This window comes from Lontra canadensis, unplaced genomic scaffold, assembly GCF_010015895.1.
Source record: "Lontra canadensis isolate GAN:19392208 unplaced genomic scaffold, GSC_riverotter_1.0 scaffold13, whole genome shotgun sequence".
NCBI lineage: Eukaryota > Metazoa > Chordata > Mammalia > Carnivora > Mustelidae > Lontra > Lontra canadensis.
Genome location: NW_022631007.1, coordinates 7,519,059 through 8,076,017, shown reverse-complemented (window position 1 = coordinate 8,076,017; position 556,959 = coordinate 7,519,059). Strand labels below are relative to the sequence as shown.

Below are 556,959 nucleotides of genomic sequence, written 5' to 3'. Positions count from 1 at the left end.
TCAGAAACTGTGTCCAGGGGTCACACAGCTCAAAAGGTGTAGTCCAGATTTGAATTTCTCAACTGCAAAAGCCGTGTTCTTCTCACCAGGAAATCCTCGTTTCGTTGATCCAAAACTATTTTCATGGTAACCTCCAGGGGCATCTGAGGGCTCAGTTGGTTAAATGACTGACACTTGGTTTCAGTTTAGGTCATGGTCTCAGGGTCCTGGGATTGAGCCCCACATTGGGCTCCATGCTCAGCGGAGTGGTGGTGGGGGTTCTGCCTGGGATTTTCTCCCTGCCCCCCTCAAATAAATAAATTTTGGGGGGAAAAAAGAGTAACCTTTATGTTCTTTTTTTTTTTTTAAGATTTTATTTATTTATTTGACAGAGGGAGAGATGATAAGTAAGCAGAGAGGCAAGCAGAGAGAGAGAGGGAAGCAGGCTCCCCACTGAGCAGAGAGCCAGATGCGGGGCTCAATCCCAGGACCCTGAGATCATGACCTGAGCTGAAGGCAGAGGCTTAACCCAGTGAACCACCCAGGCACCCCAAACTTCCATATTCTTGAGAAGCAAACAGTGGCTGGTATTTCCTACTCCAGAGAACAACTTTAAGTAATTAGAAAACTTGGGAAATATCTCCTTATTATTATTTGAATTGTTCTGCTCAGTTAGAAACCATGTTTGGCCCAATGGCTGTACTTTGAACAAACATTTCCAGAAGACTTTTGATGTGTGAGATTGTGTGTTAGACTCAGTGACAAAAATGAATCCCTGCCTCCTGCCCCCCTAACTGCCAGGCTAACAAACAGATGTGCACATCAGAGGCACCTCAGTGTCTTCCAAAGACATGCCTTCCACAGAACGCATAGTGTGTGCTTACTGACTGGCATTGTTCTAGCTTGTAGTAATGTGTGTAATCTCTACAACACGAGGTAGATATCACCATCCCCACTTTACATATGAGAAATCTGAGGTACTGAAGAGGTCGGTAACTTGCCATAGTTTACAAGCTTGTAAATAGCAGGAAGAATTTGGACCTTACTGATTCCAGAGCCCTGCCCTTGACCGTCAGGGCACCCTGCTTTGTCAGGGCTGTGACTGAGAGGAAGCGTAGATGAAGGAGGGAGAGAAGCTGGAGAGGGTCTGGAAGCTTCGGGGAGGAAACGGTCAATGACTGAGTGAGTGACGTTCTCTCAGAGCAGTCGACTGCCTCCCTAAGGGCTACACGTATCTTCCCTCAGCAGACTTTAAGGCTTAACCTCCTGAACTTAAGTTCTCACGTTTCGGTATTAACAATGTAAGCGCAAAAAACAGGAACAAAGCAAGTGCTAAGTATCACCTCACAGAAATACTTTTAAGTCCTGTTGAATTTCATGCATGATGCCATGTTGTCTAGATGTCATGGAGTTCTTCTGAAGAGATATTAAAAACAAATCAAATCACCTGGGTGGATGACAATGCAAATCTGTGGTTTCTTATGCTAAACCAAGGTTCACCTTGAGTTTGATTCTTAGAAAAAGCAAGGGGTCTATCTGCTTTATAAATCTTCACTCCCCAAAGGCTATTTTATTCACCATTTTAAAGCACTCATTAAAGTGAATTTCCAGTTCATCAGCTGCTACAGGGTAATAGGCTCATGACAGGGGGGCATGAAGCAGATGTTTGCTTAGCAACTACGTTTATCAAAATTCCACCAATCTTATCTTATGCCCAAGATTTCTGCCTGAGGAGAAATTCCCTGACTCCTTTCTACTGAAAAAGATTCCAGGAGAAACCTACTGGCTTGCGGTACTGGGGAGTAAATTTTCCTCAGTGACCCTGCCACTCCAGCTCAGATGAAACTTAAGCCCTTTACTGCAGTGTTTTCAGGTAACCATTAGTTTTCTCTTTAAACCAAAAGATCCAAAGACAAGACTCAAGTCCCTGTATTTTGACCTGTGATATGTGTATTTACTGTCATACGATTTTCTTATTGTCATTTTTAAGACCATAGGACAAATGGAGCTTGGGGAAGAGAACACAAGTTTTATGAAAAGAAACCATCAATCTTTGGACTTCCTTTTTTCTTTTTTCTCCAATAGTTTAACCATTTTAACCATCCATGAATTGTTGCCGGACGTCACCAAGCAATTCCTGGGTTTTCCCCACAGTAAACCTCTGCTGCTTTGGATTTTTCTCAATGATGAAACCATCAGAACCATTTGTCGTACCTTATTTAGCAGGACCAGATAAAAATATAAGCCTCAGTGTGGTAAGTTTACTAACATGCTTATCTTAGATTTATGTCTTGTTAGAACCAATGTCTAAAGCCTTGGGTGGGAGCAAAGTATCAACACTTCTTACAATCTCAAAGACGAACAAATGGGCCTTCATGATTTCTGTGTATTTGTCATTTAAAATATAAAACTCTTTGCTACCTCACAAATGGGGTGAGTTCAAAACAACCTTTGAGCTGCATAAAAACAATACTCCTGGATGTCATTGCTTATTATTATGAATCTAAAATAAAACAGCCATACCTAGATATAAGCATAAACCTTAGAGGATAGTATAAGATTTATAGGGGAAAAATTGGGAAAAAGCATATGAAAAAATCCTCTGAAGATTTTTTTTCCTCTTTATGTGTAAATATGAAGGCTATTGTTGGCTTTTAGGCAGGTCATAGGATCTAATCCTAAGGAGCTTATGAGTCAGTGTTTCTCAAACCATGGTCCGTCGACCCACGCAAGAGCATCACCTGGGTAACTTGTTAGAAATGTTCATTTTCAGGCCCCACCCCGGATCTACTGAGTCTAAATGTCTGGTTTTTAATAGACCTTCCAGGTAAAATTTAAGAACCTTCCCTTTAATCACTGAACAATAACAAGATCAGACAAAGCACTGTATCGATTCAATTTCCTTAGGGAAAAAATGTCGCACCCATTTTTATGGGTTGGTTATAATTATATCTCCCTTGGCCTCCCTTTCCTGAAAAACATCCTCATGTCCTTACTGGACACCAAGGAAAGTCTTCCCTCTAAACCCATCCACCATCTTCCTTCCCAGTTAAAAAGGTACATGCCAATCTTGAATGCCAGTAAGTGCAGATAGGTTTGTCTGGGAGATACCCCTGGACTGGATTTAGAGTCCAGAGACGGTCCCTAGAAACAGATCTGGAACATAGCTTTTCCCGGGTTAGTGACTACCTCTGTCGGGAAGAGCCAGAATGAAGTTCTATCAAACTATAAGAACACTTAGGTAGAAGGTGACCTGAGAACTCAAGGAGTCAGGGCACAGTTTACGTCAAAACACATTCTCGGGCTCAGTAAGTTGGCAGGTTTACATCAGTGATCTGGGACCCTGGGATCTGAGAAGGATTTAAGGGGTTCTACCCCAACCTTTTTTACATCATCTCCAACCCACTATAGATTCAGCTTATAGAAGCTAAAATAATTATGTTCTATTGATGGGCTCAGATGATTTGCTGATACCACCGACTCCTTCCTCGAAAACTGTGGCCAAAGCTGACTTAAAAAAGAAAGATAATAACTGGTTTCTCGTGGCTCCTCCACAGCAGCCCAAAAGAGTAAGGCCAAGAATGCGGAAAAACAGAAGACAGACTAGCATTCCTTCTGATATTCGGTCTTGAACTGGTCATTTGTCCTATGTGTTCCTGATGACCCAGATGATCTCTTGATGGTCTGCACATACTGATGTGGATCAAAGGCAAATATGGTTAGGTTCTGCCAGTACTGAAACATTCTTTTTAACCTTATTGAAGAAGAGTCAACTATTTTAAAAGGAGAGGCAACAGCACGTGAGCAGGCCGATACTGCCCTAGGGAAAGCTGGTAAGCCTAACATAAGCATTATGGCCTCTTTCCCAGCCTCAGTGGCTTATGCAGATGATACTCCATTTTAAAATGTAAGAAGCAGGTAACTAAGAACAATGACTGCTCTTTCTTTATACTGGAGGGAAGAACCCACATGTTAGGAATATCCATGATTTGGGCCATTTGTTTTCCTTGAATTTCCATTTTCCATGACTTTCCACTGTATTGTCAGAAACTCATGTGAAGTATCAAATTGACGTGGGCCAAGCAATGTGTCCTAGGATGGATACATGTCCTTTGAATAATATATTTTATGTCAGAGATCTATGGTGTGTTTTACTTCCAGTGCTTTTGTCCTTATGCCCCTCCCCCACTTAACCTTACAGATCACAAATGAGATCTTCCCAATATGGACATACTCTTACCTGGTGCTGCTGCTCCCCGTGTTCGTCCTGACCGATTACGTCCGCTACAAGCCAGTCATCATCCTGCAAGGAGTCAGCTTCATCATCACCTGGCTGTTTCTCGTATTTGGCCAAGGATTAAGAGCCATGCAGGTGCTAGAGTTCTTCTATGGGATGGTCTCTGCCACCGAGGTGGCGTACTATGCCTACATTTACAGCGTGGTCAGCCCTGAGCACTACCAGAAAGTGAGCGGCTACTGCAGAAGCATCACGCTGGTGGCCTACACAGCGGCCTCGGTGCTGGCCCAGCTCCTGGTATCCCTGGCCAGCCTCTCGTACTTTTGCCTCAATGTCATATCCTTGGCCTCCGTCTCTGTGGCCTTTCTTTTCTCACTTCTCCTACCAATGCCTAAGAAGAGCATGTTTTTTCATGCAAAACCCAGCACAGGGGCTTCTCCAAAACCAAGAGGAAGAGATGCTTTCTTAGAGGAACCTCAAAAGGGTCACAAACCAGTCTACCAAGAAATATTCACCTTTTCAAAGAATCTGGATGATGGTTCGTTAAGCACTCCAAAGCCGGAAAACGCAACTTTGATGGTTTTTGTGCAGTGGTTCCAAGATCTGAAGGAGTGCTACTCCTCAGAGCAACTTTTTTACTGGTCCCTGTGGTGGGCCTTCTCCACAGCAGGTTTTAATCAGGTTTTGAACTATGTTCAAATCCTGTGGGATTATAAGGCACCATCCCAGAGTTCTACAATCTATAATGGAGCAGTAGAAGCCCTTGCAACCTTTGGAGGTCAGCATACCAGACTTTATCTTTTCAGAGCAGTTATTGTTCTTAGTGCAAGAAATATAGTCTTCCAAATCATAGTCTTAGATTCATTGTACTGACTTCAATACTAAAAACCAAATACTCTGAAAAAAAAAAAAAAAAGAGCTTTAACACAAAATTTAAAAGAGGCAATGAATATAAGGGAAGATTGATGAAGTTATCCATGGAAAATAAAGTTTTGCCTACCCCCTAGAAACAGGGACTGCAAATTTCTGTCCCACTGGCCAAACCTGGTTTGACCATAAAGAGTTGAATGGTTTAGGGTTAAGCTACCAAATCACTTTCCTCTCTAATTGCTCTCTAATTCTAATTGATAAACTGTGGTTTGCAAACTATTAATAGAGGTGGGCAAACAATGGCCCAAGACCCATGAGAGCTAATAATGTTTACATTTTTCATGCGTTGTAAGGGAAAAAATAATATATGCCAAGGTTTGTAAAAATAATAAATCAACCAAATAAAAACAAAGAAGACTATGTAGTCTGAAAGCCTAAAATATTTACTCTTTGGCCCTTTATAGAATACAGATTTTGAAATCAATGTAGTGGATTTCTGACCAGCATTTTTAAATCAAAGAACAGAATAGAAAATTTAGAATAGAATAGAATACAGAGCACAGCAGCTTATAGGGATAAGGTCTGTTTTGTGAAAACTGTTTACATACAAATATGTATGTACTGGTGGACATATAAAACATATTTCTTTTTTTCAGGCTATGGTTAAAGAAGTTTGAAAGCTACTGTTCTATGAGCTACTTTATCATTTAAAGGTTCCTTTTGAGACAACTTAAATAATTTATTTATATCTTTCCTTAACTCTACATGCAGAGATTTGCCAAAACTTGTTGCCTTCTGATTAAGATTATTTTCCCTACTCAGCTTTCCCCATTCCCTATTATATCCAGATTTTTTCTGAAATAATAGTGAATCAAAACAGGATTCTTATAATCTTACATCCCATTTCTTCTCCACAGCTAGCTTATTGTATTACCTTGTATACTGTTCTCTCTGGTCCTTTCTACACAATATACTTTCATTATTTTGACATTAGTAAGAAGCAGTAAGAATTGTGTCTCTCCACAGTAGTTCTTAACAAATAGCAATCTTTGAGTGTGGAGAAAATGGCAGCGGGAGACAACGAGTGCTAGGAAAGGAGAAAGGCAGGGTGTGACATGTTGGGAGAGGGGGGACCTCCAAGAGGCTATGTGTGTTCCTGAATATTTATTCCTTCTCCTGGAGCTGACTGGTTAAGTGTTTGCTTCAACCTTATTTACCTATTGATGGATTTCTGATACTGAATTTTGTGCAGCAGGAAAGAGGCAGTGAGACTGAGTGACCCTGAGAAGATCTCTGGGAGAATGAGGGTTTCCAGCTTCTGCTACAGGATTCCCCCTCAACCCCATCCTGGGCTTTTGACTTCCGAAAACTTCCCTCCTGGCTGAGAAGCTACCGTGGTTTGGGGGTTCTTAGATTCTTGTCCATGGACTCTTCTTTTTCCCAGAACATATTTTGTGAAGTTTAAAATCCTTTTCCAAAGAAAATGAGGTGAAGAGGAGGGAAGATGGGTTGACACAGGGTTAATCCTCTAGAGTTTGAAGGGTAGAGCCCAGAGCTGTCTTTGAAGTGAGCCCAACAACGCACATGGTTTTTCCTGATATTACAAAGCTTTCACATCAAATAAGACTTTGAAGATATTATTTTTGAAGTTGGGGTGTTCCACACCCATATATTTATTGAACATTTCAGGGTCCATTGTTGAGATAATATTCTTCTCACTTCCTTTTCTAAAAATTCCATTTTGACTCCTAGAAACCTGTTCTAGGATTTGTTTACCTTAAACTCTTTTCCTCTCTAAGGACTTGCTCCTTGGGAGAAGGGAGAAAACAATCTTCTTCTCTTTAGATAATGTACCCTTACTGAAGGCATGTGTAGGAAAGGTAAAATGGGCATAAAATTCATTCTTTAAAAGCTCCCCAAACACAATTTTTCTTTAGTCTCTTTGTGATTGTGAGGACCCTAATTAGTGTCAAATTTTTAGGCAGAACCAGGTGAAGTAGACTGTTTTGCTGACCTAATGCCTTATGTAAATTAAGCCATGTCTTTAAGAAAGAAAGCTAAGGGTAGCAAGAAACCTGACAACTGATTACTTCATTCACAGAACGATGTAGGAACATATTATACATACATCCATATAATACATATCATCACATGAATATGTCCCGGGGGTATGTCTTGTGACTACATGTAGGGCTTGGTTCAGAGTTTCTCATCCTCAGCAATACTGACATTTTGGGCAGGGAAATTCTTTGTCCTGGGGGACTGTCCTGTGCTTTGTAAGATGTTCCATAACATCATCGGTCCCAACCCACTAGATCCCCTTAACATACCACCACCAGCACCACCCCACACCCTTGACAAGTCATGACAACCAAAATTGTCTTCAAATATTGCCATGTCTCCCCTGAAGGACAAAAACACGTTTGTGAGAACCGCTAGGTTACGATTAGTTTAAATTTGAGTTAAGGGCAGCATTTCTACAATTCTGTCACACACTATTAAAATGAAAAGTTGATACATCTCATTTCTCCAGTAGGCTATATTATTTTCAAGAGCAAGGATCCAATGTTTACCACCATATTTTCTCACAGAGAAGCTCAAAAACATTTGATGAGTGAGTAGGTGAATGAATGAGTCAACAAAGAGGGGAATGATTAAACCAACAAATGGGGGAAGTGTATAAGAGAGAATTCTTAAAAATAAGATAGGTATGTTTTAAGGATTTGAGGTAATTTTTAAATCGATGTTATAAAGAAGATAGAGAAAACAGGGATAAGGACAGAGAGAAAGAGAATCCCTTGTTGCTAGAACATCTGTTATGTGGCACAGAGGAGGACATGGTAGCAAGGGCTGGCATTCAGTCTGAAGAACCTGGTGCCTCACTTGGTCACCAAGTGTTCACAACGGACTGTTCCTTCCACGGTGCTTTGTCTTGACTGAACTTGAGTCAGGCTCGTCTCCTTATAACAGACCCCTTACATTCTGCTTGCCCCAATTCTGAGTAAACACAACACGAGGTGGAATGTGCCCCAGCCCCCATCATCTTCTGAAGATGGACCGCAGCAGGACACTTTCCTGTCAGTCTCCATTGATCGTTTCCCCTTCCTTGTCCAGCTTCCTCTCCAAAGATCCCATTTATGGCTGCTTGCCCTACAATGAAGGATTACATTATAAAAGTAAACCCTTTTTCTGTTTGATTTTAAGATGCTTGCAGATTTCAGCAATCACAGTGTCCTTCCTATTGAAATTCTTTCTTCTAAATAAAGCCTCCCCCTATCAAAGTCTGGATTTGTTTTTGTTTGACACCAGGTTTCTGAACCCAAATTTTATCTTCTGCGAAGGGAAGAAAAAAGGAAAAAATGGCCTCTCTGGGGCCATTCCAGTCTGTGATTTACGGAGACCCAAATTCAGTTGGTCTATTTCAAACTTTAAGAGAAAAAGATATGCACACTTCCCAGAGGTGGATCAAGTGATTGTCATTCAATCAAAGTTCATGATTGGTCAACATTTTTTTTACTATAGCCTGGAAATGCTTCAGTGCCCATCCAGTGTGAATTTTAACAAAACATCACCCTACTTTGTATGTGTGGAATGACAAGATGTAATATATATTGATTCCTTCCTTTCCAGGGGCTCTGGCAGCCTTCACAGCAGGCTGTGTGAAAGTCAACTGGGATCTCCTGGGAGAGATGGCCCTGGCAATGTTCTCAGCAGTGGATGCAGGTTCTCTACTTCTCATGCATTACACAAATAATATTTGGGTGTGCTACGCTGGTTTCGTGATATTCAAGTCAAGTTACATGTTTCTCATAACGATAGCAGCGTAAGTATTTATCATTTCTTTATCTAAATCTCAAGCAACAGAACAGGTTTCTTTATCTATTCTTCTAGTTCTTCTGAATAGCATTTGCAATGTTATATTTAATGCTTAATATATTAATATATTAATGCTTAATATAAGAAACAACAACAATATTCCTATTTTAACAGACTTTCTCCTGGAACTTGATTAATCAGGCAAAAAAATTCAAAGTTCTCATAATTAATAAATAGCAATATGCTCTGAGGTTTTGATTGTTTATATTTTTTATTGTATTTATTTAACAGAATAATTTTATCGATTTTTTTCATTTATAGCCCTCTTTTTTTTTTAATTTGGTAAAAACATGTAACATGAGGGGCGCCTGGGTGGCTCAGTGGGTTAAAGCCTCTGCCTTCGGCTCAGGTCATGATCCCAGGGTCCTGGGATTGAGCCCCACATCAGGCTCTCTGCTCAGTGGCGAGCCTGCTTCCCCTTCTCTCTTTGCCTGCCTCTCTACATACTTGTGATTTCTCTCTCTGTCAAATAAATAAAGAAAATCTTTAAAAAAATAAAATTAAAAAAAAAACACGTAACATGAGTTCTATCTCTCTTTGCAGACTTTTAAGTGCACACTGCAGGATTGTTATCTGTAGGTACAATACTGTACATCAGACTGCTAGAACCTATTTATGATACATAACTGAAAGATATGTATTTATACACATTAAGTAGCAACTTAATTTTCCTCTTCACGCAGCCCCTAGAAACTACCATTCTATTCTTCCTTCTATGAATTTGATTATTTTAGACAACTCATATCAATGGAATCATGCAACATATGTCCTTCTATGACTGAAACATTTCATGTAGCTTAGTGTTCCCAATATGCATCCATGTTGTCCCATATTGCAGGATTTCCCTTTTTTTTTTAAAGGCTAAATTATAGTCAGTTGTACGTTTACACCACATTTTCTTTATTCATTAATCCATCTACAGACATTTAGGTTGTTTCCACATCTTGGTTGTTATGAATAACAGTATAATGAACATGGGAGTGCTCTCATTTCTTCTAGGTCCTGATTTCAATTATTTTCGATAAATACTCAGAAGTGGGAATTTCTGGATTGTATGGTAGTTCTATTTTTAACTTGTTGAGGGACCTCCGTACTGTTTTCCATAATGGCTGTACCATTTTGTATTCCCACCAACAGTGTACCATAGTTCTAATTTCTCTAATTTGATTTTGTTTTATTTATTGAGATGTGATTGTATCTAATTTTGACTCAGTTTAGTTTTCACCCCCTACCTGCTTGAATAATCATAGCACATCTGTTTCTTTTTGAAACAATTTATCAAGTAGTCTCAGAGCAGCTGTAGAACTGAAGCTGTTCTATAAAACTACATATAAAAATAAGAAATGTTAAATCATACAGTAGTTTAAACATAGGGAATATTTGATCTCGATTAATTAGAATAGAAAGAAAATGAGCTAAGGAAGTGATGAATGTTGCCTAGAGAATACCTTAAAAAGGACTAGGTAGGTATTGCTCATCATTTCCTGTGTGGCAGTATGTTTGATTTTAATTAGGAAGTTGATCAAAGACAAAGCAAACATCTAAAAATGTTTTCCTTGACCTAACATCAGCTGTATAATCTTGGACATGCTATTTGGCCTTAAATTTTTCTTAGACACCTATGGAACACAAAAAACTATATCAATATATGCATTATGAAGTCCCAGAAGAAGTGAACATAAAGGAGAAAAAAAGTGTTGTGATAATGGTGAGAAAGTTCCCAGATTTGATCAAAAGCATTAATCATATATTCAAAAAATGCATGAACATTCATTTAAAACATTAATTTGTACATTCAAGAGGCTCACCCATGAACTCCATGTAACTTACAATTGAGTTTATATCTACCAGCTTGTTGTTTACTATTTGTCCCACTTATTCATTTGCATTTATTCCTCTTTTGAAGTTAATTGAGTTTTCTTTTTTAATTCCATTTTTCTTGTTTTTCTTGGCTAAGGCTTTATGTTTTTAGTGGGATTAGATTTTTAACTCATCAGTTTTTGTTAAATTAATACTATACCACTTTGTGTGTAAATACTTTACAGCAACAATTCCACTTATTCCCTGTGCCTTGTACTATTTTAGAGATTTTACTCCAGTTTCTGTTATAAACCCTACAATACATTATTAGTCTATTTACTTCAAACAGGAAAAAAATTTTTTTAATTAGGACCAAAAAAATAATCTTTTATATTTACTCATAGATTTACAATTCCTAATTCTTCTCATTTCTTTCTGTAGATCCATGTTTCCATCTGCTATTGATTCCCCAAGCCTGAAAACTTATTTTATTTTTTTTAAAGATTTTATTTATTTAGTTAGTTAGTTGAGAGAGAGAAAGAGAATGAGAGAGAGGGAGCATGAGAGGGGAGAGGTCAGAGGGAGAAACAGACTCCCTGCTGAGCAGGGAGCCTGATGTGGGACTCGATCCTGGGACTCCAGGATCATGACCTGAGCTGAAGGCAGTTGCTTAACCAACTGAGCCACCCAGGCACCCTGAAAACTTGTTTTAACATTTCTTTTAGTACAAGCCACCTGGTGACAATTTTGTTCAAATTTTATTTATTTGAAAATACATTTTATGTCATTTTAAAGTCTATTTTTGCTGATTAGAATTCTAACTTGATAGTGTTTTTTCCCCCATTCAACACTTTAAGGATTTATTATTATTCCATTGTCTTCCAGCTTGCCTTAAGGAGTTTGTTGTCATTTTGGCTGTTTCTAAGATTTTCTATTTTTATTTGATTTTCAGCAGCTTTACTATATTTACATTTTCTTTATGGAATAGTATGATTTTTGGCTTGCCCTGTTATTTTCTTATTGTTATTTTAGTCTTACCTGACCATCAACATCTTAACAAGGAGATCTCTATCTTCCCCCACTTTTATTTTAGAAATTATTTGAAAGGTTTCATTTTCTCTCAGCAGTCTAACTCTTGATTAGGAAAAGGAACTTAAGTCAAATCTAAATTAGTTTGATTTAATGCTCAATTGCTATATTTAGGAAGATGGAGACCTTGAAAATTAGTAAAAAAAAAATTTTTTTCAGAGTTATTTTTACTGTTGTTGACCACAGCTTTCACATAGTGAAAAAGTAAAAAGTATATTATTCTTGAATATTTCAGAACAGGTTGGTTCACAGCCATCTGCATATTTATTGCATACTGTGAAGCTAGTCAATTTGCTCTACTAAAGAAACAAATAGGAAAATTTGAAAAAAAATTATAAGATTAACTGTCAGAATATGAGATAGTTTAGGAAAAAACAACCCAAATGTTTTGGTGTTCTGAGAAATTCTCAGAATGATTTATTATAGACATGAGGAAGGGTTAAACTATAGGAATAGTGAGAATGCTAAGATTCTGAGAGGCCATGAAGATGGAACTCATATTTTGATTGTCAGGGTTTTCCCAGACAGTATGTTCAGAGCATTCTACATAAAGCTCAATGATCATCTTTCATCTAATTTGTCAATTCAGTCAGATGACTGATAAGCTTAGTGAAAAGGGGTATTATTTTAGATATAATTAACTTTGGTTACATTAATTAAATTATCTAATTACTGGGCAGGACTCAACAAATAGTATCTTAGTGTTAGGATACACACTCACAGGGGGGTGGGGAAGAGAACTTGTCCTCAAATATCCACAAAATTTGGTGCTAAATAAAATTATCACTCCCATGTCCAACTTCAGAATACTAATAGAATATCATTTTCTCTGTAGGTGAATCCAGTCTCTGTAACCTCACTTACATCTTTTTACTACTCTAACTTCTAAGAAACTTTTAAAATAAATTTAGCATGTGTAGGATAAGTGTATTTCTAATGTAAAGGATTAGAGTTCAGATTTGGAAGAAATTCTAAGGTGATTGACCATCCATGGTTTCAACCATCATGTGATACAAGAAGTTCATATAAAAAAAATCTGATTATTCTACAAAAGAAGATATTTACTCCATATTTCTGTTTCATGACAAAAGTGATAAATTTAATTAATATTAGTCAAAGCTCTTATCTGGGTCCAGTTAAGTATTCCCTGTTGGAGTGAAAGTAGAATCATGCTCGTGCACTGGTATGCCCATGAAGTCCCTGCTTCATAATGAACATTTGGTTAGCATTTCTGGAAAACAACAACAACAATAACAATAAGCAAGGGGTACCTGGGTGACTCTGTCTGTTAGGCATCTGCTTTCAGCTCAGGTCATGATTCTGGGGTCCTGGAATCAAGTCCTATGTCAGGCTCCCTGCTCATCGGAGAATCCACTTCTCTCTCCCTCTCCTTCTGTCCCTTTTCCTGCTCATGTTCTCTCTCTCTCAAATAAATAAAATCTTAAAAAAAAAAAACTATGAACAAATACAATAATATAACATTAAAAAAAAACTTTAGGCTATTGAATTTTTTTATGGGCAAAAAACAATGTTTTTGTTTGCTTTATAAATTGTTCCTGACTTTCCTTTAACATATAGGGTAAATGGGTAAATTCAATCCCATAATGCCATAATATATGGAACATAAATGATCAAATAAAATTTGAAAGTGGTTCTATCTTTAAATTACAGAATATCTTACAGGATTATCTGTATTTAGTGTTAATTGCCTAACAGAACATGAATACAATTCAGTTCCCAAGAATTTATTAGCCCCGAGCAGTGTACTCAGCATGGTAGATTTATGCCTATGTAAAATGACCCAGCAGGAGCTTTTAAAAAGGTTTTAGATAGTATGATTCCTTGTCATTTCAGTTACCTGGGACAATAATTTTTGGGTTTAGTCTGAAAAAGCTTAGCATTCAATTCCATGCTGAGCCTGATGTCATCATTATGCCTCTATCTGAATCTACCACATATAAAGGTCTTATCCAAAACAAAGTAATCACTGATACTTTGTTTAAGCATCTGTACAGATTAAATCAAGATTCCAACCTGGAATAATCTGTATACTAAAAGGGAATCTGCCATTTGATTTAATCTAGGTTTCAAGAGCATCTATCTAGTATAGCATTTTTTTCCCCCAAAGGAAAATTTGTTAGCTGAGCAAAAAAGTCCTGAAATTATAAGGCTCACCTGGACCACATGTTATATTCACTTTGTGGGATCTAGGATAATTTATGGGTTTTGTTATGTTGGTAATGTTTTGCACTGAAATAGTACATTTTCATTGAATCACATAATTTTAAAATGTTTATATTTGTTTTTTAATGTGAGGATTTGGGGAGAGGATGTAAAAATTCTTTAAAATTTTCCATTTGTTTTCATTTTTTAAATAAATTCAGGTTATAAATATTTTAGCTTAATTAGATGGAAGAATTTGAATGCATATATGTCAGTCTTACCTGACTAAATTCAAAAACCCAATCATTTATTTAAAATGAACTAAAAGTCAGACTGAACCAACTGTGAGAGCAAATAATTTGTGAGTTTTCCAGAGAAAAATTCATCTATTAGACTCTGAAACTGCTAATGTAGACAGTCAATGATCCAGAAGAGAATCCAAATAAGTAAAAACTCATCAAATAGACTTGTGATTTACTCATTGATATATCAAGGTTAAAGAGTGGCTGTTAAACCATATCCATGTCCAATAATGTTCAGTGTTCCTTAGTTGCAGAACATTTGGAATATTTGGCTTAATTTTAGAGAAGGTTAATTAGTTTTAAATTCTTATACTATATCACATCACATGGAATGTTAAAAATATAACACCTCACTATTCCATTTACCCTTCTTTCCTTTTTCTCTGCTAGAAGAACTTTTCAGCAAGAACTTCAGCAGAAGCCTGGGCTGCCTGAGGGGAGACAAATCTTGGAAACAACACAACTCCCTGCTCTGTATTCAAAAGCCTACATATGTGGGCACCTGGGTGACTCGGTGGGTTAAGCATCTGCCTTCTGCTCAGGTCATGATCCCAGGGTCCTGGGATGGAGCCCCACATCAAGCCCTGAATAGGGCTCCCTAGTCAGTGAGGAGTCTGCTTCTCCTTCTTGCTCTGCCTCTTCCCACTGTCACTTGTGTGCTCTCTCTGCTTTCTCTCTCTCCCAAATGAATAAAAAAAATTTTTTTAACAAAATAAAAGCCCACATATGTGTACTTTCAAAACTCTTTCCATTTGTACACTTTTAGATTTCAGGTTGCTGTTAATCTCAGTGTGGAACGCTATGCCCTGGTGTTCGGAATCAACACCTTCATTGCCCTGGTGATCCAGACTGTCATGACTGTAGCTGTGGTTGACAACCAGGGACTGGGGCTTCCGGTCAGCATCCAGGTAAGGGCATGCCTCTGTGCCCTCACTGACACAGAGGTGTACTTTGAAAACTATACACACACATACATATGTTTATATTATTACACATAGTAATTGGACTTGCTGAGATATAATTTTCATAAAATAAATTGACATATAAAAAATGTATTTACAGTTCTGTTAATTTGGGCAAACACACAGCTGTGTAGCCACCACCACATGAAAATAAAGAACCACCCCTTCAGCCAGACAATGCCCACCCCACCTTGCTGTCAGCTGCCTCTCTCCATGCTACCTCTCCAATCAATTGATGGGTTTTCAATCCCTATCGTTTTGTCATTTTAGGACATTCCATAAATGGAATCATAGAGAGATAGCCTTTTATTTCTGGCTTGTTTTCATTTAGCATGGTGTCTTCACTGAAATAATTTTATACTGAGAGGTATAAATACGATGTAGTTAAGATACATCCTATTTCTTAGGAAACTTTTTCATTAAACAGGTGACCTTTTCACTGAGCAGGTAAAAGAATGAAAGCATTACCTAAAATAGACCCATAAAGTCATTCCAGTTTAAGAGGTTCTCATTACCCAGAGCTAAATGTTTTTCTTGCCCTGGTTAAAATTCAATCTTATGAATGCTTAGTTCACAGATTTCATAAGCCTACTCAGTCTCATGGACAAAATGGTAGATCTTACATGTCTCTACACATCCCTAATGCAAATGTTTAGAATATTGAGTCATCTTCTTTAAAAACAAAAAGAGAAAAAGAAATCATTTCAGGATACACAATTGAATGAGTAATATTTAAGAAATCTCTTTTAATCTCAAACTAGTTTAACAGATACCTTCATTAAATAAATATTAAAACTAAGATTACTATAGACTTGGGTCTTTTTGAGGACATAAAGAGATCAGTTGTTACTTTCTAAAATAAAATTTAAATTCCTGTTTTATCATCCAGCTTTTCAGCTTTTTAGAAATCATAGGGTATGTGATGTGATCAAGAGAGCACAAGCCTGAAATCAACAAAGTATGGATATAAATCTTGATGTTTATGAGTGATTTCTTAAGAACTTTTAATTCTATTATAAAACTAGAAAGAATAGTGTCATGATATCCCAGGCATCAATCACTCAAATTTATGGCCAATCTTATTTCATCTGTACCTGCCACACACTTCCTCATTCTTCCCCTAGAGATATAATTTTTTTAAAGATTTTATTTATTACCTGAGAGAGCATGAGAGAGCACAGAGGGAGAGGGAAAAGCAGACTCCCCACTGGGCAAGGAGCCTGATATGGGATTTGATCCCAGGACCCTGGGACCATGACCTGAGCTGAAGGCAGACACTTAACCAACAGAGCCACCTGGGTGCCCCCTGTAATTTCTTTTTTTAATGTCTGTTTTCTCTTCAGTAGAATGGAAAATATAATACCTACTTCATGAGTTCTTACACAGATTAGATGCCTGCCTTTAAAATATACCATTCCCAGGCTATAGTGTACTCAATACATAGATGTGTCTCTCTCCTTTCTTAATAAAAAGAAACAAGAGATACTCACATGAGTCAATTCTGTTGACTTACCTTTTCTGAGGATGCACTTACCTTTTCTGAGGACTTCTGCAGGAATATCCTCCAGATATCTCCTTTATTTTTCCACAAATCTATTGAGTCTTAATCTGAAATTAATGAATTCCTAAAACTGAAGGAGGCAACCCAGAACTTAAGAAAATTGCCTGTCAGTCTGTCCATCCTCCTCCTTGCACTATTTTGTGTAACCTGATTTAAGTGACAACTTTGTGGGAAAATCAATAAATTTTGACCTTTCGGGGGAGCTCACATGGACATCCAAAGCCGGGGGTGAAAATTAAGTTTGGCAGAAAAAGTCACACTTCATTTTTGTTTCCCCTGATAAGCCAAGATTTCCAAATCCTTTTATCTTCTCAACCAAGGGAAATCTAGATTCAGGGAACTCCTCTAAAATCTTTCTTTGTATTTCTATCTTGTCTTATCATCTCTGCCACTATCCTCAATGCTACAACAACTTTCTTTGAGATTCTTTCATGTAAGTTAGGTAAAGTAAAACTCAACTCCTAAATAAAGTACTAGTTTCCCCAGGTGCCAGAGCAGGGTAAGCACAAAATATACAGTCCAAAGGCATAAGGGAAGACAACCCCTATTTCTATCAAATATCCCCCAGACAAAAAAGTGTTACTGCAGATTTCTGGGTTTGAAAAGCAGCCCTCTTAAAATTGATTTTGGGTAGAAATCTAATAAAATACACTTGGATTAACTTCAGAAAACCAAGAATAAAGGGTTATATTGATTAGTAACTCCCAAGTCTCAATCATAAATGTCCATTTATCATTGGTTATGCACTTAATGATCTCCCATGAGCTTCTTAATATAATTTCAAGTGCCATTATAAAAGATTGGAATCTAAAAAATAGAAACTACAACCTAAGTCAGCATTTTCATAGGACATAGAGATTCAGTGGAAAGAAATCTGCATTGAGGCATCCTGAACTAATTCCTCCATTTCCTCATTATTTCTCAGCCTGTTATCCCAACATAGGCTTTTATAGATTTCTCAATTTAAAAGGACCATAGAGATCTTAGAAAAAGGTTCCATGTATATCTTTGAATATTACTGAAAGGCTAGGGGGAAAATGCCCATGAGAGCAGCTAAAAGAATCTTTTTACCTCGTCTAGAAAAAGCTAAGGAGTAATTTAGCTAGTTATGTAAGAAGCAGTAACTTTAGAATATAGCTTTACTGAAGGCATAAGAACATACTGTGGTACACTGATGATATAAAATAATTTTCTGGGGGAATTTTGTTTTAAAAAATAGATGAAATTCATAGGTGTAAATATGAGGGACTTTTAGAGGGAGTGGGTGAATAATCACACAAATCCAAAAAGGTCAACTTTTTAAAAAATAATCCTTTTGAGGGGCACCTGAGTGGTTCAGTCAGTTAAGTGTCTGACTCTTGGTTTCAGCTCAGGTCATGATCTCATGGTCTTGAGATGGAGCCTGGCATCAGGCTCTACACTCAGCAGATAGTCTTCTGGAAATTATACCCTTCACCCTCTCTCTCTGCTCCTCCCCCTGTATGCTTGCTCTCCACCTCCCCAAATAAGTAAACAAATAAAATCTTTAAAAAATAATCCCTTTGTTAGGTTTCACATGAAAACACACAATTACTCACAGGTTGGTTACCTGTTACTATATCCCTCCATTCCTCTCACTCCCCACCCAGTTCCACCCTTCAGTTTGCAGAGATGCCCTTTGGAATGGAGAACACACTGGTAATCATCAATTTTTTTTAATATTTTATTTATTTGACAGAGAGAAATCACAACTAGGCAGAGAGGCAGAGAGAGAGAGAGGAGGAAGCAGGCTCCCTGCGGAGCAGAGAGCCCGTTGAGGGGCTCGATCCCAGGACCCTGGGACCATGACCTGAGCCGAAGGCAGAGGCTTTAACCCGCTGAGCCACCTAGGTGCCCCAATCATCAATTTTTTATTGATTGAGAGAGTTGACATTCATTTAACTCCCATTCATGAATCTCATTATTTTCACCAGCCTCCTCCCTGGATGATCTTGAAGCTTAACATGAAAAGCAACTCTTGATCCTGTCATGGGGGAAAAATATTGTTTCCTCTCACCCAATTTGGTTCTCAGCTGCGTCTCTGTAACAAAAACAAATTAACAAAAGCATACAAATGTATTTGATTTAAGTTTTGTGTAACACAGGAACCTTCGTAAGGAAGTGAAGACCCCAAGTAATAGTTGAGCCTGAATGTTTTTATGCTAGATTTGATAAAGGGTGGAAAGTTATGAAAAAAAAATATGATAGGACAAAAAGGATATGAACCAAGAATAGTAAATTGGGGGAACTTCACACTGCCTGTTCATTCAGATTCCTCTCTGTGTCCTTTTATCTTTGGAGATAAGGATGTTCCTTTCCTCCGGGTATAGACACTCGGTTCTTACGACCTGCTCCAAAGGAAGGCGGAAAGTCCTTCCTGCACCTGCCGTGCCTCAGACTCCTTCAGTTAAAAAATATTCACTATGCCAAAGTGTCATATTTGGGAGTAACTTGTCCTGAATCCCATCACCAGCAAGTTGGGGAAGCACACAAGAAAAAGAAAAGGGGAAGGCCACTGGTACAAAGTGACCCTTCGATGACATGGACACCACAGCTGCTGCTCTGCTCTATCTGCCATGTGCTCATGGAGAAATGAGAAATGATCCTCCCCAGCTCTCTTGGCAGGAAGCCACTGCACTCAGCCACTCGGGGACCAGATGGACCCCTGATTACACACTCCATTAGATTATCTAGCTAGGATAACTGGTACTTTTGGCTGCCTTAAATTAAATAAAAATTAGGATCATGAAAATGGAGTTTTAGTTTTAACCCCAAAGGGCTTAATAAGGGAAGGGGCACTCTAAACAGAAAGATTATCTCACAAAAAGTAGAACAGTGACGCTATTATTTTGAGTGCATGGAATGGGGATTCCTTTAGATTCTGGGAAGCCTCCCATATCAATTCTGAGATTTTTTTGATGTATTTAAAGCATGGACTATTGGCCAGTCCAGAGAGTCAGATGAATGTTTTCAGGCCGCATTCATTAACTCAAAACATGTGAGATGTGTGGTCTGTTGGATTTGGGTTTCACTATTTCATAAACCATTTTTGAATCTTAAAGAGTAACTGAAAGTGAGCCCAGATTTTCATTATCAAACAAAATAACTGCCTATACAGATTTTCAATGAGTTTGAGTCCTGATCTTTAGACATTGTCTTGTTTTCTTACTTTTCTGTTCTAGTGGAAATGGTCTGAAGGCAAATACCTTGAGAGGAGTGGGGTTGAGGGATTGTGTTTGAAGAAGGAAAAGAAGGGTGGTGTCCACGTTGTTTGAAGTTTAAAGTAAACAAGTGTTGTTGTTTTTTTAAATATTAAATTAAGAAAGACTTACTTTCATTAAGAGCTATAGAATTTAAGAAATACTAAAATAAGAAAGGCTTATTTCCATTAAAGCAACAATAAACTGGATATCAGAAAAAGTCCTTTACACTACAAAACACCTAGAACTCCTGCATATAAATTTAAGATTTTTTTTTTAAATAAATGGCTGAATTGGTAAGAAATAAGAACACTCTGCAGAGGTCAAAGCAGGAACAAGAAACCAGATAGATAAGGAAGCACTGAATCTCTCATGTGCTTGAGCATCTGCTGATTCTCCCAGCGACCTGGAATTTTGGTTTTAGTGGCAACCCCAAAAGCTGTATCCTCCGTGAGTGGTGAAGCAGAAACAAAACATGAAATTATGGGGGAAATGCCAACATAGAAGATGAATCTGGGTGGTATCAGAGGAATTTACTCTGGAAATTTGCTTTCATAAGCCAGCACTCACATAATTCTAGGGCCCAGTTTCTACAGGCTAAACATTTTTTTTCTTTTCCTAAAGCTGAGTATTTAGTTTGAAATGGCCCTGGTTGATAATGGCCCCCAGGTGCCTGTATGTATCAAAACAAATGTTCTCTGGAAAGACTGTCCCTCAATACAGAAATTAAAAAAAAAAAAATTGCCACAGATAAAATGCCACCAAATATGAGATTATTTTTTAAAAAGTCCAAAATCGGGACGCCTGGGTGGCTCAGTTGGTTGGATGACTGCCTTCGGCTCAGGTCATGATCCTGGAGTCCCGGGATCGAGTCCCACATCTGGCTCCCAGCTCCATGGGGAGTCTGCTTCTCCCTCTGACCTTCTCCTCGCTCATGCTCTCTCTCACTGTCTCTCTCTCAAATAAATAAATAAAGTCTTAAAAAATAAAAATAAAAATAAAAAGTCCAAAATCGTGCCTGGATATAAAGTAGCATGAGCCAGCCAAGTGAAATAATAAAAAGCAGAATCAGACTGACAAAGATTTGAGACAGAAGAATTGCCAGCATTAGAATATAAAGATGTTTGACAGGCTTGTACACAAAGGAAAATAATAACATGAGAATGGAATGAGGTACTTCATGAATGCTTGTGAATATTTGGGAAAAATAGAACTCATGAGATTAGAAACTTAAATATGTTAAGAGCAAGTTAGACACATAATAGGAAAAATTACTGAATGGGGAAAAAAATCACCAAGAATACAGCAAAGAAAGAGGGAAGTGGAAAAATTAACACATGTGGAGATGAAACTGAGAAAGTTTAACAAATATCTATCTGGAATTCCTTGAAGAGATAATAAAAGCAGTAAAGAGATGCCAAAAAGGAAATATTCACTGAGAATTTTCCAGAAGTATTCTCAGAATTAAGAAAAAAGCCCCCAAAATCTCAAAAAGAGTAAGTAAAAAGAAATTCATTTCTAAGCACACTATGGTTAAATGCAGAAAACCAAAGAAAAAGAAATCTTAAAATTAGAGAAACAGAAATCAGCTATAGGTGGCCGAGAGTGGACCTGTCAGTAGCTTACAGTAGAAGCCAGCAAAGCAAGGGCTTCAAGTGTTACAGAGAATAATGGCCAGCCCAGAATCATAGACAAAGAGAAACTCTGTTGTAAGAATAAGAGTAAAACAAAGACATTTTCAGACAAACAGAAATAGAATCAGTGTGTTATCACCAACAAACCTTTACAAAAACAATTTCTAAAGTAAGCATTTGAGGAAGAAGGAAAATTATCCCAAAAGGAAGCTATTCCCAAAAGAAGGAATGTGAAAAAAGAACTAAACATGTGAGTAAATCTAAACAAACACTAATCATTAATACTTAGGGGCATCTGGGTGGCTCAGTCAGTTAAGCATCCAACTCTTGATTTTAGCTCAAGACATGATCTCAGGGTCCTGGGATGGCGCCCCCTGTTGCACTCTGCAGTCAGCTTGGAGTCTGCTTGAGATTCTCTCTCCCTCCCTTTCCCTCTGCCCCTCCCCATCCTCTCTAAAATAAATAAATAAATAAATAAATAAATAAAATCTTTAAAAGTAAAAAATAAAACAATAATACTTATATTTTATATCTTGAGGAGTTTTTTAAAAAGATGCCCAAAGTACTGGCCAACAATAGTATCTATCAGTAGAGGATGTTCAAAACTCCCGATTTTTGTGCTCTTCTGGAGGAGGGGAGGAATTATTGATTAGAAACTGCTAGGGTGACACACTAAGCAGAGAACAGGTTGGGAGTCCATCTGGTAGGGAGGCGGATTTCATCACCAGCATTGTTTAAATTGCTGCAGCATGACGATAATGAGATGCAACAGACTTTTAATCAGTTTTATTATAGTTTTAAAATTCTCTGCACAGAGTTCTCCCCACTTACTGCCCATACCCAAGGCAGACAACTCCCACCACCATCACCTTTATACATTACTGATTTGTTTATTTAAGAGTCAATATTTCAAGTGTAACCATGAAAAAAATTAGAAGTAGATTATGCAATTTTTATACAGAAGAGAGGAATTAAATAGTATGTGGAAAAAAAGTCACATGAAAGAGCTCAAGAAAGGAGGGGAAAATTAAGGAGCATGAAAAATCGAAAAAATATGGTGGCAAAAAACACAAATATGCTAGTTGTCACTAAAATAACAAATTAACTCATAGATTGGACAGCCAATTTACAGGAAATAGGGGAAGCAAAAGAACTCATTACATGACACCCAGAATAATCACCAAAAAACCCAACATCTGGGAAATTAGTTTTTCAACAAATAAAATTTTTTAAAAAGATCAATAGCGTCTTAAGAAATTCAGTAATCAATCACAATGTGTGGATCTTATTTGACTACTGATTCATACCCAGAAACTAAAAATATTATGAGACAAGCAGGGAAACTTGAATACTGACTAGAAGACATTAAACAATTGCTAATATTTTAGGTGTATTAATGATTCATGGTGACGCTTTTGTGCGTCCCTCTTTTTAAAGACACAAGCTGAAATATTTATTACATTATATGATACTGGATTCAAATTAATCTGCGAGGGGAAAGGGGAAGTGACTGGGGAATTGTAGAAACAAGAGTGACTATGAGCTGGTGATTGATGAAAACAGGTCATGGATTCATGGGCATTTGGATACTGTCCACTTTTGTGAATGTTTATAATTTTCCAAAAATAAAAATCAAGCAATTCAAAGCTGAACAACCCAGGAAAAAAAATAAAAATGTATCTTCAGGTTAGATTCTTAAAGGATTACAACTATAGTCTATTTACAGAAGACACATTTAATATTACAAAGACATGTGAAGTTTGGAGGGGGGAAGGAAGGAAAACTCATACCATGCAAACAAAAATTTTAAAAGCAAATACAGTCTAATTTTTTAAAAGATAAAACATAATTAAGGCCTCTTGATCTGTATAGCTAAGAAGAATCATTAAAAATGATTAAACATTTCATCGATTCATTAGAAACATATACAAGTTCTAAACTTCTGTTCATCTATTAGTATCATTTCCATATTTTGAATAGATATGCTGTCTTCTTTCTTTTTATTTTTATTTTTTTGGATAGAATACTGTCAAGCATGTTATATTCTAAGAAAAAAATAAACTCCCAATTTCATACACTAAATGTGAATATGAAAAAAGAAGGCAAGCAAGAAGGAAGACTATACTCTATATAGATGGAGAGTTTCAGAAGCACAGTTAACACTGATTGAATTCTACTACATGGGTATTGTTCTATATATCTTATAGGTAATAACTCATTTAATCCTCACAAAAAATGTGTAAATATTGTTATTATTCTAATTTCATAGTTGAGAAAATGGAGGCAGAGAGAGAATCCATGATCTATTTAAGATCTCCCAGCTAGTAATAAAGCATCACTATTTACCTTCAGTGTTGAATACCCATTTTAATGTCATTCATTAATTTATTTTTCTTTTGTAGTTTTTAATTTATGGGAGTTATTTTTCTATTATTGCTGGAATTTTCCTGATGAGAAGCATTTACATAATCTGTTCAGCCAAATGCGGAAAGGAAAAATGTAGGTCTACTGCTACTGGTCAGAATCCAAGTGAACCGGAGAACTCCATGTCTGGTATGAACACAGTAACACAGTTTTAGCCTGGTCCCTCCTAACATGGACTCAAAGGGTGGACAACTCTGAAAATATATGGTCTATACTACGTGACATTTTAATTTTTTGTCCTAGATTAAGATACCATAAAAGACAGGATTATCATCAACCTTATCAACACCACATCAAAGTCTCTGCTATGGGCTGGTGAACTGGATACAACCAAAAACTGTAGTCAGCCAAGTGGAAACCAGCCATCTTTATGGACTTGATGAGCAACTAGGACCCTAAATACGGTTTTAATACTTTCGAGTCCACCCCAAAAGAACATGGAAATCAGACAAATGGGACCATGCAAGAACAGAAACATGAAATATCACAGAGTGAATGATGTATACTGGCTTTTTGTGCCCAACTTCATAAAAATGTGATTTGTTTTGGTTTGAATAGTAGATAAAAAAAGTTTCTCATGCAGGCCTGATGCATAATAAATGATCAACATGTGATAACCATTATGATTATACTCCTACTATATACTATGAAAAAAGTTAGAATGGGGGAAATCATTTAATTCCTATAAGATTAGGCCAAAAAAATAAGGAAAAAAATTTTTTTAAAGATTTTATTTATTTATTTGACAGAGATCACAAGTAGGCAGAGAGGCAGGCAGAGAGAGAGGAAGGGAAGAAAAATATATTTTTCAATATATATCTCAGCAGGAAGCCTGACTCGTGGCTTGATCCCAGGACTCTGGAATCATGACCCAAGCCGAAGGCAGAGGCTTTTACCCACTGAGCCACCCAGGCGCCTCAAGGAAAAAAATTTTTATTAAACTTTACAATGACCTTACATGAAAAGATTGAATATTGCAATGATTTCAATTCTTTTCAAACTAATGGATAAGTTTGTTGTAATTTGTGACAGTCAGTCTTATGTGTCATCCTGACTAGGTTCTCAAGTTCCTTATTTATTCAAACAAGTACTAATCGAAGTGTTGCTGTGATATATTTTGTAGATGTGAACAAAATTCATAATCCATTGACTTTAAGTAAGGGAGATTACTCTAGATAACCTGGATGGGCCCAATTCCATCAGTTGAAAGGCCTTAAGAGCAGAACTGAGCCTTCCCAGAGGAAGGAGAAGTTCCATCTGAGGACATGCCTGAGAATTCTAGCCTACCTGTCCTGATGACCTGCCCTGTGAATTTTGGACTTAGCCTCCCCAGCTCCCCCAATCAAGTAAGCCAACTCCTTTAAATAAATTTTTCAATATATATCTCCACTGGTTGTTTCTCAGGCTAAATTCTGATTGATACAGATTTTGGTACCAGGAGTGGTTGTAGAGGACAGATTTTTAAGAAAGACTTTTCTGTATAGCTTCTGGGTTTTCTGGAACTTGTTTTCTGATCTAGTTAGATTTAATGCCACTATGAATCTGTTTCTGATCATAAAAAAGGCACTAGTAGTCATGGCATGATGTGGTTTTAGACACATAAGTGTCACCATTGGATACTCCTAATCAAATACTATATTAGTTTCCTAATGTTCTTATAACAAATGACCACAAATTGAGTCACTTTAAACAACAGAAGCTTCTTTTCTCACAGTTCTGGAGGCTAGAAGTCTGAAATCAAGGTGTTGGTGGGCCCATACTTTCTCTCTGAAAATATCTAGGAAAGGATCCTTCCTTGACTCTTCCTAGCTTAGAGCAGCTGCTGGCAATTCTTAACATCCCTTGGCTTGTAGACACATCACTCCAATCTGTTCCTCTGTTATCACATGATGTTTCCCCTATGTGTCCTTTTCTCTATGTCCAAAGTCTCCTCTTAGTATAAGGAGGCCAACCATATTGGATTTAGGTCAACCCTAATTAAGTCACATTTATAGGTTCCAGATGAACAGAAATTTGGGGGTGGGGAGGTCAACATTCAGCAGTACCTATAGAAGGTGAGGTTCTGAATTGTCATGTATTTGTCAACTTAGACTATTTTAGTTAAACTAAAGAGAAAAATGGGATTGGGTGGTTACTCCTGGCAGCACTGGAGAAAATAAGGGAGAAAAAAGGATAGGCTCAGGGCTTCAAATTCCCAGCTTGAGTGCTTGCATTAATGACCTGAAAGCTCTAATATATTCCCTGAAATAAGCCATTGTCTCCTGCAGCCACAGAGTGGAGATTTCTGATAATCAAACCAAGAGTCTCATTCTGAAATTGGCTGCTTTACAGTGCAAATTGAATTCCTGACCTTGCAGGGTGTCTTCTGATAAAGTGAGGACATTCACTGGGAATGAATGGAATCCTGAAAACTGGAATGGGGACACATGGTCAGATCTCAGTAAAGCTGGGGATATCTAAGCCCTAGATCAGCCAAGTCTTTGCCATTAGAAGCTGTCCTTCCACCCCTGCCTAATGAGGTAGTCCTGTAATGGCATCCACTGAGGTAGCAAGACATTGTTGAGTCTCCTCAGACCCACCCCCCCCAGCACCCCTCTTTGTCTCTAAACCCATAAATAGTCTCAAGTTTCAGCAGGCCCCAAAAGGGAAAGTACAAAATGTGTGAGATGCATTATGCTCCAAAAGAGCTACATGATTCTCCCAGTATTTATAAACAGAAATCTAGATAATATGTATGGGAATGGATCTTAAGGATGTGGGATCATGGTAGAAGGAACATAAAGTTGGATCAAGCAGAATTTGTTGATATGGGCTGCCAGTTTGGTTGGTTAGCTGAAACATGAAGTCACAGGTGGAACACACTAAATCAGCTGAAATGCCAGAACTGCCTTGGTATGCTCTAGAAGAAGGTGTTCAAAAGCTTAGTGAAATTATGATGTTAGAGTGGATTTATCATGTGGATTTGTTCACCCAACTTGGGAGGATCCAGAAGACACACCTTCTATCATAACTGTGCGGATACATTCAGGGGAATAGCCCAGCATGCTAGAAGAACTCTGTGGTTGCTTTGCTCTATAGATCAACAATTTAAGTGGGAGCTGTTATCAATGAACTGGGATACTTATATACAATGGAGATCAAAGGATCCTAGGGAGACAGGGGCTACATGGAGACACTTAGTTGCTAAAGACAAGATGGGTATGGTTATCATAATGGACAATGGAGCCAAAGCAGTGGTCAGAATAGTCTAACTCACGGAGAATTGTGGTGTTGGCTAGTTGGTAATCCATAGAAAAGAAAAAGATGAACTGTTTGCTGAATTCTTACTCGATCTGTTTGAGCCAAAGGATTCTAAATAATTTTAAGAAATTCAATATTCAGTAGCAGTCATAATGGAAAATGCTACCACAGCTTCATGATAATTTGGATCTCAATATTTTTAGTAGAGTAAAAGTTGCCTGAAATTTAATCCATCCAAATGTATCTGGAATATAAGTCCAACATGAATAAGTTTGATGGTAGTAGAAAGATATCCTTGGGCATAAGAAGTAGCCCTATTGGGAAAGTCTTCAAAACCTTTTTCCCAGATTAGATTTCATGTCAAGACAGACTACTTCAGTTTCTATTCTGGGACTCTGTTTCTCTCTGTTGTGTGCTAAGCGAACACCTGATATCCATCTTGAAATTCACAAATTTTCTCTTTGATAGTGTCTTATTTTGTTGTTTTTTTATTTCAACTCATTTTTTTTTGTTCCCAGGATTTTGATAGCAACCCATTCTTATTTTGTTTTTACCTGTATTTTCACAATAAATCCTTCATTTTTAAATGGAAGTCATTCTCTTATTTATTGTTTTAAGGATCCAAAAAATATTGTTTGAAAGACATTGTTAGTTCTATAAAGTCAGTTTCATCCAAAATTAATTCATGTTCCAAGTTTGCTGCCCTTTCCTAACATTTGATGTTTTCAAATGTGTTAGTTATTTAGTATTCTATAACAAATCACCCCAACACTTGTGGCTTAAAACACCACACATTTATTATCTCATAGTTTCTGGGTCAGAAATCTGGGTACACCTTAGTTGAGTCTTCTACTTCAAGGTCTTCCATAGGCTAAGTGTTGATTGGACTGTGGTCATCTCAAGGAGGCAGGGCATTGAATGGGGCACGATGCATTTCAAAGTTCATGTAATTGTTGGCAGGATTCAATTCCTCGTGGCCACTGAGCAGAAGGCTTCAATTTCTTGCTTAGCTGTTGACTGGAGACTGTGCTCAGTTCCTGGTCATGTGGGCCTCTCCAGTATGTCAGCTTGCTTCATCAAAGTGTGCAAGCCAAGAAATCAAGGATCGGCTTAAAGAGGGAAGTCACAGATTTTTGTAACCTAATCAAGAATGTGGCATCCTGTCACTTTTGTGGTATTCTCTTCATTAGTCCCTAAATCCAGCACGTACTCCAAGGACGATGATTGATTTCACAAGGGTATGAACACCAGGACGCAGGGATCACTGGGAACCATGTTAGAGCTTCCTACTACAAAGAGTTTTTGAAACTTTGCCAACTTCCCTTAAGTGAGAAGTGCTTTGTTTCTATTTTCACTTCTCTCACTCTCTCTTCTTACCTCAACCCTCACCTTGGCTTTTATCTGTCTAGAAGTTTTGCTGTTATATTCTCCTGCCCTACATTCAAGCCTCACCCCATAGTGTAATGGGATATTGTAGGTTATTCTCAAGCCTCTGGATGATTTAAGTCAATTTGTGATCTTGGGACTATATCCATATGTCTCTGGTAGACACCAGTTTATAGGCCAAAAACCTAGGCAGCAAAGAGTCATAGGATTTTTTCAAGACAGAAGGGGACCCACCCTCACACTACATCTCAAGTGAGCCTAGCTATATCATCCCCTCTCTGTGTGGAATATCTGATCTCTGTGCTCATATTCCTACTCTCCACATGTCTGTAGCCCACTTCCAGACCCAGATCCCAGCAAGGACATGGCTGCAGCCTTGCATTCTGCATTTCTGTTCTGTGTTTGGTCCACAGAGATACAGATCTTGTTTTTGAGCCCAGGGATGTGGTTAATTTATTTCATTTGAACATGTTATCCAGCAGAGCTTCCTCCCTTTTTGGACAAATGCATCAAATGTGTGAAAATACTGAACCATCATGATCCAAAATCTCCTTGGCCTACAGTCTCTACTGCTAATAAAATAGCAGAATCTCAACAGCTGAAAAAAAAAAATCTGTAGAAAATAATTAGAGGAAAGAAAAGGACAAGGAAGGGGGAGGAGAGAAAAGAAAAGAACTGGAAAAGAAAGAGAAAGGAAGGAAAAAGAAAGACGTTATCCTCTTGTGGACAAAATTGAAGCAGTGGAAGAAAAGATGTCCCCCCTCAAAAAAGCATTGGAAACCCCCTTTCCCCAGGGGTTCTTTTCATGTATTACTTTTGCTGAAGGCAGTTGAGAAGACAGAGGCACTGGAAGAATTTATGGCAACTGAATGCATTTTAAAAATTTAGAAACGTTTCAGAAGTCTGTTATCATCAAATGTTTACTACCTACTGAAACAGTTGAAAGAAGAAAACTGCATACACCAAAAAACAGAAAGAGGAGAAGGAAAAGATTGAATATGTCCACAAAAGAGACCCCAGGGAAAGCCCAAATGGTCTCAGGCCCACTATTAAATTCTGTATTTGGGTCCTGATGGGAATGCCCATGTAAGGTTTAATGCCTGCTGAAGGGCCACATCCTTATATTAGTACATGAGGACTGTGTCTCCCCGGGGAGTTGGCACACCGAGCTGTAAGGGAGAGAGGAGGCTGGCAGGAAAGTGAAGTTTCACTGAGAGGAGAGGGTGGTCCCCAAGGACCTGGCTGGGGCTTTGAACCTGCTACAGGTGCAAGGGTTTTAAAAACTTGGTGCAAAGGTAAATTCTCAAGTTTCAGAACAAACCAGGATTCCATGCACTCAAACACAAGAAAGACAAAAAGAACACTTTTTATGGACTTCTAGTGTTTATTTTATTAGGAAAATTTAGAGAGTATTATGTAATGACTAGGAAGGAGAAAAGGTAAGGTGGGGGAGGACTATGCATGATGACAGAAAAAAGTGGTCAAAGACAAACCTGCAAGGCACTGGATATTTCCATCAAACCAAGTATTCGGAATCATGATTTCATTAGTAATTTGCATAATTACTCTGGTGCTCCACTGCATCAGTATTTCTTCCATTAGATGATTTCTCTGAGTTCAGGGACTCTTCTGATGGAAGGACTTAAGGCACCAAAGACAGGAAGAGGGTATTTTCAGGACCATCAGGTGGCAGAAGAGCAACAGGAAGGCAGAAGTCTTACCAATTGAATGGGTGCTGGTGGCACCTATGCACCAGCCAACTAGCAGCAGCATTGCTTCTTGCAACAGCACTTCTGCTGGCAACAGCACTTCTGCTGGCAACAGCCCTTCCCGCCGCCACAGCCACATGAGCCACAACCACACGAGCCACAGCCACAGGAACTGCAGCCACAGGAGCGGCGGCAGCAGCAGACCACAGGGACAGTGCAGCAGCACCCACAGCAGCCGGTGCAGCAGGGACAGCAGTTGACCCGGTAGCATCTGCAGGTGGTACAGCTGCCACCACAGCCACCACCACAGCCACCGCAGCCACCGCAGCCACCACCACAGCCACCACAGCCACCGCAGCCACTGCTACAGCCACCGCAGCCACCACAACTTCCACAGCCACAGCACCCCATGGTGTCAGGAGAGTAAGGACTCAGGAGAGGTGAGGATGGAGACTCAGGAGGTGAGGGAGGTCTGATGCCGCCTTCTGCTGGAGGAGCCCCTTATGTACCATCTTGAGGAGGAAGGTGATGGAGTGAGTGACCCAGGACACATGACCCAGCACTTCCTCATTGCTGCCAACGCAGTTTCCACAAGAAGCTCATCCAGGGCTATTCCTTGTTTACGTTCTTATGGGTGATATTTGACCCAGTACATTTTCTAATTTTAGCTTTTCTTCTTAAAGTCATTTTAGAGGCAAAGAGACGCTAACCTTCTGGAGTTGTCTTCATTTCCAGAGAAAAACAGATGAACCGTTGAGCTATTTTTTAAATTTGTTTAAAGATTTTATTTGAGAGAGTGAGAGAGAGCATGAGAGAGGGAAATGTCAGAGGGAGAAGTAGACTCCCCATGGAGCTGGGAGCCCGATGCGGGACTTGGTTCCAGGACTCTGGGATCATGACCTGAACTGAAAGCAGATACTTAACCAACTGAGCCACCCAGGCGCCCAAAGCTTTGAGATTTAGAACAAAGAAAGCACTTAATTATTGCTTGCTCCTTTTCTGCCTCTCCTCAATGGGTTTCTCTCCATATCATCAGCAGAAACCACCCCCCGCTCTAATAGAAACTTCAGAGAGGTAGAGTCTATATGAATAACCAAATTGAACAAGCCACTTCTTTCCAATGGTTTTCACATCTATCACTCTCATGAATCTTACACCTCGTTAAATGGGCCATATTGGTTCTTGTGATGTTACATGTTCACAGCTATATTTCCAAAGAGATGTGGACTGTTTTTAAACTAAATGACCTTCTTTTCTTCCTCAACCTTGTAAGCTGTCTATTGAAAATCTTGACCTGATGTTCCTGTCTCTCCTGCTACACTCTCTCCCTTCGTGCTCACATCCACACCCAGGGCTTTAGTTCCCATGTGCATTTCCCAGATTCCTTCCTCCAATTTCGAATCTCCTCCATGTTCCAGATCCACCTGCCATGTCCCAGGCCCCAGACTCAAGGCATAATCTCCCCAACCCAATCACCAACCTCACCAAAAAAAGCTATATTCCTCCGCTGTGTCTTCTCCATCAAGCTGACAATCCATTAAAAATCTCTGAATCCCTTGTTTCTCTTAGCCCCATATCTGGTCTTCCACTGAATTCTGTGATTGTGCCTCCTTAAAAGCTCTCAAACCTATTCCTCTATCTCTTACCCCACTGTTCCCCCCACCCTAGCCCATCTCAGCTGGGTGGTTGAAATGCATGCCTTGGTCCACAAACCTCAAAAATAGTTTGAGATCATGAACAACAATGCCAACATGCCTCTGGGACCTTACAACATTTCCTCTCACTCAGATTCCTGAAGAACAATCTCACCAGATTGGGAAAATAGGCTCTGGGCAGCAAGCCACTTATAAATCATAGTTTGGGTAATCTGTTGGCCACCAACGATGTCCATGAAGGTCTGCAGAACTCCCTGAGAGGCCAGAGGGCTCCTCCAACAGCGCACGTGATGAGGAGCCCACTGGTGCTCTTGTTTTTCTTGTCTATGTTTCTATCACCTCCTTGCTAGTCGCTAGCCCTCCAATCCCACCCAGGACCACAGCTGCACACTTCACCATATTTCACACTCATTTTCTCACCACACTGGGCCCCTCCTTGCATCTCTGGCCTCTGTACCTGCACCCCTCAGAGTTCCCACCCTTCTTTCTAAATCTCCAAGCTTAGACTCCTTAGTGAAGACATCAACTGATCTTATCTACTCAAAAACAAAAATTAAAAAAATTAATTCCTTGTCCATTTACATCATTAAAATGACTCTTAAGAAGATTTATTTCTGTTTTAAGATAGTCCTTGGGACCTGGGTGTGAGAAAGAACACTGGTATGCTTCACAGGAAGAGGAAAGGGGTAGAAGCTTCCAGCTCCAAAAAGTTTCACCGGTCAACGAATGCAACGATAGTACCTGGCCTTTCACATCCCCAGCTCCCAGGATTACTTCCTATTACAAGCTCTTTGAGGTCAGGGACCATGCCAGCCCCTGGGAGCTCACAGATCACCTGACCCAGGGTGTGGTCTGCAAGCCCCACAGACACAGGTGTGGTGGGAAGATGAGATTCATCTATTCGTCTATTCCTGTTAGCTTCGCTACGTCCGGGGTCCCAGAATGCCTGCCTAGAGCTGTCTGGGCTTTTTCGAAGTTAAACTGGAATAAAGGTTTTATTGAAACAATAAACGAAACATGTGATGAAGACAAAGATATCTAAAAGGGAAGCAAATAAGAGATGATGTGATTCTTCCCTGTAAATAGAGCCAAATAGCGACCAGGAAGTGGTCATGTGTCTTCCTGCTTTCCCCCCAGTGCTGGTATATAAGGGCTCCACCAGCAGAAGGCGGCATCAGACCTCTCTCACCTCCTGAGTTTTGCTCCTCTCTACTCCCTCCTGAGTCCTCTCTCCTGACACCATGGGGTGCTGTGGCTGTGGAAGTTGTGGCGGCTGCGGTGGCTGCAGCAGTGGCTGCGGCGGCTGCGGTGGCTGTAGCGGCGGCTGCGGCGGCTGCGGTGGCGGCTGCGGTGGCGGCTGTGGCAGCTGCACCACCTGCAGGTGCTACCGCGTGGGCTGCTGCTCCGCCTGCTGCCCCTGCTGCTGCGGCTGCTGCGGGGGCTGCTGCAGTACCCCCGTGGTCTGCTGCTGCCGCCGCTCCTGTGGCTCGTGTGGCTGTGGCTCGTGTGGCTGTGGCTCATGTGGCTGCGGCGGTGGGAAGGGCTGTTGCCAGCAGAAGTGCTGTTGCCAGCAGAAGTGCTGTTGCAAGAAGCAATGCTGCTGCTAGGTGGCCGGCCGGCCTCTGGGGAAGTGCTGCAGGTAACCATGCTGTAGGTAAGACTTCCCCCTCCCTTTCTGTCAGCTCCTTTCTGATTTTTAAGTCACAAGCGTGACCTGAGCCTGGTCACCAACCCACAGGAATCCCACATTCTGTGGTTTCTATCATCCTGTTTGCATTTAATAAACACCAGCCAAAGTCATAAATGGGCAGCCTCCTCTGTCCATTCACTTTCAAATATTGCCCTTGACAAAAATGAATCAAGATAGCTGATGTTTTGTGTTCTTTGAAATGCCATTAACTTTGTGTTTATTTATGTCCTATTTTTACCATTGCATTGCCATCTCTGTAAATGCAAAACAACTCTTTTCTTAATAAATTATACAAAATCAGCCTCAAAGACCTTTGTAGTTGTTGTTGTTGTTGTTGTTTGTTTGTTTGTTTGCCAGTCTCTAAACTATCTATCCCTTGGGAACAATGCATTTCAATCTCAACATGAGACAGGTAATGTATAGATGAACATGACAATGAATTAAAAGCAAGAGAAGTTGTTTGCGATGGATATAGATGGGTTAGTAAATGGTTAATCCATTGTGGGTCTATCAAGAAGCAAAGAACTCAGCAGGCACATCCTTTATCTTGGCAGCGGAAGGTCATAAACTAAACTCTTCCCAAATCTCTCTTCTGATAGTCTTAGCAACAGCAGTCTGAGTGCGTGAATATTCACACAGATCCTGAGTAGTCATTTGATCACTTAAGAGCATTGTCACTTTTGAGGCTTATCATTTATGATGCTCACTTTTTTCTACTCCTAGGGTCTTTTTCTACTGCATGTTGATCCTGACTGTCATGGCCTCATAGCTGAGAATTACTCCAACAGGCAACATAAATGGAAGCCCTGAGTCTCTGACATCTCTTTGCCCATTAGCTCTATAGTCCATGAGTGCTTTTCATTCAGCCACCACCACACTAAGCATCCATACCCTCCCAAGCAGCTCTCCCAGAAGTTCTTCTGGAGCCATGGTAGGGGCCATGGAAGTCTGTCTGTCAGCCACTACGAACTACAAAATAGGCTTTCAGATGTAGCGTCAGAAGATGAGCATTAGGTTCAAAATAAGCAAACTGGGAAACTTTCATACCACCCCCTCAGCATTGTCTGAAGGAGTCCACACCATACACACAATAAAATGTGTTCCTGAACACCCTTTCTATTAATTTCCCATAGTGATCCCTGGCTCTTTTCTGTGGTTTCCAGATTCTTGATCCATCATGGTTGGTTTAGCAGTGAGCTGAGAGAGAAAGGAGGCAGGGGTCTCCCAGCTGGGTCTGGTGGTGAAGCTGGGGTGGAGGGAAGACAAGTGCCTGTGGTTTGTCTTCAGAAGGACATTCTTGCTCCAACACCACAAATCCACATGGAGTCAGCCGAGCCTGACAAACCAGATGCTTACATAGGCTGAATTGATCAAATGCAATGAAATCACCAAACAATATATGAATTGAGTAGCCATGTCAAGTAAAATCTCCAAAGAGAGCCCCTGAAAAGATAGTCTTCCTTTCCCCCTTGAAATTCAGAAGATAAGCTTTGAGGAGAGGGTCTGAGATGAGCTTCCTCAAATTCTAAGTTGACACACAGAAAGAAAGAAACGTGCTGCTGTTGCAACCACAATGTGGCACATGTACACAGTGTGGTTCCTGGTTTTCCTTGACACACTTAGCTCTCTCTTCTTCCTCCTGAGCGTGGTCCACACTAATTCCCAGTACATGAAGCTATCGCAGAATCCACAAGGAAATCACACAGGATCCATGTATGGGGAACTCTGGTGACAGGGGCTGGAAAGCATGGGAAGACACACAACCTGCATTTCACCTCAGTTCTTGAATGTTCCTCTCTGTAATCTAATTGCAAAATATGGGTCTTCATTTAGGTGATCTGAATAATTGGGAAAGGTATAGGCAGGACCTATAAGGGTTTGAAAACAAAGGCAGAAATATATCAGATTGAATAATGAAAATATTTGCTGAACTCAGTTGAACTACAGAAATATTTTCCTTAAATTGTGATCCATCTTTTTGTTGTCAGTACTGGGTCCACCTGAGAAACGTGTGCCTTGTGGCAAAAGATGAGGAAAATTAATGCAGAGACAACAATTGCTGACCTTCACATTGCAGGGACAATGACCTCTACCACTTTCTGGCTCTGGTCCAAAGTAGACCAAAAGTGGCAGAGAGAACATACACTGAAGAGTTCGCAAGAAAGCCATGAGATACAGTGCTTTGAAGCCACTCTGAGTGTTTTTGAGAACTATCTCTCCACCTCTGATGGAAACAGCTGCAGCAAGCATCACACTTGGCCTTGGATTACGATTCCTTGTACACAACCCACCCCACCCAAAGACACCCTAAGGCAGGGTGTCTTTGAAATACTCTATCTTTGAACTGGCTTCAACACCTTAGACTTACCTTTATATCTAGGAGTTTCTCTAAAAGAAAGAAGTAGATTCTTCTGAAATATTTAAATCCTTTTAAGTACTACTCATGATCTGAATCATAAAATGTCATTTGTATTTCAGTTTGTATCTTCCAAGTGAATGATGGCTATAGGGGATTAACTCAACTCTAGTTTGCTCCAGGTGTAAAGGAAAGAGATCTTGCTCATAAAACTGTTTTCCTATCAGGAATAGACTACCACAGTCTGGCAAAAGGACACACATTCAATGACCAGTCAGATCCCCTCTAAGCTCATGAGTCTATAAAAAATGGAAATACAACTTAAAAACACACATCACTGGGTGCATGGGTGGCTCAGTAGGTTAAGCAACTGCCTTTGCGTCAAGTCATGATCCTGGAGTCCGGGGATCGAATCCCACATCCGGCTCCCAGCTCCACGGGGAATCTGCTTCTCCCTCTGACCTTCTCCCCTCTCATGCTCTTTCTCAACTGTCTCTCTCTCAAATAAATAAATAAAATCTTTTAAAAATTTTTATTTAAAACACACATCACAGTTTGAGTTATTAAGTAAGATCTGAGGGACGCCTGGGTGGCTCAGTCAGTTAAACATCTGACTGTTGATTTTGGCTCAGGTCATGATCTCAGGGTCATGAGATCAAGCCCTGTGCCATGCTCATCATGGAGTCTGCTTGAGATTCTCTCACTTCCTCTGCCTCTGTCTCTCCCCCCTTAAAAAAAAAAAAAGGAAAAAATTAGATTTGTAGTAAAGTCAAAAGAAGGCTTGAGCCTCAGCAAGACCCCAACTGAGATTAAATTAATATAAATAGAAGAGAATGAAGATAAGTCTCATGTCCACCAATGCCGACTCACTTAGCACAACCTGCTGGCATTGCCTTTTGTAGTTAGAGAGATAGAAAGCTAAACTAACAATACCAAAAGTCTAAATGGGCACTGCTGGCTGAGTTTATAGGGGGAAAAATGAAAGGGGCTGCTCAGGAGGGGTGGAACTCTGCCCTTGACACAAAGAGTAAATGGCCACAATAGATCAGAATCTAAAGCAAATGAAGCCATCCATATTTTGGTAGCAGATATATTTTTGAAAATGGGTTTGAATTGGTTCTTTGTGAATAATACAGGATTTTTTTTAATGAATTAGGGACACATTTCTTAATGAATTAGGGACACTTCTTTCTTTCTTTCTTTCTTTTGTTTTGGAGGGGGGACACTTGTTTCTCTGTAACTGTCATTTCAAAATAGAATTCAGAATATAGATACATCATTCTTTCAAGTGTCCCATTGATGTTCATAGCTGGAATGCACGGACAGTAGTGGCAAGAAAACTATTCTCATCTTCTAAGGGATTACTCATCTTCTAAGGGATGTTTAAGTGAGATTAAGATGTTCTAGGGGGTGGGATAAGGTAAAATCAAAATAAAGGCAAAGAGAAACATTTAGTGATTAAAGTTTTTATTTTACTAGAAAATTTTAAAAAGTGTTATTGACAAATAGAAATACAAAATAAAAAAGGAGTAGACATAAAAGCACATACATGGGAAGGAAATAATCACATACATCTAAGAATAATAACGTGATCCTATCTGATGGAACTCCATGATGTCAGCTCTTCTTTTGGAGTTTTCATGTCCTTGTTTTTGCTATGTCCTATTTAATTGGAAACTTTTCAGTGAGGAAAATTGGAAACACCCAAAGCAGGAAAAAGAGGAACCTAAATCCAGGAGCAAAGTCAGCCCAAGAGGGTAAGTCTCAGACTACCAGAGGACAACAGGTAGGACCGATGAATGAAGTGGAAGATATTCCCATTATCTCTTGTGCAGGGACAGGGGCCAGATGGCCCCCCTAGCAGCAGCATTGCTTCTTGCAACAGCACTTCTGCTGGCAACAACACTTCTGCTGGCAGCAGCCCTTCCCACCGCCGCAGCCACACGAGCCACAGCCACACGAGCCACAGCCACATGAGCCACAGGAGCGGCGGCAGCAGCAGACCACAGGGGTACTGCAGCAGCCCCCGCAGCAGCCGCAGCAGCAGGGGCAGCAGGCGGAGCAGCAGCCCACACGGTAGCACCTGCAGGTGGTGCAGCTGCCACAGCCGCCACCACAGCCACCACAGCCACCACCGCAGCCACCACAGCCACCACCGCAGCCACCACAGCCGCCACCACAGCTGCCGCAGCCACTGCTGCAGCCACCACAGCCACCACAACTTCCACAGCCACAGCACCCCATGGTGTCAGGAGAGTAAGGACTCAGGAGAGGTGAGAAGGGAGACTCAGGAGGTGAGGGAGGTCTGATGCCACCTTCTGCTGGGGGAGCCCCTTATATACCAACACTGTGGGGAGAATATTGACCCAGGACTCAAGGCCACTTCCCTGTTGTTGATGCAAATATCCATGGCTGACTCTCAGATGGCCTTTTACGCACTTCCTTAATGGATCCTCTGACTTGTAAACTTGCTAAATTTATCTTTTACTTGTCTTTTTAAGGTCATTTTAAAAATAGGACAGGAAGTAACTATGAAATACAGTTTTTGGTTTGTTTTCTTTTGTCGGGCGGGGTTGGAGGGTTTTGGGTAGACATCTGAATGGGTCAGAATTTCCCTTGGGTACTTTTACATTTCTTGGTCATTATTAGTCCAGGACAAGATATTTTCATTCCTATACCACTTATAACCATTTACTAAATGGTGAAGCATCCCTTTAGGCAGAAGAAAACATTTTGAGAATCAAAGGGAAAGGTGATCCCAGGTCACGTTGTTTCATTATCTCAAGGCAGAGTTCCTTGGGTGTTTCTTCATCCTGTAACATCAGTTAGAAGGAGACTCTGATTCAGAGGAGAAGGGATCCAGTATTATCAGGGGTTATGACAGAGTGACCTTAGCATTCTGCCAGAAGATAGAAGCACATCCTGAGCACAACATTCCCAAGCCATGTGCCAAACTCAAGGAGCCTTCTGCTATCATCAGCCTGTTTAAAAAGAAAGACAAACCTAGGACACCTGGTGGCTCAGTCAGTTAAGCATCTGCCTTCGACTCAGGTCATGATCCTGAGATTGTGGGACTGAGCCCCACATCAGGCTCCCTGCTCAGCAGGGAGTCTACTTCTTCCTTCTTCCTCTCCCTCTGCCCCTTCCCCCCACCCCTGTTTGTGCTCTCACTCTTTCTTGCTCTCAAATAAATAAAATCTTTAAAAAAGAAAAAGAAAGACAAACCTAAAGGTATATTTCCAACAGTTGCTCAATCCCTAGTGGTCATGGACCAGTCCGCCATGGAATGCTTACTTGAAATGGTTGCTTCTAATTAGCCATTCCTATTCAGATCACTCTTTCCTGTTAAGGGTAAATAGTGAAGGCAATCACTGCAGTCTGCAGGTCAGGTTCTACCGACTGTTGTAGAATATGAAAGTGGTCTTAACAGCCATCCTAGGACAGTCCAAGTGGCACACAGATGAGGCAAGCCCAGGTGTCCTGTCAGACCCCTGCATGACCCTGAGTTGAAGGAGTTTGGAGTAATGTTATAGTCCAGGTCTTTAACACAGGGCTCTCTTCTGGGTACTTTTTAAATATTTTTAAAATTTATTTATTCATGAGAGAGAGAGACAGACAGACAGAGAGAAGGGGGCAAAGACAGAGGGAGAAGCAGGCTCCCTGAACAGCCCAATGTGGGACATGATCTCAGGACCCCAGGATCACGACCCAAGCTGAAGGCAGATGCTTAACCAACTGAGCCACCCAGACACCCTTCTGGTTACTTTTTAGTTAATGTTAAAGAAGTCTAAAAATTTAACCAAAGAAGTAAAGCCCTGTACTATGAAAAACATAAAACTTCGGTGAAAGAAATTGAAGATGAGGCAAGCAAAGGGAAAGATAGTCCATGCTCATGAATTGGAAGAGCCAACATTGTTAAAATGTCCATACTACCCAAAGCAATCAACAGATTCAATGCAATCCATATCAAAATACCAACAGCATTTTCACAGAACTAGAATAATCCTTAAATTTCTACAGAACCACAAAAGACTGAATAGCCAAAGCCATCTTGGAAAAAAAAAAAAAAAGAGCAAAACTTGATGTATCACAATCCCAGATTTCAAGGTATACTACAAAGCTATAATAATCAAAACAGTATGGTACTGGCACAAAACAAACACAAGGATCAATAAAACAGAATAGAGAATCCAGAAATAAACCCATGCTTTTATGGCCAGTTAGTCTATAATAAAAGAGGCAAAAATATACAATTGGAAAAAGACATTATCTTTAACAGTGTTTGGAAAACTGGACAGTAACATGCTAAGAAATGAAATTGGACCACTTTCTATACCATACACAAAAGTAAACTCAAAATGAATTAAAGACTTAAATGTCAGACCTGAAACCATAAAAGTCCTAGAAAAAAAAAAATAGGCACTAATCTCTTTGATATCAGCCTTAGAAATATTTTTCCAGATACTTCAATTTTGGCAAAGGAAACAAAAGGAAAATTAAACTATTGGGACTATAGTAAAATAAAATCTTTCACACAGCAAAAGAAACCATTGACAAAACAAAAAGACAAACTACTGAATAGGAAAAGGTATTTCCAAATGATGTATCCAATAAGGGGTTAATATCCAAAATATATAAAGAACTTATACAACTCAACACCTAAAAAAGGAAATAATCTGGTTAGAAAATGGGCAGAGAACAGGAATAGACAATTTTCCAAAGAAGAGATACAGATGGCCAATAGACACATGCAAAGATGTTCAACATCACTCATCATCAGATAAATGCAAATAAAACTACCGTGAGATACCACCTCATACCTGGAAGAATGGCTAAAATAAAAAACACAAGAAACAATAAGTGTTGACAAGGATGTGGAGAAAAAGGAATCCTCATGCACTGTTGATGGGAACGCCAAGCTGACCCAGCCACTGTGGAAAACAGTATGGACACTACTTAAAAAATTAAGAATTGCCATATGAATCAGTAAGTCCACTACAGGGTATTTACCCAAGTAGTTACAAAAACACTAATTTAAAAAGAAATGTGTACTCCTATGTTTACTGCAGTGTTATTTATGATAGCCAAGATATGGAAGCAGCCCAAGTGCCCATCTAGAATGGATAGAGAAGATGTGGTATATACATGTGATAGAATATTACTCAGTCATAAAAAAGAATGAAATCTTGCCAATTGCAACAACATGGCTGGATCTAGGGGGGGATAATGCTAAGTGAAATAAGTCAATCAAAGAAAGACAAATACCATATGATTTCCCTCATATGTGGAATTGAAGGAACAAAGCAAACAAAAAAAAGAGACAGACCAAAAAAAAAAAAAACAAGACTGATATAGAAACTATAAAAAACAAACTGCTGGTTACTAGAGGGGAGGGGGGTGGGGGATGGGGGAAATAGATGATGGGAGTTAAGAGTACAGTCATCGTCATGAGTACTGAGTACTCAATATAGGATTGTTGAATCACTGTACTGTACACATGAACCTAATATAACATTGTATGTTAATTATAGTTGGATTAAAAAAAAAGTTTTAAAGATGACTTCTTTGTGAAGGCAACTGTCTTACTTTTCAGAGCAGAAAGATAATGGAGGGGCACCTGGGTGGATCAGTAGGTTAAGCGCCTGCCGTTAGCTCAGGCCATGACCCCAGAGTCCCAGGATCAAGTCCCACATCAGGCTCCCTGCTCAGTGGGGTGTCTGCTTCTCCCTCTGCCTCTGTTCCTCCCCCCAACTCATTCTCTCTCTTTCTCTCTCATTCATTCTCTCTCAAATAAATAAAATCTTTAAAAAGAGAGCCAGAAAAAGAAAGATAATGGAGTAGTTTGGCACTGTACAGACCTTTAAATCATCCCCACATCTACCTGAATTCATTCGCCACAGTTCTCTCTCTGCCTGCCTTTCCACCTACTTGTGATCTCTTTCTCTGTCAAATAAACAAACAAAAATCCTTAAATCATAAAAGCAAATTTAGAAAAATTGAAAAATAACTATCCTGGGAAATATACAATGAGGAAGCACTGCTTCCATGCCTTCAGCTCCTACATGTTTCTCCCCAATTCTCTAACCTTCAAGATGCCTCTGTTCTCATTTAAAAGGGCTTGTAAGCTTCTACCTTAAAGCACATTAATATTTTCTATCATATCAACTTGGAAGGGGAGCAGCATTTGCAATTAACTTAGTAGTTATCGAATTATCCTTGTCTTGGTGGGGGTAACTCTGAGGACACTGTGAGGGCACCATGAGATGAATCCAGACTCTCAATCTGGTGAGAAATGCATGCAGGAAAGAAGGAAAAAAAAAAAGGAGTTCCAAAACACGGCACCAGAACCAGAAAAACCCAATCAATGGACTTTCTTAGAGGTATGAGAAAGAAGTTGTTGATTCTGGGTTTATGTGGGAGAAGGGGAATTGGGAGAACTCTGACAGGGACCATCTATTGCAGGAAAGGCTTATTTTCCAGAGAAGGGCTTCAGTAAGGATTGGAGAGGGGAACAGGTGAGCGGTGATCCAGGCAGCACCCCCATGGGCCTGCAGCTGGTACTTATGGGATGGGACCCAGGGGAAGGCCTGGGAACATAGGTAGAGTTAAGGGTAGAAATCCCTGGGCACAGGTAGCCCCGATTTTTGAAAGTTCATGTTAGGCTACTTTGCTATTACAAAGACCTACGTTAGCACCTGTTTTTCTGATGGAAAGAAATCTGAAGAGGCTTTTCACTTTTATGATTAAAACTGAAATTATAGAACTGTTCCAGAGGCAGGGAGAGCAGCCCCACCCAGCTCCTTTCTGGGGAAGCACCCTCAGCATCCCACCATCAAGCCCCCAGAGCTTTGAACTATGTCCTCGAGCATTTGTGCTTTATCCGCATTGATTGTGTGCATCTGTTGGCAATATGTGTCTTAAGGTTGCAGAAAAGCCTAAAAGAGGTGCTTTGGGAGTCTGGGAATCCTCAAAAATTTTTCCAGATAAATTAATGATAATTGCTCCTTCTTCAGTTTTATGTCTCTTTGGTTTATGAAAGTGTTCATAGGAACACTCTATGTATCACAATCTGGCCAGAAAGCAAGGGGAAGCTGGTCCAGAAGCACTGGAGGTGTGGGGTCCATGGGACCCAAGATTCATTTTTCTGGAAGGTGACCGACCATAGAACCAGGACTTAGGAAGGTGAGACCCCGAAAGCTGGGACCAGTTAAAAGGCTTTTGCAACAGTGTTGGCCAGATAACCTCAGTGGTCTAGTGACGGGGACAGAGAGGGAAGGAACAAGTGGTAAGCGGGGCACAGAACATTCCCCAGGGAACTCCATCAGAGTAAAGAAGACAGTTTCACATTAGCAGTAACAAACAGTGTTTTACTAGATCAGCTACTTAGTCCCTTAGTAAGTGGTCAGTAATTATTGTTGAATGTGTCGATCAATTAACTGATTAACTGAATTCTGCTCATCATTGGGTGCCATGTAGCTCCATCCTCTCACCCTCTTCAGAGTCCTCCTGCCCCAACAACCATGATCCTGGGGGGTCCTCGAGAGGTTTCAGTGTGCTCAGGAATGTAGCACACTCAGTGGTCCTGTGGAGCATCCTTTTCTCCCCTGGCCAGTCCCCCAGGACTGGCGGTGATACAACTCTGAGCCCTTGCAAGCAGGAAAAGCCATCACGGTACATGGTGGCTGCCACTGGCTGCAGGCACTGCCTAAGGGTTGCAGATCCTAAGCCAAAGCCACACCATGATGGAGCCAACACTGTCACCAGACACTGCCCTGTGCTGTGGCTGCTACCAGTGCCGACCTTCCCGGCCATATCTGCGCTAGTGTCATCCTGCCCTGATGTCGCTCTAATGCCACGGAGAGAATGTCCTCCCCTACCTGATACCATGCTCCAGACTCTCCATGTCTGTCTGGGAACATTTCTCCTTGACTTTTTTCCACATGCCTCAGGCCCAAGACCAATTGCTCTTGGTCCCCAACATGAACCTCTCAAAAGACCTCTAGTAACTGGGTCATCGTCATAGAACTGAACACCATTGCCTGACTCTTTTCCCTTCAAATGACCCTACTTGCTTTTGTTTTCATTAAGATGCCCCTCAGTCTTCATCTCAAGTAACCCTGGACAGTCTCACTTCACCATTCTGGAGATCTAACCAGACATGGCAGAATCCCAGACCAGTCGAGCTGAAGTTCATATGGAACAGTCACTACCTAAGTGTACGAGGCATCATGGAAGCAGAATTGATAGATACTTGTGATTATCTATATGCTTTTCCAACTACTTTTTCTAGTTGAGTAAGCTAGACAACTTTACCCCTTCCCCCTACATACTTGCTACTGCCCCCTGTCTTTGTACCAATGTTCCCTGCAATGATGCCTTCCATTGTAAAAGAGTGTGGGAATCCCAAAGACTAAACGAGACTCCCACAGATACCAACCATCTGCTGGGTTCTTTGCTTCACTTGAAGTTTTACCAAGATTTTGAAAAAATCACATTGGACAATGATCAGATCTCTTTCAAACGGTGACTGCATTCGGATTAACTGAATGCATATTGGATGGTCAGCTCATCTCCGTCCCATTGAGATAGAAAACAATTCCAACTCCTACAACCAGGTCATTAGAAGCCTTATAGCATTCAAATGTGTGACCCATTAGTCTGTAACACAAATTCCTACCTAAAGCATGGTTCAAATGGATAAGCATGCCAGTTAAAAATAACCAGGTGTGGCTGCTCTAAATAGAGGATACTATGCAGCGCATCTATCAATTAACTTCCTACTTATAGTTCTACTTGGAATGATAAACACTTCAGCAAAGCGAACCACATTAACAAATATTTGTTGAACCCATTTCACGTGCCGGCCACATGGGCAATGGAAAGAAATGTACTTCTAATTAACTCCAACTGATCAGAGATAGGAGAAAATATAAATATAATAAATTCAGGGGGGAAAAGCTTTAAAATAATAGTCCAACAAAATAAGAGTTGACTCCAAGTGTGGGATATTTAAGTTCCAAGTGAATATTAAGATTTGCAAGAGTTCAAGGAGGGGCTAATTAACTCCAATTATGTAGCGAAGATAGGAAAGCTTATGAAGCAGGTAGGACTCAAGCTGGGTCTTGAATGGGAAACCAGATGGGAACAGGTAGACAGGAGGAAGGAATGGGGGCTGGAGCATGCAGTCTGGGATCATCCTGCTTCCTCCCTTCACCTCCAGGGGTATGATCAGATCCTTCTTTATCTGTTTCCTGATGAAAAGAATAATACCTCTAGGAGAGGGTTATTGTAGAATGTAAATGTAATAATACCTATAAACACTTAAGACAGAGCTTGGGACCTACTCAATAAAAGCCATTGTTAGAATTAGGATGGCTTTCCTATTTATTTACAAGTTCTTGGGATTACTGATAACTAGTCACAGTCTGAGAATAACAATTTGAATAGGAATATTATTCCATATAGAAAATCTATGTTTATATCTGCATAGAAATAACAGTGGTGGGGAATATTTGGTTCCACATAATGCTTCTTCCTAGGGCCAGACCTCATATAGGGTGAATGAAGCACTTACCTGGGGTGAAAATTTAAGGTGGCACCAAAAATTTAAGGTAGCACCAAAAACCAAGTCATCAAGATGTTTTTAATACAATATTTTCAAAAATTAAAATTGGTGCAAAAGTCCATGATGATAACAGTATCAAAATTTTACTGAAAGACAGGGTTAGATGATGTACTTGTGTGACTCAGCTTCCCCTAGTCCAACCCTCCTTCTTACTTTACAAGCGTTTGACAGTTTAGTGATGCCTAGGTATTTAAATGGTCCAAAAGTCCACAAACACAAACATGGCCCCACCCACTGCCTGTTAAAGACTGTGGCAGGAGGGAAGATACATGGTTAGCATGAATGCAGAATCCCTAAGGTCCCATTTCCCAGGGGGCAGATTTTCAATTACAGTCATGGCAAGAGGGAGGCCTCCACTGTGAATCATGTGACAGGTTCTGGAAGGCCACAAAGATAAGCAAACCTCGCTCTCACCTTCACTCCTTCTCTACAGCAGTGTCTGGGAGCAGAGAAAGTCAGCAGGGTGTCCAGCAGACTGGATTCGATCTTGGCTCCACTATGCAGAGTCTGAGAGATGTCCCCTAACAACCTCAATTTCCCAAACAGTGGGGATGATTTTCATACCTTCCTTCTAAACTATTGTGAGGATCAATCAGGAGGAGACTTGCTGGCAGTATTAGCTGCTACCATCAATATCGCTGACTTGGTGGGTGACCCCATGATCCGTGATCCATTTCCCCAGCTCTCCCACCTCTCCCAGGTAGCTCGCCTGGGACTCTTGAATTCTCCTAAAGTCCATTTGCTTCTCCATTTGACATTTAAAATTTCTCAAAATTCAAGCCCCCTTCATCAGCGCCCAGACCACTACCACAGCTTCTTATCTGTTTTTCTGGCTCTGAACTTGTCTCCCTGTACCCATTCTCCTCATGCTGCCAGACTGGTACTTTCCCTGAAGTATGTCACTTCCCGACTAAAATCCTTCAAGGAATCTTTCACAGTATGGAACACAACGTCCACACACTTGCATGAGGTCTTCCCTGGCCTGGACTTTGCTCATTTCTTGGCCCCATCTCCTCATGTGACACCCACACCCTCAAGTCAGCAGCTACACCCAACTCAGACTCTCCACACTGGTCGTACTTCCTCTCATCTCTGACCTTTGCACACGTTGTTGCCTCACCTGAAATAGATCCCATCCCTGCCACGTCCCCTGACACACCCTCTTCCCAACAATTGCCTTAACTCTTCTTAACTTGGTCTTAAGTGTCACTTCCTCCATGAGCTTTCTATGACCCTGGCACCGCCACCACCTCCCCCACAAAAAAAAAAAAAAAACACCTAGATTAGGTCTTTGTGCATTTCCATAATACCTCAGGCTGCTCTCAGCCACAGCACTTACCACATTACAGAGTATTTCTCATTTACTTGTTTGTCTCCCTCCTCAGCATGTAAGCACCCCAGGGCCAGGAGCCATTGCTTAGCATAGTCCAGCCCCAGCATCTGGCACAGTGAGATGCACAGTGCGTGAGCATCATTCTGGAGCCTGAATACACAGATACATCAGTGCGACAGAACAGGAAAAAATTATATCTATAGATAGATTTATTAAAAATTACATGTATAATTATAAAAATTGTGTATGTAATTTTATGAAGAAGAAAGTCCCCCTGGCGATTCACAGACCTGTACCCCTGGGGAAAAAATATATTATATGTTTATAAAAAATAAAATTTTAAAAATAAATAAATAAATAAATAAATAATGAACAACAAAAAAAAAAGTCCCTATCTCTCTATCTAACTATCTAGCATCATCTCTTATTTATACGTAACAATAATAAGATATAGAATACATTATCTGATACTAAAGAAACAAAGAAGCATTATGGGAGCTCAGAGAGAAATAAGTTCCTAGTCTAGAGGTGGGGAGGTTTAGTGGGAAAGATGGGGCCTAAGCTGAACCCATGCCACCTCTAAATGACCTTAGGGGGGTGTTCAAGAAGCACAAGAAATAGGACTTAAAAAAAAAAAAGCTAAAGTCCTCCATCCCCAGCCCCATTATCTCCTCGGTAAGCATGGTAAATGGATAACTCCCACACCATTTGTCAAGGAACCCAGAACAAATACACCAACTTCAAGACCATTTCTGAAGACTAAAAGACCCCTCTTCCTTCCAGCGTTAAGCATTGGTAGACAGTTACATCCTACCAGTAAAGAGTTAAATAGCTGTCACCTGGGTAAGCAGAGAATGTGCCCTCGTGTGGCCTAGAAATTCCTCTGATGGCTGAGAAGGAATTTGCTGGAACATAGCTCTTACCTAGGAAGCAGTGTTCAAGGACCACCTGGCAGTATAAAGAACAGACAGATATCATCACATGTATGCATAAACATGGGAAGACCAAAAGGGGGAGAAATAAATGAATGAGGAAACTGGTTGAAACTTGGAGAATCGTGTTGGTATAGGAAAAGGATTGTCATGTTTGGTGTCAGAAAAACCTGGGATTCAATCGGGATTGATTAGCTGCATTTCTTTCAGTGAATTTCTTAACTGCCTCAACCTCAGTCACTTCAGCAATGAAATGGGTCTAATACAACTCATCTTGAAGACTTGTAGTGAACTATAGATGGGGGGGTGGTGTCCGAGAGAACTCAACACCCATTCTTTCTTTTCTGCATGGACACCAGAGCAGCATGCAAGCCGAAGGAGAGAACCCCTTGGCTGCCCTGCTGCTGAAGCTGGTCTGGCCACAAGGGTTGACCCTGATGTCATAATGTGTGGCTCCCCTCCCCCTCCCGTAGCTGAGCAGAATCTTCCCATGCACTCAGCAGCTGGGCAACGGTACATCTTCCCTCCCCAAGGGCCTGCCCCTAGAGTTTGCTATACAATATCAGCAGAAGCAGAGAGAAAAGACACAGTTGTTGGAGGCACGGCCAAGGATGCTAGCAAGGAAAGAACCTTCTGGAACCCTCCACGGAGCTCGAGCTCCCTGCCGGGACCAATGCTTCTCAGTCTCCTGGGAAACCACCCAGCATTGCAGGATAGTTTACCTGCCTTCTTTCTTCCTTTGGGGCTTTTCTTTTTTTCTTTTCTTTTCTTTCTTTTTTTTTTTTCTTAAATAAGTTTGAAGAAACAGAGTCACACCACCACCAATGCCCACCATCTTTACCCCACCCTGGAACATTCTCCTTTGAGTGTGAGTGCAGAGACCCCTCAGGGCAGCAGTGAATGGGCCTGTGTGTATGTCTGCTAAGTGGCTATGGATGCAGGGTCCAGCCCCCAGGCCGGCTGCAGGGCGATGGGGCCTCGGGAGCGCCAGAGCTGGATTCACTGTGTGGGCTTGAGTAGCCCACGGTGCAATTCATAGAACGTGGACAAAAGGAGAGATGTCATCGTGCATCAGGTCAGTTTATTCGGAAATTTAAAACAGCAGATGTGGACAAAGCAACAGAAAAGACAGCGCACAGGCAGAAAACTCCCAAATAGCCAGAAGCCAGGCCTGAATATTTATAAAAGAAAGGCCATTACAAACAAATAAACTCCTAGGGTTCCCAGTAAACTCTGGCTTTGCCCAGCTGTCTTCTCATGGGCTCTTTGGCTGCATCTGTTTCATACTGTGCAATTGGGGCAAATGTGTGCCAGATGTGGGCAGAGGGAGATCTCAGAAGGACAAGCATCAGGCCCAGGAAGCAGGAGGGGGGAAGCCGGTGGCAGAGAGGCCAAGGGAAAGGAGTAGGTGGATGAGGCAAAGCCGGCTTACCCGTAGGGTGGAGGGACCTGCAGCTCCTGGGAGGGGTGGAGCCGCCAGCCCCTTAGCAGCAGCATTGCTTCTTGCAACAGCACTTCTGCTGGCAACAGCCCTTCTGCTGGCAACAGCCCTTCCCACCGCCGCAGCCACACGAGCCACAGCCACATGAGCCACAGCCACAGGAACTGCAGCCACAGGAGCGGCGGCAGCAGCAGACCACGGGGGTACTGCAGCAGCCCCCACAGCAGCCGCAGCAGCAGGGGCAGCAGGCGGAGCAGCAGCCCACGCGGTAGCACCTGCAGGTGGTGCAGCTGCCACAGCCGCCACCACAGCCACCACAGCCGCCGCCGCAGCCGCCACCGCAGCCGCCGCAGCCACTGCTGCAGCCACCACAGCCGCCGCAGCCACCACAACTTCCACAGCCACAGCACCCCATGGTGTCAGGAGAGTAAGGACTCAGGAGAGGCGAGGAGGGAGACTCAGGAGTTGAGGAAGGTCTGATGCCGCCTTCTGCTGGGGGAGCCCCTTATATACCAACTGTGGGGGTGAGAGGGAAGACACCTGAGCACTTCCCTGTGGTTGATTTGAGCTCCTCTAGGAAAACTTCAGGCTCTTCCTGTTTATTTCCTGACACCTTTAGTCTCATTAAGTCACCTGCTTTTGGTTTAGCTAAATTTATCTCTGTTTCACCCAACAGGAATATTTAGCAAAGAACCTATCCCCGTTTTCAAATATAGCTGGTCTTGGAATCCATGAGCTGGGGAGAGCATCTGCCCACCGCATCTGCCCACTGACATTTTGCTTGCTCACCAGTATTTGCCCCAGGGGAATTATTATTTCCCTTGACATCTCTCTGAAGAAAATTCTGAGGGGTCCTTTCAGTAGGGGAAAGAATACAGAGAACTTTAAATAAAGGAGGTAACTTGCAACATCCACCACGTTTCCTACCAGTGGTCAGCATGGCACAAAGAGGCCACATCCCTCTAGACAGCAGACATGGGTCCTTCTTCTTCCCGGGACACACGCTCTGGCTGCAAATGGTGAACTCACTCAGCAAAGGCTAAAACCATCCTCCCTGGAGAAGCCCACAGTCTCCAGATCCGGCTTCAGGACCTTCACACTCTCGAATGTCTGCCTTGTCATTAGTTCTGCTTGAGTCACATGTGTAGCTTTGGTCTTAGTCACAGAGCAGGCGACCAGGTGGCCACTCGGTGAGTTTCACGGGCCCTGGGAAGGTCCTCTGTCCCCAGAGATGCCCTCATCTGCTGGCTGCCTTCTGAGCGTTAGCATGAATTTTAAAATAACACCATAAGCCCATTACTTGCTCACATAAATAGCACTTTTTTGGGAAAAAATAACTACATTTTCCCAAAAATTTAGTGAACGCAGTGACATTGTTTTATACTTTTGCAAACTGCTTTAATGTCTAACTTAATCAAAGATGACCAGCTTCTCACTATCTACCTTCCACATTAACTATTGGACTGTGTTGTTTTGGTTGAAGCGCATAAAGCAAACCCAGCCTCACACTGATGCCCAGTTGGAAAAGGATGATCTTACCAGCCTCGGGGCCCCCGTGGGTCTTGGAACCACACACTGAAGCTACGAAAAGAGAGATTTGGAAAATGGGGGTCCCTGAGGAAAGAAACTGCTTAAAAATGTACCGAACTATTAACTTTCACCTCATCAAGTATAATAAATCTCTACTCATGGTTAGTATATGGCATAATGATGGCTCAATGCCATTTAATGAAATTTTAATGCTTATACATATAAGCACTAAAATAGATATTAAAATTATTATAAATTATATATATATGATTATTAAATATATATAAACCTTATTTATGCTGCTATATTTTCCAGGGGCGTATATTTTGTTCCTACTCCATAATCCTTGGCTGACTGCCTTTGTCTTTAAACTGAAGTCCAGACTCACCAGTAACAATCTGGCTTCAACAGGCTTTGCAGCCTCATCTGTCTGGGGCTCTAGGATAACTCAAGGCTGCACGAGGAGGGAAACCTTGGCAATTAACAGCCCTATGACTAGCAGTTAATCTTTATGGTACAGGTACTGTGTGTTGCACAGTGTAAGGAGCATTTAGAAATAAGACCAAAGACCTTAACGATGAAACAGGCAAGATTTAGCAAAGAACACACACAAGAAGGAAGAAGAAGGTCAACGAGCAAAATTCTCTGGGATGAAGGTGACAACACAGGACACGCCCTAGATTTCTCCTGTGACCCAGATCTTTCGCTGCTCTCCACAGCAGCCATATAATCATTATGTGAACTTTTATATCCTCTTTTACCTCCCTCATGACTGTGCCTTTAGCAGAAAATGCCCTCTTCCACCCTTGAAATTCTTGTTTTTTTAAAAAACACAGTTCAAATGTTAGCTTTTCCCAATCATTTCAGTTGAAATTAATCTTTCTTTTTTCTATCGTACGGTTTGGCCTGGATTTTCATTACATGATAATAAAGGAAGGAGGGATGACGGGCAAGGAAAACAGGCGCAAATGGTGTTGAGTAGGAGGACAATGGTAGGTGAGAAGGGGCTGAGAGCTGGAAGCACCACCGTCAACGGTGTCCAGTGAACTAGCTGGACCCTCCGCCCTGTCCTCCTCTGCACTCACCGCTCTGCTCTCACCAGCTGGGCTCCCCTTCCTCTGCCAATGATACTTCCAATCTCATCCCCTTTCTGCAGATGCCGGATACCTACTCCAGCCCCTTCACTCAAGAAGGGTTTTTTCTACCACAGACTCTATAACCGCCATATCTGTGCACTCTCTCCTTCTTGCCTTGAGTTACAACCAAGGTGATGAACCACCCACTCCTCCCACCACAGGCCAGCCCCTCCATCTGTGCTCTGAAGACCACCCCTCTGGCCTTTTAAATCTCCTTTCTCATGCACCTCTTACCTCAACAGGTTTTTGCTGAGCACCTACTAAGTAAGTGTCCATCCCATGAAAGGCACTACAGACACAGCAATGAATTCCCTCTGCTTTCTGGACCCTTCTCAGCAGCACTGAAACCTTCAGGATGGCCTCTCTCTCACCCTCAAACAAGAAAGCACCTCCAGAAGGCCCAGTCTGCCTCCTGCTACTACTTCTTGTCTCCCCTGCCCTTGATAGCCACACTTACAGAAAGCATGGTCCCCAAACTAGCTCCTTATAGATGACAGGCATGAGAACAGTGACATTAGAAAACAAGAATTGACCTTTCACACCGTATACCTATATCAAATCATCCTGTGGTAAACTTAAATATCTTACAGTTTTATTTGTCAATTTTACCTCAGTAAACTGGGGGGAAAAATCAAATGAAATAGGGATTCAGTGGGAATGAAGAATGTGGGAAAGGACAGTCAGCAAAATATGCATAAGATTATATACAATAAAATGCATCAGGAATCTTTTACCATAGAGTAAAATATGTAGAAACAAAATATTACCCATAATTTCACTATTTGAACATAATTATTGATAACTTAATAACACACATGCATACTTACTGCAATTTTTGCTTTTTCTGATCATGAAAGCTATATATGTTCATCATAAAAAATTTGAAAAATGCACAGAAATACCAAGAAAATAAGGATTACCCACAATCACATGTTACTGAAATAAATACTGTTCACTATCATTTTCTTCCAGAGTTCTGGAAGTATACACATATGCATTATTCAAAAGCATACTCTATGGGGATGATAGTGTGTATCTTGGGTGTTATTTGTATTTTTTGTTTACTATAATAAATAAAAATCTTCGCCAAAAATCTAGAAGTTCTCCACTCCTCCCTAGACAAGCATTTCACTGGAACTACTCTAGTTCAAGTCCCAGATGGCCTCCATGTGCTTCACTCCAAAGTGTGCTCGTCAGGCAATCTACAAGATAATTTCTCAGCACTGAGCTGTTGGCAAATCTCTCTTTCTTGACACACTCTTATCTCTTGGCTTTGATGAGACAAGATCCTGTTTCTCTCCTACTGAGCTTGCCATCTCCCCTCAGTCTACTTTGCAAAAAATGGCTATTTGGGAGGCTCGAGACTTGGTGTACAGTCTTGCCTTGTGTTGTCTCTTTAAGAAAAATTCACTTCCTTTTTGCTTCTTGACTCCTTTGTGGAATACTGTAGATTTTATTACACAGATCGACCTTCTTTCAAAATCTGATTTTTCTGAAGAGGACTTTCAGTCTGAAATGTTTTCAATAATATTTTCCCAAATGTGGGATTGTCTTTTTGTCATTTTCCTGGGAAGGTGGGGGGATATCATCAGGTCTTCTGAGAAGGATCTGGATAATTAGGGAGCTATAACTCTTCATCCACTGGAGTCTAGAACCAACAATGACCAATAGAACTTTTGGCAATGGAGGAAATATTCTATTCTGAGCTAGCCAATATGGTAGCCACTTATCACATGGGGCTATTGAGTGTTTAAAATATGACTAATGAGGATCAAGAACAAAAACTCTTTACTTACTTAATTTTGATTAATCTAAATTTCAGTGGCCATACATGGTGAGCTCAAACTATATTGAAGAGCAGAGCTCTGGACTGACAACACCTCAAATGAAAGGACCGCACCTCCTCCCTCTTTCAATCGGTTCACCGAGAGTTCAATAACTGTCTCTGAGATTCCAGACGCTGTGTAGCAGTCAGGGAAGTAAGGTGAATGAGAGATGAAACTGGCCCTCAAGGAACATACACAGTCCATCAAAAAGAGACAGACGTAAATCATAATGATGAAATATGAAAAGTTCTATCACAGAAGGCCAAGTGGAAAACATACAGAAGATCAGTTCATTAAATTCCCAACACCTAGCATAATTCCTGATATATAATAAAGCCAGTTATGTGATAACACTTGTTTTAAAAATGCAAATTTGTTCCAAGGAGGACATTATGCTAAGTGAAAGAAGCCAGACATAGAAAGACAAATACTGCATGTTCCCACTTATGGATGGTATCTAAAAAAGCCAAACTCACAGAAGGAGGGAACAGAAAGGCTGCAGGTGTTGACGGGAGGGGTCATGGGGAGGAGGTCGGTCAAAGGGCACCAGTTTTTCAGTGAGATGAGTAAGGTATGGGGATCCCATGTATAACATGGTGACTATCGTTCATAATACTGTATGTATCCTTGAAATTTGCTTCAAAGGGTTAGTCCTAAATTTCTCACCACAAAAAGGAAAAAAAAAATGGTACCTCAGTAAGGTGATGGATGTGTTAACTTGATTATGGTAATTATTTTACAATGTATACATATATCAAATCATCACACTGTACACCTTAAATATATACAATTTTCATGTGTCAATTATACCTTCATAGGGATAGAAAAATTGTTATTCCAAGGAGATTGCTGTATTAGGGAACAATTAGAGCAGAATGCTAATTCTGTGTTTCTTATGTGGGACTTTGTCAATAAGAAACACCAAATAGAAAGAGAGAACTATAGCCCTATGGATTTTACTGCTTAATTTTGTACAGTGCTATGATTTGCTGGAACACACACATTGCGTTACAGCAGAACCGACTATAAATAGAGAAAAAACTCTTTGCAATGAGCATAGTTGCCACCCTGATTCTAAACATCATTCTCCAATAAAAGGAACCAGACTTTTTGGAAGAAAGGTTGATTCCAGGTCTGGGGCTGGGGAAGGATGAAATGGGCCATGAACCCCTTGTGTCAGAATATAAGTCAGTACTCAAAAAATGATAAAGATATTTTTTGAAGGTATAGGAACCAGCTTGAAGGTGTGGCAACTGGGAAAATGTAGGACAACTAGAGCGTCAAAACAATGACAATAATAGATGGTAACTCAGTGAGTAGGATTGTTCTTTCCATTAGTGCACACTGATGTGAGTGAGTAAACGGGATAATGCATATCCGGGTCTTGACCAGAAGTGGCCAAATCGCTCTGCACAATGGTCATAGTGACGCACATTCCCATCCAACACCGTCTGAGCCTTCCAACATTCTCACCAATATTTGGTATTATCAGACTTGAACTTTTTTTTTTTAAGATTTTATTTATTTGACAGAGAGAGACACAGCAAGAGAAGGAACACAGCAGGGGAGCAGCAGAGGGTGAGGGAGAAGCAGGCTTCCTGATGAGCAGGGAACCTGATGCGGGGCTCAATCCCAGGACCCCGGGATCACCATCCGAGTCAAAGACAGATGCTTAACGACTGAGGCGTCCCCAGACTTGAACATTTTGATACGCAGGTGGATATAAAACATACCACAGTGTGGTCTTAATTTCTAGCTTTCTGATCATTAGTGGCATTGAGCTGCTTCTTGTACGTAGAGTGGTGTCTTCTGTGACCCCCCAGTTAATATCCTTCACGCATTTTCTACTGTTTTCCTTTCTAAAATTGATTTTCTCCTTAGCCTGTGGCTGGTTTTAACTTTTGTTTTCAGCATCATTGTGTAAAACGTTTTCTTCCCTTTCACGTATTTTGTCTTTCACTAATGTATTCCTTTTATGTCTGAAGAAATACTTTACGAATTTGAAGTCATAGAGCTAATTTTCCACATCTCCCTAAAATGTCAAATTCTGCTTGTCACTTTTTGATCTTAACATCATCCAGAACTTATTTTAATGTGTAGGATGACAAAGGACCCTCATATTATTTGTTTTGAGAGAGGCAGCCTGTTATTTCAGTACCAACACTGAACGGCCACGATCTGCTCCTGATATTTATAGTGTGTCTTCCATAAACCAAATTCCACAATTTATGTGTTTTTATCTCTGTGCTCTCAGTTCCCAACCACTAGTCTCTGTCTCTCTCAGCAACAGACTAGCGCACTGTTTTAACAATTGTAGCTTTAGAATTAGTTCCAATATATGATGGGTGAACTTTTCTCCTCAGTCTGCTTTAAAAAATGTTTTCGGATGCCTGGGTGGCTCAGTCAGTTAAATGGATGGCTTTTGATTTTGGCTCAGGTCATGACCTCAGGATCCAGGCATCAAGTCCTGCCTTGAGCTCTGGGCTCAGCAGGGAGTCTGCTTGAGGATTCTCTCCTGCCATCTCCCTCTCCCTTCCCCCCGTTCACATGTGTGTTTTCTCTCTCTCTCTCTGTCTCTCTCTCAAATAAATACATAAATAAATCTTTTTTGAAAATATCTTACATTCTTGTTTTATCAAACATATTTTTGGGGAAGCTGTCCGGTTTTTATAAAAAGTGAACAATGAACGCATGAAGAGAGATCAATATTTTAAAAATCTCTTAGGGTTTTTCATAGAATAGCAATGAATTTATTAATTGCTTTAGGAAGGACTGATATCTGCATTAACCAGTGTTCTCCATAGACACAGAATCCATAGGATATAGAGTTACAGATACAGACATACAGATTTCCCACAGGAATTGGCTCACATGATATGGAGGCTGAGAGTGTTATGACCTGCCATCTGCAAACTGGAGAATCACGAGAGCCAATGATGTAATTCCCCCCCGCATCTGAAGATCTGAGCGGCAGAAACTCTGATGTCTGCAGGCAGAAGATAGCTGTCCCAGCTCAAGCAAAAACAGCAAATTGGCACTTTCTCCACCTTCCGAACCATTCTGTTCGGATCCATCAGTGCCCACACACACTGATGAGCACCATCCTCTTCATTCAAGCTACTGATTCAAATGCTAATTTCTCCTGGAAACATTCTCAGAGACACAAAAAAAGATGTCTTACCAGATATCTGGGCCAGCCTTAGCCCAGCCAAGGGGACACGTGAAACACAACCACAACATCGTTTCAATATTGAGAATTCCCATCTATAAACCTGGTACATGTCTCCATTTATTTCCTCTCTCATGTCCTTCCATACAATTTAATAATTTTCTTTCTAAAGATCTTGTAAGTCACTAGGTTTACACACTGGTATAATTTTGTTGTTATTTTCAATTTTTTTTAATTAATGTTTGATATATAAGAAATTTCTTTATTACAGAAAATTGATTTTTTTTCCCATTTTTCCCCCTCCTGGACTTCTTATTACTTCTGCTATGTTAATGCCAACTCCCCAAATGGAAACACAACTATACAGCCCTTCCCAGATTTATTTGACCATAACATCCATTTGAATAGAGACTCTACACACCAAAAATCATTGCCTTTTTAAGAGTGATTAGATAAGATAACGTACAGAAAGTGCATATAATTAGAGTAAGATAAAAGATAAGATAAAAAAGCCAGTCTGGATCTCTCCTCTGGGAGGCAAATCCACTGAAGAAGAGGGAAAGCTGTCTCCACAGTCTTGATCATCTAATATTAATCAGAACTGCACTCTTGGGCAAACATATTGGGGGAAAAGCAGCGTGTTATTAGCTCTTTCAGTCAGTTCTGATTCCACTTTTGAAATAAAAGTGAACTCATCTGAAATCGAAAGAAAATTAAGTCGTGTGTACTCATGAGGAAGTTAACAGGAAATAAACATCCATCTCAGAAATGGGTCAAAACAACCAGAGATTGAATACATAACATGTGCAAAACCCCTACATCCAGGATTTAAGGCACCCTGGCAGAGGCAAATACCAGACCTCCCCATTCCCTGAGTCTCCCTCCTCACCCCTCCTTAGTCCTCTTTCCTGATATGATGGGGTGCTGTGGCTGCAGAAGTTGTGGTGGCTGCGGTTGCTGCAGTGGAGAGTGTGGTGGTGGCTGTAGTACCCTCGTGATCTGCTGCTGCTACCACCCCTGTGGCTGCGGCTCCCGTGGCTGTGGCTCCCGTGGCTTCGGCTGTAGGAAGGGCTACTGCAAGAAGCAGTGCCCTGCTAGGCAGACCGCCAGCCTCTGGTAGAGTGTGCCCAGATGGCGCTGGCCTGTTGGTGTGACTTTCCTCCAACACTCTCCATTTCTCTTCCCGCGACCTAGCAGTCAGTCCCGGGCCCTCAAGAGGTGGAAGCTGACAACCTCGTCTCTGTCACATCACAAATCGATCATTTCAGAAAGACCCTGCAATTGATAAGAACGATAAGAACTCTGAAAACAAGAGACATCCCAGCTCCTGGAGTCAATTTACATGCTGAACAAACTAAAAATGGAATCAAAGCTACTAACTTATTTTTTGTTTTTCTGAAACTCTTTCCCACAACTTTGGTGCCTGCATTTCCATGGTGCCCACACGTTCCGGGCCATTTCTACTCTGTTCTTATGCCCGGTAGGTCTGTGCTGCTGAAAACCAAATGCACAAGTGGAATAATGTACCACACACGGATGGCTGAGATCTCTTTTTTTATTTTTATTTGTTGTCTTGCTATGAAAGGACATTTGTGTTCCATAAATTCATGCAAGCTAAATAAAGAAACCCTTGTTGGGGAGAACGGTCCCCTATTGTGGGAGTCTTGTCCTTTTTGATCATAGTTGCCCTGGGAGGCTTTACCGGCTGTGACCCAGGCCTGTGCAAGCTCTGGAGGGCTGAAGAAGCAGGGCCATGGAGGAAGGATGCTAACCCTAAGTTTTGCCTGAAGACCCATTTTCAAAAGAAAGGAATAGATAGGTTTTCTTCTGTCATGTTTTCTGCCAATTCACACGGACAGACAGACCCTCAAAAGAATTGGATTTCCATGTCAGTCTCCAAATCCAGGCAAGCAGCCCAGCCCCTGGGCATTGATGAACCCCTTTCATGGCTGAAATTTCAATGTTCATCTTTAATCCCTGCCACGAACTGTGTAGACATCTTCTCTATTAATCTTTTGTTTGAATACTCTCCTGCCTTGTTGGCGGCACTCAAGATGGTGACAGACTCCATTTCTGGTCCTTGAAAGTTGGCTTTGCACTATACCGTACGAGGCACGTGATTCAGATGACATGTGATCCGGGGGGCAGGGGGCGGGGCTGTGACCTGAAAGCCTATGAGAAGAGGCTCTTCTCACCGTCCCTTGGTTAGCCCAGTGCCTGATAAAGCGCGCTCTTTCCTCTGCCTCCAGAGTCGGAGGTGGATGGGTGGACCACAGCTATGCTCAGGCTTGTGCAGTAAAGATTTTACTTCTCTCTGCTCAGGTCCCTTGGAATGCTCGTTCCATCAGGAAGCTCAGAACGGATATATGCCTTATCAGAGAAGGTCTTCCATTTTGCTTTGAGGTTTGGTGTCCTCCACGTGACTGCAAAGCCAGACCATTATGTCAAGATGCAATGAAGTGTTTAGAAAGCAAACATGATGTCTCTATTGTGCAACCTCCTTTCTCGAGGATGTACCTGTCTGTATCAAAGTAATTCTGGGGGGAAAAAATCCCTACGGAGTATTCCTGAACATAAACTTTTTCTCTTTTTTCTTTATTAAAAAAGAAAAATGCATGTCGCCATTCCCTTTTCCAGGAAGAATCTTTCTCTCCCTGTTCACAGTCACAGACAGGTATAGACCAGCCTTATTTACACAACTTCAATTCGAGTCTCACTGTCTGGAACACTCAGTTCTTTGAAATCAATGGGATTGCTATTATTCTTCCCCAAAAGGCCCACATGTCACCTTGGGTTGAAGGAACATGAACCTAGTTTATGCTGTCGTTGCTCCACTAGAACAGCAGGTTTTCCCCCAAATCACCTGACCACCCCCCAAAACGGACATTCTTAAGACAAATGTAATATGTCTACCAATCTGCCTTAAATCTTTGCATTTCAAATATCAGTGGGAAGAATGTGGCCTTTGACACAAAATGCTTATCACAGAGAGTGATTTGGGAAGAGGTCATGACCAGGTCAGGCAAGCAGGCATTTAACTGTTACACAGAAATGGCTCTGTGCTGGGTTGGGTCAAGATGGACTGACAGCAGGATTATATACAGGTGGTATCAAAGTTTGCTGCATCCACTTAGGCCTACCCGTGGATTTCAGTCCTAGTCTCCTCGTTTTTACTCTGACATCTTTCTTTCTTTTTTTATACTTTATTTATTTATTTGAGAGAGAGAGAGAGCACGCACGAGCAGGGAAAGGGGAGGGGGAGAGGGAGAGGGAGAAACAGACCCCCCCACAGAGCAGGGAGCCTGATATGGGGGCTCCATCCCAGGACCCTGGGATCATGACCTGAACCAAAGGCAGACACTTAACCAACTAAGCCACCCAGGCGTCCCACTCTGGCATCTTTCTTAGACACGGTGAAAATATTTTACTTTTGCATTTGCCAGTTTCTGAGGGAGATTCTTTGCCTCATTTTCATGAGAACAAACAAAATGTGCAAAGCAGACCTAAGATGTTGACCAAGGATTTCCGCCCCCAAACGATTTCTGTACATTCATGAGCAAGAGGATGAAGACTTTTGAAATCTCTGTGTGACATGAGGATAAGGACCACAATGACTCTTGGCCAAACCAAACCACCCACAAATATACATACCTACCACGAGTGCCTGATTCTTAAGTCCCAGAAAGAGTCTCCTCATGTGTAACTAAGGGAACACAAGCCAACCATAGAAAGAAAACATCTATACAACTGAAGAATTTAATTGAGAAATTGGGAAGGCTTAATCTATACCACCTTTGTGGTATGTCCTATATTTTTAGAAACTTAGTCATTTACCTATAGACAGGAGAACTTCCAAACAATTCGGGACAAAAAACGGCCTGTGGTCTATTTTCTTTAGAAGGAATCCAGGTATGGAAAACTCATGCTCTCTTTGGTTGATTCCCAATGCACTATCATATCACCCTGGAACTTAATATCTTCTCTATCGACAATGGAAATCTACTCTACTTTTTGCCCACTAGAGACCCAAGGGTAACATCTAGAAATCTGCTCATTCATAGTCTTTATAGACCTGAGGACAGCCTTCAGTCCTTTCCTTGACAAATCTAACAACCCCAATATTTTAGCCTTTGGTGGAGTTAAGAATGAACTATATTCAATCTAAGAGTTGGGTCCTGACTGTGGCAGCGTCAGCATCAGAAGGAAACTTGTTAGAAATGCACATTTCAGAGAGTCTGGGGCTGGGCCCTGGAATCTGTGTTCTAACAAGTCCTCAGGTGATTCTGAGCCATGTTCAAATTTGAGACCTTTTTGACTATGTCAGTCTCGAGAAAGAGGCTTGTTTCCATTTGGAGTTGGAGTGTCCTCCTGTCATAATAAGCATCTTATTTACTATTTCCATCCCACTATTCCACTGAAGATATTTTAAAAATAGAGAAGATTTAAAAAAATTGTTTTAATTTAAAAATTAAAATAGAGAAGATAACTTTTTACTAATTTTCATTATTTGGTCACCTTTTGTATGCTTACTTTGCCTTCAGGATTTTCTTTCCATAACTTTTCTTAGACCCATGAGTTGATGAAGTCTACTATTTTGAAAGCAGTATCTTTTCTTGCTAAGATTGTATCACCTGTTAAATTTACACAAATATAACCCAAAACGCAGGGTTCCCTAATAATTACCTGGTGCTTCTAGGCTCACATCTCAATAGATACATTTCAAAACACATATAATTTTCCTATCAGTAGATAATAACTTAGAACACATTTACTCAACTCTAATGCTCAGTTTGGGGTTGGGAAGTGTGCTCTCCCTAACAACACCAAGTGCTGAACATTCTTTTCATGATCTCTGTCAAATACACAATAAGAAATAGAATAACTGTTCTTGACTTCACAATTGCTAGTCAGAATAATCTGGGAGCATTTGCCCTTTCCTCAGTGACCAGAGCTGCCAACCTTCAAATTACTTATTTTGATACTGGTTCTTAGACTAATAGGTGAAGAAAATAGAAGCATGTCATTACAGCAGGTACACTGAGTACTTCCCAACAAAATATAAAAATCAAAGAGAGTAAATATAGCTTGTATGAACATTCTTTCAGGCCACCTGCCTAATTCTAAATAGATGTAAAGAGCCAAAAACAGCTAATGCAAAGAGAAGTGTGATCGCCTGAACAACAAAATCCCTTTCCCTAGAAACAATGCTCCCCTCTTCGTTGACACACACAGACTCACAGTGACTCCCAACCAAACATGGAGGTAGAGTGGTCTAATTCTTACCCAGATGATGATTCCAGAAAACCAGGATTGAAACCGTGTTTGGAAATTGCAATTCCAGGACTCGTGATTCTCTTGGTGATTTATATTTGCTACAAGGTACAATCTTTTACCTGAGAATGGGTGGGGGGAAAAAAGTAGAGCAAAAATAAAGTACATACTAACAACAACGAGAAAACCCCATATGGAAACGATTTAAAACAATACCATTTAAAGTCGCTCCAAAGAGAATGATACTTAGGTATAAATCTAACGAAACATGCACAGAACCTATATTCTTGTAAGTCACGAAATGCAGATGGAAGAAATTAAAGTCCTAAATAAATAGAGAGATTATATCATGTTTGTGGGATTTGAAGATTCAACGTAGTGAAGATGCCAATCTCCCCCCCACCTCCAAATTGATCTGCAGGTTTGATCAAATTCCCAAATCCCAGCCAGGTGTTTTGTAGAAACAGATAAGCTTATTTGAAAGGGTGTATGAAAAGGTGCAGGACCTATAATAGCTAAAGCAATTTTGATAAAGATAAGTGAAAGTAATCGCTCTTATGTCCAGGATTATTATACAGATACAGTAATCAAGACAGTGTGGAATGGGAAGAGGCACCCACTTACAGATCCCTGCGTCAAGACTCAGGGATCCAGGAGAGGACTGACACTGACATGCCCAGTTGACTTTTGAGGAAGGAGCAAAAGCAATTCAGAATAGTCTTTCAACAGAAGCTGCTGGAGCAACTGGACATCCATAGCTAGAAAAGAAAGAAAGAAAGAAAGAAAGAGAGAAAGAAAGAAAGAAAGAAAGAAAGAAAGAAAGAAAGAAAGAAGAAAATAAATCTCAACCTGAACTTTATACCTTATACAAAAATTAACTCAAAGTCAATCATGGGTTTAAAGGTAAAATATAAAACTATGACATTAAAAATAAAAAAGTAGGACAACATTTTTAGGACCTAGAGCAAGATGAAGAGGTTTTTTTTTTAAGATTTTATTTATTTGACAGACAGAGATCACAAGTAGGCAGACAGGCAGGCAGAGAGAGGAGGAAGCAGGCTCCCTGCTGAGCAGAGAGCCGGATTCAGGGCTTGATCCCAGGACCCTGGGATCATGACCTGAGCTGAAGGCAGAGGCTTAACCCACTAAGCCACCCAGGTGCCCCTTGTGCTCTCTTTCTGTCAAATAAATAAAATCTTACAAAAAAAAAAAAAAAAGAATGCATAAAGAACTCTCAACACTTGATGGTAAAAGAAAACAACCAATTAGAAAACGAGCAAGAGACATGAGCTTACTTTTTTAAATGAAGAGGATATACAGATGGCAAGTCAGCACATGGAAGGGTGTTCAACATCCTCAGCCATGGGGGAAATGAAAACTAAAACTGCAAGTAGCTACAGCTACACACCTACCAAAATGGCTAAAATACAAAATAGTGACAACACCCTAAGCCGGATGAGGATGCAGAGAAACTGGATCACTCATTCTCTGTTAGCACCAACGCAAAATCGTGTAGCCATTCTGGAGACGTTCCAGCAGTTTCTTACAAAGCTAAGTTGTCAAAGAAGTCAGCACTTGTACCCTGGGATATTTATCCCAGAGAAATGAAAACTTGTGTTCAGGCAAAAATCTATATACAAATGTTCGTAGCATCTTTATTCATAATAGCCCCCCACTGGAGAATTTCAGCCGCCACTCCGAAAAGGAACCTGCAAAACGTGGAGGATCTCAACAGAATTATGCTGAGGGGGAAAGCCTATCGCAAAAAGGTATTTATCGGATAATTCCATTTACATAACATAATAAGAAGAGTAGGGAAACAGAACAGATGACTGGTTACTAGAGACTGAACTGAAGGAAGTGGCTGGGTGTGATGCCAGGGGTCCTTGTGATTGAACTGTTCTGCGTCTTCCCTGTGGGGGCAGTCGCACGCATCTACACACATAATAAAACTGCAGGAAAGCCGAACGCAGCCTCCAGTACTGTTTCTCAGCTGCAATATCATACTGCAGTTTGGCAAGATGTTACTCCTAGTTTAAAAAACCTGCAAAAAACACGTCGAGATTAATATGGCATCAGGGCACCAAGCCTTCGGTCCCTGTTTCTCTATGGCCACTCCCTCTGCTCACTCTCAGCCCCGAGGACAGTTGATATTGACTCTTCCAGACCCGCTGCTGTGTCTCCTAGGACGCCTGCATCCCTTTCCTCTTTCAGAAACATGCACCTCCTGTTCCAGTACCATCAACCCCTGGTAGCCGCCACCAGCCCTTTCCTGAACTCTTCGTGCAAGCTCGCCACCGTTGCTCATGCTTCACTCTCACCCTGACTAAATGCCATCTTCTACCCAGCACAGGACATTCATGGGGACAACCCCCCAGACCGGGTTCCCTTTCTGCTCTGGGTTGGTCCATCACCCCTTAGCTCCGCCCAGCAGTGCCCTGTGGTCTGCCACTGTCCCCTTCCTCAGCCTCACCGCCCACCCCCCAGCCACTCCTGCTTTCTTCACATTTCTCAAACACAGAAAGCTTGTTTCTACTAGAATACCTCTGCCTGAGCTGTCTCCTCTGCCTGGAATTTTTTCTTCAAATCTTTGCATGACGGACTCCTGCCTAACCTCCAGTTCTGAACTCAAATCCCATGCCCTCACAGTGATCTTCCTTGGTCACTGGATCTGAAGCAGCTCTTAGGTTATCTGTTGGTAAACACCCAATTTTTGCTTGTTTGTTGGCCCTTACTTATTTTTCTCTCTGCCTCCCCATAACAGTTGAACTCCGTCAGCTTATCTGCGCTCTCGGCTCTGCGTTCCTGCTGCTCATGGCAGTGCCAGGCATGTAACTCAGTAATGCCCACTGAGTAAATAGAAGGGAGCTCTGACCGTCTCTCTCCTCCCCAGTTCAGTGTCGGTTACTTCCTCCCCTGTGTGGGCACCTGTCTTTTCCACGATCTTACTGGTCCTGCAGTCACACACGTGCCTGTTTACAAGACCTTGGGGGCAGGAACTGTACATTCAGTGCTGCATTCCCAGGCCCTTTCACTGTAGAAGGCATGGGTTAATATTTGATGAATGAATGACTTCACCCTCTTTGCAGGGGTTGACACCAGGTGGTCATATCACCAACAATCCATTTACAGACATTTACAAGGCCAGTGGTGATGGATATTGAACATGTCTTATGTGGGGCATATGGGTCAGGCACAGGAGACCTGACACTTCCTTCTCGTTAAAGTACACAATTCGGCAGGGTCAGGAAGCTTCTGGCCAAAGACCTGTTTCACAAAAAACACACCAAACAAGGAGCAAAGCTGCACACCCAAAGCACAGTTGTATCATCTAGAAATATTTTGAATTGAAACACTCTTCCAAAAGGCATATCATCTAAAGCAGCAGAGAAAGGAAAGCCCCATAAAAACAATACAACAAATTTCACTCAAATTAAAATCAATGGTTTACATAAGGGATGTTCCTGTGGACTCTGGGGTCTACCAAGTCTCTAGGAGGGAACCAAAGGGGATGAGGGAAACTCACAGAATAAAGTCATCTTAAAAGCAGACGTGGCTTTTAAAAATCTGTGCTGTTATAGGATCATGTTAATACTCTTTTAAAAATGCTTTAAAACGATGCCCCAATTCATCTCAAGTTTATCGTTATTGTGGCTTTTCTTGTGTTACAAAAATGTGTAATTAGATACAAGCAAAACTGAGCTACCAAAAAAAAAAAAAAAAGAAAAAAAAGACAAGCCAAATAGGCAATAAAAAGAAAACCTCTGGAATGAGGTACCTAAAATGTCTAATCTTTGTGGCTATTGCATAACATCCTCTATCCAAGTGTCTTAACTAGTTTTCAATGGGTTGGAAACTTAACCTCGGGAAAGAAGACTTTCTCTTTGCTGCTTCCCACCCAGTCCACACCTGCTGGCCATGCTGCACCCAGCCACACCAGCCGCAGGGGCCAGTGCCATTGTTCAATTCATTCACAAGCCTCTTGATCCTGGGATACAAAGATTTGACAGCAGGACCACGACAAGAACAAAGTGATACACCTAATTCCCTGGGATCCAATGTCTTCAAAATGGCTTTTAACTATTTTTCAAGGAGGATGTTAGTGGATTTTCTTTTCCCTTTGAGTTATTCTGACAAAGAACAGAATAAAGAATTAGAAACTAAGATCCATTGAAGGGAACATAAAACAGGTGTCTGGGCAACAATGCTAACCCACCAGGAGCCAGCAGGTAAGACCAAAATCCCATCAAACGCTTCTCCATGAGAGCCATAGAATATGGGGCTGAGTATTTTTACCCAGAAATAAGCAGCTCTATAACTGTTCATAAGACTGTAGGAATACAGTGTGGGAGGCAATGCTTACCACTGGCAACTCTCTGAAACCTTGTGAACTGGAGATCAGGAGAGAGCCTGGGTGTTGTAAGGCTAATGAACTAGAATGGATTGGGCCGGGGCGTGAAAGATGGAAGATGTACACTGGGGAGCTCAAATAGGGAAATGCAGAGACAACAGAAAGAGAAAACCCTAAGGGCAAGTGACCACAATCACTCTTTTCCTGAACATGGGGACTGGTGCCTGGAAACAAGCATTGAGTGGGAATCTGGTTTTGTATCACTGGTCAGCTGTCTGCCTATCAGTGAGTCACCAGTCCTCTCTAAACAGCCATTGCTTCCCTTAGAAACATTGGCTCAGACTCTCCCGTTGATCCTGTAAGCTCTTAAATTCTTCAGTGAGTTGAGTTCAGATAATTCAGAATTGTCAGTTTTAACCGGACAGTCTTTCCCAGATACATACTTGTTTAGTGAATTACTCATTTGTCTAGAGTGTATAAAAGGAGTTATTTTTATTTGATCTGAAGATCTTATTCTTATTAATTTGATGTAAACAATTAATGTGTGAATTTATTTCAATTAAATTTCTTTTCCTGATGAGAGGTTAAGGTGGTGATGCTAGAATTTTAATTTAAATTAATAGAAGCATATAGACCCAAATTTTATTCTTAAAAATTAGGCCAGACCTAAAAAAATTTACTCTGAACAAGTAAAAACTTGAAAGAGCCATGATGATGATAATGAAGATATCGTAATAGTTAACACCTATAGAGCACACACATAATAAAATTTAATTCTGATGACAATCCTAAAAGATCAACACGATCATTTTTCAAATGAAGAAACTTTCAAGGAAATGAAATAAGCTACCAAAGGGGCAGGGCTACCAAAGGGGCAGGGCTTTCTGAGGAGTGGAGCTGGAAATACAATCCAGATTTGAGGGATTCTACAGCCCACACTCTTAGTGGGCTTGCTGCAAACACCAGCAGTCATGGGAACACTGGGTTGCTGGACAAACAAGGGTAAATGGCAGTTGAGATGAGCAGATGTCTTTGTATATTTTAGCAGTAACACTGTCCATTCTTTCTGGATAAGGAGAACCAATTTATCGAGATCTATCTGAAGGACACCTAAACCTTTTCTGGACTTGAGCAATGTCCGTGCTCTACCCCTTTAAAAGTGGCAGAGAGAAGTAAATACCAGCCTCTTTCTAAACTGGGGACAGGACCATGTCTCATCTGCACCTGGGCTGGTCCACCCCTTTTCTCACTTGTACCTTCTCTTCCTCCTCCCACAGCGTCTCAATGCACATGCAACACGGTGATGGTCGGATGCTTTCACGGAGGAAACCTCCCATCTCGTTTCTTCATGAATGCGATCCTGGTGTCCTGTATGAGATCTTGGAATGATCATCAACAGAGTGGTGGAGTACAACCCCGCAGGACTAGATTGCTCATACCACATCACTTGAGCAACTGGATAATATTTAGTGAGTGGCTGCTGGCTAAAGCGGCTCTGGGAGGGAAGCAGCCACATCATCACCGGGAAACGAGTCATAGGGACCCAATTTTATCACCCCTGGGAGATGAGTCAAAGGAATTCAATTTAGGATAATGTATGTATTTAGTTCACTTGTTTAATTACTCAAAGGGGCAGGGGGAACAGTGCCTCTAGGCACTGATTTGCCGCTATGGATTCAGAGGAAGTCCTTATTTGCACAACTTACCCATATATAGGGGTTCTGTTTTTTTCAATTTTTTATTGGGATATAAGTCACCTACCATAAAATACACCTTTTGAAAAGTCAATTGTTTTTAGTATATTCATAAAATTCATTATTTTATGTCAGAACATTTTTATCACACCAAAGAGAAACTCCACCCATCAGTGGTCATTTCCTATTCCCATTCCTCCCTTCTCCCAGCCCCGCTAACCCTAGTCGACTCTCTGTCTCTATGGATTTGCCTGTTCCGAACACTTCATCTAAATGAATCATAGGAGCGCCTGGATGTCGGTGGTTTAAAGCCTCTGCCTTCAGCTCAGGTCATGATCCCGGGGTCCTGGGATCAAGCCCCGCATCAAGCTCTCTGCTCAGCAGGGAGCCTGCCTCCCTTTCTCTCTCTCTCTGTCGGTCAAATAAATAAATAAAATCTTTAAAAATAAATAAGTAAATCATAAATAGGTGGCCTTTTGTATCTGCCTTATTTCATGTAGCATGATGTTTCCAAAGATCCATCCATTTAACAGCACAGATCAGTACTTCATTCCTTCCTATGGCTGAAAAATATTCCACTGTCTGGTTATTCCATGTTTTATTTATCCGTTTCTCAGTTGATGGACATTTGGGCAGGGCCTACTTTTTGGCTTCTATGAATAATGCTGCTACGAACATTCATCTACAAGTTTTTGTGTAGACAGGTTTTCGGTTCTCTTGGGTATATACCGAGCAGTGGAATTGCTGGGTCATACGGTAACCATGCCAAACTTTCCTGAGGAACTGTTAAACTGTCTTCCAAAGCTACTGCATCATTTTAAATTCCCGCCAGCAGTGTGTGAGGGCTCTGCTTTCTCCACCTCCTTGATAACACTTGCTGCTGTTCATCTTTTATTATCAGAGCCAGCCCAGTAAATGTGAAGTGGCGTCTCACTGTGGGTTTAATTTGTATATCCCTGATGACTGATGACGTTGAACATTTTTTCCAAGAGCTTATTGGCCATTTGTATATATTCACTGGAGAAACGTCGGCTCAGATCTTTTGCCCATTTTTTAGCTGGGTTGTCTTTTTTTTTTTTTTTAAGATTTTATTTATTTATTTGACAGAGAAAGAGATCACAAGTAGGCAGAGAGGCAGGCAGAGAGAGGAGGAAGCAGGCTCCCTGCTGAGCAGAGAGCCCGATGCGGGGCTCGATCCCAGGACCCTGAGATCATGACCTGAGCCGAAGGCAGAGGATTTAACCCACTGAGCCACCCAGGTGTCCCTGGGTTGTCTTTCTTACTGTTGAGTTTTAAAGAGTTGCTCCAGTTTAAAGTACAAAAAGGAATGTGGCACACATTATGTTATACCAAGCTGGAAATGCAAGTTTAGAATTCATATGTAAGCTTATTTTTGTTCTTTCAAGCTCAATAAATTTTTTTAAAAATAAATTGATACTTAGGGAACTCAGTTCTAGCCATAGTTATAAAAAGAAAGGCTCTATGAACTCTTCAATATAAGTGCCAAATATACTTAAATTTTATTACAGGAAACTAAGTAATTTCTCAATGGACATGATATCCAGTCACCTGTTCAGCTCTTCACATGTAAACTGGCCACATACCTTTTTCCAATGATAAGCAATTGAAAAAATTCAGTTATATCAGCCTGAACAAAGCAGGTTATATACATATATTGAAGCATGTCATTAAATATTGGGAAAACAAGATTTTAAAGACCTAAATTGTATTCCAAAAGAGATATGCAATAATTTACTAAACATTCCAGTTTGCATTAGTAAAAATATTTTAATAAATATCCTTATACATAAATCTGTGTGTACATATGTTGTTACCTTTAGAAAGAGTTCCAGGAATAGGCTTCCTGGGATTGATCTATACACGAGTCTTGCTTATTACCAAACGGCCTCCCAAGACATTTTACTAAGTTTACACTCTGACATCAGGTTGTGAATGTTCATTTTGCTTGATCTTTACTGAAGGGGAATTTTAAAGTAGTCTTTAGTATTATTATAAGCAGAAGTTGGTATCTCACTGTCTAAATTGTATTTAAACTGCTAGAGAAGCTATTTTTTCAAGTCTTTTTGCTGGTTCTAGTTCCTTTTGTGGGGGGGGGGGGTATTTGCCTATTCACATCCTTGGTATGTTTCTTAATTGTTTAGTAAAGGAACATTTTTCCTACTTGGAATATATTCATCCTCCAATATCCATTCTAGAGATTAACTTATGGAACTGCAGTTGAGCAAAGATTCTGAAAGTTGGTTCCTAGTTAGAGAACACGAACAACCTCCAGGTTCACTGGGGCAGTGGGCGGTGTAGCCTGCTGGCCCTGCTTTGTAAGTCACGTGTCACTTGCACACAGTGCAGCTGGCCCATTTCCATAGCGCTGCTTTTGTTCTGCTGAGAAAGTACCACACGGCCTGCAAAGTCTAAATATGTATTATCTGGTCATTTTAAGGGTGCAGACCCCTAACCTACAGAACTAGTAAAGAAATTTATGGCCTGACTAAAAAATTATCCTCATCATTAAAAATCACTTTATATACTGCTGATGGAAGAGTACATTTCAATTATTAGAATGTAAAAGTAGATAGAATATTTCCATAATTGTATGCCCGAAAAACCTCAATTATAATTGGGGAACTCAACATCAACATGTGGATATTGGTGATCTCGGGGTAATGAGGTTATTCTTGGGAGGGGGGGGGCTCTTTTAAAGTTTTCTTCAATGAACAGATTTTACTTTTGTAAAAATGCAAATAACAGATCTATGAAGTAACTGCTTTTACCTGTTCAAAGGTAAGTGGTTGGGGTACAAGAAAATAAATGTGAAATCATTTCTTCGAAATCATCATGGCAACCACTCCCCTTCTCAGCCAGCCCCTAGGCCAGCAGGGGAGGGGCCCTCCTCCTTTCCGTCACTGCTCTTCTGTGCCAACTGCTCCAGTGTGCACTGCCACAGTTCAGCGGTCACTATCAAGAAACACCTCCGGCGTCCTTAGCTGCTTCAGTACTGTCATCTGCAGAACCTCCTTTGCTTGCCTTCAGTGAGCTGTGACCTTGAAGCCCATTTCCTTTGAACTCCCCTCTTCCGCATCACCCTCTGAAGAGAAAGGCTTACCTCTTCCAGGCACACCCTCCTTTTACAGCCTCACCTAATGCCTTTATGTGTTAGCATTGGCATATGTCTTTATTAATATGACTTTACTAATTCTTTTTTCAACAAATAAAATACCTTCTGCACTGACTCCTGATTCCTAAGAAACATTTAAAACGGAGTCAAAGGGAACTGAATCCATATGTGCTTTTACATAATGTCTTTTGGTTTTTCTTAATCTACCTTAAGATTCTCTAAGGCAATTTTAGCAAAAAAAATTTGTAAGATTTAAAAAACTAGATGCAAAACTTATTTCTCTAACACAGGACCAAAAGCGGTGCATCTCGATCTCTTCAATGTGTACAAATCACCCGAGATTTACTAAAATGCAGACACTGACTTATTACCAGGGGATGAGATTCTGCATGGTTAACACACTCCCAGGCAACATCCAGGCCACAGAGCCCCAGGCCACACTCTCGAGTAGCGAATAACCATGATCGTCTTTAATGCAACAGCTGCAATACAGATGTAGAGAAATCCAAATTATTACTACTTTGCAAAGATAAGTATTTGCAACAAGTATTTCTACACACACACATATACATTATCCTTTCGCCTAATGCTCCAATGCCCTGGGGAAAAATTGGCCCAAGTGTTTCTAACAGCTGCTTTTCTGTCATTATGCAGCACCCACAACACAAACTCTTCATTCTGCTTCCCTCCGCTTCTGCTCATCCTTACCACGGTCTTAAATCCTACTCTTTCAAGGCTACCACTGCTTTGTCAAGTCTACATCAGGCAGGGTTGAGATTTTCCCACTCTCCAGAGCTCCCTTTCCCTGCCCTTGATTTGCACCAACGCATCCATCAGTCTTCCCCCACCCCCGCCCCCCAGGTCTAGGGGGTCCGTTCCTTCAGGTGACAGTAAAGTGGTTCTGAGCACCTGCTTCGAGTGAGAGCTGCAATCAGAGGTCAATGCTAGCACCCACTTTACCTGAGCAATTAAATCACCATCTCTAAGCCTGTCTTGCCTGGTAAAATACAAGTCATTCCTACATAAAAGGTTGTGAGGATTATTGGAAATAATATTTAAAAATTATTTAGCAAAGTAGCACCAAAATGACACTAAATGGGAGCTAATATTATGACAAGGACATAAAGCATTTAATTTCTTTTACATGGTTAGTTCTCAAACATCACTTAAAAAGTCAAAATGGTGTTATGTATTTTAAAATGTTAGGCATTTTAAAGGTATTATTAATATCATTAATTAATAACATTTTAATTAAATATCTTAACACTTAAGATACTATTTCTAAATAGGAGAAACTCAAAATATTGGAAGTTTCTGAGTGGCCCGGGACTTGCAAGTTTCTCTGTTCTGAAATACCCAGTTTATTTAGGATGCTGGGTATCTTTATCTGGAAGACGTGGCAATTCCTCACTTCTCTCTTTGAGAGAGCTACCCAAATATGTATAGTAACTGAAAATAAGGCTTGAGGGGAACCGTACTGTTCCAAAATCATAACTAATGTAGTCTATAAATACACACTATCCTTCTGTGATAATTTCATGGAAATGTAGTCTGAAATGTTATTTATAACCATAAAAATTTTAATATTTAAAGTTCTTCTAGGATTACAGAGAATTTTTTCAAAATCTTGAACATTATTGCAGAAGCACATACGGCAGAGATGACACTTGAAGACAGAATGATCAAGAAACTTGTAGAACTGGTAAAAACTCAAGGACCATCAAATTCCATGCACAAAATAAATAATATAAAAAAAAAACCACCTACAACCAAACCCCATAGTGAAACTGATAGATCCTGCAAAAGAGCCACTTTACTAGTTCTTTACTAGTTCTGTAGATCTGCACTCTTTTCTTAAAATAACCAGATAGTACATCCTGCAAAATAGCCATTTCTGCATGTAGCAAATTCAGGGAAGAGAGAAAAGATGAGTTCATGGGCCTGCATAATGGCCAGTTCAACTACTGGATCTGAAAAAGCAATCTTTTTTTTTTTTTTTTCTTTTTTAAGAGATTTTATTTATTTGAGAGAGAGCGCATGAGCAGGCAGGAGGGGGAGAGAAGTAGGCTCCCCGCTGAGCAGGGAGCCAGATACAGGCTGGATCCCAGAGTCCTGGGATCATGACCTGAGCCAAAGGCAGGCACTTAACCACATGAGCTGCACAGGCACCCTAGAAATAATCCGTTCCAGATTGAAAAAGAAAAAAAATTATGAAACTAGAAGGAATCTCAGGAGTTTTCTAGATTTGAAATCCCATTACAGATGAGGTTATTTATCCTAAATGACATCATTAGCATTAGAAACGTTCTCCTTTGTATGTGTAATCCCCAAATGCAGAATGTGAATAAAGATATAAATTTAGGTGACCTAATTAATATTTTTACATTAACTTTCAAAACAATCCACAAATATTTTTACATTAACTTTAAAAACAATCCACAAATAAGAAAATGCAACTAACTAGGAAATCATGGGAAAAATCAACTTCAGTAATCAAAGAAAGGACAATAAAATGAGGCATTATTTCATATCCCTTAAATTAGCAATCATTAAAAAGAATTCCCTCTGGCAACTGGATATAAGGTAAAAATGGGCCACATGCCTTTTAGGTATTTGTAAAAATTAAATCAACCCCTTTAAATAGCAATTTAGTTGAGAGGATAAAATGTTAATCCTTATACACCATTGTGTGATTTTTTAAGAATTTATTCCAAGACCTAACACAAATGAAAGGTATACACAGCAAAATACTCAATTAACGTTAAATTATGAATAATAAGTAACAAAGAGATACACTGTTCACTCAACAATTCTAAGAAAATCTGATGACAAACCCTAAGTGTATAAAGGGGTAGGTAAAAATTCTGATGCTGAAAAATTAGAAGCAATCTCAATGTTCACCATAAGGAGGCAAACACCACGTAACAAAACATCCTCAGCAGAGAATGTAGATCTACGTTTGAAACTGAAAGAAACCCATGGTATATTGAAAAAAAGGTTACAAAATAGTGAGCACAGCATGATTCCACTCTGGAAGAGGTCTTTATATTTACTTATACATGGGACAGAATCCAGAAGTACTTACAATATATCTACACAAGAGTATAGTTTTTTTTTAAAGAAACTAATTTTCTCAATTTTCAGATTCTTTACAATAATATTATTTTTCAAGCAGAAACAATAGTAAATGCATTTCCAGTTTGGAAGAACATAGTCATGTGGGGAAAGTATCTTAAAAATTAACTGGTTATGATCACAATGCAAGATCTGCTATGGGAAAGGAGCAAATACGAAGGGGAAAAACAGCCAGAACTAGATCATTTAGGATAAGGAGGCTGTTTTTTTACTTCCATTAATATTTACTTCCATAATATTTGTGAAATAGGTTGTTTTTTCAAAAACAAAACAAAACAAAGCCCACTCTTACTGGAACTACTGGAACTAGAAGTTTCAAAGTATGAATGTAGAAGAGGATGAATTTTAAAGTCAGACAGAATTCTACTCCTGCCACTTACTAAATAACTATAATCTTGGCCAAATATAAATATCTAAATGTCAACTTTTCTGTCACAAATACTGCCTGGAAACAGTTGTTGTGACTATTAAGTAATAGCAATTCCATGAGATACAGGTCACAAAACTGGTAATTAACAAATACTAAACTCTAAACTGTATGAATTCCAAAGGCTAATCACTATCTAATTTAAACACGTATTCTAATGGCTGAGGGGAATCCTACTTCACCATTTGGAAGAGGTGTCATTTTGAAGTTGAGGAACTGAAAGGATCGAAATTACAGGCCAGTTAACAGCAGAATTTAAGATTTGAACGCAGGCAATTTGACTGTTTTCTTTTTCCAGAGTCCCAATCAAGTTCAGTAAAAATTGTTAGCATACCCTTTAACGTGGGGAAAGAAAAGGAAAAAAATAATTTTAATCTTTTCTCATTAAATGAGACTAAAATAATTTTCCTATAAAATGAGACTAAAATAGTTTTCCCCCAGGAGAAGGGAGGTGATACTGGTGGTCATGGTAGAAATAAGTATTCTAAAGAAAGTACATTTTCTTCTGGGTTCTGGTGATGGTTATTAATGGAAATAAACAGAAATGTACAGAATAATCAGGATGGATACAAATAATAGTGACAGCTACCACAAAGACTGGGGAGTAAAGAACCATGCAGGTAGTTCACGATTTACCTGTTAAATTTCTATAGGTAATAAGAATGTGTAAAACCCAATTACAATAAATCTATCTTAAAAACAAGCCCGATCAACATGTATCTCAAGGAAAAAAAGGCATCTTTTAGGGACCAGGAAAAAAAAAATCATTAATGGAAACAGTAAAAATACGTGCTTTTAAAAAATGTTTTGTAATACAAAAAAGACAAAAATTGAGAAACTTTACTAAGGTATAATTAATGGAATAGAAAAGATTAAGTTGGAAGTAGATGCATGAGCTGTTTTACAAAAAATACTGTTATGTGACAATTAAAGAGGCTATTCTCAAATGGTACACAAATTGAGGAGTCTTTATTTTGAAAAAAAATTCTTCCAACAATATTTTACAATGAACAAAAACTCAACCAAATTTATCTACTATACTAAAAGGTTTTAAGAGATAAATACTGAAATCAGCCAGCAGGTTTTCGTCCCAATTCCTAAAACCACCTCCTGCATTAAGACTGGTCTTCATAAATGTTGGCATGTTAAACATATCTTCCAAGACCTGTCTTGCTAGCTAAAAAGCTCTCCTCCTTTCTTTCAGATTTCTCAGTAAGTCCTCTCTCCCTACACTTAGCCTGAAGGTGCTACAGTACTTTCACTATCAGCTAGTAGGGCTGACATTGGTCCTCCTAAAGAAACTTCAGGAAGCACATACTGTCTTGACTAAGACAGGTAATAGTAAATGCACATTAAGAAATTCTCTAGTCTTGGGGCGCCTGGGTGGCTCAGTGGGTTAAGCCTCTGCCTTCGGCTCAGGTCATGATCTCAGGGTCCTGGGATCGAGCCCCGCATCGGGCTCTCTGCTCAGCAGTGAGCCTGCTTCCTCCTCTCTCTGCCTGCCTCTCTGCCTACTTGTGATCGCTCCCTCTCTCTCGGTCAAATAAATAAATAAAATTAAAAAAAAAAAAAAAAAAGACATTCTCTAGTCTTTTGAGGAGTAAGAATCAGAACTTTAAGTTATTATCCAAGTCTTTTCTAAGGCAAAGAGAACTAATTTTGAAGACTAAAATACATGGTTGTGCCAATATAGTTTACTGTAGTAAATCTATACCTTTTCTTTTTAAATATAAGGCATATTCTAAATGTTGATAAGGAAAGGTGCAACACCAACAAGCAGTAATAGAAAATCACCCCAAAGAGCACTTTTAGAAACTTCCAGAGTCATGGGTAGGGACAGTGGAAAAATTAAAGTGCAAAATGGGTATGAACTTGCACAACCTTTCAATGACTGACTGAAAATCTTCAAAGTTTAATTAAAAAGCATAGAATTTTTCAAATATCTTCAGATAGTCAATTTGAAGGATTCCCCTGCCTCCTTCACTGGAAGAATTTCCTAAATGGAAGCGTAAGAAAATAAACAGCTGGTGAGCCTCAAAATTGAGTGAGGTCTGTCTGATTGAGTTTCCAGTCAGGCAGGGTCAAGACTTATCTTCATATATGTGTAAGGATGTTCTCAATCTTAATAATGGTTTTAGTAGAAAAATCTATACAAATACTCTTCAAAAGGGACACCATATAATGAAATCCTGTAGCCATTAAAATAATGAGAGCTGGATGTGCTAATATTTTATAAAGATAACCAATTAAATAAAAAGAACCAAGTTACAAAACTGTACATTTAAAATAAGGGATGAAAGGAAGAGGAGTATATATGGATACAGAGACATACGAAATAAACGATAACATTTCTAAAAGACTATACAAGAATACAAGAAACTATATATACACCCCTCGGGTGTGGGAATGAAGTCACAGGAAGGAGACAAGATTTAATTTTTCACTTTATACCCTTTATGTATCACATAATTTAAAAAAATCGTAAGCATGTATTATTTTATAACATATAAAAAAAGTTAAGAGTCTTTAAAAAACCTGATTGTACCTACAGCATTCTAGGAAACACTGTATAACGTCAGTTTACAATCCTTTGCTGCCTTTTATTTAATGGTCATTTAGTCAAAATTAGAAGGCTACTTGGGTGCATGCTTCCTCTCTCTCTCCACTCAAGATTAAGGGAAAATATTGAGAATTTAGAGTTTAAATCTTAACTCGCAATGATTAAACTGTGGCTTGGATGACACCTAGTCAAGATTCCAGAGAACCAATGACAAAATAAACTTAAATGAGAATTTTAATCACTAATTTAAATATTTTATCCAAGATCACTTTTCATTTTTACAAGAGCCTGAGTCACAACATTTCTCTTTTCATTAAACTCCACAGTCCTCTGAGTTGGACAAGCACAGATTTCAAAAATACATTTAAATACATGTTGAATTCTTATGCTGGACCACAACAGAAGCAGAATACATAGATGTCACAAGTTTGAAAAGAAACACACTCTTAGCAAAAATCTTCACTGGAAAATAATATCATAAATTCAAATCCTTCAGGACTCCAAAATCAGAACAAGAAGGCTGCATAAGAACTCCCTTACCTAGACCTGGGATTTGCCAACTTCAAGGTCTTAAAAATATATTTCAATGTTTGAGGCTAAGAAAATTAGGAGTAGGAGGCCAGTGGCCGTCTTAAGCATGCTTGCTTTAAAACTATGCAAAATCCAAGTTTGTGAAACACTGTGCTGGTCAAACAAAAAACTGAAGACAGAATTCAGAGTACATGTTATGACTGTAAAAGCCTTACCATTAGCACAATAACTGGACTTTTTAACACCTGGGTTCACAATACTTGAGTCTTTCCAGATTAAGTATCTCCATATTCCATCCACTTATAAAAGCAAATTAGTGTCCAAATGCTTGCTGAATTAACAACATAAAACAAAAGGCTCTTCAAATATTGGATACCATCACCAATAAATTTAATGAACGAGCCATGGAACTGGGAGTGTTGTGCTGCAGTTGGCCTGCACAGGCTTGGGAGCCTGGTGCACATCTCTTTCTAATTCCAAGTTTAATGACATCAGATTGATAGGTGACATCAGCCATTGTGAGAGTATATACACCACAAATATCAGTAAACAGTACAAAACAGGGCACTTTTTCATGAGAGAAAAAGTCTCATCAGCATAACACTAAGAACTACATCTTGGTCATTATACTCACTTGTTCAAATATACAATGCAAGCTTTTAATTAATGACATTACAATGTTCTAAAATATACAAGGAAAAATTTAGCTAATGAGAATGAATTTCATATAACAGGCTAACTTAACACAAATTTTAATAACAGCATCCTTAGAAAGTAAATTTTAAAATCACCTAGAACACAAACATATCAATAAAAGATGGAATGTTTCTCAAAAATAGGCATCATTTTAATACTTCAGATATTTCTTTAGTAAAATAAGCTCCACTAATTATCCCATTAATTAACTTGAAAAGTTTAAATAAAAACCTAGTGAATAAACTGTACTGATTTCATCAATTATGAATGGAACTCAAATAACTAAGTTTTATTAGGTACACAGGATACAGAAATTAGAATTTTCAAAGACTTTTTTAAAGGGCTACTTACACATAAATGTGACAGCCCTTTAATCCAACATGAAATACTTGCTCCCTAGAGCAAAAGCTCTGTCACTAGCTTAACTTCTCTGTGCCTTGCCTTCTCTCATCCTTAAAGTATGCATCCACTTTAAGGATTATATAATACATGAAAAGCACTTAGCAAGTTTCTCATACATTTAAAGGGCTTAATAAACCCACACCCCGTAATACTACCACATTACTTTGAAGTCATTACTTTTTTTAAAAAAACGTATCTTCACAATGGTCTCTCAGAGATTTTCTGAGGCAAGTCTGACACTGTCGGTGGAGACCAAAGATGAGGTGAGTCATTCTAACACAAACTCAGTGAAGGAGAACAAACACATGGACGAAGAAGGCCCAAGAAGCAAAGCACAAGGATGGCCTGGGGATGGAAACGGAGTATTAGCTCAGAAAAGCCTATTTTACAATATGCCAACAACGGCAGCAACAAAGCCAGAGTCTGTGGTAACTAATTATTGTGAACTATCTTTTAAAGTCACTTCAAAAGAATTCTGAAACATTTTGTTTAAATGAGAAGCAACAGCAACTGCTCTCTTTATAGATGAACAAGGTATAAAAAGCCACTGGTAGAAAAACCATAGCAAACCTCTTTCTAAAAATGCAGCAAACACATTCCTTTAATTTTAATAGCAGACTTCCTGGAGGGTAATGATTTCTGTTACAGGAATCCACTTTTCATTAAAAAAATTCTTTAATTATAGCTAAAATTATTAGCTGTAAACAGAGATAAACTATTCACTTTGAACTTTTCAAAAAATACAAAGCATTTTTTCATTTTTAAAATAGCTATTTGATAGCTATTAAACAATGACACAATTTCAAAGTCGTTGGAATAGTAATGATTCCAAAATAAACATCAATAACCATGAGTCAGAAATTGTAATACCCTTGAAGGATATATTCACCAATGTCATCATCATTAAAACAATTTTAAATAAAAATAGGAGAAAGTCTAGAAAACAATATTAAAAATATTTGCAGTTTCAACTCAACTTTCCACTTTTCCCACCAAGCAAAGAAAACCACTGGCAAGTTCAAGGAGCAGTATAAACATACTACATATTTTTTTTAACATAGCCTACAACCACACACTGTTATTCTGGAAAATAGAAATTTAAAGTGTAGCACAATGGTTTTCAAAGTGTGGTCTGAGGACCTCTGAAAGTCCTCAAAAGCCAAGTGTCACAACAATTTTCATACTACTACTAAGATGTTACAGATCTGTCTCCTGAGTTCACAAGTGCATGGTGGAGTTTCCCAGGGCCCACATGCCATATGACGGAAAAAATCACTGCGATGCCAAGGGAGCATGAGAAACTCGCTTCTTCTCAAACCAGGTGCTACAGAGATGTGCAAAACATAAAATAATGTTCTTCTCATTAATTAACTGCTTTTGGAAGACAACTATAGTTTTTATTTAAAAATGGCATCTATGGGGGCACTTGGATGGCTCAGTGGGTTAAAGCCTCTGCCTTTAGCTCAGATCATGGTCCCAAGGTCCTCGGATGGAGCCCTGCGTCGGGCTCTCTGCTCAGCAGGGAGCCTGCTTCCCTTTCTCTCTCTGCCTGCCTCTCTGCCTGCTTGTGATCTCTGTCAAATAAATAAATAAAATTTTTAAAAAATGTTTAAAAATGGAATTTATGTTAACATGCAATGGGTTTATTATTGTTATGTTTAAATGAATGAACACGGTTTTTTAAGTATCTTAGTTATTAATTTCTAATACAGTAATTTCTGGTAGATACAAACTACATAAACAAAAGCTCTCTGGGCATCTTCAGTAATCTGAAAGAGAGTGAGTGCTGCCACACAAAAGCAATCAGTTAGTCTTCTCTTCATTTTCCCAACTTTCAGGAACTGTTCCAAACATGGTGTGTGCTGGGGGCTAGGGCAATGCACAGGTAAAGCACGGACAGGCATCTTCAAATTTACAAAAGGAATTACTTGCCTAATCTCTATTGTCACAAAAAATATGCCTTTCAATATATCAACAATGTTTGCCACCCTAAAAGAAAATTTTCCTTCCAGAGCAAAGACAGGAGAGAAGATCTGATTCTACTATTAAGCCAGGAAAATTTGAAGGTTTTCAGCCTTGTCCTCCTCTTTCTTCAATAGTCAACACAACTTTGATGGGTTTATATAAAACCAAAACCAAATCTGAATATGAAAGTCTAAAAGAATTGATTTAAATCCACATTAAAGCTGGATCACTTTTTAAACCAAGGATTTCTATTTTATCAGCACTCATTTAAAGTCTCTAAGAGTTCTCATTTACTTAAAAACTTCAAGATGGTACCAGAAAAAAAAAAGTCTTTAAAATCATTTTAATAACAACTGTTTAATTCACTTATTTCTTAGATGGAAAGCCTGGGAGGTTATTTAGGTAATGGCCTACAATCATATAGTGTAACTTTGTACATATGAAGTGATTGGGACCCAATACAATCTAAAACATAGAAATTCAAAGACATTTCTTAAGTAGTCCCTCCATGAAAAAAGGGCTGGAGAGAGACCCCCAAACTGTAGGTATTTCAAGTTATACCCACACACAGCTAAGACCTCTGTAGCATTTTCAATATTAAGAGAAGAGGCATAACATTCAAAAAGGGGCAGAGATTTCCGTCTTCTTGCTCATCAAAATAGTTCAGACAAACTACACACTGAGCTAGAGATGCAATGGACAGCAATGCTTTACCAAGTCTGAAACACTACACAGACTTCAAGATTGTGTAACAGCTCATGTAGTCACCACTGGAAAAGGTATTCAACACAAATAAAATGTTTGAAGAAACTAATGTTCACTTCTTTTAATACCAAAGCTTTAAAAAAAAAAATGTTTAAACATGGTAAGATAAAACTTTCCAAACACGTATTACATATTTGTATATGTAACTTTACCTTTTCTTGATGACACAGAGTCAAAGTACCAGACTATTATCAGAATATGATGTCATACAGTGATGTCCTCTAGGCTGGCCTGGCTGTCCTTAAACTAAATGGTCGACAGGTTTTCATGGTTTGTCTATCTCCTTCCAAACTGTCATTTCTGAACTGCTAATAATACACTAGGGCTGGGAAATCAAATAATCAAAATGTCACGTAAAAACAAACATATAGAGACTTTGTGACTTATGTGTGTTGCTCAAAAGCATTTAAAAAGAATTATTCCAAGTTTCTCAGTTGTGTTCTGTATTGATAAAGACTGCTAGATTACGTCTTAATGAATGAGGCATTATTGTACATAAATATTTAAACAAGTTCATCTATTAACAAAAAGATATAACTAAACATTAGTATCGTTGCCTTTTTAAACAAAGTATTCTATAACTTTAAGGTAACACTGGGTTCCAGTTTGTTTTCCCCCCAGAAATGAACATAAATAAATGTCCTATTTTAATAATATCAGTTTGTCCAAACAAAGGAAAAAAAAAAAACTGAGGTGCAATCATGTCACAGTTAATGCATGTCTGCTTCCAATACATTCAAAGACAGTATTTTTGTTTAAAAATCAATAGTTAAAATAGGACTTCTGCAGTCTGAGAATTCAAGATACTTAAAAAAATTTGTAAATACACATACATGCAAATTCTTTATATACAAATTTTCACAAAATTAAGAAGTTGCAAAGAAATTAGAAGGATTACGGTGAATCTGACAAGCTACATTTAAATGCTTTACCACTGACATATTCCTGAATATAGCAGTCATAGTAGTTTTAATAAATTTTCTACATGGCCTTTTTTATAAAATTTTCTCTTTTAGACATAAAAGTTAGTCACTAGAAGTCTTCTGAAATTCTAATTTAAGAATTCAAGATGTTCTCAATTCACTACTCATATTTTAAGGCCACTTTGGTAAAGGCATTGCAGCAAGAACACAAAAACAATAGCATATTTTCTAATATTTATTTTTTTCACCTGCAAACTGTAGCAAAACATGATCAGCTTTATTATGCAGACAGGTATCCCTCTACATTTTTAAAGAATTTAGGTATGTATAAATAGAAGAGCTCTTTAGAAAGGAAAAATTCAAGAATGAATAAAACCTTCCAATTTTGACTTTGTAACTTTCCAGTAGCAATGGTTAAAATGATTTTAGGTCATTCATTCCAAGATATATGACAGCACCTTAAAAGTGGCTGATCTATTTCCCCAGTAACATTTCTCACATAACAATGTGTTAAAGTTACAAATACTGATATGCACAAATAGCTAATTTCTAAGAAAAATATGTACAGTACTGCAGCATAATGAATGTGGTATCTGCAATAACTTAATATTAGCCAATTTTTAATATACATGATACTGCTACCTTTTTCTGCCAATTCACAGGTTAAAAGTTGTTACTGGAGCCCTCTGTTTTGCACATATTACCTGGTGTTTAATACACAATGCAGGCTTTTTAAAGACTTCTCCTGTGTTTAAAGCTAAGATCAGTGAAACAAGACAACAGTGCAAGAGGCGGAGAGATGTAATGTGACCACATAAAAGTTCGTTCCAGTAAAGTGTCTATATAAGGCTATAAGAAAGGATTGGTTGATGAGCTTCCTGTTGGAAATTGTCCTGTTGGTGCACCAGTCTAAAGGAAAACATAAGACAAAATAAAGACACAAGTAAGGGTGGTATACGTGTGAAACTATGAAAAGATTTAACTTTGATTAATTAAATGAGATAATATTTAGATTAGAAATTATTTTATAGTTATTGGCAATCATATTTATTCATTATTGTTATTAGCAACATGATATAATAAAACTATTAGGTGTCAGAAGCTCTGTTATGGCCTTTAATATCCATTATTCCACATAATTCTTATAACAGAATCTAAGAAAGGACTTGGCCCTTAAGAAAACACATTTATGATTCAAACCAAATCTGAGCCCAAGCCCTTTTCACACAGTTCACTAAATCTACAGCTTTTCATAAAGCATTACTTATACAAGAAAATAGGTAAGTTTCATGCTATAAAATAGCTTATTTACTGTCAGTGCTTTGATTTGCAACTGAGTAATGTGTGTGTGTGTGTCTTTTTTAAGTCAAAAAAGGATCATGCATGATAGCTGCATCAATCTGCAAATTCTTTTACTATCACATCAATAGAATAGTCACATCTTGCTTTTCCTAATTTGAAGATAACACACAAATTATAAAGTGCTTAAAATTGCATCTCACTTACCATAAAAGGATTACTAGATACTCCAGCAGCTGCAACTTGACCAAAAGGGGTTACCACTGGCTTTGTTTGTCCGAATGCTGCAAAACTTGCACCTTGTTAAAACAGAACCACCAATTAAAACCCCTACCTTTCAGAGACAATCTGATGCTCATAAAGACTCATAAAAAGTTTCAGAGAAATTCCTACTAGAGCAACAATAATAAAATATCAATGTTTAACTGTTGAGTCTTTCAAATACCAGAGACAAACTTCCTGTAGCACATGTAACAGTCCATACAGCTTCTCAGAAATGGTTTCTTCTCATGTGTCTCAGCTATGTAAGCTGCTGACATGTGAAGAACGGAATTAATAGATGACCTGTGACTATCTGAGACTAGATGTGAGCAAAACACAATGGATTCATGTGAACAGCACAGTATTTGTTAGGAAATATTTTATCATTATGGTTCTGCCATGGACCTTATTTCCAAATTTTTATCTAACCAGAGACACTAAATATAGATACGCAATTTGAATTTAAGAATAATCTTCAAATCTATGGACTTTCAAACTTCAGCAAATAAGCTTCATAGATAAAAAAAAAAAATCCCTGGCTTCTAGAACAAGTAAACTCTAACCACAATACAGTTACCCACTTGGAAAATTAAGTCTATGTCTCCCACATACATAGATTATACAAAAGAGCAGATCCACAAGTTTTCTGATGCAAAACAAAAACACTCAAGGTCTACAAAGTTTTCTTTCTTTCTTTTTTAAAACATTTTATTTATTTCTCTGACAGACAGAGATTACAAGCAGGCCGAGAGGCAGGCAGAGAGAGAGGAGGAAGCAGGCTCCCTGCTGAGCAGAGAGCCCAATGCTGGGCTTGATCCCAGGACCCGGGGATCAAGACCTGAGCCAAAGGCAAAGGCTTTAACCCACAGAACCACCCAGGTGCCCTACAAAGTTTTCTTTTAAAATCAACAGACATATTAGAACAAACAAGAGAAATTAATAAGAAAGAGACTGGGGCAGTGGGGAGGGAGCACCTGGGTTGCTCAGCCAGTTAAGATCCGGCTCTTGGTTTCGGCTCTGGTTGTGATCTCATGGGTCTGAAACCGAGCACCTTCTCCAGCTCCACTCTTAGAGGAGAGTCCACTTGAAGATTCTCTCCCTCTGTCCCTCCCCCAATTCACACACAGGCTCTGTCTCTCTCTCTCTTTCTCTAAAATAAACAAATCTTTAAAAAAAAGAAAAAAGATAAAAGAAAAGACACTGGAGATTCTAAGAAGGGGTACACTTTACAAAGTCTCTGATTTCTCCTAAATCTATAACCTGGTCACAAAAACTTACCAGATCATTCAGTTCTCTAAGGCCCAAACCAACGAAGGTATCTATATTCCTGTAGTAAATGTTTAGCAGACAGTGCCACAGCATTCTTTGGACAAGTCTTTCTGTCCAAACATAAAAGATTATAATACATAAAGGATATCTGAAGTGGACTTATAGCTAGCCAAGTGAAAGATCTTACCATTGGGCTGTTGAGAAAAAGCTGTCTGTTGAGGAAAAGCTGCTTGGGCTGGGAAGGCAGGCTGCTGGAAGCTGCCGCTGAAGCTGGTGGGAAGACTATAGGGAGCAGGAGTTCCGAAGCCCGCGGGCATGCTCATGGAGGCGGTGCCAAAGGTTGCAGCTGACAGGAAAAAGCAAGGGCCGATAACTAATACACAAAAGAGCAGGTTTTGTTCTTCATACCACACACTACAGAATGATTTCACTTAAAAAACATTAACTTGTACACTAAAGGCACCTTAAATTCCAAAACGCTGACAAAATTAGTAATAAGTTTTAGCACTATACAGTTTAACACAATCTATAAAATGTTGTTCTCCTGAAACCCATGACCAGAATGACACTAATAAAGCTATCATTTGAAATCGTAAGAAAATTTCTCAAAGTAATTAAAAGTCAGTCAACTTTTTAATTAATTTTTTAATTAAACAGCAGTCAACTTTTTTAAAGCCCATCATGCAAGTCACATGTGTACTAATATACATTTGTTTTTAGTTTTATTTTGCTACATACAGTAAAATCGCCAAAAATTGAATTTTATCCACTGAATTGTCTGCTATAACATAGTATGTTCCTAATAAAAACAACTTTAAAACTTCTAAAAAATAGTTCACTGAAAATAACAAGACTTACAGGAGAAACAGAGTTAGAAGGAGGCCTCTCAAAAACTATACAGCTTTGTAAACAGAGCCCAAAAGGGGCTGGAGGGGAATGGCTTTCCCTAATAAAACCACTAACACAATTAAAAGAACATGTGAGGTTCTTAATACATCAATTCCAAAAGAAATATATGGACCACCATATCTTATTTGAAAGATAAGTAGACTGCTTTGGATAAAGGGTTTAAAGTTAGGACTGCTAAGTTGTAGAAATGCATAAAGACTGCATAAAATGCATACAGATTGAAAAGGGAGTGAAATAAGCATTCTTAGAAAAGATGGACATAGGGTGAATGAGCGTAGTAATCTAGACTGCACTGAAATCAGTGTATTAACAATCGCTACACATGTGGTAAGCTGCCATCACTCGCCCACTTATGAATTACTTATAACCTAATGTGCATTACAGAAACACATGTAGTCGGGGCACATGGGTGGCTCAGTAGGTTAGGTGTCTGACTCCTGATTTTGGCTCATGTCATGATCTCAGGGTTAAGAGGACTGAGCCCCATATTGGGCTTTCGGCTCTACGCAGGGCCTAAGATTGTCTCTCTACCACTCCCCTGCCTCTCTCTCTCTCTCTCTCTCAAAAAAAAATTGAAAAGGAACACATGTAGTAGCAAAACAGTGTATTACTTACTGCTAGTGAAGATTAAAAACAGAAGCTTCTGAATGTATGTTCCAGAAAAAGTCTTGGTAAAGTAAGAGCCAATAGTGGCACTTTTAACACTAGCAATTAAAATAGTGAAATACTGTTGGCATGATGCTATCAAAAACACGATAATTCACTGATTTTGATTTATAATTTTTTTTTTAATTTACCAACTTGATCTCTGATTTAAGGCACAGGAATTAATACTGAACATGTTACACAGATTATATTTTATTTTAAAAAAACCTTGGAAGTCATGTTATAGATACTCCCCAAAAAAATCCTCATAATCCTATTGTTTATAACTATGCAATTTTTCTCAATGAACCTAATCAGAATGTCAAATTTTTTTGAAATTACAGTTGATGAGAAACAAGGAGAAACAAGCCACTAGAAAGCAAGTGAATTAAAGAATAATAAGCACACTGCAAAGGAAACAGAAGGGTTTCATAACAGACAACAATGCATTGACAAAACTTTGACAAATCACTTTTTAAGAAAGCACTAAAAAGCGAAACTTGTATACAGTTAAGCAAAACCAAACCCCATGGAATAATGTGGTAAATGGTTTTTGGTGTATAAAAAATGTGTCAAAAGTGCTATGAATTCAAACTCAAGAAAAATAATCAAAAAAGCTATTAACATTCTAATGTGACCATGGAGGTAAGCGATAATGCTTTTCAGCATTAAAACACAAATCACCACAATTTTTATGTAATTTTAAATATAATGTAACCCCAATGCCACACATCCATGCCCACTCCATTGTAAAACATGGAAAAAACTTAATTCCACATGCAGGGATCCAGAACACTAGCAGAAGCTTCCACAAGCAGGTAGACAGATTGCCACACAAATCCAGGTATCAGTTGTGGCCACCTACCAAAATGAGCGTGAGGGAACACTTGAGAATGCATTGCTCCAGAAAGGCCTTATGGAAAGCCATAAAGAGACCAATGTCAATTAACTTAAGGATAACTATTGTCAAAAAAAAAGGTAAATTTGTTTCATTAGAAAGTACTAAAATTAGAATATACTGTTACAAAGTGGGTAGCATAAGAATATATAATAAAAACATATCCATAAAGTCCTTTAATTTCAACATTCATGACACTAATATTTAAGCTGTTTGAAATAAAGGGAAAATTAGCATAATAAATACCAGAGAAAGAAATACCAAATGAAAAAACCATTTATGAAACCCATTTTTAATTAAACACTAACATTTTTTTCATGTCAAGATACAACTATGGCCATAAAAAGACTTTGTAGGCCTCATGAGTTACACCCTATGCTATTCACAGGATTATCTAAAATGACCTAGAATCTAACTTTCACATCTAAAAAGTCAAATCTTGTGGACAGCACCTGAAGGATGTTTAATTATTTTATTTACAGTTCTGTACACTACCTAGAAATTCATAAAGATAACTCAAGTAAACTAAGTATGATGAGTGGGAAATTACTTAGTGTAAATCATTAGAAAGGTGAGCACAACTTTCAGCTTACAATGTAATGGCTGAAAAGAGAAGAGAAGAGAAAAATCCATCTTGTGTAAATCTTATCAGGCATAAATGAGGTCAGAGAGGTTACACATAAATACATGTGAAGAACAGAAACCAAATAGGTTTTTAAGTACTAGAAATTTTCTGTTGGCTTTAACCATCTGGAGTGGAAATGCTTCTAAAATATACATCCATGCATTTTAAATTCGTGTACTTAACCAATTAAATGTGGGAAAACAGAACTAGTAAGAGATTAGAGTAGTTAAGAGTCTTGATTCTGTCATTTTCTAACTACAGAATGTTATTTAACTTCCACAAGCTTCTGTTTCCTCATTTGCAAACAGGAGGCAGAGGGAGGGATAACAGTACCTACCTGAAAAAGCTGCCATGAAGATAAATTTAACAACAAATTTTTAAAAAGTACTGTAAATACTCAAAGATTTATTTTCCTTGCTAATAACTTTAAAAGATGGATACTTAAGAGATACATCAGTACTATGTTCTGAATTCAACAAGAGGGTAACTGGGAAGGAAGGATATCATAATAAATAAATTAGGTCACTCTATGTTTATCTCCTTTCTTAAAATCCCTAAGTCTCTTGAGAAGTCCTGCACTAATAGTAACGGATTAAACTGTATGCACCAACGTTTCCCATATATGTTTGGGCATAGAATCCTTTTCCACAGAGTATTTGATAACATCTCAAGAGACATGCTCTACAAAATACACTTTGGTACAAACTGACCTTCAGTCAACAGTGACTGTGACCCAATATTAACTGCCGTAACCTCAGTCTGCAATAATGATGCCCTCGTAAGTTCTAGTCCTGCTGCTATAAAACTTTCAGACTTAACAGCTTTTTAAGATATAATCTACATTATCACACTATTTGTCCACTTAAAGTGTAGAATTCAACGCTTTATAGTATCTTCCCAGGGTTGTAAAACCACCATCACAATGGAACTGTAGCACATTTTCATCACCCCCGCCCCAAGAAATTCCCTATCAGCTGTCACCCTCCCTCTCACCTCCCCTCCTTTCCAGGTCTACAGATGTGCCCATTCTGGACATACCACTTACAAATGGAATCACAGGCTATACGTTACTCAATGACTAGCTTCCTTTAGGCCAATGTTTTCAAGGTTCATCCATGTTATAGCATGTGTCAGGACTTCATTACTGCTTATCACCAACCAAATTTCCATTGTGATTATAACATATTTGGTTTATCCATTCATCAGCTGATGGCATTTTGGGCTGTTTCCAGTTTTTGGCTATTATGAATAATGCTGCTATGAACATCTATGTACCAGTTTCTATGTGGATGTACATTTTCATTTCTCTTAGGTATTTTTAACGAGTGGAATCAGTGGAACCAGCAGAAACAGTGCTGGTTTAAAAGGGTTCTAAACTATTACAACTATTACAACTATTAGATTAGTCATTAATCAATTTTGAAAGTTTAAGGCAAACCCATCAAATCAGTCTCCACCTAGGTAATAAAATAAGGATGCTGGCCTAGATGCTACTATGATTCTTTCAGCTCTACATTTCTGTTAAGTATATCTCGCTGGGGGGGGGGGTTAAAAATATCCTTTAAATTGTTCACGCATTCATTAAAATGAAGTTAGGGAAATACAGACTATTCGTTCCATAGGAAAGGAGAAATTTAAGAATTATAAGAGAATTTCATAATAATTAAAAATTGTATTAACTGTTAGATTTAAGGTCTTAAAACTCTATAAAAAATGCTATTATAGAATCCTAAAATGAAAAAGGTCTTAGGCGATCTTGGTTAATATCCTAATGAAGGTTTCTATGTAATACAGTAAAAGAAAATTAAAGCCCCAAAGCTTTATAAATAAAGAAGAAAAGTGATCATTAAAATACATATTTCAAGAAACATTAAAAAAAAAAATTTGTAAAATGTTTTAAATTTTCAAAGAACTACTATGCAATACCCTCTTTCAAAGGCTACCTCATATTTAACAAAATATTTAAAAGCAAGAAAAAATATGTCCTAAAGAACTAATATTAATTTTGACATGGGAAATTTCTAAGCATAGTGTATTTTATCAAAACACTATTTATATTACAACTTCAACAGAAAAATTGTTAACATTTGCTTTTAATAGTTTATAAAAACTTAACAAAGCCCCAATCAAAAGACACAGGGGTATCAGAATGGATAAAGAAACAAAACCCATCAATATGCTGCCTACAAGAAACTCATTTTAGACCCAAAGACACCTCCAGATTAAAATGAGGGGGTGGAAAACAATGTACCATGCTAATGGACATCAGAAGAAAGCTGGGGTGGCAATCCTTATAACAGATCAATTAGATTTTAAGCCAAAAACTATAAGAGATGAGGAAGGACACTCTATCATACTCAAAGGGTCTGTCCAACAAGAAGACCTAACAATTTTAAATATCTATGCCCCTAACATGAGAGCAGCCAACTATATAAACCAATTAATAACAAAATCAAAGAAATACATTGACAATAATACAATAATAGTAGGGGACTTTAATACTCCCCTCACTGAAATGGACAGATCATCCAAGCAAAAGATCAACAAGGAAATAAAGGCCTTAAATGACACACTGGACCAGATGGACATCACAGATATATTCAGAACATTCCATCCCAAAGCAACAGAATATACATTCTTCTCTAGTGCACATGGAACATTCTCCAGAATAGATCACATCCTGGGACATAAATCAGGTCTCAACCGGTATCAAAAGATTGGGATCATTCCCTGCATATTTTCAGACCACAATGCTCTGAAGCTAAAACTCAACCACAAGAGGAAATTTGGAAAGAACCCAAATACACGGAGACTAAATAGCATCCTTCTAAAGAATGAATGGGAAATTAAAGAATTGAAAAAATTCATGGAAACAAATGATAATGAAAATACAACAGTTCAAAATCTGTGGGACACAACAAAGGCAGTCCTGAGAGGAAAATATATAGTGGTACAAGCCTTTCACAAGAAACAAGAAAGATCTCAAATACACAACCTAACCCTACACTTAAAGGAGCTGGAGAAAGAACAACAAAGAAAGCCTAAACCCAGCAGGAGAAGAGAAATCATAAAGATCAGAGCAGAAATCAATGAAATAGAAACCAAAAAAACAATAGAACAAATCAACGAAACTAGGACCTGGTTCTTTGAAAGAATTAATAAGATTGACAAACCCCTGGCCAGACTTATCAAAAAGAAAAGAGAAAGGACTCAAATAAATAAAATCATGAATGAAAGAGGAGAGATCACAACCAACACCAAAGAAATACAAACAATTATAAGAACATACTATGAGCAACTCTACGCCAACAAATTCGACAATCTGGAAGAAATGGATACATTTCTAGAGACATATAAACTACCACAACTGAACCAGGAAGAAATAGAAAACCTGAACAGACCCATAACCAGTAAGGAGATTGAAACAGTCATCAAAAATCTCCAAACAAACAAAAGTCCAGGGCCAGACGGCTTCCCAGGGGAATTCTACCAAACATTTAAGGGAGAATTAATTCCTATTCTCCTGAAACTGTTCCAAAAAACAGAAATGGAAGGAAAACTTCCAAACTCATTTTATGAGGCCAGCATCACCTTGATCCCAAAACCAGACAAGAATCCCACCAAAAAAGAGAATTACAGACCAATATCCTTGATGAACACAGATGCAAAAATTCTCACCAAAATACTAGCCAATAGGATTCAACAGTACATTAAAAGGATTATTCACCATGACCAAGTGGGATTTATTCCAGGGCTGCAAGATTGGTTCAACATCCACAAATCAATCTATGTGATACAATACATTAATAAAAGAAAGAATAAGAACCATATGATACTCTCAGTAGATGCTGAAAAAGCATTTGACAAAGTGCAGCATCCCTTCCTGATTAAAACTCTTCAAAGTGTAGGGATAGAGAACACATACCTCAATATTATCAAAGCCATCTATGAAAAACCCACCGCAAATATCATTCTCAATGGAGAAAAACTGAAAGCTCTTCCCTAAGGTCAGGAACATGGCAAGGATGTCCGTTATCACCACTGCTGGTCAACATAGTACTAGAAGTCCTAGCCTCAGCAATCAGACAACAAAAAGAAATTAAAGGCATCCAAATCGGCAAAGAAGAAGTCAAACTATCACTCTTTGCAGAAGATATGATACTGTATGTGGAAAACCCAAAAGGCTCCACTCCAAAACTGCTAGAACTTGTACAGGAATTCAATAAAGTGTCGGGATATAAAGTCAATGCACAGAAATCAGTTGCATTTCTTTACACTAACAACAAGACAGAAGGAAGAGAAATTAAGGAGTCAGTCCCATTTACAACTGCACCTAAAACCATAAGATACCTAGGAATAAACCTAACCAAAGAGGCTAAGAATCTATACTCAGAAAACTATAAAGTACTCATGAAAGAAATTGAGGAAGACACAAAGAAATGGGAAAATGTTCCATGCTCCTGGATTGGAAGAACAAATATTGTGAAAATGTCTATTCTACCTAAAGCAATCTACACATTTAATGCAATCCCTATCAAAATCCCATCCAGTTTTTTCAAAGAAATAGAACAAACAATCCTAAAATTTATATGGAACCAGAAAAGACTTTGAATAGCCAAAGGAATATTGAAAAAGAAAGCCAAAGTTGGGGGCATCACAATTCCAGACTTCAAGCTCTATTACAAAGCTGTCATCATCAAGACAGCATGGTACTGGCACAAAAACAGACACATAGATCAATGGAACAGAATAGAGAGCCCAGAAACAGACCCTCAACTCTATGGTCAATTAATTTTTGACAAAGCAGGAAGGAATGTCCAATGGAAAAAAGGCTCTTCAACAAATGGTGCTGGGAAAATTGGACAGCCACATGAAGAAAAATGAAATTGGACCATTTCCTTACACCACACACGAAAATAGACTCAAAATGGATGAAGGACCTCAATGTGAGAAAGGAATCCATCAACATCCTTGAGGAGAACAAAGGCAGCAACTTCTTCGACCTCAGCCGCAGCAACATCTTCCTAGGAACATCGCCAAAGACAACAGAAGCAAGGGCAAAAATGAACTATTGGGACTTCATCAAGATCAAAAGCTTTTGCACAGCAAAGGAAACAGTTCACAAAACCAAAAGACAACTGACAGAATGGGAGAAGATATTTGCAAACGACATATCAGATAAAGGGCTAGTGTCCAAAATCTATAAAGAGCTTAGCAAACTCAACACCCAAAGAACAAATAATCTAATCAAGAAATGGGCAGAGGACATGAACAGACATTTCTGCAAAGAAGACATCCAGATGGCCAACAGACACATGAAAAAATGCTCCACATCATTCGGCATCAGGGAAATACAAATCAAAACCACAATGAGATATCACCTCACACCAGTCAGAATGGCTAAAATTAACAAGTCAAGAAATGACAGATGCTGGCGAGGATATGGAGAGAGGGGAACCCTCCTACACTGTTGGTGGGAATGCCAGCTGGTGCAACCACTCTGGAAAACTGTGTGGAGGTTCCTCAAAAAACTGAAAATAGAGCTACCCGATGACCCAGCGATTGCACTACTGGGTATATATCCTAAAGATACAAACGTGGTGCTCCGAAGGGATACGTGCACCGGAATGTTTATAGCAGCAATGTCCACAATAGCCAAACTATGGAAAGAACCTAGATGTCTATCAACAGATGAATGGATAAAGAAGATGTGGTATATATACACAATGGAATACTATGCAGCCATCAGAAGAAATGAAATCTTGCCATTTGCGACGACGTGGATGGAACTAGAGGGTATTATGCTTAGCGAAATAAGTCAATCAGAGAAAGACAACTATCATATAATCTCCCTGATATGAAGAAGTAGAGATGCAATGTGGGGGGGTTGGGGGGGTAGGAAAAGAAAAAAATGAAAGAAGGTGGGATTGGGAGGGAGACAAACCACAAAAGTCTCAATCTCAAAAAATAGACTGAGGGTTGCTGGGGGGAGGGGGGACGGGAAAGGGTGGTGGGGATATGGACATTGGGGAGGGTTATGTGCTATGATGAGTGCTGTGAAATGTGTAAACCTGGCGATTCACAGACCTGTACCCCTGGGGATAAAAATACATTATATGTTTATTAAAAATAAATAAATAAATTTAATAAAAAAAAAAAAAGAAAAAAAACAACAAAGGTGATCAATGTCATAAATCAAAGCGGTTTATAATGGAAAACATTTTTTACCTTGAAATAAAAATTTGGGGACATAATTTCCTTTCAATAACCTGTGCTTAGCCTAATACTAAAGATCACCTTATAACATCTGAACATACATCATACCTTTTATATTCATGTACATCCTACATAGATCCTTAACTTTAAAGGACTTTCATACTCTACATTAAATAGAAGTTAAAAGAAGTTAAGAAAGCCCTTAACTCTAATGACAGACCAATTTGGAGGTAGAATCATGAAAGGAAAATAATCGAAAGATTTACCAACCATATAGGATAATGCAAAGACTAAACACAGTGATTTGTAATTCTCACAAAAACTCTCCAGTAGGAGAATATTGTTCACATTCTATAGAAAAGGGTAACATTAAGGCTCAGAAAAGTTAGATCAATATAAGCTTAGTCAAGGTACAATCTGGGTTTCCAACCTTCAGTTGTCAAATGGTGTTACAATAGCTATAAAAATTGTGACACTACCTTGCAAACAATTTTAAACACTCAACAAATGTTAGTACATCTTCCTAACATCTTTACTCTACTCATTATGAAATATATAAAAAGATATCTTAAGATCATCTAACATGTAAATATGAAGTCAGGATATGAACACAAGTCTGGCTGTACCCAAAACATATTCACTTAACTTTTCTAAGCCTCACTTTCCTCAGGTGTCAACACGTATTTGATGAGAGTTAAGAGGACTAAATAAGACAATGTACAGAACCCTTTGTGCCCAGAGAAATCATATATATTCATTCCACCAAATCAAAATAATATGCTAATAAATAGAAACGTTCCATGTATTTTAACTGATGAATATTTCTGTCTGAAACAAATTAAATCACTGATTAAGTATAACTGAATTAAAACAAAAACAATTTAAAGAATTATGTGAAATTAAAAAACTTATTAAACATCTATTATGTGAGATACCAACAAATCATGACTGAAGAAACTCCTACTACCACAATTCCTAATCTTGCCTATGACACAGATTTGCTAATAATTACCAATTCTTAAGGCACAAATTATGTTACAAACACCTTATTCTTTCAAGATTTCACATCAATATATGCTATATGCTTTAAGATTTAGTTCTAAAATTATTGGGACACGTGCACAAGAACAAAGTTGGCCAACTTTAAACCTAATGGGTTTCATGCTATACCATGTACACTTGCCGACACCCCAAGATACTGGCAAATAGTTCTGGTGTTCAGGGTGACAGGACAAAAATCAAAGAAGTGCAATATAAAAGCTATGTGGCTGGCATGTAACATGAACCAAAAAGAAAAAAGGGAAGGAATAAAGAGGATTAAAAAATTATCAAGAGAGAATATTCAAATATTATACCCCAAATCAAATCAGGTTTGCACAACCTAAAAAATGTGAAATGCTCTAAAAGACAGAAGCACTAGAAGACCTAATTGCTAAGGACTCATGTAATAAAGCTAATATGTTCCTCACCAACTCATGAAGAGCAAAACACAAAACAAAAAAAACTTCTCACAAATTTTTCCTATTAAGCTAGAGTGAGTAATAACCAGTAATTCCAAAACCAGACCACCAAATGAGTCAGAATTACTGTATTCAAAAGTCCCATCTCAGTCACAAAATGGCATGGCTGGAAGAAGTCACATCTCCATGCTTGGGCCTGCCTCACCTGAAGAATGAAAGCTGTGACTGATCCATGGGGGCTGCTAGAGAACTGCTAGGGTCCCTCTCAAATATTAAAGTCCAGGATTTTTTAAATTTTTAGCTAGTGTACTCTTTACGGACAAACTCTTCCATCCACTTCAGTAAGAAAGAAGAACTTTATTTTCTGATGTTCTTCTCATGGCGTCTTTGCAATAAATACCTTTTCCAAAGTTTTCCGTTCTATAATCTATACTTATTTCTTACCTGTTGCTCCTCTGGCATTGGTCTGAAATGGATTTGTAGAAGATGCCACAGAAGGACCAGCAGCAGCAACAAATGGATTTGTAGAAGGCGTAGCTTTAAGAAATTACAAAAATACACTATAAAATCCTAATATATTTGTATTCAATTATCAAAAATATTTGTTCATACACTAATGAGGACAGAAAACTAGAGCTTTTGGGGGCGCCTGGGTGGCTCAGTGGGTTAAAGCCTTTGCCTTCAGCTCAGGTCATGATCCCAGGGTCCTGGGATCGAGCCCCGAGTTGTGCTCTCTGCTCAGCAGGGAGCCTGCTTCCTCCTCTCTCTCTGCCTGCTTCTCTGTCTACTTGTGATCTTTGTCTGTCAAATAAATAAATAAAATCTTAAAAAGAAAGAAAGAAAACTAGAGCTTTTTGATAAATTGTTGCTTTCATAGTCTTCCAATACACCTAAGAAAATGCAATATTATATATATATGTATATATAAGCTTTATATGTTTTATAAAAATCAATCTATCTATATATCCCAGATCTATCTATATATCCCAGAAACACATACCTCCAAATTAATCTATCTATATATCTATATATCCCAGATCTATCTATATATCCCAGATCTATCTATCTATATATCCCAGAAACACATACCTCCAAATGGAGCAGGCACACTTGAAGAAGCAGGCTGTGTCTGTGCAGAAGCACCCACTGGCACTGTTCCAAAAACATTGCTGAAAACAAACACAGAAGGAGTTCTTTTTATTTTTTAAAGCAAAGGTAATCAGTCTAAAGGGTGGCCATAAAATGTGGAAACAGGTAATACTGAGAATACCATATATCATAGCAGTTCTTAAACTTTACGTCTCAGGACTCATTTACATTCTGAAAAGTTACTGAGAATTCCAAAGAGTCTTTGTGTAAATGTGCTGTATATTAACAATATGTAAAGAAATTAAAACAGAAAATTTTAAAAATTTCTTTCTTTTAAAATTAACCTTAAAGCTATTACATGCTCATGTAACTAGCATTTTTATGATAGAGCATTATATTTTCTAAAACCGAAAGAACTTAGGAAAAATCAAAAATTTACATTAATATCACGACTCATTTTATTAGAAAAGTAATGTGAAGCTGTCAAGCTCATGGCAGATTCAAAAATTTTCTAAAATTCTAGTATTTGCTTGGACGTGTAAATTTTATCAGTTATTTTCCTTAAAGTGACAGGTTTAAATATTCATTTTTAAGAAACTTTCTGCCAAATATCCAAATCTGAATAACGATAGTATATCATTCTTACTTTTAAGGAAAACCAGTGTTCCATAAAACAATGGATGTAGTCATTATTATGTGTGGCTGGTTCATTCCACAACTCAAACAACCACACAAGCTGACTTTCCTCAAGTTACCCACGATACTTCAACATGCAGCAGCAATTACTTGATAAATACCTTGCTTGAACACATAGAAAGTTAAGAGGACATTATTTAAGGGTCAGGATTTAATAAAATTAGATTTTCTTAGAAGATTTATTTTAGGCAGGGCACAAAAGAGGGGGAGAGAATCTCAAGCCAGCTCCCTGCCGAGGTTGGAGCCCAATGTGGGGCTTGATCCCACAACCCATGAGATCATGACCCAATATGAAACCAGGAGTCAGACGTTTAACCAACTGAGCCACCCAGGTACCCTAGTAAAATTAACTGTTTTGTCAAGAATATTTGTAAGAATATATAAATAAGTCACAGGGTAGTAATGTACAGCACAGTGACCAGTCAATATTATAGTGCATACTTGAAAGTTATAAAGAGAGTAAATCCTAAAAGTTAGCTATGTATAGGGACAGATAGTAACTACATTTACATGATCATTTCACAATGCACACAAACATCAAATTATTATGCTGTACACCCGAAACCAATATTACATACCAATTACACCTCATGAAAATAATTAAAAAGAATATTCATAAGAAAAACTAAATCAAGACTATCCGCAAGTAAAACTGAGTATGTGGTGGTAAGAACTATAATGACGATTAGATGACTACTAGTACAGTTTGGTATCATGGTCTTAATTTGTGCTAAAGTGTTGGCAAGTTTTTACTTGTCACTGCTTCTGCACCATCAACATAAATGTCAATACTGAAAACACAAATAACCTGTGAGAACTATTATGACTGTAGTTTTAATTTCAAAGACCCCTTTGAAAGGGTCTCATGTACCCTAAATGTTCCATGGACCACACAGTGTGAACCACTAATATACTGTAATACAGTATCAATAAACCATTTGTTATGTATACCTATGTTTCCAGACTTTATGGTTACTTTGCTATAGGTCACTATTTCTTATGTCTAACACAAACATCCTAATGAAACAGGATATATACAAATACTCTAAACTTTACTTTCTGGATTCAGTTTTCCCGCTTTATAGAAAATTAATTACTGGAGAATCCAAGTAGTTAGTGTTACAATCTTCCCATTTCTCTCTAGAAAAGGTGCTGAAGGGAAAGAAAAAGCTACTTGGGTAACAGAAGAAAGAAAAGACAATCTGCAGGATGGAAAACAAAGAGATGGATAAAGCACTGTGTGGTAAGTCACCTGTACTTCTGCATCTGTTTTCTTTCAGAAATGTAAGTTACAAGTAGAAGAGTTTTTAAAGCTTTATTGCTGTTAAAATGCGTTAAGACTTCCTGCTGCCAAAAATACCCTCACATCAGATATATTTGAACACAGTTAATGGTATGTCTATGTGTTAATACTAGTAGGATACCAATGAGATACAGAATTGGATCTTGGGTTCTCTTGCAAACATTTCTAAAAATATTTATTTATAACTAAAGCTACAACATGTTACTTTCAGTGTTTAGTCTTCATGACTAAAAACTGTACCTTAAAAGTATATAATTTTCTAAATGGATTCTCTGCTCAGTATAATTAAATCTGTATATAACTCCTCACTCTGAGATGTGTACATACCCTCAACTATAACTTTTGTGTTCAAGAAAGAAAAGTAACAAAACCTTTGATTAAATAAAAAGATAAAATGACAATTACTCAAGGATATTTGAATTAGCAAATTAAACTCAGTTTCTGCAAATTATAAAAATATTCAAGAATTTAAAAAATATGTCACCAGTCATTATTTAACATTATTATTCAGAGTCGGAAAAAAAGATAACAACACGAAGCCGGAACACTGACTGAGACAAGGTACCTGCTAGCATTACTTGTGGAAGTATATGCATTACTGGAAGTGGCTGCAGAGCTGAAAACGCTGTCTAGTTCTGCCAGGGCTGCATATTTGTCTGAGGATGCACTTGACTGAGTGGGAACTGAAACCACAGAACCAACAGGAGCTTTACCTGTGGTCCCAAAGCCACTCCCCTGATCACCACCTATAAATGAACAAAAACAAATTACACTGAAATTTTAAGTTATGCTTACAATTTATCAACCACATTTGCCATGAAACACGTGTAAATTTAAAGCTGATTTAAAGCTAAGCAAATAAATGGATAGAACTTCATAGTTTTATCTAATAAACTACCTAGAAACCACTGGACAAGATTAATTGCTACACATACCACTGTGGTAGAGAAAAAATACTGTTTCTGTAACAAAAATGAACACTGTAACAATAACATGTCTAGCTTATGTATAAAGAACAAATTCTCAAAGTGCTACATTAACATCTCCAAAACAGGTGATTCTCATTCAAGTGAATATTCAAATTTATAAAATGCTAGACTCAATGTGAACAACTCATTAATAATATCATTTTCCCAGGGTCGTCCATGAAAAAATTAGAGACAGTAATAAAAGGAAACATTTACAATAGCACTTACCATGCGCCAGGCACTGTTCTAAGCGACTGAGATACAATAACACATAAAAAGTTCAATGCTATTACTACCCTCATTCTGGAGATGAGAAAGCATGGTCAGAGATAGATCAGGATGCAGACTCCAGTCCAAAAGCAGACCTCTGCTGTGCTCTACCACACTATGCATTTTGAGAGGCAAAATACTGGCTATAAGATCAAAACCAGCTATAAGTATATACTGTAAAAATAATGGGTTGTTGTTTTTTTTATACCAAAATATTAACAGCAAAAATAGTCCAAAATAAATATATTACAAAAACCACCACATAACCCTCCAGTCAGCATTACTAATAGGATTTGTTGATCCTCCATGGCCTTCTAACAGTGAAGCATGCTTTCTAAGACAAAATTAAATTTTGTCATTTAATTTCTTTTAAAATTAGAAGCTTACAAATAGTTTCTAGGACTTCCAAAAGGCCTATTATTGGATTATGGTAAATACTCATGAACTTCTAGTACAGACAAAATTTCTTCACAACTATGAAAAGCATAGTGACCTTAAATTATAATAAATACAACCAAATGTAGAGGACTGTTTAATATACAAATTTGTATTTATTTTGTTTAAAGCTTAATACCTTGCCCAGCACTGAAGATATTGTCTAAATTAGCAAGTGCTGCATATTTGTCCGTAGTCTGTAGACCAGCTTTGTTCGTTGAAACTTTACTAACAGCTGATGCTGTTTGATGACTCTGGGAAGTATTGAAGGTTCCAAAATCAGCACTGGAGGATTTGGGGAAGTTATCAAAATGAGCAAAATTAGCATTTACTGATCCAGCACTTCCACCTGTAACAGAATAAACAAAACACTTAAAATTTCTAGACTTCTCCCAAAATCCTTTGATAGATTATGTGATTTCTTCCTTAATTAAGTGTTCTACAAGCAATCTTATTGGCAAATGGCATTTACTTTAATCATCTATGTATGACTTTTCATAATTTGGGAAACTACGTTTTCAAAGGCCATGGAAACATGTAGGGTAGCAAGTTACTGTGTATAAATTATCTACACTGAAGTGAAGACTATAATTCATAGAAGAGTAACTCCATGCTACTGGGTTTTAAACTCAGTTACTTTATAGACTATTCAGTTATCTATGTACTATCTCTTTTTACTAGTTCTCCCTGAACAGTCTCCATAAGCAAGACGCAAAGTATCTTATACTATAAGTTCTTATAGCTCCAGTAGAGACATGGTTGAAACAAATCCCAGGGTACAGATTTAAAATGTTTAAGATGTACTATTTTGATCCACAATTTCTTAAAATGTGGTCTTTGAGCTTTAGGCTTATTTTACTTGAAGAGCTAATATTTAATTCCACATAATAATTTAATGTACATATAATATCATGGTTGTCCTCAGTAAAATCATGCCCTATTATATAGTTCAAAGAATAAAAATTACAGTATACAATGCATAATCTAAATACCATACCAATTTTTTAATTTATAGATCACAATTCACCTAATGGTCATTACTGTATATAGCCTGCTAAGAATTTAAAGACTGTTCTGTCCTCTAGAGACTTCTCTAAAGTACTATGAAAAGATTAAAGCCAGACTATTTCATTCTATGCTTTTGATGCTACACTGTTGGTATTAGTTCTTTACACCTACATATTAGTTTCAGCAATCAAAATAGTATATACAGTTAAATATTAAATGATAGCAAAGCACAATTACAGATATTCTAAAAAACAGAAAGATACAGTTCTATTGAAAAAAGAGAACACACTTTTCCATCAAGTAGTATTACAGACATTGTAAAATTTACACTGATAAAATATCTTTCAGGAATTAAACTCGAGTTGTTTTCAATCAAAACTAAGTAATGTGTGTTGATATTTAACACTGTGATCTGTTACAAGTAGCTGGTGAACAAAGTACATAATACTAAGCTTTCAAAATTTGATGAAATTTACTTCAAATTATTAAAAACTCAAAAAGTCAACTCTTTTTTTTATATACTATTGTGTTCTCTAAGTCCGAGTTTAGTAATAGTGAAAAGAGAATATAAGTGAGAATTTCAGAATGATTATCATTAAAAGATGAGTAACATTCTATAATTGAAAAAAATCCATGAAACAACATAAAACATACAAATTAGTAAAAGATGCCTACTTGACAACAGAACTTACTGTTGGAAGCCTGGAGAGGAAAAGCTGAAGTAAATTCACCAAAACTGCAGCTAGATGAAAGCATTCTAAATGCTGGACAGCCAGAAATTATGTAAATGATGGAATTTAAAGGGGAAAAAAAAAAGAAAAATGAAAGAAAAAGCTTTAAGACAATACACAGAGTTAAAAGTTGAAAGAAAAATAATCAGCCAAAAATCTAAAGGAGGGTTCAATGAGATTCTGAAAACAATACATTTTATGAGAGAGTACTCGATGTTTAAAGACCAATTCCTGCACAGAAAACTATTTCCAGTCTGATTAGAGTGACTGTTCAATGGTCTCCTTTTGACTACTAGTATTTATCTTCTCAAGCTTGCTGCCCTGAAAATTGCTTATATTTTTCTATCTATGGAAGCAAACCATTAGCTTCCTTTATTCAGAGCCTAAATCAATGTGGCCTGAGATTCTAACAAATTTTTATCTCTGTACTGCTCCTGTGCATAAAGAAATTTAAGGGAGATTCATATGCAGGAAAAGGAAAAGAGTAGACACTGAATTAGACAACACACCAGATAATTTAAAACAAAACAAAACAAACAAACAAAATGAACATGGAAAAAAATGAAGATTTCAGGTTTCCCCAGAGCTTTGTAAGGATTATAGAATTTAAGTTCAGAATAATTCTTCAAACTATATCTAGAGAGTTTTGTGTTTTAAAGTAAACATTGAAGCATAATGCCAGAGAAGGTCTACCTGTAGTTTGGGGCTGAAAAGGAGAGTGACTCGCTGTGGGGAAACCTCCAAAATTACTCGAACCACTAGACTGTCCAAATGCATCAAAGTTTGCAAAATCTGCATTTGCAGAATTCTGAGCTGTAAATGGTAAGGAACAATATATGTTAATGAATATGAAAATTATAAGTGAAAAATATGACGAATGAAATTTTGTGAAGTTTCTGTCTCACAACTCACTTTAAAGAGAATTCATTTAGAAATCAAATCTTAAATCCCACCAGGGTTTACTGAACCCACTTTCAAGCAATTCATTAAAAAGTATCCCAAAATTTCCCCACTTTGTATTAACAATAAATGTGTACACAATACACTTTGAATAACCTCAAGAATAGTACAATAAAAGTGATTCTATTAAAGGAAACTCTAAAAGCATTAAATATATGAATTACAGTAATGTAAACACAGATGTAAGATTATAGATTACACTCTGGGAAATTCAGATTTAAAATGGTAGTAAGTGACTCATCAGCTATGTGAATCTAAAATAATGATACAAAGAAGGTTAAATTCCTTTAATATTCTTTTGGGTTTTTCTCTAAGCTTACAACTATTTTACACCATGGCATATAAAAATAAAAAAACTGAATGTATAACAGGGACACGATTGCCAAACAAATCAAAGATATTCACATTCTGTTAAAAGCCTGCCATTCTTCACATATATTAAAATTTGAGAATTGATGAAAATAGTAAAATTTATAACATTAGTGTACCTCAGACTCAGTGAAAAAGACCCAACTGGTATCTTCCCACAGGTCATCAACAAAAAAAGAGCAAATTTTTAGGCTTCTCTAAACTAAAAATATGTAGCTAAGTAAAATAACACAAAAGTTTTTTTTTAAAGGCTAAAATGGATGTTGAATAAGATTTTTATAGAGAATATAATGAGAAGTGGCTGGTATGCAGGAAAGGGAATGTTAAGTGGGAAGAATGAAAAGCATGCCCAAAAGATAAAGGTTAAATGCCATCAACATAGTAAAAGTCAGCCACTTTAAATCCTTTGCAGGCAGTATCACTTCAAGGAAGTTCCTGTAGAAAAAATCTTGTAAATGAGTATAGCTATATCTAACAGTTAAACAACATGTGTTTTATAATAATGAAAAAAATCAAAAACTCAAATGGCCAGTAATGCAGGATCACTTAAATATACTACAGAACACTGTAGAAATATAAGGCAGCCATTTAAAAAAAAAAAATCACATAGAATATGTAGTTCTATTAAAAAATGCTTATCACAAAGTAAGTAAGATAAATAGGTTAAATAAATTCCAAATACATTTTCATTTGCCAATTTTGCCATGGTATCACATGCACGGAAAATCTGTATTTTCATTACCCAAAGTAGTGAATTTCCAGATTGGTTATCATTTTCTCCTTTGTTTGCTTGAGTTTACTAACCTTTTGCAATAAAATTGTATTCTAACTTACACAAACCCCAAAAGTTACTAAATAAGAAATTTTCTACTAACAAAGTAAAACATTATCCTAGGAAGATAATCAGGAAAACTTACAGCATTTTATGTAATTACTCTTTTGTGTCTATCTGAAAGGGTATGACTGCAGCAGGGGGAAATGCACCTAAAGTAGACCTCTTTTTACTAGACACCAGAGCCACTTCCCTTCCTATGTCCTCACATCTAGCACGTCTGACAGGTGGAAGTACTATGCTATATATACATATCACTACTCACACTCTGTTCTTGAAAAATCTTTTTTAAACACATTTGTCCTAGCTCTCAAACATTACACAGTGGTATCTAAATTAAAAGGCTGCTTATTACATAACAAAATAAATTTTGCATTTTCTGGATACTGTGAAATCTTTTTGTTATTATTTCTACTTCACATAATAAAATTCAATTTCTTTACAGGCTGATATTTTACTTTCCCAAAAATAAATACAATGAAAGATAAACTAATAAGTTATAAATAAAAGATCAATGTATTGAAAAATATTTTGGAAGAAATATGTACACAAGTTTAAATCATAAATATAAGTTTAAACCCAGTTACCACTTAGTATAACCAAATAAGCTTGTGAAAAGGGAATATAAAATAATCAGAGAATTCCATCTTAATATAAAAACTGTACAGCCTTTGGGCATCTCGGTGGCTCAGTGGGTTAAGCCTCTCCCTTCAGCTCAGGTCATGATCTCAGAGTCCTGGGATCAAGCCCCAATTCGGGCTCTCTGCTCAGCAGGGAGCCTTGCTTGCTTCTCCCTCTCTCTCTCTCTGCCGGCCTCTCTGACTACTTGTGATCTCTGTCAAATAAATAAATAAAATCTTAAAAAAAAAAATGGTATAGCCTTGGACAAGTCCCTCAACTGCTCAAGCTCTACCAGTTTTTTCACTAGCAAAACAATAGGATTCAGTAAATGGCCTGTACTTGCAAATCCAGCAGTATGACTACAAATTCAGCATATGATTCTATAATTTATAAGACAACAGGAATTAATTTTTAATAACTTTGGAATACTAGGCCCAGAAGAGGAAAGTTCTACTAACAGACAAAAGAAGTCAAATATTTAACTTATAAATAATACAACTATCAACCAAAAGAAGAAAAGAATATGGTACAGGAAATTCTCAAATTTAGAGTAGGTTATATTTCAAAAGACAAGTTCTAAGTTTTTTGAACAACCTAGTTGTACATTTGAGAGTAAATGAAATGGATCTATACCTTGGAGAAAAAGGAATTAGGTCCCTAAGCTGGTTCATCACTTATAACCTCCAATATATGTGAGTATGTAGTCTACAATAATATATATTCTACAGTTAACTTATATTTAGACCATTATAGGGAAAATATACATTTAACACGTTTGAAACATCATCAGGAAACAAATCAGTTCAACATAATCCAATTTGTTAGTCACGTCTACTTTATCACATTTATAAACACTGGTGTTTTCCAACCAGAGCACCAAACACATTAATCAAATACCTATTCATTAGAGCAAAGCGGGACTTTGTAATGCTTCTTTCAGTTTCTATATGGAGACATTGAATCTACTCAGTGTCTTCAACAACTGGTTATAGTAACTTTTAAAATTGTTAAGTAGCATAGAATGAAATTTTAAAAACCACAATTTTGGAAAATAAACACTAATAAATTCAATAATACAAAATTTACTATCTGGAACCTCAAGCAATCTCTATACAAAGAGAGAATGTGACAAAACAGGAAATATGCTTTTTAAGTATAATCTTATCTCAAAGACCACAAAGAAGTAATCTCAGTTTAAGAATTTAAGGCACTAAAGTTAATGAGCCTGAACCTTGTTGAAAACTGTCTCTCATCTCCAGTGAAAGAGGGGTACTCAGGAGAAAGGAAGATAAACAGAGACCAGAGTAGAAACGGACTGCCTTCATCAAATTCAGCTGAATTTGTTTCACCTACACATTTAAATTTTTCAACCTCAACACCTGAAAGAGAACATTTCACATTAAATAAGTAACTTTCTTGCTTCTCCTAAAAGAAAATCAGTGTATCTAGTAATCCTGAGCCTGTGAATCCATGTGGCAACAGGGGATTAGAACATCCCCCTTTGCACGTGGTTCCTTCATTGTATTACTCACTCGTGTTAACTGGGTGGCAAGTCAATGAAGTTTAACACCCCTAGTACAAGGTTTGACAAAAATCAATGACAGTTTATAGTTCATAAGTTTGTCGTATGTTTATTACCAAGCAAAATAACTATTAAATTCTGTAAGTTAATTACGTTTCTAACTGCACAAATACTTCTGTAGAAGTTGACTTTTCCTGAACACAGCAATAACCACACCACTGACAAACATCCTCACATACCATGTCAACCAGAATGTTCGGATGAAGATGTCTGGCTTTTAAGCCATTAAACTATCTGCAAACATAACAGGTTTCCCTATAAAATAATGCTAACTAGATTGGCATATTTAAATAATTATCATTTGCTGTTAAAAGTTCCATTTGTCATATCAATCTGTACAGGAGAAAATTTTCACCTTAAAAAGTTTTTAAAGAGGTGCCTGGGTAACTCAGTTGGTTGAGTGTCCAACTCAGCTTTTGGCTCAGGTCATTATCCCTTGGGAGAGTCTGCTTGAGGATCCTCACCCTCCTCTCCCTCCACCCGCTGCACACCTGCTCACTTGCACATCTCTCTCTCAAATAAACATATCTTAAAACTTTTTTTAAAAAACACAAAAATTTCGGGGCGCCTGGGTGGCTCAGTGGGTTAAAGCCTCTGCCTTCAGCTCAGTCATGATCCCAGGGTCCTTGGATCGAGCCCCGCATAGGTCTCTCTGCTCCGCAGGGAGTCTGCTTCCTCCTCACTCTCTGCCTGCTTCTCTGCCTACTTGTGATCTCTGTCAAATAAATAAAATCTTAAAAAAGAAAAAAAAAAATTTCAGGGTGACAACTCAGTTATCAATGATTTGACATTTGTGGACCATGTGGTCCATACATGGAAAAGTAAAGATTCAGGGTTCTTGTAAAGGCTAGGGGAAAAGACAGAATGGAAAAAGAGGAAATAAATTATTAATTTTCTTAGCTTCCTCTTGTAGTATGTGTATATATTTTATTCTCCTGGGATCAAATGGAGTTTTAAAAAAAAAAAAAAAAAAAAAGGTGATTTGAGGGTATATTTGTAAATAAGAACTCCAGGCTAAAAAACTACTCCTCTTAGGCAACCTGACCTAATTGACGTGGTTATTAAACTATATCCTCACAGACTCCTCTTTCCTACCGTTTCTACCACATGCGGAAAAGAGACAAAATAGTTAAGATCTATCTTATATTAGTCTGATAAAATTACACATTTCATTTCTTTTCTTTTTTTTAACATATTCTACAATTAAATAATAGCTATTATTTTCAAAGAGCATTTTAAAGGAGTTATTGATGCTATGAGTGGAATCATGGTACAAAGCAGCTTGTGGAGCTGCACTGGCCTACATAACTATTTCTGGCTACCTATTTGTGGCTAACAAGGCTACCTGGAAGAATATAGCATTAATTCCCTGAATGGTGAATATTCACAAATTGCATTTAAAGACAAAAACACAAGGGAAACATGAAATAAACTGAAAATTTACAAAAGAAATTGGTAGTTACTTATCAGTCACACCAAATTGTATTTAAGTATAAAATCGAAATAAATGCAAACTATTCATGAATTACAGAAGGTTTCACTCTATATTCTTAGATTCTTTAACTCCTTTTGCCAGCATTCAAAAGCAACAGGTGGCAACAGAGAGCTGGGGGCTCACCTACCACAGCCCCAACATCTTAAGCTTCCTGATTTCTTACCCTTCTCAGTATAAACTTTGCTGAGAAAGATATCCTCTTCATCCTAGGATCCCTTTTTAAAACAAACATACATAAATTACACCATAATTTCCTTCTGTAGCAGGCCCTTAGAAAATACTTTCATTAATACTTACTTTTTCTCATTAATATTTAAAACAAAAACTCTTAATGCTGGCTAGAAAGAAATGTGGCTGAAGAGCAGCTTTTCCATAATTTTTTGAACTACCTTAAACAGTACATTTTGGGTGTGTGTATGTGTATATATATATAAAACATATATATACGTGTGTGTGTGTGTTATACTTCATACCATTATTATCCAACTATATAAGCCCGGTCGTCAAATTAAAAAGAAGGGATGGCATCACAATCTCACAGGTGAATAAAAGAAGGTAAAGTAAGTTCTAAAATACAAGTAGGAAATCAATTCTGTTAAGTGCTAGTTTCTGCTATGCTAACAAAATAGTGAAAATCCAAGTTTTGGAAAGATAGTCTTGAATTTTTCTTGATTATTTAATTGAAGTTATGAAAATCAGTGACAACGAAACAGTAAAAAACATGAGCTAAGGGCACCTGGGTGGCTCAGTGGGTTAAGCCTCTGCCTTCGGCTCAGGTCATGATCTCAGGGTCCTGGGATCGAGCCCCGCATCTGGCTCTCTGCTCCGCAGGGAGCCTGCTTCCTCCTCTCTTTCTCTCTCTCTCTCTGCCTACTTGTGATCTCTGTCTGCAAACAGGTAAACTTTCTATGACATACACAAAGCTTACTGGCAAATAAATGAATAAAATCTTTAAAAAAAAATGAGCTAATACACTAAACATACATGCAAAAATATAAAGCAAAGTTTCAAATAATCAAATAAAACGGCTACAAAATGACTAAATCAATTCTTAATTTTAGTGTTCCACATTCGGTTTGTTGCTTACTCAACCACTCACAAATGCAAACAGGTAAACTTTCTATGACATACACAAAGCTTACTGGCAATCAAAAGATTATTTCATGCATATCTCTGATATAAATACAATGTAGGCTTTCAGACCATTTACATCAGAACTTATTTTTTTAAGAAATGTAGAAGGAAGCATTAAGAAACAACTCTAAAGACTCATTCTGAATCCAAAGCCTATTTCTTTTCACTACAATATGCCATTCATTGTCCATTACAGTTATTTACTATTACAATTAGAAAGGCACAAATAACTACATCTATACTTTAATAATCAACTTTTAAATATTACCTAGGTAACTGCAATGTTTACATATTCATTTACAAAACAAAACTCCATAATTTCTAATTTCCAGTGAAGTTCATTTAACTCTTTGTAACAAACATGTTAAGTCTGGGAATAAAAAAGAAGTTGTATCTTCTAGAGCCAACCTGAAGATATTGCTACTCTAAAAACAGGATAATATGAACATCAATAAAGACAATAATGACAACAGATCTGAGATGCAGCAAATATTAAATCTATGAATCCATAATGATATGAAACAAAAAACAGATCATCATTAAAATATGGTGGGGCTTCAACCATTCTGATATATGACTGGTCAGAATTAATTATATATTAACTTTCCTATACAAATTATACCACTGGGTAACCAAAGATTTTTAAAGAAATATTTCAGCTTATAAATGAAATAATGATAAATTTAGAATATCAACATTTTGCATAATGGACCCAGGGACAGAGCATCAACAGCTCACCTTACAAAACAGAAATAATCATTAGTATGTGCCTCTTAAACCGTAAATACCAAGTTTGCACCCCTCCAAAAATATAACCTGTAATGGATCATATATTTAGAACCAATTATCAATTTAGAGAGAATACATAGAGAAGAACCTGTCAAGGGAACCCACAGTGGTGCAATCAACAAATTCAGAGTAAAATCAACTAAATAGTCTGCAGGACAAATAACCTGATTTCTTCAACAAATAACAGAGGAGAAAAATGAGATGGAGGAAGAACCCACAGGCTATGTGATACATGTCACAACTACAGTGTGTAAACCTTATCTGAATAACCTCTGTGTGTGTGTGTTTGTGTGTGTGTGTGTGTGTGTGTGTCTCTGAACTGGAATAGAAAATCTGAACACTGACTAATGAATAATAATAAGTATTATTATTACTAGTTAGGAAGTGGTAACACTACTGTGGTTATGTTTAACAAAGTTCTTCTGTTTTACAGATATATATAAAATATTTAGGGATAAACCAATATGTCTAAAATTGCTTCAAAATAATGTAAGAAAAGGAAATGAATAGAATGACAAATGAAATCAGATTAGGCATAAGCAATGAGCACACAAGGGTTATAAATATCTGCTTTTGAATATTCGCAATTTTCGCAAAAAAATTATTATTAAATAAAAATATTAAAAGGGTGGGGCACCTGAGTGGCTCAGTGGGTTAAAACCTCTGCTTTCAGCTCAGGTCATGATCCCAGGGTCCTGGGATCGAGCCCTGCATCAGGCTCTCTGGGCAGCGGGGAGCCTGCTTCCCCTTCTCTCTCTCTCTGCCTGCCTCTCTGCCTACTTGTGATCTCTGTCTGTCAAATAAATAAATAAAATCTTTAAAAATATATATATATTAAAAGGGTAAAAAAATACATTAAAAAGTCTTTTCCCATTTTTCTCTGGAAAGAGGTCATGTCACTATCTGTCTGACATTAGGTATAATCTCTTCTGTGATTAAAAAAGCACCACGGCTGGGGCGCCTGGGTGGCTTAGTTGGTTAAGCCACTGCCTTCAGCTCAGATCATGATTCCGGAGTCCTGGGATGAAGTCCCATGTCCGGCTTCCCCTGCTCTGCAGGGAGCCTGCTTCTCCCTCTCCCTCTGCCTGCCACTCCCCCTGCTTGTGCATGCTTTCTCTCTCTCTGTCAAATAAATAAATAAAATCTTTGGGGGAAGAAAAAAGCATAATGGCTACATATTATACCTCAATAGCTATGAGGCCCACCCCCTCAATGTAACACATTTACTGATATTTAAGTTTTAAAAAGAATAGATGTTTCTCGGTGCTATATACATGTGTCTGGCAAAAAACTGTTGGAGAAAAAACACATACCTGCATGACTGTTGAAATGTGCAAAGTTAGCAAAATTGGCTGTAGCTGTTGACTGAGGTGCTGGAGCAGCAAAGATGTCCGAGCCAAGATCACTTAAAAGGTCAAACTGCTTCTTTTCCTGCTGCTGCACTTGAGAGCGACCTACAACTGGGGACTATAAACCACATATTAACTATAAAGAGCTTCTGGTCAGTTCAGGTACATTTTTATAACACTATTTCCAATTCACCACGTTTAAAACACAGTTTTAAAGATTACATAATCTTTTACTTGTAGTCTTGAATAATTTTGATATTTTCAACATCTATTCCCAAATTCTCTCTCAATTCTAAGTGCAAAGTCAAAGGCAAAGACATACTGTATTATAACAGTTGTTACACCTTCTAACACAAGACAGACTTACTGCTAAGAGCACAGTGATGAGGCTTTCACAAAATACATCCTTTACATGATGGGAAGAGTACAATTATTTTTTACTCCAACCTCTTGTGAAAACTGTAATTTTATCCAGATGCCCAAGTATGCATTATTAAAAACAGTAGGCTTTAATTCAAATAGTACTACACCTCAGAACCACTCTTGCGTAGGACAGACGTTGTAAGCCAGACAGGAACGAATCTGTCATAGCTGAATCAATTCTAATAAAGTGCAGAAACACAAACTTTACCAAGTTATGAAAAGACTTCGGTCTGTTTAGTTTTTTAAAATAAAGTATATAGGGGCGCCTGGGTGGCTCAGTGGGTTAAAGCCTCTGCCTTCGGCTCAGGTCATGATCCCAGGGTCCTGGGATTGAGCCCCGCATCAGGCTCTCTGCTCTGCAGGGAGCCAGCTTCCCTTCCTCTCTCTCTGCCTGCTTCTCTGCCTACTTGTAATCTCTGTCAAATAAATAAATAAAATCTTAAATAAAATAAAATAAAATAAGGCATATAAAGCAAAGCCACCTGTGTTTCAATGATAAACATACTTCATCATCAGGCAGGGAGAAAATTCTACTGCTTAAGAAATTCCTTCTTGTGAAAGTCCACTGCAGAGACTATTCTGCTCTAACAATGATGGTCACCATACACACGTTTTACTAAATGTATGTTATATGACAGCTAGCTATTAACAACATTCCTGTAATCTTTACAAACCTGTGGAGCATTCAAAGAAACTCTAATTTGCAATAGCAAAAGGGAACAAAAATATGCACTTTTCAACCACTTAACCAAGGTTCTTTTAACTTATTATAAACCTTTTGGATAGAATGCTATTGGCATATAAGTTTATGCTACTATGTTAAAGAATTCTCAGATTCATGATACTCACTAACCTCCTTAAGTAGAAGCCTCTACAAAGACTTAAGACTACTCACCTGACTGGGTGTGCCCTTATTTAAGTGCAGTGCTGGTGCTGAATCTCCTAAAAGAGACTTCAGTGGTTTGACCTCAGGTGTGCTGCTTGTGCTACTGGCAGAGGACCCTGAAATAGATGCATGAACTGATGCCACCACTTTGGCTTGTTCTGGAGGGACATACCTAAAACATATGAAAAATTAAGTAGGTAGTTAACTTAAAAAATGTAGGGAATACTATGCTTAAAAATGACAGACTTAATTATCATTTTTTATGAGACTACTTCAACATTAATCTTATTTCAAAACCCTCTTAGAATTGATAGCTCCAGACTGTATTTAATTGAAATACTCAGAAAGGGTAATAAAGACTAACTACAAATCTTGTTTCAATTATTTACTTATAATTTTTCTAAGAAAATAAATAAAATACTGTTTTTTTAAAAAAAAGAGAACCTACAGTTAATCTTCATGATGAACAGTTAAAACTCTTAATTTTTAAAAAACTAAACTATCAAAAGATCATAAATAACATTTGAGAAAAGAGCAGAAGAATGGGAAAATATTTGTTATATTACAGTTAACAGTCTAAAATATAAAAGTCTATTACATATCTAGGAGAATAACAACGTAATTTTTAAATAAGCAGAAACTATTCACAAATGAAGACAAAGAAATGAAAAACACTTTTAAAACTCATAAAAATGCAAATTAAAATATCATTCACATTTGCTCCAAGCATAAATTTTATGAATTTTGTTATTTCCTATTAAAATATATAGATAAGTATGCTCTGTGTCCCAGAAATACAACTTCCAGAAACGTTTCCTTCGGAATTAATGGATAAGTAACACAAATACACGTGCATGCATGTTATCAGCTCTTTTTATAATTTCAAAAAACTGGCCACATATCAAACATTCATCAGGAGAAAAATACTTAAAGGGGTTAACATCTGTATAATAAAATGCTACATAGCTACTCTTGTTCTAACATGGAAAGATGTCCCTAAGACTTCACAGGTCTTTCAGGTTTGTTCTCAGTCATGTAAATACAAGATTTACAGGAGGAAGAGCATAAAGACAGGAAAAAGAGGCAGTAAGAACATAATGCCCACACATTGCCAATGCTAATCTCCAGGGCTGGGATCATGTGAGAACTATAGTTCTACTTCTGTCCCACCCTACCATACCCCCAATATTCTCCCCATCCATACCCCCAATATTACTTGGGGGACACGGGAAAACACAGTGGTTAAGAGCATCTATATGTTCTAGAGACAGAGTTCTAATCCCAGCTCTACCACTCAACAGCTATGAAACCTAGGGCAAACTACTTCACCCTTTGTGCCTCCAATTTTTCATCTATAAAATGGAGATATAGTTGCTAGGAGGTTTAACTGAGTTAACATTTGTAAATACTTAGAACAGTTTCTGGTACAGGTTTATTAGCTATATAATTGTTAGCTCTTACCAAATTATATAACAATGACAAACAATACAACTGCTTTCCCAATAAATGAGACAGATGTGATATGAAAATGGAAACAGGAAGTTATGCTTTTCTGTAATTTGGTGTATTCACTGATATCAATTTTTGAGTACAGTCAAATCTCATCAAAGGATACAACCAGATAATACCTATTTGGTTCAAAACACTCACCTGACTAAAAATAAAGCAACCAGGCTTGTGTAGCATAGGAAGTGAGTTTGAAAACTGGTCAATTTCAAAACCCCTTCAGATTTAAGACAATAACCTCAAGGTGTTAAGTACAGTGAGGATTTTTAGAGAGACTGCATTTGGCTAGTGCTTATGTCATGTTAAAAACCCACTGCACTGCTCTCTCATTACATTGTCCCAGGGATGCAGAAGTGTGAGTTTAAAATGCACAGGGCCTAGCCCATCTAGGGTACAGGTGCCCATCTTTTAACTGTGTATTTGTTTTATTCTTGTCATTACCACCCTGTTTCTCAGGACAGAAAAAGTAACATGAATTACAATTATTTGAGGTTAACAGTTATTTGGGTTAGGTCTGAATTAATAATTTTATTATTATCATCATAAAACGCAAGAAGGGAATCAATGGTTTTAAATCTATTAACTCTTACTAATGCACACTTTTCTTTTGCTGCTTAAAGATAAACCATCTGAAATCCCATCTAAGTTCTATTCAAACTAACTTTCTGAGTTGGTAAAACTGTTGGGAAAAAATCAAAATTAGGCTTATAGCTATGCAAGGAGAAAGGTCTAACTATAGGATAACAAGGTCTTGGAAATTAAGAGCTAAAATGATAGAAGGATAATTATACACTTCATTTTAAGAATCATTCATGCCACCATGTTTTTACTATTACTCCACTCTCAAAGATTTTCTTCTTTCTTGATCTAAAATTCTACTAGTATAGGGGTGCCTGGGTGGCTCAGTTGGTTAAACATCTGCCTTTGGCTCAGGTCATGATCCCAGAGTCCCAAGATCAAGTTCCAGATCAGATTCCCTGCTTGCTGTACAATCTGCTTCTCTCTCTGCTCCTCACCCCATCTCATGCTCTCTCACTCCCTCTCTCAAGTAAATAAATAGAATCTTTAAAATTGTACTGGTATGTTTTTATCTCCATTCATACTGAACATATCTAGTGCTGCTGAATATAGCCCTGGCTATGGCTAATCTTGCCTTGCAAAAAGTAGTCTCCTCTAGAGAATAATAAGAATTCAAAGTTCGCAGAGCACACAAATCAAAGCCACTTCTTTCTACTGTGCTCACTGAATAAAAGTAGAGATATGCCACCTATGAACCATAGCAAGTACTCCCTTAGGATCCCCTGGGTTAAAATACAGCTCCTCAGGGAAACAAGAAACCATTTACTTCCTCCTTATCTATTCCCCCTAGTTGTGACTCTCTCATTAATCTTCTTAACTCCCCAAGAAAGAAATATATACCAATGAATAAAGAGTCTTAGTAAACTGAATTGTGTTAATATAGCTAAAAATGATGATTCCGGAGTAGGTGAATACTAGTTTTATAGACATATTTCCTGCTCTGCTTTTTAAAGGGCTTTACCAGCCACATGTTCAACCTGTTCTAGTTTCTTTTTAAAAATTAACATCTGATGGATTTAGTCAGGGGAGCATAAAGGCTCCCTTCTTAACCAGGTAGTAAGATGATTTCTTGGGTGAGAAGTGAGGATATTTTGAGCAAAGACTTAACTGCAAAATGCAATTAAGTGGATGGATTACTACACAAGAGCTTTAGCATAGTGCTTAGTATATAAAAGATGCTAAATACTTGCTAAATGAATGACGAATGATGATTTTAAGAAAGAGGCTGTATAAAACTAGAATGTCTTGAGAAGCTAATAGGACTACAGAATGATTAGAAGGAAGGATCCCTAACTTTCCAAAAAATGGTAGGAGGCCTGGGAATAAGCAACAAGCTGCTGTCTGGCAGAGGTGACATAAGTAGAAGTCAAGGCTTTTAGAAACCAAATCCAATAAAATGCCAGAATATAATAAGGATCAATCTACCTGCATACCTATTTCCTCATTTCCTATCTACCTGAATTTCCTTCCTTTGTTTTCAGATTAATCTTACCCATAATTAATGTGAATTTGGGAGCCTTTGCTCTAAATACAAACTATTCACTCACCATCTTTTCTTTTCATACTTTTCTTGTAGGAACTCTTTCACTTTTTGTGGATCCCTGAAGTCTGGAATTGCTGAAGATCTATCATCAAATAATCCTAGCCAAATCTGTTTACAGACCTTTGGAAAGAATTAAAAAAACAAAAGTGTTAAATTCAACATCTTAACTTAATGAAATTTTAAGGGAAAATTAGGATTCTTTCAGAAAGCTAACCTACTTAATACCACTGCTTTCAATGAGAATATTTATCACAAAGAAAAATGAAGCAACGAATGAAGTAAATTTATTTTAATATATTCCAATATGCAATAAAATCTTAGCAACGGTATAAAAATTTAACACCTCACAGGGCAACAACTAATGAAATGGGATTTGAGGGGATCTGGGACTTTTTGGTCTTGAAACGACCATAAACTGTAAACCCTGAGCAAAGTTGTTACTTTTATAAACCTCTGTTCCTTCACCCCATAAAACAGAGGAATTAGATCAGCAACAATTTCATGGATCTTTGACAGATTTAAAAATCAACCAAAAAAGGGGTGCCCAGCTGGTTTCAGTCAGTAGAGCATGTGACTCTTATTTTAAAAAAAGATTTATCTATTTATTTGAGAGAGAAAAAGAGCGCATGCATATGCTTGAACAGCGGCAGGGAGTGGGGGCGCATAGGGAGAGGAAGAAAGAGTCTTAAGCAGATTCAGCATTGAGCATGGAGCCTGACATGAGGCTCAATCCCACGACCTGAGATCACAACCACAGCCAAAACCAAGAGTCAGACACTTAACCAACTATGCCACCCAGATGCCTCTAGATCATGTGACTCATGATCTCAGGGTCGTAAGTTCAAGCCCCATGTTGGATGCAGAGATTAATTAAAAAAAAAAAAAAATTAACAACAACAACAACAAAAAAACCAAATATAAAGTACTAGAATCATAAATAATTAAAGTACAATAACAATAACAAAAATACGAGGCAGATACAACTCTAGCTTTATAATTACCTCCTATGCTTTCTTACCCCTAATGGCTAAAAAGTAAGAATCTAAGATATTTGACTTTTTAGAAAAACTACAGAAATGAAATGATGCAGAACTCATATACAATACAAAAAGAGAAGTATAAAGAATAAACTGATAAGGAGGACTTCAAAATTTACAACTACTGCTCTTTCATAAAACTTAAAAGAAAAAATGAAAAGGAAAGCCACCAACTGATAAAAAGTGTTGGCAAAATGTGTTAAGAACCTAAAAGAACATGAATCCAAAATACATTTAAAAATTCTTAAAACTCAATTATAAAAAACTTGTAAGAGTGGGCAGAGAAGTTGAACAGACACTTCATAGAAGACACACATATCACTAATAAGCAGCCCCAAATCACTAGTCATGCAGAAAATTAAAACACCAAGACTCCACAGACACCCATAGATACCACTAGATGGCTAAAAATAAAGATTAACCATATCATGTGTTGTTGGTAACAAAGTGGAACAACTGGAACTCTCAAAAATGTTAAAATGGTACAACCACTTTGGAAGACTGTTGACAGTTTCTTAAAAGTTAAATATATACCTACCTACCAGATGACCCAGCCATCCCACTTCTAGGTATTTACCCAACAAATATAAAAAACACATGTCCACACTCAGATATGCATACAATGTTCACAGTTGTTTTACAGTTCTACTCCAAAGTGGAAACAACCCAAAATGTTCATCAACAAGTAGAACAGATCAATTTTGGAATACCCAAGTAGGATACTATTTAGTAATTAAAAGAAGTAAATTATTCATACAGGCCAACCACATGAATCAACCTCAAGAAAATTATGCTGACTGAGAAGCCAGACGTCCCTCTCTAAAGTACAAACTTTATGATTCCATTCATTTCTATTTCAGAAAATATAAACTTTTCAATAGTAACAGAAAGCAGATCAGCAGATACATTACAAATGGGCACAAAAAAACTCTTCAGGATAATGAAAATGTATGTTGTCTTGTCACTATAGGGATAGCTTCACATATATCAAAATTGATCAAAACTGTATAGTTTAAACACGCACAAGTTATTGTAATTAATTATTCTTCAGTAAAACTAAAAGGAACTTGTCCACAAGTTCCCAAAATTACATTATTTTAAAAATAACCAATTATGACACTGTGAAGGGAACACAGTATCTAGCTTCAAAGAGCCCAACAAAGATTTGAGGAATTGGAATGAAATTGGAATGAAACCCCTCAATCCTACCCTATTCCCTGAAGTGAGTAAGGGAGAAAGAAAAGAAAAAGGACACACCCTTTTCCTCTATCTGTACCCCAAGCATGTTTCAAGACAAAGTTTCTTGTGGTTCCCTCCTACTCCAGGCTCAATACAGATACTATACCATCATTAAGGCAGTCTAGCTGACACATGTTAAGTTCTAGCCTAAGACACAGTATCATTATAAAAATTTTTCAGTGGCAAAGCCCAAGAAGTGCAGACCCCCAGAAATGGTGATGCAACTTACTGCCAGAAATAGTATCAAACCTGTAGAGGGTCAGTTTCTCCAAAAACTATTTAACTACTTAAAAGGAACCACATGGGACTCTCCTTAGAAACCTGGCTAATGATTCTCCAAAAATGTAATTTTGAAAGATGCTGTAGCTTTACAATTACATATATAAAGGGGGACTGGAAGTTTCTAATTCTTCTACCTTAAAAATTCCCAGATGAGAAAAAAAGAGACATGGCAATCATTTGCCCAAAGCCAAAGAATTATTAACTGTAACTGATACAATTAGTTCAGGACACTTTACAACATTTAGTCTTTACATTCCAAAAATCCCCATTAACTACTATATACAATTTTTAAAACTACAAACAGTGAATAAATAACAAATACACAAATAAATAAAAAGAAGATGAGCTGAAGAAAGATCATTAAGTTACTGTCTTGGCACTTGTCATGGTAATATAAAGATGAAGTACTTGATAGTAAACTTTATAGATATCTGGCATCAGCAGCCTGATCGGCCCTGCTACTCACAATTCTGTACTAACCGCTATGGTCCTGCTCCTACTCTTTGACTGGAAAAATCATTAAAACTAGCTGCTTTGGTCCACTACAAATTCACGGTATCTCACTATCAAAGCCCCTTAATGTTAGTCAGTTCTTATTTCTGACTGTTAGCCCAGAATAACTATTTTCTATATTGCTCAAAATCCTAACCGTAACTGCCACTCTTATCATTTAACTTTGGACCTTCATACCTAAGTGAAGTTGCTCTCAAAATGTATTCCCTAGGGGGACCTGGGTGGCTCACTAGGTTAAGCATCCCCATCTCTTGGTTTTGGGCTCAGGTCTCCTCAGGGACCTGGGATTAGAGCTCCAAGTCAGGCTCTGCGCTCAGCAGGGAGTCTGCTTCTGGGTTCTATCTCTCCCTCTCTCACTGCCCCTCCCCCAGCTCATGTCCTCTGTCTCTAAAAAGAAATAGATGAGTCTTAAAAAAAAAAAAAAAAAAGAACAAAACATAACACAACACAACACTCTCTAACTCCCTGGACCAGCAGCATCAATATCACCTAAGAACTTGTAAATGTAAACTTTCAGGACCCAATCAAGAACTAAGAAATCAGGACCTCAAGAGGTGGTGCCCAGCCACGTATCTCAGCAAGCCCTTTGGGTAACTAGGGAATAGGCCGAGGTTTGAAAACCAATGCTTTACTAAAATCTAGGCCAGCAAATGGAAACTTCCTTTCCATATATATACACTACATATAGTTTTCAGTATTTCTTAAAATTATGTAGTCTCAGCCTATTATTGGGCAAGATTCATTTGAGAGAAAGTGTTCCAGGGACACATCTGGGAAACTGTCAGTCTCTAAATCTTTAAGACCCATTCACATTTTAGCTCCTGAAAAGCTGGCTTCTGTTACAATCATTCTACTAAAACTGCTCTTTCAGGTTTATAGATTTTTTGATAGAAACGTATAAAGTTCTCTTTTTTTGTTTTGTTAGTAAAATAATAAATACTATCAACTGAAAAGGGACAGTTTTTTAAAGTTAAAGGAGAATGGGAGAGTGAATTACTAACACAGCAAGCAGTACTGAGGTGTGTGGTCATGAGTACTAAAATGAAACCAGTCATCAAAGTTGTGTGTTTCCCTCCAGCCTCATCTGGCTATCTAGGTAGAAAGTAGTCAAGTATTGGCTTTAACCAAGGTAAAATACAACAAAAATTAAAGAGGAATGGTTATAACAGACTAAGGAATCTAAAGTGAGAAAAACAAAGATATGGTGAGGATGATGGACAACAAAGAAGTTTAGCCTCAGGTTGTACCAAAGTTTCTGGGAGTTAGAAATTAGAGGGAATGAGCTGGGAAGAAAAAAGTGGAGGTGCTCAGAGAACAGGATGCTTGAAACTGAACTCTGAGAGGTGATTCAATTACTGATAAATAAAAAATCTAAAATAAGATGCAGGATTATTAGAGGTTAAGAAGTCAAGGAATTAGGAGGCCAGATTATCCATGCAGACACTAAGATTGGCAGAAATGATTAACACTAGTAGAAAAGACACTAAGTAAAAAGCTAAAATCTATAATGAATGAGGGGCCTCGAAGGTATATAACTGCAACAAGAAGCCACAGCAGTTGATAAACTATTTGCATGAGAAACATGCAGCTAGGGGACCAGAAACGCCACTGGGGAGCAAGAATGATCAGAAAAGTCACCATCATCAAGAGCTGCACGCATGACATAATTAGTTTTGATAATCTCTTTGAGGGAGGTGGATAATCAGCTCCAATTATAGAATAATGGGATGGATGGGTAGTTCAGAGCCTAGACTAGGGAACCAGACAGCCTGAATTTGAATTCCAACTCTGTTTAGTAATAGCAGCTGCTTTACAGGGATGGTGGAAGGGTTAAATAAGTTAATAGGTGTTTTCCACTCCACAACAGGTATATATAGTGAACTTTAATTAGTATTAGTTATTACTACTTTCAGAGGTGGGTTATGGTACAATAAAGTGAGCAAGGCTAGAAAGCAGAGGTCTCCTCAAGAACACAGGAACTATGAGTCTCCCTTCTTTCCTGCTACAGACAGAACCAAAGTCTTCCTGATAAAATAATCTCCCTCCCCCAAACTTCTATAGCACTTTGTACCTCTCACATGAGATTCATTACTGCCTCATATTTAAATTACTGCACATGTCTCATGTACTTCTGAATTCCCAATGCTTAAAAAAATGGGTTGTGCCATAGTGTGTTCAATAAACACACCGATAATGCTCAAAACCACACATCATTTATTTTATAATAAAATTACATATCAGTCAACACAATAAACCCATGAAATTGCCAGAATATTTTTTCCTTATTCTAGTGCTAATCCACTTTCGAATTGCAATCATAATAGCCACTGACAGAACCTAAAATATTCTAAAGCATATTTATTAGTCAAGCTTGCCATAGAAAACAGGTGGCATACTCAACTTGGGAAATTTGAAAAAAGTTTAATAGACTATTTACAAAGCACAGAGGCCATAAGGAAATCATGAGTACAGTACCCCACATTAGTAACAGCAGGGCCCAACCCTACCCACTGGCAGCGAAGGGAGGAAGAGAATAAGAGGTCAGTAACCTTAAAAGAAAGAGGGCTACTTGATGGGAGACTGACCTTCAATGGAAGGATGCAGAAAGGATATAAGAAATCCCACAGGGAAGAATGTAAATATTTTACCCTCTCCCTCTTTCCTTTCTTTCTCTGAGCCGCTGACACCAACAACTACCCAAATGGAAGCCAGGAATCAAGAAAGCCCATTTGTGCATCCAGATAAACCAGCTGCCTGAAGCAACAGGGTAAAGACCAGAGCTGGAAGGGCAGATTTGGAAGCTCTCCAGCACAGCACCCAAACCGTGGTAATAAATACATGCAGTGCAAGCAATTTAACAAACTCAATTACGGACACCAGAGATAGGAAACATCCATACCAATTCTCAACTACTCCTATAAAAAAGGAAGAGTAAGAAAACACTGCTGCATCAGGCTTGAGAAGGGTAGAGGGTACAGCTTTATTACAGTCTCATGAGACCGCAAAAGAGAGCAGAAAATTTGTGTGAGAGGGAATTTACCTTTATAACCCTTATCTTCACAAAAAGGATACAAAGAATAAAGACTGTGACAAGACTCTGTTTGTACCTCTACATAAGAAGATAAAAAATAAGGAAAGGACAGAAAGATGCTCTGGAATTAAAGAATCTTTTTTTCATTAATCCAATCTATATATATCCAACTACTGTTTTTTTTTTTTTGTCTTTTCACTCCACAGTGAAGAGATGGGAGGATTATTGACTCCATGTAAGATATAATTACAGCATCTGATAATATTGCCCATAAAATACAGAAACAAATAATGAGATTTAAGAACTGAAAAGGTTATGAACAAGTAACTAATACCTACTCTAGCATGCAGAAAAACTGAGCAAAAATAAATATTAACAGAAAATCCCATTAAAAACCCTCAAGAGAGATACATGTATCATCAATACATTATTTTGCCTCCAAAAGGAGAAAAATCATTTTTTGCCTTATTTTCCCCTTAAAAATCCAAAATGAGAAAAATAGTTCAAAAACATGTCATGACTCAAGTAAATACTGGAAAAATAAGTACATTATTAACATTTCCTATACCCATCCAACCTACATTAGCATGATTATGCTAATACTTCTAGACTGGTAGGTATTTCTCTGTGATAGCCTATGTAAAGGATATGTATTAGTTAATAATACTTAGAGAAACAAAGACACTATTCATAGGAGTTATGCAAGAGAAACAAATAGTTCTCTGTGTATATACCTTTTTAGGACTATATGGCATATTCCAACTTAAAATCTGGTTTTAAAAAAACATGCCAGAATTAGAACATATACAACTGATTCATTGAAGAGGAACTCACAAACTTTATGTGCAGATAACTAAGAGACAGCCTCTGTGAACCAGACACATAAATGTATATGTGAGGAAGTAAGACCTGTATCAAATCCAATTTATTTAATCTTAGGTTGCTTTTTTTTTTTTTAATTTAAGCACAAACTACGTAATAGTGGCTTCCTTTATATAAAAATCATATTCTTCAACAATTTAGGCTCCAAAGGAGCCAACCCCTGATTACCTCTACAGTCTCCTCTTCTATCATCACTCTTTCTAGCCATGTAGGCCTCCTCACAAAGTCTTCCCTGAACATCCAATCCAAAGGGGGCAAAAACCCCCACACCAAACCTCATATAGGCAATACTACAACATATTATTTACTTTCACCCCTTTATCTCACAGCTAATAAATGTAAAGTTCATGAGGCAGGAACCTTCTTTCTACCACTATTTGTATTCTCAGTGTCTGACACATAGCAGACATGAAATAAATAACCTAGTGCATGAGTAAAAGCAACTTCCTATCAGCCACTGAAATATATGTGATGCAGAAATCTGTTTGCCCTTCGTTCCACTTAAAATATACATGCTGACCTAGAACATTAGCTTAACAACTTACTCATGCAGAAGTAATAAATTCACTGATCCAAATTCTCACATTCTATATAGACCAGAGGTTAGCAAATTAGACCTCACAGGCTAAATCTGGCCTATGGTCTGTGTTAGCAGCTACAGTTTCATTGGAACATAGCCACATGCACTTGTTTATCTACTGTCTATGCTGCTTTGTTGGGTAGCTACAACAGAGACTGTATGGTCCACAAAAATCTCATATGTACTGTCTGACCCTTTACAGAAAAGGTCTGCCAACCCCTGACTTACCTACAAGTATGGATTTTACTAGGATACCATCCCAGCATCCAAAAATAAAAATGATTTAAATAGGATAATAACTAAAAGCCTATTTTAGAGGCAGGTATCATACTGTGCATGGGGAATAACAGAGATGAAACTAAAATGACCCCTTTCCAAGAATGAGGACTATATAAGGGCAAATTTATTCCCTAGAGAATAAAGGAGAGAAAGTATCAGAGTAAGTTTCATGTAAGGATTAACAGGTATTTAACACTTGTTTTCCAAGTAACTGATGAGTACAAAGAGAAAAGATAAAAGCAGCAAATATTTAGAACACTAGAGAGAAATTAAATGCAGTGGAAACCACAGTAAAACTTACTTGCAAATATCCATGGTCTGTGAAGGAGATCAGGAGCTTTAACTCAGAAAACTACCGTGGCCACTTAGTAAAAGGCAGTATATAATACACAGTGCATTCCCAGGCTTTTAATTTTCATTTAAAGTCTCTAATGTCAGATAGTATTCCAGATAAGTTTCAAAAAACAAAAACCCAGCCACAATAGTTCAGATAAAACAAGTTCACAGGACGCATACAGCAACACTTCAAGAAAACAAAGACTTCTGGGAACCTAGCCTGCAAAGAGAAAAGCCATCTGGGACCTAGGTAGTCTGAGTATCTGTTTCTAAAACCCCTCCTCAAAACCATCCCATCAAACAGTTTATCACCTCTGATTCTCACAGTATGTCTATAAAATTACTCTCTTATCTTCGTACATGATTTTTTTTTCCTGTTTACTTGTTAAGACTGCACATGGCCCAAGTACCTACTGTCTCCAGTTTAAGTGATTCATCAGTTGAATCCAGCCTCGGTGAACCTCAATTCAATTTCTTAAAAGAGGGAGGATCTGATTAGTCATTGGCCCCCAGGGTTAGCTGTCCATTCCTGGTCCAACAAACTGTGTGTTTTGTGTCCTTATTTTGTGGTTTTCCCAAGACAGCAAGGGAGACTTCCCTCTTTCTTCCATCAGCAAGGAACATGAGCATGGTAAGGACTCCTCAACTCAAAATACATGTTGATTCATGAATGTGCTTTGCAAATTACAGAAAGCTTTATAAATGTAAAATTTACTATTTTAGTGAAGTCACATTAGTGTAGAGAAAGATTATCATCTGCCCTAACTTCTCAAACTAAGATGACATATGTACATTATCCTGTATGGGTAACAAAACAATTGGGTCTAATAATTTTTGTATGATAAATCTTTAAAAAGCTTCCTGGTTTTAGCTAATTAAATTTATCAATATTTTCTCTGTGATTTTTCCACTGCTTTTAGTATGTAAAGTCCTCACAAATTTAAATGTTAAACAGATAGCTGTATTTTCTATTAAGTTTTATGGTAATCGCTTATGGATTTTTTAATTGTCTACCCCCAAGCATATACAACTTTAAATACTACAATTTAGTCTGTTTTTTTAGCCATAAAATAATTTGTTTTACAGAAAAGCTGCAAGTGCAGAACAGAACTCCTACATACCCTTTACCCAAAGTCTCTAATGTTAACATTTACTTTACCATTCTCTCTTGAGATAGACAAAATTTTTTCTGAACCATTTAGATATGGACTTCTCTTCCTAAATGTATCTTCTAAAAATAGGGACATTCTTTTATATGACAAATATAGCAAAATTATCAAAATAAGGAAATAAATATTTTGGGTTTTTATTATCTAATCCACAGACTAGTCAATTATCTTAATAATGTCCTTTATTGCAAAAGGAAAAGGATCACTCGGTACAGAATCCATAACCGTCTTGTTGCCTTTAATCTGGAACAGTTTCTCGGTGAACAGTTCCTTCATGCGTCTTTGCCTTCATGACCCTGACATCTTTGAAGAGCACAGGCCAGTTATTTTGTAGTATGTTCCTTTATATTGGTTTACTCAAAACAAAATTTTTGTCATGCATGTAAGTTATGTTGTAAACTCCTCAGTGCATATCAGGAGCACTGATGTCAACTTAATCCCATTCCTGGGTGATGTTAAGTGACATAAACCAGGTTTCTCCAAAATAAAGTCACATTTTTCCTTTTGGGATTAAAAAAATCTTGTAGGGAGATACTCTGAGACATTTTCTATATTTTTATTGTTTTGGGGCTTTTAAATTGTAACTTTAAGTACTTCTGGGGACACCTGGGTGGGTAAGTCGGTTAAGCACCTGCCTTGAGCTCTCATCATGATCCCAACATCCTGGGATCAAATTCCACATCAGGCTCCTTGCTCAGGAGGGGACCTCCTTCTCCCTCTGCCTGCTTCTGCCTGCTGCTCCCCCTCCTTGTGCTTTATTTCTCTCTGACAAATAAATAAATAAAATATAAAAAATTTTTCAAATTAAAAATACTTCTGAAATATATTTTGATATACTCTGTCAATTTAACATTCTGACTTTCCCTTTACTGAATAAACAATTCTTTCCATACTGAACCGCTGAAATTCATTTATTTTATGATAACTTCATACACCTAATACATAGAGAAATTATAGCATATCTCAGAATCTACTCTACAGATCGGTGCCTAGTCTAGTTTCAGACTACTGTAGTTGCCACACGTTTATATTACAAATTATTGCCTATAAACACAGATACATTTAGTATCTAAGTACAGGCAATCTTATTTCCTCTTCGGTTTACAATTTCTTCCTAGTTAATTTTACTTCTTCATTTTTTTGGATGAACTTTAGAATCACCATCTAAAAAGGAGAACAAAATTCACACTAGTGTTTTGGTTCCAATCATTCTACACTAATTTGTGAACCTCTTAAAGCACAGCATTCTCATTCCTAAAGACAGTTATGAATCTTATATGCCAGACTGCCAAGAAGGAAAATTAACCAAGGTTTTGGTTTCTCTCTCTCCACAGAGAAAGTTTTCAATTTTTACATTTTCCAGAATATAACTAGAATAGACAAGGTACTGAGCAAGGGAGGAGAATGGGCAAGTTAACATAATCATATTTCTTTTAGAACTGAATATTAAGAACCAGTTTTATTTACTTGCCATGATATGAAATAAGAACTGTTTGTGGATTACCGATGGTTTAAGCATAGCATTAAATACCAGCGAACCAACTCTAACAAGAACACTACTCATTCAATGTTTAACTCAATCTAAGGCTCAACGATAATAATTGATTTGTACTGACACTGCTATTGTCTGGTTGTCCTGGTGACTAAAGGCATGCATTTGCCAGACAGCTGACTGAGGCTGGGAATGTAGCCTTTGGCTGAGGAACAGAGAGACTAACTGCCCCAAATGCAAAACAAGCCCCTGAAGTAAACCTGTTCTCTACCATATTCTATGTAAATGAGTGATCAGAAGAAGAAACATTTAGTTTTCTTTAAACATATGCAAATACAAGGGTGACTCATCGGTTAATAAAAAAGAAAAAAAAAAGGAGGAATATTCGGGCAAAGCTCTTCTAAGCAGACTTGAGGTTTGCAGAAGAGCTGAGTTTTAGGTAGGTTTCCAAAAGAGATTATTTCCATGTCCAAAGGGGACAATTTGAGCATTAATAGGAATAACTACAACAGACTAAATACATCAAGTAATGTCATAATGATATTTAAAAAAACACACCTAGTTGGTCACTGTTGAAGATGCTATGGAACTAACTCATTTTGAAAACAGTTAAATATTGAGAACCACAAATAGCTCTATATGCACTATACATGATATGTATGAGAAGTAGTTTGATATACTTAAAAAGAATAATAAAAACATTCCATATTAATTGTAAATGACTTTTATTTATGAAAACAGCTGTATTTTCTAAAACTAAAAATCATTAGTGAAAAAAAGTGGCACTGTTCTACATCTTTGCAAATTTCATTAATACCTGACTGAACACTAGACAGCTTATTTCTCATCTGCTTCTGCATCTTTATGTTATATAGCATCTGGAAAACTCTCCTATATACTCATGAGAATGAAAATAAACATAGCAAATCAAGTATTTATTATCAACAATTTTTGACTTTATAGAATCCCTGAAAAGATCTTAAGAATGATCAACAGGTCCCTAGACTGCACTTGGAAAATCGCTAAATTAGAAATCACCACCTTAAGCCCAAATTAATGGATCTAGGAATAGAGAACTGCAGTAACAGCTGCTAACATACCACCCACCACCACACTAACATACCACCTGAGGGCCTATGAAACATCGCATCTTCCCCTTCTCCAAATTAAACATGAACCTTAAGAAGCTACTAGATCCAACTACCAATTTACAGGTAACCATGAGGACAGAGAACACTGACACTACAACATGGACAGAATCAGCAAAAGCGAGACATTGGAAACTACTGAACAAATAACTGGGCTGGGGAAAGAGAGAAGCAAGAGGGAGAGGAGAAAGGGAGGGGAGAAGGAAGAAGAGAGAGGGAGAGAGAATAGGAGTAAATATTGCTGGAGGAGAACCTTATAGAAAAAAGAAAAGATTTAAAAGGCAAGCAAAAACAGTTTCCACTTCCAGTAATGTCAGAATAGCTTATATTAGCCCCCAACTCTCCAGCAGAGGACAACTATAAACTCTGTGCAAACAGTAACTACCAGAAGACACTAGAGAGCAACTATCAGAAGACACTAAAGAGCAACCATAGCAAACAGAAACTGGAGAGGAAACTAGGTATTTTCTTTTTGTTTTGTTTTTTAAAAAATCATCACTAGAAAGTAGGACCCAGTCAGTGTCAACCAGAGCTGTGTAAAATTTGAACAGAAATTCACAATTCTTAAAAAGGAGATTCCTGCAACCACAGTAATTGGGGGGGGGAGGGCAAATCCAGGGAGGGAGAGAATCATAGACTGAGTCACAAAACCTGCAGAACAACTCTGCCCAGATCTCTGGCTCACCCTTAACCTAGGCATGTATGGTGCCACTCCAAGCAATTAGAGACTAAAAGAACTAAAGCAGAGATTTTAACTGGTATCCTCATGAGAAGCAGAGTTTGCTAAAGTAAAAAGTGAACAAAAGAGGGGTGCCTGGGTGGTTCAGTGGGTTAAAGCCTCTGCCTTTGGCTCAGGTCATGATCCCAGGGTCTTGGGATTGAACCCCACATCAGGCTCTCTGCTCCGCAGAGACCCTGCTCCCTCCTCTCTCTTTCTGCCTGCCTCTCTGCCTATTTGTGATCTCTGTCAAATAAATAAATAAAATCTTAAAAAAAAAAAAAAGTGAACAAAAGAAACAAAACCAATACCTTTAAGGGACAAAACAGAATCCACAGGATCTACAACCTACCATTTCCAATATTCTGAATATAATCCAAAATCACTAGATATACAAAGAAATAGAAAGGTGTGACCTACAACCAAAAGAAAAGCAATCAGTAGGGACAGATCTGATATGACGAGGACTTTTGAATTAGCAGACAATGATTTGAAGCTGATGGTATCCCCATACACAAGAGTTTACAATGAATAAAACTATGAAATCTCAGCAGAGAAATATAAACTATAAAAAAGAACCAAATGTGAGAATGCAAGCTGGTGCAGCCACTCTGGAAAACAGTATGAATGATCCTTAAAAAGTTGAAAATAGAGCTACCCTATGACCCAGGAATTGCACTACTGGGTATTTACCCTAAAGATACAAATGTAGTGATCCAAAGGGGCACTTGCACCTGAATGTTTATAGCAGCAATGTCCACAATAGCCAAACTATGGGAAAAACCTAGATGTCCATCAACAGATGAATGGATAAAGAAGATGTGGTATGTGTGCATGCGTGTGTGTATATATATATACACACACACACACACATATATACACACATATATGTGTGTATATATATATACACACACACGCACACATACACACAATGGAATACTATGCAGCCATCAAAAGAACAAAATCTTGCCATTTGCGACAACATGGATGGAACTGGAGGGTATCATGCTGGGCAAAATAAGTCAATCAGAGAAGGATAATTATCATATGATCTCTCTGATATGAGGAATTTGAGAGGCAGGATGGGGAGTTGTGGGGGGTAGGGAAGGAAAAAATGAAACAAGATGGGATCAGGAAGGGAGATAAACCATAAAGAGACTCAATCTCATGAAACAAACTGAGGGTTGCTGGGGGGTGGGGGGATAGGGAGAGGGTGCCTGAGTTATGTACCTTGGGGAGGGTATGTGCTATGGTGAGTGCTGTAAAATGTGTAGGCTTGATGATTCACAGACCTGTACCCTGGGGCAAATAATACATTATATGTTCACTTAAAAAAAAAAAAAAAGAACCAAATGTAAATTCTAGAAATGAAAAGTATCAAATTAATTCTAAATAAAAAACTACAGTAAGAAGAACCAAATGTAAATTCTAGAAATGAAAAGTATCAAATTAATTCTAAATAAAAAACTACAGTATGGAGATAACGGAAGAGTCAGGTGGGGAAAAACAGAAATTATTCATTCTGGTGACTGGAGTGAAAAAAGTAGCTAAGTAAACATAAATTAATAGAAATCTAAAGAATCAAAGATTGAGAAAAAAAATTAACAGAGCTTCAGGGACTTGTAGGACAATATCAGAATGTTAACATATATGCAGGTGAAGTCTCAATTTCAACATAATTTTGAGGGCACCTGGGTGGCTCAGATGGTTAAGCATCTGCCCTCGGCTTAGGTCATGATCTCCAGGTCCTGGGATCAAGCCCCGGGTCGGGCTCCCTGCTCAGCAGAGAGTCTGCTTCTCTCTCTCCCACTGCCTCACCCCTCCGCTCATGCTCTCTCTCTCTAATGAATAATTAAAATCTTTAAAAATAAATAAAATAATCTCGAAGACAAAGCTCAGCAAACACCATGAGTATAAACACAAACATATATACACTTGCAAAGCATGCATAGGTACATCATAGTCATACTTTAGAAAACAAAGATTAAGAGCTTTAAAATGGCCTATCACTACAAAGCAACAATATAAATATCATATAATATACTCTTTTCAAAGAAGAGTATTACCAAAGATAAAAAGAGGTACTGTGTAATGACACAATGACACCTTTATCAAGACGACATAGTAATAAATGTCAGCCCCTAACAACAGTTTCAAAATAAATGAAGCAAACAATAAAACAGGGGGAAATATGCAGATCCACAATCATTTGTTAACTGCTCTATCAGTAACTGATAAATCACCTAGACAAAATCCGTAAAGCAGACCTACGAGAACTGAACAACATTATTAACCACAAATCTATAAATGACATTTACAAAATACTATACCCAACAACTTCAGAAACAGACTCTTTTCAAATGCACATCACATAGTCACCAATACAGACTATGTGCTGGACCATAAAACAGGTCTCAAAAAATAAGAAAGCGTTGAGAGAACATACAGAGAATGTTCACTGACAAAAACAGAAGTAAATTAGAAGCTGATTAGAGTAAGAGACCTACAAAAATGCCAAATATGTGGAAATTAAGCAATCACTTTTATATAATCCATGGATCAAAGAAGAAATCACAGGAAAACTGAAAATATTTTGAACTGAATGACAAAACACAACGAAATTTGTTCAAAGCAGATAAAGCAGAGGAGAGATATTTATTGTTTTAAAATACTGGGAAAGTGAGCTTTCAAATCAATGATTTTAGGCTCTACCTTAAGCAAAGAAAGAGCAAATAAACAGAACAAATAGAAGGAAAAAAATAATAAAGAGTTATAGAATCTGTACACTTTTAAAAGGGGCTCTCATTAATGTCAATAAATATGACAACTTACATGAAACAGGCAAATTCCCTGAAAAATAGAAATCATCAAAACTGATACAAGAAACAGATAATCTGAATAACCACAGTGGTCATTTTCATTCTCTGCCCCAGTGACACTCAGATCCCAGCATTCTTCCTGTCCTAGAGACCCCAGTCATCTCAACTTGAGCAGCGGCCAAAGACGATGAGAGTCACCCACTCCCATGTTAAGATCCCAACACTTGGTACAGAAGGTGCCAACAGGGGGAAGGGGAACGGGGACGGTAGGGGGGCAGCCTGGGCTTGGTCCCTATGTCAAACAACAGCAGATCGCTAGGTGGGACATAAAAACAGGTAATTGGCCAAATTTGGGTGGAGGTGCGGGGGACACAGTATGCCAACTCCTGATCTAGACATGTAGATTATTCTTCAAAGAAAGGGAAACTGGACTTGCACTAGCTGACCTCAAGATTGATTGATGTGTCACTGGTGTAAGGACCAATGAACAAATGAATGAAACCGAACACAGAACCCTGAAACATAATCATTCTTACATGGTTATTTCATGTTTGACAAAGATTTCAAGGCAATCCATTGAGAAAAGTGTTTTTGACAAATGGAGCTAGAACAACTGTATATATTCATAGAAAAATATGAACCTCTAGCAGCAATGTCCACAACAGTCAAACTGTGGAAAGAGCCAAGGTGCCCCTCAACAGACGAATGAATAATGAAGATGTGGTCCATATATACAACAGAATATTACTCAGCCATGAGAAAGGATGAATACCCAACTTTTATGTCAGCATGGATGGAACTGAAGGAGATTACGCTAAGTGAAATAAGTCAAAAAAAGAAAGTCAATCATCATATGGTTTCACTTATTTGTGGAACATAAATAGCATGGAGGACATCAGGAAAAGGAAGGGAAAAATGAAGGGGGGGGAATCAGAAGGGGAGACAAACTGAGAGAGGCTATAGGCTCTGGGAAACAAACTAAGGGTTTCGGGGGGGGGCGTTTAGCCCGTGATGGTATTAAGGAGGGCACATATTGCATGGAGCACTGGGTATTATAAGCAAACAATGAATCATGGAACACTACATCAAAAACTAATGATATAATGTATGGTGACTAACAACAACAAAAAAATGAACCTCAACCTCTAGCACACCATATACTAAAATTAATTTGAGATTGATCATAGATCTAAATGTAAGAGTCAAAGTTTTCAAAGCCTCTAAAATAAAATGAGATTATTATGATTTAGAAGGCAGAGATTTCTTAAGATAGAGCTGAGAAAGCAGTAACTATAAAACTAGAAACAGATAAAATTCATCAAGAAGACAAACTTTTGCTTGTCAAAAGACCCCAATAAGAAAATAAATGAGAAAGCCATAGACTGAAAGAAAATACTAATCACAGATCTTACAAAGAATGAACAAATTCTTATCTATTCATATAATAGAAGAGTACTAGGTAATTAAAAAAAAAAGGAACTATATGTATCCACATCCATAACTTTCAAAGTAACAAAAGAAAGCACACTTAATTATTTTATTTATATGAATACAAATAAAAATTAAAATATTGGCTGCCTCTGGAGGGGATTAAATATGAAGGAATGACAGGGAATTTCTTGGGAAGATGGTCATGTTCTTTATTTCTGCAGGGGCCTGGGTTGTCAAACTGGATGTACTTATTAAAACTCTTTCCCAAGGTAAGATTTTTATAATGTAAATTTTACCTCAAATAATTTTTAACAAATACTGAATTTCAATTAATGATATCCTAAAGATTTAAGTGGTGATGTGAACCAATGTTTGCAGCATACTTTGGAATATAAGAAAAATGTTAAGATGGATTGACTAATGCACAGATACATACATATGTGCTAAAGCAAACAAAGCACAGTATTTACTGTACCTGCATAATTTTTCCGCTTTTAGGTATATTTGAATTCTTCATAATAAAATGTTAGGAGACAGAGGGGCAGAAGACAGGCAAATCTGGTCACTGTGCTGCGGCTTTGAGCAGCCTCTGCTAAGATGAGATCTTGCCAAGACCAACCATGAGAAGGGGCTCTGAGAGACATCGCAGCATGTAGCTCAACCTGGGAAGCAGAGCTGCTGCTCCATCACAGCATTCTCACTACTGGGAGACCCCACTCACCTTCAGTAAGATCTAGAGGATCAAGCTGCAACAAGTTCTGCAACAGAAGATGACTGATCACAATCATCCCATCCTAGCAAAGATCCTAGAGTTACAGGCCAGTAGGAGACTGTCCTTGGGGAATCGGTGGAGCCCACAGTCCAACAGAAGACTAACAAGACACAATCTAAAACTCTATGAAGTTCTTGCTGGGCATGGCTTTTGCTTATTCCTTCCCAAAGCTGACCTTGCCTGTGCAGAATGGCTTGACTTTCATGAAACAGATGAAGAAGTCTTCAAATGTCATCACCAATTCCTCAAAAATCTATGGGCCCAGAGCCTGTTTCAACTTTCTTCTTACCAGTTCATAAAGTACCCCACAACCAGATGGCACCCTGTGTTGCCAAGATGAATGCCAGTTGCTATCACAGAAGCCAAACAGACTTCCTGCTCTGTAGTTAAGAATTAAACATCAATCATGAGGAAGCTGTACAACAGCTGACGCTGGAGCAGTGGAGGAAACATGGATGAGGGACTATGCCTTAGAGGTGTGCCACAGGGTACCTGTGCCGTAGGTTTGACTGCAAGGCCTAAAGTAATCTGAGCTGTTATGTTTCCCAGGGACATAAGATGGCAGGGCCCCCAGGTTACAGGGTATCCAGCCCCACTGGTCTGAGGCCCTCGCTCTCAGAAGAAAAACTGGCTTGTTCCCTGAGTCCAAGGGATACAGGGCCCAAGAAGCTGCCTGGTCAGACTGTGATCATCTAGTCTCTGATCCTTTATCAGCAGTACAGTTTCAAAACCTGTATTAACCACTCATAGCATGTGGACATTACTTGTATTTTGATTTATACAAACTCTTACAAGAAGGAAAAAATGAAATTTATGAAAGAAATTTGAATACGTGCTAGATAACTAGATTATTATTAATTTTTATGGATGTGAAAATGGTATATATTGTGATTATATGTATTTTTTAAAGTCCTTGTGTTTTAGAGATAACATCGCTGGAGAGTTTATAGATGAAATTATAGGTCTCAGGTTTGTTTCAAAATAATAAAGAAGGAGCAAGACCATGAGTTGGTAGAAGTTTGTTATATCATTCTGTCTACTTGCATAGATATATGAACATCTCCATAATAAAAAGTTTTAAAAGGAACAAAAAAGACTAATAATTTCTATTTTTAATTAAATCCAAGTAAGTTTTTAAAAAGATAACACACTAATAACAAGAAACAAACAAAAAGCTGAGATAAAAAGAAGCTAAAATGGCTGAGGCCAATAAACTAGAAGGAAATAAATCATGTGAACTTGGATACCAGTGCAAAAAAAATTAAACAAATGCTCAGAACAGTAGTTACAACCTAACATCTAGGTCTTTCTTCAATACTCTGGGTTTTCAGTCACCACTGGAAAAGAGCATGTTACAATATATACAAAACAAAGGTACAAAACAGGTACTTCTCACAGATTATAAAGGAAAACGAAGCTCAGGAAAAGCAGTTTGCCCAAAGTGACAAGATTCATTTTATTAGTGATGCTGAAACCAGACCACAGATTATTCTGAGTCCTAGTCAGGTGTCTTTAGTTGCTATACTGGTTGTCTCAAATGGTGGTCCCTAGCCCTCAGCTTCAGAATCACAGTGGGGTTCTGGCAAAAAATGCAAATAGTCCTTTCCCTCATCCAGGATGATAATCTCTGGAGAGTAACACCCAGGATTTTTCATATAAATATTAAAAATATATAAATAAATAAATATCAAATAAATATTTAAAAAATTTACTAAGAGTAATTCCAATGAAACTCACATGGATCTTAAGTTTCAAACTCCCTTGGGTATATAGTCTTGTACCTTTTCACTGCTGTGTGTATAATGAAAAGGTATATAAGATTATGCCACAGAAATGTCTCTTATGTTTCAAAGGTAGTAAAACCAACACAGAAGAACTATAAGAGCAATAAAAATTTTGTGTAGGGGTACCTGGGGGGCTTAATCAGTTAAGTGACCAGTTCTTGATTACCACTCAGGTCATGACCTCAGGGTCCTGGGATCAAGCCACATGTGGGACTCTCTGCTCAGTGGGGTGTCTGCCTGAGATTCTCTCCTTCGCCCTCTCTCTGCCTCTCCCTCCCACTCACTCATGCACTCTTTCTCTGGCTCTCTCTCAAATACATAAATCTAAAAAAAAAAATCTGTGCAGTATCTTATAGTGAATACTATACAGACACACACACACGTGTGTGTATATATATGTGTATGCATATATATATATATATATACACACACACAAAATATATATATATATATAAATTTTTAAAGTATGAGTGGGGGTTTTATATTCCCTTTCAGCCACAATATTCTTGGAAGACCTGATAGGAGAGTAAAAATTTGACAGGACTTAAAAAAAGATTCACAATAAATAAAACAGCATAGGCAAAATGGCAAGAAAACGAATACAGACAGCAAATATGGAAAACAAAACAGAGATCACTACAGTTAAAACATTTCTGCTCGGAATGAAGCAAGATTAACTAGGAAGGTTATAAAAGGATTTACACTGAGAAAACTTTGGAATGTCACAGACCAGGAGTCTTAAGCCCACCACCTACCTGTAGATCAAACTGGGCCACTGGCCTGCTCTTGCACTGCCCCTGATCTAACAATGTTTTTAAAATGTTTAAAGGATTTTTTTTTTTAATGCTTTTTTCAAACAAGGATATGAAACAGTAACTATGTAGATGGCCCACAAAGCCTACAATATTTACTGGTCCCTTACAGAAATAGTTTGCAAACTTCTGCTAAAAGCAACACAGTAAGTGTAGATACTAGAATAACCAGTCTGTAACTCAGCTCTGCACTCAGTAATGACACTGAATATGTTGTTACTAAAATAAGAGCCAACTTTTGCTATTATTATTTAAGCTCACCATAAAGGTTAAAATATCCTCAGAGTTTAAATACATAAAACAAATATTAATGTATATGACACTTTTGAATTCTATGAAAACTAAAAAAATCTTTCCAATAATAAAACCGGAGCGCCTGGGTGGCTCAGTGGGTCTAATAATAAAACCACTCAGTGCAGGGAGAAAAATATTGATAATCCTTCCCCTATAATTTCTATTATCTCAGATTTTGACTCAATAAACATCTGAATATCTACATTATTTGGCAAAAACTACACTAAAAGTTTTCATAGGTTGCCTGACTTCAAAATATTTTAGGGGTGGCTGTGTGACTCGGTTGGTTAAGCATCTGCCTTTGGTTCAGGTCATGGTCCTGGGGTCTTGGGACTGAGCCCCGCATCGGGCTCCTTGCTCAGTGGGGAGCCTGCTTCTCCTTTGCCATTCTCCCTGCTTGTGTGCTCGCACGCTCTCCCTCTCTCTCTCAAACAAATAAAATCTTTAAAAAAAAAAAAAAATGAATACAATACTTTGAAGCTACATGATATTTCTATAAGCTGATTCACAAGTCATTCAAAAACTCACTGTCTTTGCTCTGATAATGTCCTAAACAATCTTCCTAATATTGGCTATCTACTTTTCAGAGTCCACAATTCTGTACAAAGAACCACCATCACGTACTATAGACAGGATGGGATTATTTAGGAAATAACCGCTAGTGTGCTGTTTAACCTCATAACAGACTAGGTATATATAAAATATAAAATGATACCTGGATATTCCAACAAAACTATCAGAACATGTGAATTTAGAATCTTAAATTTTTTTTAGAAACTAGTATTTTTTTGTGGTAGTGCTTGCCTGTGGTTATAAATGGCTCCAATCTCTCCCAAAGATACAATTTAATTGCCCAAAAGCTCTGAATAGCTTGTCTCATAAAGTAAGGCCTATTTAATCATAAGTATAATTTCCTGAAAAATACTATGTCTCTGCACTCTCAAAGCACCTGCAACTCCCAACTGAACCCCCCCCCCTTTTTTAAAGATTTTATTTGTTTGTCTGACAGAGAGACAGAGAGAGAGGGAACACAAGCAGGGAGAGTGGAAGAGGGAGAAGCAGGCTTCCCGCCAAGCAGGGAGCCTGACATGGGACTCGATCCCAGGACTCTGGGATCATGACCTGAGCTGACGGCAGACACTAAACGACTGAGCCACCCAGGCACCCTGAAGCCCTTTCTTACTCTTTAACCAAAATGGAATTGACAGAAATGATCTTTCTTATCTCTCTACCCCCATTAAACTCTAAGTGTTACATAAGGGCAAAATCATACCTGCTTTTGCTTATCCCTGTATCTCTGGTACCCAAGGGGATAGTCCCTGGTATACAGTAGGTGATTAATGAATTTCTGCTTCAAAAATGAAAAATGAATCCATCATAATCGTTAACAGAGAAGAACACCTTACTTTATGGGTTTATTGTTTTAGAAGGATTTTTTTTAAAAAGCAGTAGTTTGTTTTGCGGGTTACTTTAATAATCCAGCATAAAAATAACCCAATACTGTCAACAACACATGATTTTCTCTGTGTAGACTGTATGCCTGTGGAGCATCAGTAATAACTCTTTTATTCTCAGGCCTAAAACATAATTATGAAGAGTTCATTTGCTACCAGAAAAGAAAAACTGATGCTTCAAAATAAAATTACAAATACAGTTTCTTTTTATTGAATTATGTATAGCTCTGATCACCAGCCCTCCTTCCATTAACTTTAATAATCAGAAGTTAACCCAGTAGGGCGCCTGGGTGGCTCAGTGGGTTATGATCTCAGGGTTCTGGGATCAAGTCCCACATCAGGCTCTCTGCTCCACAGGGAGCCTGCTTCCTCCTCTCTCTCTCTGCCTGCCGCTCTGCCTACTTGTGATCTCTCTGTCAAATAAATAAATAAAAATCTGTTTAAAAAAAAAAAAAGAAGAAGAAGAAGAAGAAGACGAAGTTAACCCAATAGTGAAATTCCTTCAACTAGAGGACCATAGATTACCTAAAGATTTTTTTTCAAAGTTAACATCATGATATAAAAGAAAGTACTGCAAGATAAATATATGGATTTTTTTTTTGTAAAATATTTTACTTTGGAAAAAAAAAGTTAAAACAATTTCCTCAAATAATAAATAAAAAGTGCTTCACCACAAAATATTTTACTAACATCTGGCATACTATGGTCTATAATGTAATAATGTACATATCTGCTCGACTGAACTCACTGTAGGAGTCGGAGGATATTAAAGTAATATTCAAGTATTTTGTAAACTACATATATAGAAACTAATGATGCATTTTTATAAATATTAAGCATGTCCTTGGTACATGCTTATAAATAGTAATAACTTAATTTGCTTACCACAGCTTACAGACCAATACAGATGTACTTTATTAATGACTCAAATACCATAAGTGGCACTGCCATCAGTTTTGAGATTTTCCAAAAACAATGAACAATTCGTAATACAGTACTGAAGGAAAACTGCAATCTTCCCTAGATATACACATGTGCTAGGCCACTGCGCTGATGGTGACTTAAACGGCTTCCCTGTATCCATGTCCTTTGCCCTGTAACTTGGCAGTGCCCTCCTACTCTTTTTCCTGAATTTGGCAGCATGATTTTCTTTGGCAGGTTGTTCACAACTGTAATGCAAACATTAAAACAGATTAAAGTTAAACACACAAATGACTGCACAGGTTTTCCTACATATAAATGTCTGGAGGAACGTTCAAAGCATGTGGAACATAGGTTAATTCATCACTCTGTGAGTCATCCAACAACCACTGTGCTTACCTGCTTAAGCCTGCAATACCGGAATCATGAATCAAATATGGCCCTCAGGACACTAAACCCCCTGGACAGAGCAGAAGAACCCACACTGCTGTCAGTCAGTTTACTGTTAACCGGCGAAGCACTCCTCTTCAGGCATGACCCATTCATGCATAAGATGTATAACAGTAGTGTCTTTTTTTTTTTTATTTAAAGATTTTATTTATTTATTTGACAGACAGAGATCACAAGTAGGCAGAGAGGCAGGCAGAGAGAGAAGAGGAAGCAGGCTCCCTGCGGAGCAGACAGCCCAATGTGGGGCTCAATCCCAGGACCCTGAGATCATGACCTGAGATCTGACCTAAGGCAGAGGCTTACTAACCCACTGAGCCACCCAGGTGCCCCAACAGTAGTGTCTTTTTAAACCAAAATGTAAGTGATTAAGTATGGCCCTTTCCAAACTACTGACAGATGACACAAAGAATACGGCAACATGTTTTGGAATGAAAAATTAAGATTTGTATACTTTTCTCTGTGCATGTTATACTTATGATTTAAATATTTATTAAATAAGGTAAACTGATAATGAAGCATCTGCATTTAAAGTCTATGAAGTTTTTAAGTTGTTAACCATTCTGCATTTCCTATCAATCCTCACCTTCTATGCATCTCTTAAGTTTTTAAAAACACAGATACTGTTACTATTGTTAAGAATTAAATATACCCAGCCCAATACTTTGGTTTTAAGATGTTCTTAGGGACACGAAGTATGTGTGTCTTCCTTAACAAACATTTAAAAAGTTGGTATATTTTCTAATAGTATGAACTATCATAAATTTCCCCTCTTCTTTGCACTGTGTTTGATCTGCCTTCAGTATGTTTTCCTGCCACAGGGTACTTGCTAGTCAGAAGACCATGTGACTTTTGATCTCGGGGTCTTGAGTTCAAGTCCCACGCTGGATGAAGAGATTACTTACAAACAAACTAACTTAAAAACAAATGAACCAAACCAGTATCTTCCTGCCAGCTTAGGTCCTAACTGTTTTACCTCTATGAGATCTTCCAATCCTGTCCTTTTCACCAACAAGTTGAGCCTCTTTCCATATTCATACTTCTGAAACTTTTTACTGTTACCATTAATTACCTAACACATACTATCACTGTTACATTATCTGTCTCCCCAACTAGATTTTAAGCTGTCAGCTAAGCCTATGAGAAATGCCTATAAATGCATCCGCAGTACCTAGCATAGCAAGTGCCTTGGTGAGTGTTTAAGTGGCCTACCAATTTGCACAACTCTTTTTAGGATTAATATTCATGAACCCATTCCAGTCATCTCTAAGTTTACATTCTGTTTCTGTTTTGATATGAGTTGCCCAAAATCAAGGATTTCTTTGTATATATTCTAAATTTATTTTGCTATCAATCTTAATGACTGCCATATTTGACAACATGGTTGAACCCTGAGGACAAAAGGCTAACTGAAATAAACCACTCACAGCAGGACAAAAACTGTCTGATTCCACTTACATGAGGTATCTGAAACAGTCAAACTCATAGAAGCAGAAAGTAGAATGGCAAATGGCAAGGGCTCAGAAGGGGGAATGGGGAGTTGCTAGTCAGTGGGTACAAACTTCACTTATGCAAGATGAGGAAGTTCTAAAGACTTAATGTACAACACTATCCCTCTAAGAATACTGTATTGATACTTGTAACTTTTTTAAGAAAGGAGATCTTATGTTAAGCGTTCTTACCAAAATTAAAGGTTCTTTCAATCTTAGTATGTGGAGACCAGTCTTCACCCAAACTTAGCTACTTCCTTGACAGGTACAGATGTTTTCACTTTCTTCTCCAATGGACCGTTACTTTTTTAGTTCTACAACTCTGAATTTATCTGAATAAATACTCTGAATTTAGATTTTTAATCTAAGAACAGAATAATATTTTTCTTTTTTTTTTTTAAGATTTTATTTATTTGACAGAGAGAGAGAGATCACAAGTAGGCAGAGAGGCAGGCAGGGAGACAGGGGGAGGCAGGCTCCCTGCTGAGCAGAGAGCCTGCTGTCGGGCTTGATCCCAGGACCCTGAGACCATGACCTGAGCTAAAGGCAGAGGCTTAACCCACTGAGCCACCCAGGTGCCCCCAGAATAATATTTATTTCTAACTCCACATTTTGATGTCCAAAATTTTGCACTCTAGGCCAACATTCTAAGAGTGCAACTAAAAGTTTACACTACTGGTCTAATCTCAAACTTTATATATAAATAGTTCAAACTGTATTTCAATTGGTAAATATATTATTCTATACTTACAGCCATTACAAATCTTCTGCCCTTTCCTCTAGCTTTAGATTTTCCCACATCAGTCTGGAAGTTGATTATGCAAAATAATTTTTTATCAGCAAAATAGTGTGTTCACTTCTCTATATCATGTATTAAAAAATATTTCATAGTTTTTAATTTATACTTCACTGTTTTAGAACCAAAATGACATGTGCATAACAAGAAGACAAGCAAGTTTAAGATACTATCAAAATGTTAAGGAAGAAAGAGAGGCAAATTATAAGATGTTTATATATAACATCTCAGGGTGAAAAAAATTAAAACTAATAAAATCTTAAAACAACTTTCTATCAAAAATATGCAGGCAGAATAGTTTAAAGTAATACTCCTTCCTATTAAATAAGGAATAATGGTTATTATTAATCAATTAGGATGACTGCCTCAATCTTATCCCAAAATGTCCACTTTTCTTGTCAATTTTATAGTTTTTTCAATTATTAGATCACCATTTTTACAACAGCATGGTAAAAACATAAAACCAAAAACAAGAAAGCAAACAATCAGAATGCAATTACTGGAAACCCATTAAAGCAGAGTTGGAAGGAAAAAGCTCCTCTCCAAATTCTTACTGGGTTCCCCCTTAATGATGGGCTGCCGCCAGCACCGCCAGCCCCCTTTCCTCCCAGCACCTGCTCAACAGAAAGTTTGGCATATTATAAAAAGGCATGAGGGGACCTCAAGTAAAAGCTGATCACACAATGGCCTAAGAGAAGTTTACTACAGTACCACAAAGTTATTTCTCTTTCTCTTTAGATACATGTTTCACCTCAGGATAAAGGCATTTATTAGATATTTAGTAGATATTAATTCTAAGTACATTATTAAATGAGTAATTCTAAAATATCTAAATATAGAATACAAAGATAACTTTTTAAACAGTGAAATTCACCATTCTAAGCAACTTATTAAATCTTATTAAAATGACTGCCAACAAAAAAGTTAAAAATTGTAAAAACACTTACTTCATTTCCGTGTTTTTGCAGAAATTCAATTTCTTGTTGTGTGAATGTTGTCATGGAGATAGATTTTACCCTGTGTGGTGGATTTAACCCTCTCCTAAAAGATAAAATATTTACAAATTTATTACTATGTATCTTAAAAATTACACATCAGTGTAAAACATTTTTAACAGCACATTTAAACATTTAAAGTGAACAGTGTTCACTTACAAACTAAAAGTATTAAAAAATTATTTTAAACTATTAATTCCCATAACAGATATTTCAAGGTAAGTTAGGTTCACACTAAATAATGCATTTAAATATAAATTCAAGTACCATCTAGTTAGAAATACATGGCACCTGTAACACATGAGCTTCTAGGAAATAAAATATTGCTTTACTGTGTTTGTAATGGAAGAAGATTATGTAAGAACTCTATGGTAAAGAATTCAAAAAGTAATTAACCATTTAAATATTTTCACATTTCCTAAGAAAATGACAATATTTTGTTAAGTTTGGAGCTATACACATATTAGCCATTACCTTTAAGCTTCGGCTGATTTGAAAACTGAAAACCCAAGAAAACTGGAAATTATTAACCCATAAGAATGAAGTCTCACCTCTCCTTCAATTCAAATAAAAATTTGTAATAAAGGACATTTTCAATCACCTCAGAAAGTAGTAAGTGCTCAAGAAGAAACTTAAAAGACATGAGGGAACTCAAGAAATACCTGGATACATGATTAAATGCCTCTTAAGTTCTTTTACAGTCTTGAAGCCTTTCTGTATAGATGGCCTTAAGAAAACTTTATCTCTATGTTTCTTGATGATGTTTACAGTGCACATAAAAAACTCATAGAAAAGCACTCAGAGAAGAGTAAAAACTATTTACATTTTATCCAACTATAACATACGTTATATATTATGTCCAACTATATATATATTTTGTCCAACTATAACATAGAGTATATATAATACTCTACCACCTACAAAAATAAGGGTTAAATAATCTATGCAAAGTAACAAGTAATCTATGCAAAGTTTCATAAAATTATGTTTAAGTCATGTCCTCTGCCAAAGGCCTCATTTGTAATCCAAGTTCTAGAACAGATTATTAATACTTTTACATAATTTGTCATAGTCATCATGCTAATTGAGAGATTTAACAACAATGTAAAATAATAAATGAACCAAAGGTCTTCCAAAAATAACCTGAAAACATTTTTGAATAAATATGGTGTATAATAATCCTAGAAATTCACAATGTTGTAATTCAACAACAAGAGAAATTCAGAACAGAAGGTCCTCAATTATCATATCCCACTCCTCTCTCTCTGACAGAACTGTCAGAGATAGATGGTACATCTTTTGAATCATGATTTGAATGAGGGCAAAGCACTTTATCTGTTTCATATTTTGAAGAAGGAAAATGTTAAGCTGGGTTTTGTTGGTGTTTTGTTTTAAACTTTAAACTAACTCATTACTTCTAACTCTTGATTAAGTTACAAGATACAGAAACAAAGATTGCACAGTAGAAAAAACTGAGTACAGCAATTTCATCCTTGTAAAACAAACTTCGCTATGAAAAAAACTACGGAATGAATTATTTTCAAGTAAATCTGCAATCATAAATTAAGGCTTCAGAAATATCTCCAAGGGGGCACCTGGGTGGCTCAGCTGGTTAAGCATCTGACTCAGGGTTTCAGCTCTAGCCAAGATTTCAGGGTTGTGAGATCAAGCCCCACCCCACGCCACGCCCCTACCCTGGGCTCCACACTCAGTGGGGAATATGCTTGAGATTCTTTCCCCTCTCCCACGTTTCTCTCTCTGTGAAATAAAATAGATAAATCTTTAAAAAATAATAAAAATAAAAAATAAAAGTATCTTCCAAATTTCCAAAAGTGAAAATGTAGGAAAGCCATTATTCATTTAAAGCAGTAGGCTTCTTTTTCCAATTCATCTGTATTATGAGAACAAGACTAGATTCACCATTTTCAGGGAAGCTTATTAATTTATGATGTGTAATTACATCCTACCTTGTTCCAAAATAACTTAAGAAGGAATTAACTTATTGTTCTCTTAAATTTTACTACTCCTCCATCTAACTTAGCAACTTTGTCTCTCCTTATTTCCTAATACGTCCTTCTTCATTCCAGCCAACCGTTTACTTTTCCACCTCTCTTACAGTATCCTTTTTAAAAAAGGAAAAGGCAAAGGAATAATTTTCTAATGAGAAAATGTTGAGCACTATTACAATGGTTTATGTTTTGGATAAGAAATTTTAGAGCACAGAATTATGCCCCTATATTTCTCAGAACATTAAATGAGGAAACCTCTGATTTTTAGTTATATTATACAGATATCCTCTCATAAGAGCAGTACAGTATATAGCTTATTCACTTACAAATATCATGGCCCTATGGTATCACAAGGCCTACTTATGCATAAAGAAGGCATTCATATTACTTAAATATGTGACAAAATTTTGAACTTACAAAACAAATACAACCAGAATGAACTCATAACCAAACTATGAAAAGACATTTTTTTTTCCACTAAACAAGAACATTTACTACAGGACTTCTTTAAGTGAGCTGACTCCGTACATTTAAAATAGGACTCAATTTACACAACTGCAAGACACAATTTTGCCAGGCCACAATAATTATACAAATTATGTAACTCCAAGGAAATTTTACATTTGTTCATGTTGCCTTCTCTAATCACCCTTTTATATCCCATTTACCCAGACAGATTAACCATACTCTCAATGCAAGCATATACCCCGATTTTTCCCCTTTTAGTCTCCAAAAGCTTTATAAAGATATTACATGCTTATAAAATAATTCTGTTAAAAAGTTGTTAAGTCCAAAGTGAAAGCTGATAATCTCCTACACTACCGTAGGATAAATTCACCAATCTGTATCAAGACAAGAACCTCATTCACACCTTTTGACCTAGTAGTACCCTTTAACAAACTATTCTAAAACAGGAATCTGAAATACAGCTATCTCCAAGATGTTCATCAAACAGGATTTATAACAGGAAAACATCAGGAACACCTCAGTATCAAAGAGGAAGTGATTAAATGACAATAAAATTGTAAACATTATGCATACTTATGGTTATATTTTAATTTTTAGGATGAAAATCATATAGTATTCTCAGAACTATATAAAAAATATCTGCAAAGAAAACAAACTAAATATCCCCAAATGTTAGCAGTTCTTGAATATAAATGATAGGGATAGGATGATTTTTTTTTCTATTTATAATTTTCTATTCTCTCCAAGTTTTCCACAATGAATATGCATTATTCTATAAGAGGAAAAAGAAACAGCAAGAAATAACAGACAGTCCAACTGACTAGTAGCAGTAGTCAAAGATTTTGGACTTTCAAGTCCTGGCTATATGGATGTGAATGTCTGTGCTGAAGAATTAGAGAAAGAAAATATGGGAAGGGGAGAACAATTTTCCTTTCTAAGGCTTTCCTTCATTTTTTCTTAAAAAACTGGAAAGCCTTTCTTCCCAAATATATCTACCAGCATCTACACCTTATCTTCACTTTGTTTCTCTCAATCAGGGGTTTCTCAATTTGGGCACTACTGACATTTGGGCCAGGTAACTGTTTATTGCGAAGGAGCTGCTCTGTGCATTGTAGGATGTAAAGCTGCATCCCCAACCTCTACGCACTAAATACCAGTAGCATCCTCAACCAGTAGAGGCAAGAAAAAAATGTTTCCAGATGCTGCCAAATCTCCCCCAGGCAGCAAAATCCCTCTAGTTGAGAATCACTACTCTAAGTAAGCCAAATGTTAATTGCAAAGCTAAAGAAATTACTGGAATTCCTTTGGATCTTTATTGAATATAAACCCTCCCTAGGTTTAATCATCTACAAAACACTCTACACATTCACCCCATATACAATAAAAAAGTTGGAATTTTTCCATAATTCATTATTTTCAGAAGAACAGAAAATAGAAATGTACATTTTTTCTATGAAATGATAACAAAATAAATAATACAAGCTTAAAATTTGTATTGTATATATTAAATTTAAATTAGAAAATACTGTGTCCACAAAACAAACAAACAAACATGGAACTGTCTTATGTCAAGCATGCTTACTACAAATTCATAGGCAAAATGTAAGTTAATAAGGCAGAACAAAATTAGTATTTATAAAGTACTTATTTAATCTCATCCAATTTCTACTTTCAATTGTATGGCAGACCAGATATTCTGAAAAGTTTCCTCTGCTAAAATATGAGAGATACTCTGTAAGTTACAAACCAAAATGAACAAAAAATCCTGTTAACATATTGTTGAGCTACCTACAAAGTAAAGGAAATCTCTAAGGATCCCCACCCAAAAGGAAAAAATAAATAAATAAATAAAAACTGAGCTAAAACCAGAAGAGTGACACATTTTATATCCAAAATTTAGTATTGTTCAGAAGGCAAATGCCAATCAACAACAGCTAAGACAAGACGACAGAGCTGAACCTGAGACAAACCTGTTAACCTAAGACCCTGGATAAGCTGCTTCAGGCTGTAGTATCCCTGGGTCCCAACAGAAGAATATGCAAATCCTCTCCAAAGGAATGTAATTTCCATTTATGCAAAAAAAAAAAAATAAATAAAATCATCACACAGCAACAAAACATGACACCAAGCTTGTCAGTAGAAACATCTTTAGAATGACCTCTCCAAAAGACTTTAGATATTGGAATGATCAAATACAAAACAGAAAATATAGTATATAGGAAACACTATAATAAATAAAATACAGCATAAAAATAAACAAGATATATGTAGTTATTAGAATAACCATGCACTTTAAAAGTCAGAACTTTTAGAAATGAAAAATTGTAAATGTGGAAATTAAAAACTCAACAAAGAAGGTAAAGAGCAGATTAGAAAATCAGTGAATTAAAAGACAGAAAAAACCATCCAGAAAGCAGCGCAGACTAAGACAAAAGGAAGAAAAAAGGATATTAGAAGGTCTAACATATCTAATCAACACTATTTAAAGATTTATTATTTTGCAAGAAAGAGAGTGAGCATTGGAAGTGAGGAAGGGGAGGATCAAGAAAATCTCCAGCAGACTCCCCACTGAGCACAGAGCCCAATGAGGGCTCAGGTTTTAGGATCCTGAGATCATGAACTGAGCCAAAACCAAAAGTCTGACACTCAACCTGTCTGAGCCACCCAGGTGGCCCTCTAATCAACACTCTTACTTTTGAGAGTGTAAATGAAAAACATGAAGAGAGGTGATATTTGAAGAGATGAGGGCTGAGATTTTTCAGGTCCAGTGAAAGGCATGCATCTACAAATACAAGAATTATAGCTTATCAAAAACAAGATAAATAAAACCCACTCTCAGAAACATTTTGTTGAAACTTCAAACAGAGAACAATCTTAAAAGCAGTCAGACAGAAAAGACCAAGAAAACAAAATTTGACTAAAAGTAGACTTCTCAATAGAAACCAAAAGATAATAAAACATTATCTTTAAGTAGTAAGAAAAAAATAACAGTTGTGAATCCAGCAAAACTATCTCTGAAAGTATAAGATCAAAATAATATTTTCAGATAAACAAAAACCAAGAGTTTACCCCAGGAGATCCTCAATGAAAAAATACAAATAATAGAAGAAGGACCCCAGGAAGGTCCTGAAATGCAAAGAGGTAAGGAAAGAAACTGGTAAACACCTTTAGGTAAAACCAAACATCATCTTGATTTTAAAATGTCCAATTTGTGAGGAAGAACAGGGACAAATTTAATGTCTCACCAACAACAGCCCTTAAGCGAGGGTACTTTGTATTTTTAAAGACCTTGTGTTATTAGGGAAAGGTTAAAATACAGATTAACTCTAGAATGTCAATATGGAGAATTAAATTTCAATGATGACCATGAAAGTACATGGAATTTACAGCTTTCAAGCCAGCAGAAAGGGAAAATCAAATCAAATCAAAACAAAAAACTGTCATTTTTTTAAATAACATTAATACAATTTCCATATGACCTAGCAATCCCACTCTTACTTACCCAGGTGAAAGGAAAACTTATGTTCACCCAAGAATCTGTATATAAATATTTGTAGCAGCTCTATTCATATGAATCAAAAACTAGAAACCCTTCAAATGGGAAATGGATAAACTCACAAGCAACAGAATACTAACTACTCAGTACGAAGGAGAAATGAACTATTGGAAAATGCAACTAACTTGGATTAATCTTAAAGATACTCTGCTGAGTGAAGGCGCCAATCTGAAAAAGTTACAGACTTAAGACAGAATTTCCGTGACATTCTCAGAAAGAAAAACTAAAGTGTTGAGAGAACTAACAGTAGTTGGCATAGGAACAGGGTTAAGAAGAGTCTTCAGGGGTGGTAGCAGCTGACTATGGCAGAAGTTACACGAATCATACACTTTAAAGACTCATATAACTGTATACCAAAAAAGTTAATACTGATGTAGGTTAACTAAAGAAACAAAACACTATCATCTTGATTCTATGTTACTATTCACAGTAACCACAATTTTCACACTAATTAAATATTTTCTCATTAGTGGACCTACCTTCTTCTCTACCTACCAAATCTGATCATTTAATTGAATGAAATCTAATCAAAACTGAATTACTTATCTAGTTATTTCAAAGGAGTATTTGTGGATGTTGGTGCCACTTCCCTTTTTTTTTTTACTAAGTCTAGTCTAGCTGTCATGTGAATTCAATGTTTATAAAACAACTTACTGTAATGACATTAGTCATAATTACTGGATGGGAGTGTTGGACAAGTAAGCCACATCATTTCTGTAGTGCCAATATAGTGACCCATTTCAGATCCTAAAATACACATTTTAAGTCTCTAGTGCAAAAAAAAAAAAAAATAATGACATATTTAGTAACAACAGTATTGATATTTTGAAAGCATGTTTGCCAGTTATTTGGTTTCAAGAAGTTCCAAAGTCACCTACTAGTAAGCCCAATATGTTTTAGCAGTATAATTAAGTCATATGCAGATCCCCAAGAGCTTTAGTTTTAACGACCACCACCCAGGTATGACTGTATGACTGTAACCAGATGGTGTGACTCATTCCATATGTCCACCAGTATGCTGATCTTAACTATGCCTCAAACAATCTTGCAAATAGCCATTTGTTCAACTCAAATAACAATGTATGTGACGTGAATAAGAAAGCTTTTCTCCTGCTGGGAGAGAAGCTGGTTAAAATATTTTAACAGACTGTGGAAATTTATGTGGTTGCTAATCCTGACATAAAGTAATAAAGTTAATTTGACATTTAGATCTATCCCAATCCTAGTTATTTAGTAAAAATATTACATATAAATGTTTAATTCAGAAAAATTATATACTTAAAAGTCTACAACAGATGGACGATGCCTTTAACAGGACATCTAGATTTTACAAACTACTGATGCCAAGGCACTATATGTACTGGACAGTCCAAAATATTAGTCTATCCAGAACCCAATTTAAAATACTGAAAACACACACACAAAACGTAAACCACATTTGTTATTTTCGTTTTCTGTTTTGTTTTTTCCCTGAAAGTCACAAAACTACACTGTAAAGTCCTCGTAACACTTAGGAGAGACATCTAAAAATTAATACTCAAGTAACAATTTAAACCTAATTAAGGTATCCCAGTTAAATGTGGCCACCACCCCCCCAAAAAAGGGGGCAACAACTCTTCGATTCTGGCCCAGGTTATGATCTCAGGGTTGTGAGACTGAGCCTGCCATCAAGCTCCATGATCTGCGCTGATTGGGAAGCCTGCTTAAGACACTCTCCCTCCACCCCTCTCTCTCCACCTACCCTACTAATGTGCTCCTATGCATGCGCTCTCTCCCTCTCTCTCTCTCTCTCTCAAAAAAAAAAAAAAAAGCAGACAAAACCCAAGAAGGTCTTCACAAACCTCTCCAAACCTCACTGAAATGAAAGCAAAGGAATGCAAAGGCATTAACCTGCAGAGACAGAGGGGCAGAGAATAAGGGAGGAGGCCAAAAGCATACTATAGGTCTCCAGTAACAAGTTGTAGAAGATAAAAAGTGAATATACCAACAATAACTGACTTTGCAGAGTAAAGAAAAGCAAAACTGAAGCTCCTTCAGAGAGAGGCCAACTAGAAGCTGATTCCCACCACAGAACCCCTGAAAGATTCACTAAAGGAATGAGAGGCAGGTTAGGGGGATTCACATAGGGTCAAAAATAAACTTCCAGTTCCCCTTTAGCCACAAGACTACCTCTACCAGGCCCTAAGCAGAAGTCTGAACAACAATTTAATCTACAGAGATTATCCAAACAGACTCCGGACTCAGTCATAACTAAGGACTGTTATTAGGTACCCTGCTAAAAACTAAGGAATTAAGTGAAACTTTACCTACTGAATGATTGATTACATGCCCCTCATCTCCTCCCTCAACTGGATCCTAGAAAAATGGCAGTCAGGCTCTTTCAGTCACCAACAAGAAAGAATATTGGAGAAAATATCTCTGAACTTAACAACAACAACAACAACAAAAAACACATGACTTCCAAACCAATGAGTCCAAAAGAATGGCTACAATATTGAACAAAGACCTAACCAAAATGTTTCCATGTACAGTTCAGAAAAGCAGGAATTTAAAAAAAGATCATATATAATCCCAAAGAGGGAAGGGGGAAATGGGGCACAAAGAATCAGTAATAAGAGCATCAGGGGGGCTGGGTGGCTCAGTCGGTTAAGGGTCTCTTAGTTTCAGCCTAAGTCATGATCCCAGAGTCCTGGGATGGAGCCCCAACTTGGGCTCTGCACTCAGCATGGGATCCACTTGAGATTCTTTCCCTCTAATAAATAAATTCTTTTTTTTTTTAAAGATTTTATTTATTTGACAGAGAGAGATCACAAGTAGACAGAGAAGCAGGCAGAGAGAGAGAGAGGGAAGCAGGCTCCCTGCTGAGCAGAGAGCCCGATGCGGGACTCGATCCTAGGACCCTGAGATCATGACCTGAGCCGAAGGCAGTGGCTTAACCCACTGAGCCACCCAGGCGCCCCGTCCCTCTAATAAATTCTTTAAAAAAAAAAATAGCATCAAACTTGTCAACATTGATACTAAGGATATGAAGATAATTAAGCACTGCCTTAAAACCTCAAGGATAAAGTATTTCCACCTTATGAACACGTACAGACTATCAATTTAAAAATGAAGTGGAATGAGACATTTATAGCCATACACCTCTCAAAATAATCTCCCAGTGACCTTCAATCAGGAGGCCAAGGGAGATGTGGGGGTCATGAAAACAGAGGGTCTAACACTGGTTAGGCATGAAAAGAATTTCCAGAATGAAGGCAGAAGAAAAGTCCCAGGATGATCACTGCATAGCAGGTCTAGAGAGCAACATTTCCAGACTAGAAGATGACAAAAGTACCCAGAAAAGATTTATCAATTTAAAACAAAAATAAATAGGTACCTTATGTATCTGATGATACTGAAAGAAGTTTTATGCCTCAGCTGGAGACTTTTTATCTGGGGATATATTAATGATACATATATGAAAAAGGAAATGATGAGAACTACACAAGTACAAACTTCCTGGGGAAAAAAGTTGTACAAGTAAGAAAATAATAGCAATATACTGTATGACTCAGCTGAGAACAATATGTATACTTGCAACAAGGCAAATACCAAATACGTGATTTAGCCAACAACTGTGATAACATTATACGGAAGAGGTAGAGACAGTAGGTAGAAAAGGAAAAGAAGTGTGAAGAGGACCAAATCCTTATCTCCCTCCTCCTACAGCAGAAGTCAATATATAGAGCCAAACTGAAAAAAATTTTTAACCAGCTGTGTGTTAGCTAGAAATACTAAGATAAACATAGAAGGAGGGCAGAGACAAAAGTTAACAGTCACTGTCTAGGGCAATCAGAAATGGAGGAAGGGAACAGGTGACTACTGTTGTTCATTTAAAGCCTTTGCCTATTTAAATTATAGGCATATGTTCTTTTGATAAAAATTAAAACTGAATTAAAAACTGAGCACAAACAAGAATGGAGATAATCAGTTCTTGCTCTTCAAAACCAAATTTGACATACACTTATAGATTATTATCTTTGATGAAAAAGTTTGAGGAACTTCTAAAATTTCTGAAGTATCAAGTCTCTTTACTAGACACCAGAGATCTTTTTGTAGCAGTACCTACTGAACACAATTGTTCCAAGTTAGAGCCACCAAGATTAACTGAGTAAGGGATAAAGCTTTGAAGACAAAAAAGAGTTTTCACATGTTCCCATATTATTAGTTCCACTGATTTTTAACTCTCCCCATCAAAGAGCTTGCACAGTCTAACAAAAAATGGGGGAAGAACAAGAATCTTTAGAATTTGACAACAACAAGAAAATTCCTCTCTTCCTTTTGTAAACATGCATGTTTCTCTGTAACTTCCATACACTTGTCTCCTATCTCCCCCTAGGGAATATATCTATTACCTCTTTCACATATAGGCCTTAAAATTACCCAAAGACAGTGACCATATGTACAGCTCCCCACACCCACTAGTCTTTTCTTCTTTAAGCTAACATTTCTGACTCCTGCAAATGTTCTTTTCATACATAGTTTTAAGATTCCTTATCATCCTGATGAAATTCCTTAGAGCATGCTATAGTTAATATACCTCTTAAAAGAAGCAACCAGAATAAAAGCAAGGTGTAATTATGACTTCCCTCCCTCTAAAACAGCATAGTACCGATCAAAGAGAGACGTCTTACTCAGGAGTCTTTGAAAGAAATATGTTCTAACTTAAAACAAAACAAAACAAAACAAAACAAAACAAAAAAACCCCTATCATTCCTCATATTCTGAACAATTTAAACAAGTTTCCCATCCTTACTGTAATAGAAGTAAATGAATTTCATTCTTAACACACCCAATCAGGGGTCTGTAGGGCAAGAGCTCTCACGTGTGGGCCTATAAAAAATGTCACAAGAAATCTGCTACTAATTGAAGTACCCAAAGTTATGAATGATTCCCCTTTTATATATATGGGTATTCCTAACCAATTATCACTCTGACTATATGAAGCGGGAAATCCATTAATGAGTTGGGGGAAAATGCAAAGGGTAACAGCTCCAGTCCTGAATATCTCCACAGGAGTTTCTCAAGAATACGAACATTATGCATGTTGTATAGAAAAGAGTGAAAATGTGATGTCACCATACCACATATGCTTAAGAGTTTTCCCAGGACAAGAAGATGTTCACAGTACCACAGAAGAGTCCCTCTTAATCAATTTGCGAGGTGAATCCATGTTTCTCCTCCCTTCTGAAAAACCTACAGCAAAGGCCTACTGCACAAGAAACATTCATAGCTAGGAGGGCATGCTCTCCTGCTCCTTCCAACTGAGTTTTATGTTTATCAAGAGTTTTTTAATATAATAACTTGGTAATACAGTTGGCACAGAATTTGGTAAATATATAGTTGAAGTGAGTATTTTATGAAATACTGACACAAGTGAGAACTGTTTCCATAAAAACGAAGTATTTTAGAGACAACTAAATTCAATTACCATGAAAAGCTGTTACTTAACTGTAAACAAGAACTGGAAAAAGACTGAAAAAAAGATCTAGAACAATCCAGCACTCAACTTACTTTAAAAAGTAACTTAGGGGCGCCTGGGTGGCTCAGTGGGTTAAGGCCTCTGCCTTCGGCTCAGGTCATGATCCCAGAGTCCTGGGATAGAGCTCCGCATCAGGCAGTCTGTTCAGCGGGGAGCCTGCTTCGCCCCCCTCTCTCTGCCTGCCTCGCCCCCCTCTCTCTGCCTGCCTCTCTGCCTGCTTGTGATATCTCTCTCTCTGTCAAATAAATTAAAATCTTTAAAAAAAAGTTAACTTAAATTCTAAACACTGTAAACACGATGTGAGTCTGGGTTGTATCAATGAGGCATAGAATCTAATCAGTGGAACCACATTCAAAGAGAAGTACTACGTGTTACGTTAAAAAAGACTGGCAAATTAACAATTATGTTAAAATAAAAAAACCCAAGTATATAAAAACATACATATATATGCATACATACATAATTTACTTTCAAATAAATCTAATCACTATCTATCCTACATGCATAGGGCGAGAGGTTTTAATTACAATTCCGATAAAGAAAATAGCAAGAGAATTCATTCATGGCAGGATAGATGGGCCAAATTCAAAACAGGTACCACCGAATTCCCATTATACTCACAATATACAACAGCAGTTTCTGAATAAAACTCAAAGAAAACACAAAGTTAAGAAAAGCTAACTTCCTTTAAAATTTTTTTAAAAAGCATAGCTATAAGGCAAAAATGCACGTACATCCATAGATTATTTGTTCTGCTTTTAAAATAAACATGAAGTTAAAATCTACTATTTAAATCCCCAAAATACAGAATTCACAAATAATTTACAATAATTCACGGGAAACATATATACCTTTGTTAGTGGTGGATCTCATTAGTTCTGGATACCTAGTTCAGGGTTCACAACAAAGCATTAAGAATGTAAGCAAATTTTACAATTTGAAGTTGGGGGGCAGGGGAGGAATCTTCATAAGATTTTTATTAGAATCACACCTGACACACAGCTAGCACTCAATAAATGTGACTGATAGTTATTATTATATTTTCCATTTCAACAAATATTGTTATATCCCCAACATATGCTCTAGTGCCAATCTGCTTAAAAATTGTCCTTCATAATGGGATCAAATAATTTTCCCACTTACACTAAATTGAAATTGTACTATATTTTCAAAATACCTCATCAAATAGAGCCACATTAGAGTACTAAAAAAAAAAAAATGAAAAAGGAATTAAAGATATAAATCACTGCCCACTATAATCTCACAAGGTCTTGAATATTATAAACAGAGCTCCAAGAAGTATTTGACTTCAATCCTCTCTAATGCTAATAAACGTATAAAACGTATAAAAACAAATTAAATGCCTTTTCATCTAACTTTAAAAATTCTTGCAATATTCACCATAAACGTCAAAATGCACACAAAATTAACAACGTGTAAGTTAATATCAAGCTCTATCTATACACCTATGAAATTCCCACTTTAAATACTCTGTCTACATAAAATAGCTGGAACTGAGACAGTGTTTCTTAAATTTATTTTTTACTTTACCTAAACCCTCTCTGAAAAACTTGTCAATCAATTTTTAAAGACGAACAATTCTTATTTACTGATTAAACTAATGTTAAATAATTTGGTCTAAGCCTCGTCTTTAAATCAACTAAATCTCTTTGGCATGAAGGCCAATGTTTTGTTGTAGGCTATCCATTCATAATTTGAAGTATTTTGGTAGCTAGAACATGAAAGACAGTGACAAATCTATCTGTTACAATACCCCCATTCTACCTCATTAATAAATAGTAAAACTGCCTCTAAATTTAAAGTTCCACAAACTGAATTCAGTTATATACTCTGAATGAGCACCAAACAAGTATATGACAGTCACCCAGAAGAAGATTCTCTGAGTCTAGTAAAATAAACAGTAAGATGCTTGTTCAATTTGTTTAAGCAAAGATACTGTTAAATTAATGATAAAAGGTATGTGACTAACCTCTAAAATTTAGAATTCATGACAGCAGATACTCTTTATTGTATACAAGCATTTTCTAGGCAATCAAGTTTTCCCAATGGTAGCTAGAAGCTTTATTCTTTGTAAATCCGCTGCTTAGCCTCATCCTCTCATATAGTATATGTTCAATAACTACTCAAATTTTACAATCTAATCCTTATACCAACCTTAAGCTATGCATCATCTTCTTAATGCAAAAGAAACTAAGGCTGAAGAGATGGATCCAGGTCAACTGACACATGGTGGCCAGGCTTAATACCTTGCCCTAAGTCTCAATGCTAGTGGCAGTGTCAGAATCTGATTTCAAAATTATTGTCTTCCAAGTATCCATATCATCAAAATAGCAAACATATAATAATTACTCAATAGTTACTCAATTCTTCTCAAATTATTTTCCTTTATTACTGCTTTTCAAGAACAGAAATCCTTAGGAGCTTCAATAGATCCCTTCAATATTTCTACAGTAGACATCTGATCGAGCATCTATTCCTTCCTTCCCAAGAATCCCAGATTTCTGACTTGAGAATTCTATTTGGAGATCTTTGTTGTTTCAATGAAGTCATTGTACTGCTTTAAGGGCAGGGCACTGCTTTAAGGTAGCTATATGACCTGAGTGAAGTGCACAACTTCTGTAAAAGTTGGGACACCAATATAAAATAAGGCAATATGCAGCCCTAGGAGCTGGAAGCAGCCATCTATGGATGAGAGAAATCTAGGCAACATCATTAAGCCACTGGAAAAAGTCTTACTTAAAACAAAGAAAAATCCAAACTCATAGATTTTTACAGGGGTTACACCTTGTTTCAATGTTTTTCCAATACTGTTCCCTACTCATGGAATATCCTTTCCCCCCTTGTTAATACCTCCCATCTACTGGGCAGCCATTCCGTACCAGGCATCAAATGAGATGTTAAACACAAGTTATCTCTAATACTGAAAACTAATCTACATCCAAAATTTACAAGGTAAACTTTATTCTCAGTATTCATGGATGAGAAAATCCAAACTCAAGGAGACTAAGTGACACTGCCAATGCCATACAGCTAATACACAAAGCCAGGATTTAAGACCAGGTTTATCCAACTCACGAGTCTTATTCTTTCAACAACATGAAGCAGTCAGTCACATGGATCTTGCCTTTAAAAGTCTTTGCTCAGGCATCACATCTTTTGTGAAGCTTCTTCTATCCATTTACATATTTCAGGGATAGCTCATTTAGAGAAAGGAAATATTACAACATACCATCACTGTTTATTTAAAATGCAGGCTCCTTAAATTTAAGAGGATCCAAGGAATACCAGTGCCTCCCACAGTGTATGACATAGGCCAGTCAAGCAATAAACATTTGTAAAATTATCCCTGAATGGAGATAGAAGTCCTATCTCCCACAGATTAAAGTCTTTAAAATAAACAACTGTCATTACACTGAGATATTGTCTTATACACAATGCTTCAGAAATGTGGGTTTTAGGAAATGTGTACATATTTCTTGATCTCATACTTTTGCTGCAGAAAATGTTGCCCTGCTAGACTTGGGAAGAACCACAGAGAAATGCCAGAAATTCAAAACAGTAACTACATACATTTTTTTCTAACCAAGTATTTCGTATGTACCAAAGGATCTTGTGTCTAGTAAACACAGGACATATTTACTATGCACATAATAAAAATCAAATATAAATTAAAACACTGGACTGTTGGCTTCATCCTAGAACCAAAGTTGCCTAACCCATGTCAGTTTATCTGTAAATGAAAAGTATGAACCAGACTATCTCCTAGATTCCACCCAGCTCTATGATTCTGCTGGAATTCAATAATATCACTGTCAACTTCTCAGAGTGCTTCCCTAACTATAATCTAAAAGTAACCTCTCAAACAAGGGCTCTGCTATCATACTATTTTAATGCAAACTCATCCCAGACATTTTTCTCATTTAATGACTTACATATTATCATCTCCCCTAGCAGAATGTAGCTCCAAAAGAACAGGGATTTTACTGTATTCATCAGCACATCTCAAGGCTTCACACAGACAGAACACAGTAGACACCGGGTACATGTTTGTTGAAGAAAAAACATTCATGGAAGACTAATAATGCCTTGTCCCAACATGAAGGGAAAAAACCAAATGGAGCACTGCTGGGCATGTCCTGCATTTCCCAAATAACGAGTTTTCTAATATATGATGTACTCCGTCTCAGTATTAATCTTACAAAGGGTTTTTTTGGGGGGGGGCAAATTAATTTCTATTAAGAAATGCTACAAATGAAAGAAACTAAGTAGATGTTTTGGTGTAATAAAGGTTTTAAGAATATTTAGTGACTACTTTAAATACAAGATCATTACTACATAAAAGCAATTTATCAGTTCCAAAAATCATCCACAAACTTTCCAACGAAAATTTCACAGTAACAAAGTAACAAAAATATTATAAAAATAAAGCTTAATGAAGCAAAGAACACAAACCATCCCAATAATTCAAGACGGTAGTCTCCATTTTTCTGAAGCAATGCTGTCTTCCCATCTCTCCCAATTTCTGTATACAGCCTTGTATTGGTACTGATAGAAGTCTTACAGACACTACCACATGTACAATGACACAGCTTCTAGTCAATGTCTTATTTCCATTAAAACTTTCCCCAAACTCAAGACTCTGTTTGGACCATAACGCTAAAACCCCACAATCTCACATCTGCTTCTCTGCCTCCCTCTATCGCAATTAAGCCTCTCGAACTTTTCCCTTGGGATTCAAATCTCTGCCATCAAGATATTTTAATCCCGCTTCTACTCCTAAGTGCCTGCTTTCTCCCAGTGGCTTAGGTGCTTTCGACCCGAGTTAAAAAAAAAAAAAAAACCAGGCTACGCATCTTTGCCTTTTCCCACCCTAGCTTCTCCCCCACCCTCTCTACGGGCGCCTTGCAGGTGCCTCACTGTAAACCTCAGCGCCACCCTGGGCCGCCCGGAGAGGCACACAAAAGACCCGCACGGCCCTCCCAGCCTACTCCGGTGTCTCCCCTACAGTCCCATCGGGTCAGTGCCCTGGAGAACAAGCGGAGGTGGGAAACGGCGCCAGCTCCGCCAGGAACAGCGATGCTCGCCCCGGGCGCCCCTTCCAGAACCCACCTTCGCCCACGTCCCACCCACGAAGGCTGCCCTGGGCCGGGATCCTCGCCCAGAGAAACCGAAAGCGCATCCTCAGCTCGGGAGCAGGGGCAGAGCGCATCCCACCCGCCGGCCTCCGCAGCCCCTCCCCGCGAGCCCGCGCCCCAACCGCCGCGCCGGCCCGAGTGGGCGCCCCCGCTGGCCTCCCGCGCCGCCTGCACCACCCCCCCGCCCTGCGGCCCGCTCCCCCGCCCCCCAACACGGGGGAAGGGCCCACGCCCGCCCGGCACTCACAGGCTGCCGGAGCAGGAGGTACAGACGAAGGAGCCGACCGTCATGTTCACGTAGGTGGGGCCGCGCTGGTCGCAGTCGAAGCACTTTCGGTTGTGCGGGAGACCGGTCATGTCCCGCAGCATCTTCAGGTGCTTCTCCTCCTGCTTCCGCTTCGCGCTGGCCGCCATGGCCGCGGCGCCGAGGGAAGAGGCCGGCAGGGCCAGGAGCGGGAGCCGGGCGGCGCTGCGCCGGGGGCCCCGCGGTCCCACGGGCCGCCCTGGCCGCGGCCGCCGCCCTCCGTCAGCGCGCGCCGCCCGCGCTGGACCTGGCCGCCTCGGCTCGACTCGACTTCGCTGGGCGCGGCGCGGACGCTGCGGAGCGCGGGCTGACGGGCCACACCAACCGGCCGGGCCGGAACAACCGCCGCCGCCACCGCCACCGCCTCCGCCTCCACCGCCGCCACCACCACCACCACCGCCGCCACCACCACCAACACCGCCACCTTCCCGACTTCTCCTGAGTGGAAAAGAGGAGGAAGGGGGACGGCAAGAGAAGGCCCGCCCTGGGCGGCCGGAAGCCAAGTGTCGGCCGGCGCCCTCTGCTGGCCAGGAGGAGTTAGTTACTGCGGCCGCGCTGAGGCCCGGATTTGGGCGGGGGCAAAGCAGCAAAGATACAAAGGTGGTGGTGAAGATAGATAGTATTTATTAGAGAGCTTATATGTGCTAAGCGCATTACCGAACTAAACTTCGTCCCCTGCTCAAAATTCTCCAAGGGCTGCCCACTTCTTTGGAGATAATTCCAGGGTTCCTCACCGTACTCTAAAAGGTGCTCCCTCATCTAACCCAACCTACGTAGCTCTGTCCCCATCCCGGTTTCTCACCACACTGGCTTTCCGTTTGTCCCCCACACATGATAAGCTCCCTTCTGACCCAGGACCCTTGCCATGCTGTTCTCTCTCTGTTAAGGTTTCTCAACCCTGACACTATTCACGTGTTGGACTTGAAAATTGTTTGGTGTGGGGGGTATTGCTTTGAGAGGTATTTCATGGCATCCCTAGCCATTATCCACTAGATGACAGAATGACCCCTCCCCACACCCTACATGTGGCAACCAAAAATCCCCACACATTGCCAAGGGTAGACTGAGATGTAGTCAATTCATTTATGCACGTCTGGCGGGCAACCTTCCTTAACCTAATCAACTCATTTAAAATTGCGACCCATCTTCCCGAAAGTAGCCCTCCCTGAAATAGCTGTGTTGGATTTCCTTCCTAGTGCTAGCTATTTGAAATCCTGCTTCTTATTTTGTGTTTACTTAGTGTTGTCTGGGATCCCCCTTTAGGCTCCAGATTTTCCTTACTACTCCTCCGCCCTCTGCCCCTCCCAGAGCTGGAAGCTCGTGCTCAGTGTTCACAGAATGAATGCATTCAGTATCTCATTTAATCCTCACAAGATCCCTTTGGGGTAGGCATTACTGTTCTTTCCATCTCACAAATCTGGAAGCTAAAGCTCTGGGGGATTAAGGAAATTTACTGGAGGATACATATGGGAAAACTGGGATTCCAACCCAGACAGTCAGACGGTAAGACCCAAATCTCTTCATCGCTCTAAGCAAACACAGCCAGCAGGATGATAGAAATCATCCCTGCCGCTCCTTTCCCAGAGGAGTGCAGGAAGACCCAGAGAGCTGAAGTTCTGAAATCACTCAGCTGGTGAATGGGAAAGTAAGATTAGAACGCACATTTCCTAATTGCCAAGACCAGCCCTCGGACATCCCTTGAAAGTAACTGGACGAAATGCCCAAGTGAGACTTTATGTTAATATAATGCTATTAATAATAGCTAAATATTACAAGAAAGTGATCAACAGATTTTGGATTGGTCAATGGATTTTTAACTTTCTATTAGGGAAATAGAGATGAGACTGTGTCCCATTGTCAATAATTATCAGCTCATGCCTAATGTGCTTTCTACCCATCCCAAACTCCCAACACCCCTCTTATTATTTTGAAGCAAATTGCAGATAGCATACCAGTCATCCGCACATACATTAGTTTGCATTGCTAAAATACATACGTTCATAAATAAATAAATAAATAAATAAGTACTTTTTAGAACTGAAACAGGATACTGTTAGCACACCTAAAAACCTAACAATAATTCCTTAAGAATCATGAAATATCTCAGCAAGAAATGAAGTTTCCCATTGATGTTTAAAAAAGATGCTTATAGTTTATTCTAATCCATACATGTAGTTGGGTAATATGTGGGTACTAAAGTCTTTGTGCTTCCATTCTATCTCTTTTTCCCTTGTAATTCCTTTTTTTGTTGTTTGCTTTTTTTTTTTTTTAAAGGAACTGGCCATTTGCCCTGTAGTTTTCCACAGCCTATGTTATTTAACACCCCTACCTTTCCTAAAAATTTGTGGGTGGGTCCAGTTCCCTTGTTTCCGGTTCAGTTCTTTTGTTGTTCTTGGCAAAATTTTATTTCTTTGTCTCCTTCCATCAGGCAACACCTAATGGGGGGGAGGGGAGGGTCCTTTCTATCTTTTTATATTAGTAGCCGTTGATGATTAATATCTAGATCGCTTAATTTATGAAGGGTCACAGAGTGGTGATACTCTAACTCTGTCATTCCTTCTCTGTTTCTCAGCTGAAATATTCCCCCTCAGCTACTCTGGCGCAGCTTTTGTTAGAAAGACAGAATAAATGTTTGATTCCTTTATTCACAAATTTTCAAAATAATATATTGGTTTCCTGTCACCTTGCAATGGTGATCAACATGTTTGTCAATGTCATGACTAACTCAAGAAATTAAACCTAGTTGATATGTTTCATATCCTTGGTGCTTACACTGTCTCATCACTGGCTGGTGGGAGGCTCTTAAAGCTGGTTCCTGAGCCTTTTTGACAAGACCCTTGACTTAAGGTCATCTGGAGCACCCTTATGGCAGGGCTCTGGGCTGCTTAGAAGACGACAGCACTGGAATGTCCAAACCTGGCCTGATCAAAACAGAGGCTTAAGGCTCACTTACCAGTCCCACTCTGGCTAAATATAATACACTCAGCAGACTTATTCATCACCAACAAATGCATTTAACCCACAGCCAATGCCTTGCTTCCCTGTTTGTGATGATCCTTTGGCATTTGTATGTTTTCTGGTTGTTCATCTTTCCATGGTTTGTCATCTGATAAATGCCAAAATCAGAAGGCATGGCCGCAGCAGCTTGTACAAACAGTTTACTGTGGGGTTGTTTTATTATCGTGTTGTTTAATGAAGCCGCAGACAGTATTTCCAGACTACCCATCTGGATAGCTGAAGTTCAGGTGAAGTCCAAAATATTTTCTACACTTAAAACTGAAAGTCCATATGACAGGCTGAATTTTGGCTTGTTTGTATTCTGTATAATATCTAAGCAGGTTGCTACTTTTAAAAACCCCAGGGGAAGTTCACAGTGTATCAGGCCAGACTATTTGTTTACTGAAATTTGCTTATCCCTCACACCAACGCGCGAGGAGGTATTATTATCCCCACTTTATATAGGAGGAAATTGAGAGTCTGAAATGCTGGCTTGCCCAAGGCCACGCTGGAAAGGAAGCAAGAAGCTGGGATTCAAACCCACATTAGGCTGGGCCGCCCCAGCTTCTGCTTCCAGTAACTGAATCTTGGCCCTGCTTATGAAGCACAAATCACCTTCAGAGATGTTAGCACTGCAGCAAGACTGATCTTTCAAAATGTTAATGTGATTCAGGCATCCCTAGTCTCCTCCCCCTGCTTAAAGCCTTTCAGTGACTTCTCATTGCTCTGAGGCTGAAAGAAAATCTGGTAGGCCCAGAAACCCTTTGAAAGTGGCCTCCTTCCTGCAGACCATGCTAGGCCTCCCCACCCTCCCCCAGCTCCCATCTCTACCACCCTGCTCCAGCCCTACTTCCTTCTTTCATTTTTATATTCTCTTTTGCCCCACCTCAGGGCCTTTGCACATGCATTGTTGGTTCCAAAAAGAGACTTCCCTCTCTTTCCCTTCTCATCCCTTAAATCCAGCTCGGTATCTGGTTTCAGAGATCCTTCTCTGTCCCTCCTAATTAAGCCAGACCCCATAATAGGTGCTCAAAGTAGCATGTACCTCTCATTTAGAGCACTTGCTGCTGTGGCTATTTACAGTGCTTTGTGATTTTTAATTTAGGGTCCCTAATCCCTGCCCCCCCTACACACACACACTGTACAGTGGACTTGACTCAGGAGGGGCCTCAGTCTACATTTGCTCACCATTACTCCTCCAACACTTAGCATGGAGCCTGGCTCTTAGAAGGGACTTAGTAAATATTGGTTGAATGAATAAATGAACACAGCAGTGAGAATAAAGCTTCCTTCAATTGTATGCAGTGGGTTCTGGGTTCTGTTTATTGTTGTTCTGCTCTTTTGGCTCCTGGAATAACTACAGCTCTGTCCAAGCTACTAGAGTTTTGTTAAAGAACTTGTAAATTCTGAAATCAAACCTCTGATGGTAGGAATCTAGAACCTGACTTGCTTAGAGGCTCCTGCCTGTCTTATCACCAAGAGTGACTCAGAGAAAATGTCCTGAACAAACCCTGGTGTTTGGAGAGGCCCCAAGGAGCCAGCGATGAAGCTGCCAACTCATCTTAGGCTACCCCACCCTCTGCGCCTGGAGGCCAGGCCCAGAAAGGAGGGACCTCTGCTCAGACAGCAGAGCTGAACAAGCGTTCACAAGAATCAGAGGATAGCTAGAAGTGACTTTGTTACCCAGAACATCGGAGTGAGGAGGGGAGGGCTCCCCATTCAAGCAGGACTCCAATTTAGACTTAACAATAATCTCTAATTGAGTTACCCATGGGGTCAAGAAGATCCACCAACAGAACAGAAAGAAGATATTGCCAGACACACACGCATCCTTGCCACCTGCCGCACACCCTGAATTCATACTTCTAATAAGTCCTGGATTTACTTTGTGAATAGTACCATTGTCTTGTTTTCTTGGTTTGATTAGGTATTAAAATGTCTCATTTGTTAAGCATAATTATTTTTAAATATGCCACAATTTTTGTGGCTCTATTTTGACATCTTTTCATGTTTTCATAAACTGGAAGCCTTGAAAATGTTGAAGGGGCATGAACATTCTCTGAGGTCAGTGCCAAGTTCCCTTTTCCTCCCCTCTCTGCCCAGCTCCAGCTTGGAGCGTTAAACTTTCAGAAGTTCCGGGTCCTCCCTCAGACACCCAGTTTCGGACTGGTGAGCCTGGGCTGTTGGGGAGGCTCAATTCTACCTTCTTAGGGTCTTCATATCTTCTTTTCCTTCAGGACCCCCTGATGCCCCAAGCTGATTTTGATTAGGAGAGGTGCTGCCAGACAAGAGTGAGAATTTACAATCTAGGAAAACTGGACTGCGGGTTTTCACTCTTTCTTGACAACTCCCCTCCCCATAGTGTGACGTTTTCCAACTTGTGGTCCTGAAATCAATGCTCATTTTTGTAGCTCGTTTAAGCAATGCAAAAGGCAAGTAATGGTGGCCCCATAGTTCCCCCAGGCCTTCAGGGTTTCACAGAATGAATAATCACAGGGTCTGTGTATAAAGCACCACGGAATAATATTCAACTCAATTTTTCCTCCTTTCTTCTGTTGATAGCGCCTTCCTTTAGCTGTGGTTTGATTATTTTTAACATTGCTTTCTGAGTCGCTTTTTAATTTGCAAGAAGCAGTGAGATAGAAAAGGAAGAGGGGAAAAAACCTACAGAAGATATGCAGTTAGTGCACACTTCCTGGAAACATCGGTGTGGTTTCTGGGTAGTCTCTGCCGAGAGCGCCAAGAAACTAGACACCTGAACAACCCGAGACCCTCAGCACCAGGCTGTCACCTGTCTTCCTTCTCCCTAAAGACACCAGGATAAGCAGAGAGGCTGCAGACCTGTTCCCCCCACCCACACACACAGCTGTCCAAGCTGTTGAAGACCTTCTTGTCTGCTGGTGTTCATTGTACCCTGTCTTTTGTGAGCTTTGTCATATTAGCCAAAATCTGTCTGCTCAGAGAGCAGGGATCATCAGGTCACAACCTGTGTCTCTAGTTTACTAGGCCCTAGAAGGGTCATGCCTGTTGGTTGACGGATCCAACCCCAGAACATTCTGGAAGAACGATTGCAACTAGACTTCAGTTATCCATGTATCAGAAAGGCATTTTCCAGATTTTAGAGAAAACCAGAAATACCTTTCATCCATCCATCATTCATTCATTCATTCATTCATTTACAAAACCTCCATTGAGCATCTACTGGCTGCCAGGCTCTGTGCCAGCCACTAGGGACTGGGCAACGAACAAGGCAGAGTCCCTACTTTCCTGGAGCTCATGCTCTCCCACAAGAGTGAGAACAAGCAATGAACACGTTAATAGAAATGGACGAAGTGGGGCTAAGCACTCTAATGGAAAGCAGAGTAATGGAAGGTAGTGTGAAAGGAGGGGATGTTCCTGGGTGGTCAGGGCAGGCCCAGAGGCGGTGACACAGGGAAAATTCTGGCACTTGCACATGTCCAAAATCTTAGGGAAAGTGGTCTGTCACAGAGACCCTGCTACCGATCAGCTTCCCCTCCTCAGATTGTGCTGGAAGCAGAAATCCTGAACTGCCCTGCCCTGGCTGCCTCTGGAGAACTGGAATCATAATCTTTGGGAGCCAAGGGAGAGAGAAAAGGTCCCTGCCTCTGCAGCAGGAAGAGTCTCAGGGTAAGAAACGCTCCATTCACGTTGTCAATGGAACGTTGTTCTTGCCCATTACTGAAGAGAGAAAGGGGACCTTCCCTTCTGGTTCAGGGGAAAGAAAGGGGCCCCTGTGGGGAGAGAAACCTGCTCTAGTTATCAGAAAAGAAACACCAGCAGGGCCTATGAGACTTACAGAAAGGGAAAATGGACCCTCCCCATCAGCCCTCCATTTGGAAGGGGTAAGATGAAGACATTTTAAAAATGAATCTCTGAAAAGATTCCTCTTCCTTGTCTAGTTCTCACCTAATGCTGGCAGATGGGTGATGATGACTCCTTATACAATGGGGGGGTGAACTGAACACAAAGTAACTCTCTTGAGCCCGACCGAATGATGTTGCCATCACACCTCAACTCCGGAAGGGAAGAAATTGCACGGAATTGCACTGTTACTATCCCAGTAATGGTGACTAGCATTTCCTGGCCCGAAGCATTAAACCCTACTCGGGGCACGTGCAACAGAGTAACCCCATTAATCCTCACACCAGCTTTGTGTGGTATCTTTCATTGTTATACCCATTCTACAGATGAAGAAACTAAGACTCCAGAGTTAAGGATCTTGCCAACGTCATACAGCCAGGAAGTGATGGAGCTGGGATCTGCAAGTTGGTGCAAGTTGGCCCTTTGACTCCGGAGCCCGTGCCTCAGCTTCCATGGTCAGCACTGGAGTCAGTCCCTGCGGGATGCTCTTGTCAATCAAGCCCCATCCGACAGGAGAGCAGGAAAAATCAGGAGGTATGTGCGCTTTCCTGCTCTCCATCTGGCTGCTGAGGGTGTGAACGGCCCAGGCTGCATTAGCCCGAGGTTTCTGCTGATGAGGATGCGGCCTTCCCCCCAGAGCTTTAGGTTGTACACTTGAAGGACCTGTTTTCTCTCAAGAAGCTATTTAGTTGAGCCAAATTACCCGAAAAGCCACACACACCGATTTCCCATGGGGAAAACATCCTGAATGTTCATTTAGGTAATTGTTGCCATACAGATCTAGTCCTCCCTGGGTGTGTGTGGGGCTCTGGAGAGCCAAGAGTGCTCTGGAGGTTGGGGAGCCCCTGGAGCAAGTTACAGGAACAAGCCCACAGTCAGTGTTATGATAAGGATAATGTACCACTATTTTATTAGTCACCATCCCAGCCCTGGGGCTACTGATGGTTCAGAAGGTTGCAGTAAGGACTGAATGAGTGATGTACCCAGCACAGTGCCCGGCATTTATGTCAGCCCTAATCATTCTTATTTCAAATATGCCTATGAATTCCCTTTCCTTCCCTCCGTGTGTGTTGCTTGTAAGGCACCAAGTCAACCACAATTGCTGCTGAGCACCAATTTGCTAGAAGCTGCTCTAAGTGAACCCACCCCCCCCCCGCCCCTGCCATCTGTGGCTACTCTTTGACCAGGGCGACGTCCCACTCTGATTGGTGGAAATCACGTGTGGTCTGAGGAATCTGCAAGAGTCTGTGCTATGCACGTACTCAGCCCATACTGGCTTTTATTGCTCGGAGTAAATGTCTGACTTTATCTTGTTCAATAGATTCTGGAGATGAAATGCTCCAAACACATCTAACCATAGAAGCCACCACTCATTGATGATTGTTCTATTTGGAGAGGAGGGAGAGCATGTGGCTCTGTGTGTTTTTAGGAAATGGTGAGAAGTTTCTTGAAACAGATCTACATCTCCTACGTGAGCCTGGCACAGGACAGGAGGGCAGCTATGAACACAGGTTCTGGGTCAGACTGTCTGCACACCAATCCTAGATTTCCCCTGGGAGCTTGAGCAAGTAACTTCACTTGTCTATGCCTTGGTTTTCTAGCCTGTAAAATGGGAACGATACTAACACCTGCTTTATAAGATAGCTATGAGGATTAAGTGATTTAATAGGTAAAAGCAAGCACTTAAAACAGTATCTGGCAAGTAGAAAGCACCCTACAGTGTTAGGGGTTTCTAGTATATTCCCTTCCCTTCCCCCTCATCTGCCTCACCCACAACTCAGCCAAGGTAAACAAGCAAATACGTGTGTGTGTGTGTGTGTGTGTGTGTGTATACACATGTACTGGCTTCCCAGAACACTCTTTTCTTTGATTGTTTCATTTGTTTTTTTAATATCCTAAGCGCTACAGGAGTACAATCTCATTAAAAAAAAAAAACAAAAAGGGGCGCCTGGATGACTCAGTGGGTTAAAGCCTCTGCCTTCAGCTCAGGTCATGATCTCAGGGTCCTGGGATCGAGCCCCGCATCAGGCTCTCTGCTCAGCGGGGAGCCTGCTTCCCTCTCTCTCTCTCTTTTCCTGCCTCTCTGCCTACTTGGGATCTCTGTCTGTCAAATAAATAAATAAAATCTTTAAACAAAACAAAACAAAACAAAACTTCAAACAATGCTGGTGTGTGGTGAGTTACATCCCATCCTCCACTCACCTGGACCCTCAGGAGGTGATCGTATTTAGAAATGGGGTCTAGGGGTGCCTGAGTGGCACAGTGGATTAAAGCCTCTGTCCTCGGCTCAGGTCATGATCTCACAGTCCTGGTATTGAGCCCCACATCGGGCTCTCTGCTTGGCGGGGAGCCTGCTTCCCCCTTTCTCTCCCTGCCTGCTTCTCTGCCTACTTGTGATCTCTGTCAAATAAATAAATAAAATCTTAAAAAAAAAAAAAAGAAAGAAAGAAAGAAACAAATGGGGTCTAAAGGGTTGTCTGCCTTTGGCTTAGGTCATGATCCCAGCGTCCTGGGATCGAGGCCCTCATCAGGCTCCTTGCTGAGCAGGGAATCTGCTTCTCCCTTTGCCTGCTGCTCCCCCTGCCTGTGCTCGCTCTCTTTCTCTCTCTGACAAGTAAATAAATAAATAAATAAAACCTTTATTAAAAAAAAAAAAAGAAATAGGGCCTATGAAGATGTAATTAGGAATCTCAAGATGAAATTATTCTGATTTAGAGTGGGCCCTAAATCCAATGACTGGTGCCCTTAGAAGATGAGAGGAGGGGTGCCTGGGTGGCTCAGGCAGTTGAGCCTCTGACTCTGGATTTCAGCTCAAGTCATGATCTCAAGGTCATGAAATCGAGCCCCGCGTTGGGCTCCACACTCAGTGTGGAGTCTCCTCCTGTCTCTCTCCCTCTGTCTGCCCCCCCTCACTCATACTCTCTCTCTCTAATATAAATAAATAAATCTTAAAGAAAAAGAAGAAGAAGAAGAAGAAAAGAGGACACACACAGAGGCACAGGGAAAGAGACTATGTGACAATGGAGGCAGAGATTGGGTGATGCTCTCATGACCTGAGCCACACCAGGGACCACCAAGAAGTGGGAGATGCAAGGATGGATTCTTTGCGAGGAACGTGGCCCTGCTGACACCTTGATTTTGAGCTCCTAGCCTCCAGAACTCTGAGAGAATAAAGCCCAGTTGTTTTCAGCCACCTAGTTTGTGAAACTAGCAGCCCTAACATTGAATACAAGTCGGTAAAACCCGTTTCCCCCAAACAACGGCCAGGATGAGGTCTGCCGCTGCCACAGCCTTGTCCGGGAAACTTTACGGACAACCTCTGATTCACAACCTTAAAAGACAAGGGAATCCTCTAGAACAATGTCTCCTTCTTTCATAACTCATGGGCTTTCAGGGTAATTTTAACATTACTTCCTCTTTCTCCTACAGGTACATTTTCGGTCCCCCTTAGTCATTTTCTACAAAGTTGATTAATATAGGTCCTTTAATATCAAGGTGGGTCCACTCTCTGTAAGAACTGGAAGTTGCTCTTTGAAGAGTGCTTGGTCCCGTCTTGCAGCTGTGAGCAGGAGACACAGTGACCCTTACAGGACAAGGGATCTCTACATGCAACGTTTCAAATTAAATGAGTGTTAGAAATCACCTCTGCCTCTGATCCTTAATGGGGTGGGGGTTACAACTCTTTTTTGAGAATCCGATAAAAGATGCCAACTCTCATCCCTGAACTACACACCAAACATGTAAGATACCATTTGAGTTCCGTCCTTGTGCAGAGGTTAAAATCCCCCTCGTTTTACAGATGAGGAACATCAGCCTCTGGAATATAAAGCAAGAAAGACCTCAAAGGGATCTGTGACAGACTCAGGAAAAGAGCCCAGGTTCTCCACGACCCCCCCACCCCCATCAGGGGGCTCTTTCCATCCCTCAGTCTGATGACCCCCGTTTGCCAGCAGAGGCAACAAAGAGGGGGAAGCGGGTGCCGAGGGAGAGGAAGCCCCAGACTAAAGGGGCCAATGGTTAGAGCAAGGAGAGAGTCCAAGGGCTATGTCTTCAACAGTGGTGGCGGCCAGGACACCACAGTTGGTTCTGAGGACCTGGTTCTCTTCCACTCTCCACCAAGGCCAAGACAAAAGAACTTTACATTAAAGCAACAAAGCCTCGGATAATGCAAGGAGAACTTATTTTAAGTAACAATCTTTGCATTTCTGAAAGAAGTTTATAGAATGTCCTCTACTGCAAACCCCTTAAAAATAGAATAGCACCTCATCTTTCTAAGACAATTTAAATGTAGATGATTATGAAGGCACAAGGACGGGTTAGTCAGGAAGGGTAAATATGTTGTCTGCGTACACCGGTCCCACTCCCTTGGCCTGAGAAAAGCATCTCTTGTCCACATGGTACCACATCTATACCAATACCAGATGTGGCCTCAGAATCGTTCCCCTCAGCACTCTAGACGTTACTCCCAGTAGGCAATGAGGTCTGCAACCTATTTGCCATCCTAGTGCTAAATGAGCTTCTGACACTGTTTCTAGTCTCTTGTGAGTAGATATCTCCCTGTGGTCCCATTTAAAGTTTCTGATGGCTTTACTTGGTTCAGCAGAGGCCTAGAGACCTCCCTTTCTAGGGCAGTGATCTCCCGCAGGATTTCTTCTGATAGCTGTGCTCCTACATTCTCTGTCCTAAGAATTCTCACTGACTTCCTGATGTTGACATGGACCATGAAGACGGTTCTTTCCAAGCGTCAGGTTCAACCTTACTATCGCGCACAGGTCTTGTATCTTGGTTTTTGATAGTCTCTTTTGTAACAGTGATCTCTCTCTCCCTTCTCTCTCTCAACTACATCCGTAATGCCCTAGTGTTAGATATTGAAAAAGGAAAAAAATAGATGACACCAGTCCAAACTACCTCACGAAATTCAAAGACAATGACTGAGTAAGGAATGGTGTGGTATTTCACATCTTGTCATTCTAAATGCAAAGAAGAGCAGCTCTGGGGCACCTGGGTGGTTCAGGCAGTTAAGTGTCCAATCCTTGATTTCAGCTCAGGTCATATCTTAGGGTCATGAGATCAAGCCCCATGCAAGGGGTTCCGCGTAGAGCCTGCTTAAAATTCTCTATTCCCTGCTACCCCTGCCCCCTTTCCCTTGGATTCTTTCTCCCAGAACAAAACAAAATAAAAATAAACCAAGAGCAGCTCTATGTATCCACTCTATAGTTTAGATACATTGACTCTAGAGCCCTGTGCTGGCCTCCTTTCTTGTTGTTTGCTTGCATCACCAAGCATTCCAGAACTACTCTGCAACTTCCAACCCTATGTTTGCCTCAGTGCCCCTTGACTTGGTGCTTTTTCTTCTGTGATATAACTGTATGCCTCTCACCCCCCTAGGGAACTACCAAGTTAGTTCAAAGGAAATGCCCCACCTGAGTGGAAGAAGCCAGATGTTAGGGACGTTGCAGCCTGTGTTGAAGAGTGTGGCCAAGTTTTCTATGCAAGACATGGAGCACAAGAGAGGGGCTGAACCGAAGGCGATATTGTGTTTTTGGTCTTCTAGTTCAAAGTCTGGTTTAAAACAGTGTAAACCAGAGGACGCCTAGGTGGTTCAGTTGGTTAAACGTCTGCCTTTGGCTCAGGTTATGATCCCGGGGTCCTGGGATCGAACGTTACATTGGGCTCCCTATTCACAGGGTAGCCTACTTCTCCCTCTCCCTCTGCCCCTCCCCACTGCTCTTTCTCTCAAATAAATAAATAAAATACTTGAAAAAAAAAATAAAACAATGTAAACCAAAGAGGTTTTCATACTTTCTGATGTGGTTTCTGTTCAAGAAATCATTTGTCTTCCTGCTTCCATGCTCACCTCCTCCACTGTCCATTTCAACCCAATGCTAGAGGGATCTTTTTAAACTTACAGATCATGTCCGGCTGCCACTCAAAAATCCTATATTGCCCATCCCCCACCCCCACCTCTCTCCCCATGTCTGCAAGGCTCCTCCTCTTCCTGTCTTCTCTCCTCCAGCCCCTCTGACTTTCTTGCCCAAATGAGAAAGACACCAGCCTCCCACCTGGGGCCCTTACTCTAACCATAGCTTCTGCATTAACCTGGATGTTCCTTGCCCAACTGCCTCACTTCTCTTCATCCTGGTCTCTCCATAGGGCCTATCCTGGTGGCCCTGTTTAACCTGTCTCCACGTATGCACACTCTAGCCCGCCATCCCCATTAGCCTACCTCCTTTTTGTCTTTATTTTTATTTTCCCAGAACACTTGAACTTCCTAGGTACTATATTATTCCTACTTATTATGTTTACTGTTTATTACCTATCTCCCTTGAGAATATAAGCTCCAGGAGGGCAGGAATCTTTTCCACTAATTTTCTTTTGCACTAATGTATTCCAAGGGCCTTGACTAGTGCTAGGCGCTTAAGAGGTTCTCAGATAATATTTGATGCATAAATGGTTGAATGAATAAATAAATGAGTGAATAAAGCCTTTGTTCTGGGATACATAATGATTAGTGGCAAAAAAAAAAAATCCCCTTTGAAGGATTTCTGAAGTAAGGAAATGGAGGGGAATATCAACATTGTAGGAAGACGAAAAACAAATAACATTCACCCTTCTCCTTGATATATTACTCACCGGTGGTATTTACCTATCTTTATAGAAACAAAACTGACAAAATTTCCAGCAGGTAGTTTTTACAGTAATTTTATTTTTACACTAAAGAAGTTCCCAGTAGATCTTTGGGTCTTTTGAGCAAAAAACAAACTATTGTTTAGATTACTCTAACAAAACATTAGGTTTCCCTTCATTGGACAGGCAGCAGAAATGCACATACAAGAAAGTGACTTAAAAGCCATAAATGTTTTGCCCAAAGAAAGATGCTTTTGTGGTTGAATGATGGAATAATTTATGCGAACTACCTTTCAGTGGCTCTAATTTTGCATGCAGAGGTGAACTCATGTGAGGAGGAGCCAAAAAGCCTTAGTGAGACACGCTCCCTGGACTGTTAATGAAATGCCAGGCCCAAGGGTACCAGTAAGGCAGTGTAATGTATGATCATGGAATAACCATCATCCCATCCAATTAACTTTTGCAGAGGAAGCAACCTTGAATCTAAATGCCAACAATATTGGGCTGTATAAAGACATCATGATTCTCTTTAAAAGAAAGCCCAGCACTTGAGGCCTCATGAAATTGTGTCCATACAACTCTGAGCCTGAAAGAGGAGAGGAGATCTTCTGCAAAATAACAATACAAACTAGATGTACTCAGAGGCTTTATGTTCAAGGGAAACGTGCATTTTTATAGCAATTCACATTTGAAGGACTGACAGGTGTTTCTTGTCTCCTTCCCTGTACTTTGCCGAAGTACATTTCAAAGTCTAGATGCCGACGTGATTGATTAAACACGAGCTCAAAACATACTATTATGCACTCATAACAAAATTTGCGAGTCTAACCTTTTAAAAAAGCATACACTATCGTCAAGACTTGATGAATGGTGACACTAGAGGAAAATCCCTGGTGTAAGTCAAGGGTCAGCAGCATTTCATGGACAGAGAAGGAAGGGACTTAACCTTGCTTTCTTAGACAAGGTGGCCTAAGAAAACCCAGGCCCTGTGTTTAAATCTGGCCTGCATTTGCAAAACCTGGAACCCTCCTTCTTGTTGCCTTCAAAGTCAAGGTATTAACAGGGCTCAATGCCAGGCCATTCTCTGTGACCTCTCAGTGGTCACAGTGCCAAGCCTTGTCCCTCCAGCCCTTGTATCCCAAAGCTTCTTCAACACACACCTCCTTCTGACCGTGCGTCTTTCTTCTCTTCACGGGCTGCTCCTCAGGAGAGGAAGACCCTGAGCTTTTCATTTACCTTCTCTGCTCCCATACTACTTCCCGTGCCCGGCTCCCCCCCATCCCTCTTACCTCCCATCTGCACCCCCGGCCCCCGCCCCGTCCTGTTCCATGCCAAGGTTATGAGTTCAAGCCCAGGAACCCCGGCAAGTCGGATCTAGTTACCACTCTGCCCCCAACCCTGTGTGGGACTTTGGATCAGCCACCTGCCCTCCCTGAGCCCTGATTTTTTCATTTGCAAAGAGCCCTCATTTTCTCATTTGCAAAGTGGATGACAGCGCTAGCCGCCAGCAGCTAGAGCCTGTTTTGGTGACTATTCAGTGAGTAAATTGCTCTGAACAATGTGAGGCACAAATTAACCCCACGGCTACAGTCTTCAAATGCAGAAATGTATTTATCCTTCAGGCCTCAGGCCAGATGCCAATCTTACCGGAAGCCTGGCCAGATTTGTTTGACCAGATGTAATGGTTCTTGGTTCTTCTTTATTAGTTTGAAGACTTGAGTACTAGCATCTTTCTTATCCCCTTGGAAAGGTAGCATTGACCAAGGAAATAGAAGTTTTTAGCGCAGGGGTTCGATACTTCATGAGTATCCTCGTATTTGTTTTTGAAAAGTAGGTATTACTACTTTCATTTTCAGTTAAGGAAACCAACACTCACAAAAGTGAAATTCACAAAGCAAACAGGACTAAACTCACATGCCTCCTCCACTTCATTTCTAGATTAATTGCCGTCCAAAGGTAAGGTCAACAGCTCGTACTCACTTTCTCTGTCCCTCATATGGAGAAGGCGTTTGGAAACACCAACTGTTGTTGATTTGACATGAATGCACAGTTCGGTTACAAGAATCTGGCGATATAAGAGTTGGCATGTATACAACATTGAACAACTTCCCAAAGCACATTCACCTGCATTATCTCGTAAAATCTTGCAACAATTCTGGAAGATATGTGTTGTTATTGTCTTAACTTTTCAAATAAGGGACTGGGAGAAGGAGAGGTTAGTTGGCTTTCCCCAAACCAAATCACCAATAGTAGCAGAGTAAGAACACCCATGAGGGCGTCCTTCCATATGCTGCCCACTAGAACACCATTATCTTTTCCCCAATACCATCTGAGATCCAACCAATGGCACAGTATCTTGAGACAGAATACATGTTATATGAATCTCAGTTACTGCAAAACAGGCAATGGCCACAAATTGCCAGAAAATCGTGAAACTGTGTTGCCAGAGTTCAGTTTTTCAAAAGGAGGAAGACAGATAATCCCCGAGCCAGGCCAAGTTAAAGAAATCTAATTCTCATTCTGTGGGAAGAAATATGCAGCTTGAATAGTTCCTTTAATCCAAATATCAGTTTATATAAAGTAACAAGCCAATGGGTGTAGGAACTCTTAAACGTTGTTCTTCCCCATCCAAAGAATTCACTTCTAGAACATTCTTTCTTGTCTTTCTGAAGGATCAGGCATGGTGTCATTTCAACCTCTCTCCTGCAATGGTACCCCTGCAAAGGGTTTGGACCAGGTGATGTAATTGTTTTTATATTTCTCAATATGAATGAGCAGGTTGGGGTGTTGTACAACAGAGAAAGAAAATGAATGGCTGTGTCTTTAGTAACAGGCCCCATTTCAAGAAGAAGTCCGTGTTTCCTGGGGAGTTTGTTCATCACAGGTCTGTAGAAAGAACGGTAGCAAAAATGCTGACACATGTTCACAAAGGGAAGGATTGCAACCTTAGTCCAGGGAGTTGAACTAGAACTCTTATTTGCCTTTCTTCATCTGATGGGATTGGAGAGGAGCTTAACTCCATTCTCTTGAACTCCAGGCAGACTATTCTACTCTAAGTAAGGTAGAATAAATATCAGACGTGGACGGGGTACATACAGGGCTGTGTATTTAACATGCTGTATACTGAACGCAGTACTCTCAGCCACATGGTATGAGAAATAGAACAAGGAACCAGAGACAGATCCTTTGCTGGAAGGGTTTTCTGTATAATAAGAAGGAAATGTAAATGACCTCAAAATGAGACAGAAAGTGAAGCGTCACAGACGTGGTGAGATAATGTGCTAAGGCAGCTCAAAGGAAGGCGTGATTTCATCGGTCTCAAAGCCTAAGGTACAGGAGCGCTCATAGAGGAGGTAAGTGGCAGTTGAGATGGGAAGGTTTTGGAGACACTCTGCCCTGGGAAGAAAGACCATCCCAGACAAAGGAAACAACCAGGACTAAGGATAGACGTGAAGTGAAATTGGTATCAATGAGCCAGTCACTTGTCTGACCCCCTCATACCTCTTCTAGCTGAAGATGTTTTCAGGAGCATCAAGCCACATGGCGGGTTCTGCCAGTTGGCCAGCCACCCACTAGAAAGCAGTTCATGGAATAATTTTAGCTTTTACAACTAAAGACCTGTCTGGGTTCATACAATAGGAGAAGTTCTTCAGGCTCTGGAGAAGATGGCAAAATCCACTCTGCTTTCTTCACAGGGCTGGCTAAGGCAGCTGCCTGATTTTCAATGTTCAATCGCATATTAGCAGTACTCGACGCTTGTGCTAACACATCCATGCCCCATGCTTGACTTTACAATCCAGATGTGTTGAATCAACTTTTCTTCTCTCTATGAACACCATCATGGAAAAAAAAGAAAAGAACACAAGGAAAACTGTATTTTTTTTTTGTTGTTTTTTGGTTCTTTTTTTTGTTCTGGCCTCTCAATTTCTGCATTTCATAATTCAGCAGAATCTAGGAGGCAGAGTGTGATATCTCTCCCAAAAAGGAAAGAAGGTGTCTTACTGCCAAACCGAATATCTAGATTTGGCTGTGAGTTTTAAGCCACCTGGTTACATATTTCAAGATTTCTCCTTTTGCGACTCTACGTTAGTGCCTTCTGTATACAAATAGATGCTGGGCCTCACTGAAATAAAAAGGCCGGCTTTTTACTTCGCCTTGAATCTCTAACATTTTCTGCCTTATGAAAAATGTACGCTGCAATGTTGTGTTTGGCCCAGGCTACTAAAAAACAAAACAAAACAAAACAAAACATAAAACTTTCTTCAGGAGAATCTGACCCCGTTCCCATTGTTTTCTCAGCATGTTTTCAGCATCAGGACATTGATTATGCTGTCATTAGCCAGAATCCTGAGACAGGAAAAGATTTATTAGGTCATCCAAGTGCATTTCTGGAGCAGACCAATGTCCCCTGGGAGAGGCGGGGACACGCCATCTTAGGCAAATGACCAAAGAAAATGGAGAGGCGTGTATAATTTTACCCTGCTACAGTTTTTAATTTTTTCAAGTTTCTGAAATAACTCCCGGAGATTCTATGAAACAGTTACACTGCTCTCTTCAGGTTAGTGGTTCTCAGCAGAAAGTGATCGTGCCCCCCCGATCCCCTCCCAGGAGACATTTGGCAATATTTGGAGACATTTTTGATTGACACAGCTTGGCGAAGGAGAGGGTTCTAGAAAGTACTACTGGGTAGAGGCCAGGGAAGCTGTCCTACGTCCCACATTGTATGAGGCAAGCCCCCTCCACCACCTCAAAGAATTACCCGACCCCAAATGTCATTACTGCCAAGGTTGAGAAACTGGTTTATGTCTTTTCCTTGCCTTTTTATTTTTCCTGTTGTCTAACTATTCACTCAGGCTCAAGGAAAACAGATTCCTTGGCTTCCTGGTTTCAAGGAGTACACATTATTCTGAAATAAACCATTTTAAACAGTTTCCTACTAATTCTGACTTCTAGTCCCAGCTGAAGCAAGTATTAAAAATCATACAGAGAAACAAAAGCACCTTTTCTAGTTATTTCAAGAGTCAGACTGTTGAATTTCATAAGACTCTAGATCAGGTAAATCACATTCAAGAGCCTTAGGGAAGAAGAAACCGTCATACTTGCCTAAATTATTAGAGCCCTGTCGTTCTTCAGAAGCTTATATTTTTGTTTCTACGTATTCTCCAGTGTACGTTTTTATAAGCAGAGTAGATCTTTAAAGTCAAAACCTGTTGGTAAGAAGCAAATATCTCAAGAGTATTCAATTGATAGCTTATCCCCTGTCCTTATCCAAATCATACCCAGCATTCATTCTCCCTTAGAAGGAAAGAAAGGAAGATAGGACATGAGCTAAGATGGAGCAGTAGCACGAGGGCAAAGTAAGGAAAGGAAAGATGAAATAGAAGGAAAAGAGAGACATAACTAAAATTTTGTGTCTGTAACTTTGGAAGGACCTTGGCTGCCCAGCGGTTCCTGGTTAGATCTTCAACTTCCAGTAAGGAAGATTTCAAAGCTACAGGTCAGGAGATGTTATAAAGGAAAAAAAAAAAAAAAGGATCAAACAATTTACCCTAGGAACAGTTACCAAAATACCAGCATCAAAAAAGTAAGCAAGCGTTACAAATACATTGGCTTAAGGTTATCACTTGTCATAATATTTTTGCTTGCTTGGAGTTTCTGCTTTGGGGATCTAAGTTGAGTTTATATTTTCAAAGACCAAAGAGTTGTTACAAATTCCAGGTTAGCTCAGATGTTTTGGAAGTGTGAGGAGCAAGCCAGATCCCCTGCAAATCCTTGTGAAATAACATGGGATTCTGTTTAACTCTTTGAGATCAGTAGCAGAGTAATGCATGCCCATGCGAAATGTTTAAAGACGTTTACTCTGTAACCCATCAAAGAGTCATTCTTTCCTTGAAATTGTGCCTTGATTATGACATTCTTCCCCATCCCCCATCCGAAACAGAATCAAGGGTGGACTTTTCTGCACTATTGGGCTAACTTGGAATTAAAATCTGTCACTTGCATTCAGTTACAATTCTTGTTACATTTCCTAATGAACTGTGTCTGATCTTTGGGCATTTCCTGGGCTATTTACGACAATAGTGCAGCTAAGGCTTTGCAGAGACTTCATGGTGATATTTATTAATTTAATTATTTTTAATTTTATTTAAATTCAATTAATTAACATACAGTGAATTATTAGTTTTAGAGGTAGAGTTCAGGGATTCATCAGTTGCATCAATCAGTGCTCATTCCATCACGTGTCCCCCTTAATGCCCATCCCCCAGTTACCCGATCCTCCCACCCACCTCCTTTCCAGCAGCCCTCAGTTTGTTTCCTACAGTAAGGCATCTCTTATGGTGATATTAATATAGGAAGCATCTTTATGAAGGGTACCATCTAGAATCTGAGTTCTGTATTGTTATTAAAATCAGTTGCCTACAATCCTTCTCTCTTGAATGAGGCTGCCCAGGATAATTCAAACACAAATTCTTACAGGGAAGATAATAACAAGATCATAATAGAACTAAGAGTCGAAAAATCCAGTCCTAACTTTGTCTGTAAACTCAGAACACACTTAATAAACTCTTTTCCTTTCTTTCTGTTTTACTTAATTTCTACGAATTGCAATAGTCATTTAAGCTCATGGTGAATGAAAAAATGCCTACCTCACAGAGTGGTGGTGAAAAAAATCTCCTTTCCCTACCTGCCCAACCTCCAGCCCCATTGCTCAGAAACAGACACTATTAATAGTTTCTCATGTGTTCTCCTAGAAATTTTCAGAGAGGAGAAGAGAGGGGAAAAAAAATGATGTTTTTCTGTGCCCCAATTCCTTCTCTCTCTCTCTCTCTCTTTTTTTAAAAATTTCCAGAGCTCACAGTACTTTACATCATCACTAAATTTTTACCAGACCAGTCCCATAAATATCTCAAGCTATTCCAAATACATGAGAGAGATAACTAGAGAAAATAATCTCTTAATATAAGAGACAGATTTTAATAGCATGGTCTCTAGCCTTTGGTGAGTTGGCTCTCTGTTATCTGCTTTTAATCTAAGTTTCCAAGTTCATTTTGAATCATGTAGCTGTTTTTTCCTTAATTACAAAAAGGGCCTCATTTAGTGAAATGCACTGGAGCTTTAAACTAACATTGATCCTGCAAACCCAAGGAGACCGTGTGGAACTAGGATGTTGACTAGCAGACACACAGACCTTGAACATCTTGTTGCTTCAAAATGGCAGGACCCTAACCATTCCCTTTAAATCCTAAAACAGGAATGCATCATGCTCCCAGCTATCTCTTCTCTTAAATTCAAATCAGTCCGGAATTTTAAACTCCTGATACTGCCCGATTAATAGAAATAAAACCGAGTAAATTTGCAGAAAGAGAAAGGCATAAATAAATGGCAGCTGAATGAGGGCTGGTAAGGAGATAGCTTCCATCTTCAGAATCCCAACCCTGTTGGCAGCAGCTGGTTTGGCAATGCCCAGTTAGCCGCCCAGATGAGGAGAGAACTTTCCTCTGAGGAGAAAACAAGATCTTTCCCTTCTCTCTGCAGACATTGCCACCAAGGATAGGAGGCCCAGAACTTCTCAGTGTTATTAGCCCACAAGTGTGACAGAGCCTGGGGACTGTAGATTTGGCCACCCTGACCACTCTACAGCTGTAGATTTGGCTACCCTGACCACCCCATACCAACTCTCTGGGCCTGGGAGCCAAGACAGCATCTCACTGTTTAAGCTGGTTAAGTTTAGCGTCTGCTACTTGACGCTGAAGGCTTTTGGAATGATACAGAGACAGAGGAGCCAGCCTCACAGGAACAAAAACAAAATTTCCACTCCACAAACCATATTTTGTCCTCTTGGGTAAAGTAACTGCTTTGAAAAGAAAAGCACACCTACAGTTCTTTCCAATACCTTATGGTTTCCTTGAATTTCTTTACTTCCCTTGTGTTTGTTTTGGCCTGTTTCATTTTGTTTTCCTTATGGAAGGAAGACTCAGACTGGGTGGGGTTTTTGGTTTTTTTTTCCTTTCCTTTTAATTGAGAACCCTAGAACCCCACTAAATGTATCATATTAACAGTACCAAGAAGAATAACAATTGTATTCAAGGCCCTGGACTCAATCCAGGGGAACGAGAGGAGGTGTGAAGACAGACGGATAGACTGTGCTAGACGTAGGATGCTCCCTTTCTGATTCTATCCCCACAGAGTCATGGAGAAATAGCAATTCCTATAATCCTAACTGACAATAGCCTTGAGTACAGGTGACATGTTACCTAAGTCTCAACACATTTTTTTTTAATATATATAAAGGACATTCCAACATTAAAAATCCAGAAAATTATGTAATAAGTACTCATGTACTATTTTTATAATTACTAACATGTTGCCATTTTTGCTTCAGATCCACTTTTCCTTTTTTTAGAAGATTTTGTTTATTTATTTGACACAGAGAGACAAGGAGAGAGGGAACACAAGCAGGGGGAAGGGGCAAAGGGAGAGGAAGAAGCAGGCTTCCTGCTCGAGCAGGGAGCCTGATGCGGGGCTCGATCCCAGGATCCTGGGATCATGACCTGAGCCAAAGGCAGATGCTTAACAAGTGAGCCACCCAGGCCCCCCTCAGATCCACTTTTCTAATGAAATTTTTTATCTTGACATATTGTAGATTCCCAGTTATAAGAAGTAAGACAAGACTTCCCTGTAAGCTTTATCCAGTTTTACCCCATAACATCTTGCAAAACTATCCTACAATATCACATCTAAGATACTGACATTGATACAGTCAAGACATGGAACATATCCATCACCCCAAGGATCCCTGATGGTGCTAACCATCTTTCCCGCTTTGACCTCTCCCTAACACCTGGGAACCACCCATCCGTTCTTCATCTCCATACTTTATTTTTTTTTAAGATTTTATTTATTTATTTGACAGAGAGAGAGAGAGAGATCACAAGTAGGCAGAGAGGCAGGCAGAGAGAGAGAGAGGGGCAAGCAGGCCCCCCGCTAAGCAGAGAGCCCAATGTGGAGCTCGATCCCACCACCCTAAGATCATGACCTGAGCCAAAGACAAAGGCTTAACCCACTGAGTCACCCAGGTGCCCCATCTCCATACTTTCTTCACATCATCAATGCCATAGAAATTGAAGCAGACAATATGTAACCTTTGGGAATTTGCTTTTTCACTCAGTTTAAATTCCTGGAGACTCATTCAAGCTGTTCCGCACCCTAGTGTGTTCTTTTCTGTTGTTGCTGAGTAGTCTTTCAGGGTACAAAGCTTGTGTGGCCCTTTATTCACTCAGGGACATCTGGATTGTTTCTAGTTTGGGGCTGTTATTAATCAACGTTATTATTATTGCTACAACAGTCACATACAGATTTTTGTGTGAATGTAAGTCTTTATTTCTTTGGGATAAAGGTCCAGAAGGGTGATCACTGGGTTGTAGTCATTGCATGTTTAATTTTTTTTAAGTATTTATTTATTTATTCGTTTATTTAGAGAGAGAGAGAGAGGGAGAGAAAGAGAGATGGAGCGAGAGCACAAGCCAGGGGAGGGGCAGAGGGAGAGAGAGTGTGAGAATCTTAAGCAGATTCTGCGCTGAATGGGGAGCCCAACATGGGTCTCAAACCCAGGACCCTGAGATCATGACCTGAGCTGAAGACAAGAGTCAGACGCTTAACCAACTGAGCCACCCAGGTGCCCCTGCATGTTTAATTTTTTAAGATAGGGCCAAACTCTTTCCCAGAAAAGCTGTCCCATGTGAGATTTCCATCAGTAGTTTGATGAGCGCTCAAGTTACTCTGCATCCTTGCCAGCATCTTGTGTTCTCAGTAATTTTTAGTTTAACTCTTCTGGTAGGTATTTCCTGGTATCTCCTCGTGGTTTTGATTTGCCTTGCCCCAGTGACTGACAATGTGGAGTATCTTTTTATATGCTTATTTGCCATCTGTATATCCTCTTCTGCGAAATGTCCCTTCCTGTCATTTGTTCACTCTCTCATTGGATTGTTGATTGTTTTACTGCTGAGTTTTGAGAGCTCTTTGTATATTCTACATACTAGTTCTTAGTCAGGTACGTGGTTTGCACAGATTTTCTCTCACTTTGTGGGTTTTCTTTTTTTCAACAGGGTCTTTGGCAGAGAAGGAATTTTTAATTTTACCAAGTCCGAGTTATTAATTTTTTTCTTTGAGTGATTGCACTTTGCCTAGTTCTAGATCCTGGAGAGTTTCTCCTCTGTTTTCTTCAAAAAGTTTTATAGCTTTACATTTTACATTAGTTCTGTGATCCACTTTGGGTTAATTTTTTAGAAGGTCTGGGACATAGGTTGGGATTCAGAGTTTTACTTGTGGATGTCCCAGTGCTCCTGCACCATTAAGGCTACATTTCCTCCTCCAGTAAAGTGTTTTGCACTCTTGTCAAACATTAATTGGGCATATTTCTGTGGGCCTACTTCTGGGTTCTTTTTTCTGTTCTACTGATCTATCAGTGTTCTTGTCCACACATACCACACAATCTTGAGTCCTGTAGCTGTATGATACGTCTTAAAGTCATGTAGGCCACTTCCTCCCTCTTTATTCTTCTTTTTCAAAATTGTTTTATCTGTTCTGCTTCCTTTCCCTTTCTGTATACCTCTTAGGATAATCTCACCTAAATCTATAAAAATTTTTGCTGGGATTTTGATAGGAATTGTGTTAAAACTGTATATAGATTTGGAAGTAATCGATATCATCATGATTTGAGTATTCAATCCATGTTCACAGTGTCTCTCAAAGAAGTAGATCTTCTTTGAATTCTTTCATCAGCATTGTGAAATTTTCTATGTATAAGTCCAACACATGTTTTGTTAGATTTACCCCTAAGTAATTCATTTTTTTATGGTAATTGTAAATACTTTTTGTATTGTATTTTTAATCTCAGTGTCCACATGGTCATTGTTAGCATACAGAAATACAATTGATTGTTGTAAGTTTATCTTGTATCCCGTGTCCTTGATAAACACACGTGTTAGTGTTGGGAGATTGATTGATTGGTTGTTTTTTTCCCTTGGGATTTTCTACATAAAAAATCATATAATCTTCGTGAGGACAAGTTTCTATATGTGGGGTTTTTTCTACTTTTATTAAGGCCAATGTAACTTTTTATTCCTTTTGAGATAGTCTCTTTGGATCATCTTGCAATGTTGTTTAGTTTCCAAGTGTTCAGAGATTTTCATGCTATATTTCCATGTTTGAGTTCTAGTTCAATTCCACTGTGGTTGGAAAACACACTGTGATTTCAATTCTTTTAAATGTTTTGAGCTCTCTTTTGTGGCCCAGGATATGATATATTTTGGTATAGGTTCCACTGGTACTTGGAAAGAATGTGTATTCTGATGTCATTAGGTGGAGGGTTCTATAAATATCAGTGAGGTCCTGTCAGTTATTGGTGTTAGATTCTATACCATTACTGATTTTCTATTTAGTTGTTCTATCAATTGTTAAGCAGAGCATTGAGGTCCCCAAATATAATTGTGGATTTCTCTGGAATATATATGAGACAGAAAGAGGCAGAAAGAAAGCCCAGAGAACTTAGCACCATTTCATTCTTGGCAACCTGAGGTCCCTAGACAGTCTGCCTTCCTCTCTTCACCTTTCAGAGTCTTACATTTGTTTTCTATATAATGTCCAGCTGTTATAGTTGTACTCAGGCTAGGGAAGTAGGGAAAATTACATAAACCCCTAACAGTAAGATTCATTGTTTTTAAGGAAATAAAATGTTATGGTTCATGTTGAACACTTCTTCGTAAATTGTACCCAATTCTATGGTCTTCTCTCCTACCCCATGTACCTATCACATTTGTGTTTATCAAGCTGTACTTCTGTGGTTAAAAATTTACTTCATATGAAAACAAATCCAAAATGGATCATAGATCTCAATGTAACATATAAATCTATAAAACTTTTTGAGGACAACATAGGTTAGTCAAAGTGTTCTTAAGTAGGATACAAATAGTAGTCACCCACTTAAGAAAAAAATGGTTAATTAGACTTCATCAACATTAAAAGTTTTTGCTCTGCAGAAGATATCTTTAAAAGAATGGAAAAAGAAAGGAAAAAGGAGAAAGTATTTGCACATTGCATCCCTGACAAAGGATTTTTATATAGACTATATGAAGAACTCTCAAAATTCAACAATAACAAAACAAACAATCCAGGTTATTTTTAGTGGGCAAAATATTTGAGCTAATACTTCACCAAAGATGATATCCTACTGGCAAATAATCACTTGACAAGATGTTCAAAGTATTAGTAATTAAAAATCTAATTAAACCACTCTGAAATATAACTATAGCTATTAAAATGACTAAAAAATAAAATGCCTGACAATGCCATGTGCTGGCAAGGATGTGGCACAACTAGAACTCTCCTACAGAAAAACTGCCTGGCAGTTTCTCATAAAGTTAAGTATGTATTTACTATATGACCCTGTAGTCCTAGTTCCGTATTATTGCCTAAGTGAAATGAAAATCCATGTTCACACAAAAACTTGTGTGCAATGTTTAACACCAATTTCACTTCTAAGTGTCAAACCTAATGGCTCTCAACTTGGAAATAGATAAACAAAACAAGGTCTGTCCATGCATTGGGAGACTACCTAATAATGAAAAAAATAGCTAGATATGAGCAATGACTTGGTTCATCTCAAGGGCATTATGTTGAGTGAAGAAAGCCAGTCTCAAAAGGTTGTATTCTCTATGATTCCATTGATAGGACATTCTGGAAAAGGCTATAATGACATCTTGTAGATCAGTGCTTGTCAGAGCTTGGACGGGCATGGGGGAGTAGAGTGAGGGTTGACTACCAGAAGCAAATTTAGGGCTGTGTGTGATGAAACTGTGATGGTAGTAACAGAACTGTCTGAATTTGTCAAAACTCACAGAACTATACACCAAAAAGAGTACATTTCATTGTAACTAAAAGGAGAGGAAAAAAAAGTTACGTGTATTGTTATACTATGCTTATTCTTTTGCAACTTTCTTATTTACTCAAAATTTAAAAATTTGCGGATCTAGCCATATCTCGGAAAATTCAATAGGTAGAATTCATTCCAAGTGGAGGGACTACTGAGAACAAAGATTGAGAAATAATATGACTGGAGGGTCATCTATGCACTTGATTCTAAAATGGAAAATGTCATTTAAATGGAGCAGGTTCCATTAAGACTGACCCTCTGGGGATCATCACTTGGACTAGAAGGTTGATAGAGGTTATCTGTCACAGCCTTTGAGTCTGACCTTCAAGGCTCTTACTCTCAAAAGATGAATTTTCCTACAGATCTCAGCTATATCAACATTAAGTAAAGAACATGGGGAGAGAAATCTCTACATTCTCTCTGAATGGTTTTCGTCCAGTCTTATCAGAATCAAATTTATGTATGCATACTGCATTGGAAAAAGTACCAGATGAGTTCCAGTCCTATTTTATCTTCCAAATAATTGGTGATGTTGGCAAGTCACTTAAATACATGGAGTTGCTTTCCTCTTCCATAAAAAGTTGCACTGTGTTAAATTATTTTAAGTCTCTTTCTGCCTATAAAAATATTATGTGATATTAATCAAACCTCTGAAGCATTCAGTTGTCCATTCAACTGCCTGTTGTGTCTCAGGAATTTTCTAGGTGTCCTAGATACACATAAGAATTAGAGTCCTCAGTTTGGTGAGGGCTGACCACACCACGAGACAACAGGTAGGTTGGTCAAGGCCTGGGGAAGTGCCAATGAGACAGCAGCTCATAGCCAATATGGGAGTCAAGGAAGGGCAAGAAGAAGGGGAATGCCAAAGAAGCGTTGAGACACATCCTTCCCCTCTCCCCAAATTCACTGCTGCTTCTGTGTTCTCCACATCTGATGTTGTTTGAGAAAGAAAGTTTCTCTCTCCTTCTACTAGTGTCAGTGGATTTAATGAGCAGGAAGCTCCCTTCTCTCAGTGAACGCTCAGATGTATATCCTCTCAAGTCCTCATTTCTTATTTAACAAAACACAAAATGAAGACCCTCTGAAAGTGGAGGGCCCAGCACTCCTATGAATGTAACGCTGTGAAAGATTTCCCAGCAATGAGTAAGCATTTCGAATCCAGGCGTTTTGTTGTTTTTAAAGAGGTAAGAGCCTCGCTTTGAGCAATATGTGTAGCATATTATCCAACACTTCTTCTAAAGAAATAGCAAAATAAGTAAATATTCTAGAACATGATTTTAGAGAATGAACATAATTCCTGCCCATTAATTACCACATGATTTGATGCTAGGAATGTTCACTAAAAAACAGTTAACCCAGAAAGTTAAATGACAAGAGAAATTATGGTGGTAAAAATCAAATGGTCCATTAATACGACCTCACATATATGTGGAAAAGCATAAAAAATTAAATATGGAATAAATACTATGTATTAGGAATGTATTTCTCAAGGATGGAACGGGATCTCCTTATATGTAGAGAATCTTGATTAATCTGAACGATTTTATTCAAATTGAAGTAGGAAATAGGACTTATTTTCAGCGCTCTTTCTTTCTTTCTTTCTTCCTTTCTTTTTGAAGTGCTTACTAAATCATGTATGCTTTCCTGATTTTCTAAGCACAAAATATCATCATGGTTGAGTTAACCCCTGAAGACTGAGGTATCAAAACTTCAGGGCTAATGACCAGGGTTCATCATCCTGCGGTAGATGCCAGGGTTCAAGATCAGTCCTAAGAACCTCAGGAAGATGCTAGAATATCCTTTGGAGAGATAAATTCCTGATGCCATCTTTAAAACATTGTTTAAATCCTCTTCCCTGCACCCTCCCCCACCCCAGGTTGTAGGGAGCAACCAATAGTCTAGCAAGGAACAACTTCCATTTTATTGACTCTGGTCAGTTGAGCTTGGAGAAGAATGCTCATGAGTATGGTTGTTTTCGGAGAAGAATGCTCATGAGTATAGTTGCTGAATCATATAGTGGACCTCAAGGAACATTCCCCCAAATTCCCCCCAAAACTGTGAAGGACAAACCTGTTACTTTACAGTGGAAAACTGTGGCATACACTGTCTGAACCAAATTACCAAAGATAACCTTGCAGCCGTGGGACTAATCAACAGCATGTGTCTCCTGCCAGGCTACTGTGAGAACCCACCATTGCTCCTGTGGTATTCCTGCCCAACGTGCATAATCTGAATCTAGTCATGAGGAAACATGAGTGGAGGGACAGTTGGCAAAATAACTGGCCTGTACTCTCCAAAAATACCAAAAATACCAATCTCATGAGGAAGAAAGCCTCAGGGAAATGTCCCAGATCACAGGAGACTGAAGAGACAAGATGTCTGAATTCAAATTTTGGATTGTTTTGCCATAAAATAAGACAACATGAGGACAATTGACAAAGTCTTAATAAGGTCTACAGGTAAGATAACATCATTTCAGTGTTAATTTCCTGATTTTGATCCTCGTCCCATGGTCACGCAGGAGAATTCATGTTTTTGGGAAACAAATATTTAGGAAATAAAAGATCATCGTGTCTGTGACTTATTCTTAGGTGAACATGAGATTACCTATTGATTGATGAAAATGTTTCATGCCCTGACTGTCATGGCGGATACAGTGGTTACACAAACATATGTATTTGTCAAATGTCATCACACTTTATTAAATATACGAATTTTATTTCTTGTAACCATACCTCAGTAGATAAAGCTGATTTTTTAAAGCGCTGTTCATTTTGATATTGTATGATATTGTTCTGTGACTTACAGTTACTCAGAAAGTAAGTCATATGAGCTACCTTTCTGGATTTAACATGTATAGTTTTATATTGATTGATTGATTGCCTAACCTGATACATGAAATTCAATAGTTTCTGAACTGTTACAAGCTCACTCTTTCCATTTTGTCTTTTTATCTCCCCTATCTTAAGTAGTTTGCAAAGTGGCACAAGGATCTCATTCAAATTTGCTTGTGTTTTAAACAGCTCCAAATATTTTCTATTTAAAAAAATCTTCTTTTTTCCCATAAAAGATCTCTCCAACATAAAACAATCCCTATAGTTTGTACTATATAAAAAAGAAAAAAAGAGGAAAAGCATTTTGGCTCCTTCAAAGGAAAGGAGAAACTAGGACTAGGGCCATTTCTGATCACTAAATAATAGGATTTCAGTTGTTCCAAATCCCATAGGAGTTTAGCCATTAACTCAGCTTAGGAAAGGAATTGCAAACCGGACTGTCTCCTGTTGTGAGGCGATTCTGATGCCTTTACATTGCGCCACCAAAGGCTTGAAGAAAGGTGAGCCGCCAGGGTCAGCAGGTACCATAGAAATTGGCTCTCAAAGCTCAGGAGTGAAAGGCTGTTAGTACAAGTGGAAGCATCGCTGACCAGCATGTGGATTTGGACCTGACCCACATTAGCAAGGCAGGATGAGGCTGTCAGTTTATCCAGATCTGAGCTTAACAGAGAATGGGCTGGAGATGTGGCAGCTTTCCTTCCTTCTGCCTCTACCAAATCAACCTGGTGTCCATGTGCACACGCCTTCCCTATGGCTCAGCTTCCTTATCTGCAAGATGAAAGATGGCACTGATTAATCTTTCCAGCTTCCTTATCTGCAAGATGAAAGATGGCACTGAGTAATCTTTCCAACTGTCTAACCCCCCATGATTCTGAATCTCAGCATCTCTGGTATGGAGCACAGTATCTCTTCTACTCCTCAACTTTGGTCATCCCTCTCCCTCTTGCTTCCGAAACTGACAAGATTATCCTATTTATTTTCTATAGTATTACATGGGACGTTCTTTGGATAAGAGGACACATTTAAATTGTTTCTATTGTGGTTTTCACTTACTGGGGGATAGAAAATATTTCCTCTCCTTCACCCCTACTAATTCCTGGGAGTATCCTTAAAACTCTCCACAGTGGGTGCAGTAACAGTGTATAGATACAGCTAATAGACACCTTATGTTTGCTTAAATAATCTCTAAGTAATTGCGTAACTTTATTTCATAGGGAGTAATGACATCTGTGTGAATGGACCTGTAGGTTCTGCTACCATCATTTACAAGTGAACAGATTCCGGATTCCAGATTTACATCCCTGAACATGGATGAGGACAATTTAAGCTTCAGCTTACAGCCTCATCCAGTTTTCCTTATGGTGAAAATGGCTGGTTTAAAGTTGGCCTAGGTTTGGAAACTGGAAAGTGCTGGAAGTCACCAGGATCTACCACCCCAAAACATGGCGTCTTTGGCATATGGATCGTTTTGAGAACCAGCAGAAGAAGGAAAGGCTTTGAAAAAAGAGCACAAGTTTCCTTTTCATAAAAGAAATTTATGTTGGGAGAGACATCTTCCCCTTGTTTGCTGGGAAGAGGAGAACTCTTAACTACCATCAGTATAGAGGCACCTTAATACATATTACCAAACTTTAGTCCTTGTTTAGCATACTTTTCCTCATTACCTTACCATAACCCGTCTCCCCTCCCAGAAGCCAAGACCCCTTTGCCTTTGTCTAGCCTACCATAGCTTATAAGCCCGAGTTCCAGCCCCACTTTTGGCTGAGTGTGCCCACGTTTACACATGATGCACAAAATTAACTTCTGTTTGCTTTCTTTTGTTAGTCTGTCTTCTGCCAGCCTAATTTATAGAATCCCAGCTGGAGAACCTAAGATAGATAGAGGAAGAGATTTATCTTCCCTACAGTGCTGTACCTGGACTAAGTTATTAGAATAAACATTCTTAACCTTAAAGAAGAGAAATGTGTCCAGACTTATGAAAGAAGCTATTTTTCATCCCCTTTGGGGTCACCCTGGGGAACTCTTTATTTGTCACATGTCTTCCTGAGAACAATAGACATGAGAGAGATGTGCATGAAAAAAAAAAGGTTCTGAGGTCAAGTACATAGAGAAATGCTAACTGTTCTGCCCCTCCTGGGAGAGTTACAGTCTACACTGGCCCATTTAAGGTTCTGCATTCATTAAAATACATTTTGCTTTATGATTAACTTTGTTTAACCTGTAGAGTTCCAAATTTAAGTGACTCAGAACCTTTTTTCCACATGAACTCTCCTCGTTCTGCAGAACACACTTCCGGAAACCCGGCACCAGGGTTCATTTTCCTGGTAAAATGTCAAGAATAATTTCTGGGCCAGTCGTTGCAACATCCCCAAGCTTCCTTGGCAGGACGGAATCTGCTTCAGGGTGTGGGACATGGTAGCAGTCACCCCTGCAGCACCATGCAGGAGTTGCAGAGGGAAAGGTTTGAGCAACCTGTTTGGGGCCTTGAATAGGAAATGGCTGTGGGGCTGAATGGGGTAGTGATAAAGGAGAAGAAGGGATTGCCACTCTTTCTTAGGACCAGCAATCCTCAGATTGCCAAACCTCAAAGTGAAAGTCAAAGCTGGTGATTCTACCTGGAAATCTGATCTGGGAGGACAGAAAAGACAATCTGTACTTTCATGATGAAGGGTTCAGATTCCAGATTCTGTCCAAATTTGGCTCAGCCCCTTGCTGGCCATCGTTTAGCGTACTTTTGGCAGGAAGCATTTTATGCCTTTATTTCTTTGTCATAAAGTAGCGATTAAGATAGTGCTGATTTCTTTAGCTTGTTGTAAGGATTAAATGAACTATTACAGTGAAGAGACTTAGCCCAGTATCTGGCATAAATTAAGTGCTTAAAATAAAGTTAGGTACGGTCTTTGTCAAGGGTAAAAATACAGTTACAAAATAAATTAATAAATACCAGCTACCAGTTCCATAAAAAGTCAGCCAACAGAGAATTGCAGACCCTGAGTAGCAAGAGGAACTTCTGTATTGGTGAGAATCTTTGACTAGGACCCAAGCTTTTTTGGCCTTAGAGTGAAGTTAGTTAGGCAAGAAAGCTACAATTTAAACAGTGCTTGAGCAAGTAGATGTAGATGATAAGAGAAAACAAACAACAACAACAAAACCCACAACATATACTTTGCTGTTTGTGTTTATATCTCTGAGTCTGTATCTAGGAATTATAAGACATTTTTAATTTTATTTTTAAAAGTTCAGTCTGCTGTTTAATGGGTATAGAGTTTCAGTCTTGCAAGAGGAAAAGTTTAGGAGGTATGGCAACGTCAATATACCTAACATTAATGAACTATGCACTTAAAATGGTTAAAAAGATAGGGTGCCAGAGTGGCTCAGTAGGTTAAGCTACTGCTCATCATCTCAGGGTCCTGGGATTAAGGCCCATGTCAGGCTCTGTGCTCAGTGGGGAGTCTGCTTGAGGATTCTCTCTCTCCCCTGACCCCTCCCCCTGCTCACACTCTCTCTCTCTCAAATAAATAAATAAATAAATAAATAAATCTTTGAAAAAATGGTTAAGAAGGCAAATTTTATGTTATGATTTTTTTTTAACCACCAATCAAAACAAAAAAGATAGAGAGAGAAAAGATTTTGATCTGTATCTTGTCTTCTCGTGGTCTGTAGTATAGGGCTTGCCTTCAGCGTTGAAAGTAAACAGCATGCTCAGTGTTCCCATTTCCATCAGTAGGGGCAGGGGATGTGAGCAGACACTGAATGGCTTTTAGAAAATCTCTTGACTCCACTCAAGATTTGGTGAGAAATTAGGGCGACTCTTGGAACGTGGGATTGGGCTGTAAGTGGGCTCTACTTTTACCCTTTTGAAAGCAGCCTATCACAATTGGGGAGTAGGTCCAAAACTGTACTCCTTTTTTTTTTTTTTTTTTGCGAAACTGTCCTTCTGTGTCCCAGCACCCCACCAACCTTGCCTACACCACAAACCCAAGTCATGGTGTGCTGGTAAATGCATCCCAACGAACTCTCCAGAAAACAAGAAAGTGTGCCTTTATTCACATATGTGTATGGAAACGTTTACTAATATAAAGAACATATGGCACAAAATTTACAAATATAATAAAATATAATAATCTTTACTGTAAACCCTTACTGAATGCTCCTGTTGATTTTTGCTGACCTCTTATAACAACAGCCATCGTACTGTGGAACAGATGGAAGAGTGTGGCTCCACCATGAATGTTGCCTAATATTTATATTTTTGTTTGCAATAGTGAATATGAGGCAAGGAAGATATATATCAGCTCTTCACTCATTCATCCATGATGTGAGTGACTGCTGAATCAGATAATAGATTTGAGTACCGGAAGTTTCAAGGTTTTATGCTACTCACAATATAATGGCTACAGACCTGAAACACTTTAATGTTTAATTTACATTATGAACAATTTCTCCATCACTTTTTAAAAGATACTATTTATTTATTAGAGAGAGAGAGAGAGAGAAAGAGAACATATGAGCAGGGGAAGGGGCAGAGGGAGAAACAGACCCCAATGGGCAGGGAGCCTGACCAGTGGGGCTTGATCCCAAGACCCTGAGATCATGACCTGAGAGGAAATCAAGAGTTGGACACTCACCTGACTGAGCCACCCAGGTGACCCTCTCTGTCACTTTCTTGTCTAGAGCAGGCATCAGCAAACTATGGTTGCTGGGCAAAAACCAAAAGGAACACCAAAATATTGGGCAGCTGCCTGCTTCTGTCAATAAAATTCTACTGGAAACCAAGTCCATTCATTTATGTTTCGTCCACAGCTTCTTTCATGCTTCAGTGACAGAGTTGAATGTTTTAACAGGGACTGTATGGCCCAGAAAGCTGCAAATATTTATCGTCTGGCCCTTTGTAGTAAAACTTTGCTGACCCTTGATCTAGAAAATCAACAAGGTAAGTAAGTCCTGGTTTGTAGCTTTTCCCCATTCCCATTACATAAATGTCTCCACTGTGGCAGATTTCAAGCAGCTAATGTGAAGTTAGGGAGATGATCAGGAGCACAACCTTATGTAGTATTTCCACACAGATATAGGCGATGCAGATAACCCCAAGACCTTAATATAAGGTAGTAAAATAATTAGCGATGACTTTTGAGAATTTATGACCTTTGTATTTAATATAATTTATTTTATTGTTCATGCATATAATTTAAATTTTAGTAATAGCTATGTATACCTACAATGGGATTGCCTCCGGGCTCTGGCATGCCAAGTTTGAAGGTCATGGGAGCTTCCCTCTTCCCTAGTGCCAGCAATACCAGTTTTCGAGTCCTATAATTCCATCCTCGAACCTCTGTAACATTTGCTCTGTTTTCTTAACATTTGTGCCTTAGCTCTGGACATCTTCGTCTTGTGGCCAGACTATTATAATCTCTCAAATTATTTCTTGACTTCCGAACATATCCCTGCAATCCGTCCTCTAGACAAAGCTTCCTAAACAACAAGGTGCATCTGCATCATCTGGGATTCTCATTAAAATGAAGATTTCCATTCAGTAGGTCTGGGAGGCCTTCGGATTCTGCATTTCTAACAGGTTCTGGGGCGGTGCTGCTGCTGCTGGTCACCTGATCACACTTGAAGTTGCAAAGCTGGGCTGCCGCTAAGTGCTCTTGCTAACACGTGACTCTGACCTTGTTACTCCCTGCTTCCCAGATTTTCACACCTTTGTGCTTTATTAATATTGCCCCCACTGCTTGAAATCACTCTGCTCCCTCTTGCCTCTTACCCGGGAAATGCCTTCTCTTGCAGAGCACTGCTGTGTGGCCGCCTCTCCTAGGACAACTCTCCCAATGCCCCTAGTAAGAAAGGAGCGTCCTCCCATCTTTGGGTCTCCGCTGCTCCGGGCCTGAGACATCCGTCTCAGGACGCTGCTGCATTTATTTGGTTATTCTTTCTCCGTCATTAAATTCTAAATGCAAATTCCCTAAGCCATATTCTGACCTTAACTCAAATATCATTTTCTCAGAGAGTTCCTCTGATGCGCCTGAGAAGCCCTGCCAACCTTGCCTGGTCACTCTCCATTATACTAGGCCTGGTTTGTTTTTTTGTTTTGTTTTGTTTTTTGTTTGTTTTGTTTGTTTGTTTGCTTTTTTGAGGGCACCAGTTACACCCTACAATTGCCTTATTTTAGTTTTTAACAGAAGCAGTTTTGTTTAATGCAATTGAGACCAGTAGTTGTTAAGCTGCTTACACATGAGGCACAAAAATTGGGGAATCATAAAAAGTGATCTTTGTGTATGTTAAATATTTTCATGAAAATTTAAATAAATGCACATTCATTTGCCTTGGTTTTAACCTAGAGACAAGGTCACCATCCTTAATAGGAGTTCGTTGATTCAAGTTCAGCATCATATTTCTTGCATAAACCATAGGCATAGAGCATCACCTCTAATTTCCAGTTTCTGTTGCTTTAATGTGGAGCATGGACATAAAGGAACTTGGAAAGCAAGACTGAAATTTTTTTCCCTTATCTTTTACAATTAGGCCTTGCCCACATCTAATTTAAAGGCATTGTTTGAAAGCAACCCACAATTATCAAATCTTCCAAAGCATGTAATTTAGTTTTTTCTTTTTTTTTTTTTTTTTAACAACAAACATTTTATTTTGGAGTAATTTTAGATTTACAGAGAACTTGTAAAAAATAGTACAGGGGGTTACTAAACACCCCTCACCCCACTTCTCTCAGTCATTAACATCTGCATTTGTCAAAACTAAGAAACTGACAATGATATATTAACTACTAATAACTCCAGGCTTTCTTTGGATTTTTCCCCCTTGTCCTGTGCCTCTTCCTGTCCCAAGAGCAAATCCCTAGTGCCGCATTGCATTTGGTTGACCCATCTTTCCCTGATTCCTGTGGTCTTTGAGAGTTTCTCCATCTTTTCTTGTTTTTCATAACCTTGACCATCCTGAGTACGGGCCAAGTATCTGCAGACTATCTCCCAATACCTGATGTTTTTTTCATGAGACTAGAGTTGCGGATTTTTGGAAAGAACAAGCAGAGACGAGATGCCCTTCAAGCATATACTATCTATCCAGGGGTACCACTGTTGATAACAACCTTCACATCATTTACTTTTTATGAAAAGAATGCTCATCCTTTGAACACTTACATTTTGCTGAGTTAGGTACTATTTCGTTGAATAAGGTAATCAGAACCATAAATATAAGAGGCACCCACAGGATCCGGAGCAAACACAATGGATCTGGATCAGTGTGGGTGTCGCCTGCTGGTAGCAGGGGGGTTAGGAACACAGTCATCTACCTGACAGGTTCTGTTTCCCTCCTCCCCATGCGTGCAGGGAGCTGGTCTGACTTACTCATCACTGAATCCCCAGCACTTTGTGCAGGGCCTGGCCCACAGCAGGAACTCATTACGTGCTTGTTGAATGAGTATAAGCACTGAGCAAACTTCAGGTGTCTTGTCAGTCAGGGTCCAGTCAGGAGATAGCTGAACGGAGAGAACTTAATGGTCAACGAAGGGCAAAGTTGTTAACTAGGTAACAGAAATGGCAGAAGATAGCAATAAATGATCATGTAAGGGGCGCCTGGGTGGCTCAGTGGGTTGAGGCCTCTGCCTTCAGCTCAGGTCATGATCTCAGGGTCCTGGGATCGAGTCCTGCATCAGGCTCTCTGCTCAGCGGGGAGCCTGCTTCCCTCTCTTTCTCTCTCTCTGCCTGCCTCTCTGCCTACTTGGGATCTCTGTCTGTCAAATAAATAAGTAAAATCTTTAAAAAAAAAAAAAACGATCATGGAAGCAGCAAGTGTAGGAAGCAGCCATCACCCCGAGGGCTTAGAAACAAAAAGAAGATGCTGAAGCTATTGAATCTTGGGTGTTCTGAGGAAAAGCCCCCCAGCACTGAGAACCAGACCCGGAGCAAAGATGGCTCCCTGGGGGCATAAGGAGAGCAGCTCTGGGAGCACAGGAAATACTGCAGACTGGATGCGGCAGCTGCCCTGGGCAGACCCCCTGCAGCTGCCGGGGTGAAGAAGCCTTGTCAGGGTGCCACTCACAGCAGCGGGAAGTGGTGGGGAAGGAGCCTGCCCTTCTTCCTCCAGCCTTGCAGTCTTTCTCCAGCATCTTCTAGGCAGAGCCTGACAGGGAGCCGTCTCCACAGCAAAAATGTGGCCAGCAATGGCAGAATCACAGAGCAGGGTGTGGAAGGCTGGGTTTGGAGCAGAGAGAAGACAGCTTCATGCCTGCATAGGTATAAATTAGGTCACAGTACTTATCAGTGCAATTTGTCCTTTCCACCCACATCTCTGCTGGGGCTCAGCTGCCATTTCTTGGCTCCTTTCCCTTCTGGTATCTTGCCGGGTGTGTGTGTGTGTGGGGGGGTCCCTAGAAGTGTCTCAGCTATAGTAAGAATGCCTTTGGTGTGCAGATTTCAACGCTATCCTTATCTCCAGGTCAGTGACCGCGGTTGTGATGATCTAGGCTGGTGGTCTTATCTTGCCCTTTTCACTAACAGTTCTTCCTCTTCTGGGCTCTTTTAAATGGGTGCATACCCAGAGTTACTTGGACCCAAGATGTAACACGTTTAAGTCAACAACTCTTCTAATTTTACACAAAATCCTTTTCCCACAAAATCCTTTTCCCCACAGGCCATTGACATACCTCCATTTTTCCGGCTGGGTCAGGTGTGGGGTCAAGGGCAGGTGACCAGATTTAACACCTGCTTTGTTTCTGAATAATAGTCACATACAGAGGAGTCTGAAGTCAAAACTTTACTATCTACCCCAATTCTAGAAGTCTATTCACACCATGAGTCTATAGACATTTATTTTGATGATAAAATAAAAGCTGATGCGGTTATAAACAGTTAAAGATGTGAATCCAAACATAATATAAAAGCTGTTTTGCACAAGTTTCATGGAGGAGATTTTTCTGCATTGAGGTTTCCAAAAATATAAGTCCAGTAGAGTTGGGACTGAAGATGCCTTCCTTTTCTGGTAAATCTGCTCAGCAAATATAGCCATTCCTCATTGCAATAAGGAATTTCAAATCAAATTAAGAGTTAGGATTATCTTTCTTGAACAAAGAAGTGGTACTGTCAGTGTATTAAGCACCGAGGTTTGCCAGTGCTTGGAATGGTAAAGGTGAGAGAAGGGACAGGCTAGGGCTTTCGAGATGGCTTCATTCATGGCCTTGCTGCTATTTCCTCAGAGCTGCCTGCTTAATGCTAGTCAATCTTTTTAACTAATTTTGGGGGTAATCTCCCATATTCCTGTAGGACAACCTGCAGCTTCCCCCTGAATTCTGATATGCAACTGACTCATTTCCCTAATTTGATTGAATCATTCTCCACTTGGGCTACAGACATTCTACAGAGCCTCTTCTTGAACATTTCAAAATTTCAGAAATAATGTCAATAGGGAGAGAATTTTTTAGGGCAGTGAAGCTGTTCTGTATGACACCATAAAGGTAGATGTGTGTCATCATATATTTATCCAAAGACGTAGGATGTACAACATCAAGAGCCAACCCTAATGTAAACGATGGGATCTGGTGGCAATGATGTGTCCGTGTAGGTTCATTGACTGTGACAGATGAACTACTTTGGTATGGAGGGGCGGGTTGATAGCCGTGAGTATGTAGGGACAGGAGTATATGGGAAATCTCTTTACCTTCTGCTCAATGTTGCTGTGAATATAAAGCTGCTCTGAAAAATAAAGTCCATTAAGAAAAAAATAAAAAATAAAGTATAATAATGTCTTTGCTGAAATCGTTATTTGGTTTAAAGGCAAGCCACCATGATGATGACTTTTTATGATGACTAAGGAACCACAGGTTTCTCTTTCAATTGGGAGTCTATTGTCCATTTCTACCCTCCCAAGCCAAATTCACCATACGTGGGAGGGAGTGGCCAGAGAGAAGGGTTGCAGTCACCAGACCTACTCGAGCCTCAGTTTTGGACCATTCAAGAACCCATGTCACCCTAAGCCTTTCTCTCTCTCTTTTTGAAGATGTATTTCTTTGAGAGAGTGCCCTTGGGGTAGGGTAGGGAGAGGGAGACGAAGATTCCTGCTCAGCAAGGAGCCACCCCAGGACCCCAGGACCGCGAGATCATGACCTGAGCCAAAGGCAGGCACTTAATTGACTGAGCCACCCAGGAGCAGCCCCACGTCACCATAAGCCTTTCAATGGCAGGGACTGAGTCTGATTTATCTGGGCTTTCCTAGCGCCTTAGTGCCTGCCACATATCATTTGCTTAATAAATGTTCACTGAGTGACTGAATAAAGAACAAGCAAGAAAAACAAATGGAGATTCAGGAGTTGGGTAGAGGCATTTGGTGGAGAAAAGATTTAAAGAAAAAAGAAAATGATGACAAAGCTTGTATTTTTAGTATCCCTTCTTCTGTTCCTTGGCAACTCCCATGTGAAGAGCGGCAGAGACTGAGTCAGGAAGCCTCACTCCAGGTTTAGAAAACATTGTCAGGGCAGCAGAAGAACCTGGTCCCATCCTTCCTGCTGGCCTCGCCCAGCCTGACTCCACGCTCGGGAACACGCAGATCAAAAGCTGACATTTCCAACACCAGCAGCTTAGAGAGCCCCACAAATTTCAGTATCTCGAAATATAGGGAAGAGAGAAATTGGTCACGGGACTGGGTGGGTCTGTTACGGCCACAGAAATACGCATACGCAGACCCTTGTTGAGGTGAGGAATTCGTAGAGCACAAGTGAGTTTGGGCCCATTTCGACCTTCAGTTTTGCCATATGATGCCCCGGGCAGGATTCATAAACTGGGGCCCTAGCAGGGAAAAATGACTGGCATAGGTGTTCTTTTGGGTTTTGTTTGTTTTTTGGTTGTGTTTTTTGTTTTTGGGGGGTGCTTTTCTTTTTTCTTTCTTTCTTTCTTTTTTTTTTTTTAATTCTAATTCATTGCCAAGAATTAGAAATTGAGAAATTTCAGATCAAATCTGGATTTCCGGCTTCTAGTGAAAAAGCAGATCTGGGAACAGCTGGCCTATGTTTCCTCATGACCACAATGTGCTGACCTAGGGGAGGGGGAGCAGCTTTCTTCACCTGACCAGCCTCTCTCTTTAACCCACCAGCCTGGCCATGTGGGCGCTGGCAGGTACACACCCTGCTTCTCTGGACACGGCCTAGCAAGGGCCTTCATGGGACTGAAGCTGATGGTGAGGGCAGACTTGTGTGATACAGTCCGGGAAGGACAATATTCTACTCAGCCATTCTGTGTAGCAGGAACCGAAGCTTCCTGGAGCCTCTCACAAGCCCCAGTAGAGAATGTCACAGTGCTGTGATTGTATTGGGTGATTTAAAGATCCAAGGATCAGGTTTTGTCAATAGGACTGATTGTTCCTCTCTTTGCTCTGGTCCATTTGGCCCATTTCAGATGGCTGGAGAATGCCTTCATTTTTATATCCTGTGTCTATCTGGGCCAAACGTCCAAACAGAGGTACGTTGCTTCCACATTTAACATTTCACCATAACTCAAATTAAGTAAAGACTGCTGCGAGAAATAGTCTTTAAAAATTGGCTGAATTACGAAATTTGCACTTATTTGAAATACCATTTCCTACTGACATTTCCCTTCTGGCTGCCTTGGCATTAACGTAAGAATTATTTATGACTCAGCATTTCCCCACAACAGCTGCCCACAGGACAGAGCATGAACTGAGGAAAAGAAAAGAATCAGGCTGACTTCACTTGAGCATCGAGCAGCGTCGGCACTCCCAGCTGAGAAGAGGCAGCAGTTCCAGGAGACAGGGTACAGGCTTCCCCGGGGGCTGAGCTGGATTCAAATCCCGACACTGGAATGTACCAGCTCCATGACCTTGAAACTATTATCTGCAACAGGGTCAGCAAACAATTTTTATAAAGGTGAAGCTCGCAAATACCTTCCGCTTTGCTCTCCAGGATAGTCCCTGTCATAATTACCCGGCTGTTAGCATCTGCGGTAGCCCAAACCCAGCTGAACACAACGTACCAGTCTCCCAGGGAGGTCATAATGAAATACTACAGACTGGTTGGCTTAAACACCACAAATTAATTTTCTCTGGGTTCTGGAAGCTAGAAGTCCAAGATTGAGAGTGGGCAGGGCTGGTTTCTTCTGAGGCCTCTCTCCTTGGCTTGTAGATGGCCCTCTTCTTGCTGCGTTCATCTCTCACCATGTCATCTGTGTCCTAATATCTTTCTGTTGGGACGTCATTCTTGTTGGATCAGGACCCATCCTAATCCATTCATTCTAACTTAATCACCTCTTTAAAGGCCCTATCTCCAAATGCAGTCATAGATTCAGGTACTAGGGTGTTAGGACTTCAACATACAGATTTTGGGAGTGACACAATTCAGCCCACAATAGCACATAAATGAATAGTCTCTCTGTGCTCGAATTAAACTTTGCAAAACAAAGCCTGTGGCCACATTTGGCCTGTGGATCCAGGTTTGCAGATGGCTGGTCTCTACTGTCCCCTCTCTGGAGTCCCTCCCTCTCCTTAACCTCCCTCACATCCTTCCACTTAAAAGCCTCCCCTTACGGTCACCAGTGGCCTTGTCTCTCTTGCCCCAAGCAGTGTCAGCTCCACACAGGTGACCTCCTGGTGAGCCTCTTTTCCCTGGACTCTGGTGAGACCACACTCCTTGGATTTCCCACTCTCTCGGCCACCCCCCTCCCCTGATTCTTTGCTGACACCTCTTCTTCCCAACCACTAATGTTCTACGGCCTCAAAGCTCAGCGGGGGCTCTCCTATCCTTCTTGCTGTGTGATTTCTTCCAAGGTGATCTCATCAACACTTCTAATATCAGTAACCCTCTAGAAGCTGAGGACTTCCAAATATATAGCTCTAGCCCATACATCTGATTCCCTCCCCCAGATTTCCACTTGTCAGTGTTTCTGTAATTTTGTGTGCTGCATCCTGGCTGTTCACTATTTGCTTTTCTTTCACTACTGTGATCTCCAGGGTCAATTTAGTTCCACCCTAAAACCATTTCCATGACTCATCTTCCTTGACCCGCCTCCCTGCCCCACAATGGAAGCCAGAACCTTCTTCTACCTGTTCCCCAGACCATATATTTCTTCTTCCTTCTTCACAGTTTCTAATCACAAATGTGCATGTTTGATTGATGTCTGTCTACTTTGGAGGATAGTAAACCCAAGAGAAGGGAGGAGCTTGTCTTTTGTTCTCTTAGTTTAGAGCCTGACACAGACTGGGGCCTCAGTCAATACACATGAGACGATTAAAGAACTTTAAGGAAAATAATGAAATTCTCTGAGATATTGAGGATTATTTGATTTCAGTTCAGAATATTTTGTGTTAGGCTCTGCTTGTTTAGTTTATGACCCTCAAGAAGGTGTTCCCTATATATTTCCATTCCTTCTATTTTTCTACCTGTGTGGAAAATGGAGGTCGTTGGAGGAATGAACATGCTGGGCTCTCTGTATTTCTTTAGTTTCTTGCATAAAAGGAAGGATAGAACCCTGGAGGCAGACAATCTCGGTTCAAATTCCAAGTTGACCCCTTACCAACTGTGTGACCCTGAGTCACTTGCTTAACTTCATTATTCCTCACTTTCTTCACCTGTAAAGTGAGGATACGAACACTTGTGTTAAATGTATGGTATATATGGACAGGGACTGACACAGTGCTGGTGTTAGTCAAGTTTCCATATTTGTTTCACAAATATTTTTTATGTGCCCACAAATGGGATCAGGCACTGGGGGTACAGCAGTAAGGGAGTCAGCCTAATCCTATGTTTGGGGGGCTCACATCCTGCTTGGGGAGACAGGTGGTAAAGACAAGGCCGGGTGAGGGTATAGATATTAATGATGAGGGGGAAAATGCAGAGCATTTTAGCTGTGGGGGTCAGAGATAGCCTTCCTGGCAAGCTGAATGGAAGTAGTTAAGAAGGAGATACCCGAGAAGGAGAGGAGAAGTGAGTTGGGGGAAATCGGAGGGGGAGATGAACCATGAGAAACTGTGGACTCTGAGAAACGAGCTGAGGGTTTTAGAGGGGAGAGGGGTGGGGGGTTGGGTGAGCCTGGTGGTGGGTATTAAGGAGGACACGTATTGCATGGAGCACTGGGTGTGGTACATAAGCAATGAATCTTGGAACACTGAAAAAATTAAATTAAGAAAAAAAAAAAAGAAGAAGAAGAAGGAGATATCCGAATAAAACAAGTATCCACAGATGTTGGTTTTTCTCCTGTTTTATTCCACCACAGAGGGAGAATTTCCCCTGCACCTGGTCTCTAGGGAGAATGTGTCACCCCTACTTATTTCTGTCTGGACAGGAGCAGTGCCAACAGAAATAGGAGGTGGGAATCAGGGGGTTCTGGGCTTTTATAGGCACAGATTGTTTCACTCAGCTGGGGGTCAAATGTCAAGGTCTTGGGCTTGTTTTCCAAACTTCATAATAGTTGATATGCAACCTAGATTAGGCACAGAGAAATGTTGCTGTGTAATGGAACTTCTGCTCTGAGAACAGTAAGTAAAAATAAAACTACAAGAAATCCCATATCTTTCAGTTGGGTCTGAGGTAGGAGTTGGCAGATTTCTTTTGCCTTTGCAAACAATAAAATTGGAAAGACTTAAAATCTTCATGCTCAGTAATTTCTTCCCAGGAGACCCCACACACTTTCTCCTGTCTGGTCAAAGGAGCAAAGAACTTTGTCACTCACAAAGAACCCGGATATATTTTGTAACACCTATAAACCCAAGTAAAAGGACTTACCCCCATCTCAAGAATCCCTCTCCAGACATATAGCTTGTAGCAATGAGGAGGTGGATCCTTGTTATATGAGAGGTAAATTTCACTGCCTGGGGTTACCAAGAATTGTCAACCTATAAATAAAATATTTTAGTCAGATAAACAGCTGAACCTCAAGCAGTTGAGAGGTTAGAGAGGGTACTGATACATTAAGATTTAAGAAGCTAAGAATTTTCAGAAACATTTGATTGCTCACCACATGACAAGTTCTTAGAGTTTCTAAGCTCCGGCAGAGCCACAGCTGGGGAGCATACACCCAAGAGCCAACCCTCTCAAAGTGCTGAAGAGGGGAATTTGAAAGTCGATATGCATCTAATTCCTGAGGCAAATTCCTTCGCAAGGAAGTCAGACTCTTCTCTCAGACATCTAAAAGTATCAAACAAAACCAGTTAAGTGTCCACGTATCTTTGAGTCCAGATCAAAGTGAAGAACTTTAATCCAAAAATAACATATCAATAAAATAAAGGTATAGATGACAGAAGTTTAGTCGTTCCCATTTCCTCTTTTTAGCCAGCATCTATGGGGGTCTCCTTTGTACAGGACACTCTTCCAGATGCTATCGAAGAAGAAAATGATGAATTTGACCAACTCTTGGGCCTGGAGAGCTTTCCCTTGGGGGTTGCACGCTATGGAGCAGAGCATAGAGAAAGACAAGTGACTGATTTCTTGTGTGTGAGTAATGGCCTTTGGCGAAAAGCGGGACAGAGTCACTGTGTTGGTCTGGCTGAGCCCAGCCTATTAATGTAGGATCATGCCACTTGAGCAGCTGCTGAGGTTCCCTTCAACTCCACACTTTGGGAACGTCACAGATGGCTCCTCTGAGACTCAGCCAATTGCCTGGATCTCCCAATATGCTCCCAATGACCAAGCGTCCCCTCTTGGAGTGCGGTCATTTGGATCCCAACTAGCTTTTTCCTAGGTTTTAATAACAAAAGACCTCATCTTAAGAACTCTATCCCTTCATTTTGAACGTTTGAGTCTCTTCTCTTCATTTCAAGGGGAAACGACTAGTAACCCTAAGTAGAGAATGATGAACTGGATCTTAAGGCACAAGAAACATGCTGCAGCCGATTCCAGAGTCCCTAAGATGTTTCCCGACTGATTTACATCAGTCACATCTGTGTTAGAGCAATGGAACAAAAACCAAACAAATTACATAGTCTAGCATCAAAGCTTTCATTGGACAGCCATTTTAATGCATTTAGTACACTTCAATGTATGCTTAATGCATGGCTATCAGAATTCATCCGAATTGAGAAATTAGAAAAAGAAGCTCTCAGAAGACAAATGAAGAATATCTGTGCTAATTTACACAGAGACTCTTTTCAGGAAGATATAAGACCTAGAAGGACTATGGCTACTTCTCTTGGGAGGAGCCAGGGGCCTGGAAAGTGGGGTGGGCATCTGGAGGCTTCTCCTGTCCTCACCTTTGAACTTTCTGGATTTTATACCCTGTGGATGCATTACCTACTCAACATGAAGTAATTTTTTTTATTACATATTAAGTAATTTTTAAATTACATATGCTTATTTATTTTTGTCATGAAGTCACTCCTTCTGACACTTTTCCCCTCAGAAATTCTCTCAAGGCCTGAGGAAAATGATGAATTGAACTTTTTCTGACAGGAAAGACAAGGTCTGAAAATTCTGCCTAACGGATAGAAGGAAGAGTCCTGGCAAAAGCCGAGGCGCTGACAGATGAAGACATGTGTGTCTGACAGAATCTGGACTTTTCACCAAAACTGAGTTAGAACAAGAAGCAAAATGTGTTTGGAATTGTATCTGCCTTCTTATTGTCAATCTAGTCAACCTATCAATGTCCTTGTTCATCATGGCATCCACTTTCCAGCCTCATTCAACTCACTGTGGAGCCTTTTTCATTTCTTCTGAACCGACACAAAAGTCAAGAGTCAGCATGGGCTTTGGCACTTGTTGCTGGCTGCGTACAGTTTTCACCACAGGATGGTTTCCTGTGCCGCGGCATGACCTGTGAAGGCCTCTGTGTCAGGAAATTGCGAGATCGAGCTATGCAACTGCAATTATTGGAAGGGATTAGCGACCGAACAGCCCACTGGGCACATGGAGGCAGGGAGGGGTGCTCTCATCAGGCTGTTTGACAGAAGGGTGCCAAGGTTTGTGGATTAGGTCACAGCCAAGAAGCTCTTTCTGTGGTGCCCTTTGAGCTTATTGGAAGGCAAGCCACATACACGACCAATGATAAGCTCCAAACTGGAACATGCTGCTCTGACCCAAAAGGAATAGCAAGGGGCTGGATCCAGAGTTTGTCATTACATCATTCACTGTAGGATTTAAAAAAAAAAAAAAAAGAAAAAAAAGTCTTTTCTGGGAAGGGTTCATGAGTGTTGCTGCCTAACGGGTGAGACGTGTGTTGTGTGGGGAGCCGGGCAGTAGTTTACGTAACAGATACCAGTCCTTCTGTTCCGTCTTTCCTCAAATCTCGATTTTTAAAATAGCTAATGGCACAGCGGCCTCCTGGAGACAGGAAAAGCTGGCAAGGAGCGAAAACGGGGTACTATGGGCAGGGATCTGAGGGAGCCACAGTGTCTCACAGAAGTGTCATATCGTGTGGGGTTTAGAGGCCTTGGAGCGGACTTCTGGCTAAAGAGGTTAGGGAAGGTTCCACGAAGAGGGGCGTGCATTGTTTCCCTTGTGGAATAAAGCCCCAAATCAGTGAAGTGCAAGCAGGCCAAGCCAGAAATCATCTCTAGGGCCAAGACCACACGCATTTCCCACATCCCCTTTCACTTGGTAAAAGGTTGTTGCAGTCACCACTTTCCACTAGGCAGTCGGAGCCACTGGGACCAGATGGTATCTCTAAAAATGTGGCCTGCAGCCACGATTGGAGAGTCAAAATGTGTGACTTGCCTTCTCTTTCAGAATAAGAATAGATAATGTACGATAGTGCTGGGGAGGCCTGGCTCGCAGAGGAAAGAAGCTGGTTGGTGGAATTTTGTGTCTGAGCTTATTCCTTTGTGTCCTCATTTATTCATCCCGCCCTCCTGTGAGAAAGGAAGCCTCAGGAGGGCCAGCGCATGGGCTGTGGGACTCAGGGCTGCCCCCGAGCCCCTTGATTTGCGTCTGGCACAGCGCAAACCTACAGTGCATTTTCCTCGAATGAATGAGGGGCTTTCTCATAATACAGTGTTTGTGATCAGTGATCAACACAGCTGCTGGTGCTCTGCAGTCTTCAAGTCTGCTCTTTCTGAATATCCCAACAGAGGACATTTTTTTAAAGACTTTATTTACTTGACAGACAGAGATCACAAGGCAGAGAGGCATGCAGAGAGAGACTGGGAAGGGAAGCAGACTCCCCGCTGAGCAGAGCACCCAATGTGGGGCTCGATCTCAGGACCCTGGGATCATGACCAGAACGGAAGGCAGAGGCTTAACCCACTGAGCCACCCAAGCGCCCCAACAGAGGACAAGTCTCAATTACAGTCCTCCTCAGCCTGGATTGCACTCCAGACTGCTTAGAGCTCAAGGACAAGAATTCCTCCCAGCTCCTGATAGTCTACCTTCACAGTCTGACTTAACATCCAGCCTCTTTGACTAGGCTTTGGGGACAATGTTGCCCTCCCAAACATATTTTATTAATCCCTTTTAGCTCCGGGAGTTAAGCCAAAAATTCCAGGAGGAGGTTGAGTCCTCTTCGCTGGTCCAGGTTGACGTTTGAGCGCACATCGCCCCCTAGTGCCCACCGCGCACTTGACAACGTCATTCTCAACATCTGCTAAAGTCCTGCAGAATGAAGTCTTCTAACCGCTCAACATTAGCATCTCCGCGTTCCTGGCAACGGAGAGCAAACATGCCAGTTCGCCGAGAATACGCCAGAATGTTGTAAAGATGGTACTAACTACCCAACCCAGAGCTTTGAAAATTAAAAAATAATAATAAAATAAAATCAGCCTTGCCGGAATCCAAAGTCAAGAGCCCATAAATAGAAGATTTCTTCGTTGTAATGGGGTTCGACATTTTCCATAAACTAAACCTTGAACTATGAAGCAGGATCATGAGGATGTATCCCCAGCTTTTTCATGTTCAAGGCTTTGCCTTTTGAATTCCCTTTCATGTCCTTTTTTGTTTTGTTCATTCACGCGCGCGCGCACGCACCCCCCCCCACAAACACACACACACACAAACACACACATACACAAACACAGATGCAGAAATAAACCCATGGGATGGGTTGCACTCTCAGTCCCCATGTAAGACTGCTTGTCTTGCTCATGTGCCTTCTCATGGACAGAGAGGGACCTTGGGTCTCTAACCCTGACGCATCCCCTCCTCTCCATCCCGTTAAGCAGGTGCAAGGTGGGTTTCTGGCACAGCCCGACAAGCAAGCACCTGAAGCTAAAAATTCTCACAGTCATTTGCCCAAGTATGGCCCTGGTTGAGACTTGTGGACCAAAACCTCTGTTCTGTTTTTTTGTTTGTTTGTTTGTTTTTGTTTTTGTGTTTTGAGAGACTAGAACAAAGACACTTTTACCATCGACATTATAAAAATCATCATCTGAACACTCAAGTATGTGTCACAGCAAATATAAATAAAGAAGAAAGCCATGCTTTGCATTGAAGGAGCATGCTTTTTATGGGTGCCCCTCATACAGGTGCAAAAGCTGCAATTAGGCTCTCTACAGGAGGTCCCATATGCTACATGAACAATGCCTCCAAAGGTGTGCAGTGCACAACATGAACATCTCTGTGAAGCAGCCCCGATAAAATATCTTATTGACAAAAGAGCATCACTGCTCAGACTATACCTTAAAACCCCATTTTGGTCACTACTCAGCAAATTTGAGAAGTCAGGCTTGGCTTTCCTTTGTCCCCTTCTGAATTTCCATTCTGGCAGTACTCTGCCTCCTCCCTGCCCCCCTTGACGCCTTCCCCACCTTTGTGCTTTGAGGTACACCCTGCTCTTATGGGGCGTAATCCCTTAGTTCGGAGGAAGAAAGCTTTTCTGGCAAGCTCAGGGGCCACGTTACCCACCAGCAGGTAAGGGAGATGTGGAGATGGCACATCTCTGATATTCCTTTAAGTGCACTTCCTATGACTGTCTTTGTTATCTCTGTGACAAGAGGCCTCTCTCATCCCAAACTCACTGACCAAAGGACACTGGCCCCTTAGCTTTGTAAATCTGACCTTTGTCTCGAGAGCCTGCAGCGGGCAGCACTAAGCCAATCTGTGAAACTGGCCTAGGGGGATCAGGACTTGCTCGGAGCTAAATTCTTCTGGTACATTTTTTCCGATCTCTCTTTAAAGTAAATTGAAGTAAAGGGCTGGGCTTTCGGGCAATCGGGGTCACAGTTTTATCCTGTAAAAGAGACAAGATTACAAACCTAACAGCATCTCAGTCATCTCGAGGCCAGTTTCTAAGGTGTAGGATGCTTAGCTGCGTTGATTAGGTAGGTAGGTTGATTAGCATTTCAAAGTGATTCCCAGAGACATTTTCCTTTTCCTGAGGCTGGAAATGGGTCTCCAGGTGGAGAACCCAAGAGAGGTCTAAATGTAACTGCCATCACTCGAGCCAGTCCTTCAGCCTGTTCTAATTGAACCCCTCACACCACCCAGAAGGTTTGCTCCACTCCCCATGCTGTTAAATTCAGGGCACCATGTCTGGCTCTCCCCATCCTGGAGCTCTTTGCAGGATCTGCCTTCTCGGAAGTGGCATGTTCTCTCCAGAAACAATCTCTTTCCTTGGCACTTTTCCTGGGTTTCTTATCACAGCTCTGCGTCTCCCTCCATAGATCCTATAAGGGCTCCCCTGACCTGGTCCTTTTCTGGGTCTCAGCCACATTCATCCCACAACCTACTTGACATCTCTGTGACACTATCACAGGTATTTCCAATCCTTTGTGAGTGACCCCTAATCTTGTGTTCACCTCAAACAACCTGGTAGCAAAACTGCTTCTCCCACACTGGGTTACTCAGAACCTGGAGCCTTTCTTGCTCATGCCCCTCCCTCATCAACCTTTAAGTCACTTCTAAGAAAATGGCAACCCACTGACTTTGTCCCATAGCAGGTCACCACGGTGGTCCTTCCAGCTCTCTGTCTGTCACAACAGCTCTCTGTCTCCCCATCTCCATCTTCATCCCTTTCCACACCATTCTCCACACTGCGACCAGGGGACTGTCCCTGCCCTACTTAGAGTGTACCCCCTGCTCTCAGGAGAGAATCCAGAATTCCACAGGTTCTGAAATTCTCTCCTCAATGCAAACCATTCCCCCTTCCTTCGGTCGAAACCCATGCACTCTAGCTTCCTGTCAGTCCATCAAAGTCTAGAAATTTCCTGCCTCAGACACTGCAAACCTGTTCTTGCCTTTCCCTGGCATGCTTTCATACCCACTGCCACGTTTGTGGCCAGCTCCAGGTCAAGACATCAGCCCTCAGTTATTTTCTCCAGGAACCCCCTTCCCTGGTCCACAAGCTAGGGTAAGATCCCTCTGCTATATGCTTCTCGTTCATAGCGCCCCTCATCACTGTAACCAAAATAAATATTTAGTTCTCTGAAACTACCACTGCCTTCCAAGGAAGGTGGAAGCCAGGAAGTCAAAGGACCTCGTGACTCTTGAACATCTTAAGGAATCTGCCTGTGAATGTTTACGGGAGAAGTAAAATGCTCTACCAAGTACAGTGGTAAGAAGTAACAACAACAACTGGATTTTTCTGAGCAAGCCCAGAAGTTTGAGCAAAGGTGGGCAGTGAGTGGGTGCTGTGGGCCCAAATGGAGTCACTGGAAGTCTTTTGGAAGAACGGAGCTACATCGACGATAAAACATTGTGTTTCCCTGGGACTCTATGAACAGATGCACCTATCTTCATGAAACACTTGTCCTTGCATAACTCAACCCCTACTGAAGGTGAGCTCATGACGAATTTCTCTTTCAAGTAACAAGGACACACATGGCAAGGGAGCGGTGGACACGATTGAGATAGAATCGCGTGAGAGAGAGTCACCACACCCAAACCCCCACCTGCATGTGTCTGCGCTCAGATTCCAGGAGGCAGCAGAGCACAAGAAGGAAGTGAGAGGACAGACGGGGATCATACAGAGGCCATGGGGTGGCGGGGGTGGGAGCGGAGTGGGGAAGGAGGCCGATAGGCACGCTCCTTATGGTCCTCCTCTTTTCTCACAATAAGGTGGCCCAAAGCTAATAAGAAAAGCCTGAAGTATCACTTTAAAAATTCCCCAAGATCAATTGTTAGCTGGTAACCCATTCAATGTTTCCAAAGATGTGCCATTAAGGAACACTTATAGCTAATCTGTGTATTCCTGGTCATATGTGAGTGGGACTAAATCCTCAGCCAGGACAGAGACCAATACAGCCAACATCTCTGTGGTGAGGCCCAGTCAGGTGTCAGTTCCTCAAGTCCTGCAGCTACCCCACTGGCCTATGCACCGTAGTTTTTAATCAGTTTTTTGGAAATTCCCCAGAACAGTAGCAAGGATTTTTTTAACTAAGAAAAAAAAATTCATTCTAGTCAATTAAGTAAAGGAAGTTAAAAGGAAGTTATGCCTTTGAATGGGGTCACGAACTTTTTTTGTCAAGGCCAGGCGGTAGATCAGTCAGGCTTTGTGGCCAACTATCCCTGCCTCATATTCTTATTTTTTCTTTCTTATTTTTACAACCCTTTTGCAATGTAAAAACCATTCTTATCTTGAGCACCATACAAAACCAGGTCAACAACAGACTTGACCATCAACTGTCATTTGCTGACCCTTACTTTAGTTAAAGAGAAAGAGTAACAAGAGTACCAGACGACACTCTCTGTGCCCTCATTGTGTGCTTTAGGAGGAGGCATCAGACACTGGGGCTGAGGTCAGGCCAAGTTTCATAACCAAGAACATGCAGTGCTCAGCATCCAACTTGGCCACCTGACTCCAGAGCTAGGTTCTTCATCTCTGTGCCACCCAGAACTTACAACCCTCCTCTCTTTGCGGGATGTGGTCCTACAGACCTGAAAGGGCGGTCCTATGGGACACTCACCACTGCCAAAGCACATGTAACGGTTTCACATGTGAGCAACCACCCAAAGGACCCTTGAGAACCGAGAGGGAAGTACTCAAAATCCATGCTCCTCTTCCAGCGGGTCCATGGGTCTTTCTCCATATCTGTAAAGCTGCTCATGTTTATTTTTAATGCCTATAGAATCCAGAGAAAACTCTCCTTCTAGATTTGGTTGGGAGTAAAGGATGGAATGTGGAGAGACAATGTTTATTCTGTTTCTATTGTGTGCCAGGCACAGTTGCAAGTGTAGGGTCTCCCCTGAGAGGTCAGGGTCTCCAGCTCTGAGCGTAGAGTCCACAGGAGTGTAGGGTCTACACTGAGTGCAGAGTCTATATGTGAGTGCAGGGTCTACCATGTTGATGAGAGAGTAGAAGGCCAGCTGAGGACAAAGCACAAGCTGACACATTCCTCAGGCTCTCCTGGCTGCCCTGAAATTAAGGGAAGGAAAAACAGATGGTTAACTCACAGAGATCACAGTCCTGCAGGCGGGGAGTCTCCATTGGTTTAGAAATGTCTTAGTGGTTCACAAGGAAAAAAGCATTCTTATGGATCTCTGGAAGTTAGGTTATTGATAGACCCATAGCCTCAATTTTCTGGAGCCCAAACATCACCCCCCCTTCCATAACGATGTGGGAAACAAAGATAGAAGGAAATGTAGATAAAATTAAATGTCCTTATAACCTGCAGCCCATTGACAAATGCTTGAGGCAGGCAGAATGTAACATTCCTCCAGGAAACTCCCAAATGTCTTAACGTTAATTCCTTACTAGAAGGATTAAAACAACCTGAGCTTGACAACAGCCAGGCCTCTAGGATCCAGAGAGTTTTTGTTATCACATCAAAGTCCTTTTGGACAACTCCCTTTTTCCTTGCCTCCCCCAACTCCCAAGTATATCATCAGTCGCCCCTCACCCTGTTGAGGCAGCTCTTTCGGCCCATGGATCCTGTCTCCGTGTTTTAATGAAATCACCTTTTGCCCCAAAGACGTCTTAACAATTCTTTCTTGGCCTCCGGCTCCGGACCTCACCAACGTTCCAAAACCTACATCACTGGGAGTTCAGGGTCTCCATCTCTGAGTGCACGGTCTGCAGCTGAGAGATGTTTGGATCACCACAACTGTTATCACGGTAGTCAAATGCAGACAATAGACAAGTGAACCAATAATGTATTTCAGGTGCTGAGAAGTGCCAGGAGAAGAAAGGCCACATGAGCGAGAGGATCCGGTAAAGTAGTTGTTAGGAACCTTGGAGAGAGCAGATCTTGATGACAACAGAGAGCATCTGAAGATGAGGGGCTAGAGCAGCAGGAGTAGCTCTGTTTGTTGGTCCTTCCCACTCCCACTCTGCCATGCAACCCCCCTCCCCGCCCGACACACACACACAGGGACTGAGAACCATGTTCTGCAGGCAGATGAGGCTGCTCTTCTTCCTCTCACACTGCAGCGGAATGTGTGGGCCTCAGCAGATGGGAGCTTTGGCATCACACATGCCCTTGAACACATGAGAGGTGTGCCCATGAGTGGTTTTCTCTGACACCCACCCATCCCCATTCTCCCGTGCTCAGCTATGGCTGCGAGGCTAAAAGTACCTGCCCCCTTCCAGGCCTTTCATTGCTGTGCATCAGAGTTTCTGAATGAAATCTTTGCCCTTTAAAACAATTGGTAGATTGGCTTCTCTTTTCGTGATTTAGTTCCAACTGCTACACACCTTGAACACACAGTCCTGAGGATGGAACATATTTATTGGAGGGAGTGTGGCAGTGCTGGGGCAGGGCAAGCATGGTGAGGGAGGGGAGGATGGGAGCCAGAGGTTATCCACAGGCAAACCAGGAAGGGCCTCATTAGGTACCCCGACAAGTCTGCATTCTGTTCTGGAAGCTCTGGGAAGGCGCTGGGAGTTTAAGGTGGGGGAAGGGAATTAAACAGGAAAGAGGAGAAATGGGCAGGACCAGACTGAAGAAACAGAAAGAAGTAAGGAAGGGTAAATAATAATAATATAATAATGATAATAAAACTTAGAATAACATGCTTTGGTGAAGAGAAAGAATGGCTAAGAGGTAATCTGGTAACTGAAACGTCCCCCAATGATAGGTCCGTGATCAAAGGAGCGAGACTGATACAAAGCAAAGGTCAAGCAAAGCTTTATTTCGTGCCAAGCATCGAGAATCAAACCGACCGTTCAGGGCTGCCTCTTACAGAGAGGGCGACCCCTCCTAGCCTCACAGACTAACTTTTATAGAGTAAAGGCCCTGTGATTGAGCCTGGCCACACACAGGTGGCCAATGAGATTGCAACACACAGAGAAAGCTGCACAGTCATGCTAGGTCACACACGGGTGGCCAATTGAATTACAGTTCACTCCATAGTAGCTATTTGAACTAGCCTATCACCTTGGTCAGAATTGGCGCCCAAAAGGCGGGGCCCACACTCCTTAGTAGCTAGGGAGACAGTATGTGCACTTTACTGATTGGATGTCTCCACCTGACCCGACTCATCCCTGCATTAGGGCTGTTATCTCCACCTGGCCTGACCCGCCCTTGTATTTACTCTGTTATCAGGGACTGGTCGACCATATTTTACTGGTTTCCCGGACTTGCTTTTAAGTAAGTTCCCCTGGGGGAGGGGGGCAGGGTCAGTTGAAGTTTTACTGCATAAACAACAAAATCACTGTTTAACTGGATGGAATCACTCTGGCTAAACTATTAGTTAACACGTCTAGGGCTCTTTGATTTCTTATTTTTGCCAGATGTTTTCCACCTGTTCTGTGGACAGAGGAGGACTGGCTTTAAGTTATAGAAGACCTCAGTTACATAAGGGAAAAAAAAAATCCTTGGCTGCAGAGAGAGGTTAAATAACATGTTTTCTTGAGAATCTATAAGGATAAGACAGACAAGTAATGATTTTTGGATGGATGAAATCTAGTATAAGATGCCTGGGTGTCTCAGTCGGTTAAGTATCTGGCTCTTGATTTCAGCTCAGGTCAGGATCTCAGGGTCATGGTCTCAGGGTTGTGGGATGGAAACCCCTGTTGGGGCTCTGTGTTCAGGGGGAATCTGCTTCTCTCCCTCTGCTCCTCCTCCTGCTCATGCTCTGTCCCTAAAACAAATAAATAAATAAATCATAAAAACAGCAAGCAAAAGAACTGAAAGACAGTGTTTGAGTGTCCCTAGCATTTGGATCCCCATGATTCTTGGTTATTTGGCCTCATGTGTATACCTGGTCCATGAAAAGTGGGACTTGATCCTAATGCTTTATGTTGCTTAATCTTTGTGCATTCAGAAAGTCTAGATATCTGGAAGGGCAGAATACACAATTGGCACATTAAGGAAACAGATAATCTGGAAATAAAGTACCTCGTATAACGTTGTCATGAGTACATTATAAGCTATATCAACAAGGATAAGAAGTTACCAGTCATTATGTATTATAAATTACTTACTGAACATGCACTAGGTCTGTGACAAGAGCCTACGTAATGGCCACATAGGCAGGGAATGACGAAGGGAACAAGGCTGCCACAGAGGCCTCTGTGACTCAGCCTTCCCGCTGACAGGCACCCGGCCAGCAGGGTCAACTTTTCAACCCCAAGCTAATCACAATGATATCTTGGGAACAGGGTAAGAAACATGACCTCCAGCACCCCTCATCTGTCAGCTCTGGGTTCAGAAGGAGACTGGCCCATGTGAATCAGGCCACCAGCCCATGCATCTGTCACCTGGAGCTGAGAGGGGTGGGGCCTGAGGAAGAGACAGTTTCTGCCCTCAAGCTGGAAGCCAGGAGAGCAAACCTAAAATTGGGTCCCCTTTTCCTGGGGCCAAACATTTCAGGAGACCCCGATAGGGGAAGGTGGACTGAGAAGCAAGCAGGGAGCAGGCCAAAGCAGAGGTGGGCAGGGGTGAGACCTCGGGGACAGGCCCCACCCTTGCTGGCTGCCCCACAGAATGGTCAGAGGCTATTTTACGTCACCCTTTGGGAGACCTTGGGCAAAGTACTTGACCTCTATGAGTCTCAATATCTCACCTTTGAAACTGGAATCCTGGAGTCTTCATTATCCAGGAGTAACTAGCCCAGGGGGCAGATAACTTGAAGTGAGTCTATAAATAGCAACTAAGGTGTCACAGTAAATAATTTAGTAACGAGTGTGATTCTAACCTTATCTTTAAAAAGGAAACTGAAAAAGAAGAAAAAACAAGCAAAGGAAAAAAGAGACAAACTGAGAAACAGACTCTTAACTCTAGAGCACAAACTGGTGGTTACCAGAGGGAAGGAGGGGAGGGGAATGGGGGAAATATCGTGGTAAGCCCTGAGGACTGTAGAGAATAGAATAGTCAAATCATTATATTGAACACCTCAAACGAATGTAACACTGCATGTTAATTATACTGGAATTGAAATAAAAATAAAAATAAATTATTGGTAGGTTAAAAAAAGAAGCTAAAAATTATGCATATAAATTACTTTGTTTTAGAGTTAATGGTTATCAATCCAACTATGTGCTAATTTCTAGAACAGCAAATGACTCAAATGTGATTACAGGGTTGTTGGCGTGTTTTCCTGACAACATTCTCCGTGCTGGAGGGCTCTGCCAGTTTTCCTGAGGGTTTCTCCTCACATTTTGCTAGGCAAAGAATTCTTTCCCCATGATGTGTCATCCAGTTGTCAATACATCCCTTTCAAGAACAGATATGGAATGAACAAATCTAATTGTTGTTTTTCACTTTAATGTCAGCTTTCTATACCTTTCTTAAAAAATTCTACAGATCATTTCCATTTCTGGTAGGATGGTAGGTCAGACACCCCGAAAAGTCTTCTCTTTATACAAAATATTTAGAATATGGGAAGAAGAGAGAGAGGTTTAAAAACTTAGTGGGTGAGGGGGAGAGCTGAAGCAGGGACCCCTGTAGAAAGCGTCACTCTCAATGAGAGCAGGGCTTGGAAAAAACTCTCAGGGGCAAAGTGACCTATGTAGGTGTCCGCCACAGTTTGGGTCGTGGGGAGATGGGAGATGTGCAGAAGCATGTTTTCATGCATGTCTTTTCTGTTGTTTCTGGACACACACACACACGCACGCACGCACGCACATACTTTTTTAAATGAGTTCACAGTGTTCTGTGACTTTTTTCCCCTCTTAAATTGTCTTAGATATTTTTCAATGTGTGTTCTATACACATATCTCATTTCTAGAAGTCTGCATGAGGGACACCTGGGTGGCTCAGTCAGTTAAGCATTTGACTTTTGGTTTCATCTCCTGTCCTGATCCCAGGGTCGTGAGATCCAGCCCTACATGGGGGTCTATGTTGAGGGCTGAGTGTGGAGTCTGCCTGAGATTTTATCTCTCCCTCTCCCTCCGCCCCTCCCTACCTGCTCAAGGGCACTCTCTTTTTTTTTTCTTTTAAAGATTGTATTTATTTATTTATTTGTCAAAGAGAGAGAGCAAGGACTCCCTCCCCGATGTGGGACTCGATCCCAGGACCCTGGGATCATGACTGGAGCCAAAGGCAGACACTCCACCGACTGAGCCGCCCAGGTGCCCTAGAAATTACTGCTTTCTAATGTACTCAATATTTATCCATTATATTTATGTTCTGCGTCTGTCCATGAGTGCGGAAGCCTTTGTGGGGCAGGGGATCTGTGTTGGGTTTGTTCACTGATTTGTCCCATTTGCTTAGAACAGAGCCTACACAACAGATTCAGTAGATTCTCGGTACGTATCTGCTGAAGGAATCGACTTAATCAGTGAACACCCTTGCACAAAACTGCAAGATCAAAGACGCCTAAAGGATGACGGTCACTGGATTAGCGACTGTATGGAAAACAACCTCCATGGGCAAGACAACTCCCTATCATTTCATTCATGATCATTTATGGCTGATCCATTAACAAATGACTGTTAGAATTGCTACTCGGAATTTTTCCTGGAAGCTTTTATTATTGCTATGCCCTAGAGAAGATGCAAAACTCCAAAAGAATCACATGTGTCTTCATACTTTCCCGTCACCCTAATCCATGTCCTTCCCTCGGATGAACAGTCCTCTTTCCTCTGGGGAAGGAATGTGGAGAGAGCAAGGGCTTGACCACTTCCTACTGTCTGGCTCTGAGTTGAGCCTATGGGCAGAGTCGAGCATTTTAGGGAGATGAATGCCAAGGTTCATATTGATGGTGGACTAAAATCGGGATCCCATTAAATTAATAATGTTTATTTTCAGTGAGTACTGTTCTCAGTGAAATGTGGAATGTGATATTAGATCGGGGAAATGACCACCTAATGGTAACATTAGACAGGAAGAATTATTTGTGAGGAAGTCACTTGAAGCTAGAGGGATGTGCACAAGCCAAACCTCTGGAGGGGACCGACTCTCACCTCCCATGCTTTTTCCTAAGACCTCAGGATCCCCTCCCAATTTCACATCCAATAACATCCCCTCCAAAGGTAACATCCCATGAACAACAGAATGAGTGACCAGATGTTCCATTTTAAAGAATGTGCTCTCTTTTCTATTATCGTTATTATCTTATCTCAGGTGATTTTCGGAAGAACAATAACCAGCCCCTACTTTTCTAAAAGAGGGTAACTCCCTATGAAAGCAAGACTTGACATGGACCTGTTCAAGGCCTACCTACCATCCTTTGACTGACGAGGAATACTGTGTTGGGGCTTCCCTCCCAGAAGACATGGTTGTGAGCATCAAAACTGATTGCCCAGTGGGAAGAGCAACTCACTGGTTACTGGACTGCTGGGACTTCTTCTTCCTGTGCCTAAACTTTCAGGGTTGCCAGTCACCCACAGGATGGATGCAAAGGCCCAAGAGTGGTTTCCAAGCCTCTCTGAAGTGTGGCCCCTTCCTTGCTAACTGACCTCCACCCCAGCTCCTCCCTGCTCCCTAGGTTCCAATCACACTCTGCCATCCCTTCGAGCTGGTGGAAGCCGTGCACTTGTGTTTGCGTGCAGGCCCAGCCCTAACACTGGCAGGGCCAAGATGTGAATAAAAATGAAAGCCTGCAGACTGCATGTATCTGTATTAAAAAGTGATAAATCACACTAGCAGATTGTTAAAATATGCTCTCTCCTTCTGCCTTGTCAAATATACCTTTATAATAGCCAAAGGAAAAAATACATGTAAATCTGCAATTTTTGGCAAAATATCAAAGTGAAATGAATTTAATCACTATTGCTTTATGGTTGGGTATTCTGTTGATGGGTCAGGCTGTTTGGATGAGTCATAAAATAGAGATACACATAATCCTAAGTTATTGTATCTTTATACCAGAATGTTTTCCCTTACCTTCATTCAGTAACTAAGTATTTATAATAACAACGATTTAACAAATGCTTTGTGGTCTATTGGTAAGAATGGTCTAAAGAATTGAAAATGAAATGTCACAGTATTTAAGCTATACAAAATTTGAATATATTTCATCAAAAGAACGAAATACAGGAATTGTAAAAGTGAAAAAATTTTGAAGTACTTTTCACATGTTCAAAAGGTAATTTTCTCAGAAAAAAAAACTGCAAAATTATCTGCAAAATTAAAAGAAAAATCAAATTATAATTAACAAATATCCACATTTTAAATAAAAATTATTTTAAATATAGGTGAAAGTGTTTTCATGTAGTGAAATTTTTTTGTCAAATATGTTAAGAGGGTAAAAGCACTCACAAGTCTACTGTTTGATGTCCATTCCTTGCCAAAGGAAAGCATCAACAGGCTATTTCAGGCCCATTATGTCTAGAAGGACACGTAAACAAATCTAAGAGGAATATGAATTGTGCAATCTTGAAAACATTGCTCAGCTACTTCCTGTAATGGTTGCCAATGCCTCGCTGACACATGAGCCCCCTGGAATGACTCATTAGAACCCAAGGAGAAGCAAGACAGTGGATGCTTGCCACTCCTGACTGGAAGGGAGACCTTATTATACAAGAATATTCTGGATTCGTGTTGAGAAAGATGGAACAAGTCAATCTGTCTTTTCTCTTGCCCAAGTGTTTCTGCCACACAAACCCTCCTTCTTTACACACTGAAGCAATCAGCCCCCACACCTCTATGACAGAAGCAGCAATCTCCTGTGTCAGGGCTGAGGACACACCACTTCTCTGGGGCCTGAGTGGGTTAGTGAGCTCACGTGGCAGAAACATAGGCTCCCAGGCTCAGCTCCGGCTCGCTGTGTGCTTTAGCTGACTTATTTTTGTGTGTTTGTGGCATGTGGGACCCTAACGTGCAGGGCCCAGAGATCCCTCCTGCTCAGATGGGAGGATGCCCCTGGTACACGGGACACTGGTGTGATGACTGAGGATTTACCGCCCTGCCTCAGACCTCCTCTGCCAAGGAGGGCCTGTCCCTGGGACCTGCCCTTACAACAGGGCTCATCGCGCGGCCCTGAAAGGCCTTGTTTGTACATGTGCTCGCACTCAGCTGCTGGAGGGCCTGTAGCTTACAAACAAGATTGACTTGTACTTCGCTCAGCTGTAATTTGAAGGTAATAGGTGATTGATTTGACCAATACAAACATGTATTGAGTATGTTTTTCCAACTATTCCTGCCCTCCTGTTTCTGTGCCCTGGAAGAAAGCCGCCATGCTCTCGGGGACGCCGCCATCCTCGCGGTTCGCACTCCCGGCCTGCAGAACCCCACTGTGGGCTTGTCTGCATCTACTCGGTCACAGTTATGAGGCTGCACCCAGCTCGAGGTGCTCCGGCAGCTCTAAGGCTTGACTCCAGGACCCAAAGTCATGGTGATTCAGAGTCTTCTTCTTGCTAACTTCTTTTTACTAATGTTAAAATGACTCTCCTCATATCTTTTAGATTATTTGAAGGAGCTGAGCACTAACCCAGGACAGCAGGAAGAATGAAAAAGGACAGGAAAGGCCTCCCCTGCCCCCAGACTTTTCTCCTTGAAGCTGGGACCCCGGGGGGTTTGGAAATGGCCTAAGTTTTTTTGTTTTTTTTTAATTTTATTTTTTATAAACATATATATTTTTTTTCCCAACCCCCCTCCCCCCAGCAACCCTCAGTTTGTTTTGTGAGATTAAGAGTCACTTATGGTTTGTCTCCCTCCCAATCCCAACTTGTTTCATTTACTCTTCTCCTACCCCATTAACCCCCCATGTTGCATCTCCTCTCCCTCATATCAGGGAGATCATATGATAGTTGTCTTTCTCTGATTGACTTATTTTGCTAAGCATGATACCGTCTAGTTCCATCCACGTTGTCGCAAATGGCAAGATTTCATTTCTTTTGATGGCTGCATAGTATTCCATTGTATATATATATACCACATCTTCTTTATCCATTCGTCTGTTGATGGACTTCTAGGTTCTTTCCATAGTTTGGCTATTGTAGACATTGCTGCTATAAACATTCGGGTGCACGTGCCCCTTTGGATCACTACGTTTGTATCTTTAGGGTAAATACCCAGCAGTGCAATTGCTGGGTCATAGGGTAGTTCTATTTTCAACATTTTGAGGAATCTCCATGCTGTTTTCCAGAGTGGTTGCACCAGCTTGCATTCCCACCAACAGTGTAGGAGGGTTCCCCTTTCTTCGCATCCTCGCCAGCATCTGTCATTTCCGGACTTGTTAATTTTAGCCATTCTGACTGGTGTGAGGTGGTATCTCATTGTGGTTTTGATTTGTATTTCCCTGATGCCGAGTGATATGGAGCACTTTTTCATGTGTCTGTTGGCCATCTGGATGTCTTCTTTGCAGAAATGTCTGTTCATGTCTTCTGCCCATTTCTTGATTGGATTATTTGTTCTTTGGGTGTTGAGTTTGCTAAGTTCTTTATAGATTCTGGACACTAGCCCTTTATCTGATATGTTGTTTGCAAATATCTTCTCCCATTCTGTCAGTTGTCTTTTGGTTTTGTGAACTGTTTCCTTTGCTGTGCAAAAGCTTTTGATCTTGATGAAGTCCCAATAGTTCATTTTTGCCCTTGCTTCCCTTGCCTTTGGCGATGTTCCTAGGAAGATGTTGCTGCGGCTGAGGTCAAAGAGGTTGCTGCCTGTGTTCTCCTCAAGGATGTTGATGGATTCCTTTCTCACATTGAGGTCCTTCATCCATTTAGAGTCTATTATCGTATGTGGTGTAAGGAAATGATCCAATTTCATTTTTCTGCATGTGGCTGTCCAATTTTCCCAACACCATTTATTGAAGAGGCTGTCTTTTTTCCATTGGACATTCTTTCCTGCTTTATCGAAAATTAGTTGACCACAGAGTTGAGGGTCTATTTCTGGGCTCTCTATTCTGTTCCATTGATCTATGTGTCTGTTTTTGTGCCAGTACCATGCTGTCTTGATGATGACAGCTTTGAAATAGAGCTTGAAGTCTGGAATTGTGATGCCACCAACTTTGGCTTTCTTTTTCAATATTCCTTTGGCTATTCGCGGTCTTTTCTGGTTCCATATAAATTTTAGGATTATTTGTTCCATTTCTTTGAAAAAAATGGATGGTACTTTGATAGGAATTGCATTAAATGTGTATATTGCTTTAGGTAGCATAGACATTTTCACAATATGTATTCTTCCAATCCAGGAGCATGGAACATTTTTCCATTTCTTTGTGTCTTCCTCAATTTCTTTCATGAGTACTTTATAGTTTTCTGTGTATAGATTCTTAGTCTCTTTGGTTAGGTTTATTCCTATGTATCTTATAGTTTTGGGTGCAATTGTAAATGGGATGGACTCTTTAATTTCTCTTTCTTCTGTCTTGTTGTTGGTGTAGAGAAATGCGACTGATTTCTGTGCATTGATTTTATATCCTGACACTTTACTGAATTCCTGTACAAGTTCTAGCAGTTTTGGAGTGGAGTCTTTTGGCTTTTCCACATATAGTATCATATCATCTGCGAAGAGTGATAGTTTGACTTCTTCTTTGCTGATTTGGATGCCTTTAATTTCTTTTTGTTGTCTGATTGCTGAGGCTAGGACTTCTAGTACTATGTTGAATAGCAGTGGTGATAACGGACATCCCTGCCGTGTTCCTGACCTTAACGGAAAAGCTTTCAATTTTTCTCCATTGAGAATGATATTTGCGATGGGTTTTTCATAGATGGCTTTGATAATATTGAGGTATGTGCCCTCTATCCCTACACTTTGAAGAGTTTTGATTAGGAAGGGATGCTGTACTTTGTCAAATGCTTTTTCAGCATCTATTGAGAGTATCATATGGTTCCTGTTCTTTCTTTTATTAATGTGTTTTATCACATTGATTGATTTGCGGATGTTGAACCAACCTTGCAGCCCTGGAATAAATCCCACTTGGTCGTGGTGAATAATCCTTTTAATGTACTGTGGAATCCTATTGGCTAGTATTTTGGTGAGAATTTTTGCATCTGTGTTCATCAAGGATATTGGTCTGTAGTTCTCTTTTTTGATGGGATCCTTGTGTGGTTTTGGGATCAAGGTGATGCTGGCCTCATAAAATGAGTTTGGAAGTTTTCCTTCCATTTCTATTTTTTGGAACAGTCTCAGGAGAATAGGAATTAGTTCCTCTTTAAATTCCCCTGGGAAGTCATCTGGCCCTGGGCTTTTGTTTGTTTGGAGATTTTTGATGACTGTTTCAATCTCCTTACTGGTTATGGGTCTGTTCAGGCTTTCTATTTCTTCCTGGTTCAGTTGTGGTAGTTTATATGTCTCTAGGAATGCATCCATTTCTTCCAGATTGTCAAATTTGTTGGCATAGAGTTGCTCATAATATGTTCTTATAATTGTCTGTATTTCTTTGGTGTTAGTTGTGATCTCTCCTCTTTCATTCATGATTTTATTTATTTGGGTCCTTTCTCTTTTCTTTTTGATAAGTCTGGCCAGGGGTTTATCAATCTTATTAATTCTTTCAAAGAACCAGCTCCTAGTTTCGTTGATTTGTCCTATTGTTTTTTTGGTTTCTATTTCGTTGATTTCTGCTCTGATCTTTATGATTTCTCTTCTCCTGCTGGGTTTAGGGTTTCTTTCTTGTTCTTTCTCCAGCTCCTTTAGGTGTAGGGTTAGGTTGTGTACCTGAGACCTTTCTTGTTTCTTGAGAAAGGCTTGTACCGCTATATATTTTCCTCTCAGGACTGCCTTTGTTGTGTCCCACAGATTTTGAACTGTTGTATTTTCATTATCATTTGTTTCCATGAATTTTTTCAATTCTTCTTTAATTTCCTGGTTGACCCATTCATTCTTTAGAAGGATGCTGTTTAGTCTCCATGTATTTGGGTTCTTTCCAAATTTCCTCTTGCGATTGAGTTCTAGCTTCAGAGCATTGTGGTCTGAAAATATGCAGGGAATGATCCCAATCTTTTGATACGGGTTGAGACCTGATTTAGAACCAAGGATGTGATCTATTCTGGAGAATGTTCCATGTGCACTAGAGAAGAATGTGTATTCTGTTGCTTTGGGATGAAATATTCTGAATATATCTGTGATGTCCATCTGGTCCAGTGTGTCATTTAAGGCCTTTATTTCCTTGTTAATCTTTTGCTTGGATGATCTGTCCATTTCAGTGAGAGGAGTGTTAAAGTCCCCTACTATTATTGTATTATTGTCGATGTGTTTCTTTGATTTTGTTATTAATTGGTTTATATAGTTGGCTGCTCCCACGTTAGGGGCATAGATATTTACAATTGTTAGATCTTCTTGTTGGACAGATCCTTTGAGTATGATATAATGTCCTTCTTCATCTCTTATTATAGTCTTTGGCTTAAAATCTAATTGATCTGTTATAAGGATTGCCACTCCTGCTTTCTTCTGATGTCCATTAGTATGGTAAATTCTTTTCCACCCCCTCACTTTAAATCTGAAGGTGTCTTCGGGTTTAAAATGAGTTTCTTGTAGGCAACATATAGATGGGTTTTGTTTTTTTTATCCATTCTGATACCCTGTGTCTTTTGATTGGGGCATTTAGCCCATTAACATTCAGGGTAACTATTGAGAGATATGAAGTTAGTGTATTGTATTGCCTGTAAGGTGACTGTTATTGTATATTGTTTCTGTTCCTTTCTGATCTACTACTTTTAGGCTCTCTCTTTGCTTAGAGGACCCCTTTCAATATTTCCTGTAGAGCTGGCTTGGTGTTTGCAAATTCTTTCAGTTTTTGTTTGTCCTGGAAGCTTTTAATCTCTCCTTCTATTTTCAATGATAGCTTAGCTGGATATAGTATTCTTGGCTGCATGTTTTTCTCGTTTAGTACTCTGAATATATCATGCCAGCTCTTTCTGGCCTGCCAGGTCTCTGTGGATAAGTCTGCTGCCAATCTAATATTTTTACCATTGTATGTTACAGACTTCTTCTCCCGGGCTGCTCTCAGGATTTTTTCTTTGTCACTAAGACTTGTAAATTTTACTATTAGGTGACAGGGTGTGGACCTATTCTTATTGATTTTGAGGGGGGTTCTCTGAACCTCCTGGATTTTGATGCTTGTTCCCTTTGCCATATTGGGGAAATTCTCTCCAATAATTCTCTCCAATATACCTTCTGCTCCCCTCTCTCTTTCTTCTTCTTCTGGAATCCCAATTATTCTAATGTTGTTTCATCTTATGGTGTCACTTATCTCTCAAATTCTGCCCTCGTGGTCCAGTAGTTGTTTGTCCCTCTTTTGCTCAGCTTCTTTATTCTCTGTCATTTGGTCTTCTATATCGCTAATTCTTTCTTCTGCCTCATTTATCCTAGCAGAGAGAGCCTCCATTTTTTATTGCACCTCATTAATAGCTTTTTTGATTTCAACTTGATTAGATTTTAGTTCTTTTATTTCTCCAGAAAGGGCTTTTATATCTCCCGAGAGGGTTTCTCTAATATCTTCCATGCCTTTTTCGAGCCCGGCTAGAACCTTGAGAATCGTCATTCTGAACTCTAGATCTGACATATTACCAATGTCTGTATTGATTAGGTCCCTAGCCTTTGGTACTGCCTCTTGTTCTTTTTTTTGTGGTGAATTTTTCCGCCTTGTCATTTTGTCCAGATAAGAGTATATGAAGGAGTATGTAAAATACTAAAAGGGTGGCAACAACCCCAGGAAAATATGCTTTAGCCAAATCAGAAGAGATACCAAATAGTGGGGGGGGGGGGGGGAAAGGGGATAAAAAGAGGTTCAGAAAGAAAAAAGAAAAGAAAAAAGAAAAACGAAACAAATAAAGAAAACCAATAATGAAAAAAATATAAAAAGGAAAAAAAATATATATATATTAGATAAACTAGTTAAAAAACGTTAAAAAAGAAAAGGGTAAAAGTTAAAAAAAATTATCAGAAGAAGAGAAAAAAAATTGAAAAAGAAAAAAAAATTAAATTAACTGCAAGGCTAAAGAATCATGGGGAGAAAGCCATGAGTTCCGTGCTTTGCTTTCTCCTCCTCCAGAATTCCGCTGCTCTCCTTGGTATTGAAACTGCACTCCTTGGTAGGTGAACTTGGTCCTGGCTGGATTTCTTGTGGATCTTCTGGGGGAGGGGCCTGTTGTAGTGATTCTCAAGTGTCTTTGCCCCAGGCGGAGTTGCACCGCCCTTACCAGGGGCCGGGCTGGGTAATCCGCTCGGGTTTGCTTTCGGGAGCTTTTGTTCCCTGAGCGCTTTCCGTAGAGTTCCGGAGGTCGGGAATGAAGATGGCGGCCTCCCAGTCTCCGGCCCAGAGGAGCCGAGAGCTCGGGGCCCCACTCCTCAGTGCGCCCTCAGAAAACAGCGCCCAATTACTCCCGTCTGCCTGGCCTCCGGCCGCGCTCCGAGCTCACCGAGCCTGCGACCGGTTCAAGGTAAGCCCGAGCTGTGAGCTCACTCCTCGGCTCCGTCTCTGTAGCCGGCTTCCCTGTTCTAATACCTGCAAGCTCTGTGACACTCAGACACCCCGATCCTTCTGTGACCCTGCGAGACCCGAGGCCACACTGGCCCCGTGTGGGCTTCACCCCAGTTAAGCATCTGGAGCGATGTCCCTCAGCGGAACAGACTTTTAAAAGTCCTGATTTTGTGCTCCGTTGCTCCGCCGCTTGCCGGGAGCCGGACCCTCCCCCCGGGGTCTGTCTTCCCGTCCCTTTGGATTCACTTCTCCGCCAGTCCTACCTTTCAGAAAGTGGTTGATTTTCTGTTTCTAGAATTGCTGTTCTTCTTCTCTTCGATCTCCCGTTGGATTTGTAGGTGTTTGCAATCTTTAGATAAGCTATCTAGCTGATCTCCCGCTACCTGAAGTAGTCTCAGCTGCTACTTCTCCGCCATCTTGACTCCTCCCTCGGAAATGGCCTAAGTTTTGATACTTCTAATCAGCAGAGACATCAGCCTCAGAATGTTTCTCTTTGTACCATCATGTGAGGGATCAGGGAGGACATTGAAAGGATGAGATGTCACAATTCGAATCAATACTTAATTCAGATCAAGATTTTGGAGTCAGACTGGCATTGGTTGGGCAGAAAATAAAGATGACAGCAAATTACTTCAGACTCTCATAGTCCTTTCGTAAATATGTCATTGGAACATAGAAATTCAGAACTCAAGTAAGCTATTTTATGAGGCCAAATTTTATTAAGGAAATAAACCAAAGGTACTTCAAAGTGTGTCCAGGGACATGGAAGTAAACAACAACAGGGGACTCATCAGGTGCTTGGATCAAGCCCAAGCCAAAGATGGTACATAAGGGGCTCCCCCAGCAGAAGGCAGATCAGACCTCCCTTGTCCCCTGAGTCTCCCTCCTCACCTCCCCTGAGTCTTCTCTCCTGACACCATGGGGTGCTGTGGCTGCAGAAGTGGCTGTGGCAGCTGTGGTGGCTGCATTGGTGGCTGTGGTGGTGGCTGTGGTGGCTGCAGCAGTACCCCCGTGGTCTGCTGCTGCTGCCACTCCTGTGGCTGCCGCCTTGTGGTGGCAGCTTCCGTGGCTCTGGCTCCCGTGGCTGTGATGGTGGGAAGGGCTGCTGCCAGCAGAAGAGCTATTGCAAGAAGCAGTGCTGCTGCTCGGTGGCTGGCCGACCTCTGGGAAAATGCTGCAGGGGACAAGCTCACTCCTGTGCTTAGATCTTCAGACATTTTGAACTTTCTTCTCTTCTGGTTCACCTAAATATCAAGCTTGTAATTTAATAGAAAGACACCTGATTAGAAGTCAGAAGTACCAAATTCAAGTTTATGGTCTGCCAGAGCAACCTGACCATGAACAAGTCACCTTAGCCTCCCTGAGTCTTACAGTCTTCCTTACTCGTCTGAGAAAGAATAAGGTTGAACTTAAAAGTTTCTGATGACCTTTATAGCTTCAGCAGCACATGAATCTATTAAGTTCTCTAAACTAAATTTACATTTTCCCCACCTCACAGATTCCCTTATTTACTTTGGCTGTGGTAGGCATTAAAATCTGTTTATATATGTGTGTGTGTATGTATAAACAACATACAAATAGACAAATAATTTTCAAACCAATATGCTCTATCAATCAAAATCCACACTGCAAAAAAAAAAAAAAATCCACACTGCAAAAAACTCTCACTTCTGAGGTGCAAAAATTCACATTAAAGAACTCAGTGGAATGAAATAATGCTTTTTAATATATTTCATTCTTTTGAAATATTTACTTTTGTGTTTGTTGAACTTCCGCACTTATATTCCTACTTATATTAATTATGTACCATACATTTCTTATAATTTCTAGTGTTCTCACATTTTCCTAAACAAATTCTTTTAATAAAACAGCAGAAGTCAAATTCAGTGATCCAAGGTTCAGTCACTAGCCTTGAAGTCGTGGAGGCTTAGTGGCAGCAACAGTGGCCATGGCTTTCTGGACCATAGTTCTAGAGGTATATGCTTGAACTCAATTATTCCAGAAGGTGCTTCTTGATATCTCTCCCTTCTGACTACAGCAGGTGCAACAGCTCCCCACGGGCCCATTCATTAGTCATGTCCTGAGAGGCATTTCTGGAAGCCAGCCTAGAATCTGCCCCTCCAAACCTCCCAATAATTTATACACATAATTTCCCAGTTATAGCTCTAAGACTTTTGGTTTTCTGCAACTGACACTGGTACATGAATGTCCCCTGACCATCATTTTGTGTCAAATTCTAGCCACCCTCCAAAACCTGGAGGAATCCTGGCTCCCTCCCCATCTTGATAGAATCCTTCCTTTTTCTGAACTCTTTCTGCTCCAGCAGGGCATGTGAGAAGTTATTTCTGTTCTTTTCTATCCCTGATTTTTGTAACAGTTGGTTTTAGCTTTTTTGGGGAATTGTTAAAAAAAGAAAAAAGAAATCCATTTCAAATACTGTAAAAGGAGCAACTGATTATAATATAGAGGCACCTGACAAAACACAAAGGCAGAACCTACAATCAACCTTCATAGGGTAGGAACCAAGAAGAAAGCTTTTGAGAAGCCAGGCAGCTGCTCTTTCTCTGTCTCCCTCTAAAACCCCATGGTCTCTCACTTCTTCCTACACATCTGCATCTTCTCTTCTACCGCTTCCTTCTTTTCTGCAGTCTGGTTTCTCTTTTTCTCCTGGCACATCTCATCAATTTATAGGACCTGTAGAGAATGCTAATTGCCCTCCCAGTACCCTCTGTCTCCTATCCCCCCACCCCATTTTAACTGGGCACAAATCACTTGAAGTAAATATTACTTAATCCCCAGACTCCCTTGCAGCCAGTGTTGTCCCATGGCTACATTCTAGCCAACGAGCAGCTCTTTAAAAGGGAGAAGGTGGGCCTTTCTCTTCCTTTATCCTTCTGAGTGGAGAATAGATATGATGGTTAGAGAACTGGCCGCCATAGTTTAAGCATGAGAATGAAGGGATCAAAGAGATGTTGGCTCCATAAGCTGGAAGGATCTCTGAGGAAGTGGAGCTCTCTTTAAGGCTCTTGAGTGCCTACCTTCAGACTTCTCGAGAGGAACTAATTTGTATCTCCCTTAAGCCATTGTTATCCTGAATTTCTTTTTACGTGCACCTAAAGGCTAATCCTAACTGATAAGCATGTCCTCCCATTTCATGCATAGCAGAGAATAACTAGTATCTTTTTAAATTCTCAACTCCTGAGAGAGATTGGAAGAGCTAAGCTTCTATATCTACTGGTATTGCTATCAGCAATGACCAGGGGAGCAATTCCGTAGTACAAATGAGATACAGAGGGTCTACTCTTGCAAGCTGTGGGGATTGTTTTTACAGAAGGAAGCACGTGGGTCAGAAAGGTTGACTCAGACCTTAAATTTGTCTGTTCTGCTCCTTCTCTTCATTTGTAAACAGATTCCCTTTTCTGCTTTATCCCTGTCTTTCCCTTCATAACACAGACTATAGTTCTACATTTTAACAGTTTTTCAGTTACTTACTTTTAGCCACAAGTGTAAAGAGTACCAAACCCAAACAGAAGTAAATTTTGTTATGGCTGCTAGCAAAGCATGCTATTTAGTTTTGGTCTTAGAGTCCTGTAGTCAGGTGGAGCCTAACAGATTCAGGTCCCTATGAGTAAACTTGTACCTAAACAGTTCTTTAATTCAGCTCCTTGTGAAGATGGGAAAGGATTTAAAATTGCAAAGTCCACATCTGAAAATAAGTAACTGCCTTTCCCATGCAGTCATCTCAGTAATAAATATATAATTTACTTATATATTATTATAATTCTAGTCATATAATTTATATAATTCAAGGGGGTGGTAGTTTTGTTGTTGTTGTTGTTGTTTTGTTTTGTTTTGTTCTAAGAAGGCTCCATGCCTGGCGCAGAGCCTGGTGTGGGGCTTGAACTTATGACTCTGAGATCAAGACTTGAACTGATATCAGGAGTCAAACGTTAACCAACTGAGCCACCCAGGTGCCCCAAGTAATCATTAATTTTTATAAAATAAATATGAAATTATTCTAGATATCTCAACCATGCAGAAGTATACAAATCATATGATGGAAGTACCCCCTTTCGCTCAGCGCCACTGTAGTGTGATCTTCCATACCGGCGTTCCTTCCATCATTATCCATGGTGTGCTATGGTGATGGGTGCAGTATTCTTTTCTTAATTTAATTTTATAATTTTTTATTTTTATTTCTGATGATTGGGGTAGTCTTAATTTGTTTGGAACTGGAAACTGGAACTGATGTTTCAGGGTTGGCCCGTGGAACCCACACAGTGTGCCCTCCTGCTTCTACAGGTTGGCATGCTCCTCTCCAAGACCATGACGCCTGAGCTTATGGATTGTATTGACCCCACTTCTGCATTCACTCATCCTTCCATTCGTCATTCCCAACAGCATCTGTTGAAACCATGCTCTGGGCTGCAAAGCCGATTACTCAGCAGCAGGAGGAAGGCATGGTAGGTATTAGAGCTGCCTAATGTTTGACTCTCTTCTGAACACATATCAGTTTGTATTTCATCACGCACTTGAACCCAAGCATAACTGAGTGACCGTTTGGCCAAGAAAGTGTGAAAAGACTTGATGTGGCTCTTCTGGACAAAAAATGTTAAGACTTACCACATCTTTTTACTCTGACTCCACAACTGTGAAAGCTGGGATAGACTTGCGCCCCTGAATCTCTTGGTAACAACGGTGAGCAGAGCCCTCTTGGTGATCTCTGATGGCCAACTAGTATGAGTGAGAACTTTGGTATTTAAAAGTCTATCCCAATGGGTGGAACTTTTCTTGAGGCACTCACAAAGTAGTAGGGAGACAACATGAAGCCCCAGACCAGAAATGTACTGTGCATAACCAAGTAAGTGCTCAAGGTTTGAAGAAAATAAGACATGATGATCTGTGCCTCCATCTTTCTCATATTCCTGTTTCATTCTGGTTTCCATACTTGAACATTGCCGGTCTTCCAGTGTTAACAGAAATTCCCACCAGCCTTAGACAGGCCACTTCTAACTGGATTTGTCTATAAGACTGGGATAATATGACTTCAGATTTTTTAAAAATTTTGTGTATGTGAGCATACAGGAAAACATACTTTATATAAAATGGATATTCTTGTTTTTAGTTTTTATAAGGCATACTAGTAAAAGGTATTAAGGAAACATATCTTAAGACCATCCTTTTTCTTTTTTGCTTTTTTTTTTTGTTTTCATCTCTTTATTTTCTTGCATAAGTGTATCTAACAGAAACTACAGATTTTTTCCCACCTTCCATCCCCTATGGAGCTGTGGAGAGTGACCTTTATCTGCATTATTACGTGGGTGACAAGGGCAAGTTTGACCATGTGTTCCTGCATCAGTTCCCATCTGATGAGATATTGAGATGTGCCAACAACAACAATTACACAAATGATGTCATGATCAGGCTTATGTACATGAAAGTGTGACGGAGATGCTGAGGACAATAATTGATGGCAGTGTGATAACCAGAGATGGTGTTCTGTGGCCTCCTCTTGATAGGCTGCACTGGTAGGAGCCTGAAATTGTTATTGGACATGAACACACTTCTTTAACAACATCAAAAATTAGCTCTCTTACTGATGTCAGTCAATCCAAGGGTCCAGAAGTCTTACATGTATTTTATCTTGCCCAGGACCTGAAGTGTTTTGTCTTCAGTCTTACTGGATTACACTTCTGGATTAAGACACTGTAGATTGAATATTGGGGTGGACATGTTGGGGGGGGGTGGGAGTAACTGTTTTTCATAACCATTATCAGGGAATTTTTGTGTATTATCAGGGAAATGTTTTTTGTGTAAACTATAAATGGTTGTCATTAATAAATATTTAATAAACTACAAAAAAAAGAAAGAAAGAAAGAAAGAAAGAAAGAAAGAAAGAAAGAAAGAAAGAAAGGGAAAGAAAGAAAGAAACCCAACTTACTTCCTCTACCAGCTCTCATAATAATGCCCTGCCCTCTTGGATGGACTCTGAACTTTCCACAGTTATTTTTCATAAGTTCTAAACTTTAACTAGAAGGCTCAGGATAAAAGGCAAGACAGTGCCACACCAGCAGCCACACTGACAGGATTTCTCATTGAACCAGGGGGTGACCATGACGTGCTGTGAGGGATGGACATCCTGCAATGGATTCAGCTTATTGGTTCTACTTATATTGGGAATAGTTCTCAATGCAATTCCTCTCATTTTCAACTTTGTGTATGAAGGCAAAGTTGTTCACAACCCCATCTCTTGCTTTGAGTGGTGGTTCCCAGGGATTATAGGAGCAGGTGTGATGATGAGTAACATTTATTTGGCTTGATTTGGGGAAAGGGATGCCTATTTTACCAAACTCCCAAACACCATCTTTCAGCTTGATGGTGGGCTATGCCTTGGCTGAGGATATCGTCAGGAGCAGTGGAATGGTATTAATGGTATTAATTCACTGGCATCAGTGAAGAATGAAAATTTAAGTAAATTTAAATAAATGGTGGTATGGACTAGGGAGCTTGGGCAACAAAATTAACAATTTGATAAAAGTTTGTTGGATTGTTATCTATCATATTTCTTCACATGTGTTATGCCATTCTTCTAAGCTTTATAGTTAGTGTTCAAGATGTTTTGAATCCTTTCCCTCAGCTTTCCTTTGCCAATACTAGTCTCAAAGTATTCACAGGAATACGGGAGTGGGAAGTGCTACCCAAGGGAGTCTGATTAATGTCAGAGAAATGAACTTTTGTTTGGATGTGTGTGTGTGTGTGTGTTTCAGGGATGATGAGTCACTGCTGCTGGTCTTATCCCCGACTTCTGTGAAAGTGCTCTTGGGTCATTATGTGTTAAGCTTTAGATAAAAATTTATCCTTTGGCTGGCACGCTGGAGTGGAGACCACTCTGGCACCAAAAGGCCATTTTAGGAAGCATTCCCCCAAAGTCGATGGTTTCTTTCCCTTTAATGTTGTGAGTAATCTATTCACCTTGCTTTAGGTAGAAGGGCTATTTCTTCAAACAACCCTGAGAGTTTTCTTCCAGGCTAAGAGGAAGTGAGCAACAGTACTCAACCATGATGCAACTGCCAACATTGTGTCTGCTTTCTGCCTTTCAGAAGCTTCCTCTACTTAAGTAGCATGAGCTTCTTTGCATCTTGCTTAGACCAGAAGCCAGGAGCAGCTGGCTAAGTCTAACCAATAATGGCAATTTCCATGAAGCCGCTAAAAGTTCATCAGTGAAAACAATCCATGTAAAATAACTCATGTCACTTTAAGTATAAATTGGTTCTAGTATGAACCCCATCTCAGTTAAAAACAATTTCTTGCTAGCAATAACAGAGCATAAGGTGGTGATGGTACATACCTACATTCTATGTGTGTTTTTGTCAGTGGGAGGAGGGAAGGAAGATGAAGAGGTGAAGACACAGAGAAGGGCCCACAGAGAGTTCTGTTGAGTGCCAGCTACGGTTCACACTTTACACTATCTCATTTCATCTAATAATCTGGCTAAGCAGATATTATTATTTGTATTTTAACAGATCAGCAAGCAGAAGGTTAGGAATGTTAACAAGGCACATAGTAGGTGTGAAACGCAATTCCAGATTTATCTGATTCAAAGGCTGTTTTCCACCAGTATTACCACCATAATCCTCAACGTCTGTCTCCTGTTGACAAAGGGGAAAGACAAAATCCATAACCTACTCCATAAATATAAGTGACCAGGAAACTGAAGCATAGGAAGGTGATATAAATCTGTGAAACAGTTCCAGAAAATCTGGACTTCCTTGTTCTATGACTACATTTACTTTATGATCCTCAATAAAGATTAATGAAGACCTAGAATCACATGAGGGATCTATTACGCAGTATTGTAGAATATCATTGAAGCAGTAAACAACTCCTTGAAAGTTCCAATAGTCATTTTATAGACTGAGCCTCAAACTCTAGACTAGGCTCACAAGCAAACTGGTAGGTGATAGAAGGGCTTAGAGTACAGGTACATTTTCATGATCCTTGACTATAAATAGAATGTAGAAGAGTATCTTTTTCAAAGGGAGTCATCCAAAATACTGAACTCTTGATATACTTGTGAACACACAGAAAAGTTAATAAGGAAGCATTCACTGCTTGTGATAACACTCTTGTCAGAGTTCTTGAAGTTTTCTAAAATTGCTATGGCATTTTAAATTTTCTTCATAAACAGGCGATTTTGCAGGAGGTAGCTGATAATAACTATGGAATTCATTATGGATTACTTCATAAAATGCACATTCATTTTATGGTTTTATGATTTAGTGAAAGGAGAGGAGAACTTTTTCATCTTTTGAAATCATGACTAAGAGATGCTATGTAATTATCTTCAATCATCATCTGTTAAGTGGAAAAATCGATACATGTTTTTTTTTTCCCCAGGCACTAAAAAGAAAGACTTGAAATGTTTCCTCCAAAAAATATAAAGGTCATTTTATTATTATATGAGATTGGTGGAAAGTCTGATCTTAATCATGCTTATTCATTGACGGTAACTTCTTACATAATGATAATTTATCAATTATTAAAGTCTTAACATAAACAAATTGTTGAATGTTAACCAAAATTAGAAGATATTTTGTATAGCAAGAATTTTCAAAATGTAGTTTTTATATTCATGATGAGCTATGGCTTTGTGTTTTACTGTCATGTTCTAGTACTTAGGAAAATCCCGAAAGTTTGCCTTCTATCAGTTTTAATGATCTAAAAGCTTTCTTGAACTTCATTTGTAAAATCATATACTACCTTACTTTAAAACTGGATAAAAGTATGGGTATGTATAAGAAAAAATGAAAAATACTTTTTTATAAAAATAAAAGTCTATCAAGATTTTTAATTTCACAAAAACTCATGCATTTAAATGTACTTAGGAATTGAAGAGAAAGAGTAGTTCATTACTCATTTTCACAGGATATTATCTGGAAAACTTATTATAATTTAGTTACATATGTACACACATACATTCATATTGTACTGTTCAGGGGTGCTGTTCAGTTGGTGGAAGGTACAACTCTTTATCTCCAGGTTGTGGTTTCGAGTCCTGCATTGGTTATAGAGATGACTTTAAAAAAAAAAATCACATTTTATTGTCCATCTTATAAAGAAACTTTGAATGGGCAAAATGGTTGAAATACAGTGAATTATCAAGTTACACATAAGAATGGAACAAAGATGTGTTAAGATGTCATGAAGTCAACTGGGTGAGGATTCGTATACCACAAGCCATTGTTACTTTATAAAACACATTTGCAAAGGAAAAGAACTATGAAAGTAAATGTTCAGCATCTCTGAAATAAATTAATCCTTCAGAAAGTTAGAGTTTAATTTATATTGATAAGGAAAATGGAATGATTTATCCATTAAAGTCATAATTTAATGTTGTTTCAACTTTAATGGACTCATTACATTTCTAAATCAGGGGTTGGGAAACTTTTTCTATAAAGAGCCAGATAGTCAGTATTTGAAGCTTCGCGATCCAGTCTCTCTCACAACTATTCAGTTGTGCCATTGATGTGTGAAAGCAGCCACGTACAATATGTAAGTGAATGGGCATGGCTGTATTCTAATAAAACTTTATTTATTAAAAAAAGATGGTGGCCCACAGTTTGCCAGTTTCTGTTCTAAATTATTTGTTCTTAAGTCCAGAAGACAGGATAGCTTGTGAGTACAACAAAAGAAGTTTAGTCCATGAATGCTGACACCTATTTGAGAGCTAAAATAATTTATTTTCCTTTTCTTCTGGGCTCTCAGCTATGCCTCAGAGTGGCTGGGCTGTCATACATACATGTGCCCCCTGAATTATAACAGTGTTGGTGTTCAGGGCAATATATAAGCAAAGCTTGAGAACAATACCGTGTTCTCCACAAGTGACATGGAGTCAGCCCATGGTTAGAGCGGGGTGAAGTCTGTCAGGGAGGCTGCCTTGTAAGGTGTAAATCTTAGACCTGTTCTAAAAGAACAAAGGTGTATGTGGGCTTGCAAAGAAGTATCAGGGAAAGAGCAGTAAGAGGAAGACAATGAGATGAGACAGGTGGTGCTGTGGAGGGGGAAGGGTAAGAATAAATAGACTGTATGGAGGAGGAGAGATCTGTCAGAATTGCCCAGTGTAGAATCGTGGTTGAGCATCTGGGCTCTGGCCCCCAAGTGCCTAGCTTTGGATCCCCAACTCATCCACTTTCATAGGCCAGTCACTCAAACTTGTTGTGTTTCAGTTTTCTCATTGGTGAACTGGGAGTAATACTAGCACCCAACTCATGGGATTGTTCTGAGGCTGGAATGAACTGAACCATGTTCAACACCCACAACAGTAGCGAGCCTGTTGTTAGAACTCAATAAAACATTAGAAAACAAGAGTGGGAGGAAAAAGAGAGAGCTGCTTTAGGGCAGTTGTGCTGAGAAAGCAGGAAAAGCTCATAGCTAAAATTTCTACAGTGGAAGGAAATGATTTACATTTCACTCTTCAATGATACAAACTTTTTTCCAGTAAGAATTTCTAGTCATAACTGCTGAGTAGATATTACTCAAAATTGAAACTTAATCCTGAGAATGTGGCATCATTTCTCAGTTTTCCTCAGTGATGTACATCTCCCTTGACATAGAAGGCACTATATGCAGTTTTCCCAAACAGCCGTGTAAAGTGAGGTCATGACCTATCATGGATACATAAGCAGAAAGGAGAATGTGGAACCAAAAATAATTCTGTGGGGGCGCCTGGGTAGCTCAGTGGGTTAAGCCTCTGCCTTCGGCTCAGGTCATGTTCTCAGGGTCCTGGGATCCAGCCCCACATTGGGCTCTCTACTCAGCAGGGAGCCTGCTTCCCTTCCTCTCTCTCTCTGCCTGCCTCTCTGTCTACTTGAGATCAAAAAATAATGCTCCGGTCATAAATTTGGTGACTGGCAAGATGGTGGTGACCCTAGGGATAGGAGGAAGTTCAGAAGTGAGAGAGGGTGGTGACAGAATTCTTAGTTCCCAACTGTCAGGCAGTTTCCTTTCTGGATGCTTGCCAGATTAATTTATACAATTTTTGGGAAATTGAATAAGTGGTCATAGATTATAGTAACTTTAAAAAAAAAGAGGAAGAAAGAAAAAAAGAAAAAAGGGAAAATTTGGATGATGTAAACAATTCTTTCAGAAACATTCCTTCCAAAATAATGAATAACTAACTCACTCTAATCCATTTAAAATCCAAGTCTCTCTAAAGATGAAAGTAAAGTAAGAATGTAGATGGAAGAGTTTGAAGCTGTTGTCCTGAAATGCCCCAGCCCTCCCCTTTGATCTTTGTGTTTGAAAATGGGGATCCCAAAGTGCACAAGATCAAGGGATATTGCCAAATTTCCCCTTTTGTTCTCGTGAGCCTTGATTTCCCACAACTGCTGGGAGGTGGAGATGACTGCTTTTCTCATCTGATGAGAAGAAATCATATTCATCTTTCCTGTTGATGTGATTTCCAGGTCATTCCAGCAACAACAATGTCCTTGGCAGCAAGAAAAAGAGCGTGCTGCAACAACAGAACTGGGGTGAGTATGGACCATCAGCCTTGAGCCAAAGCGCAGGAACATTCAGTTACTGACACAGCAGCAAAGCTTCCCGAGTCATCACTATCTGCCCAACAGTGGCAGGACCACAGTCATAGAAACATGCAATTTACAGTAATTATATGATAATATGGAAAGTGCGAAGTTTATCTTTTTTCTTTTTTTCCCCATAAGAATTAAGCTTTCGAGTCAGTCTTCAGACCTTTCCTCAATCTTCACTTTCATTAACCTAAAGGCTTTCAAAGAAAGGAGATTTGGAAGTTATACCCGGAGCTGTAATCAATTTCATAATTCTCAAATACTTGTCATTTTTGTGGTGTGTGTAAAAGACTTTGGGAAAGTGTATCCTCAATTCTATGAAAGATTGGTTTGCTACGATCAAAATAATTGTCCTTATCCAGTTAAAGGAGACAATGGTTATTTATTTTCAAACATTTACTGTGCACTCATTAAGTATAAAATTATAACTAAGTTAAAAGTAAAGGAAGTGAATATTTATTAGCCTACTGTTATTATGGTCAGAACCCTTCCAACTCTACAACCTTGCTTAGTCCTCTCAAAACCACTAAGTGGGAAATATAATGGTATCTGTTTCATTGACTGAGAAATTGATCCTCAGAGAAAGCAAATAATTTGCCAGGGTAGCACAGCTAATAAGTAGGTGAATTTTTGTCCAAATACACCAGGATCCAAAATTCACAATATTTACACTATTTATGCCCCAGTTGTTGTTATAAGCAACACTGAGGTCTCTCATTATTCTCTAAGGAGTGGTGGGCTGGATCAATAAACAAGCTGTCATAGTAAATATTCCTGGCTGATCTTGAGGTTTTATAGTGCTCAGCCTTATGAGAACATAAGAGTCACGCAGAACAATCTTAAAAATATTAATGCCTGGTGGCCCCCAGAGATTCAGTATTTTTCAAAAGCACTCTAGGTGATTCTAATATGATCCCAGGGGTGAGAGCTAGGGTTTAAAAGTGTGCATATTATATCTGTATTAATATTTATATTTTTAAAAAGTACCCTTTTCTGACATTTGATATTTATCTAGGATTATAATTACTTTGCTAATTGTTGATAGTACATCTTTGTTCCTTATAAACCATAGAAATTTAATAAATACTGGTTTTCAGTTTCTCCTCTCTGGCACTTTTCTTTTTAACTTATAATTTGCAGTTGACTTTTTATTACCTCTATATTGTACTTACATTCTTGAGAAAGATATCTTGAGCTATTTCTAAATCCCTGAACTCTAAAATATCAGAACACTTCTATAGATTTTTGTCTCAAATCATATTTCCCTTAAGAATCTTTCCCCCCTACATACCTTTAATGACAAGTCATCTTTTCAATGATCACTTAAGTTTTTTCTGTCCTTGGAGGACAGTAAGTTGAGAAGAAGCAAGACACCTTTTCATGCAGGTGTTCGGCTTAACTCTGCAGGTTTTGCTCCCCCATACCAACCTTGAAAGTCATTGGAATTTTCATGCTTCTGCAACATTACAGATTATTATGTGCCAAGAAGGTATAGGAACTCTGGAGTGCCAAGGGGTAGAGGGTGCTATGTAATACTGCTCCTGTTATGTTAATAATAGTGGTGCTGGTTATTTTAATTAAAATTTCCAGCTTATATTGAGTAGATGCAATAAAGTGTTCCTAGACACTTTTCTCACTTTGTGGCAGCCCTGGAAAGACTGGTGTTTAAGTCATATCACTTATCTTCCAAGTTGAGAAAAGCCCAAAGCATCATGAAGGCGACAAAGGCTAGATCTTGGGGTGGGTGATGGGGTCACCAAGGCTTATCTCCTGTATTAACTGTTCCAACTACTTCCCCTACTTTAACTGTGTCTTGCTCCTTCCCTTTGTCTACTTCTTGGTTTTGTTTCCAAATGCTTTGGTTTTGCTGAGTCATTTACATAAACCCCCCACTCGGGGGAATTCAGATCCCCAGGGGCACATTCTAATCCAGGCCCCTTTGTAGTGATAAGAAGTTAGAAAGAATAAATGACCAAAATATAAATAGTGCACTTCTTGGTGAGCAAATTAAGTAACTTGCACAGGCCACAGTAGTGTGGAAGAATCTGGATTTGAATTAGACTCCAAGTCCATCATTCTCTCCTTTTAGCTCAAAGAATTCTGATGTAGTGATTAAAATCTGAGCACAACCATTTCCCAGTTGTGAGATTCTGACAAGTTTGCCAACTTCCCTGAATTATATTTTTCTCATCCTTAAAGTGGGAATAATAGTATCTATCTCTTGGGGTTATTGAAAGGGTTAAATGAGATAATATATGCAACAACATGCATGAGGTACATAAAGAAGCCCCTTATTCTGCCTACTCATTAAAGCCACGTCTCCTGAACCCTCTGGAAGTGGCAGTATTATCGGACCCAAGGAAAAGGACAAGTATTCCTTTATCTCTGCATATTTTAACTCATAATTATCATTGACTAACAACTTCACTGAAACAACACAGAGCTTTTTTTTCTGAAAAGCATACACATATACCGACTTTCATTTGGGCCATAACATTCCCTATTGGCAAATTGCATGCTTTTTTTCTGCTTTCTCTGACTCTCACTCATGAAATGAAAGGTGCTTAAAGGCTTACAGTTTTTCTCCCTGACACAATATGGTTCTCCACTGGAGCAGTTCTGCCCCCCAGAGGGACATTCAGCAGTGTCCGGGACACTTTTGGCTGTCAACACTTTGGAGGGACAGCTACTGGTATCTAGTGGGGTAGAGACCAGCGATGCTGCCAAACAACCCAGAATGTACAGGAAAGGCCTCAAAACAAAATGCCCAATGTTGGCAGTATTGAGGTTGAGAAGCTGTGTGCTTAACACGATGCTATTGACTGATCTCAGCAGAATGGAGACCACTGACCTCTCGTAGCATTAGGGCCAAATCCGGATGAAAGATTTGGGAGCCAGGAGACCAGATGCCAAAATGTGGTGGTTAAGATCTAGTCCAGGTTCTGTGAAGTAGGAAGTACACAGAATGGGGAGGAGGTACCCGATGTCAGTGGTCCCTTGAAGTGGACAAGGCTCAGGGGGTAAAAAGGTGCAGATTTTCCAAAAACAGTAGCGAGCCCAACAGTCTTTTAGCAAGTCTAATCAAATGGCAGAGACTTTGTCCTCTTTGCTCTTTGATAAATGAGACCTAATCAAATGGAGATCTTAAGACCTAGGACCACAGGGGGGCCAGAGTCCAGCGGCGGTTGGTCAGAAGTCTGCGCGTGCTGCTGCGTCTCAAAACAGACCAGGGACGTGTGAGAACATACACCAATGCTTCTCCTTTGTCTTCCAGATGTTTCTGTCATCACTTCTGAATGTAATCACGGTCACTGGTGCTGTGTATTGCATGTTGGTATCTATCCTGGCTCTCTCGGAAGGTCCTCTCATTTGTAACTCTCAAGAGAACAGCACTTTCAATTGTGAATTTTCATTCAAAAATTTGACGTGAGTATTTTGATTCTCACGGATTGTCGCACATGCTGCAGCTAGCTCCATGAGAATAGTGTGGTGCTGACACGTTGTTCTTTGATGGGATGACTGGAACACAGGTTCTTAGGGATTTAGCACATGAATCCCAATTGGCACAATCTCATAGAAATGGAAGAACCACTCAGAATGGTTTGTGGGGTGGTGGTGGGCAGGAATCTTGTCTAGAAGTAGTTGACTCAGATGGTTTATCCTTGTCTTTTAAAAATCTGTGGCTGCAAGTGTGTATGTGTCTAAAGAATTTCTAGAAATATATGCCAGAAACTTTACCTTTTTTTTTTTTTTTTTGAGAATGGTTATAGAGGATGCCCTGGAGGAGTGAAGGGAGCACTGCATTTCTACACTTCCGAACTCAGTCTCTTTCTTTTTTTTTTTTTTTAATAAATTTTATTTTTTTTTAAACATATAATATATTTTTATCCCCAGGGGTACATGTCTGTGAATTGCCAGGTTTACACCTGTTTCTAAGCCCTAAGCATATGTTACTTTTATAATTAAAAACATGAATAAAAACACAATACATAAAATCTAGAGCCTTACTTATGAGCCCTAAAAGAAACAAAAGCAGTCGTGGATTCATGCAGACATACTATAAATATACGGCAGGCATGGGAATGAATCAAGTTTAACTCATATAGTGACAATATAGAGGAGTTACTTATAAGTGGTTCATTTCAGACTTGAAAGATGGTTCTATGCCTGAATCTAGGCACAGTCTGTAAAACTGGAAGAAAAGAACAATCTAATTCTCGGTTACCTATATGTTGCTCAGTTTTTGAAAATAACCAGAATTCACTTTTGTAATTACATGAAAAAAAAAATTTCCCCCTCCTTTTCTCCTGCTACCCTAAAAAAGAAAAATCCCTCAAAATTTGCATACTGCAGTTGTTGTGAATCAAAATCAAAATCAAAAATCCCCTTTCCTAGATCTGAAGTTCAAAATAGGAGATTTCAAGCACAGATGCTCTACACATTCAGCCCTTAGGAGAGAATAACTCACCAGGCACCCGGCTAAGCTCTGGAGATGAGAGCCACTCCAGCTGGGGACACAGAGCTCCAAGACTGATCCTAGGCTTGCTGCAAAATGCAGAAAGCATACTCCCTTTCCAACGTGCTGAAAATACTGTTGTCTTCCCAGGATAAATGTCAGTTGTTGGTATCCAGAAATGCAAACTCTTTAAGAACACTTAGCCTTACTTGGTAGTAAACTGAGGGAAAAACCATCTTAGGGTAGATCACGTTTGGGCTAGAAGTCTCTCATTTTCCAAACCTTGTTACAATGGGCACAAATCCCTTTAATCAGACTTTTTTTTTTTTTTTTTTTAAACATGCCTTTTGTCAGTAAAAGTTGCACAGCCCGTTTGAGAGCAGATGCAACACTGCCGTTTTGTAGGAAGAATTGAGCTCCCTGTGTGGGCAGGGAGCGCCTTACTTTACATGTCTTTAGCAAGCAGAGGAACGCCTGTATAATTAGGTTGAATCATGGGAGATTAAGAATATTCAGTTATTTCCGACACAGAAAATTTCATACGTTTCAACCCAAGAGTAGGTACTCTAGAAATGCTGGTTGAGGGAGGGGACAGATACTCAGTAAGAGTTTTGTAGAGATCAGAGTACATGGACACATGATCAGAAACTTGGGTCTTAGCTATAGTTTCTGGGCACAGTATTTCAAAGGACTTGCTGTTTTAGTATACTTGCCCTTTTCTGGGCACGATGATGCAGTCTTTTCATGGTAAGTGATATTCCTGAAAACCTCCTGTCGTTTCTTTCATTTCAGTGACATTGACCCAGACTCCTTCAATCTGCAGTGGTTCTTCAGTGAGTCTTGTGTCGCTCCTCCTGATTTTGATAATCTCACCATCAATGGCGTCACAGCCAGTGACTGGAGAAATTATACCTTGAACTTCGACTCTGAAGAAAACAAACACAGGGTGATCCATTTCTCGGTGTTTTTAGGCCTACTACTCGTGGGGATTCTGGAGCTCCTGTTTGGGCTCAGTCAGATGGCCATCGGTTTCCTTGGCTGTCTGTGTGGGGTCACTAAGCGGAGAAGTAGAATTGTTTAGTTTCATGGTAGTAAAATGGAAATATTAGCAATTTTGAATCATTTGAGAATTGCATTTAAAGGACACTCCTTGGGGTATCTGGGTGGCTCAGTCGGTTAAGAGGCTGCCTTTGGCTCAGGTCATGATCCCAGGGTCCTGGTATCAAGTCCTGCATCAGGGTCCCTGCTCAGCAGGCAGTCTGCCCCTCCCTCCAACTTGTGTTCTCTCAAATAAATAAATAAAATCTTAAAAAAAATAAAAAGACATTCTTTTAGAAGTTCAAAAATGGAACACTGTCTAGAAAGCTGTATCAGTTGCTTTAGGCCAAAAGTCATCTTTGAGGTGTTAAAAAAAAAAAATCAGCCTTTCATATACAAAGCAAAAACAATCATCAGTGGTTGACTTTGGGGAAAGGTGGAAAGAAGTTTTCAATTTGTTTTGTACCTTTTGATACTTCTGTACTATTCGAATTTTTAAATTCTATATTCTCAAGTGTGGAAGGAGAAGGGAGGGAAGGGGAAAGGAGAACGAAGATGGGGAGGGAGGGAGGAACAGGAAGGAACAGAAGTTATCCTGGAAGTGAAAATACGGAACTTTATTTCTTTACACTAAAAAATACAATACAATACAATACAATACAATACAATACAATACAATAAACAGATAGCCTGAATGGTTTTAGACCTAATTTCCAGCTTATAGACAATCTGGAGAAGAGGACATAGTCAGACAAATCCAAAAGGTGGGGCAGTAAACAGACAATAGCCCCGTTTTCAACAAGAAAATATATAGGAAAAATAAAAGGTGGGATGGGCTGAGGGAACTATTCCAGATTAAGAAAACAAAGAGACAGGATTCAATGAAATGTATTCTGTAGACTCATTTCATTGGGGGGTAACTGGGGAGACCTGTACAAGGATTGGTTTAGGGGAAAGCCTGGCTGGCTTAGTCAGAGGTATGTATGACTCTTAATCTCTGGGTCATGTGTTCAAATCCCATGTTGGACGTAGAGCCTACTTAGATAGATAGATAAATAAGGGATAGGAAGAAAGGAAGAAAGGCAGGCAGGAAGGAAGGGAGGGAGGGAGGGGGGAGATTGGTTTAGGTGATGTCAAAGAATTATTGCTAACATTTTTAGTACTGACAATGGTTTTATGGTTACACAGGAAAATGTTCTTATTTTTAAAGAAATGTATATTTCTGTTTTGGGGGAAATATCATGTTCTTAAAATACTTCAACCAAAAGCTATGGAAAAATGTTATATTTAGGTGATGGGTATATGGTAATCCATTATACTCTTCTATTTTCCTGTTTGCATTCTTCCACATTAAAAAAAATAAATGCCTACAAAAAAAAGTGCCAGTCTGGATTCAAAAGCTGCTTTCTATACATGTCAATTTTTAAAAGATAGAATTTTAAAAACATGTATTTACCATATTAAAATGTTATGACAGACAAAACTGAAAATCCAATTATCTGAATGTGATCATTCCTGCATTTTACTTCAATTATTTATGTTTACTGGGCTTAAGTTTCTAGAAATAATTTTTAATACCTATATTATAGCTGCCCCCCAAAATTAGTAACATCAGAAGCACACACAGGCATTTTTTTTTTTTTCTGAATCTATTTGCTGTATAGAGACCTTCTCCATATACTCCTATTTTATAGGCCTATTTATCCTTGAAGTCTAGCTTCAGGGTCTCTTACTTGAAAAAACTTACCCAGGGTGCAGGATTCCAACAAACTAAGCTAGCACTTAACCAGACCACTGTTATCATACCTGTCACAATGTAACATAAATGTTTGTGTGTCCACTACTACCAGAAAATTTGAGGGAGCAGGAACCATGTCCTTCTCATCCATTTATTCATCAGCTCTTTTTTTAAAAACATTTTTTAAAATTCGAGTTAATGTATAAGCGTATTATTAGTTTGAGGTAGAATTTAGTGATTCATCAATTGCATATCACATGCAGTGCTCATTACATCACATGTCCTCCTTAATGCTCATCACCCAGTTACCCCATCTCCCTGTCCCCTCCCTTCCAGCAACACTCCATTTGTTCCCTATAGTTAAGTCTCTTATCGTTTGTCTTCTGCTTTGTTTTTATTTTTCCTCCCATGTTCCTCTGTTTTGTTTCTTAAATTCCACATGAGTGAAATCATATGGTACTTGTCTTTCTCTGACTTATTTCACTTAGCATAATACCTTCTAGTTCCATTCATGTCATTGCAAATGGCGAGATTTCATCCTTCTTGATGGCTGAGTAATATTCCATTATATGTCTATACCACATCTTCTTTATCCATTGATCTGTTGATGAACATTTGAGCTCTTTCCATATTTTGGCTATTGTAAATAATATTGCTATAAACATTGGGGTGCATGTGCCCCTCTGAATCAGCATTTTTATATCCTTTGGGCAAATACCTAATAGTACAATTGCTGGGTCATAGGGTAGCTCTATTTTTAACTTTCTGAGGAATCTCCAAACTCTATTTTTCCAGAGTGGCTGTACCCACCAACAGCATAAGAGGATTCACCTTTCTCTTCATTCTTGCCAACATCTGCTGTATCCTGAGTTGCTAATTTTAGCCATTCTGACAGGTGTGAGGTGGTATCTCACCATGGTTTTGATTTGTATCTGCCTGATGATGAGTGATGTTGAGCATTTTTTCATGTGTCTGTTAGCCAATTGTATGTCTTCTTTGGAGAAATGTCTGTCCCTGTCTTCTAGTTTTTAACTGGAGTTTTTATTTTTTGGGTGTTAGGTCTGGTAAATTCTTTGTAGATTCTGGATACTAGACATTTATCCATCAGCATTTGCAAATATCTTCTCTCATTCTGTTGGTTGCCATTTAGTTTTGTTGATTGTTTCCTTTGCTGTTAAGCTTTTATCCTGATGCAGTTCCAATAGTCCATTTCCCCCTTTGTTTCCCTTGCCTCTGGTGATGTGTGAAGAAGTTACCATGGCTGAGGTCAAAGAGGTTGCTGCCTGTGTCCTCCTCTAGGATTTTGATGGATTCCTATCTCACATTTAGGTCTTTCATTCATTTTGAGTTTTTGTGTGTGGTGTAAGAAAGTGACCCAGTTTCATTATTCTGCATGCTGCTGTCCAATTTCCCAACATTTTTTGTTGAAGAGACGGTGTTTTATCCATTGGCTATTCTTTCCTGCTGTGTCGAAGATTAGCTGGCCATAGAGTTGTGGGTCTATTTCTCATTTCTTTATTCTGTTGCATTGACTTATGTGTGTTTTTGTGCCAATACCACACTGTCTTGATGATTACAGCTTTGTCATACAGCTTGAAGTCTGGAATTGTGATGCCACCAGCTTTGGTTTTCTTTTTCAACGTAATGGCTATTCGCGGTCTTTTCTGGTTCCATACAAATTTTAAAATTGTTTATTCTATCTCTGAAAAATGCTGGTATTATTTTGATAGGGATTACTTTGAACATGTAGATTGCTTTAGCATAAACATTTGAAAAATATTTGCTCTTCCAATCCAGGGGAATGAAATGTTTTTCCATTTCTTTGTGTCTTCCTCAATTTCTTTCATAAGTGTTCTATAGTTGTCAGAGTACAGAGTAGTATTCCATTGTATCTTTCTCTCTATCCATCTATCCATCCATCCATCCATCCCACATCTTCTTTTTTTTTTACATCAAAACATTGTTTATTATGTGAATTTTTTACAATACAAACAAAAAAAATACAGAAATGCAATATATGAATACAGCTAAATGCAGAATGGTGACTTTTTTTTTTTTCAAGAGGCCATGATTCCCATTTCTAGTAAAATAAATAGACGGCACATAGGTAGAAATAGGTTGGTCGTTAGCTTCACAATTTTGCCTAGAAATGATCTATAAATGCATTTCCCCCCCTGCTACTTACCATAAAGTGTAAAAAGGGAATTAAAGGAAAGTTTCCTTGTTGGTTTCTACCACATGAAAGATGCTATATTCTATTTTTAGCAGGGCCAATATATGGAAAATACCTAAATAAAATGTTATTAAAAAATGAAGCAGTAATGAGATTCTGGCTAAAGAGGGCACTAAATGAGAATAACATATATTTAAAGAATCCAAAACAAATAAACAAAAAAAGGTTGTTATAAAAAAGCTCTAGGTGCATTATAAGCATATAGGATTTTTTTTTTCCATGTGTATTTTTAAACAATGGAAGTGTCAAAAAATAGGGTCAACTGTGTTAGACTAAATTACATTATTGTATACGCTGTACTGAATGGAACCTTTGCATTATAATTATCATAGAGAAGCAGAGTTTGCATCATATTATGGCAATTTATCCTCAATGAATACCTTCCAGAGTCCTTTTATTTTGGAATATCCTGTAAACAATCAAACCACCAGAACATGATTGTACAACAGTAAAATGTTTTCTTGCATTAAATTGAAGACATCTGTTTAATAAAAAAACCAAAAACCAAAACAAAACAAAAAACAAAAAGAAAATGTAGGAAAGGTACTTAGAGCTTTTAGTTTCTAAGTACACAACACCCTAGACAATTCAAGGCATCTTAATCTCCATCAAGAACAAAAAAATAATAATTTTTGTCATGCTGTTAAATCTATCAGTAAGGATAAAACTGGTGCAAATTGGTCAAACGGATCCAACAAACACTGATGTCCAAGCTGGCATATTGGCAACTAATACGTAACTGGTGGTCAATAGAGGGTTTAAAAGATCTTCCCTTTCTTGTTGTTTTCCAAGTTTCTGGAAGAGTTCTGTTGTTCTAAAATACATTGTTGGGCTTCCCAGTTTGCTTTCTCGTCTTCAAACTGACGACGTTTTTCCTCTAATTCTTTGTGCTGTGCTTCCAAATTCTTTTTGAGCTCAGCTTATGAATCCTTCAGTTTTTTTTTTTTTTTAAGATTTTGTTTATTTATTTGACAGACAGAGATCACAAGTAGGCAGAGAGGCAGGCAGAGAGAGGAGGAAGCAGGCTCCCTGCTGAGCAGAGAGCCCGATATGGGGCTCGATCCCAGGACCCTGGGATCATGACCTGAGCCGAAGGCAGAGGCTTTAACCCACTGAGCCACCCAGGCGCCCCATGAATCCTTCAGTTTTTGAACTTTTTCTTTGACCTTCATCTCAAACACCTGCTCCACCTCCATCTCCATCTTCTTCATCTTAGCTACATGCTCCCTTCTTTCTTCCATTTGTGCAAGAGGGCTCTTGGTAAGCTTCCCTTTATTCTTGTTATTATCAACTCCATTATAAGTCACAGCTGCCAGTTTTCTGCTCCGGTAGTTCTCATAGTGGACATTATTAGTGACATCTTTCAAGTCCTGCATGTGTGTTCTTATCAACATATTTCTTAGAATTGTAAAATCACAATGTTTATTATTTTCAACTTCAGCAACACCCCAAGGATACTGCCTTCCTGACCCTTTTGCCATTAACTTCAATGATAGTATTACTACCTACCACAGAGAGAGGTAAACAGTCCTTTATCTTTTTAACAAGCTTATTTTCTTCTTTATCATCTGTCTCTGGAAATTCATATATTTTAATTTTATGTTCTTGGATTTCTTTCATTATCTGTTTTTTTAAACTGTTGGCACTCCTCTGGAGTAAGTGTGTCTGCTTTGGCAATAAGTGGAATGATATTCACTTTTTCATGCAAATGCTTCATAAACTCAATAACCAATGGTTTAAGTCCATGTCCTGAAGGAGCAATGAAATATAAACAACACTGCACCCTGTTATCAGGCAGCTGACGTCTGTTCACTTGAGATTCTGCATTTAGGTAGTCCTCAAATTTATTATCAATGTAGTCAATAACAGGTTACCAGCAATTACTATTATCCACGGCATCTCCAAATCCTGGGGTATCAACTATTGTGAGCAGCAACTGAACACCACCTTCTTTGATTAAAACTTTGGGTTGTTCCACCTGTACTGTCTTTTTTATTCTATGGGATGGACCTGGATACTCTGGAGAATACAAATCTGTGAGGAATAATGAGTTGATTCATGTTGACTTCCCGAGTCCGGATTCACCAACAACTATGAGTGAATTCAAACCCTCTCTTCACTGATTTTCTGTACACTTGATTTGGGAGATTTGCAAATCCCACATAGCCTTCAAGGTTCTTCTGTTGAGCTACCATGGTGCTGCTGTTGACGCTCCTCTCCTCAGCAGCAGCGGATCTCGCACTCCATCCCACATCTTCTTTATCCATTCATCAGTGACAGACATCTGGGCTCTTTCCATATTTTGGCTATTGTGGACTTTGCTGCTATGAACATTGGGATGCAGCTGCCCCTTCAAATCACTATTTTGTATCCTTTGGATAAATACCTAGTAGTGCAATTGCTGGGTTGTAGGGTCTATCTTTAACTTTTTGAGGAACCTCTTTCTTGCTTCCAGTCCTTAGCAAGGTGTCTCTTCTGCCTAGTCCCTAGGCTTCACTCATCTCCTCTCTGGCTAAGTCCTCTTCATCCTTCAGACTTCAACACAACCATCACGTTTTTCTGAGAGGCCTTCCCTAACCACCTAATGAAGATTTCCCTTAACTTTCTCCTTTAGCATTCTGCCATTGATAATACTCATCACAATGGCCACAGCACTTCTATTTGTGCTTTTTTCCTAAATTTTACTCTCCCCCCATAAGACCATAAGCTCCATGAGTCCAGAGATGTTTCTTTTATTCACTCCTGGTATACTCGGTGCCAAATACAGTGCCTGATACAAAGTAGGGCAATTATATTCTGTTAAATGAATTAACGAATCTTATCTTTTTTACTTAGCTTTTAGTGAGAGTCAATGCTTACTGAATGAATGCCAAACTGCTAATAGCCATAAAATTAAAACACAAGTGAAATGAACATGACTGCTCATGGACTTGACTGAACAATACAAGGGTCAGTGATGGTGCATCCAATCTTCTCATTGTCTTGGAAATGGGTGTGATGACCCTAGTTCTCCACAAGATCATGAAGAGACAGAAACTTAAGCCTCTCATGTCAGAGGGCAAAAGAGAGAATTGTTGGCAAAAGAGATTCAGCACAATTCAGCTGAAATGGCTGTTATTTCTTTGCTCTTTTAGTCTTGTGGAAATGATTGCCATAGATTAAATGCCTAAAGCCTAGGGGCCACCGGTGGTTCAGTATCTTTTGGGATGATGCCATCTCTGCTCTGGTACCTAAACTTACAAATGCATGTATGTATATAAACACACACACACACACACACACACACACACACAGTGTACATCTAGTAATTTACAAAGCTCACTGATCTTTTTTTCACTGCCACCCCCATGTTCAATCTTGTTTTGGAATCTTTACACTTTCATTTTTTTTTTTTTTTTTTTTGCTGTGTCCACCATCTGAAATGCTCCTCTCCCTATCCTTCAGCTTATATCTCAAGTTCTTCCTCCATAACAAAATCATTTTATAAATCCTCAAATTCTTTTTTTTTTTTAATACTTTATTTATTTATTTGAGAGAGAGTATGAGCGAGGAGAAGGTCAGAGAGAGAAGCAGACTCCCTGTGGAGCTGGGAGCCCGATGCGGGACTCGATCCCGGGACTCCAGGATCATGACCTGAGCTGAAAGCAGTCGCTTAACCAACAGAGCCACCCAGGCGCCCAAATCCTCAAATTCTTTAACAAGCCTTTCCCTCTCCCTTCCACCCTCCTCCATCAATATGTCAGTTCCTTAAGGTCAGGGCTTGTGGCCTACCTGCTATAACTGCTCACTCCAGAGGTCAGTGTGGTGCACACATGAATTTCTACTCATTGACACAACAACATATTGTAAGTAAACAGTGGTTACAGTAAATTAAGCCTTTTTGAACTTGGAGCCCAGACAAAGAGTTCAATTTCAATGTCAAACATAATTAAGAAGCTAGAAAACAGACATTCATAGAAGAAAGGAAGGAAAGCTCTCTTGCAAATATATTTTTCTAAAATTATCCCTCAAACTGTAAATAACCTGCTACTGTTTCAGTACGTATTCCTAGAAATAGAGAAAAAAAAAAAAAAAAACACCACCTGTAGGTAGAGTTCTGTACTTAAGTCGTAGGACACTAGCCTGTTAGGTTGACACTGTATTACTGACCCTCCCTGTAAACTCTTCTCCCACTGTTCCCTGCCCCAGGAACCTTTTTTTCATTCTCTTTTTGAAATCCTGTGTGTATGTGTGTACACGCACGCAAATGTACTTAAAGGCTCAGCTCAAATATCTGCAAGTGTTTCTTAATCATCTGGACCAGGAATGAATTTGTTCCTCTCAACTCCAAAACCACTTTCTTACAATGATGAACAACTTCCAGGCAAGGGAGGCTGGTATAACAGAGCTTGGCTTTCAAGTGACAGAGTCACTTCTATTTTTATATCTGTGACAAGGCAAAGGGACGTTTCTTTATTATCCCCTTTTGGGTGGTAAGTTGATTTCCTAGTTACCCTTTCACCAAAGGTGTAGCCTTTTGGGGTCCCAGCTTCATGCAGGAATCTCCTGTCAGAGCTAGTGTCCTGCCAAAAACGTGGGACTGTATTCTCCTGCCCTCACACAGCCGCTAAGGGAGAAAGTTCTAGGTCTCCAGAGTTTGGTAAAAATTAACAGGAGAAAACAGCTTTTGTATTTGCTTATCTCCGAGAATGCCTGTTTTATTTCATTTTTGGCCCTAGCAGAATCCTTTTCATGCCTGCCCAGCAAAAGAAATGCTAGTTTTATTCATCATTTTCATGTTTCAATTGGGAGGATCATTCAGAAATTACCTTGTAAGAAAATATATATATATATGTGTGTGTGTGTGTGTGTGTATATATATATATATATATATATATATATATATATGAAGCTAGAATTAATATAATCATATCATTAGGCTGTTATAAAAGGCAGAAGATTTTCATGGATAAAAAGAAAATATCCTCAAACTCATGTAAACTTTAGGAAGCAAAGACAGGAATCCTTCCTCCAAGTATTTTATTTTGGAAGGATAGGAGAGAAGCAAGAACAGAAACACTAAATCTACCTCTATCTAAGGAATTTCCCTCAACTGCCTTTCCTAACACTGACCACCTAGGTATTCAGATACTGAAGATATGTGGCAAATACTAACCTAACTGAAGATATGTGGCAAATACGAAACCTAACTAAAATTCTGTTTCTGAACACAAAATCGGGCCAGGGTTGGGGGTGCGGTGGATAATTCTGAGAGCTAGAGCCTCCCAGGATTTGATTTCACTGGTACACTTAAAGTTCATGAGATATAGTATCTTAGCTAAATACTACAATGCAAAAAGCATACACAACTCCAGCTGTTTTCCTCCAAAGCACCTGACAGATACCACAACTTAGAAAACCACCTGTAATGCTACCAGCGCCTGCTGCTGCGGGGATGGAAATCGGAAAGGAAACAGTAGGTTCTTGCTACCAGCCAAGTCATTAATTGCATTATTTCCTTCTGAGACAAGAAGACTCGGGTTCATTAATGGTAATATGCTATGAAATACAGCTCACACAACAATATGATGAAATAAAATTTTTCGACAAACATTGCTTTAGTTGACAGTTTATTAAATACACTACATTTGTACCTTATTCTGTAGTTTTTTAAATCATTCACACAGGGACTTAGTAAAAACATACTTTATAGAAAACCATCTGCAAAACTAAAATAAAAATAAGAACGCACATTTTACACGCATATTAGGTAAACTGCTGGAAATGTTAGGAATTACTTTAGTGAAGGTGACTGGTAAACATGAAGTGCCTTGGCTTTATCAAATCTGATACCAGACCTCGACTTCAGAAGTGTTAATGTTGAAACGTGGATGCGAAAGGGTCTATTAACAAAACTGTCCAATCTAACAGTGTTTGAGAAACCGGACAAAATAAAGTAATATTTTTCTTCTACAGATACTTTTCTAAATCCATTCCCTATGCACTCTCGCTCCCATTCAGAGAATAAATTGTGTGGGCTGATGAGGCAAAAATTCCTTTTAAAAAACAAACTAGAGCCTATTTACAAAACATGCAAAGGGAGAATTTTAAGTAGGTGTTTGTTACTGCAGATCTGCTTTAAGTGACTACAGCTGAGTGAGAGAACATACCTTGACTTCTGCAAGTATCAGTCCCTCCCCCCTCCTTTCTGGAAGAAATACATGTTCAGGGCATGGACTATAAAACGGCATACAATGCAAAGACAGAAACAAAGAAGTTTGTAAATGCTTTATATTTCCAGCTGTTGAGACACGAGTTTCGAGAGCTGAGGTTACCTCTAGCGGCGGAACCAGAGCCAGCTGTTAAGAAGCCAGAACGCTACAGTAATTGAATACATGACCATTTCTCTTTTAGCTCGCTCCTTGTTCTCCTCTTCTAGGAGCTGCAGACGTCTATTTAGTTTGATTATCTAAGTGAAAAACCGTGACAAAAGACAAAAGAGAAACTTTAATGCACAGAGCAATTAGGTTCTTAATAAAGCAGGATGACTTTCAAAAGAATTCTTATAAACAATGACCAGTTTCTTTGGGAGCAAAATAAACTCTATGTAGGAAAAACGTTACCCATGACAGCTTAAATTCACAGATAGAATCTTCTCCTTTTCCCTTCTCCAAATTTCTGAGTCAGAAAAAGTGTATTTTCCTTCCTTCCCTGATTCAATGTGGGCCAAGGAAACTGTTGCTTACTGCATGCTATTCCAATCAAAAAGACCAAGTTTAAGTACACATTTGGGCAGGCCTAGCACAGCAGAAAGGATGGGGGGCTTCTGCTCCTTTCTAGAAGCTTCTGTCACCCAGCTTCAGTTGTTCATCTTTAACCTGCTTTAATTGCCTTCTCCATCCACTCTCTGGGTGACTGGGAGCATCTCATAAACTAACCTATTAGAGCAGGCCCCGTGCTCTGCCTTTCAGACCCTTCAGAACTGAAAGGCTAATAACTCTCCAGCTGCTAGGAGTGTCACCTTGGCTGCTGGCCCTCACTGTCACAGCCCTGGGCTGAACGACTGCCTTGCCTACGCTTACGCTCCTTTACCGGGGCAGCAGCATGGATCCAACCAGATAGTGAAGAGATGAAAGGCCCAGCCCTTGTTCCAACTCTGAAGGGTCACCCCAGCTTCAGAGCTCCACAGGAGGCTGGCCACAGTGTAGTACACAGAACAGTGTAGTGTTCTGACTACACTGCAGCCCAACGTTTCCCTCTTGCCCAATCCCGCTTCCTTTCCTTCCCTTCGGACTCAGGAGCACTCCTCAGAAAACGCTCTATGTGCAAACCTTCATCCTAGAATCTGCTTTCTGGGGAGTCTAACCTGCAACACCTATGGAAAAACACATTATAAAAGCCAAAGGGATTAATAACATTATATTAGAGAGGTTGAAGGAAGAGTATTTTCATAATGCAGAATCCTTAGCATTTCAAGGACTGAGGGCTCCAAACTGGGGGTGTTGGGTGGGTGGGGCCAGGAATGGGAGTCTGTGGGCAGAACCAGACGTAGAGGTGGAGATAACCATTTTAACAACTGAAAAAGTACTTCACTTTTGATCAGTGCTGAGCAATGACTTTTCTCCCAGAGCCAATTCAGTTAAAAAAAGAAAGAAGAAAAGAAGCGTGTAAAGACTACCTTCTCCCAACCATTTGTAATGAGAAGTGCTTATTTGGTCCCATGGGATATAAAGTTCTTACACTAAGCAATCCACTTTATTGCCAATGAAAATAATTGGCATTGATCTTGAGTCATTTAAATATTTTCATCTGGGCTCATCTGAGAAGTATCAATACCAAGGCAGCTTTTGAATATTCCACTCTGATCATGGATTACATTTTGCGTCTCGGAGCCAGATGGCCCACGAGTCCCTCGTCCCTAGACTAGACTCAGTGAAGCACAACTTGTTGGGTCCTTGGCAACAGGGCAAGGACAGCTGCAGAAGCATAGCTTCCAATGTCGCCAGGGTCACAAATGTGAATTCTGCAGAATCTCCTTGGGACTCCGTTTTGTTACTGATCTCAGAAACTCATAGTTTCCCAGCTGGCTTTCTACCACTTTTAAATTCTCAAAAATGTGTGTGAGTTGTTTATAATGACTGTATCTTTGTCCTCTACTCGTTCACCTCTAAGCTAAGGATTGAGAAGATGTTAAAACTTTGAGGCTCTTATTACGCTTTCAGGAAGGCAAGGTTGTTGGTGTAATGGTGAATTCAATGACAAATGCCAAAGAAATGCCCTTCCTTCAATAGGCAAGGTATAAATCAGTATAAGAAAATATGTACAAAATTATAATACAGCATTCTTTTTTTTTTTTTTTTTTGAGAAAGATTTTATTTATTTGACAGAGGGAGAGAGCGAGAGAGATCACAAGTAGGCAGGCAGAGAGAAAGGTGAGGAAGCGGGCTCCCTGATGTAGGGCTCGATCCCAGGACCCTGATATCATGACCTGAGCTGAAGGCAGGGGCTTAACCCACTGAGCCACCCAGGCACCCCAGCATTCTTTGTTTTAATAAGTGAGACTCAAAATAAAGTATTATTTGCTTCATATTAGCCTTTTATTATATTAAATCTTTAAAATGATATTTATTCTTATGCTAAAATATTTAGTTTCTTCATCTTAGAAATACTTTATTCATTCACTCCTCCTCTACATCTACTTGGCACAGACACAATTACAACACTGAGCCCGCCTTCCTCACATATGTGCGTCTGTGTGATTCTAGAGGCTGAGGCACTCATAGTAAAAATGTGTGTATGCAACTATAGTTCCAATATAGGACTTTTCATAGAACACAAGAACTGTGTTTATAAGGACACTGTGCAAAATGGAAGCAGTGATTTCCAAAATGGAATTCTCAGAGTAACACAGGTTCTCAAAGTGACTGTTACAAATTTCAAAAGTCAAACAATTTATGACTATACCAATTTGCTAAAATGCCAAGATTCTTTGTTATTGGCCAGAATTACACCAATCCATCCTGGTAATACCATTTTATGCTGACCAAAACATGTAAATGGTGGTTTAACATATCTTTAATCAAAATGGAAAAGTCAGGGCCTCTAGGTAGCTCAGATGGTTAAGCGTCTCCCTCAGTCAGTTAACCTCAGGTCATGATCTCAGGGTCATGAGATCGGGCTCTGCATCGATCTCTGGCCTCAGCAAGGAGTCTGCTAAAGTTTCTCTCTCCCATGCCCTCCATCCCATGCTTGCTGTCACTTGCTCGCTCTCTCTCTAAAACAAATAAATAAATAAATCTTTTTTTAAATGGAAAAGTCAATTATGGCTTATTAAACAGCATGACAAATAAAATATTTCAGTTCATGGGTTCCACAGGAGAGAAAATGATAACATCTTAAAAACGTATCATTTAAAGTATCGTATGACTGTAATTTAGGATTATATCTTATCTGGTACATTAAATACCTGTCGTCTTAATGAAGCTGCATCTACAACAGTCATGTCGTCTGAAGTTCCTTCAATTGTTGTATCTATATGTGACATGCCATGCCTAGCAGATGAGAAATAAAAATACATTTTAGTATTAGAATAGAATTAAGAGTATCTGGTAAGTCATGTCATGTGTTCGGTAATATTCAAAGAACTGTTCAAAAGATTGATATTTCACAATATGAAATACTAATATATCTTACCATCTGAATGGGTACCAACAAAAGAAACCAGAGGAAAAAGCAAAAGTATTTTGAGCAATGACTTAAGAGCTGCCACTCTAGGATATAACAATGCGGAATTCTTCCACACACTCATGTCTTTATGTACTCCCGCAGGAGTCCCTGCTGAGACTCACTGGCAGGGAACACAAAGTAAATGAACTCTAGCTAAAAAAAAAAAAGATATCTTTTTTTCTTATTTCTCCTCCTCTTCTTATTGCCTTTTCTCTTGCCATTTCTACCCTTTATTTACTTGTTATTACCTATCTCGACTGTGCTCCCACAGGAGGAATTATAAAATCGCCTGAGTACATCCTGTTACTATGTTCAGATCCAGAATTGGTTCAATGATAAATCATTAAGAGTCTGTGTATAAAATAATACTGGAAAGCCACTAAGAACAACTCCAGAGAAAGCACATTAAGAAATACTTCTTTTGCAAATACAGTTACTTCTAAAAGAGCACTGCTTTTTAAATGCATGACAATAAACCTCTAAGAAACACATACACACAAATGCTGTTCTTCCCCTTTGCCTGGATTTCCACTTCTTAAGCTTATTTTAATTAACGGCTTAACCGAGATATAATTTACATACCATACAATTCACCTCACATGTTTATATTCTCAGTATTTTAATCCTGTATGGTTATTTCAGTGCAATGGCATAGTAACTTTCCTGAATGAGCAGAATATAAATAAACTGAATTAAAAAGTAATGTTTTTGTAATCCACAGAGAGTTGACACATGGATTATATATTCTAATCTTTCTAGCAAGTCTCCATTACAAAAAGCACATTACCACACAAAGGGGTATAAGGAGAATTATAGTTTCATCCAGACATGTTAAAGACAAGTATATTCAGAAAATCCTTTGGTTTCATATGCTGTTGAAACTTTAATAAAGTAGGTGAAACAGAATTTTTATAATTTTCCAGTGTGCTCCCAGCCAGTGTCGTCATCCTGAACACAGAATGTTCACTGTAGGTGTAGGTGATAACTACAGGTGCTCCAGTTTCAAGGACTGATGGTGTGCACTGACTCTAGATAACATAGAACAACCTCTAAACGTTCCTTTTATTGCGAAAGGAACTTGCTTTCCCATTTAACCGCTCCTTTCTTCACTATAAGAGTAAATATTCTGAAGACAGAGCAACTGCATCGGTGAGGTGAGCTGAGAGAGCAGATGTTGGGACTATGGGTTTATATAAATATCGGAGTTCATTATTCTTTTAAACAATAAGAATCATTAAAAGATTAGAGGAGAAAACAGGAGTTGAAGATTCCTTTTCTTTACATCTGGTCTTCAAAATAAAACTTTTCTATTTCCCTGAGATTACCTATGAGAAATAAGCTGGGGCGGGGGGGAAGCAATGGCTTCAAAGGTAAAGGGACCTAGGCTGAACATAGAGAAGGAAGTGTAAGTGACAGGGATTACTCAATTTAAATCTTGAATTAAGGTGTTAAACATCTATAAAGGAAATCTTTATTTGCAAAGAAATCTAGGGACATGGCCAAAGGCTTTATACCTATGTAACTCAAGGTACAACAACAAAAAATTACTTTAAGGTGTGTCTTAAACTAAAAGCTGTATTTATCAGAACTAAAAACTAAGAAATGTTAAGTCAGATCACAGACTTAAAAGTTCTTTCACAGAAAGAGAAAAGGATCACAAACTTAAATTCTAACTTTGGGGAAATATTCAAGGGTAAACTTACAATGGATTGAATTAATACTGTGAAAGAAACCAGTCAGCAGAGTAGTAAGGGACCACTAAGGAACTTGGTTTCAATTCCTCTAAGCTAAATTCAGTATTATTAAGAAACTGATGTTTCCCTCTTCTCTTGACAGATTCCTCTCATCATAAAAATGATGCTGACAGTTTTAAATCTCCTGCAACAGATCATACATTTCTGCTTAAAATAAGCAAAATTATCTCTGAAAAAAATGACAGTAATGGTATTTGTGAATACCAACCGAATTTCTTTTCCCCAGAAGATGGGAAATAGGGATCTGGGTACCTTAGAACCCTAAGGATTCCTATGTGTCATTCTATCTGTCCTCATGCATGACAGGAAGAAATAATTACTAAGGCTAAGAAGTATGTCTGAAAGAGCTAAAAGAGCAAAAATAAGAGGGAAAAGCTTGAATTAACAATGACAAAAACTCTTCAAACTGAATTTCTTTTTTAAACATTGAACTTCCTAGACTGTGAATGCTGATTTCCCCCAATTTAAGATGACACCTTACACAAAGGTTTCTCCATACACTGCAAATGACACTACAAACAATTAACAACTAAAAAGGAAATGGTAGACAGAACCCCGGGCAACACTTAAAATGAAGCACATATAACAAGATTTGAGATGACTTTTTCTGTGTTTCAGCATGATCGTCTATAAGCTCCTAAAACTATATTTAAATATCTCAGATGTTCCCAAGACACCATAACTGTCAAGCATTTTTCTTCATCTTGTAGTAGACAAAGGTCATGAATGACTAGGCTTGCTGTTCTCAGAGAAAAGCAGGTTGTACTCAGAGAGGAAATCTGTAGAAGTTCAAGCTACAATATAAAGGCCTACTACATGCATTATGTCCTGCAAAATACAATTTCAGTCAACTATTTACCCTGATAATTACAAAGTCTCAAAATTTACCTGACGTTGTCATGATGAGGATTAGAAGTGGCGGCAGCAGACCCACCACGCAACACAGGTCTAAGGCAGGTTTTTGCGGGAGAAGGCACAAGACAGAATCAGGAAACAGAGAAGTAATAAAATAAAAGCAAAAACAAGACAAAAAAGTGTCAAATAGGATTATATTGTATGTTGCGATACAATATAATATCTTTCAAATACTTTAAAAATCTTTGTATTACATGGCCTCCATTTTGATTTTCATAAATTTAACGTTTCACCATGGGTTAAAAAACAAAAGGAATAGATCTTGTGTGACAAGATAGCATGCACATTAAAAAAATTTTCTTTGGTGCCTATTATTTTAATTCATGAAATTCAAGACAGAGGACAACCCTGTTTAAAAGGTCTAATTTCTCTTTTCTAGTTGGAAAAAGAAAATCACTAGCTACTTTGGAAGCATGTCAACAACCGGTTAGTAGCACCTGCATGATCCTGGTTGCTCGTCTGGTAACAACAGCCCTGTCTCAAAAACTGAACATTTCAAGTAACTCCCATTTCCCATAATTCCTTCCCTCCCACCTCAATCATTTGATTTACACCGATATCTCAATGTAGCTGTGTCTCATTCAAACCTCAGCCCTTGAGAGCAAAGCTGCTAGCCTTGGTTCTGGAGCTGAGCCAGTCCCAAGCACAGGCTCTGAGGGCCACGCTAGGGCACATTACAGAAGTACAACCGAATGTGGGAGTCTCATCTTGAGACAACCAGGAGTGACATACAGGGCAGCTGGGAATGAAGACTTAAGGTGCACTGGAAAACTTTGTGGGGATTTTCAGGTTTTAGTAAATACTTTGGTTCTAGAGGACAGTTAGTTCTCTACCTAGGTAAGCAGAGTAACCTTTACACTGAATTTCATCTTTAAAAATCAGAAAACAAAAGCTCTCTGTGGTTGCTGGTCAAGTCCCCAAAAAGTAATCAGCAACATTTAACAGCCAGAGAAAGGAGGCTGAACTATAGGGTCCCTGTAAGGATTTTAAGAATTATTACCTTCTATTTTAAATGTCTCATTCTCTAAATATTGATGAGGTCTTTGCCTGCTGAAGTATCAAGGCAATACTTAATTGTGGTAAACATTTAATACCAAACGGACTAGATTTTTCTGTAAGTTGGTACAGCTGCAGAATTTCGGCTACATACAATACAAATCATTGTTTTCTGTCGAGTTAATTCATACAAGGAAATGTTAATGTTTAGCTTGTACTTTCCTAAAGGCATTATTGGTGCTTAAAGAAATTTCTGGGGCTCAGAGGATAAGAGATTCAGAGACTGTTGGGGGAGACACGTTAGACTTCTATCGTGCTGGGTAAATAAAGAACAGTGAGAAATCACACGTGCTTGAAACAGGCTTTTGAGGTGTCCCATCCTACTCATATATTCACTCCGTGGCATAGGAAAACTTACTTCACTACGGTCCTGTGTTACAGTGACAAGAGAATTGTCAACTAAATGAAGCCCCTGCTGGGTGTTACCTAAAGCTCTTCTTAAAAAATTCACACTGGTATGTTCAAATGGATCTGCCATATTCAACAATTCCACCACAGAGATTTCCCTTTTATAATGCAGAGCCAGAAAATAATACAGTTACCTTTCACAACGTATTTCATTTTGTCTTCTCACACTGGCAATTGACACATATAATATAAAAGTAAATTAGACAGGTATTTGGCAAAGTTAGAAACTTCATTCAAGTACCACTTTCTACCGCAAGTATGATTAAATACATTAAAAAAATCTTTTTTAAGTTTGATGTTTGACAATAATGTTTTGTAATTTAAGCAGCAAAAAGGGAGAGCTCCAAGGCTCTCCAAGTTCTCGCATTAACTTGTATATTAACATTTTTAGTAAATAAATGCTCTGACTTAATAAAGTATGTGTTTCTTCACTAAAAAAAAACCAGACACCACTATGGTGAATAAACAGTAATATATTTATATGCATACTTGCAAAAATGTCAATTATTAACACAATGGTTTCGTATTCTATTCGAAGCTAATATAATCTGCTTTAGAAAAACTATATAAAAATAATCAAGTTCCTTCTAAAGATAATACTTAAACATGATAAGGATGACTAATCTGTTGATATTTAAATAATGTTCTTACATGAGAATTAAGTTTCTTTTTTAAAATGTTAATATTTTGCTTTAGACAATGAGATATGGAGTTCTAGCAGATGTCAGGAGACATGGACTTCTCCTGGTCAGCCAAGGACTAAATAATATCAGCATAACAGCATTTAAATTTTTGATACATCAATTTTCCAAATGCACAGCACTGACCTGTGTAAATAAACTTTTCTAATATGTATAAAGGATTTAGCTTTGTCTCCATGTGGAGCTTGGTTTTAGATCAAGGAAGTTCCCATAAGAAGGGAAAACAAAAATACAGTACATAAACCTTTCCACAGTGTTCCCTGAAGTGTCAACTAAAAATTGTTCTTCCATCAAGCAACTGTGAATCCACATTTTTTAATGATAATAAAGCAGGCAGGACGTTTTTTTCTTTCTTCCTGCCAAACAATTCTAGCTTAATTTAACTGTACATAATGTGAGGACAGAAGACCAAAGATAGGATATTGCATTAACATAACCGCCAAGAATAATAAAATAGGAAAGAAAAAATGATATACAGAGCAAGGAACATAAAAGCACTTAAAACTTTATAAGCAATATTGTTTTAATAATCATGCAAATAGAACATTATCCAAATTTCACATTCCTACTTCTTATATCTGCAAAGTCATGCCAGACAGTTCCCTTATAGAAATAAAAACTGATATGGTACTTAAAATTCTGATTAAATCTTGCTCAACATTTAGATCATAAGAATTTAAATACAATCATGAAAAAAAAAAAAAGAAAAAAAAAGGAACCCTTTCAATAATGAAAGCATTCAGTAAGACTAATAGAATCTAACCATTTAGGCTCCAAGGTAACAACTAATGGTATGTATCCAGGAGCAAAGAATTATTAATACAATTACTTCATGAATTAAAAAAAAATCTCTTTTAAGTGAACAAGAAGAGATCATTCCTTTTCAGAGAATGGATTTTAAAGCCATCAATTCATTACAATTAAAAAATGAAGAAAACTTCATTTAGGGCTCAAAACAGGTTTTCATAATAAAAGAATACAAAGTAAATTCTACATTAGTAAGATTTCTGATTTTGTATTTCTTAACTTGAAGCAAAATTCTTTTCCATGATGGAGAAGGACTGTTTTGTGAAGTCGTAATTATTTAATCTATATCAAATTTATAAATATCTTTCTCATTTAGATATTTTCAGTGTAACAGCATTTGATATGACATAATTTGACCTCATAATCTGGTCTCTTCTAAGGACCTACTGTAATTAAAAAGTGAAAGAGGATACCTGGTGAAGAATAAAGCTATTTTAAGGTGGGAGAAGAAAACAGGCCTTTGGGAAGATCAGTTCTTAAGTGCCAGGTACTTTATATTCAGTATCGTTTGAAACCATCGGCCATGACCCTAAATTGAGGCCATCATTACCTGTATCTTAAATAAAGATGGTGGGGGGCAGGGAGGAAGAGTCTTCACAAGAATCTAGAAAACTAGGTAATATTATTATTACCCCTCTATCTCTTTTTTGAATAGATGAAGAAAATGAGGCCCAAAGAAGCTAATAAGTAATTTGTCCAAGGCCCTCATGCAGCTAGCTGTTCAGTGGGGCGGATCATGATGAATCTGACTGGCCCCCTGAATCCATGCTCTTTCTTCTGAACCGTGCTGCTTCTTATAGGATGCAAATACTCTAAGACAGTCCTCCAAACCTGTGGGGAGGGGAATGCAGATGTATACACACATGCATACATATACATGAATGCACATATACATACACGCATATATAATTTTTCCTTGCTATGAACTTTCTGTTTTAAGCTCTTTCTGGTGCAGCTTTAAGTTCTGGGGCCCAAATGGATAGCACTGCATTAACCCTGGGAAGGCTTAGAAACACCAGTCGATGGTACTGACAAGTGTTCATGAAGTACGGTAAAACCTCTGAGGGTTGTATGAGGTTCAAAAGCACTCACCAAGAAAGTTTGTTCAGAGCGAGCCATAAGACATATCAACTCCCAAGACACGAAACAAGGTTTCCTGGAAGGGCCAGCTGAACTTACTGGGTATTCTTTAAAAGTTAAGTCTTCTAAAATGACCATAAAAATTCAAACAGTGACTCATAGAGTTACGACATAAAATGTTTAGAGTTGAAATGAAACTGCCTATACCTTTCCCACACTATGCCAAAAAGCTCCCCAAATTTTATCTTTTAAAAATACTATGTAGTAAAGAATCAAGGGCAAAAAAAAAAAAAAAAAAAAAAAAAAAATCTATATCTACATCTATATCTGAAATACAGGCAAAAAAGAATTTGCATGAGCAGGTCCAAGTATACTACTCATGATTTCACTTGGGGATGTTCAAAAGTGAGAGAAGTTATCAATACTGAAAAAATATCAGTATTATCAAAAAGATAATAGCACTTGAGGTTTTCAGTACAGGCCTAGAAATCCGTAGCTAAGAGGAAAGTAAAAGAGCGTCCTGGCAGCTATACTGATACTGTCTTTTCAGATTTGCTTCATTAATCCAACCATATTAGTATCATAATTGATTCGATCAAAAGACTTACTAAAGAAAATCAATGTGCTTCAGTCCAACATCCTACACAGTCCAACAGTAGGCCTCTGCATATTCCAATGGAGTCAAGTACTTAGGAGAGGTCAACGAAACCTTCGAAAAAAAATCATCATACTTCGTGTATATAGTTATTAACTTAATACTCCCCCTGACTAAAGAGAAGCTAACAGAATCTTGTGAAATGTGAATTTTGGACAATAATTCCAAATTAAAAGAAAGCAAAGCAAGTTGTTTTAAACCACTGCATCTTGGAAAGAGATGAAGGTGCAAACACAAAAGGAAGACACCACAGTCCACTAACAAGGAGCCAAAAAAAATATGCATTACAGCTAGCAAGAGTCACTCATGGCCAATCACCTGCGATTTTCATCCAGCACATCCAAGATCTGCTGGTAAGCCCTACGGGTGGAAGACTGGATAAGCGACAAAATGCCTCGAGCAGAGGAAAGATTAGCTCCGTCTTCAGGTAACATTTGGGGAGGACAGACCCGAACCTGTTGTGGCGATGGTGTCACACTGTTTACACAGCACAGCAAATGAAGAGAAAAACACTCAAGTCAGATATTTATAAAACTTCAGCTGATCAGTTTCTCCAAACAATATTTTAAGGACTATCTTAGTTTTCTTGTCCCTTTTCCCACCCTTCCCTTTCCCCTATGAAAAGAGTCAAACCAAACAAGTTAATAAACATATTAAATTGTTTTTAAAAAACAGCTACAATGCAACATCTGTGACTATGTAGCCTTACACATCAAATTAAACAAACCGAATATGAAAAAACAACTTTGAGCAGGAAGAGAACTACAGCAAGCAGCAGTGGGTTCAACCCTGAGCTTTGGAGAAGCAGCATTCATTACTTGATGTATGTAATCCGATCCAGTCATTCAAACCCCTAACAACCAACACTGCACTGTGACTTATGGATGGTGAGAAGATTAAGACAGAGAGTTCTAGTATACAGGTGTCAGAGTTCAAACACGTGAATCAAAATGATTCCATGAAAATGCCATTGCAAATAATTCACAAAGACAATGAAGCAAGCTAAGTTTACGATGCGTAAATTAAAAATGATTTAAAGTTTCACAAAGCTGTAACAAAAGCATTTTGATAGCTTAATTATATTAAAGCATATGGTCTCTAGCTAAATGACTAAAACATAAAACTACTCCCAATTCTGTGCAGAGAGTGAAAATAGAGGCAAGAGAGTTCTTAAATTATCCAGATGGATGTTAAACAACCATTTCTAGGCTTCTTGGTGACATAATCTTAATCATTCTTTCCTGTGTAAGCTGAGAGTCACAATTTCTTTGGCTCCATTGCCAGTGCTTCATAAAAGCTGAACATATTTGAATGAAGCAATTTTACAGTTCTAACATAAACTCTGGAGCTTGATGTATTTTCAGAGAGCAGTTTAATGTTAGGGCATGATCAGTTGTGTGAGGTATTTAAGTGATACCAGGTCTTGGCCATCTGGTTTGTTACATTAAGAGGCTTTGTTGCAATAAAAGGACCATGACCCTGGGATGTGGGCTCAACACTTTTTCTCAGTGTCAGTGTAAAAACGCCTTAGGCTAAAACTCATCCTGTGTACTTCATCCAAAAGAATGAAAGTGGAACAGATAGTGAACAACTGAAGAGAGAAAAATCTTTCATTTTGACTTATGTAATCTTTTCTAACTCAACATGCATTTTGTTTGAAACCACAACATAAGTGGGATCATTTTTGAAAGGACAGCTGACATCTAATATTGTTCCCGGAGTCCCCAGAACATTAAAAACAAAATCCACAATTTTGTAACTTTGAAAGTCTTGATGATTCAAAGTAAGAAGTATTATAAATAAGAAAGCCATATTTTCCAAAGACTATTTAGAAGAAAAAAAATCTAAGCTATAACTTGGCATATTGAGAAATTAATTTATCAGGGCTAATTCACCACAGGAATTTGGCCTGTTGTTGTCAAGATAATTGCAAAATTTTGGGTGCTCATGGATGATTACCCTAAGTGTCTGTCCAGAGATTCTGTAATATATATAAGCCAATTTATCAACTGACCCAGGATACATGACCAAACCCATATTGAATCCAAGATGCATCCAAGAAGAGTAAATCTGGGATACAAAGTCTAGGTACTAGCCTTGTACTCAGCCCTCTCTTTAGGGAGCACAGGGAAAACCTGAGCTTCTTGCTCTTTGTGAGAGAGCAGACTGAATTCATGTTAGAAAAGTGTCACCAGAAGCAGGAATAAGAAGGCCAGTTCTATAACTATAAACAAACAATCTAACTTACACTCTCTTGATAGAGCTGGTAACAAACTTGGCTTTACTTAAATTGTAAAAGACTCACCAGTACAATATTCTGATATAATTGAAGTTTTTTTTTGTCTTTGCATTTTGGGGCTTAAATCAAACATCTGGCACATCAATCTGCATCAGTAAATACATTAGCTAAACACTAATATATTAAAGACTATAATAATCAATATTTAGAATTATCATCTTGGAGCAACAATGTCAATAAACTAAATCCAAATACACGACAGAAGTTTGACGGATTTTTGTCCACTAAAAATTACAGAAGGGTTATTTCCTTCGAGAGAAATAACTTTGTTAGAAACAAGTAAAAGGAACTATTTATTTAATGTTCTAAAAGTACAAGTATCTCCTATCTGTACACAGAAAATCAGGTGGCCATTTATAAATTAGTCAAGCAAAAACAGAATAACTGCAAAAAATTCTTAGGAAGGAATGCACAGAAGGTTGAGTTTGAAAACAGTCTATAAGATCTCTGCTGATTCTAAGATTCTATGCATGATGATATGAAAATTGGAATATGATAAATGAAAAAACCTACATGATCTTCAATTATAACTTAATAAGAAAAAACATTTATATAGAAGGATAAAAGATGAAATTAAGTCCTTATCAATACTAGTAAAGACATTTATTTCATCAAAGACCAAAATCAAAAGCATATTTGGGTTTCTGGTAGTTTCTCAAAAGAAGTTAAAGTTCCAAAGATTAGTAAGAACTTTAACTTACTTTTCAGTATTTATTTGATAATCCTTCATAAAGACCAAAAATAGAACAGGAACTATTTTTAAAACTGCTAACCACTTTGGGCAGTATATGTATAGATAAAATGTCCTTGACTAACATTTCCATCTATAGTTGAACCAAATGATTAAATTACAAATGACCAAAATTACCATAATTAGAAGTAATAAATACTTTATCAATTTTTTTTCTTTTTAAAGCTTTAAGTGGTCTTGCAGGTGTTTTTTTACGAATAAATTTAAGAACAACAACAAAAAAGCAAGCTCATTTTAGCAAACAGCCTGACTGGCATTAACTGTGGAAGGAAACAAGTGTTTAGGTTTTTTATCTCTGTCTACTCTGTCTACACACAACCCAGGTATACTGACTTTAGTTTTGACAAGCAAATTATTGTGAAAAGCAAAAACGTAAACATATTGCCAAGGCACTGGGATTATTAAAGCAAATGTTATAATATTAGTAATTAAATAGAAATGTACTTTGATAATAAATTGATCCAAGTAATGTTATAAAACAGCAAAATGTCTTTATCTTTCTCTTTTACAAAAGATTAGGAAATTTTGAAGAAAGTGCTCATGTTTACTGTTATCATTTCATCAGTAATAGATCTACCTCATGCTTATAAGAAATCTTACTGCATGAATGTTAAGTAAACAACACTAGCCAATGTGAGAACTAAAATTTAAATGAAAATTTATTTGGCATAACTATGTCATTATTAAAAGATCAGTCCAAAGTCAAGTACCTCTTTCCCCAAGGGTTTTCACAGGAACAATGTTTCTCAAACTGTGAGGGTATAACCTCTTTGGTGAGGCTCCAACCTCTTCCAAAAACAGTAAAAGTAAAATCATGAAAAGGGGGAGAAAAAATTTTCATGGAAACACAAATTTTGTACCATTTCTCTTGAAAACATTTAAATTTTAATTATTTATTTGACAGAGATAGAGACACACAGAGAGAGAGAGGGACAGACAGAGAGTACAAGCAGGGGGAGCTGCAGGCAGAAGGAGGGGGTGAAGCAGGCTCTCCACAGAGCAGGGAGCCTGATGTGGGGCTCAATCCCAGGACCTTGGGATCATGACCTGAGCCCAAGGCAAATGCTTAATCAACCACCCAGGTGCCCCATTTCTCTTGAAATTGTAAATACGAAACCTTAATTTTTTGCCATTATCTGAGGCAATTCCCTGGTTCCTAGAAACATATTAAGAGAAAAATCAGCTTCTGTGGCTCAAGAACTGCCGCAGCTATTGAATTCCTATACGGCACGCTAAAATAGCCCCACAAGAGGTCAGTCACTCCCACACCTTGTTCTATCACACTTACAGAAAGAATCGGTTTAAATGATCTCAAAACATTCTTCTAAGCATTTTAATCTATGGAATTAAAAAAAAAAAAACCTTAATGACAAATCACTCTTAAACCCCATTCTCCTTCTGGATGAAAATAAGGAAAGAAAAGATAGTGTGCTAAAATTGAAAAAAAGACTGGGGTTACCCGAACCTGGTTAAGTTGAATCTATAGAGAACTAATATACCAACCAAAGCAAAATAAAGAAAATAAAAAAGGATGCATGGTCCTTATGTGGAAATTATTCCATTTTACTTTACTGCTACACTCCAAATCATACGTAACTTCCTTAATTGGTCTAGCTCTTTTTTTTTTCTTAATGAAGTATATGTTGACAATTTGAGAAATCCTAAAACCCAGGTTCTGAAAAGCCAAACAGTAAGAGCATTAGGGTATTATATGATGATAATTACTTGGTGAAATGTTAGTATAACATACGCCTGCAAAATTAAAACAACTCCTAGTTGTGAAAAGCAGAGCAGATAAAACCTTACGTGTACTCCGGTGCAGAAGTCGACGCCTGGAACCTTGAAATTTTATTTCTTGGGGCAGAATCTGATCTGTGCCACCTTAAATAATAATTATGCTTCTTTTACATTCAGCTTTTATAACAGAAAGAAAAGCTAGATACAAGTCTACTGTTCAGAATTCATGTTTGTGTCAATAGTGGACAACAATCAATCCTACTAACTCTTGAAAGCAATTAGGAAAACAAAGGCCAGTGCTCCTGCTCTTCTGTCTGTATGTACTTCTACTCTTCAAGCCAAGGAATAAAATAAAATGGAAGCAGGCAAAGGTTCATGCATAATGACACATAGTTAATTTTACATTACAAAGAAGAGACTGAAGTAGGTAAAGACAAAAATGGTTTAGTAATTACATTAGTGGAAGTAAAATGTAGCTGTTTTACATCAATAATCTCTTCAATACCACATTACCAACACTGAATATATAACAGGGCTCATTATATAAAATTCCTAATGTTAACTACATGTAGATTCTTACAGATGAATTATAAATTTTAAAATTAATAATGGTAGGGGAAGAAAAAGCAAGGTTACATTATTAACAAAAAGATGGTTAAGTATCTTCCCATGACATGGTAACATACGAAACATAAAAGTATGGTTAATGTAAATATGGTAATACAAGAATTTCACCGTGAAATGTATAGTTAAATATGCACGTTATTTTTGCCACCAAAAATTAAAACATGAGCTTTTCAGTTTTATTAAACAGCTAGAAAGTGCCATTAAGGCAACTTAAACACAAAAAGAAAGAAAACAGTTAACTCTCTAATCTTCTCTGTTATGAGGAACTTAAGTTATTGGTAACTACAAAAATACCTATGAACTAATCATCAACTCTAAATTATACCTCTCTAGGCTGATTTTCAAACATAGTAAAGCTGTTTCCTTTCTCTTCAACTCAACTATCAATACTTAAAAACCAAAAGTGATGCTATCCTATAATAGTCCTGTTTTTCTCACTGGTGTGAAATTTCAAATTTATTAGAGACCTAAATAATAAGCCACATCTTCATATAACAGAAAAGTTTACTAGAAACCTTCGCTACCTTGTAAAATATTTCAAAAAGAGAATAACAAAAGCCCTTTGGTATACACTTAATCATTCTGATAGGTACTAAATATCAAGAAGCTATCCTAGCCATCAACTATGTAGCCTTCTTACCATTTGTGTAATATATCTGAAAATATTCTAGAAAAATGGATTTCATGGACCAGCTGATATCCCTGCCAACCAGGTATCTTCAGAGAAACATAATTACCATAAAAAATTTCATTTTAATGGTTGAACTTTTCAGGTACTTCCTGAAGGAGAGATATGTTCATTTTCACTCACTATCTTTCTATATAACCTTTCAGAATAACTAGAACACTTTGGGAGACGTTTCAACATTTTCCAAGAAATCAGAGCAGTTACAGTTACCCTTTGCGCCTACTACAAAGAAGAGAGAGCCTAATCCCATCAAAGCCCCTCTGCATCCCTATATTCTTCAGTCAGGTCCAGACTAGAACTTGATGTAGTTTTAACACAAATGGTATATTGTACTGTCCTGTACTTTAGTTGTATATACATTTAAGTGTTTTGCTTTTATCTAGATTTGCTCTGAGAGAAATGCTCCATCCCCTGATTCTGCTGTAGTTCCCAGAGAAGCTAACAGGATAGTTCATGATGAATGAGTTCATGAAATCTGACCCAAATGGAATGAGGAAGATATATTAATTTACATAAACATTCTAAATCATTTATTTAGAAAAGCCAAAATCACCAATGGATTTGAGACTTAAAATTCTGAAGAGATTTTAAAGGGATAGTTTATCTGTAAAAAAACATTAACTTTAAAAAAACAACAAAACATCTGCCTGATCTAAAACATCTTATAGTGGGGTAGCTTTAAGATCAGAGTATGATAATACAACCAAATGAAAATGCCGGAACAAACAGCCCTTTAAACAACATACTTGTACTTTTGGAAAATGAAATGGATCTAACAATTCAATGACTCACTCAGTAGGCAGAGAGCTAAACAATAATCCATGAAAAGTAAAACAATTCCACTTGCCTAAGCTACATGGTTTACCACGGCTCATTAGAAGCAGAGCTGGAAGGGCTAGTTCACAATCTGATGACAAACTGAGTAACTTGAAAATAAAGACACTTGCTTAAAGTGTTTTCTTTTTTTTTTTTTTTTTCAATCTACATGCTAGATAAACATTTTTGAAGGCTGCACAGAACTGAGCACTTACATTTATCAATTTCTCTTAAGTATACTTAATAAGCAATTCCCAAAATAAGTAAATCATACTTCTAGAATTCTGCCATCCACATTGAAGAGGATAATGCTACTGGAAAGTTCTCACAACATATTTTAAGGCTATAAAAATAACCACAAAAATGTAAAATTGATGTAAATGTAAAACAGATTTCAAACACTTAAAAGCAAATCATTTACTTTTTTCTCAGGTTCTTAGGCACGAAACACATACTTTTTTCTTTTTTTAATATTTGGGAGTAAAAAAAAGAATTATTTAGAAATAGATGGGAGAAAACATGGAAGAAAACTAATAAAGGAGATACACTGATCAGTGGTTCTACTCACATGGAGTCAGCTCTGACCAGCTGTCCGTTTTGGCGAACGGCATTTTCACTCATAGAGCGCTCTCTTTTTAGCCTGCCAACTGCACGGATCTGTGAGGCACAAAGAAAGAGAGAGGAATAGAAAATATTCTTAGTAGCCTAGTAGCTCCTTAGTATCAAAAGAAGCTTAATCCAAGACTATTCACAAAATTTACAAAGAACATAACCAAGATTGCTGTCAAGCAGGAGTACAAAAGACAGGTTAAAAACAACAACAAAAACCCCTACCTATTACAATGCAGATAAACCTAGGAATGCTTCTTAATCTCCTGAAAAAACTACCTCTGGTTTCTATTTAAGTATCAATCTTACTTGGTACAATTATATTTTTATTTACTGTAATTAAAGGCATATATATTATAGGAAATGGGATGTATTTGTATTACAAATAAATGTTCCAGGCTTCTGGGACTAAAGCAAATTCAAATTTGGTTGCCTATTTGAAAACTAGACCAAAAAAAAAAAAAAAGCCTTGGTACTAGCTTAAAAGTTCACACGCTCCTAACCCACATGCTCTTCTTACAGAATGTATCACTGACCTTCTCCATTAAAGGGATAGGATTTATGTTCCCTTCCTTTGAAATTGGGTGGGCTGGTGACTGCTGTAGAGGTGATGCAATGTGGCTTCTGAGACCAGGTCATACACAGCAATGAGGCTTCTGCCTTTCTTCCCTAAACTGTTCATGTTTGGAACAATGGCACCAGGATGTGAAGATTACCACGAGTCACATGGAAAGGCCATGTGTAGGTGCACCACCAGCAACTGTAGTTGAGGTCCCAGACAACAGCCAGTATCAACAGACACATGAGTAAACCATCAGCTGATTGTAACTGGGGATGTAGAGTCATCCAAAGTCATCCCTCACTTTGAGACTTCCTAGCTTAGACCAAAGTATTGTAAAACAGAAACAAGCTTTCCCCATTATGCCAGCTGCAATTCTTCACACACAGAATCCAGGTCCATGAGCAAGAAGGAATTTTGGTTTTTCCTTTTTCTTTTAAGTTACTTAAGGTGGTTTAAATACAGAGCAATAGAACAATGATAATCACTAACTTTCCTGTTTGTTTAGGGGTTTTTTGTTTTTGTTTTTAACTAGAAACAGCCATGGCAACTTCATGGTTTAAGGAAAAAAAAAAAAAGGTCAACTTTACTATAAAGGACAACTGGTATGTGAAACAAGGGACTTGAAAGTTAAGATTTTAAAAAATGCAAATCAGTGCCTAGTGATGATTTTTTAAAAACTTGAGAGTAGACAATCAGGTTACAAGCACCTTCAATGGAGAATAAATCCAGATTCTACGACAACAAAATTTAAAACCATACTATGCAGCACATAATTCCAGAGCATGGTTTAGATTTGGTTATGAGTTATGAACCATTTATCCACTTGAGCAAAAGAAAAAAAAATACTTCTAAAGACAAAAAAGGAGTCAGTCTGAAACCTACTGTAAGAGCTCTTTACAGTTAAACCAAAAATAAAAATTCCTTTAAAGCAGTATGTATGTGTATGTATGTGTATATATATATACACACACACATATATAGGTGTTAAGTTATATACAACTTAAATATATATATAACAATATATTGTTATATATGCATACATATATGCAATATATATAGGTGATATATTTATTTCTGTATCTACATCTCTACCTCTATCTCTTAATACCACTTCAATCAAGTACACTTGATTCAGAGAGCAGTACTAGTCTGTGAGAATCCCTGTGATCCCTGCATTCCATCTCCCTAGAGAACAGCTCTTCCATGCTGCAGAGATCAAGATGAATCCTCTACTAAATCAGAGCCATTCCTGCTGTTGTGGTGTGAGAACTAAGATTAAGCAGGGCAGGCAGTGACAGGAGAAAACAAATTAGGTCTATGACTTCAACACAGCCTGGAAACTAGAGGATCCTAAGTCTGCTATTTTCACCATTTGAAATCTGATTTAAAGATAACTTACCAGGAACACTAAGCCTGATACTACTGGCATACTGGAGGGAAAAAGCAACTTCAAACAAAAGCATACATATGTCAGGGGCGTCTGGGTGGCTCAGTTGGTTGAGTGACTCCTTCACCGGGAGTCTGCTTCTCTCTCTGACCTTCTCCCCTCTCACTCTCTCTCTCTCTCTGTCTCTCTCAAATAAATAAACAAAATCTTTAAAAAATATATACACCTGTCATGCCTTCTAATACGACCAACTTGTATCCTGTAATACCAAAGTGCATGGACACAGCCTGAGGTGATAAGGAACACCATCTTTTAAATATTTCCACCCTTTAGTTCAGTCGTGGTGGTAGTTTTTTCAATCCAAGATTTTTATTTATTTTTTTAAATTATTTTTTTCCAGCTGTATTGAAATCTAGTTGACAATTCAAGGTTTTTAAATGTCATTCAGAATGAACCAGCACTGGTTACCCATTTAAAAACTTGTGTTCTGGGGCGCCTGGGTGACTCAGCCGGTTAAGCGGCAGCCTTCGGCTCAGATCATGATCCTAAGATCCTGGGATCGAGCCCCACATCAGGCTCCCTGCTCAGTGGCGAGAATGCTTCTCCCTCTCCCACTCCCCCTGCTTGTGCTCATTCTCTCTTTCTGTAAAACAAATAAATAAATAAAAATAAATAAATAAAAATAAAAACTTGTATTCAGTTCTGAAGCTGAGAAAGTTTCCCAGCTTCAGGTAACTTCCTGCAGGCCTTAGGATCTTCTGTGTCTGATAATAGGCTTACAATTCCTCCCTCCTCATTTATACGGCCTAAGCGGTGCTAAGAACACTAAGAACTGTCATGATTTGGTTATTTTGCAGTTTCTTGCCCAGATCAGTTTATTACTTGGTTGCTTTTATTAGTTTCCTGCAGGTAGAATCATCAAGCGGTGGTCATGTCCTAGACTGGCCTTCCAAGTACAGATTAGGTATATTGAAAGGGTTCATCAACTTCCTCTCTACCAGTCAAGCCTCCAGATTTTATAAACCCTGTCTATGTGAGGCTTAAAGCATCATGCTTTAAGCCTTCTCCATGGGTTCCCTTGGGTTCTTCAAGCCAGTTTAGGAATTTAAGTGCAGTTACTTTCTGCAAACTTATTCATTGTGTCAGACAACATTTTAGACAACAATTTCTACAGCCTTCTTCATAAGCCACCTTCTTAGAGTCTCCTTTCTTGCCATAGGCCAGTGGTTCTTAAGGGTGATTTTGCCCTCAAGGGGACATTTGGCAATGAATGGAAAGAATTTTTCTTTTTATTGTGATGAACTACACATAACATAAAATTCACCATTTTAAACTACTATACAATACAGTGTATTTGATGCATTTGAACGTGTAACCATCACCTCTACCTAGCTCCAGAACATTTTTATCACCCCAAAAGAAAATCCTATAATGATTAAGCAGTCATTCCCAATTCCCCTTTCCTTCAATCTGCTGGCAACCACTAATCTGCTTTCTGTCTCTATGGATTTGCCTATTGGATATTTCATGTAAGTGGAATCATAAAATATATGGCCTTTTCTGTCTGGCTTCTTTGATGTAGCATAATGTTTTCAAGGCTCATCCATGTGTAAGTACTTCATTCCTTATTATGGATGAATAATATTCTACCATATAGATATACCACATTTGGTGTATCTATTCTTCAGTTGATGAACACTGGGATTATTTCCACCTTTTTTTTAGCTATTAGAGACATTTTTTATTTTCATGATTTGGAGGATTCCTCTGGCATTTAGTGCACAAAGATCAAGAATGCTGTTAAACACTCTACAATGCAAAAGGAGAGCTTTCACCACAACAAAGAATTATCAGGTCCAAAATGTCAACAGTACCAAGGCTGAGAAACCTTGACATATGCTGCAAAAGGACTACTACAGAGTCAATGATTCAGGGGCTCTCACTTGATAGGTTCTGACTAGGATCTGAATGAATCATCAGAGCAGCCCTCAAAGTCTTATTGGCCTCTTTCAATACATCTTCTAGAAGCTACTAGAACTCTGGTTCTTTTTCCTTTCTCCTCTAGTCAAGAGGCTGATTGTCTTCAAGGCTGCAGGACCCTTCCATGGACTTGGAAGTACAGGTCATCATCTTTGCTTTCCTTTCAATAGACAGTGGGTACTAATCTCTGAAACTCCTTTCTTGCATCTCAGGATTTGGCTCTTGCCCCAGGAACTTCACTTTTATAACAATAGTATTTAAACATACAAGCTTTTAACATAAATTAGAACATGTGCTAAACACATTACATGCATTATTATAGTTATTCTCATAATAATCCTAAGTACTTGGCATTATTCTTACCTTTCTTTTAGAGATGAGCCTCAGAATTAATAAATAAGTTACCCAAGGTTATGTCATTAATAAGTAGCAGAACAGGCGTTCAGAATTAGGTCTCCTTTTCAACCCAAGTTTTTCACTATGGTGCTATATACTTTGGGCATTTACCACATTTGACTAAATGTACTCCTACTACTGCAGGAGTAAACCCCATAGGTCTACTGAGGGCAATCCCAGTAAACTTTTTTTCTTAAAAGTAATCACTCAAGAAAGTGCCTGACTTGTTTTCAATCAATTATTCTCACCATGTAGGCAGTTAAGTTATCTAAAATAGTGGGAGCAGAAAGATCAAAAGGAAAACAAAACTCGAAGAATATTACAGGGAGGGTTTCTCCCCGGTAGAATCCTCACTCCAAGACATTATTATCCACAGCAGTAATTTCCACTAGGAACTTTTGTGTAGGGGCTAGGAAGCAGGGCCTCTAACTGAAAGCCCGCTGTGATACCTTTCATCTTGCAGGACAATTCTCATACCCTGCATTATTCTTTGCTATTGAGAACCTTGTATCTTCTGTGTGTGGGTATCTCTCCCTCACTCATGCCAGGATGCACGAACTCTATCTCACCTCACAGGGTCTTACACAAAAGCTCAAAGAATGTTTGTTAAATAAATACAATTCTACAAGTATCTCAGTGCCTTTTCACCATGTGAACACTCAAATTTAGTGCTTTTCACGAAGCATATATCTAGAATGTCCAAACTGGCAGCTCTATTATCTCATTACCTCAGCAAAAACTCCCAAGCTAAGAAAAGGCCTCCCCGGTACTAGGACATTGCACTCCTCGGGGTTGTATGGATACTTTACCCTCATTGGAAAGGACTAACAGGAACAAAGGACACACAGGCAGTTCCGCCACCAGTAAAAACATATGTTTGCATATTGTCTTATGCTAGCTTCATGACAACACAGAAGTTCAAAAGCTACAGTGTAAAAGCTGCAACTCTAAGTATCATCACAGAAAAGAAATTTTACAAAATTGGCTCTGAATCAATGGGAGAGCCAACATCTGAACTTTGCTACTAACATCTCATTAGTCCAAGCTGCCATATCTTGGTCAATAGGGCTATTAATGTTACAAGGTATATCAACTTAGTCAGGTTTTTTAGCAAGCTAGATTAGGTAGTATCAAGGAAAAAAAGAACTTTCCTTGTCCTCTTTGCCAGACTTCTTTTGTAATAAAGTGATGTATTAATTTTCTATGCTAAACTTCCCAACTCTTTCAGTTTTGCTTAAGGTGTAACTCCTAGCCATAAAAATTCTTCCATCTAGACCATGTGAATGTTAATGATTCCCACAAAACTTCCATTTTCCTGAAACATAACATTTAAACTTTAAAATATAGCATAATATCTTATTTGGGTTATCTATGTGGCAGAATTTATGGCAAACAATGGTCCATGTGGAAGGCTTTCATTACATATTGCTAATGTAGGAGTTATAGCTTTCAATCTTCTTTACCTTTTGCTTTTACCTATATTATTTCAAAGTCACTTGACGTTAAAACTGTACTTACTTCTTCATTTTGAGGGGTTGGGGGAGGTCTTTCTAAATCCAGAAAATCTAGTGGTCTTTCACTTAGCGTAAGTACACGAGGTGGTGTTTTTAGTGCCAGAGGTTTAAAGGGAGTTGACTGAATAAGGTCAAGATCTGCTGGTCTTGAAAATGGAATGTCTTCATTATTTCCTAGGAGTGTAAAAAAAAAAAGGAAAGGTTTTGAAAAGACAGTGGTTTCATTAAAATGTATCTGCCACTACACACCCCCAGAATGACTAAAATTGAAGACTGACATTTCAAAGTGTTGACAAGGATGTGGTGCAATGGAAATTCTCACACACCACTGATGGGGACATAACAGGTACAATCAGTTTCAAAAACAGCTTGACAGTTTTTCATAAAGTTAAATATAACTTATGGTATAATCTTGCAATTCCACTCCTAGATATATGAAAACACACATCCCTACAAGAACATGTACTTTAATGAGGTTTTATTCCTAACAGCCCCAAACAGGAAACAACCCAAATCTTCATCAATAGATGAATTCACAAACAAATTGTGGTATATTCACATAGTGGAATACAACTCAGCAATAAAAGGGAATGAAAAATTGATACAAGCAAGAACATGAAAGAATTTCAAAAAATATTACACTAAGCAAAAGCCAGACCCAAGAGTATAAACGAAACTCTATAAACTCTATAAAAGATGAATCTAGTCTCTGGTTATAGAAAGGAGATTATGGTTGCGTGGAATTTAGGGGGAGGAACTAAAGGAGATGGGGCACAAGGGAATATTTCAGGATAATGAAAATGTTCTATATCTAGACTGTGGTGGAAGGTCACAAGAATATATGCATTTGTCAAAACTCATCAAACTTCACACTTAAAAATTACATGTATTTTATGTATGTAAATTATGTATCAATTAGTTGAATTATTAGAAAACACTGTTTGAAATTTCAGTTTTATTAAACTTTTGAAAATAATGTAAAGTTTTATTTCCCATCCCCTTTTCTAAATAATATTTTGAAAAACCCAGAAGTTTTCATAAAAATACAAAAAAAACAAAGATTTATCAGACAACTTTATAAACAAATGTAAAATACCTGCTACAACAATCCTTTCTGGAACTTGCATAATGACACTAGCATTTGGAACTCCTTCTTGAAATCCTTGTTCCAGGTCAGCATTTGGTGGTGCTACCTTTAATTTCTCCGGGACCCTCATTTGCTGACTAATACCTTCGGTGTATTCCATTTCATACTGAATTCGACTAATCTCCGCCATCTCAGCAGCAGTGGGAGAAGGAAAGGCTGCCCCACTCACTCTATGGGCAAAAATTTAAAGACAGGGGTGACTGTTAAAATGTCAGTCTTCTTTACATAGTGAAGTTAGAAGACAATACCTTGTAGGAAGCACAAAAGGAGACTTCTTATTTGTATTGAACACATACAAAGGGAAAGTAAAAGATTGAAGACAATGTTTTCCTCAACATAATGCCTTCTCATTTATCAGCTGAAATGGCACCCTGAGGATATTGGTTAAGAGCAAATTTTAAAATTATTGTATAACTACAAGACAAATGTGCACACACATATACACTCTCCTTCTCTCTGCATAGCTACGCATGCTGCTTATAAAAAATGAATGAAATAAAACTTAAATTAAATTCTGAGGGAAAGCTGCTAGGATTTTATAAAAATGAAATTAGGAATTGCTGTCATGCATGAAAAAAATAAAACCTTTTAATGATGAAAATCAAATTCATAAAGTAAATAAGGCTAATTCTAAATTTATTTAAGAAATGTAGTCCCCTGAAAAATCATAAGATACAAATTCAAACTTCTCTTACTGAATGTATACCTGGTTATTGAGATGCAATGAACACCAAATATAGAATATGTAGCAATAAACCCTTCCTGTATGCATTTGTTTCATGGGATTATAAGCCTCACATTAATCTGTATTTAGGATCATACTTACATGTATATTTTTAAAAAGCATGACACGTCTTTAAGGGGAAAGACAGTACAAATGCATGAATAACCTTCTAAATTAGAGAAGGATCCATGCTTCAGGAAAATGCAAAGGAAAGTTACCCCCAAATATAAAATGTAGAAAGAAGTGTAGAAGAGCATGGTTAGCCTATGGCAATCAGCTTTAAAGCCACTATCTCTCAAGCCTTTAATACCAGCTCAACTGAATAAAATGTCACTGACCTTCCTAGTGGTGTGTCACTGCTTGTTCTTTTACTCATTTTTAATACAGTAAATACACATCTAGAATAGCTATTAAGATACTGCTACCCTGTAGTTCAGTTTACTTTATACAACAATTCCCCTACAGATCTGAACTTTTTTGTAGGTGTACATAACAACACGGACACTGCTTTTCCAGCTGTAAAAAAGAAAGAATAAAGATCAGTATTTCAACAATTCATTTATTTAAAAAACCATGAATACAAGTGAATATCTATTTCAAATTATCTTCTAAGACTTGATCTACAAAACCAGTTTTCAGATTTCTCCTAAACAGAGTTATTCTATACCTCAAAAATCATAAAGATGATTTTACACACAGTCACTATTTTATGATTTTCCAAACAGGATAATTAAATGTATATAAAGTCAGAGTAAAAAAAAAATTTTTTTTTGCCATAAGACTCCTTTTAATCATTATATTCTGAACAGGGGAAAAAAGTCCTTTTCTTTTTTTAAGGCTTAATTACAGTACAAATGAAGAAATCATGAAGAGAATATAAAGTGCAGAAGTAAATGTATTTGAGATACCTAAAAAACTGATGTTTAAGTAATGGTTTCTTTAAAAGGAAATGACTTCAAAAGCCAAATTACACTGAATTTTCAGCAAAAGATATTATATATAAATCAAGGGCAATGAAAAGTAAAGATGATATAAAGGTGAGTCATACCTGGGATATTTCCTCAACTCCATGTCAGAGATGTGTTACGACCCTTGAACCACCTCAGTACGATGCTTAGGAGAGCTCTGAGAGGTCGCTCAGAGGGCTAAGCCCTGACAACTGGTTAGTTCTGACTGCTAAATTGCCTCCTTTATTCTTTACCAAAATGTGGGAATTTTAAGGATCTGGCATGCAGATGGTTGAAAGACTAAGAAAATAGAGCCAAAAGACAAAATTTTTACTCACAAATGTGTACCAACTACGGCTTGCTATTCGGCACTATCTGCTTCTGTGCTTCATATTAAATCCTTTAACTTGCTTCAATGTGCCTGTGCTGGATTTTGAGCCACTTTTGTCCCTAGGGAAGAAAAACAGGAGCTAATTGAAAACCTGCATGATACCAACATTAGGAATTCATTGCTGGAAATCCTCTAAATGATAAGTCACCAAAGACACACAAACTTACATTAAGAAGCTAATACAATAAAGAAAAAATTAACAAGCTTATTACCAATTTTAATCCCACAGACAGGGCCCTATACGCATTCATTAGTTAATGCAAAATAAAATATAGAACTGCCATCATCTCTGATCTGAATTTAGAAAGATGTGACAGATGAAAAATACTTAGTTGGATGGACCCATAATATTCATGTGTATATACATATATATCAAGAAGGAACAAATGCATTTTGGTTAAATTGTCATTCAGCTATTTTCATGCAATACTTAATTTAATTTCATATTTATTTCATTCACAACTTTCAATCAATATTTGAATTTGAACCAGTAATATATGCACATGTTACAAAGCACACAAGAACATTCAGAGAAAACAGTGTCCCACCAGACCCTATACTATAGCGACCTAGGTCCCCACAGGCAATCTCTAATTTTTGTGCATCTTTTTAGAGGAGAAACTCTTCCAATACTTGTGTATAGATGAATCACAGTAAGAGCTTATATTCAGATATGATACTGAAAAGAGACATCTCAAAAGAATTATAGCCTTGGGACACTATAAGTTGAAGTTTTATAATAACAAGGAACACATATAACCAGAACATTATCTCTCTGAAATGTGCTATTCTCCCCACTCCATTTACTGCATTTCAGTCTTCACTGACTTTGCACCAATACATCCTATGAGTGTCAAAATTTCATTCTACAGCAACATCTTGTTTTATGAGAATCTGTCTGTAAAATAGCACAGACTAAAATAAAGACAGATGCTGAAAAGACAACTTCTAGAAAAAGCCAAATTCTCCTGTACCCTATTTGAGCTACTTAAATTTAAAAAGCAAATGGAACTTTTCTAAGATGTAACACTGTACTGTCCTAATTAGATCAGAATCTATCCCCTCCCCCCCAATTAGACTATAACATTTTTGGTATTATCTTTTGGCAATACATAAAACAAACTTCTCATTTGGAGTTAAGATATTAATTCCAGAGGTTCTGTCATTGCAAACTACTAGTCAACCAGTATATGATTCTCCATCATATAATTAAGGAGACAAAATCTCTCTCAAAATCACAGATGATCTTAACCTCTAATTTCTAAGCCTCTGAGTTCCCAAACACCAGTAATTTACCAATTTTATATAGTTTTTTCCACATTCCCACAGTGCATTTATTCTTACCTACATTTTTTAGCTCAACTTTTAAACATCTTAAATAAATGTATTTTAAAAGGAAACTTTACATCACTACCTTAAACCATACATATATAAATAGATGTAACAAAAACATAACTAAAAGAAAAAACCCTCATCCATATACTATCTAGAATCAAGTCAAATTCCACTCCTGGAAAATGTCCGAAATGTGGGACACAATGACTCAAGCTTGACTTTCTTATTTTCTATATTAGACCACTGGAACCCAGAGAAATAGTCCAGGAAGTCACAGAAACGACTTAGGTCAAATTGATTGTGGCTGCAAAGATTTATATAATTCTCCAATTATGAAAAAAAAATATCCGGTTCTTTATCACTTATTGTTGTGGACCTAGTTCAAGGTTTTTATATAGGTCATCCTGTTTCCATTCTCTTTTCAAGCAACTATACTTAAAAAAAATAAGTGCATTAACAAATCAGGGTATAGCAATCCAGGATTAATTGCAGTTTTGAAAGAAAAGTAACCAAAAACTTGAAAAAACACAAATCCACAAATTTAAAAATAAGGGTATGAATCTACAGAAAACAAGTTTCAAAAGCAGAAGGGAGGAAAGCAACTGCTAAACTTTGTAATCCTAAAACGAGGCAGCCCTATCGGACAGGAAGGGATAGTAAACACAATTTCCTTTTGGAAAGAACAGCAAAACCAATTCCCAAGGGTTTGAAACCAAAAAGATAGCAGCTCCTACACATAATTTAATTACACGGGGAGAAGACTACTTAATAGTCTTACTAAGTCATTCTAATTCTTTCCAAATCCATTTTCCTGAGGGTTTTTCCTTTGGGATCTCATTAGCTGACGAAATTGACACAGAAATAAACGTTTTTTTCATGTAGGGAGAGAAAACACTTAAGGTCCTTCAGGTCAAGTCTCTCAGTGAGTGGATGGGAGGCTAGAATACAGCTGGCTCTACATTAGGGAACAAGGGCTCTGGGGCTTTTCTCATTTGCCGCATGAAAAGCTGTCACCACTTGGAAAGGGTCGTCATCCCTACAGAGCGCCCCTTGCTCTAACGCTGTAGGACGCGGCCCGGGGTGTTCCTGCACCATCCAAGGGGCCTCGTCCTGCAGGCGAAGGTCAGAGGCTCAGCAGAACCGGCACGCGAGCTTTCCTTCTCCGGCTTCCCAGCTCCTGGAAGGAAACCCGAGGAGCAACTAACTCCCAGCATCCACACCTGGGAGCAAGCGTGCTCACGGACCCACCCGACCGCGGGCCTCGGGAGGCCAACCAGCTTCCAGCAAAGCCTTCCTTTGCAAACACGTCTTTCCCACGAAGTAAAAACAAAAACAAAAAACTACTTGTCAAGCCGACTGGCGTCTGGCCCAAGGTCATTCTGAAAGGGGCCAGGGCCTCGGCCGGGAAGGATGAGGGAAAACCCCAGCCAAGCTCCGCGTTCAAGCTCTCAGGACGTCTCCAGTGTTTCCCAACACGATCCCACCGGGCTGTCAAAATGAGACCCCGAACTAGGGGAGGGGGCGGTGGTCAGGTTAGCCCCAAAACGTTCGCGGGAGCTTGTGCTGCTCTCTTCAGGGACCGAGGAGGCGGCAAGGTCCTGAGGGGGTGGCAAGGCCAGAGCCCGGGGGTTGGGACTCGCGGCGACACCGTGGACCGGTCGGGGCCACCGCGGGTAACCTCCTTCGGCCGGAGGGTCATGGCCGCGGTGGTAGGCCCGGAGGCCGGCACGGGCCGCGGGTCCCGCGTCGGGAAGGCATCAGCACTCACCCCTGGGCCCGCTGAAGAGTCCCCGGCGAACGCCCCCGCCCGCCGGCTCCCGGGGCGTTGCAGTGGCCGCTCCCACAGGCCGTTGGCCGAGCGCACTGAGGCGCCGGGGCAAAGCACCGGCCTGAGCGGCCCGCAGCGGGCCGGGAGAGATGCGAGAACGGCCGGAACTGGTCCTTGCCGGGAGCCGTAGCTGAAGCAGGTTTGTGGTCATGTGATGCAGGCAAGGGCGGACGTGAGGCTCACGCACAGGAGCAGGGGCAGGGCGACGGCGATACGGGGACATCTTTGTTGAGGGCAAAGAGCGCCAACTGCAAGCAAAAACGCGTCTGTGGTAGGAGTTTGGTTCACGACTGAAATTTTATTTTATTTTATTTATTTTTTTGGTTCACGGCTGAAATTTCATTCTATTTTATTTTTTTTAAAGATTTACTTATTTCTTTGACAGCCAGAGATCACAAGTAGGCAGAGAGGTAGGCAGAGAGAGAGGAAGAGAAGCTTGCTTCCTGCTGAGCCAAGAGCCCGATGCCGGGGCTTGATCCTAGGACCCGGAATCATGACCTGAGCTGAAGGCAGAGGCTTTAACCCACTGAGCCACCCAGGCGCCCCACGGTTGAAATTTTAATAAGGAGTTCGTGATCTGTAAGACTCACATGTTTACAAGGTAGACAAACCTTCCACAGCCAGTTAAAATGACTATTTTTCAAGACTGTTAGTATCAAAATATCTGGCGTGAGGCCTAATACTCCGAATATTTCACCGACTCTGCTGGTGATACTCCGATTTTGATCACTGGTTGAGCTAATTAATTATTAGATGTCTTCCTTAACAGTACCCCTCCCCTGACTGGCTTCACTAATCGCTCAACATGAGAATGATGGAAAAAGAGAAGTTAGTTAGCTTTTACAGTAGTTAGCAGCCTTATTTAGCCTCGGTAGAGCCCTCTCTGGATCTAACCACCCAACTAACTTTCCGTGGGAGATTCAGTACTTTGATCCCCAACATCGGGGCGGTCTAAAGCCAGATAGCGGGATATTTTGTGTAACTAGACTTTAACAAACAGCCAACAAGGACATGCACACGAGCGGGTACTTCTCTAGAATCTAAAGATGCTCCAGAGAGGTTGCTGCTTTTCAAAATAATTTAGGAAGCACTTTGAGAATCTTGTTCTTGGGTCTCTTATTAATAGTGGCAAATCATCCTTTTGTAAGAATAGATAGATTTTAGGAATGATGAGTCATTCCAAACCAATTCTTTTGGGGGGGGGGGGGGGGATAGAAAGACCAAGCTGGGTAAGCTATCCATAACCAAGACTTGTAGCAGTGAGGGCCCTGCTGCTTCCAGCACCCTTCCACTTCTTTGTTTCTTGCCATTTGCTTTTTATGCCTGCCCCCTCCCCACAAGAAAAACGTTTTGAAATAACTTTCAAAGGAAAGTTGTGAACCAGTTGCCAGATCCGAAGTCTTCTTCCTTAATTCTGATCACCCTTGATTTTCCTGAATCATTTGATTCTGTTAAAGGAGTCAGTGTGGTACATGAAATCACCAAACATTGGTAGTCGATTCTCAAAGAGGGGAAAAAAAAAAAAAAAGGCTTTTTCTCTTCCTTACCTAGAAACTCTGCCCCCTTGTTTTTTTGTGATAAAGCTTCATGCTGGGTCTTCCATCATTAATGTGGACATTCCTGTTTATGATTTAATCCATTACTGACTATCTTTGCACCCATAATTGCCTCAAATCTTTTGTGGGGGAAAAGTGCCATATAAGTCTACATTAATTAACACATCCATTTAGTATCATGCTGTTGCCCTAGTTCTAACCATTTCTTCGTAAGTGTCCCTTTGGAGTTTTGATCCTAACAGATTTCAAACTCAAATTTTCTCCTTCTTCCCAATCCAGATAGCTTCACCTGATTTTTTTTTTTTTTCAGTTAATGGCAAGATTATTTTTCGAGTCCTCAAGTTTCAGAATTCTGAAGTCATCTTTCAGTCTCTCAAGACCCCATCCTTTTAGATTCCCCCACCTCAATGCCAACTCTCCACTTTGTTCTGTTCCCACTGCTAAATCACTACCTATCAACTGGGTTGATAACCTTTTAACTGGCCTTCCCAGCTCCATTTTTCTCCTCGAATTCTTACCAGAGGTTGGATTCACAAAGCGCCTAGTTTTACAAATTGTGACATCCCAAATTTGAAGCCCCGGGTTTAAAAGAAATTGATGATTTACAGTTCTCTACACAATTCAAAAGTCCATAATAGCAATCCAGTGATTTTTAAAAACATTTGAAATTATGAAATAGCCTGGCAAGTGCAGTATGTAAAATATTGGATCTTCTAAGTTACTGTTTATATGATCATTCCACTCTTTTCAGAATCTTCATTGCTCTTAGACCAGCCAATGAAATATAGGTTTAACCTATATTTGAAACTCTATGTGATATGGCCCTAACTCCTACAATGCCACTTTATTCATGTTTGTGTGTGTATGCACATGTGATGTTTACATCTACAGAGAATACATATATCCCATATATTCCTATGTATTCCATGTATGTTCTTATACTCTATATGTTCTTGACCATTAATTATTCTCTGAAATTGCTTCATGCTTTCCTAACTACTTACGCTTATCTGTAATATTCCTGCCACCTGAAATGCCATCCTCCTTCTGGCCACCTTCTGCTTCTTGAAATCCTAACTGTCCTTAAAGGACCACCTAAAATATTCCTTCTTTCATAATTATTTCCTGAGGGCTCCAACTTTTGCATCACTATTTGTCATCTCTTATGGCACTTATTCTGTCCAGTATTATAATTAATCTATCTATTTGCCTTATTTTCTGCCACCAGATTAAGTTCTGTGTTTGAGACCAAGGTCTGTGTCTCACTCATCTGGATGACTTCTGTGGAGCCAGATATCTTGAGCATGATGTAGGTCGTGGGTATAAAGTGATGAGACCTCTATTTCCTGGTTTGGCTGATAAACCCAATCACAAAGCAATCGTTTTTTAAAAAGGTTTTGAGCAATGTCAGCATTTTTAGAATAAACAGTCTACAGACACCCAGAGAGGGTCACATTTATCTGGATGTTTAGATTTAGCCTGGTTATTCAAAATCAGTTTCTTTTCTCTCTGTGTTTGGTTGTTTCTCAGTTTCCAGTGGGCAGAGCTGGGAATACGGTGAGATTGAACTAGCCACTGTTCATGCTCTCCAAGTCCTCTGTCAGTAGGTTACTAAGAATAGATTAGAGACTGATCACAATTTTTCCTTCCAAACAGACTCGCAAGTAGAGAGAATGACCACGAATAAAACATTCAGTCATCTACTTGCTATCAGTCAAAATAAGTTCACTTAAATGTATTAACACATTCTGGAGGGACTCAAAATGTTTTCAGCGTACTTTTTGGCCCAGTTATGAAAATATTTCTAAAATATTTATTTGAACAACAATTTTCTTTGTCTTCTTAGAACTATTACCCAAGATCACTGTTTAGTTTTTTCCTTTTATAATCTTGTTGCCATTTAACACAGCCCGAAAGTTCCTTACTTACAAGATTTCTTATTTTGTGTATTAAAAGCATTCCTCTTTACCATTTCTGTACATTTAAAATTTTATGAAAGTTTTTCTTTGAATGAATAACATTTGTATTAGAAATGGGAAACATTTATCAAAATGTATGACGCATACTTTCTGTAATCTATATGTGTTCTTACTGATTTGTAAAAATTTCTTAAACACCTTAATAGAAAATGAGCAAAGATGTGATTAGGCCCTCCAAAGGAAAACAAAAACAGGCACTAATACAAAATAAGAAAATACAAATAAAACTAAATGAAAAAACAAATACTAATTAATAAAAAAAAAGCAAATACTAATTAAAAGTGACAAATACGCAGCATCGCTGGTAGTGAGCAGACTGTAAATTAAAACGTGATAGGGAAAAATTGTAAAAGAACAGCTATATCCGGAACTGGTAAAAGCATAGGAAGATGGGTGTTTACATTGTTGCTATAGCTGGAAATTCTAACAACCTTCTTGGAGAACATTTTTGTATGTGTATCAAAGACCTAAGATCCTGTGAGTTATTTGATTCTGTAATTTTCCTCCTACCAATTGATCCTGAGGAAGTAGGTGGAAAATGTGAAATGAAATGTTTACAGTATTTCCATAATAAAACTAAATTAAATGTCCATCATAAAACTAAATTAAGTGTCCCTTGATTGGGGGATTCACTGACTTATGTAGTAAATCCATGCAATGAACTATGGTGTAAATAATGATTAGTTCTTGTCTATTGATGTGAAAAAATATCCATAGGGCATTAAGTTAAAAAAAAATCTTGTTACACATAACATGTTTTTATTCTATTTTTGTTTAGGAACATATTTACAGGGAAGAACTCTGGAAGGACATACACCTTAATTATCTTGGGTGAGGGTGACAGGTTAGATTATGGCAATTTTTATATTCTTCCTAACTTTTGTATTGTCTCTTGTTTTTACAGTAAACATGTATTATTTTTACAATTCAAAAAATTATTTCCATTTTAAAAGAAAAATAAGACCAGATACAATTTTTTCAATTTTATTTTTAGACAATACAATAAAATAATTTTTAGCTATAATTTCAGAAATATTAGTACATTACAATATTGTAATGTCAGGATATAATAATATAAAATATCCAATATATTTTAAATATATTTCATTTGGTTATAGAGTAAACATTAAATTAAGTTTAGTTGCAGTAAGTTACATTTGCTGCATAGAAGAATCTTTGTAAGTTAAATTAGCAATACAATTCAAATTCAGCATTATTGTAATACTTTTATAAATAAGTTACTTAATAATGTTTACCTTGCAAAAAGACCTCTGAGAAATCCATTATTTTAGGACACTCTGAAATTTCAAAGTTGAAGCCCCAATTTGAAAAGAAACAAGTTATTTACATTTTATCTACAAAGTTAAATCTTCATAACATTATAAGCTACTCATAGGCATTTGGAAAGTAATGCATGGAAGCTGTGTTTTAAGGCTCAGTCTCAGAGGTATGATTGAGCTACTGTTCATATGGCTTCTTTGGAATGTAAGGCTTTAGCATCACCTGTCTTCCTCAGAAGTTAAACACTGCTAAGAGGGCAAGAGAACACAGACACTTGGATAAGCAGAGACCAGTAATTTGGCATTAGCACCAATCTAAGGCTTTTACATATTAGTAAAATTAGACAACCTTAGGGTTGTTTGTGATTTTAGACTTTAAAAGGGAGGCACAGATGGAACAATTACAGCCAGCTGTACCTGGTAACTGCCCATACAATTGTTCCTTGGCTGTTTGCCCACAGCAGTTCCTAATTTTGAGTGTGTCAGAAATCACCTGGAGGGCTTGTGAAAATGCAGATTTCCGGGCCTTACTCCTAGAGTTTCTGACTCTACAGGTCTGAGGTGGGCCCTAAAATTTCCATTTATAGCAAGTTCCCAGAGGCTGCTGATGCAGCTGGTCCAGGGACCACAGTTGGAGAACTGTTGTCCTACAGAGGGTTTGTGGCCATCAATTAGACCCTGTATGCCATAATGATACAAAAGGGACAATAGGATATTTTTAGAGCAAAAAAGTCTTAATATTAGGTGAGTCTACGTAAGTAATCTAAGTAAAATGCACTTTATAATGTTTAAATGTAAAAATGGCTTGACAGCAGTCACCTGAGCAGGGAAGTGTGGGAACCGAGGTCCCAACCTGTGCTATCCTCTGGGGTCACACCTTCACTTACAGAGCAACTGAGACCAGAGCAATAACCTGAATTTAAATATCAGCACCATCAATGCCACCTGGGTGGATCAAGAAGTATCTTCAGAGCTTTGCCTCGGATACCTGGCCTCTCAGATCCATCACATAGTGTTACCATCGAGTTCAAGTTGTACTTAGCGCCTTGCAGATCTTTGTTTTCTTAACGTTGTTCCTACCTTGGCTTCTGTGACGCCCAAGAGAAGCTAGATGTCCTGGGCTTTCTCTGGCCAGAGACCTTCTTGTAAACCTTTATTGAGGCCTACTGAATGATGATGATGGAATATAAGAACAGTGACAAAGGAAGAAAAAGGGAAAAAAAGCTAGCTCAGATATGTGGGAGTCCTAACAGTAACAGTAAGTTAGTCACCTTTTCTGGGATATCAGATCAGAAACAGTCTCTTTTTCTCCCCCTTAGTATCTGTAATTTAGCACTTTCCCTGGGGCCTGGGTTGAGGCTAAATGAAATGCTTGTTCAGCTGATTTAAGTAACTTTGGGAATGTATCAACACACTGAAAAGCAAGTCTTAAGACCTATTATCTGCAAAGCTATACAATTTTTACATTAAGATTTTTATAGGACTCTTTCAACACAGTTGGTGAGAGTATGTAACATAAAACACAAAATTTTTTACAAAAGAAGTAGGGAAATAATCAGGGAATAAATCTGGAAATACCCAGGTTACATGGAATATGAATGGATTACAGCAAAGGAAAAATATTTTGAGCCTAATCTGATTAGTCAGCAAATGTCGTAAGTTTTCTCAACATTTATAGGGATGGGGATAAAGCGCACATCCAATAAGTAGTATCCTTGTTATCTGGGTGGGTGAATTGGTAAAAAAAAAAAGGAAGTTAGATACATTTCAGAGCATGAGTGTAACATTATCCTATTAAAATTAATTCACTAAGGGTAAAAATTTGAATGCTAGCAGGTTACATTGCTGCAATGAAATGAATTCAATGGACAAATAAAAAATCTTTTAAAAAATATGAACAAAACCATTCAGGGAAACCCCCTTTTGGCCTTAGTCTTGGGTATACTTGAAAGAGCCCTAGAATATCTATGAACCTTAGTTTAGTTCTGGTTTCCTCAGGCCTTAGGTTACTGAACAGGTCTCAAAGTCCAGTCCAATGCATGAGGTGCCATTACTCCACATGCCCCCCATCTCCCTCCTGTCTCAGGGGCTAAAGGGGGTGGTGGCACAATCTAAAACCAATTTAGTCTCCCTGAGTCTCAACAACTGGAATAGAAAGGGGCAAATCTTGGGAATCCAGTGGATCAAATAGCTTTTAACTTGTAGCACCAAACTTCATACCATTGCAGTTGAGGCCGTGCATTGGATGCAAGTGGAATAGGATTTCAGGGGTAGTTTTTGAAAAGTCTGCTGCCTTGCCATAGGAAAGTTTGCAAGAGCACAGATTAGATACTAGGATTGCAGAACTGACTTAAAATAAATGCTTTGTTATGTGGGGAACAAATAGAAACTTTGCACTAAGTCATCAAGGAACCATATTGTTTGGTTAGAGAAAAATACCAAAATAAATGCATATTCTGCATCATTACTTGGTTATTTAGGATGAAAAAGAACAGTTCTGTTTTCTTTTGATTTCTTCATTGTCTTCTCTTCATGCACACCCGACAGCGACTTATTATTTTTTCTAACTCCCCAGCTTTCACAGTTGACGGAATAGGTTTTCTGAAATAAAAGCAAAAAGTGCAAACAAAGAATCTCATCAATGTATAGGTAAAGAAGGAATATTTGCTGGGTTTGAGATTTATTAATAAATATTGTAGCTCATCTAAACTCTATTATAGGAGGCATATTTCTGAAAAGGTATATATGTCAATGTTTTAGAATTTAGTTGTATTTCAGCCGCAGTGAGGAAAACATAGCAGTGAGGAAAACTCTACAAACTTAGAGATTCTCTGTTTTGTAATAAAAACAGCCTTTGTCCTTTAAACAGTCTGGGTCACGCACAAGTCTTCCAGTACAGTAAATTAAGAGCAGCAGATCATTTCATGGTTTTATTCTGTAATTTGCTATAAGTTCATATACAAATGTTAAATATATTTGTTGGTGACAAAAATCACATTTTTGGGCCTTTATTGATGCAGTAGTACAAACCCATGGATGGCTACAAGTTGACTGTGGAACAGTTTGTAAACTGGGAGTTCTGAACTAAGCAGGATTTTGTTGTCACGGGGATCTCTTTTAAACATGAGTTCATCAACACATAGGTAATGAAAATCTAACATGGCAACCTCTGAATAGTTCAGCAACTGAGTCATGAGATTAAACTTGACTTTGAATAGTTACCTGAACATTCTTTGGGGGTTTAATGAAGCCAACCAGAAACTGTAGGAATTTGAATAGTAGTTGCACGTTCCTCTTCCATGGCACTCTATGAATGGACTGGCTCGGAATTCTTCCAGGCAGGAGCCAGGGGAGGCCAGAGCTTGCCCAGCACCCTCAGAACCTGCACTTGTGAACTATCACAATAAAAATACATGGATAAGAATTCTGTGCATGGTGTTCAAACTTTCAGTGCTTTACTTTTTTTTTTTTAATAGTAAGAAAAAAAGTAGTATGAAATAAACTTATGCTTTTTTATCCAAATCTGCTAATACTTCAGGTACCTTCCAAGTTGAGTATTAGTCATCAAAAAAAAGTAAAAGCTATTTCTTTGGCCTGAAATCCTCCTTTTCCTCAGTCAGCTAGCTCATTTTTATAGTTCAGGGATATGCTTAAATATAACCTCCAGGAGGCTTTCCTTGACCTCGTCCCTTTCACAATCTCCTCTTTCCTTCAGAGTACTGACCACCATCTAAATTCATTACTATTATGGTTATTTTGTCTTTTTGTTTATTGTGTACCTTCACCACTAAGATATATGTTCCATGGCCAGCAGGAACTTTGGTTCATTGTTGGTATTCTTCTTAGTGCTTAGAACAGTCATGGCACATGGTAGGTGTTCAATAAATACTTTTTAAATTAATGGTTGAATGAATGGAGGAATGGATGTCTGTGAGTAAAGAAAGAGGAATGATGTATCCTAAGTGATGCTATACAAAATATGAATAACCACCAACCAACCACGTTTGGCTCTCAGAATCACTGATGGTCAGGGCATAGATTTCTTCATTTAGCACTTCACATCTGGAGAATCTTTCTTTAAAAGACTTTTTCTCTTAGCCCCCATCTTGATATGAATGTCAAAGGGGCATAAGTGTAAGGTAAAAAGATTGTGGAACAGACAGACTCAGGTTCAAACCCTGGTTTTACCACTTAGTAGTTATGAGACCTTGGGGACCTTCATTTTTATTTATAAAACTGTAGAAGATAGAAACTACTTCCAGGGTTTCCATAAGGATTATGGAGGATCTATATAAAACAGCTGCCATGTTAAAAAAAAAAAAAAAGGTATTCTATTACTAATTTGGCATTACTCATCACCTGAATGTCTTATTTAGAATTTATGGGTAAAGTCATTTTTTTAAAATTCTCCATTATTTACAAAAAACCAACTTACTTTAAAAAAAAGTATATTTCCAGATTTTCAAGCCAATGTCCCTAGAATACACTGCATATTAGTATCAGGCAGCATCATTCTTGGGGGCCAAATTTCACCCCGTCCAATGTAAGGTTCTAAGGGTAATCTTTACTATGAATTTGCTGTTCCTTTCCTCCTTACCATGATAAACGAAAATCCTTTCCAGAGAGAAATCCAGCCATTGGGACAGGAGGGAATGGCGGTGGTTTGGCTGTGAATGGCGATGGCATTTGTAGGACCTTCACAGACAGTGCATCTGTAATGTGAAAGAAAGAATATGGCAGCTGGGCTGCTTTGATGGCTCAATTGGTTATATGTCTGACTCTTGGTTTTGGCTCAGATCATGATCTCAATGTTGTGAGATCGAGCTCAGCATGGAGTCAGCTTATGATTATCTCTCTCGCTTTTCCTCTGCCCTTCCCCCCACTTCTCTCTCTCTCTAAAATAAATAAAATCTTAAAAAAAAAAAAAAGAAAAAATACAGCAGCATCACCACTTTCTGGACCACGATGTGCTGCCTTACATTACATTACACATGAAATGATTGACCTTGTCCCATCACAAAACTCGAGTTAGATTTTTACCTGCTAATATAAGGCTCCAGGGCCCTGCCAGTAATTGGAGCCATGTCCATTGGCATCGGAGCTGGTGTTGACAGCCAGTATGAATAATCATTTCGAGATGCAAAATTACATACATCGTTGATGTTACAGAACAAGAATGGCATTGTGGTAAACCGCTGCAGGCAGCTGCCTAGAGTTCCTAATGAAACATCGGACTGAGCATCACTTTTAGTTAAGTTAAAATTATTTTGAGTATCATTCCTAGGCAGAGGCTAATTAAAACAATGTGTGACAAAAATAAGACAACCCAGAAGAGTTGTTTGCAGAATGTGTTCTTGAAAAGTTTTAATGATGATAGATATCAAAGAGCCAATAAAAAACAAATTCTCCTGCCCCAACCCTCTTAACACTTCAGGTGACCCTTCCTAATCAGTCTAGCACTTGAGGACTGGTCAAGGTCGGGTGGGAAAATGTCTTTGTTTCAAAGTATTCCCAGTTCTTCATGGGTATGTAATAGCTAATAACTAGACTAAGCTTCAGAAAAGATGCTGCTTTTAAGATTAGAAAGAAAACAGGTGATTTAAGTGAAAATTGTTTGTATTGAATAGGACAAGCTAGACTGACATTCATGAGCTAGGCTCCTTCCAGAGCTGTACATTCCAGAATGAAAATTAGACATTAGGCCAATGTTGTTTCATTTACTGTCTTTAAAAAGTGCTGTAAGGCACTCAGGCTTGTTCACACTACAGAGAAAACTACCCCCATACTATAGAAGTTGACAATATGTCTATGGAACAAAATGAAAACTAGGCTTGGGACATTACCCAGGTCTTGTCCATGGGCTTGTTCATTTCCTTGTACAAAAAGAAAAGAAAATCCACTATAGAGCGGCTCTGTCCCTTCTGGACAGGAGGGAATCGCTGTCGTCTGACTGTGCCTGGTGAAGACGAAGCCTCTCTTCATTGGCCCAGTTGCAGGAGGTCCAATGTGTCCAGGTTTCCCCTTCAAGCCTGGCAGTCCATCTGATCCAGGTGGTCCTTTAAAAAACACGTCATATATGTTTCAATACAAACAAAACCTCAAACTCCATTTCCCATAGTACTAATTTCAGTGTTGATGTATATCTGGTAAGCTCCTCTTGAAGGAGTCCTAAAGAAGACTGACTTACAAAATGGCCAAACAATATTAAATGTTGATTGTTTATCACACAATGCCTCTTCTTATAAATATTTGTGTATATTGTATGATGAATTTTTGAGATCAGGTCTTCTTTCTGTTTTCATTCTGTGGCACCTAGCACAGTGGCCTGCATCTAGTAGGTCTTACGTATATTTTTTTATGTACAAGTCAGTGCATTCTACAACAAGAGTGAATAAGTCAAATACAATTTGAAAGTCTCTTCAGGTGGATAATAAAAAATGACATGTGCTTTTGGTAAAGTTAGTAAATACTCGTGGAAAACACTGAAAGTTCTTTTTAAAGGTGTAAACTTCGAGAAGGTTTTAAATCAATGAGTAAGGCAAATAAAAACAGAAAAGACTTTTTTCTTTTAGTGTGATAAGAGTTTCTTTTATTTATAAGTTTAAGGCAAAGTAAGTATTTTTGATACTTTTTTCTCTGCACTAGAGTAGGCAAATTCACGTTTGTCACTTTCTAAATAAGGACCAGAGAGCTCTCCTTTCTCTCTATCCTCCTTTCTTTCCTCTCCTTTTTTTCATCAAATAGCTATCATTTAATGGTATAGGTATTGGCTTCCATCCCCTCTTGGTCCCTGATCCATTTCCACTGCCAGTGTACCCCAAGCTCCACCTAACCCACCTTGGGTCCTAAAGAATGCAGGAGGGTAGAGATTGTTGGATTGGGGGCCCACGAGTCAAGGGAGATATTGTTTCCCACAAACAGCCATGCCCTGGAGTCAGGCAGTGCCCCAGTTTAGTCTTGGCTCAGAAGGCAATGCCTTTCTCCACGATCTGTTAAAGCCCTAAGATTCTATATTTTTCAGTCAACCCACATTCTTCTGTTTTCCAGGGGTCTTGGCTTATTCTTTGAAATTAAAAATAGGTCATAGCTAAATTTATCAAAGTTTCATGTCTTACTTGAGTCATCCAGAATTTTATGTTTTTAATATATCAGATGGAGAGGATACACCTTCTTCACTTTTCCCCACATCTACCCTCATTACCAGGGAGCTGTTAACTGGCCACAAGCAAAAGATCCCTCTACTTGTCTCTGCACAGGGATTGTGATTAGCTGAACATGAGAGGAACTGGAGGTAGATTACCATGCAAAAACACATGATCCAGGATATTCTGTATTTCTGAGAGAGAGGCCAGGGCTCTGAGTTTATACATGTGCTATTTAACTCTCAGATCCTTTTATCTTTCTTGTGAGGTGGGTATGGCATCAGGACTAATTCTACTTGCTAATGATTCTCAATACACTTTGTATTGTAGGACCCTCACTCTTACTGTGGTCCTCTTCTGAAACTTGGTCAGTAAATTTTAATTAATAGAATTAATTAGTAGAATTATTAGTAAGAGTTTTGCATCTTCCCACTTTGGAAAACACATTTTAAGGACAGCTGAATGATTAAGCATGCTCTAAAGTGCACTCTTGACAATACTAAATCATGAGTGATTATGCGATTAACATAATATTAGCATTATATTTGATTTAAAGATTTAAGTTTCTAGTCTTTACAGTTTTATTATAGTAGATCTGGTCATATGTCAATAAATTGGAAAACTGCATTTAGAATTTTTTTCTTTAACAAAATCAGCAATTCTTTTGGATATGTAGGTATTTTCTAGAAAGTGCTTTTGAAACTTCTGCAGAATGTAGATTTTGATCCAGGTATATCGAATTGACATATAAACTTATATTCAGACTATTTTTTTAAACAGGAAAACAAGTCTACACCTTTATTTATTTACTTTTCAGTAAGTTAAATCCTTGGGGGGGGGCGTGGCATTACATGGATTCTGTGTTCAGTGGCTTTAGCAGGAAGGTTGCTTTGGAATTTGGCACAAAGAGGAGCATGAGTCACTTTTCTTCAGATTACTCTGGTTTTGTTCAGTTTGCCACCAGGAGTCACTGTGTTGTCCTTTGCTTTGTACACAGAGGCACATCTCTTGCCTAGATAGAATTCAGTTTCATCTGCAGCACAAACACCTTCAATTTTAAGAAGAGCTGTGTGCTTCCTCTCGTTCTGGAGACCCTGCTTAGAGCTAGCAAAAATGACCTTGGACCACAGCCTTCCAGACATAGTTGTCATTTCAGCAGTCCTGTTACCAGGAGGCCCCACTTATTTGCCCCTAAAGTTCAGCACCCTTACCTCCACCCAGACTAAAATATTTAAGAGGGCCTTTTTCAGGATAACACACGAGTTGTTCAGTCATTCAGTATTCATGAACAGCATGGCATAGTTGAAAGATGGCTTTCCTAGATAAAGATACGAAGCTGCTCTTCAGTTCATATCAAGATAATATTGGTTCAAACTATGTACTTGTATGCCACTCATATAAGTAGATATTATTAAATAAGTACTCCTGTAAATAATTAAAAACAGTTCTGGCCTTTCCAAAAATAGAATTCATGCTTTATTAGGTCTCCTTGCCTCCAGGCTAAAAATTTGGAGTACATGTGCCCAGATAAGAGATAGGAAGAATGGTGTACTCCAGTAACTCTACGTTTTTCATCTTCTTCCACCTGAAAATTTTTGTGAACAACACAAACTGAAAGACCTAGATGACTCTTAAAGTCACGTATTTGAATGAGACCTCTCTGTATATTGAAAGAGCATTCCTTCAGTGAAGAGAACAAGCCAGCTGTGTATTTACCTTTCTCTCCTTTACAACCTTTGTTGCCTTTTTCTCCAATTGGCCCAGGAGTTCCTGGTCTTCCATCCTTGCCTGGCTTACCTCTTGGCCCACAGGGTCCTAGGCAAAAAACCAACACTGTGTTGAATGGTTCATACAGGATAAAATGTAGGGTAGCCAACCACCCCAGTTTACCTAGGATTTTCCCAATTTCAGCAATGAAAGTCCTACAAACTGAGCTGTAGACAAACTGGGACAGTTGGTCATCAGCTTGTTATACCATCAAAACCAAACTAGGAACATATGAAATAACATGGAAGTTTGAAATTGTGCTGCCATTTTGATGGACTTTGTTCCAGAATTTTCTATTCTCTTGTACTCATCAAAGTAATATCTCTTTTATATCCCAGATAATTCAGGCAAACTTAGAATGTAACAGTTCTGCTCAGAAGACTCTTATAGGGTGCTAACCCCATACAGAGGGGTTAGTTCAGTTTCCATACACCAATACTTTGAAAAGATTTCTTAAGATCAAGCATACATTTACATTTACTGCTCTTCCAAGTGCTGTACAGAGTGTGAGAACAGTGTCCACACACAGAATTCCAGTTTATTCAGGCAATCATTTAGAAATAGAGTTCTAAGACTGAGTGGCCAGAGAAGATATAAATAATACTTGAGCTTAATAAAAAACACATTTAAGTGCCCTAAAGAATATTTGCTCAAGCTTATGATATACACAACAGTTTTCAGTAGATTCAAAAGGCCTTTTATTTACTGGTCAAGAGTAAAATAAGCTTGATCCTGAAATGGATTGTAAAAAACACCATAATGTGTAACATATTCTGTGAAGTTGTATCACTTGCTTCCAAAGCACTTTGTAGGTATTTTAGTTCGACCCCTTCCTAGTAATCCACATCAGTGCTGCCAGTGCCACACCTAGGATTCCCGGTGGCCCCGGTGGCCCGGGTTCTCCTTGCATCCCTGGTCCTCCAGCACGGCCAGGTGGTCCTGGGCTCCCTGGAAGGGAGATGATCTTAACCGTGCCAGGGTCTCCACGTACACCTATTGGTATGAACATAAGACAGTGATGGCTTCACTGATGAGTTACCCTTTCTTCAGGAAGAGCAACACTAAGGAAATAATACTTACCGGGTGGTCCTTTGGGCCCAATTTGCCCTGGAGGTCCAGCTGGTCCCAGAAATCCCGGATTACCCTTCTCCCCTTAAAAAAACAAAACCAAAACCAAACAAAACATTTGCACGCCCTAAAATATAAATCAAAATCATCATCTTTGTATCCATAGTAGTGCACAAAAACAGTACCTTTCACACCTGGAAATCCATGGAATCCAGGATCACCTCTGAGCCCTGGCAGACCTGGGCTTCCTGGTGCTCCCTGTATTTCAAACAGAAGGGAGCAGAACCAAAGACAAATTTTAAAAATCACAATAGTCACTGCAGTTTTTTTTTTTTTTAAGAAAATAGTATTACATTGGATCAGAATGAGCTTAAGTTGACAGATATCATTTTTACCTTCCCATCCACCCAATCTCCCTATAGCTCCTCCGCCACCTAGACCTTTCCTTAGCGCTATCATTGTCAATAAAACAGAAGCAAAATCTGCCTTTAAGCTCAAGAGCAAACACAACGTCTGGATATTAGTGTCTGTTATATGAGTATTGAATATAATTGAATATATCCACAATGAAACTGCCCAATATTTGGAGATCTTTCAGGAAGAGCAGGCACTGGATTGCCAGAATGAATATTATCATTTTTCTTTGTAATTTTTGCAAAGACAACAAGACCAATATTGAACTGTGGCCCCCACCATTGTTCTAACTGAGCTGGCAGAGTTATAAATTACTCCTGATCAGAGTGGTGGAACAAGTCAAGTGCTAGGGATTGGGATGAAGGGATTGTCATGGGAGTTCTGACTGCACTTTAGGCAAGGATGCGGTGATCTGACCAGGAGGAGATGCTCCCTCCTTATGAGGCCCACACTAAATGTCCTTGTAGCCATGGAATGCTCAAGGAAGGCCACAGGAGAAGGGGGAAGGAAGCAGAGCTTCAGAAAGGAGCTACATGTCAGAACGTAAGTTATATCTAGTATTACACTATCCATGTGAATTGAAACAGAATACTGTTACTTGAAAACAATGAACTGAAGGTCATTCAGAATGCCAAGAATAGCAAAACTGGCCTCCAAGCCAACTGTCTTGAAGAATATGAAAGGAGGAATAGTCCTAATGCTTGAATAAGGTGTTATGAGGTGAAAAAAGGAGAGAGAGAAAACAGAACACCCTGGTCAAGGATTCTCAGGCTCCTGAGGTCTGGCCTGTTCTCCAGAGGCCGAGGTAACCAGGGAGAAGGGTCTGGTGCCAGGCCCAGCCCTTGGGTGAGGAGGGAGCCGCTCCATGCTAGGAGAGGGTTGGTCAGGGCCAGAATGAGTTCAGACATCCTTAAAGAAGAATGACCTTTCAAGTGCAAATGTAGAAGCCCAGTGGACTTAAGCAGGATCCCATTTCCAAACAATACTTTCCACAGCCCAGTGTCCTCGGAAGGACTTGCCCTGTGATTATAGGATCAGTGTTTGCCACTTTCAAAAAATCATGGAGAACATGAGCAATACCGAAGCCTGGGCAAATAATTTCATTTAAAAAAAGGTTTTAAAAAGGTAGATTCTGGAAACCAAATACCAAGAGGACTTTAGAGAATGTAACATGATCCCTGACACACCACCATGCTTAATTAAGATCCTCACTGCCCATCACGGATGAAAACACAAAGATTCTATGACCAAACTCTGACTTTCTCATCAATCTCCCAGAGTTTGAGGTAAACAGGGAAATGGGTTTTTCAAATATGCTGCTAAAGAGAAAGTGAGGAAGACGGTCCAGGTGTCCAGAGAAAAATTCAGAGAATTTCATAGGCTGGGAGCATAAGCCTAATTGAACACAATGACAACTATAAAAAATAAATGTGAAACTTCTGCACCCCAGTCACAAACAAACAGACAAGAACTAAAAGTAATGGAGAGAACCTAGAAGCCATTCATGAGGAAAAGGCAGGTGCATGAGCATGTATGTGTGCACTCACATGCACATGTGCGTACACACACACACACAGACACACAGACACACACACACACACACAAGGCTCTGGTCTATGCAGTGACAGTGTGGGGACATAGGAACTGAACAGCTCAAGCAGAATTTTAGGCTGGATTTTAAAATGGTGATGTTCAAGATGGTGAGACTCCTCCCTCCTTTACCCACTCCATGGCAGAACTGAGTTCTTAATCCCCAGTGGTGTTTGTCTCAGGGGCTGTGTTTTTAAGGGAGATATTGGCCAAGCAGGATATAGTCAGAATATAGGCAGGGTTGATGAAGGATGATACTGAATTTGAAAAGCACAGGTATTTGTTAGGGAAGAAAATACTTGAAGGAAGTAACAGCTACTTAAAAACACTGGAAGGTACCTCAGTGGGAAAAAGTAAATAGACATTCAGGGGGTAGCACAGATAACTTTGAAAACGTTATTAATAGAGAAAAATCATGTTGTCCTCTAGAGTGATCCCAAATTTTTAAAGTGTTTTGTTTTTGTATTTTAAGATTCCGTTACTGGAATTTTTCAGTGTCTAAAGAAGAAAAAGTCAGGAATGACATAGGAAAGGGTCCCCTACAAATCAAGCTTCTAGAGCCCAAATCTTTCCAACTCTTAAGATACTTTGAACCTGGGGCGCCTGGGTGGCTCAGTGGGTTAAAGCCTCTGCCTTCAGCTCAGGTCATGATCTCAAGGTCCTGGGATCGAGCCCCGCATCAGGCTCTCTGCTCAGCTGGGAGTCTGCTTCCCCCTCTCTCTGCCTGCCTCTCTGCTTACTTGTGATCTCTGTCTGTCAAATAAATAAATAAAATCTAAAAAAAAAAAAAAGATTCTTTGAACCTTCCAGACTCTTCTGTTGAGGGCACAGCAGCATCACAAATGGTAATCTTTTTTTCCCTGTGGGTACATCAGACCCTGACAATCAATTTAGAAGAATATAAGAAGAATAATTTTCCAGACTTACTGGTGGACCCGGTGGCCCTTCGGCTCCTATAGTTCCAGGCAGACCCCTGGGGCCAGGCTCACCCATGATTCCCTTGTCTCCTTTGATGCCTCTTACATGGCTCCCTGGAGGTCCCGGAGGACCGGGCTCACCTGAATTTACAAAGGGCCTGTCAGTATTACCAGTCCAGGAGTGTGGCTGGTTCAGTGGGTGATGTTTTTGGACGACAGCAAACTATGCACCTGTTGTTACCCCACACACCTGTTGTTACCCCACACTTTGAGGAGTGTGATGCCTTGTGGTAAAGTCAGAATAAAATAATGCCAGGAAAGCACCTGGCCCAAGATAGGAGCTGTTTCTCCCTCCTGAAGGTCTGTTAGAGCACCTAGCACAGTACTCCATTCGTAGTAGCAACTCAATTAGATCTTGGTGATGGGATGTATCCTTCTCTTTTAGGCTTTTTAATTTGATATTTGCTAATTTTCCAACAGCCTCAACACCACCATCAGTGCCTTTGATGAGCATGATGGTTGTATGGAAGGCTTAAATCAAGGCTGTATACCTGAAACTAAAGTTACATTGTATGTTAACTACCTGGAATTTAAATAAAAACAAGACCACACCACCAGCAGCCCCTTTGCTGCCCTCTATAGGAGAGCAAATGGGTGGGAGAAGAAGACCAGGGGGGAAAAGAAGCAACAAGGTCACACCAGCGGAAGGTTGAAAGCTTTTGTTGTTGAATGTTCTTTTCATTCTTTTATCTTATTTAAAAGTAGACCCTCTACCTGGGATTCCTCTGAAGCCAGGTGGGCCTCGATTTCCTTTCTGGCCAGGGATGATTGCTCCAGGAAAACCTGGTGGCCCTAGGAGTCCCATTATGCCAGTGGGTCCCTGAGGGCCGGTGTCTCCCACTGCCCCTTTCCTGCCCGGGAGGCCAGGTAAGCCCGGGGCGCCCCTGTCTCCTTTGGGTCCTGCAAAGAAAACGGTTTGGTAAGTTTCTGTAACGCCCTTACTAGGGGTATCTCTGGGAATGCAGAGACACTGTGTTTAAAGATTCACAAAATATTTTTTAATAGAGGCTGGTAAAAGGAATAGAGGACTACAAGGAACTGAGCCGAGACCTGCTTCTGCCTTAGTTCAGTTTGATTTTAGCAAAGTCACTTCACTGTTGTATATGTCCGTTTCTTATTTTAAAAATGACAGTTAACACCTGGCGCAGCTCAGTCTTTAAAGATCAAGTGAGATGGAAAGGTGTAGTGTAAGCTCTAAAGTGTTCTGTAACTATATGCTACAATTATTATTACTATCTGATGAACTTTAGTTATAATGTCATTATTTAATCACTGACAATTCAAGAGAGCATTCATAGCCAAACTTCCGGACCCTGATGTGAGCATCTGAAGAGTCACCCAGCTACACCCAGACAAAGGAGCAACAAAGCTGGGATCCTTATTCTGTCCACTGGTTGCTTCTATCCCCAGAACACTAACACTAGTCTGGAAGGGACTCATGTGGCCGGAGGTTTGGATTTACCAGAAAAGTTACCATTTAATTACTAATATTTTTCATCTCGGAGAACCTTCAGGGAAATTGTGCTCTGACATTCATGAATGGGAAATGTATGAACTGAGAATAATCACTCCCTCCTCTTTCCTTTCTCTGGGTTATTCTAGAAATAGTAAATGGCACATATTTAGGAAACAGGAAGGAGAAGAAGGGAAAGTGACGATGAGGCTGCTAGCACAGGAAAGGGCTTGGGAAGTTATTGTGCAGGAAGAATGAGTGCTGGGGCTCCTGGGTGGCCCAGTCAGTTAAGTGTCTACCTTTATCTCAGGTCATGATCCCAGGGTCCTGGGAGTTGAACTACCTGCTCAATGGGGAGCCTGCTTCTCCCTCTCCTCCATTATCCTTATCTCTGTCACTATCAAATAAATAAAATCTCTTTATTTATTAAAAAATTTATTTAAAAAATTAAAAAAAAGGAAGACAAAATGAAATGGATGAATATTGAATATCTAGCCTTTGCCTATTATGTTCCTTAGTTTGTTTGTGTGTGTGTGGTTTTTTTTTTTTTTTTTTGCCCGTAGTATCTGCTTTTTTAAAGACTGGGATAGATGATTTCAGTTCACTTCAAGCCCAGGACAGGATCTGGCAATTTTCTGAGGCACTGAGATGTGGTCTTAGGTTGTACAGTCCCTGCCCAGAAAGATGCTTCCTTATTTGCAATATGATTTCTTTTTAACATTTGGAAGAATTAAAACTAAAAGGATTCATACCTTCCAAGTCTCAAGAACTCTTCTCCATATTTAGTTATCTTTGGGGGACTGAGGTGCATAATCATTTACTTACCTAATTAGGCTAGTTTTCTTTTTTTAAGGTTTTTTTATTTAAGGTATGATCCTTTTACATCAAATTTTATTTCCAAATAGATGCAAAAGCATTCTTCTTCCAAATGGTTAAACTGTGAGCTTAGTCTAGGAAAATAAGACAGAAACTCTCTTTTTGACCATAATTCTAAAACTGATCTGTGACCTGGAGGAAGCCTTTAAGCTCTTGGGGGCAAGTGGGGTCTCAGGGGTGTGAGGACATTGAGCTTAACCAAAGAGACTATGCCATAATCAAGAAACACATGAAAAAGGACAGCTCTTGTAGACTTTGCACGGTTGAGCTGATAGTCACAAGGCAGCTTCTGCCCCTCAGAGCTTCTCAGGAGCACCTAGCTACTCCCTGCTGGTGCCTGTAAGCATGAGTACCCTGAGGTCTTCATTAGGTAGAGCCCTTACCACTAATAAAATACTCCTTTCTGCAGGACCCACATCTGGGAAGCATAATAGAAGGTGGAAACAAGTTAATATCTCCTCGGGCAGGTTTCTCTACAACATGGAAAAAGTTTGAAGAAGCTGCTTATCTTATCAAACACTGGCATGAGAAATCCAGACTCTCAGTCTGTCAAACTAAAGACCTGTATATACTTAGAATGACATGTTTGGTAAACTGCCATGTTTGGTGTTGAGGGAGTTACCGATAGCCCTTAATAAAAGGCAGCGCGAACCACGAGCTGCCTCTGGGGGTGGGAATCAGAGTGATGAAGATGAACAAGGTGGGGAAAAATTTGTGATATGACCACATGCTATTACTACCCTCCCTACTCAGAATAGCAGGGAGTGATGCTCCTGGAGAAGGCCGAAATTCCTCCTCCACCTTCCAGGAGGTGGTACATTTAAACCATGCTAACAACCACACCAAAGTAACATGCAGCAAGTCTTTTGATTTCTAAAGACTTTCAACAGAAGGAAATTCCAGAACTGGATCCCAGCCCTCACTTTGTTATGATGGTAATAATTTTTAAGCATTTTTACTTGAACAACCAAGAATATAAACATCCTATATCACCACTGGGACTTCCTTCCTTCGCTATGTGAAGTTTATTTGATATATCAGGCATTTCGATTAGTTTCTGTGCTTGAAGCTATCACCAGGGTCAGGGAGGAAGCCCTTCTCACCTGGAACACCGGGACTCCCTCTTGGGCCTGGAGGTGCCCCCAGCAAACCTGAAAGAGATAATTTTGGTGCGTTAATATTTTATATGCGGTTAATTTCATTTATGCCTGGTCAGTTTCACTTTGGTAACAGAAGGCCGTTTAATTACCATACATCCAGAACACATGAAACACATTATCAGTTCTGTGGGTGAAGTAAGTCTGGAACCGTGAAGGACTACACTGCCACTAACCATTCAACGCAAAATAAATCCGGGGGATCCGAGCCAATGAGCAAACTGTACCTGTTTCTCCCTTTTCTCCGGCTGGACCAGGAATTCCATCACGTCCCTGGCTGCCTCTCATACCCATTGGTCCAGGAGGTCCTGGGTATCCTGGAGGTCCTGAGAAAAGAAATGTCATGTGTAGAATTCTGTTAAAGGGGTTCCTTCCCCAGAATGTAGTTATATGATGATCAAGTCACAGTGACACTTAGAACAGAATAACACTATCACAAGGATTATCACGTGAAAATGTGTGGGTTGGCAGATCTCTGAGTTAGTTAGGTATAAATACCTAAGCTCACAGTTTCTGCATTTCTGTCCCAGGCCTGGGTCACTGGGAGCAACCTTCTGAGGGGCAGCAGATAGGTGGGTATACAGAGATTCTAGCCTCAGGAGAAAATGTGCCTCCCTCGTGAAGGGGAAATAGACAAAAGTACAAAAATGGAACCTGGAGGGCCTTTGACTCCTGGAGAACCAGGGAAGCCTTTGATGCCTTTTAACCCCAAATCACCATCAGGGCCTGGCTCTCCTGTAAATGAAGAGAGAAGAGAAGGAAATAGAACAGCACGAGATGAACAGTTACAGGGATGGCTGAGGTGGGCAGTTCTTACAGTCACCTGTGCTCACACTGGCCCTCAGGCCTTTGTCCTGCCTCCTGTTTGTCCACAGAAGCCCAGCAGAGATATGTCGAATCCCTTTCAAAGGTCTGTCTGCACCCCCCACAAGGACCACTTGGTATCTGATGTATTCCTTTAACCGGGACTTAACAACAAATCCACTGAACCTTTCAGTATTTGAAAAGATCACTTAAATAGTATCTTTAAGGAAGCTGCAACCCGGTAGCTTGGTGGTTGTTTTGAGTAAAACAAAACAAAAACTGAAACTCAAATGATAAGCCACTAAGAAAGCCAATGCTCAACCTGGAAACAGTCCAGAAAAAAAAAAAAAAAAATCTCTGCAGTGTTACAGATTGAATTGTGTTGACCCCCAATTCACATGTTGAGTTCTAACCCCAGGACCTCAGAATATCACTGTATTTGGAGATAGGGTCTTTAAAAAAGCAGTTAAGTTAAAATGAGGTCATTGGGGTGGGCCCTGATCCATGCGACTGGCGTCCTCACAAGAAGAAGGGATGAGGACAAACACACAAAGATGACCACGTGAAGACTGAGCAGGGAGATGCCTAAAAAAGCCCAGGTGAGAGGCCTTGGAGGAGATCAAAGGTGCTGACACCTTGATGCCTCCAGAGCTGTGAAAACATAAATTTCTGCTATTTAAGCCACCCAGTCTGTGTTGTTATGGAAGCCCTAGAAAACTAATACAAATATCACAAGATTGGACAATGAACTAATTTTTTATGTCTTTAGGCTGAGTTCTTGGAGATAGAACTTAAGTTTGGTTCATAGGATCAGGTTTGTTGTTGTTGTTGTTGTTGTTGTTGTAGTTGTTGTTGTTGTGTGTGTGTGTGTGTGTGTGTGTTTGAAGTAGGTTCCACACCCAACATGAGGCTTGAACTCAACCCCCTGGGATCAAGAGTTAGATGTTCTACTAACTGAACCAGCCAGGCGCCCTCTACAGTATCAGGATTTTAGATGTCAGCCCCCATACTGGCTGATTTGTAAAATCTGGGCTCCCCCTGATTAATTTACAGTTCCTTTGTGTCTAAGAATTTGAGAATTAAAGTTGAAAAAAAGCAACTGTAGTACAAAAACCTAAATAGCTTCCTGTTTATGGAGCTGATTCCAGGAGGTCAGGGCTATGCTCAGTGTCATGCTTTTGGCTTTCAGAGTTACAAAGCCCACACTCACCTGGGTGGCCAGGACTCCCGGGATTTCCACGGGCTCCCTCAGTTCCAGCAGGCCCCAGATGTCCAGGGGTGCCAGGTAGCCCTCTTTCTCCTTTCCTTCCCATGTCACCTGGCAATCCTGGATCTCCCTTAAAGTCAGTCAAACACCTTTAAAATCCTCATATAAGCAGGATATGTGATCAGAACCAAGTATGAACGATGTTTGTTGCATTTATCACTCAGTTACTTAGTTAGTAATGCATATGCCACGTCTACTATGTGCCAGCACCGTGATCGGTGCCAGGAACAGGATGGCAATGGTATTTATGGGAACAGTGCAAAATACAAGGGCAGCACAGGTAAATTGCAGGGACAGTGATGAGCTATTCCTAGGGGACAGAAACCGGAGGGATAAGCTCATAAGCTGAGAGCTGTAGGCATTCTTAGTGGTGGACAGAGGATAAAAAACCCAAGTTGCCTGAAAATGCAGTGGTATCATCAATGTCCTTTGCCTACACTGAAAGCAGCTACTTTGCTGATACTCAGATACTCACTCTACCACCAAAATGTAACTACTTCAGTGGCCAGTGTACCTTTGGTCCCGGTGGTCCTGGCCTTGTACCTGCCAAATAACCTGGCTCTCCCTTATCTCCTCGGAGACCGTGAACACCCGGGAGACCCGGTCTTCCGGTTAAACCTGGTAGTCCCAAAGCTCCCCTGTGTCCTTTAGGACCTGAAATTAGGAAAAAAGTCCAGTAAGATAGGGCAACACAGGGATCTTGAAGTGTTCGACTTCTAACTTTGGCACAAACCACCCTTCTCCCAAGAAGCTGGTTTTTCAGAATCACAAGTGCATTGGGGAGTTATAATGGATGATTTTCACATGATATGAATGTTCCGTTCTTGTGCATGTACTAAGGGCACATAGTACATTTGTCTAAACGTACAAATAGTTTTACATCAATTTTCTACCAGATGGAAAACCAAAACAACAAATCATACAGAAAATTTAGAACTGGGAAGCAGCATGAACTTTAAGCTCATAATAGGATCTTATACCTTACCTGGCACCCCCATGTTGCCCATGCTTCCTGGCCCACCATGCGGTCCTGGTTGTCCAGGATTCCCAATGCTGCCTGAATCCCCTCTGGGACCTTGAGAACAAATAAATGGTCACATGCCCTGCACAGTTCTGGACATAGTAGGTGCTCAACAAATATTTGTTATTTGCATGCATAAATGAATTCTGAGCAGCCAGACCAGCTAGTTTAAGTGCTTGTATAGCTGCCTCTTTGCCTCTAGATGAGCAAGGGACAGAGGACCCAGACAAGGTAAAATTAGAGAAAGTTAAATTCTTGGATTTCAAACATCACAGTCATGCTAGGACCAAGGCCAACAGACAAGAGGAGGCTCCTGCCACCACAGAGCAAAACATTTCCGAATGCAATACTGAAATTTGATTGCCCATGTAGTGTATTTTGTCACTGATGTGGTCATAGAGAAGAGGAGGCTATGTTAATTCAGTTAGAAAATTTTCTTTGCAAAATCAGTAGCTTGTTTCAAAAAGAAAGTGGCAGATCTGAAAACCTCTAAATTGCTATCTGATTTTCTTCTCTGATACAGGATATTGTGATAAACTATAGAATGTGTATTTCATAATACATATCAGCATGTATAATACATGTCAAAATAACATTTGTAGTACAAAAATGGAACTTTGTGCAAGTTAGTATTTTTCAAGTTGGTACAGGAGGACTATAAACAGCTTCATTTGGGTTTAATTTTGAAGCAAATGTCTGTTGGAACACTATGCGAGCAAAATTCATATTCAACCCAATACGTCAAGAGATACATTTTGGCTACATTTAGATCTGGGAACACTCAGAGACTGAGATTTCTACCAGAGAGTCAGCTATACCTGGTGGACCTGGTGGTCCAGGTGGTCCTTCCGGTCCTTTTAAACCTGGTAACCCTGGAATGCCTCTGTTTCCTTTTTCACCAGGCTTTCCGGCAAATCCTGAAGTTAAAAACCATGTATGAGGAACACAAGTTAGAATTTTATCAGACTTCTCTACATCCTGATTAAACTTGATGAGATGTTAGTGTAATATGGTATAACATATTTGTTTAGAACACGGGCAGATGTGAGCTCTTTTCCAAAAGAGGATTAAATGAGATAATACGTATAAAACATTAGCACAATGCCTGGCCCGACTTAGCTCTTAAATAACACTAGCAATGATAATATGTACACTTTAAACAAACATATTTAAGAATTAGTGGCCTAAATATAGCTTCTTTAAAATTTTTTTTTCTTTTTTAGTAATGACAGAGGACCATTTACTACACTATTCTTGTCCAGACTATCCCCTTCTCAGATCCACTTATTACAATTATCATTTACTAAGCAATTAGTACATGGCAAACATTATTTTCTTTTATTTCTATTATTTAATCTGCCGCCAATGTCAGTCTTTCTTTGAGCCTTTCCGGGCTGGGTATAAAGATGACAAAGCTGAGACTTTATGAATTCAGCAGGCTAATCTAGAGTCACCACCCATTGGTGGTGATGCTGGGATGTGAATCCAGCTCTGCAGGCTGGAAAGCTTGTGAATTTCCTACTTTCCATAAAACATGGTCTGGATCACATTATTCTCCGGCTTAAAAATGTTCCTTGAATCTGTAATATGTACAGGGCAAATTACACACTCCTTCCACTGGCGTTCGAAGAATTTACCAATCTGTATAGAGCCTGGCTTGGGGCCTTTTCTCAAGCAGATTTCCTTCCTTGCACTGTTATCCTGCTTACATCCTTATTCATTCACATAAGGACTGAGTATCGAATTAATAGGTCTTATGCTGAGTACTGGAAATGTAAATCCTGTTCCCTTTCCTCAAGTTTTTAGTGTTTAATTGGGGAGTCAGCCAAGTAAGTAAACAATTACCACCCAGTGTGATATGTTCTGTAATAGAGTTGGGCACAATATGCTACAGGGATGGATTTCTGCAAGAGGGGATAGTGTGTGTGTGTGTGTGTGTGTGTGTGTGTGTGTGTGTGTGTGTGTGTTAAAGACTGAACAGAAGATATTTGGATGGAAAAAACATGAAACAGGACAAGATGCCCAGGCAAGAAACTAGCATATACTAAGGAATGGTGAGGGGCAGGTGATTGGCTATTTTCCTTTGTAATATTTGTTTTTTTCTATTTATGTCACTTATCACAATCTTAAAAAACAACAACAACATATTATTCAGCACATTCATTTGCTTTGGGTTTGTGGGGCTTGGCAGGTTATAGCTTGAAGGCCAAATCTGGTTTCGTATTGTATGGTTGGAGGGCTAAAAATGGTTTTTCTGTTTTTAAAAGATTGGGAACAAACATACAAACACAGATAAAAAAGAATATGCAATAACGGGGACCATAGAACCCCGGATATTTACTATCTGGCCCTATACATAAGATGTCTACAGACCCATTAATGTCTCTTTCCTCCTTCCCCCCACCAAACTGTACATTTCCTCATGACCAGGTTACTGGTACTATCTCTACTGTGCTCACTTCCATGTCTTCAGCACATAATAACATACTGAGTCTATAGGCACTAAAAAGTATACTTGTTGAATAAATATGTCATGCCAGTGGCAAGACAGGCAAAAGGCAAGTGATAAAGAAACTTTGTAAACCAATCTGAGTTTATTTTTGCCATACATGGCAAAAAGGAGGGTTTGAGACTTATAATTAAAATGGACTAGTAGCAATTTAAATACAGCAGACCCAAATCTCAGAATTAACATGAAAGTGAAAAGTCAGGCATTGTGGAGGCAACATATTATTGTGCAAGGCCCAGAAGACCGAGTTTTCATCCAGGCTTGGGCCACCAGTTGGCTTTGTGACTGTGGGCAGGATATGGAACACCAGCTCTTAGTCCTCATTTGTCAACTACAGGGATTTTCTTGGACAATTCTTAGCCTCAGAATCAGCCCCAAGTTCTTCCCAAAGAAGAAGACTGTACCTTTGAGGCCTGGTTCTCCTCTGTCCCCCAGCAAAGTGGATATCTGAGAAGGCCCCCGAGGTCCTTTATCTCCTTCTTCCCCCTTGGTTCCTGGGGGCCCTTTCTCACCCTTTGCTCCTGGAATTCCAAAGCTACCTAAAAAACAGAAGTAGCAACATCAGTTCCTTAATTCTTGAAATAGTTCTTAAGGATTCAAAAGTTGACAGTGCTTACCATATAACAAAACAAAAGAGGACAGATAAACCAAAATAAGCAGCCCCATTAAGGCAGTGGCATAAAAGGGCAGGGAGAAAATTCAACTCCATTCAAATAAAAAGAATGCAGAAAATAGCAAAATCAAAGATATAGTTCTCTCAGGGAAACTACTTCTCTCTCAAAGGATAAAACAGAACTTATTTTGGTGTTAAATAAGCGAACATTGTTCATGCTTCCTGATCCTGGAAAGATACTCCCTCACTTACCCCTCCGTCCTGGGGCGCCTGGGTTCCCAGGGGGCCCAGGAGGGCCAGCATCTCCTGGATAGCCCATCATCCCCATCATTCCTTTTTCACCTGTAGAAACAAGTTCACACAAAGCAGGTCAGATTGTGCACAATGAGAGAAGCAAAATATTCCATAAAATAAAATAACTTATACTTCTAAAGAGGGTTGAAGGAATGGTTTCTGTAAATAGAAAAATAACTGTATTTGTCTGGGAGACAGGTTAGTACCCAGTCTTTATTACATCATGTATGTGGAAGTCATTGGTAGCAAATCACATTTGCAGATAAAAGGAGAACATGTTGAAGTTCTGGATTGCTCCCTCCCAATCCTTGAGCATCGGCTCTCTGTTATATAGTCCCTTATTTTGTTTTCCTCAGAGCAGTTGTCAGTCACTGAACTTAGTTGTTTTTTTTTTTAAAGGATTTTATTTATTTGACAGAGAGAGAGATCACAAGCAGGCAGAGAGGCAGGCGGTGGGGGGTGGGGAGCAGGCTCCCTGCTGAGCAGAGAGCCAGATGTGGGGCTCAATCCCAGGACCCTGAGATCATGATCTGAGCTGAAGGCAGAGACTTAACCCACTGAGCCACCCAGGCGCCCCTGAACTTAGTTTTTAAATGCATTTGCTATGGTCTCCCCCACTGTCAGAGGCAGAGTCTTGTCCACCAAGAGCTTGGAACAGTGCTGACACATGGTAGGGGCTTAATAATATAAACGAAAGAATGATTTGCAGATTAAGTTGTTCTTCTGGGTTCTTTCTGAGAGAAGAGAGATAGGTGAGGTTCTTATGCCATGAGGAGACTATTGGCATATTCTTCCCAAATATATAAAATATAAAACTAGTGATGAAATAAAAAGAATGATAAGGGAATACTATGAATAACTATATGCCAGCAAATTGGACGATTTGGACAAAATGCACAGATTCCTAAAGAGGCACAGATTACCAAAACTGACAGAAGAGGAAATAGAAAATCTGAGTAGACCTATAACAAGAAATTGAATTAGTAATGCAAAGACTTCCTACAAAGAAAAGCCCAGACTCAGATGACTTCACTGGGGAATTCAACCCAATGTCTAAGGAACATCAATTTTTCACTAACTCTTCTAGAAAATACAAAAGAAGGAAATACTTTCCATCTTGTTCTATAAGGTCAGCATTACCCTGATACCAAATTCAGACAGAGATATCATGAGCAAAGAAAAAGACAAACTAGTATCCCTTACAAATGTGGAGGTAAAAATTCTGAAGAAAATACTAGCAAATGTCCTTTAGTGTATAACATATAGAAAGGATTGCGTGGCCAATGTTGTCATACCCTGAGTAATTGTGAAATGTGATCATCCCACCACCACCACTGCCGGGTTCTCTGACCTCTTTGCAAATAATTCAGTAGGAAACACTTACACTAACTGAAAGAGGAGTGTAGAGTCAAAAGCCTAGGTCTATGTCCAATTTATACAGCTACCTTAAAAGAAAATATGGAAGAAGATGGAAGAAGAAACATAAAAGCACAAAAAAGGATACCTGGTGGTCCTAAAAATCCTGGATTTCCTGGATATCCTTTTTGACCACGTGGTCCCATTGCACCTCGATGACCTGGCATTCCTGGTGGTCCAGGTTCTCCAGGAAAGCCTGACCTATCCAAGCCTGGAATACCTGGGTCTCCCTTTGGCCCTGTTTCACCTCTTCTGCCTGTATATGAATGAATGAATGAATGAATGAATGAATGAACACACAACTGCTTTCCCCACCAACTCCAGAAATACATTTTTTAAAAAAGATTTTATTTATTTGACAGAGAAAGAAATCACAAGTGGGCAGAGAGGCAGGCAGACAGAGAAGGGGAAGCAGACTCCCTGCTGAGCAGAGAGCCAAAGGTAGGGCTCCATCCCAGGACTCTGAGATCATGACCTGAGCCGAAGGCAGAGGCTTAACCCACTGAGCCACCCAGGCATTCCCAGAAATACATTTTTTATGGCTATAAATATGTAGCTGTGTGATCATGGACAAACCACACCTTTATCTGATTGATGGACGTCCCCTTCTGTACAATTTCTAAGATCCCTTCTAGCTTTAACATAGTTTCAGTTATTTGTGCAGTAATAAAAATGTAGAATTTAGATCTATTTTCTAGTCCTTCAGACACATCCTGGGACTGCCCTTTATGACTGTAGCTGGGTCTTTAACGTGCAGAATGCATACACAACCATAGGGGGAGGAGAGCCACTGGATGCTTCTGGAAGTAATAATAGCACTATGACAACTATTAATGTCTTGGCCAAAAATTGGTTTGTGAACATAAAAGCAATGTGACAGCCCATAGGCATTAGCTGAGTTCTAAAGGATTTTTCTCAGTTCACAGATCTGAATGAGAAGAACAAATAAAATAGAGTAAATGTCATATAATCTGGGCCACGTAACCTGGAGCATTTAGATTTATTTCATACCTTTATTTTATGTTCCTTGGGAGGCAATTAACTACATATCTATTTATCACTTGATATACCTATGGAGTTAAAGATAAAACATTTTCTGAGAGTTTATATGTATATAAATATATGTGTAAATATAAGTTTCTATGTATCTTCAGTGTTCATACTGTCTTGCATATAAGACACAAACCAATTTTACTGTATTAATTTCAGGTCTCTTACTCTGTAGGTGGTACTCACTGAAACAAATCCGTGACAGAGTTTAGATGGCTAAAATAACATTGCCACTGAACAGTGGTCAGAACTTGTTGCTGGACAGTTCCCATGTTAAGCAGCAAAGCACAGAGCAGGAATCTTCTGTCACCTGTCTGCCTAATGACTGGTTTTAAGGCCCTCTTCTTACCCGGTTGCCCTTCCAATCCATTTAATCCTGGAAGTCCTTGGGCTCCCCTGGGACCTTCTGTGCACATTCCTGGGGATCCTTTTTCTCCAGGTGGTCCGGGCTTCCCTGGATCCCCTGCAAAATAGAGTCCAGGAATATATTCGACAAAACCCGAGGTCCTAGTACTGCTATCACAATCCTTCTGTAACTTTCCCCCCTAAATTAAACCTATGTTTAATACCACTGGTATATCTTTTATAAAGGACAATTGTTATAAGGGACAGAAGGAAGGAAGGAGAAAGGAAAGAAAAAAAAAACAAAGGGAGAGCAGCAATATTGAATGGAAAAATAGACGCTGCAGATTCTATTTGTTAAACTGGAAGTCTGAGAATAAGTCTTCATCCTAGAGCACCTTCAACTTGCTGCATTTTAGCAGAGCTTACCATGGAGAAAAGTAATCACACTTGCTATTGTACCTTGGGGTCCACCAACCCCTCCAGTTCCTGGAATTCCAGGGAGACCTGGAGGTCCAGGGAATCCAATTTCTCCATTTTCCCCAGAAATGCCTCTTTCTCCTGGAAAACCTGGTGTTCCTGGTTGTCCAGGCATGGCTAGTCCTGGTTCTCCCTGTGCACAGAACACATGTTAGTTTCACTATGTAATACTTCCAACTCTTTCTGCACTGTTGACTGGTCTTTAGGCCAATGACTTGAGAATAATCCCTTTTGCACAGTTACCACCATTCCACAATTCTTTCCTTTCTCAATTCTAGCTGCTGGTTTTATAAAATTATGCTTGACCATTCTTGAGGCTCTGTAACTGCCACTTTTACAGAAGACTGAAATTGTAAACAGTCCAGATGTCTTTACTTTTGACAGTTTTGATCATAGTGATCCACACTTTTTTAGAGTCCTTCCATTTTAAATACTCTGAACGTTCCTGAAGATTAGGGAAGAAACAGGGAGGCAAAACTGTCTTCTAACACTACTTTTCCTTTCTAAAAGCTTCAAAGAAGTGTTAAAAACTATTTAATATCTTCATCATCTACCAATATATAGATAATTTCTACACCCAGAGCATCCTAACTGGCTGATTGTGATTGCCCCCATTCATCCCCACACATCCATCTGAGTTTTAAATCTTGAAGACCTTGGCTCCTGGGAGACCTGGTTCTCCGGGTGGCCCGGGCTTCCCCATTTCTCCTGGACAACCCGGTGCTCCTTTTACTCCAGGAAAACCTTGCTCTCCTACAGAGAAAACAATAAATGTTGCAGGAGTAGGCTTAGTAAAAGATTTAAAGCAGTATCCCTGTTATTTTATCCAATGTTTTTATGAGGCAAGTTGCTAGAGATGTTTTTATGGAAGTCTGAATGATGAAAAAGCCAACTGCTACATTGGCAATTAAAAAAAAATCCATTCCAAATCAGATCCTCAATCGAAAAATGACTTTCTCCATTTTATTGTTTAGGATGACTACATTTTTTTTGCAACAATTTCACTGATTCTGGTTGACTATTTGGGTGACTTTTTCTTTTGGAGTATAATTTACATAAAATGTACAGCCAAATGAATTTTTGAATGTCTATAAATCTATTCAAGCATGATCCAGACAAAGATATAGAGCATATCTGCTGCCCGAGGTAGCCTTTCTCAACATGGGTTGCTCAAGAGAATTACTTCCTACTGCCATTGAATATAATGAATTAATTTCTTTCTTATATACTTGTAGTAGGAGAATTGAGAAAGGAGTCACAAATATCATTTGTTCTATTCCCTAGTTCACAAGAGGAAACCCTAGAGAAGCAACGCTGCATTTAGAGATTCCTTTTGTGCTTCTAGTTTGACCAATTTTTTTTTTTTTTTTTTTTTAGTTTGACCAATTTTTAATTCACCAGTAGTTTCTGGGATTATTAGGTTCAGCTGGGAAACTTTAAGTCTGAACTTTCAGGGATTTCTCAGACTACTTCTGGTCCCCATAATTTATAGTCTCCTTACAGAGGGTGAATCCATAGTGTTACAAACAAGGATGCAAACTTTAATGCAGGGTCCAAGAAGGAGGAGGCAAAAATATGGGCCAGGCTGCATTACTTCACATATCATTGGGAAGACATCCAAGAAACTGGAGACAAAGACATTCTTGAAACTTACATTTTCCATTTCAAATATTCATAAACTGAGATCAATATATCTATATTTGTAAGCACTAATGACATTAATCTAGGAGATCAAGTATAAAAAATGGATTCTATTTTCACAGACACTCTAAATAATATTGAAACAAACATAAAAGGATTATAAAATCTGAAAATCTATGCAACAACCCAGGGATGAAATGGCTAGTATGTCATTCTGGACAAGACTCTGATGTATTTGTTAATTTATGGTTTGAGTTCTCAGCATCTGGATATCTTTGGAGTGATTTCCCTTCGATGAGAAACAGCATTCGTTCCCAAAAGAAAATAACTTCTGTAATTCGTAGGGGAGTGTTTAGGAAAGCCAGTTAATTGTAAATTAATAGTTCTTTTCTAATTATAAAAGAAATGTATAAAGTTAAAAAATGCATAAATGTAAAAAGTGCACACATTTATTAAGAAGTCAAGAAAAAATTCCTCATAATTCCACACTCAAAAAGAATCACTACTACTGTTTTGTGTGAATTTCCTTCCAACTTTTTCTACATATTTTAAAAAGTTTAATTGAGATGAGATGCATAAATCTGTGTGAATTCTGCCTTTTTATCTAACATCATTGTAATTCTTTTTTTCCTTGTAAGATGGGTGGAAAACATTATTTTAAATATCATATTATGGATCTTTTCAATGTTATTCATGACACGTATCTATATTTTCTAAATATCCACAATAGACCCTATGTTTTAAAATTTGTACATTTACCCTTAGGTCCAGGGGGCCCAGGGAAGCCGATTCCTGGAATTCCTGGTTCACCATCAGGCCCAGGAAGACCTGGATCACATTTTCCTCTGGATCCAGGGATACCTTGAAACACACACACATCCACGTAAGAAACTTCCCCTCATCTTGCCCTTAAACAAAAAGTCTAATTTTCTGTGTCATTCAAGGCCTTTTGGGAAATTAAGAAATAAGTTTAATATAACCCCAACCGTATACTCTTCTTTCCTCTCAATTCTTATCCAAGGACTAATCATTAGCAGCTACAAATAGTGTTTAAGATAGAATTTAATTCCTATAAAGAAATAGTCTAGATATCTTGAGCTACAGAAGTCTCCCTCCATACATGCAAAGTTAAGTTTTAGATCATATTGACAAAGAAGTTACATTTTCAAATGAAGAAGCTGTGGGAACTAGCTTGATTAACCACTGGCAAACATCACTTACTCCCCCAACCAAAAATCCATGGAGATTGTTCTTCTCTTGAATTCCTTTTAAGTAATTTTACTGTTTTCCCTCCTCCTCCCTCCTCCTCCTTTATCTATCTATCTATCTATCTATCTATCTATCTATCTATCTATCTTATTTCTTTATTTGGAATCAGAGGCACCAATGGGAGTAATTTGGATGATCTCAAAGTACAATGACAAGTACCCTACCTGTGGGCTTTTTATCTCACACAACTCTGGCCTCTGCTCTCTTTTGGTGCCAACAAATAGAGTTTTTCTTACATAGGGGACAATGTTTTCCAAGGACAATCAGGATGCCATTTGATGCAAGGCACCAGACTTGGCAGAGGGGATACTCACCGGGTGGACCTTGGGGGCCAGCACGGCCAGGGGGCCCTGGAGGTCCTGGTGGCCCTGGGACTGGTGTCGAAATACTGAATTCTCCCTTAGGACCTTAAGAAAGTTCGTGATCGTAAGATTGGTGTGCGTAGTGAAGTTTTTTTTTTGGTTCAGAAGAAACAAATGTGATATAGGGGGTTTATAAACATAGCCCAAGGAATAAAAAAAATAGACTTGCTTCCATAGGTTTCAAAACTGGCCCAAAGATGACCAACCCATTGAAACTTTTTTATTCAGTTGAAGAATATTTATAAGCACTTACTATTGCCTAAGCTTTGTTTTCATTAATAGCCCACCTCAATAGTCTAGTCTACTGAAAGAGAAGCTATTCCAAAAAACATTGATAATATGGGATTTATCTTAAACATTGGTGAATATTTATTTGGTAGGATATTTATTTTTTGGGCCAGTAGTTTGCAAGGGAAGGAAATATAGTATGCTGAAGAAAACATTAAGTGTGGCTTGGGCACACACCTTAACCTCTGATAAGTTCTTCATGTGTCATTGGGGAGATACAGCCTAACCACCCCATAAAGATTTGAGATAATGTGGGTATGGTGGTCAACATGGAAAAAATGTTAGTGATTTGATTTATGCATATATTTACAGAAAAAAAATAACTTTACAGTAGTGTGATGGGGAAAATTTGATATATTTTGCAACAATGGAGTTCTTTACTAGAAATTTGAATATAGAAAGAAGAAGATTTGAAGCTAGATTAGAAGAACTTTTTCTTTAAAGGGCCAGATAGTAAATAATCTGGGCTTTGTGGTCCAGATGGTCCCTATGCCACTACTCAACGCTGTCATCGTAGCATGGGAAGAGCCAAAAACAATATGTAAATGAATGAGTGTGACCGTATGCCAGCAAAACATATTTATGGACACCGAAACTTAAATTTCATATAATTTTCATGTGGCATAAAGGATTATTCAAAAGGTTTCTTTTCCCCCCAATCATTTAAAAATAGAAAAACTATTTTTAGCTCGTAAATTATACATAAATATGCGGTAGACTGGATTTAGGCTATGAGCCGCCATGGTTTGCCAATCCTTGGATTAGAACAGCAGCCTCAAAAGTAAGAAACAGGAAAAAAATATATATATATGATCATAAAAGAAGCTTTATGTACATGTGTGGGCAGAAATGCATGCATATAATTTAAAATATATATAAATGCTTGGGAAGCACTTACAAATTTTTTACTATAGAAAGATTTGGAGGCTATTAGTTTAGTGGGTCTAACCCTTTAGAAAGTGATGTTAGAAGTAAAAAATAATAGGGTAGCATTATTTGTTGAAAACTGTCCTCCACATGATGATTCTCATCTTTGGCCATGCTCTCTGCTACAGGTAAACATTGAGGATTGGATCCCTCCTGAATCCACCAACCATGATCAGAACATGTGGATCTCAAAAGTTCCTGGGACTTCAGAACTATTATCAGAAAACTTTTCTTCATTTATCTTCGATATTTTGAAGTTTTATTTATAAACCACCCATTGGATTATGGGTCAAAAAGGGCAAATTTGCAATAACATTAGTGGATCCTTGAGACTTACAAGAGCCTTCTTAAGATCAATTGCATAGATTTTGGCCTCCCCTTTGTCTACCATAACTGACTTCCACTCATTCCATATATTTTTCTTTTCTTTTCTTTTCTTTTCTTTTCTTTTCTTTTCTTTTTTGTTAGATTTGAGCCTCAACATGGGGCTCAAACTCATGACCCTGAGATCAAGAGTTTCAAGCTCCATGGGCTGAGCCATCCAGGACCTCTCCATCCCAAATATTTCTATTAGTAAATAGAGACAGACCATCAGGAAATTTCAGCTGAACTTGGTAAAGGGAAAATGAATTTTTTTTAACATATCCTACATATTCCTTCCCAGTGTCTGTGAGGTGATATATTCTACTGATCAGAAACAAGTTTCTATGCATTCATTAGTCTTGGGGAAGCTTCATTTGCTCTAGGAACTATGAGCCCACTCCATAGGAAAACAGGACTGGAAAGAAAACTAACCAACCGGCTTCTCCAGGTGGTCCAGGGGCTCCAGGAACTCCTTGGGTGCCCTTTGGACCAGGTTCTCCCCGTGGTCCATAGTTTGCTGGTCCAGGTGGTCCTGCAGGTCCTGGAGACCCAGGGATGCCAGGATCCCCCAGAGGACCCTGGTCACCCTTCTCACCACTCAGGGCCTGTGACAATGGGAATATGTTTATAGTGCTTCAGTCCAGTATCTCCTTATGTGGGTTAACCTTACCATGAATAGGAGGACCTGATAAGCAGCCAATGAGAAAATCTTGAATTACACAGCAGTTGGCATTTGAAGGGAATTATTACTAAACTCAGAGCATGGTCTGGTTTCTGCTGTTTTGTGCCCCTTGGATTTCAGCAACACTTCATGAACTTGGACATCTCTTGGATGAAGGTGTCCTCCAGCAGGATGTTATATGTATAATAGCCCCTAAAACTTTGTTCACATAAGCCATTGGTTCAAATAGCTTGAGAGCTGGAATTCATGGGAATAACATATTTCTGAACTAAAACCAGCACAGTAAACCTTTGTTTGCTCTTCACCAGCTATTTTCATCATAAAGGAGGTGAAGATACAGATAGACTGTATTTGTTTTGTTTTTTTTTTCTTATAAAATATCTTTTTGGTTTTTTTAAAGATTTTATTTATGTATTTGTCAGAGAGACAGAGAGAGCAGAAGCTGGGGGAACTGCAGGCAGAGGGAGAAGCAGACTTCCCACTGAGTGAGGAGCCTGATGTGGAACTCGATCCCAGGATTCTGGGATCATGGCCTGAGCTGAAGGCAGACGCTTAACCAACTGCACCACCCAGGCATCACATAAAATATCTTTTTGTAATTGCATAGGCTATAACTTTGGAAATGACTTGTATACTTCAAACAAGTCAAATGTGACACAATAATCGAGTTCCTCTTCTGCTCCAATATGGCCCCAAATAATAAATTTGACTTGATTTTTCATTGTTCAGTATCACTGGGTGACTAACTGATGTTTTGTTTTGTTTCCTTCTTCTATAATGACAGGACATAAGACTCAACACATCACCTTCTTAATTTTTTTCTTTACTTTTACTGGAACCAACAAGGTAATTAGTGAGATGCAAAGGGAAGCATCACGTGAACTCTTAATACTAGACCAAAGAATTCTAGACTCTGCCCCTCTGTCAGTGTAACTGCACTCCCCACTCCCAAACACACACATTGGGACATCCAGGCCCTTTGTCAGAGGAGAGTCTGAGAAACATTGAACCTGGAGCTGGTCTCAGCTAGAAAATGTTTTGTCGTCAAATAATGTTGGGAAGACTGTATACCACATCTATATCTTGGGGAGCCACACTTCATATTCTGATACTAAAGGATCTGTAAATGAATCTTCAGATTTATTTGCCAAGTTTTCTGTTCAGGGTGGGACTCTCTTAACTCTGTCTTAACTGGATAACTCTGATCAACCCTGGAAGAAAGTGGTATTTCCTGGAGCAGGCTGGGCAGCATGCCTGGTAAACTTCCCACAGATATGCTGGGAGGAAGTGCTCATCCTCTGACCCCAGGACATTTTAAAATCGACCCTGGTAGGAATCTCTCACATGTACATGTGAGAGATTCTATCCCTATTCCATGAAAAGAGACAGAACCTATAGAAGCCTAGGTATTTTAAATGACCAAACATTTGATCTGTTTATTTGACAACTCTACTCCTAAATATTCTAGTCTTTAAGCATTTATTTTGACTTAAAAGAATGATAACTGCCCCCAAAGTATTGACTAGAACTTTCCATTATTAATAATTTTCTGAACTCCTCTATAAACTCACTGGATACAGACGTGGGTATTGTAACTTGTGTAGGAGACAAGGGCATTATCAACGTGGAATTTTATTTGGGCTACAAGCACCACCGAGTCCCACCTATGTGTCAAATACTATGCATGTGTGCTGCTGTTATTACCAGTTGGAAGGACCCACTGTACTGTGTGGCCAACCGTTTTCTGAATGGAAATTGCCCAAAGTCGTCACTTCAGAGCATTTCAATTGCAGGGAAGGGAATTTGAAAAAAGTTACTCAATACCAACCGGTTCACCTTTGGGTCCTGGTGATCCTTTGATCCCGGGAGTTCCAGGAATTCCATCCAAGCCCCTTCTTCCAGGATGCCCTCTGAGCCCAGGGTCCCCTGGGGCACCCACTTCTCCCTCAGGCTGCAATGCTTCACCTTTTTCTCCTTTAAGTCCTGGATCCCCCGGAGCACCCAGGAATCCCTAGGGCAGTACAGAAATAAGGCTGCATTGCATTTAGGTAAAGCTGTTCTTGTGCCAATCTTACAAAAAAAAAAAAAAAATCAACTAGAATTTTTCAATTTTAATGAACATGGATTTTTTTTTTCAGACACTTTCTTTAGCCTACAGGTGTAATGTCAAGCTTTTTGGTTTTCTTTTCTCTCTATTTGTTTCCAACACTGGAAAAGAATACAGTCAGTAAATTTCAATGTAACACACAGTAATATTATTCAATATAATACAAACATCATCATAATTTAGATGATGTTAGAATGTTGGTAATTTTAACATGCATTATGGATAATTTGATTTATCTTTATATAACTTTCTGATTCACTGTAATAATCAGAATTTTAATTTGTGAAAGTTTATTTGGTATCATTTACATATCATAAGACGTATCTGTATACGAATACAATGATTTTTAGTAAATTTGTACACTTATGCCACAATCACCACAATCCAGAGTTAAAACATTTCCATCACTCCCCCAAGCTCCCTCAGATACATCTGCAGTCAGTGCCTGTTCTCAACCTCAGCCCCAGGCAACGACAGATCCGCCGTCTCTCTCCGACACAGCTTAAATGATTATAAATTCATTACTGATTCACTTATTCCTTCACACATCATTCATTCAATCATTTAATCAAGAATCTATCAAATGCTCTGATATTAAGTACTCTTTGCCAAGCACCAAAACTATGTGTGGCTCAACTGTATTTCCTGAGTGTGCTGTTTACCCAAATTAATACTAAAGCTTCCAACCCATGAAATCTTACTGGAGATCCTGGAAGACCCGCACTTCCCGGGGACCCTGGGCTTCCTTTAATGCCAGCTGCCCCTTGGCCTCCTGCAAAGCAGTAAATTATTAAATAGTCATTGAATGCCAGCTCCGAGTAGCCAGGGTAATGCAGTAAATGAAGAGAATAGGGTGTTTTCTTCTGAGGAAAAGAAAGACAATTTGTATCTTAAAACACAGAGTGCAGGGAGAGAATGGGAATACATAAGTGAATTAAGAGATGATGTAAAAAAAAAATTTTAAAAATCTTAACTTCCTAATTCTTGTCTTTATAATTTTAAGGAGAAACATTTATTTGTTTTGATCATAAAAGCAACATACGCACATTATAAAAAACAGATTTAGAAAGAAGAGAGTAAAAAAACATACACCTACCACCAGAGGACAATATTTGCTAAAATTTTCATGTATGTTATTCATAAAATTTTATATCCATAATGCACTGGACATATATATGGTATTTCGGAATCATCCACCAATAAATATCCATGTCAATAAATACATATCTATAGCTTCACTTAAATGGTTGCATGGCAGCATTTTGTGTGGGTCAGCCAACATTTATTCAGCTAACTGCTATTTGTAGAATTTAGATCGTTTTTCAACTTCAGCTGTAGTAAACAATGCTATGATAAATATCTAGGAATTCAGTGCTTCACACTTCTCCAATAAATTAAATTCCTAGAAGTGTAAGGGCAAGACAAAATTGACAAAAATTTTTCCAAGGCTTTGGATATTCATTGCCAAATTGCATTTTACTGTACAATTTTACACTTCCTATATGTATTTAAATATCTCTGTAAAGTTGATCCCTTTAGAGGGTCTTTTGGAAGGCTCTCAAGCCGATGTGTTAACAACTATATATTCAGATTTTATTTTTTTGCAAGATTTGAGTCAGGATATATTTTTTGATAGTCATCCAAACGGGTTTCCTGTTTATGTATCTTCTGTGAGCTCCACCTGTCGTATGCCGAATGTAGAGAAACCAAGGAAAATATGACACTGCTAGGGGGTCATCAACAGTGAGCTGACCACCCTGGGCTAGAGGTCCCTCAAGGGGAATGTAGGGAAATGATGATTGCTTTCCTTCTCTTCTTTCCCTCCCTCCATCTCTACACAGCTCCTTCCCTTCCTTTTAGGTTTTTGGTTTTGGTTGTTGTTGTTTTTTTTTTTTTTTTAAGATTTTATTTATTTATTTGTCAGAGAGAGAGAGAGAGAGCACAAGCAGGAGCAGCAACAGGCAGAGCCGGCAGAGGGAGAAGCAGGATTCCTGTTGAGCAGGGAGCCCGATGCAGGACTCAATCCGAGGATCCTGGGATCACAACCCAAGCCGAAGGCAGACGCTTAACCGAATGAGCCACCCAGGCATCCCCTAGTTTTTGTTTTAATAGAACATTTCACCCAGAGCCTTAGGCCCTGCATAGGAGCCGCGTGAGGAATAATCCCCCCTGCAACAGCCTTTGCCCCTTCTCTCCCTCCCCATCCTTCCTCTCAGGCCCATCTCAGGGAGTTAGGGGGCAGAGATTACAGAGTAGCTAAGGCATTTATGAAGGAGCAGGAAGGATTTGTGGATGACAAAGGACTCTGGCTGAGTGCGTGTCCTCTATTGGTGAACACGGTGCCACATTTAGCATTTCTTCTTTGGACTGACACCCAACCTCCTCGAAGACCCTGTGCCAATGCCAGTATCTACTTGACAGCATTAACATACAAATACCTCTTATCTGTGTTGCCAGGTAGACCTTTGGATTAACCCGCTTCCAAAGGAAACCCCTGGCACAGCAGTGAAAGGTTGCCAGCCTAGAGAGCAATGGTATGGCTCTGGAGGAGCACGTCTAGATTTGAGTACGGGCTTTAACACTTCTGAGCTGCCATCTTGTGTTTCAGCTTCCACATCTGTCAAATGGGGTTAATGACAGCACTGACCTCTAGAGTGGATGGGAGGAATAAGGCACGAAGGGAGGTACATACGTTCCCTAGAACAGTGCCAAGCACACACGCGCTCTGTGACTTGAGCTCTTGTTGGTTAATGACAGATCATTTGGTGACAGTGTCTACAGACCAAGGTGGTCAAAGCAGAATCGAGACTGCAGGTGACATCACATGAGAGGCCCTGAGTAGCCAGGAGAGTGGCACGAGGGGCAGAGGAACCCAACTAATGAGACTTTCTCTACCTCAGAGTTTCGTCTACAGCCAGTTCTGTGACTAAGGAAGGGGGAGGACGGAGGGCAGCTGGGATGTGAATCCTGGAGCCAACAGGTGGGGAGGAGGGTCCGGGTCTGTCATAAAGGTCGATGAGGGAAGTGACACGGGCTCTACTTAGCTCGCAGAATATTGGCCTCCGAGATGGGTTCTTCCCTCAAAAATGGAGTTAGTAGCAAATATTGAAAAAAATAAGATTTCAGATAAAAATCCTCATTTCTTTCTTCTCATGAAAAATTGGATGATTTATCAGGGTGCCTGGGTGGCTCAGTGGGTTAAAGCCTCTGCCTTCGGCTCAGGTCATGATCCCAGGGTCCTGGGATCAAGCCCTGCATCGGGTTTGTCTGCTCAGCAGGGAGCCTGCTTTCCCCCTCCTCTCTCTCTGCCTACTTGTGATCTCTGTCTGTCATATAAAATAAATTAAAATCTTTTAAAAAAAAAAGAAAGAAAAATTGGACGATTTATCAACACAGGGCCTAAAATGCTGCAAAGTAACAATAGGCTGGAGCTGGTGTGGGATGGCCCCCTCAGATGTGCCTCCCAGTTTACCAGAGTCCTCACCCCGCTATCGCCCCCCATTGGTGTGCTGATTTATTGCACTGGTATCCTCCTGAAGAATGAAATAGTGCATCTGCCCTTAGCTCTACCAAAAGTGAGGACCTTAAACAAACAGACTGAGGAGAGTTGTGTCTTTTAAGGAAAAAAAAAAAAAAAAAAAGAGAGAGCAAGCTTATTTTTTTTATGGAAGAAAAAAGTGGTCTGGGGGATGCGGGGGATGGCTGCCTCACCCCTCCTAGTTCCTACCCCTGGAGGACTCCAGTCTATAACTCATGGGGAACCCCATGGTTTGCTAGAATCAGCAAGTAAAATGGAACACAAGGATATGCCAGTTTTTGTGTTCTTTTGGCTTACTTGACAGAGTAAGTTGACAGAGTATGTGTTTGAAAATCTCTAAGTTCATGCTAACCACATCATGACATCCAGACTTCTGGTACATTTTTCACCACTCAGTGAACTGACTCTTTTGTACTTGAAAAAACCCTTGTGTGCAAAATGTCTATACCTGGGATTCCTTTTATGCCGTCCAACCCTGGCAGTCCTGGGAGGCCTGGGGGCCCTGGGATACAAGGACATTGTATACACAAGAGGCCAGGTTCCCCTGCAATGAGAGCACGGGTACGTTACTTGTAAACCCAAACAGAGTCTGCAGAAAGGCCAGATGCTGTCCAACCACACAGTCATTTATTACATTAAAATTGGGGAGGGTAGTGGAAAATCATCAATGACATTGTGCTATTAATAAAAAAAACCATTCATCTTGGGGCGCCTGGGTGGCTCAGTCAGTTAAGTATCTGCCTCTGACTCAGGTCAGGATCCTTGGATCCTAGGATCAAACCCCATATTGCATTGGGTTCCCTGCTTGACGGGGAGCCTGCTTTTCCATCTCCTTCTGCCCCTTCCCCCTGCTCATGCTCTTGCTCTCTCTCTCAAATAAATAAAATCTTTAAAAAAGTATTCATGTATTATATCAGCTTACTTTATCCATCCGACCTTCTTAATATTCTTAGAGGAAATCCTGAATCAAGAATAAAATATCTACTCTCTCAGTACCTCTCTCTTTCAGCAGGATAAAACTTATATTCTAGACATATCCCACAATTCATTGAATGGGTGCTAAATTGATTTGCAGATAAATGAATACTTTGAGGCAATTCTCTTGGAAAAGAAGCCATACCTGACTATAGTTTGGGATGATTATTGTTTTGAGGGGCAGAAGCAGTGAGAGGAATGATGGTGAGAGTGGCTTGCTTCCATAGAGCAACACCACTGATGAAACCAACCTTTGGGACCATCAGCTCCTGGGATTCCTGGAAACCCTATAAGGCCTGGGAATCCACCACTTCCAGGTGGACCTTTGCGAAAAACGATGTCACCTGTAAAAAAAACACCAAAGCTAGGGTTTTGTTTATGTGTTTTTTTTTATTCAATTAGTAAGTGTTTCCATAAGATATATTATTTTATATGCATTTCCCCCATATGTGTTTTGGAGGTTGCATCTTTTGAAGGTTATCTGCAATTGAAGATGAAGTGTTTTGACCAGCTTTTCTTTTCTCATTACACACATTTGATTTTTTTTTTTTTTAATTCCAGTGCAGTGATTCTTTGAAAGCTTGTTATCTGGTTAGTTCTCATCACAAAATCAACCCATGTTATTTTACTCAATTATTTCCAATTATTCCAAGATTATCCTTTTAGAATGTTTAGGCAAAGGATCATATCTCATTCTTCTGTTATTTCAAGTACACTGAATCTCCCTGATATATTGGAGATGCTTAATATATACTCCAGGGAAATGTTCTAACAGAGTATCATCCGTCTTCTTTGCATTACTTGTTCACATCAGTTGAGTTTGTCCTTTTTCAAGAAAGCTCTTCCCAGGTTTCCACATGTGTCAGCTACCATAATGTTACAACAAACAGCTAATGTTCTTAAACTCTTGTGTTCTATGACCAGATTTTTTAGTCTTGTCATTTCAAATCCAGGTTGAAGGCAATGCTGATAAAACTAAATATTTCAAAGCAATGCCTATAGAGGCTCCAAATTTCAGAGCAACAAGGTATCAATGGAGACATTTAATTGAGAAGGAACAGGGTATGGGTAATGTTGGCTTGACTCTGAAAGGAATGTGCATTTTGTGATCCAGTTTTCTGTGTTTTTAAGATGACTGGATAGTTATCTTTAAACAGTAAAACATAATGGCAGTTTTATACTTAAGGTAGACATAAATGTATACTTCTATATTTATACGTTCATATTTATTGGCACATTTTCATAGTCATTTTATACTTAATTCAACAAATATTTGAGTACCTACAATGTTCCACCCCTCAGTGTCACATGCTGGGCTTAAAACAGCAAAGAAGACACAATCCCTGACCTCAAGAATTTTGAGTCTTAGAGGGGAAACTGACAAAGACAGGCAACCCGAAAAACTCTACTACTGGGATAAGCTTGAGTGTTATAGGATGTGGGCTCAGTGAAAACCTTCTGCAGGACTTGAACTTGAAGCTGCCACTGGATAGACAGACAGGTGTTGCTTAGGTAAGAGAAGATAGGAAACCAGGGCCATCTCTAAGGGGAGAGATGCATGGTGTCTTGCAGAGGGAACTGTATTGCGACAGGCACGCAAGGTCCAGAGCCCAACGACAGTACTCATTAGCTCCAAGAGCTATGCACCTCAGGCCCCTTGTTGATAAAATGACCCAACTAAGCCTACATCTGGAAAAACACTTGGAGGACTAGAAATTGTTAAAATCCCCGACACAGTGAAAAGTTTTAGTTAAGTTTTATTTTGCTTTGTTTCTCACATAGGTTCACACCATAGCTTGATAGCTTTTGTTCTTGGACATTTTATCATTTTGTTAATGGAATGATTTCTTAAACAGACATTGGCCTGAAGGGAAGCTTTTATTTTTTTTAATTTTTTTTTTCAAATATTGCACAAAAAGCCAGACATTTAGCTGAATTATTTTACTAACACTAAGAGTTTTCCAGATTATTCTTCTGGATCTTTCAGGTTTATGATCACACTGTCTATAAATAATAAATCCCTGACACAACAGAAGATTCTTAAGGCTATTGGGGGGGGGGTGAGTATAAAACACAAGCCCTCCCAGGCACCTTCCAGAGATGTTTAAGAGACAAAGAGTGGCTCATATGTTCTGAGGTTCTGTGTACCTGTCAGCCAGCAGAGAATGGTAAGTGGCTCTGTGGGGGTCTGGAAAGGAGAGGACAGCTCCAGGAATTTCCCATCCTCTAGGCTGCAGCTCAGTGGTCTCTGACCCACCTTATCTGGCAGCATTGCGCCCATGGCCCTGGTGCATTTCCAGCTCACATCTCCTTGCCTTGGGTTTGCCTGCTGATGCCAGGGCACAGGACACCCTGGGAGCCATGCTAACAGAGGCTGGAAGTATGTATGTGTGTGTGAGTTTGTGTGTGTGTGTGTGTGTGTGTGTGTGTGCGCGCGCTTAGTCTGATCCTGTGAGATATATCTTCCACCCATGACTAATAGGAATCAGTGGATACATTCTTGCTTCTTGGTCCTCTGGGACAGATTGTCCTGAAATAAAGTTGTAGCTTCTAGGAAGATACTCTCCAGGGACCAGACAAGCAGTTGCAAAATTGACCAAGGTCAACCTGAAAACCGTCCCTCCCTCTCTGCTTCACTGTCCCTTGTCCCTGCCTCCCACTCCGCCCTCCGCGGGTGCTCAGGCTGAAGCTTTGCTGCACGAGCCAAGTCTTCATTCTGCCCAAGCTGCTTTCATAGATAGTTCATCAAATGAAACAGCAGCAGAAAAGATGGCCCGTAAGATCCACACACACAGCCGGCCAAGCTGCAAGTAAGGTTCATTGCCACTGATTTGCACCCATCTGTTATTGGGCAGTGTACACAATAGGGGCCCCGTTAGATATCTACCTGGTGGTCCTGGATATCCTGGCAACCCTATAGGTCCTGGCGAGCCAGGACAACCCGGGGGCCCGGGAGGCCCCACTGCATTCTTTCCTGGGGGCCCTCGTTCCCCTTTACTTCCTTTCACGCCTGGAGGTCCAGGGGCTCCTCTGAGGCCAGGCCTTGATGACCCTTGGAGAACAGAATCATGTTAGTGCATTTTAAATGTTTTCCTGATTCATATATATTACTTTTTTAATTGCAAAAAGTAACGAATTCTTATTAACAAAAGTTACACAATCGAGAGGTATAGAAAGTGTATAAAACAAAAAGAGAGTATCTTCCTTCCTTCCTTCATCTGAAGTCTTGTTAAACTACTACAGCACAGCAAAATCCAGAAAGTTCCAGTCCCATGAGGTACGATAGGGACTTATTTAGTACAAGGGACTGAAAGAGAGTTAGTAAGATAGGGACTTATTTAGTAAAAGGGACTGAAACAGAGTTTCAGTTGCACTGTTGTCTTTTTTGTTTAAAAGAACCTCATGAGAAATTCTCCGATATGTGCTGCTTTGTAGAATTTTTCATTAGCGACTAGAAGATACCTAATTTTCAGTGTTCAAAATGAGAAAGAGAGACTGTCCTACTGGACTTCATTCCTGCCAATCATCTTAGTTATAAAATAGCGTGGTGGGGAGGCCAGCATCTTCTGGGAGAGAAGCTTACCAGGTGGTACAAAGCCATTTCATCTGTCTCTCTTACGGTAACAAAGATGTGAGGAGAGGGCCAGTCTGGAATCCCTGAGTTGCAAACAGTTTAACTATAAAGAGGAAAGACCTCACCACCAAAGGGCTGAGAACCGGCAGGGGTAATATCTGATTATTTCTAATTATTGAACAAGGATTTTCCCTGTAAAAGCAAATCCCTCTGGCCTCTGTTTGAGAACTTTGTAATTTTTACTCACTGTCTTCCTAAAGAAGCCTGTTCATTACTTGGGGGGTGTGGTGGAGAGCAGCTCTTCCCTAATCTTTAACCAGACCTCTAAAATATCCTTTTGTATTCCAACTTCAAGAGATACCCATTGTTAACAATTTGCTGTATATTTTTCCATGCACATGCAAGTACACGTAATACCCATTTATTTTTTTTACAATGCGATTATAAAATACATACAGTTCTGCAACTGCTTAATTTCAATTCATTTTCAGAATTATGAAATAGTTTAAACATACCACAAGGCTTAAAGAAAAATGTAATCAACAGCAGGGCTTATTTATCAAATCTTTGCTATTCTTTTTAATCATTTCCTTTTAAAAATGACACATGACAGCACTGTAGTTATAATTAAAGCCACTGAGGTTAATCCTTGATTAAATGTCTTTGATCCTAGTCTTCCTCTCTCAAAAGGCAACCACTCCAGTGAGTCATGGATGTTTTTATAAAACATAAACATGTAAAAGTTTAATCTATGGGGTGCCTGGGTGGCTGAATTGGTTAAGCCACCTACTCTTGGTGTCAGCTTAGGTCATGATACTGGGGTTGTGGGATCAAGCCCCATGTAGGGATCCACACTCAACAGGGAGTCTGCTTGAGATTCTTTCCTCTGCCCCTCTCTTGGCTTGTGCGAGCTCTCTCTCTCACTCTCTCAAATAAATAATCTAAAAAAAAGTGTAATCTACGTACTTACACAACATATGATACACTATGAAAACTACCATTTTTAACCAAACTGATTAATATAAATTATTGTTTTCTACCTCTGTGCCTTTTCTGAGCTTCAAGGCTTCTGCAACTATACCAGTTATTGCCTTACACTTAGTTAAAACCACTGGGAAGTCAAAGAGCATCTCTAAGTGACTTTGTGTCAGCTTCCACTCCCTTTTCTGCTATGAGTTACAAACTTAACAATGAGGAAGCTAGGAACACTTTTAGATCAATTAATGAAGCATTTGTCTCCTGTAAGCAATGCAAACATGTTTCCTTTTTTTTTTTTTTTTAAAGATTTATTATATATTTACTGGAGAGAGAGAGCGAGCGAGCATGAGTGGGGGGAGGAGGAGAGGGAGAGGAAGAAGCAGGCTCCCTGCTGAGCAGAGAGCCTGATGTGGGGGTCCATCTCGGGACCTTGAGATCACTACCCGAGCCAAAGGCAGATGCTTAACCGACTGAGCCACCCAGGTATTCCTCGCCCCATGATTTTCCTTTTAAGACCATTTCTATTGGTGCCCCAAGAAACATGTACATACCAGCAATTCCAGGAACCCCAGGAGAGCCACGGGGACCTGCAAATCCATAACAGTAATTACTTAAGCATAAGGACGTACATACATCCCTCCCCCCCCCATTTTTGAAATCTTGGGTGACCATATTATCGCCATAATATATAATAGCATTATAATTATATAATATTTATTTGTATAATAAATATTATAATATATAATAAATATTTTCATACTTTTTCTTCCACTTTCACATAGATAACTATTAGAAAGCTTCACTTGTTTGGTCAAACCACAGAGAAGAAATTAGTCTGAGATGCTTAGCACTCAGAAGTGGATCATCCCACCTTCCCACCTTCAAACAATTCAGCGGACATCTGCTAGGAGCCTGCTCTGTGTTTGGCCCTCGGTGGGATGGGGCAGACGGGAGAACAGTGACCAGCTAGAACTGCCAGGGTCCTGTGGTTTGGCCTGGTGTTGCATCTCAGGTCACTTCCAGCTGTGACAGTGCAACAGGGTTCCAATTCTCTGATACTTGTGAGTGACTTAGAGTGAACATACCAGATTTAAAAAAAAAAAAACAAAAACAAATCTATGTTCGTGTCTGTACTTCTCTGTCCATTTATTTAAGAACACTGGGAACTTCTCCTCTTTTAAGTGAAATTCTCCTTTGAAATCTTATTTGTATCAATAATTGTCCTTAGTTCGGTGGTTCTTGGTCCTGCCTGCATACTAAAATCATCTAGAGAGTTTTTATAATCTACCAGTGCTCAGGGCCCCCCTCTAGATAGTTATGTCAGAATCCCAGGGATGGGACTTTGGCATGTCATTATTTAGAAGTTCCCAGGGATGCTGATGTGTGGCCACAGAGGAGAACTCTTGGCCTACACCTTTCTAATCTATCCAATGGGACGGCATCTGAGTAAATGTGACTCTGCTTCATGGTACCAGGAGTCAGAAAACCCAGGGTTCAGGCCCCTCTCGTCACTATTGTGTGGGTTTGCTCAAATTACAGTTTTTCAGGGTCCCCATTTTTTCTTTTGTACCCCACTGAGATTGCTGATTCTTCCCATTCCCTCCTCCTGCCCTCTGGCCACATTTGTGTTTTCTTGTCAGACTTGAACTTGATGCTTTCACACACAAAGGGAATTTAATTACCTTCTGTGGTAGAGCACCTATGAAATTTTCATATAAAGGTATGAAAATTAGGACACACCAATACTGCCACCCGTGAAAACTGGGAGACTTCCTTGTTGCCCCCATGCAAATTCTAGGTCTATAAGCACATTTGCTGTATGTTGCCCGGAAAGAAACACATGGAAATGGTCAGCAAATGCTTTAGGAAGAAATTTATTCTCACCTTGTGGGCCACGAGCTCCTTTAGGGCCTGGTGGGCCTGGAAGTCCTTCATCTCCTTTTTCCTGGTAGGCATCATAATATTCTGTCTTAAAGGAAAAAGAAACAAATAGAGAGACAGGATAGCTATTTATGGTGGGCTCACCAAACATAATACCTCAATGTCCCCCCTCAAACAAGAAATGGTATTTTCCCGAATTTGTAAGTTTATGTGTTGGCAGGAATAAAAAAGTCATGTATACATGATGGATAAATTTAAAGATCAAAGTTGATGATTCTGTTATCATGATATCATATATTTCATGGGCTTTCAGTGAGAAATGTATTTTATGATGGGAATGAGCCAGTTCACACCCTCACAGTTCCGTATGTATATATATACATCCATATTGAGATATGTGGGATACGTATACAGAAATTAAAGTTTCACAGGCAGTGACTCACCATTTTGACATAACAACTCTTGATTTTTTTTTATTATATTCTATTTCACTTTTTAAAAATGCTTGTCCTCATGGGCTAACTTTATTTCAGAGTATGTTGGGACCCACCCATCAAAAAATACTCTATTTTGATTATTTCTTTAAATTTAAGGATACCGCTGATTTGCAATAATAAGGAGGGTTATCATTTCTAACATGTTGGGTGGACCTACTGCTGGTCTCCTACACTGTCTGGTTCCTAAGTAGAACTTCCAAGGAAGTTACTAGAAGTGCTGAGTTATATAGAATGGAAACACACACAGCAAGCTAGGAATGCCAAGAATTTCTCTCACATGCAACTGGCAAGCAATTTCACTTAGAATTCAGTACATTTATCTTGAAGGAAAGAAAATGAACATAAAAGTTTTGGTGTTGTTTTTTCATATGCCGCACAGTACCAGTTTGTTCGGAGTGTTTAAAAAAGAGGTAACAAAAGTATTGTGGTTAATCAACTATGCATAAAATCACAAAAATAATTCATAATAGTAACAGTAATGATCATGTAATAATCATCACAAAACCTATAATGACATACGTGCCCCTGCCAACTGCTGGCTAAGTGTTTTCACAAAATGGCCCATTTCTTCTTTCCCACAACTCCATGAAAGTATTCTGGAACTACTTGCATCTGAATCATTGGCGTGTGTGAAGATGTGAATTTCCAGGACGTTCCTCAAGTTACTGAGTTAAATTGCTTAGCCAAAGGGGTCTGAGAACTGTGTTAGTAATGGAACCCCCCACCCCGACCCCATGACTCTTTTACCATCATGGACCTTTCTGTACAACTGGCTTAATCACAAATGCCAGCTCTGTTCAGCACACTGAATGTGAGAACTACTGTTTTTTTAAATTTTTTTTAAGTTTATTTTTTTAAGTGAGGGGACAGGGGAGGAGCTGAGAGAGAGGGAGACAGTGTCTTAAGCAGACTCTGAGCTCAGCACAGAGACTGACTGGGGGTCGATCTCATGACCCTGAGGTCTTGATCTGAGCTGAAACCAAGAGTCTGACCAACTGCACCACCCAGGTGCCCTGAGAACTACTGTCTTCTAAAGGCAGGAGAGAAGGGGATACCAGAATTCAGAGCTTGGGTCCCTTCTACTTATCTCCTTAAGCTATAGAGTCACAAAACAGAGAATATGACGGCTCGGCAGTGGAGCTGATGGACATCACACCCATGTCCATGCCAGAGAGAAGAGACTTCTTGCGGAGTTGGAGTTTGGGCAGGGGGCGATCACTGGTCTTCGCTGGCCCTGGTTGAGTTTCTGCTGCCTGGAAATGCAGGTTGTCATACCTGTGCCCAGCTGGAGTGGTGGGAGTGGACTCCCTCTCCCCTGGTTCCCCAGCTGGCTTCCAGTGCATCCCTCCTACTCTGCTCAAGGGCACAAGTCACCTTGGCCATGTCTGATTGGACGTAAGATTTCTTCCTTGCCACTGACCAGGGTGGGCATTTCATGCCTTCCAGAGACCAGATAGGACCAAATAGAAATAGAAATATTTGTCCATTGTCAAATGGACAAATAATGACGATAGCTATTTTCTTCCTTGGTTTGATAAAAAAGTGAATACCATAATCTCTATCTTAAGTTAATGAGAGACACTGATTCAAAATTTTCTTGATACTTTGAAGGACTTGATCAAATAGGACATGGATACTGTCTTTAGTTACACTTACTGGACCACGAAATCCTGGAGGGCCAATGTCCCCTTTCCACCCCTGTATTGAAAGACAGTTACAAATTATGAGTACATTAACCCAAAGTATTTATTTATTTGGTATGCTTAAAAAGCAAAATGCAGTTAAACAATAAATCAATGCTAAAAGTTATGCTATTTCCATGTCATGTACAAATCTCACTGATCACAATTCCAGTCAGCTTCTACCACACAGAGCAGGTTTTATATCTTTCTCACAAAACTGCCCTTTAGGTGTCTACGTAAACTTGTCACACCTCTCTTTTCCTCTTAATAAACATAACTAAGGTATTTTAATTGCAAACCTTGTACCTATTTTCAGGGCATGGTCTGGAAAGTGTGGACAAAAACCAAGCAGTTAAAAAGCCTAAGGATGGGATGTTAGAGAGGGGATCACCTTAATGCCGTCTTCACCCCGTAACCCAGGGAAGCCCCTGTTGCCTTTGGCTCCCTGTGGAAAAGAACAAAGAGAATGGGTCAGAAGACATACAAGTCATTTTCTTCTGTGGGAAGCAGGAACAGTTGGAGCTCTTTTTATTTATTTATTTATTTTTATTTTATTTTATTTTTTTTAAAGATTCCATTTATTTATTTGACAGAGAGAGATCACAAGTAGGCAGAGAGGCAGGCAGAGAGAGAGGGAGAAGCAGGCTCCCCGCTGAGCAGAGAGCCCAATATGGGGCTTGATCCCAGGACCCTGGGATCATGACCAGAGCCGAAGGCAGAGGCTTTAACCAACTGAGCCACCCAGGTGCCTCTGGAGCTCTTTTTAAAAAAAAATATATATATATATATATATTTATTTATTTATTTTAGAGAGGGCAAGAGAGAGAGAGCGAGCAGCTACACACCCACGAGTAGGGGAGAGGCAGAGTGAGAGGGAGAGAGAGACTCTTCAAGCAGACTCCCCACTGAGCATGAAGCCCAACTTGGGGCTCAATCCCATGACCTTGAGATCAAGGCCTGAGCCAAAATCAAGAGTCAGACACTTAAGCGACTGAGCCACCCAGGCACCCTGGATCTCCTTTTTGAAAAGAAAAAATAAGGTGTGCTCTGATGATCTCTCTTCACGGTGAGGATGTAACACTTCGATTCTCAAATACAGGTTTAAAAATCTATATGCTTTTGCTAACTTAGTAACTATTAGTAATTCCCCAAATCCTTCTTTATCTAATGGGACTGACATTTCAACAACATCAATGGGCCAAATATGTCTTTACCTCAGTGCCGGGGAAACCAGGGGCACCATCTTTGCCGGGTTTTCCCTAAAACAAAAAACAAAGCAAAAACACATAATTTAATAAATATGGATAACTTTAATAAATATGGAAAATGTAAATAATAAATGATCATCTCCTCTTGACCTTGGGCAAGAGAGTGTGACTGAAACTTCCCACCCATCTGTTAGAAGGAAAAACCATTAATCACAGAGCACACATGACCTTTTGCTGGGGAACGCAGAAGCCAGTCAGAATAGAAAATTAGGGAAGACCAACGGAAGAAAGGTTGGGAATTAAGATTAGCTGAGCTTAAACGAGTTTGATACTGCCCATCCCAGCTTGGAAGAAAAATTGAAAAAGCAGAGAAATGGACAAAAAGACCTAGAAAGAGTTCACTGTCAAATTATTTATTTGAAATGTTGGCAATTCCCTGATCCGCCCATGTGCCGATATTTGAACACATTTGTAAAGGTGTATGGCAGTGTCCCAAACAGACAGGGGTTTTGGGTGAACTATTAACAAAGTCTACCTTCTGTGATAGGATTCAATATCATATTGACTGAACACTTTTTCTTAGGAAAAAGTATTTTTCTCAATGTATAATCTTTAGAGTCTTTAGACAATATATGTGTTTAAATCTTTCTAAAATAGAGCTGGGTGTGTGAGTGGACCCCCGTTGCCTCTGTCTCCCCAGCTCCCATGTCACAGTGTGCCTCATCGTCTTTGGGGATCTGCCCTTCCCTCACTGTGTGGGTCTGATGGGACTGTTGGGTCACATTACGCCCCACCACTCTGGCCTGGCCAATCCGGAAACTTTCTCTCCTGGCCACAGTCACCTCTCCAGGGTGAGAGCTAGGAGCACTCTGGATCAATTAGAGCGATTCTCTGGGGTGTTATTAGTGGATACAGGGAGACACACTTTCTTCTTGGAGGCCATTAACCTGAAGCTGTGTGCTGCTACTTCCTGCTATTTCTTCCCATTGCTGCCGACGTGGAAGATCAATGTCAAAGGAGACCACGAGGTCAATACACAGAGGAGGAGAAACGATAGGGAGAGTACTGCCCATCTTGTTTCAGGCTCTGAAGTCCTCGAAGGCTGTTTGAGCCTTGAACTCCTCAGATACTTGAAAAAATAGGTTTCATTTCCTAAATCTTTGAAAAAATGTACAAAAAATCTAAGCTAGTTTGAATTGGGCATCTTACACTTGCCTCCTAAAGAGATCTGAGCATTGACTGATACAGGTTGTACATGACACTGAATTTCCAAATTTACCTGTGGGCCAGGTTCTCCAGGAGCACCCTTTTGAGATCCATAAGATTCTCCAGGAGGTCCCTGTAATTAATAAGAGTTATGTCAAATTTTATGAATTGATTTTTTGACTCACCCTCGATTGTCATTAAGTTGTTCCTTCTGCTTATTCTGTTATATTTTAAAAATGTTCCAATGGTGGGTCATCTCATGTATAAGCATTCATTTAAAAACAGATGCAAAATGAGGGTTTTGGAGGGAAGGGGGTTGGGAAGGGGGGTTGGGCGAGCCTGGTGGTGGGTACTAAGGAGGGCACGTATTGCATGGAGCACTGGGTATGGTGCATAAACAATGAATCTTGGAACACTGAAAAATAAAATAAAATAAAATGAAATGACAATAAAAAAATAAAAACAGATGGTAAAATAGCAGATGCTGAAGATAAATCATAAGATGGGAGACAGTGGTTGGGTATACAACCGTGCAGGGATTTCGGCTAGAAGAGGCTATGAAATGATTCTAGTATATTCTGTGATGTCTGTGCTGAAATATCATCATGCTTTAACTAGCATTAAGATTTAAAAGGAGATCATACATCAAAATCCACACTAAGGTTCTACTTCATGTTTCAAGGAAACAGTATGACTCTGAATAACCTACCGAGGGTCCAGGAGGTCCAGATTTCCCCATGGCTCCCTTGTCTCCCTTCTCCCCTTTGAGGTTCTGCCACAAAAACAATTTAAAGTCATTACACACAGATCAAACAAAAATAATTCCACTTCTACTTGAAAATTTTCTCTGTTCAACGAACTGTATCTACAAACTACTTACAAACCTCCTGTTAACATGACAGACTATCATTTTTCATATTCCAAATTTTATACTTGTGAACCCATTAAAACCATACTTAAACTTTTGTTGTTTTAAAGAAAGCACCTTTTGGATCAAACTATGTTAAACCAACTTAATTCCTGAATCTTTTTTCAATAAGGACATTCAAATCATTCCCAACATATCTTATTTTCATTTTTAATATACAGAAATTATTTTCACTGGGATCAATTAGTTTCTGAGCATGTGTTATGAGGCTTTGATTGCTTTAGTCAGGTTTGTTTGTGTTCTTATCACATTTCATTGACTGTATTTTCCCCAGTGTGAGTCTCCTCTTGGAGCATCATTTTTTTCAAACTCAAAAATTGTCCCCTGGGTCAAATCTTCCAGATCTAGATTTTCATCAAGATAAGATTTTTTTTTCTTTCCATTTCTGGCCAATGAAATTTTAGACTTCTCTAATTTTTTTTGTTGTTGTTGTTGATTACCTCTGAGAAGTTTAGCTTTTCTCCTTAGGTCAATTTTTTCCAGTCTTCAATGAGAATTATTATTTTGGTCATATCAAATTTCACCATGTTTTGTTTTAACTCTTCTCAGTTTTGTTTTGATAATTTTTACCATTAAAAATTAATTGTATTGGAGAGTAAGGGCTAGAGGGTTTATATTTTAGGAGATGAAAATGTTCTAAAATTGCATGTGGTAATAGTTGTACAACCCCATGAATACACTGAAAGCACTGAAATATGCAACAAATAAGTGAGCTTTGTGGTATATAAATTATATCTGAATTATGTTGTAAAAATTAATTATAACTAAAACCCATGAATTTTATTTTTTAAAACAGTGAATTAGATGGTATGGGAATTATATTTTAATCTAGCTATTATTAAAAAATCAGAAGTTTAAAGAGGAAGGTTTATGTTTATTTCTTAGTTAATCAACAGGAAAAATGTTAGTTAACCCCTTACTTCCCATCCCCTCTTCTCCCAGACATTCAGGATCAACCTTGTGTCTAGGTTTGGGGTATTATATTATGATTCACTTTTTCTGAGCATTCATTCAGTTCTATATCCTGGTCCTTCTAGCTACCCTAGAGTAGGAACAAAAAAGCAAATGTTCATTTTGAAAAACAGGATCACAATGTCATTGGAGAGGAATGCAGGCCACATTGCCCTTGGGGACATAATGGCAGGTAAAAATGTCCCATTTGATTTTCACACTATTCCAGTAATATCTTTAGGTCATTACTGTCTGGCTGGATCAGAGCCATACACCTATTTTGTTATCATTTTTTCAAAAATACTCACCGAATCCCCATCTGAGTTAGGAACAATGTGGGGGTGGTGAGGATAAAAGGTGAGCAAAATTAGATCCAGGCTCTACCTTCTAGAATCGTGGAAGTTGCTAGCGTCTAATCTTGCCTCAGATCTCTGTCTTATGTTTTCTGGTTCTCAAGTAAAAGATGGAGAAAAAATAAAATCCAGAGGCTGAGGCTGGCTGAGAGGGCTCAGAGGGCAAAACTTATAAAAGAGGTAAGGGAGGGGCACCCGGGTGGCTCAGTGGGTTAAGCCTCTGCCTTCGGCTCTGGTCATGATCTCAGTGTTCTGGGATGGAGCCCCGCATCAGGCTCTCTGTTCAGCAGGGAGCCTGCTTCCCCCTCTCTCTCTGCCTGCCTCTCTGCCTACTCGTGATCTCTCTCTCTCTGTCAAATAAATAAATAATAAAATCTTTAAAAAAAAAAAAAAAGGAGGTAAGGGATCATGGGGACCTCCCCCCAGAAGTGAGAACACACAACCCGTGTAATAAAATGGAAGAGTTACCGTTCTGTTATCCGGGCCGGTTAGTGTCACAATAACCGTTCCTGGTGGTCCAGGGGGTCCTGTTAATCCTTTTACACCCTAAAAACAAACACACTCAGGAACGCGAAACCAAAGAACATCACCTCGGTTTTTGGAGAGCTAGATTTTCCCCTTTGGTTCTTAGGTAAGAAGATATCGCAAATGACAAAGCAAACACGTTTGTTCCAGTGTCACTTACAGACTAAGAAGTGCAGGATGATTGCTATGAAATTTAAAATGTCTTGCCCATTAATAAACCACAATATTTGAATTACCTGCTCTCCTTTTTGTCCTATCACATTATCGCCCATGTGACCCTGTAAAAAAAGAAAACATTAAATTATTTTTTTAAAAATGGATATGAGGCATCTAAACCCACTGATGTTCCTTCCAATGTTTGTAATGGAACGTTTGTCTTTTAATGGTGATGTCAGTGTTACAAAAATTACTTTACCTATTTCTTGGAGGAGAGAGGCAATATGTTTCTGAGATCACAAACTGCAGAGGGCTTAAGGGATTACTTCACAAGGCGAAGGAGGACATGACGTGGGGTGGGATGGGGAAGAGAAACCAGCTTGGAGAACGTTTTCCTGGCTCAGACACTGGCTGGTTATCTAACTTTCTGATGCCCTAGTTTTCTCATCTTAAAGATAAGAGGGAAGGATGACTGAACTTCTGGATTCCGAAATTCAAAAGTTGAAGGAGGCTAAGAAAACATTTGAGGCTATCTCCCTTCACTAGTCATTTAGTGAATCCAGCTAAGTCTAATGTGAATAGTCTGTCTCGCTGTAACAATGGCTAATCTATCATTTCAACCAATGCCTCCTTGCTATTTTTTTTAACTATTTATTTAAATCTTGTTAGTTACCATACAGTGCAACACTGGTTTCTGGAGTAGAGGTCAATGATTTATCACTTCCATACTACATCCCGTGCTCATCACAAGTGCCTCCTGGCTTTTCTGCTCTTGAGTATATAGATCTTTCCCCTATTAGCCCACAAGCTACAGGAAAAAAGCTCAAGATAAGGAATCAAAACACTTTAAATCTCAGCTCTGTCATTTACAATCTAGTTGTCCACTCAAATAATGATATAATAATTGTGGAAACACCTTGGCAAGTTCCCTGCACACCAAGTCTAGCTGTAGTGAGCAAGAACTACTACTGCGTGAGGACTAATTTCCTGGGGGGCTCAACCTCACTCAACACTTTCCTACCTAGTTAATGGAGGGGCTCAGAATAAGCCACTCCAAAATATATCACTTTGGCATAAGAATTATTTTGAGCTCAAGACAACTGAGTAACAGCAAATGGAGAAAAGGTTCTCCACCCTCCTCCATTTGCCCAAGGGCAGGGTTTGGGGAAGATGTCCCCCAGCTCTTCTTCTATACCAGGAAGAGGAGACAACTCTTACCACTGGAGCCAGCACTGACTGAAATCTTCAACAAATCTTACTGAATATCTTACTGAAATCTTACTGAAATAACCCTCATCTCCCATTAGTTTCCCCCATGTATTTACCTTCCTGCAATTTACTGCCCCTACCAGCTCGAAACCTTTTTCCTTTGTCTTGTCACTCCTCCGCAAATTTTTATCATCCTTTGTTAATATGGTACATACGCCTCTGGACCTGACAGCCTCTTTGGGGTTTTTATTTCATTTCTGTGAGGCCCCCACATGCATATGAAATAAACCTTCTTCTTCTGTTAATAGGTCTTTTTTCAATTCCATTTGCACATCCCCACTCAGGACCTAAGAGGATAGAGAAAAAGTTTTTCCTCCCCAACACTAGCAATTAGTCTTTATGAAAAAGACATGCAGGACCCTGCTTAATGAGTACATGAATATTCACCCTTCGTTTACTAGCATTAAGATCAGGTTGGCGTTGGGAAACAGTCCACTACAAAAGTTTATAGGATAAAGTGTTGGGTGATCGGTAGGATTATCGGAAATGGGAAATCTATGGACTTGCCCTGTCCTGATAGGGAGCTCCTTATAACTGAATTATCTAGGATCAAGTTACTAAGTCCAGGGAGAAGAGAGTGAAAGGTACAGAGCTGCTTGTCCTGTTCCCTTCCCTGCCAGGGATCCTGTGGCTTCTAGAGAAGAACCAGGATGTAACCACATGTCCAATCAGACCAGGTTTGTCTTTTAGCTCATTTTCGGTGTTCTGGCTGTTGTGATATATGAACCATAATCTACCTTAGGTCCTGGAGGTCCCATGGGTCCTGGAAAGCCCTAGAAAAATGCACAAGTTAAAATTACAGCAAACAATGTGCCAAGATGAAAACTCTGTGTAAAGTTTTCACTATAATGAGTTTATTAGGTTACAGGGTCTAGAGTAGTGATGATTTCATACTCACTAAGAATCCTGGAGGGCCAGGTGGGCCAACAGGACCCGGAAAGCCTGGAAGGCCTGGCAAACCCTATAAATTAAAAGAAGAATAGAGTTAAGCTTGAATTTACTTCTCATCTAAGAACAATGTCCATTAATTAAATCCATTAAAATATTTTAGTGAAGTCTGGGGAACATGATGCCTCTCATTTATGGCTGCAGTTAATTACAAAAAAAGTAAAGAAAAACGTGCCTAAAAGCATGTTGCCATGTATAACAAGATGCCAGGAACATGCTGATGGGAACATTTCCAGAATTATTTTAGAGCTTTTTAAAAATTTTTAAAATTTTGCTTTTCTGTCTATCTCTCTTTCTGTCTCACTGTCTCCCTCAGCCAAGCAAGCTCCTCCGGTAGGGCCCTCTGCCTGCTCTCCTTCTGCCTACAGTCCACTTTCCCCAGACATCTTTAGGACTCACTCATATCCTCTCCCTTTTCTTATTTTCACTCAAATGTCATCCTTTACCCGTCCATCCAATCTAAAGCCATACCCCTTCTTCCAACCTGGACACTTCCTCTCTCCTGCCCCTGCATTATTTACCACCTTGGCATTTCCTGCAATTTAACACACCATGCACTTTACTAATTTACTAATTTACATCTTTTCTGGTTTCCACTACTAGAATGTCAGCTTTATGAGGACAAGAATTTTTTTTTTGAACTCTTTTTTGGCTTATTTGTACACCATGCTATCTCTAGAGCCTAGAGCAGCTGCTTACACATAATCAGGATGTAATAAATATTTCTTGTATAGATGACGGTTACCCTGCTCTGTCTTCATCAGCAGTATGCTGCCATACCTAGCCAACACTCCATGCACATCTAAGGGACACATCAGTGTCCCAGATTGCTGCTATCTCTTCTTACTGGATCCCTTTCCTTCAGCATCCCACCCCGTAAATGTTTCCTAAGCAAGAAAAATCAAGTCCTATCATTTCTGCATCTTTCCTCAGTAAAGGCTCCTAACTGCATCATTGTTCCATTTTGTGGTTCACTGTCAGTTGGCATGGCTCACCATCAGGGGGTTCAATACCCTAAACTCAAACTCTGTGATTCACTTAGACACATTTCCAGAAATTTCCACATATACTTCTGAACTAGGTTAAAATATTTCTGGTTAATTAACCTGGAAGTTACTCCCTATGCCTTAGGTCTATCAAGAGACCCTTTGAATCTCAAAGTAAAGCATACACAGTCCCCAAATAACCGTGTCTCTTCCTATCCATTAGGGATCACGCTCAGATCTACATACATCTAGATCAGAAAGTAAACCTTTCAACAGGAGAAGATGCATTTAAATAAATTCCATTTACTTACTGTCATGCAAACTTGGAAATAGGGCTGTTATTTAACATTATAGTTTTAAATGATATTCCATGTATGGTACAAACCTATCCTTGATTTCAACAAATACGGAATAAGTGGAGCATAACTATTCCTTGAAGATTCCTCCTTAGGTTTAGGAAAGCCTGGGTAATTGAGATTTAAGCAGAGATTAAAAGACTTAGGCGCAATATCATCCTTTTATATTAGTTTCATGGAGTTTCGTATGAGGTGAATGTTTTAGAATGAAATGAAGTCAATATGTCAACAGAAGAAATATGTCTATTTCACATGTTCTTGTGGTTGTCAGGGGTGGGGATGGGGGACGGTGAAATGGGTGAAGGGGGTCAAAGATAGAAACCTCCTGTTAGAAATAAATAAGTCTCAGGGATATAAGGTACAGCATAGTGACTGTAGGTAACAACACTGTACTCCAGATTTGAAAGTTGCTAAGAAAGTAAAGTTCTCATCACAAGAAAAAAAGAGTATTCATCACTGTGGTGATGGAGATTAACTAGACTTATCGTGGGGTTGTTCCACAATATGTGCTAACATCTAATCATTACCCTGCACCTCTGAAACTAATATAATGTCATATGTCAATTATACCTCAATAAAAAAAGAAAACAAAACAAAAAAGAAAACAGAAAACAAACCATAAAAATGTTCCTGAGACAGTGAGAAAGAGATTTAGGGGAAAACAGAGAAGGAGAGACAGACAAATACAGAGTCACTGAGATACAGAGAGAAGAGAAAAAGGAGAAGGACAGACAGACAGACAGGGACCGAGAGCCAGAGCTAGAGGACTGAGAATATCGAGACCTTCTCTAACAGGTGATACCTGGAATCCCGGAACTCCTGGAAACCCAGGGTCACCTCTTCCATCAAGTTCTATATCTTCTGCAGCAGGGGCACCCTTGAAAATGAAGAACTTCATTAAACATAATCATAAACATAAACATATTTTCAAAACTCCTTTAAATGCTTCTTCAAACTCCTACTACCTCAAGGACAGAAGTGCTTTTCAGGATATATCCTTAGAGAAATGATTTAGGATTATGTATTTACTCCATTTTGAAGAAATAAAAGATTTTTCTGTATCCTAAAATTGACAATTTACTACAGAAGGAAGAAAGACACAAGGATGAGAAACATTTCTCAAGATACCAAAATTAGTGGCAACTCCTGACCTAGAAGGTGGGGCCCTCAGGCTGAGGTGAATTCTCTTCTCCTAGACTCTATTCCCTTAAAGAATTTTATAAACATTGTATCCCTTAAGAGATATGTATGACAAGAGCTAAAAGAAGTTGCTGAATAGGAATAAATATCGTATCCAATTTTTAGTTGGTTTCTGAATTAATTGTCAAACCTGATTTGTAATTATTTACATCTCATTATTTAATAGCAGTCCTTTCATATGTACACTTAGAGATAATAATATGCCACACTTGACTTACCTTTTCTCCTTTCAAACCAATAGCACCCTAAAAAAAGGAAACCAAATACATAACATCACTGCTTTGTCCTTGCTGCTATTCTGCTCCCTCTCCCACTGTCTACTTCACTGTTTTTTAGATTTTTTTAATTTAAATTCATTCATTAACACATAATGTATCATTACTTTCAGAGGTAGAGGTCAGTGATTCATCAGCCTTATATAACCCCCAGTGCTCATTATATCATGGTCCCTCCTTAATATTCATCACCCAGTGACCCCATCCCCTCACCCCCTCCCTTCCAGCAACCCTGTTTGTCACCTACGATTCAGCCGTCTCTTGCAGTTTGTCTCTCTCTCTGATTTCATCTTGTTTTATTTTTCCTTGCCTTCTCCTATGCTCCTCTGTTTTGCTTCTTAAACTCCACATATTAGTGAGATCATATGATAAATCTTTCTCTAATTGACTTATTTCACTTAGCATAATACTAGTTCCAACCATATCACTGCAAATGGCAAGATTTCATTTTTTGATGGCTGAGTAGTATTCCATCGCATATATATTCCCACTGCTTTTTAAACATGCTTGAGTTTCTTTCATTTAAACAGACAAAATCTCCCCCCACCAGTCTCTCTTTCATGCCATCTGCAATCTTCTCATTCTGTTCATTCCTTACTCCCCCCACCTGCCTCCTGCTTCCATCCACGCTGGAAATACCACTTGCTAAGGTCTGCAATGACAGTGACATTGCTAGAATCAATGACAAGACCTCAGATCTTACTGGACATCTCAGCAGCATTAGGCAGCTGTCAGCCACTCCCCTCTACTGAAACACATCTTCCCTGGGCTTCCACGATATTCTTGGTCTTCTTTCTACCAGTAGGGTCCTCCTCCTTACAGACTTATTCCCCTCGACCCAGACGTCCCATGCTGGGCTTTCTAAGTCTGTTCTGAGGTTCTTTTCCCCTCTTTCTCTTGCTCATTGTGTCACCACCATCCAGGGCCTCTGGTCTAACCGAATCCAGCTGCCTATCCCTCATCTCTGCTTGGATGTCTCAAAAGCAAAATAAAGCCTCAAAACACAAACCTGAACTCATAAGGCATTTAATCATTCATTTATCCCCCCCACCGATGAGTTTAATATCTACTACTGGCTGCTCCTGACTTCCACAAAGTCATGATGGATTTTGGCACACAGCCATTTTGGAGTAAATGACTTGTATTTCTACTTTATACAGAGTTAGAAATGGACACCTACCGGGATCCCTGGGTACCCTGGTGTCCCCGGAAGGCCTGGAAACCCTCGCTCACCCTGGAAGGCAGACAAAGCTTGTTATTCTTTTCAGTTGTTCTAGAACAGCCTATTGAGATATTTTCCCTGTTTCTCTCTTCCAGCCCTGCAGTGGTAAATCTAGACTAAGTAACCCAAATTCCTTATGGCTACTGGGTCATGAGGCTGAAGGCCAGAAAAACATTATCTTAATTGAAAATAGGATTAGAATATACTGTTTCTCAAATTGTGCATAAATGGCAAAAGTCCAGTTGTGCCAAGAACTTTTTAATTGCTGTTTCCTTGAAACTTGAGTAATTAGTTCTTTCGTGGGCACCATTCTGGGTGAAAGGAGGGCGCTGTCATGGAACAAAGGGCATGGGTGAATGCTGAAAAGCTCGGTCACTCTTTTTCAAAGACCAATTTTGCATTCCAAGCTTTCATTTCTGATTTAGATAGAATCACAACCTCAGGTGAAAGTGACTGGGTGAGCCCCTAGTTGTCTTTTTGTGCGAGAACACAAGAGAACATCTTCAAAACCAAGAAACCAAGCCACAAGAAGAAAGAAAACCATCATGTTTCTGTCCTGAAGACACATATCAGTGGTTCTGGCTAAAAGAATCTCTCAAGGAAAATCTGTGTCTTCTCTTTCCTCCTTCCTCTCGATTGATTCAATCTGAAGAACGTTTCCTAGCCATCTCCTGGGTGAGAAGTACATACCTTAGAACCATTGCATCCTGGGACACCGGCAGGTCCATAGGGCCCAGGATGGCCCGGGGTGCCCTAAAAACAGAGCAAGTCTCAGAAAGGTGACATCAGCACTCGGCCCCGGGAACAAGTGGCCATCGTGAAGGACCCAAGGTGAGGGAGAGGTGGTCCAACTTAAATAGTTATTTAAATACAAATGGCTATTAAATAGTTCCGTTGTATCTTTAGTTATTTTAGGTGATTTAAGTAAAAAGTATAGCAAATAAAATGGCCAATCAAAACCAAAAATTATCAAGTGAGATACATATATTTTAGATAAAACAAAAGACCTTTCTATATAAAATGAAGTCCTTAATATGATATTTTAAGCTGGAAGAAAGGAAAGGAAAAAGAAGAGGGATGTATACATAAGGTAACATTTTATTGTTCTACACTATTAAGCAGAGTTAATATTCTATCTCATCTCTTCTCTTCTCTTCTTTTCTCTTCCTTCATTCCATTCCTCTCTACTCTACTCCACTCCATTCCATTCTATTCCATCTAACCTATCCTATCCTGTCCTGTCCATTCCATCCCGTCCCATCCCATCCCATCCCATCCCATCCCATCCCATCCCATCCCATTCTATCCCATCTCATACGGTCAAGTCCCATCCTGTCCCATTCCATTCTATTCTGCTTGGACTGTTCAGGAAGTCCAACTGGACTTGTGTGTTCTACAAATCCAAACTCTAATATGTTATGTGACTCTACTGTGACATTTTCATCATGTAGCTCATATCATAGCAACCATTTCCTTGTGCTATTGCTTTAACCTCTTTATTAAAGTGAACTTTCTTTTTATTTCTTTTAAATTTACACATTTTCCCCATTACTTACTGGAAGTCCAGGAGGACCTGAAAATCCTGGCAATCCTGTTATTCCCTAAAGATGTAGAAAAGGGGAAGGTGGAAAGAAAAACACTTAAAAAGTGTTTGAGCCTATAAAAATAGAAGCATTTACCATTATGATAACACCATCCTGTAATGACAATTAGGAATGGTTAAACACTATTTGAAAACAAACAAAACAAAACAAAAGAAAAAAAGGTTGGACAAATTTCTCAAAATCTTACATTTATCAAACTACTTTTTAAAAATTTTTAATTTAAATTTTAGTTAACATACAGTGCAGTATTTAAAAAGAGATGATTAAGATTGTTTTTGTCTTCTTTGGGGGCACTTTTGAGGCATAATTTGTATACAGTAGATGGCCCCAAGCTTCTGCAAAGAGCTTGAGGAATGTTTACATATGAGTGCATGTACATACTGGTATCACCACCACCATCCCATCCAGACAGGGAACATCTCCACACCCCTCCATGATCCTCTCACACCCTTTCCTAGACCATTAATATCCACCCCAACACAGTAATCACTGCTTTCTACCATGACAGATTACTTTTACCTGTTCTTGAACTTCACCTATACAGTGTATCAAACAGAATGTATTCTTTTGTGACATTTGTAGAACTTTTACAGTGCAGAGTTCTTATTTTTTAAAGAAGAAGAATTTTTATCAAACCATCCAGATGGACCAGTTGGACTACTAACCCTCACACCTTTGGGACCAGTGAATCCTGGGAGTCCTGGTGAGCCCTAGATCCAAGAAAAAAAAAAAAAGGAACTGGAAATTATTTGGTACTAAGACACTATAAATTAAAAGTTCCCATTCTATTCACATACCAAACTGTTTTGCTCTTGTGATTATTTCAGTGTTAACACAGTGAAATTGCTTGTTTGCTTAATTGAAGCTAAAATAGTTTTTAAAAGATTCTTATTTACTTATTTATTTGATAGAGAGATTGAGAGAGAGAGATCAAAAGTAGGCAGAGAGGCTGGCGGGGGTGGGGTGGGGGGAAGCAGACTCCCTGCTAAGCAGAGAGCCCAACTCGGTGCTTGATCCCAGGACCCTGAGACCATGACCTGAGCCAAAGGCAGAGGCTTAACCCACTGAGCCACCCCGGTGCCCCTAAAGCTAAAATATGTATCAGAAAGGACGAACAGAAATTCATTCAAAGCCCTGCTACCCAATGTGGGGTCCAGGGTCCTGCAGGACTAACATCACCTGGGAGGCTCCCAGGCCTCCCCCACCCCCACACACATTGATTCCCAATCTACGTTTTCACCAGATTAGAATATGACTCTTGTCCCCATTAATGTCTGAGAAGAACTGCTGTACAAACCCCGCATTAACAAGACAGCTACTGAGGTCTGATAAGGATGATGATGCAGTTATAATGGGGATGAGAATGGCAGTCAATATTCCTGTGCATAAGAAAGACTTTATTAGCAAAATGGGCCTGGCAGGCATGAATAAAGGAACAGCCGAGTAAGGACGGTCTGAACCAGAGATAAACTTGCTCTGGGCATAGGATGAATATGGCATAGAGGCCCTGTTCCTTACAGAATAACCTTAAATGGAGACTTTTTGAACCAGGCCACTTGGTGGGGAAGTTCCATTGTCCAAAAGCCGTTTTTATCATTCCTGGGAGTTTTAACATGTTTTGGTATTTTTGACTTTTTTTTTTTTTTTGAGAAAAGGGTTGTTACAGACTCTTCTGAGATGGGAGGGTCAAGGCCACAGCTGGTCTTTGCTGACTGAGGTGGAATGCCTGGGTGCATGCCCATATTCTCCATCTCTGCGTGATGCTGTTTGCGTCATGTGCAAGACCCCAGAATTGTGACTCTCTTCAAGCATACAATATTTAAAATTAAGAGAGGAAAATTTTAAGGCTGAAAAATCTTTTTGGTCAGGTTTTAACATGCAATAATTGTCTGCCTTTGATCAAATTATCTTTTGTGGGTCCATCTATAAAGTATGCTGTCATATCCAAATTCCATGGCAATGTGGCCCCCAGATTTTCTGGATTAACTTTATGGAATACCTCCACATCACCGAACCAAACTGTTGTGTCGTATGTTTGCAAAGATTATTTTAATCGATTGTTGGCTTTTCTAAAGAAATGCCAGTGTAACGAGCAGAGTGGGGGTAGAGAACGAAACAAAAAGGAAAGAGTTGGCATGAGTTGATCCAAGTCCAGCATTGAAGCAGCAAATCCGTTTTATTAGTGAAATGGGGCAACAGCCTAGGCCATGCCCTGGAGGAAGGTAGTGGGATGGTCAGTCACTGAATGGATACGATTTCAGACACTAAATGTCCAGAGTCTAAATGATATTTTTTCCCCAAATTTAGGGTCAGAAGAAAGAGAAATGGAGAAACAACAGATACATGAATTAGAGAGACATGAATGGCAGAATTCCTGGAAAATAACAACATTTTGCTTGTTAGAAACTGTAGGTGTGGATTTAGTTTCTTTGGATATGGGAGTTTGATTCTGGCATCATCTAAAACCAGATCTGAACTCTGATTTTGCCACTAAAACAGAGACTGAGTCACCATAGTCATGATTTCTGGGATCAATGGAAAGAGTAGCTCAGAGACAGTCAAGAGTAAACATCCCAATGCCTGACACAGAATAGATTCACAGTAACTTGTTGCCTTTGATGACCAAACAAGTAGTACACACATTGATGAAATTTAAAAAGACTCTGTGGGGATCAATTTCAATGATCTTTCATAGCTTACTTATTAGTTCATAGCTTGCTGGAGGCCTGCAGTCAGGGGAACGACCATGTGAGTGCGTGAGAGCCCAGGCTTAAGTCTAGCTAGTGTCCGCAGCAGGAAAGAGCCATCAGCACATCTAGTGGGTATGTGGTTCTTTAGCAAATCCTCTAGGGTATTTATTTGAACAAAGCCCTTTGTTGTATCACAGACTTTAGGATAAAAATGTGTGATGAGTTGAGAAAGAGGAACCCATGAAAGAAAAGAAGGGTGTGACAAAAGAAGAGATTCAGAGGAAGGATGATTCCAGAAACAAAAAAAGACAAGTGTTTCAAGGAGAGTGACCCACATGGTTTGAAACAAAGCAGAAGGGCCTGGGACAGATAGGGACACAAAAGTCATGGGTGATTTCTGCAGGAGCACTTTCAGGGCAGGGGGACCAAAGGCAAATCATGGCAGCTAAAGAGAGAACAGGAGATGAACTACAGTTAGCCTGGTTAGTTACTTTGTTTGTTTTTTAAATCTTGACAGAGAAAGGAAAGACAGGGAAAGGATAGCAATCCTTTGCTTACAGGACCTGAAAGATCTAGATGAAATTTTATATTTCATTAGTATGGGGGCCATTTACATACTTGAGGATTGAAAGAGAAAAGCTAACATCAAAAAGAAAGGAGGGGCCAAGAGGCATGGTTCTGGTGGGAGTCCCAGGATCAGGGGACAGGGGGAAGAACAGGTCCTGAATGGAAAGCCAAAAGAACTCACCCTTTTATGCAAGACGAGAGAAAATAGGCAGGTATAGAAGCTGTGTGGATCAGGGAGGAGGAAGAAGTTGAGTAGGGAATGTCAAGGTGATGAGCATTTGAATCTCTTGGGATAGATGCTGTTCTGAGGACCAGGCGAAGCCTGGAGAGCAGAAGTTCGGCATGGCACTCAGCAGTTGGCTTAGATATGGAATTCTCTCTGGTTCCCAGCAGCCCAGGGGTAGGCATAAAGAAGGTTAGATGTATTGGGGATATTCTAAGCTTATGAACTGACATACCTTGGGTCCCTGTGGTCCAGGCAAGCCTTCGGGACCTGGGAATCCCTTCTGGCCAGGAGAACCAGCAGGTCCAGGAAAGCCTTTCTCCCCCTATTAAAAACCAACACAGGATAAGAAACACACAGAATAGCATTGTCTAGCAATAAACATACCAAAAAATATTGCTTTCTTTTCTTTACAACTTAATGAGAACATTTGACATATTTTCCCCCCTTGGATCAACAAAATTGGCACTCAGCAGTAAGTATAACAGTAAATGGAAAGCTACCTGCTTTTGGTATTTGTTGATAAGCTTGAAAGTATATGCCTTTGGTGTTGTAGGAACTACCTTTCCCCAAATGGTGGCGCTACATAGAGCAGAGATTCAGAGAGTTCATCAAGAAATAGAAAAGGAATGGGTGTGTGGGTGGCTCAGTGGGTTAAAGCCCTTGCTTTTGGCTTGGGTCATGATCCCAGGATCCTGGGATCGAGCCCCATATCGGGCTCGATGCTTAGCAGGGAGCTTGCTTCCTTTTCTCTTTCTCTCTCTCTCTCTCTGCCTGCCTCTCTGCCTACTTCTGATCTCTGTCAAATAAATAAATAAAATCTTAAAAAAAAAAAAAAAAAGAAGTAGGAAGGGAAAGCCCAGTGAGAAAGCTGAGATTGGTTCAGTGCGCTTGCTTGGGGATGGAAAGAGAATGAGGCTAACACACAAGAATGTGTTTGGGGAGTGTGCATAATTGCCCTGTAGCTTGAAAAGAACAACAAGCAGGCTATCAGCTTTAGCCCTTTCTTGATTACACAGGAATTAGTAATCCAATCTGCTCTTTGTGTAGGAGATGCAGGAGATATCAAGAGTGGCATTACCAAAAGGGTGAGCTAAATAATTTTTTAGAAAGAGATGATATTATGAGAATGTCCCTAGAAACGAGTGAGTGAAAATAATTTAGGCCCCATGAGTGACATGGTTCTGCCAACAAATAATTTTCTGGTGAACATAGGTCCTGGGATCACTCTTTATAGATGTCACTGGTTGATTCAGTCAATTTAATTACACAATTGGTAAATTAAATTTTAAAAAAGAGAAAGAGACCAAGTCAGCCATTTCACATTGTTATATTCATACACATCCCATAAAAGAAGAAACAAAAGAATTTGCTTGTCCTCTGTCAATACTCAGTCACTTGCACACATTCTAGAATAGCATCTTGCACACAGTAGGGACTTGATAAATTCTTGAGAGCAAAAAGGAATCCCAGCTTTCCAACATGCATCTGAGTATATTACATTCATAGCTTTAGGGAAAAACTTAAATCAAAGTTCGTGTTAATTATAGAATAATTGAAAATAAATAGAATAGTTACTATAGTTAGTACATAAATTATGTGCAAATTATTTTATCTAAAGAGCTAAAAATACATTCTAAAAATATTTTTAGTCCCCTTCAGTATTGTTAAGCAATTCATTAGTGTCCCAGAAGAAAGGGTTTGGTAAACAAAGAAAAAACTTTAGTTCTGCCTCTGTCTTAATTATCACAAATTGCAGGTTAATGGAGCGGACTAATGAGATTTCATGGCATTCTATTTTTTCCTTGAATTCTGCAATAGAGCTACAGGTTTGCCCCGCTATCTGAAGACACAGACTTCCTACGAAACTTTTCCTAATTTGAAATGGTGTAAAGCAAAGAGTATCCCCGCATTCCGAAAGTTCGAATTACACCACTTTGCTTTTATGAAAAACCTACGTTAGTGTGGTAATGTTTGTTTTGTTTTGTTTTGTTTTGTTTTTCCAAAGGAGCAAAATCCTCTTCGGATTTCTTTTGGTTACCAAAACGAATGGCTGTGTGGGTCTTTCCTAAAAGCGGAGTGGCGCAAGGCGAGCTTTCAGAAAGCGGGGGACACCTGTAGTTCTTCCTTGTGCGGCATTTAGGCCTTAGCCAGAGTGCTGTTGCGGAATTCCACCGCCAGGGGGTGCGCCTGCACCAGTGCTGCGGGCCTTGAAGACTGCGGATTCCAATGCCTGTGTCCAACTGAGTGTTATCAAGCTGTCTTCCGTTGGTCTCTCATGTTTATCAACATTTCTACATATAGAGACATTCTTAGAAGCTTTCTTTTTTGCCAACTTGCTCCTTTTTCTTTACAGACCGAAAGAGTTACATTTTAACTGATGGCATTACACAAGTTGCTTGAAACTTTCCAGAAGGCTTTTTTTCCTCTCCTTTTCTTTGGTTAATGTTTATATACAATTTCTTTAAAATTGGACTTAGGGAATGGAATAACACACTGCGGGTTCTTCTGATAAGAGCGAATTCCTGGATGAGCCCCACAGAAGAAAAGAATATTATTAAGATTTCATTTTTACCTTCTCCCCTTTGATCCCATCACAGAAGCACTGGCCTTTGTCTTTACAGACACATCCCTAGGAAAAGGGAAAAAGAAAGAGTTTTGTTTAAAAACAGCTTAATAAATCCTGGCTGACCAGGCAAAAGCAAACATATTTTTCTGTTCTTTGAGCGTTAAACACCATTTGTTAGGAGCCATACTGGGACAATAATATATCAAGAGAAACAGAACCAAGAAGTGAGAAGATGTTGCATTTAGGAAAGCTGTCGGGTGAGTGTACATCATTTTTATTATGTTGGGGAATTTAAGTTATTTATGGAAAAAAGGAAGTCATCTTTCCTTGTTTCAGGATAATGTATAGTTGTATCATATGAAATTGCCATAACCATCAGTAGAAAGTGGTCTAATGTTGGCAAGTCTCTTAGATTTAACTATATATATATGCATATGTGTATATTAACTGGTCATATCTTCTATAAGTGATTCAAAGATTTTCTTTTCCTGGAATGATGTTCAAGAAGAACAAACTAATTCACTAGTCTATCAACAGGTTCTTAGTATAAATCAAAAACAAAAATCTAGCTGTGAGCTTGGGCGCTCTTATCCTATCACAGTTACTTTGATACATTTTAGAACCTATGCACAGGCCAATTGTAATGAAGGTCGATTTTTGAAAATATCTCTGCCAGCAGAGGAACAAAGAGGTAGTTGAAAATACTAAATTTAAAATGTGTTTTGACACATGTTCTATGTTTATGTATTTATCTTTAAAATTTTTTTCTTTGGGTTAATATTAACTGAGAATGAGTTTGCTTTCCACAGGAAATGAATATTAATTGACAGCAAAAGCAGGGCAAGTCTAGGACCTGTGCTGGCTGGTTGGTAGGAAGAAATAAAATAGAAATTACCTCAGATATTTCCAAAGTGGAGGGCCCTATTTGTTCAATTAAAATAAAATGCTCAAGCAAAAACATCTTTATTTCCTGAACGTAGAACAGTAGGCTATGCTGCCTTTCAAGGAAGAGAAGTGTATAGTAATTTTCAGACACCAAATTTATACCTACCTCACAATTTATATAAATAGAAAGTGATTGACAAGGAAAATCTATATTCTCCTCAAGGGTTGGAGAGTTGGTATTTTTTAGAAAACGATTTTTCTGATTTTCCTCCCAGATGTTTGGGGTCATTCAGTCATAGCTTGACATAATATATCTAATCTTGTCTTTCTAGATTTTTAAACTTTATGTTCATTTCAATCACATATTTAAGAATACTCTACTGAAGTAATAGTTCTCAAAGTGGGGTTCCCCCATGAGCAGCATCCACACCACCTGTAAGCTTGTCAGAAATGTGAACTATCGGCCCTACCCCAGTCCCCCTGGATCAGAAACCTGATCTCAGGGGTGGGTCTCAGTATTCTGTTTTAATAGGCCCTCTGAGTGATTCTGATCCCACTGGTCTAAGCTATCATGTAAAATCTGAGTCTGCAAGCTAGAGCTAATTCTCGAAATGCGTCTGAACATTAGATCATTTGACATACTAATTTGCACATCAGTTTTCGTTTGGGATGTCTTTTTTTCCTGTCATCCCAAACAAGTAGCCAAGTTTTTGTGCCCCTCACTTTTGGGATGCTTTGTCACTGGGCTGAAAGTGAAAGCTGGCTGAAGACAAGAGCTCCAGCTTTTGTTTCTGGTTTCAGGACCTGCTGACAGTTGGTCCCAAGAGTTGGAGGGACAAGCATGCTGCTCCCACACAGCATGTGTATGTGTGGGGGTACAGCAGGGCCTCAGAGAGGAGTCTGAGTCTGAGTCCTACACCCAAGAGCACTAGATATTGGACAAGGAAGCACCACCTGCGTGAGGACCCAATGCCCAGGTTCACGTGGTGGTGATGGGCCACGGTTTTTAAGTAGACGGTGAGCATCTCTGACTCTTCTGCCTCCAGACACAACACAGAACTTTCTGGGAATCTCTGGACCATGGGTAAGAGGAGGCAAATGATCAATTCTCTAAACTCTGAGAAGGTAGATGGAGGTCATGAGGCAGGCCTTATTTTATTTCTTGGAGCGAACGCCATGTTGGCCATACGTTACTGGAAATCTTTCAATATGAGCTTGAACAGTTTGCCCCCGCATGAGATCAGGTCATCCTTCTTATTTGCTCCCATGAACACTTGTAGTTACATGTTTAATGTATATTTTCCCTGGGGCCTGTAAGCCCTAGGAGGGAAGGAATTATAGTCTTATTCACATAAGTAGCCCTGATGTATAATATATACTCAGCAAATGCTTGTGGATTCGATAAATGGATGGATGGGTAGATAGAAAACTGGTAATTTGTTTACATCCAATTTGGACCTGGAATTTCCAGATACAGGAGCCTATGGCTATTGCTGCACTGCCGTGACTGAGATATTTTCTCTACGCATGAATTATGCACAACTATCATTGAAGTGGCAAAAAATGAAACTAGAAGCCTTGGATATTTTAATACATGTTAAAATTAACAGCAGGCTAATTAGTTATTAGTTGCTTGGACTGAAAAGTCTTTTTTGGAAACTTTGAAACCCTTCAAGAAGTTGAAAAACAGTGCAATGAACCCTTCTAGAGCTTCCTATCTAGATATGCCAACTGTTACCATCTCTTTTTCTTTCCCTCCCTCTCACATACACACACACAGTTTTTGCCAAACTGTTGAAAAGTAGACTGCAGACACCATGACATTTCACTGCTAATGTTTCTGCGTGCATCTCCCCAAAACAACAGTATATTCTTATCCAGTTGAAACATCATTTCTGAACATAAAAAATCAACACTGATTTTTAAATTTCAGGTAATTGGTAACTTCAGGTTACTGGTTCTAAAGTGAGCTCTGGAGGCTTATATAAGATTATTGATGACCATTAGTAAATAAAAAGCTGTTTAATTTTTAGCAAATCTTTCAATTCAGACCCAGATTTAGACTCAATCAATGCTTTTACTTATAACCAATAAATGAAGTCTGTTCTCAACCTGTGGCTCTCACGGTTTCAAAGAAGAAGCCTTAGGGCTCAGACGGGTGGTATTCACAGATTGGGTATGGGGCTTGCTGTGTGACTGTATTATTCCCTTGAGTTCCCTCTTGCCTGGGGTCTGGCTTTCCATCTTCACCCACAGTGACTTTGCTCCCCTTTTCTGGTCATCAAAACCATGGTTCCTGATTTTTTACATTATTGTCCTTCAGTTGGAACATTAGGGGGTAACATGTTTAGGTTTTGTTTGTATTTGGTTTCATTGTCTTTACATTAAGATAAAAACCCTATTTGATAGTTCAAAACCAGCTGGTTGGTTAATTGAAAAAGTTAGTTAAATTGAGAAATTTAAAAAAATGAACAAACAGATCCATGAACATTTTAGACATTTTATAACTTAAAATATACACATGTATGCCAATTCTTCAATCTTATGAAATAGGGTCCAGGTCTTTTCTTTGGGAATGGGTCTGCTGTTGGAATTCTGCGACACCATTCTTCCTAAGCCACACCCATGATGCACCACTGACAATTTCAGCTTCTGGTTTCTTTGAAACAGGTTTATTCCTGGAAGATGCTTATGGAGCAATTTGAGTATGGAGTCCTTCTCGGCATTAAACCATGTTTTTCTCTAACTTCTTAAATGTTTTCTCAGCCATATTTAATTGAATAGCAGTTTCTAGTTGTCACAGAAATACAAATCTTATGCATTTGTATTTAACCAATTTGTTATTTAATATTTAACGAAATCACTTTGTTACTATAATAAGTACAACTGATAGAAACAACTAACTCTTGGCAACCATAAAACTCCACCAGTGGAGAAGGCATATGTCAATGTACTAGGGAGAAGCCTATGGGTCTCAGGTGGGCAGTGTCAGTGGGCATCGACCGATATACTATAGAGCAGGTATGGAGAGTTCTGGTCAGTCCAACAGTCACTCAAAAGGAGAGTCATTGTGAGAGCATCTATCTGTCCACCATGTCACCCACATGCAGGTGGTCAGCACAGTTGGCAAGATTCCAGAGCTAGGTCCAGGGCTGTTTCTATGCTTGGGTTAGCAGAAATGCTCCAAAACTCTTCCAGTTTTAATTTGCAGTTAAAATGACAAGGCATGGCCAGCCTATATACTTGCAAAATTGGACTGACCTAGGACTTCAGAGTATGTGACAATTTTGCTGACACACGGATGCTCCACCTGAGTGAATCAACTCAAAATTATAGTTAGGGACACTCTCTGGCTTTTGTTCAACTGCTACCTTAGAAGCAAGTGCTGTGCCTGTGATACCTCTGAGAACACTTCCCAGGCCATGGAAATTAGGCTCTTCACTTTTGGGATGGTAATGACAGTAGACTCAGACTCAAGATATTCATTTCTCCTAATTAAGCTGTTTTTCCTGAACTAATTTTTAAATTTGCAAATGTGTATGAATAATTCAAATAGATTATTTGGCTAAAAGGTACAGTGACTCTATTTTCATTATCACTGAGTTTGATCCACTTTTTTTGCAGCCACTTTTGAAACACCATGGAATGTGTTTCCATGGTAGAATAGACTATAACCCATTACCCTCTATTTAAATGTTAAATCACTTAAAAACCAGCTTGGCCAAGTGTTACTGGCCATTAAGAAAGCAGAACTAATGAATATTTCTTAAGCAAAAATTTTATGACTTTTCCTCTTCCAATAATAAAGTACCTCTTAGTTTCCATATACTTTAATGAAGTAAGAAATCATTTGTCATGAGCAGAAAGCTCTTAATAATGATTTTATGGGTTTTTGCACCCTGCTAGCCATTAATACATCAGGAAGTGATCCAAGATTACATGATGTTTTAGCACTTTTGAATATTAAATAGTTAAAACTTGTGAGAATAATTCATTTAAAGGTCACATGCATTTTTTACAACCTCACTTAAAATGTAAAATAAACTGTGATAGTAGAGAATCTTAATAGGTTTAGAAGTCAAGAAATAATAGTTCTTAGGCCATACCTACATAGGATCTGTTCCCAGACTTGTTAGCTGTGAACTGGAGCTTAGGACAAGTTACTTAATCCTTCCAAGTTACCTCTTCTTTAATGGAGGATATTAAGATCTATCCTCCAGGGGGGTTTTTTGTGAGTAGGATTTGAGATGCTGTCAACTGAGGAGCCTGCAGAGTGCCCTGCTTCCAGTCAAAGGGGGTCACTTCTCTCCCCTTTCTTGCTGTACTAGGCCCAAGGACACACACACTATTATCTGATACTTCCTACCATCGGTCCCATCTGCACTGGTCCTGATTCTAACAGCAACAGTAAGAGAGACTGAAAAGTATTTTTGTTTGACTACAAATGAATTAAGTAGTATTTGTTAATAGTACTCTTAGACTATATTGAATATACTAGTTGATATTATTTATACATGAGCACAGATATAATTTGTTTTACTTGTTTAATAAAATGTTGGTTGGAAACCCCAATGGTCCCTGATGCTCATACATGAAATATGCCAAGTCAAGTGTATTATATAAAGGCAGCAGACACTTCCCAGGAGGTCTGATCAGCTGGCTCTCCCACTGGTCTCTTTGTCTCAGCTCCCAGCCTGCCCTCGGACTGCCCACGAATTGCCCCCATGTTGCCCTCTCTTCCCAGCAATGTGGCAGAAGGGTTAAGGGTACTGTTTCCAGGGCAGACTTCCTGAGTCTACATCCCAGCTCTGCCAAGTCATTTGTATAACTTTAGGTGCTCTCTAGTGCCTTAGCTTCCACAGCTGTAAAATGGGGTCAAATGGGTTAATATTGGTAAAGCACTTAAATGAATATATAGCACTGAGGGTTGTGAAGTGAACCAGAATATGTCATCCCCATATTCCTCTCTGACATAAAGATTATTTTGAATTGAAAGCAATAATGAGGCAGTAAATGCAGAGAAGGTTCCCCCTTTTCTATGTAAAGGCAAGAAACTGGAGACAGACTCTCATTAGTCTAGAGATAGCACCAGAGGAATTTCATTTTTTTTTAAAATTTTATTTATTTATTTGACAGACAGAGATCACAAGCAGGCAGAGAGGCAGGCAGAGAGGGGTGGGGGGGGGGAAGCAGGCTCCCCGCTGAGCAGACAGACTAATGCAGGGCTCCTGATCATGACCTGAGCCGAAGGCAGAGGCTTTAACCCACTGAGCCACCCAGGGGCTCCACCAGAGGAATTTTAAATAAACCTACTCCTAGTTACCTCTCCACCATTTACAACCACAAGCCCAAACCCCTTGTCTTGTTAATTCTTCACAAATTTATTGCTTTGTCTAAAAGGTATAAATTTTCCTGCTCTGGTCACTTCTTTGGATCTTCATTCTCTTGTGAAGACTCCCATGAGCATGTAAAATATTAATTAAATTAGTGTGCTTTTCTCCTGTTAATCTGTCTTTGTCAGTTTAATTTTTAGACCCAGTCAGGGACCCTAAGAGGGTCAAGGAACATTTTTTCCTCCCCTACAGCTGTTACTGTGGCTATCAACAGTTTGGGCAATTACTAATGTATTAAATTAATATTGTTACTTAAAAGTCCATAAGTTGGGTGCCTGGGTGGCTCAGTGGGTTAAAGCCTCTGCCTTCAGCTCAGGTCATGATCTCAGGGTCCTGGGATCGAGGCCCGCATTGGGCTCTCTGCTCAGCAGGGAGCCTGCTTCCCCCTCTCTCTCTGCCTGCCTGTCTGCCTGCTTGTGATCTCTCTCTCTCTGTCAAATAAACAAATAAAATCTTAAAAAAAAAAAAAAAGTCCATGAGTTGAGGGCTTACTATGTTTTCTAGACTCCAAGAGAAACCATGTCTCACAATTCCTTCTATCTCCTCAGCCCTGGCAGGCAGCAAACATTTCTCTTTTTACTCCTAAAACAAATAAAGAATCTAGTTATGAACATACATTTTTACTGGTCATTAATCGGCCAGGAAATCATTTCCAAGTAATCTTGGATGTTTTTTCTTTCTGCCTTCAAAACCCTGTATGCGCATCGTACCTACATTCTGGTGAGCCAGAAGTGGGCTTCCCTGCCTGCCCCCCATCCTCTCCTCCCCCACGTTCAGCCCGGCCTGGTTTAGTGTGAGGGGAAGTTGGCAGCGCTCAAAGCTGGTTAACACTCTACTGAGCAGGTCTGTTGATTCTGCATTATGGTTATTGATCCTTTGCCCAGCCAATAGCCTGAGGCGAAAGTTTTTGTGTGTGAAAAGAGCTGACCCAGTGTGGCTGACTGAGCCAGACAGACTCCATGAGCTGGACTTCGCAGGGCCCCTCCGTCCCGCGTCTGCCTTGAGCAACTGACCATAAGCCTTGGCAGCCTGCCCTCCAGTAAAGGCGAAGGACACCCGTGCACCGCTCCCGTGGTGGCCCCTTCTTCCCCGCCCAGGAGCCCCTGTCACCACACTTGGATATCACAGAAATCTCACTGGAGCTGCCACTTCCTATCTTTCAACCCCTGTCCAGAGAGACATCACTAGTCTAGACATCTAAATCAGCCACCCGTTTTTGTTTTTCTGGACGACAGCAAGCATGCACATTACTGGCTCTGACAAAGAAGGTGGCAATCAGAGGTCTCTAGTACATTTGGGAATAAATCGGTAAGAAAGTTCTGTCCATCTTGTATAAGGCAGTGAGTGGGATTTATACCTATAATGATTAACTCCAGGTTTTCGGTTTTGTTTTGTTTTTTTGTTTTATTTTTTTCCCTTGCCCTAAAAGGTTTTAAGTCTAACAGGACTAAGAGTCCTTCACCATTCATGTAAGATTAACAGACTCTGAAGGATCCCATGATAAGGATGCTGTAGAGGAAATGAACTTGGATCCTTCCTAGTATGATTTCAGTAGTTAACATTTTTTTTGAACAGTGACTACATAGGACACTGCTCAGGCTCTGCTTTGTGTATGGCTTCATTTACACCCAATTACAACAATTCTGGGAGGTAGGTACTAGAATTAGCTCTACCTTCGAGCTATTAAAACTGGATGTCAGAGGCTAGAGGTCGTTACAAATGGAGCTGGGGGATATGGATCCAGCTGGTTTGATCCAGGACCACATTCTCAGCCACTATACTATATTTAATTGTTGGCTGGCTTTGTAGGCTACTGAGGCATTGGGGGAGGGACTCAGATGTATCTCTTCCCCTCACACTGTCACTGTGCCCTCAACGATGGCATGTAAAATCCCAGGGATAAATGTAACATCGTAGTTCATGGAATTTACAGTATAAATCAGGAGCTGGTGCACTGCAGCCCACAAGCCAAATCCAGCATGTGTCTGTTTTTGCACTACTTTTGACCTAAGAATTTATATTTTTCAAACAGTTGGGAAAAAATAAAAAGAAAAATAGTATTTTGTAACATGTGAGAATTGCCAGAGTGGCACCCAGGAATCTCTCTCTTCCTCCTGTTCCCTCCCTCATATTCCTCCCCCTCCTCCTACCATACTTCAGTCCAAGGGTTATTGGCAGGGAGGGCACAGTTAATGCAAATTGTGGGTTGGAAGAATCCAGAAGATCATCTAATCTAATAGTTCTTTATATTTTGTACTTCACAAGGCAGCAAAATAAAAAAAAAAAATTAATGGAGACCAACAGTGGATTGTTTCATTTATATTTTGATATGTAAGGGCAATGGCTATCTTCAAACATGAATAAGCAAATCTATCTTCCCACCCATGAGCCAATAGCAAATCTATCATCTACTATCATCATCCCTTAAGAGAAAACAGGGTTTTTTGGAGCACCTGGGTGGCTCAGTGGGTTAAGCCTCTATGCCTTAGGCTCAGGTCATGATCTCAGGGTCCTGGGATTGAGCCCCACATCAGGGTCTCTGCTCAGCAGGGAGCCTGCTTCGTCACACACACACACACACACACACACACACACACACACACACACCCGCCTGCTGCTCTGCCTACTTGCGATCTCTCTTGCTCTCTGTCAAATAAATAAATAAAATATTTTTTTAAAAAACAGGTTTTTGTTTTGTTTTGTTTTAAAGACTCACCGATTTATTTGAGAGAGAGGGAGCAAGAACTTATGTGTGCTCTTGCCCCCGAGGGAAGGGGTAGAGTGTCTTAAGCCCACTCCATACTGAGCATGCGGGGCTCAAATTGAGCCTGACAGGTCTCAATTTCACAACCCCAATCACAACCCGATCATGACCCCAGCTGCAAACAAGGCACTTAACCAACTACACCGCCCAGGCGCCCCAAGAGAAAACAAATTAGAGCACTGTTAACTAAGCAAGTAAATGCTCATAGACAAGATGCTCCTTTAAAGTGAAAATAAGTAACTTTTACTTCATAGGCAATACCTACGCTGTTCTTTTCTCATTTCCCTTGGTCTGGTGAAAGCCTACACCGTCCAACACAGGGATGACTTTGGGAAGCACTAAACTAGTCATAACTATCTTCTCTCTTCCACCCACATCCCTCTGGTTAGCCACTATCTGCTTCGTGACGTACTACTGTATGGTTTTCTCTCTGAGAGATGTCAGCAAGCTAATCTCATACAGTGTAATGCATGTTGCATTTTAAAATATGCCCTGTAAACTGACACATTTTTTATTGATAAATGTCTCTTACACACACACACATACACACACCCCCCTCCATTAATGCCCCAAGTGGTAGAAAATTCAAACTCCCAACTGACAGGCAAGATACATGTTGGGGCTCATGGGACCCTTTAGCTTGCCTGCTTGGTTTGCCTATATGTAGGACCAGGTCTTTTAAAAAATATTTTTGATACTATTACTTGTTTAAAAAAGTCAGAGGGAGAGATTAAACAGAAGAGCCTGTGGACTCTGAGAGAGAAACTGAGGGTTTTGGGGGGGTGGGAAGGTGAGCCTGGTGGTGGCTATTATGGAGGGCATGGATTGCATGGAGCACTGGGTGTGGTACATAAACAATGAATTTTGGAACACTGAAATAAAATAAAATTTAATTTAATTTTAAAAAAAGAAAAAAAGTATCTTGTGGGGGCACCTGGGTGGCTCAGTTGTTGGGTGTCTGCTTTCAGCTCAGGTCATGATCCCAGGGTACTTGGATCCAGCCGCATGTCGGGCTCCCTGCTCAGTGGGAAGCTTGCTTCTCCCTCTCCCCCTCCCCTTACTGGTGTTCCCTCTCTCGCTGTGTTTCTCTCTGTCAAATAATAAATAAAATTTTTAAAAATTATCTTGTATATAAAACTAATCTAGGGGCACCTGGGTGACTCAGTGGGTTAATGCCTCTGCCTTCGGCACAGGTCATGATTCCAGGGGATCGAGCCCCGCATCGGGCTCTCTGCTCAGCACGGAGCCTGCTTCCCTTCCTCTCTCTCTGCCTGCTTCTCTGTCTACTTGTGATCTCCGTCTGTCAAATAAATAAATAAATTCTTTAAAAAAAATTAAAAAATTAAAAAAAGAACTCATCTATTTCTTTTTCATTTGCCAACCCGTGAAGAAGCACAGTAGAACCAGGCATGTCAAGGTTCTCGTTCATCTCTCCAGGGATGTTTCTTCATGTGGAAGAGAATCTGGAAAAGTGGCCCTTAGCTCTTGTCCGTGTGGAGAATGATCACATGCCTTTCACCACTTCCAAAAGCTGTTACTTGGCTAATTATACCAACTGTCAATAGCAAATCTAAAGTGATTTTCAGAGTTTCACAGTTTTCAGCTTTGGGTTCTGGGAGAGCTGCTAGAAGTGTTTAGAAACCTTGCACTCAATCATATAAATATAAAACGATTCAAGGGAAAATCCATTTTCTATCTGTGAACCTAAAAGTAACCCAAAAGGAAGACAAGAAGCTGAAGGTCCCTCTTTACACGAGGTCAGTTTTCCAAATGGAAGCCTTGTTTGGATTTTTGGGGAGATTCAGATGTGCTACTGTTTGAAAATATGAACACAATTTGGGTAGCCATATTATTCTGAATAATAAGGAGAAAAAACAGGCTCACTTGTGTATATAAAAGTTAATCCAGAAAGATAGTTGTTTATTTTTTTAATTAAAAAAAAATTTTTAAAGATTTTATTTATTTATTTGACAGAGTTCACAAGTAGGCAGAGAGAGGGAGAAGCAGGCTCCCTGCTGAGCAGAGTCCGATGTGGGGCTCAATCCCAGGATTCTCGACCATGACCTGAGCCGAAGGCAGAGGCTTAACTCATTGAGCCACCCAGGCACCCCTAAAGATAGTTGTTTAAATACTTTTATATTTATCCTCTTTTTTTGCATGTGTGTGAAAACCAGAATAAGATGGATAAAGAATAAAAAACAGTACCAACTCACAAGATGAGAAAAATAGGTGAGCAGACAAAAACAGATCAAAAGTGTCAATTGTTGGAAGCTGGGTGACCAGTGAAAGCTTCATGTCAACTGGACCATTACATTTGTAAATATCCTCTGTTCCAATAAGAGATAAGACACAAAACCAGAAAGTAAAGACAAACTCAAAAACAAGATAAATATTTCTGGTGAGTAACATGCAATGACAACACAAAGCATGGGGGAGGGTATTGGATCATCACATGGTTGGACTGAGTCTAGAAGCCAACTGTGGTGGTTTGGAATTTGGCACCTGTGCATAGTAGGGAACGTGAGACAAGAAACACCATTTTAACATTATTTGGAGTCATGAGGCATTTCCAATACTGCCCATTCCAAAAGGGTGGGTACACACAGACGAGAAAGAAAAAAGAAACAACAAAAATTGGATTACAGAGCTGTGGTAGCTAGTCTCTAAGATGGCCCCTAGTGATCCCTCCTCCTGGCATTCATGCCTTTTTGTAGTCCCATCACATATTGAACCAGGGTTGGTATGTAGGGCCAACAGAATAGGACAAGCATGATGCTATGTCACTTGAGACGAAGTCATAAAATAAAATTATGATATCTGCTCTGTCTTGGGTTACTTGCTCTAAGGAATCCAGCTGCCATGTCAAGTCAAGGAGCCTTATGAAGAGGTCCATGCATTAAAGAATAGAGGCCTCTGGGAAAAACCCTGTGAATGAGCTATTTGACTCTATCAAGACTTAGATGACTACTGCTCCAGCCTACAGCTTCTGAAATGCATGAGGGACCTGGAGATAGCACCCCCAGACTTCTGCTCCCAGGATTCCTGGCCCTCAAAAAATGTATGAGATAATAAATGTTCACTGTTTTGAACTGAACAATTGGGGGCTAATCAATTAGGTAGTAGTGAATAATACAGGGTGTCCAACTAAAATTAAAAGTTTGATGGAAATGATAAAAGAGAAATTTAGAAACTTTCTCAGAAAATAGGGCAAAAGAAAAAGAGGTGAACAATAACAAAAAAAAGCACAAAAGTTTTGAGGATCAATTCAGGATGTCCAGTATCTGACCAAATGGGATTTCAGAAAGGCCAAGGAGATAAAACTGGAGGAAATTATCAAAGAAATAATAAAAGAAATGATTCTCTCAGTGAAGAATATAAATGTTTTATTTGATGGAGCCTACTGAATATCCCCTTACAAATACACATCTGAGGTATATTATCAAAGCATTCCAGAACACTGGGGACCATGAGAAGATTCTAGAAGGAAACAACAAGAAGAAACAGACACATACAAAGATCTTAGAATCCAATGACATATTGGATGTATCAACAATAATACTACAAGGGAAATATGGCATGACGCTTTCAGAATTCTAGGGGAAATTGATTTTCATTGTAGACTTTGATACTCACCAAATGATACATTAAGTTTGAGGACACACAGATTATATTCAGGTCCATAAGGAAGGAAAAATATTACCATCCTGGCATTCTTCCATGGTTAACTACTAGAGGATGTGTTCCACCAAAAAAAGGAATCAGGTCAAGAAAGGGGAAGACCTGGGATCGAGAAGAGAGGATCTAACTCGGAATGAGTGTCTCAGGATGACCAAGGTATAAATAACTCAGACTAGAGCCAGAGGGTGGCAGCCCCTGGGGGACACCAAGGAAACTGACAAGTGTGACTAGAAAATTTAAAAACTTCAGGAAAAACAAAAGTTTGTCCAAGAAAGTTCAAACACATGAAAAGCAGTGGCTTAGTAATGAACGCAATTTCCAAAACCATATACTACTGATATAACCAAAAGTTTTGATCTAAGCATGTTGGGAAGATTTGAAGAAAAGGGAGTTGTAGGTCACAGAAGCGTCCTCACCTACTGAGCTGCAAGTCAATAGTGTTAGGGGCGCCTGGGTGGCTCCGTTATTAAGCGTCTGCCTTCAGCTCAGGTCATGATCCCAGGACCCTGGGATCCAGCCCCACATTGGGCTCCCTGCTGGGCAGGAAGCCTCCTTCTCCCTCCCCCACTCCCACTGCTTGTGTTCCCTCTCTTCCTGTGTCTCTCTCTGTCAAACAAATAAATAAAATAAATAAACAAATAAATAAAATGTCTGCCTCTTTGGGGGGATGCGTGGGAGGGTAGGCTAGAGGGGGACTTTGTTTTACTCTAAGTCTTTTAATACTACAAATATTTTATTATTATTATTATTTACTATCTGTATTTTTTACTCTGCTCAAAATTCACAATAAAAAAGAAAGTTCATCTCAAAACCAGAAAATTTCCTGTTAAGTTCACATTTAAAGTCTAATAAGTTATTGTTTTCTCAACCTAAAAGCATTCTAAGTTCATCTTCAGTGATGTTTTTCTCCAATTTGGAAAATCACCAATCTAGCTTTGACTTCCCAGTAGAAAAAAAAATACAATAAGAATAAACATAGGAAAATTTTAAAGGAAAATGATTCAACCACTTGATGAAGTCACATTCAGCAGATTCTTTGCCAGTGAAGGTCAGTCCTGGAGGTTGCCTGGCCTACCACTTGCTGGGGAGGTGGGACACCGACACTCTCTGATGTTCTAAATCATACACTATTAAGACTGCAAGTGGCCTTAGGGTTCATCTGAATCATACTGAGTCCAAGGTTGGTCCAGATTTTATGTGGAGCCCAGAACCTCTCCTTTTCTCTTGAGAAGAGGAGCTGACTACATTTTAGGAAGACTGTGGAACTTCCAAGCATAGAGGCCATTACATATGCTAGTTCTTTTGCCCATTGCCCCAGCTGGATTGGAGAGGTAGCACCCACAAACCTGCAGGCTTGGTCTCAGCTGTGCCCACATTATAGAAAAAAAAATTCTTTAGGGCTGATTTGGGTTGGGGCTCCATTCCTGGCTCATGATGGCCACTATCATGAAAGTATTTTCTCCCTAAGAGTGGAGGACAGTAAATGTTGTCTAACACTTGGATAGGAGCAGGACAGAAGCCAACAAATCACAAATATAAAAGCTCTCTAAAGGATAAGGAGAGAATCTGATATCCTGACTTGCCTTTTAAAAGAAAGTATAGAAATGTTTGGAGTTTTTGTTGCATTTGTTATGATTAACGTGCTTCGTTGATAGCACCAGTTCAAATCAAACCATGATTAAGAAAAAAATCTCTGTTATTTTCATGGTGTTCCGACTGAAAGTTAGGATAGTGATTCTCAACCACTAGTATACATAAATTATCTGGAGCCCTTAGCAGTCTTAATTTTTCCAGGACCGCAAGTCTAGAGAATAGCTCTGAGTGCCTGGAATCTGTATTTCTATTTAAAGTCTAATAAGTTATGCATTTAAAGTCTAATAAGTTATCTCCTGTATGCCCAGGAGACTGGGTTACAGGGGTTCCCCCAACACACTTTGAGAGTCAACTTTACCTCTTGAGCATTAAGCAGAAACTGAACCTCATCTGGAAAACGATTACACTTACGTCTGTGGTATTCATGAAATAAGAAAACAGTATTTCTTTTTTAAAATAGAAGTTAGGATTAATTATCAACCATAAACAAATTTCCCAAATTGTATTATGTCTCTCCCCTGATTAAAATTGTTTGTTCATTCCTTACGGCTGGCGGTGCCAAGTCTAAACTCATCAGGATGACGTACGAGGCTCTTTGTATTCTGGTCCCCCCTCTTTCCCCAGCCGCTGAAGCCACTGGTCAACCCGAGTTCTCTTTTACATTCCTGGGATTTTCCACATGGTCCTTCTTTGGCCTGAATGTCCACTTCTCAATACCCCTTACTCTGCTTGGCTAAGTTGTGCTCATTCTGGAGCAGTTCAAAGGTTACCTCTTTCCGGAAGACTAGCTCCTTAAATCTTCTGGTAGTTACTTGCTCTCTCCTCTGTTTCGTGCATAACTGCTCTCATAACACATATTTAATTGCATTGTAATTATTTGTTTCTCCATCACCTAACAAAGCTTCTCATAAGAAGTCACATTTTACTCATCTGTTCCTAGGAGAGGGGACAATTTACAGGGCAGGGGAGGAAGAGAGCAGTTGTCCCAGGGAAAAACTGCTTAGCTGTGTCATATGACATGTGGACTTGCTTGATTATAAAACGAGGCCCTCAGGATGAACCTGAGTGGTGGGGGTGGGGGGCCCCTATATATGGACTATATATGGAAAGGTATAAAGAGAAATGTAACAAATACCTCTTCACCTACCCCCAGCCTAAGAAATAGCACATTACAAATATGGTTGAGGTCCCCTGTGTTGTCTCTGAATCTTCGATAAAGTTTGTTCTGTAAAACTGCCTCATCCTGGGAAAGCTGAACAAGCAGTGCACTGTCCTGCTCCAATCCACGAGTGGAAGAATAATTGTGGAAATTGAGATGTTGGTGTGATTCAGTCTTCAGCAAGTACAGGAAATCAGAAGGAGAAGCTACCAAGAGAATGCAGGCCCCAGGGAATTTGCAGAAATCTTGGGCAGAATTTGGATTTCCCATGGATTTGAGATGGTATTCAAAGAATTTCAAGTCGTTTTAAATCTCAAAGGACAGGATACTCCTACATGGCCCTGGGGCTACAGTCGCCAATAGTAGGTGTTCAATAAATATTGACCCTCTGAAAAAAATAGCTTACAGGGTACTAAATCCATCAAGTGGGTAGGCATAATTTATATGACTATAGATGCCACATAACTATTATTAAAACAACAAAAGAAAGTTAAAAATTAAATTGGGCACATGTCAAGAATAGTACAATGCTTCATGGCACTGAAAATAGACTATGAAGAGATAAGCATATAAATATGGTGATGACAGCTGGAGTGAGACACCATACAAAAATATATAAGAAAGTATAAGCTATGTCTCCAGAAAAACAAACATTTGGATATTTTAGACATTAATGATTGACTGAAATTTTTCTTCCAGATGACTAATGCCAAGTAAATAAAAATCATAGGAGCAGGTAGACGAGAAAACCAGAGTCCTTAGGACTGGCTCTGGGAAAATAGAAATGCACAGTGTAGTATTACAAGTAGGAGGGTCTAAGAGGAGGTAAAGGGCATGAGCCCCAGAGCACAGTGAGCAGAAAAGGCAAAGATAAAACAGAAATAATGGGTCAGAGGACAGAGACTTCATTCCATGCTTTTATTTTAGATAGAAGAAGGGAAATTCTGCACAATGGTGATATCTATTTTGGATGGAAAGAAAAGAATATGAAAAACAGAGTTTTTCTTTTTTTTTTCTTTCTTTTTTTTTTTTAGTTCCCTATTTTAGAATAAAAAAGAAAAGCAAGCAAAAATGAAAATTCAGAATTCAAAGCAACTGAGATCCAGATCACAAAACTTCTAAATGTTAAACATCAGGTGTCTTTTGGAGCTCTCTGAAGATGACTGTATTTTCACACCTCCCCTAGTATTTGCTTTGCTCTTCATATTAAAAATATTGTTTGTTGTTGCTAAAATAGAGTTTGATTGTTCGACTTGGATCAACAGAGCAGGCATCTAGATAGCTTGCTTCACTGTTAGTTTTGGAAAGAAGACTACAGAAAGAACAACAAAGGCATATTTAAATGAGATTTCTTAAGACAGAGATGTAATCAGTATCATATCCTGATTAAAAAAATGCAGAACTTTGACTTTTACATGACATCTTTTCAAATGTGCAACTGTGTTTAGAAAACGCTAAGAAAAGGTTTGGCCATTCTGGCAAATCCAGAAGAACTAGTATATATACTAGTGTATATGTATTTGGATATTTATATATGTATGTATACATATGTATATATATATGCGCTCTCATGCGCGTATATACACACTCCTATACACCGGCGGGTGCAGCTGTCCTTTGATAAGACTTTGGTAGCTAACTAAGGCTTATGGCGGCAGCAGGGATGTGTGCTGTGTGTAGTCTTTACACAATGTTGGTATTCAGTCACATTCAGGTATTTCAAAAGCCATTAACTCTGGGAGTTTGAACATGAATATCCCAGCAGTGCCGACTGTATCTTCAGCCCTCTGGCAAGCAAGCACAGTGTTGTTTGCGGAAACATTCTGCACCATGGAACGAGCAAAGCCAGTAATGTCCCAAATAATGCTTAACTTTCGGGTCTCTCGATTTTTTTTAGAAAGATTTTGATTTATTTATTTGAGTGACAGCGAGAAAGTGAGAGAAAGGGTGCACAAGCCCTGGGAGAGGCAGAGGCAGAGGGGAGAGGCAGACTCCCCACTGGGCAGGGACCTGAATGAGGGACTGAATCCCAGGGCGCTGAGACCATGACGGGAGCTGAAGGCAGAGACTTAATGGACTCAGCCACCCAGGTGCCCCCAGGGCCTCTAAATTTTAATACATTATCTCTAAGGAAAAATACTTAGGTCCTATTAGAGACCATGGCAACCAAGGATTCTATGTGAGCACATTTCTTCCGAGTCATTATCTCTACTACTGAATTCAGTTGCTAAAACCACACATGTTATTTCTGAATCTTCATGTGGTAAATAAACTCCTAGGTGACATACAGATGATTCTCACAATTTGCAGTGTCCCTAGAAAAAGAGAGGAAGAACCCTAAATTAACCATCATGTAGCGATGGTATTCCCAGCATTATTTTTTTCTGTCCCGTGTGAGCTTTTTCTGTAGTCCAAGCCTATGAATTGTGGTTATTGACAAAAATACCCAAATAAAACACAGCTATAGCCAAGAAACAGGGTAGTTAAAATCAAGTTATTTTAAATGTTGAAAACCAGCAAATATGATTTCATAATGTGCACACCTGTTGCGTGGTGAATGACATGCTTACAAACGGCTTGTTCACAAAAGTCGGTTGAAGTCAGCCTAAATAGATAAAAAGTCACTAATCTATATATGATTGCTGAACAAGAGTCTCATTTGGGCCCAGGGTTGTTGGGAAAACATGAAACATTCTAAAAAGTACAATTTCTAGATAACTGAAGTTTACCCTTAAAAGTACCCAATCTTTGATCAACTGTTATTGTATTCTATGGTCTTTGGCCTCTGTAAATAGACTGTAAGTGACATAATCCTCCTTGCTAAACACTCTTGCTGTCAGTGTCAACACTTTTGTGCCCCAGTGGATTTCTTGGCCCCCAAATGATGATGAAGAAATATTTGTTGAGTGATGCTATTGTATGTATATTTGTATCTATATAATTTGATTACAGGATGGTATGTGGTTTCGGTTGTTAAATATGCTTTTTTTTTTTTTCTTTTGAGGGAGGCTCTTTTCCTTAGGCATTCTGCCTTTCTTTCTTTCTACTCTTGACTTCCTGCCCATAGTTGTTTGTACCTCTCCCCATATTTCTGTTTCATAGATGTTATTAAGAAATCAGGTAACTGAAGTTTGGTAGAATTGCTTATAAATTCAGAATAAAGAGACTCTGGGTACGGTTTTAGGGCCTCAATGATAAATGAAGTTCAGAAATTTTGTAGCATTGTTCTGGTTTTTGTTTATCTTCTAGAGAATTGAAATTGCTAGATAATGATGTGCTTATATAGTGAATAAGTAAACAGTTACAATAAAATACATACGGTCGTATTTAAACATCTTCTTATTTAAAAAACTTTTTTGCAGTACATATACGTAACATATAATTTATCATCATAACCATTTTTAAGTGTGCAATTCAGTAATGTTAAGTATAATCGCATTGTTGTGTGACCCATCTCCAGAATTCTTTTCATTGCGCAAAATTGAAATTCTGTTCCCATTTAGCAACTCCCCATTTTCCCCTCCTCCCAGCCTGTAACAACCACCATTCTTTCTTTCTCTATGAATCTCACTACCCTAGGCAACCCATATAAATGGAATCATGCATTTTTTGTCTTTTGGCATATTTTACTGAGCATAAGGTCCTCAAGGTTCATCCTTGATGTAAACAGCTTAGGTAAACAGCATGTAAACACCTCTCATTTGTTTTGTCATCATTAAATTTTTTTAAAGATTTTATCTATTTATTTGAGAGGGAAAGAGAGAGAGTGAGCATGAGTGGGGAAGGGGCAGAGGGAGATGGAGAAGGAGAAACTACCCGCTGAGTGCGGAGACCAACGCAGAACTCATTGAGATTGTGACCTGAGCTGAAGTCAGACGCTTAACCGACTGAGCCACCCAGACGTCCCATAATTAAATTTTTAATATCAAAACATCTGTCATTGAAAGCCAAAGTCATGAGATGCATACCCATACATATGATGCTAGGAAAAGCTGAGGTAGTATAAATGTGCCCATAAGACAGACAAGACTTTCTAAGGACTCAGTTGTGTATAGTATGGCATATCAATACACTGGCATATTATGGAGACATCTAGAAAGATGAGGCAGATCCAGATGTTTTACCTTGGAGAGAGGATATGACACTAAGTGAAGAAAATATACCGGTAAACAGGGCGCCTGGGTGGCTCAGTGGGTTAAGCCGCTGCCTTCGGCTCAGGTCATGATCTCAGGGTCCTGGGATCGAGTCCCGCATCGGGCTCTCTGCTCAACAGGGAGCCTGCTTCCCTTCCTCTCTCTCTGCCTGCCTCTCTGCCTACTTGTGATCTCTGTCTGTCAAATAAATAAATAAAATCTTTAAAAAAAAAAAATACCGGTAAACAGTATGATCACAGTTTTATATAAAACATATATGTGTATGCATAGAAGTATGTCTGGAAGTATATACCTAGAATAGTTAAAAACAATTATCTCTGGGGTGCCTGGGTGTTAAACATCTCACTTTGTCTGGGGTTGTGATCTCAGGGTTCTGGGATCAAGCCCTGCATTGGGCTCTGTGCTCAGTGGGGAGTCTACTTGAAGATTCTCTCCCATTACTCCTCTCCTCTCTCTCTCTCTCAAATAAATAAAATATTTTAAAAAATCATTCTTTTTGGTAGTGGGATTAAGGTGTCTTTCAAATTTGACTTTTTACTTCCTTGAATTGTCTTAGAACTTTGGCATCTACATTATTTCACAATCAGGAAGAAAAAACAGTAATAACATTTTCATTTTTTTAAAAAAGGAAATGACAATAATGATGAGGTAATGGTAGACTGGTGACGTGTCCACAAAAATGAAAAACAAAAATGCTTTGCTGAGAGAGGTCTATTTCAGGTTTAGTTTATTTATTTTATTTATTTATTTTATTATTTATTTATTTATTTTCTCATTTCAATCCTACATTCTAAGCCAATTAAACAAACAAACAAACAAACAAAACCAATAAAAGTTTCAGACATACAAGAATGAGTCAGTCTGAAAAATATTTTCAGGTACACTTTTCATTCTTGTGGAGCTGAAAACCAGCGCCCTTTGTAGGTAATGATGTGATAAGAAAGTTCTTAAGGCAGACATCCAGGCTATATAGAGCCCTATGAATTTACAAAAAGCCTCTTCAGAACATGAATAAATGGGATGGAAGCAAACATGCCTAGCAACCATATTTCAAAGGACTCAGCAGTGAGTCTCAAGTTTTCCACCCAAGTCTCCGAAATGTTTTTCACCTTACACAGCCAGTGGCTGTAATAATGGACAGGTATTTGAAGAATGGAAAGCTAGTTCTTTGCCTAGAGATAGGATTGTGAAGTGTTTTTATAGACTCTGGCTTAAGGAATAAAAAATGAAAAAAGACAACACTAGACACACTCTGTAGGGATCTGGATTTACAGCAAGAAACAGAGAAAATTTTCTCTGCTAAGCTGTCATGAAAATGCTTCTTCCTTTAAAATGTGCAAGAGACAAACAACTTTTGCCTAAACCACAGAAAATACAAACAACAAAATCCCCATCAAAGAAGACATCTCTAATAGAACAATGGAAATACTATTTGGCATGTCTATATGCCCATAGTAATAATATACTTGGGTTTGAAGAAACTCTAAGAATTACTTAACACCACCTTTTAATCTTTAAATGGAGGAAAAGCATGATATATATTAATAACCTTGTTTTCCCAGTGTGCTTATTTCAGGTATTATGATACACATGTAGGTATTTTGCTGGATAATCAAGAAATCTCAGCATCATTTTCCATTCCTAATTTTGTGGTTTGGTACTAAAGAGTCCCTGAGACATTCAGACTTCTCAATGTTTGGAAGCTAAAATGAACCAGACTCCAAATGACTTAAGCCATCTTCAGAATGCAAATACAAAACTAAATTTCTGTCTGCAATAGTTTCACCTGTGCTTGCTTCTAACACACAATCAGAATCTTTGTTAATTTGGGGCTTTGACTTGGTTTTCATGTGCTCCTTATCACCAAAAGGGCAAAAATGAGAGTTTTCATCTCTTAGGTATGGATTAGAGTGGGAGGGGGTGGGGAATAAAATTTGTGGGGCACATCTGGTCCACTGTTTATTTTTGTCTGACCCTCAGGCTAAGAATGGTTTTACATCTTTAGATGTAAAAAGACTATTAAGCTTTCCAGGAGAACAGTTGCTCAGAATGCTGGGGACATTGCCTCTTGGCCCATAAGCCTAAATATTTACTATCTGAAGCTTTAGAAAAAGTTTTCTGACCCTGATGTAGAGTAGAAAGATTTGGAACTAGACAGAAGGCAAAAAGACTTGAGTGACTTTTCAGACTGTATGACCTTGGGCTGGTTGAAGATCCTCACTGGGTCTCCATACTCTTACACACATGGTCTCTTTGTCATTTGATTCACATTTTTGTTTCATGCCATACTGTAGCTATTTAAGAAATCCTAATAAACCTAATTTAATTTGCATGGCACGCAGAGAATAACACTGTGACCTTGATTTGCTTTGGAAGAAACCAATCTGGGTCAGGATGAAGGGAAGTCATTATGATGTTTACGACTTTCTAAACGTTAAACCCAAAGTTTAACCATAACAGGTTTGTTTATGAATGGCTGTGGCTCTTCTGATGGAGTCAAGAACCATTTCTACAGCAAGGGTCTTGGATATGACTTTAAGCTGGTTTATAGTCTCAAAGCAGACAATAAAGATGATGTTGTGTCTCGACTCTGATATCTCTCAACTACCTTCCCCAGGACCTTACGAGTCATGGATGTTCACCCAGGCTGTTGCCTGATATCTGAAGTCCCACAGTAAGAACTGAGAATGTTCCTTTAGCATAAAGGCGCAGCAATATGCACTGGGGCTGACCGAGAGCCACAAAAAGTTGGAAACACCATTGTAACACATATATGGAAGTGTAGTGGGCCCATAATGGGCAAAATATATCTGAATAAAAGAACCAGGGAGGGAGGATGCTATTCAAGATTTCAAGACTTATTATCCAAAGCTTCAGGAGTGAAGACACTGTGGTGTTGGTGTAGAGATGGAACAACATAAAGAATCAAGAAATAAACCTGCCATATATATATGTATGTTATATATACCCCATATTATATATATGACATATACAATATACATGCCATATTACATATATCATATATAATATGTATACCATATTATATATATGTCATATATAATATATATTATATGCATGTCATATATAATATATATTATATATAATCTTTTAAAAAGATTTATTGATTTATCTTAGAGAGAGAGTGTGTGTTTGCACAAGAAGAGGTGGGCAGAGGGCAAGGGAGAAACAGAAGTTCAAGCAGACTCCGCACTAAGCTTGACCACACAACCTGAGATCATGACCCTGAGATCATGACCCGAACTAAAACCAAGAGTCAGATGCTCAACTGACTTAGCCACAGAGGCACCCTTGGACCTGCCATATATTGAAAGCTTACATATGACTGAACCAGCAAAACAGATCCCTGGGGAAAGGACAGATGCGCAGTTAATGGTGCTGAGCCAACTGGTTATACATCTAGAAAACAATGCAAAGTTTCTCCAACTTACACTTTTCAAAGGGCCAATGCCAAATGGACTAGGACTGAAATGAAAAAGACAAAATTTTCAAACTTTTTGAAGAAAATGTAAGAATATTTCTTTATGACCTCGGGGTAGGGAAGGGTACCTTAAACATGATGCAAAAGAACATACTCTCAATGAAAAGATTGATATATCTTAGGAATAAATAAGAAAAAGACAAAACAATGGACAAGAGTTATGATCAGTCATTTCACAGAGGAGGGAACACAAACAGCCCATAAATATATATAAACATACTCAACACCTTTAGTGACCAGAAAAACTGCAAGTTTAATCCAAACTCAGGTGTGACATCATGCACACCATTTTCACAAAAATTGAAAGGGGGTTGCAGAATGGCAAAAATTAAGTCCTGCAGCACCAGCTGTTGGTGACAATCAAGAGAAACCGAAGCTCATATGTTGCAGGAGACACTGCAGGCTGTTTTCCTACATGAACATAGTATTTCCTAATCGAGATAAACATAAGCATACTATATCCCATAGCCTTCTAGAATATTCTCTAGAGAAACCCTGACACGAGTGCACCAAAACAGATGTACAAACGCGTTCAGCACACTGTTGCTTATAATAGTGAAAATAGAAAATCTCCACGTATGCTTCAAGGTAGGATAGAAAAATAAATATATATGTATATTTATATATTTGTTTAGAAATACATATATATAGTGAAACTATAAAGAAAAAAAAATAAAATGAAATTCCAGGTCACATTTGGTAGCCGGGAGATTGTGGGAAGGGAGCTCAGTTTGGGGGGCTCATGCTGGTATTTCAAAGGCACTGATAATATCCTATATCTTAAAGCATGCGCACTTTAGGGAGTTTGTTTTGTATTCTTTACACTGAAATAGGAGTCTGGTGTTTAAATCCCTGCTCCACTATTTTCTAGGTGAACAAAGTACCAAAACTTCCTTAGTTTTCAGTTTCTTCATTTGGAAAATGGGGCAGTGATTAAAAAAAAAATAAAAAACAAACAAACAAAAAAAAAACCTTCCTTCTGGGTTCACAGGAAGCTTAGCAGAGATGAGAACCCCTTAACATCAAACACCAGCGTGTCAGGGGTGTTCTCAACAATAATACCTTGTGTTCTAGCTTGACCTCACTGTGCCTACAAATCACCCAGAGCCTTGTTAAAAGGCAAATTCTGATTCAGTGAGTGTGGGGTGTGCTCCGAAAGCCCGCAATTCTAGCAAATTCCCAGATGGAACTCATGGTGTCAACAGAAGGATCCAGAATATTCCATCACTCCTATTGTTCCCACACTGACTCCCTTTGGCTGCCTTTTGGTCCTCTTTCTTCTGCTCTCTCATCTTCTCTTATTATTCCTGTCCTCTGCCTGGTCCCCTTCCCAATCTATCAAAATCCTGCTCATTCTCGAGACCCCAAATCAAGTTGTTTGCACCTTAGAATTGCCTGGGAAGCTCTTAAAACCTGTGAAGTCCCAGACTACACTCCAGTCCAACTAAATCACGACTTCTGGAGGCTAAACTCTGTTGTCTTATTTTTTAAAGCTGCCCGGATGATTTCCATTGGGAGCCCAGGGGGAGAACTTCTGCCCTAGGGTCTCAACTGAGTAGCTCCTCATCTTCCCAGAAATGATGGGGTGACTCACCAAGACAGTTCTCTTATGGCATTTGGCATCTTACGGCTTTATTTAGTCACCTAGGTCCTTGTCCTTTTCTACTTCATCAAATGAAATTTCCTGGAAGGTGGAGACATGTCTTGGTAATCTTTAAGGCTCATGTAACTCACAAGAGAGCATTTTGAATGAGATTTCAAAAAAAATATTTCTTGTATTGAGTTGTGTACGAGTATGAGTTTTAATCATGAGATGGAACATAGTACTATCAGTGATAAATATTTAAAAAGTAATTTACTTGCTTTCACACTATTTTAATTTCAGTTGATAATAATCTCAGGTATATAATTAATATTCTTAAAAAATGTATACATCTCTGTGATTATCTATAACCATAAAAATAATTTCCAACATAAAACACCAATTCTGGGGCTCCTGGGTGGCTCAGTCAGTTAAAGGTCTGCCTTCAGCTCAGGTCATAATCCCAGGGTCCTTGGGGGTCCTTGGGGGACCGCATTTTGTGGGGGGGGTGTTCCCTGCTCAGCGGTGAGTCTGCTTCTCCCTTTGCCCCTCCCCCTGCTCATACTTGCACACACACACACTCTCTCTTTCTCTTCTGAAGTAAATAAATAAAATCTTAAAAAAAAAACATTTCTGTAATTATGGAGTATAATAAAAACATTGTAGGTCCTGAGGCATTGAAAATAAATTCTCTGTTATAAAGAATATCATAATGTTCGTGCTATTGCAGATATTGCCAATCTAGAAAAACAGGATTTTACTCTTGAGTGTTAGCTTAATATATGGATTAGATTGTTTAAAATTCTGAAATAAAAAATATATATGTATATATCAGGCCTTTACACTTCAAGATAACACATGAAGTTTTATACAATTTTCATTAAGTAACCAAATCTATGTTTCTGGCTAAAGAAAATTCTGTTTCTTATTTGGAATATATAATTGTCTTTCCATAATTTTCATTTACCAAATGAACTAAAAGGACATATGAATCTTGTTTCTCATCACTGCTTTGCACGTGTATCCAGGTCATTAGTCAAACATACTGGAAATACTAAAAACGGTTTGGATTTTTAAGGTTTGTGTTCTTGAGTGCACACACATTCACAAACACACTTGACATTACGCGTTTTTGTTCTGAGGACCCAGACACAGCAAGGGAATGTCATAGGTTCCTTCAGTAAACACTTCCCTTATTAAACAGGGAAGCTACATATGAACAACTTAAGAGACAAAGGGTGGCTGAGGCAAGTTGAGGGATAAAATTGGAAAATCCCTGGGTTCTTGGTCCTGTGTCCAGCTGGGCAATTGTTGGGTAACAGGATTAAGCTAAGAAAGAGGCATTCATAAGGAAAGCACAAATGAGGAATTCCATTAGCCTGTCCCTAGAAACTACAAACTTCTGTATTTTTGAGCCATCCTTTGCAAGGGCCCCTTCATGTATGGTGGATTAAGTAATGTTTGTAAGAGTCTCTAGCAGGACTGTATTGAAGGAGAGGAGGGAAGAGAAGGGGAGAAGGAAAAAAAGTGAGGTAGGAGGAAAAATGGAGAGAAATAGAAGAAAAGAGAGCAACAAGCATAACACCATGACATGTAAGAATAATACCTTAGATTTATCGAACATTTGCATGCCCAGATGTTGCTCTTGGTATGCTATTTCTATAAACCTATTTAATCCTTACAACATATTATAGATAAGAGAAAATCAAGGTACCGAAAGACTAAGTGATTTTCCCAAGGTCCCCCAGCTCATAAAAAATGGAAACTGGATTTGAATCCAGGTAGCTTAGACCTACTATGTGTTATCAAAATGACATCCAATGAAATGTATTCTGTAAACTGCTGCTCTCATGGAGAAGGCAAGCTCCATAGTGCCAAAGATCTCATTTCCTCATGACTGCATGCCCAGCTTCCATTTAAAAGTGAATGTGAGTTAGTGAATATTTATTAAGTCTTTTACTATGTGCCTGGCACTGGTCTAAGTGCTGGAGATGCAGCAGTGAACATTCCACATCCACTCAAGCTTATGTTCTAGGGAGATGTGCTTGATATGTAGGAAATATGTATGGAGAATGATTGCTGAAAATAAAATGAACTAGGGCCCAAGAATAGACTGCTTCTGTCGTATAGAGCTCCTTTTTTTTTTTTCTTTTAATGTTAGAAAACCAATACCATCAGTCCAACATAGACAGCAAACTTCAGGTGCCAAAGAAAGACAGCCATAGTTAAAGAAGGTAGGGCTTCAAGAAATACAGAGAGCAAAAATCGTAACATTTGACAGGAAGGACAATGAAATAGGAAAAAACATAAGAATAGCCACAAAGAAAGTACAGACATGTGTAAATTACACAGTTGTCCGAACACAGGTGAACTACATAGCTCAGGTAATTGTGAATGCCTGTTGACACCCTACAGTGTTACCCTACATTCGAAACACCGAGTTCCAGTAAACCTTTATTTAATAGTACATGGTAGTACAATAATTATGGAAAGGAATTCTGCACCTGGGTTTTCATGCTGCTAACCAACCTTGAAATCAAACTGCTAAACAGGGTTTAGTGCACTGGCAAATCTTGAAGTCCTTTTTCACCAGTGTTCAGGTTAATGGTTGAGAGTTGGTACTCAGAGTACACCAAAATTTCTTTTAGTTAATAATACATCATCTCATGCGGTCTGAAGACTCTGTCAAAACAAGTAATGGCAAACTAGACCAATGCCTCATTTGGAATTGGGGGATGCTTTGGAAAAAATGAGCCTGCTTATCCGTTTCCAGTAGACAGGAGTCGTTCATTTCAGTTGGAGAATTATATCCAATGGGAATGCCTGAGTCTCACTGATGAGTTTAAATCCTGTGCTCCATTTAGGATCCTTCCTATTTTACAGTTATTTCTCTCTGATGCTTGTAGTAACATCAGGTATTTCTCAGTTTTGAGAATGAACTATTTGTTTCTTTAAACACAGGACCCCACACCTTGGATTACACAGTCTATTGAAATCAAGGTCAACTGGAAACGAATACTCTTTTTCCATTCTTCTTTTTGTGCCTTCAGATTTCAGCTGAAACCATTGAGTGAATGTGAGTTGGGGTTGTGACAATTTGCTTCCAACCCCAAATATGTCAGACTTTCTTTCTTCCTTCTTTTCTCTTTCATTTTCTTTTCCTTCCTTCTTTTCTCTTATTTTCAGTTTTGCCTTTTGATTCCACTTGGCTATGTTGCCTCTATTATATTACTGTTAAAATTTTACCAATAAGGAAATTTTTTATTCCTTCTCAGTGGAAATGTTTCATGTCTTAAAACTATTCATGAACTTGTAGATAGGAAGAGATCTGATCTGAAAGATCTAGGAAGAAAGAAAGATCTTTCAGAAAGATCTGAAAGAAATAAGAAGAGATCATGACCCGAGCTGAAATCAAGAGTTAGCTGCCCAGTCAACTGAGTCACCCAGGTGCCCCTCCCTTGGTTCTTTCTTTTGGTGGCTGTTTGGTTTTAGAATAGAGATTCATCAAGATAACATCTCAAGGGGCACCTGGGTGACCCAGTGGGTTAAAGCCTCTGCCTTCGGCTCAGATCACGATCCCGGAGTCCTGGGATCAAGCCCCGCATCAGGATCTCTGCTCAGTGGGGAGCCTGCTTCCCTCTCTCTCTGCCTGCCTCTCTGCCTATTTGTGATCTCTCTCTCTGTCAAATAAATAAATAAAATATTTTAAAAGAAAAGATAACATCTCAGTCCAACTTTATAAAATGCTTTTGTTCAAGCAAAACTATTTTAAAAACCAAGCAAGACACTTTCTGATTTTCATATTAAAATTAAATGTGAAAAATGCAGTTTCTAACCTAAATCTAAGTAAAGGTAAGGGAAAAATTCTTTCAAATTTCCTGCAAGGTTAAAAATTTCTATAATAGAATTGTAGAAAAAAATGCAAAACAAAACCAAGGAAAAAATAAGCAGAGATGTTACCTTTATACTTGAAAACTGAAGTCATAACCAGTATTGTGAATTAATGTCATGTACCTGATTATAGAGATGAATTTACAAGTGCAAAGCACAGAGAACTAAGATGTTCTTTTAGTTCTCTTAGAGAATTCTGCTTTTGGGGTGTGCATAGGTTTCTAGAATTAACAGTCTAGACCAGAAATGTTTTAGCTCCATGTGTGCTGCTGAAGGGGATGAGAATATACTACCCCAAAACATGCCACTTTGGTATAAGGATTATTTTGAGGGGAAGGCAACTGAGAAAAGAGATGTGCTCTCTGCCCTCTCTTGATCTGCATCAAAGCAAAGCATTTATGCCCCTTGAGAAGGTGTTCTTCCTTCCCATATACCTGGAAGAGGAGAAAAACTCTTACTACCAGGGACAGAGACAGTACTGAGATGAGTCTGCATACATATACCTTAATAAATAACTCTTATCTACCATTAGTTTCCCCTCACATGTTTACCACACACAAGCCCCAACCCCCTTTTCCCTGTCAGTCCCTTCACCATAATTTATTGCCCCTTTTAAAAATAGTATGTAATCCCCAAGTCTAACCACCTCCTTGGGTTTTTCACTTCTTTTCTGTGAGTTCCCTGTGCACATAAAAATATTACCATCACATAAAAGCTATATGCTATTCTTTTGTTAACTTATCTTTTGTCAGTTTAATTCACAAGCCTCTGGCATGAAACCTAAGAGGGTAGAAGAAAAGATTTTCCTCCCCTACCCTGCCAAAGCACCTGCTATCAGTGATTTTGTGAGTCTGAGCAGTTTCATAAGTTCTAGCACCTGTGTAAGTTAGAAACATCCACCATTACCTTTCTTATTTTCTAAAAATGGGCAACTATTAAATTCACATGCATTCTTCAAGCACTTATGGTGTGTCATAGCTATGTTTGGAACCATGAAAAAAATTCCACTGTGGGCCAGCCTCCAAGGAGCCAACAATGTGGAACAGAAGAGAGATGAGAATCAACGAGAGAATAAGCAATGATTGAAATGCTATGCCCACGGAGTGCTATCTGAGACCATGGAGAAAAGGAGGTGCCTGGGACTGCCTGCACCTGGGAAAGACTCTCTGAATGCCTGAATTAATACTCTAATGGAAAGCAGCTTTACATTGAAGATGGGAGGGGGGAACCAACTCCTGCATTGAGCTGTATATACATATATACACACATAAACATACAAAATTATTTCTGCTCTTTCTCTTCCCATGAATACCCAGATCACAAAAAGAAATGTCTTAAGATGGTAGGGTGGGACAACTCAGCCCACAGTCGGCTCTGCCAGTACTTAGCCTTGTATACCTGGAAAAGGCTTCACTCCTGTTCCTTGGCTTGGTCAAAGCCACTTCTAATAGCACCTTCGACCTCCAGCATTCTATGATGAGGTCAAACTCTGCTATGCATACACACAGTGGGCTGCCTTCAAGGCTGGGTATAAACATGCCATGTAATTTACTAATTTACATATAACATGTAAAGATAAGCACTTACCTCAATTTACCTATCCTAAAAATCATTGAAGGCATGACTCATCTTTCTAGTTTTTTTTTCCTTTTTTTTTCTTTTTTTGTATTTTTATCTGCACAAGAATTACCCAGGAAAAGTACAAGCCCTTCTGAACTGCTCCCTATACCGGTCCTCATTCTGATTCAGTGAATCTGGGCTGGGCTAGGGATGTTGCATATTTACTTTCTCGTAGGTGATTCTGATGCCTTGGGTTGTTGTCCTGAGTTGTGGGCAACAATTCGGGAACACTGAAGAAGGGGATTAAGCCTGACCCTGAGCCATTTCTCCAGCTGAGTACTTTCAGAGATTTTAGGGAAGTTTCAAATCAATCTCTTTGGAATGCTTCAGATTAGAGATAAATCCCTTAGATCTGTTTTGATCCAGTCATAGTTGCAGTCGGAACCAAAACGAGCTACAACAGGGCATTGATTATCCGGTTATATTTAAATCTCTAAAAGAGTCCCCCCCCCCCCATGATGGTGTACCAGGGGCAGGAATTTCCACAGGCAAAAATTTCCAGGTTGTATCAGTGATAGAAACAACATAAAGGTGGATGGGGGGAGGGGTGGCTAGACAGGAAAATTAGTAACTAATTCTGCTATAAAAGTACTGAGTTTGCAATTACCAAGGTAAATCCTCCACAGGAACATGGAATTTTTCTTGTGATAAGTATCTCAAAATGTTTATTTTGAGATGCCCTGTTGCTGACTGGTCTTCCCTTCCAGGTAACGTGCTTCTCTGTGCCTGGCCCGAATTTTTATTCCTGAACTCATTTTTCTCTATTCTTAGCTAAGAGTAAAAACAACTGACATTCTTCACTGTAAACCAAACCAACAAAGAGAGAAAAAGTTTTATATACAAGGAAAATGTTAAAATAGCCCCTCAGTTTAGTCATCTTATTTTCAAGGGTGCTGAACGAGCACTCTTTTGGATCTTGTGTGAGCATGCCCAAATTTTCAGAGAGGAAAGTCATTGTCCAAAGTCATAGCACGGCTGGTGGAGCGGCCTGCGTGCAATGATGGGATGTTGGGACAGGGTGGGGTGTTAACGTCCCAGGAACTTGCTTGGATTCCTTGGATTCAGTACGACCACCCCAGTTCCTATGATCTTCAGTCAGTTTTGTTTCCAGCCACCCTTTATACCCTCTCTAGAATGTAAATCTATGTTGATTCCTTGCTGAAAACCCTACATTGCCTTCAATATAAAATTGAAATGATTCTAAAATGGAAAAAAAAGAGGAGGGACTTTCATAAATATGGAGTATCTGTCCCCCTCCTTCTCCCCACCTTCCCTTTCTCCCTCTCCTGCTACCTCCCAAGAACCTTCAACTGGGCCACTGGAGCTCTTCTCTCTTAACTTCGAAGGCTTACCTCACTATAGCAGTTGGGTAAGTAGTTTGCAAATTTTCTAATCTACCACTCTGATGGGAATTTCTTAGGCTCATTCCTCTTCATAGCCCCAGCACTAGCATATGGCCTGGAGTTTTTATTAAATGAATATAATTTTGAAAGAATGAAAAAAATTATTTGTCTCAAAAATGATGTATATATTCCATGTGCTTCATTTAAAGTATTAACAAAAATACATTTGTAACCATGTTCAATGCTCCTTAGCTCATGTGAAACAGTTTAATACTTGACATAACAGCTCATGTTCTTCATAAATGATACATTGTATATATATATTTTTTTCTTTTTTTTTAAAATATTTTTATTTATTTACTTGACAGACAGAAATCACAAGTAGGCAGAGAGGCAGGGGGTGGGGTGGGGGAAGCAGGCTCCCTGCTGAGCAGAGAACCCCTGCGGGGCTCCATCCCAGGACCCTGAGATCATGACTGGAGCCGAAGGAAGAGGCTTTAATCCACTGAGCCACCCAGGTGTCCCATATTTTATCTTTTTATAGACTTTTTTGTTTCTTTAAAAAATGTTTAATTGAAGTCTAGTTGACATATAATAATAGCATAGTCATTTCAGGTGTATTGTATAGTGATTCGACATTAATATATATTATGAAATGCTCACCATGGTAAGTCTACCATCTTCACCTAACAAAGTTATTACGATGTTATTGACTGCATTCCTGATGCTGTACTTTTCATTCCCATGAGTTACTTATTTTATAAATGGAAATTTTTACCTCTTAAACCCTGTCACCTGTTTCACCCATCCGGCCACTTCTCCTCCTCACTGACAGCCATCAGTTTTCTGTATTTATTTGTTTGTTTGTTTTGTTTTGAGATTCCCCACATAAGTGGAATCACATGGTACTTGTCTTTCTCTGTTTGACTTACTTCACTTAGCATAATACCCTCTAGGTCCAATGATATGTTATAGTTAAATTTTTTAAATAAGCACTGTGACAATTTAAAAAAAAAATCAACATTTGCAGTTAAGTACCTACTTCTAATCAGACTCTGATGGCCATTCACCCATCTAAGTTTGCTTGATTAAACCTTGATTTAGGAAACAAATATCTCAGTTCCAGACTTTGGTTTCAATGCCATGAGGGGTTACAAAATGAAGATAGCTGCCCCCACTATCACTTACAGAAGATGGCCCACATAGATAGCTAAGAGCTGAATCAAATCTATTCTGACCAAGAGAAAAATGCAACAATCCATAGAAAGACAAGCCAACGAGCTGGGCCTCACTAATACACAGGTAAGAGGGAAACCGGACTTGCTTGCTTGCTTGCTTTCTCTTTTTCTCTCTTTCTTTCTCCCAAAACAGGAGCTATTTCCAAGACCTTTGGCATTTTGATCATTCTTCACCTGGGCATACAAATAAATGATTCCCATATATACAGAGGCCATGGAGAAGGCAGTATATTGGTGTGCTCACACCGAGGGTTCTGGAACCAGAATGCCAGGCTATCATGACAACTTTACCATTCACCACTCTCATGACTTCACCTGTCTCTGCCATTTCCTCATTAGTAAAATAGAATAATTGTAACTTCCCTCATGGGAGAATAGGGGCATTCTAATTCACACATACAGAATGCTTACCACCACTCCTGGCACACAGTAGGTAGGTTCTGTAAGTGTTAGCTATTATAATTATCCACTTACATCTACTCTTCCAAGGTGTGTGTATGTGTGTGTGTGGTGAGAAATGGAAAAATGACTGGAAGTTTTTCAAATGCATTCTAGTATCTACAGAGAAAAGGTTATGCTTTTCTCTTTTGACCTACAAACATGGTCAATTTATTCATTTATTTTTAAAGATTTTATTTGTTTGAGAGAGAGCATAAGTGGGAGAGAGGAGCAGAGAGAGAGGGAGAAGCAGGCTTCCCATTGAGCAGAGAACCCAATGTGGGACTCAATCCGAGGACCCTGGGATCATGACCTGAGCCAAAGGCAGATGCTTAACTGATTAAGTCACCCAGGTACCCCTAAACATGGTAAATTTATAAAGAAAAGTATTAAGTAACTTTTAATTTCTGTAATGATATTACTTGTTCTTGCTGTTTTATTATTTTTTAATATATACTGTACTATTTTTTATTTTATTACTTTATTTTATTTTGCCAATTTTTTTTCAGCACTTTTTCATCAGGACACTTAAAGGATTAACACTCCTGTTATTTTTTCTGCAATATCTTGCTCAAGTTTGGAATTGATTTAATGTTGTTAGTAAGATAACAAAAATGGAAACAAAAAAATTAGGACACCTATTGTTTTGTTTCATGTACCAGGACCATTTAATAGCCTGAAGTTTAGGTACTTCCTGAAATGGAGAAAAATTCAACTGTGACAACTTTTGGGCTAAGAGTTTCCTTAGAGGGTAATTATTAGAGAACTTTATTGTTTCTTCCAGGATTATTGGCCTATTCTATTAATTCTCTTAATAATTCTAATAATTCTCTTACAAAATTCCCTTAATTTTAATAATGTATATTCTAATTGAAAATCACTTCTGTTCATCTATGTGTCAAGTTTGTTAGCATGGAACATTCAAACTGATTTTTTACTTTCACTTGTATTTGTCATTATTTCCACATTCTCGTTTTGTCTATCAATGATTTTTCTACTTTTTTAAAAATTAGATGAGCTCGTATTTTCTACTTCTGTTTGCCAACAACCAAGCTATTGTATTTATGAATTTACAGCTTTTCGACTTTCACTGACACTCTGTTTTATGTTTTTAGTTGGTTTTCCCCCTTCTGATTTAGTTTTGTGTATTTGAATTTTTTAAGAAGCCTTTTGAGTTGATGGCTTACTACACGTGTCTTCTTTATTTTGTGAAGAGTATGATTTACAGCACTGGCAGGTAACTCTGGGCCTCCTTCCAGGCCTGCTCCCTGTCCTGGGAGGCTGACTGTAAGGTCCACAGCCCAGGGTTCCACCACAAGGGGTTCCTAAGATGGAAGGAGGGAGGGATCAGATGAGGTTAGGGTCTTCATCATCCTGGCTCCCTCCCTGCCTGGTTGCCTTGAGCTCCAGAGTTCCTGTCTCTGTGTTCCCTGTATCCCTCCATTTCATGACCAGCTCAGTACCACTGTTATTCCTGCGTCCCAGGAAAGGAAGCAGAGGCGGGAACATTGGCTGCTATAGCATCTCTGATGATTTCCCTGGACCTCAATTTGTAAACACTGTATCCATAAATAAACTCTGCTCAAATTATCTGATTTTGAATGTGCCGCATGTGTCTTGTTGAGACACGGACTGACATAATAACTATGCATTTTCCTCAGAGGTTATTTGAATGCATCCCATAGGATTTTATTCCTCATCTTCTCATTATTATCGATACTTATTTAAATACCGTGCCATTGTGATCTTGACTTCTTCCTTAAGCTAAGAGTTTTTGTTGATGTTTGTTTCTAATTGTATTTGTTTATAATTTTGTTGCATGGTGGGTAGATTTTGATTCTTACTCTATTGGTGGACTTTGTGGGATTCCATCAGCTTTTCTTTGTGATAAATTATGGTCAATTATTATAAACATTTTATGAGCCCTGGCAAAGATGTATTTTTGTATTTAGGAGATAGTTTGCTTATTAGATTCATTACTAATTGCATTACTCAGGCCCTCTAAGTCAGTGCAATTCAAAGCATTGGTTTTAGTTTCTTAACCTGCTCGTAATTAAATAAATACAGAACTGGACTGTAAGGATTTAGAAAGTTTAGAGCAATTTGATAGAGCTAACGATGATGGTTGGAAAACAAAACGTTTGGTCTTATATTTTATATATTTCCTATTCCACTTTCTTATAATTCATTTTCATCATATAATAGTAATGGTCCAAGATAAAATGGAAAGTAAGCCACACTGTTCCTTCACTATAGGAAGTTTAAGAAACATTGCTCCCCTTGATTTATCAAAGTCCACTTGATTTATCAAAGATCTTTTATTCACTCTTCACTTTCACCCACACAGAGGACAGACCTATATCTTCTTCCAGGACACTTCTCCAACTCCCCCCACCTCCAACTCCACACACACACACACACACACACACACACACACACACAGAGCAAAGTCCCAGGAAAAGGGACACTTTCAGAGATTGAGGATTTGAGTCACAGAAGAGGACTACCACGTAGTTTCTTGCCAGTGATATGTACTTACTTTTGAAGACTTTTTACAGTTTCATCATCAACCCCAAGACAGGAGGGACACATTCATATCTGCTACATCATTTCATCCCCACAATAAGCGGAGATGTATGTAGCAAGAGGAAATTGAGACAGAGATGACATAGGTTGTCAGCACCAGGAATAATGGGACTGATGAACCATGTCTTCCAAATACATTTTGCATCCAAATGCTATAATGTAACTTAGTATTTATACTCTGTGTCTTGCTTTTCATCCTATAACAGAGAAATTAAAATGAGTACTTGAATTTAGAGCAAACTAATTCTTTCTTCTAAATGGTGTGCTTCCGTCAATGAAGAAATGATACACTCACAGAGAAGCTTAAGCAAACAAAAATTTCTTTCTTTTGATGATTTTTTGTTTATACTCTCCCTGATTCTCACTGCCCTATTTTCGATAAGGGCATTGCCCTTGAAGAAATGGTCAACCTAATGCCAGTGTCTTTGTGCTTTGTAAGAGCATTAGCACCATTCTAGATTCTCACTCTTCTTAGTGTTTCAGAAATGAATTATGAAAAAACCTTTATTTTTAGCCTTTGTAACTACCAAAATAAGAAAGTGGTTTCCATGAAAAGTTATGTGAGATTTCACAGTCGATTTCTATTAGAATTACATGGGAATTTCTTGAAGTTGAAGCCAAGGGTGTAAAATTTTAGCCACACCTGTCTCCAAGATGAGTTATTAGGCTGACTTTGAAATCTGATAACTCTGTTTTGCTGAGTCACTGAAATCTATTGTGGCCCCTTGGCACGTCTTGTTCTGAATCCTTGATATGGGCCTGGCCACCAGGGGTGCTCCATTAATGCTTCTCAGATGGAACCGATCAAGATTTTTTATACTGCTGATGCAGAGTGATTTTGTGCACTGTTTTTCAAAACACTTTCATAAAGCTGATTGCATCTCCTGCCTTCTCACTTTTTTCCCCATAATATTAGACCTTTAATAAATGGGTCTTTTGTGTGTATGGAGAATCTTAAACACTTACACCTTTTGACATAGCAATTCCACTTCTGGGAATTCTGTTCAGAATCCTGAAGAGGAAGCAGAGTGCCATATACAAATGTGATTATAGCAGCATTATTCATAGTAATAAAAAATTTGTAATGTCCTGAGTGTCCACTAAGAGAGAAGCAACTGAGAATGACTAAATGTTAAAAATGTTTATAAGACCACATAAATATTATTTACAGAGTCTATTTTCACAGGAAAAAAGAACATAGAATTGTATACACAATATCTTTACATCTATGTTTTTAAATATCTTGCATGTAATAAAAATGTTAGTGGAAAATACTAAAAATATCAATGATATTATCTTTAAGTAGTGAAAATATGATTGAATTTTTCCTTTCAAATTTTCAGAATTTTGCATTTTCTTTCTTAAGCACACATTACTTTTATCATTGAAGATCATCACACATTTTATTTTATTTTAATTTTTTTAAAAGATTTTATTTATTTGACAGAGATCACAAGTAGGCAGAAAGGCAGGCAGAGAGAGAGGAGGAAGCAGGCTCCCCGCCAAGCAGAGAGCCCGATGCGGGGCTCGATCCCAGGACCCTGGGATCATGACCTGAGCCAAAGGCAGAGGCTTTAACCCACTGAGCCACCCAGGAACCCCCACACATTTTATTTTTAATCATTATATGTCTTAGTCTTATACAGAGAATACAGGAAGTCCCTCATCTGTTACATATCTAGTTCCAAAGTAATAAAATTATGTATGTTCCTAGATAATACACAAAATACATGTATAGATTTATGTGTTTGCTTTAGACTGCAGCAGTATTTCAATTTTAGTTATTCAGGAATGGATACAGACAGCTATGAGGAGCATTACTTTATGTCCAAGTTCAAAGAGTATCAGTATCTGTAAAAGATGAGATTCAAGGTGTGTCTGCAGAACCTGCAGAGAAAGTAAATGGTCACGGTGCAGATGGGCCAGGGCACCAGGGAGGGAGAAGGTCCCCTCTCTTGAGCATTCTCCTAGCTTTATGGGGACCTGCATGCACCTGGCACTAAAAGATGAAAATTTATTTCAAAGTATCCTTGTTTGGTGAATATTTCAACTCATTTACAACAATGAACTTCAGTTAAGATGCAAAGAGAAATTTACTGAGTGTAATAGGTACTTGGTTTCTTTCCCCTCTTCTTGACATTCTTCTCCTTCCTCTCGGTTGGAGCACCTCTTTCTCTCTAGCCGCTGTGAAGGCTCCAGAGCATGGGACTCCAAAAAAGTTCCTTGAGTATTTCTGGGAAATGAAACTTGCTGTCTGGGGAGGGAATAACTGGTGGAGATGGTTTCTCTTCACGGTAGTCATGACACAAACATGGAAGCATATTGTGGAGGTCATGACAGAAGGCAAGCTTAGGATGAACCAGAGATCACATAACAAGCAGGAACAAAAGAAACCAGGTCTTTGGTGATATCACTGAACCAGTGGATCCAGCCTCACCTGAAACCCTCCTGCACAGTGGATTTTTAAGTTACGGGAACAAAAAATACACTTTTTATTGTTTAGGCCATTTTTTATTGTTTTGCTTTTTTTTTTTTTTTAACTTATAATGTATTATTTGCTTCAGGGGTACAGTATGCCAATTTAAAAAAAATAGACTGTTTTTCTTTGTGTGTGTTGTTTTTATTTTAGTAATCTCTACACCCAATTTTAGGCTCAAACTCATGACCCTGAAATCAAGGGTCACATGGTTCACTGACAGATCCAGGTAGGTGTCCCTGTTTTTGCCATTATTTTTTAAAGATTTTATTTATTTATTTGACAGAGAAAGAGACAGGAAGAGAGAGAATACAAGCAGGGGGAGTGAGAGAGGGAGAAGTAGGCTTCCCACTGAGCAGGGAGCCCAACATGGGGCTCCATCCCAGGACCCTGGGACCATGACCTGAGCCCAAGGCAGACACTTAACAACTGAGCCACCCAGGCATCCCATGTTTTTGCCATTTTGTATAGGGTTTTAGGTTGCTTACAATTACAGGGCTGCTAATTGAAAATCTGGGTTATTTCATTCTTAATCGATAAAAGGAATGCATACTAATATAGTAAAACAGACAAATGCTTTGCAGAGACTAATTTATAAGATAGACGTAGCACAAGTCCTCAGCTGAGGCCAAGGCTTTGATGCTGACTTTGGGTAGATGGAGAGCAATCCATCTACTATCATATCAATTAGACCTAAACAACCTCACAGATCTGCTTGCTTCCTTCCACCTTCTTGACTCTTATCCTCTTTCAGACCACCTCCATCTTGCACCTGAATCACACCATGCCTCAGTTTCTCCTTGTCTCCAGTCCATTCCCCAAACGACAACCACAGTTCTGTTTCCAAAGTATAAATCTGATCATATCTCTGTCCTGTTCAAAAACTTTCTGTGCTTTCCATTACTCTTGGGATCAAGTTCAAACTCCTTAACCATGATCCAGTATGATGGAGTCCTACACCTCCCCAACCTCCTTTCTTCTCCCTCCCCTAGCTCTCCACATCCAGGCATGTTGGCCCTCTCTCTAGCCCTCGCATAGAAAGTCCCAGTCCAGCATGGACTGTTCTCTCTACTGGAAGATTCTTCTCTCTCATCCTTGGGAGAGCCATCTTGGTTGGCTTTTCCTCATCTTTCAGTTCTCAGCACGGATATCACTTTCTTGGGGAAACCTTCTTGGTGCTTCTCTGTGTGCCCTGTGGCAACTATTCTCTATCATCACCACACAGGCCTACTGCCCAGCTCTTACTAACCTAGAAGCTCTGTGAGGTCAGGATCACCTTCCTCACTCTCAGGCCCCCAACATAACACAGTGTCTGGCACAAAATAAGAGTTCTATAAATACTTGTTGAATGAATTAATTAGAAGATTATTTATATGGTAAACCCAATACATAATACATACATAATACTAATATGGCAATGCAAAACACTATATTGTGCATGCACATACGTGTGTCTAATCCTGAAAATTATTTTTTTGGCATTGTAGCACACTAAGTGAAAGTGGTTCCAGTTCTAAAGAAGTTAAAAACATTTCATTTGGGTTTTCATTTCATGAATTACAGAACCTGTGCCAATTTTCTAAGCAAACTGCTGTAACTCTGTTACGTGAGATGGTGTGGGGGAGAGGGCTTTAAAAATAGCCGACCGGATATCCCTCTTGGTGGCTTGGGTTATGTAAAAGTATTTTGTGTTAAGCCAATGTCTCACAATGGATCACTGAGCTTTGAAAAGGCTATTTGGGATCCCGTTTTCAGTGTTAAATATCTGCTTATGAACAGAATCAGACTGAAAATCTCCTAGAGAAAGGGTACAATATCCAAAGAGTTATCACTTTATAACTCCAGGTACTAAAAAAATTCCCATGTTAATACTGAAAGTGATTTAAGAAAAATAAAGTCACTTCTCAATTCAGTGAGAAAGAAGCCAGGATTCCTATAAAGAAAAGTTGTTAGACTTGGGCTTAAAACATTTTTCTATTAGAGCAAAACAATCAGATAGCATCTGGCTTCATTAAATATTTATTTTAGTTTTCAAAAAGAAGTAATTTGGGGACACTGTTCTCATGAAGACCACATAAAAGCAAAATGATAGGGATTGTTTTCTGAGAGTTTGTCATGGACTGAATCCTTGGGCACAGATGAGTGAGCCAAGTAGATGAGTCTGTTGTCCTGTGCCATGTCCTGACTCAAAAGCTATATACAGGCGAAGATGGTATGATTAGCTGGACCAATAAAATTCTCTCTCAAGTGGGGAATTAGGTGCTTGGTAGTTGGAGTGGATGCCCAGACCAATAGAGAGAAGGCAGAAGGGAGTCAATCTGGTAAAAGAAGTGAATGAGCAGAAGACATGAGATAGGACACACGAGTTAGGGAATGAGCTTGTTGGTTAGCTGGGGCAGAGGTGACAGAAACAGAAACTTCTACTGAGTTGTTACAATTCCTGCTGTTGAAGGAACAATGAGATAACTTGGTCAATAAACATGTATATTCCTACAGTAACTTCCATTATCCATGAGACCTGCCTCAAGACTTAGATTCCAATTTCTCTTATTGGTGGGTGTGTATACCTACCAAAAACTTGTTTCTTGAGATATCAGAAGAATCTCTGTTCCGCATCAAAAAGACTCCTCTAGATAGAGATATCCAAAACAGCACGTGGACTCAAGTGGTTCATACGCAACAATTACTTGCTGTCATACTTTCTCTTGGGCATGACCACACCGTTCAAAGCCCATTTGTGCAAAAGCCCTGCCAGATTTACCAATCTCATCCCAGTTAGAGTGGTGTGACCACCAGCATCCCCCCAGCCTTACTCCCATCCTTCCTCCCATTTTCTCAGTTTGCAGAAGAACCCATTTGGCATCTTGGTAACTCAGTATCTGAATGGTTGCTGGGATCCCTGATTCATGAAAAAGATGGGGAATTATTCTGCTATGCTGAGGAAGGTGTTCTGAACTTTTAAAGACATTATGGCATCTGGATTACAGGACAGAAGAAATACAATGCATTGCCACTCATCTGCAGTTTGGGTATGTGTCCTGAAAATATCTGGGAAATGTGAAATAAGTGAGAAGACCTTCGATGAGAAGAGTTGTTCCAAGTAGTTTCTAACTAGTTGTTCCTGATGGAATTTTCTGTCCTGTTGACAAGCATCTAAATGTATGATATAATCAAGAACTAAATTTTCATTTTCTCTACATTTTGACTCTGCATTGCTTGTATTAATGTATTATTTAAGTTTTCTGCCAAGTGTGTTAAAGATACAGTGAATACTAAATATGGGGCTGATTCTTAGTTATTTCTTGATGTGTTCAAAACTTCTTTGAAGATATAAGTTAATTTAACAATACAGTTGGATTTTTGAATATACGTTTGCCTGGAGCCTTTTCTAAAATGCATCTGTTTTATATAGTGAATTACACTGACAACGAAACACTAGGTTTTTTGTTTGTTTTTGTTTTGTATTTTTTAATGTTTTATTTAACATAGGGCTCAGAGAATTCAATAGATGGTAGTGCCTAGCGTCAAGCTCAGTACCTGTCATGTTGTAAGCACTCAGCTTCTACCTGAAACACTAGTTTTTGTCTCCAACTAAAGTAACTGTATTTTTCTTCAACCTTCACAAGTATAATTGTTACACATGTGTTACATAGATGCATATATATTTCACATTATCCAAAACACAACCAAATAATTAACATAAATATGTGGCAAAGTGAATCTATAAGATAAATATTAAAAAGATTCTCAAAGCTGACATATGAAAAAGAATTAGGAAGAGAACCTCTCATATTCTCCATTGTGTCCTGAAACAAGGACATTTATCTTATAGAATCTCTCTCGAAAATGCATGGTCTATACTCCTTCCATGGCATACCAATCATATTAAAATCTACGAACAGGGGAGCCTCCTTGCTCCCTTAATAAAACCCAACTCAAGATCATCCTACATTGGTAGAGAGGAAGAATCTCCTTGCAAGAAGAAGTAGCTTGATTTTGTAGCTTTGTTTTGGGGTCAATCAAAGTCAAATTCCCCTTGAAATGTCTCTCACTGTGAGACTAGAGGCACTGATACCAACATAAAAAACTAGCTTGGGGGAGAGGGATTGATACCACATCCTCCCCTTAATTCCTAGTTGGGCAGCAGAGACCATGGTTGTCATCATAGTCATCACTGATGGACAATCATCATCAACCAACATCACTATCAGAACAGCCAACATTGTTTGACTTACTTCTATGTAATATGCCTGATGTTAGTCAGTTCTAACAATAACAGAATGATGGATATATAGTAGAGGCCTGAACATATAGTAGAAGTCATATCAAATATTCCCTTATCCCTCCTCTAAAAATCTTTACCAAAGGAATAACTAACACAAAACCAGTCACAGTGATTTTCCTTGTATGGACCACACTCCTATTTTGCTAGAGTCCTCCCTGGCCAATGTGGAGCAGACCCTCTGTAGGAGAGGCTGACTTGTTCAACTGTGGGAACTCTTTCAGTGACTGGTCTGGGATTCCAGGCTCTGGAGGATGAGGCCCAGAGAGAGGCAGGCATTCCCTCTCTCCCATCAGTCTGAGGCAGTGTTTCTACAAGAGAGTTTGAAGGACCTCTTGTCCCAGAATCATCTGAGATGTGATAAGTGAAAATTCCCAGGCCACACCATGAGTATTTTGTCAGGAAATCTACATTCTAAAATAAGTCCCACAAAGGACTATTACAGACTAAAGCCTAAGAATTAGTCTAAGGCTTTCCTTCTGAATTTAACTTCTCTTTTTACTTCTTTCTTGTCAAATGATGGAATAGTCTTCCTTTTCTGTGGGGACCATAATGATCCATGGAGTAGGGCCTTACCCTCTGGTCTCAAAAGGGCCATTTATGTATAAAAGAGGGAAACTGGTATACTGTATGATACATAAAATGAAATCTATTCCTTCCACATTTGAAGATGAAGACAGTATCTTAAACTTCTATTTATATAGCTCCTCCAGTAGTAATGACTGATTTGCCATATACACAAGAGCAAAGATGACTTGTAGGACTGGCTTTCCCTCAGACTGCTAGATGTCAACCAGTCCTTATGATATTTTATGTGATCTTTGTATACGGACTAACAGCACCATGTACTAACTACCTGGGGTGATCCCTGAGAGCCCTGTGGCAAATCACCTCAAGCTACCCATTCTTCATTTAATCAATGATCAACCAAATCTTGCACTTGGCCAGAGCTCTTAACTTTTTATAATTTGACCAAATCCACTTCTAAAAAAACAATATCAACCTACTGTCAAAAGTTCAGTGAGACAGCTATGCAGAGTAAGGGTCAAGAATGTGTACACCAGTTTACAGAGAATTTTTCCAAAATGTGCATAATGAAAAGAACAGGATTAGACTTTTTTACATACTTAAAATGCTTTATCTGGTTTGTATGTTTCTGTGTATGAACTTGAAATATGTTCAAGTTAAATTATTTAAAGCAGCTGAAAAAAACACAAATATTGCTGGAGAAGAAAAGACAGACCTCATAAAGTGAAAGACGTATTTCATGACAAGAGACTTAGAAATGAATCCCTAGAGGTGGAGTGTAGCAAAAATTTTGACCAGATCCTTCTTGGTAGAAAAGGCAAGGACCATAACTTCTTGAGGGGCCTGGATGATCAAGGCAGAGAGAGGGCTGAAACCAAGCTGATGAGTGAGGTTACTTTGATGAAGGTCTAAGTCAAGCAGTAATTCCAAGTTACATCTTCTGGGAAGACATAACAGTTCAATATTTACCATTTCTTCTACACATTGATTGAGTCAATCTTGATTTTTACCTGGTCTGGCACTCTTACTAGAGACATTCAAAACAGAAAGTGCCTCATACTTTGGTGATAAGCAATGATTAACCAGTAACTCAGTTCTCACATTCCCCTAGTCCATCTTGGGTAACTGCCTGATCAGTTTCCTAGCAAGAGTTCACCCATGTGCACTTACTGGCCTGAATCTGTTGCTCCTGAGGGGAACTCTCTCCTCACATGTTAATATAAGAGGCTTCTTGGCCAGGGGAGAAGGTTGCTGACCCACCAGTTCTGCCGGCCAGACTGGTGTCTGGATTCCTGAATCCTTGCCAGGGTTCTTTGGTGGCAAGCAACAGAAATTATTTAGGCTAACTCAATGATAAAAGAGGAATTTGTTGGAATGACATGGGGCAGCACACAGAAGTTAAAGAAAAGTTAAATAAACAGGCATCAGAAAAGACCAGCCTCAGGGCTGTTATGAGGATCAAGGTACAAAAACTAACGGAAAGTTTTTCAGGGCACTGCTGTCAGGATAAATAAGCTCCTTGCATTTTCAGTTGAGGATCCAAATTCCTGGGGGAGGGCACTTACTGGCTCAGCTTAGGTCATGTGCCCACGCCCTTGGCAATGAAGGGATGATAGTTCCCTAAAGTAAAATCAACATGCTACCATCAGAGAGGGACGGGGGAGAGGTCGGGGGGAAAAAAGCAGATGTCCACTGCATTCTATTTTCTGGGGTCACCTGGTTTCCGTGTACCTGCCTTTTGACCTTGGACTCACTGTCTCCTCTCTGTTTAGGTCCTTCTGGCCAGTTCTGATAACCACCAAGTTTGAGTCAATCTTCTACCTGGCCTGACCTAAAGTCTGAAGTCAAATGAATTCCAGTGAGCCTTCTGATTTTTATTTCCCTTCCTCCCACACACTCCTTTTCTCTGGGCTCTGCTGGGAACATTCAGATGTTCCTGGGTTGTCAGTTTCTCAGAAATTCCCCCAGATTCACCCTGTTCTTATGCTGGTCACTGTTATCCCGGGCTCTCTGGCCCCAAATGCTTATTTTAGGCAGAATAATTCAAGCTGTTTATATATGTACTTCCAAATCTTTTAAAAAATGGCAAAGCAAGCAAGCAAGCAAGCAAGCAGGGAAATAGAACCACTCTACTTCCTTTGGAAATGCAGAACCCTTGAGAATCTATTTACGCAAAAATGACTTCACGTATGTTCAAAAGTCAGATCTTTCAAAAATCCAATGTCGGTGAGTACAATGCCATGAGGAACAATTCTAATTTAATTTATGTTTATTCCTGTTGGCAAGCTGATATAAACAATTAAGACAACTACTTTGTGATACTATTAGAATCCCGTTTTAAAAAATGAATAGCCCTACTGATCTCCCAGGTGTGCCATAAAAGACTGAAAATGAAAGACTTTCGACTGCAGGGTTCTAATAGGTAAAAACCCAGATGTTGCTTTGATTGAATATTACCAAATACCACCTCTCACCACCAGCAATCCATAACTGAGCTCCTAACATATCAGGCATGGTGCTAAGCCTTTATAGACATTATCATATTTAATCATTATCATATATATGAACGTATACACTATATTATTATCCCCTTTTTATAAATAAGAAAAACAAAGCTCAACAAAATTAGCCGCGGACATGCAGCTAGTTCTTGGTGGAGTGAGTTATATAAGGACTAACTTTCTAACTATCTTCTTAAATAAGTTTGTGAAAAAAAATTGTGCACAAGGAAAAGGGTTCTCCTAGTAAAAATGGTGAAAAATGAAGGATTTAAGAGTTCAGGGAGAAAATATAATTGGAAATAAGAATCCCTTGATTTTATTTAATGTGTGACTTTGTTCAATTGTTTTTCTCCAGAAGGCCCCAGATACAGACCACTGGAGACCACCTCTGGGCCGTGGCTCACTGTGGTGGTTTTGATGAACACCATCATCTTCAACATGCCTGTAGAATTAGGAACTACCCCTCCAATGTTAGAAACACAAAGCACTGCTCTTCCTGATAATGAATAAACAGGAAAACTCTAGGCCAAGAAAAACTTATAACAACAACAACAAAGAGCCCACTCTAGCCCTAGTCAGTGATTTATCCAAATGAAAAAGGACAGCAGTCTCATATGTGAAAACAAGTCTGGCTCTTGTGAAGCTTTTCTGACAGCTCCTTTCTGAAGGTGAACTGTACGGAAATAGATTCCCAAGTAAATCATTTACAGTATGCTAGTGGTGGATGTTGAGAGTACTTGGTATTAGTCTTCTGTTTTTATATCAGAGAATGTTAAATGCATTGTGTTCATGCTAACCTGATTAAATAAAGGGCTCATGAGTAGTATGTGTGATGAGGTTCAAGAGGGGTCCAGGTAGTGTTTTGTTGTGATAAGTATGGTCAAAATTTCCAACATTTTCCTCCTTTACCCCCTCTATGGGTCTTAAGGTCTTTTCTTCATTTCAATTTTTTTTTTCTGCAACTGTATTTGCTTCTGAGATTGTAACATAGCCACTACTCAATCTACTGAGATTATACAATAATGCTTATTAAGTTACTGCTCAACTTGACATAGGAAATCAACTTGATTTTGATGCCTGGTTTAAGCCAAATTGAAAAAGTAGAGATAATGCTGGGGAACATTTAATAGTCATAATTTGGTCCTTTCTTATCTTTTTCAAATACAGGTATTTTGGCATGGATTTAGAAGAGATGCAACCAGTTTTGGCACACAGTGTTCCTCAGCTCCCATTAATGTTGGGATTGAAAAATAGAAATTGAAAACTAAACTAAAACCAAAATTGAAAACTAGAAAAAGAGTAAGAGATTCTAGGTCCGAATGTCATCTGCTGGTAAGTCATAAAAATGGATGAAAGAAGCAAGAGGAGATGAGGTAGATGGAATGATGCTGGGAGAGAAAAAAAAACGCTCTTAGGCTTATTGATTGGAAATGGTCTATTTTCTCCAAATGACTGGAATGATCTAATGGGGTCATATAGTAATGGGGTGTCATATAGTAATGACTAGTGGGGGTCTTTGAGCCACGCCCTTCCAGATGCAGAGCTAAGAGTAAGGGATGAGGGAGCACTGAGAAATGGTAAACTGATTGAGGCAAGAGTCTTTAATCTATCTAATGCTACACTGACTCTAGGTCTGTAACGATTTAAACAACTGGTAAACCCCATTTTTCTTTTTCTTTTTTTTTTTTTTGTGGCCATTAGCCATGCATCTCATCATCAGCTCTGTGTTCCAAAAAAATCGTGGCTCTATTCAAGATGTTGTTTTGATTCATTCTTGAGTGGAGCTAAGATCAGTAGAAGTCAATAGGGGAACAGGTAAATTATTATAAAACTAATGTTTAGGAAATTGACTAGTTTGGGAAATTTTAAAAATTTAGATCCTTGGCTCAGGTCATACACCAAACAATATTTTGGATTAAGTGAAAAAAAAAAAAGACAATAGAGTATATATCAAAATATTATTTCTAGTTATATTTACATGATAGCATTTGACCTGATTTTGTTTTTTTTTCCTACTTATCAGTATTAAAACTATGCCTATCATTTGACAAGTAGAATTTGTGGTATAAAAAAAGAAAAAAATTATACCAGTTGATCTAGTTAATAATTTTACTATAAAAATCTTTTAAAAAGGTACATGGGCAAGAATTCATCATACCTTTGTTTATAATATCAAAAATTTAGGTTAAATAAACCTAATCAGTATATAAACATGATGGAATAGTATGGAATTATTTGTAGAAGATGTTTAATGATATGAAAAAATAATAATATAATGTTAAAAAAGCAGGATACAAAACACCTTATACTATATGATCTCATTTTTATAACAAATATAACAAAAGATTAACACTGGCTACCCATGGGTTCTTTGACTAGGAGTGCTTTTTAAAAATGTACTCGTCTATATATCTTGAATGTTCACAAATGGGCACAGATTACTTTTATTCTTAGGAAAAAAAGATCAACATAGAAAAAATATTTTTGGTTAGTCTGATAATTAGTTCCAGCAGCTTCATTATCAAACTTCCCAAGGAGCCATCCTGTTTAGAGGATATTTCAAGAGTTTCCTTAGCATAGTGCACTTTACTGAAGGTGTTCAGGGATTGTGCAGCTGGTGAATTTACACTTTCAACCCTTGGCTGCCCATGACACATTAATGGGAGCTGAGGGACAAACTGTGTGCATCTCTTCTAAATCTGTGCCAAAATTCTAAAACTGGTTGCATCTCTTCTAAATCTGTGCCAAAAAGCCTATATTTGAAAAAGACAAGAAAGGACCAAATTATGACTATTAAATGTTCCCCAGAATTATCTCTGTAATTAACAGGTATTTTAGGTGAGGTGTTTGGAAAGTCACCATGAAAGTGATGAAATCACTGGATGAGTTTTAGAACAGTATTTACATGGGGTGGTGCAAAGTAAACACACTGTTCATTTTTTAATGGGGATAGTGCTCAGGGAGGATGCCATTTCTGCTGATGCTTCCAAATAATGTTATTAGAAAATACCAGCAGCAAAGAATGCACTGAATAGTATTTTTGAAAATAAGAAACTCCTTAATACATTCCAGGAAGTTGATACTGAGTCACAAAATAACAGGAGAATTAAATGTATATAAGAAACATTTGGACTATTGCTTTTCTGATATTGAAACTCATTCCTGTCTCAATACTGCTTGGCATTTGTAGAATGCCAAATGTGTTTGGTTAAATGATTTATGGAGATAGGAGGGATTGGTTTTATCTGCCACATTTTATGATTGAGGGCAATTCAAGAGACTTGCCTCAACTGTCCCAACAATGACTCTCGGATGGTGAGGTGTCTCAGATGTCTTTGTCTCCATGACTGTTTTCCTGGGGTCTGGGGATACTGCTTGTTTGGGTTACGTGGGCTCTGAATGTTCTATCTCTGAAAGGCCTGAGCAGGTCACAGTGCGTAGGAGTTCGGTTCCATGGGCATGGCCACGGGCACATGCAGTGCTCAATCAGTTCACTTCTTGGTGGACCTCTTCAGAAGATGTGGGCATTAAAGAGTGTTGGCCCTTCCTTGGGCATGCAGTCTGGCTTCTAATCCATAGGATCTTTATCTCATGAGATTTCATATATACTACTGTTCTTAGTTTTGCTTTTGTTTTTATTTTTGGGTTTTTTCCCCCCTTTTGAAAGGATTGTGGATTGCTTTTGTCTAACATGGCAAAATAAGGAGAATCCCACCCATGTGTGTAAACTCTGGGGCTCTACTAACTGAATGCTGATGAGGGCTCTGCCAGGGGTGGAGGCTGGAAGCAGGTAGAAGGACCAACTGCCAGTAACTCTACACGCTACGTTCTGTACTCATTCCAACATTTTTAAGTTCCTTATTTTGAAGATAAGCTGTGTTTTTCAAGCCACTGAAATCTTACTACTTTCTGGCTCTATTGTCGTTACATGATTTATTGTCATTACACAATAAAGCCCACATGTTCACTGTTCTGGACATTTAACCGATCTTTATTCCTTCTCAACTCCACCCAAATTTTGCTTTTCTATATCTGGCCTGTTATAGCATATCTGATTTTACTGTTATTTTCTGTGTATTTATCTAAAGCCCTCATCTGGGGGCATTCTCTGTGAGGGCGGGAGGGACCATGTTGGTTTTTCCCACCTTTTCCCCAGCATCTAGCTGAATCAGTGGGCGAAGCATTCAACATTTCACCTGAAAAATAATTTTTTGTTTCTATTTTTGTGTCAAAGGATTCGAGAATCTACTAATTCTTTATTGCCTTTTTAGATTTAGTTTTTAAAATAAAATGTTGGTCCAAATCCATAAACCTTCATTGAGGACTACTAGTAGTCATGCCAAGAGCTGTTATGCCAACAGCTGAAATAATAAAGAGGCATAAGATAGAACACCTGTCTTCCAGGGGATCAGTAGGGGAAGCAACATGGAACGGGGCTAAACTTTTTCTAGACTGCAGACTTCTTCTAGACTTTTTCAATACTTCAGTAAAGTATTGCATTGATGTGTTGATTGTAATGGGATAACAGTTTAAGAAATCATTCTTTCTGAAAAACCAAAACATTTTTAAAACCAATCTTATTTCAAATAGTGCTTAATTATTTAAATAGTGAATAAAGTGATATCCGATACTCCTTTTTGATCATCTGGGAAGTTTTGGTAAGAAAGAGTCCTACTAAAAGCCCAAATAACCAGAACTCCCAATTCTAAACCTACTTTCTCTACAAATCTGATGAGTTCTCTTGGTTCAGACTCTTACCAGTTAATCAGGAATGATACTACTTTGCCATCTTATTCAGAAACGCACAAAACCAGACATTTGGTAAGAAAGCAGCTACATACACAATTACTTAAAATATGATTTTACTAAATGTTAGTCTTCAAGGAGTTCCATTATAGCTTTATTTCTAAACAATGGGAAATAGCCCCAAAATGCAACAGAAGGGTATTACCTAAATAAGTTATAGTACCAACCTACAATGAAGTGTTCTGTAGACATTTAGAGATATACTTGTAATAATAAACAACTCAGAAATTTTTTTCCAGTCCATTGTTAGGTGAAAAGAGTAGAATAAAAAAGAAATAATCCCATAGAGAATAGAGAATAGTGGTCATCTATGGGTAATACGATTATGGATCATTTCTATTTTTAAATTTCTTTTGGTAGTTTTAAATATTTTCCAGATTTTTCACAACACAGGAAACTTTTTTTAAAGCTAGCATGTGAATGAACACTTCAGCATTCCTGATACCATACATAAATAAACAGAATAAAATTATCCTATCATCTAGTTAAACAAGGAAGATGAATATTAACCTTGTTGTTTTGGGCCTCTGCAGACATACTTTGACATTTGATTCAAGGGAAAATATTGCAGATTTCTTGATGTTCCCCTTGTAGAACTTTTTCCTTGAGAAGTTCATGTAACAACAAAATATCCCGGTGGGAAAAAAATCCAGTGACCTGACTGTTTTGTCTACATAATGACAAATCTCCTAAGGTTTCTAAATACACTTGAACTCCTTTTTAAACATTGGGATCACTTCTCTAAGAAACAAAGTTGGAGATACTATCTAATTAACAAACATCAATCTTAAAGATTAAAAATGGAAAATTCCTAACTTTCCTCAAAACTGTCAGAAAAATAAAAGATCTTTGTACAGTTAGGATTACACTTTTTAAAAAAACAATTAACTCGTTGCAATAATACCAAAATATGAGACTATGAAATATTCCTTAAATGCGTTATTTATATGTGCATATGCAATGCACATATATACTACCTACAATGATGTGTGGAAATATTTTTTTGACAACCTGATACTGTATGTGCAGGGCACCAGACTGGATTTTTAACCCTCCTCTCATTGCATACATCATTATCAAGTTAATTGCACTGAATCAATTAACAGGGACAGATTGAACAACTTCTCTGTTGTTCTCCTCCATTTCTGAAATGGTTCTCCCCCAACAACTTCTCTGTTGTTCTCCTCCATTTCTGAAATGGTTCTCCCCCAATAACTTCTCTGTTGTTCTCCTCCATTTCTGAAATGGTTCTCTCCCAACAACTTCTCTGTTGCCCTCCTCCATTTCTGAAATGGTTCTCCCCCAACAACTTCTCTGTTGTCCTCCCCCATTTCTGAAATGGTTCTTCCCCAACAACTTCTCTGTTGTCCTCCTCCATTTCTGAAATGGTTCTCCCCCAACAACTTCTCTGTTGTTCTCCTCCATTTCTCTCTGACTGCCAAGCCAACAAAATCCAAAAAAAAAAAGAAGCACCACCAGACTTGCTTCCTGCTCTGTAACCTCTCCTTTACCTAGGCTGGGTTCCCAAAGAGAACCGTCAGTCTTCTCCATGTGTCGGTCATACAAGTCTTTAAAATAGAGATTATGTCGCCATTCTTTTGAAATGCAGTGCCATCCCTCTACACCTTAGGAGAACTTTACAGTCCCTACCAAGGCTGGCACAGTTCTCAGACAATAACATATCCAGGAAAGGAATCTCCTGGGGACCTGGTCAGTATGCAGATTTCAGTTGGACTGGGTTTGGAGAAGGGCTCGACAGGACCTTCTGCCTTGCTAACCAGCACCCACCAGGAGAGGAAGCTGGTGCTGTAGGTCCTCTGAGTGAGGAGCTCTTCATCTCCTTCTGGCATGGCCTTTGCTGGGTTTCATTCTTCCCCAGCTTGGAGCCCTCTCTGGCCCAGGACCTTCTCAGCTGGGACAAGGGCTCAGATGGGACAAGGCCCTAGGCCTCACAGCCACATCTGACAAATTCAAACCTGTCCCAGTGAGGTTGAGGAGAGGATGACAGACACGCCCACAAGGATGAAAGAACATTTTCATCACATCACTTTACACGTGGGCCCATTACCAAGTTACAGTGTGAATTCATTACTCATCCATTGCTAATGCAACAACTGTCTTTTGAATAGCATAAGTACACTATCTTGTCTCTTTTTTGTTAAAATATTAATCTGTTAAGTGCAAACATTAAAATGATAGGGTGGTCACCCACATACAATCCTGTGGACTTATTTCAGGTTACCCAGGGAGCAGTTTCCCCTCCTTAATCAGTGCAACCACCATAAGCCTGTCTCCCTCCAGGGCATCCCATCCCCAGCCCACCTTTAGCAAAATACCCAGAATATGTATTTCCTCATGGTGAGTAAATAAATGCAACATTTTCTTCTTCTTTTTCTAAAACTTCTGTGGGTCTTAGTTTTATTCTTTGACAACCCAGGAGCCGTAACATCAGAAGCGTCTCACCTCTCTCCCCTCTGGAGAGGCCTGGGCCTGAGTCACATTCCTCAGCACTTTCCACATTCCTCAGCCTCCATGTAAGGCTGCGAGCCAGTTCCTCAGACAGGTTTTCCCCAACGACCTCTAGTTAAGGTAAATGTTTTCCTTATCCATCACCACATTATTCTCTCCCAGCAGGTACCCCAATCTATGGTTATGTTCGTTTACTGAGCTGCTGCTGTCTCCCCACCCCCACCCCACCACCCCCAGTTCCCCTGGACTCCCAGCTCCGAATGGCCAGGGACGCAGACTGTTTTTCAGTGAATCTCCAATACCCAGTCCACGTGCCTATATTTCTGTCCTATTATCTCCTTCCTGATTTTAATAACAACAACAAAATAATTGTAACTAGACCATAAGAACTGTGGGTCCTGGTGAGTACTTTTTTTGCAATAGATAAGGTACCATCATTTAGAGGTAAGAAAAGCACAGATTCTTTTGGAAGTAACTTGTTTAAAGGAACACTAAACTTCTTGCCTGGCTAGACTGTAGTGATAACTTAGTTTATAATTTCAGATGAAAGGCAAGTCAGTTTCCAGTATATTTCTCCTTTTCTCCTTTCCTTTTGCAAATGTTTATTGGTTTGTGATTTTCTTTTCACTCTTCAGGTGTACAACTCACTCATATTTTGATAATGGGGCAATCTAATTAAAAGTGTACAAAGTAGTTTGTGCAGCTTTAAGCACTTTAGTCAAGGTCAATATCTAAGCTTTCTGGAGAAAGAGTTGCACAGACATTTAGGCATAGTCCTTGCTGACTTACTGTCTTTAATTAAAGTTTGTCATTTTTTAAAAGATTTTATTTATTTATTTGACAGACAGAGATCACAAGTAGGCAGAGAGGCAGGCAGAGAGAGAGGGTGAAGCAGGCTCCCCGCTGAGCAGAAAGCCTGATGCAGGGCTCGATCCCAGGACCCTGGGATAATGACCTGAGCCGAAGGCAGAGGCTTTAACCCACTGAGCCACCCAGGTGCCCCTAAAGTTTGTCATTTTGACAGTATGTTTATTTCCTATGGCAAATCAGCAAACAAAATGTATTTTGTTCAGAGATATGACCTTATGGGCTGTATCTCCCGCTTGTATCCGGACACCGTGTATGTGGGTCTGTGCCATCGAAGATGGTAGTCACCTGTGGCTATAGACAATTGAAATGTAGATACTCTGAATTAAGATGTTCTGGAAAGGCAAAATAGATACCAGATTTTAAAAACTTAATATGAAAAAAAAAGATTGTAAAATATCTATTAGTATTTTTACTAATGATTACATGTTGACATTATAAAATTATGGATGCACTGGGATAAGTGAAATATATTCAAGTTAATTTACCTGTTTCTTTTTATTTTTTTAATGTGACTACTGAGAAACTTAAAGTTAAATATGTGGCTCATTGGTATGGCTCACAATTTTCTATTGCATGACGTGGACACTGATGTTCGTTTATCTGAACTTTTGAGGGCATGTACAGTGTAAAATAGTAGAGCCAATATACTTTCGTTCAGCCTTGGCTAGAAAATATATCTGAAGCCAAAGGTCTCAGCTGGCAGTTGCACTAGGAATCCCAAGAAGGCTGAAAAGATGACATGGGTGCTTCCAGAAGACAAGAGCCGGTGAGATACCTTGTGAGATAAACATAGAACAAGGAGTGAGAGGCTTTCTTATCTGATTTTTAGAGATGAAGACATCTCGGATGGATTAAGTAACTGGTCAAGGCCGCGGTGGGAGTGCTGAGAGGGAAAATGTCTATTCTGTTAAGAAGTTGATATGATCTCAGTTTCCTTACTCTCTGAAACTGAAAACAGAGGTGAAATAAGTAAGTTACAGTGAAAGTCTGTTATGATTAAAAAGTCTAGGCGGGGGCCAGATGTAAACTTTGTAAAACAAAAATGCTCTGGCCACCACATGTTTTCACTGATCTTGGAAAATCTTTTACTCCGTGGTGGGTGGAAGCTTTTTGGCTGAAGGCCACAGCATGAGCAGGTCAGACGCACACGGATGAAGAACCACAGGGCATTTGCAAACCAGACAGTCCTGTTGTCGGAATCAGACACCGACAGGTTTGAGGGTTTTCATCAATTGCAATATTTCACAGAATGATCCTAACTCACAGTTAACACTAGACAGTTGCGGCTGTGCTCTCCATAATAGGGCAAATGTTCTAAGGGAAGTGCAAAGACAGACTTTATTTAATTCAGTTTTTCCAAGGATCATGTCTGAAAGCAAACTAACTACTATAAGCCCAGAGAAATGTTCAAGGAGGAAAGCCCGCGTCAGAGAGGGAGAGGAGGTTGAGAGAGAAAGTTGGTGGTTTTGCTGTTGTTGACCTTGACCCCTACCTCATCTAATGGAAGTCAGAATGTTTGGAGGAAATTGGCAGTGGGAGGGCCTGGAGGAGGGTGGCCCTGAGAAGACAAAAGGAAACATGTTTGGTGCCCTCCATCCTCCCAAACCGTTAGGATGTAAGTCTATTCTAATGGGAAAAAATTCTCTGGGAGTCACAGAACTACTTTGTTCTTTTTTTTTCCCTCCCAGGGCAGAACAGCTCCAATCTGTGAGCAATGAGGTGAAATGGAGGGGGTGGGGCAGGCTGAGTGATGACAGAGGAGGCTTTTATTTTCCCCAAACTTCTCATTCACATGGTCTCCCCATGGGTGATAATAGGCAGAAGATACAGGACAGACCCGACCTTGAAATCATAGAAAAAACAATCAGAAAGGGATTGGGTATAGAGTATATGTAAAGTGATTAAAGGCATAAGATAAAGGGGAAATCTACAAAAGAAAAAAAAGAAAAAAAAAAAAAAGACCAAACCAAACCCAGACTTGGACTCCAAAAAGGACTTCTAGAATAGTCACTGAAATTAAAATTTAATGAATAAAAATAATTATAGTTAACATTATTGAATGATTACTATGTGACAGGCATGGTAAAAGTATGTGTTATGTGTATTAAATAAATCACTGAATCCTCATTAAAACCTGAAGTCAGGGGCGCCTGGGTGGCTCAGTGGGTTGAAGCCTCTGCCTTTGGCTCAGGTCATGATCCCAGGGTCCTGGGATCGAGCCCCACATTGGGCTCTCTGCTCTGCGGGGGGCCTGCTTCCTCCTCTCTCTCTGCCTGCCTCTCTGCCTACTTGTGATCTGTCTGTCAAATAAATAAATAAAATCTTTAAAAAAAAAATAAAAAAAAAATAACCTGAAGTCAAAAAAAAAAAGCAAAACAAAAAACAAACCTGAGGTCAGTTTCTTACTTCCATTTTAAGGTCAAGAAATTCAGACAAAAATGTAAAAGCTGGTAATAAATAAATCTGGGGCTATAAACCACGTCGAATGGTTCCATCCAGAGTTCTTTTTCATTACTGAAAATTACAATAGACTGAGAAATCTACTGAAACTTACAAATAGCAGAAGAGGGAATTAAAAATTGGAAGAAAGACATGAGATGGCTTCACAGGGTGTGACATGGGAGAAGTAGTGCCTGGGACAGAAGCTGGATGTGCTACCGCGTGGTCTCAAGTCCAGCTGATGACTGGTCTCATGGAGAGTCTGGGTGAAGCTCCGCACTTCTAACCACAGTTCTTCCGTGAGGAGAAGAGAATTTGTGCAATAGCTTCCATTGCCCACACATCCAAGATTTGTCCCACAGGGGTTAATACCCTACATCTAAAGGACAACAGGGAGCCACGAGTAGAGTCTAGAGGAACCACAGACTGTTCCATGTGCAAAGTCTGTGGCCAGGTTGGCAGCTGGGGTAAGTCAGTGCCCAAAGCCCAGGAGGACGGTGGGGCCCAGAGGATCCAAGAAGCATAGGAAGGGTCTCCGTTATAAGAAGTTAAGAGAACTGGAGATGAGGACAAGAAGGTCCAGGATGCATCCTAAGAATTTCAGGAGTAGAGACAGTGGGGAAAGAGAAGTATAAAAAGGGAATGTCTGAGAATTTTGAAGATTTGATGAAAACTATAGACTATCAAATTAAATAACCACTGAGTAGGATACATAAAAAATACACAGGCACAGATAATTTTAATAACATGATTAAGAAATCTTGACCATATATATATATACATATACATATATCTTTGAAGACAGAATATCATCTCTATCATAATTTCATTAAAAAAGATTTAACTAGAAAATCTACATTTGGAAATTAAGAAATAAGTATGTAAATAACCCATAGATGAAGAAATCAATTAGAAAGGAGTCTGAATGTAATTATGCTAAAAGAATGCTTATTAAAATGTGTGTGATATAGTTAAAGCAATATTTGGGGGAAGTTTTTAGTCTTAAATACATTTGAACTATTTAAAGTTGCTTAATTAAGGTCAAAATATAGAATTCATCCAGTTTGCTATATCTTTGAGAGTAAGGCTATTAAGTCTTGAAAAAAAATACCATTTACAATAGTACTGAAAATATCAAATATTGAGAAATTAAAGAAACAGAAAGCTCTAAAAAATAATGAGAAGTGAAAGCCCTAAATAAAAGGTCCCATAAATGAATACAAATAGACCCATTTATGAATGAGTGATTGGTACACAAGCTTGCAGATACAACACTGCAAAACAGTAAGGGAAAGAATGCACTGTTTAATAAATAATGTTGGGACAATTTGTCATCTATATGGAAAAAGATAAAACCGTATCAGTTAAGTAGAAAAATAATTCCAGGATTAAGAGTCCCAAATGCAAAAGAGTTAAATTGTAAAACATTCTTTTTTTTTTTTTTTAAGGTAGGAGAACATTTTCATAATCTCAGGGAAGAAAAGGATTACTTCAACGAGACACAAAACACAAAATGTCCAGAAAAAATGAATAAGTTTGAGAGTATAGTGAAAAAAATTTTATATGTTAAGACACCAGTAACCAGATGAAAAGATAAACCAGAGAATGGAATGGAATCTTTGTTGCATGTTTAAATGGCAAAAGTTTGGCATCCAAATACATAAGAAACTCCTAATTATTAGCAACGGAAAGGGCAAGGCCACAAGAGATCGGTAGGAAAATTGGTGCCATGCAATTCACCCGGAGGTAATCTAAACTGCCAATTAAAATAAGAACAGATCCACAAACTCACTAGTCAAAACAGGAAACTATTTTATGCCCATGAACATCTAAACACACCAAATTTTGCTGAGGATGTAGGGAAACAGGTGCATTCTGGGTAGGCTTTCAAAATCTAGTTGTCACAATGGTACCTATATGAAGATGTTACAATCCAACTTCCTGAAACAAGACCATGGAAACAAACTTCCTGTGTTTAGGGGGATGGAAAAATAAACTGTGCTTTATTTATATAACTGGATACTTGTAGCAGCTATCACATCCTATGTATATGCCTGAATCACATCTATATGTATCAACATGGATGAAATCCAAAACCGTAATATGGATTGACACAAACAAGAGCCAAAAGATACCTATTAATGTGAAACCATTTATTGCATTTGAAGGACAACAAAACAATAATATTTATTTTTTGTGGTGACTAACACACACATACGCACACACGCACAGTGTGGAAATACAAAATCATACACAGAAGAGGGGGCAAAGAATGTGTGTATGACTTGTTTATTCATATGCTGTTTTCCCTAAAGGAAAAGATGTTACTTTTATGTTACTTAACGTTACTGTTACATTAGTTTTTGTCTCTTTGGAATGTTTCCCAATTCAACTTACTTTTTAAAATTTAAGAATGAAATCAGTTGAGAAAGCATCCTCCCTAAAATGTAACTGTTATTCAGCCCCTGGGAGTTGCTTGCAGCGTTTCTGCTCTGTCTGGAATTTTAAGGGAAAAAAAGGCAGTAGAAGCATACCTCAGACCATGAACCTCGCCTTTGGCAGCTATCAGAGAAGGAGCGCTCTCTAGCCCATCTCCCAAATCTATGTCCTGAAGCAACAGCAATGTGCCTCCCAGTTTTCCGGTTGACGGGCTGGGCCCAGGAACAGCAATGAACCTGAGGAAACCCTGAGAGGCCAGGTCTGAAACCACAGTGGATTTCACAGAGGGCACTTGAGAACAAATTATGTGGGTGGACAGTTCCACCCTGTCTGAACTCAGAATGTGGAGTCAACGCCACTACTACCTCCCTGATTTAAGAAATTGCTGAGGTACAACTGCAGAAATTGAGAGCAAAATGTATTCTTAACTAGTGCAGTCCCAAGATGATAAACATGCTCGTCCAGAGGCTAACTGTAGCCTGCACATGCACATTACTTGGCCCGGTGTTTGGTCAGTCTTTTACAAAAACACAAAAACCAAAAAACAACCCAGACACTGTGTGTTTTGCCAAAATTTGACTTATTTGCTAACATCTGGAGTTTGAGAGATTTCTTATGGAAATTGGACCCCCCACTCCTTACCCACCCCCCTTCTCTCCTGAAGAAGGCAGGGATTCTGGTATTACTGAGCCTGAATTCTAGAATGTCAATGAAGTCTGGTCCATACCCCTTGGGCTGAGTCAGTATCTCACCAGCTGGTCCCTCTGGAACTTTCAATTCCCCCATTTTACAGAAAGACTGTCTTGAGGCTCAGAGATATCAAGTCCCCTGCCCAATGCCACAGTTATCCTATGGAGAGAGCCATCCTGGCAACCCCAGACCAGTGACTGGTTGACTTGTTATTCTTTTTCTCTACACACATTTCAAGGTTTCTAATGACACTTTTTATATAATTCAGCAGATGCAAAGGAAATGATCATTATTATCAATTTTAACAAAAACTTGCTTCAAACGATGATAAAAAGAATACAAATGGATTAACTGTATTATCAGCAAGAAGTCATTAAGATTTGACCAAACTCAAGACAAATAATGTTACATGTAAAAACTAATAAGGGACTATGACAATATAATTAAAAATTGGTATAATTAAAGGTTGTATGATCACAGAGCATCACTTTTCCAGGCTGATCTTTACATACCCCTCATTTCCCCCCTGCCTCCTTCCCCTACCTCTCCTCTTCTTTGGAGTCTAGAAGGATGTGCAAACTCTGCTCCGGGCCTCTGCCCCATGCCTTCCCACAACATACACTTTCTTTAGGTTTTTGCTTGTTGTATTTATTTGCTCCTGGATTAATGATAGTAGACAATCTACAGTAACTTGGATGAGTTTAATATGCCATGTCTGGGGCGCCTGGGTGGCTCAGTGGGTTAAGCCTCTGCCTTCAGTTCAAGTCATGATCTCAGGGTCCTGGAATTGAGTCCCGCATTGGGCTCTCTGCTCGGCAGGGAGCCTGCTTCCTCCTCTCTCTCTCTGCTTGCCTCTCTGCCTACTTGTGATCTCTCTCTGTCAAATAAATAAATAAAATCTTTAAAAAAAATATGCCATGCCCGAAGTATTGGGTTGGGCATTCCTAGTCTATGCAAAGTGCATTTCTGTTAGAACCAGCTACATGAAGAGATTACATGGATTATAAAATTCCTTAAAATGGAAAATACTCAATAACCTAAGTGTAAATTGACATGGGGATGCCTCAATGGACTTTAGCATATTCGTATACTGTGGAAAATCATGCAACGGGAAAAAAAGAAAGAGAGATGAATGTATATCACATATAACATGGACAGAGACGTAGGTTGCAAAAGGATGAGTATAACATGGTACCGATTATGTTAAAAAATAGCAACAAAATCACATGTTGTTTGTAGGTCCATTTATGTCTACCCAAATGCATAGAAAATGCCCAGAAAGAAACATGAAGTGGTGAGTGGATGACTTTTGTTTCGATAGGGAGGGGGAGAGGTACAAAGATGCTCAAAGAGGATTTTAGCTTCATCTTTCATGTCTTAATTTAAAAGAAAAAGTACGTAGATTACATATGGTAGTAACACATATTTATGTGACTATTAACTCTTCTAATCACAATCTCAATCATGAAATTGTAAAACTGCTCATCTTTGGAAATGAAACTTTTGCTGCACTATCACCCAAACTAACTTTTTAAGTGTATAAATCACAGATGCATCTGACAAGTTAAATTTGACTCTCACGAGTTCAAATCAAGCCAACTAGAAGTTATAATAGTTTGGAGGACACCTAATTTATCTTAGCAAAGAATAGGAAATATGGAGTGCATTTAAATGAATCTGGGATCTCTCAGATTATAGATCAAAATCAAAGTGACAGATTCCTTAATTCATCCTAACATGAGTTTTATTTCTAAGGTGCTAATAAGTTTTCAGTGATAAGATTTCTCAACAATAGCGACAGAACACTGGAGTGTGAATTTTGACAAGGGGGAACCAAGCCCCAGAGAGGTCAGAGTTCAGTGTGAGGTGACACCTAGGAAATGTCAGGGCTGGGAGTCCCCCAGCACTCTATGCTTTCTGCCAGGCCATGCTGCCTGCTCTGACTCACCAGTATGACATAGTGTTTCTCTGGAGCCGGTGTTCTCATCCCTAGCCATTATCTCAGACCTCGGTCCCTATCTATCTATCTGTCTATCTATCTATTTATCTATCTAATCTATCATCATCATCATCTATCATCTTCTGCCTCTGGAGGTCTTTCCTCAGTATCCTCAACTCCCACGGAACCAGAGAGGCTTGTTCCTCTCCTCTTCCACCAGCCTTTCCCCCAGCGCATTCCACCTGTTACCCTGGCATGCCCGCTTGCTCGCATCCCCCAGGCTGCCCGCCCAGCACCGGCGTGGAGCCCAAAGTCACGCACTCACCGGGACTCAAGGACTACGCCCCGCGGGTGGGGCCTGTGCGTTCCCAGGACGCGGGGCTGGGTATCGCGCAGCCCATCACTCACCTTGCCTGTCGTTGGCGCCGCTGCCAGGAGCACCAGCAGGAGCAGCCGCAGCAACACGGGCGTCCTGGGCGCAGTCCGGGGGCGCATGGTGGGCGCCCGCTCAGAGCCCCGGCGTGTCCAGTGACCCTCAGGCTCTGCGGCCACCGCGTCCCTTGCGCGACGCGGGTTGGGGAGCCTGGTTGTGAAGCTCGCCTCGCCAGCCCGCCCGGGGCGGGTTATGTAGGGCTCAGCCACGCCGTCCGTCCCTCCCCACTGAGGTTTTTGACTGCGGCTCCAAGGGAGGGAAGAAGTGGCTTAGGTCCCGCCCTCGTCCCCCCTCCCCTTCAACTCACCAGGCAATGTCCCTCCGACCTGGGCGTCGTGCCCAGCAGGGGAGAAAAAACTGCGCTGCGGGGCAGGTGGGCGCAGATCCAGGGTAAGGGGTTAGGAGATGATGCTCCCAAGGTCCTGGGGCCGAGGCCGGGCCGGGGGGCGCGGGTCGGAGGTGGAGAATTTGGGGGTGTGCGCTGGGGAGGCGACTCAGCGGGGCTGGGGGAGTGGCCAGCGGCCGTGCCCAGATTAAGCAGGAGGCGCGCTGGGGCGTCCGCACTCGAGCGGCCCAGCCTGCTTCCCGCTCCCGCCGCGCTGCCGCCGCGCTGCCTTCGCGCAGCCTCCGCTTCTCAACCCGCCGCCGACTGGCAGCCGCCGCACTTGGCGGTGAAAGCGCGGAGACCCCGCCGCCGAGTCGCGCGTGGATTTGGACGCGGCGGGGCGGGAAGGCGCGGCGCGGCGGGTGTCCCTGAGGTAAGGCGCCCACCGCCCAGACTGCGCAATCGCTGCCCCCGGCCTCGGGCACCTGTCTGGAGTGGGGGTGGGGGCAGGCAGTGGCGGAAGCGTGACAACTGAGGGTGGGGCGCGCGGGGTGGCGGGCGGGGCGGGGAGTTGGGGTCCCGGGGTCACCAGAGGAGAGCTTGTCTGGCTCCCGGGCTTGTCTGCCCGGGCTTGAACCGGGCGCTGTGTTTTGATTAATTTGGAGACTCGAGTTACCAGCCTGGCAGTCTGGGCACTCCGGAATGCCAAGAGCAAGAGGCAGCTGAGGGGAAAGAGAAAGCCCATCCTATTCTCTGCTGCGCTGAACTGGCTTTTCAGGGTAAATCTTATCTGCGGAAATGGCAGAGGAAACCAAAAGCCAACTCTGTCCAGGGTGTCTCCGTCCTGAGAGTGCTCTTCGTGGAGGTCCAGTATCTGGCTTGTTAGGACACTATCTTCAGAGCAGGGCTCCTGCCCTTTCTTGTGCCACTGGCCATATGGGCTCTGGGGAGACATTTAGACCCCTTTTCGTAATCATGTCATTAAATACACAAGATCACAAAATTAAATTTTGTGATCTTGTGTATTTAATCCCAGTTTTACTGGGATGCAGTTATCAGAGTATTAAAGTCATGATATAGTGACATGTGCGACATTATTATTGCACTAACTACCTGCATCTAACAACAGATCTATCAAACACCTGTGATCCCAAACTAGTGGTGACAGCAAAACTAGCATGTGACATGGAAACACCAGCAAGTGCCCTCTCAAGGGCTACCAGTAGGATTGTAATTTTTTGCCTATATTCCGAACTGCAGGAAGTGCCGAACTTTCAAGAAAGGTTAGTGAAAAGAGAGGTGTACTTTTTTTGGCCATACAAGATCACAGACCACCTGGATTCCATCTCTACCTTAAGGCCCCCTGCTCTGAAGCAGTGTTTGCTGACATCTGCAGTCCTTGGTCATCAAGCACCACGTGGGAAATATGAGTTTTAGTTATTGATTGTGGAACCACTTGCTCTCCATTAGAATAAGGTCTCTTACTGTATTGGATCTACTGTAGATATGTAGGTGGGCAAAATCCTGACAGTGAATGAAGGCATCTCACCCTGGCTTGGGCGGGGGGTGGGGGGCGTTGGGGAGTGAATTTACTGTCTTCCCTCTGTTTTTTATGCCAGCAATTGTTGACTCTGTCTGTGCATTACAATCTCCTAAGGAACCTCTGAAAACCCTGATACCCAATTGATTCCAAGCCAGTCACACCAGACCTTCCAGTGGTGGGACTTGGGTGTGTTTTGAAGCTCTCTAGAGATTCCCATGTGCAGCCAAGTTTGAGAACTGCTGTTTTACATGCAGATTTCAGTTAGCTGAATTGAATTAGGGCCTCTCCTTTGTAGAAAAATCCAGGATATATGTTAAACTCTCTATTAAGACAGGGGTGTCCAAGCCACAGATGTTGCAGTGTGGGACATAGCTTCTTTCTGTTGACAGGGAAGGCTCTAGGGAAACTTCTCCTGTCACTCTTGTGAGAAAGGACATCAGGAGCTCGGTTGATGAAATTAAAGTGTCTAAGAATTCCAAGTATGATAATATTGCATGAACTGACATTTCCTCCTAGAGGAAGAAAAAAAAACAAAAACAAACAAACAAACAAAACCACCCTCAATGCCAGTGCTAAGTACTCTTTCTTTTGGCCAAATTTTGGAAGAGCTCTCAATTTTGGTTTTTAATTGCTTTTTTCTGAAACCAAGTCATTTTGACAGCAGGTCAGACTCGGCTTTATTAACTTTGAACTGGGAGGCAGCGGTCAAGTGCATGTCACTTCTGATGCTGCAACACAGCAGGAAGGAAGCCTGGGATGTAAATACGGAAAGATGGAAGCAGGGGTGAAGAACTTGGTCTTTGGGGTAGCCTCTAGATTTTGAATCCTTTTCACACTTACTAGTATGAGCTAACCTTTCTGATGTGGGATATTCTCTTCTGTAAAATGGGCATAATCATAGCACCCACCATCAGGAGTTGTAGGAATCCAGAGTGGTAATGCATTAGAAGCCCTCTGTCCAGGGTCTTCACAAAACAATTGTATCTTGGGATCCGATTCTCCAGTTGCATAAAGGAAAAGAGGGTGAACCCAATGAGAAATGGTGGCACAAGCTCTTCTCAGCTCAGTAGGAAAGGGGTAATGGCCAAGCACGTCCCACCAGCTCCCTTGAGGTCAGCCAAGTACTAAAACATCTAGAACCTTGCTACTTGGTATCCCTGGGAACAGTAGTTTTGGTCTCCTGGAGAGCTGGTTAGAAATGCACAGTTTCAGGTACCACCCCAGACCCATTGAATCAGAGCCTGCATTCAGCAAGGTCTCTGCTGAGCCTCCTCACATTAAACTTTGAGAAGTGGCTTTTCTAACAGCCACATTTCACCTCCCGTTCGTTACCTCCACACCACATACATACATTCCCTCTGGTACAGCATTGTATACCTGAAACTAATATCAGATTCTAGGTCAGCTATACATACATTTAAATAAAAAAGAATAGTCTCTCTCACACACACAAAATATTTGGTATACTCACTAGGTGGTGTCTATAAATCAGAATTCTTGATTTTTAAAAAAATAGGCTTGGGGTCGAGAGAGTTGTTTTTTCCACTGTTGTTTCTTTATTTTTCTCTTTTTTTTTTCAATTTGTCTTTATTTTTCTAAGTACTTCACTAGTACTTTTGATATAATGTTCAGTGACTCATTAGTTGGGTATAACACCCAGGGCTCATCACCTCATGTGCCCTCCTTAATGCCCATCACCCAGTTATCCCATCCAATGTACTAAGTAACGTAAAGTGGGGATGGTTCTTTTTGTCTGTACAGAGGACACAGAGACCTCTACTTTTCACACTGAGAGCAGGTGAGGGTTTTGAACCAAGTGGTCATTGCCTCTGACAAGCTTGATATTATTACTTTGCCCTTTTTCATCATCACAATATCATGTTTGTTTTCTACACAGTGCTTAAATGCATAGCGTTTGCCTCCCTTCATGTGAGTGGAAGCCCCATGAGGACAGGGGTCTTTTTGGAGTTCTTTACTGTTGTTAAATGAATGCAGTTGAATGATGTCACCAATTCCCTCAGGATTCACATGGCCTGGTACTGCACTCATCATCTGTGAATGACAATAGCTTTCTAGCTCATCCCCTGCAAGTTCTCTCAGAAACCCTTCTTCTAAAACATTGTCAGAGTTCCACCTAAAACTGCACGTGGTGTGGGAAAGGACAGATTGCTTCTGGAACACTTATAAGCAGTCTCCAAATTTCAGAGGCTTAGGGTAACAAGATTTTTTTTTCCCCCATTTTCCTTACATGTTCATCACAGAGTGTGGGGAGGTGAGAAAGGGGAAGATGCTCTGTTTATCATAGCCACTCAGTAACCTAGAAATTCCCATGCAATGCGTTCTCTGATCTCTTCAGAAGGGAGAGAGAATGTGCCAAATCCAAAGCTGCTCTAGAAGCTTCCACCTGGAGGGGACACGTACTACTTACACACTCACATTTCACTAGCCACACTTCATTTTGTAAGTGACAGGGAAATGAAGTCTACCATGTGCCCGGAAAGAGAGCTGGAAGTATTTGGTGAATGTTAGTAATGTTCATCATACATGATCCCATTTGCTTACTTTAAAGCAGCCAGAAACCCTTCTCTGTCTACTTTACAGCTAATTTCACACTGTTTAGAATAGAATAGAGTGGTTCCAAATCAACTTTTTGTACTGCATGTTACTTTTCTGGATTACAAGGGCAGGGGCAGAGGGTGACTTTTTTTAATGTAATAAATGCAGCACAAAAATTAATTTACTGCACCATAATTTTTGTACAAAGAACAGTACCTAAAGTACACAATTCAAGTTGCATTCATCCTGTGAAACCACGATACAGATCATGATACAGAGCTTTTCTCTCATTTTTCGCCCCTTTGTAGTCCATCTTTCTCTACTCCCGTTCCCAGGCAAACCTTGATCTGCTTTCCGTCACTGCAGATTCCTTGGCATTTTCTAGAATTTTACATAAATGGAATCAAACAGTATGTGCCCTTTTGTGTCTGGCTTCTCTGACTCGGCAGAATGATGCGGAGACCCATCCATGTTGAGGATAACAGCAGTTTGTTTCTGCCGCCCAGTCGGGTTCCACTGTATGGATAGCAGCTTTTTAAGTGCCACTTACCAGTGGTTGGACATTTGATTTGTTTCCAAGTTAGGGACTTACAAATAAAGCTCCTGTGAAATTTTTTTTAAATTTTTTAAAAAAGATTTTATTTATTTATTTGACAGACAGAGATAACAAGTAGGCAGAGAGGCAGGCAGAGAGAGAGGAAGGAAAGCAGCCTCCCTGCTGAGCAGAGAGCCTGATGGGGGGCTCGATCCCAGGATCCTGGGATCATGACCTGAGCCGAAGGCAGAGGCTTTAACCCACTGAGCCACCCAGGCACCCCAACTGTGAAAATTTTTGTACAAGGCTTTGTGTGGACACGTGTTTCCAATTCTCTTGAATATATACCTAGAAGTAAAATGGCTAGATGTATGTTTAATTGTGAAAGAAACCGTTTTCCAAAGGAGTTGTGTCATTCTGCATTCTCACCAGCAATGTATGAGAGTTCCAGTGCCTCCATGTACTTGTGGCGCATTCTTGTGGTGTCCTCAGTGTTCTTTGTTATATTGTAGTAGTTATAGGGTGGTATGTCTGTATGCTTTTCATTTGCCTGATAACTAACGATGCTACATATCTTTTCATGTACTTAACCATTCGTAGAACTTCTTTTGTGAGGTGTCTGCTCAAATCTACTCCCCCATTTAAAAAACATTGATTGTTTCCCTTCTTACTGTTGAGTCACAATAGTTACTTACATATTCTGGACACAATATCCTTGCCAGATATATTTACTATAAATATTTCCTCCCATTCTCTGACTTGTCTTTTCATTTCTTTATTGGTGTCTTTTGAAATGCAAATATTTTTCTTTTGCTGAAGCCCAGTTTATCAACATTTTCTTATTTTGTTTTGTCTTTTTTTTTTTTTTTTTTTTTTTTTTGTTATCTGAGTAATCACTTACACTAAGGTTACAAAGATTTCATCTATGTTTTCTTCTTTGGTTGTATTTTTATGGTTTAAGCCAATGATCCATTTTAAGTTAATTTAGGAATATGGTATGAAGCAAGGATCTATTTTAAATTTTCCTTTACATATGGCTATCCAATTGTTCCAGCACCATTCATTGAAAAGACCTCTTTCTCCACTAAATTGTCTTAGCACCTTCATAGAAAACTAATTAATCATCTACATTTAGGTCTTTTTTTTGTTCCCCTGATGCATATGTCTCTTTTTTCACCAATACCACATTTCTTTATTACTACAGCTTTTTTAAAAAAAGATTTTATTTATTTATTTGACAGAGGGAGATCACAAGTAGGCAGAGCAGCAGGCAGAGAGAGAGGAGGAAGCGGGCTCCCTGCTGAGCAGAGAGCCCAATGTGGGGCTCAATCCCAGGACCCTGAGATCATGACCTGAGCCGAAGGCAGAGGCTTTAACCCACTGAGCCACCCAGGTGCCCCTATTACTACAGCTTTAGAACAAGGTTTGAAATTAGGGTATGTAAGTTCTCCAACTTTGTTGTTGTTATTTTAAAAAATAGCTTATACTATTCTAGATAATTTGAACATACATATATGTGGATTTTATCAGCTAATGTTGTGCTATGGAGAGTTGAGTCTATGTTCATGAGTTCATGAGTCTATGTTCATGTAGTTTTCCTGTAATATCTTGTAATATCCTTGGAATCTGAGTAATACTAGCCTCATAAAATGAGTTGCCCAGTGTTCCCTCTTCTATTTTCTGTAAGTCTATGTGAAGAATTTATATCATTTCTTCCTTAAATATTTGATAGAATTCACTAGTGAAGGCAGCTGACCCTGGAGTTTTCCCTGTGGAAAGTTTTAAATGACTCAGTTAATTAATCCCAAATTTAATTGATATAGGCTATTCAGATTTTCTATTGCTTCCTGTATCAGTTCTGATAATTTTCATCTTTCATGAAATCTGTTCATTTCTTATACATTGTCAAATTTATTGGTATATAATTGTTCAGAAGATTCTGTAATGATCTTTTTTAATACCTGTAGATCTATAATGTTTTCCCTCTTGTCATTTCTTACCATTGGTAATTTCTCAAGTAGATCCATTTTATTTACCTTTTCAGCTTAGAGTGTCTTTTGTTTTTCTCTATTGCTTGAGTGCTTTCTCTTTTATTGAGTTCCTTTTCTACCTTTATTATTTCCTAGGCTTTACTTCAGGATATTTATTCTCCTCTCCTAGTTTTCTAAATAGGGGCTCAGATCATTGATTTTAGACTTTTCTTCTTTCCTTTCCTGATATGAACAGTTGTAGATTTATTTTCTTTATCTAGGCTAGCTAAGTTGTATCCCATACATTTTGCTATGTTTTTTAAAAATTATTATTATTCAGTTCAAAATATTGTCCTTGATGAATATGTTATTTGGACAGTGTTGATTTCCAAATACTAGGAAATACATTTCCTAGATGGTTTACGGTTCAGTTCTAATTCAATTCTCTGCAAGATTTCAGTCTTTTGAAACCTACTGAGACTTGTTTTATAGTCCGGCGTAGGGTCTATCTTGATGAACACACTACATCCACTTGGAAAGAATATATATTTTGCAGTCGTTGGGTGTAGTGTCTTATATATATATAAATTAGGGTAAAGTGGTTCATGGTGTTATTCAGATCTTCTGTGTCTTGATTGATATTTTCTACCTTGTTCTATCAGTTACCAAGAGAAGCATTAGTTTCCAACTATGTTTGAGAATTTATCTATTTCTTCTTTTAGTTTTTCAGTTTTTGCTTCAGGTATTTTGAAGTTCTGCTATGAAGCCCATATATTTATAATATTTGTAGCTTTCTGTTATGTTAACTTTTTGATCATAATTATATATTCAAATCTATTTTATGTGCTGTTGGCATAGCCAGTCTTTCTTATGTATATTATTTGTGTGGTTATCTTTTCCTAGCCTTTCCTTTCAATCTATTTGTATCTTTTTGTTTAAAATGTGTATCTTATAGCATATAGTTGACCTTTTTTCTTTTTTAAACCCAGTGTGACAATCTTTGCCTTTTAATAGGAATTTCTAGTCTATTTTCATATAAAGTAGTTGATATGGCCATATTTAGTTCTGCCATTTCTCTATTTCTCTTCTAACTGTCTCACCTATTTTTTGTCCCTTTCCTTCTTTTTGGCATTCTTTTGTGCTATTCAATTTTTTTTAGTATTCTATTTGAATTTTTCATCGACTTCTAGTTACATCTTTCTGCATTATTTTTAGTGGTTACTTTAGTGATTACAATATATGCCTTTAACTTTTCCCAGTCTGCTTAAGAGTAATATTTTATTACTTCAGGTAAATCAAATTCATTTTCATATCTGCAGTTCCCAGGTGGTATTTGATATTAAATAAGAGATTGATAGATATTTCTTGAAAGAACAAAATCATAGGTATTTATTTATATTGTACCAAAAATAAACGGAATTAATTCCAGAAAAAAAAAATTTTGGTTAATGCAAGTTAACTGAAAATCACTTCAAGTTTTAAACATTATTACATTTTAGTGGATTTGAATTTACAAATCTTGTGATTTTCATATAAAATCAAGATTCTATGAATTATTTTATTTTCTATGTATTTGATATTTTTGTTGTAAAAAATGTGGACCTCTTTCTATCCTTAGTTTCTGAAGTTTCAAAAAAAATTCACTTTCAAATTTTAGAACAAGGAGACAGTCTTACTTTAATAATCCTGTATGATTTTGTGAAACTTCTAGCTGTTAATTGTCTTGGCTACTCTGCCCACATATCATCCTCATCCAATACCAAGCACACTGCCTTGGCTTTGTGTTCTTATTTACTGATTCATAATGTCCACAGTGAAACTCTGAATGTGTTCTTATAGTCTGTAGTAGACTGTGGGATGGCCTAGCTCTGAAGCCCAGCTTTGAGGGATGAAATATTTATTAGGTTCCAGAGTGGCAGAAGCATTCTTAGAGGAGTCTGGTTCCAGGACATCCCAAGGGAAGAGACCCAGTAGGAGATTCCTAGTTTCTAGGAGCCAGCTTCTGCCGGAAGCAAGACAGATGGACACTGGGCAGAAGATAAGAATGAAGCCAGAGGAAAAGGAGGTAGTTAAGCTCTCCTCAGAAAAGACATAAGAGTTTTATGAATACTGTGCTCCTTCTCACCAAAACAAAGCTTTCCTTCTTTTTTGGAACCAATTGCATGCTCACTCCAGTATTTCTGTTTAACATTCAAGTTTGTTTGGACACTTTTGGGAAATCTCCTTCATTTTTTGGCCACATAGCTACCTTATATGCTTGAATAATTGACTTCTATACGTTCTAGTTAGAAATGGTACATTTTTAGATCCCAGCTATTCGATAAGATTTCCCAGATTTGAGATTCCAGACATAAAGACCTTCCTGCAAGAATTCAGGTTTTCTGGGATTCACCGAAAATGAATGTCTTTGTATCATAGTGCACCACTGCATTCAGAATTGACTGCCCTGGCTGCTGCTGTATTGGAGGCTAGAGTTGTTCTTCCCAGACACAAATCCCTGAAGCTTATCCAGGCATTTGCATGCATTTTGAATCTGTGTAGTATAATGGTCAATAGGGAAAGCCTTGGAGTTTGAATCCTGGATGTGCCACTCACTGCCTGTGTGACTTCCTTGCAAAGGGAAGTAATCATATTACTTACCTCATGGGATGATTGTGAAGGTTGCAGATCTGTGTTAAGCCCTTAGCAGTGCTTAGCTCCGAGGTGGCCCTCTGGAGATGCTGCTCATTATACTTTCTTATGGTGGGAGAGTGGTGACGATGGTGATGATGGAGAAGAGGAGGAAGGAAGAGAACTCAGAAGAAGAGAAGGAGGTCTAAGAGGAGTGTGTGTATAGTGGGGTGGGGGTGGGGGAGAACATTAGTAGCAGTGACAACAGAAGGAGCTGGCTTTCTGCTTGTAAACACCCAATGTCAACTTTTTTCCTGGTGTCCTCTCAGAGTCAACATATGTTAACTCTGTAATTGTCTGAAGATCCTTCCTCCTCCATAAGTTCTTTCTCCTCATGTTTAAAAGGACTTTAGGAGGGACTGTCATAGCTTATCCCTCTTTTCATTTCCCCAGATCTTTCTCCCTCCTCAGATCAATCTTCCCCTGTTTCTGAGCTCTGCCCAGGCTTGATCCAGTTCCCAATTTTCTAACCCTTTTCTAATATATTATATACAGGAGATCTTTCATCCTAAAAGAAATTAAGAAGGAAGGAAACGAACATTTCTTGAACCACTGTGCCAGGCACTATGCTAGGTACTAATTTGGACTCATGTAATTCTCTTGAGGATTAACTTCACATGCTGAGAAGTCAGGACTTCAGAAGAGTTACGTACTTGCTCAGGGTTATGCTGCTAAGTGATCAAGATCTGAACACAAGTCTTTCTAACTCTAGAGCCTGATTTTATTCCTAACATGAGAGCACATGGTACCAGGAGAAGGAGGCAGACTGTATCTATGGAGGAGGGGAGAAGTCACTGAAGATGACAGCCTCACAGTATGGGTGGTCCCTGCCTGCTGTATCATAGGGTGTTACTTCCAGAGCTCAACACAAAGACAGTTCCCAGAGGTCTAAAAGTTCCAGAGAATTCGTATAGAGCCACCCCAGTCCTGTCCTGAAGGGAAAATTATAGACCAAGAGCAACCTGGGGGATTAGTGCTTTTGGCAAGAGACATACCACATTCTGAGTCAAGAATGTCATTCTTAACTTGGAGGTACAGGGCCCATTTGGTTATGAAAATCAGTTTATATTTTTGGAACATATGTCACTTCCATGTGGGTTCCAAGTGGTGACATTATTTTGGTCATTGTCAACTTTTCTGTTGATATTGGGAGGAGTTCTCAAGGAGAAAATGATAATAAAAGCCTATGTTGGCAGAATAGTAGGTTAACTGAGATATGGTCTGGTTGGTTCTGGACTAGCAAACTGAACTCCAAGGTCAACTGAGGACTCCGCAGCACTCTTAAACAATTCAACTGAACCTGGAGGGAGGGCAAGGTGGGGGCGGGCTTGGTCCTAATCCAACTGCATTCTGGTCAAGTTGGAACTGAGTTATTCTCAAGAATTTACTTGAGTAGTTCTCAGAGTTTTTCCATGTTGCTTCTCAGAGAACATGGAGCTCCAACCACATTCCAGTGATCCATGGACCACCCAGATTCATGACGTGCTTTAAAAACCTTGTGATATTTGTTGAGATTGACTCTTTTTGCAAAAAAGCTCAAACTAACCTGAACTGTTTGAAAGTCTGAAGAATATGGGATTGTCAAAAGACCGAAACCAAATAATCAGCTTGAATGTTGGGGAAAGGTCAGGTCATCTCTTAACAGGGAAAGTGTAAACCTCAAAGGCAGATATCCAGCCACCAAGGTGGACAGAGCATGTCATTCTTTTCCTGGGAGCACTATCCTTCTATCCTTTGAGACCTTTTGCTTATTTCTGTGCAAAGATGAGCCATTAGGAATTCTATCTTGGAAAGATAAATGTATATACAAATAGGTGTTCAGACCACACACACAAAAAATTGCCTTGGAAAGAGAATCTTCAGATAGCTCAGTGTCAGAAGGTCAAAGGAAAGAACATGTAGAAATTAAGTTAATAGGGATTTATTTCACTGAAAGAACAAAAATATTGTTATTAAAAAGAGCTCAAAGACTTAATGTTACTTGGGAAAAGAAAAGACATTGTACTTATACTACCTTTTTGTGACTGGAAGATTCTCATACTCAGTCTCTTGTAATCTGGCCCTCTAATCTTGGCCATTGCCCACCCCCATCCCCCAGTCAATGAGAACCCAAGCAGGGTGTATTTCTTTTCAAGATTGGGCTGCAGAGAAAACAAATTCCTCGTAATAGAAATAATGATTTGGAAGATCTTAGATCTTGTTCCCAGACAAAGTATTTGAAAAACATCGAGCAGAGACTCATAAGAAGTCCCAAGGGAATTGGAGTCCAGGAACTTTCATAAAGTAGTGAAGAAAAAAAATCAGCCCAGGGAGTTGGAGAAAGAGAAGCTAATGACATTTATTGAATCTACATTCTAGAAACAACTGAAATAAATAGAGGCTGGGAGAGAGTGTGGGCACGTTACTTGGGTTGTAGAGTGAGGCCTATGTCAAAGGTTCAGGGTGCTAATGTTCAGTCTCTGGCAGAACCTCCAAGAGAGCTTCTGTTGGGGTGTCACAGGTTGGGACCAGCTGTGGGGATGGGGCAATGCTTTTGTCGGACTTGGCTGGACAGGTCGGTTTGCTCAGGTAAAGGGAGCAAACCATAAGCCTGCATCAAAAACGGGGCAGCTCTCGGGAATGAGCTCGTCTTTCATTCTCTTACTGTAGACAATCCGTCTTTCTCTTCTTGCATTTTCTTCTCTTAAAAATAGCTTTTTATGATTACTGAGGATATCTGTGTCCTCTAAATTCAGGCTTGTCCTTCACCTTGACGTGTCCCAGCCTTCGAATGGCTGACTGTACCTCAGGGCATCTCCTGACCCTCCTTCCTCCTTCATCCCCTTTCTTGTCTTTCCTAATTTCAGCTCTTCAAGAGGACTGAGCCAGGCTTTCCTCTTGTGCCATCCTCCCCAGCCCTAAGTTGAAATTCTAAGTCAAGCTCTGGGTTGGGCTGCCTTGGGGTGAGGTGGTTCCCCTCCTCCACGATGTGGTGGGTGATGAAAATCTGGCCACACCCTTGCTTAGCTGGGCTGAAGATGGTGCCTGAGTGGGTCGTGATGCAGCAGCTTGTGGAGAATGCTCCTTTCCTGAGAAAAACAGTAGGCTAAACAAAGTGTGTCCTTTGAAAGGTATAGAACTTTGGTAGAAGTTTCCTGGGTAGGCAGTCTCCTAAAGCTGCTGTTTGCATACATTTTAGTGGCACAGCACTTTGGGTTGTTAAAGCTTTTTTTTTTTTTTTGCTTTTTTTTTTTTTCTGTACTAATGATAGACTCCATTGAAAACTCACTGCTTTGGCCAATCCCATGGGATGACCTCCATGTATTTGTGAGAAGGTAGGTCAGAAGGACAGTGTTTTGAGTGAGAGTATTTTTGTTTGTTGTTTGGTGCAGTCAAAACCTTGGTTGAGACAGAAGTTTTCATGCTCTTAACATAAGCAGTTGCAGCAAAGAAAATCCTCTCAGATTACTGTGGATTTCCTGTGTGAACCATAGGGCACTGTGCACATCAATGTTCATGGTGTCCAGCTGAAAACAAGATGGGCCCTCTGCCGAGCTATGATGCAACTTAGACAGGAGAACAGTTATAAATTTATACACACACACACACACACACACACACACGCACACCTTTGGAAGTTCATCTAGAGTAGAGATCTTCAAGCTGAGGTACATATACCCCTAAGACACAAAAAGATTCCTAAGAGTTGTGCAGACAGCTTGGAAAATCAAGTAAAGGTATCAATTTCTAGATTCTCAATTGCTATAGGTATTTGTTCTTAGAATTGTTCTATCTAAAGATGGGCCTTTGGTTCAGAACAACCCCTTCATAATTTTCATTCTACTGCTTTTTACCAGATAGGTATAACTGCACCCTCAGTCATCCCAAGAGTTACCACCCTGCTTTGCCCCAAGACATGAACTGTTTGTGGGCCAGTAAAAGCAGGTGCTGAGAACAGAGGCACTCTACGTCTCAGGTTCCACATCCCAGGGCCAGGTGGTTCCCAACTTTTTGCTTTCATCACAATTGAGGGAAGACTTATCAGATAGTTGATCACTCAAAATGATTCTTGGTGATGAATTCTATATTGCTTTTGATATACAACTCAGGAGAAGTTCAAAGCATTGAGTGATATATAGAACAAATTTCTTCCATTCACAACTTCTTTTTTTCTGTGAATAGGTTTATTAGAATTTACAGTTTTAAGAAGCTAAAATGGAAGCAGAACTATTGCTTGACCTGCCTCTTTTCTTGACCATATCTCCTTATTGATCTGGGCTAAATAAACTATTTGAGAAACCAAAAAGCCCAATTCATTCGTTGCCAACTACATTTCCAGTAAAATTTCATTTGTAATGTGTTTAATAATTATTTATCAAAATATGAATTTAGGGGCACCTGGATGGCTCAGTTGGTTGTCTGCCTTCTGCTCAGGTCATGGCCGGAGGGTCCTGGGATCGAGCCCAGGTCAGGCTTCCTGCTGGAGGAGTGATGTTTTTGCTTCTTCCACTCCCTCTGCATTCTCTGTCTCTCAAGTAAATAAATAAAATCTTTAAAAAAATTAAATTTATTTGTTTTTGGTGGATTACATACTACTTATCATTATGGCAAGCAAATTCAGGCAAAAAAAATTTTAAGACTTAGAGATTTGTGATCTCTAAGTCTTGTGATAGGACATAAAAGACACTTAATTTATATACATATTTTTGTTGCAGAGAAGTATGATAGGATGATCAATATAAGATTTCCAAATATAAAAATATATTGCACTACAGTATACATGAGAGAGTGGAATGGAAATATGAATTCAAGAAGAAAAATGGTGCAAAATTTCTAGCTATTAAAGAAGTTGTGTGCATGAATTTTAAACCGATGCTGGTGAGATCCATTCTTATGATGGTCCATCGGCTACATCTAGAATAGTGTTGCAGGGCACGTGGGTGGCTCAGTCGGTTGAGTGTCCAGCTCTTGATTCTTGAGCGTCTAGCTCAGGTCATAACCTCAGGGTCGTAAGATTGAGCCCCGCATTGGACTCCGCACTCAGTGGGGATTCTGCTTGAGATTCTCTCTCCTTCTCTCTCTGCCCCTCCCCCACTCATTCTCTCTCTCTTTCTCTCTCTCACTCTCAAATAAATAAATCTTTTAAAAAATACAAAAAATAATGTTGCAACTGTTTTTATTTTATAGGTCACCATGTACGATGTTCCAAATTATACTTTGCAACTGTTTAAAGAGAAAATGAAAAATTTTAGATGTTAATTTGTTAAAAAAAAAAAAAGGAGACAAGGTACACATAATTTAAAAACCATTCCTGGGGGGTATGAGAGCAGACATCGGCAGGCTGCCATGCTTAGGTGTCTGTTGGGAGAAGGGTTACATATTAGAGTCAAAAAGCTTATTAGCTCTGTGACTTTGCACCAATTACTTAAATGGACCTAATTTGATTTTCTTTTACAACAGAACCAATACTTACTAAACTGTGGTGAAGTAAGTGACTCGATGTGCACAGCCCTCTTAGCAGAGGGTCCCTGATGTAATCAGCATCATTATCTTCCTCCCCATCCACTTCCCCCAAGGCTGTATGATCCCTCTTTCCATCCCCTCTTTCTCCTTTCCTCCCTCACCCCATGTGTATACAAAGTTGGCCTTATCTTATATCCTCTATTAAATATATTTGATTAACATTCAAAAGGTCCTAAAGTATCTTCTGTAAATTCTCATCCAATGAATGAAAAAATACATATGTCTATGTTCCAAGCACTATTATGGCACTAGAGATAACTGTGAATAGAAAAAAGACAAAATCCCTGTCGTCACAGGGCTTACTAAGTGCACAGTGATGAGGCTGCAATGGCAGCCCCAATCAGCAAGGTCCTTTCACTCCCAAGAGACTAGTTAGATTTCTGTGGATTGGTCCATTTGTCCATCCACCTGTGTACCCAACTGGCCAGCCATCCAATTACAAATTGTATTGAGAAACTCCTAAATGTTAGGGCCCTGATTTGGCATTCTTGTTCTGAAAGTGACCACAACAACACTCTGTTTTAATAAAATCCCTTTTTACACCCTTATCACAATATGTTTGGAGATTAATTGCATCATGTGTCTGTTTGGAGGTTAAAAGCAAATGCCCCTGTTTTCTTTAATTTTTGACTCTTTCCTATTTGTTTAAAATATAGAGTACCTTTTGAATGATTCAAGCCAATTTGTGTATTCCTTCCAAATCAATAATTTGTTTTATTGAGACTTGCTCCCAGAATGCAGTTCAAAAAATATTTAAAATGATGGATTTGGGGATGGGAAATGGTTTGGGCACTCAGCGGGATTCTTCTCCTACTTGATTTTCAAACTGTATCATGGAATGTTGTTCTCCCACCTACTTGGAGAACTAGTCTCCCGTAAATACAGCACTGAGTTAGTTTTATCCAGATTTTATCCAGAAATTTAAAAATAACTCCAACACTCCCAGTTTTCCTCTCTCTACCCAATTCTCATTGATACAGGTCTTCAGAGAAGCCAAAGTTTTTAAGATGAGGTATTTCAATTTCAAGACCCTTCCAATTTCAAGACATTCCTTTAAGCCAGAGATCTTTTATCAAAGATAAAGAAAAATATTTTTTCTTTTTTTTAATTGAGATAAAGTTCACAAAATAAAATTCACTGTTTGAAATCTTTTAAAGTTTATAATTCAGTGGTTTTTAGTGTATTCATAATGTTGCACAACCAACATCACTAATTCCAGAACATTCCATCACCTCAAGAAGAAACCCTGGACCTTCCAATTCTCTCCTCCTCCAACCCCTGACAATTACTGCTCTATTTTCTGTCTCCATGGATTTGCCTATTCTGGGTTTTTTGGTATTATATAATATGTGACTTCCTTCACTTAATATAACGTTTTCAATGTTCATCTATGTATCAGTACTTCATTCCTTTTTATTGCCAAATCCAATGTAGCACATTCTGCTTGCCCATTCACCAGTTGATGGATGTGCGGGTTGTTTGCACTTTTTGGCTACTCTGAATGTTTATGTACACATTTATGCATGAACATAGTGTCAGTTCTCATGGTATATACCTAGGAATGGAATTGTTAGATCATATGGTAATTCTGTGTTTAACTGTTTGAGGAACTGCCAAAATGTTTTCCATAAAAGTTGTACCATTTTACATAAAAATATTTTTATACGTATTTGCTGTTGTGTGCAAAGTATTTCTTTCTATACTAATGGGTCCCTTTCCTAATTTCAAAGGTGAAAAAACAAAATGAAACCAAATGAAACAAAAACTCACTCGAGGGAATTTTAACTTGGATTTCCAAGGGCAAATGTTATGTAGTAGAAAGTGCCGCTTAACAAAATGAAGCAATAATTTTTTATAGAAGCATTACATACACATTTTTTCACTTCTCAAAAATATATTTATAACATAAATAACTGGAAATTGTTTTTATTTCTAAGAATGAAATTGATATTTATTTGTTTAATCATCACTAAGATTCTCATCAAAAAAATTGAATTCCCCTTTTAGAAAATATTTCCATTACTATGAATGATGAAAGTCATTGTTTTCAACATTATAATGCTTGTTGTGTCTTAAAAGGTATCTTTATATTTAAAATGTTGTGTCTTACATCCTTTTTATATGTAATTACACCCTGTTTTATATGTAACATATCCAAACTTTAAACCCAGGACATAGAACCTCACTTATAAGTCAGAGTCTTCTGGAAGAGAAGAGAAACCTGACAGAGTTTTTTTTAAGTATCAAGACTTGAAGTAACCCATGCACATGGCTTCAGTAAGGTGCTCATTCAGGTGGATCAAACCCTTGGCCACAGATCCCTGGTGAGTGTCCTTAGTGCGATCACTTGCTTTTCAATAATTTCTCCTAACCATGGTTTTATGGTTATGAATTGTCTGAATGTTTCATGTGTCAAAAAGCCAAATTTTTCCAGAAATCTATGCATTATGCATGCTTTTTTGTGTGTGATTCATTTTTGTTAAACACCAATTCTCTCTACTCTCACTGAATCACACCACATCATCACCAATGGGAAAGACACTCATCTAAAGGCTGTAGATTGGTGCTCTCTTACTAGGTGTGAATAGTAAAGACTTTCCTGATGTCCAGTGCAGGAGGGGCCCTCTAATTAGCAGAGATACTAGAGGGCACTTCACTAGTATGGTAGGCAGGATAATAGCCCCTGAGGAGGTCCGCATCCTAGTCCGTGGGTCCTGACAATATGTTCTGTCACAGGGCGACAGGGAATATGCTTGTGGATGACATGAAGCTTGCTCATCATCGGACCTTGGGGAGATTACTCTGGGTTATCTGGATGGACCCAGTGTAATCACAATGGTCCTTAGAAGTGAAAGAGAGGGAAGGGGAGTGAGAGGCAAAAGAGATGGGACAATGGAAGCAGAGGCCAGAGGGATAGACAGCCATTGCTGGTTCTGAAGATGGAGGAGACCATCTGAACTATTTAACTCTTCCCTAACTGGTTCCTATTATTTTCCTTCCCTTACAAACCATCTCCCCAGTCCAGATAGGTTTTCTTCCCTCCTCCCTCCTTCCAGTTGGTTCCACTTAATGTCATCCAGGGTACGCTAGTCTTTGCACTGTCTCTGAACAAAGCTGCCTCCTTCCTTCACTCCTCTGCATTTCATTCAGAGAGTCGCCTCCCTTCCCTCAGCTACTTATCTGGGTCTCACCTTCAGGGTGTCCCCAGGGCCCCAGACCCAGTGGGGACCCCACTAAACGGCTGTGAGTACTTCTTGACTGATTAGCAAGAGGGAAGGTAATGATGACAGCCAGAGAGAAGATAACATTTATCTTGTCACAGATGACAGCTGCCTATTAGAAATAAAAAGAAGCTTTCTGGGATTTATTCCTTTGTTCTTTCTCTGTTTGGTTTGTTTTGCATGAAAATGAGCAGTTTAAATTAATCTCCTTTTTTGCTATTTCATAGGTCACTTATGTTCATCCTCTTTTCTGTACAACATGTATATGGGGTAAGTACATTAATTAGCTCTAATTGCATGCATTACTCTCATTATAAATCTTTTTGTTTCAAACAAGCCACTCGGTAGGACTCAGTTTTCTCATCTGCAAAGTGAAGGGCTGGACTAGGTGAACTCTGAGGTTTCTTTTCTATTTTACAGTCAAGACTACTTAGCAAATAATTGCCCACATATTGGAGATTTCTTTATTTTATGACATAATCTTTTGTTAAAATCTTTTTTGTTTTGTTTTATTTTTTGTTTTGTTTTGTGTTGTTTTGTTGTTGATGGAGAGGGGCAGGAAGCAGCTAGGTCACTTCGAGATTAAATCAAGAAGTATAAGATTAAATGTGAACATTTTGACTCTGGAGAAAGAGAAGCCTAGAATATTCTGTAACGAGATCTCTTTCTTCTGCTTTCTCACTGAGGAATCAGAATTACTAAACCCCACCCCAGGCGTTTCTGGGAAATCACACCATGGACCGCCTGTAAGGTAGACCTTGAGACAACTGCATGGGTTCAGTCACGATAGAGCACATCCCCATCGTACATCCTCTCTAGCTTGGATTTATCCAATCTAATTTCTGTGATTATTTAAGTTAATAACATAGGTCTTTTCAAAGCCAGTCAAAATAGGAAGTTGCCTTCTGGTCTCCTTTTTCTACCAGTCAGGAACAGAAAGCACAGGCGTCAGGGAATCAGAAGCTCTCCCCAAGCAGTCATAGTTCACACGCATTTGAGAGCCTCATCTGAAATAATGAATGGAAACCCACTGAAATATATATGTCTGGATTTTTTCTTTTACCTGATTTCTCCATGTTTATTTCTATATTACATTACTTTTTCCATATTGTAAGAGTCTATACAGAGTCCTAAATTTAACTTCCTTTATTTCTTATGCTCCATATGAGTGAATAAAATTCTTGAACCAGACTGTTCTAGCCTGGACCCTCCTAGCGGGTTGTGCTGTATAGAGGTTTTAGAGATTTTGCCCCAAAAAGTAGCTTATACTGTAGTTGGGTTTGAAAGGTGGTGATGTAAATCAATGCAGTAGCTACAGAAGGCAACTTGGCATTATCCATCCGAATTGCAAATGCATAGTCCTGTTGAACACAGGTATTTTCCTTTTTGGAATTTGTCATACATATTTATACTGACTTGGGCATAAAGAAAATGCCCAAGAATACTGGCTTCAGGGGAGCGTTCTGTAACAAGAGAAGGGAGATAACTAAACACCCATCAAGAAGGTCTGGTTATTGGGGAGAGCACGTATTGCATGGAGCACTGGGTGTGATGCAAAAACAATGAATACTGTTACGCTGAAAAGAAATTTAAAAAAAAAAAAAAGAAGAAGGTCTGGTTAAACAAGCTATAGTACTTCACGCGATGGAGAGGGGTTCTGTTAAACTGGAATGATTTTGAAGATGTCTGATTAAGAAAACAGAAAGGGACAGAGAAATACACCCTTTGGGTTAAAATAAAACAAGACCAAAATGGCCAAAGAGTGCATCTGTGTGCATGTACATATGCCTGGATGTACACGTGGGTGTGTATGTGCGCGTGTATGTCTGCATGTGTGTGCGTACGTGTGTACATGTGTGCGTGTATGTTTACATGTGTGCACATACGTTTGTGTGTGTATGTGTATGTGATCATGGCATGGACATGCTTGTAACTGTCCAGACCCTGAGTGAGAATAGTGACTGCCTCTCCTGAGTTGGAAAAGAAGATTTCTTCTTCCATTATCCTTTTGCCCTATTTGAACTTTTAATTTTATGCAAATGTTATTTTTCAAAAAAAGAAAAAATAGAGGCAGAAATGTAGGACTGGTTATTAATCTAGAAATTAATAACTTCTTAAACATTTTATTCACGATAAATTTGTTTAAAAATATCTGAGATAAAATGGATAGGAACTTTTCCATTTTCCTCTTTGAGGAGCAACATTAGTTTTTGAGAATGCCAGTGTGTTCCTGGTGAATATGGTTTATACACTGAATGTTGCCTTGTCTGGGATATGGTCTTTATCTTTTTCAAATGGGTTTACATGACCTGTTTTTGAGATGCAGCTTCTTCCTTTACAAATGCCTCCCCCTTTTAAGATGGCATTTATTGGGAAACATGTAACGTAGAAGAATTTCAGAGACTAAAATGATCTCTTGTCTTTTCTCTTATCAGTACTAGTCAAAGCTTTATATGCAACTATTTCTTTTTCTTTATTAGAATCTGCTAACTTATCTAATTTATTTTAAAACGATTCTTTCCTGAAATATAATTTTGCTACAAACATCTCTGTGATGCTTGGCACACAGTTAAGTAAAAAAAAAAAAAGCCAAAACAAACAAACAATAAGAGAACAAACTTGCCTTTATTATCAAGCCAGCTAATCAACCAACCTTCTTTTTCTGGTTGTTTTGATATCTCACTGAACACATAGTAATGAATCCCAACCTTAAGTGAACCCAAGTGTTCAGACTAGTTATTTTAAGTGTTTTTATGCTGTCCTGGACCTGGGCTATTTCATTTTTTTTTCACCTTATCAGAGTTTTGAACTTGATGTTTCTGCATTCATAGATAACAATGTGACTCAAACCTCAAGAGGTATATATTTCTGAAACTTCAAATACATTCTTTAACTTAACTCTTGTCAAGGTTTACATTCTTATATACTTTCAATGACCCTAAGGAGTTTTGTTTATAATAATGTCTTTTTTATTAATGCTCAATTTAAAGATTTTTTTTTGATTGCCTCTGAGCATATTTTCCCATAAAAAAGAGGTCTAAATTGTGTGATTGAAAAATAATGCATTTTGGATAGACTCTTTTCCCTCCCATACACATATCACATGTATATATTCCTATGTACACTACTCAGATGTATTTACATATATGCTTATGCACATAGGTGTGTATGTATGTATAGAGGTCTCTCCATCAGAACTATAACTATTGGTTCAAATGTTTTAATGTTCCCCGCCATACTTTGGCATAAAAGCTTAAATTTATAGGGGCGCCTGGGTGGCTCAGTGGGTTAAAGCCTCTGCCTTCGGCTCAGGTCATGATCCCAGGGTCCTGGGATCGAGCCCCATATCGGGCTCTCTGCTCGGCAGGGAGCCTGCTTCCTCCTCTCTCTCTCTCTGCCTGCCTCTCTGCCTAGTTGTGATCTCTATCTGTCAAATAAATAAATAAATAAAATCTTTAAAAAAAAAAAAGCTTAAATTTATAGCCTTGAGTGTAAAAGATCTATCAATCATAGAAATGTGTGGTTAATACGTAAGAGTTGCAGTGAGGGCTGGACCAGCAAGATGATGAACTAGGTGAAGTTTATCCCTGGTGCCCTTCTGATATTCCTATCCACACTCTCAGCTCCTAGCATCTGGAGCTGCTTTTGTCACTATTCCCTCCCAACCCACAGCCCAAGGCTCTGAAGGAATGCTCAGTGTCCATTGTCAACGCAGGTGCCTCATGGTGGCTGTTTTGTTGTTAAGGGGTCAACTTATGGAAACAGTTACTCTGGGATTATGCTTTTGTACTGAAGTGACAGATGACTCTGGATATAGACAATGAGGATTTGTGAGAACAAGGGGCTGATTCTTCCCAAAGGATGTGTGTGTGTGCGTGTGTGTGTGTGTGTGTGTGTGTGTGTGTGTGTGTTTGGAGGAAGCATGAACATTAAGAAAATATGAGAGTGTGGAGTAACTCTTTAATGAAAATTTTGGAGGGAAGTTAGGGAGAAGTGGAGAAAGTGTCCAAATGATTCAAATTCAAGAGCTTTCTGGTTGAGAGACACATTAGAAGAACCTTCTTGGAGTTTCAGCAACTTGCAGGAAACAGTTGTCACGTGATGTCCACAGCTGTGACTATAGCAGTGACCAGGAAGGACTCAGCGTTCTTGGAGGGGAAGTAAGAGGGTCCTAAAAAGCAGCCGAATTTATAATCTAAGTGAGACACCATTGTGTGCTTACAGTTTTCCTAACCATATAACTTACACTCTAAGATTATGCACAACTTGGTAAGTGATATCTTACTAGGAGAGAGACATTACAGAAGATTCTGGCCAGTGAAAAGTGAGTTCAGAAGCAGGCTTTTTTTTTTTTCTTTTTAATGCTAGCTCACATGAACTTTTATTTTGCTCGCATAAGCATCTTCCCTCTTATCAAGCCACAGTGTAATTTCTTTGCCTTTTTATATATCAACATTAGCCTTTTCTTTTCACAAATCCAAAGGTCAAAGTATACTGTGGAATTCTCATGGGTTAGGGAAAGCAAGGTGTTTGTTATAATGTACACAACAGGTACCCAGCTAAGTGAAGAATACTGCTTTACTAAACCAGATGCTTCACTTTCCAGAGTGGAAAGAAGTTTGTGGGTCCTTGCGGAGGAAGAGATTGCGCAGTGTGCCAGTGCTTTCCTGAAAAAGGGTCTCGGGTAAGTGACGTAAAAATCCGCATGGCTGGTGGGAGGGAGAGATGGGGAGTTGCTAATCAAAGGGCATGAAGTTTCAGTTGTGCAAGGTGAGTACACTCTAGAGATCTGCTGTACAAAGTCTTCCTACAACCAACAATAATGTAATGTTCACTTAAAAATTTGTGGCAAGGGTAGATCTCTTATTAGGTGTCCCTACCACACTAACATTTTTGAAAAAAGACCCACATAGACAGCATACTGGAATTTGAGGTTTTGTGAATGCTTCATACTAAGGAGTCGCAGATTCTTGGCATGCTCTGGTAATTGTCAGTGTTAATAGGTTTCACAATTAAAGTTCTTTATATCCGATAAGAGATCCCAATTATATTACACTATGTGTCATGCTTGGAAATGCAAGCTGTGATTCACCCAGTGTTTTCTAGTCTTGTGAACTGCCTTATGCAAAAAGGGTCCTCGTGTCAAATGGTCCATACTTGGACACCACCATCTTGAAACTCAGGTTGCATATCAGCATTTTAAAGGCTCTGAGAAGTACTGCAGTGAGGGGGGAAAGAAGGCTTGTTTAATCTTACTTAAAGTGGTATATCCGGACATTTGACTACAAGACTGTTTTTTGGATAACATCTATTGAGATCACATAGAATAGAATTCTATAGTTGAAGTGATAGCTGCTTCTCCTGTGCCAGGCACTGTTCTGTGTTCTGAAAGTTCTTCAGCTCTCTGGCTCCTCATGACAACTCTCTTACCATCATATCATGCAGAAGATCAAAGCTCAGAGAGGTTTAGTGTCTTGATCAAGTCCACCCGGGATGGCCCCCCCCGGGTGACTGTGCAAGATTCTCTATCCTGCCATGCACAATAGGCCTCTTAGCTACTGTGTTTCAGATCATTTGAACATTTATGGACTTCTTCCTTATATTCTGACAGCAGCAGTTGGCTGCCCACTAACTCATTTGTGCTGGAGCATTAGATCAAATGATTCTTCTGATTTAAAATACTCCCACAATCTTACAAGAAAAGAGCATGCTTCAGAAACTTCAGTTTTTTTGAGTCAGAGCAATGGTTCTGTTGGAACGTGTCTATATCAATCCTATAGAGCATGACACTCAAAAAGCAGAATTCAGTAAAGATCAGTCTACAAGGATGCAAAACATCTCCTAAGAGAAGGGACCTTATATTTTCCCCACAGCTTCACTTTATCTGCACACAATACATGGGCAATATGTCAGAGGTTCCTCTGTTCAGCTCTCTCCCTGAAAGCTGCCATTCTATTGAGTTTCTGCTCTGGCAAGTCCCTTTCTGTTCAAGACGCTTTGTTTTGTTTAGCACTTCCCAAGCTTTGGCGCTCAGAATTTATCTTGAGCTTTTCCAAGTTGCCTTCATGATATAATTTAAAAACAAAAGGGGCAAACTTCGAATTTTAAAATAAGTCCTGGGAAAATACTGTAGAGCATGGTGACTGTAGTTCATAATACTGTTTTGTATATTTGAAAGTTGCTGAGGGTAGGTCTTAAAAGTTCTCCTCCCAAGGGGAAAAGAAAAAAAAACACAGTAGCGGTGTGATGAGAGATGCTAAGGAAATGCGTCATGGTGATCATTTTGCAATATACACATGTATCAGATTTTGATGCTCTATACCTGAAACTAACATAATGTTATATGTCAATCATAGCTCAATAAAAAATTCTTTTAAAAACTAAGGATGTCTAAAGCTAACAAACTAGGAAGTACTTAAGTCTCTTTTACATAAATGTACATGTTATTTGGGGATGGGGGAAGCCTGGATTTCATGTGAAATTTTTTAATAAAAACATATGAAGACCATGTAAATGAGAAGAAAAAGAAACAAGTGCATCTAAATATTAAGACCCTTTGAGTTTGAGACCCAAGAAAAATGGATCGATCAGCTTTAGGAGAGGAAGGGGACGGGTGCACCAGAAAACAAGGAGGAACAGTTGCTTGGATAAAGCTCTGATTTAATGAGGCTGAGAGTTATTTTTAGTGGGGACATTTAGTGATGTCTAGAGAGATTTTTTGGTTATCACGGCTGGGTCGGGGGGTGCTACTGGTGTCTAGAGAGTACAGGCCCAGGGTGGTGCTCAGCACCTGCAGCACAGGCCAGCCCCTACCCCCAAACTTACCCGTCTCCAAACACCCACTGTGCTGAGGTTGGGAAGCCCTGCTGGAACGCGGCCACAGCTCTGTGAGGCTGCTTTGACACGTAGTTTCATGTTTCCCTGCAAAGCACCTGAATTTCCAATTGCTAGTGTGTGGAAGAGGCAGGAGCCCCGCCCTGGTAGCTGACTTCAGTTGCAGCGTTTGACCCACAATCACGAGAGGATGACGACGCTCGGATTCAAACACCAGACCTTCCTCATAACTTTGTGAGCCCGGGGCACCCGAGCCTCAGTTTCCTTGTATTCCCACCATTAGTCCTTTCTCTTGTGTTTCCTGGGATGTTCAGCAGTCACCAGCAATGCACCTGGCGTCCCATAACGCAGTGTCCGGGGCCAGGGGTTGCGAGGGCTGATGAGACGGGCCGCACTCTGCCGTCCGTGTCCCCGTTCCTGGGTGGTCAGGGAGAGCAGAATGCACACCGGTCCACCTCTGCCCTTTCCAGCTAGACGGCCCCCACGCGCAGGCTGCGAGTTGCTGGCGGCGGTTTCCAGCTGGGAGTCTGGGAGCTCAGCTTGTGCATAACTGGAAGGTGGTACGGGCGTGAGGGCTTCCGAGGGCTCCCAAGGGCTCAGCAGTCAGCCAACCCACATACCATCTCGGGGCTGTGGTGACAGCTCAAGGGGGGCTAGAGAAACAGGAATAGACCCAGTTTTGGAGGCTTGAGGAGCCGCCCAAGGGGGCAGAGCCTGTGAGTGGCACAGCCAGGCATTCCTCAGAAGGAAATTATTCCCCTTTTCGGGGTGAATGCCCGAGTGAGTAGTTTAAGCCCCTATCAGAACTGCTGTGTCTGGAGCAACTGCTGGGAAGCCAGGCCGGCCGTGCCCTGGAAAGACCGGGGTTAGGGCTGGAGCCGCGGACCCACGTGGGAGTTTGAGGAGGAGCTGGGGTGTATCTGGGGCAGGGAACCAAGGACTGACAGTTCTGACAAAGTGAAGTTCAGCTGCATCCATGGACCGTGGAGGCCCCAACTCTAGCTTCACCATGTTTTCCCACCAGCCGTCCCTGCTGCTTTCCTTTCGCTGGAGACGCCCCCCCCCCCCCCCCCCCCGCATCCCCGCCCCAGCTGCAACTGTTGAGCCGCTCACTCCCTGGAGCATAATCTGAACCTTCTCACCTGCCTACCCCTTTCTGGAATGTCTTCCCACTTGCACTCAGCCTCTGTCTTTCCTGCCCTCCCAAGGAGCTCTGTGGAGACCCCAGCCCTCCCAAGGGATCCCCTCCACCTCCCCTCCAACTCCCCCCAGCCAGTGCTGATGCCCCTGGTGGGGACTCCATTCCCTTCCCTCATACTGCTCGTACCTGCAGCTCTGTTTGGGTGTGAGCATGGATGCCCTTGACCCTCTTGCTGAGATCATAAGCACGCCCTCCTTCAAGGTGCTCGTATGGACGCATGTACAGTGTTGATGTTGGCTCCTGGCCCACAGTGGACACCCTAGAATTGAAGCTGCTTACTTGTGTTTCACCCCTTAAGAACTGGGGGTCAGTTTCTTGTACTGCTTCGAAATGATAACGTTACATGGCACATTAAAACAGTTAGTCATAAATCAAATATGTTAAAACCAGCCTGGGCAGGATCGGGAGCCTGGGTGGGTAGCCATGCTGTCCTAGAGCATGCCTGCAGGGACACCTACCATATCTGAAGTGGGGGATCAGAGTTAGCAGGGAGCCCCTCACCCCCATCCTCCCCACACCCACACACGTACATCTTTAAGCCTGTTACTAAATGCATTATCTCATGTAAATTCAAATTCCTTTGTGGTTTCAGGAAGGGCCAGAAATAAGTGCCTTGAGCAGTGGCAGCAAACAGCCTTTTAAGGGCTCAGGACCATCCTGGAAAGAGCTCCAGGTGGAGGGTGGGAGATTGGAATGCCTATGGCTTCTTCTTTGGGGTTCAGAGTCTCAGCTGGGAAATAAATGTTTGTCCTGTGGGGCTGATCCAGTCCCTCCCAGCCCTAACAGCCTCAGGTTCTGTGATGTGGGCGTGGCCTTTTACATGTAACAGCTATATAATTGGCTTCCAAAATATTTTGTGATTATGCCCTAACATCTCCCCTAACTCCATGGTAGTCCCTCTTTAAGGACATGAATGAGGTGGCATTGGGCAAGATTTCAAGGTTTTCTTTACTAATTTCAGCGGAGGAATCTTCACGTTTTTGATGGCTGCCTCCTTGCAGGGGAAATTATGTGTCTTTACAGAATAGGATGGGACCTTTTACAAGTTCCACTTTAGTAACTAGAAGGATACTAAAGACTCTTTCTACAGCTTTTTCCAGAATAAAATATATACCTATACTGTCTTTTGTTCAAGGGAATCTAGCAGCTGTTGAACTGTTAACTGTCATAGTAAGAACTTTATAATTTGATGGTTTTTATACAAGGGGTCAAGAGTTTAAAACTCAAGACCTGTCTTAGTTTTTGCGGTTTGAAAGCTAAAATCACACATTAGCAAATCAGTGTTTCCTATGGGAATTTTAAATCACAAAAAATGTACAAGTATTTTTCCCCACAATCTCATTCATTTGTCTCACACACTCCTAAGAGCCTGCATTCCATGATAAAAATGGAATTTGCTTGGGGGAATTTAATTATTAACATTTTTCATTGTTAAATTATTTGCACACAAAGTTCTAGAACTCTATCTCTTTATCCCTCACACAGCTGTATTCCAGTACACTGTAGCCTGATAAATGGTACAGAGCAATTAGTTTTAGATCCCAAAGTTCCCATAACTCATTTATGCTATATTTTGGTGTAGGCCGATTCCAATGACAACTGACAAATTTGAGCTGTCACCAACCCCTTAGATTTTTGGTTCTACTTTCTTCTTTTCCTTCCACATCTTTCTCTTCCAAGAACGCACTCCCTAGCTCATGTTGTCTCTGTTGGAGAATTCTCTGAGAAATGAAGCTGTGCCTGAGGGAAGTCTCAGGGGCTTTCAGGGCACAGCAGGTAACTCGAGGGAGGGGCCCCAGGAAGGGATATTGGCCTCAGGGACCTTACGGAGCTATATATATAGTGCATTTGTCACGGAAAGGCATCAGGACCCAGAACTGGAGAAAATATAGTGTCTACAGAACAAATTCCCCAGTACAATTTAGCTCACCAGCTGTTTATGACTTTGGCTTTGCTGGTTAAATGTTCCCCTGTCAGGAATAGTAACTTTGATTTCTGAAGAATGAAAATTTGCAGAAGTGAACAGAATAGATCTTCAGTTGCAGAGGCTGGAGGGAGTATTTCTGAGCAGGGCGTGGGAAACCAAGTGGGGAGAGTGAGGATACATGTCTATCATTTTATACTATTTGGTCTATTAATAATCATAGTGGTAGAAGTTATAGTAGTAGCTTGTGTCCATATACAAGAATGGCTCCAGTGAACTAACACGGCTTTCAGTATGCTGACAGAGCTCTCTCTCTCTAAATCTAGCATTTGTGCTTGAGAAGGCAGGAGAGAAAACCAGCTTATATTTGGCTATTATGTGGTAGAACATGTTGTTTTTCCAAGCAGGCCAGGTGTGCCGAAGCTCACCGGGGGGGTCCTAGTGGCGGTGTGGTTGTGAAGGTAGGTTTTGGCGTATCTGCCCTGATCAGTCACCTCATTAAATGGCCAGTGATTTGCAGCAGAGCCTTTGGCCTCCGCATGTGGAGTTCAATTCCATAGCAACGAAGACTGCTGAGCTCTGCGACCCAGCATGAGCTGAGGCCAGGCGGCCGCAGAGCTCAGCAAATGTGGGGACTACGCTGAACTTGAGAGGATCAAGGTCATTGCCAAAGGGGAGACAGTCTTGTTGGTGGTGAGAAATAAGGGCCAGCAATACAGGTGCTTCCCAAAGCAGGCCATATTCCCTGCAGAAAATATGAAACAGTATTTGTAGCTCTAGAAAACCTCTCTAGGGCAAGGGTAACATCTGACTAAATTAATTAAAATGCTGAATTACAAAGAAAGTTAAAGTAGATTTCTTCTTTCAAATACTATTTTCAGTAAATTGCCAAGAAATCCCCGGGAGAAACAGCTATGTCTCAAAGGTGCTAATTTTTTTCATTCCTCTGTCCTAGAGCTCATCGGCAATTCATTTGGCAGATGGCCATTCATTTATCCCATTCATTCATAGTCCTTGAGCATTTGCCCTGTACCTGCCATCATGAGGCTTTGATGAGTAAGGAAAGGTCCTTGTGGCCTGGAACTCAGAGACCAGAAGAAGGGACCAAGATGCACGTTCGGCCATTATTTCTGGGTGTCCGAGGAGTGCCAGGCACTGTCAGGAACTCGGGGGGCATCAGGGTAAGAACAGACAGAAAGCAAGGATCTCTCCCTGGGAGAGCGGTTGGGGTTGGGGGGTGAGGCGGAGACAGCAGTGGAATCAGAGGCCATCTAGTGATGGCCTGGCAGCATGTCCTGTCAGTCCCTAGGGCAGCCACAACAAATTACCACATGCTTGGTGGCTTAAAACCAGAGAAATGTATCTTCTCGCAAGTTCTTGAGCCAGAAGGGCACAGGCAAGGTGTTGCCATTGCCATACTCCCTCCACAGGCAAGAAGGGAGGCTCCATCCACTGCCTCTTCCAGTTTCCATGGCGACTATCAGCATTCCTTAGCCTGTGCCCCTGTCCCTCCAATCTCTGTCTGCATACCGTACCGCCTTCTCCTCTGTGTATCTGTGACGAATTTTCCTCTGTGTCCCAGGACCCGTCAGATAATCCAGGACCAGCTCCTCCTCTCAAGGTCCTTAATGTCAGCACCTCGTTTGCCATCCCGCGGGCTTTCCACAAACCCCGGGATTAAGATGTGGACATATCTTCTTGTGGACACCATTCAACCACTGCAAGTGTCTGGGTTGAGAGAACAGCCTCTGTTCAGTCCTGAAGGGAGAAGGAGATGGGCTGGTGTGTTTGAGGAATCATAAAGAGCCGGGAAGCTTTGGCTGTAGTAGATGAGGGAGGAAGGGACATGAGGTGCAGGGGGAAAAGCAGGCACAGGTTCTTTCCAGGTAACAAGGAAGGCTCTGAAGGATTTTGAGGAGTGTGGAAGTGTGTTGGATATGTGTTGTAAAGAGATCATTCCTGCTGCTGTTTGGAGGATACAGGGAGTGTACGTGGGGGGCGGGGGGCAGTGTTAGGGAAAACCTGTCAGGTTTTCGTCCCAGATGGGAGGTGAGGTTGCTTAGCAAGGGGGTGTGTGAAGAGGTGGGGGAAGCAGATGGGTGGCAGGGATATTTGGGAGGCAGGATGGATAGGAAGGAGGAGGACAGTGGAGGTAGGCAGGTGAGGTGCGAACCGCTGTACAGGGAGTGCTGTATGACCAAGGAGCGTGTTGCGGGGCATGATCTACAAGTCCCATTTTGGATTTGTAGAGCTGGAGGTCAGTTGAATTTGGTCAGGGCTCCACAGAGAAGTCTGGGCTAAGGAGGGAAGTTGAGGGGTTGGTTGTTCAGCGTTGGATGCCATTAACTCCATGGAAAAGGTCAAGTTTGCCCAAAAGAAAGTGAGAAGAGGCCAGGGCAGCCCTGTGGAGCTCCTAGGGGCTTCTCTGCAGCAGGAGGAAGGGCGTGGGCACAGAGGACACAGGAGAAAACACGGAGAGGACAAGGTGCAGGGATACTGAGAAAACAGAGCAGGGGTCAGCTGGTTCCAGCTCCTCAGGGAGGCCACTGGAAGCTCCCCACACTGTCTCATTCAGTTCCCACAGCAGAGGTATGCCGGGCTGCTCTTCCACCGTTTTTAAAGATGGGGAAGGCACTCTTCAATAACCAGGTTCAAGAGCTGATTTCTTTATTGCTCAGCAGTGAAGCCCTATCTTCTGGTTCTCAGAGCAGGGTTCCTTCTGCCGCACCACGCAGCCTCTCAAGAACACGTCTAGGAATCCCGAGTCAGTGCTACTCCAGGCTGAATGGACCAGTTTATCCTCTCATTAACAAGTGAGGTGATCTGAAGGTACAGGAAGACACTCTGCCACCACAGTCCAGTCTCCTTGGACTGTACTCCTTGAATAACACCTTTTCGTTATTTATTTTTATAACCCTTCATGATATCCAGCACTTTCTCCCATTATAGGGGGAGACCCGACGGCGCTTAATTAAAGAGCTCTGTTCCTCATGGAGGCCTGTTTGAGGCTTTAGGTGATGCTCTAGTGTCACCTAGTGGATCACTCTTTGAATTACAGCCAAACTTGGAAAAGGCAGGAGGGGTGGCGCTGAATGGTGTGTTTGAATCAGAAAGTCTTAATCCATTCACTATTCCCTGAGTTCATGTTTAAAATGTACACCATGCCAGGCAGTGGCCACGGTTCTGGAGTGGTAAAAAATGTACACACATCTCTGGCCCCAACAAGCTTACCGGAAGACATCATCCCAAGCAGATATTCCTTAAACTAACATGCACGAAACAATAATGAAAAATAGGTGATGAGTCTTTTTAGGTGCTATTTTAGGGTGGACAGAAGGTTCTGTGCAACAGTGAGATTGATCATAACTGGGGTGAAAAGAGCAGAGCAGAAACAATTGAAGTTTCAGGACCTGAGTTCGAATCTTTGTTTCCCTAGGCGATAATCTCTGTCTCTCTGAGCCTCAGTTACGTCATTTGGGAAACAGAAAAGTAGCTATAGCATGGCTTTCTGCTTTATGGACGTAAGGATTCCATGAGATGAATGCACAGTGCTGTGTTGGTGCCTAGAACAAGTGTCTTCCCTGCCACCACCACCATGATGGTTTGGGTTGAAGGAAGGTTGAATCTGAGCTACAGGCAGAATCATTGCTTCAGGCAAACAGGAGGCATACGTGTGATTGGAGCAGAAGGTGTAGGTGTGGAAATGACAGGCAAGTAGGTTAGGCTGGGGGGGTGAAGGGCAGACTGTCCCCATTATAGTGGTGATGAAAACAGTGACAGGGGCAAGAGAAGACTGCAGAGGAGTTGACAGTTGTCTGTAGAAGTGTGTGGAAGCCCAGGGTGAAGGAAGGGAGGGAGGCTGGTGCTTGGGTAGCCCATGTGAGAGGACAAGACCAGGACAGGGAGTCTATGCAGGGGGATGACAGTAAGACACATGAGATTTAAGTCAAAGAGAGTACGGTGGCCTTGGCCACAGGGTGGACATGGAGAGTGAGGGAAAGCTGACAGCCATGTGGTGAGCTTACAGACGGAAAGAAGAAATTGCCATCTGTTGCGTCTGGGAAGAGGGGGGCGGGGAAGCTAGTTTGGAAGTGATGTGCTTGGCTTCTCACGTGAGGAGTGTGAGGGAAGAAGGTTCAAGAAGGGTCTAGAAAACAGTTTTGAGATTGACAGGATATGAGAATGACAAAAATAGAGGCCTTTAACTAATTTGATGAATATTGCTGTTTCCTAAGGAACTTTACAGAAGATTTATAGAGTACATTGGGATAATTTTCTTTTAAGTTTAAAAATAAGACGAGGCTGGAGGCAGTGGACATGTCACTGCAGGTGTGGTGTGAGTGGGGGTTGGTGGAGGGACCTTCCACTGTGCCAGGCTGAGGTGTGGGAATAGGAGCGGTTTGGGGAGCGACCGACTGATGCAGGTATGAGGCAAGCCTACTAGGTATGGGTGTCTGAGTAAGTTATACCCCTAAATAGACTTTTCTCATCTATCTGGGGATACTAATTCACATTTCTTGGTGTTTGTGGATGGATTAAATGAAGCAAGGTCTAGAGAGTGACAGGCACAGGACCAGACTCCATAAACAAATTCCTTCCCTTCCTGGACACTTTGGTGATCACTGTCATGGTCATAGAGACCAAGGGTGATTTGGAAATGTGTATGTAATTAGTGTAATAAAAACATCTTTCATAGTCATTTGTTCATTCACTAACGAATGAATGAACATACATACGTTTGTACTTCTTTGCACTGTCTCTCATTGAAAGTCATAAGCCACAGAGGCATTTCTGTGCACACAGTAGCAAAAAAAAAAAAAAAAAAAGGAAAAAGAATTTAAAAAAAGGAAAGGGAAGGAAAGGAAGGAAGGAAAATTAAGAAAAAAATTAAGAAATTAAGAAAGAAAGATCAGTAGATACATCAGGGAAACTACGTCTGAAAGTCAGTCAGTCATTCCACGGGGCATTTCTTTTTTCCTTTTTGCTAGCCTGAATCCAGTGTAGCAATCCCACTGCATATCATGTTGTTGTTCATGGGTGAAGGGCACGTAGTTAGGGGCAAAATATTTCTTTAAAATTCTTTTTTTAAGATGCAAAATTCTTTTGATTATTTAATGATCCTCTAGTTATAGAAACATCGCTTACGGGTTTGTTATTTACGTCTGTTCATCCTGAAGTTAATTCCATTATAGCCTTATATATGAGTGAGCTCAAATATTTACTTGTACTTTATGGTTTTTTTTAACTGACCCCTTTTTAAATACGAAATAGTTTAAGGAGATTAGAATTATCCTCTACATTGCTGTGGATAAATTATTTACTCAAATTAGATGAACTAGCAATGACTATTTCAAAGACTGGTGTTTGGAAAAATTTCATGAGCAGCTTTCTGACAGATTTAATATTGTGATACAAGGTTAAGTGTATTTCTTTAAAAAATTTATCCTATAATGAATTACCTATTAATGTGAAAAATAAAAACAACACTAAAAGTAAAACAAACCACAGTCTTCCCCAGTGGCTGTAAATAAGTAAGCATTTAATACTTTATGCTAGTTTTTCCTGCCATTTAATATGGTTGAAATGATTGTATAACATCACTGTGTTTTATCTCAAGAAGAAGTTACAAATATCGTTGCAATTAGGGCCATTGCTCATGATGTCAGGTTGTGCTCTGCTTACCTCAGTGTGGAATCATTGACTATTTCACTGTTCGTGTTTTTTTAAGTATTTATTGTCCTTCCTATCATCATAGTCTTGGGCACATAGCCTGTGCCCTCCAGAAGTTCATGGTTAGCAGTTGTGAGGTTGAGGGATAAAGAGATGGTCACTGTAATAGGCGAGGGGTGTTATTATAGAAGCATCTTCGAGAACCATCTAATTCTGAAGGATGTGTGAGGGGAGGACAGGAGGTTGGAAAGTCTTTCCCTGGGAGCACTAAGAGGTAACCTTAGGAGTGAGAGGGACATTTCTGGGACAGGATACCAAGTCTGTGAAAGAACAGAGCTTATTCAGAAAGGGCAAGGAAGTCAGTGTAACAGATCAGGGAGAGGGTGGGGGGGCAGTGAGGAAGGACATGGGGTTCAGAGATGATAATGTAAATAACCATTCCTTGTTTTATTTTATTTTAAAAGCATTTTGGATGGCAACTTCTCAAATCAGGACCCATTTATATACTGAGCAGGGTTTTATTATTCTTACCACCATGGGAAACGTTTCCACTCCTTTTTATTTCTCTCCCTAAAGTTCCATTAGCTCACCGGATCCAGTCTTGCGCGTCCAGAGTGAAACACATTAAGGAGATTTATAGGCAGTTAATTGACTGTCTCTTTCTCAGTTACCCTTTTATATTTAAACGTATATTTTGTTGTTTCTAAATGTTACATTATTGTAAAGTACAACATTCAGAAAAGGTAATTTAGGAGTTTTTTTTTGTAAATTACCTGTAAGATGAAAAGATAATTCCCAAACTTAATGAAAAAGCAGTTAATTTCCTGAGTCTTGTATTTAGGACATCTTACCAAGTAAGAACAACTAACATAGGTTTTTAAAAAAAGGAGCTGAAGTCATTATTTATTCTTTTAGATTATTGTTTACAGTTTGTGCAATATTTAAATTGATATGCCCTCAAAATGCCCCAAATGATTTGTTCCTGTATAATTACATTTCATATTTTATTGTTGTCTGTTTTATAATACATATTTATAGACTTAAGCTTCCTTGAAAATTCTAAGCTTTTAGTATTTTTACGGATACTGAATAAATAGTAGCTGTTACTATGATGATGAAAAAGCATGAAGAGAAGGGCAAGTTCAAATGAAGTGTGATTTTTGATTTGCGAAGTTTAGTCAAGTGATAAAGGTTGTTGATAATGTTTGTTGAGTTGGTGACTTCATGGTGAAAGAGAAATGTTAGTCTTTATTAGAAAGGTCATATTTGCTGTTGGTAAATGGTAACATTGCTCTGGCTTGCATTTTCCCTCCTGAGGCATGACAAAACGTTATCTCTTGTATATCCTTCAAGAAATGTACCTTTATAAACATGCATTTAGAGAAGATGTCTGTCCATTTGTTTCTCTACAGGTGGGATAAAACATGCAACTTGTTTGTCCCCCTTTGAACAACGAACTAGATAGATATTATAATAATTATAATAATATTATAAATATAACAATACAACAGTTAGCATAGATGTGCGGGGCACTGTGCCATAAACATTTGCCATGCATTATTCTTTTTATGTCCACCAGCCATTGACAGAGAAAGAAGCTGAGGAATAGAGAGGGTAAGAAATTTGTCCGTGGTCACCCAGCTGGTGGGCCTGGGCCTCAACTCCAGAGGCCTGTTTGCAGAGCCTGGATGTTCGGTCACTGTGTCTACTTCATGAGAATCACGAGGGTGATCTGTGTCAGCTCAGAAAGCCTTGCCCGCTCTCTTTAATGTTCAGGCCTTCCACATTTCCGTCAGGTCTGTTTCTTCTGTGCTCGCCTCTGGGGTCTCCAGCTGCCGGTCTCTGCATCTCTCTGTAGGCTCTGTCAGAGCCCCATTTGCCTGCTTGGCAGCTGGCACTCCCCACCCACCCCCGTGGTCCCCAGCGAGGAGGTAAACCCCGCAGTTCCCTCGCTCTTGGGTGGGATCACTCTGAGGTGTGTATTCTACCCTGAGTCCCGAGGTCCAGCTCTGGGGTGAGCTCCAGTGACCCACCGGTCTTGTTACCGGAGTCGGATTCTTGGGTCTGACAATACAAACGAGGCTGGACCCCAAAATCAAAGGCATAGGCAAGGCTTTCTTGGGGTTGCAGCTTGAGCTGAAGGGAGACTCAGCACCAACCAAGAGTGTGGTTAGGCTGGCCTTTCCAAGAGACTGGGAGACCCTGCTTATCTGGAGAAAATTCCCACTCACTAGGCTAATGAGTGAAAGGGGGACAATGTCTCTTCCTGATTGGTTAGCAAGGGCCTTGTCCTGATTGGCTGGCATGGCCTCATCCTGAGGCAGAGCCTCGTCCTGATTGGTTGATACTGGCAGTCAACTCAGGCAGCTCATTGGTGCTTTTGGAGCAGGGTCTTCAGGGTTGTGGAGCTTCGGTTTCCAGTCAAGGTTGTGTATGGGGCTTGGTCCTGGTTCTGCTCTGTAAGAGAAGCGGTTTAGCAATAACAGTCAACAGAAAGCGCCCCAGGTACATAATGTTTTTCACTTCGGGCTTGTTCCCATGGCCCCTAACTGTTCCAGTGACTGGCTTGATTCTGCACCCTGATTGCCTGCCTTCCCTTTTCTCTGTCACATCCCTGCTTCCTTACCCTATGTCCTTTGAATCTCAGACAAATGGTTTGCATTGACTCCTTGTCCTATGCTTTGTGTCTGGGGCACCCAGGCTAAAACAGGCTGTAAGGTGTTTGATTGTGTGAAGTTACCATAATCTATTCTATTAATCTGATTTGGGAAGGTTTTTATAGGGTTTCCAGTTTTGCTTGTTATCACAAAAAATGTTGTGAATATTCTGTCATTATTGTCTTTAGACCAGGGCACACAGAGCTTGTGGCCAGGGGCCCCAAGCCCCAGGCCGGGCCCCAGCCATCTTCCTGTGTCTGGGCTTGGCCAAGCCAGCAGCATTGTCCAAGGTGACTCATCACGTGTAGACTGGGACTGGCTGGGTCCCAGAGTCTTTTTTTTTTCCCCCTTCAAAGTTGTTAAAAATGATTAAAGAAGACAATTATGATAACAAACTTTAACACTTCATGAATTCCTGAGAATCCAGGGAACAGCAAAATGGGCGGAAGTCAGGAAGCTTTTATGGGATAAAGAGTAAGGAACAAGGAAGAGAACAACTGAAAATGAGTAAGGCACAGGGTAATATGTATAGACCCCAGAGCTGGCTTGGTGTGTGGGGATTGGCAGACTGGAAATACTGTGTGTCTGGTCAACCCAAGCATTTATAGGGACCCAGACGTTATCTAAGTTTCGGTTTGCTCACATGGAACCTGGGCTCCATCTTGGGCCTAGAGAGTTGTTTTAAGTGATGCTCTTAGATCCTTCTTCTTATACAGGATTCACCTCATGAGGAGCTCAGGGGTTCATGTTTATGGCTGGTCTGGGACCCCATGGCTGGACATGTTTCAGGAGCCCAGCCACCTAACAGAATACTCCCACTTGCCAGCTTGTGGAATTTTGTTCATGGGATCATAAGAGATTAGATCACTAGAATAGTGCTGACACACTGATTTTCAGATAGATGAGACTCTCCAAAAAATATTTCTCCTGGTCCCTGCACACCAGAGGGGCAGCCCTGTATTCTTGTATGTGGTCCCGATTGGAGTTGAGCACCAGTAATTCAGAATGGCTCAGAGATTTGAGATCTGAACTGAGCAGATATCTCCTGAAATCCATCCGGCTTTTCTCTCCACATATCAAGATATGCTTGTTCACTGAATCATGAGAATGTTCTTTGGTGGAGCAAAGGGATACAACATGATTTTTCTTACATCTTTGGAAAATTTTAAGAAGCATGGAGAACATCCTGACTTTAAATGAATACCAAGAGTGGTTTCTAACTGATAAACTATAGCATGGGCTCTGAAGCATGTTAGATAACACAGATGAATACCTTAGACACCACAGTGCATGTGCTGTGCAGATAAATTACCTTGCATCGGTGGAAACCTTATTGTAAACTTCTCATTATAAAGCTTTTTTTTTTTTTTTTAAATCTGATGTAAGGGTGTTGTCTTCGGATTGCAAAGTGAGCTATTAAAAAAAAAGAAAACAACATATGAATCTAAGATACCTTCTGCCCAAATTAAGTTATAGACAGAGATTGAATGCCAAAGCTAGAAGTATCATTTAGAAACTCTGATTTTAGATTCTTAAGTTCATTCAAGTAGCCTCACTATTCTCATACATTGATTATTTTATGAAAAGTAAGTAAGTTTGAATGTATAATATCATATTATATGTCCAAAGATGATAGTTGATAGAATTGCTTTTTTCAAAGTTCAAAAATCGCTTTCCTAACCACACTGGATCCAGGTAGAGTGTGTCCAAAGTGGCTGGTGGTCAGGCTGGACCACAAGCCTGGGACCATAGTCATTGACAGTCCATCTATCCCGTATTCATTTAGAAGGGATTTCCTGAGCCAAAATCTGGGATAGATGGTAGAGGGAAGACTTAACTGGTGAGCAAATACCCTTGTCCTCATAAAGCTAATATCTAACTGGAGAGCCAACCAACTGATGAGCAGGTAACTGAAAAATAGGAAATGCTGAAGATGCAGAGAATGAAATGGAGAGGCTAATGAGGGTGGCTCTGGATTGGAGATCCTACCTCATGGAGTCGGGGGAGAAGCCAGAGGTCAAGGAAGCCCGCTAAGCAGGTGGCAATATAGGGGAGATCTAAGTCAAGTGGAAATCTAGAGAAGGAGCAGTCCAGAGGGAAAGCCGAGCCAAGGAAGAGCTCCCAGGGCTGGCTGGCAAGTAGTGAATGTGGGGTACAGGGAAATCCAAGACCACACCTTGGAAGGTTGAGAGGGAGCTTGAGGTTTACTTTACCTGCAGTGGGAAGGAAAGGAAGGGTTTTAAAAAGTGGGGCAATGCCATGATCTGATGTCTGTTTCAGTGTCACTTGGGTTGTTCTGTGGAGAGAAGACTAGGAGAGGGGAAGAGGAAAATAGAGAGCAATTTAGGAGCCAAAAGCAATAGTCTTGATGCTGGGCTGCACCAGGGTGGCGGTAAGGGGGACTGTGAAGAGATGAGTTCCAGATCTGTTTTGGAAATGAAGTGGTAGTAATTGATCATAGATTCAATGTAGGTGTAGCAGAAAGAAGAATAACAAGATGACTCCAGGACTCTGGCTGAATGAAAAGAGTAGTTCAGGAAGGTTGACAGATTAAATTTCAGAAGAAAATCAGGAATTCCATTCTGGATCTTTTTTTTAAGTTGGAGGTACCATTATATCCAAGAAGATGTCAAGGAGGCAGGTGGATATGCTCAGCCATCTGGAAGTTAGAGAGGTCTGTGCTGAGACATAGAAGTGTTGCTATTCAGACCCATGATATTTAAAATTTCAGTCCTAGAGGGAATCATGAATGTACAGACTGTAGAGAGAAAGAAGGGAGCCTAGGACAGAGAAGGGAGCAAATCATGGGGGGGGCGCCTAGAGAGTATGCTCCTCTGAGACCAGTCTTCCCTACTCCAGAATAGAGAGAGCTGTGAGACTCAGGGCTGCTTCTAGTGGGCGATGACTCAATGTCCATTTGGTGCATTAGCCCGTCTAAATGCAATGGAGGACAGATAATAAGGGAGCAGAGAGTTTCTCATGTTTGTACTGGAAATGTACCCACTGTGGGTTCAGGGGGGGAACTGAGTTCATGAACCTTCTTCACCTTAAATAAGAGGTGACCCTTTCATTCATGGAAAGTCAGATTGCACCAGTACAAATTGACATGTGGAGTCTACTTCCCAATTAAGAAATAAAATACAAGATAAAAGTAACTAAAAAAGGGAAACATTTTCCACTAAAAGAGCAGAAAAATCATTAGCCATATGAACTTTTCAAAAAGATCTGGCAGATTTCTCCACTCTTGATTTGTGTCACTAACATAATGGTAGTGATGCTTTGATTTTTTTCCCTTGCCTTTGCAAGTTCCTTGTTTTGCTAAACAGCTCAAGATTTATAAATGTCATTGACAGAATGAGAATAGTAGGAGAACTACAACCAGTTCATGTGTGTGTGTGTGTGTGTGTGTGTGTGTGTGTGTGTGTATACACATGGACTAATTCGACTTATTGTGTGCCTTAAATTGAGATTGAAAAGGACAATGTTGATGTTCCTTATTTTTGTAATTAATAGATTATTTATGTTTTTATGACTAGAATTCTACTCAAACTCTAATTTTCTTGTCTTCTGTCAGCCAAGTGAGCATGTTTGTGTTAGAAGACATAAGAAATAGCCAACCCTCTGCCTTTTTAATCTTCCTTCTTAGGGTCAGCCAGGACCTCTGGGGCCACAAGGTCCTATTGGACACCTGGGAATGCCAGGACCCATTGGAATTCCAGGGGAGAAAGGGATGAGAGGTGACAGTGGTCCTCCTGGAGTGCCAGGTGACAAAGGTGATAAGGTAAGACTCTTCTTAAGTGAGAGATTCTTCCCAACCAGGGTTACTATGCCAGATTTTTTTATAATCACAAATAGTCCCTACTAGCACCTTTTAATAAATTAAGTCTAAACTCCTCTTCCGTAATCAGCCCTAATTCCCTAACTCTGTTCCAGAGGACCATGCCTTTCTAGACTCTTCTATGCACTTAAATACATGAGTGTCCCCAGTAAAGGGTTATATTCTTTCATGGCTTTCCTAAAAACCTAAATGATGTATTTATCATGCTGAGCCTTTCTTTTTTTACTCAACCATATGGCTTAGAGATTATTCCATATCAATTTATGTAGATTAAAGTTATTCTTTCAAAAATACTGCACAATATGCCATAATATAGATAAAACCATAACTTATTCCCTGTTGATGTAAATTTGAGATCCTGTCCCAACTTTGTGTCATGCCAGGTGCAAAAGCAATCCTGTAAATGACCTGTGTTTACAGTTAAGAGTTTATTTCCCTTGAAGAGACAGATTCTGAGAAGTTGAAATTCTGGCATATAGGGTATTGAATGTTTTCTTTCAACTGATGCTGCCAAGTTGGCTTCCTAAGTATTAAAAAAAAAATGTACAAAAGGTTTTTTTTAAATGTTGGCTTTTAAGTTAATTAATGTAAAAAGGGACTCCTGGATAGCTCAGTCAGTTAAGCGACCAACTCTTGGTTTCAGCTCAGTCACAGTCCTGGGGTTGTGCAATCAAGCCCTATGTTGGGCTCTGCACTTAGTGGGGAATCAACTTAGGATTCTCTCTCTCTGCCCACCTCAACTCTCTCAAATAAATAAATCTTTAAAAAAAATCAAGTGACAATGACTACTAAGAGTTTTTTTTTAAGTAAGTCATTAATTATTTGTTTTCAAGTAATCAATCTGTTAATTTAATACTTTAATAACTTTTATATTTTTGTTTTGTTTTTGGTGACATTAGGGTCCAACTGGTGTTCCTGGATTTCCAGGTTTGGATGGTATACCTGTAAGTATCCCTAAATTTTCTCCATTTTTTTTTTAAAGGGAACAGCACTTATCAAAGCCCTTAAAATCACATTTTATCTCTCTACATATACATTTATTTGGCAAACTCTTCTTTATTTTCTTTTGGTAGTACATGGAAGGTTGCTTGCATTTCAATTTTGTATAATGACTTTGAGACCAAAACACTACTTGAAAAGCAAGGTTTTCAAACAGATTAGAGAAAAACATTCTAAAACATAAACTACATGTACTTGCCATGTTCTAGAAATAAATGTATACTCACAGGGAAAGTTTTTCCTTGGTTAGTTTTAACAGTGGAAGAAGGTTTAAATCTCTCATTTCTATTATGAAAACCAAATAAAAGAAGGAAGATGTGTTTCAAGGGCTTTATAATCCATTAGAGTCTTTCTAAGGATTTTTAAAAAGGTGCTCTCCCAAATCTCTTGGACTATCCAAACTAAATTAATTTCAGCTGGGGTATATTAAAATTTATCTCTCTATTCTTACTGTGTCACATAGTACTTGTGGGTGGGAAAGAAGTTTCACAAATTCAATAACACGTGAGTCACAACTGTCATAATTTGGGGACCCATATTGCAGAAACTTTGTGTTATAGTATTCTTGCAAAAACACCTCACTTATCGGCTTATTTCTTACAGGGGCACCCAGGACCTCCTGGATCCAGAGGCAAGCCTGGCATACATGGCTATAATGGTTCACGAGGTGATCCAGGGTTTCCAGGAGAAAGAGGAGTTCCTGGCCCAAGGGGCCCCCCAGTAAGACCTCCACAACTCACCCTAAACAGAATCTTAAGTGGAGGGCTCTACAGTGGGCATGAGCTTGATGTGTTCAAGAAACAGAGTTTGTACAAGTGTGCCGGGAGTGGGGTGAATGATGGGGGTGGCTGGAGGGTGAGGACAGAGAGGTGTGTAGGACCCAGAGCTCTTGGGCCTTGCAGACTGTGGGAGGAGGCTGCAGTTTCTCTACATGCCATGGGAAGGCACTGGGGAGTTCCAAGGAAGGAAGCAGTATGATATGATGGATGTTCCATTAAGATGTTCTAGGCTGCTGTATGGAGAACTGGATAGTAAGGGAAGGAGCAGGGAGGTCAGGAAGCAAAACTAGATTGTTTATCATTCAGGGTTCACTGGAGCCTTGTTAACTCTCTAGGTATTCCAAATAGGAAGGTATTTCATATAGGGAATTTGACACATATCGGAAAGGTTGAAGGAGGGGAACTCAGAGGCCACTGTGGGACTATGATTTCAAGGTTTCACACTTAGCTGAGAGCCACCAGCCAGAAGGCTGCTCCTGCACATGAGCACTGCCTCCCACCCCCATGTCCAGACACCGGCAAACAAACACTCAAGTTTCTAACCTTCCCTGCTTGGCAGTAATGACAATACTAAGAAGAGGATGTCTTCCTCACTTCTGCCTTCCAAATCTCATAAGCCCATCTTCTAGGTGGACCCTAAGTCCCATTCCAGCTGCAAAGGTTTCTGGGAAATGTAGTTTTGGCTTTCTCATCCCCATCATGCAGTAAGAAAAATAGAAGGCATTTTGAATGGATGTTCAGAAACAGTTGCCAATATCCAGCACTTCAGAAAACGTTATGGCTTTTAGGTATTTTTTTAATTCAAAAATATGGCCTCTTATTTAAATATGACTTTAGTAAGAACTATTCTTTCCTGTACCTCTAATATTTCCTTTCACTCTTTCTTCCTTTTTCTCCCATAAAGTTTGGGATGATTTGGCCTTTTAAAACTGGTTTTCTGGAACTCGGGCAGCCTTTCCACCTCCCTGTAAATACCATTTCCCAAGATTCCTTCTAAAGGATTTCTTATCCTCACCACCGTAATCATCCTGCTTTCTCCTCATTTTCCATTTGCTCCTGATTCTAGTGGGACTGATCTGAATGCAGAACTCAAAAATGATTTCCAAATTTATTTATTTCTTTAGTACCAAGGAAGAACAACAACCATCTTCCGTAGTTAAGCTTTTCAACTACCCTTTGTTTTCAGACTCAGCCATTTGGAGGCTCAACTGCAGTCTGATGAATGCACGTTTCTTAAGATCTTCAGATTGGTTCCAACCGCATTCTGCTGCATGTCCATGAACATTCAGAAGAGGGGGAGTTTTCTATTTTAGCTTTCCCATGGCGTTCAGTGGTGACCACTGTACTGAAGTTTGTCGTAATGGCATCTTTGCAAAGCAGATTTCTTTCCCTTGACCCACCTCATTTATAGTAAGCCCTCACTTTGCCCAGTAGTATGAGGCATTAAGAATGACCATGCAAGCTGGCACTACACAAAGCAACCTTAACATCCAATGGGAAAGATTACTATTGTTCCTTGACCTTTAATATGTTTTGTTAAAATATTAAAAACTCTCTTCATGTTAGTTATAAGTACATAGGGAAAATTTTTTTAAAAACTAATATTGATTTAGTACACTGTCATTTAAGACATACACAGTGAGAATCGAAGTGTTTCAAGTCTTTGTAAACACTTACCAAGAGTGTTTTGAACAGTGCCTTCTTTGGGCCAAGTAACTTACAATAATGAAATGAAGGCGTCTTTCTGTGCTCTGGTGAATTGTCCTACACTTTTCTGAGTTTGGATCAGCTTCTGTGCCATGAACTATAATCTAAGAGTCCTTTTGCGATGAGGGTCTTGTGCCTATGCCATGTTCTCTGGCAATTCAACCTTTATGTACCAGCCACTTCCCTTTTTTTGTGTTGAGAATTTTGTCTTCATGGAGTCCCTCTGGCTATTTCTTCTATAACTTCCCTGACATTCTGTCTGAATTTCACTACCAGCTTTATCATTTTTCATTCCCTCACTTACTTTCATCTTTGATGGCCAATTGCCTTTTGCAGTGGGGTCTATTTTCATGAAAGGTCATTTAGGCTTATTACTGAGAGACAAGGAGGGAACACAACTACACACTTTGCTGGTGTGTGCGTGCACACCCACTGACTCAACAGATGGGCAGTGACCAATCACTGACAGACTGAAAGGAGTTATGGGACCCGTGATCATGATTCCCATCTGTTACTTATATATACCTACAACCTACAAGCTAGCAGTGCAGTTACTCTGTTAATATAAGATGGTAATTGAAATTTGAACCATTTTTTGGAGGACTGGTGCTATTTAACTTAATTATGGAACTAAAATTCATGCATATTGGAACTGTGTGAAGCAAGGACGGCCTGTATAGGCACATCTGATTTCTCAAAGAAAACAGTTGCTGTAACTTACCATTAAAGCTCTAGGTATCTCCCCTTGGAAGCACAGTCAGGACTTTCTCAGGAGGGATTTACTTTGAAATGTGCATGTCCTTCACGGGAGCTTGATACACAAAAATGGCAGAATTCTTATGTGGTAACCAAGTTATGTTAAGATATCCAGTAGGAAAACTTCAGGGAAAAAGAAAACATTGAGTTATTTCAATCACTTTAAAAAAATACTCTAGGGGCACCTCGGTGGCTCAATAGGTTAAAGCCTCTGCTTTCGGCTCGGGTCGTGATCCCAGAATCCTGGGATCGGGCCTGGCATCGGGCTCTCTGCTCAGCAGGGAGCCTGCTTCTACCTCTCTCTCTGCCTGCCTCTCTGCCTACTTGTGATCTCTGTCAAATAAATAAATAAAATCTTTAAAAAAAAATACTCTAAGGGAGGTTGTAGCTACTTACAAAAACCTTCCAAAAAGGAGATATGTTTTTAAAAGTTAATCTTACAAGGATACAGAGGCTCTATTTTGAACACAACAACTGAAATGAATAAAATCAATCTTTAAAAAATGATTTCTAGGGCATAAATTATTAACTGAGAATTGCAAAATTGTTTACTTATAAGAATAATACATGTGAATTATTTTGTTTGAGGGAAAATGCAATTTTCTTGCTGAATAATTAGTAAATGGCTATGTATATTATATAAAGTATTACCTATATACATATTTATAACATAAATGTATAAGTATATTAATATATTTTTTTGGAGATTCATTAATAGATCTTAACTGAATATTGAATAAATATGTATGAGAACCTTAGGATGATAGCAATAATGAAGAAAATAAAGAAATCTCTAGTGAAACATGACTATAATGGTATTTTACTGATGAGTAGTATTTCACACAAAAAAGAAAATCCTGAAATAGTAATATGCTTTTTTCCCCCCTCTTAAGTGAATATTTTATTTTCAGGGTCTTCCTGGGGAAAGTGGAGAAAAAGGAAACTCAGTGTTCATTTTAGGTGCCATTAAAGGTATTCAGGTAAGGTTATGATCATGGTGAGTTGAAAAAAAAATTATTTTTTCCTCTAGGTAAACCCATCCAGGAAACACTTGGACACACCTCTTTTGAAATGTCCTAGAGCACACTGGTTTTTATCATTACACTGACTCTCTGGATGGCACCATACTTCTTGTGAGAAGGCACTTGGCTTTAATTGTGCTGGCTGTAAATTCCGCTGTCTCCTAACTATTCTTGCAAAATGTGACAGATATATTTATTTCAGAGTTTCTCATTCTTAGTACTATTGGCATCTGGGACCAGATAATCATTTGTTCTGGGTGCTGACCTTGTGCATTGTAGGATGTTGAACAGTATCCCTGCCTTTACCACTAGATGCCAATAGCATCCCCCCCACCTAAATAATATCTCTAGATTTTATAATGTGCCCTGGGAAGAAAAATCACCTCAGTTAAGAAGTACTGATTTATTTGTAGATAGAATGTTGTAATAATAATACTTGCCATCCAGAATGAGAGGAGTCACTACCACATTGAACTTGAAAATTATGGAAATTGTATAGCACTATCCTGGGTAAATTAAATGTTTTTGTGATTTTATATACAATGATCTACAAACATTCAGAAATAAACTCTTGAATGCCCACCTAATCTCTAATATGAATACTATGAATAAGCAGAAGATCAGTAGCTATAAATCAAGAGGAAAAATGCGGTACTTTTGCAAAACATGGTCATTTTTTTAAGGAAGAATATTCTACAACAGATAAAACTTAAATTTCTTCTATTAGACCTTAAGATTCACCTGAGCGGTGATTCCTTTAGGGAGCTCATAGTATTAGTTCCTAGGCTCTGAGATTTTATAGGCTTGTTAAATAGCAGGAACTATGCTTTTGTTTGTGGCTTAAAGGATATGTTAACGAACTTAGCATCAAAAGCAGGGTCATTCTAGGAACCAGTATGGTGTATTGGAAGGAGTAAACTGACCCTTACCAACCACTTTGACTTTGAGCAATCCCCTCAACCTCTCTGAGCCTCATTTTCCTTATTTGTGAAGGAATATGAAAATACTATCTACCCAGCCTTCCTCTCAGTGCTGATGATCCCTTGTAATAGTTTATATGGAAACATACTGTCAACTACAACCCACTGTATGATGAGAGTCATGATGAGTTTTTAAAATTTAAATTCAATATAGTTAAGGTAAAGTATTTTATTAGTTTCAGGGGTAGAATTTTGTGATTCATCATTTTCATATAACATCAGTGCTCATTACATCAAATGCCCTCCTTAATGCCCATCCCCCAATTATCCCTTCCCCCAACCCACCTCCCCGCCAGCAACCCTCAGTTTGTTCCCATAGTGTCTCTTATGTTTTGCCTCCCTCTTTGTTTTTATCTTGTTTTAGCTTTCTTCCCTTCCCCAATATTCATCTGTTTTATTTCTTAAATTCCACATATGATGAAATCATATGGTATTTGTCTTTCTCTGACTGACTTATTTCACTTAGTATAATACCCTCTAGTTCCAAACACATTGTTGCAAATGGCAAGATTTCATTCTTTTTGATGGCTGAGAAATAAAGAAAGGTTGATGTGATATATATACATATATACATACATATACATAAACATATATACATATTTATATCTCCTCTAGGGAGATAAAAAGCAGCAAAGTGTCTACTAGGGGAGACAAGTTCTGGCAATTAGACCAGAGACTATAATGGAATCGGACCCCTGGATTGAGAATTTAGATTGTAAATGGAAAGATGAAAAATCTCACCTTGACTCCATGGCATCATGACTTGAGCAACCTTTGGTTTCAGCTGGATTCTGGGGTGAAGGATGGATCCAGAAAGTCTTCTCCACAGAACCCTCCACAGTGTCAACACCAAACACTCAAACAGCCTGTATGGATGGTCCTAATAATTCCTGTGTAAAGTCCTCCTTTTACAACATGTGTGTTTTAGGGAAGTGGTGTTGCTCATCTAAAGCAATGCATCATTCCTGTTGCAGGGCGACAGAGGGGACCCAGGACCTCCTGGCTTGCCGGTAAGTCACCTGAGCAGGCCCTGGGCTTCTCTTTGCTCCCCGACTACCCTGTGGTCTACACCATTTGCATCCTGGCAGGACTGGCTGCATCATTTGCAGAGCGCACCCAGTGCAAAATCAAAGTATAGATCTTGAACTCAAAAATTATGAAGAATTTCAAGGCGGTGCCAATAGAGACTTAAATCACCAGTGTTACCACACAGGCCCCAGGCCCATGGAACTAACTGTCCTGGAGTCCCAGCAGGCTTCTGCTGACCTTCCTTTTCTGTCTTTTAATGATCATTTGGCATTACTCGGGGACATATGGGTCCCTTAATATTTGGGAAGATAAGTCTCCCTCGAGTCTACCTAAATAATACATGTCAAGTGGAAATTATTTTGCTCTATACCATTCTGCCTGCTGGATCAGTAATGGTGTGTTACATTTAATTTTTCTACCTCATCTTTATCTTCCTGAAATTTGTAATTCCATGATTATATTAGTGTTTGCAATTAATCAATCAGTGTTCACAAGATTAAAATTGAAAGCAGTTTTGCCTCCAGATTGATTAACCTATAATTTTGCTTGGTAACTTCTGGCTGTAGAAAGGATTACTCTCCCACATTACTTTCCTCACTACCCCCAAAGCTCAGTTCAGTGTCATCAATGAGATAACTTTCATGTCGCTGTTAAAATAAAGACCAATTCATCCTCCCGGAGAGAGTAATATCTGCACACTTGCAAGTCATTTGATGTGGGCAAGGTTGGTGAGAGAACAGAGAGGCTCTTCCCACACTTCTAGGAACGCACCCCTAGAACCCCTCTTGTGAATTTGTGTGGAATTATGCTATAGCCTACGTGTTACAGAAAGTTGTGCCTGAGTCTCCTTCATCTTGAATTGACGCCATTTCTATTCATATTAATCTGAGAGGGCATGTTTTTAAAAATATAATGAATAGTATAAATACATTCCTATTTTAATATAAATTATTATTAAGTAATATCAATATTTTAAAAAGCATCCTGATGTATGGCAAAGTTATAACATTTATGCAATTTAGGAATAGCTGGTAACAAGTTTTCTTTGTGCTCTATTTTTGCTATTACAAGATTCATGTGCAAACAAATAGATTGATTTTTCAGTCTTAATTCAATCTGAACATAGGAGTTGGTCACACCTGCCAGAGTGCAGCTGTCATGGACCTTTTAGTGGCTGTGTCGGCTGTAGTGAAGGTCCTGCTGCCACAGGGCAGGTGTGTCTGTCACCATGATTTCTTTGGAGGTTTTTATCCACTTAGAATTACATGGAGGTTTTGCTGTGACTGATGATTTTGAGTTTTGGTAACCAATGCATGGATTGTTCTCATGTTTAGGGATTGAGGGGGGCAAGAGGACCAGCGGGCCCAATGGGACATCCAGGAGAGCCCGGGTTAGCTGTAAGTAGAGCACTGCTCATTCTATCCCTCTAAAAACCTGGGCTGATGTTTAAATTAAGCAAAAAAAAAAAAAAAAAAAAAAAAAGGCAATTTGCAGCCTTGGGTGGTACGCATAGTTGGGGTGTTTGAAAGGTTATCACTGATGAATCCATGTATACCCCCATCACCAGGGTAGGTTTATCGTGAAACGTAGGTCCCCAGGGCAACAAGGGGTCCAGCCATGAGAGGAAGTCCAGCAGGCACATCTTAAAATTCGAGGTTTCCTAAAGAGGAACATGGGAGAGCCAACGCAGACACATTGTGATTCCTGTGACTGTGACTTGATATGTGTGTTTTTGCTCTTGATTTAGGGGGCTCCAGGCCAGCCTGGGAGACCGGGCTTGAAGGTGGGTGATCATGAGTAACATACAACAAACAGAGACTATCCGTGTCCAATGAGCCAAGTGACCGCTGAGCTCGGTCTGAATTATGTCTTTCCCTCAGTAGACTTCCCCAAATAGTTAATAAACTTCAATTAATTGCTTAACCAGAGGCCTTACTTGCTTGTAATTACCTTTTTAATATTCAAAAGCAATTACATGTTTTCCCCTTTTCTTTCCCAGGGTAATCCTGGCGTGGGAGTCAAGGGGCAAGTGGGAGACCCGGTAAGATTCCCCTTTTGCCCAGAGGAGTAGGTGTTAAAACGTATGTGCTGGCCAGGCGGCAGAGGCTATTCTGATTATAACTTAAATTGTGTTCATTATCCAGTCCCTGCCCAATTTTATGGCTGAGAATTTTTTTGCTGTATTATTATGGTGCCAATACCCTTAACTGTAAAATGACAGTTCTGACAAAATTTAACACTAAACTCAAGTTAATATATATGATGCATTTTACCCTAGCCAAAAGAGATTGAACATTTCTGATAATTTAGTATATCCAGAGAGACAGTTTAATTACTGATGTTCATGGCTTAATTTCACAAATTTTCTCAGAATCCTAAACTCCGCCCATAAATAAAAGTATATACCTGGAACCAAAACCATTTAGCAGCAGTCTCCCAGACCCTCCCACCTCTCGCCTGTCTCCACTGCCCCCTCCCTCCCTCCCTCACACCCTTGATCCTTTCAGCTGAGGCAGGAAACTTAGCAAAGAAAAGCTTTAGATCAAAAGCTTCTGTACAACAAAGGAAACAGTCAACAAAACAAAGAGGCAACCCATGGAATGGGAGAAGATATTTGCAAATGACAATACAGACAAAGGGCTGATATCCAGAACTCCTCAAACTCAACACACACGAAACAGATGATCATGTCAAAAAATGGGCAGAAGACATGAACCGACACTTCTCCAATGAAGACATACAATTGGCTAACTGACACATGAAGAAATGTTCATCATCACTAGCCATCAGGGAGAGTCAAATCAAAACCACATTAAGATACCACCTTACACCAGTTGGAATGGCCAAAATTAACAACAACAAAATTAACAATTTTATTAACAAAATTAACAACAATTTACAACAGTAAACAACAAGTGTTGGAGAGGATGTGGAGAAAGGGGAACCCTCTTACACTGTTGGTGGGAATGCAAGTTGCTACAGCCACTTTGGAAAACAGTGTGGAGATTCCTTAAGAAATTAAAAATAGAGCTTCCCTATGACCCTGCAATTGCACTACTGGGTATTTACCCCAAAGAGACAGATGTAGTGAAAAGAAGGGCCATCTGTACTCCAATGTTCATAGCAACAATGGCCATAGTCGCCAAACTGTGGAAAGAACCAAGATGCCCTTCAGCGGACGAATGGATAAGGAAGATGTGGTCCATACATACTATAGAGTATTATGCCTCCATCAGAAAGGATGAATACCCAACTTTTGTATCAACATGGACGGGACTGGAAGAGATCATGCTAGTGAAATAAGTCAAGCAGAGGGTCAGTTATCATATGGTTTTGCTTATTTGTGGAGCATAAGAAATAACAGAGGACATGGGGAGATGGAGAGGAGAAGGGAGTTGGGGGAAACTGGAGGGGGAGACAAACCATGTGAGACTGTAGACTCTGAAACACAATCTGAGGGTTTTGGAGGGGCGGGGGGTGGGAGGTTGGGTGAGCCTGGTGGTGGGCATTATGGAGGGCATGTATTGCATGGAGCACTGGGTGTGGTGCCTAAACAGTGAATTCTGGAACACTGAAAAGAAAATTTAAAAATAAATAAATTTTTTAAAATAAAGTAATTTAAAAAAAAGAAAAAAGAAAAGCTTTAGAAAGGTATTTCAAGAGGGCAACTCATCTGCAAACAATCTAAATGGCTCCTGTTGGTAAGCGGCTCATGCCACAACTGTGGGCAAGTAGATACTGAGCATCTACTCTGTGCCAGGCAAGGACTGGTGCTGGATGTGGGGAGTTAGTAAGACCGACCTGATCCCACTCACGTGGAGTCCCAGTGTGGTTGAATAAGTTATGGTACAGCCGTTGAACAAAATGGCTTGATTGCCTGAGATATATTGCAAGACTTCACAATGTGCAGGCATGCTTATGTTATAGTGTTGATCAGAAAACACAGGTTACAAAAGTATAAGCTCAATTTTGCCAATACAACACAAGACATTAAAATAGACACTTAGAACAGGAATTTTCAACCTCAACACTGCTCTTTCCTTGCTGTGGGGGCTGTCCTGTGCATTGTGGGGTAGGATGGTTGGTGGCATCCCTGGCTTCCACCCATTAGATGCTAGGAACAGCCTTCCTCCCCAGTGGTGACAACCTAAAATGTGTCATGGCCTTGCCAATTATCCCTAGGGGGGAGTAGTGTGTCCACTTGCTTACCCCCCTCTCCTTAAAAACCACTAATTTAGAGAAATGATTGGAAGGAAATACACTAAGACAAGGTTTTTCCAACTTGGGAAGTCATGGAGCCCTAAGAATGTGCTTGTCAGAGCCCCAGAAGCTCATGCCCCCTGGCTTGAGAAACTCTGCCCTGTAGAGTAAGGCAGGCACCATGGGCTTCCAGACCTCAGCCCCAGTGCAATCAGATACACTTGCAAACTCAGGTCATAGAATCAGGTGGAAATGTCTGGCTACAAGGTGGCCGTTCAGATGATCCAAAATAGGCTTATTTTAATTCTTTTGGATTGTCTGCTAAAGGAAAACATCATTGTGGAATTTTCATGCAGAACTCTCAGATGGAACATGTTTGTTGATGAAATGCTACCCCAAGTAGTAGGTGATGTGATTATGGGTGGTCTACATTTTGTTCTTCATGATTGATGTTCCTTGTACTTTTTCAATGTGAAAAAAAATAGTGGCACGACCCACATTTTGAAGAGGTTGCCAGCCTTCATCGGTTTTGCTCAGGCTGATTACAGCAAGACTAAGAATGGTCGTTTTTACCAGTGCGTGTTACTCACTCGCCTATGTGCCGTTTATGCATTTGTTAGTCATTCGTTTGCTAATAGACATCTTCAGAGCAGCCGCTACAACAATGCGGCGTTAGGTCCGGGGCTACACTGAGAAAAAGGAGCCCAGGTCCCTACCTGCTTGTTCTGTAGTTTCCAGGTATTATAGGTAGGCATTTAAGTACTGGCTGTATTCACGTACACTGGAAATCTTCTTCTTCCTCAAAGCCCACTTAACCCAAAACACTGACGACTAAATAGTCATATATTTGAGAATCTTCTTTGTTTCACTCAGTGCAGTAAGTACTAAGCATTTTATGTGTGTTATCTATTTAACAAAGTAATAATACTTTGAAGTAGGTAACATTATAACCCTTATTTCACAAAGAAGGAAAGTGAAATTCAGAAGAATCAAGGAAACAAAGGCTAGGAGAGATTTTTAAGGAACTTGTCCAAAAGAGCAGTCAGTCTGGACCTGGTTTGCAACCACCTGTGACCCGCTCTGTCACCTGCTTTGAACTATGTCTAAGGCAGAATAGTAGAAATAGAAAAGTGAAAAGGTGTTATCTGTTAGTTAAGGATGAGAGTTAATGCTTATATTATACCAAACCCAATTCAAGGGACATTTTATTCCCAAGAGAATAACATTTCTAATGACATAAATGACAACTTTGGGCTAATTATTTTATACAGAGAGTTTAAACATATTATTGAAAACAAATTAGAAATAACCTAAATCTCTTCCTTAAGTATCAGACTCTTGATTTTGGCTCAAGTCATGATCTCAGAGTGGTGAGATCAAGACCCCATGCTGGGCTCTACGCTTAGCAGGAAGTCTTCTGGAGTTTCTCTCTCTCTCTCCCTCTGCTCCTCCCTCTCCCCCTCACTTGTGGGAGCACTTGAGCGCTCTTTCTCTCAAATAAATAAATAAATAAATAAATAAGGCCTAAAAAATAACCTAAATCTAACCAGAGTGGAATGGCTTAATAAATGACAGCATATTCTTATGATAGATTATTGTATAGGCACTAAAAATCAGGTTTTTGAAAAATTTCTAGTAAAATTGGAAAATATGCAAAAAATGGCATTGTAAAAAACAAACATAAAATTATTTTTAAAATTTAAAACTTTAGCAAAATGTAAAAATATAAACCATACTGTGTATTTTATGTTTATGCATTTTATATAGTATCCTAATTATATCTTAAATTATATTTAACACTTCATTTGTTCACATCTACATTTATGTACTTATATACATTATTCACATATGTGTGTGTATGGATACATACACATAAGCACACACATCACAAAGAACTATACCAAAGTTTTATTTTTTATTTATTTTTATTTAATTAATTAATTAATTAATTTATTTATTTTTAAAAGATTTTATTTCTTTGACAGACAGAGATCACAAGTAGGCAGAGAGGCAGGCAGAGAGAGAGGAGGAAGAAGGCTCCCTGCTGAGCAGAGAGCCCAATGGGGGGCTCGATCCCAGGACACTGGGATCATGACCTGAGCCAAAGGTAGAGGCTTTAACCCACTGAGCCACCCAGGTGCCCCTATTTATTTTATTTTTATTTGTTATTTGAGAGAGAGAAAGAGAGGGCACTCCAGAGAGAGAGAGAGCACAAACAGGGAGAGAGGCAGGTAGAGGGAGAAGCAGACTTCCTGCTGAGCAGGGAGCCTGATGCGGGACTCGATTTCCAGAATCCAAGGATTATGACCTAAGCCGAAGGCAGATGCCTTCTTAACCAACTTCTTAACCAACTGAGCCACCCAGGCACCCTATACCAAAGTTTTAATAGAGATTTCTGACCATAGGATTATGACTCCCTTTTGGTTTTGAAATGTATTATTAATGATAAATATCATTACTTATGAAAAACAACAAATACTTTCAATTACCTGATGTGTTTGCCATGATTTACATTTTAAATCCATGACACACAAGATTATATGTGTCATACCACGATACATGGGTGAAAATCTTCATTTCAAATCTTATTTCAAAATAAAGTTAATATGAAATTGCTACTATCTTGATTTTTTTGAAAGGGTGAAGTTGGCCAGCAAGGTTCTCCTGGACCCACCTTATTGGTACAGCCACCTGATTCTTGTCTGTATAAAGGAGAAAAGGTAATTGCCAATCCATATGTGGCATTGATAAAGTAGTAAGAGCCAGCATTTCCTGAACATGTCTCGGTGCCAACAAAGGGCCGGGCACCTGCAGGCATCACTGCATTCACCCCAGAGCAGCCTCAGCAGATTGCTACTGCTACTAGCCCCATTGAACAGACGTGAAAGATGAGGCTTAGAAAAGTTACCTGTGTTCTCAAGTTTATTCAGTTGCTGAGTCACAGACCTAGCGTGGGCTGCTACTTCGTGATATGTTCTCCAGCATATAGTGCCCCACTGACACTGTCTTTGTTATATGGGCTTAAAGGACCCCAGGAAGCCCAGTTGTCCTTTAAGTATTACAGATGGGCTTGAGATTTTGATGATTGAAAAGGTGGCAGGGACATAGTAGTGGGCACGTCCTCTGTCAGCCTGCAGTATGGATGTTACTGATGTCACGTGCAGATTCTCTTGTCAGTTTTCAGTTACTGGATTAAATTTCATTGATTTGCTCAAAAATGAGCCACGCCTCTCAAGGACTGCATTCCCAGCTTGGATCTGCTTCCCTGGTCTATGGTTGTGCCCTTTGTACCCCACCAAGATACAGCTCTCACGTGGAGCTGGCCTGAATCATGTCAAGTTTATAAACACTCCTGGACCTTAGTTGCTAACTAGCAACAATTGAGGAGTAATCCTTTATTTTAAAATTTAGTAAAATGTTTGTTGAAAAAGATAATTTCTGAAAGACATGGCATTCAGTAGGTTAAATACTAAGAGGGAGCCTGATTATATTCATTGCGATTTTTAGGGCATAAAAGGAATGCCTGGTATGACTGGACCTCCAGGACCACCGGGACCCAAGGTAGTTTATTGAAATACCTTTTTTCTTTTTATTTGTATAATACTATATCTTAATTAAAAATTTTTTGCATGGTCTTTATCATTGCTTTAATGTTGATATATGTTATTAGAAGTTTTCACTATTTTATCGTAATTCTGTAGGGCATCTCTTCAAAGGTAGTTCTTTTCTTTATGCTGCTGGCAATAATTTTTACGCCTCATTTTGTGTTTCCATTTCATATTGCGGAAATATTGTTGCTTGAATGCCTCTAAATGTTGTCATCTCTTTAAGGGAGAACCTGGAATTGGGGCAAAAGGAGAGAAGGGTATCCCTGGGTTCTCAGGACCTCGGGTAAGAATCATTCATTCCATTCATGCTGTCGCTCACATCAGTGATTTGGAGGAAATCAATTAGTGATTTCCACACTAATTGGAAAAGGAGACACATCTATTTTACAAATTGCAGGATCTAACTCTAGATGCAAAAATTAATTCCCAAAGCTGTCTGAATCTCAGTGGGCATGTGTCATTCAAATTAAACAAGAATGTGATAATTTGTCACCCACTCAGATTTTATTTATTTAGATCCATATTGATAGCAATTCAAAAGTAAAGATTTTATCAAACAGGAGCAATACATTTTGGACAAGAATTACATCATAGCTAAATGCCCCAACAAGACATTCTTTCAGTGACATCATTTAGATAGAATGGACAAGCAGAAGATAGAATTAGTGGGAAGTAACAGGATTATGGCATTGCCTGCTACAACTGGGGCTCAGTGTCAGTGTGATAGCAGCTTGGAGTTGTTCATTTAAGCCTATCTGATAAAAAAAAGTACTGATCTCAGGGCAGTAGCTACCAAAAACTAAAGCATCAGGACTCAAACATCACCACACATGCCGCTAATGGGGTCACCATTGATAGTCACTCTAGAGACCAGAGTCCTCATGGGTAAGGACACTCAGTTTATTTGGCTCCAGATTCAGCAGTTAATGGGATGACATTGGCTTCCATGGTAATTTTTTTTGCTGATAATGCAGACTACCTGTTAATCTCTAGACAAATTATATTGCAATGATTCCAAAAATATTTAGCCCAGTTCCAGCATTAGGCTAAATAACTTAAAACATAAGAATAACAACAAAAAGAAATTACGTTCTTAATTTAAAACACTGGCAAGGACATTAATTTTTTTTTAATATTTTATTCATTGATTTGACAGAGAGAGATCACAAGTAGGCAGAGAGGCAGGCAGAGAGAGAGAGAGGGGGAAGCAGGTTCCCCGCTGAGCAGAGAGCCCGATGCGGGACTCGATTCCAGGACCCTGAGATCATGACCTGAGCCGAAGGCAGCGGCCTAACCTGAGCCACCAGGCGCCACCCAGGTGCCCAAGGACATTAATTTTTAAAGTAAAACTGAAGATCAGTTAAAATAGCAAATGTTATAAAGAAACAGACTCTATTTTATATGTACTTCCTTTTATTCGGCTACCTTTGTTGACGAGATGAAATATCCATAAAGCAGTTTTGTAAGATGAAAAATAATGCATTGAGCTGATTTCAGGCATTTTGATTTGATTCTGCTTGTGTTGATTTTTGTGAATTTATTAGGGTGATCCTGGTTCCCATGGATCTCCAGGTTTTCCAGGATTAAAGGTAAATGTACACAATTGTAGAGATGGTAAGTACATTTATTCATATTCATAAATTCAATTCAGTGTTCAGAATTCAATTCTGAATGTTCAAATTCAATTCAGAATTCATAAATGCAATCCAGTGTATTCAAAAGTTGTACTAGCGCATGCAAGTATGCACACACTAATTGGAAAAGGAGACACATCTATTTTACAAATTGCAGGATCTAACTCTAGATGCAAAAATTAATTCCCAAAGCTGTCTGAATCTCAGTGGGCATGTGTCATTCAAATTAAACAAGAATGTGATAATTTGTCACCCACTCAGATTTTATTTTTAAAGGCGTGTTCGTGGTTATTTGTAGGGGGAACCAGGACTGTTTGGGGAGCCTGGATCATTTGGATTTCTTGGCCCAAAGGTAAAAAAAGCAGGTGTATTTGAGTACAGCCTGATCAAATTCTACATCCCTTATGTTAAATAATTTCTTTTATAAAAAAAAAATCATTGAAAGAATCATTCAAAAATGTAACTTTTGAAAGAGACAGAGTTAATTTTGTTTATATTGTTTCAATGCATGTTGTAATGATTATGTTTTCCCTTTGAGAAAGTGTTCAATCTTTTGAAGGTAAATAATAACAAATGTTTCAAAAATTCCATGGGGATCACCTGGTATCACAATTAAAATCAGAGGGAGGAGTGGAGAGCTCCTGGCTTTCACTAGTACATTTTTTTTTTTTCCTTTGTACCTCTGTGACATCATATCCAGCATTTGCTTGGGACAAGCCATGGTGGCAGTAAGGGGAAACAATTGAGGGGAATAAACATTTGCTGTTAAGATAGGATGTAGATTCAGATTGTAGGTGAATAGACTATTTGTCCTAGAGTGCCAAGCTCAACACTAATGCTCACAGGACATCTAAGAAACTTCATGGTTTCAGAGGAATCTAATTTATGGGCACGAAATCTTTTTTTTTTTTTTTAAGTTAATTTTTTTTTCTTTTGTGAGAGTTTTGCCAGTTGGTCATTTATTTCTGCGTGTAAGTGGGAGGTCAGAAGCCTTAGTTATTCCCAGAACTCCATGAACCGTTCATTTTTCTGGTCAGCCTATAATCTTCATTTCTTACATGAATGCACTCTTGGTCCTTCTAATAGTTATGGGCAACATGAGAAAAATATTAGTATTTTTTTAAGATTTTATTTATTTATTTGACAGAGAGAGAGATCACAAGTAGGCAGAGAGGTAAGCAGAGAGAGAGGGGGAAGTAGGCTCCCCTCCTAGCAGAGAGCCTGATGTGGGGCTCGATCCCAGGACCCTGAGATCACGACCTGAGCCGAAGGCAGAGGCTTAACCCATTGAGTTACCCAGGTGCCCCAATATTAATATTTCTAAGAAAAGTGTATGAATGGTTGATTTCAGGGGGATCCTGGAGACCGCGGGTACCCAGGACCGCCGGGGGTTTTGGTAACCCCACCTCTTCCACTCAAAGGTTTGTGTTCAGTTTGGTTCTTCTCTAAATTATTAGGAAACGGGATTTTGGTGGTCCTGACAGAAGAGTCTGGCTCAGTATTTCTGTAGTTTGCATATTTGGTATGCTAAATATGTTCATTTTAGCAAGAATATATAATTTACAGGTGCAGGTAGATATGTGCATCTGAATCATTTCTATGGGCATATGACTCCCAATGTTATTTTAGGGTGCAGGAATTTTTATTATCTCACCTTTCCAAAAGTAGGGTTTTTTTTTTTTTTTTTTTAATTGCTAAAGCATTTGGTTAAGACCTACTGAGATGTTGCCTCCAAGAAAAAAGTGACCCACATCAGCGAGCAAGACAGTGCTGTCTCCAGTTCGAGTGATTGCAGAGCAGGGGCAGTTGGAGAAGGGTTTCTAGTCTGAGATCCTGCATTATTGTTGTTGTTTAATGTCATAAGAAATCACAAGAACAGTGTCTTAGCTGCACTCAACCAAGCCTCACAAGAAGTAATTGTGCGTGAATTTTTAAATGTATGTATACAGTTATTACAATGACATGTGTTGTTGTTTTGGGCAGGCCCTCCTGGGGAGCCGGGGCACCCTGGACGCTATGGAGAAATGGGGTCTGTTGGACCACCTGGTCCCCCCGGCCCCTCCGGTCCACCAGGGGAAGCCTGTGCAGGTAGAACTCTACTGACTCTTCTATGCCAGGTTTCCCACATCCTTACCCTCAATTGTAGCTGATACTGAGATCAACTAGGAGCATTTCGGAAAAAAACGGATGGCTGTCCTGGACCCCCAGACCAAGCATGTTGGGCTCTCTGAGACCTGGACCTAGGTGTCTGCTATTACAAAAGATCGCCTTATCTCTAATGGACAGCTGGGTTTAAGAACCCCTGAACTCAAACCGATGAACGGGTTCCTTGGAAGAAAGTCGGACTCCTTGGCTGCACCCCAGCAATATCAATCAGCATCTTGGGTTGGGGGAGTGGGTGTTGAGGAATCCCGGAAGACTGTCACAGGCAGATAAGATCTGGAAATGGGTGCCAGGGGTAGAGTATTTTTTCAGGTCATAAAACCCTCCCGGAAGGCTCTCCTAGTCAATCTCTGTTTGTTAAAATTGAGTTCCTCTCCTATGTGAAAGGAGGAAATACAGATTGTGAATTTAAAAATGTTATTAATTAAAAAATAAAATGTGATTCAGTTTTAGTTAAGAAACCAAAACCAAGACAACAGTCCTTATCTCTCCCCCAAATTTGCACCCCCTCCAAAAACAAACAAACCCAAAACACCTGGTAATAGTGAAGGAAGAACCTGGAAAAGAATCCTATTGATACAGGACTTTGAACTCCTTCAGGTGCTGTGCTGGTTAATAATCCCCAGTAAGATTAAGAATAGAAGCGTGGAGGATATTTGCATTCTGTAAACTCAGGAGAACTGATTTAACATGTGAGAAGAGAGTCTTGAATAGATGTAATTTTATCCAGTCTGTGTCTGGATTTATATTTACTGAGAAGGAGTAAGAAGTTTCCTGAGACTCATCTGTTAACTACCAAGATCTTTAACCTTCCCAGACTCTAGCTTCCACTTTGCAGGATCAGATAACCCAATGCAAAGGGGGGCAAAGCTTTGTGTAGTTGATCTAGAGAGCACGCAGCTGGTCAGGAATCATTTGCACCTGGCCTCAGTTGTCTCCTTTCAGGCTTGTTCATAATAAAACAGGGCTCCAGCAGATTGAAATCAAAACCCAGTGGGAGTAAACAACACATATCTCTAGCAGATTGAAAACCAAATATAACACAAAGACTCTTAATTCCACAAGATTTTTAAAAAGAACTAACCCAGTGGCTTTCAAATCTTGACTACAACCCATTATAAAAAATACATTTTATATTATATTGCATTTACATCACATTGCATATATATGTGCGTGTGTATATATGTGTGTGTGTGTATGTATATATTCTCATATACATATGATTGAAGCACAGATTTCAAAAGAAAAAAGAAACACAAATTCCACAAAATAATACTTTTTTGTTTATGGGGTACTTTATTTTCTGCCACTTTTTTCTTTGAAAAAAATTTTTTTAATGGTGGCCACAACTTCATTGATTTCGTGGGTGGTCAGGGCTGCTATATGCCAGACACTGTAACCCATTTTCCCTGTTGGAAGGTGGTTGAGGATTTTCCACGGCACCAGGACAAGATACCAGGTAGCATCCAGGTCCATCCAATGATTGTAGGGGTTTGGACACAAGTCTTAGGAATGACATGAAGACAAGATGGCAGCCAAGTCCACAGGAACACATTTCATTTAAGTCCACCTATATGTCTATAACCTTTATCATACATACCCTGTTTTAGAATCATCTAAAGTATTTTTCATGAGATAAGCAAGGGTTTGGAGTTAGATACCTGTGACTGAATTCCAGCCTTGCCACTTAGTGTAGTATACTAAAATAGTTATACATTTATACTATGGACTGAAGACATTCCAGGTTCTACTACCTATAAGCCGTGTGATCTTAGGCATTTACTAAACCTCTCTGTGCCTCAGTCTTCTCATCTTCAGGGTGCAGTTCTCATTAGGGTTGAAAGAAGTAATATGTGTACAGTTCTTGGAATACCATTAGCTATGTTAGTTATTATCATTACTCCTGTTTGGCCCAAATGTTTGTGCCTTACCTATAAGGTATAAACATTGCAAGATTGAGGAGTAAGGATAATGTAATCCTTATATGTTATCCATAAATATCCTATATATGTAAATGTTATTCATATATATCCTGTATATGTAAAGCCCTAGCACATATGCACATAATGAATGTTATTAATTTAGGTAGTGTGCTACTTACTGATTACTGACAGGGTTTCAGTTGTCTATTGCTGAAAAACAAATTTCCCAAAACCTAGTGGCTTAAAACAATAATCAACATATCACCCTTCACTCTGTGGTTGAAGAGCTAAGCTGAGCAATTCTAGATAGGGATGTTCCTATGGTGGCAGCCACGTAATGGCTGGAACTGAAAAGTGGGGAGTGGATGGGCATCTCCGTCCTCTATCTTTCACGTAGTCTCATGGCCGCTCTGTCTGGCTCTGTACTTATTTATGCTTCCTTATAGCATAGTGGCTTCAGAGCAGTGATATTGCTTCCATGGTGGCTCAGGACTCCAATCCCACACATTGCGGCTCAAGAGGCAGAAGCTGAATCATCTTTAATGACCTAGCTTTGATCTTATATATAGTATCATATATATATATATATATATATATATATATATATATATAGTCACTCCTGCTGTACTTCATTAGTCCAAACAGTCATAAAAGCCTTGTCACATTCAAGAGGAAGGGGACATGTCACCTCTTGCTAGGAGAGTGTCAAGCTTCTACAACATTCTGAGGGAGAAGAGCTACCATGGTGGCCATCTTGGGAAACTATGGTCTTCCACTGAGAGATTCATGCTCAGGAAGAAGAAGAAAGCTGTGAGAAGTGGTCACTCTCATAGGAAGGCTTTCAGCTGTCATTAGCCAAGCCCCCAGCAAGTGGGTCAGATGTTGCAGGAAAGCAGGATTCATCTTTGACTCACTTTCGCCTCTGAACACACTGAACATCTCAGCATTCCTTGGGCATGTGTAATTACCAGATATTACACTAAGCTCCTTATGTGAATTATTGTATTTAATCCTCATAACAAGGCTCTAAGGTAGATATAGATGATTAAAGAAGTTCAGTAACTTACTTAAGTATCTGTGGCTGGAGAGAGAAAGTTTGGGCTCAAATCCAGAACCTCTATGCCTCCCTACCAACCTAGGTTGCTATGAAAGGTATGGTATTCCATGTCTCACATACATGATATAGGAGTCCGTATTTTTACTCACTAAATGTGCTAATACATTCATTCAGATAATTTTTAACCAAATTATCTAAGTCACAAGATATAAAAATAATATTTTTAATTAAATAATATGTCCTTTCCCCCAATAACCCTAAATAATAGGGAAAAAGTAAGAAAATCTGATTTCACAAACCTGTTTCCATTTGTATGCTTTTTCAAAGAAGGTGAGGCTGGGATATTAAGTTCATTTTCAAGTACATTTTTTTTTTCTTTGAAAATACTTACAGCCTAAGGAAGAATGTACTGATTTTCATTTCGTCTAAACACAAGTTTACTCTGGGAGATGTGGTTTTCATTCTTGATTCCTCCTGCAGGCATGATGGGACCCCCTGGGCCAAGAGGGTTTCCTGGTCATCCGGGATTTCCAGGGGCAGCTGGTACCCCTGGGATAGCTGATTTCAGTCCAGGAAAGCCAGGGAAGCCAGGACCACCGGGGTTGCCTGGAGCCCCAGGGCTGCAGGGCCCTCTGGGATCAGACGGTAAAGTGCTCCCCCTTTGCATACATTGGCATTTTTGTTGCATAGAATATTTGCAGCTTCATGTAGAAGATGTGACTTTCTAAATTTTTTCTAAATTTTTCTATTGTTTCATGAGTCAAGTTAGTATTATTATTAATAATACAAAAAAAGTAGACTGATGTTGGATATCACATCAGCTATAGCATATGAAAATATTTTTTGAGAATTTAAGTCTGAATTATGGAATTATGTAAGTGAATACAGTTTTTATTTGTTAAGTGTAGTTTTAATTTGTATCAGAGTTACAGATGGACTTGGCTTGAGAGTCAAACAGTTCTATGAAGCCTGTTGTGAAGAACTGCCATCCCGGGCAACCCTTCTCCTATTCCTTCCTTCCCAGGGGAAATTCTTTTCATAGAAGTAGTGGGATTTTCTGTTATTTGCCTTTCTAGTGACCCTCAATGTACTGTATTGTTATTCCTTAATATTTTTTTTAAAGAGAGAGTGATGTGAGTAGGCAGGGGCGGTAGGGGAGGAGGGTGGGTGCAGAAGTAGAGAGAGAATCCTAAGCAGGTCCCACGGCAGCACGGAGCCTGGTGTGGGGCTCAGTCTCATGACCCTGAGATCATGACCTGAGCCCAAATCAAGAATCAGTCACTTAACTGACAGAGCCACCCCGATGCCCCACTATTTTTTAATTCATGAGTTTGAGCCTTATCTTTAGACTTCCCTCCATAGAAGATGAAATTAGCTCTTTTTCAGTCTCTCCCCACTGCACACATGAACATTTTCCACTCCTAAAACCCATTCAATTTAGTTATTATCTTAATTTTGTTTAAATATTCATTACTTACACTGAGTGGCTACATAAAATCTATTCACCAATTCAGCCCTATAAAAATACACATTATTACTTTTTGCAAAACATTTTGCTAATGTCTTGTTTTCTTTGTGTGTTTTCTTGGTTTTCAATATAACTTACTGCTAATTCAACCTCAAACCGTCTAGAATTGTATAAATTGTATGACTCTCCATTCTAACTCATTAAATATTTTATCAGTATTATCTCTTTGAATAAACCTCTCCTGGAGCTTTTTCAGATTAGGTCAGGTTGCAGTTTTTTTTTAAAGATTGACTTATTTATTTGAGAGAGAGTGCAACTGAGCTGGGGCCGAGGGAGAGGGAGATGCACAGACCACCTGCTGAGGATGGACCCTCCCCCCCACCGCAATTCTTAAAAGCTCTGAAGCTCTGCTCTAAAAGCTTATAGAAATTTTTCTTTCTTCTTTTTTTCTTAATGACCTTACATTTCACAATGACTTGCCTCTGTGTGGGCACGTTTGCATTCATTGGTAGGCAGTCAGTGGGCAGGTTCAAGCCAACACAAATCCTCCATTTTTAGGTAAATTTCTTGAAGTGTTTCTCTGAGGATACTGTCTCCCTACCAAACACCCTCTGCCATTTTCTCCTTCTTGACTCTATATATTTGCCTGTTAGAGAATCTACCCTACAGGACTCTTTCTTCTCGTCTTTATTCTTCTTCACCTTTGTATTTTTCTGTAGCAGTTTCTGGTAGACTTCCCCAACTCCATCTTACAACTCTGCTCCAGGATTTTTTGATTTCTGCTTTCATAGTAATTTTTTTTTTAACTTCTAAGCGTTTTATTGTTGCTTTTGTTTTAATGTTTTCTCTTGTAGTTGTCTGTTCATGTTCTCGGGATGAAATGCTTTCTTTCATCTACTTTTTAAATTATCTAGTTTATTTGAAAGCTTTCTTCTTGCTACGTTGTCTGTTACCTCCAGTTCTGAAGGGTCATAGTTGCTGCTGTAGTTTTTGGGAAGGAGATCTTAGGATTGAACTGTTTCTTTAACCAGTCGTTCTGATTGAGGCATCACTGTTATTCCATTTCAAGGTACTAATTTGTGGGGCACCTGGGTGGCTCAGTCAGTTAAACATCCAACTCATGATTTCCGCTCAGGTCATGATCTCAGGGTTGTGAGATCAAGCCCCACACCAGGCTCTGCGCTGAGTGTGAGTCCTGCTGAAGATTCTCTCTCTCCCTTTCTCTCCACTCCTCCCTCTTCTGCTCCCATGCACAAGCTCTCTTTCTCTCTCTTTCAAAAAACAAACAAACAAACAGACAAAAAACCCCAACCAACCAACCAAACAAACAAAAAACCAATTCCTGAAGTCTGGGAGAGATTTCTCACGTAGACTGTGCTTTTTGTTGCCTTTCCGCACAGCCTGCTTAGAACTCAGCTTTTTAGGGTCTGTTAGGTTCTCTCACATTTTTTTGCTGTTGTTTTCTCCCCCCCGCCCTTTTTTTCTTGTCCTGCAGGCTTACACATTTTTATCATATCCCTGTACTGTTTGCTATTTTACTGGGATTTGGGAAGAATAAGGAATTTATTGTTTGTGTTTCATGTCACCTTTAATCATATGTCTCTGGATTTATGCTTTTATGAGCTATGTGTCATGCTTTCTTTAATTTGGTAATTATTCATCATTGGAGGGGAAAAAGATCCTTGCCATACAGTTATTTTGTTTGTTTGTTTTCTTGTCCATTGCCTTTCTCTTCAACCCACTAAGTTGGGGTTGAGAATAGGAAGGCTTTATTGGTGACTACAGTAGCAGCAACACACTGGGACATTTATATGGTTGATTTGTATATATATGTTCTTCTGTCAGAGAGAAAGAATCATGGGAAAGGAATGGAAGAAAGGTGGGTTTGAGGGGAAGATAGAGAGCAAGAGACACTCCCACTTGTTCTATAGAAGACATTCACAGAAACTGTGTGATTCTCTTGCCCCCCCTTCCCCCCTGTAAAGTTATATATTGTAGTGTTGGGCACCCTGGACCACAAGGAATAAAAGGCAAAATGGGTCCTCCAGGAAGAAGAGGCTCAAAAGGAGAAAAAGGCAAGTATGCATCAAAGGTAGGATTTCCAGAAGACAGCAGTGTGAGGGGGACTGGGGGCATTTATGAAGTGGGCAATGGGACATTTCACTTCAATGTGTTATATGCCTTATTTACCCCTATGAGCACTCCTCTTCATTATGAGCTTATGAGGCGATTAGAACTTACCAGAAGTCAAGTCTTTCTATCTGAGAGTCTAAGGGACACACTTCCCCAGCTGTGAAATTTGCTCCAGAGTGATGACTTTTTTTCATGAAATCCTTTTTATTCCTTAAAAAAGGAGAGATAAGATAGTCTGGATCTTTTATTTCCCTTTCTTCCTGTGGGTCCATATTTCCCAGACTCACAAAATGCCTCTGGCTTCATGTTTCTTCACCCCAAAAGTTGTTTCATGTTTTTTTTTTGTTTTTTGTTTTTTGTTTTTTTTGTTTATTTTTTTTTTAATCTTCTGGGATAGGTGAGTATGAGACCATAAACACAGCGGGGTTCAACTATCCTAAAGGCATTTCTTTTAGACCAAAATTGCCAATGATTAGGAAATGCATTGTAAATTATCAGTACACAATACAGTCAGTAATCCTTTTCACATACTATTTTGTTCATTTGTTTAGAGTTTATGCTCCAACCCATTTTTCTTTCTGTTTCTTCAGTAGGAACTAAATAAAAGAGTTTCACACTTAAAAAAATAAGATCACTTGTTTCTTTAGTAGAATTGGATACCAGCTTTTCCCTTAGAATTTGTCAGGATGGGTTTCTTAAGACTCCAAACACCCTATCTGTCTAGAAATGACATATCTGCCCCACACAGACCATGCCTAGCCACCCCAGCACAGTGCCCCATGCCCCCATGTCACACTTTATCAGACCCTCTTGTTCTTATTTTCATTATTGGTTTTATTAAGTAAAAGCTTTTTGGGATTTTATGCAGGAAATATGACAAAGCTGCCTTTTATCCTCTGTCTAGGAGACGCGGGGCTCTGTGCCTGTGAGCCTGGTCCCATGGGCCCACCTGGCCCTCCGGGGCTTCCTGGGAGGCAGGGTAGTAAGGGAGACTTGGGGCTCCCTGGGTGGCTTGGAGAGAAAGGTCACCCAGGCCCTCCTGGTGCAGAAGGATCTCCAGGACCACCAGTGAGTAGCTTTTACCAGTAACAATTTTTCTAGTTGAAAGAGACTAGATAGAGATAAAATTCAACTGTACCTCTTTCTGATGTATAGTGTGATATATATTTTATGTACTGAACCTATACATATATTAATGACCCCAAAGTGAACTATATTCATTCATTCAAGCATCAAACTAATATTTATCAAGCACCTACAATGTTCCAGGTGCTGTTCTAGGTGCTGGGGATGCAGTAAGGAGAAGAACACAGTTTCTGCCCTCCTGGGGACTCCAGGAGTTGGGTTGAACACAGAGCATGTAACAGATGAGTGCATATGGCTGATGATAATAAAGGCCGTCACCATCTAGTGTGACTTGAGAGCTAGAGCTAGAGGAGATGGAGTCAAGGAAGTGGCTAGAGGTTAGGAGGGGCTGCGGAACATGGGGTTTGGTAGGTAAGTTGGATTTGAGCTTTTACTCTGGATGACATGGAATAGCCAGTAGAAAGTTTTAAGAGAGACATAATCTGCCATTAGCTTCATATGGTTCACTCTGATAGCTCTGGTAAGAACAGATCACAGGGGACAGGGGATGAAGTAGGCAGAAGAGCTGGGTGATGATTACAGTAATTTGGTAAAATGTGGTGGATTAATATTTTTATTATGAGTATGTTTAATATGAGTTTAATATGAGTATTAACATGAGTATGAGTAAACATAAGTTTAATATGAGTATGACGAGAAGTTGTCAGATTCTCAGGATGTTTTGAGGACTGCTAATAGATGGACTGGTAGGCTGGACATGGGATATTAGAAGAAAAGCAAAGGCTGAGGCCCAAATGGGGAGGACAGTGTGAGGCATAGGTGTGGAATGGGGAAGGGAAGAAGCATTATTGGCTAATGTCTTAAATTTGAGGTGCCTGTTAGATGAGGAAAGGTGTTAAGTGGGTATTAAGGTGATATTCAGGTAAGGAATTCACATGAGAGGTCCAAGCTCGAGATACAGACATTGGCTTTGTCAGGGTTTACATGATAGTTCGAGCCACAGAGTAGATGGATCTATTTTGAAATGGTTCACATCCGCTGACCAATACAAGTGACTTGACTTGAGGAACAAACTTTCAGCTACTTGGCTCTTCAGAACAAAGTCACTTCCCCATAAGGCACTCCTCTAGAGGCTAGACACAGCCCACCTGTCCTGTCTTTTTTGAAGAGCCTTCATGCTGGGATGACCTGGGGGCCTAACCACCAGCCCCAATGTGCTCTTTTCCATTTTCCCCGGGAAACACCATGAAAATAAGGTTCCAGTCTGAGAGCCTTAAGTGAGGGTGACAATTAGGCTGTCCCTGTGCCACCCCTGACACCCTTGCAAAGCACGTTGGTAAAGTCTATTCAGCAAGAAGTTAATTCCGTAATGCATGTGTGTTGAATGGACATGGCTGCAGCTGTTAAGTACTCTGCCTTTCATGGCCGGCTTTTTAAATTCAGCATTTTCACATAATCATTATTTTTACGTTGGTACTTAATCTTCTTAATGAAGGTTATACTGGCTCTAAGATATTTTTGTGGCTTCCTCTGGAGTTGCTCCTCAGGGCTAACATCCTTGAGTGTGAATGGCTAGTTCATTCAGCATTGCCCTGACTGAGCTCTGTAATTCAGTTGGTCTAGGGTTCGCCTCTTTGGACAGCTTCTATTTCTGATGTCATTTTTCTGTGTCTGACTCCATCCATATGAGTTCTCTGCTTTAAATTCATCACAGGGTGGTCATTGTTAGGTGCTAGGTCCATAGCGTGAGGCACTATGAAAGGAAAAGTGGTGGAGGGAGAAGAATGGACAGAAGGAAAGAACCCAGAGGAGCCACAGGTAATCATGGGTACTCTCACCTCCCCAGACCTGTTCTCTCTCAGCAGCTGTCCCTGGCCTCAGCAGCCACAGATGGGTAGTAGAGTAGAAAAAAGAAAAGTAGGTTTAGGTTCTTTGCAATTTTTTCTGTGGTTAGACCAAAGCTTGTGTTTATCACCATAGTCTGAGGATGGGGGTTTCCCACCAAGATGCTGTAGTGCAAAGCACGGGAGCTTAGGGGTACATGGACCCACCTTCACATCCCAACTATGACATTGGTGAGCTCTATAGTCTTACTGAGATTTAGGGCCTCATTTATAAAATGGATATAATGACACCTGTCTTACAGGTTTATTGTTAAGTATTCAATGGTATAATTTGAGGGCTCTAAGGTATACACATCAGGGAACAACCAGAGCAAACCAAAGGTCACATCTGACATGTGCCAAATCTGTCCTGTTGGCATGCTGGTTTTGTCTTCATAGTGTTTGTTTTCATATTATTAATAAGATTTATGGCTGCACTTGAGAAACCGGAAGTTCATTAACACAGGGTCAGTGTATTCCTGCAGTCGCCAGGAGCTGAGAGATGGCCATGCCTGTGGGAGCAGGGTAGGGTGCTCATGTCCCCACTTGGTCCATCCATCTGCTTCCTGTGGTAGTCACAGTCCCTCCGGGCCTCTGTGGCTGAAGTCTCTAATCTAGACCATGTTTTAAATAACTGGTACATGCCTGGCAGAGAGCGATTCTTTTGTTGCTGCTGAGATTTTGCGGTTGTATTAACACATGGATTTAGTGATCTCAGATCTTAGAACAGTGACAAGTAGCTCTTGATCCCAAAGCTTCTGGGAAACTTTGGCCCAAAAATCTCTTAAATTCAACATTTGTTTCACTAAGAATCTAAGCACCATGAAGGCAAGACGGTCTGCTATTAACTGTTGTGTCCTTGATACTCCAAGTAATGCCTGGCATTTTAGATTCTCAGTAAATGTCTCTTTAGTGAAATCCAAAATGAGTGCTGGTTATCATTTTGTTTTTTCTAGCTCAAATAAGTCTGTGATCTGGATCTAGTACTTAAAATTCTCTATCTGCAGAGCATTAGAGTAATTGATAGTACATTCTAAGTCTCCAATATGCTGACTAAGAAACTGCTCACACTCCAAGGGGACCAAGGTCTTATTTATTAAGCATTCCACTGGCATTGTCCTTCTGGAGAGGAACTGGTTCACATGCTCAATGAATGGTTTTATGTGTTGATAAGTTTATCCATCAGAAGGACGTTATCATTATAATGTGGCCTGAGTACTGTGCCTCATATACTTTGGTCCTGTCCATTTGTTACTTATAACAGCATATACAGGAAAAGTAAGAAGTAAGCAACATTGAACTCATATTAGCACTTTATAATTTCTAAAGTTCCTTTCCTGTCTAATCTAGCTATTTCTATTCAGAAATTTCTTCCACCCACTTTTCTCGTGTCTGATAAACAATGTTACACAGGAAGTTGTATTATAGTGATGATCCTGGGGGTTTTGAATGGGTTTGTGGAAATGTTTTTTCTCTACATTAAATGGCTCCCACACATTTTTGCCATTTGTGTTTTTAAGCCTGTTGCGTATAGTTTTGGCTTCTTCTTCTTTCTTACTGCTTAATACTGCCGTTATGTTCACCTCTATTGGCACCTTCTTCCCTTAGTTGCCAACTGCTTATAAAGTACCAGTTGAGAAGGTAATTAAGCCTGCATGAACATGTTGTTAGATTGTATGAGAATAAGACAAGGCATCTATGTGAGAGAAGATGGGTTTGCTCAGTCATTTTCACCTCCTTCTAAATTCTTGTCTATGTCTCTTGATTTTCAAGATCACAGGATAAGTAACCTTAAGCTCTGTATAGTGTTCCTGTAGCTGTATTTACTATGGTGCTTGGCCAATTTTATACTGGTGGTAGGTCTCCAGATTTTTGACACAGATTAATGTTCAATGATAACATAACACTTATAAAACCATGACCCAATAGTTGAGTTTCAGAGCAATGTTGAGGTCAAAAGGTGATGAGCCCATTGGCCAAAATTAGTTGTTTACTTGCTATATGGAGGAAATATATCAGCTATAATGAAGGTTCTTGTTTTCCCCCCTCTTCCTCATCAACTTCTCTCAATATCATACATTTGTCCCTAAGCCTCTGCCTTCAGCTTTAGTGGCAGCTCTTGTGGTTAACCCACCCACCCCCTTCCTCTTCATTCTTCATTAAAATGCCCAAGATAGTTAAAAATTTTTGTTATGAGTTTTTATTTTGAGATAAGTTTTATTTTATGACTTAAGGAGTTTGCAACATCATGCAGAGAAAGAAAGTTCCTGTGGACCCCTCATCCAGCTTCCCCATGATAGCATACATAACCTTAGTATATTGCCCAAACCAGGACATTGATATTGATACACATTTCTTTTGAATCTGGTACAGAACTTATCCAGATTCCACAAGCTTTTAAATGCGGGTCAAGAGCCTCAGTTTCGTAAGGTGGGACCTGCCTTGGAAGGCAAGAAAGAGAATGATACTGAGAGTACCAAACCAGAATCTGAAACAGGTTATTTAGAAAGAAACAAGAGACAGATTAGATGTACGTGACTATCTTTTGACCCATCAAAATTAAAATGATTTTTTCCTCTTATTTTTCACCAAGGGAAAACATGGTGTTTCAGGACCACCTGGCAGCAAAGGAGAAAAGGGCGATGCGGTTGTATCAAGAGTGAAAGGTGAGCCTAGTCAATCACATAGCTCTCTGCCATTTTATGAATGGAATGGGAACCATCCTCTTGCATTCATTTCTCTTCTGACCACAGATCAATTCTATGACAAGATACAGGGCTGTTAAGATTGCTTAAAAAAATATTCCTTGCCCCTCACATTTCTTGTGATAATATTGAGCGTCCAATCCTCTATCCCTTATTTGAAAACATTAAAAAAAAAAACATATTTGAGTCCTCATTATTGTGGCTCTGGGTTTGACAAAAGACCACCTTTGACTTGCCTACTGTTTATCCAGTGCATTATAGCATCCTATATTAATCAAGGCTGTTTTGGTCATGACAGATACCCAGCTTGAAGTTGTTTTAGAGAAAAAAGTAACTTATTGACTCACCTAAACAAAATTTGAAGTATTAGAGGTAGGGCTTGCACTGGGATGGCTGGATCTAGGAGATTCTTCCTACATCTTGCATCTTTCATTGCACCAACTGCATTTCTTTCCAAGGCTAGTTTCCTGTGCTGTGCATATACTGCCCTTCCAGCCAGAATTTCCAAGTTCTCACAAAAAGAAGTAGAGCTCTATAGGAGCGCCTGGGTGGCTCAGTGGGTTAAGCCTCTGCCTTCCACTCCGGTCATGATCCTGGGGTCCTGGGATCGAGCCCCACATCAGGTTCTCTGCTCAGCGGGGAGCCTGCTTCCTCCTCTCTCTCTGCCTCTCTGCCTCTCTGCCTACTTGTGATCTCTGCCTGTCAAATAAATAAATAAAATCTTAAAAAAAAAAAAAAAGAAGTAGAGCTCTACCTTCTTAACTCCAGTTTACCCAAAAAAAAAAAAAAAATCAGGAAGAACTGGACTAGCCTAGGGGCAGCACACCACCATGGACTGCTCCCCCATTCACCCTTGCCAGGGGATGGGGCACCACGTTCAGTGCTGTGCAAGCAGGGGCAGATGATCTTGTGGTTGGTGCCTCCACACACAGCCTCCTTGGCAGAATGAAGAAAGAAGCGCTCCCCAAGTAAGAAGGTCAGTGGGTTTGGCAACTGTCACTCTCCTCTCTTCCTTTTGCATGGTTGTCTTTATGTGACTTTAGTCAGTCAACTGAGATACTCTGAGTCAGGAGTCACACAGAGGCAAGGTCATTATTTTTATGCTTGTCCTGTGTTTCCTTCTACTTCATCTACTGCTGAGAAGGGTTTGAATACCTTTTCGCCTTTGTTCCCAGGGCAGAAAGGAGAAAGAGGTCCTGATGGGCTCCCAGGATTTCCAGGACAGCAGGGACAACATGGCGGGGATGGACTTCCTGGAAAAAGGGGGGATCCAGGCCCTCCAGTATGTATAATTCTTCTTTGGCTATTGAATTTCATTTTCTTATATGGTCACAAAACGTCTGTTTCCCCCTTCTCGATTTAAAACTATAATGTAGTCAAGTGTCAATGTGCTGTAAATCAGAGTTGCCTTCTGTGACTGCCACAAAAAGTTGATTTTTGTCAAAGGTGTGGTCGGAATCAGATGGTCTAAAGAGCAGATGGTCTGAAATCCCGAGTGGCGGTTTAGTCATGGGAAGACTTCCTGTCCTGTCTTTGGTTTTTGCATCGTTCTCATGGTGTGCATCTGTTTCTGGGGCCCTTGCATCTACAAAGCCCCCAGCAACCTCAGGCCTGTTCAGTAAACTCTGGAGGGTGGAGGATAGAACATAGGTCTTGATAATGACCTTTGGTTCTGTCCCCAGGTGAAGAGGCACATGAGGGGAAGTGGTAAGCAAGAGAGGGTCAACTAGTGCAAATCCCCTGAATTTTGACATATTGGCTGAAGGGAAATCCCACTGACAAATATTTCTGCACTTTTCAAGCACGTTTTGGGTGGAAACCATGTGTAGGTAACAGAGGCCATAAGAAAAGTCTCTGATGCATGATCCAGTGCTTAGGAACTAAAAACATCTTGGGGCGATGTCACAGGAGCCGAGCTAGGTGTTTCATGCGTATCATCAATCTTCTGAAGAGCAATTTGCTTTCAGATTTTACCATCAGAAATGGAGGCTAAGGGTATGTTATTCCAGGTCACCTACCTATCAAGTGGGTTAAATAGGAGTGAAAACCTGAGTCTGTCTTATGCCAGCTCATGTGCTATTTCTGCCAGACATGCTGCCTGTCATTGAGAGCATCAGGCCTTCCTTGTATGTGAGAGTTCTAGAAACTGTTCATTCCACTGGCGTGAATGAGATGAGCTCTGAGGCAGATGTGGAGGCAGCCATGACTGGATAGTCTCCTTCTCCATAGAAGCACATTGTGCAGGGACCCCATGGGGAACTTTCCGGTTCCAGGAACCATCATTCAAGGAAGCCCCGACAAGGGTTCCACAAAGATCTTTCTAGTTTTCCAGACCAGATGCAAATTTGGCAGCTGGGGATTGATTTTACCATAAGTAATCCTGCATTGTGACATACTGGACATCCTGTTTTTATGAAGTTGCCAGAGGAACAAAACTAGACAGTTAACCAAAGGCCAAATTCTTAAGCAGGAGCAGAAAGTGTTTGTCAGTCCTTTGCGTGCAGATGTGAAGGACGGTGGAATCTATCCCTGTGCCTTCTCCTCAGAATATAGGATCACAGTTTCAAATACATAAGAACTTACTTGTTCAGTTTATAAGCCTTCGACCTCCCTCTAACTACATGTTTCTCTATCTTCTTGTTTTGATATCAGAGGGTTGTTCCCACATAAAATTTCTCAAATATATTTAACACATAACACACACATGGCTTTCTGTAATTGAGGCTTAATCTCTTTCCCCCATAGCATATAAGTGTTTGTAAATATTTATGTTATCTCTGAACAAGAAGCTGAGTTAATCATTTAAAATTACAATTGCTATTGAGTCTCCTGGAATTATGAGGTTTTTCTATGTGTTTCTGTAGCTTATGACAATGACTGCTTTGAACGCATGGACTAGCAAATTTGCTAACTGACTCACGATGCAAACATTCCCAGGGGGATCATGAAGATGCACTCCCAGGTGATAAAGGGTTTCCTGGACCCCCAGGTCCCCCAGGCCGAGCAGGACCTAGAGGACAACCAGGTCTGGGATTTCCTGGCCCACCAGGAGAGAGAGGGCCACCAGGAGCTCCAGGCCACCCCGGTGAGAGGGGCCTCGAAGGCTTGAAGGGTCAGAAAGGTAATTTTGAATGTTACGTGTTACAGAATGGCAAGGGAAATAGTGGAGGCTAAAGTGATCCTCTCTTCTAGGAAAAGTCATTGTAGCTATGGCTAGAACCACTAAATAATGTTTCTTCTAGCTGCTGTTCAAACTTTGAATGTTGTCTAACAAAAGCATTACAGCACAATCAATAATTAAAACAAATTCTTAAAATACTAAAATGTCTTTGATGCTGTATTTGTCTGACATACCAAAATTGCCTTCCATTCATTTCTCAGTACCAGCTCATGCAATTGGTATTAAATTTACATACATATTCAAAATATCTATTTGTTTACTCTCTTTTGAGACAGTGCAGGGTATATTAATAAAAAAACACTAGTGTTTCATTTAAAAAATATATCATTGTCCTGGAAAACCCTTGTGTAAGCATTCTAGGAAGGAAAAAAAAAAGAATGGATTTCAAATATATTTGACAGTTATCTGAATTTAAAACAGTAAAGTGACTTGCGATATTAGAACTGAAAACTTTTGAAAAGTCTGGAAAAAGGCTTATTTGAGATTTTTTTTTCCTTTGTAATATGTACATATGCCTCAGGCTACATTATTAATTGTGAAGTGTTAGAATGAGATGGTCACATTGGTTCCCACTTTGACAACACAGGCAAAAATTTGGTCCTCAATAAGGTTTAAGATTATGGTTCTGGACCCTTCAAAATCTAACATTATTTTTATTCAGTTGATACATTTCTGATTTGAGAGCATATGGAGCGGTACATTGTCATGCATTCATTCCATTATAAAAGAGAAACATTCCATTTCAAAGGGAGAGGGAACCAAGAGGCAAACAAAAGCTTTGGCGTCTTCCTGTCTTCACCAGCAAAAATGGGGGGATGGGAGTGACCACAGTCCAGAGTCATTAACAAAACCAGGAGACAATACATGTGAAGGCCCAGATCTATGGTAGGCCCTCAGGAAATGTCAGCTGGCGTTAATATCTCACCAGGGTGCTCATCTACACAGGCCTCCCACACCCAAACCACACTCCAGTCCTCCGAGCTCACTGTTCAGTGTCGCTCCTATATCATGATTTCTCAGGTCTTCCGATTCCATCGTCTTGGGTGTCATTGGGCCTGTCAATACATATCTTTTTTTGGGTTATTAAAACTGATACTTCTTGGGATTTTTCTTATTCCCTTTACATTCATACTGTCTGACAGTTGAAGCTCAGATTTCAGGACCCGCCTTTCAGAAATTCAAAATAACAGTAGTTCAGATGCTCTAAGAATACTTGGAAGTCTTCTTTTCCCTTGTAATCCATATATACTCTACGAAGAATTATCCTGATTGAGTTATCATTGAGATTCACTTTACATGGGGCTGTCAGTTGCGTGAATGCCATTTTGTTTGTTTTTTCATTCCAGGCGATACAATTTCTTGTAACATCACCTACCGTGGGAGGCCGGGTCCCCCAGGAATTGATGGACCTCCAGGTAGGATCAATGAGAAATGGCTGTTTTACACATTCCCCAGAGTAAAGGAACTGGTGAGACAGACGACCCATAGTTAATCATCTGGTGACTAGTGAGAATAGTTTTAAAATAATCATCAGGTTTTGAGGGACTCTGGGAAAACAGCGTCTGTGGTAAGACACACTGGGGCTCAAGTCTACCGGTTTGGGCATACTCTAGGTGGGGTATTTTGTTTTATTTTTTTAATCTCTATGCAACAAAATTTACCCTGATTTGATCACATTTCAGTAGAAATATCTCCTCTTTGAGTATTTTAAAACTGTACCTTCTTTCTTTTCCTATGCTCCAGGCAGAAAACTGATAATGTACTTAGTGATTGTAAGTTTTACCCTGTTCTGCTTTGCCAGCCTCAAAGGATGTGAACACACAGATTTTAAGCTGCCAGTTGTACCTCCTTTAAAAGTTATTTTAGCTGAGAGAACTTCCAGTTGGAAATCAAAGAATGTTTGAAAAAAAAATCTCAATTCCTTTTGCAGGTGCTTTTTGCCTATGCTTCCTTGGAGGGCAATATAGTAAGGTGTAGGGAAGTAGATTGTGGCCTGTACCCTGATGGTTTCTTGGCAGACTACATGCTGGCTGCCATCTCTTTCCTCCTACAAGGAGGGGCTGTGCTTGAATATTTATGTTGAGACAGAGCATGGGAAAGCACCAAAAGATTCATCGGAGTGGTGGTACATGTCTCAAAGGCTTTTAGAGAGAATCCTTTACAGTTTGGCTTTGGAGAAAACACATTAACAAAAGTACACTCTTTGAAACACTTGTTTGGAGCACACGACCCCTAAAATGATTATGTAAACCAGGCGAGGTGACATCTACTTATATACAGTAGAAATACTCTGAAAAAGACAGCACAAGTTCTTTTTAGATCACCTGATTTTCATTCTCATTTGATTTGCATTTTATTGAGCCTGTGTTTTGTTGTTATTATTTAGGACCCAAGGGATTTCCAGGTCTTCGGGGTACTCCGGGGTTGAGGTGTTTCGATGGGCAAAAAGGTCGGCGTGGCAAGCCAGGAATATCAGAAATACCGGGTCCACCTGGTGAATAAGCATTTTTCATTTAAGAATGTGTCTGTACTTCTGAAACTCAATGACTGTAGTAAGCAGACAGCTCAGGGATCCCTACATAATGGGGGAATTTTTTTTTTTTTTTTTTTTTTTTTTAACATTAAGCTCTTAGCTATGTTTTAGTGACTTTCAGATTCTGGTAACTTTGTAAATTCTCAGGGCTCCTTCCTCCTGAAGCGTGAGTTCCAGGCTCTCAGTGGTCTACTATTTGGTAGAAACTGCTCAGTCCAGACAGACTGCCAGTGAGTGAAAGCAATGAGAGATACATCATTGGCTTCTAGGAAATACAAAATCACAATGTATTTTCCTGCAAAAGATGGCAAAGCAACGTTGCTTATGAAGTTACTCTTAATTTAATGCTCCTGTATTTTTAAAAAATACATTTTTATCAAAGTAGTAGTCTTCCATTTGTATTAGTTCTATATTTGTACATCCAACAATTTAAACAATTTTTTTTCGATAGGTTTTCGTGGTGATATGGGCGATCCGGGTTTTGGAGGTGAAACGGGGTCCTCCCTTCTGGGGCCCCCAGGCTTCCCTGGTTCTCGTGGAGCAAGTGGTCAGAAAGGAGTCATGGGAGACACTGCCTATGGCCAACCAGGTGCTCCAGGAAAGAGAGGTCTTTCAGGAGTACCAGGGTCAAAAGGTCACAGAGGTGATCCAGGACATCCAGGCTTTGAAGGTATGAGGGCTGTGCTGTCCCTGTGGTCCATAAAGCTGGCTCAGCTCTGGAACAGGTCACTGAAGGCTATATAGACTACGTAGCCTTAGAAATCTAGAATGCAGAATTTTCCCCCTAAGCAGCTTCATCATAAATGAGCACTGGTCACATTTCAAGGAACCTCCGTAGCATCGCCTTTGCATTGTATGGGTTATTTTCAAATTCGGGGCAGCTCCCTGTGGCTCATCCATTCAGTTTGATTCAGCAGCTGCTGGACGTCTGCCTGCTTCAGACTCAGGAGAACACGTGAGCCCTGTAAACGCCCGAGGACCAGGCTCTGGGTCACCTGCCTGCTGCGAAGGCCAGGTTGAAGGAGGACAGGCTAAAAGAAGGGGGGGAGCCCAGAGGGCAGAGCAGTATGCAGTGGTGTTTAGGGAAGCTGGGTGTGGTGTGGGCTGGGCCTGGCAGGCACACTGTGTTATTTGGACAGGTGACAGGGTGGAGGGGCTTCCATTCCAGCAGGGGTAGTGGGCGAGGAAGGTGGGAAAATGGTCTCCTGGCACTGACGTAACATCTATTTCCAAAATCACTAAGGATTCCTTCGGACCCTCAGTAGAAGTCTTTAATGTATTTAACAGTAACAGTAACCCTGGTCAGGGTCCTTAAAATCATCATCTTTGGGGCCCTAGTCTCAGGAATTTTGATTCATTACATCAGAATTGGGTGGGTCCCAGCAGTCCAGACCCTTAGGTTGTGGTGACCAAGAGTGGACCCCAGACCAGACTTTTACAAACACTCTTCTGGTTCTTTTCTAACAGTGGGTGAGCCAGTATTTACTAGATATCCACAATAGTATCATATGACAGGGCAAATGGAGGGCAGGGGACTGAGTCCCCTTCTCTGGCACCAAGGGACTTGCTCTATTGTTGGTAAGTCAAAATGTTCATATACAAAACCCCAATTAGTCAGAAAGTAACAGGAGAATACATTCTGTGAGTCATTGAAAATAATTTTGACTTAATAATCCTACTCTCTCACTTGTGACAATGTAGCTAAGGGAAGTGTTCAGCAGAAGATAAAGATTACTATGAAAATACCCTTGTATCATCCACAAAAGATGAACAAATGGGAACAATAGAGTTAAGTAATAAACACACACACACACTCAGCGAAATACCATTCAGCTATTTTCAACTAAAATTGTATTTGTAAAGATTATAACAAAATGAAAACATTTGCAGATTAATATGCAATGTGAAATAATCCAACAATGATATACTGTGATTACTACTTTAAAAATATGAATGTATGAATAGAAGTATAATGAAAACAAGGAAAAAAATAGATTTTTAGGGTAGGGCATGGGATGGATGATAGGGGAGTTATGTTGTTGTTGTTTTCTGGAAATGACACTGCCTTTCCAATAAATAGAAATTTAAGAGTTCAAGTGATGAAATGGCTTACAAAAGACACATCCATAAACTGTGAACTGGGTGTGTAAGTACTGTGGAGATTTGGTGTAAAGCCTGCCACAATGTGAGAGGTTAATTAAAATCAAGAAGAACCTCGTGGTATTTAATTTGCCCAAGCAACTTCTTCGTTGTCTGTGTAACCGTATCAAGTAACTCTCCTAGTAATGCATGGTTTCCCCATTCATTTGGAGCTCACGACCATCCGGGATAAGAAAATCCTTTGAGAGGCTTTACTCGTTTGAGCCCTGAGCTAGATGGAAAGTCTTGTTTCTGGTATTGCAAGCGTGCACCTGCTGTGGCCGGCAGACTCCCTAGTTTGATGCCATGAGTGTCAACAATGCCTTGTATCATTTCAGGGGCAGCTGGCAGGCCGGGATTCCCAGGTCTTAAAGGCCCCAGAGGCAGAGAGGGAAGTGCTGGATTTCCAGGAATCCCAGGTCTACCTGCTCGTTCCTGCAAAGGAGGTGCCCCAGGGTTACTGGGGCAGCCGGGACTCCGAGGGGCTCCAGGCCACCCAGGTGAGTGAGAGCCTGTGCCATGCCCACCCGTGAAGAGCCTGGGACTTGACTCTGCTTACAGAGGAATAAACTCACCTGCTACTCCTTTACGTACCAGTGGAACCAAGAGTCCTGGGGCAGGGACAAGGACTTTACTGTTCACAGGACGGCAATGGGCATGCACTTCCCGGTGGTTTGGGTCATTTCCCCTTGTCACCCTAGTCTCATGGGGACACAGAAGTGGGGTTCAATGGATGTTGCATTGCACACGCAGCAGGTTGCAGGATCTGAGAGGAGCCCTGAGCCTGGGGAGCTGCTGCTTTATAGCCTCAGGCAGCACAGCCTGCTCTTTATGCTGGGATAGGCGCTATGTCACCTGCCAAGGCTGTGTGTGCCAAACACAACCTTGAGAACTAGCCCAGGTAAAGAGTGGTCAGGACCTTGTACTTTGGGGGCACCCAGCAAGAGGCACAGGGGCTTGAGAAACCCAGGAAGAAGTACTTTTCAACCCAAGGCACTAGAGGGCTATTTCCAATGGGATCTTCATTTCGCCATTTGGTTTGTCTCCTGTTATTTATATCCTGTTGCATTTATTCAAAAATGGCAGGAAAATGGATCGAAATGGGGTTGAGGCAAACCCCGCCTCTACGGCCTTATTCCCAGCACCAGTAAAAACCAGATGATGTTGCTGTGATTTCTGCAGCCCTCGCCAGGGAACAGTCTGACCGAGTTCGCTTGGCCAGAGCTGCAGGGACACCTGGAAAGTTTTCTTCTGCTGGTTTCAAGAGTAAATACAAATACTATTTTTGTTCTTCGCCCTTCCCGTTTTCCATTTCTAAAATGCTCTTTATAGTATTTGTGGATCTCTACTGGGAAATATTTATTCAAGTAATCTGCCTTTCTTCTTATAGCAGCCAGGAAAATAGGTTCGGAGACGGATGGAGCCTTGCCACTGCGGTTTTAGCTGATAAACATTGTTTCATAGGCATGGATACACAATTTAAGCTATCACTGAATTTTTTTTCCTGCCCATGTGTGAAGCCAGTGTTCAGTCTTCACACATTTTTGTCCTTGTGGTTTGTCCCAGGTGCCCCAGGTTGGAAAGGACAGCGAGGGGACATGGGGCCTCCTGGTCCAGCTGGAATGAAGGGCCTCCCTGGAGTCCCGGGATGGCCAGGGGCAGACGGTCCCCTAGGACCCCCAGGCATCCCAGGCCCCTCAGGGGATGACGGACTGCCTGGTCTTCCAGGCCCAAAGGGTGGGTAGCACTTTTCTATTATTTACCCCTATTTTATAAACTTGAAATCTACTGCCAGGTGAAGACCATTACACATGATCATACTATTAAATTTACTGTTATATCAGCCTGATTTTGTCCTACCCTTAGTGACCGCTCCCTTCATCTTATCCCCTATATCCCCTATATTGTTATTTCCCGTGCCACAATGTTTTGGTATAGGTAAATGGGAAAATGTTGGGGGGGGTTAAGCCCACAGAACCCACAAATACTTCTGCTCAACACACTGGGTAGGGCTGATCAGGTGTTGGGTCAGGGCTAATGTACTTCCACGTTGGATGAGTTCCCATCCTCCAGCCCCATATCCCTGGCTCCTGATCTCTTCAAGCATGATGAGATCAGGACTCAGAAACATAAAGGCTCCCACTTCAGCCCTATGGGGTGGAAAGCTGAGTCCGCAAGCACAGCGGTTACACGAGGTGGGCCTGGTAGATGTTGTTTACCTTCAGTACAAACAGGGCCATGGGAGGGGGCAAGGAACACAGATCTAGGAAGCGTACAAGCTTTTAAAATGCCTTTCTATAAATTCATGCTGTCGTTTCATCAGGATCCCAGGGGCTGCCTGGCTTCCCTGGTTTTCCGGGGGAAAGAGGAAAGCCTGGCCCCGATGGACGTGCTGGCAGTAAGGGGGACCCAGGAGAGGACGGTCAGCCTGGCTTCCCTGGAGACCGGGGGGTGAAAGGTGCCAAAGGTAAATGCGCTTGACAGCACGGTGATGCTACATCTTGGTTTTGGTATTTGATCAGAACCTATATAGATGGTCTTTGAAAAGTACGTGGAACTGTCCTGCAGCTTGGATTCCTCTTCCTTTTGGATTCCTGGTGTTTTAGAATTTTAAACCAAATTCATTTTCCTTGCCTCTCAGTCTTGTTGTGTATAACTGATAAATGAATTGCTCTATTAGTAGAAAAAAAATATCAAGTGCTTTGATATATGGCTATTGGATTTAAAAGAACCTTCTCACTGGTTAGGAAGGAAGGGGGAAAGGCCCCCAAACTCTGTTTCAATCTTTTTCTTTTCTTTCTTTTTTTAAATATTGCTTTTTGTCAAAAGCCTAAATAATAAATATTACAGGGCCTGTGGTCCCTGTTGAAAGCACTCAGCTCAGCTTTTATAGCATGAAATCAGCCAGAGACAGCATGGAAACATGCTAACATAACTTGTGTTCCAATCGAATTTTCCTTATGGACACTGAAATTTGAATTTCAATTAATCTTCTCATGTCACAAAATATTGTTCCCATTTTGAGTTTTATCCCCTAAATGTAAAAGTGTAAAAACCATAGCTCATGGATTATAGGTAAACTGGCCACAGGGGGATTTGGCTCTCAGGTAGTAATTTGCCGACCTCTGAACTAGAGTAAATCCACTCTCATCTGAGCCATGAGCTATACTTCCCCACCTGTACTTAAAGAAAGAGTTTTCGGGGCACCTGGGTGGCTCAGTTGGTTGAGCACCAACTCTTGATTTTGGCTCAGGTCATGATCTCAGGGTTGTGAGACTGAGCCCCATGCTGGGCTCCACACTCAGCGGGAGGAGGGAGGGGTCCTGTTTGAGATTCTCTCCCTCTCCCTCTGCCTGCCCCCCTGCTCATGCTCTCTCTCTAAAATAACTAATAAATACATCTTTTTAAAAAATAAAGTTTTCAAATAAATAAAATCCTAAAAAACAGTTCTCATTACTATTAAAAAATAAAAATTTCAAGACCACTGATGTAAATGTTCTGTGTCCATCCCTGTTACATATTTACTTCTAGCACTTAGCTGGGAGGCCGCAGTGAGTGAAGGTAACATCTCATTTCCAGTGTAGAGAATGAATGCTTGACAATTTGAGAGACAAGTGTTTTGTCTTTAAAGCACTCCGGGTAAATAACCTCCTGTATAATTTAAATTACTTTTACTTCTTGGTGAATTGATTCTACTCTTATTTTTGTTTTACTAGCCTATCTGTTTTTTTTTTTTTAATAAAGAATCAAGGAATCAGAGTCGCTCTTAGCTAGCTTAGATTAAGTGATGTTTGCTATGCTATTATGGTCTCCAAAATAAAACAGATATGTGCTCGCTTCGGCAGCACATATACAAAATAAAACAGATATAAAAAACTGATAGTACATAATATGTTAACTAACTGGAATTTAAATGAAAACTTAAAAAAAAAAAAAATGCCCTGATTGCTGTTTGCTCCCGTGGTATAAATACCCACCGTGGCTGGTTTAAAGCTGTGAGCACTTTAACAACTGGCTTGCAAAATTCCCCACTTGTTAGTAATTGGCTCTCACCATACTGGTAGGAGCCTACTCGAGCACACTTCTACAGCTGGACAGTGTTTACGAAAATCGGGTAGAAACACCGTGTATTCTTCCTATCTTTCAGAATTCTCTAGGTGGAGAAGCAGTTGAAATAAGTGATCTTTTAATGTAAGGAAAATAAAAGAGGGTGGCTAGGAAGGGAAAGACAGGGAACTGGAAAATATGAGATGGGTGGTTCACGTTTTATAGGATGAAGAGACATATTTTAGATCTGGAACCTTTCAAACCTATCTGCTTTCACCTAAGACTCCGAGATCCGTTTGGCTGAATTTAGCAAGCATTCACTGATCACTCTCTGTAGCCCAGACCCTGTTGCTGGACACATTGGGAGGGGAATGCAAAAAGATATGGCCCTTCCTTTAGGAACTCCATCGGCAATGTGCAAGCTATAAACATAAATATGGTTTAGGAAATGAAATGTAGATTTGCAAACTGGACCTGAAGGGTCTTAACAGAAGACCTTCTGTTTGTTCTTCTCTTGCATACTTAATATCTGAAGGAGCAAGAGGACCCCCAGGAGATGAAGGAGAGATGGCTATCATTTCCCAAAAGGGGAAAACAGGGGAACCTGGACCTCCAGGAGATGGTGGATTCCCAGGAGAGGAAGGTAGGTAAATGCTCATTCTTTTCAACTGTATCCAATGTGTTGATCTTTCTAGATCATTTTGAATAAACAAACATGCGTTTGTTTGGGAAAGGGAAGGCCACTTTCTTTAGATACAAATATACACAGATTAAACTCATGCTGCATTTTTCTTTTGCTTTTCCATGCAGAACTTAATTAAAGTTCATACATAGGTCTAGATTTGGATATTCCAAATTAGGGTGTCGGTCCAAAGATTATACTTCTAATGCCAGTTCCAGCTTTCCAGTACCCCCTTTTGTGGTGACTGGTATTAAAACAAGTAACACAGTGATGACTGCCCAGGTCATTTTGACCCACACCTTCAGTGTGCCCATGAACTGCTGGGCTCTTGTGAAAATGCAGATTCTGGATCAGCAGGGCTGGGGCAGGCCCCAACTCTGCCTTTCTAACAAGCACCATGAGGCCCGTGTTCCTGCTCCCCAGAAACAGCATATGGCAAGGACTTTACCACCACATTTGTATTCTCTGCCTTCCCGTCAAGTTCAGGTTTAGTCTGCAGGAGGCGGGGCTCTTGTCTTGGCTCTCTCCTTAACTAGTTGTTGGGGGCAGATGTTTTTTAACTGCGCTGGGTCAGCTCTTCTTCATTTGCAAGACGAGTGTGTGACCAAGCAGGTGACCTTGCAGGCTCATTCCTCCCTTGAAGTCGCTTCATGCCTCCCTGAGTCAATTCATGGGTGCTTCTTTCCCAGTGAGGTCAGTGAAGCCCAAAACCATCACAATGGGGCTTAGGGCAGGAACTAGGTCTCCCTAAAACCTTGGGCTTCTTCCCCTAAATATAGGACCCAAACCCTCAGCCTAACTACCGTCCCACCCAGGATTTCCTAGAAGAGGTTTGTCCCACTTGCAACCCCTCCAGGTGATAAAGGCGATCCTGGGATGCAGGGGAGGAGAGGAGAGCCCGGAAGACACGGACCACCTGGATTTCACAGAGGGGAGCCTGGTAGAACCGGGCAGCCAGGGCTTCCAGGCCCCCCAGGCTCCCCAGGATCACCTGGTCCAAGAGGGATTATTGGTTTTCCGGGATTTCCAGGTGACCAGGTAAGTGGCTGTGGTTGGGGAGGAAAGAAATAATACAAACCTTTTGCTCCTGGGTGCCCATAAGGAGTCCTAATTTGCCAGTGTACATCATTGCCCTTTGACTGGCTTTTAGAATATAAGTGAAGAATGAAGGCTTCTAGAAAGCCATGATGTGACTATAATTTCTGAACAGTGCTCATGCCTGTTTTCCCGTGGCAGATGACGGAGTCCTTCACTCCACCTACTACCCCCTCCACCAGCCTAGTTTAAACAGCTCTATAGGAACTTCCCCCATGACTGCTGGTTTATCCGAGTAGAGATCTCTGAAAAATAACCCAAATTCTGGTATCGAAAACTTCCTATCTGATTGCAGATATCTCAGATTTCGCTGTAAATACATTTGGTCTTCGTAAGCATGAGTAAAACACCCCCCCTGAGAAGCCAAGAGATACAATATGTGTCATGGCCTACATCACAGCTTATAGAAGATGGATATAATTTGCTACCCATCTTTTGGAATCAAATAGATTTTTCAAGTTTTGGGTAAAAAAAAGAAATTCTTCCAACAAGATTTTATTTGGTATTAATTTGCTCATTCAAACCTTAATATTCAAATTATGTGATATATTTACTCTTTTGTAATCAAATTAGAGAATTGTATGCTGTCGACACCTCTAATTCTGGAGTTTTAGCCACTTTTAAAGCTGGACACATGTATTAGTACATGTGTATATATATATATATATATATATATATATATATATATACACACATATATAGTACATGCAATCTGCTTCTGATTTCCTTTACCACTGCAAATATATGGAAACTGGTTATGGAATATTATAACTGGGTCATGTTATCAACATATCATTTGTATTTGAAACCAAATTAAACTCTTTTGTTTTGTTAAACTGTCAGGGTGAGCCGGGTTCTCCAGGGTCCCCAGGACGTTCCGGAATTGATGGAATGAGAGGACCTAAAGGTATGCTTTGGAAACATAGTAGCCATCTGCCAAGTTCATAGTCCTGAGTGTTTGTAACATTGTGAGCACACACATTTGGCATGAAAAGTAGAATATATCCAACAAACTGCAACATGCAAGGGCTTCTTTTAATTTTTCTAAGTTTTTGTTTAAATTCCAGTTAGTTAACATGGAGTTTAATATTAGCTTCAAGAGTACTGTATAGGGATTTAACATTTCCAGACATCACCATGATGACATGACAACTGCCCTCCTTCATCCCCATCACCTGTTTCACCCATCCCTCCACGCACCTTCCTTGGGGTAACCAGCAGTTTGTTCTCTATAGGTAAGTGTCTGCTTTCATATATATATTACACACACATATATATATGTGTGTGTAATATATATATATTTAAAGCAGGGTCTGTGTGTGTGTTTGTGTGTGTGTGTGTGTGTGTGTGTATAACATCTTCTGTATCCATTCATCAAATGATCTTGGATTATTTCCATCATTTGGTTATTGTAGATAATGCTTCTGTAAACATTGGGGTGCTCGTATCCCTTGTATTCTTTGGGCAAAGACCTAGTCGTGTGATTGCTGGATCACAGAGTAGTTTAGTTTTAACTTTATGAGGAATCTCCATTCTGTTCTCCAGAGTGACTTCACCACTTTGCATTCCCACCAACAGGGCAAGAGGGCTCCGCTTTCTCCACATCCTTGCCAACACCTGTTGTTTCTTGTGTTGCTGATTTTAGTCATTCTGACAGGTGTGAGGTGATAGCTCACTGTAGTTTTGATTTGCATTTCCCTGACGATAAGTAATGTTGAGCATCTTTACATGTGTCCGTTGGCCGTCTGGGTGTCTTCTTTGAAAAAATGTCTGTTCATGTCTTCTGGCCATTTTTAAATTGGATTACTTATTTTGAAAGGCATTAAGTTTTGTAAGTTCTTGATATATTTTGGATACTAATGAAGGGGTTCATTTTAGACTCTGCTAAATACTCAAACACTCAAGACCCAAGTCATCCACATTTGTCATTCAGAGCAAGGGTACCAGCTAGAAAACAGCATGCTTGCAGAGCACACAGGCCTTTCTCCTCATTGGGGTAGGGGAGTGTCCCTCAGCAGTCTTTGTAGTGACTGCAGCTCCCACCAGATCCACATTGGTGGGCAGTGTCTACCTTGGCTTGGAAGCCTTCTGCCCTAGGAGCCTATATCTCTTCTAAGGATTTTATGGATTTGGCTTTTAGGGTCCCGTGACAAGTTACAGGACACGGAGAAGGCCAGAGCCATGACTTCCCATCAGGTGTTAATATGTCACTTAAGAATTTCTGGGCCACATGTAACGTACAGTTGGGTTATTTTTTAACATAAGCCAAGGGTCAGCAAGTTGTGCATGAAAGCAGCAAGACAATATGAAAACAAGAGGTATGGCTGTGTTTCATTAAAAATTTACTTGCAAAAAGCTATAGGTTAGATTTGGCTTCATAGGTCTTGGTTTACCTTGTGCCAAAAACAATGTTGCCTCATAACACAGCTGATATTCTACCTTAATCAGATTTTTGGGAAACAGAAACACAAAGTTACCTGTGGGTAAAAATATTCTTAAAGAAAGAGAGGTTTCATTAACTCTTTATTCAGACAAACAAGCAAACAAAAATCAGGACATCTTAAATTGTGATATTTACATAAAATCTTCAATATTGTTACTGTTGTATACCATTGGGTTAGTATTTTTCTTTAAATCTACTTAAATATGATTCACTGTTTTAACCTTAGCTTTAACCTCACTGTGAATTTACAGGTTTGATGAGCAGTTATATTTTACTTTAATACAGATGAAAATGAATAACTTTAAAATATAAAAGAGTAAGAGAACCTGGTTGGCTCAGTCAGAAGAGCGTGTGACTCTTGATCTCACGGTTATAAGTTTAAGTCCCACATTGGGTGTAGAGATTACTTAAAAATAGAATCTTTAAAGAAATATCATGAAATGTTAAAGAGTAATTAATGAACCACCTAAAAATCTACTCCCTTACCACCCATGAAACATGTTTTGCATTTTGAGAGACACTCCATAAGTAATATGATAGTTGCTATAAGAAAAAAAGAACTGTGCACACTTATTTATTCAGAAGTAACAATCTAGATTTCTTCCTCGGAAATAGTTACAAGTAGGGAAGTTCTCATATTTGAGTAGACACTGTATAGCATCATGGTTTAAAACTCAGTCCTCGGGGCGCCTGGGTGGCTCAGTGGGTTAAAGCCTCTGCCTTCGGGTCATGATTCCAGGGATCTGGGATCAAGTCCTGCATCGGGCTCCCTGCTCAGTGAGAAGCCTGCTTCTCCCTCTCCCACCCCCCTTGCTTGTCTTCCCTCTCTCACTGTCTCTCTCTTTGTCAGATAAGTAAATAAAACCTTAAAAAAAATAAAACTCAGTCCTCTTCTACTTCCCTATGCATTTATTATAGTCCCTTTGCCTCTCTCAGAGGATAAACCTACCTCTTCTTAGGCTCTTCATACTTGTATTCGGCCATGTTTGCAAGGAACTGAAATGCACTCGTGGTCCATGGGGTAAAAGCTGCCTCCTGAAGCCCACCATACGGCTAATGAAACCCACCCCAACAATCCCTGGTTTCTCTCTTGAGACGATTCCGTTTTTCTTTATGGCCTGGCTTTTACTTGCCTACCAGCTGGCTTCATCACTCTCTATTCAGTATCCTTTCTGGATCTTTCTGGATATATTTGGATTGCAAGCATGTTCTGCATCAGAGCGTCATGATAACGACCTCATGATGGTCTTTTTGATTGCTGCTTCAATAATCAACAACCTCACATTCTTGCTCTTTTATTCCAACTTCTCAAGGAAAGACTTGCTGACCTGAGAAGGACAAGATTTCTACCCTTCAAAGAATCAGTCACAATTATGAGTAGAGTCAGCTGGAAGAGAAACTTCCACAAATGTGGGTGGGACTCCTTTGACAAGGGTATGGGTAGGAAGGTATTATAAGTCACACTTAATTGACTCTTATTCTCTCTTATAACCCCACCTGTTTTTTTGCCCATTCCTACCACACAATTTTAAGACCTCCATTTGTAACTGACTCCTAGCCATAAGTCCTGTTTCCAGAAGAATGCAGCAGCCGTGTGGAACAGCTCTGTGGTACTGTGGGAGCCGTTGCCTACAGTAGCCTTGGGATATGTGCTCTCTTGTGAAGTCATCAATAAAGTATGCCTTTGTAATTTTGTTTTTACAAGGACACTGAGTTGAGCTTCCCTTCACAGAGCTTGAAATGCGATTATAGTAGCTAAAACGGGGCAGTTTCTGCTTTTTGTTTCTAAAATACCATCTAAGAATATCATCGGTCAGTGCTAAATAATTTCTTACATAGATACCTAAATTTGAAACTATTTTGGGGAATTTAAGAATTCAAACTTATTGTCAATCGGTGAAAGACAACTATCATATGATTTCCCTGATATGAGGAAGTAGAGATGCAACATGGGGGGTTTGTGGGCTAGGAAAAGAATAAATGAAACAAGATGGGATTGGGAGGGAGACAAACCATAAGAGACTCTTAATCTCACAAAACAAACTGAGGGTTGTTGGAGGGTAGGGGGGGTGGGGGTGGGGTTATGGACATTGGGGAGGGTACGTGCTATGGTGAGTGCTGGGAAGTATATAAACCTGGCGATTCACAGACCTGTACCCCTGTGGCTAATAATACATTATATGTTTATAAAAAATTTGAAAAAAAATATAAAAAAAAAGAATTCAAACTTATTAAGATCTATAGTTTCTTATGATTGTTATGAACAAAAAAATGTGTGTGTGCATGTGTGTGTGTATGTGTGTGCTTAAATCACATCTTGCATCTATGTTTCCATTGTTTTTATATAAAAATTTTTTTTTCAAAAACTCTTCTGGAATATTTGAAGATAAACTCTAAAGACAAATATGACAGTTATTAAGTCACGTGTATGAACTAAAATTAAATTCTCTTCAATAATGTTATGTGCATTTTATCACTTACAGGAGACAAAGGTGACCCTGCAAGTCAGTTCGGCTTCCCTGGTCCAAAGGGTGAACCAGGTGGCCCTGGATGTCCAGGTAGAGCTATAGCTACGTGTTTTTCTTATTGAAACAAAAGAGAATAGGGGCAACTTGGTGGCTCAATCATTTGAGTGTCTGGGTCTTGGTCTTGGCTCAGGTCTCAATCTCAGGGCCATGTTGGGCTCTACGCTGGGTATGGTGCTCTCTGCTCAGCAGGGAGCCTGCTTCCTCCTCTCTCTCTGCCTGCCTCTTTGCCTACTTGTGATCTCTGTCTGTCAAATAAATAAATAAAAATATCTTTAAAAAATCAACAAATTTGGTTTGAGAATGGAGCAATTACTTTATACTCTTAGTGGGCAATAATTATATCAATATTTTCTTCCCCCTTTACACACTAAGATACATGTCAGAAGGATTATAAACACCGCCCCCACATCCTTGGCCTGGAAGGACATCAGGATTATAAACCAGGGATTCTCAGTCTTTTTCCACAACGGCTCCCATGACCTATGATGTTGACATAACAATCCACTCTCCTTGACATGCCCAGATTTTGACATGGTCAAAAATGATTATTGCAAACAAATAAAGCTGGACTGTTTCACAATCACTAGAATTATAAATGATACATTAGCAGTAACCACTCACACTGACCATCACTTCAGGTTGTTACTCTAGCCCTTTCTTTCCTACTCAGAAAATCATATGTGAATGTCAGTGAGGAGTGCCATTATTGAGGTATCACACAGTATCTCAGTTGTTAAATATCTAATTTACTAAAACCCAAACCAAAAGAAAAAAAAAGTAAAACTTCATCACCAACAATGAATATAAACTGTTCAAAATGGTACTTTGTGTATCAGTGATAGCTGACACGTAACCCCTCAGAATGGATAGCCATGTACCTGTGATCTCTTACCTTCCCCTCAAAACAGTGGCTGGCTACAGTGCATGACCCACCATTGATTAAATATACATGCCTTTTAACTTAGTAATTTTACTTGTAAGAATTTATCTTAAGTCAGTTACCAGACGAATGGATAAAGATACATGCACAGGGATATTCATTGCATGAAAAGAACAAATGCCATCCACAAATGATAGGTTAAAGAAGTACGCACAATCTTATTCAGTTGGTAGTTGATAGGTTTAGATCTGTCCCTTGTAAGTTAAAATATCTCACATTAATAGGTTTGTGCATTTTATTTATTTATTTGTGAGAGGTAGAGAGAGAGGGTGAGTGGGAGGAAGGGGAGAGGGAGAGAGAGAGAGAGAGAATCTCAAGCAGAATGTCCACTGGGCACAGAGCCGGACTCGGGGCTGGATCCCAGGACCCTGAGATCATGACCTGAGCTGAAATCAAAAGTCAGCTGCCCAACTGACTGAGCCACCCACAAGCCCCTTGTTTCGTGCATTATCTTAAAATTCTCTTTGGCAGAAGTCATGTTTCATTATATACAACAGAAAAAGTATCAGAGCAGAAGTATCATCAGGAATTTAAGGAGCACCTGGGTGGCTCAGTGGTTAAGCCTCTGCCTTCAGCTCAGGTCATGATCCCAGGGTCCTGGGATGGAGCCCCGCATTGGGGTCCCTGCTCGGTGGGGAGCATTCTTCCCCCTCTCTCACTCCTCCTGCTTGTGTTCTCTTTCTCACTTTATCTCTCTCTGTCAAGTAAGTAAATAAAATCTTTAAAAATATATATATTTTTTGTTTTTATACCATAAGATTGCTAAAATAGAAGTTTAACAGAAAAACAAGCTTGCTACAATGGCAAAAACTTTTCCATTCTTCTTCTATGTTGGTCTTTTACCCCTGACATGGTCAAATGGGCTTAAATAATGTAGTGTTTTAATCAAAATAATACAGCTTAAGTGTACATTTGGAGGGGGAAGGAGTTTTGAGGTTAACATTATGGAGGTTCATATTAAGTATCAGAGTAGGAAAGAAGCCTTGAGAAGGGAAACCAGGGTTCAAAGTCAGTCTTCCTTATTACTGCCCATGTGGTCCTGGGCAAGTTGCTTGTCACCTTTGAGCTCAGTTTCCTCACTTGTAAACTGGCCCCATGCATAATTATAGGATTGTTCTGAGGATCAAATAAGAATCCTTAAAAGCAGGTGGTAAATGGAAAGTTCCACTTTTACTGGTATTTTTATGTAAACCATTAAGATAGTAAGATTTTATAAGCTGAAACTAGTCCAAAATGGAAGCCTTTAATATTACCTAGTATTTTAAGTGAAAAATTATAAATCTGAGTTATTTTATACTTGGGCTAAATTTTTCAAGGAAATTTATGTTAGCATAATTTCCCTCGTGTCCTGCAGTTATCACCATTGAAACTGTTCCTTTTCTCATATGCTGTAGCTTTAGTTTAAAATTTCTAAATTAGGGGCGCCTGGGTGGCTCAGTGGGTAAAGCCTCTGCCTTTGGCTCAGGTCATGATCCCAGGGTCCTGGGATCAAGCCCCAAGTCGGGCTCTCTGCTCAGCAGGGAGCCTGCTTCCTCCTCTCTCTCTGCCTGCCTCTCTGCCTACCTGTGATCTCTGTCTGTCAAATAAATAAATAAAATCTTTAAAAAAATAAAATAAAATTTCTAAATTATGTCATATGTTATTCACCAGCACAGAGTCTACCTAAATATGCAAATTCCATTGACTGGGAAAAGCTGCATTGATTGAATTTGAACGAGCCCAAGAGAAAGCATAGAACTGCTACCTATCTCAGGGGATTTTAAATGAGTGTCCTGGGTTTAGTTTTCTACCTGTCTCCCCACCCACCCCCCCGTCCTGAACCCCTTTTAATTCAATGAGAAAATACAGCACAGATGAATTCAGAAGTTTGGTTCTTAACACAAGTATGACAGGGGAGGCAAGCCTCAGTATTTCCATTTGGAGATTAGAGTAACACTGCCTTACCTTAACTGCAGTAATGTTTACAGGATAAATAACATAACACACAGTGAGGTTCATAGATCTTAAATTCCATCAGGGATCAGGTATAGACTAACAGAGGCTTGTTTCGTGTGTGTTCTAATAAATAATGACTATGCCTACTGCTAACCCCCCACCTTGAGTCTGTAAATCCAGAACCATGTATTCTATTTGTAGACTCAGCTGGCTAATTTCATCACAGACTATTGGGTTATCCTGTAAGTCTGAATTGTATTAAAGCAATACATTGTAAATAAACCTGGGGAAATAGTCATCTTCTTTAGTAACCAAAGAAATGTAACTAAAGGGAGCCTCAGGTAGTATTTTCTTCTTACAGAATTAGCAGAACAAACCGACAAACTCACAAGTCCCGAGTGAGCACAGGACATGCACTTAGAGTTGTTGTAACTATGTACATGACAGTGATGGGAATTAGGGCACCATTTACCCAGACCACCTGACGGCCTCTGTCAAGAACAGAATGGTCTATTCTCAAAGACTAAACAGCAGCTGAAGTGTTCTCTTCAGCAGGTCTCCGTCCTGAGAAAGAGACTGTAGTGGATTTTTTTTTTCTTTAACTTAAGGCATGTAACCACCAGATGCAGTGTGTTTCTGGAATGAGAGCCGGTGTGGACAAACCAGTGTGAAGGACATTAAGGGCACAAGTGGGAGAACCCAAGTATGGAATGAGTACTAGAGGATATTAATGATTGGTATTAATTTTCTTGGCTGTGATGATGTTATTTGGGCCATGAAGGAAAATGGTTTTTTCAGGCATACCTCTTGAAGTATTTAGCAGTGGAATTCCGTGATGCCTGTGATTTACTTTAAAATACTTCAGCAGTTTGAAACAGAAAACTGAACCAAAAAGTACTATGTTACCTAGAAATTCTACTCCTAGGAATTTTTCCCAAGGAAATAATTTGAGAAAAATAGATTAAAAATGTATAAAGATCATTATGCATAACAGCAAACAGAAATAACTTGAATGGCTAATAGTAAGAGAAAATTAGGTTAATTAATTTATTAAGATTAACTCAATAAGCTATCAGCTCGTCTTTTTGAAACAACAATTAGAGGGGCATCTGGGTGGCTCAGTCGGTTAAGCATCTGACTCTTGATCTCAGCTCAGGTCTTGATTTCAGGGTTGTGAGTTCAAGCCCTGTGTTGGGCTCCACGCTGGACATGGAGCCTACTTTAATAATAATAGTAACAATAAGAAGAAGAAGGAGGAGGAGGAGGAGAAAATAAGAGCAAATTTGGAAAATTACTTATAATACAATGCTAATTTAAAAAAGTCAGAATATAAAACTGGGGGACTTATTTGCACATTGTTATACACGTGAGAAATTGTATGAAGGTGGTAGGATTAAAGATGTTTTGTTTTCAATTTTTCCGTAGTGTTATCTTTTCAACAGAAAAATTGTAAATGTAAGCAAGTACTACTAGAAAAGAATGTCAAGTCCTGAAATTAGAGGTTTTATAGATGCACGGCCTCAAAGACCAATCCACAATTACTCAGATGCTTGATTCTTCTTTCTTTAGGACATCCCGGAGTACCCGGCGATCAGGGCTTGCCCGGTGTTCAAGGCCCCACAGGACCACCCGGAAGGCCAGGATTACCTGGTGCCTTTGGACCACCCGGGTGTCCAGGTATTTTGAAAGGAGCCTGGAAACTTCCAGAGTACTCATCTATCTTCTAGTGTATCAGAAAGAGCCAACCTTCCCTTAGACTCTGCCACTTCCCAGGCCTGTGACTCTGGAGAAGTCACTCACACTTACCTGTTCCTCACCCATAGGGTGGAGTTAGTCCAGTCCCATGGGGCTGGTCTGGGAGTAAACCAAGACAACACCTGTCAAGAACCTAGCAATGTGCCAGGCACAAAGTGAGGGTCTGACAGATAGAAGCGCCTTCCCGTCCCTCCTTAATCCCCCTGCCATCCAGATGCTGGTTTTCTTCACTCCTTTAGATTTAAGGCACATATCACATGGACAGCACAACCTCTTATGGCTCCTCCTCTTACCAATGCGGAATACAGTGAAAGTTTAAAATTATAAAAGGCAACAATGATCACTCCAATGTGATTTGCTCCCTCTGAGGTTAAGTGTAGTTTTCTCTCTAGAGTTAGAGGTCTAGGGGGAAAAAGTGATAAGACAATGTTCGAGGGAGCCACCTGTTAAGAGCACAGATGACCTTCCCTGTGAAGGTAACTCATGTCTCATCTGGGTGTCTGCAGAACCTCCCTCTCGTCCTCAGGTAATCAAGGGGTGCCTGGGCTGCAGGGACCTCCAGGAGAAACGGGGGATCCTGGGCCAAGAGGCATGGTGGGAGATCCAGGGGCACCGGGGCTCCCAGGAATAAAAGGTGAGTGGAAAGGAAGCCTGACCCTTGAGGACAAATTGACAGCGCCTTTCCTGTGCCAAGTGACACTGCTCTTGGTCGTGGCTCTTTCCTATTTCCCACAGATGTCCTTAATTAGCTCCTTCTTCTCACTCAGAGCTTCAGGCAGGGCATCTCGGCTCTCTGCCAGCCTTTGACCAAAATGATGGTGCTGCCATCTTTGAGAACATTTCTCCCAGCATTTTCTGTAATGCTCAGGCCTCTTCACTTATTCTCTCCTTAAGATAGTTAGGCTTCAGTTATGTTCTAGATTGTGTGTTAGACACTGGGTGTACAATTCTGAAGAGAATTGACATTGTTACTGCCTTCTTGGATCTCACAATGTAGTCTGGGAATTGTATTAGAAACATACCTGTAACTACATTTACCATTACATTTAAAAACATAAATGTAACTACATTTACCAATTGTGGTATGTGCAGGAAAGAGAATATAAATGCTATGGAGAAAGAGTTACCAATATTATTTATCTTTGTTAGGTAAACATTTTTTCCTGGTTGAATTTTTGGTCTTTATGAGTCATAGAAAACTCATTATAAGTTTCATTACAATAATACCATATACCCTATTGTACATCCTGTATTTGGTTATTAACGAAAATCCATGCCCCTCCATTCCTCTATGATACTTACTCCTCTTCAGTCCATTTTAGAAAAAAATGTTGTTCCTGGGTACTTTGTGCACACCTGTAGTGTAGCATGTATGTCCTATACATTTGTATGTTTAAAAATCTTTCTCACCAAGTAAAATATGATTTTTATATCCTTGGCACCCAGTGGATACCCAGTAAGTCTACTGGATGATTATGGTAAGTATTTTAAAATTTGTGAATAAATTAAAAATAGAGGGCTGGCCAAGTAGAAGAATGGACAACTGAGCTAGTAGCTATGAAGTTGAAGGTCTTCACTTGAATAGCAGATGAAGAGTCAAGCCTTACTTGGTAGATTTCTATAACTAAGATCCTCTCTTCCCACCTTCCTCCCCTTACCTTCTGCTAGTTGACTCATCCATGTACCAAATTTTGGTTAAATAGAAATCACTTCTACTCAGAAGAGTTGGAAACCCCTCCTTTGGGCTTGTTTCATTGTTTTGAAAATCCAAATTAAAATTTCCCACTCTTTCATCTCTTCCCTCACCAAAGAACTTTCAAATAATATTTGTTTCCCAATACGCAGTAGTGTGGTATATAGGACCTGGTGCAATTCTGCAGGGAGGGAGGCCCTTTATTCTGGAGCACTGGTACCTTATGTATTTCCATGCGGCCAAATATTATTTGGCTTCTGGTTCCCATAACTAAACAAGACATCTTTGTACTGTTCTCCCTTTTCATTGCATTTAATGTGAAGTCCAGTGATTGGTGATAAATTAGGATCTCAAGCAATGGCATAATTTGTTTTATTATGTTGTGTTAGTCACCCTACTGTACTTCATTAATTTTTGATGTAGTATTCCACAATTCATTGTTTGCGTGGAACACCCAGTGCTCATTGCAATACGCGCCCTCCTCAATACCGGGTATAATTTTGTTTATGTTAAAAGCTTATCTAGTAATTGTGGCTGTTTGCTGTCCCTGGAAATCCCTGAAGCCCTGGTGAGGTATTCTCCAACACTTTTTTGAACGTCTGGAAGATGAAATTGGTAAAAACCCAAAAGGAAACATTTCCATCATGAACCACTCCTACTGCATTTCCCCGTCATCTTACCCTCCTGGTTTAGTAAAAATAGCAAGGATCTTCAAACATCCCAGTGCCATAACAATAGACACTCAGTTTGACTAAAATGACTAGGCTCAGGTTACTATTGCTGATTTGTCCTGCTCTTGAATTAGTTCGCAATTATCACATCATTTCACTATGGTATGTTATTAAAAAACCAATAGCCAGTGATGTTGATTGAGTAACAGAATCGCTCGAAAAATGATCTCCAACCACATCAGAGTTCTGTGCTATAAAGTAAAGGGTTTGTCAAGAGACGGTGGGGAAATGATTCTGTCAGCCCAAATATTCACCCCAGCACACAGACAGACGCTGCAGTGGTGCCTCCTGGCCATGCAGCGACACTGTTTCTCTGCAAACAGCCCAACAAATGACCTGTCTTTAAAAACCAAACCAAACCGAACCGTGAATACATTCCTAAAAGTGAATACGTCCACAGTATAAATCCATTGTTGCAGTTTATCATGCTGTTACAAAAATGAACTGCACTCCAGCAGAAACACTTTGATCTGAGAAACTAAATATTTGAAGTATGTTCTAAATAAGTCAAGGGGACTGATTATCTTGTTTGAACAAACCAGCTGTTGAACTCCAAAGTTGTTTGCTCTGCTGCAACGGGCCATATGGATTCTGAGTCCTGCTTGCGTTCAGTCAGATTTAAACCCTAACTTAAACATATGCTAAAAATGGCTTGATTTGTAGATTTAAATGTTCAAGCACATATGCCCTCTAAAGGGAAGACACTCAGTTCCTCGTTGGGCGTTCATGAGATTGGAATAATGAAAATCTAAAGACAACTGCCTGCTCCATGGCAACAACCGTAAAGATGTGGATTGGGTTGTTTTGGCTGGTGGCAAAATGTTTCCTCAGAAAAAAGGCACCTCGAAATATCTTTTATCTGGAAAGAAATGCTATCATGTTAGAGCTGTGGAAATCATGGGAATGTTCTCCCCCTTTCTCTATGGGGGGGGCGCGGGGTGTCCTTTCTGGCCCTGCTCCCATAGCACTTACCACTCCTGAAGTAATTGCCCATTTGTTCTGTCATGTCAGGGACTGCTTCTCTCGTGCTCTCCATTGTCTTGTCAGCCAGCTGTCACCGAGTATATTTGGGGATGGGAGCTCCGGGGTTAGGAGACCATGTCTTTATGCTCTTGTGCCTATCCTCAGTAGGCAGTCATGTAGTTTCTGAACTAAAAACATATATATCTTATTTCAGATTCTGTTGTGATACATTTGCAACTGTGTTCAACCATTACCTGTAGTTACATGGATCCCTTTCCCATCGCCTTTCACGTTCCGGTGACGAGCTGTCCGAGTTTGCCTGGGACGGAGCGTGCCTCAGAACGCCAGAGCTGGGCAAGTCCCCCTCGCACAGGGACGAGGTGGTCATCCCATTAAATGTAAAAACCTGTACAAAGGCCACTGGGGATAGAGTGGCATTTTCAGGCTTTAGAACAAAAGAAAACCTCAGTGAGGACCTAGTCTCTGAGTGGGCTTGCTAACCAGGATGGAGGCTGTGATTCCCATTAGGGCTGGAGCAGGAGATTGGATTCTCTGACCGGGCTGGGTGGAAGGGAGAGCACCCCGGCCCATGAGCATAGGGAGGTGCAGCCTTACGTGAAGGGTGTTAAGCAGGAGGACGGCCAGAGAGGTGAATAAAACATCCTCATTACCAAAGAATGTGCTTTGTTAGCTTAATTGCCTCTCATCTGCTCTGTATATATTTTATGCATGAACAACTTTCTGATTTAGAGATGGGATTGATAAAAAGCTTTCAGTAAAAAGGAAAAATTGCCCTTAAAATCCTACCCAGATGTAGCTGCATTCAATTTAGAAAGATAACATTGGGTCAGATAAGGGTCGGCCAGTTCAACAATGGTGAGGGGCTGGGCCTGTGACAGCCCAGGATCTGGATGCATTGATGGGACAATGGAGAGTTGGCAGAAGCTGAGACATTCCACCCCAGCTAAGTCCCCAAGCCATCAATCTTGGTGGCTTCAGCTGGAGATCAAAACACATTGAAATAGCAAAGTGTTCTCAAAAAATTTATTATCATTTCAGATAGATTGCCATAAATATCCAGATTTGGCAGATGAAGAAGGTCTGTGTGTTCTTTTGGTGCAAACTTGAAACGTTGGCTCATTAAGAGGAAAGAGGATTGAAAAATAAACTCAGCCAGAACTGTGAAAAGTGGTTAGGAAATAGGAGCTTTAGGAAAAATAAGGGTGCATTCCCATTTTGGGGGGTGGGGATGAGAGAATGCGGCTCCTTTGCACCAATCTAAAGTTTAAGTTTAAAAATAGAATAACCATCCATTTCAAGTACTGATAATAAATAGAGTGAAACTAGCTAAGTGTTCCCTCTTTTAATAAGAAGCCCACAGAGGACTTGCATTAATGAGTAGTAATAATTAGCACTTAAATTATTTATACACAAATGGATGCCTCTAACTTCACCAAACCTTATTCCTCCCATAAATTTATTTAAAAACGTGTAACATGCAAATCGACATTGTGCCCCCTCCTTCCGACAGCTTTCTCTCCACCTGTTCCCGTCCTGGCACTCCCTGTGGCACATTTCCTCATCCTCTCATTCATGCATCCACTCACCCATTCAACAAACACCTACTGAACACCAACTGTGTGTCACATGCTAGACGGGGGCATGGGATGACTAAGATGACCCGATCTTGCACTCAATTAATTTATCCAAAGTAATCCAGTCATCCAGACTTGCTTGTTGCGTGGTATGGGACAGGCACCGGCAGAAGGGCATCAAGGGAGCTGTGTGCAGGTTTCATGGGGTAGCTGAGGGCCATTTGATGTGTGCTAGAACACTGCGATTGCAAATGACAGGGATGTGGCCCCAAACTGAGTGATGGGCTGGATGGCTCTCAGCCTTCGATGAAGATTTGGAAGGTCACCAGGTTTGGCCAGGGGCTGCGTAGAAGAGGGTTTCCCCCAAATCCATGAGACAAGACATGTATGAATCGTCCGGCAGAGGGCTCTGCTCCCAGAATTGTATCAGTCATCTGTCTTCTTCCCTTCCTCCCTCTCTCCTTCCCTCTGCCTGTCCCTTGTTTGTCTCCTCTACCCCCTCCCTATAAATCTCTGCACTTATATAAGTATCTGTATGTTATAATATAAATGTATTTTAGATACTTCATGCATTTATCTATTTATGAGTCTATAGATTGATGGGTGTTCAGTGTTCACTGACAGCTTACTTCGGGAAGTCAGGCTGGTAGATATCTGTCTCCTTGGAGGACTACACTGATGCCTGGCAGAAAGAAATCATACCTCATTATAGAGACCGGAGTTTTCAGTGATTGTTATGAAATAAATTGAGTTTCAGTAAAGAGGTATCAGAGTGATTCATTTTGAAGGAAGTCATGGCAAAGAAATAGTGCCAACCAAACCTGCCTTGCAAGCTTCTTCTTTCTGAGTAGTACGGAATTTGAAGAAAAGTTAGGTAGGTCATGTATTCCCCAGTTTGCCACAGGCCTCACCTGTCCTTATTGTCTTACTACCTTTACCTGACTAGACCCCAAAGAAATTAGTATCTACAGACCACGGTGGAGTGGACAGGTCCTGAGCCTGGGTGGAAGGAGGCCTGGGTTTTCTCCGATCCAATCTCCTTTCTCTCATCTAGGATAAGTTCGTTGTCATAGAACCTAACGTTCCTTCCTACAAGAAGATTCAATAATTCTAGACTGTATCTGGATAGAGAGAGAGATGTCCACAATATGATCGTAAACCAAGAGCACTATGTTAAAACCAAAGAAACGTGCTACCTGTGTTGCAGAAAATGTCCATCAAATGAAAATGTTAAATAATAACCACTGGCATGGTTTTAGCCTTGATAATGACATCTAGACAGTGTAACCTCAGGGCTCCCGCCTGGAGAATCTGTCGGTGGCCATCAGCCAATCATCCCCTGGGTGGTGCCCGGGCCCAGTGGCCGGTGAACTTCAACACTGGGTCTTCCCTGGTGGGTCATAGGCCTGTGATGTGTTTCAGGTCCCTCCGGGGCGCCCGGTCTGAACGGCTTGCATGGTTTAAAGGGTCAGAAAGGAGCCAAAGGCGCTTCAGGTAAGAGAAAATCCTTTGCCAAGACCTAAATGCAGTCAGCAGGCTGTGAGAAACTGCCAGTATTCCTTCACGACACACGATGTGGGGTGCCGAACTAAGAAACTGGCTTAGCTGGGAGACACAGTACTGGACTGTTCTTAGTACTGAAGATGACTTCTCTAAAAAGGACCCCTGAGAAAACCTAATTTAAGAAAGAATAGTTGGTTATCAGTGTCTTTTGTTGATGTTGCTTGGAGCTATCTCTCTGCTAAAAATGTTCTGAATAACTGCTTAGGTGGAACTCAATTTTTAAATGCTACAAATGACAGAGAGTTGGGAGTTTCTTGTTTTTTGTTTTTTGTTTTTTTTCTTTTCGGTATTAAGTGTAGTGATGGCAAGTACGGCCACGTGGGTCTAATGAGTACTTTTCACACCCTCAACCGGCTGCTGTTCAAACAAGTTACTCGAGCAAGTCGCTGTTACCTTTGCTACCCCAGATAGGTTCATCGTCAGCAACTGCATTTGAGCTTGTTCTGGGATTTTAGTATAGGGCTCGTTTGTTGCTTTAGTGTCTCAGAAAAACAGCCCACAGTCAGACAAGGCGGCTGGCATCTGACACGGTGGTGGGAGGGTGTTTGGCCCAGGGCTGGGTTGTCATGCTGCTGGGTTTGACACAGTTGCTGAAGAGAGGCAGAATCTTGATATGTGTGCAAGGCCAAGAATTAATTCAGGTCACAGAGGATTCATTTTAGAGGCTCCTCCGAATAGTCTGATAATGTATGTACCTCCCCCAAGAAACCAGTGACGTGCTCCGGCTGCAGTGTGGACCTCCTCTGTGGTTGTTACTAACATGCCAGGTTCCCCCTGAAATGTCAAACTAGTGTATTCAGCTTACTATTATTATTATTATTATCGTTGTTGTTATTATTATTCCTTATGGCTGGATCTCATTTGGTTTCACTCCTTCTGGGGTAGAGGTTGGAATGTTGATATGTTGTTGGTTTTTTTGTTTTGTTTTGTTTTTGTGTTTGTTTTGTTTTAACCGGGGAAATGATCGTAAAATAAGCCTATGGCTGACCTGCAGCGGGCCGTGTGATGGGGCATGAGAGGGAAGGTGATGACTGACTCAGGGAGAGCTTACAGAATAGGAGCCACCACAGCAGCAGGCAGTCGGGCTCAGCATGACCCGCTGGGTCGCTGTCACCCCGTCTGGAAGCTGTTCTTTTCCAGGAGCAGCAATAGGGACAAACAGAGAGAAAATGCAGAATTAATGCTGTTTCCCTCTTCAAGGTTTGCACGAAATGGGCCCGCCTGGTCCAGTGGGCACACCTGGGCTAAAAGGGGAGATGGGAGACCCTGGGAGTCCAGGAATTTCTCCCCCAGGCCCTTCTGGAGGAAGAGGTCCCCCCGGCCCCCCAGGTAAGAAGCAGCATGCTTTGCCCCTCTTAGTAACTAAATTCAAACCTTCCAAATGTAATGAGGCTGACATCAGAACACGTCCCTTCTCAGGGAGACCTGGATTACCCGGTCCGGCAGGTGCCACAGGAAGAGCTCCTGAAGGGGACATTCCTGACCCAGGTCCACCCGGAGATCAGGGACCTCCTGGCCCCGACGGTCCAAGAGGTATGAGAACATCCCAGCAAAGGATGGTGACCTTCTCCCTTTCTTACATGCTGCCAGCTCTGGAGGGACGTAGGACCTGAGAATGGCAGAGCTGAAGCCCGTGAGCAGCCCCATCGATCTGGCAGATGGAAAAGGCAGAGTGTGGGCAGTGCTGGGCTGTCAGAGCCAGCCCTGGGGCCGGAGCGCTCCTGCACCTGCTCTCTGGGTGCGCGCTGACTCTCAGCGGGCCTCTCCCGTTGCCAGCACCAGCGTCATGCTGAGCACAAGGGTGCAGAACAGGGGGCAGGACGGACTCTCACCCTGCCTGGTGGTCTCCGGCACCTCCCATGTGAACCACCGCCCCCAGCCAGCCAGCTGACTGTGCCGGGGGCCTGGCACACACAGGAACAGAGCCTCTTCAAGAGCTGCTCACAGCACTTGTTCCCCTCGGCGCTTGGCAGGGACAACGGCCAGCAAGGCAATATTTCACAGAGTGGGGTCTGACCAGAGACATCAGGGGCCTGGGGACAAGAGCTGTGGCACCGTGGGCTTTTGCAAAGTGCACAGTCATGTCCTAATAGCTCACAGAGCTCCTTCGGACAGACCCAACCCACTGCCTTTATATTTTTAGGGTTTTAGTCAGGGTGGGCTAAAGATTATGGGATCCTATATGATGCTCGGAAAAATTAAATGTTCAAAAATATGCTAGGCAGTGTAGAAGCTAAGCAGGAGTAGAAGTTGGGCTCACTTCCTGGGTGTAGACACCTGTTTTCAAATAGGTTTAAACATTTAATTTTCATCAGCCAGATTTTTGTCAAAAGCCTGTTATCTATGCGTCTGTCTGCCCATCTGTCCTTTTGTCTGTTCATCCGTCCTTCTACCTATCATATTAAAGCAGTGGGATGACAATGCAAAGAAAAGCCATAAACCTTTGCTTCCAGACATGCTGGCTTGGAAGGGAAGGAAGGCTTTCTGTATGCTCATTTGTCTAACTGTTCACAACAGATCATTTACACCCTCTCCCGGCTTGGGGGCTCCAAGAGACAATCCCTGTTTTCCTTCAGATATTGTTGACTTTTTTGTTCTTCTGATTTTCTCCGTCTCTTGCTTGCATTTGGTTACTTTCCTTAAGAAGCTCTCAGGTAACCTGCAGTCATATTTGTCTTTGACTGAAAGAAGATTTTTGCCTCCTCCTTGTGGTCAGGAGCGCCTGGGCCCCCAGGCCTCCCTGGAAGTGTCGACCTTCTGAAAGGGGAACCAGGAGACTGTGGTCTGCCAGGACCTCCAGGTCCCCCAGGCCCACCCGGCCCTCCAGGACGCAAAGGCTTCCCAGGATGTGATGGAAAAGATGGCCAGAAAGGTAGGCATGCAAGTTGTTCCTTAAGTAGTGCATGAAAACTTTTGTTATCTTGACCTTCAGGGTCTGGTGTTCTGCACCCCTGGGAGGTAACTTCATTTCCTACGGACATAGTCACGGCATTTCGGTAGTGCCCCGACTTTTCCAGAAAGTCCTCAAGTTTGGGTAACATTTGGATGAGTAAGAAGAAAAAACACAAGTTCAACTTCAGCCCCTAATAACATGCTTGGTAATCTTCTAGACCAGAACCGGACAACAGAAATATAACACAAGCGACACCTGTAATGAAAAGGCGAGGTAGCCCCATTTTAAAGAGTAAAAAGAAATAAGTGAAACGAACTTTCCTATTTCCTTTAACAAATATATTCCAATATTATTGCTTTAGCATGTTATCATTGATATAAATTATCAGTGCAATGATCAGGACTGTTCCTAACGACCTAGTTCCTCTCCCAGATAAGACGCTCCTCCTCCCCAGCTCTGAAGCCTGGCGCATGTTTTATGTGCGCGAGACAACCCAGTCTGGACGCGCCATTTCAGTGGTTCAGCAGCCACGTGCAGTTAGTGGCTTCGGTGTTGGACAGTTTGGGTTTAGACTGCTGACCTTTCTGTTTCATATTCGTGAAAGAGTCTCTGTTATTGAATTCTCCCATTATTTAAAGCTAAAATATTTTTTAATTCACTTTTACTAAACTGCAAATATTTGGGGATATTCGTTTTTAGTCACCAGGTTTTCAGAGAATTATTCAGTTCATTAGAACTTTTTTGTTGAAAAGGAACCAATATTGGTTGTCCATTTTAACTCCTTTCCGTCACAGATAAGGAAGATGGATAGAGAAGCAACTGTCACAGTCTGCCCAATAACTGGCTGAATGTGAAATAAAGCAAAAGATTAGGGCAAAATGAAGACCAAAATTACCATAAGGCTGCCATGTTTACTGTGCAAAGGGCATCCCTGTAATGGTGCAGTATACAACTTGCACAACAGTACACAACAATCCTCCCTCAACTTTATTAGCAATAAAATCAATTTTAGAGAATGTGGCTTATATCTGCAGATATGTGGACTTCCGGTTATCGAACCCCAGAATCGGACAAACCTGAAAGCCTGCTAGTCATCAAAAGGAAGGAAGAGGCTAACTATATAACCTTGTTCCTTTCCCAGATAAGATACTTCTTCTTCCCAGTTACTGCCCTAGAGAATGAAACTTTACCTGAAAATATTCTTCAGGTTCAGGAAAACAGTATGCAGCATAAGTAATAGTGACCAAAAAAAAAAAAAAAGAAAAAAAGGATATATAAGGACTTAGAAATATTGATGAAACCACTAAGCATGCTTCTTAACTCCCATTTCAGGGGGGCATGTGGTCCAAAGAGTGTTTAACTGTGGAAAGGAGGAGGGAGTTTCTTCAGTTTACCTTTCAGACTTAAACGGGGAAATATTCGATCTATTCCACAAACATTTTTTAAGAACCTACAAGAATATAACAGTGAGCAGGTTTACACAGTCCCCACTCTTTGTCAGTGTAGTTTCAGGGGAGAAGACAGACACTCACACTAAAGATCCATCAATATAAACTGCGGCAGGTGCTCCGAGTAAGGGACACTCTTCTATGACACCACATCAAGAGCAAGTGCAGTTGGGCTGGGGCCCCAGAGAGGGCTTCCCTGAGGAGGTGCGGCTTGCTGGGCACAGAAGAAGGGAAGGAACCATACACACGAGGCGCTGAGTGGCTGGCAGGGCTGACGGAGGAGATTGTGAGGAAGAGAGGCAGGAGTCCAGGGCCAGGAGGCACATCGTCCCACGTGGCTGAACACTGCCCCATTTTCCCCTCCCTTCCAGCCCTCCATCTCCAGAGAAAGTTCAGGACGACAGAGCTTTTCATTCTACTTTAGTCTTGCCTTGATCATGAAACGATTTTCCTTATTCCTTTTGACCGACTCTTGCGTTTCCTTCAGACAAGGCAGCTCTTCTCAGCTTTACAGAAAAAAGTGAGAGGCCCCCCCCGTTTCCAAGGCTGACTTTGCCCTGATTTGTGTTGGGTTCTCTGAGTTCAGGCCACCTGACTGTCATTGTCTCGATACTCCTCCATTCCAGCGTCCCCGTCTTTATGCTCCTTTTAGGACCAGTGGGGTTCCCGGGGCTGCAGGGGCCACAAGGACTTCCCGGCTCCCCCGGGGAGAAGGGTTTACCTGGCATTCCAGGCAGACGAGGGCACCCCGGTCTTCCAGGTAAGCTCCTAATGCCTGATGATCTCACCCAGCAGCCTAAGCCAGCCTTTTGTTTCAATAGTTACTGTGAGGGTCGACTTGAAGCAAGCAATTATTCTGAAATTGCCTGCAATTTCTAATGAGTTAAGCTGTATTTATTTCAGGCCTCACTACACAATCTTATGTTTGGTAAACTAATATTTATCATTAGAATGAGTACGTTTGCAAATTAGGAGTTGATTTTACAGAAACATTTCTAAGTTAAATAAATCTGTGTTCCCTCACACAAGAGGCAAAGGCTGAGTTGATTACTGTATGCGAGGACCGTATTCATTTCTCTCCCTGACTTCCCACTGATTTTCCGAGACGTGTCATTTAACTTTTTCTGTAAAATACATTAGTTCCCACAAAGACAAAAAGGCTATTCAGTGTAAGCTCAGTCGACAACATGTTTTCAGCAGAGGGTCAAAAGTAAGCCAAGGGAGAGTTGGAAGGGCAAACAGACATGCGTATTTGAGATTGGCAGATCTGATATCTTTGGGGATACTAAACCAATATTACAGTAATGTGGTGTCAGCTTGGAATATTTTGCAATCTCCTAAATTATGTCAGTAGTGCGAAGAATAAATGGACTGCGGTGTTTCATGATGGATCGCAGAACATGACAAACAGCTTGTACTTGCACTCATCTCCTATTTCCTTTCTGCGCGGAACCTATAAAACTTGGCTAAACAGTATGAAATTTTCAGAAGCCTGCCAATGAACAGAATTTCTCTATATGTTAAATTAGGGCGTATTTGCTGTAAGAAATCAACTCATGTTATATTGTGCAAGAGAGCTTCATTGCACTGTTTTCGAGATGGGAAAGCTCTGTGACTGTATCCTAGCTGTTCTTGTCAGGAACATTGCTGTGGGCTTCGTTACGTAAATAAGATGCCATCATTCTGCTCATCACCAATGCCATCCTCAAGTTATTATGTATCTTCTCAAATAACCGATGTCACTTTGGTCCTAATTTACATATTTAAAATCTCTTTCCACCACATGAAAATCGTTGCGTGCCTTCATTTTTTGACTTTGGATCCCTCCAGGCTCCAGAGGTAAGCCCTGCTATAAAATTAGTAATTTACTCTAAATTGGGCTTCTACTTGTTTCTGTACTGGCCTTTTTCACCTTACCTGTGCGTTTGTTACTTTGTTACCTTGTTACATTTTCATAGATGGGGTGCTGTAATTTTATATGAGGCATCAGTGCTTTGGCTTCCTCATTACAGATATGGTAACCCCATATTAAAGCATCCTACAGTCGAGTCTCATTATAGGTTGTCAAGGCGGAGTAGACACTCATCTTACAGAATTTCAATTCAGGCACAAAGAGTGAGTGTTTTCTCTGTCAAATGTTATAGTACATACCCATGTAAGTTTCTTTTATAAATTCTACAATATAAACACATAGAACATCCCTAAAATAAGAAGTATCAGCAACATAAAAAGATGGGTCCTTCACACCCAGTAAGGGGCTGTGACAGGGTTTTCCCATAACATCAAAGTCCATTTCCAAGGAGCAAATTTCTTTGTGCGATACAATGAAAATGCTGTTATTCTTTTCAACTAAGTGTTCACCGCAATGCAGAAGCAACATATTATTTTGTGTCTGGGGTTTTCAAAGAGACTAAAAAGAGTCTCTTAAAAGAAGAAAAGAAACATAGTGAGGGCACGCATTTGTCCTTTCCAGGCATCTCTTATTAACCGTAATGAAAACTTGCCCCAAATGCAGGATGCTTACACAAGAGACACTTTGGCCCCTTTTAGCTCCCGATTTATTAAAAAGTAAAGAACAGTAAAATCAGAGTTTGGTTTGTTTTTTTTTTTTTTATCTCTACAATGCAAGTTTAATTCAACACACACAACTCAGTAAATGTCATATACCAATAGACTCAAAGATAATATACCATGATTATCTCAACAGACACTGAAAATGCAAATGAAAACACACAACATCCTTTCATGTTTAAAACCCTAAACAGACAGAGTGTGGAATATAGCTCAACGTAATAAAGACTATCTATGAGGAGCCACAGCATATATCAGTTTCTTTCTTTTTTTTTTTTAAGGTTTTATTTATTTATTTGACAGAGATCACAAGTATGCAGAGAGGCAGGGAGAGAGAGAGAGAGAGAAGAGGAAGCAGGCTCCCTGCTGAGCAGAGAGCCCGATGCGGGGCTCGATCCCAGGACCCTGAGATCATGACCTGAGCTGAAGGCAGAGGTTTAACCCACTGAGCCACCCAGGCGCCCCAGCATATATCAATTTCAATAGTGAAAGATTTAAAGGTTTTCCTCCAAGATCAGGAGCAAGACATGAATGCCTATTCTCACCACTCTTTCCCTACAAAAAGCACTAGCTAGAGCCTTCAGGCAAGACAAAAAAAGAAATGGCATCCAAGTCAGAAAGGTGGAAGTAAAATAGCCACCACTTGCAGATGATTCAACTTTATATATAGAAAATCCCAACGAACCCATCAAAAAGCTGTTGAAACGAATCCATAATCAGAGTAAAGTTGTAGGATACAAAGTCAATATATAGAAGTGTTTCATTCCTTTACACTAATAATGAAATATCTAAAAAAGAAATATAGATATCGCATTCATAGGAGCAACAAAACCAATAAGATCTTTGTAATGTAACCAGGGAAGTGAAGGACCTGCATAAGGTAAACTACAAGACTTTGCTGAAGGAAGTCAAAGAAGACACACACAAATGGAAAGACATCTCATGTGTGTGGACTGGAAGGATGCGTATCACTGAATGTCCCTACCCGCCAACGCTGTTGACAGTAAAATCAGAGTTTAAAAAGAGTCCTACTATTTTAAATGTTTATATTTAAAAATTACAGTTCTGGGACACCTGGGTGGCTCAGTCGGCTAAGCGTCTGCCTTTGGCTCAGGTCATGATCCCAGGGATCTGGGATCAAGCCCCACATAGGGCTCCCTGCTCGGTGGGGAGCCTGCTTCTCCCTCTGCCTGCCGCTCCCCCTGCTTATGCCTCCCCAACAAATAAGTAAAATCTTTAGAAAATAAAAATAAAAATTATAGTTTTATATTTAACGTTTCTACTTCTATCCTCTTAGGGTCTGTGTCTGTATGTATAAACTCACTTGAAGATAACATTAGAACCCTAAATATGAAACACCAGCCAGATGCCCACTCCCACCCCTTGTTCCCTTACCTGCTTCCTTTGCCCCACCAGAATTCACAAGGCGCTTCAGGAAAAATATGAAATATTCATATGCATCTCCCCCAAGTCACCCAGAGTAGAAAAGCCACATTTTATATTAAACTACGTACTGTAAAAATATACTCAACTCTGTTGGTTGTGGTTTCCCACAATATTTTATAAGAGATTAAATCCCAAACAGCTGACAATAATCAAGTCTGTTTTTTTGTTTTTTTTTGTTGTTGTTGTTGTTGTTTTGTTTTTTAAGATTTACTTATTTATTTGAGAGAAAAGAGAGAGGGAGCATGAGCTGGGGGAGGGGCAGAAGGAAAGGGGGAGAGAGCCTGATGCAGAACTTGATCCCAGGACCCTGAGATCATAACCTGAGCTGAAATCAAGAGCCAGACACTCAACCAACTAAGCCACACAGGTGCCCTGGGTTTGAGTCTGTTTTGCACAGACATGCTGTGTAACTTACACTGTCGCTCTGACCAGTTTCTACAGTTTTCTTGCTGCCTAATCACTCTATTCTTAAACTTACTTTACACATTTGCATGAATTCTAAGAACACCACAACTGGTAAGCAGCATGTTTTTAAAATATGTTGTATTTCATGGAATTCATCACACAGATGTGAAGAGTCCTGTAGGCAGTGTGGTGTCCTGGCTAAGGGCACAGCTTTGGAGGAAGGCCATCTTGCATTTTAATCTAGACTCTGCCATGGGTTAGCTGTGTGACCTTAGATAGTCACTTATTTACCTGAGCCTGGGTTTTCTTACATGTAATATTCTAATAATAGCAGCACATACACGCACAGGCTTGTTGGGAGCCTTTAATCGTGAGGCACTCAGCAGGGGGCCCAGGACGTGAGAAGACATTCAAGAAGGGTTAGCTGTTATCCTTATTGGTTAGCATTATTATGATTTCGTTTCCCTGTGGAGTATTTGCAGAGTGACTGAATGAAGCTTTAGGAAAAATACTTTAAAGATGTGAACATAACCAAGAAGGAAGAACACGCAAAGCTTTAGAGCAGTGATTCTCCAATGAGATCCACAGATCAGCACTGTCAGCCTCAACGGGGAACATGTTAGACACACAGATGTCAGGGTCTGCCCCAGACCTACATGCTCAGAAACTGTGGGCTCTGACCCACCGGCCAGATGATTCTGATGGACTAAAGTCAGAGCTACAGCTTCTTAGCGCTAAACAGTGAAGCCCCAGCTGACACTGGAGTCACCCTGGGAGCCCTCCCACTGCTTCCTGTGACCGACACCCAGTAAAAAGTAGCCCAAAGACAGGAAATCTAGTGAAGGTCACCAAACTGTTCCCGCCCCAACAAACCTTCACTCTTCTGTACTTGTTTTGCTTCCTCTGAGATCCCACTCAGTCAGTCAGTCATGTATTTAACACAGTGCTTTCTGGAAGTTTCTCTGCTCCATGGTGGACAGAGTTGGGTGTTTGAAGCAACATCTGCTTCACCGAGCTGATGTTGGGTGGTTGAGCTCTGATTCTTTGGTGTTGTGTCGGCAGTCCGTCTAGCTGGAGGGGGCAGAAGGAGCTTGTGTGTAAGGTGGGAGTCCCTCACACAAGCAGTAATTTCAATTTCAGGAGAACCAGGGCCGCCTGCCGATGTGGAGTCCTGCCCTCGAATCCCCGGGCTTCCCGGGGTACCAGGCCCGAGAGGACCAGAAGGAACCATGGGGGTCCCTGGAGTGAGAGGGCCCCCGGGACCAGGTACGAGGCTGGGGTCTTTTGTTCATTATGTACATCAAATGCTGCTGGAATGAACATCTAGGCATCTTGCTGTGCAGTTCCTAGCACGGAGTCTAAACTCCTCGTGAGTAGGAAGCAATGTAATCTCCTCCTCTTTGACAGTTTTCTACATTTCTCCCGAGATTCGATCACGTCCTCGCTGGATCAGCACAAGCCTGCTCTTTTTCTGTTGAACTCGTACTTGAATCTCTCCCACTTGGGCAGCTTTTGGGCTCGAGGCTTTGAAGCCTATTATACAACATAGTAGATGCTCTATTAATAGTCATTAATAGCTGTTGACTTGATTTTGAATTACAAATACTCGCATTGGGGCTCAGTGGAGCAGAAACACCCTAGGAGAAGGGGGAAGGAGATGTCTCACTTGGAGAAGGATCAGAGAAAAGGGGAAGGGTCGATCTAAATTATGGCCATGACCTTGAGTGCTCATTTAATTGATTTGAGCATTGCTCATGTTAGGGTCGCAGGAGCCTTAGTTAAGCACTTCAACCAAACCATTCCTTTAAAAACTATCTTCCAAATGCTTTATTTGCTCTTCACAGATCCCCACCACACTGGTCATTGACAAAGATATTAAGGGAGTCCGGGCTGATCAGCTCAAGGTCACTGATGTCTTCAGACCAATTGACAGTGCCCGTGGTTCTAGATAACCTGTGTACAAATTACCCCAGGATCCACGAGGCCGTTCTCTTTCCTGGTTTCCCACTGCCCAGGTGTGGCTCTGGCTTTTTCTGGTTTGGGGCCAAAGGAATTGGAAATAGAACTTGAGTTTTGCATCACCTGTGTGCATGTGTGTGTGTAGGTGTGTTTCCCCAAACCCAAACAGCTATGGGCCCAAAAGATGTCCCCTCTGCTGGTGTCTGAGTAGTTGTTGGGTAGTATTCAGAACCTGGAGCCCCCCTGAGACTGGTAGGGGGTTTGTTTGTTTTGTTTGTGTTTGTTGCACTGCATCTGTGTTTATGCACTAAGTTAATTGGGTGTCGGTTGGAGCAACGTCCATTTTCTGGCGTGGGGAACACTGGGAAGTGAGTGTAGTTCTTTGTCACTCATGGCATGGATCGAGCTCTCTGTCCATCACAATCACTCGTCACACAGCCTACTTTTAAAACCAACCCCCTTGTTGTGTATATAATTGCAACTGAGGGCTGGGACAACTGCTCCCACACATACACACACCTCTTCAGAAAAATCCACTTTCAAGTAGAAGATATGGCTGGTAATGGGGTTCTGCAAATGCATTTCAATAAATACTTCCAGATCCTATGCACTCTTTAGAAAGTATGGTACTAGGCGTTGTGGGAAATACAGACATGACTAAGATGTGCCCTGCCCCCCACCACCCCAGTGCCTCTAACCTCACGGCAGAAAGAACTAGTAGAACAGAAGTAATTCTAAATAACAAGAAATCATAATTTGTGTTTTCAAGGAGTTTCTGGCATAGGCCCGAGGACAATAGGACAGGGAGAGGTGAACTTCAGTATGGAGGGTTGTAAGACAGCTGAGACCCAGGCAAGAACTGGCCTTTCAACAGAGCCTTTAAGGAAAGTTGGGGCTTTGTGGGACCATAATTCTCCAAAAGGGAGACAGCAGGGGCATAGTTGGGGCAGGTCAGCTGCATCCTTGCTACGCAAAGTGTGGACCAGCGCAACTCAGGCACAGACCGTCCAAGTTAGAATCTGCATTTTAGCAAGATCCCAGAATATGTGTTTGTATATTCAACTTTGAGAAACCCTAACCATATGTGAGTGGGGTCCTTAAAACAGTCAGCTAAGAGCAACACCATCCTGAGGGACTCAGTCCTCACTGTGGGCTCAAGTCATCTGGAGGGGCTGGAAACAATAGCGATGCCTCCTCCCAGACCAATGGGATGCAGAAGGCAGAGCCCGAGGATCAGTGTGTTGGAAGCGCTTCCCAGGTGACCCTAGCGGACAACCAGGGTTGAGACCCACAGCTGCCCCCAATACCAGTTGAGCTCACTGGGCGGTTGGGCTCACCCATGATGGAGACTTTGGAAAAGAACGAAAGAAAGTAACTGAGTAGAAAAGCCAAATGGCCAAATAGTTATCTTGGGGACATACAAGATTCTTTCTCCATAGATTGTGAGCTTCTGAAAGGGGGTTGACAGGCTACACGGGCCAGCTGTGATTGATCTCCTGTCATCTCTCATTCTGCCTGAGCTGGGGTCGGATGGGCTCATCGAGTTGCAAGTGGCCTCAGAAGGGTGTTCTCTGGCTCCCTGTGTCCTCTCCTTATTGATGTCACTGACCCTGCCTGCTGGCACTGGGAATACCTGAGGCCACCATTGTGCCACAAAATATGACTTATGTGGAAAAAAAAAACCAAAACAAAAACAAACCCAGGTGCACAGCCCTTCCCAGAAGGTGCCACCCGTCCTTCCCATGTTGTGCTGCTCCACGGCTCACCTTCGCTCGAGCTCCTTTCTATCTTTCTCCCAAGTACCCACTCCCACGCCAGTGTTCCCTTCTGACTCCCCCTTCTCTGATGTGGCCTCCACTTCTTGGCCTGCAGTGTATTCCTGGGCACCCCCTGCCCTGCCTGTTTTTGTTGGCCAACCCTGGATACATCGACCACACTGTCCAGTGGCTAAAAAGTGACAAGTCTATCCTGAGGGTCTAAAGTGGCTGAACCCTGACTGACTGGGGTCATTGGCAGGGCATGGGGCTTGTCATCTGTCCTCTCCTGAAGGTGATTCTTCCGGCTCGGTGTTGGGGGCCATCTGTGCCATCCCCGAGGTCAGCTGTGAAGGATCAGCTGCCACTAGAGAGGACCATCCCCACCTCAAACGACATTGTTGGCTTCTTGTCTTCCTTTCCGAACCTCTTTCATTGCCAAGCTGGTTTTGCCACCTGGTGCTGTAGCCGAGATCTATACATAAAAAAGTAATGAAGTTCTGGCTTTTTCCTGCCCAGTGTGAGCAGGTAGCAGCCACGCTAAATATATCTTGTGTCTGGTAAGAGTCCGCCACCATGGAAGGCCTCCTGTCTTTCTGCTCACACGTCTCTTTGACCCACAACTTTTCCTTCCCCGGGGGGCCCTCAAAGGCTGGGGCTTCCTGGGATGCACACAAAGGTGGTTTCCATATTGGTTTGAACTGTTACTGCCTAATGGATATACCCACATCCTGTTACAGTGTTTAATCTTCAAGTCAACATGTGACGCTCTCCAAGGAGGTAATCCATCAAACACTGGAGGGCTTTTAGATGTAGCTCTAGTCCTTAAAACAAGTTCCAAGTGGAGAACAAGTCCACATAGGGAAAGCCGTAGGCACACAACTCGGATAACAAAAGCCTTCCTTCCTATCTCTGGAAATTGCCTAACAATTTCTCCAAAGGGAACAAAGCCTGTATCACAACATCTGGCGGGGGAACCATTTCCCCAGATAGACAGTGATCTTGCCGCACGTTGATATTTCAGGAAGATGCCTGCTGCCTTTTCAATGATCAGTCCGTTTGCTGGCTTGTCAGCACCCGGGCAGCCCTTTGCAGAATAGTGCAGTGGCCTCATGTTGCAATCATCTCGTGGGTGGGAGAGACAAGACAATGCTCTGAGCTCACCATCAGGGCCCTGTGTTCCTTCCAAAGGAACTGATGTCCTTGAAGCTGGTGGCAAGGGGTACGCCAGCCAGCACACAGCAGCCCCACCTGGAGAGAGGTTTCTGCCCAGTTACTGGAAGGTAGAGGACGTTTCTCACCCAAAGAGGGAGAGGGAGGTTTCCTTTCTCACTTACTGAATTATCACTTACGATAATGACGGACAGAAAGCAGTCCAGGAACTGCATGACAATCCAGGAGAATTTGTTTAAACCCAAGGAAGCAAAAGTGAAATGACTGGGTACACCCACACCAGCTCTACCAGCACGGATGTAAGGGAACAGACTGGCTGGTTGTGGGGACAGAAGAAGAACGTTGGTATGGGACACTCTCAGGCAGGCAGTGGTAGAGCAGGATTTCCAAAGTGGTGAGGTTTGGAGGGGCATGCATTTCAAATGGCTGTAAGATGGGGTCCCGTGTGAGGCAGCAAACTGAGTGGGACATCCAGATGGTCACCCGAGCATGGCAGTCCCCTGCTCTCAACCCTCAGGTGGCTTCCCACGCCCTTGAAGAACAAGTCCCAAGAGTGAAACGTGAGCCCTGTCTGACTTCATGGTTGGTTTTAGTCGAATTCATGGCAGAGAGAGAGAAAGAACAGAGAGAGAGAGAGAGAGATTAACAGGTAGAAACCAGAATCCCTGGGAAGGTTAGTAATTCAGGGAATTCAGTGATTCAGGCTAATGGGAATACACTCCTCTACAGGCAAGGACCTTGTCTGCTACCCAAGAGAGGAGATTGTGGCTGATGAATTAATGCCTGGACAAAAGTAACCAAACCCTTAAAGAACCCCTCAGGTATCCGTGGGACTGCTGCCAGGCCCCCAGTTTACGTCCTCCTGGGGGCGCACCTGAGCTCCGCAGCGTGTCAGGAAGCAGGCTGGCGGCCGATGGAAGCCTCTTGGGCGAGGTTTCTCCACTAGCTCTCGGCTCTGCCCCCTTCCTGAGCCTGTCTCCCCCCGCCCCCCCCGCAGGCTGGCACAAGAGAGCGCCTGGTCATGGGGCTGTTGAGAAGATAGAATAGGCTAATCCACATAAAGGGTCGGACCTCCCACCTTGTAAACTCTCAATCATCATTTTAAAAAATTGCTGCTCTTATCTTCCTCCAAATGGAACTTGACTCCCCGTCGAATCCTGTTAAATTTTACTTATTCCTCTGCTCAATTTTCTGAGAAAATCATTATTAAGGATAATATCTATTTATAGAAATCGTATATGTTCGATATAAAAAAAAAAAAAAACCTGAGAATATAAAGAAACGGGAAGACCTCTCCTCCAGCATCTCCCCAGTCTAGCCCCAAATCCCGGCTCTGCCCACGACTGGCTTATCACTCAAGCAAATGACTTGACCTCTCAGAGCCTAATGACCCCAGAACCAAGTGGAGGTAGTACAATCCCAGCTCCATGTATCTGGGAAGACGACATGAGCGAATGCAGTGTAGTCCAAAGGGGGAGCCCCGGGCCAGAAGTGCTAGTAGGGGTCCTACTGTTCTCACCACTGGCATCGTGAACTCTCATGCAGGGTGCAAAGGAGAGTCTGGGCTGGATGGCACGCGGGGCAAGGATGGCCTCCCAGGGCCTCCTGGGCCTCCTGGAAGCAAAGGGGACGCGGGAGAAGCCGGCTGCCCTGGAGCACCAGGTAAAATTTTTCAGCTTCTCTTCTTTCCGTGGACACCCTAGATCTGAGACTGCGTACGAGATCCCTGGTCTCTTGGGAAGCTTTCCAAACTGCTCCTATTAAAAGCATTTGCATTAGATATGGATTCACCAAGTATTAGGGAGGCAGAAGCAGCAGGTGTGGAACAGGATGACTTCCCCCACGCTCTGACCAACCCTCGACCATCGCAAAGATGAGTCAAAGTCCTCTCCCCATTTAGTATTTCCCCAAACCACTGCTCGGAGCTATTTTAGCTGTTGCTTTTCCCAAGGCCAGCCTGGCATTGTGTGTGATTACCACCGAGAGGCCGTGAGGAAGATGGGGTGGCAAGGTGTTCTCACCCTCCACGACTCGCCAAGTCACTTGGCCTCTGTTTTCTGAGTTTGCTTCATCTTACTGGTGCATTTATATAGAATACAAGGCTCCTGCTTAAGAAAAAAGTCAGGGAGTAGCCATTGGGTGCGGACAGAGATAAGATATGACAGAATAGTCACTTGAAATATAATGTGCCAGGTAATATGGTGGCCAGAGGGGATGCAGAGGCTCTCCCAGGTGGGTAAGAAGAAGGAGTGAATGGGGCTGAGGACGTCTGTAACAAAATGCAACCTGAAAGTCAGCTTCAGCCAACTGCGGCGTGTAGAGGGGAGAGCTCCGTGCTGCCTACGCTCCGCTTTCCAAGCCCAAGACCCCCTCCAGTGCAGTCCGGACAGGTCAAACGAGACACGAGAGCGACCCCAGTCCAGTGCACAAGCTCCTGCATTGTAACTTCTGGTTTACAGCATAGATGGGGAGACTCTACTAGTCTTCCAGAAACGAGTTTAAAAAAAAAAAAACAAAAACAACTTTTTGTTTCACCTTTGCTCTTGGCAGTTAGAGGCAGCCATCGGCCTCCTTCAATGGGTCAGCCCCTTGAAGATGCACACGAGACAGACCCCGCTTGCACTGTGGAGAGCTCTTCATTTCCACCTGCCAGCAAGAATGCCAGAACTAGGCCTTCCTTCCCCCTCCCTGTGTCCAAAAATAAGGTCCAAGTGGTGCACGTGTTTGTTAAAACAAACCCCCTAACCTGCCTCCATTTTTTTCTTTATTCCTCCAGGCCCTCCTGGGCCCATTGGGGACCCTGGGCCCAAAGGGTTTGGTCCTGGATACCTCAGCGGCTTCCTCCTGGTTCTCCACAGTCAGACGGACAGAGAACCTGCCTGCCCTGCGGGCATGCCCCAGCTCTGGACGGGCTACAGCCTCTTATACCTGGAAGGACAGGAGAAGGCGCACGGTCAAGACCTTGGTATGTGTGGAGCGCAGGGTCACTCCCAAAAAAGCGGAGTACAGCTTTTGGGTTAATCTTACAGACGCATCAATGTCTGCAGCAATCCCTCCTCTCCTGCGGAGTTTTTTCATTTGAAACAACCACACTAATTCCCAGGGAATTCCCACGAGTGACTCCGTGGGGCGTCCGAGCCGTGCATTCTGGCTACAGTAGTTATCATCTGGTGACTTACTCATTTCTAAAAAATGATCCTTCCTCAGCAGGTTAAATTTAACTCTTATAGATATATAAAGCGTAGTTGTTACCTCCAAATGTACATTATTTAATCAGGACACGGTCAGTCCCTGTGTTTACATGTCAAAGGGTGTGTCCCCGGCAGCCGGGGGTTAGACCAGACGGCAGGGGCCAGCAGCCGCTCCCCGCCCTGCTCCAGCTTGTTTTCTAAATCACACAACATGATTTGGGGAGTCATTGCTTAGTGCTGCTTATTTTCTTTCTTTTTTTTTTTTTTTTTAAATATTTATTTATTTATTTATTTGTGCTCGTGTGTGCAGAAGCACAAAGGAGTAAGGTGAGGGGCCAAGGGAGAGAAACTCAAGCAGGCTCCCTGCCGAGCCAGGAGCCTGACATGGGGTCCATCCCAGGACCCCAAGATCATGACCCGAGCTGAAAGCAAGAGTCAGACGCTTAACCACCTGAGCCACTCAGGCGTCCCACTTGTCTATTTTCAGTAGTAGATCTGTAAGCTGCAGGGACTGATTTCCAGTGAGGAGTTTAAGTTCCCAGGTGCTGGTGAACACGGTCTTTCCCAGATCATGGTGACTGGGTGGTGGGTGCAGGCACAATAGCAGGGGGCACTGATGGGGGCGAATCTTGTCACTGCCCTCCCTGGGCTAGGATCCCTGCTGTCATCAGGGTGGTCCAGGAGTGCAGGCCTAGGGTGGCAGCTACTTATGGTCATTCTCCGTTGGGCTTAGCCATGGCCCTTCCCATTCGAAGGCCTGGGGTGCATTGGGCTGGGGGAGGAAGTTCATGTTCAGTATCTTGGCTCCATTCTCTCCTCACCACCCTTCTGCCACCAGTCTCCTCTGTGCCTGGCCTCTGTTCCATCCGGCTCCTCCCACCCTGGTCTAGCCAGAGCCTCCCCACAAAGCTCTGCAGAGCTGCGGGATAAAATCTGAGCTCCTTACAAGACAGGCAAAACCTGCAGCCTCTGGTCTGACTTCTCCCTAGAAGCCCAGACGGAGAGACACAGAGGTCCCAGTATAGGATCATTCTATCCGTCATCCCCTCTGGAGTCCAGGTGCTCCTTCCTTCTCACTCCTAGGGCTGGCCATGCTGTGTGTTCACTGTCTAAATGCTCAGCCTTCTCCCCAACAAACCAGGGCGTGAGCTTTGTGGAAACCCAGCGGGACTAGCGGCACCCCTCCAGCAGTGGGCCCATTGCTCTGTTCGGGCGGGAATGAGGAGAGAATGAGTGGATGGGGGCTGGCCCCGGGACCAGGGAGGTGGCAGAATTGGTCAGGGCCGCAGCCTGCTGTCCCCGCCACAGAAATGGGCTTTGGCAGGTGCATCTGTGTGAGCCGCGGAGCGCGCGTCCGAGAATGGCACCTGCGCGGACCGTCCCCGCGTACAGCAGGCCCGGGGCCTCGCCCACCACATGGCCTCGCCTTCCTTCCCAAGGGCTGGCAGGGTCTTGCCTTCCCGTGTTCAGCACACTGCCCTTCACCTATTGCAACATCCACCAAGTGTGCCACTACGGCCAGAGGAACGACCGGTCCTACTGGCTGGCGAGCGCCGCGCCGCTGCCCATGACCCCGCTGTCGGAGGAGGAGATCCGCCCATACATCAGCCGCTGTGCGGTGTGCGAGGCCCCGGCGCCCGTGGTGGCGCTGCACAGCCAGGACCAGTCCATCCCCCCGTGCCCGCGGACCTGGAGGAGCCTGTGGATCGGGTACTCGTTCCTGATGGTGAGCCCCTGCACGCCCGCCGCTTCCGCTCCGGGATGCCCTGAGCTACACGGGACGGACAGACAGCGCTAGGACAGGGGTCGTGAACACATCCCCAAACCCCAGCCTGGCCAGACGTAGGGCCATCTTCCTTACTGACGATGTGGGTTTTTTGTTTGTTTGTTCGGTTTTTGTTTGTTTGTTTTATGATTTTGTGAGGATGTAAACGTTGGCTTTGCTTCAACCCTCAGAGAAAGTGGTTTCATGTTGTGTGCACAGTCGCAGGCCCTGACTCCCTTCCCCTGCGGAGCCTACCTAGTTCGCCCCTCCTGGGAGCCGTTCGCGTGGCGTGGGCTGGGTCTGGGGTCGTCCACCCGGGTCTGAGCCCTAACTCTGGCTTGTTGTCCTGGCAGCACACGGGGGCCGGGGACCAGGGAGGAGGGCAGGCCCTCGTGTCCCCTGGCAGCTGTCTGGAAGATTTCCGAGCCGCGCCGTTCCTCGAATGCCAAGGCCGCCAGGGAACTTGCCACTTTTTTGCCAACAAGTATAGCTTCTGGCTGACGACCGTGAGAGCCGACTTGCAGTTTTCGTCCGCACCGACACCGGACACCTTAAAGGAGAGCCAGGCCCAGCGCCAGAGGATCAGCAGGTGCCAGGTGTGCATGAAGTACAGCTAGAGAAGCCGCAGCTCGCCAGCATGTCACCTGGGGAAACTTCCTGGGGGGCCTGGGGGTGCCCAGGCTGTGCTGAGACATTCATGGTGCTCATTTCAGACTCCAGTTTCAGCGGTCCCTTCCCTTTCCATGAGGTTATCCCCACCGTCCTCTCATCCCTTCCTCTGTTCAGGACAAGATTAAGCAAATGTTCCTCTTACGGATTTATTTGCACCTACCAATTTAGATGAAACCCAGATATTCTTATGTTTTTCAGGATGATGGAAGAGCTGGCTTTATTTAAAACGATGCTAATTCACAGGAAGGCAAAGAGATGATAAAGGCCAGATTACAAATTACATTACTGAAAACTTCGCTCATTGGTTATAGCATCTCAAACAATTGAAGTCAATTACTCTATAATAGAGTGGGCTTCTGGACAGATTTTATAGGAAAAAAATAAATAGGCCAACAAATGAAACTAGAAAGTGGATATTTCCAACCTCTCAAAATGATTTCCTCTGTAATCTGTTTTCCCATGCACTTTAAATAATTGTAAAACCGTGACCCAAGGAGATGTTAAAAAAAAAAAAAAGAAAAAGAAAGAAAGAAAAGGAAAAAAAATCCACACAGAGAGCGTTAACAGTTCATTTCAAAGCAGAATGAATCATTATGCTAGGAAGGACCACAGTCTCTGCATTCCAGAGATGCTGCATTAGCATAAACACATCACGGAGGAACATAAAACGTGTTCTCTTCTGCATTTTTCAGAGAATGGAAATGCCTACTTTGGCAACCCTTTTGAAAAGTAGCATTTATGGAAAAAAATATATTCAATAAGGGATTAAGAGCCTAAGAGCTATTAATGAATATTAAGGCAGTGATTCACAAAAATGGACTCCCCATTGCAGTGAACTTCCAAACAGACGGCATTTGCCCAGTCGGGGTCCAGTGAGTCTTTGGTGTGTGCGTGCTAATGGGACTGAAGCCACATGGGGCTTCGCTCAGACACACCAGCTCACACAAAGCATCCTGCTCCCCTCCCCAGGAGCCCTGCAGAGCTGCCTTGCAGCCCTCCATGGATGCTTTTCCTCCAGAACATAATGGCATTTCATACCGGGAAGTGACAGAACTATCATTATGCACTTGGGAGAAAATTAAGGGTCGGCTTAATTAAACTTAGGTAAGAAGATTCATTTAAGTCATGGTGACCCCGCCAGGAAGATATGGTGCTATTTTAGAAAAAAACAAAACAAAACAAAAAAAACCCTAAAAAACCTGCAGTTTGAATTTTATGTGCCTGTTACTGGTTTTTACAGAAGCATCCTGTTTTTCCAATTTAAAAAACATTCTTCTATTTTTTTGTCAGTATTCTACCAAGCCAGCTGTTTGACATTTGGAATTAATATTTTCTATAAAAGTTCAGAAGATATATCAATTTAGTATGAGTAGTTTTCTGAATAGGAAAGGATATATTTCCTATTCTAGTAGGGATTCAGCAATCTAATCCAAAAAATCAGAAAGCTTGTTGGAAATAAATTAGAGGAAACCTGCCTTCCTCATTTAAAAACATGTCATTTTAGAAGAAAAATAAAGAGATTGCTCATGAGCAAGTGATACTCATTTTCGTGCTTAGTTTCAATGCACTTAAAAATAATTGAGAGGAGAAAAACTCAATTAAAATTTTGTTTATAAGAGATGTTTTCCTTGCCAAACATTGATTAGCAATGAGCTCTTATATGTAGAACATATTTCAAATGAGTCTTGCTATGGGCTACTCCCAGGATGGCAATTTATTTTAATACTTTCCAGTAAAAAGGAAAAAAAATGTACATTTTAAGATGAAAGCAGAGTATTTCATAGTTCATTTGACCCATTTATTGATTGTTTTCAATTGTGCTACGGCATGTTAAGTATTTTTGAGCACCTGAAATTTAAGCTGATTTCAACCTTGTTTATAATTACACTTTTCCATTTCCCAAGTTTTATTACATTTTACCAAACGTCAAGCCTTCTAAAATTTCATCTTGTTCATTCATGAATTTGGTCTGAGAACATTTTCTGGGAAGAGATAAGGGTGAGAAATAGGACATTGGAGACGTGCTTTGCGTGGTGAAGTATTTTACCCACATTAGAATATTATCTTAGTAAGCTTGCCAAATACATCTTAAAACACAGGCTGAATTAAGTGAGCAATTTACTCCATGGTGAGCATGGGATTGTGTTTGAGGCTGTTCAAAATACTGGTATTGCAAGAACCCCTCTCTAAATGTTGCATAATTGTTGCCCTAAAGGGCAAAACAGTGGAACAGATAACTCCTCAGATTAGAAGACTCTGCTTTCTTCACCACCTTAAATATCAGTACTTTGAAATGTCCTTTTTCTGTGAAAGATGAACAAAGCTTTATGCGGGCTAACCAATGACTGGTGAGGATCCTTGTCAACATTCCTTCCCAGGAAGCCTCTCCCCCACCTTGCTGGTTGGAAAGCATCTAGACTGTCCAGTTGGGACTGCTCTGGGTCCCCCGGGGAGGACAGAATGTTTCCTCCTGGGTTCTCATGCTCAGTCAGTGGAGCCCATCCATGTCCATGCAGGTGTCCTGGTACCCAGGCCTCCATGCTGCCAGTGGTGGGTCGCTCATTCCTTGTCCTCCCGTATTTCCCAGACCGAAACTTAAGAGGCCACTTCCGGTGGATGGCTGCCTTCCCCTCCGGCCTCGCAGCGTTTCCTTGCAGCCTTTGTCTTTCCCCCATATTCTTGATGGTAAACAGCTCCCAGCTGATGCCTCTACTTGTCAAATCCCATTCATTTCTCCAAGAAGGAAACCTGATTTTTTTTTCCTTTGCCTTAAAAATTGCTTGATGACTCCTGTGGCTGTGAAGTCCAAGTGACTTCCCATGGGGTGACAGGCTGCATGCAGCTCACCTGTGCACGCATCCCAGACACATGTTCCCAGCTCTGTGACCCGGATCCTGCTCTTTCTCCCAGTGACGTCCCAGTTCCAGGACCTTTACTGGGGACAGAACTGCTTCTTTACAGACTGAAGGAGCTGGAGCAGAAGATGGGTGTGAATTTCCCCCGGGAGCCTCGGACTCCCTTCCTCTACTCCCAGGACAACAGATGGGCCTGGCCACTCTCTCGTGCTCCTGCCTCGCTCCTGTAAGGTGTCCTCATACTTCCTCCATGCACTTGCTCCAATGCAAGCCACAGGGCAGGGTCAAGCTTCACTCAACTGTATGCCCAGTGCCTACACAGAGCTGAGCCCATTATTGATAATTCTGCTTTCAGTGACAGCTCAATAAGTATCATTACGAGTTAGATCTGTGCATGTAGGTTTCTCGTGGACAAAATGGTAACAAGTGTAAGTCATTTCTTGTTTCAAAGTACATGAATGCGCCCACAGATCTACACACCCACTGTCTCCTCTTTGCAGTTACTGTCAGAAAGCCAATTAATAAGCTGCACTCATTACCCCCTCCTGAAATTCATCTTGCTTTTCCACTGAAATTTCAGAAATGATAAGATCCCTGAGGTTTGGTTGAGAGAAGGCTCTTCACTGAAACGGGACAAAACTTAACTCAGGCCATAACCTGTCCTCCCTCATCATGTGAGAGCTTCCCAGTCAAGATCCCATCGACAAAGTTTGTATGCAAGTTTTCAGTGCTTAGAAAAATAGTCAACAGAAGGTCCCAAATTGGATTTTACCAGATTTTATTCTGAGCCTCTTGTAGATTACAATAAAGGAAACAAGATCTATGCGATCCAGGAAATCACATTAGATTTGTTTCTATCAGCTCATCCAACAAATCTTGACAAGTTTTACTTTTATTTGGTATGACTTCAGGAACAGTGGGAAAATGTGGATTCTGGAGCTGGTTTGAAGCCGGCTCTGTCACTGCCCTGCTGTATCACCCGGGGTGAGTTACACCTCCTCTCTAAACCCCATTTTCCTCATTTATAAAATGGGACACAGTACCTACTCTTACATCGAAAACTCAGATTATATGTCTAGCACATAGCAGTCATTGTGCATATACTCTGGTCACATCTTCTATTTAAAACAATCTAATATGAGAAAACATTTCTTGTTTTTTTTTCCATAGTAGAATTATATTAGGATTCTTACAGGGCATATAAATAACTGATTAGAATTATTTATACCTGATCAATTTTTATGTTTTTAGGAATGTTATTTTATTTCAATTCTCAAAGTTACTGTAACCACCCCCCTCTCCACACACACACAAAATCACAATTTCCTACAGGGACATTATCAGGAAGTTCTGCAGGGAACAAAACAATTGACATTAAAAATCAGTACTCTGCAATTGTCACTGTTATTATCTGCCAGAGACTCTGCATAATGCATTTTAAACCACGGAGGCTGGCTGCCACATCCATGTGAAATGCTTGAATTTTATGGTGCTTAAATATTTAATGATTCATAGGAAAAAATGTGAGATGTGTCCAATAAATTGCATCTCTTTCTCTATCCATGGTTGTAAAATATAAAGATTTTCAACCATGTAACATTTGCAAGATACCTGGTCTGCGATTGTCACTTCAATCTTTGTTGTACTACAAGTTATAATATTGTTCATTACATATATAAAATTCTGTGATGACCTCCAAAAACAACTGTGTTTTATCTGGTGCATTTATTTTCTTTCAAGCTGAAGTAAGCTTACTTTCTGATGTACCTCACTCCTACTGCGGCCCATTTAGGAGCTGGCTTAGAGGGGAGAATGGGTTACATGGTCAAGGTGTAGACTGTAGGGGAAAAGAAGATGGGCAGAGTGTAGAAAGTGCCCCTTTTGAGGAGCGGATGGAATTCTGAGGCTCTGGGAAGTGCTGGCCAGCACACAGTAATATTATAAACAGGTCTCAGGCCAAAGGGTCAACATCAACCCCTGTTGAGTTGCATGGGCAATAGGTGGGGGGCTCAGACCCTGCGGACCTCAGTTGTCGCATTAGTTGAAGGAGAATTAGACCACCTGCTTCACAGGTTTGTCTGAGGATTAAAAGTTAGGGATACAACTACAAAGAGAAAAAAATGTCAGGTGCTATCACAGATAACTATAGTAACTAGAAGTTAGGTGTTAGGCATTGGTAGTCCATAAGTTTTCATAGGGTTCCTCTTTCTAAGTAGGAGTATTTGGTCCAACCTCTCACCTGATAGAGAAAGAAAAGTATTTAGCATTTCTCGGGCACCTACTAAATGACAAGAACTATATTAACCCTGTTGTATGTGCTTCCCCTCAACTTCCCAACTCTCCTATTTTATAGACGGGAAGACTAAAATTTAGGGAAAATAAGTAAGTTGCACAGTCAGCACCCAGTAGAACTTGAACCCTGGTCTGTCACTAAAGAGTGTGCTCTTTCCCATTAAACCATCACCTTCCAGAAGCTTTCACATTTGTAGGTTCGCTAGTAAAGGGTCTCATATAGATGTCACTGTGAACTGTTGCTCTCACTGCAAAGTCCCAGGTCACACATCCTCCTGCAGCCTGCCCAGCTCAGTGTGGAGATGGTCTTCAACTGTCGTTGGAGGGAGGGAGGTGGGGAACCTCTGAGGACAGAGTGATCTGGGGGAATCCCAAAAGGCCTGCTGTATCTCGGGTCCACTGAAAACCAGCCAGGCCTCCAGAGCCCCTTGCTGTCTATTCCAGGTCAGCCATTCAGGAGAACCTTTCTGAGCTGGATAAAGGAGTATCTGGAGGTCTTTCCCTGGAGGCTGGGTCACTGTGGCACCAGCCAGCTTAGCTGTTTTCATTCTCCTGTTTGCCAGCAAGGCACTTTCTGTCATGCACTATCTGGGCTTGCATCCTCAATGATAAATACCTAGGGTTTTTTTTTTATCAGCTAACACTGCAATTCTCAACCAGTCATCATTTTCATCTCTTTGGAAAAAGGAAAAACATTTGAAAATGAATAAAAAGCTTCGGTTGCCAAGTAGCCCATCTGCTTTACAGTACACATAATACACGGGGATCCTCCGTGACCACGTGTGCAGGTCGGACCCACTGTCGATGCTGCTCTCACGATAAGGAGTCACCAGCATCTTGCACATCTATGGTATCTCAAGCTGTTCTAGTTCTGACCCCCACAGCTGCCGCTCACAGGACTTGCGATTGCCACCTTGTGTGCAAGAGGGAAGTGGTGTGTGGCTGCAAGTAAGTTCTTCCCTTCAAACGTCCTTCTGCTGAGATCAAGCCCGCTCTTTCCTGCTCCTCGTGACCGGAATGGCAGATGGTGCTGCCAGGCACTGCCTGCTGATCCCGGATCCCTCACCTCAACCCTCCCAGCTTCGGGATTCCAAATGAAAACAGGGGTGGCCTGGTTCTCTGACGGGATGCTTGTCACAATCCTACCAGATAACGGATGATTTTTTTTTTTTTTAACAGTTTTATTTATTTGAGAGATGGGGAGTCAGGGAGGAAGGCAAAGGGACAGGGACAAGTGACTCCACACTGAGCACGGAGCCTGACAGGGGCTGGATCCCAGGACCCTGAGATCACCACCTGAGCCGAAACCAGAGTCTGATGGTTAACCCACTGAGCCACCCAGACGCCCCCTGATGGTCATCTCCAAATGCATTTGTGCACACTGAAATTTGAGGATTTTGGTGACTAGAAACTACTTGAGACCATTTTTTCCCCCCTTCTACCACCATATCCTCATTATTCTCCTCTGGTGATGAGAACCATTAAAACCCACTTTCTTAGCAAATTTCAAGTATACAGAATATTAATTATGATTACCGTGCTGTTAGATACACAGAAGATACCCAGAAGATACCCATCTTATAACCAAAAGCTTGTGCCACCATGTCCCCATTCTCCTCACTCCCTGGTAACCACCATCCTATTCTGTTTCTGGGCTGGATTTTATTATTATTATTATTATTATTTTTTTTTTTTAAGATTCCACACATAGGGAATTCCTTGGTGGCTCAGTTGGTTAAACATCTACCTTTGGCTCAGATCATGATCCCAGGGTCCTGGGATTAAATCCCACATTGGGCTCCCTAGGGAGCCTGCTTCTCCCTCTGCCTTCTGCTCCCCCAGCTTGTGTTCTCTCTCTCTTACTCTCTCTGACAAATAAATAATATTTAAAAAAATATTCGGGGCGCCTGTGTGGCTCAGTGTGTTGAGTCTCTGCCTTCAGCTTGGGTCGTGATCTCGGGGTCCTGGGATCGAGCCCGGCATCGGACTCTCTGCTCAGCGGGGAGCCTGCTTCCTCCTCTCTCTCTGCCTGTTTCTCTGCCTACTTGTGATCTCGCTTTAAAAAAAAAAAAATTCAACACAGAGGAGATCATACAGTATTTGTCTTTGTCCATCTTACTTCACTTAGCATAATGTCCTCAAGGTCCATCCATGTTGTCACAAATGGCAGGATTTCCTTCTTTCTCATGACTGGATAATATCCCATTGTAAATAGATACCACATCTTCTTTATCCATTCATGCACACGTGGGACCTGTTAAAATGCAGATTATGATTCCTGTGGTGTAGAGGCAGGAGTCCGAATTTCCAGCAAGTTCTAGGTGTTGCTGGACATGCTGGCCCAGAGCTCACACTCCCAGGTTGCTGGAAATTTGGCCCTGGTGCTGTTCTTTAATGAGATCCTCAAGTCCTTGTCCAGTTGTTTTAAGGATCATCTGCTACTACTAAGGACGTGCAGGATAATTTTAAATTATTGATGGAGGGATCTTACAAAGAGACCACATCTCAAGGTTAAAGTCAGACAGTAACTTTTAAGGGCCTCAAATAAATACCAAGAATCTATGAAGTCACAGACTTTCCTTTGATTTGTTCTTGCTTGTAGCACTTCCCTCCAGACACGACACTGGGTATTCAGGAAGGAATAAAATGAGAGGAGCAATTCACCACTTCCTGGCAGGAAGCCCGGCCGGTGGGTGAGCGGCTTATTCCAACGCTTAGGAAAGGGACCCACATCCGCTGGGTTTATAGGGAGCTATGCGGCAGGGCTCTGTTTCTCAGGTTCTGCTTGTGTGTGCCCCAGATTCCAAAAGCCTCTTAAAGCCACACGATACTATCGATTTTGATCATCCCATTCTCTTCCCAAGCACCAATATATATCACTACCCAATTTAATTTCTACCAGCCATGTTCTAGTTTTCATTGATTAAAGCATAAACCATACGTTCAAATCTGCCAGTTCATTTCTGTCATCTGAACAAGATGTCAAGATCACTCTCTACCCCTAAATGCAACAGAAGGAAAAAACAAACAAAAAACAAAAAACAAAAAACCACGTTTGTATGGACACATCAAAAGAATTCCTGCAAAGCATACTGACCGGATTTGGTGGTATACCCTCGGAGTCCTCAGGGATACAAAAGTCTGAAATTCTTTCTATGGGCAAATCCTTTCCTTCAAGTTATTCCTTCCCTGGTGTGATCCCAGAAAACACCAAAAAACCACAACAGTGTCAATTAGCAACACACCCGTCTTTGTATGTGCCGCTGGCGATGGTACCAGTGAGCTTCTCTCTGTTTCAGTCCACACGCATTTACTGGTTCTGACATTCCAGACAGAGCATTGTTCGAGGTATGAGGAGATACACAGAAATGGTCAAGGTCCCTGCCTCATGAAGTTTACAATCTAGAGAGAAAAGACATTCTCCAACAGCGATTGCAAAAGGCTGGGGAATGACCAACAGCCAACAAGAGCCGTAGATCCTTCTGGGTTGTGGTATCTGGGGGCAGGACAGGGAGGGTCTGGATGGGCTGAGAGAGAGGAAAAGGCTGTCGCACCTAAAGGCACGTCACCGTTAAGTCACAGGGTCAGAAGAGCTCATGCCTCCAATGGGGAGACCCGTGAGCAGGAGGGCAGACTCTGTTACAGAACTGGGAATAAGGTTGAAATCTTGGCTGGCGTCCTATGGTCGAGGCTGTTGAGCTTGACTTTCATGCTTTGTCAACAGAGACAGTACAGGGTGTGGAGATGGTGAGTGCTCAGCCCCAGAGTCCATTTTGGAAGACGAGCCGGCGGAGCTGGTAGAGCTGAGGGAAGAGGTTATTTCAAGTATCGAGGAGAGGAACGAACTGACAGATGTTAAGGTCCTCTATGTGGATACTCTGCGGCGCTAATGTGCAAGAGTGGGGCAAACACCCACACCCAAACCCAACCCCCAAACCAAAAACAGGGAAAGGATTGCAATATCCCATGAGAAGGGAAAGGAAGAGTTGTATATACAAGGTTGGATAAAAACGACCAACTGAACACAATTCTTTACGGAATACTGAAACTCTCGAGGCACGAAGCCAGGGTACGAGGAGGCCAGTGCTGTCCCACCCTCTCCATCTTACGGGCTGCTCTGGGTGGCAGGTCTCATCTCTTCTATACCCCTTCCTCCAGGGGCAGCACGGGGATCTGCGACGTAGGCTGGCCCTGCTCCCAGCAAACCCTGCCACTCACCGCAGGCCCACACCTTAGCAGCAAGCATGTGGCTGTGAAGGATGGCGGGGGGGAGAGCTCGAACTAGCAATGGAGGACTTGGGAGTCACGGGCAGTGTGCACTCAGGGTCGTTACAAGGAAGCCGCGGTAACCACTGCCTCATCTTCAGAAAGATTCTGAATTGAGAGGTCTCCTGAGGGGGCTGGCCACCATCAAAGTTTGGTGACCCGATGCTTAGTAGACAGTCAGGAAATTGCTATTAACCAAACTACCAACCAAATTTTTAAAAAACAGCCCTAGATGCTTATTAAAGGTAATTTGTCGAATATACTTGTTTTGTCTTTCTCCTCCCAATTCCAGTTTGTTGACATAACTTTGAGGATTCGTTATTGCAGGGAAAAAAAATAGGATGGATGCTGAAAATAATAAGCATTGGTCACAGGCCAGCCTATCGACAGCAAAGCAATCAGTGATTTCCAGAACATCTTCATTGTTGCACTAAGATACCCGGTTTGGGTTTGTAACTAAGATGACCTTTCCCACATCTCTGACGCTGACTGATGTGCATAAAGAAGGAGTGCATCTTGTAGTACTGATACCACACGAAATCCAATTCCAGTGTCTTTGCATGTACTTTCATAAGAATAGAGCAAAGAGCTACTACCCCAGACTCAAAAGCAGGTAAAAAAAAATGCTTCCAGATACAGTGGTTGGACTTGAATGTCATAGAAGAACAGTTTGGTGGGAAAACATTCAGGGAGTGCCTCCCAGGAGCCAGGGTTAGCCCTTGGGTGGTGGTGGGGAGAGAGAGGGACAGTGCACAAAGACAAGACACAGTCCTTGTCCCTGAGCCATGCAGAGTTCATGCTCCCTGGGCAGAAGGCACACTTTTGTCTACTGGTGCACAAACAGTGACAGGGCAGGACATGGGTGCTCTCACAGAATGGCCTTTCTAACGTGCCGGAAGAAGATGGTGTAAGAATCGGGGGAATGGGAGTCAAATCCGTGGAGTCTGGGAGCGAGAGAAATGACACTTAACTTGAACTTTTTAACATGTTTAAGGCTACCAGACTCAGAGACACAACTCAGGTTGTAAACACGGTGCAAGCAGATGTGCATGGGTTATCAAGGAACCCTTGGAGCCAGGCACCCTCATGGAGGTCAGGATACCCCCAGGACCTGGGGCTTCTCTTAGCTTAGGGCCTCTCCCAGATCAATTTGGATGAGGAAATAGATACAAAACCACAGGGTTGTTATGCTCCAAGTCTGTCAAATGTGTACAAAGCAAAACTGAGAAAGCCGTGCCCCCAAACTGTTACTCTTGGGTAGGTGTAAGTGGCGAGAATATGGCTGATTTTAACACTGCACATGTATTTATTTGTATTTTTATATTGTGAATTTTCTCAGTGGAGGCATAGTACTTATTAAGTGTATTTTCCCAATTATATAGTTCTTGCTTTATTATCACATAAATCAGTCTTTCTGATTCCAAAAGCAGTACACATACGCACAAATACACACATTTGAAAAAGACTGCAATAAAAACCAGAAAGCAAAACTATGTGCTCTAACCCCAAAGATAACCTCTGTTAACCTATAGGCGTATTTGTCTGCTTTGTGCACACACAGGCATATATATTACTTTTGTTATCACAACACTATATATAAATGCTAGGCATATAAATGAAAGTAGGAGGATCCTTTTCTGCTTCCAACGCTCTTTAAACACAAATATCTCAGTGACAGTAAGACATCAGTGGTATCTTTGTCCTTTTATTCATGGAATACAAGCACCAGGAGTAACATGGGCGGCCCGTGGTCTCTGATGCTGCAGTGGTCCTGGGCCGGGACAGGACACGTGGCTGTTACCGGGGCCATTTAAAAGGCACTTTTTAGGAGAAAGAAATATCTCCTCCAGAGGGACTTCTGCATGACCAGCCCAGCAGACAACTTTGCCTCCCTCTGACTGTAGCTCCTGCTGCTTCATAATACAGGTCAGAGCTCTGGGAGCCTATCCTGTCATCAGCTGGTGGGTGGGGCTGCTGCGAGCCCAGAATGCTGGTGCCACCTGACATCTAGCGGAGTGTGTGGTGTGTGGGTGGTTTCCCCACCTGAGGTCTTACCCAAGCTTTTGCAGCCAAACATTCTGTACAGGCAGAGCCACATAAGAGCCGAGGGGGGACGAGGTCAATGCCATCCAGGTATAGGGGCACAAGGAACTGAGGCGCCTGGGTGGGGGTGACCAGAACAACATCCCCTTATGGTGGCCACCTCTGTTCCTGGGAGGTCACCATGACAGCGTGTCAGGAGGCCCAGGGATAGCTTCGCACTTCCTGCCAGGTTGAGTGTGGGGCACGCTGGCCACGATGGGGGGCCTGATCTTCCAGGCCGGTGAAAGTCACGGTCTTCAGGGACCGAATGAGGCCAAGGCACCATTGCGCGAGCAACCCGAGAGAGACAGAGAGAGAGGCGTGTGGAGGTGGGTTGCTGTGAGGTGGAACCGCCCTTCTACCTGTCGGGGAGCAGGGGCCAGGAGAAGGGCCGCTCCCCGGACAGCTGGGAGCCGTACCCAGAAGGCTGCTCTCAAGACAAGTCAACATGGCCACGTGCGGAGACCCACGGGGGCCCCAGGATGGCGAGTGAAGCCCACGGCAGAGGAGGCTGCACTGGGCTTCGGTGCAGAGGCAGGCTCGGGGGAAGAACCACACGGGTCGTAATCCCGCAAGCGGGCCCCTCACTGGTGGTCAAATCTGCGAAGCCGCTGCCTTCTCATTTCTTCTTCTGGTGAGAGATGGAACCCGTAGGGCGGGGGGCTCGGCCCGCTGGTCCCTGTTGGGAGAAAGCACAAGGGAAAAATTAAAGACTGCCCATCCATCGTTCTGACATGTACAGGGCATTGTTTCCGAGGATTTCAAGGGGGAAGAAAGACTGATGGCTTGGGTGTCATCTTTATTTTAGCACGAAGCAGAAATATAACAAACATATTTCAACCTCAGCTGTCAATACTTAATTTCAACATCAAGTAAATACTTTTAGTGTGGTCCAGTCTACAAATCTAATCCACTCATTTCAAAGATTCTTGACAAAAACCCTCATTTTTTTCCCCCCATCATTCTTTGTAATTTACATCATCTCATGTCTATAAGGTCCCCAGGGCTTATTTATTTTTTTTACGCCCAGAAGTTGCTGTTTCTAACTTCCCCACCAAGTATGTGGTTTGGTGTTTCTTCATCAGCCTTCGGTCCTCCCTCCTCTTTCTCCCTCTGCCCGGTGGCCTCCTGCAGCCCCTGACGCCCACCCCAGCGAGAAGGAATCATGTCTGCTTGAAACACACACATGCCACTGAGCACCAGGGGCCACAGAACAGGGGCCCAGTTACCACAATGACCATTAACTGGGGAGGCAGAAAAAATGCAGCCGTAACATCTAAAAATTATATGAAAGACCATGGACATCGTTCCTGAAAAGGGTTTCTGTTCATTCTCCAAGAGCGGTGCCTTCTCCAAGATGTTCCCAGGTCATGGGAATGGATAGAATGATTATTAAGAAACACTACGGTGAAAAAATGTTAGAGAAAGTCCAAGAAACTAAGCAGCCTTCTCACAAAGGAAGACAAACAGTGCAGGACATCACCTCCCTGTGGAACCGGAGAAACCGAGCCTGGGAAAGCAGAGAGTGGAATGGCAGTTCCCCGGGGCCGGAGAGCTGCTGTTGAAGGGTGCAAGTAAGTAAGACCTGGAGATCGAAGGCACAACATCGTGACTATAGTCAAGAATACGGTATTACAAACTTCAAGGTTGCTAGGAGACCCAATCAACTGTTTTCAACACAAAAAAGGAGCTGATAAGTGTGTGCCATGTACAAGGGCTGGCTGACGCTCCTGAGGCAATCATACCACAATATACAAATGTAATAAAGCAGCACGTACACACCTTAGGTTTACACAATGTTGTATGTTGGTTACAATGGATTAAAAAAAAAAATTGATGAGAAAAAAACCAGTCTGCTCAGTCTACCACTAGAACTTCAGTGGTCAGATGACGAGAAATTTTCAAAAGGCAGGCAAAAGGTAACTCCTCTTTCATTTTGTTTCTTCCCCAACATGCACCCCTGTTTGGTTCTTTCTTTTTGAGACCATGGGAGAAGTACCCCCTCACTGCAGCCATTCCTGCCTAGGAACCCACACGTGGGCTGGGCAGGCCTGGCCACGTGCTCACTCCTGCTGGCTACACTCCGCTCCAAGGGTTTTTGGGACAGCATAACCTACGTCGATTCATCAACCTTCGTTAAGGATGACACTCAAACATAGAACGGGCTTGTAAGACTTTCACCATAAGGAGAATACTACTGAATACTATTAAGACTGAAGTTTAACTGGATACAGTTTTGGCTTATGTATCTGAAAAGGAATTTTTTACAAAGAGGCAAACGCCTTGAAATTACAGAAAGTGGTGCCTGGGTTGCTCAGTCAGTTAAGTGTCCGACTCTTGATTTTGGCTCAAGTCATGATCTCAGGGTCATGAGATCGAGCTCTGCTTTTGGCTCTGTGCTTAGTGGGGAGTCTGCTTCTTTCTCCCTCCCCCTCTGCCCTTCCCCTTGCTCTTGTTCTCTAAAATAAATAAATCTTTTTTAAAAAAAGAAGTTACAGTGAAACTCATGAATCCAATTACCATTAGTTATTGCTTAAATCTGTTGTATATGATGCGCGCCAAATCCAGCTTTCCCTTTGACAGTTGTTTTCGCAATAAGACGGTTCTTCACGGTGAGTGCAGGCTAGTACGTGACACCCGTTCCAGCAGGCAGGGAGCCTTGAGGGAGAGCTGTGGGCAGGGTCGGAGGCAGGCTAGACGTGGCGTGTTGAGTGTGGGCCACGGGCCATGAGCCCGTGGAAGCTGCAAGAGTGCTCAGAATCCCAAAGGGAGTCACCGTGTCCGCAAGAGAAAGCCCGAGAATGAACATTCCCATGGAGGGAGGGACACAAGGCTGCAGACCGAAGGCTCCTGGGGTCCAGTTTTCGAAATGAGCAGCCCACACACGTGTACTCTGGACTCGGCTCACAGGGCATCCGGGGAGAATGGGGCTGAGCAGAAGGATGCACCATGTACTGAAGCCGACAGCTCACATCAAGTCCTTTTAAGGTGCCATAGGTCAGTCAGCCAGCTCTCGCTGCCAATTTGTGATCCCAAGTTTACAGATGAGTGAGCTAAGGCTCAGAGAGCATTAGGGACACACATAAGGTCACGAAGCCAGCCCATGGGGCAGCAAATCTTGCACTTGGGGCTCCCACCCCCTGTCCCCACAACCCCACATCACCGTCATCTCCTCTAGCCATCTTGCCAGCCCGTGCACTCCTGCCCAAACCCAGACAGGTATGTGCAGAGCTCATGCGATCCGGAAAGAGGAAAGAAGAGGATCCAGCCCAAACTCGTCCACTCTACAGGACTCTGCTGTCACCACAGACATGACTACAAAGTTCCCGCATGGGTCCCCTTAATTTCCTGGCTTTCCAGGACCAGCAGAGGGCCCTGGTTCTAACAGTACCACCACAACAACACCTGATTTGTAATCAGGCCTGATGTGTGGGCATTTAAAATCCTTCAACCTCAGTGTTTCTGGTATCACCAAAGCCACCCCAGTCTCTGAAGAAGGCCTTGATCGCTTCATTTCAGGCTCTGTACACTCTACTGTCCTTAATCCCAGGGGTTAATTACTTTGGAAAGTTCTCAAGTGTAGATTAATCTGTGCTGTTCTGGAGACAGTAACATATTTGGTGTCAGTCACAAATGACACCATTTGTCACGTCTGGGCTTTCAGTCAGTGCCACCCTGGGGACAAGGCCTCTGCAGTCCAATTCAAGTCTCGACTAAGCTCTGTCTTCCGAACCCCTGCTATTCACTACTTTTAAATTCGCTTCTAGGTTTCTGTAGTTTTCGGTTGCGTGACGTGATCTATTACTTCTCTCTGCAGCCCCCAGGATCCCCCTCAGGCATTCCTCGAAAAGTCTTAGAAGTGGTTTCAGTCTGTAGTTATATTTATTAAGTCCTTGGAGAAGATGTAGACAGGCCTCTGTGGGGTGGTAGGAGGAGACGCAGTCCACTCCCCAGGATGTCCGGGGATGTCAGGGCAAAGGTGTTGGGAGGGCATCAGGAGAAGCTTCCAGGCCTACCTGGAACCAGAGTGTAGTGCACAGGCAAGTCTCTGTTTCGCAGCTTCTGGGGGGCTCATGTGTGAGGGGAGGCTGCCCAGCAAGGTGACTGCAGGGTCCTTCCCACCACGGTGCAGTCTGACTGCTCGGGACTAAATTCCAACCCCTCTATTTTTAACTAGACATCCTGGAGCAAGCTGTTTACCTTTACTTGGTCTTAGTTTCCCTATCTATAAAAAGGGACAAAAGAGAAATTCACTCCCTGGATTGTTGAGAGGCAAGGAGAGAAATGTTGCCCATAAAATGCATAGCTGAGGACTAAGCATGCAGTGAGTGCCTGATGAGGGCAGGATGTTATCATTTTTCATCTCTCACATCATCATGAATCATGCGTTAGATGTCTACTTGTTAGCATTGTGAACTAACTTTGTAGAAGATACACAATAAAGTGACAAAAACAGTGACTGCTCAGAAGACAGACCCCAAATCTGTCTGAAGCCAACTTGGCAACATTCCGTACAAAATGCAGACTTGCCTTCTAAGAAACAGACACGGACAAAAGGTAATTACCAACCTCCAGTGTGCCACAGCTTTTGTAACACAGAGGCGGCTTGTGGTCACTGGGAAAGCTGGCGGGCCCAGCCAAGACCTCCTTTTCTCGCTGAGTTAAATCATGCACTGAACATTTATAGGCCTGGGTGAGACAGCCCTGCTCTAGTGAACTCGGTACAGGATATCAGTATTTCTGAGCTCTGCCTCCGTGTCCCTGTAAATGGAGGTCAGTCCCCAATGTTACTCCAAGAAACAGTGAGCATGCGTCAAAGAACCTGAGGAACAATGCTCGTTTTAAGACGATTTAGCTCAATTACAAACACCAGTCATGAGATCATAAGATTTATGGATTCGTGGTTTTTGATGGAAAGATTTTCAGTTCTCTACCCTTATGTATAATGCAGTAACCTCTGCATTTTACATCTAAGGGAGGAGAAGCAATTTCATCCACATAAGAATTGCTAAAAAGAGCACCATGAGTTGATGGCCATTTTCCCTCCTGTTCGCCATCCCTGCAAGCAGAGATGTTTAATTTGCTGGTATTCAGAGATCTTGCCCATGATCTGATCAGCACTCTACACCATTCAGTGAAATTATACTGATGTGCGTCACAGGATGGCATATAATTCCCTTATACTAGGAAGCTAAAGAGGCAATCACTTTTTTTTAACCAGGAAACCTCTAAATAAATCACTAGTGTTCTCAGGGATTTCTACTGTCCAATGAGGGCAGAGCATGGAACCCGCATTCTCTCCTTTAAGAAGGTTACTTTATTAGAATTCCATGAATTACAAAGCTCCCAAAATGCCTTCTGAAAGGATGGTTGCTAAGTCATCTATGGACAAAGACTAAAAAGGCTGGAAAAAACTCCAAGCCCAGCAATTTGGCAAGACAGTCTTTGAAAAGGGGAAATACGTAAGGACACAAGACCACTTTGCTTTTAGAGTCACTGATTATAACCTCTATCTATCCATCTATCTATCTCTTTAAAAAGAGTCTGAAATTCACCTAAAACCTCATAACTCCATACAAACGGAAGCTTCATTATGGTTTACAGGAAAGATAACATTTAGAAGTGACTTGAGAGAGGAAATAATCCCATTTTGACTCCTCAACCATTCAAGTCAGCCACTGTGGAGATATTTCTTTGTTCTGAAATGGTATCTGGACCTTCAAAATGAGAAGCTTTGAAACAGAGACCCATGGGGCATCTGGGTGGCTCAGTGGGTTAAGCCTCCGCCTTCAGCTCAGGTCATGATCTCAGGGTCCTGGGATCGAGCCCCACATCAGGCCCTCTGCTCAGTGGGAAGCCTGCTTTCCCCTCTCTCTCTGCCTGCCTCTCTACCTACCTGTAACCTCTCTCTATCAAATAAAGAAATAAAAAATCTTTGGGGAAAAAAAAAAAAAAGAAACGGAGACCCACTCAGTAGCTACATTACCTGTTGTCCTTTTCTCTCTGATCTCCAGTCAATTTGGGAAATCTTTATGGCTACAACAAACTTGACATGAGTATAATCCAGTTAGCAATTCAAGTAATGTAAAATATTGGGTCTACCATGTCGGGTCCAGTGTTTCTCGCAATATAGACAAAAAAGTATGGTGTGACCTCTAGAACAGAAAGAGGAACTTCTGGAGATAAGGAACATCTGAACCACTGCTACATGCTTACCCTACTTACTCTCCCTCTTCTTAAACAAGTGCACAGCGTGATTAATTTTTATGAACTACATGTGAGACCAAAACCCAGATCAAAACCCGGAACACTTCCAGCATTCATAAACCTCTAAGTCCCGGCTCCCATACTCGACAGTGCCCGTTATCCTGATTTCCAACAGTGAAGATTCCTTTGTCTATTTTTGTGCATAAATGCATTCATATAATATGCAAGCTTTGTGCGTGGCTTCATTTAATGTT

General features: G+C 40.1%; 8 protein-coding genes, 1 long non-coding RNA gene and 2 pseudogenes across 34 annotated transcripts in view; 6 read left to right on the top strand and 5 right to left on the bottom strand.

The window, feature by feature from the left end:
• The first annotated feature begins 2,079 nt into the window (after positions 1-2,079).
• LOC116867718 (thiamine transporter 2-like) lies at positions 2,080-29,388 on the top strand. Of its 3 annotated transcripts, none has more exons than XM_032857399.1 (6): positions 2,080-2,234; positions 4,181-4,994; positions 8,717-8,909; positions 15,083-15,224; positions 24,094-24,244; positions 29,221-29,388. In XM_032857399.1, exons 1-6 carry the CDS (start codon positions 2,085-2,087, stop codon positions 29,358-29,360), a joined length of 1,590 nt encoding a protein of 529 aa, XP_032713290.1. In that variant the 5' UTR covers positions 2,080-2,084; the 3' UTR covers positions 29,361-29,388. The 3 variants fall into 3 exon arrangements, with proteins under 3 accessions (XP_032713290.1, XP_032713291.1, XP_032713292.1); XM_032857400.1 differs by lacking the exon at positions 29,221-29,388 and adding an exon at positions 24,359-24,882; XM_032857401.1 differs by lacking the exons at positions 24,094-24,244; positions 29,221-29,388 and adding an exon at positions 23,961-24,053.
• A 2,945-nt stretch (positions 29,389-32,333) lies between these two features.
• On the top strand, positions 32,334-35,827 carry LOC116867921 (antifreeze protein Maxi-like). The gene is made up of 3 exons (XM_032857948.1): positions 32,334-32,345; positions 33,243-33,759; positions 35,784-35,827. The coding sequence occupies exons 1-3, from the start codon at positions 32,334-32,336 to the stop codon at positions 35,825-35,827; spliced, it is 573 nt and encodes a 190-aa protein (XP_032713839.1).
• A 46,294-nt stretch (positions 35,828-82,121) lies between these two features.
• AGFG1 (ArfGAP with FG repeats 1) lies at positions 82,122-161,246 on the bottom strand. Of its 8 annotated transcripts, none has more exons than XM_032857391.1 (15): positions 160,825-161,246; positions 143,820-143,913; positions 117,151-117,266; positions 113,528-113,690; positions 112,174-112,327; positions 103,772-103,891; positions 103,040-103,111; positions 101,479-101,688; positions 100,232-100,412; positions 97,668-97,747; positions 97,023-97,115; positions 88,245-88,292; positions 86,013-86,171; positions 84,503-84,594; positions 82,122-83,905 (listed from the first exon to the last, which is right to left on the bottom strand). In XM_032857391.1, the coding sequence occupies exons 1-15, from the start codon at positions 160,989-160,991 to the stop codon at positions 83,846-83,848; spliced, it is 1,809 nt and encodes a 602-aa protein (XP_032713282.1). In that variant the 5' UTR covers positions 160,992-161,246; the 3' UTR covers positions 82,122-83,845. The 8 variants fall into 8 exon arrangements, with proteins under 8 accessions (XP_032713282.1, XP_032713283.1, XP_032713284.1 ...); XM_032857392.1 differs by having other exon boundaries at positions 84,503-84,588; XM_032857393.1 differs by lacking the exon at positions 88,245-88,292 and having other exon boundaries at positions 160,825-161,244.
• Positions 161,247-232,119: 70,873 nt separating this feature from the next.
• On the top strand, positions 232,120-233,416 carry LOC116867920 (annotated as a pseudogene).
• A 401-nt stretch (positions 233,417-233,817) lies between these two features.
• Positions 233,818-244,860, top strand: TM4SF20 (transmembrane 4 L six family member 20). Its single transcript, XM_032857390.1, has 4 exons — positions 233,818-234,000; positions 239,170-239,235; positions 242,567-242,718; positions 244,541-244,860. Exons 1-4 carry the CDS (start codon positions 233,818-233,820, stop codon positions 244,827-244,829), a joined length of 690 nt encoding a protein of 229 aa, XP_032713281.1. The 3' UTR covers positions 244,830-244,860.
• Positions 244,861-249,664: 4,804 nt separating this feature from the next.
• On the bottom strand, positions 249,665-251,003 carry LOC116867714 (annotated as a pseudogene).
• A 3,350-nt stretch (positions 251,004-254,353) lies between these two features.
• MFF (mitochondrial fission factor) lies at positions 254,354-285,698 on the bottom strand. 15 transcript variants are annotated; one of them, XM_032857374.1, is made up of 13 exons: positions 285,517-285,698; positions 282,361-282,472; positions 281,414-281,591; positions 280,301-280,521; positions 279,209-279,378; positions 273,325-273,413; positions 270,695-270,769; positions 269,599-269,676; positions 266,157-266,315; positions 262,730-262,762; positions 261,105-261,164; positions 258,203-258,287; positions 254,354-255,205 (listed from the first exon to the last, which is right to left on the bottom strand). In XM_032857374.1, the coding sequence occupies exons 3-13, from the start codon at positions 281,449-281,451 to the stop codon at positions 255,074-255,076; spliced, it is 1,140 nt and encodes a 379-aa protein (XP_032713265.1). In that variant the 5' UTR covers positions 281,452-281,591; positions 282,361-282,472; positions 285,517-285,698; the 3' UTR covers positions 254,354-255,073. The 15 variants fall into 15 exon arrangements, with proteins under 15 accessions (XP_032713265.1, XP_032713266.1, XP_032713267.1 ...); XM_032857375.1 differs by lacking the exon at positions 285,517-285,698 and adding an exon at positions 285,093-285,113; XM_032857376.1 differs by lacking the exon at positions 262,730-262,762 and having other exon boundaries at positions 285,517-285,697.
• Positions 285,699-292,776: 7,078 nt separating this feature from the next.
• COL4A3 (collagen type IV alpha 3 chain) lies at positions 292,777-418,594 on the bottom strand. Its single transcript, XM_032857373.1, has 52 exons — positions 418,302-418,594; positions 356,638-356,694; positions 354,298-354,387; positions 351,248-351,292; positions 350,535-350,579; positions 349,669-349,731; positions 348,937-348,990; positions 347,700-347,726; positions 347,084-347,158; positions 344,890-344,952; positions 344,729-344,764; positions 342,803-342,844; positions 342,510-342,587; positions 340,519-340,581; positions 339,883-339,942; positions 338,610-338,654; positions 337,787-337,840; positions 337,370-337,411; positions 335,220-335,304; positions 333,887-333,922; positions 331,671-331,835; positions 329,035-329,127; positions 328,257-328,352; positions 324,972-325,042; positions 323,992-324,174; positions 321,918-322,086; positions 319,856-319,948; positions 319,032-319,133; positions 317,287-317,384; positions 316,614-316,764; positions 316,159-316,272; positions 314,848-315,015; positions 313,302-313,391; positions 312,841-312,975; positions 310,746-310,844; positions 309,892-309,981; positions 309,421-309,560; positions 308,850-308,976; positions 307,490-307,570; positions 307,063-307,161; positions 306,782-306,829; positions 304,064-304,249; positions 303,300-303,430; positions 300,554-300,626; positions 300,381-300,452; positions 300,168-300,293; positions 299,250-299,348; positions 296,235-296,447; positions 295,432-295,609; positions 294,989-295,103; positions 293,614-293,786; positions 292,777-292,992 (listed from the first exon to the last, which is right to left on the bottom strand). Exons 1-52 carry the CDS (start codon positions 418,386-418,388, stop codon positions 292,908-292,910), a joined length of 5,010 nt encoding a protein of 1,669 aa, XP_032713264.1. The 5' UTR covers positions 418,389-418,594; the 3' UTR covers positions 292,777-292,907.
• Positions 356,852-403,061, top strand: LOC116867711. The gene is made up of 3 exons (XR_004382651.1): positions 356,852-356,888; positions 384,300-384,414; positions 402,597-403,061. It is a non-coding gene; the product is annotated as an uncharacterized LOC116867711 (long non-coding RNA).
• Positions 418,595-418,635: 41 nt separating the features above from the next.
• Positions 418,636-540,547, top strand: COL4A4 (collagen type IV alpha 4 chain). 3 transcript variants are annotated; one of them, XM_032857371.1, is made up of 48 exons: positions 418,636-418,716; positions 435,599-435,751; positions 436,876-436,918; positions 441,255-441,332; positions 458,581-458,715; positions 459,672-459,716; positions 460,375-460,491; positions 463,925-463,993; positions 465,990-466,025; positions 467,379-467,441; positions 467,792-467,827; positions 468,044-468,085; positions 472,884-472,964; positions 473,752-473,805; positions 474,076-474,135; positions 475,397-475,441; positions 475,785-475,838; positions 476,838-476,907; positions 477,470-477,574; positions 481,109-481,273; positions 484,082-484,171; positions 485,134-485,297; positions 489,792-489,864; positions 491,079-491,185; positions 492,841-493,024; positions 494,431-494,499; positions 495,471-495,578; positions 496,069-496,287; positions 498,095-498,256; positions 499,323-499,493; positions 500,080-500,223; positions 502,339-502,446; positions 503,342-503,523; positions 504,424-504,487; positions 508,507-508,581; positions 512,996-513,103; positions 513,708-513,815; positions 519,586-519,657; positions 520,927-521,055; positions 521,146-521,259; positions 522,443-522,598; positions 524,720-524,827; positions 525,898-525,906; positions 529,630-529,755; positions 534,921-535,037; positions 536,152-536,340; positions 538,006-538,292; positions 538,685-540,547. In XM_032857371.1, the coding sequence occupies exons 2-48, from the start codon at positions 435,690-435,692 to the stop codon at positions 538,946-538,948; spliced, it is 5,067 nt and encodes a 1,688-aa protein (XP_032713262.1). In that variant the 5' UTR covers positions 418,636-418,716; positions 435,599-435,689; the 3' UTR covers positions 538,949-540,547. The 3 variants fall into 3 exon arrangements, with proteins under 3 accessions (XP_032713262.1, XP_032713260.1, XP_032713263.1); XM_032857369.1 differs by lacking the exon at positions 418,636-418,716 and adding an exon at positions 419,063-419,084; XM_032857372.1 differs by lacking the exons at positions 418,636-418,716; positions 525,898-525,906 and adding an exon at positions 419,063-419,084.
• Positions 540,548-550,809: 10,262 nt separating this feature from the next.
• The window catches only part of RHBDD1 (rhomboid domain containing 1), a 122,924-nt gene continuing 116,774 nt past the window's right edge, over positions 550,810-556,959 (bottom strand). Inside the window, exon 7 of the mRNA XM_032857368.1 lies at positions 550,810-551,177. Coding sequence (XP_032713259.1) covers positions 551,083-551,177 — 95 coding nt within the window. The 3' untranslated portion in view covers positions 550,810-551,082. The remainder of the gene's footprint in view (positions 551,178-556,959) is intronic.

Excerpts from the sequence above, each read along its gene's own strand:
- COL4A4 (XM_032857371.1), top strand. The coding sequence starts at position 435,690 with ATGCACATGGCTTCAGTAAGGTGCTCATTCAGGTGGATCAAACCCTTG. Across the intron at positions 466,026-467,378 it reads CAGGACCTCCTGGCTTGCCG|GGATTGAGGGGGGCAAGAGG; the intron begins GTAAGTCACCTG and ends TCTCATGTTTAG. Across the intron at positions 481,274-484,081 it reads GGGCCCTCTGGGATCAGACG|TTATATATTGTAGTGTTGGG; the intron begins GTAAAGTGCTCC and ends CCCCCTGTAAAG.
- AGFG1 (XM_032857391.1), bottom strand. The coding sequence starts at position 160,991 with ATGGCGGCCAGCGCGAAGCGGAAGCAGGAGGAGAAGCACCTGAAGATG. Across the intron at positions 117,267-143,819 it reads TGCAAAAACACGGAAATGAA|GTCTGTAAACAGATTTGGCT; the intron begins GTAAGTGTTTTT and ends TTCTTTCCAAAG. Across the intron at positions 113,691-117,150 it reads AAGTATGAAAAGAAAAGATG|GTATGTCCCTCCAGAACAAG; the intron begins GTGAGTGAATAG and ends CATATGTTTTAG.
- COL4A3 (XM_032857373.1), bottom strand. The coding sequence starts at position 418,388 with ATGCGCCCCCGGACTGCGCCCAGGACGCCCGTGTTGCTGCGGCTGCTC. Across the intron at positions 351,293-354,297 it reads CTGGACCACAGGGACCCAAG|GGCTCACCAGGACTCCCAGG; the intron begins GTATGTCAGTTC and ends TCTTGGATCTAG. Across the intron at positions 315,016-316,158 it reads TGGATTGGAAGGGCAACCGG|GCAGAAGAGGTGAAACAGGG; the intron begins GTAAGAAGAGGG and ends ATTCATATACAG.
- MFF (XM_032857374.1), bottom strand. The coding sequence starts at position 281,451 with ATGAGTAAAAGAACAAGCAGTGACACACCACTAGGAAG. Across the intron at positions 273,414-279,208 it reads CAACCCCTCAAAATGAAGAA|ATCCGTGCAGTTGGCAGGCT; the intron begins GTAAGTACAGTT and ends TGTGCCTCACAG. Across the intron at positions 270,770-273,324 it reads CTGGTCAGAGCTGACTCCAT|GTGGCACAGATCAGATTCTG; the intron begins GTGAGTAGAACC and ends TTATTATTTAAG.
- LOC116867718 (XM_032857399.1), top strand. The coding sequence starts at position 2,085 with ATGAATTGTTGCCGGACGTCACCAAGCAATTCCTGGGTTTTCCCCACA. Across the intron at positions 8,910-15,082 it reads TTTCTCATAACGATAGCAGC|ATTTCAGGTTGCTGTTAATC; the intron begins GTAAGTATTTAT and ends GTACACTTTTAG. Across the intron at positions 15,225-24,093 it reads GGCTTCCGGTCAGCATCCAG|TTTTTAATTTATGGGAGTTA; the intron begins GTAAGGGCATGC and ends TTTCTTTTGTAG.
- LOC116867921 (XM_032857948.1), top strand. Across the intron at positions 33,760-35,783 it reads TGCAGGTAACCATGCTGTAG|TACTGGGTCCACCTGAGAAA; the intron begins GTAAGACTTCCC and ends TTTTGTTGTCAG.
- TM4SF20 (XM_032857390.1), top strand. The coding sequence starts at position 233,818 with ATGACGTGCTGTGAGGGATGGACATCCTGCAATGGATTCAGCTTATTG. Across the intron at positions 234,001-239,169 it reads TTATAGGAGCAGGTGTGATG|GTCATTCCAGCAACAACAAT; the intron begins ATGAGTAACATT and ends TGTGATTTCCAG. Across the intron at positions 239,236-242,566 it reads GCTGCAACAACAGAACTGGG|ATGTTTCTGTCATCACTTCT; the intron begins GTGAGTATGGAC and ends TTTGTCTTCCAG.